Here is a 576,716-nt window from a genome sequence, read left to right on the forward strand (position 1 = left end):
CCCAAGTTCTTTGTTGTCTCTGACAGAACAACAGTGTCATCGGCAAACTTCAAACCTTTTATTTATTCTCCCTGAACTTTAATTCCTACTTCAATTTTTCTTTGGTTTTCTTTACTGCTTCCTCGATGTACAAACTGAATAAAATCGGGGATAGCTTACAACTGTGTGTCATTCCCTTCACAAACACTGCTTCCTTTTCATACCGCTCAAATCTTATAAATGCCGACTGGTATTAGTAAAAGTTGTAAATAGCCCTTCGCGCCTTGTTTTTTACTGCTGTTACCTCGAGAAAAATAAAGTGTGTATTCTAATCAACATTGTGAAAAACTTTCTCTAAATTTACAAACGCCAGAAATGTCGGTTTGCCTTTACTTAACCTGTCTTCCAAGATACATTGTAGGTTCAATATTGCCTCACTTGTTGTAACATTTCTCTGGAACCCCATGTGACCTTTCCCGAGATCGGCTTCGACCAGGTTATCCGTTCTTCTGTAAATAATACGTGTCAGTATTTTGCAACCATGGTTTATTAAATTGATGGTTCGGTAATATTCATCATTTCCAGCACCTGCTTTCTTTGGAAGATGATTTATTACAGTCTTTCCCTGTATTATTTCCCCTGTCTTATATTTCTTGCACACCAGGTATAATTTGTTTAGTTATGGATGCCTTTCCCAAACATACCAGCAGTTCTGAGGGAATGTCGCCTGCTGACGCCAACTAGACGTGGGTGAAACCATTCTTTTCAGCGACTTTGTCAGAACATCTGACTCACTGGAGTGAAATAGCTCTTTTTAAGGATTCTCCACTCACCATGTTGTTGTTGTGGTCTTCAGTCCTGAGACTGGTTTGATGCAGCTCTCCATGCTACTCTATCCTGTGCAAGCTTCTTCATCTCCCAGTACCTACTGCAACCTACATCCTTCTGAATCTGCTTAGTGTATTCATCTCTTGGTCTCCCTCTACGATTTTTACCCTCCACGCTGCCCTCCAATGCTAAATTTGTGATCGCTTGATGCCTCAAAACATGTCCTACCGACCGATCCCATCTTCTTGTCAAGTTGTGCCACAAACTTCTCTTCTCCCCAATCCTATTCAATACCTCCTCATTAGTTACGTGATCTACCCACCTTATCTTCAGCATTCTTCTGTAGCACCACAATTCGAAAGCTTCTATTCTCTTCTTATCCAAACTAGTTATCGTCCATGTCTCACTTCCATACATGGCTACACTCCATACAAATACTTTCAGAAACGACTTCCTGACACCTAAATCTATACTCGATGTTAACAAATTTCTCTTCTAGAGAAACGCTTTCCTTGCCATTGCCAGTCTACATTTTATATCCTCTCTACTTCGACCATCATCGGTTATTTTACTCCCTAAATAGCAAAACTCCTTTACTACTTTAAGTGTCTCATTTCCTAATATAATTCCCTCAGCATCACCCGACTTAATTTGACTACATTCCATTATCCTCGTTTTGCTTTTGTTGATGTTCATCTTATATCCTCCTTTCAAGACACTGTCCATTCCGTTCAACTGCTCTTCCAAGTCCTTTGCTGTCTCTGACAGAATTACAATGTCATCGGCGAACCTCAAAGTTTTTACTTCTTCTCCATGAATTTTAATACCTACTCCGAATTTTTCTTTTGTTTCCTTTACTGCTTGCTCAATATACAGATTGAATAACATCGGGGAGAGGCTACAACCCTGTCTCACTCCCTTCCCAACCACTGCTTCCCTTTCATGCCCCGCGACTCTTATAACTGCCATCTGGTTTCTGTACAAATTGTAAATAGCCTTTCGCTCCCTGTATTTTACCCCTGCCACCTTTAGAATTTGAAAGAGAGTATTCCAGTCAACATTGTCAAAAACTTTCTCTAAGTCTATAAATGCTAGAAACGTAGGTTTGCCTTTTCTTAATCTTTGTTCCAAGATAAGTCGTAAGGTCAGTATTGCCTCACGTGTTCCAACATTTCTACGGAATCCAAACTGATCTTCCCCGAGGTCGGCTTCTACCAGTTTTTCCATTCGTCTGTAAAGAATTCGCGTTAGTATTTTGCAGCTGTGACTTATTAAACTGATAGTTCGGTAATTTTCACATCTGTCAACACCTGCTTTCTTTGGGATTGGAATTATTATATTCTTCTTGAAGTCTGAGGGTATTTCGCCTGTCTCATACATCGTGCTCACCAGATGGTAGAGTTTTGTCATGACTGGCTCTCCCGAGGCCGTCAGTAGTTCTAATGGAATGTTGTCTACTCCCGGGGCCTTGTTTCGACTCAAGTCTTTCAGTGCTCTGTCAAACTCTTCACGCAGTATCTTATCTCCCATGTCGTCTTCATCTACATCCTCTTCCATTTCCATAATATTGTCCTCAAGTACATCGCCCTTGTATAAACCCTCTATATACTCCTTCCACCTTTCTGCCTTCCCTTCTTTGCTTAGAACTGCGTTGCCATCTGAGCTCTTGATATTCATACAAGTGGTTCTCTTCTCTCCAAAGGTCTCTTTAATTTTCCTGTAGGCAGTATCTATCTTACCCCTAGTGAGACAAGCCTCTACATCCTTACATTTGTCCTCTAGCCATCCCTGCTTAGCCATTTTGCACTTCCTGTCGATTTCATTTTTGAGACGTTTGTATTCCTTTTTGCCTGCTTCATTTACTGCATTTTTATATTTTCTCCTTTCATCAATTAAATTCAATATTTCTTCTGTTACCCAAGGATTTCTATTAGCCCTCGTCTTTTTACCTACTTGATCGTCTGCTGCCTTCACCACTTCATCCCTCAGAGCTACCCATTCTTCTTCTACTGTATTTCTTTCCGCTATTCCTGTCAATTGTTCCCTTATGCTCTCCCTGAAACTCTCTACAACCTCTGGTTCTTTCAGTTTATCCAGGTTCCATCTCCTTAAATTCCCACCTTTTTGCAGTTTCTTCAGTTTCAATCTGCAGTTAATAACCAATAGATTGTGGTCAGAATCCACATCTGCCCCAGGAAATGTCTTACAATTTAAAACCTGGTTCCTAAATCTCTGTCTTGCTTTTTTCACAACTCTATTGAAAACAAGATACAATATAAGAGCTACAACATAAATGAAATTAATTTCCTGTTTCCTGAAAATATCTACTGTGGTCATTTACAAACAAAGCCACAATAAATGTGTCCAGGAGTAAGGAACTGAGATGTTCTGGGCACGCAGCCGGTTGTCGTCATCAACACTTCACGATATTTCGACTGGGAACCTGCCAGTCATCCTGAGGTGAGCCATCAGTCTCCTATGGCACACCGGAAGATGTCTGCCAGGCATCAGTCGAAATATCGTAGAGCGTTGTTGACGGCGACCGGTTGCAAGCCCAAAACTTCTTCGAACACTCAGTTCGCCGAGAAAATATTACAGTCAGAAGGGAGCTAATCTTTGTTATTTTTTATAAACAAAATTTGATCAGTTTTACTCCAAGTGAGTCGGTTCGTTTTCTCGGTGCATCTCGGTGCATAGCTACACTCACAGTGCATACGCGTAGCTGCAGTATACAGTCTTTTCGGAACGAACTGGTCAAGCGATGTCAACATGAGTTATCCTCTCATCTCTGCTTGTAAGCAAATATTCCTCAGATAAAAATTTGTCTAGTTTGAAAATCGCCATAAGTCTCAGACCGTGGTTCCTTGGAGCTGGCTGATGATATAATCGCCGGTTGCGGTGGCCGAGCGGTTCTAGGCGCTTCAGTCTGGGACCGCACGACTGCTACGGTCGAAGGTTCGAATCCTACCTCGGGCATGGATGTGTGTGATTTCCTTTGGTTAGTTAGGTTTAAGTAGTTCTAAGTTCCAGGGGACTGATGACCTCAGACGTTAAGTCCCCTAGTGCTCAGAGCCATTTGAACCATTTTTTTGATGATATAATCGAATTCCGCCTACACTGCAGAATTCGCACGGATCACGGGGGTAACTGGTTAGTGATTGTTCTTTTTTTCATTTTCCTCTGTTTCACAACTTTTCTTATTACTTCTACTCTTTTCGAAGAATTACCAATAGTTCTCTGTACTGCATTCCGTGTGTCACAACGATGTTTAAAGAATAGGAAAAGCATATGATGTGAGGAAGGTTCGAAAGCATGACAGCTGATTTCATGTTTGAAGCACTGTACGTTATTACGACAGAGATTTTAGTTTGGTGTTATAGTAGGTAATATCAACATCTACTCAATTTGGAATACAGGATCATTATAATTAAACGTTTGCTACTACTTACCGCATGCTACCCAACTTTATAGGAAATATGTTCGGAGCTTGCGCTCCAGGATTTGGGTTTTTAGTAGTGCCAGTGTCATGACGTTAGGTGCCGATACTGGTACGGATTAACTCGGGACCCAAGATCCGAGACACGCAGCATGAACGTCACATGTCACTGTCATCTGCTTCGCCAACATGTGACCCCTGCTGCACGGGAGAGGTGCTTTGGACTCGTCTGTTTTGGTGCACACAGTAGCTCCATCTCACATTGCTCGCCAGGTCACTCGGCTGCTACGTAACGCATTTGGAGAAAACCGAATCACTTCCAAGTTATGAGGCCACCAAGATCATTAGATTTGAACCGGTGTCGTTTCTGGCCGTGGCTTACCTAAAGGACAGATTTGATCAACGGGACACTAACACACGTTGGAATTTGAAGATAAGCAAAGCGAGGGAGGCAACCAACATCATACCTAAGCTGTTTCGACCAACAGTAGAGCAGTTTCTAGTTCGGTTCCAGGCTGTTGTGGGTACAGGCGGTCGTCACAGTGAGCAACGTTTCTGTCCTGCAACCTACAACGTAAACATGGTATGCAATTAACGATGTCACCTTCTCATCTGGAAATTAAAATGTGTTTATTTCAACGATTTACTTGTTATTTCTATTTCGCACGTCCTTACAAATGTTTCCACAATGTCTCATTGTCCTACGATTACTAGTTTTTCTCGGGTGCCCCAACAAGTAGCGAAAGTCTAACCATAATTAACCTATGCTTTCTGCAGTATGTCTTTCTTCATATTGGAAGAATTCACTAAAGTACGTCTCTGAGTCTTCTCATCCAGAAAATGTTTCATGAGATAAAAACCAATATTATTTGTAGTTGTTCACCCATCTTTACCTTTGCGGCTATCAGATCATTTTCAATTTTACCAAATAACTGGGAATTAGAGATTCTGATAACCTTTCCCGAATTTGTAAATTATAATTTGGGCAAAACATATTTATGATTTTTCATGATGTCATTTATATAATGCCATACCTTCATTTAATGTGATCTGCTTTATAACAGTGACAGATTTTCTTTTGGGTTGTTGTAAACGAAAATCGGTTGGAGTTGAGGGCATCAAAAAAGAAAATAAATTAGAATGTGTTCAGGATTGAAATTACAATGGCGGCCTTGGTACAGATTTCGATTAGCTTTGACGTCCTGGAAGGAGAACTTCATCTGAAAGGGAAGGAGGCATCAGCGAGGATAAATCGCGGGAAACGATTTCTCAAATATCTACAGAAAACTCATCGTTCGGCTGCGATCTTGTTCTGTTTCCTCACCCACACCGTTCAAGAGGTACTGCTGGATTCCTGGACATTAGACATCTCCTCAGGTTTCACGAGAAAAAAAAAAGAGAGAGAGAGAGAGAGAAGTTATCCGCTGGCAGTAGCGGCATTTTTCTTTTTTTAATCGTTTTTGATGAAATGATTCAAAATATCTTTCGTAAGTCTTCTAGGTGAAGGCTGTTTTCACGTAACTCGTGAATTGTAAATTGTTGCTCCTTTGTTTATTTATTTTTATTATTATTATTATTAGCGTACCAACGCATATATGAAAAGAGTTACGTGAAATACTTTTTGCGTTGCTGTGCTTTGAATTTCTTTATCATCATTACCCTTTAGCAAAATAAAATATATATATATATATATATATATATATATATATATATATATATATATATATTGAAGTCTTATTGTTCTGTATCTGGCCTATAATTAAAGGAACGCTTTTTGTAACTGTAACTCATGCTAAGAATCAATATATCTTCCCTACTTCATAGTTATTGAAAATTTAAATTACTTTGTTATGAACACTGATGTTACAGTTCGTACGATCGTTCAAAAACACAAGTTTGCAGTGGATTTTATTTCTCGGTAAAATACTATTTCATACCACGACTAGCCCAAGAACATGAGACTCTCATTAAAAAAAATACGTTGTCACTATAAAGTTTGCCAGACCAGAACGGAGCACAGCAAGATTCCTATCAGATTCTGAAGGTACATTAACTTATTTGTACTTGGTACTATATCCTATCAGCAGCCCGCGTCAACCTGCAACACATCATAAAATCTGCTGATCTGCACTGCCAGTCTGGGAGCTAAAAGAAATATTATTTTACTATTATTTTACCGCTTCCTTGCGGTATGCTCGACTATATTGTAAGTCGTTTAAATACGCCGCGGCAGCGGCTCTTCGTTCTCCACGCAGCTCAGCACCACAGATAATATTTATATAACTGAAAAATGTCTCAACAGGATGGGATAATAGGCAAGCAAGCTTTAACAATTAATAATACAAGTTTTCATTTAAACAACTCTATTAAAACATTTAAATATCTCAGTGATTACAGACCTTTGTGAATTCACACGTAATGGCGTACATTGCTTAGTCTCGACAAAAGAATGCTACATTAGCGTTCTCTACGACAACACAGGAGATCTTACTCGCACAACTTCCAAATTAAGAAGACAAAGACATTCATATTCATCACGTATTATATACTAGTTCCTTTTTTAATCTCTGTTTAACATTTATCTTCTGTGTCGGTTTTATTACTCGCCGACGCAGACGTTCTCAAAAATAAATAATAAAAAAAATACATAATTTTATACAATGACACAATATGATACACCTAATTTTCTAATTACTACATAATATGTTGTTTTTGTTTCTTACTAGACGTTACAATGCCCCCTGGCAGCAGTTGACTAACGTTGAAAATGTTCGGCAATATGCTGCCACTAACGTCTGTTTGGTAATTGTCTGTTACCTTGGTTGGAACATTCACTTTACACTTCTTAGTTCTTTTACACTGTAGGTTTAATTACACTTTTTATACTGTTCTTACACTTTGCGAGGTGACCGTAAACCTAGTCCCAGGGTCATTACATTTATTTGGCTCCCCCATTCGGGCTACGTGCGATCAGAAAACCTGGGAAAACTGCGCCGGAGCCATGGTCATCTCGCCTGGTTTGTTTTAATACCCAGTTTGATCACAAAAAGTTCAGACTCTATCCAATGTTCACATATAACAAAGGCTATTTGTGAGAGCATGTTAAACTTTTAGTCTCTTAGTTACCAATATACTTTCTACCCCTTTTTCATATTTGTGTTCTGGATTGTAATGAAAGTCACTTATTACACATTTTTACAGTAGTATAATGAATCGTCTCTGCACTTACTCACGACAATTGTTTTAAAATGTTCTAGCATTCGTGCGGGTATACTTCATTAACATGACGAAAACATATTATATCTATACATCACTGAACCAATGAATACTTTGAGTCTGTATTGAATAACTCAAGAAAAAAACAAATGTTTGTCACGTCATTTCGTGTCCACTAAACCCTATTCATTTTAGTGCATTAAACACATAGTTGATAGTTCATTTGAATGACAACAATGTTGTACGGAGCTGGCGGCGCGAAGCAATTGTTGAGTAGCGTCGTCTGGAACGCCGCGTGCCGACGGCCGCTGGGTTCGACGACCGGCTCTCAGTAACAGCGACGTCGTGCTGACGTGGCGCCCAAGCAGTCGCGAACCGCGGCGAACCATTCGCCGATGTCGGCGAGTTGCAGTGGTTTACCGCGACCGGCTGGCTGGCGGCACGGCACTCGTCTCTGCTTCTCCGCATGGCTCCCCGTCGTAGCGCATGAAACAAACATTCCACAACGGTGTACTGTCTTTAAGGACACAGATTACTAGCTGTGGAAGAAAATGCAACTTGTTAAAAGCGTTTATTGTTCAGTAAGCCGTCGCTTCACTGGTATGCACAGGATGTTTTGGCGTGATAACAGGTTTCTTGTGGCATTGTGACACTGGTATTCAGGGTTCGTCACACGCACATTGTACTACACATTTTCACTCACTCCCACGGTTGATACACTGCCAGAGCGTCTTTCAACACGCGAAAATGTTTCGTTACACACATACTAAATGTCTCCGTCGAGCGATGTTTGTTTGAATCGACTCCGAACGGATCAATAACTACTGTTTTTATACACTGTCTATTGTTCGTTGAGCACTGCACTAGGACAGTCTATCACTCAACACTAGACTTATCGACGTATATATTGGTGCAGATACAACAGTCATTTTCTGTCCCTACTACACACAATATTCCGTCCTTTCCTCAATTGTTTATGCACACAGTTTATTTTTTAATACCTTTTAACTGTTCTTTGCATAATCACTCTCATCTACATGGCGTCTATTTGTTTTTACCTTATCACAACACAGTTTTCATATTGTTACTAGGCGTATATGGCCCTTTTGTAAATTTTTTTAAAGGTGTGTGATTTTTTTTTTTTACATAGTTTTCCTTTCCTCCTTTCAGTGTAGCTTGCCTGGTTATCACCCATCTAGCAAACAGATTTTACCATGTGCATGACAGCTTGACTTGGGCATATTGCTCAATAAATACTTCATTTAGCACTATCATTATTTTTAATGATTTTTCCTACATGACTACAGTGTAGGTTCCGCATTGGTTGACTTAATTCGCGTATCGCGTAATGAATATTCAAGGGCGTGTACCAAGTACACAGGCTTCAATTGAAGCATTGCTACATACAAAGCGGAGTTTCCACGGAACGGGCTTGTTTTTAATTAGCTTCTGCTCCAGTGTCGTTCTCAAATCACTACTGGCAGCAAACATCACATCACATAATTGTTGCATATTACAAAGTCAATGTTTGGCTAGTAGAGACTCTCTCTCTCAGGGTTCCTTATTCTAATACAATTACAACAGTTACCTTACTATATAAGATTGCATCATTAATTGCACTTACATACTACACATAGAAAATGGTTCAAGAAATTAATCCTTTGTAAAATGGTTCAAGAAATTAATCCTCACTTTATCAACAAGAAGATTGTTCGTTGCTTAATGAGCATATAGTATTTTAATGGCTTTAATTGTTTTTAAACAAAATCTTTCCTGTGTAAGCTATTGTTCACTTTCTGATTCCACTTCCTCCAAGTTTAATTACACACAAATTTCTTCCTTAATACTAACATACTTATACTCTAAAACATAATTAAAATCTTCTTACAACTATTACTCTTTATATGTGATATGTCACTGAATAAATAACTTCACATCTTTACGTGGATACAATCCTTTGATCTTCCCCGTATGGGGATGTGCTAACAAATAGCTACATTCGTGTGGCACGCTTATTACTTCAAAGGGCCCTGAATATAGCAATTGCCACTTACTATTCTGTTTTAAGGTGGCTGAGGATTTAGGGTGGTTACGAATAAGTACTAGGTCTCCTACATTATATTTTTGTCCGTTAGTTACACCTCGGTCGTACCTCTTTTTTTTCTTTAGCCACTACTTCTCTCCTCGACCAAGGGATGGAGTAAGTTGCGCGACAGTATGTTTTGTGAGGCATCACCTCTATGTGATAGTGGTACCCTTTTACTATTCCTGGTCGGTCGGTAAATACCATAGTATATTCCGATAGCAGCTGCGTCAACTGTTGCTTTTGTGTATCGCTTAAACCTTCAGATTCCTGCACTTTGGTTTGAAATGCCTCAACATTTGTTTCATAATTTCGATCCTCTAAATTCGGGTAATAGAGGTCTGCTGCATGTGAAAAATCATCGAGGTGTAGTACCCAAGGGTTCCTACCTTTGATATTGATTCGATTACAACACGGCACAAGTACCTCCTTCGATTTCATCATAGATAACTCAATCCTCCTACCCCTATTAACTATGCTTAATTTCCCCAAGGAGAGGTCGATCAATGCGTCCCTCTCACGGAGAAAATCTACTCCCAGAATGCAGGCCACCTTTAATCCTTTAACAACGAGGAACGAGCTCACTATGGCTTCGCCCTCCCTACAAATCTCCACCTGCACCTGGTACTTAACTAACTGGCTCTGTGCACTAATGGCTCCAGACACCTTACAATTATTAACCGGGAAAGTCGGAATGCTATGTCCTTTTCCCAGCGCTTTAAATAACTCCATACTCATTACACTCACTGAGGCACCTGTGTCGATGATTATATTCACTGCAACATCATTGATTTTCACTTCGATAATAGCTTGCACATTTTCGTTATTATCGTTCTTACATTCGTGCGGTTCGTTCAGCAGATCTTTATCCATACTGACACCGTCGTTGTATCGCAGCATACTTATCCCAGGTATATTATTATGACTCGTGTTGCTCTCACTCCATCCCTCGGCCATCGATGGAGAGCATATCGAGGCCGATTCTAGTTTGTTGGATTGCTTACATGTGAGGTACTTGGACGGCTGTTGTCCGCGACCTCCACTATATGTACACTCTGATTTGTAGGCCGCCACGGCTGCGCAATAGGCGCGTTTTGCGGTGGTGGTCTATTGTTTTCATACCGGTCATTATCCTGTCGCTCTGGGCTTCTTCGCTGATTCTGCTGCCAATTTCGATTACTATCATTATAATTGCTCTGCCACTGACCTCGCGCATTTTTCCAGCGGTTGGTCCCTGACATTCCGGATTCGTACCGGTCGTCAAATCGACGCTTTTTGTTATAAGTTGGTTGTCCATACCCGTTCTGGCCTCTACCATTACTACCATTTTGCGAATGTTCTTGCCGCTTGTTACCACCCCCACCATTTCCATGGTTGTGGTTTTGTGCACTACTATTTCTGTCGTGTTTACATCCTGACCCATTATTCCGCGAGTGATCGCACGCTGATTTTGCGTCTTCCTGGATCAAGTCTATTGAATCTAGAACAGACAGGAAGTTTTCCATGTCGCTTTCTGGTACATGTATTAATTGCTCTTTGATATGAATGGGTAAATGTGATTTTAGTAGTCTTATTATGTCTCTTGGTGATATAGGCTCGTCCCAGTAGCGCGTTTTGTTTATATACTTTTCAAAATACCGCCTCAAATTCCCAAGACGGGGTGAGTACGGTTCGGGACTATATACTTCTTTTCTTAGCCGCTCTTGTATACAAGGCGACCAATATTTCGACAGAAATGCCCTTTCGAACTGTTCGTATGTCCTGCAGCTGTCTGCTACTTCTGTAGCCCACAACGCTGCGTCACCTTGAATGTATGACATTACGTATTGAATTTTCTGTGTTTCGTTCCACACACTGGGCAAGATATTTTTAAAGCTTTTTATGAATACTACTGGGTGTACTGATTTCCGTTCAGTAGTAAATGTTTGAAATTGCCTATTTTTGATTAAACTTTCTTCAACTAATATTTTTGAACTACATGTGTTTGCTCCTGGGACATATGCTGTGTGCTCCGAACCGAAGCTACAGCTCTTCGCATTATCGACTACAGATTCCCCATTGTTGTATCGCGTATAAGTTTGTGCGTTGCCAAAACCATGGGCTGTTGGCGACATAGGTTCCTGGTCCAAATGCTTTCTGCTTTGTGCTAAACCCTTCTCCAGGTCGGATATCCGTTTGTTCATATTCACTTGCCACTGCGGAATATCCTCACTGAGTATTTGTTTGATGGTTTGCACGTCGTTCTGTACCTGACTATTTACTGCGATACTGAACGATTCGGAATCTCTATTTGCTATGGCTACTTGTACTTTAGAATTAATATTTTTGTCAATCTCACTCTCCTTCACTTCTAGCCATGAGTTGAATTCGGTTTCGATTTTAGTTGCTTGTTCGTTCCACTTCTGCTCTACAAGCTGTGTGGAATCTATTTCTAGCTTTTCTACTCGGTTGGCTAATACACCTATTTCATCTACCATGTTAGTGTTTGCTACTTGCAGGTTGTTGACCTGTTCCGTCAACTCCTGCACGGCCTTAGGTATCGACTCATAACTCTGTTTCATACAAGCAATGTCCTTTTTCATAATTTCTAAAGATTGCACCAGTTGCTGGTCCCGCTCAGCTTGCTGGGCAAGTAAATTTTCTGTTAATTGGCGATCTCGCTCAGCTTGCTGTGCGAGAAAAATCTCAATTTTCTCGTCCTTTTCAGCTTGTTGTTGCGCAAATTTTGCCTGGTAATCTAACACACGCTCTAAGATAGCCTGAAGTGAATACCCACCAGGCAGATTACCACTCTCTGGTTCCTGCTTTTCTGGTGGTGGTACAATTTCTTTATCTACATCTCCTTGAGCACTAGTGGGCGGTGGCACCACTTCCTGTGCCCCTGCCCTCACATTCTCACATGTTATATCCTCAAAGAGAGTACTTGTACTGCTTAAGTTACCCGGTTCTACATTTCCTGCACTAACTAATTGTTGTTCCTCAGTATCCATATTGCTCGGACGCTGACTACGCAACTTAACCATATTCCTAAATTGCTTACTAAAACACAAAATCTGACAGTTTTGCCCCTTGCACACAAAACACGTTAATTTAGCTACACTACACTGCACACTAAAAATTACTATCTACCATCAACTTTGTCCTGTCACAAACACTAACATCAAACTACGCACAATATGCACACCACTAGCGAAATGAGATCACTTCACTGGAGCTCAACTTCTACAAACAGGACAACTACACTGTAGTCTTACCTTTAGTTTATCTGATCTCGGGGTTCGGCTGCCCCCGGATTACGTAGTCGTTACAGTTTCTCAGTACTATCAGGATCGTCTTCTCAGACTCGCTTGCAGTAGTACGTTTTGTCATGAAAGAGTGTTTGCACATTCATTAATACATGGCATTGATCATGATAAACATACATACATTTATCACTATATATATATATATATATATATATATATATATATATATATATATATATATATATATACATAACAATAGACACTGAAAGAAAAATACATAAAATTTTATATTTGTGGCCACTGCAAATTCGGGCCCCGCGTTTTTGGGAGACAGTTTCGAGTAACTCGTGAATTGTAAATTGTTGCTCCTTTGTTTATTTATTTTTATTATTATTATTATTAGCGTACCAACGCATATATGAAAAGAGTTACGTGAAATACTTTTTGCGTTGCTGTGCTTTGAATTTCTTTATCATCATTACCCTTTAGCAAAATAAAATATATATATATATATACATATATATATATATATATATATATATATATATATATATATATATATATATATATATATATTGAAGTCTTATTGTTCTGTATCTGGCCTATAATTAAAGGAACGCTTTTTGTAACTGTAACTCATGCTAAGAATCAATATATCTTCCCTACTTCATAGTTATTGAAAATTGAAATTACTTTGTTATGAACACTGATGTTACAGTTCGTACGATCGTTCAAAAACACAAGTTTGCAGTGGATTTTATTTCTCGGTAAAATACTATTTCATACCACGACTAGCCCAAGAACATGAGACTCTCATTAAAAAAAATACGTTGTCACTATAAAGTTTGCCAGACCAGAACGGAGCACAGCAAGATTCCTATCAGATTCTGAAGGTACATTAACTTATTTGTACTTGGTACTATATCCTATCAGCAGCCCGCGTCAACCTGCAACACATCATAAAATCTGCTGATCTGCACTGCCAGTCTGGGAGCTAAAAGAAATAATATTATTTTACTATTATTTTACCGCTTCCTTGCGGTATGCTCGACTATATTGTAAGTCGTTTAAATACGCCGCGGCAGCGGCTCTTCGTTCTCCACGCAGCTCAGCACCACAGATAATATTTATATAACTGAAAAATGTCTCAACAGGATGGGATAATAGGCAAGCAAGCTTTAACAATTAATAATACAAGTTTTCATTTAAACAACTCTATTAAAACATTTAAATATCTCAGTGATTACAGACCTTTGTGAATTCACACGTAATGGCGTACATTGCTTAGTCTCGACAAAAGAATGCTACATTAGCGTTCTCTACGACAACACAGGAGATCTTACTCGCACAACTTCCAAATTAAGAAGACAAAGACATTCATATTCATCACGTATTATATACTAGTTCCTTTTTTAATCTCTGTTTAACATTTATCTTCTGTGTCGGTTTTATTACTCGCCGACGCAGACGTTCTCAAAAATAAATAATAAAAAAAATACATAATTTTATACAATGACACAATATGATACACCTAATTTTCTAATTACTACATAATATGTTGTTTTTGTTTCTTACTAGACGTTACAATGCCCCCTGGCAGCAGTTGACTAACGTTGAAAATGTTCGGCAATATGCTGCCACTAACGTCTGTTTGGTAATTGTCTGTTACCTTGGTTGGAACATTCACTTTACACTTCTTAGTTCTTTTACACTGTAGGTTTAATTACACTTTTTATACTGTTCTTACACTTTGTGAGGTGACCGTAAACCTAGTCCCAGGGTCATTACATTTATTTGGCTCCCCCATTCGGGCTACGTGCGATCAGAAAACCTGGGAAAACTGCGCCGGAGCCATGGTCATCTCGCCTGGTTTGTTTTAATACCCAGTTTGATCACAAAAAGTTCAGACTCTATCCAATGTTCACATATAACAAAGGCTATTTGTGAGAGCATGTTAAACTTTTAGTCTCTTAGTTACCAATATACTTTCTACCCCTTTTTCACATTTGTGTTCTGGATTGTAATGAAAGTCACTTATTACACATTTTTACAGTAGTATAATGAATCGTCTCTGCACTTACTCACGACAATTGTTTTAAAATGTTCTAGCATTCGTGCGGGTATACTTCATTAACATGACGAAAACATATTATATCTATACATCACTGAACCAATGAATACTTTGAGTCTGTATTGAATAACTCAAGAAAAAAACAAATGTTTGTCACGTCATTTCGTGTCCACTAAACCCTATTCATTTTAGTGCATTAAACACATAGTTGATAGTTCATTTGAATGACAACAATGTTGTACGGAGCTGGCGGCGCGAAGCAATTGTTGAGTAGCGTCGTCTGGAACGCCGCGTGCCGACGGCCGCTGGGTTCGACGACCGGCTCTCAGTAACAGCGACGTCGTGCTGACGTGGCGCCCAAGCAGTCGCGAACCGCGGCGAACCATTCGCCGATGTCGGCGAGTTGCAGTGGTTTACCGCGACCGGCTGGCTGGCGGCACGGCACTCGTCTCTGCTTCTCCGCATGGCTCCCCGTCGTAGCGCATGAAACAAACATTCCACAACGGTGTACTGTCTTTAAGGACACAGATTACTAGCTGTGGAAGAAAATGCAACTTGTTAAAAGCGTTTATTGTTCAGTAAGCCGTCGCTTCACTGGTATGCACAGGATGTTTTGGCGTGATAACAGGTTTCTTGTGGCATTGTGACACTGGTATTCAGGGTTCGTCACACGCACATTGTACTACACATTTTCACTCACTCCCACGGTTGATACACTGCCAGAGCGTCTTTCAACACGCGAAAATGTTTCGTTACACACATACTAAATGTCTCCGTCGAGCGATGTTTGTTTGAATCGACTCCGAACGGATCAATAACTACTGTTTTTATACACTGTCTATTGTTCGTTGAGCACTGCACTAGGACAGTCTATCACTCAACACTAGACTTATCGACGTATATATTGGTGCAGATACAACAGTCATTTTCTGTCCCTACTACACACAATATTCCGTCCTTTCCTCAATTGTTTATGCACACAGTTTATTTTTTAATACCTTTTAACTGTTCTTTGCATAATCACTCTCATCTACATGGCGTCTATTTGTTTTTACCTTATCACAACACAGTTTTCATATTGTTACTAGGCGTATATGGCCCTTTTGTAAATTTTTTTAAAGGTGTGTGATTTTTTTTTTTTTACATAGTTTTCCTTTCCTCCTTTCAGTGTAGCTTGCCTGGTTATCACCCATCTAGCAAACAGATTTTACCATGTGCATGACAGCTTGACTTGGGCATATTGCTCAATAAATACTTCATTTAGCACTATCATTATTTTTAATGATTTTTCCTACATGACTACAGTGTAGGTTCCGCATTGGTTGACTTAATTCGCGTATCGCGTAATGAATATTCAAGGGCGTGTACCAAGTACACAGGCTTCAATTGAAGCATTGCTACATACAAAGCGGAGTTTCCACGGAACGGGCTTGTTTTTAATTAGCTTCTGCTCCAGTGTCGTTCTCAAATCACTACTGGCAGCAAACATCACATCACATAATTGTTGCATATTACAAAGTCAATGTTTGGCTAGTAGAGACTCTCTCTCTCAGGGTTCCTTATTCTAATACAATTACAACAGTTACCTTACTATATAAGATTGCATCATTAATTGCACTTACATACTACACATAGAAAATGGTTCAAGAAATTAATCCTTTGTAAAATGGTTCAAGAAATTAATCCTCACTTTATCAACAAGAAGATTGTTCGTTGCTTAATGAGCATATAGTATTTTAATGGCTTTAATTGTTTTTAAACAAAATCTTTCCTGTGTAAGCTATTGTTCACTTTCTGATTCCACTTCCTCCAAGTTTAATTACACACAAATTTCTTCCTTAATACTAACATACTTATACTCTAAAACATAATTAAAATCTTCTTACAACTATTACTCTTTATATGTGATATGTCACTGAATAAATAACTTCACATCTTTACGTGGATACAATCCTTTGATCTTCCCCGTATGGGGATGTGCTAACAAATAGCTACATTCGTGTGGCACGCTTATTACTTCAAAGGGCCCTGAATATAGCAATTGCCACTTACTATTCTGTTTTAAGGTGGCTGAGGATTTAGGGTGGTTACGAATAAGTACTAGGTCTCCTACATTATATTTTTGTCCGTTAGTTACACCTCGGTCGTACCTCTTTTTTTTCTTTAGCCACTACTTCTCTCCTCGACCAAGGGATGGAGTAAGTTGCGCGACAGTATGTTTTGTGAGGCATCACCTCTATGTGATAGTGGTACCCTTTTACTATTCCTGGTCGGTCGGTAAATACCATAGTATATTCCGATAGCAGCTGCGTCAACTGTTGCTTTTGTGTATCGCTTAAACCTTCAGATTCCTGCACTTTGGTTTGAAATGCCTCAACATTTGTTTCATAATTTCGATCCTCTAAATTCGGGTAATAGAGGTCTGCTGCATGTGAAAAATCATCGAGGTGTAGTACCCAAGGGTTCCTACCTTTGATATTGATTCGATTACAACACGGCACAAGTACCTCCTTCGATTTCATCATAGATAACTCAATCCTCCTACCCCTATTAACTATGCTTAATTTCCCCAAGGAGAGGTCGATCAATGCGTCCCTCTCACGGAGAAAATCTACTCCCAGAATGCAGGCCACCTTTAATCCTTTAACAACGAGGAACGAGCTCACTATGGCTTCGCCCTCCCTACAAATCTCCACCTGCACCTGGTACTTAACTAACTGGCTCTGTGCACTAATGGCTCCAGACACCTTACAATTATTAACCGGGAAAGTCGGAATGCTATGTCCTTTTCCCAGCGCTTTAAATAACTCCATACTCATTACACTCACTGAGGCACCTGTGTCGATGATTATATTCACTGCAACATCATTGATTTTCACTTCGATAATAGCTTGCACATTTTCGTTATTATCGTTCTTACATTCGTGCGGTTCGTTCAGCAGATCTTTATCCATACTGACACCGTCGTTGTATCGCAGCATACTTATCCCAGGTATATTATTATGACTCGTGTTGCTCTCACTCCATCCCTCGGCCATCGATGGAGAGCATATCGAGGCCGATTCTAGTTTGTTGGATTGCTTACATGTGAGGTACTTGGACGGCTGTTGTCCGCGACCTCCACTATATGTACACTCTGATTTGTAGGCCGCCACGGCTGCGCAATAGGCGCGTTTTGCGGTGGTGGTCTATTGTTTTCATACCGGTCATTATCCTGTCGCTCTGGGCTTCTTCGCTGATTCTGCTGCCAATTTCGATTACTATCATTATAATTGCTCTGCCACTGACCTCGCGCATTTTTCCAGCGGTTGGTCCCTGACATTCCGGATTCGTACCGGTCGTCAAATCGACGCTTTTTGTTATAAGTTGGTTGTCCATACCCGTTCTGGCCTCTACCATTACTACCATTTTGCGAATGTTCTTGCCGCTTGTTACCACCCCCACCATTTCCATGGTTGTGGTTTTGTGCACTACTATTTCTGTCGTGTTTACATCCTGACCCATTATTCCGCGAGTGATCGCACGCTGATTTTGCGTCTTCCTGGATCAAGTCTATTGAATCTAGAACAGACAGGAAGTTTTCCATGTCGCTTTCTGGTACATGTATTAATTGCTCTTTGATATGAATGGGTAAATGTGATTTTAGTAGTCTTATTATGTCTCTTGGTGATATAGGCTCGTCCCAGTAGCGCGTTTTGTTTATATACTTTTCAAAATACCGCCTCAAATTCCCAAGACGGGGTGAGTACGGTTCGGGACTATATACTTCTTTTCTTAGCCGCTCTTGTATACAAGGCGACCAATATTTCGACAGAAATGCCCTTTCGAACTGTTCGTATGTCCTGCAGCTGTCTGCTACTTCTGTAGCCCACAACGCTGCGTCACCTTGATTGTATGACATTACGTATTGAATTTTCTGTGTTTCGTTCCACACACTGGGCAAGATATTTTTAAAGCTTTTTATGAATACTACTGGGTGTACTGATTTCCGTTCAGTAGTAAATGTTTGAAATTGCCTATTTTTGATTAAACTTTCTTCAACTAATATTTTTGAACTACATGTGTTTGCTCCTGGGACATATGCTGTGTGCTCCGAACCGAAGCTACAGCTCTTCGCATTATCGACTACAGATTCCCCATTGTTGTATCGCGTATAAGTTTGTGCATTGCCAAAACCATGGGCTGTTGGCGACATAGGTTCCTGGTCCAAATGCTTTCTGCTTTGTGCTAAACCCTTCTCCAGGTCGGATATCCGTTTGTTCATATTCACTTGCCACTGCGGAATATCCTCACTGAGTATTTGTTTGATGGTTTGCACGTCGTTCTGTACCTGACTATTTACTGCGATACTGAACGATTCGGAATCTCTATTTGCTATGGCTACTTGTACTTTAGAATTAATATTTTTGTCAATCTCACTCTCCTTCACTTCTAGCCATGAGTTGAATTCGGTTTCGATTTTAGTTGCTTGTTCGTTCCACTTCTGCTCTACATGCTGTGTGGAATCTATTTCTAGCTTTTCTACTCGGTTGGCTAATACACCTATTTCATCTACCATGTTAGTGTTTGCTACTTGCAGGTTGTTGACCTGTTCCGTCAACTCCTGCACGGCCTTAGGTATCGACTCATAACTCTGTTTCATACAAGCAATGTCCTTTTTCATAATTTCTAAAGATTGCACCAGTTGCTGGTCCCGCTCAGCTTGCTGGGCAAGTAAATTTTCTGTTAATTGGCGATCTCGCTCAGCTTGCTGTGCGAGAAAAATCTCAATTTTCTCGTCCTTTTCAGCTTGTTGTTGCGCAAATTTTGCCTGGTAATCTAACACACGCTCTAAGATAGCCTGAAGTGAATACCCACCAGGCAGATTACCACTCTCTGGTTCCTGCTTTTCTGGTGGTGGTACAATTTCTTTATCTACATCTCCTTGAGCACTAGTGGGCGGTGGCACCACTTCCTGTGCCCCTGCCCTCACATTCTCACATGTTATATCCTCAAAGAGAGTACTTGTACTGCTTAAGTTACCCGGTTCTACATTTCCTGCACTAACTAATTGTTGTTCCTCAGTATCCATATTGCTCGGACGCTGACTACGCAACTTAACCATATTCCTAAATTGCTTACTAAAACACAAAATCTGACAGTTTTGCCCCTTGCACACAAAACACGTTAATTTAGCTACACTACACTGCACACTAAAAATTACTATCTACCATCAACTTTGTCCTGTCACAAACACTAACATCAAACTACGCACAATATGCACACCACTAGCGAAATGAGATCACTTCACTGGAGCTCAACTTCTACAAACAGGACAACTACACTGTAGTCTTACCTTTAGTTTATCTGATCTCGGGGTTCGGCTGCCCCCGGATTACGTAGTCGTTACAGTTTCTCAGTACTATCAGGATCGTCTTCTCAGACTCGCTTGCAGTAGTACGTTTTGTCATGAAAGAGTGTTTGCACATTCATTAATACATGGCATTGATCATGATAAACATACATACATTTATCACTATATATATATATATATATATATATATATATATATATATATATATATATATATACATAACAATAGACACTGAAAGAAAAATACATAAAATTTTATATTTGTGGCCACTGCAAATTCGGGCCCCGCGTTTTTGGGAGACAGTTTCACGTAACTCGTGAATTGTAAATTGTTGCTCCTTTGTTTATTTATTTTTATTATTATTATTATTAGCGTACCAACGCATATATGAAAAGAGTTACGTGAAATACTTTTTGCGTTGCTGTGCTTTGAATTTCTTTATCATCATTACCCTTTAGCAAAATAAAATATATATATATATATATATATATATATATATATATATATATATATATATATTGAAGTCTTATTGTTCTGTATCTGGCCTATAATTAAAGGAACGCTTTTTGTAACTGTAACTCATGCTAAGAATCAATATATCTTCCCTACTTCATAGTTATTGAAAATTGAAATTACTTTGTTATGAACACTGATGTTACAGTTCGTACGATCGTTCAAAAACACAAGTTTGCAGTGGATTTTATTTCTCGGTAAAATACTATTTCATACCACGACTAGCCCAAGAACATGAGACTCTCATTAAAAAAAATACGTTGTCACTATAAAGTTTGCCAGACCAGAACGGAGCACAGCAAGATTCCTATCAGATTCTGAAGGTACATTAACTTATTTGTACTTGGTACTATATCCTATCAGCAGCCCGCGTCAACCTGCAACACATCATAAAATCTGCTGATCTGCACTGCCAGTCTGGGAGCTAAAAGAAATAATATTATTTTACTATTATTTTACCGCTTCCTTGCGGTATGCTCGACTATATTGTAAGTCGTTTAAATACGCCGCGGCAGCGGCTCTTCGTTCTCCACGCAGCTCAGCACCACAGATAATATTTATATAACTGAAAAATGTCTCAACAGGATGGGATAATAGGCAAGCAAGCTTTAACAATTAATAATACAAGTTTTCATTTAAACAACTCTATTAAAACATTTAAATATCTCAGTGATTACAGACCTTTGTGAATTCACACGTAATGGCGTACATTGCTTAGTCTCGGCAAAAGAATGCTACATTAGCGTTCTCTACGACAACACAGGAGATCTTACTCGCACAACTTCCAAATTAAGAAGACAAAGACATTCATATTCATCACGTATTATATACTAGTTCCTTTTTTAATCTCTGTTTAACATTTATCTTCTGTGTCGGTTTTATTACTCGCCGACGCAGACGTTCTCAAAAATAAATAATAAAAAAAATACATAATTTTATACAATGACACAATATGATACACCTAATTTTCTAATTACTACATAATATGTTGTTTTTGTTTCTTACTAGACGTTACACTGTGTAGTTATATCCTGTAGCACTGAACAGTAATGTCTCCGAATTATACTGCTCTCAGTATCGGGTGAGGTATTACACGTAAAATGCAAACTTCCACGGCCGGAAATGTTACAGTTAACAAAATATTTTGGGCTATTAAGACTTGGTCGAATGGATTGCACCTTAAAACCTACCGTTTCGTTCCATCTGCGGTGGACTTTTCGAGGGAGATCGAAGTATACTTAAATGTCCGAGTAACGAGCCAGGGTGTGAATTCTTTGTTGATCCATTATGGACTGTGGGACAACGGCTGACATGTATTTCTTGATGTAATAATTTACCAACAGCCGTATGTATTGTAGAAATTTATTTTATGAACTTCTTATGTGCTACCAGTTTCGGGCTATTTAGCCTTGGTCGAATGGGGAATGAAGATGGCATCAATGTAATGCCGAAACTGGTAGACATAAGAAGTTCATAAAATAAATTTCTACAATACATGCTGCTGTTGGTAAATTATTGCATCATGAAGGGTGTGAATTGATCATTCAAAGAGGCTACGATTCCTCTTGAAAATGTCCTCCGCAGATGGTATTGACACGTTGGGTTTTAAGCTGAAATCCATTCGACCCTGGCATTATAGTCAGGAACATTCTGTTAATTGTGACGTGTTACATGTCACGCATATTACTAGATCGACTTTCCCATTCCGCTGACGCAGCCCTCTGCCGTTAGAGGATTCCGAACTGTAGCGTGTAACATGGCCTGCGTAACGCAAATATGCCGGTGCGTGAGAAACAGCATACTGCAATCGATTTTATAAATACTCAACAGTTCGTCCACACATGGAACACCTTCTCCCTCAACGTTATAATGCCAGACCGCACACGACGCTGCGACATCTGCAACAATTCAACGCCTTGGGTTCACAGTCGTCGATCATCGTCCATACAGTCCCGACTTGGCCCCATTCGATTTTCATCTGTTTCCAAAACTTGAACAACACCATCGAGGACATCACTTGGATAGTTATGAAGCGGTGCAAACAGAGGTGGGGCTGTAACTTTGACAACAAAGTCGAAGTTGTATAGTGACGATATCAACAAACTGATCTCTTGCTGGGAAAAATATCTTCGTCGCCAGGGTTCATATGTAGGGAATTATATATGCAATGATGAAGAATGAAGATGTAAAATGTTAATACAGTTCGTTTTATTTAAAAACTTAAAGAATTTTCATATAAAACATTTGGAGGCCTTATATATATATATATATATAATACAATTAAAATATTAAGTATTAAGACACAATTTCTTAAGTAGTAAAAACTTAAAATGAGAACAAGTGTACGCACACTGTATTATGTAATACACACATGCACTAACATGTGTGTAAAATTTATTAATACATAGCTTCATTTTAAAATAAATAATACTCATCCTGAACTCAAATGGAGAACACTGTGTCAAGAAGGGATGAGGTCAAACTGCGAACTGTGTCAGGGAGAGGGGTAAGATGGCTGCAGCCCGTATCTATGAAAGGGCCAGGAGCACAAAGAGTGACGCAAGGGGGGGGGGGGGGGGGGGCTCGTGTGAGTTTGTGAACTCTCACTCACTGTCAAGTGAGTTGCAGTGCGCTCCTTGCAGGCTGTCTTCGCAAATCAAGAGAAAAAAAAGAGAAAGCATTTTCTACACTCATGAAGCCCTCAAATAACTGACTTTTCTCCGCTTTCCACACCTTCCATGGCTGACGAAAGCTACTCACAACAGTAAAGTATATGAACACCTACATTCACATCGTCTACACCATACTTTTCTGCAACTTGGGAGACATTTCATAATACAATGCTCTATGGCACAGTGACTAATCCAGCGTGTTGGGTGAAATGCTGCTGTAGCAGCCTGTGATAGAATCTCGGTTTCACTCACTTTCATCACTGGGCAGACATTTGGATCTGAAGAGCTAGTGCTCCATTCTTCTGACTCACCAACTGATCACTCTGTAGAAGGAGCCAGTACTCTGAATCAGTTCAGGAGCCGATCGTCCATCAATAGCGCAAGCTGATAAGCAGGGAAGGACTTTAACTGTGTCTTGTGCTGCTAAACCAAAGAAATAAGTTGTCACAAGCAATGCGTCGCCTTTCTTCCAAGAATTCCCAATGAAGTTACCAGAGCATTTCGATTACACCTTCGTATCGACTGTTCGATGAAATAATTCCAATTTAATGAAAGCAGGTACTGACAAGTCTGAATTTAACCAAACTGTCAGTATTTGGCAATTGTTACTTATTCAACAGACCTGATGTATTTACAATAAGAGGAAAAACTGGTAGTAGCCAACCTTGACGAAGATCAGTTTGTATCCAGAGAAATGTAGGAACATGCGAGGCAGTACTGAGCCTAAGACTAGCCATAGAAGATAGGTGAAGGAAAGGCATACTTACGTTTACACCTTTTGTAGATTTGGAGAAAGGTTTCGATAATGTCGTCTGCAATACACTCATTGAAATTCTGAATGTAGCAGGGGTAAAACACAGGGAGGGAAAGGTAGTATACAACTTGTATAGAAACCAGGCTGCAGCTGTAAGAGTTGAGGGGCAAGTAAAGAAAGCAGTGGTTGAGAAGAGAGAGAGAGAGAGGGAGACGGTTATTTAGTCTGTACGCTGAGCAATAAATAAAGGAAAGCAAAGAAAAATTTGGGAAAGTAATTAAAATTCAGGAAGAAGAAATAAAAAGGTTGAAGTTTGCCGATTACACTGTAATTCTCGCAGCGGCAGCAAAGGACTTGGAAGAGCGGTTCATCGGAATGGGCAATGTCTTGAGAGGAGAATATGAGATGAACACCAACAAAGCAAAATAAGTGTAATGGAATGTAGTCGAATTTAATCAGGAGATTAGATCAGGAAACGAGACACTAAACGTAGCGTATGTCTTGCTATTTGGGCAACAACAAAACTGATGATGGCCAAAGCAGAGAGGATACAAAATGTAGAAGCAATGGCAAGTAAATCGTTTCTGGAGAAGAGAAATATGATAACATAGAATATACAGTGTTAAGAAGTCATTTCTGTACGCATTTGTCTGGTGTGTAGCCGTGTATGGAAGTCAGATGTGGACTACAAACAGTTCATACAAGAAGAAAATAGAAACTTTTGAAATCTGATTCTCAAAATTAGATGGATATGTCATGTAACCAATGAGACGGTACTGAATAGAACTGGAGAGAGAAGGCATTTGTATCACAACTTGAGTAAGAGAAGGAATCGGTTGGTAGGACACATTTTGAGACATCAATGGATCATCAGTTTAGAACTGGAAGTGGGGGCGGGGAGGGAGGGGATGGGGGGGGGGGTTAAAATTGTAGAGGTAGACCAAGGGATGAATACAGTAAGGTAGCGCAAAAGGACGTAGGCTGCAGTAGTTATTCGGAGTTTAAGAGGCTTGTACAGGATAGAGTAGCATGGAGAGCTGCAACGAACAAATCTTCGGACTGAATACCACAACAACAACAATGTGCTCTTCCCACTTGTTACGATCCCAGAATTCTTTCGAAGTCTGTTGTCACTCCTACGTGATAAGGGCTCCAGACACTGCAACAATAGAAATGGTCACAATAGCGTCTCGTATGCGATTTCCTTTACGTATGCATTACATTTTCATAGAAACATTCCAATAAATCTAAAGCCTCGACTCGCCTTCCTTATACTGGTTTTTACGTGTCCATCTCATTTCATATAACTTATTATCTTTACGTAAATAGGCTTGGGACGTGACTTGCTCAGTATGTTAATCAATAACACAGCTCTACAAAATAAAATTTTTTTTTCGTTGCCAGGGAAGTTTGAACGAAAATGGGATATTGTTATGATACCCATTCCGAGTATATTTGTACTTTTTCCAAATTGGCTCTGGTTTTTGAGATATAGGTTATTTGTGGAAATGAGAGTTTCATGTGGATAATATCGACTGCAGGGTCCATATACGGTGTAATGTATTTGCTACCTGTTTTTTAATTAGTGATATTGTACTATCTTTATTAAACAATTGTGCTCAGGGAGTGCATCTGTGTGGTTGAGGATTACATCATGCAAACATCACACTGTCAGCATGTGTTCAGTCCTGTTGTGCGGTGCGTGTGTTGAAGATATTGAGGGTTGTGCAGATTTGAATTCGGCGGTACTCGACATTCATTTGTTGGCCGAGGTAATCCCCGCAACAGCCGATAGGTAGCGTTCAGTGTAAACAAGAAAAATGGCGATGGTCGAAAGTCACACACATGTGCAGTGCAGCTTCAAGGAGATAGAACCTTTTCATCGTGATGTAGCAAATAAGAGGTGAGTATTCATTTCACACAAAACAATTAATGATGTTTGTTGGATGTGACTGACATGCAAATACAAGAAAGTTCTGCATAATATGTAGTATTTGTGCAATTTTGTTTTAGGAAAACATGAGTTCTTCACGCCGTCTTTGCGTGAACCATCCAGATGAGTTCTGCTACATTTGTGGTGAATACGTTCTTCAAAAGAACAAGAAGAATATCACTCCTTTTGTGAAGGAAGCGTATCTGGCATATTTCGGAATTAAACTTGGAGATCAAGACAAGGCGTGGGCACCCCATAAAGTTTGTAAATGCTGTGTGGAGTGCTTACGGCAGTGGACAAAACGAAAAAGGAAAAGCTTAAACTTCGGAGTGCCTATGGTATGGCGAGATCAGAAGAACCATACAGATGATTGCTATTTTTGCATTGTTAATGTGAAAGGTTTTAATAGGTTCAAAAACGAAAGTGGGAATATCCCGATTTGGAGTCAGCAAGAAGACCGGTGGTGCACAGCAACGATGTTCCTGTACCAACCTTCACAACATTACCCACGCTAACATCATCAGATGACGATGTGCACGGCGAGGAATACGAAGGACGTGAGACACAATCCCAGCAGTTCGACCAGAAGGAGCTCAGTGACTTGATACGAGAACTCAATCTTTCAAAGCAAGCATCAGAACTCTTAGCATCCAGGCTTAAGGAAAAGAACTGTCTTCATCCAAGTGTTAAAATAACAGCTTACCGGACGAGAGAAGAAAACCTTCTTCCATACTTCAACCAAGAAGAGGTTATAGTGTATTGCAGCAATATACCTGGACTTTTACTTGAATTGGGGCTGCCGGAATATAGACCAGAGGACTGGCGTCTCTTCATAGACAGTTCCACTAGAAGTTTAAAATGTGTCCACACAATATCTTGACAAGAAAATGTATCGTGAAACATTCGCCACCTCTGGTCCTCTCTAGTGAAGTGCAGCAATATTTTATCCTATACAGTTCATGTTCGCTACGTTTTCATACAAACTGTGCAAATAAGAAATCTGCTTACAGGATCAAAATGGTTCAAATGGCTCTGAGCACTATGGGACTTAACTACTGAGGTCATCAGTCCCCTAGAACTTGTTGCTGTTGTTGTGGTCTTCAGTCCTGAGACTGGTTTGATGCAGCTCTCCATGCTACTCTATCCTGTGCAAGCTTCTTCATCTCCCAGTACCTACTGCAACCTACATCATTCTGAATCTGCTTAGTGTATTCATCTCTTGATCTCCCTCTACGATTTTTACCCTCCACGCTGCCCTCCAATGCTAAATTTGTGATCCCTTGATGCCTCAGAACATGTCCTACCAACCGGTCCCTTCTTCTTGTCAAGTTGTGCCACAAACTCCTCTTCTCCCCAACTCTATTCAATACCTTCTCATTAGTTATGTGATCTACCCATCTAATCTTCAGCATTCTTCGGTAGCACATAAATTCGGTAATACATCTGATTTTATTACGATGGTCACCTCTCTCGGTGTAGGTGAGAGGTTGAAATTTCGTTAAAAGATATCGCCACAACGAGAAAACCCTGATTAACACTCCAAGTCATATCCGTGGCACCCTAGCGATTGCTTCCACCTGCTAGATGGCACGTCATTGATATCTAATTGATAAGCTACTTAATTAAATTGGTCATGAGATTACTGAACGCGATTTATGACGACGATCCTGATCGCCGAATGCAATTTTGCGAATGGTATCAGCAAATGGTAACGGATGACGAACAATTTGTGAAAGGTAGTGTGGAGTGACGAGACGCTATTTAAACTTAATGGAACTGTGAATCTGCTTGACAGTGTGTACTGGACACCGGAAAATCAGCATGTTTATGTGGATAATGCGCTCAAACTACCAGGGGTCTATTTGTGGTTTGGACTATCAACCAGGGGCTTTGTAGAACTCTCTTTCTTTGATGTTACTGTCACTGGAGAAATGCACCTGGAAATTTTACACACAAATTTTGCCAGGTATATGTGCTCTTTGTGGAGCTGATGAAGAGGTCTTCTACCAACAGGACGGGGTGCCACAACACTACCACCTAGCCACACGAGCTTACCTGGACGATAATTTTCCGGGGCATTGGATTAGACGAAGAGGGCCCATAGAGTTCCCTACACGGTCCCCAGATCTAACACCTATGGACTTTTGCTTGTGGGGAACTGTGAAAGATAACGCCTATCGACGTGTGCTGCGATCTCCACTGTAACATTGACTGATGTAGTTGCGGCGACCGGTCGTCGTTCTGTTATGTGTATAGCCGCCAACGGTAACATTTTGAACAATTAAAGTAACAATGTGCGAAACTGTAGGTTGTAAAAAATGTGTGATAACTATTAAATGTAAAATAACACATAAGTAATACTTTTCGTTCCTTAAAGTGTGTATAAATCTTTCTTGCGGACTCTGTATTTAACGTGTATTTGTAGATATATTTTACCTGTATCTCTAACGAAGTTCGTCCTGCAGAGTCATTTCCACACAGCTCACTATTTATGACATCAAATCTCCTGAATTATATATGACGTACAAATAAATAATTTGCCAAGTACGCGCTACGGGATTTGTGGATACGTCTGTGACAAGTGTTGCGAATGCAGTTGATAGGAAAGAACCAACAGATTAATAAGTCATGCATTATGTGTCCGTATTTCACGCTTCTTAGTCTTTGATATCATGCCTCCTCAGTTATATGTGGTACAACGATGGTAGACTCTGTGGTATTGTGAATACAGCCTGCAAAGAGGTGTCTCGTACACAGTAGTACAGAAGTAATAAATTAAAACTTGATGCTGTGCGAACAGCGAAAATGTAGAAACGGCAAACTAATTTCCTTTCTTCATTTCCTGGAGTTGTCAACGAGAGAAATTTGAAAGACACTGAGTGCTCTCATTCTCAGGTCGAATACTGAAAGCATGGGGGGTGGTTACTCGCGTGTTGTGGGTTACACTGCTGTTTTTCTGTGTGTGTCAGAATGTGTCCCAGGCGGTATACGAGAGAGAAGCGACGAGGAGAGAGACAGTCGGAGAGGGAAAGGAAGAGATGGCCATCGAGACATGGCAGAGGAGACTGGGAGAGTGAGGGGAACAAGAGATGGAAGTGAGAGAAGAGAGGCAGGCGCATTGGACAGGAGATATTGTGAGAAGAAGATGAACGGAGAGAAAGGGGGAGGAGTAATGAACATAGTGTGGGAGGAGGAAGTGAACGGAGCAAGACCGGGCTAGTGGATGGCCAGAGAGAGGTGGAAATAGGAGATGGGCATAGAGAAGTGATAGAAGTAGACAGACAGAGGGAAGGGGCGTTTGGGAAGTGTGCATGTGGGAGGTGGTGACGTAGTGGTCAACTGGAGTGGGAGAGTGTGTGAGTTAGCAGATGGAAGAGAGGAGACAGAAAACGTATGTATTTCTTCCTTTCTAATAGTAGATTGGGAGAAATAAATACCCGGGCACCCCCGTGTACTCAGCCAATAAATATATAAGAAACTGCAACTGGCTCTCAAAACTAAACTAATATCGCACTAAAATAAGGAAATTATAATTCGTACAGGTCAAATATGTTGTTCTTTAAAAGTTAATTTTAAGAGAGCAATGAAAGTAGATAAACTGGTGGACATAGAACGAAAAGGTTATAATAGATTTACGTGGCGCAGAGTGACCATAAATTGTGATGAATTTGTATGACTCCATTCTTGCCAAAAGAAAATTGTGTAGTTCAATCTTTAAAAGGCATATGGAGTGGACAAGTGTGGGTGTATGTAAAGAATACAATAAAATAAGCGTACAATAACCTGTGGTGGGTATAATAGGTTCACAGTCACGAGAATATTACTGAAGGAAGCAATATGAAAAAGCAGAGTGTCTGATGACCTAAAAATATCATGCAGTTATGCTATTGCGTAGGTGACGTTTTTATATTTAGTTCTTAGCACAGCAGAAGTCACATACACTGATCAGACAGAACATTACGACCACAGACCTACTGTACATATAAACACGTCCAGGCAATAGCGGCGTCACACGGCAAGGAATGACTGCTAGTCTGACACACGCTGGTGCATGTACTATCAGTGACAATGTTGTTCGTTTGTAGAATAGGGAAGGCGCGCGATCTGTCTACGTTGGGCTGAGGTCAGAGTGTGATGGCCCAGAGGCTCGGCATGACCGTGCCGGGAGCTGCACGACTTACCGAGTTTTCGAGAAGTGCTGTGGTGAATGACTTCAAGATGCAGCGAAACCAAAGGTAAAACCGTGTCCTCTCGTCGTGAGGTTGGGCGGCAACACCTCATTACATAAGTCAGACTGCAAAACCGGGACAGGTGGCGAACTGTGACGAAACTAAGATCAGACTTTAAGGCTGCGCAGAATACAAGTGTATCTGAGTACACAGAGCACCGAACACTCCTAACGAATGGCCTCCACAACCGTCGACGCATACGTGTGCCAATGTCAGCACCTGACGTCGGCAACTACGACTCAAATGGGCTCGTGACCATCGACACAGGAGTCGGCACAGTGGCAGAGCGTTTCATGGTCCGATGGATCCCAGTACCTTCTGCATAATGAACTGTTTGCAGACCAAGTACATCCCATTATGACGATTACGTTTCCTGACAGCTGTGGGATTTTCAGCAAGATAATGCACCATGTCACAAGACCAGGAGTGTGATGGAGTGGTTTGACAAACAACTCAACCCACCAGATCTGTACCCTACCCAACACACGTGGGATGTGACCGAACGTGGCTTCACAGCTCATCGCTCCCCTTCCCGGAATTTACGGGAATCGGGTGACCTGTGTGTGCAGATGTGGTGCCAGCTCCCTCCAGCGACCCATCAAGGTGTCACTGCTTCCATGCCACGACGTGGTGGTGGTGGTGGTTAGTGTTTAACGTCCCGTCGAGAACGAGGTCATTAGAGACGGAGCGCAAGCTCGGGTTAGGGAAGGATTGGGAAGGAAATCGGCCATGCCCTTTCAAAGGAACCATCCCGGCATTTGCCTGAAACGATTTAGGGAAATCACGGAAAACCTAAATCAGGATGGCCGGAGACGGGATTGAACGGTCGTCCTCCCGAATGCGAGTCCAGTGTGCTAACCACTGCGCCACCTCGCTCGGTACGACGTGACAGCGCTGTTATCCGTGCCAAATGTAGACATACCGGCTATTAGGTAGGTCGTCATATGTTCTGTCTGATCAGTGTATGTGTAAAGCCTGTATGGAGCAAAGTTCATGGGCAATTGAAGCCAAATATATTCAAAACAAAATCCGTTTAAAACGTATGTTTATGATGATACTGCTGTAGAAATTAATAATGAAAGCGAACAGACATTATATCATTTGCAATTATTAATAATACACCCACTATTTGATTTATACGGATTTATAATTGTTATTATTTGCCCTGTTATAAGACAAATATTTCGACTATATAATACTACGCTTCCCATTTAAATATATGTTCATTAGCTATGAAAATATAGTTGCTTCATAAAGACGTAAAATTATCTTAAGGTGAGATCTGAAACTCTTCATGGGAAGTGATCGTGGATGGCTGAGGGAAAAGAAGTGAACCACCAACGATAAAGGAGAGCGTCTCCTTGAGTGTTCAGATGAACATAACATGATACAACAATCATAATCTTTGAAGTGCATAAAATAAAAAACTGCACCTGGAAAATCAATGTGATAATGACAGCATTCTCGTCGATTTTATATTAACGTTGAGAGCGTAAAGATATCAAATAAAGTCCAACAGTTCTCCAGAATTAAACGTAGACACCGAAAATGAGTGTATGTTTGTAAGGTCTAATTTAAGATTTAATATAAACCAGAAAACTAAAACAAATAGTTGGAATATTGAAAAAAACTGGGAAGTTAAAAGAACAGATTTTGCTACTAGAGTCAGCATTGTTACTAATTTCAGCAATGCTTTAACATCACTGTGCCGTTTTTGATACGTCTTGGAGTTGCTCACCATGTTCAGATCCATTATTCCAGCATCAAGGTCTTTCTTCCACTCTTTTCTACTTGTGTAGCGCTCCACATAAGGTGTCGCTTCCTTCGTTTTCTTCGTTTTCTTCCTGTAGGGAAGACACGAACAGCACAGTATGCTGCGTAGCACCTGAGAAGCCAAAACAGAGTCACTATATGCGTAAACCAGTGCCTATACATTAAGACAACCATGACGCCGCCTCAAACGTGGACTAAATAGCGATCAAAAAGTTGAGGTTTTTTTTTGTGGACTGGCTCTGACTAGGATTTGACCCTTGCCTCAGTTTGTTGGAATAATCTCCTGAAACTGTAAAATCTGCGTTAATAGACGTATTTATTCCAAACGTTGAGAAAAAAATGAATTGTATACTTCGATCAATGCTTCACGTTCAGTGGGACTGTGGTGAAGTGCAGTATCGAACAGTGCGGGTATGCATATGTTTTCGAATTAGTTTTACGTTACATCAAGTGCAGAGTTATGAGATACAATGGAGGCTCACTCAGTATCCTCCTGCTTCACTTATCCCCGGCGAACTGGAATTCCATATTACCAAGCCGTAACACAGTGTGTCAGTGTTCAGGACGTCCACGACGAATGGCAGCTGCAGTTAACTCCGAGATAATATCTGGAGTATCATATTTACAAGTGAGGTATATTTCCTAATCCGAGCGGAGTTAGACACGAGAGACGTAAGAATTTTAACTCTAAGCATTATCTCCAATCAAAATTTTCATGGTCCTTCAGTGGCATATTCGGTCAGTCGTAGACAACAGAGACAGCCTGCTACAAGAAATCCATCTAAAAAATGTGTGTGCTGCTTCGATTTCCGAAACGTGATCCAAACTAGATAGGCATATCACCTTCAGAAGGTACTTTGTTATTAGGTCAGGCAGACTCGACTCTAAAGGGGATGACGCTGTCCTGCTGCGGCAGGAATTACTTTCTCGGATATACACATTAGTTCCCCTACCGCAGGACTGCAGATATCGGTAGCACGAATTAAATTACGTTCTGTATTATCCACGCCGTTAGCCGGTTTTTAGTACCCGAGAACTGAGATAGGTGGAGTAAGAGTGGAAAGTACTGTTGCTCCAACTTGAGCAACCGCTGGTGCTCTGCGGGAATTTCAGCAATCACACCTCTGATTAGGGAAATTCGTGTACAACAGACCCAGGACAGAGCTCACCTAATGTAATGGAAGACAGTCACCACATAGTCCTCGACGACGGCTCTCCTGTTCTGGAGTCTCTTGCGACAATAGTGGCTCACGTAATTCTTGCCACCAAAAGTGAATATTTGTGTTCGGTCGATATTTCATCAAAAATCAGGATAAGGTAACTTTTCCTGTTATTTGGACGATGGAAGCGACAACAAGAGACGTGGAATTCTTTCCTAAAAGTCATTGGAACATAAATAACAAAAACTGGCACTCTTTCAAAAAGTAATAATAGAGTTGCTGAAGTAAGTTTACCCGAGAACGGCTCAGTGTAAGTATCTTACTACACATTCTTTAGAATATTAAATGCGAAAGACTTCTAGTGTCAAAAGCGACATTTAACTTAGTTATATGTTAAGAACTCCGTGGTACGGTGGAATACAGAATACTCACCAGTGACTGCCGAACGTCGTCTAGAACGAAAGAAGGGTAAAATCTTCTCATCTGTGGAAGATCACCCGTGAAACTGGGATGTAAATGCTCGAACTAACATGTTTTAAAAATTGTGAAAACCTCTTAACTGGATAAATTCCCCTCCCCCCCCCCCAGCAGTCATCACATATGATCATTTCCTAAGGCCCCCGTCTTAGATGAAATGGATAAATTATATACGGAAGTCCTCTACGAATTCAGTCCTTGGAATGTATTATGCTCACTGTCCTGTTCTCTCTCTCGTGACAAATCGTCCCTTCACGACTTTTCTACGAACCTTATCGACATCTGAATTAGAGTCTGCTACCCCTCTGAATAGTTCAAATTATGGTTCCAGTTCCCTAATCTAAATCGGTGCCTGGAAGTCCAACTTCCTACATACCTATCCCGTTGTCGGCTTGTCGGCGTTTACTAAAAGAGCTCTTGAAAGACTTATTTTGTTTTGTGTTCAGATCTTTCCAAAGTGCAGTACCAAGTGTGTAAGAATAAAAAAAATTACTCGTACAAACTCAAGACGACTCCCTAAACGCTTAGATCAGCGCACTACTCTGTTTTTAATATACACACGAGATATGAAGAACATCATTACACCAGTGGTTAAATCTCTCCAGTATGCAAATGATTTATCGCTTTTCTTCTACACTTAAAGACCAAATCTCTATGCCTAATGTCAGGCAGAGCCATTTACACCTTCAATGACTGTATGACGGCCAACGACCTAACTGTTTGACTAAGAAATTTTCTACAGTTGTCATCAGCCCACTATGTAACCACGAAAAGAAGCAGCATTAACGCAATGTGACCTGCAGCTGGAACTTGACGGTGTGACCACTGTAAGTCTGTCTTCGTCCGCTGCATCATCGATTAGAATGATCGTTGTACCGTAGCGTTGCGAAAGGTGCACTTCATCAGTTTGACTTAGTAGAATTCGGGTGCAGGCTTGTGGGCCTTGGAGAAATGCGACCATCTTACAATAATATCTTACTAGGAGAAGTTGTTGACGCCCTGCTGCATGTCGATGTTAGTACTTTCAAAGATATTTTAATAGCCAAGTAGGGCAGCAGCCCAATACAGATTAATCATGCTCCTGCGACAAATGAGGGTGTCTTCCACACACAAGGTCTGCATTGGAAATGAGGAGTGTTTGCCCTCTGATAGTGAAAGCATTCGGCTCAGTGCACAGTATCTACAGTTAGGTTCAAACAGATACATCCATAGACCAACTTAGAAATCCATTCCGGTATCAGATGTAAAATCTCACTATTTACAGTACGATGAAAAATTGCTTTGGCACAATGAGTTCCAGTTTCATTGTCTACTTTAAACTTTACTGACGCACTTTGTTCACTTTTATATATTGATTGCTTTTAATTTCAAGAGACTTCAGCAGAAAGATGCGTATTACTTCTCCCGCAGCTGAAGTATTCCTAAGAACTTCGTCTGCCGCCACCTTGATCATATTTTACTGCAGAAGCGGCAGCGATTCGAGATGCTCTGACATTACGTATTTATGTGAGGCTCCAGAACCTGCTGTAGTCTAGCAATCAAAAAGCGTGTTCCATTCTGTTCAGATTAGAGTGTAACAGTAAGATGAATATTCAGGTATTTGAAATTTTACGATAAGCATTGAGAAATAAACGAAAAGGCATGAGAATTTCATTCCAATGGGCCACAGATCATGTATGGCTGGCTTAGGGCACTTAGTCGGAAAGCTGGCGAAGAATCCCAATGGTTCTGGATGTGCGACGAACGTCGTTCTACCATCCTCAGATTTCCAGCTGTGAACGACACTGCGATCCAGCCAGTAATTAGGAGGTTCTTCTGTCTTCGAGACTTTCAGTCGAGCGGGAAGGTGAAAACTATCTTTTTTTTTCTTATTCGTATGAACCATAAGTTCATCCTAAGTACTTACATTTGGTAGATGTCAGGGATATCCGTTTCTGCGAGTGTCAGAACACAAGAAAGAAGGAGACGCAAGTAACCATATGTTTACCTACAAGTACTTGGAAGTACATCAAAACTCTTTAGTGCAAAACCTTGTGAAATTGATGATTCCCATTCCAACAAGTGCTCATGTTTGTTATATCATAGGGATCCTTAAACATCTTCCCCACTCCTTCTGATGCGTTTACGCTACATACTAATTTTATTTTCTTCTAGCTCAGAAAAGTAAGTAAATTCGCTGTCCTCAATTGTGGCTTTACTTCACACCACGTGCTTTCTGTCCATCACGTACTTTCGTTTCTGAAAGCTCCCAGTAGGTTGACTGAAGAAACATGTTTATCGCAGCGTTAGCATGGTTTTAAGAAATAGAGGTAATTTCTGTACTTTTGGACTGGACTGACTGTAGAAAATGCTTCAGAATGTTCATATACCCTGCGCTATAGAGAAAGAGATCATTTATTTCCTCAAAACAACACAGCGATGCTTTTTATAGGTGTAGCGCTATGTCTCCATTCGGCACATTCACAGCAGAGAATACTAGACGTATAAGAGAGCGAAGAAGAGAAGGTGGAATATGATGACAAAGATTAGGCATTTCCAATGAGGCAACGCACCAGAACACCAAAGTCTATGCCAACGGAACATTAAGGATGTTTCATAGTGTACATCTACCTGAGATGTTGAATAAAACTTGTAAAAGTTGATTATGATTGCGTTGCCTGGTTTTAAGGACTGTTCTTCATATCACATTTGTGTAGTGCACTAAATGCAAAATAGGTATTCGTTTCAGAGAAAGAGCAAGAAGGAACTGTTTTTTCAGTTCCATAAAAAATAGAGTCAACGATCTTGCCGCAGTGAAGGCACCGGTTCCCGTCAGATCACCGAAGTCAAGCGCTGTCGGGTTGGGCTAGCACTTGGATGGGCGACCATGCGGTCTGCCGTGCGCTGTTGGCAAGCGGGGTGCACTCAGCCCTTGTGAGGCAAACTGAAGAGCTACTTGTCTGAGAAGTAGCGGCTCCGGTCTTGTAAACTGAAACACGGCCGGGAGAGCAGTGTGCTGACCCCATGCCCCTCCATATCTACATCCGGGGTGACGCCTGTGGTCTGAGGATGACACGGCGGCCAGTCGGTACCATTGGGCCTTCATAGCCTGTTCGGATGGAGAGAGAGAGAGAGAGAGAGAGAGAGAGATAGCAAATAGAAGAAACTGTATAAAGGACCATATACATAGGGACTTGCAAAAGTAAGTGACACATGTCGGCCCATGCTTGTGCAACAAGTGTGACGCATTTTCAGAAGACAGTACATGCTCTGGGTATCTTGCAGACACAGTTCTCCAGTGATACAGATAACAAATGAGAGTGAAATCACGCGACAGCTGGACACGTACTCCAAGTTTGAATTACGCGGGACAGTACGATCATTGTGGGCATAACGTCTGACACACAGGTTAGCCGTGAATTCTGACGCTGTATGGACTACATTCAATGTCGCGTTCAGCAACAGTGAAATTCTGCCAACAGTTTGACCAAAGCCGGACAGATGAGGGTCATGCTGATCGCCAATGGAGGCCATCGACTTGTACGTCTGCCATAGACGACGATGTGAAGGTACCGAGGAACTGATTCACGCTAGTCACAAATTTTCGGACGATGAAGACATTTACACACTTGTTCTACAATGGCTGCGTGGCCAGGAGCGGGTTTCTATAGTCGATAAAGTGAGCGACTCTTAAAACATTTCGAGTCTTGCTTACAGAGCTCTGATGATTGTGTTGCAAAACTTTGTCATGTATCTGCAGTTTGTTTGAAGTTTAATGCAGTAATCAATATAATATACTTGGCGTGACATAACAACGTGCAACGTACTTTCTGAAGGCGCTGGAGTGAACAGTTTTCTGATAGTATTTTATGACATAATAATTAACTAACATTTTGCGCTACGTACGTAAAATGTTTATATATTTCAGTTGTCAGATTACAAATAAAATATCTAAAGATAATCCGTGAAAATATGTCATTATTAGGATGTAAAACGAGTTTGATTAATGATGTAGCATATATGAGTCTACTTGCCCTAATACTTTTATGATTCATAAGAATTTTTTAAAATTTGTTATTTCAGTCTTATTCGGTCCCAGAACATTTAATTGACAATCAATACAAAATTTTCGTTCGCAAAACCCAAGCTCAGAACCGAGGAGAATAAATAAAGCTCCTGTTTGAAATTTTATGTTTTCCCGGAGTAATCAGAATCGATAGTCTCCTCAGGGGCCTGTATATTACGAAGACCTGCAACCTTGGCATCAGTTTTCAACAGGACTCAGCAACAGGGGTTCTGATAAGGATGTGGAACAGCTGGATCGCCGAAATACTGAATGAAATTGATTTTATAATGGGGCAGCCAACCTGAGGTGTCATTCAAGAAAGCCCTTATTTGCTTTACACGAAATAATAGTGTGGTTGTACGAAATACGGTTTGTTATTTATAAGTGAATACTCTTGTTAATCTCTGTGTGTATGCATTTCATTCTCTCTTGAATACTACTTCGTGTTTTCTGAATACATTTGATATGTGAAGAGTCATTAGCTCTAAGTATTGAACATAGGTGAAACAGCAAATTAATTTAAAACCATTGTATACATTATTTATACAATGTTTTCTCTGCATATATGAGTTGACATTTGTACCACGCAGTTTGCAGTATGGCTCAGTAAACCCAAGCGAAATAATGTAGTAATAATAAAATTAATAAAAATGCAACAAAGTAAAGGCTGTGTGTGTGTGTGTGTGTGTGTGTGTGTGTGTGTGTGTGTGTGTGTGTGTGTGTTGGCTGTCCTACTTATGCCTTCTCTATATAACTCCATATTTTACTTCCTCTGCTCCCCATTTGATTAAAGTCGACTTGAGGGCTAATATGAGAGGACTAATAAGAATGTCGTTAGATTAACGACCCCAAGAGGGAAACGAAACCGGTGCATCAAATGTATCTAATGCCAAGCAGCCTACATCTGATGTCTTAATGAGATACAAAGTATTTTTTGAGTTTTGGCCGAGAAAGAAGAGAAGGCCGTGTTGGCGAAGCGGTTAACGCGCTGGAGTTTCATACATCTCGAGCTGCTGAGATCCTCATTCAACGTTTTGACCTGAATTTTATTCATTTTCTCAGTCCACTTCAAGCAGGTGCCGGAATGATTCACCTGAAAAGGTTATGATCCGTTTATTGCTACACCTTTGTGCGATCCGAACGTCGACGAGACGTCAAACGCAAATTTTCGTTCTACTTATCTAGAACATCACAAAGTAGGATAAAGTTTGAGCGCAGTTCTAGAAATCCCTTTAATCAGTTGGCAACTTTTTGGATCCTTAATCGATAGTTTGGATATAGAGTTATCAAGTTTACATCATCTTAATTCCTTCCTTCAGCCTACTAAAAAATTTCACTATTTTATTTAGCGTTGAAAAGTAAAGAATAAAGTTAATGCCTCATAGGGTAAAACTGCCAAGGTTATCATTGATATCCATCCAATATCCCTGAGTTCATGATGTCTCCCTTAGGTACTAGACGTACCCTAGCAGCAGTAACCCTAATGAGTTTCCTTCACTTAATAATTCAATTATGAATCCATCGTGATCAAACATTTGAGACTCGAAAAATAAGTTATAGTTGCGTTTACTGTATGTCCTTATCCGTGTTACACCAGTTCTCAATTTGCTCCCGTCGCAGAATGAGGAAATTCTGTGGTCTTTCAGCTCCTTTTGTGTAGTCATAGATCTTGCAATTTATATACACATCACACTTAAGCAAGTTTACATAATTATATTTCAGTTACGCCTTTGTTGTTATTGCTGTATCACTACATCCAAATTAGAACACTGAAGATTGTAAACTCGGCAACACGCAAATAAGAGTTAGAAAATCTAATCTGTATCGTTATTGCTCGTACTTACACCCAAACCTCCAGATATCAGACACTCAGATCGGTACCAAACGTTGTGTTTCAATAGAGTACCAACCAAAACACCGATTTAGTTCGCGCTGGGTGCTATCGTCCAATAGAACATTCATAAACGATAATTAAAAGTAACACCAGCACAATGGAGTCTAGGAGAAGCATATCTGTGATAAAACGCCACAGAGAGCTGTGGTAGGTGAGTGGGTAAGGCGTTAGCTCCTCGTCTTAAACTTCCCGAGTTCGAAGCCCACTGATGACGATTTTTGTAAGAACAGTTTACGCGTGATATTGTTATAAGGGATACCATATTCCTGACATGAAAAGAACGTTTCGGAGTTTGTAACAATGTTATTTTTGCTGGCCACCATATCCCATTACTACACTCCAGGAACTAAGGAAAGGGTAGGGGGTGCAACGAACATAGTTTATTTATTTTCCTTTTCTCTCGTTAATACCACCGAGAATAGCAGGTTGATACTCTATCGGCACACAACGTTTGGTATTGATCTAACTGTTCCACACCTGGAGGTTTGGGTGTTAATGATAAAATGCTATGAAAGGGGGGAGGATCATCACATAGAGCCGACGACGATGTAGTTCGGCCACACATGTTGCAAGGTCTTGACTTCCAACGCCTAAAAAAACATATGTGACATATTTTCCTGAACCTGTAAAGCACTATAACACGTTCCGAAATACTTCACGTTAATGATAATGCTAAGCCGAGAATCACAGCCAGTATGAACGTTCTTACTACGGACTATTTCACTTCTATCTCCCACTACGTATGGTCGTAAGTAGTGGAAAACAAACTACTGATACTGTCAGGGAATAGTGATGATGATATAACAAATGTGTTTTTTTTATTTACTTATTCTTAGCATTCTTCTCACATGCATCTGACAACGTATTTGCCTTCCCTTCCACCTTATTGTGGAATGAACCCAATCACTTACGGTAATAAGGCAAGTTGGTTCGTACATCCAGAGAAAACTGTTTATTTAATTTGGATGCTCGTTTTGCTATTGCAGTTTTACATTTACATTGAAAACGATTCCATAATTACTGGACCTAATTCGGTCAGTTCTGATCCTCAAAAAGAAAAAAAAAGACATTGGAAATAAGGCGATCTATGTGGATAGAACGTAAAGCGAAAAACTTATCTACGATGGCGTTAGGTGCGAGAGTTCCGGATGAGACATGTAACTGACTTATTTGCTTGGGATGTATGTTCAATGCTGTTTGCAGAAACGTGCACACATATGAGATGGAGTTCTAATTTAGCAACGTGCATTCTCGATTACCTATCTGCACTGTGGTTTTGTGGAAACAGTTTCGCATGAACTAGCACAAACAGTATACGTTGCTCACATTGGCAGTTTGGTAGAACTCAACGAGCTCATACTGTGACTACTGCAAGTTTTACTCCACTGAATATGCGTAAGTTGATTGCAAATCTGCTTAAATAATCGGAATTATCTATCAGTCACTTCGTTGGCCATACTGGCACAGAAATGCAAGACGATAAGAGAAGACCATATTGCTGAATTCAATTTTCCGAAAATCACAACAGATCGTAATTAGGATGCTACTTTCAGCCATTGCACAAACGTGGAAGTGTTAGTTTTGAGACAAGTATTCAGGATATAGGAAATCAACTGAAATCCCTTGCCAGAGAAAACGTATCAAGGTCGGATGAGAAGCTGGGACATTCTACAGAGGTCACTCAAAGAAGTTGCATCCCTTCGATTACCAGTTTATTATAGGTTGCTGGAGCAACTAGGTAGCTGGAGCAACTGACGGTACCAAGCGATGGGAAAAGAAGCGTAGGTCAATCCAGTTTTCAGGAGAAGTCGCCGGGCAGATTCACATGATAATACAGCGCTACTGACAACGTCCGTCTGTTGCAGATCTGTGGAACAAGTTCTACGCTCACTCATTTGGACGTTTCACCAGAAAGAATATCTGTAAAAGAGTTTTCTACAGACAGAGATCTTGACAGACTTACCAGTTAGTTCGGAATCTGACTCAACCCGTAAGCGTATACCACCGGGAATTTTCTCACTATGTAGGCGATAACTGATGCTTGCTACTTTAAAAAGTTTCAGATATTCTTGCAGGATGTAGTATTATTCAGAACTGAATGAAGTGAATAATGACATGTTCGGAAAGAAGAACCTGTTGAGATATGGATCGTTGAATATTCTCAGTTCACAGAGAACAAGGAGTGAATTTGGCAGTTTCGTTTTAAAGGAGAGTTTAATACCGTAGTCTGACTGGCTGTCTTAGTTTTCATGACTTGTAAACTATTTGCGTGAGACTGGAGCGCTGAGACATTACGAAATGACAGAAATAGGCACGGCTTAGGCAGGGACATGACCTTCACCTGCCACAGTTTTAGTCTCTACCTACCATCTTCAGAGGAAGGAATGGTGTGCACACTTGATCCATAAACCCCTTACATTCCTACTGATGAAGAGTGCAGGTTAGACGTACGCAGGCAACCTCACTCTAATTTTAAACGATTAGCAACGTGAGATCAGCACATTTAGTATACTCAACGATTAATTAACATCTAGCAGAACCGTATTATCTCGATACATCAGTCTGTATCGAACTCCGACTCAATTCTGTGTCTCGGTAACAGTGAGCTTGTATACAGGGAATAAAAATCATCATTTGGTTATGATCATGGAAGAAGGACGTTCATTTAATCAAAACATTGTACGGCTTTTGGTATTACTTGCATTGTACAAATGTTAATACATTTTTAGTTGTATCAGTACTACTATGTTTTTAATAACTTTAGCTACCCAGTGTACCAGTAGCCTCTTGAGGAAGATTGTGGATAATAGGTTTAGTTATTAATTAGTGCACATACCCCCTTTTTCCATTATGTGTCCGCATTTTATTACCATGTAGATAGCGTGGGGTGAGTCAGGAGCATGGATGTTTGCTGATGCATCCATAATGCATTTGTAATGTCAAGTTGTAAACTAACTGTGTTTCTGGAAAAGAATGCAAACAAAATAGGTATGACGGAGATAGACAGTAGTCTGGAATGTGTTGTGCCGTGGTTGGTCACGGGAATGATTCAATTTATTCTACCGTGGAACAGAAAGTCGATGCTGCCTCATCTGTAGGCCACGATGGGCATCGTATCTTCGTCTTTTAAGTGAACGGTCGCTCCGTCAGAGCGTCACCTTCAGGTTGCTGTCTAACGTACAAGAATGAGTTATTTACAAATGTAACTGATTAATCACTTTTTTGTATGTCTGTTAATAGTAGCGAAGTGTTATAATGTACATTAATTTTTATATATCTGGTAAATTCATTAGGGAGAGCAAAGTCTGATGGAATTTCGATCGTGCAATCGTTGAATCACCAGCCTTTAGCCTTTAGCCTTTAGCTTTATAACTGCTGATGTTATCATTATTAAATTACAGGTGCTCCTTTCTTATTTTTCCAGCAAATTGTATAGAATCAACTGACGATTTCTTTGTGTGAAACGCATCAGTCATTGCCTTCCATGGACTGTCGTTGATGGCCACACCTACAATTGGCTTTCACTTTAACTCGGACATTTCATACCGAATAAGAAGAGTGTTTTCGTGTGTACTGTATAAAAATATTATCGTGTGAACGTTATTCCAATGAAGAATGATATCACGCTCAGTAAACTGTATGCCACGGTTCTCCATGTACCATGTGGCCATGGCTACACAGAAAATGAGCTCTCATCGTTCATCAGTGGCTCTCTTTTAAGGCAGAATGCGTGTGCAAACATACACTGAGAAAAGATATTAGTGTGAATTCTATCGGAATCAAGATCTATTAAATGGTGCGTAATGTGTATAACATCGTTTTAAAAAAGCCATGTGTGCATGACTGTACAGACAATGTGCATCCGCTCCTTGTGCATAGCAATCAGATCAGGCAGTGTGCGTGTGTTAATGTGAAGTTGATATAAATCTTTCGTGTGCTTTGTAGTCGATGTGTGGACGATGTCTACTACGCTCGCACGTGGTCACAACTATATAGACGATGATGTTTCTTCTTTCTTGGAATGTCGATGTTGTGCATTCTATTACGCTGATACACCGACGAGCCCACATTCTTTTTGTTATTACGGCTACTTGCTTAACTTATACAATCAGTGGGTAGGTGTGCACTCTTTGTGTACCGTTTGTAAATATTCTGCCTCCATTATGAGTACCCACAATTTCTGGTAGGTGTATGGTGCCATATTTGATTTCTTCAGACTTTTAAGTGACTGTGTTACGGACCAGCTATAAACCCGACCAATTAGTTACTGAGGACACTTCCCTTCCATATCCATTGCACTAAATTAAATAATAATAAGACCATTTAGCATACTGAGATGGTACACCACGCCCTGCACCTACTGTATGTACTTACAAAGTTGTATGCTTTGTTTCCCCACCACACAATTGCTTTCAAATAATACACCTTGTTGTAGCATACGGAAAGAATCTCTGTTGCTCACGAACGTACTTTCGTAGCCCATTAACCGTAAATAACTGGGTCCTTTTACATACTACTGATGAACACATAGTGCAAGAATACTCACAGAGGATAGGAATGAGTGTCATAATTAAGCTGAGTGGCATACGATACATTTTTTTCACGTTAGAGTGTATCATAGTACCGTGCTACGTAGATGAGAAGCTGGTCAGAGAAGGATACGTGCTCGAATTTGACTTCTCCCCACAGCACCACTGCTACTCTATTTCTCCTCTCTACGGAGTTTCCCGAGTTAAAACGAGAGGAAAATTGAAACAACCCAGTTTATTGCGCATGTATGATTAGCGCACAAACATACCAGAAAAAAATGAGACTATGGTAGCTTGACTACAGTTTGTACATTCCGGAATTACATGACAGTATTTTTAAACAAGCTACACAGAAACTCAGTGGAGAAGCAGAGAGGATCACAAATAAAATATCCCAAATCTGTCAACTCTCATATTTAAGTATGTACGCTTCTACTGCAAAGAAGTTAGCTGCATAGGGGAGAACAGATTACAGTAATGTCTGCAATATTCTTTCGTCATTTTTCATCCAAAGCACTTCCACACGTCTTGCAGCCATGAAATACACTCACATAGATAGGTCATAATTCCGGAGAGTGGTGTAGGCCATGACCTTACCCAGAGTCATTAGAGACATCGGACCAAACATATTACGGCTGGTTACATAACCCTCTCTAACAACTATAAAATCATACTGCGTAAATCGGCATTATGTGATGTTTGCAATACAGAAGTGAGTCTAGCACTTACTGATGACTATTATCGTGTATATATCACAGACCTTTCACTGATACTGAAATGAGCTTCATAAATGCCTTAGGCTGAGCCTCGGGTATAGTATATTGTTCATTTAATTGTAACGACAGGGAGAGAGTCACCTACAGAATAAACTGAAAATGAAACGTACATTCAATTCGGCAACTATTATTGCTGCAGATGCAAACTAAAAAAATAAGAGAGCAGTTGGTGAAATACGTAAAATTTATTTATTACTTTAAACAAACCAAGGATTGTAATTGAAAATTGAAAATGAATAAACACAAACAACATTAAATGAACTCAGAAAAAAACGAAACATGGAACAAAAACTAAACAAAAAACACACAGAACAAAATCAAAACTCAAACAAGAACTTTAGGAACAAACGAACATTTTTTTCAGTGGGTGCAAGCGGCACCCGAGGGTTGGCTACATAGACTCATAGCTGCTCCCTCCTCAACATCTACACGAACTTCCTCCATCTTGGAAGAACCCATCAGACTCTCGGCTGTGTCATCCTCTAAATATTGATGAGCTTTTTCCATCTCGGCAGCATTCACGAGACCTTTAGCCGCACCTAGCTCCTCATTTCCACATGCTTTGTCAATCTCAGCATCATCCTCGAGACTCTCATCTGCCCCTTCCTCAATCTCTCCACATGTTTCGCCCATCTTGGTAGCACCCATGCGTCTCTCAACTATCTTCTCCTGTAAATCTTGGTGGGCTTGTTCGATCCCAGCAGAATCCATGAGACACTCAGCTGCCCCTTCATCCTCATCTCCACATACTTTGTCACTCTCAGCAGCATCCATAAGACCATCACCTGCCCCTTCATCAATCTCTCCACATGTTTCGCCCATCTTGGCAGAGTCCATGAGACTCTCAGTTGCCTCCTCTTCTAAATCTTGACTCGCTTCTTCCATGTCGGCAGCATTCATGAGACCCTTAGCTGCACCTTCCTCCTCAATTCCACATGCTTTCTCAATCTCAGATTCATCCTCGAGACTCTCACCTGCCCCTCCCACAATCTCTCCACACGCTTCACCCACCTCGGCAGCACCCATGCGACCCTCAACTGTCTTCTCCTGTAAAACTTGATGGGCTTGTTCGATCCCAGCAGAATCCATGAGACACTCAGCTGCCCCTTCATCCTCATCTCCACGTACTTTGTCACTCTCAGCAGCATTCATAAGACCATCACCTGCCCCGTCATCAATCTCTCCACATGTTTCGCCCATCTTGGCAGCGTCCATGAGACTCGCTTCTTCCATGTCGGCAGCATTCATGAGACCCTTAGCCGCACCTTCCTCCTCATTTTCACATGCTTTGTCATTCTCAGCATCATCCTCGAGACTCTCATCTGCCCCTTCCTCAATCTCTCCATATGTTTCAACCATCTTGGTAGCACCCATGCGACTCTCAACTATCTTCTCCTGTAAATCTAGATGGGCTTGTTCCATCCCGGCAGCAATCATGAGACACTCAGCTGCCCCTTCATCCTCATCTCCACATACTTTGTCACTCTCAGCAGCATCCATAAGACTATCACCTGCCCCTTCATCAATCTCTCCACATGTTTCGCCCATCTTGGCAGAGTCCATGAGACTCTCAGTTGCCTCCTCTTCTAAATCTTGACTCGCTTCTTCCATGTCGGCAGCATTCATGAGACCCTTAGCGCCACCTTCCTCCTCAATTCCACATGTTTTCTCAATCTCAGATTCATCCCTGAGACTCTCACCTGCCCCTTCCACAATCCCTCCACACGCTTCACCCAACTCGGTAGCACCCATGCGACCCTCAACTGTCTTCTCCTTTAAATCATGATGGGTTTGTTCGATCACAGCAGCATCCATGAGACACTCAGCTGCCCCTTCATCCTCATCTCCACGTACTTTGTCAATCTCAGCAGCATCCATAAGACCATCAGCTGCCCCTTCATCAATCTTTCCACATGTTTCGCCCATCTTGGCAGTGTCCATGAGACTCTCAGCTGCCTCCTCTTCTAAATCTTGACTCGCTTCTTCCATGTCGGCAGCATTCATGAGACCCTTAGCTGCAGCTTCCTCCTCAATTCCACATGCTTTCTCAATCTGTGATTCATCCTTGAGACTCTCACCTGCCCCTTCCACAATCTCTCCACACGCTTCACCCACCTCGGCAGCACCCATGCGACCCTCAACTGTCTTCTCTTGTAAATATTGATGGGCTTGTTGCATCTTGGCAGCATCCACGTTACAATTAGCTATTCTCTCCTCTTCTTGATCCATCTTGGAAGCATCCACCTAGGATACCAACATAGTGTTAGGTGCTTGGTTAAACTAGGAACAACATTATGCACTAGAGCATACAGTATGAAATAATAATTGTTAAGAGTTTTCAATCATACGGCGAATTAGAGGTTTACATAGATCATCCCTGTTTTATATCAGATTCCAATGAAATTCAAAATTTCAATTGTAGTGGTAATGTTTAACATTTAGCGAGTAAGATATTGGAATATTATTCCGGCATAGGCATTAGAAGCTGATGACTTAGTGTATGGTATGAAAAAGAGGGTCTTCCATTATCACCAACTGCACAATAATGTATCGCTGTGATCCCCATACTAGCAGCATATCTGTAACTTAAATGTTTCGGGCCTACTGAAGAACGGGATACAACCCGTCGGCTCTGACCAATGACGTCAGAATTTGCCAGAGATGATTTACTACACAGATTCAACAGCTGAGACAAGTGTTCGTAAACTAAGGAATGTGGGAAAGAAAAACAGGTGGTAGACATATATAACGTCCAGTAATATTTCGTTATAATGTTAAGGTTATCGCTTGTTTGAGTCCTAGTGCTGCAGTAAAAAATAATAAAAAAAGGATAAACGTAGTGCTAGCGTAGAATACCTCAGTTGACATATATGAGTTGTATCTCGAAATTCAGTCTATCTGTGTAGGTTAATTGCAGTATGGGATGCGAATTAAACGTGCGTCGATTTCTTCGTTTTCGTTAGCATTGGTATCCTATTCTTCAGTTGACCTGTATACGTCAACTGAAGTACGGGATATAAATTTTACGTATGTCGCTCTTTTCGCCTTGTGTAGTGCTGGTATGGACTCGGAAAGTGACACTACCACCCGACGAAGAACTGTGTCAGTTACAAGCGTTATGCGGTTTGGGGATTCGCAAATGACGCATAATTCCCCATTGGCTCTTATTTCCTATTATTTCAAAGCCGCTGAAATTGTGTATTAACAAGACAGAGATTTTGAAACCAGATTTTAAACACGTTGTCCTTTCCAGTAGCAGTTTGGACTATAGCCATACTTTATTGGATATAACGGCCTAATCGAAACTGAAGAAGCTGCAGAAAGATTGAAATCTGGAAAAATGGTCCGAGGTAAGTCTAAAACCAAGTGACAAAAGGGAATCATTGCATTAGAAGACGAATGGAAAACTTGAACACATGAAGTAGATAGGGCAGTTAAGAATAAAATGAGCAGAAATATTGTTTCCAATAGAATTCTCGTCTAATTCACCACATGCTGATTTCAACTATTTAAAGAAGAAAAGTAAAAAAGAAAAACAGGAAGTGAAGCCTCAAACGAGAATATACACACGTAAAAATAACTTTTGCATTAAGCTGAAAACGGGAAAACAAGGCTGGATGCAGAAGACACGCGAAACAATAGAAGCTTGTGTAACAATCGGAATGTTAGATGCCATATACGGGAAAATTATGGAAACCGTTAGAGGAGAGAGATTCAGATGTATAAATATCAAACGCTTACCTGGGAAGCCATTACGAACGAAAGGACGGAGATCTGAAAGCTGGGTTTAACGTCAGAATGGGTCCTACAAAGTAAGCCGACTTAAAAAAGGGAATGGATGACGATTCTAAGTGAAATATGGTACACTAAAAAGAGTTTGACACAGCAGTAAAAGACCCAATTCGAAATAAGACTCTTTGCGTACACTACAGTGTTTCAAAATTGTTAAGATCACTGGTAGGGAACCTGAAACAGGTGCCTAAGCAGGCAAAATACACTCATACTTTCTAAAACATGTAATATTCCCATTCCCAGACAGACCAAATGCTAACAAGTTTCAAAGTTAACGCAATGGTCACGAAAATTCTAATACGAATTAATGAAGACATCGGTAGCAGAGAATTTCTGTGGAGATGAATTTAGGTTGCGCGGAGGAATGGGGACGAGTAAGTCATTTCCGACCTCAGGACTCTGAAGACAGACTGCTGCAAGGCAAAAGGAAATCGGTAGGAATTCAATTTCTGAGGGTCACAGGGGTAAAATACAGGGAGTGATGCTATCCTATACTTGTGCATAAAACAAAGTGCAATTATAAAGGTCTCAGGACCTCGCAGGAATACAGTAGCTGAGACGGGAGTGAGATGCGTTTGTAACCTAGCAATTCAGCAAGCAGCACGGAAAGTAGAGAAAAATTACGTATGGTGATAAACCAGCAGAACTCGTCAAAGTTGCTAGACAACATCTGCATTAAGAACAGTTCCATTTCATACAAATTACACACGAAACCAGGGAACACCGAACAGTCTTCGAAGAATAGTTACAGCACCAACACAAATGGAAGAATCTGCAAACAAATGTCAACAATGCAGCACCCTCAATTTGATAACACACGCCACCCAGATCTTGACCTCTATCATTATAACGCGGACTGAAGAAAGCATAGGTGTACAAAATACGGAAGATCAAGTTGCCTTTAGAGGAGCTGTAGGCACACGAGAAGCAATACTCGGATTACGGCTAATACCTGAGACAAGACTAAGCAAGAGCCAAGAATGCAGCAGTGTTCCATAGGAGGAATGGTCAGTATTCAAGTGTATGGCAGGAACGATCATGCGAAGCTTAACCATCTACTAAATATGGACTCTAAAATGCAGCTACGAGCACTTTATCTTCGATACTGTAACGAAATCTCGTCTTGGTCTTCTATATTTTGAGGGGTGTAAGTATGGCCCAAATCACGAAAAAAATTTCCTGTAAATATGGGCTGTAAAGTGTTCACCTTCAGACCTTTGGGCACTTGTTCAGCTTCACTGGTGTGAAAGGCATCCCTTACACAAAACAAGTGTTTGCAGATCTTAAGCTAATAGTAGAGCCCATGTTTACTAGCCTCTTTTTCTTCGAATGACCGTCTCTGTCCCATCTCTGAAGACTGATCATACCTCCCAGAACGCCGTATATTACCTACGTCGACAAACAGAAAGAATTAGAGGGTGTAGTATAGCGACAGATTTTTGAGATGCTGAGAGTGTGAATGGCACAATGTATCAGAACAGAGGAGTACTGCAGTAACTTTACAGAGAAAAGACGGTAGTGATAAGAAGCGGGAAACATCAAGAGCAAGCAACTGTTAAATAAGGTGTACGACCGGGCTGTTCACTTTCTGCTATCTTATTCAGCGGATACATTCGGAGGACTCTAGATGAATTTAGGGACACACTATGACTTGTACGGGGAATTAAAATTGAAGGTAAGGTAACAGACATGCTGAGATTTTCTGATGATGCTACAGTGTTAAGTGAATGTGCGGAAGTACAGAAGCGAGATGCAGATGAAAGTCAGCCCCATTTCTTCCTAACATGCAAATTAATAAAGTTAAGGCAAAAATCTTGATGAGTAGATAAAATACCGTTGCCCAGTGCTCACTTAACAAAGAGGGACTGGAGACCGTAGAATCCTTTTGCTCCCTATGGAGTGAAAGGACCCTCTGACTGAGAAAGGAAGGATACTGCAAGCCAGATAAACCAGGCAACAGCTGCTTTCAACAAGAGCAGGAACCTTACTCATCTCTTTTCATAGCCCAATACCTGAGGAAAGACCCCATAAAGATTTTGTGTGGAGTGTGCCGCTGTAGAGATGTGAAACACGGACATACCAGAAGGCGGAAAGAAAAATGATACATGCAGCTACGTCTCCTAAAGCTTATTGAATGCCACATGTGTCAGCCATATGATGAGAAATTATGGTGTCATTAAAAGTGTTGCTGAAAGGACAGCAGAAAGGAAGTACACAAGAGACAAACATAGTCTAGTATACATCAACCGTATCATGGACGACACAAATTGCACCACCTATACTGCACTCAACAAAAGGGCCGGAGACAGAAATGCTTGCCAAGCTGCTGATAGCCAACCTGATAGTTAAAGACCAAAGAAGAAGAAGGAGATCATGATAAGTTTTGAAAGTGGAACAACTAATGGTAAGAGGCTTTAAATGTTCGGAAATGGTACATGTTTGAGTAAGTAGCCTGTGCTACATGTGAGGACAGAAATGTAGTTACACTGTGTGATCAAAAGTATCCTGACACATCCAAAAACATACGTTTTCCATATTAGGTGCATTGTGCTGCCACCTACTGCCAGTCACACCATGTCATCGACCTCAGTAGTCATTAGACATCGTGAGAGAGTAGAATGGGGCGCTTCGCAGAACTCATGGATTTCGAACATGGTCAGGTGATTGGGTGTCACTTGTGTCATACGTCTGTACGAGACATTTCCACACTCCTAAACATTCCAAGCTCCACTGTTTCTGGTGTGCCAGGGAAGTGGAAACGTGAAGGGACACGTACAGCACGGAAGGGAACAGTCCGGCCTCGTCTGTTTTACAGAGACCGACGACAGTTGAAGAGGGTCGTAATGTGTAATAATCACAGACTATGCACACCATCGCACAGGAATTACAAACTGCATCAGGACCCACTGCCAGTACTACGAGTGGCGGGAGGTCAGAAAACTTGGATTTCATGGTAGAGCAGCTGCTCATAAGCCACACATTACGCCGATAAATTCCAATCGACGCCTCTCTTGATGTAAGGAAAGTAAACATTGGACGATTTAACAGTGGAAAAACGTTGTGCGGAGTGACGAATCACTGTACACCATGTGGTCATCCGATGGCAGTGTGTGGGTATGGCGAATGCCCAGTGAGCGTCATCTGCCAGCGTAAAATTCGGAGGCGGTGGTGTTAGGGTGTGGTCGTTTTTCTCATGGAGAGGGCTTGCACTCCTTGTTGTTTTGCGCTGCACTACCACAGCATAGGCCTACATTGATGTTTTAAGCACCTTCTTGCTTCCAACTTTTGAAGAGCAATTCGGGGATGGCGATTGCATCTTTCAACACGATCAACCACCTGTTCATAATTCACGGCCTGTCGCGGAGTGGTTACACGACAATAACGTCCCTGTAATGGACTGGCCTGCACAGAGTCCTGACCTGAATCCTATAGAACACCTTTTGGGATGTTTTGGAACGCCGACTTCGTGTCAGCCCTCACCCAACGACACCGATACTCCTCCTCAGTGAAACACTCCGTTAAGATTGGCTGCCATTCCCAATAAACCTTCCAGCACCTGATTGAACATATGCCTCCGAGAGTGGAAGCTATCATCAAGTATAAAGGTTGGCCAACACCACACTGAATTCCAGCATTACCGATGGAGGGCATCATTTTCAGCCAGATGTTGCGATACTTTTGATCACATAGTGTATCTCGCACACGCTGCTCTGTTAACCTCCGTCTATGAGTAAATTTTTTGTCAATCCGCAACAGCTGTGTCAAAGTAAATGTTTTTTAATACGTCAAATCATAATTTGTACGCTTTACCTCAAACTTGTTGCTCAGTTTGGAACAGAGTATAATCCTCACTATTGTTGTAGCTGTAACTTAATCAGCTTAATTCTAAAGCAGACTATATCTCTAGAAAACAAAGTAATTCCACATTATAGACTATCATCAATTAAGGATGTGGTAATACACTGTTAATGATCTTTTTCGTTCCAAAACTTAAGTATTATGGTGTTGAAATCTAATATGGGCATAGTATCTCTAGCAGAACCTGCAAGGAGACACGATGGAAACCTATCATTCGCCTCAATGAGAGACAGTAATCGTTTCTCATAACCTGGGCCACTGCACTTCTTCTCAAGTTAAACTGATAGTATGGACGGACAATCCTTTTATCAGACAACGTTTGTTTCAATGTTCGAAGAAGTGTTGTAACAGAGCAATGAAGACCCCACGAAATTGGATCGAACTGTGCTCTCATTGTCTGACCAGTGTTGGAAGAGGGATGACAATGTTCTTTAGGTCAGACGGTCATTTATTTACACAGATGGAATGTTTATGAGGCCGAATATATCCTGCTCAGTTGTTTCAAGAGACGATACCAAAGTACCGTTATCAAGCGGACGTACTAGATGTAGTAATTATACCATTTCAACCATCCGTGTTAGATGGGATATAATAACCTGCTTGTAGGCAACAATCATTGAGGTGTTGTAACTGTTGTGCCTATCTTATCCGCCCTCTACCGTTTCACATGTTCATTAGTGGTATTCATGGCGGCAGTTAATCCCAGCTGCTGGTTTCATATCCACAGACTCCTGTGTAGCACGCAGAAGTGCTCTGCTCGACTAAGAGGTTTGCCTAGTTGTACTTATTTGTATATAAGTGCATAGCAAGTTTTGCCATTTACTGTGATATTTCTTTGCGCTAATGTGACTGTTGAAGATGTGACTGACTAGACGAAATATGCTACTGTGGTCCTAATTTGCATTACACAGCAGCATCTAAAGAACTTCCGTTATCCTTGATAGCAAATGACGACGGCAGCAATCGGACTGTAGCCAGACGTTCTTACCCTCACTAGCAACCGTATAATTTTCCAGCTGTGATTCAGTAGGATATTTTCCGAAGTCTTACATCTCTGTAAGAGACAAGCCAATCATAAATGGTATTACACAGAAAATGCCATAGGTTGCACTAGGTCAATTACGACTTTGTCGCAAACTGAAATTCAGCTGCTGATCTTACAGCATTGCTGGTACGTGCAGTACTGCTAAACGGATGTGTCTCCGACTGGTAGCAGCCTTTGGACCGTTGAGACCCGTCATGACAGAGTTCTACAGTTGGCGGACTCACAATCGTTGTAGGCTAGCGTCTGTAACACGAGTAATATTTGCCGAACCCGTGACAGTTTTACAACATAATCTTACATTCCCTGAGTTGTACTTTATATTTACATTTGGGTCTTCGAACCCAAGGTTGCTATTTTATTGGATTCTAATATCGTGAATCAGTCTGTTAATTCTTCATATAAAGATGAGAGACAACTGCATTTTACAGTCATGGAGATATGTGCAAATCATGAGATTTTCTCGATTGATATCACCCGTCTAAGTGGATAATTATGCAGTGTGAACAATCGGAGACCCAGCTGTTTCCTCATCGCACTCACACGCATACTCTTAATGTTAGCAATGATGTCGACTCACCTCACTGGGGCCCTCCTGCGGCGCATCGACCAGCATTATATCTCGTTCCTCGGGACACACCTCTCTTTTTGTGGGCAGGTCCCTGTCTTCATCCTTAAACGGTGGATTATCTTCTGCGACCTGATTGACTTTGAAGCGCCCAATAACGTGGACCTGTGGGTGGTTTGATGTTATAGTTACTTATGAAGCTAGGATGGCATATATCAATAATAGATAAAGCTTTAGATACTTAACTTAGCATTCTTAAACAGATTATATATTAAATTAGCAGCCCCTAAATTTAGGCTATAAGTTGTCAGTTGAAAACTATGATATTAAATAAGGTAGAGAACTGTGGGATACAAGAATGAAAGGTCGATGATTAGTGGGAGGTTGACATAAATATTTCTATCTCATCCATGAATAGTTGCGCAAGCGCTTGATAGGAAAAGCTGAGACGATGTCCCTAGATTGGAATATAAGAAACAGTTTCTTACAGAACAATGCATAATGTGCGAGAAGACATAAAGAGCCGGCCGCCGGGGATGAGCGGTTGTAGGCGCTTCAGTCTGGAGCCGTGCGCCCACTACGGTCACAGGTTCGAATCCTTCCTCGGGCGTGGACGATGTGATGTCCTTAGGTTAGTTAGGTTTAGGTAGTTTTAAGTTGTACGGGACTGATGACTTCAGATGATAAGTCCCATACTGCTCAGAGCCATTTGAACCATTCGACATAATGAGTTTAGCTCACACAGAAGAATGAAACCAGCCTGTTAAGTGATAGATCTAACCACATGAAAAATTTTTCGTGGCCTGTTTTGTAGGTAACTTTCGTGAATGTATTTTCTTTACTACTTAACACAGTACAGCACAAACTTATGTATGCCAAATACACAGTAAAGTAAGCATGTATCTCAAACCAGTGTGTTGTGCAAACGTTTTTGTAAACCCTGTCTGGTGCCATAGTCAGACTCCGTTAACTTCACTAACCCACCGAATCGAAATCAATTCCAAGCAGAAAATAAGAGTTTTTGTTGAAACTGACGTCAGTGATTTTCGTATCTACGAAGCCAATCCGAAAAGTAAGATCTATTTTTTTTATAAGTACATAGACCTGTTCGTTTCTACAATGGTTAGGCAGTAACACATTTTTCCGACTTGTGCCATTGACGTCGTGTGTGCTCTGCTGGCTGTTATTACTACTATTTCACACAAATAGTCTGGCTAAGTTATGTAATTCCAAACTCATTCTTATCTCATCATGTCAAGAACTGTTGATGGGATTATAATAAACCAGAAAAGACTGCACTGATGCTCTTCATTCGTCACTTCTGTTTTAAAAAACTTAAGTTGTTCCCAGTATGCCATTTGTGTCAGTCACAGATTTCATTAACATAGTTGGAATGTATCCGAAGTCTGATTAACTTCGACTAATTCTTACCAAGTTTCTGCTATGTTAAGGTAGTCACTTCACTTCTACAATGTACGTTAGGTGAGTCATCACTTTCTTGCAAGCATAAATGGCCGAATTGTTGTAATTGATCCCGAGTACTTTACTAGTTCCCTACTGTCTCATGAGTGCAGCTTGTGGTTTCGTACGAGTGTTCAGTGTTCAGTGTTCAGTTCCGTTAACAGTCTGGGCTAATACCACTTATACCTATATCTTTACGTACATGGTAGTTTTCTCTTTGATGTGATAGCACCTGGCGCCAGTATTTGTGCTCATTTTGGGACTGGCTGTGCGACCGTATGACACTACGATTTATAGCCACCGTGCAGCTAACTTTCTCTTTCCTTGTTAGCAAATAGCTAAAGACGCAATCAAATTGGAGCTAGAGGTACTTAAGCTCACCCTTTGCTGAGCCAACCAATCGAGCAGTTCAGCTCTCCAGTCTGATACATAGGCGATATTTCATGTCGCTGTAAGAGACAAGCTGAACAAAGAAGGTATTTCCACAAGAAACTTTAACCAGGTGATGGGTCGAGTTGCATAAGGCTCACTACGCGATATCAGTATGTGCTCAGTTAAATTCACCTCGGTCAATCGGACTGCGGTTCTCCGTGTTTACATAAATCACATAAAACGGTTATCGGCATACTTGCGTTTAAAATGAGTCAAACAGTTTCATTCCCCGTCATTCCACACTTCGATGTGTCCCCGACTGGCAGTAGTCATTGGTCAGTTGTGACTTGCACAACTGCAGATCTATAATTTTCGTATATGAAGCTGTCTGAAGTTGCTGTGTTTCGCACGAGTGTTAAGTTCCGAACCCGTTGATATTTTACATCGGTCCTTACTATCCCACAGTAATAACTATCCGTACGATCAAAGAATTACCTCAGCGAGTTGTAACCAATCTGTTATTTGATTTTAATAGAGCGAATCCCTTAAATCGTCCTTCCTGAATTTGTAGTCGAGGAGGCGTGTCTGGAGCATCAGAAATTCTCGATAGACATGATCTGACAGAGTGGCTGATTCTGCAATGCGTGCAGTTTAAGAAGTAGCTGTTGTTTCGTAGCTCTGAACCTGTTTGGCCGCCCCCTCCTGCTTGCTCTTCGTGGCAGTAATGACGCTGACTTACCCCAGCAGGGCCCTCCTGCGGCGTGGCGACCAGTTTATTATGACGTCTCTTGCGGCGACGGCGACGCTGCTCGGTGTCTTTGCGCTCGCGGTCATCAGAAGGTGGTATTTCTTCGGCTGCCTTTCTCTTCTTGACGCGCCCAACAGCGTGGCCCTGCAGATGGTTTGACTTTACTATCGCTTATTTAGCAAGGATTCCATATGTCTAATTGAAGGAAACTTTAGACAACTGACTTAGCTTTGTTAAAGAGATGGTACATTCAGTACGCAGACCATAATTGTGTATAATAACGAATGTGAAATGTGATGCTATAGGCGTTTGTCAAATAATAATATATCAAAGACACATAGGGAACTGAGAGGCACACGAATGAAATGGGTACAGAATGTTTTAATGGGGACCACTTAACAGAATAAAGGTTAGTTGACACGAATAATGATAAGGAATCTAGGAATTATGAACCCCGCACCTGAAAGAGGAAGAATGTGAAGGTGTGCAAAGTGTATAAACACCAGATTGTTGTCCGCGGACTGTGTAGTACACACCATATGAAAAAAGCTGAACAAAGTCAACCGATATATGACTCGAAAAACATAGACATTGTCTGTGATCCGTTTTGTATATAACGGTTGTGATGCATCTTTGTTCATAAATGCGACAGTAGAGCAGAAGTATACGTACAGCAAGAACATAGTGAAATACGCAGGCATTTGTAAACAAGAAAATTTGCTGGTGTGAACCTGCATTTATATTTATAATACTCTCTGTTACCACCATAATTTCTCTCACTTGATCCTCTGATCGTCACGTGAATATTCGTGTAAAGCTCAATGGCGCTGCCTAGTCTATCACAAATTCACGTTCTGGAAGACTACACGAAGAGATTACGACCCCATCATTACCTTTTGTTTAATAGCCACACACACTATGCAAGTCTTTTTTATATCTTCGTGACGTTTGGTCTGGTTACTTATATTCTTATTAACTATTCTTCATGTTTCAAAACCTTATTCTGCATGTCGCATTGAAGGAGGCCACAAGCACTGGAACTGTAAACCATATTATGTCGCATTGGTGTCGTGTGTATTTCTCGTGCAGCTACTGAATAGAAGCTAAAGTCGAATTTGTGCCTCTTATTACCGACAGCATATGCCCACTGCAGTTCATAGCAGCACTTAGTTTCACGAACAGGTATTGAAACTAACACTCCGTATGACCGTACATCGTGTACTGAACACTTGAGATAGCATGTCGAATGCACATGCGAAACCATGTAAGACTGAATCGACTGTTAACATGCGTTTTTAGCTCTTGTTTCAAACTGGTGGTATACTACGTATCCTTGTAATTTTACAACGGAAGTTTACTTTCCACAGCAATAGCATTCCGTTTTATGTCACATTTACTTTAGGATATTGTAACCACTGCTATTTTGTATTAATGGATTACAACAAAGTGCGTTCCTTACTTAGGCCCACGTGTAAAAATGAGAGAGCTGTCTGGGAGAGTGACTGATTCTGCGATGCAAACCCGGTAGTACTGATGTTCGCTCACCACTGCACGGCCGTCCTTCCCAGTGTCGTCCTTATTATTCTCTTCTTTCTTCATGCGAGGGGCTGGTCCTGGAGTCGGCTGACAGGGAAAGATCTCGAAGATGGACGGATATTCTGGCTCCCTTCTCTCTCTGAAGCGCCCGTACTCCATAAACTGTGGATGTTTTGTTTTTGCCATTACTGACTCAAGTAGTATTGTATATAACTAACACATAAGAATACTCTAGAGATTAGACTTGCCACACTTGAATGGATTTTTGGTCACATACTCAGTCGATAAATGTAAATTCTGAACAATGTGTTTCATTGTGTTATAGGGAGCGGTTATAAAATAATAAATCAAATAAAGTAGGAAATGAGAGGCACAAGAGTGAAAAGGTGAGGTAAGCCTTTAATGGAACGTGCTCAACAGGATTGGACGCAGGTTAATGGGACTGCTGCTAACTGCCGACGCAGTGTGGTAAACATATTGATATAAAAAGATTAGCCCATGAAGAAAAATGAAACCCGTCAACAGACTCATTTTCCATAACCATAATTGACTATCTGTGGTCCAGGGTGTGTATAACGTCTAAGATGATATTTTGCTTAGTAATTACATCAGTACACGTGTATGCATAGATGTGAACTCTAAGTTACATAGTAAATTTTGTATACAAATATAAACATTAAACTTGGAAACGAAAATATAAAATTATGCTAATAATACCACCCTAAATCATCTGCTGCAGTAAATTAATTAGTGTAATACCTTGTTAATACATGAATTAGGTGTCCTGATGAATTATTACATGGAATAAATTTAGCCGCATATAATAATTCAGATTCATCGCACGGTGTAACTGTTTCTGAAATTCTATACTTGCTCTAAAGGTACTATATCTTTTTTCTATAATGGTTCACACCCATAATATTACTCCCTATTATTGTAGGGCAATTGTTTCGTTTAGGTACCTCCCTAAGTAAACATACTTGATCCACCGTTACTGAATATTTCTCAATGGCCTAAATGGTTTCCAGTATTTTGATAACATCTAAGTTTCATTGGCAATTGTTCTTGTATTTATATAGTTCCAGAACCTCGGCTTTGATGCCACAAAGCCAGTACTTCTCCATCGAATAATGTAGCAGTGTTATCAAATGGCAAAACAAGCAAGTATTCGTAAGTGTCAATGCTTTCAGTCAAATTTTCCCTATTAATAAACGCAAGGATAGTTCTAATGCAAACAAAGTGAACAAATTCCGTTTAAAACGTATTTTTATGATGATACTGCTGCAGAAATTAATAATGAAAGCGAAGAAACACTATATGGTTTGCAATTATTAATAACACATCCATTACTTTATTTGTACGGATTTATTTAATTGTTAGTATTTGTCCTGTTATAAAACAAATATTTCGACTATATAATACTACGCTTCTTATTTAAATATATGTTTATTAGTTATGAAAATATAGTTGCTTCATAAACACGTAATATTATCTTAAGGTGAGATTTGAACTTCTTAATGGGAAGTGATCGTGGGTGGCTGAGGGCAAAGAGATATGGATAGTGAACCACAAACAATAAAGGAGAGTGTCTCTTTTGACTGTTCAGATGAACATAACATGATACAACAATTATAATCTTTGAAGTGCATAAAATAAAGAACTGTACTTGGAAATTGAGTGTGATAATTGAAGCCATCTCGTCGAATTTATATTACCGTTGAGAACGTAAAGATATCAAAGAAAGACTAACAACAGTTCTCCAAAATTAGAAGTAGACAACAAAAATTTGTATATGTTTGTAGGGTCTAATTTAAGATTTAATATAAACCAGAAAACTAAAACAAATAGTAGGAATATTGAAAAAAACTGGGAAATTAAAAGAACAGATTTTGCTACAAGAATAAACATTGTTACTAATTTCAGTAATGCTTTAACTTCGCTGTGCCGTTTTTGATACGTCTTGGAGCTGCTCACCATGTTCAGATCCATTATTCCAGCATCAAGGTCTTTCTTCCACTCTTTCCTACTTGTGTAGCGCTCCACATAAGCTGTTTCTGTCTTCGTTTTCTTCGGTTTCTTCGTTTTCTTCCTGCAGGGAAGGCACGAACAGCAGAAAATGCTGCGTAGCACCTGAGAAGCCAAAACAAAATCACCATACGCGTAAACCAGTGCCTACACATTAAGACAACGATGAAGCCGTCTCAAACGTGGACTACACAGCAATCAGAAAGTTGAGATTTTTTTTGTGGGCTGTCTCCGACAAGAGTTTGACCCTTGCCTCAGTTTGTCGGAATAACCTCTTGAAACTGTAAAATCTGCGTTAATAGACGTATTTTTTCAAAACGTTGAGAAAAAATGAATTATATGCTTCGATCAATGCTTCAGCTTCAATGGGACTGCGGTGAAGTGCAATATCGAACAGTGCGGGTATGCAGATGTTTTCGTTAGTTTTATGTTACATCAAGTGAGGAGTTATGAGGCACAATGGAGGCTCACACAATATCTCCTGCTTCTTTTATCCCAGGCGAACTGGAATTAAATGTTACCAAGCCGTAACACAGTGTCAGTGTTCAGGACGTCCACAACGAATGGTAGCTGCAGTTAACTCCGAGATAATGTCTGGATTATCATATTAACAAGTGAGGTATATTCCCTTATCAGAGCAGAGTTAAACACGAGAGGCGTAATAATTTTAACTCTAGCCATTATTTCCAATCATTGCTTTCATGGTCCTTCAGTGGCATGTTCGGTCAGTCGAAGACAACAGACAGAGCCTGCTACAAGAACTCCATATAAAAAATGTGTGTGCTGCTTGGATTACCGAAACGTGATCCAAACTAGATAGGTATATCACCTGTTCTTTGTTATCAGGTCAGCCAGACTTGACTCTAAAGTGGGTGCCGCTGTCCTGCTGCGGAAGGAACTTACTTTCTCGGATATACACATTAGTTCCCCTACCCCAGGACTGGAGATATCGGTAGCACGAATTAAATTACGATCTGTATTATATACCCAGTCAGCCGGTTTTTAATCCCATAGAACTGAAATAGGTGAAGTAAGAGTGGAAAGTACTGTTGCTCAAACTTGAGCAGCCGCTGGACCTCTGCGGGAATTTCATCGCTCACACCTCTATTTAGGGAAGTTCGTGTAACAGAGACCCAGGACAGAGCTCACCTAATGTAACGGAAGACAGTCACCATATAGTCCTCAACGACGGCTGTCCTATCCTGGAGTCTCTTCGCCACTATTTTGGCTCACGTAATGCTTCCCACCAAAAGTGAATATTTGTACTCGGTCGGTATTGCATCAAAAACCAGGATCAGGTAACATTTCCTGGTACCTGGACGATGGAAGCGACAGCAAGAGACTTGCAGTTCTTTCCTAAAAGTCACTGGAACATCATTATCGCAAACTGGCACTCCTTCAAAAAGTGAGAATACAGTTGCAGAAGTAATTTTACCAGAGACCGGCTCGGTGTAAGTATCTTACTACACATTCTTCAGAGTATTAAATGCAACCGATTTCTAGTATCAAAAGCGACATTTCACTTAGTTACATGTTACGAACTCCGTGGTCGGTGGAATACGGAACTCACCAGAGACTGCCGAACGTCGACTAGAACATCTTCTCATCTGTGGAAGATTATCCGTGCAACTGGGAGATAAATGCTGAAACTAACATGTTCTAAAAATTGTGAAAACCTCTTAACTGGGTGTATAAATTCCACCCAGCAGTCATCGCATATGATCATTTCCTAAGATTCTCGTCTGAGATGAAAGAGATAAATAAAATACGGAAGTCCTCTACGAATTCAGTCCTTGGAATGGATTATGTTCACTGTCCTGGCTCTCTCTCGTGACAAATAGTCCCTTCACGACCTTTCAACGAACTTTATCGACATCTGAACTAGAGAGTGCTACCTTCCTGAACAGTTCAAATAATGGTTCCAGTTCCCTAATCTAAATCGGTGCAATGAAGTCCAACTTCCTACACACCCATCCCGTTGTCAGCTTGTCGGCGTTTATTAAAAGAGCTCTTGAAAGACTTATTTTGTTTTGTGTTCAAATCTTTCCAAAGCACAGTACCATATGTGTAAGAATTAAAAACAAATTACTCATACAAACTCAAGAGGACTCCCTAAACGCTCAGATCAGCGCACTATCTGGTTTTAATGTACACACGAGATGTGAAGAACATACTCACTCAACAGAGGAAAGTCCACTGGACCTGACGGGATACCAATTCGATTCTACACAGAGTACGCGAAAGAAATTGCCCCCCTTCTAACAGTCATGTACCGCGAGTCTCTAGAGGAACGGAAGGTTCCAAATGATTGGAAAAGGGCACAGGTAGTCCCAGTCTTCAACAAGTGTCGTCAGGCAGATGCGCAAAACTATAGACCTATATCTCTGACGTCGACCTGTTGTAGAAATTTAGATCATGTTTTTTGCACGCGTATCATCCCGTTTCTGGAAATCCAGAATCTACTCTGTAGGAATCAACATGGATTCCGGAAACAGCGATCGTGTGAGACCCAGCTCACTTTATTTGTCCATGAGACCCAGAAAATATTAGAGACAGGCTCCCAGGTAGATGCCATTTTCCTTGACTTCCGGAAGGCGTTCGATATAGTTCCGCACAGTCGCCTGATAAACAAAGTAAGAGCCTACGGAATATCAGACCAGCTGTGTGGCTGGATTGAAGGGTTTTTAGCAAACAGAACACAGCATGTTTTTCTCAATGGAGAGACGTCTACAGACGTTAAAGTAACATCTGGCGTGCCACAGGGGAGTGTTATGGGACCATTGCTTTTCACAATATGTATACATGACCTAGTAGATAGTGTCGAAAGTTCCATGCGGCTTTTCGCGGATGATGCTGTAGTATACAGAGATGTTGCAGCATTAGAAAATTGCAGCGAAATGCAGGAAGAACTGCAGCGAATAGGCACTTGGTGCAGGGAGTGGCAACTGACCCTTAACATAGACAAATGTAATGTATTGCGAATACATAGAAAAAAAGATCCTTTATTGTATGATTATATGATAGCGGAACAAACACTGGTGGCAGCTACTTCTGTAAAATGTCTGGGAGTGGGCGTGCGGAACGAGTTGAAGTAGAATGATCATATAAAATTAATTGTTGGTAAGGCGGGTACCAGGTTGAGACTCATTGGGAGAGTGTGCTTCGAAAATGTAGTCCTTCAACAAAGGAGGAGGCTTACAAAACACTCGTTCGACCTATACTTGAGTATTGGTATTCAGTGAGGGATCCGTACCAGGTCGGGTTGCCAGAGGAGATAGAGAAGATCCAAAGAAGAGCGGCGCGTTTCGTCACAGGGTTGTTTGGTAAGCGTGATAGCGTTACGGAGATATTTAGCAAACTCAAGTGGAAGAATCTGCAAGAGAGGCGCCTTGCATCGCGGTGTAGATTGCTGTCCAGGTTTCGAAAGGGCGCGTTTGTGGATGAGGTATCGAATATATTGCTTCCCCCTACTTATATCTCCCGAGGAGATCACGAATGTAAAATTAGAGCGATTCGAGCGTGCACGGAGGCTTTCCGGCAGTCGTTCTTCTCGCGAACCATACGCGACTGCAACAGGATAGGGAGGTAATGACAGTGTCACGTAATGTGCCATCCGCCACACATCGTTGGGTGGCTTGCCGAGTATAAATGTAGATGTAGATGTAGATAATGACACCATAGGTTAAATCTCTCCAGTATGCAGACGATTTGTGCCTTTTCTCAACACTTACGGACCAAATAATATGCCTACTGTCAGGAAGAGCCATTTATACGTTAAATGACTATGACTGCCAGTGACCTAACAGTTTGACTATGAAATTTTCTATAGTTCTCTTAGCCCACTATGTAACCACGAAAAGACACAGCATTAATGCAGTAAGACCTGATGCTGGAACTTCTCGGTGTGCACACTGTAACTTTGTCTTCGTCCGGTGCATCATCGATTATAATGATCGTTGTACCATACCGCTGCGAAAGGTGCACCTCATCAGTTGGACTTAGTACAGTTCGGGTGCAGGCTTGTGGGCCTTGGAGAAATGCGATCAACTTACAAGAATGTCTTACCAGGAGAAGTCGTTGAGACTCTGCTGCGTGTTCGACGTCAGTACCTGGAGAGATATTTTAATAGCCAAATAGCGCAGCAGCCCAATACTGCTCCTGCGACAAATGAGAGTGTCTTCCGCACACAAGGTCTACATCGGAAATGAGGAGTGTTTGCCCTCTGCTAGTAAAAGCATCGGCTCAGTGCACAGTATCTACAGTTGGGTTCAAACAGATACATCCATAGACAAACTCAGAAATCCTGTCCCGTATCAGATGTAAAATCTCGGTATTCACTATTTACAGTACGATGAAACATTGCTGTGGCACAATGAGTTCCATTTTCGCTCCCTACTTTAAACTTTACTGACGCACTTTGTTCACTTTTATACTGATTGCTTTTAATTTCGAGAGACTTGAGCAGAAAGATGCGTATTACTTCTCCCGCAGCTGAAGCATTCCTAAGAACATCGTCTGCCACCACGTTGTTCATATTTTACTGCAGAAGCGGCAGCAATTCGAGAGGCTCTGACGATAGGTATTTATGTGAGGCTCCAGAACCTGCAGTAGTCTCGAACTCAAAAAGTGTGTTCCACTCTATTCAAAATAAAATGTAACAGTAAGATGAATATTCAGGTACTTGAAATTTTGCGACAACCATTGAGAAATAAACGAAAAGGCATGAGAATCTCATTGCTATGGCCCCCACATCATGTGTGACTGTTTGAGAAGACATAGTCGAAAATCTGGCGAAGAATTTCAATGGTTATGGATGTGTGATGAACGTCATTCTACCATTCTCCGATTTCCAGCTGTGGGTGCGGAAACTGGCTGTAAAGTCAATGCGGCACTTCGATCCAGCCAGTTACTAGAAGGTTCTCCTGTCTTCGAGAATTTCAGACAGGCAGGAAGCTGAAAACTATCTTGGTACTCATTCGTATGAACCATTAGTTCATCCTAACCACTTACATTTGGTAGATGTCAGGGATATCCGTTTCTGCGAGTGTCAGAACACACAAGAAAGAAGGAGACCCAGATAACTATCTGTTTACCTACAAGTACTTGGAAACACATCAAAACTTATTAGAGCAAAACCTTGTGAAACTGATGGTTCCCATTCCAACAAGTGCTCATGGTTTGTTATATCATAGGGATCTTCAAATATCCTCCCCACTCCTTCTGATGCGTTTACGCTACATACTAATTTTATTTTCTTCTAACTCAGAAAGTAAGTAAATTCGCTGTCCTCGATTGTGGCTTGTACTTCGCTCCACGTGCTTTCTGTTCATCACGTACTTTCGTTTCGGCAAGCTCAAAGTAGGTTGACTCAAGAAACATCCTTATCCCAGCGTTAGCATGGTTTTAAGAAATATAGGTAATTTCTGTACTTCTGGACTAGTCTCACTATAGATAACGCTTCAAAATGTTACTATACCCTGCGCTATAGAGTAAGAGATCTTTTACTTCCTCAAAACAACACAGTGATGCTTTTTATAGGTGTAGCGCTAAGTCTCCATTCGGCACATACACAGCAGAGAATACTAGACGTAGAATGGAGAGCGAAGAAGAGAAGGCGGAATATGATGACAAACATTACGCTTTTCCAATGAGGAAGCGCACCAGAACACCAAAGCCTATGCCAATGGAACAGTAAGGATGTTTCATACAGTGCATCTACCTGAGATGTTGAATAAAACTTGTAAAAGTTGATTCTGAGTGCTGTGCCTGTCTTACGTCAGGCACAGAGATTTGGCCTTTAAGTGTAGAAAAAAGGCATAAATCATCTGCGTACTGGAGAGCTTTGACCTCTGCTGTAATGATCTTCTCCAAATCACATTTGTATAGGACACTAAATGCAGAATACGTTTAGTTCCAGAGAAAGAGAAAGAAGTTTATTTTTTGCAATTCCATAACAGTTCCCCTGCCGCAGTAATAACACCGATCCCCGTCAGATCACCGAAGTCAAGCGCTGTCGGGCTGGACTAGCACTTGGATGGGCCACCATGCTGTCTGCCGAGCCCGTTTGAGAAGCGGTATTTTCACTCAGCTCTTGTGAGGCAAACTGAAGAGCTACTTGTTTGAGAAGTAGCGGTTCCGGTCTTGTAAACTGACCTATGACCGGGAGAGCGGTTTGCTGACCACTTACCCCTCCATATCCGCATCCAATGATGCCTACGGGCTTAGGATGACACGGTGGCCGGTCGGAACCGTTGGGCCTTCTTGGCCTGTTCGGACGGAGAGACAGAGCGAAAGAGACAGATAGCAAATATAAGAAACAGTTTAAAGTGTCATATACATACGGACTTGGAAAAGTAAGTGACACATGTTGGCCCATGCTTGTGCAACAAGTGTGACGCGTTGTCGGGAGACAGTACATGCTCTGGTTGCCCTCCAGACACCGTTCTGCAGTTTAAATTAAATGGGACAGTACGATCACTGTGGGCATAACGCCTGACACACAGATTAACCGTGAATTTTGACGCTGTATGGACCACATTCAATATCGCGTTCAGCAACAGTGAAATTTTGCCAACAGATTGACCAAACAGGTCAGATGAGGGTCATGCTGATCGCCAATGGAGACCATCGAATTGTACGTCTAGCATAGACGACAATGTGAAGGTATCGAGGAACTGATTCATAACAATCACAGATTTTCCGACGATGAAGATATTTACACAGCTGATCTACAATAGATCCGTGGCCAAGGAGCAGACTTATATAGTCGAGAAAGTGGGAGACTGTTAAAACGTTTCGAGTCTTGCTTACAGAGCTTTGATAAATATGTTACAAAACATTGTCATGTATCTGTGTCAATTTGATGTTTCATGCAGCAATCAATAAAATTTACAACAATGTGCAACGTACTTTCTGAAGGCACTGGAGTGAACAATTTTATGATAGTATTTTATGGCATAATAATTAACTAACATTTTGCGGGACTTACGTAAAAATGCTTATATACTTGAGTTGTTAGATTACAAATGAAATCTCTAAAGATAATCTGTGAAAATTGGTCATTATTAGGATGGAAAACGAGTTTGATGAGTGATGTAGTATATGTGAGTGTGCCTGTCCTAATACTTTTATGATTCACAAGATTTTTTTAAAAAATTTGGTATTTCAATCTTATTCGGTCCCAGAACATTTCATTGAAACCAATACAAAACTTTCATTCGCAAAGCCCAAGCTCAAAACCCAGGAGGATAAATAAAGTTCCTGTATGAAATTTTAGCCTTTCCCGGAGTAATGAGTATAGAAAGTGTCCTCAGAGGCCTGTGTATTACGAGGACCTGCAACCTTGGCATCAATTTTCAACAGGACACAGCAGCAGGTTTCTGATAAAGATGGGGAACAGCTGGATCGCCGAAATATTGAATGAAGTTGATTTTATAATGCGGCAGCCAACCTGAGGTGTCATTCAAGAAAGGCCTTATTTGGTTTACACGAAATAATACTATGTTTATGTGAAATATGATTTGTTATTTGTAAGTGCATACTCTTGTTAATCTCTGTGTGTTTGCCTTTCATTCTTTCTTGAACACTACTTCTTGTTTTCTGGCTACATTTGATACGTGAAGATTCCTTAGCTCTAAGTATTGAACATATATGAAACAGCAAATTAATTTAAAACCATTGTTCACATTATTTATGCTATGTCTTCTCCACATATATGAGTTGACATTTGTACCAAGCAGTTTGCAGTATGGCTCAGTAAACCAAAGCCTAATACTATAGCAATAATAACAAAAATAAAACTGCAACAAAATAAAGGCATGTGTGTGTGTGTGTGTCTGTTGGCTGTCCTACTTATGCCTCCTTCATATTACTCCATACTTTACTTACTCTGCCCATCCCTCCCCCCACCCCCACCCAGCTGATTAAAGCCGATTTGAGAGATGAATATGGGAGGACTAACAGGAATGTCGATAGAGTAACGACACCAAGAGGGAAAGGAAACCGGTGCGTCCAATGTATCAAATGCCTAACAGTTCCTAGCAGCCCACATCTGATGTCTTAATGAGATACAATGTATTCTTTCAGTTATGGCCGAGAAAGAAGAGAGGGCCGTGTTGGCGAAATGGTTAACGCGCTGGAGATTCATACATCTCGAGGTGCTGAGATCCTCACTCAACGTTTTCACACGAATTTTGTTCATTTTCTCTGTCCACTTCAAGCAGGTGCCGGAATTGTTCACCTGAAAAGTTTATGATCCATTTAATGGTACAACTTTGACCGATTCGAACGTCGAGTAGACGTCAAAAGCAAATTTTCGTTTCTACTTATCTAGTGCATCACAAAGTAGGAAGAAGTTTGAGCGCGCCTCTAGAAATTCCTTTAATCAGGTGGCAATTTTTTGGATCCTTAATCCATAGCTTGGATATAGAGTAATCAAGTTTGAAATCATAATTCCTTCCTTCAACCTACTAAAATCATTTACTTTTTATTTGGAGATGAAAAGTGAAGAACAGAGGTAATGCCTCATAGGGTAAACCGGCCAAGGTCAGCAATCATACCCATTCACCATTCCTGAGTTCATGTTGTTTCCCTCAGGTACTAGACGTACCATAGTAGCAATAACCCTAATCAGTTTCTTTCAATGAATAACTCAATGATGAATACATCGTGATCAACTATTTGAGATTCCAAAAATAACTTCTAGATGCGCTTTCCGTGTTACACCGGTGCTCAATTTGCTCCAGTCGCAGAATGAGGAAATTCTTCAGTCTTTCAGCTCTTTTTGTGTAGTCGTAGATCTTGTAATTTATACGCATATCACACTTAAGCACGTTTACACAATTATATTTCAGTTACGCCTTTGTTGTTATTGATATATCACTCCATCCAAATTAGAACACCGATGAACGTGCACTCGGTAGCATGCAAATAAAAGTTAGAAAATCTAAATTGTGTCGTTATTTCTTATACTTACACCCAAGCCTCCACATATCACACACTCAAATCGGTACCAAACGTTGTGTGTCAATAGAATATAAACCAAACCAACACCGATTTAGTTTGTACTGGGTACTGTCACACAGTAGAACATGCATAAACGATAATTAAAAGTAACACCAGCACAATGGAGTATAGGACAAGCGTATAGGTGATGAAAGATCACAGAGAGCTCTGGTAGGTAAGTAGGTAAGGCGTTAGCTCGTCGTCCTAAACGTCCCGAGTTCGAAAACAGTTTACACGTCAACATTGTTATAAGGGAGGAGATATTCCTGACATATAAAATGACGCTTCGGAGTTTGTAGCAATGTTATTGATGACGTTTGCTTTCGCTTCGTTGGTTGAAAGTAGCAAACCTGTAACATTCACTTTCATAGAGAAGAACACACCTGTTTATACAAAGGTACTCTGTAGGTTTGCTACTATTATCAACTAACGAAGCGAAAGCAGACTGCCAAAAAAACACTGCTACAAACTCCGAAAAGACCCTTTACATGTCAGGAAAATGTTCTCCCAATTAACCATGTAACTGTTTCACGTATAAAAAAATGTTATCAGTGATGTTCCAACCGGGACTTGGATCTCAAGCACTGCCAACTTCCTTTCTTTTCTTTTTTTAAGGTGTGGCTGCAAAGTGAGCAGTGATCGCAGCTCGAGGACTGGCCACCATATCTCGTTCCTACACTCCAGGAACCAAGGAACCAAGGAAAGAATAGGGAACGTGGAGTAGAGGTACAATGAATATTATTTATTTCCTTTTTCTCGAGAATAGCAGGTTGATACTCTATCGACGCACAACGTCTGCTATTGATCTAAGTGTTTGACATCTCAAGGTTTGGGTGTTGGTGACAAAATGCTATGAAAGGGAGGGCGATCATCACATACAGTCGACGACGATGTAGGTCGGCCACACATGTTGCAAGGTCCTGACTTCCAACGCCTAAAAACATATGTGACATATTTTAATGAACCTATAAAGCATTATAACACGATCCGAATAATGATAATGCAAAGCCGAGAATCACAGCCAGTACGAACTTACTTACTACGGAATATTTCACTTCTATCTCCCACTACGTATGGTCGTAAGTAGTGGAAAATAAACTACTGACACTGTCAGGGAATAGTGATGATGATACAGTATCTGTGTTTTTTATTTACTTATTCTTAGCAATCTTCTCACATGCATCTGACCTTCTTGTGGATGGAACCAAATCACTTTCGGTAGTAAGGCAAGTTGGTTCGTACATTCAGAGAAAACTTTATTTAATTTGAATGTTCGTTTTGCTATTGCAGTTTTACATTTACGTTGAAAACGATTCCATAATTGCTGGACATAATTCGGTCAGTTCTGATTCTCAAAAACATAAACAAAAAACAAAAACTTGACAATGGACATAAGGCGATCTGTTTGAATACACACAAGGTGAAGACCTTTTCTACGATGGCGGTAGGTGGAAGAATTCCGGATGAGACATTTAACTGACCTATTTGCTTTGTACTTATGTTTAATGCTGTTTGCAGAAACGTGCACACACATGACATGGAGTTAAAATTTAGCAACGTACATTCTCGATTACCGTGTATGCACTGTGGACTTGTGGAAAGTTTCATACGAACCAGCAGAAACGGTATACGTAGCTCGTTTTGGCAGGTTGGTGGAAATCAACGAGCTCATTCTGAGACTACTGCCAGTTGTACTCCACTGAAGATGAATAATTTCATTGGAAATCCACTTAAATAACCGGAATTATCTATCAGTCACTTCCTTGGCCATACTGGCACAGAAATGCTAGACGATAAGGGAAGACCACATTGCCATTTTCCGAAAATCACAACAGATCGTAATTCGGATACTACTTTCATTCATTGCACAAACATTGATCTGTTAGTTTTGAGACAAATATTCATGATATAGGAAATCAACTGAAATCCCTAGCCAGAGGAAACGCATCAAGGCCGGATGAGAAGCTGAGCCATTCTACAGAGGTCACTCAAAGAAGTTGCACCCCTTCAATTACCAGTTTATTATAGGTCACTGGAGACACTTGGTAGCTGGAGCAACTGACGGTACCAAGCGATTGGAAAAGAAGCGTAGATCAATCCAGTTTTCAGGAGAAATCGCCGGGCAGCTTCACATGGTAATACGGCGTTACTGACGACGTCCGTCTGTTATAGATCTGTGGAACAAGTTTTATGCTCACTCATTTGGACGTTTCAGCACAAAGAAAATCTGTAAAAGAGTCTTCTGCAGACAGATATCTTGACCGACTTAGCAGATAGTTCGGAAGCTGACTCAGCCTGTAATCATATACCATCGGGATTTTTCTCACTATTTAGCCGTTAACTGATGCATGCTGTTTTAAAAAGTTTCAGATATTCTTGCAGGATGTAGTATTATTCAAAACTGAAAGGAGAAAATAATGAAATGTTCGGAAAGAAGAAGATGTTGAGATATGGATCATTGAACATCCCCAGTTCACAGCCTCCGTTCTATTTACAAGTAAGACGGCATTCTCATGTCATGGCACAGTAAGTTACTGCTGTACCGTCGCGATGTCTGATGCCATTTTTCGTGTAAACGTGAAATTGTGGCGACATGATTGCTTCAGAATCAGTTAATGCGCAGCAGTTGCAGGTGACAGATCACTGAGCCAGACACTTAACCAAACAGGTTAACAAGTGTTTTGTATTACCGATTACCAGTCCTATTGTAGAACTTTGTACAACGGGGCACCATACCGCATCGTTTTTTAGGCCATATCCTCGCCGAGTAGTTCCAGTATCATGTCCCCATCATTCACCGGAGACGAACGTGCTGTGGCTGTGGAGGCACTTAAAGTCATTGGTGTATGCCCATCCAGTCCATCGACAAAGTGCGGACGTAACAGGAGCGTGTGACCAGAGCATGTAACGCAATCCGAACAGCGGCAGGTGTATTTGAAAGAGAGTGTGCTTAACAGAGAAGGATGTCGTGATCCGTACAAATCACATGCCGCCCTACTTATAGAGTCTAGCTCTGTGTATGACTACGGGAAAGTTCCTTGCTGATTTGGACAATACTGTGTCGGTTTAGAATATATGAAACTTGCTTTCGAAGACCTGTTTTTATCCACAGGTAGTGTAGGTGATGATCGTATTTCGCAAAGACTGATCACAAAAAATAAACATAATGATTGCGGTTAAATGGGCGAAAAGTTACAAGGTGCTTTAATCACGTGATTGGTTATCCGTCACTGGAATCAGTCACAATCTTCGAAGCTCTGGAGCTTAAGTTCGGACCGGTTTAAAGTTGAACGACGACACAAAACTGGCTCTGGTTATGGCGCAACAGAAGCAAGCAGCCAAGCGGTCCACTATGTTCCACCTGTTACGCACGACTGAAGTACTTACGTGTATGAAACAAATGCTACTCTAGTATGATGCAGGTCTGTCGCACAATCAGCTTAACAGCTCATGCATCCACATTGGTGATAAGAATAATACACAGAAGAATGAGGAAGAATGTTCTCGATGTGCTTCTCGATTTGGCTTTGATGAAGATGGACACGAGAAAGCAGTTCTGACATAGTTAGCGATGATGGAAGCAAGATTTATGGAAAATTAATACAAAAGACAACAGACCAAGTGTCGCCATTTTACCGGTATCATTATCTCGGTGATTGTGAAAGGTCACCGGATATCGATCAGACAGTCTTTACCCTAGGGAAGACCCTTATCCATGTCCGTTTTTTTCTTGTTCTTAGAGCCCTTACTTCGCCGCCTCGCCATGCAGTTACGTGGCTGTATTATATTAGAGGAACTTTTTTCGGTCCGTGCATACGCCAATGACTTCATGGTTTTAGTACGACATGTCGAGGACGTACCGAGGCTTACGGACACCTCGGATTCATTTTGTCGTTTTGCTGGTGCTCGCATTAATGATCGTAAATGCACATTCCTACCGTTGAGAGGCTTCGATCAGGTAGTCATTTCTTAGGCGACGGTCTTCAATCGCCAAGACCTTAGGGATCTTAGTGGATCGCAATCCAGTCAAAATGGCGACACAAAATTGGAGTGAGGTAGCGAGTCGTGTTCATGGGGCGGTCGTTGATCATGAACGCCGTTCGCTTAGCCTCCTTCACAATGTACGGGCTTTAGAAACCTATGTCTTCAGTAAAGTATATTAAGTTGCGCAGGTCTTCAGGCTTCCCGCGATAATGGCCCGCAGACTGAAACAGGTGTCTGGTCCATTCCTGGGGCGCCGCCGTATCTTTCGAGTCCGGTACGAAGTACTGGCCAGGCCTCGAAAGCTTGGAGGATTCGCTCTTTCCGATATCAAAATAAAAACATCCATCTTATTTGTCTGCCGCAATGTTTTAACCTGTACGCATGCTCTGCATTCAGTTACATCTACATCTACATCTACATCTACATTCATACTCCGCAAGCCACCTGACGGTGTGTGGCGGAGGGTACCTTGAGTACCTCTATCGGTTCTCCCTTCTATTCCAGTCTCGTATTGTTCGTGGAAAGAAGGATTGTCGGTATGCCTCTGTGTGGGCTCTAATCTCTCTGATTTTATCCTCATGGTCTCTTCGCGAGATATACGTAGGAGGGAGCAATATACTGCTTGACTCCTCGGTGAAGGTATGTTCTCCAAACTTCAACAAAAGCCCGTACCGAGCTACTGAGCGTCTCTCCTGCAGAGTCTTCCACTGGAGTTTATCTATCATTTCCGTAACGCTTTCGCGATTAGTAAATGATCCTGTAACGAAGCGCGCTCCTCTCCGTTGGATCTTTTCTATCTCTTCTATCAACCCTATCTGGTACGGATCCCACACTGCTGAGCAGTATTCAAGCAGTGAGCGAACAAGCGTACTGTAACCTACTTCCTTTGTTTTCCGATTGCATTTCCTTAGGATTCTTCCAATGAATCTCAGTCTGGGATCTGCTTTACCGACGATCAACTTCATATGATCATTCCATTTTAAATCACTCCTAATGCGTGCTCCCAGATAATTTATGGAATTAACTGCTTCCAGTTGCTGACCTGCTATATTGTAGCTAAATGATAAGGGATCTTTCTTTCTATGTATTAGCAGCACATTACACTTGCCTACATTGAGATTCAATTGTCATTCCCTGCACCATGCGTCAATTCGCTGCAGATCCTCCTGCATTTCAGTACAATTTTCCATTGTTACAACCTCTCGAGATACACCACAGCATCATCCGCAAAAAGCCTCAGTGAACTTCCGATGTCATCCACAAGGTCATTTATGTATATTGTGAATAGAAACGGTCCTACGACACTCCCCTGCGACACACCTGAAATCACTCTTACTTCGGAAGACTTCTCTCCATTGAGAATGACATGTTGCGTTCTGTTATCTAGGAACTCTTCAATCCAATCACACAATTAGTCTGATAGTCCATATGTTCTTACTTTGTTCATCAAACGACTATGGGGAACTGTACCGAACGCCTTGCGGAGTCAAGAAACACGGCATCTACCTGTGAACCCGTGTCTATGGCCCTCTGAGTCTCGTGTACGAATAGCGCGAGCTGGGTTTCACACGATCGTCTTTTTCGAAACCCATGCTGATTCATACGGATAATTGTACCGTTTCCAATATTCCACATCTGCTATTAAACCACTGGATCGGTTTGATTCAAACTTCGCACTGTCTGGAAAGAAGCGCTGTGGTGTGTAGGGAGCAGCCACCAATCAAAGAGGTTGGGGTGCAGGTGAAAAAGTAGCAAAGCTCATGACTGACAAATATCTGGAATTTATTCATTCAACATTTAAGAGTGAGGGCCCTTAATCATTTGTAACAAACTTTATACGTAATATCAGTGCTTATCCCTTAATACATTTTCATGTAGTGAAGTAAAACAGCTGCATCAGGAATCACATTTTAATTTATGGCTTTTTTTGATAGAAACTCTATTCGTGACACATATCGCATACAATATTCACATATACCACCGACTGCACTTGCAAAATATACCAATGTACGGCACATAGTTCTGGAAATATTACGTCATATACACTTACATGCGTAAAAAGCTGCTTCAGTATGCGTGCCTTTTTATTTTTTTGCTACTCCAGAACCAACTTTTACTCCCAATATACTTTGCAGACAGTACGCACAAATACCGTTTAATGTATCTGGAACATTACATGTTAGTACGGCACATTGTTCAGAAGATAAGACGTCAAAACATAGAACTTCGTGAAAAGGAGACTGCGGGGTGAAATTCACTAGGGGTACAAGTCACATACGGGTCTCAATTTGTATGAAATACGTTAAATATATTTGAAATGTATGTGACACATGTCTACACAGGTGAAGCTGCAAGTAAAAACTGCTCCTAAATTCAATGTCAACCAAACTTGGTACACATGTTACTAATGTATTTTGAGACGGGGAAACAGTGAGGCGTAATTAGTAGCTGGACACGGTTAAAGGACGAGAATGACAGACAAACGGGGAGAATGAGACTAATGGCGTAGGAGATGGGTGAAAAGAAAAGCAGGAGGAAACGGATGGAGTGAGGGGGTGAATAATGTGGACAGTAGCGGAAATAGGTGCAGGAGAAAGTGGACACAGAAGGAGCGGACGAGTGGACTAATAGAACACTGGAATATATACATAGCCAAGCCATTGGAGGTACTCAGTTTGTATGATTAATATTCGCTATCACTTGCGTATCTTGCTTTGTTTGATTTTCAATATATTAATATTAGACTGCACGCTAAACAGACTACAGACACATATGCACTGCACATGTGATTCCTAAAAGGAATAATATTCACTGATGTAACACTGTTATTTTCCAGGTCAGTAACCTTTCAGTTGGCCTATCCTGCTAACATTAATCATATCACGTAACATAATATCTAATGCTGTCTTACAGTTGGCTTACCATTCTCGGATATTTTAACTAGCAGTTCAATACAAGTGAATAATAATCTCAATGTGTATACTAGAGGAAAAATGATATTTATCAAAAAGGAAGCTCCATTGACTACATGTCTGCCTCATATTGCATAGGAGCGATCAAAGCTGGATAGACTGCTTGAATGAATATGGGAGGTAGAATGTCGCGGGTAAAATGGGAAGACCTGACAGTTTATAAAATTAGCTGTAACAACAAAGGAGATTTGGTACCTAGAAGTGCTTAACATGTAAAGGATACTGGAACATCGGAGAGACAGGGAGTACAAGTTACTTTCAGGTAGCTTACAGGTTGAGTGCGTTGTGAGACGTGGACAGCACGGTCTAAGAAGTTCCGCAGAGGAAATCGCTACTGCAGACGCGTGAAACTGCACAGTGGCTTCTGGCAGCCACTTGTTGCCAGCTAATGCCACACGCTAGGAACACATCGCTTCTGCTATTCGTTTGACTCACCCCACAGCTCACTAATTTACAAAACTCGTGCGTCTTTTGTGTAGCCAGCTAGAAAACTGAGTCGACACGTGTAATGTCTCAATACCGTACATTCATAGGCATTCTTTGGAACAGGTAATTTAATACTTTGCTCCAGACGATCCATTAATGGTTTCTAAACTGAAGAAAAACAGGCTGTAACGCTTTCTACGTAACTGGAGACACGGATTCATTGTACGTAGCTCATCTGATGAAATCATGGCTAGTAACGTGACCTCGTTGGCCATCAGAATTCAACAGATAGATGATTAACGAAGAGGACTGTTTTGTCTTCTTTGTCGCCTTTCTGGACTCACATTTGGGATAACAAGTGTTCACACACTCGTCCGACCACCCACGTTACGCTCTTCTATTTGATACCTTACATCGACTGAGGTCAATGCGTGGCGGGGTCCACTGAAGAGGTTCACAGTTCACTTCGTTAAGCAACATTGTGCAATTCGTGCTCGTTATATTTCTCCGAAGATATGGTCATCTCCTCGACGTTTTAACCTGGTCTTTAATTTTTCAATGAGTAAATGTTGCAGAAATAGTGGTACATGTATAAGTATACTATGAGACAAGTGTATTACGAGAAAAGCGAAATTAAATTCCCACTGGTAAGCGTTCCTCTGACATAAGAAGTTATAATGTTAAGAACACATAACACGAATGATAAAAGCAACACTTTTAGTCTAGCGGTTACAGGGTTTAGAGATCCCTTTCTAATTACTGCTTTATTGTATCCCTTTAATAGTAAATCAACCATCCAAAAAAGGTGCACTTCTGGCCCTTAAAATCGTAGCACTAGGAAGATTAACCAGTAACGAAGCTGAACTCATTGCGCGTATGTGCAAGACCAGCAAGAATACGCGTTTAAATTCTCATGTAATCTGGGGGTATACAGAGTGTGAAGTACACAGAACTGCCTCCTCACTCAGCGATATTAATTTTAATTCGGTCGTCCATCGGAGTGAACTGAGCCCAGGAGCCCAGAGGGGAGATAGGGACACATCATCCAGAGTTGCTTCAACTCACTGCCACAATCCACCCATTGTAGTGACTGGCAAGTGCTAGCGTGCTAGCCTTTTGACAACGCACTACCAGACGTTTTCAACCTAGAGAACGCGTTGGCCAAGGCAACAAACTAACACTCTCAATCGCATGTGTTAACTTAGAGGACACCGCATGTCATATCTACTGCTGTATTTTCGTCTCCTTTCAAAGATATAAGTATTACAGAGATGAATCGCAAATAGAGAATTTATTTAATCCTCAACAGCCTCACCACCTGGTGGGTATCAAGTGGGTTGACCCGTTGCACCGGCCGACTAATATTTCTTCCTTCTGGGGTATGAAGCATTAAGGTCCTTACTGTTCCATCTCCCCCTGGCCTACTATCCATAATGCCGGTTCTCTCCATCAAGTGCCTCACCTTCTGTCTTCCTGCAAGGGTACAATCCATTCGACATTTCCCAGTTTTCGGATTACATCGCTGGACTTCATGGAAGTTTCAGAGGTCGAGCAGGTATGCTCCCTTCCATGTCTTCATCAAGTCATTTTGCACTCTTCCTCGTTGCTTGGCATCTCTTTCAAGATCTTTCTGTATACTTTGTTCATGGCCTATGGGTATTATAGCCAACCATTCTCCAGTCATGAAACAGCTTAGTGTAAGTACTGCCGAGCCTCCCTCAGCGACTGGTCGCGACTTGATGGCGGACTCTATCTGCAACAATAAAGTCCTAAGTGTTGCTTCATCTACCAGTGATTTTTCTAAACTTTTCTCGGCGAGCGCTCCATTGTTCCAACCATACGCTCCCACCAACCACCCACCAAGCCGCAAGTGGTGCAATAAGCTTCTAAGTAAAACCTTGCTGAGGGATGTGCTGGTTGGTCTTTGTGTTCTCTATGTCATGAGTGAGGTCTTCTAGATCTTTATTTGCTGCTCAAAAGTTTTCACATCATCGGAATAAATAGTATACAATTTGATGGTGGATGGCGGAGAAACTAATAATCCGGGACAACATCCAAACTTTTAAAACATAACAGTGGAACCAGAAAGTCGAAGGGCTGGACACCACGCAACCTGGCGTGTGGCAGTTGGCCCGTCACTTCACCAGGGAGAAACTGTACACACCCACGCTACAAGGGCCCGACGGACCGGCACATCCTGCGGAAGAAAAAGTAGAACTTATGGTCCTCACACTTGCAGCGTCATTCACACCGAACCTGGACCCCTCAAACCCAGCGTTCGCACTTGCAACAGACCAGGAGGTTACAAGCATCTTGGCCCAACCATCGTGCAACGATATACGGCAGGCTATCACAGCTGAATTCAAATGGGCCATCATGCATACCTGAGCTACGGAGGCCCCTGGTCGAGATGGCATTCAAAACCGTGTCCTCCAGGAGTTCACGGATAAAGCAGCAGAATACCTCACACACATCACGAATGCAATACTTAAACACCAACACTTCCCCGCCTTTTGGAAGACGGCCATGGCCCTCATGTTCAGGAAGCTGGAGAAAGACCACTCCCTCCCACAAAATTACCTACCCATCAGTCTGCTAAGCGCGCTCAGCAAGATAGTTGAGAAGGTAATACTAAAACGACTCACTAGGCACTGCATTACAAACGATACCCTGACGCTGGAGAAATTCGGCTTCGGGAATCACCACTCCACAACACAGCAACTCTTGCGCGTCGTTGAATACATAACACATGGATACAACACAAACAAAGCAATTGGGGCAGTGTTCCTGGACATTGAAAAGGCCTTAGACCGTCTGTGGCACAACGGCCTCATACGCAAACTCAGCGACGGATGGCTCCTCGACGGGCTCATACATCTCATACACTCATATGTCACGGACAGGAGTTTCAACACCGACGTCCAGGGCAAACAATCAACACGACATGGTATCCAGGCTGGAGTAACCCAAGGAAGCATCCTAGGGCCCATACTGTCTAACCTCTACATTAATGGCCTTCCAGCTACACGCAACACGATGGTGGCAATCTACGCGGATGACACTGCCATGCTCGAGCAATATTGGAAACCGTCTAACATTAACTCAAGACTACAGACGACACTCAGAGAGGCAGAGCCTTCGTTGGTGAAATGGCGCGTTAGAGAAAACGTGCGAAGCCGTTCTGTTCACTACAAGACCGAAACTGGGAGGGGGGACCACATTCAACACATGGCCTACAAAGCAAACGCGAGGCTCAAACAACTCTATCCTATGCTTAACAGGCGTAGTACACTGAATAGGAGGGTGTCCAGGTCCATGTACATCACACTTATTAGACCTCTGATGACGTATGCTGCTCCGGTCTGGGGATACGCTGCGCCCACACGCCTGCGCCGTCTGCAGCTCCGCGGATTTTTATTTATTTATGCATTTATTTTACCTGGCAAGATTAGGGCCTTCAGGCCCTTACACCTAACCATGCATGCTCAGATTGAACGAGTTACAGTTTCTACAGAACATTAAGGACATATAACGTATTATACAGTATTGATGTTAAAGAAAAAAATAGAGATTAAAACAGTAGTACAATGATAATTATAACAATCAAAAAAAAATAATTATAACAATCAAGAATAATAATGATAATAATAATAATAATAGTAATGACTTTGTATATGAAAGTAAACATACTTTTCTTTTCTGAATGTCAGTCCTATTGTTAGTTGGGAATTTTCTCGTTATGTTCTTGCAGCTTGTGAGTTATTCTCATCGAGCAGAGACATAAGACGATAGAATGGGGTGAAAGAGATATAGAAGAGGTAGATAGGTTAGAGGAAGAGAAATAGAATGGTAAAATTGGAAGCTGTGATGGAGAGGAGAAAGAAAGACATGAGAGGGGCACAACAATGGTGGCTATACCGTCCCTAATATGTAAGTTTTGAGTTCCCTCTTGAATGTTGAGTGGTTCTGGATAAGACGCAGATCACAGGGGAGCACGTTGCATAGTCGTATGGCTGAGATGGAGAATGACACGGAGAAAGATTTTGTGTTATGTAAAGGTACAGCCAAGATGCTAGACGTATCCGATCTGGTGTTGCAGTTGTGGAATGATGATAAGTGTTTAATGTGAGAAGATAAGTATTGGGGGCACCAGTGGCTAAGAAATCGATGAAGTAAGCACACCGGGAATATCGGCTACATGCCCTCTTGCAGGTATTCCAAAAACTCTCCACTCGACTTTACGGAAACACAAGACACTCGAGTAAACCGTTTATTCTTTCTCTGGGGAACTACGACCACAACCCTAGTTGGAAACATAATAGACCAAAGACACTACTATAAGGGAACTAAACATCTATGATCCATAGCACGCTAACACAACAGTACTGGCGAGCCCTTCCAACGTAGCTACTACTGGCAACCCCAGATGGTCGCCGAAAAACAGGCAATCGCAGGGAAGCCGTACTGTACACAACACGCAAACCAGCCACACACAAACCTCCTAGACTGTGAGTTGATCTATGGCCGATTGCCCACTATGTGTGACGACACTGAACTGCTACAGGGACGCAGCCGCTGCAGCACGCCCTACAACGAGTACCCGCGACGACAAAGGTAGCAATGCACGATACGTCGCACCAACATAAACACACCTTGCATGCACTGTCGTAGCTAGCAATCCACTACTGCCCTTACTACCAGTCCTACTGTGGCAGAGGCTTTTTTTCTCTTGGCACTTGCCTTGTCACTTTTTTCCCTCTGCTCTTACAAACCGATACCCTTCGATCGCTTTAGTCCACTTTCTGTCTCCTGATGGACTATTTCAATGAGTAATTCTACCCAGACGCATGGACAACATCACAGCCCGGATCGTGTGACTCCTAATTGGAAAGCTAACATGTTATACGGAAGTGACTGTAGAACTTTTGGTTTGGTCACCACGTCAGTGTGGGCGTGGAGGGGCCCCATCCTATGGAAAAAAAGGCGGAGAAACTAACTGAAAGGGAAGGAAATATTGATGTCAGCTGCATCCGGGAATTTATGCGGAATCAGCGACAACGAGTGAAAATGCGTGCCGGTCAGGTATTCGAAACCGGTATCTCCTGCTTGCTAGGCAGTTACGTTAACAACTGTGCTACGCGCTGACTATCTTGGCTCTTCTCCCAGCAGTACCATATTCCTGTCTGGCGCCACCTAACTGCAGTCCCCTGCAGGTGGTGCCTGATACTGATTCGAGTGTAGAATGAGTCTGGTATTTATGCTCATGTAGTGCTAGGCGCTCCGTCTGCGATCTGCGCCGCGTCATGCTCTCTGTATGTGGTATGCACCGACCAATAGCAGCGACTGTAGTGCTTTCCCGCGGCAGTTTCGAACGCTGTGGTTAGTACCCGTTGTCAGTCTCGCTGTTGCAGTTCTGAACGACGTCCAAGTCGTGCTAGACATTTTATCTTCCGGTTGTCCTCATTGAAGCCCACCTGTGACCTCGGACGTTCTGTTACCGTGGCGTGCCGTGTCAGGCGTTTTGTCCTAGGTCCGTGCCCACCAGGGGCGGCTGCAGTGTTACTTTCAGGCCGCTGTTGCTCAAACTGCCGCTCGAGACCCGGTAGAGCGTCCTCAGTTATTGATCTGTTGACTAAGGTACCATTCCATGTGCGTCCTTTGCCACATGCACCGGACAGTTTTCTCTAATTCCGTCTTCATATTTGTGTCCATGGGGTCTTCATGTTGTCCCCGTTGCGACTTCACAAGACCGGATCCCGAATTCGAGGCAGAACTCAACTGGAAACTAATATCACGGTTAATAATACTATCCGTGGCCTTAACCTCAATAGATTCTTTGTTAATGCTGCTCCAATGTCTCGATGTATGTGTTAGAATCTTGGCATCGGTGTAGATCATAGAATGACTGAATTTTAAAGAATGTTCAACAATCACTGACTTCATTGCCTGTCTCAGTCTGGTGTGCCTATGATGTTCTTTGCACCTATGGCAACGGTATTAGTCGCCTGGCCGATATATTCCATCCCACATTCAAATGTTATGTGGTAAAAGCCTGGTTTCCGCAGATCCAGGTAAACCTTCACACTCCGTAGCAGAGCCTTAAGATTGGTAGGTTGATGGAACACACTCTTGGTGTTATGTTTCACTAGAATTCTACTGATTTTTGGAGATATCGGATCGACATATGGCAAACAGCCAACATTCTTCATTTCGTCTTGTTCCTCTTCAGGAACCTCTGATGGGGAAACAGACCGCAGTGCCTTTTGAACATATATAGAAGAGTATTCGGTTTTGTAGAATACAGATTGCAAGTGCTCTATCTCCGTCGCTAAATTATTCGTGTCTGTTCAACCAGTTCTGAGTACACTTATTTTCTATGTCGGATAGTGGCAACTGCTGGCGTGAAGCTACATGTCGGAGTGTGTTTGGGGTACGCACTGTGACAAGATAGCATCTGCCTTACTCTTGACTAGTACATCTAGGAATTGGATACCCCATCCATCTCCAGTTCGATGATAAATTTAATGTTAGGATGGCGTGAGTTTAGGAGGTCCAAGAAAACATTGAGGTTTTCCCTCGATGCCATATAACAAAGGCGTCTTTCACGTACCTAAAAAAGCATTTGAGTTGATCTGGGGCCGATGTAAGTGCCAAATCTCTGCATAAGGAGATTGACCATCATGGGTGAGAGAAGGCTGCCCATTACCACCCCTTTCATTTACACGTAAAAATGATCCCCATATAGGAGGTACGTGGAGGTAAATATGTCCCTCAATAAGTCTAGCAGAGAACCGTCGAACTTTTCCCTAGCAGATCCAGTGAATCATTCACTGGTACGAGGATGAACAGGGACACCAAGTCGAAACTAACCGTGATGTCAGGTACCTGTAACTGCCTCAGGCGTTAGAGGAAATCCTCTGAGCTACGAATGTGACGGTCAAACTTTTCCACATATAGCGAGAGCATCTTCTGAGGGTGTTGAGCAGTGAAGTAGGTGGCTGCGCCCGTGTTGCTGACTACTGCATGTAGAATAACGTCTTCGTTTTGCACCTTAGGCAAACCATAAGGTCTTAGCGTCGCTGGTGCTTTTGCTCTTAGCTGCTTAACGATCTTTCCTGGAAGGTCGATTTCCTTTAGAAGAGCCCAGATCTTCTTATCCACTTTGTCTTGTGAAGTCGATGTCTACTGGTCTTTACCGGATCCTCCTGCCTTCTGTAGGACGACGGTAGCATCCCCCTTCATCTGCTGGTAACACCACAACGCTATCATCTTCCCGGAATTATTTAAGGAAAAACATCCCATCACCAGAGATGTTTCGTGAGCGCTCTGCACATCTCACCTCGCGCTTCTTCAGCATCATTGACAGTTAATTTCAGGGTCCCCTGCTCCATTGCACTAACGAAGGCCGCCGCAGGAACATTTATGGGGGCAACAGAGAAATTAAGACCCTTCGTTGAGCACTTTCAATGTGGTTACGTCGACTCCCTTCTCACTCAGGTTGACGACCGTGCGAGCGCCCTCGTTCTGCTGCGCCTTGTTATTAAGACGTTCAGACTTGGCTAGTTGACAGGACGCTGATTTCTCCCTTGTGCAGTCCGCTAGTGACCAAAAGATGCCATCAAATCGGTCCAAGACTTGTCTGGTTAGAAGGTTTGGTATAAAATAGTGTAGAGACAGCAACACTCTCGATGTCACATCAAGTCGATTACACATGTCACGTACTCTCTCCCTGACCAATGCTAAGCTCGCTCTATGGTTGATTCTGTTGATCGGTCTGGAATTGACGTTACGTTTGATTTTAGAAAACACTGGAACCACGTGCTCTTCTCGGTGTCTAGGCCGGAAACAGATAGAACAGAGCTTTTTCCCCTTCCCTTGTCAAAACTTATCCAGCGTTCTAATTATGACATAGGGGGAGAAGTACTCACATCCTAAAGGCCTGGTACTGTCGAGCAAGAAGAGATATTCAGAATGCAAGGGCACTCATTCAGTATGCTCATACTGCAGGATGTGACAGACACAGTCTCTAAAAGCCGAGGCTGGGACTCCTTAGCACAGGGTCCGAGCATCTGAAAGCGCTTACCAGATAAGAAAACCAGGACAAATGAAATCGTTAAAGATAGGTGCTCCAGCGTCTTATGATTTCTGAGCTGACCTGTTGCTGCAGGGATAACGTTAGTCAGCCTGACACACATATATAACGAACGTTTTAGGGTGAGGGTCTAAATTAGGACCCTCACTTTCAAACTTTCGTTGCATACATCAACATCTACATCTTCATGGATACTCTGCAAATCACACTTAAATCCCTTGCAGAGGGTTCATCGAACCACCTTTACAATAATCCACTTTTATTTCACTTTCGAGCAATGCGCAGAGAAAACGAACAAATATACCTTTCCGTGCGAACTCTGATTTCCCTTATTTTATCAACATGATCTTTTCTCCCGAAGTATGTCGGTGTCAACAAAATATTTTTGCATTCGGAGGAGCAAACTGGTGACTGAAATTTCGTGATAAGGTCCCGCCGGAATGAGAGGCGTTTGTGATTTAATGATGGCCACCCCAAATACCGTATCATGTCCGTGAAACTCTGCCCCCTATATAGGGAAGGATGGCGAAGGAAATCGTCCGTGGCCTTTCAAAGGAAACATCGCGGCATTTGCCTGAAGCGATTGAGGGAAATTACAGAAAGTCTAACTATGGATGGCCAGACGCGAGTTCGAACTGCCGTCCTCCCGAATGTGAGTCCAGTGTGCTAACCACTGGGCAATCTCGCTCGGTCTACTACGAACTGTGACTTCTCTGACAGTAAATCACGTATCCACTTGCATAAGTGAGGCCATACCAAGTAAGCACGCTATTTGATTACAAGCCACTTGTGAAGTACGGTGTCAAAAGCCTTCTGGAAATCTAGAAAAACGGGATCAATATGAAATCCTTTGTAGATACCCCTCAACACATCTTTGAGTATACAGCTACTTGTGTTTCATAAGAACGATGTTTTTAAATCTTCGAAGTAAAAGTTTGATCACAATATATGTTCCAAAATCCGATTGCATATCGACGTTAATGCTAGGATTCCGTAATTTAGTGGATTACTCCTGTTGCGTTTCTTGAGTATTGGTGCGACCTGTGAAATTTCCCTGTCCTTCTGTACGTATCTATCGACAGCGAGTGGTAGTTTATATTGTTAATTGTGAAGCTATTGCATCAGCGTACTCTCATAGGAACTTAATTCGCATACATTCAGGACCGGAAAACTTGATTTATTAAATTATTTGAGTTGCTTCACTACTCCGAAGACATTTAATGCAAAGTTATTCTTGTTGGCAGCTGTTCTTGATTGAAATTATGAAATATTTAATCCGTCTTCTTTGTTGAAGGAATTTCGGAGGGCTTTGTTTAGGAAATCTGCTTTGGTAGAACTGTAATCGATAGAATTTCCTTTGCTATCGCGCAAGAAAGCGATGATTGTGTCTTCCCGCTAGATACTTAACATATGAGCAAAATCACGTTGGATTTTCTACTAGGTTTCGAGTCAAAGGTCCTTTATGGTAGCTAATAAAAGTATTTCATATTGATATCCGCACTAAATTTCGAGCTTTTGTAAAAGATGGGCAATTTTTGGTGTTTTGCGTCCGTTTAAGTTTGGCATGCTTTTTCGTTATTTCTGCAGCGGTTTTATGACCTGTTTTGTGTAGTCTTTTTTTTTTAATTTTTTTGGTATAAATCTTTCAATTTCTGTCGATAATATTTGTTTGAATTCAAGTTATATCTGGTCTACACATACATTGTTAATTAAGAAGGAATGGAAAATGTCTCTCAGGAAAGCGTGAGGCGAATTTTTATCTGGTTTTTTGAATAGAAGTATTTTTAGTGGGTTTTGGAGTTACGGTACTTAGGCTCACTACGACAACCCTGTGTTCACTAACTGCTGTATCCGTTTTGATGCTCGTTAATGGCTCAGCATTGCTTGCTGCTAAGAGATCAACAGTGTTTTTACAATCATTTAGGATTCTAATAGGTTGGTCAACTAATTACTCGAAATAATTTTCAGAGAATGCGTTTAGCACAATTTCGGATGATGTTTTATGGGTACCTTCGGATTTAAACATGTATTTTCACCAACATATCGAGGGCAAGTTAAAATCACCAACAACTATAACGGTATGAGTCAGGTACACGTTTCAAATTAGACTGAAGTTTTGTTTCAACCTTTCAGCAAGTGTATTATTTCAGCTAGGAGGTCGGTACAACGATCCAATTATTATTTGATTCCGGTTGCCAGGAATGACATGTACCCATACTAACTTACATTTCGGTACAAGATGAACCGCTTCGAACACCAACAAACACGCGACTGCCAGCTGTATTCGGCCTATCCTTTCTGAACAGTGTTAGGTTCTACGCAAAAAATGTCGACTGAGCACAGCTTTAAGTGCCTATAACTATTAGAGTATCAGTACATTCTATTACCCACTTGCAGTTGCCTGCACCCTGTGATCTTCATGGCAGCCGGAAGGACCCGCTCCACGTCTGGATTAGCTCCACCTGGTATGCACACGGGCTTTCTTCCCTTCCTTGGCAGCCATAACCTTAAGGGTTTCTATAACGCGCCTGACATTGCTCCTCCAGCTACCAGTAATCCAACCCTTTGTGAGTGCCCAGATCTTGCAGGACGACAGGTTTCCTTTGAAATAGGGCAAGCGACTGTATCTGACTGAGGGACATTGTCAGCCACAGATAGCACCTGGAATCCGTTTGTTAGCCTACACTGGTTGGCCTCCCGGGAAATTCTTTAGTAGTCTGCCCCCTCTCCCCCCCCCCTTTCCCCCTTGAGGTGACCACCCACTTGACCCCAGCTGAGGGTTCAATCTCAGAGCGAGCAGGAACTGGACTGGCCACCAGTACAGACTGATCGGAGGACTCTTTAGTACTTCTGAACGTCCGTTCGAAGCCCACGGCCCGTCCATAACAGTGATGCCCATCCACTGCAGCCTTAAGCTGTGGAATCGAAGCAACTAGATCTGAGAGCCAAGTGTCACCAAGTCAGCTCGCATCCGCGCACAGCAATCACAGCCTCTATCCTTTCTAAAGATGGTGGAGAACTACACTAGACAGACAAACAAACCATTAACGATACGAACTACGAAACTCCGTTATAGACACCGACGTAAAAGCAAGAACTGTGTCTAGTAAAATAAATTAACAAGCTGAGATTCAAAAACTGAACTTACAATGCACACAGGTGAAAGTAAATAATTCACTCCTTGTTAGCAACTCGTAAAATCTTACAAAATCAGTTAATATGTTACACAAACGAAATTTCGAGGACTGTGTCTGCTACATATTAAATGTTGAATAAACCAGTAAAAGCCTATTCTGATGCACATTGCTCAGTTGAAAGGGTTTCACATTTGTGTAATACGCTAAATGCAAAATATGTTTTTGTTGCAGGGAAAAAAATGAACTTTTTTTGCAACTCCATAAGTAACAGCAGAAGGAACTACAAAAGACACACATCGTCTTACGCTAAGATCATCGCGTAAGAAGAGTGGGGCATTACTGGAGGACAGTACACGCTGTGGGTCTCCTGCAGTCACAGTTCACCGTGGTGCAGATAACAGGTACCTCACAGTATGAGACTGAATGGGCGCAGCAACTGGCGGCCAACTCCAAAGTTGAATTGCGGGGGACAGTACGATTCAGTGGGCAAAACGTCTAATTTGTCCACAGATTAACCGTGAATACTGGTGCGATGTGAGCTAAAGGCAATGTAGCGTCCATTACAGTGAGGTGGTTCCGACAGTTTGAGCAAGCCCTTACAGTTGTGGCCGATGCTGAACGGGAAGGAGGGCCATCGACTTCCAAGCCGCCCACGGACGATAGTGTGAAGGCCGTCGTGGAAGTGATTCACAGTGATCAAAGATTTAGCGACGACGAAGCAATTTACACAGCGATTCTGGAATGGCTCCGTGACCAAAGAGATGATTTTGACATTCGGGCAGCTGAGCGACTGGTAAAACGTCACGAGGGTCGTTTAGAGAGTTTTGATGATTATAATGTAGAACTGTCTCATGTATTTATGTCAGTTGGAAGTGTAGTGCAGCATTTAATAAAAGTCACTTGGCCTGGCATAATAATGTGTAACTTACTTTCTGAAGGCCCTGGAATGGACAATTTAGTGACAGTTTTTTCAGATATAATAAGCAACAAACATTTGGTGGTATATATATATATATATATATATATATATATATATATATATATATATATATATATATATATATATATATATTTGAGTTGTCAGTTTAATAAATAAAATCTATGAAAGTAATCAGTGGGAATATGTAATTATTAGGATGAAAAATGAGGTTGATTTATGATGTAGCCTACATGCTAGATGCCCTCAATAAAGGGAACCAAGTTGACTCACAAGATTTTCTTTCAGCTTTCAGTTTGGTATTTCGGTCTTGGTTGGTCACAGAACAACTAACTGACCACGATTATTTTTATTCACAACATCTAAGCTCTACACAGAGGAGCATCAACAAAGCCGTTTATATTCTGTCTATATTAGATATGTGAAAATTTCTTATATGTATTGAACCTGTGTGACATAGTTAAATAATTTGAAGCCATTGTGAGCACTATTTAGACCCTTTTTTCTCTGCATATATGAGCTTAGATGTGTACCAAGGTGTTTGCATTATCTATAAGTAAACCCAAGCCAAATAATAATACTAAAAGTGCAACAAAATAAACGTCCCATGTGCGTGTTGCCTGTCCTGCTAACGCCTTCTTCACATTACACTTTGCCTACTCTGCATTGATTAACACGATTTGATAGACAAACATACAGGTCGATTCATAAAGAAACAACAGATTTCAGTTGTTTGTTACAGACAAACTATGAAGGACAGAACACTTTACGCACGTCACTGGGTAGAGGGAGGTTGAAAGTTTTATCTTCGCACAGACACTACACCATACACTCAACACATGCACCATGCGTTGCTGTTGAAACATCGAAACGGTAGTCAATTTCACTCCACATACGAATCAACAAGTCCCTGTTTATTAAGGCGGTAGCTTCAACAATTTATCAGTTGCTGGCGAATAGCTGCCATAGCTGGGACGAAGACTGTTTCTTTTATGCACTTCTAGAGAAATAAATATTGAGGTGTGAGGTCTGGTGACCCGGGAAGCCAAAAGGAAAGAACGAGATCTTGTCGTTCACCTCTTCCAGTCCAGCGTTATGGGATGGTGTTCTTAAAAATATTCTATCCCTGTTGTGTACATAGTTCCGCGTAGTCAGTGCGTACACAACTTTCCCACTAGAGCGCGCCCCGCTAAGCACAACAGCGCAGGCGCAGCGCTCGTCCATCTCCGTACTACGAGATGGCGCAGCCATAGAGACAGACCAAATTCTGCTTCCGCTGATCCGCGTATTAATATGTAACGCAGCCAATGAGATTGCTGCTAACGTAGAACCTTTTCTCCTTGCGGATCACACTCATGCAGTGATACATGAATGCGTGAGGTATTATAACGATATCCGATTAGTCAGTCTGCATTTGTCTGCATCAGTCTGTACCAGTCTGCAATAGTCTGTACCAGTCTGTACGAGTTCTACATTTGTCTGTACCAGTATATAGTCAAGTTTCAGTCTGCGCCTAATAAGATTGCCATATTCCTGTACATAGCCATGAAGATAAATGTATAGACACTTTTGTCAAGTATCAGAGATATATGTGAGAATAAGATTAACGTACCAATACCACAGGAACTTCAAATTGCAATTGTAAATAGTACCCAGAACCAAGTTAAGTAATTTTTATGCTGTGATATTTGAGTTTCTCCCGGCGTATTTGATAATCAAAATATCCACGGGTGTACTGCCGGTCTACAGTGTCCCACGGGCACAATATTTCGGCGATCATACATGTCGCCATCATCAGGTGAACTGACGGACTGAGCTCCTGTGAACGTGCCGGCACGGAGATCCGTACACTATGGCTGCTCAGGGGAAACTGGGTTCGGTCGCGGCGGCGGCCGATTTAAATACCCTCCGCCCGCGGCGCGCTCACTCCGCCGTCCGCGCCACGGTCGCGCGGTGGAACAGATTGCGACGGCGTCTGAGATGACGTCGGTGTGATGGCTCTGTCCGCCGTGATCGTCACAACTATACATTTGCTCAATTTACTCTTGATTAACCCAATCGCTGGTTCCCAAGCCTTGCTAAGATTATAGCCACAGTCACGGTTTATGAGGTCGTCATTGGTGCGAATTTCGATGGCCTCTCTAACAACGCTGTCCGAGTATCTCGACGTCTGTACCAGAATCCTCGTGCGTTCATACTCCATAGCGTGATTTTCCGACAAACAATGTTCAGCGACCTCCGACTTGCTCGGATACATCAGTCGAGTGTGCCTCTGGTGTTCACGGCATCGATCCTCGACGGTACGCATCGTCTGACCAATATACGACTTGCCACATTGACACGGAATCTGGTACACGTCGGCGCTCCCCACCAGTGCACGAGTTTTATTCGGAGGACAAAACACAGTTCCGACCCGGTGTTTCTTCAAAATGCGGGCGATTTTCCCCGAGAGTGCGCCTGTATATGGGATAAACGCAGTGCCTACCTCCTCCCTCGTGATGTCATCTCTCCACAGGTTGTGCTGTAGTGGGTGGGCGGAGAGCACGTTGAATCTGCCACTCTGAGTACCCATTTTTTCGAAATACAGTTCTCAGATGTTCCAATTCCTGGGGTAGACTCTCTGCGTCAGAGATAGTGCGCGCCCTATGTACTAGAGTTTTAAGCACCCCATTCCTCTGTGAATGGTGGTGGCAGCTGTCTGCGTGCAAATACAGGATCAGTGTGCGTTGTCTTCCGATACACCCCATGGCCTAGGGTGCCGTCAGGCCTTCTCTTGACCAAGACGTCAAGGAAAGGTAGTTTACCCTCCGTTTCAGTCTCCATAGTGAATTTGATGTTGGGGTGTATGGAGTTTAGATGTGTAAGGAAGTCAAGGAGTTTATCCATACCATGTGGCCAGATGACGAACGTGTCGTCCACGTAACGGAAAAAGCAAGTAGGTTTCCATTCGGATGACGACAAGGTTTCCTCCTCGAAGTTCTCCATGTACAAATTCGCTACCACCGGTGAGAGTGGGCTACCCATGGCGACTCCCTCCGTTTGTTCGTAGTATTCTCCATTAAAAAAAAAAAAATACGTGGAAGTCAAGACATGCCTAAAAAGTTCAGTGGTCTTCTCGTCAAACTTCTGACTAATCAATTCGTGAACAAGGAAACGACGTCAAAACTCACCATGATATCTGACTCACCCAACGTGAAGCTATCAAGGCGTTTAACAAAATCCACGGAAATACGGATGTGATGAGGGCATTTACCCACATAAGGACTTAATATTCCCGTCAGGTATTTGTGTGTGTACTGAAGGTCTTACAGTATGTACACCACAATACCTTAAAGTGAAAGTGAGGCAGGCACCGTCATTCATAAAAATATGGTCATTCGAATCTTCGTGAAGTTGAGGAAACAACCAATTTTGTGACACTTTCAGGTATGACATTCCTGTCACAGTTTCCTCCGCATTAAGGAAAGGTCTATAAACACTCCATACAGAAACGGCACAAAACACGTTCATTTTCGGTGGCCGAAGACGATGATAGAATTTTGTGATCCCCAAATTGTTACATTACGACAGTTTACTTTACCAGATAGATGAAACTTCGATTCCTCTGAGAAGCTGAGTCGTTCGGGAAGAGTGTCCTCTGTCATACTCTGGAGAAATGAAATGTTAAATTCGTATCTTCTCTAACCGTCGACGGGACGCAATTTCGGCAGCAACTGCAACTTGTAAGGCTTCATATGCAGACGTCGTTTCAGAACACCCACACCGTTGTTTGAGGAACTTTAAATTCCTGTCCTGGCCTTCTTGTGGACTTGCGAGGGCTCTGTGTGAACGCGTCTCGGATATGCTCGACGTTATCATCACATGTGCGTAGCCGACCAATGCCCTTCCCTGTGGGTATGCAACCAACTTTCAAGGATTTTGTATACCACTAATAAATCTGCATGTGCAGAGGTGGCTTCTTGCTGTATCGGCGGCGAGATGCACGTTGGACGTGAACAATGGACTGATCTCTAGCAAATTCCAATACACAAAATGATTTCTCTTGTAAAGTTGTAGCCACCTTGCAGTGTTGGCGGAACGGTTAACGCGCTGGAGTTTCATACGTCTAAAGTTACTCACACCGTCATTCAGCGATCTCACTTGAAATTTTATTCAATTCCTTTAGCCACTTAGGAAACGGGATTGGTTCACCTGAAAAGTTTATGATCCATTTAATGGTACACCTTTGCCCAATCCGAAAGTCGACGAGACGGCAAAACCAAGTTTCTACGTCTGTTAATTTAGAGCTTCACAGCATATGCCGAAGTTCCAACCGAGCTCTAGAAAAAAGGTGGTAAATTTTTGGATCCTAGTAATCAACTTTGCATCAACTTCCTTCCTTCCTGAAGCTTACTAAACTCTTTCATTATTTTGTGCACAGATGAAGGGTAAAGAATGTAGCAGTGCTTCATGGAGTAAATCGGCCACGGTTAGCATCAATCCCTCTTTCTGGGTTGTCTCTTAAGTAGTGAACGATTCCTACGACCAACAAAGCTAAACAGTTTCTTTCATTGCATTAGCCATAAATTTCAGTAAATAGTCCGATAGTAAATATATCGTGATGAGACACTTGAGATTCGCAAAATAACTGCCAGTTGCTTTTACTGTAAATAGTTATCAGTGTTACAACATAGCTCAACGTGCAGCCGCAGCAGAATCAGAAAATTCGGTGACTTTGCAGCGTACAGCTTGTGATGAACATGCGCATCAGACTTGACAACATTTAAATAATTATATTCATGGTACACCTTTCTTGTGACTGATATATCTTTGTGCCCGAATAAGATTACTGAAGATTGTCGTTTCAGGAATATACAAACAAGTTGTTAAAATCAAAATTGTCATCTTGTATCTCGTACTTAGATGCAAAATGCTGCGGAATGGAGGAAGATTAATGCGTACACCCTGTGGCGACATGCATGTTGCAGTGTCTTTACCTTCTAATGCCTAAGAAAACTTATGTAATACATACCTTACTGAACATGTAAACTTCCATAAAAAATTTCGAGAAACTTCAATGGTAATGTTAATGCTAAGCTGATAATGACATTCAGTATGAACGCTGTCCTACGAAACACTTCAATTCAGTACTACATAATGTATGCTTCTAAGTAGTGGAACAGCAAATTCTGATACTGAGAGGCATTAGAGAAAATGGCACGGTATCTGGGATTATTATTTTAATTATTTGTTCCTAGAATTCTTCTCAGTTGCATCTAACCACATATTTTAGTTCACTTCCATGTTCTTGTGTACTGAACAAAAAGGACTTAATGGTAATTAGACAAATAGGTACGAACGTACTGACAAAACACGTTATTTAATTGTTTTGCTACTGCAGTTTTACATTCACGCTAAAAACCAAATCGAAATCGGTCTCTCCTGGTTCTCAAAAAAATTTAATCTGATTGACAATGGATATAAGGCGATCAGTTTACTTAGCATATATGGCGAAGAATTTATCTAAGATGGCGATGGGTCGGAGGGTTACAGATGAACCATTTAACAAACCTTTTTCCTTCCGACGTATGTTTACTGCCGTTTGGAGGAACATGCACACACCTGAGATAGAGTTAAAATTTAGCAGCTGCATTCTCGATTACTGCATGACACTGTGAACTGTTCTAACTAGTTTCACTTGAGTTAGCGAAAAAGAATCCGCTACTCGTCTTGTTTGGTGACACTCAAGTGGCTCATGCTGAGTTCACCATAAGTGTCACTCCACTGAAGATGTGTGAGTTCATCGCAATTTCCCTTAAATAATCTAAATCTTCTAATCAGTCACTGAGTTAGCCGTACTGGCCCAGAAATAGAAGGCGATAAAGAGAAAGCCGTACTGCTGTATTTGACCTCCCGAAAATGGTTCGCCACGAAGCTTTACAACTATTGCTCCTTTGAATCATAACACAAATGGCGAAGAGCTAGTTTTGAAACAAGTGACCACAAAGTAGGAAATCAACTGGAATTGTTCATCGGAGGAAACACATTGTTGATGAGTGAGACAGTGCGACATTCTACACAGATTACTCGCATCAAGCGACTGGAAAAGAAGTGCAAGGCATTCCCGTATTCAAGGGGGGTCGTCGGGCACATGCACATAATTGTAGGCCAGTATTACTGACGTCAGTCTGTTGTTGAATTGTGGAATATATTTTACGCACACGCATTACGACGTTTCTAGGGAAAAGAAAATCTGCAAACGGGTCTTCTACAAACAGAGGTAGATAACGTCAGAGGCCCACTGAGACAACACGCAGACGAGCCTGCAGGCTGTAGGAAGGCTGCAACGTCAGAAGACTGTGAGCAGAATGCAGAAATATCTGGGGAGAGTCGATTAGTAGTACAGAGACTGGCAGGACCTTAAAAACTTAATGAATTGTAGCACACTGCTTAGAAATAGGGGAAGAAATTCATTACTGTTCGATAAAATAGTATTAGGGGAAAATCTCTGTAAACAGCAATTTCTGTAAAATACCTAGGATTAATGTGGGCTAAAGTGGGCTAAAGTGAAATACTCACATAAAATTAATTGTAGTGAAAGCAGATATCAGGTTGGGATTCACTGGAAGAGACTTAGTGAAACGTAATTCATTCACAACAGAAGCGCCTTGCAAAAATTTTGGGGTTCGACCGATTTTTAAGAATTCGTAATCACTCTGGGGGGGTAAGGTGTGGGATGCGTCACCAATAGCCTCTCCCACACAAATGTCAACCTCGCCGGCACGTGGTATCCCCTGCTACGCTAACGAGGCTCTGGCGACCGAGTTTCTCCCGGGATAAGGAGAACCCTCTACTAAGTCAACGACCTTCTAGAGGGCGGATGAGCTGGTAGAGCAAGGGCACCCTCTTGTCCCTGGAGCGAGAAATCACCCCTAAAGACGGAAGAATCACCAAGGGTGGTCAACGGCATAGGATGCTGAAGGCAACGGGAAACCACAGCATTAAAGATCCAATGGATATCCCCAGGAAAACTCATCATGGCAGAGTTCAATGTCAAATTATCCGGAGTTTCAACTCCCCCACTCGGATCTCCGGGGGGGAGAGCCTTGAACAATGCCACAAGTAAATACAAAAATAATGCAACAATAGCAATTTGGAATGTAAGATCATTATACCAACCAGGCAAAGTAAATAATGTTATACAAGAAATGAAACGTCTAAAAATTAATATTTTGGGTGTAAGTGAAACAAGATGGCCTGACTCAGGAGAAATGACCATTGACAACATGAAAGTATATTACTCGGGAAATTCTGATAGCCAGCACAGGAATGGGGTAGGAATAATTTTAGATGAGTATGCTAGTAAATCTGTCAAAAGCATTTTACCAATCTCAGATAGAGTAATCAGTCTACATTTACAAACGAAACAAACAAATATTAATTTAATACAAATCTATGCTCCAACAGCCGACAAAGACCAAGAAGAAATAGGAAAATTTTATGAAGAATTAACACAAGCAATAGGAACCTCAAAAAGCAGAGACATTATTATCATCATGGGAGATTTTAATGCCAAAATAGGTGAAGGAAGTGAAGGTGATCTTATTGGACCTTTTGGTTTAAGAACAAGAAATGAAAGAGGAGATTTGCTGTCACAATTTTGCCAGGAAAACAATCTGTCTATTACAAACACATTTTTTAAACTCCCAAAACGAAGACTTTATACTTGGAAATCACCAAGAGACTGTAATGAAGAAGTTTGCAGAAATCAAATTGATTTCATACTTATAAACAAGAGGTACAAACATTCTGTTCATGGTGTGAAAACATATCCGGGAGCTGATATATTTTCTGATCATAACCTTTTAGTAGCAAAGCTCCATGTGAAACTGAAAGCCATACAAAAGAAACAAAAGAAGGACTATATAAATACAACTATTCTAAGAGACCCCTTGACTAAACAAAATACTTCTGAAGAGATTAATAAGGAATTAGTTTGGATAAAGAATAATCAAACAGAAGATATTGATGGCAAATGGGAACTTATAAAAGACACATTAAATAATGCATGTAAAAACACAATGGTGACCAAACACGACAACATGAAAAAGAAGTGGATGACAGAGAAGATATTACAATTGATGGAACAAAGAAGAATACTTAAAAATAGAGATGAAAGTGAGTATAAAAGATTACATGCAGAAATACGAAAAGAAACACGGCGAGCAAAAGAAGAATGGTACAAGGAACAATGCTCTGAAATTGAGAGTTATGAAACAAGACATGATAGTTTCAACTTACACAAAAAAGTTAAAGATTTAGCTGGACTTAATAAAAAGAAAAGTACAAGTTTATTGTTAGATAAAAATGACAAAATAATTCCTGATGTTAAAGGTAAACTGGACAGGTGGACAGAATATGTCAAAGAACTATTTGAAGACACAAGGAAAGATCAAAAATTTTATGATAACATGATTGGAGATCGAGGACCAAGCATATCGAAAGAAGAAATATTACATGTTATCAACACATCGAAGACAGGAAAAGCCCCTGGACCGGATAAGATACCAAATGACATCCTGAAACTCATAGGAATAGACCATATAGATATATTTGTACAATTGTTTAATGATATTTATAATTCGGGAATTATTCCTAGGGATTGGTTGACATCTACCTATGTTACATTACCCAAAAAGGCTAATGCCAAAACTTGTAATGATCACCGTACAATAAGCTTAATGAGTCACACCTTAAAGATATTTCTAAAAGTTATACACCAACGAATATATAAAAAAGTAGAAGAAGGTATAAGTGAAACACAATTCGGTTTTAGAAGTTCCCTCGGTACAAGAGAAGCATTGTTTGCTTTTAACATTTTAGCGCAACGATGTATGGAGGTTAACCAGCCACTATATGTGTGCTTTCTGGATTATAATAAAGCATTTGACAAAGTTCGTCATGATCATCTCATAGAATTGTTAGAAAAGAAAACACTTGATAAGAAAGACATCCGCATTATATACAACCTCTACTACAATCAAACCGCAACCGTGAAGGTAGAAAATGAATTATCGAATGATATAGAAATAAAGAGGGGTGTGAGACAAGGTTGCGTTCTCTCATCCTTATTGTTTAATATGTATTCAGAAGACATAATCCAGGCAGCTCTATCAAATGAAATAGCTGGCATTAAAGTGAATGGGCTAAACATTAACAATGTTAGGTTTGCTGATGACACTGTACTACTAGCTGGAAACCTCAAAGATCTACAATTACTTCTTGACAAAGTCGCAGAAAAAAGTGAAGAATTTGGCTTGACTCTTAACGTAAGCAAGACTAAGTTCATGGTGATATCTAAAACACACCAACAAGAAAGTCTTACAAGCATTGGGAAAGAGTCGATCAAGTACGTAAATTTAAATATCTCGGAACAATTGTAAATGAGGAGATTGAAAGCTCAGAAGAAATTAAATCCAGAATAGGACAGGCCAGAAGTATCTTTAATAAGATGAAAAATGCATTCTGTTCGAGAGACATTTGTTTAAACACAAAAATGAGGTTGCTAAGATGCTATGTATTCTCAAAATTATTATACGGAATGGAAGCGTGGACATTGAAAAAGAAGGACATGAACAGTTTAGAAGCTTTTGAACTGTGGGCATATAGAAGAATACGTAGAATTAGTTGGGTGTCGAGGATTACTAATCAAGATGTCCTAAGAAGAATGGGAAAGGAAAAAGAATTAACTAAAACTATTAAAGTAAGGAAGCTACAATATTTAGGCCATGTTATTAGGGGAGTAAATTACAAAATATTGCGAATAATACTAGAAGGGAAAATTTGTGGGAAGAGAACGAGGGGTAGAAGACGGACATCCTGGATTGACAATTTAAAAAATTGGTACAACTGTTCAACGTCAGAACTCCTTAGATCGGCCAAATCAAGATCAGAAATTGCCATGATGACAGCCAACCTTCTCAGAGGAGACGGCACATGAAGAACAAGAATCACTCTGGAGCCTTTGTCTAATTCGACTAACATAAGTGACTAAGAAGATTCAACTAAGGTCGGAAGTTTCATCGAAGGATTCTTGAGTAGGCGCGAGAACGTAACGGTATGCTCAAAATACATACTCCAGTAATAGACGTCACAAGATGTCGTTGCACATCACGAAGATGGTACTGTAGAAATTTCAAGAGCATACGTGCCGAAGAGAGATGGGCAACATATCCTCACGAAATGCTAACGACTGGGAAATCTGAACAATTGCAGTAGTTACGATGGTTTGTTTACAGGAGACCTTCCCAGTATCACGTGCGAATACAAGAGGGAGGGCAGGAGTGCTGAAGCACTCTTTGTCACACACCGTAAAGCGGTTTGCGGAGCATATCTGTTGAAGCAGAGTGATGCATGATTCACAGAAGACTCCCACGCCAAAATACTAAGGAAATACCCGTAAAAACTTTGGAAGTGGTTTTGGTGTTGCTCGGATTCACGCTGTATCTTACTGTGATTAGGACACGCAGCATTCAGCAGTAGCAGCTTTTGAAGTTGTTGCCTACAGTATCAGAATTCAGCGTGGACGTCTTATGATGGTTGAATATGGATTGGTCACTTACCTCCATTGTTTACGTCACAAGTCTGCTTCTATTCAACAGTTAACCTTCTTTCAAACTCTTATTTAACTTCTACTTGCAAAGATCGGCTGCAAACTTTTTAATCACTGTATTCCTCTCAGAGAACTCCGACACACACCCGGATAGCTTGAGCTCTCGAAGCAGACAATTGCTAAGCAACGATAGAGTCACGTCGCGCGATTTTTTCATTGTTATGAGCCTGCCCTGGGACCGATGCTAAGCAGCAAAAATATTGGTGATGACTAGCGCCCGCATTATTGGGTTTTTGTAAAACTGATTTTAGCGTTTTTGGAGTCCTTCAATGGAAAGTGTAATGGACTCCAATATTAAAATAGAAACCGTCACTATACTTTTGACAGATCTATTCTAGTTCTTTATGGCAAATGAGCGACTAATTATTCCCTATGTCGAAACTCGGAAAAATTCACAAGTAGTTGAGATACTTACCGGTGCTACAACTATCTTCCCTTTTGATAATATAGTAATGGGACGCGTTTTACGGAAAAAATCCTGTCATATATCACTCACACAAAAACACAGACTTCCAATGCGTACCTGAGTATGACCACAGTCCGTGGCCTAACGCTACAGTCATTATACATTATGGAACTGCAGCACACAATGAACCTCACTTCTAAGCCGTGTAATATGAAACTTTTTCTACTGTCTCTCAGAAAGTTTTTGCAGGCTGCGAAAGTTTTGCGATTGACGTCACTAGTCTCGTCGACCGAAAGCCAAATGCAGTATTTACAAATTTCTGTTTTAATATCAGCAAGAGCCTTTTCATACATATGTCACAAATAATTTTTGCACTGTCGACTTTTCTGGTATATTGCAGGAAGGTCTTAAAATATTGTGTTCGTTAGATCGTCCCACGGCAGATTAGATGACACAAAATCCTCACACAAGTCTAGATGAAAGCTGTCCACTTTAATATTTGCCATAGAAGACTTTGATGGTTCTTTCTGTGTTTGCTCTACTTACCAGTGGAGCTGTTGAAACTTCGTGCTGAAGAAAATGTGTCTTTTTAGGACGGATTACCTAAACAAACGATTACCAAGAAGATGACAGTATCTAAAAAAATAAGATCGTAATCATATAAAATGTCAACTTAAGCTCAATCACATATGCCTATCAGTTATCTAATTTTATAAAGGACGATCAGAAAGTTTCTGCTCAAAGGCCGTACAGTCCAGAATCGGTACGCCGATCAGGCAAAATTGCTGTGGACATTCAGGATATCATTCCAGCGACGCATCAGGTTGAAGACAACTGTTAGCTAAAACAACAAGTCCTGCTGATTGACGAAGTCCGTAGCTACCTAATACACATCTTCCGACAGGTATCGCTGATCTGCCAAGGTCTTATTTTAAGAGAGCGATGGCGTGATAATGCAATGGGATGAGATCAGGACTATAGGCCAGGTGTTCGAGTGTATCCCACTTGAGTTGGCGTGACTTGTGCATTACGACAATTTCGATGTGGGGACGTGCGATATCATGAAGCAGCTGCTCCCTTTGTAGCAGTTTTCAGGTATGTTTCGCGTAACATATACGGCATAATTCCTGACGCGTTGCGCAGCACCGTTTTCCAGTGAAAGAGACACCATGCTCCTTAAAATCAATAAGCAATAGCCACTGGTAAGCAAATAACAGGTTAAAGAGTTTGCTGACCCTTGAACTCCTTGGGACGAAGGGACGATGAATGACAACAATGTATTGTCAATGCTTTCGATTCCAATTCTCAGTGGTGGCACCAGATTTTGCCGCCTGAAACAATTCAGTCTCGTCAGGTGCTTCAGGCAAACAGCCATCCGGTTTGCTTTTTATTGGGGTTTCTACGCTTGTTATGCACTGGCTGTAGACCTTATGGTGGCCTAATTTCTGCCGAAATATGTGTTGCACGCTACAGAAGGTGATGTCGACTTCCCTCGCTAGCGCACGAGCTATGTTCCGGTCCGTCCCAATCGCATCATGAACCGCCCGCTTGTGGTTTTCCGTCGTGGATGCGGGTGGTCTCCCAGATCGACCGACACCTTGTGTCGAATCGCGACCACCACGAAACTTGGGGCACCATTACACAACGGTGGTTTCAGACGGATATGCTAGCCCGCATACATTCTTCATTCTCTGATGGATGTCTGTTGGCGTTTGTCATTCGGCAACCGAGAGAATAGTAGCAGTACTTTGGTCCTGTTCGGAGGCATTTGGTAATAATATCACCGTAGTTCACGTTTCCATTTTTACCGTACGCACGTAATATACATACGAATGCCACACTAACAGCACACGTAGATGCTGGTGCCTATAGATACCCGCATTGTAATCGCGGTTACACCTTCCGGTTTCATAAACACCTTCCGGTCACCCATCACAAATTCGATCTACAAACCTCAGGCAAGAAGGCCAGCAAGAAAACCGTAAGATAAAGTGAATGATAAAAATAACCTGTGTTTAGTTATTTGTTTTTGGCACGGTTCGAAAAATTGTTATTCGGCCACCAGTTATGACATTAGAGATTTCCCCAATACAAATCTAGGTAAGCCAAATTTTTTATGATGACAAAATTACACTTAAACGATCTACTCAATGTAAGTCAACACAGCACGCGACTTAAATTCGTACATATAAAGATAAATAGACCCATGTGTTGCCCACTTGTTTCTTAGATATAACTCCCTACTGCCGAATTGCATTTTAGTTAAAGCTAAACGGGGCTGTCCTAATGAGGCGAGCGTGTAGTTGTATTCATGCGGCGACAATGCGTCATACACAATGTCGATCTCAGGGCTGTACTCCTCAAACTTTCCGAATTGCGAAAACAAGTAGACACAGCAATCGCCGATTCATCAGCGTTCTGACACTTTATCGAATTATAAAGACAAGCGATTTTGTGCCACACAATTTTCATGATTTCAGGACAGAGTATAAACTGTAATCACGTCTTTTCTTAAAACGTGCGAATTCATGTAAGTTTTTCTGCAGTATTGGATCAGAAATTCTATTTAAAACACATGTTTTGTAGCAACTAGTTTTTTTAGTCCCCACTTTTTGTGTGTAAGTCCAATTTAGCTCCATTTTAGACTATTAAGAAGGATTTAACCGTTTTGAGGTATGTTACAGAGTGGAATAGTAAGTAGTGCAGGGATAATATTTTGTTAAGAACCGAAAGAGACGGCTAAGGTACGTTGTCCAAGACGCGACGCACACTAGCGACTGCGACGGGTCGCTACGTCACGTCAGAAGTTGCCTGCTGGCGCATGCGCAGTTCGAGTTTGGGATGCGACGCGCGACTGTTGCGGCAGCTGCCGCAGCACTGCACCAGTGAGCAGTGTTGCGACGGAAGTCGGACCACACAAAGACGTACGGCTACCAGAAAGATGTCGAGCCAGTCAAGGAAAACTGAAATGAGCCACTCACAGGATGTGATGCTCTGTGAGCTGATCTCGCAACATTCTTGCCTTTACGTTTTCCATCACTGGGACTGATTTCAAAGACAATACGAAAGTTGAATCCATATCAATAAATCTGATAAAAGCCTGAGACTAAAGAAATACAAGCTGCATCAAAGGTTTCAGATGAACAAACAAGTGTTCTGATCCCAGCGCCACATATGTACATAAGATAATAAAACTACACGTACCTTAGCGTCACTGCGAGTTTTTCAGCTGCACTGATAGGTTTCTTGACCCGGTTGCACGATTTTCTCTGTATGTCACTTTCTGTAAGTTCCAAAACATGAGCAAACTGGCTGACAATCTGAAATTATGTCTGAATTTCGTATCGTCATTTAAAAGGTGCCTGTTAATCAAAATGATGTAACAGCCTTCATCGCCACGTGTCGCAAAAAGACAATGAACCCTCTTCTTTTTCCTTTTGTTGTGGAGCCACAACAACGTAACTGTGTTATCGTCTTCTTCTTGCTGTAAAATATCTAAGTACTTTAAAGTGAAATCGAATGTGGCTCTACTTCTCTCCATCATGTCAATGACAGACCGCAGCTTGGGAAACACGCGCCGCTTCTGACAAGTGAAGGTCAAATACAGCTGAGCGACAGATGACATTCCCATCCGTACTTCTCGCATGATGTACTGTGAAGCGACAATGCGATACTCACGGGAAGTACACTCAAATCCAGTGTCGCTATGATTTACCTACCACATCATATAAAAAATATAATTGATGGCAAGGCGATATTAAACTAATTTGAACGTTTTTTCGCTCTGTTGAAAAACGTAAATTTTTGACATTTGTTGGTTTTGTTACGCCTACTTCTACCTGGGTATCCTCGTCCAGGTTCAGAAGAAAATAATAGAGGTGAGTAATTTATCCCCTTCCCAAAAATGAGAAGAAAATATATTGAAGGCAGCATGTCTTTACTTTTAAGAAACCTACATTTCGTGGCATTTTAAATGAAATTGTCAAGAGCATATGGAGAAACATTAGTAACTCATACTGGAGAAATATATGACATAAAATGTTTTCATTAGGTCCAAATGTGTCAGCAAAACAAAACAAATGCATTCTCTACCGTGTGATGACCACATGATTCACGTTGTGCGTCGACAGAACTGGCGGCTAGTCGCAACGCTCCCGGAGATATATGAGCCTAAATCTCGGAAACGGAGATAGATATCATTCTGATCTTAACTTTAAAAATAATTTCGATATGTTAGCTTCTTTTCATCGGCAACGATGTATGACCTAACATGAACCATACGCAAAATAGCCAGCGACCACATTTTTCACTGCACACAATTCAAATTTTATGCAGTTGTTTACTTGTAAATTAAGTATCGGAATAACTGTGACGAATATCGGAAAAATAGACACGTCATTATCAAGCTGTGATGTGAAACTGAAAGATACGCAAACATCAATTTTTTGTGCATTTTACTTTCCTCACAATCTATAGAGAAGTAATATACAGCGAAAAAAACACGCAAAACCGGAAGAGATACTTTTCAATTTTTTAAAGTAAAAGGAGAATAGGTATCGAAAAACTAACTCTCGGAGCCGGTGTAACTTTGTTCCATTAACATACAGTATTTTTTTACAGCAAGAAAATCGGAATTTTTATTTTTTCTTATGTATTTGAATCCGCCGCCGCCGACCAGAGCTTGGGAAACAGCGACGACTCCTGTCGTGTTGCGGCCTTGTCGCCGTCTGCCGGGGTGGGAAAAGTGGAGAGGCAGCGTCGTAGTCGCAGCCAACTGTCGCGTCTTCCACAACGTAGCTTAAAGTGGGCCGCATCTGCTACTGGCTTCGTAACGGTGTTGTAATTGCATGTCAGCGTTGGAGGCCAAAAGTACAAACAAGCTACGAGCACATTTCATCAGACTACGCGACTGGGAATCCGAGAACAACCGATTCAGCATTTCTACAACAGTGCGGAACAGACAGAATGTGCTACAGTAATGAGGCTAAATGTAGTAACTTCACTTAGAGGTGTCATAAGGATACCTTCAGGGACGCAAAGTTCACAGAAAGGAACATTCTGAAATCCTGAAGTTAAACAGTAGAGCAGTCGAGAGCACTTACAGGCATAGAAAAGAGAGGACATTCAATCATCTCAGTCACCAGTGTGCACGACCGGTGAGGGGGGGGGGGATCCCCAATTTATAGGATCCTCTGGTGATTTCTACTACCGTTTACAAGCTTCCAGCAACTTGGAGTCTACTGCTGCAAATCTACAGCAGTACGGCCTCACAGGGAACTTCTGATATACGATCCGCATTCCTGCCGACCACAACAGTGGTTGACTGGAGATGGTGGGGGCGGGCCTGTCTTTCGTCGATGAATGACCGATCTACTTCTCTTCAGGCTGTTCAGCTTAGGATGGGCGCCTGTGCTGCCGCTACTGGGGTAGTACAAATACAGCGTTACCGGCTGTGTGTTGTTGTTGACTCTCCTGACTAAACACCACCTCGACAACTGACAACAGGCACAAACAGATTTCTGGGATCGAGCTTAGAGGCAGCTTCATTCTCGACAACTCCCAGGCTCTGACGGACGTCCACAGCCACGCCGGTCTGCGGGGACGCACGGCCGCCGCAGCCTCCTGCGACGGGGCCGCAGCGCTGACCTGAGCTTCAAGTTCCTTGCCTGCCACTGACGCGCCACCTCTCGCACTTTCAAGCAGCGCGGACTCGGCACGTTCGCTGCTAGACAGCACAGGGAAGAAGACTGAGTGACTGCAAAATTCTTGCCAAGGAATAATTTGAATTTAATGACGTTTCGTTAGCGCCTTGGCGTTCTGCAGTATCACTCAATTTCGCTCTCTGCTCGACCTCCTGATAACAACACGGCAATGGCTCAGATCATAATAGGGGGAATAAGGATAAGGCCTTTAAATACGGGCCCTACTAATGATAATTCAAAATTGATTTTCGTAATTTGATTAACTCGATCGCAGGTGTTCATTATAATAATGGTTATAGAAAGGAAAATAACGTTAACGATTCACAGGGCTATAAAAATTGTAGTTCCAGTTTCCAAACGCTGTAAACAGCTAACCCCTTTTCATAATTACCTCTAACTTCAACGTATCATTTCCGAATAAGGTGGAAACGCTATAGGGAAAAAATTCGAAAGTTGTACCAACAGATGGCGATGTAAGCAGGAGAAAATGCAAAATATAAGACGCAGGCTAAACGGCTGGGCCTCAGCTTCTGTCTGAGATACTCAGAGTCGCTACGTCAACGCAGGGTTGCGCGCTGCTTGTAAAGCTCTTTTACAAGAACTGTGACAGCGCACCAGTAGCTCTTCAGAAGTTCTGGACACTAAGGGATATGAAAAAGGGTGCTAGTCCGACGCCTGCCAAGGGTATGGAGTAAATGATAACGATATTCCTGAAGGTGCAATATTTTCTGCATTGTAAGGGGGCGCGAGCAGTGGTGTGTAAACATGGAGTGCACGGGGAATTACCCGAACTTTGGACATGTCTGTGAGATCGGTGTATAAAATTCTAAGAAACATCGTGTATTCATTGTTGTTGTTGTTGTGGTCTTCAGTCCTGAGACTGGTTTGATGCAGCTCTCCATGCTACTCTATCCTGCGCAAGCTTCTTCATCTCTCAGTACGTACTGCAACCTACATCCTTCTGACTCTGTTTGGTGTATTCATCTCTTGGTCTCCCTCTACAATTTTTACCCTCCACGCTGCCCTCCAATACTACATTGGTGATCCCTTGATGCCTCAGAACATGTCCTACCAACCGATCCCATGTATTAATACCTGTACAAAATTACTCAATTTCAGGACTTGCTTCAGGCTGGCGTAGAGTTAGACAAATGTTTGCTCTACATTTCCTTACTCACATGGCAGTGTACAATGAGAGACCATGGAATCTGTAGACAAAGCCCATTTCCATTTCCAAGGATCTCTCAACCGGTGGAACAATTCTCCTATAGGAATACAAAAAATTCGAATAAGTTCCCGTTTATTTAAAGGACTCTGACTGAAAAGCAGAGTATCAACGCCCTCATTTTACCTTTTTGAGTACCTTTATAGGTTTTCCCAAAAATTGTGGCATGCGAAAATAATAGGGCTTTCCTTAACATGAAACTCACCTCAGACACACACAAGCTCCCCTAACTGTTACTCATTCACTCCCTTTAGTCCATCGCTGTAAGTCGCTCATACCCATCCATTTCCGCCGAGTGATATTTTTCCCGAAGACACACTGTATATCACTTGTTTCATGTATTCTACATTCTAACGTGACTAGTCGCTTTGTTGCCACTCCCCCGAATAGTTTTAGAAATTCTGCAGAATGATATTCATCCCTTCTCCCTCATGTGACCGCAAGTCATCGAAAACTCTCTTAAATTCTGATTCTAATGCTAGATCTCCTATCCCTTCCCGGTCGACTTCTGTTACTTTTTCCATAATGTCATCAGACTCTTCCACCACCCCCCCCCCTCCCACCCCCTCACAGAGTCCTTCAATGTACTGTTTCCACGCATCCGTTCTCCCCTATTCATTTGGTAGAGGAATTTCTACTGCACTATTAGTCTTAACGCCCTGTTTTTACTTTTCTATATGCTGAGTCAGTCCTTTCGTCAATAATTTATTTTCCGACTGCTTCATATTTTTCATGTAGTCACTTAGTTTTTGCTTCCCTGAATATCCTATTTATTTCGTTCTTAAGTGTTTTGCCCTTCTCTATTCCTTAACTTGGCTGAACATTTTTGTACTTTCTTTCGTCGGCCAGCTGAAGCATTTCCTCTGTTACACGTGGTTTTTCACAGTTGCCTTTCATGTACTTACGTTTTTCTTTCAAACATTTACGACTGACATTTTTAGAAACGCTCATTCAAAACCGTCAAATGTGTGGGAAATCTTATTGAACTCAACTGCCAAGGTCATCAGTCCCTAAGCTTACACACTACTTAACCTAAATTATCCTAAGGACACACACACCTATGCCCGAGGGAGGACTCGAACCTCCGCCAGGACCAGCCGCACAGTCCATGACTGCAGTGCTCTCAGACCGCTCGGCTAATCCCGCGCGGCGGAAACGCTGATTCCTCTTTATCTGAAGTGCCTACTGACTAATATACTTTTCGCAGTATGTATAGCTTCAGAGAACTTAAACCCCATCTTTGCATTCCTTAGTACTTCCGTAATCCACTATGTTACGCACTGATTCTTCCTAAATAGTATCTTGAACTTTAGCCAACTCTCCATCATTACTAAACTGCGCTTTGAATCTATATCTGCTCCTAGGTAAGCCCTACAATTCAGTATCTGATTTCGGAACTTCTACCTTACAAAAATGTAATTCAGCTGGATACGCCCTGTATTTCCTGGCCTGTTATAAGTTTGCCTCTTCCTCTTCCGAGGTTTGAAGGCAATATTCGCTATCAGCACCTAAAAATTTATTGCAAACTTCGTTAGTCTTTCTCCTCTGTTATTCCTACTGCCAAGCTCATATTCTCTCCTAACCCCTTCTTCTACTCCTTCTCCCACAATTCCAATGCAGTCTCCGGCTGTGAAAGATGTGTTCAGGGCTCCCATTACGAACGTAGCTCAGCTGAAAGCACAAATTTCCCAACGCATTCACAACGTGACCCCTGAGATACTCCGATCTGTTGTGGAACATGATGTTTCTCAATCTCAACTTGTGCAGATAACGTTGGGCAGCATGTTCAACATATCTTGGAACAGACTCGCGACAGGTAAAAGTCAATTGTTTGTTGCTTTTTATGCAATTTGTGGTCTCTCAACAATAAAAACTGATTTTTCCTCTTCTGGCGATGTCCGCAGCTCCTGGTCTAGTGGCTAGCGTTGCTGCCTCTGGATCACGGGATCACGGGATCACGGGTTCGATTACCAGTCACCTAGGTTTACTTCCTCCAGTACCTCTCTCCCACATTCCAAACGTCGCACCAGTTGCCCAGCACTGCCACACCTGGCAGAAAATTCAATGAGATTCCGGACGTATGTAAAGTATGCTAGCGGCTAGAGACTATCAGTGCCTTCTCTGCACGATATCAACAGAAATACTATCAATTACAGTGTTGCTAAAGCAGAATTACTAAACACAGCCTTCCTAAATTCCTTCACCAAAGAAAACTAAGCAAGTATTCCAGAATTCGAATAAAGAACAGCTGCCACCATGAGTAACTGAATAGCAGATATACTCGGAGCAGCCTTCCGCTGTGACCCAGTGGTTCTAGGCGCTTCAGTCTGGAACCGCGCTGCAGCTACCGTCGTAGGTTTGAATCCTGCTTCGGGCATGGATGTGAGTGACGTCCTTAAGTTAGTTAGGTTTAAGTCGTTCTAAGTCTAGGGGACTGATGACCTCAGATGTTAAGTCCCATTGTGCTTAGAGCCATTTGAACCATTTTTCCTCGGAGTATGAAGCCACTTAAATCGTTTAATAAAAGCAAGTCTCCGGTTCCAGACTTTATACCAATTATGTTCCTTTCGGAGTATGCTGATGCAACAGCTCCATACTTAACAATCATATAAAGCCTCTCGTCCGACGAAAGATCCGCACCCAAAGACAGGAAAGTTGCACAGATCACACCAATATTCAAGAAAGGTAATAGGAGTAATCCATTAAATTACAGGCACGTATAATTGACGTCGAAATGCAGCACAATTTGGGGCATATGTTGTGTTCGAACATTACGAATTATCTCGAAGAGAACAGTTTGTTGGATGTTCAAATGCGTGTGAATTTCTAAGGGACCAAACTGCTGAGGTCACCGGTCCCTAGACTTACACACTACATAAACTAACACAAACTAACCTACGCTAAGAACAACACACACACCCAAGCCCAAGGGAGGACTCGAAGCTTCGACGGGAGTGACCGAGCAGTCATTGTCATGGCGCCTCTAACCGCGCTGCCGCTACGCGCGGCTAACGGTTTGTTGACGCACAGTTAATACGGATTTGGAAAACGTTCTTGTGAGACACGGTAGCTCTTCACACACGCGAAGTGGTGAGTGCTGTTCAAAAGGGATTTCAAATTTACTTCGTATTTCTACATTTCCAGAGACCTTTCGACACTGTACCTCACAAGCGGCCTGTAGTGAAATTGCGTGCTTATGGAATATCGTATAAATTATGTGACTGGATGCCTTATCTTTGTAAACGGTCTAGGAGGCAATCTGAACAGCCGACTGAGGTTGTTTGCAGATGACGCTGTCATTTATCCACTGGTAAAGTCATCGGAAGATTAAAGGTAATTGCAAAACGATTCGGAAAAAATATCTGTATGTTCCAAAATTGAAAATTGACCCTAAATAATGAAAAGTGTGAGGTCACCTACACGAGTGCTAAAAGGAATCCATGAAGCTTCGATTACATGATAAATCAGCGTCTTTTCTAAAGGCATTAAATTCAAGTAAATACCTTTTCATTACAATTACGAACAACTTGAATTCGAAATGACACATAGAATATGTTGTGCGGAATGCAAAACCAAGGACTGCCTTTATTGGCAGAACACATAGAAAATCTAACGGATCTACTAAGGAGACGGCCTACACTACACTTGTCCGTCCTCTTTCGGAGTAGTGCTGCGCGGTCTGGCACCCTTACCAGGTAGGATTAACGGAGAACATCGAGAAAGTTCAAAGAAGTGCAATACGTTTTGTGTAGGGGAGAGAGTGTCACTGCCATGATAAAGAATTTAGGGTGGACATCATTAAAACAAAGGCGTTCTTCGATGCGGCAGAATCTTCTCAAGGAATTTCAATCATCAACTTTCTGCTCCGAATGCAAAATTATTTTGTTGATATTGACCTATATACGGAGGAACGGTCATAAAATAAGGGAAACTAGAGCTCGCACGGAAAAGAATATGTGTTCGTTTCCTCCACGCCCTGTTCGAGATTGGAATAACTGAGAATTATTATGGAGGTGGTTGCATGCACCCTCTGCTAGGCACTTAAGTGTGATATGCAGAGTATCAGTGTAGATGTAGATGTTGTTGCTTTGTTCTAACAAACAATGACAAGAACTTTAAGATAAGACAACTGCAACATGTATGCTTTTCAGTAATTTATTATTTGTTGCTCGAAACATTCAGCGTTCGTATGATTCATTACAAAGTCACTTTTTTCTTGTTGTGATTGAGATGAAACATTTCATTTACAAGATCATTCGGAAATTTTCTAAATTTTGAAACAACACATACGCTTAGCTGACAAGCAGGTTCCATTTGACCACAGATCTGTACGATTCCCATTAAGTTGGGTATATGTTGGTCAGCGTATCCTAGGGCGTGGTTACCTACATGTCATGATACATTATGAAGATACTTTGATATTTTATAGTGGTCGATTGTAAATTTGCCTGTGAACTGTTTCATAACGTGTTTGGTCCCTTGGCTCTTGTTGGCTACTTTGCAGCTACTTTTATGAAGCAAAATGACGTAACGTCTCTTGTTGCTGTTGAAATAGGCGAAAGCCATTTGCCGTTCAGAAAGCCTTTGACAAGTAACCCTTTTTAACAGTAGTATGTGTGAGTGGAGAGATTTACACATTTTGCTAAGCTTCGAAGATGCTACTTCACGTGGACCATGTGCACACGTCATTTTTTGTACAGCCATTGTACGTTTTTGTTCGCATCCTAAGTTTATCTATATATTATGGTTGAATCTAGGCAGCATAAACTATTTATATCAATATTATCAAAAACTTCGAACAGTATTTAATGTTTTGTGTATATCTTATTTTTGTTTGCTGTTATTTTGTATACAGTGTTGAGCATTTATATTTACAATGCGTAGACAGCCTCATGCGTATATGAATAAGATGTGTAACTACAAAACAAAAAATTAAGAATAAAAAATAAAAAATATGCAGAATGAGAAAACACAAATTATATAACAAAATAGAAAAATAGTAAGAAATAAAACGTATGAAAAAATATGAGCAAAAACCGTCGTACAAGCATGTGACCTTGGAGTGGCAGTCATGCTGGCATGCTCTCAGGACACAGCATGCGAAACTGGACGAGTTCAACCATCCCAGCTTGATAATCGTAGAGGGTAAAGACTAACGGTGCCCATCTCAAAGAACATGGTAGAAAAGACAATAAAAAATCCTAAACCGGGTCGGTCGTCGTCCGAGTCAACAAAAATATACATCCGTTGCCAAGCTGTGGCGATCTAATGTCAGAATTGTGATACAGTAAAAGTTGGGACACACGAATGAAAAATGCTCTTACTGTAGCATAAAAAGGTGAGTACCTCCTGGGCAGAGTTAGGGATGCAGAAGAAGTAAAATTATGTGCCAGCTTCAAAAACATTTAAGTGAAAACGTCTTGACATATTCCCTCTTTTTTGAGTTAACCCTACATTCTCAGGGCAGTGAGCTATCTGAGCTGCAAGGTGTTGGTACACCTGATCTTGCAAAAGTTCCTCATCCTCTGCCAAAATCCAGAATATTCGTCAACCATACTAAACAGTATATAGTACCATACGCCTGAAGAGCATCAATGTAATTTCTGAGAAAATTTGTCTCCAGGGACAAAATTTCTGGGATTTGATTTGCTACTGTTCTGATGAAAAAACATTTTATTCTTTATTTTTTTGGGTGGGGGGGTTGATTTTTTTCCTCGAAGGGACAATTTCTCCACAAGCCCACCACTTGTTACATGTACGGTAAGAGACGTAGGAACAAACTTATGAGCTTCTAGGGAGTGAGATGTATCTACAAGAGGAAGTTTCCAAGATGCGTGTTTGCTTGTACGAGTATATAGGATGTATCCCCGAGTGGGGATGCATGCATCCTAAACTTCAATGACCAATTATATCATACCGCACGACAAGACAAATGCCATTCTGGTAGACATGATGACATGTTTCATGTTATATGACATCTTGTACGATGTTACTTAACTTGACATGACACATTATATTACATGGCATGTGTACTAATACCAACAAGTAAAAAATTGCGAGTATGTCAAGATATTTTGATTTAAATGTCTCTGAATGTGCCAGACAAGTAGAAAAGCTAGTTCCCTTCTTTTACATCCTTAAGTCTGCACAGGCCTTCCTTGCCTTTTTTGTACTATGAAAGCATTTTTCATTCTGGCATTGTTATGTAAGATATCGTTGAGTCTTCCAGTCTTCCATCATTCGTCCTTGTATAATGTTTACGTAGCCCCTCTCGGATGTAAGCAACTAAAGTCAACATGTAAGAATAACAGGTACACGTATTTTCTTAACCCGTAAACTACTGTTTCATGAGTAATGTATGCTGTTACATCTTAATAGTCTGTTTTGTAATTCACTTCATGGGTTTTGTAGATTTTTAGTTTACAAGTCTACAATCTGGATGACTGAGGGATCTCACTTTATAATATCAACCAAAACGATATTGCAATGCTGGTACTGCTAAAGGCTGAAAGCAAGGGGAAACTAGATACGAAATTTTTCCCGAGTTTATTGAGCTTTACTGTATTGTTTAATGCTGATGACATCCCCTTGGGTAAATAAAATAGTCCCCCATTCGGATACCCAGGAGAGGACTACTCAAGAAGATAACGTCATCAGGAAATACAAAACTGACGTTCTACGAATCGGAGAGTGGTATGTTAGAGCTCTTAGTAGGGGGAGGTAGGCTAGAAAACCTAAAAAGGCAAATGGAGCGGCTACAGTTAGATATTGTGAGAATAACTGAAGATTATTGGCAAGTGGATCCGGTCTTTCGGACAATTGAATACATGATTATAGATACAAAATCAAGTATGGGTAATGCAGGAGTAGGCTTAATAATGAATAAGAAAATAGGAATGCTGGTAGGCAACTGTGAATAGTGCAGTAAACGCATTATTGTAACCAAGATACCAAGATAGACGCGAAGCCCCCATCCACCACCGTAGTACAAGTTTATATGCCAACTAGCTCCGCAGATGGTGAAGAAATCGCATAAATATACGATGAGATAAAATAAATTACTCAGACAGATTAGGGAGACGAAAATTTGGCCATTGGAATTCGATAACAGGAAAAGGAAGAGAAGGAAAACTTGTAGGTGAATATGGACTGGGGAAAAGGAACGAAAGAGGAAACCGCCTGGTAGAATTTTGCGCATAGCACAATTCATTTACCACCGAGACCTGGTTTGGGAATCGTTAAGAGACCTGGAGACACCAGGAGGTTTCAGATTTATTATACAATAGCAATACAGAGGTTCAGGAATTAGATATTAAGTTTCAACATATTACCAGGGGCAGGTATTGACTCGGACCACAATTTATTTGTTATTAAATTTTAATTAAAACTGAATAAATTGCAAAAATCTAGGAAATTAAGAAGATGGGATCTGGATAAGGTGAAAGAGCCAAAGAAACTGGTACATCTGCCAAATATCGTGTAGGGCCCCCGCGAGAACGCAGAGGTGCAGAAACACGACGTGGCATGGACTCGAATGATGTCTGAAGTAGTGCTGGAGGGAAATGACACCATCAATCCTGCAGGGCTGTCCATAAATCCGTAAGAATACAAGGGCGTGGAAATCTCTTCTGTACAGCACGTTGCAAGGCATCCGAGCTATGCTCAATAGCGTTCATGTCTGGCGAGTTTGGTGGCCAGCGGAAGTGATTCAACTCAGAACAGTGAAGCAATTCTGGGCGTGTGGCGCGTCACATTGCACTGCTGGAATTTCCCAAGTCCGTCGAAATGCACAATGAACATGAATTAACACAGGATGATTACGTACGTGTCACATGACAGAGTCGTATCTAGACTTATCAGGGGTTCCGTATCATTCCAACTGCACACGTCCACACCATTGCAGAGCCTCCACCAGCTTGAAAAGTAGCCCATGCAGGGTCCATCGATTGATGAGGTTGTTTCCATACCCGTACACGTCCATCCGCTCGATACAATTTGAAACATGTTCCCAGTCATTTACAGTCCAATGTTGGTGTTGATGGGCCCAGGCGAGGCGTAAAGCGTTCTGTTGCGCAGTCATACGGATACACGATTGGCCTTTGGCTCCTGAAAGCCCATATATTTGATGTTTCGTTGAATGGTTCGCACACTGACACTTGTTGATGGCCCAGCATTGAAATCTCCAGCATTTTCGGAAGGATTGCACTTCTGTCACGTTGAACGATTATCTTCAGTCGTCGTGGGTTCCGTTCTTGCAGGATCTTTCCGCGGCTGCGGCGATGTCGGAGATTTGATTTTGTACCGTATTCCTGATATTCACTGTACACTCGTGAAATGGCCGTATGGGATAATCTCCACTTCTTCTCTACCTCGCAGATGCTGTGTCCCATCGCACATGCGTCGACTATAACACTACGTTCAAACTCACTTAAAATCTTGGTAACCTGTCATTGTAACAGCAATAACCGATGCAACAACTGCGCCTGACTCTCTTTGTTTTTATACAGGTTTGTCTGCTGTTTACATATCTCTCAGTAAGCATGCCTATACCAGTTTGTTTGGCGCTTCAGTGTAGAACTTAATTGATGAAAGGAGAAAATATAAAAATGCAGTAAATGTAGTAGGTCGAACCCAATAAAAATGTCTAAAAATGAGACTGATAAGAAGTGCAATATTGTTCTGCAGAAATGGCTAAACGGTAAATGTAAGGTTTCAGAAGCGTATTTCACTATAGGAAAGATAATACCTTCTACTGGAATATTAAAGGGGCCTTTGGAGAGAAGAGAAGCAGTTGTATAAACATCAAGAGCTCAGACTCAAAACTGGTCCTAAGCAAAGAAGAGAAAGCTGAAATGAAGGAGTATACAGAGGGTCCGTACAAGGGAGAAGAACTTGAAGGCAGTATTACTGAAACAGAAGAGTACTTAGATGAAGATGAGATGGGAGAAAGGAATATGAGAGACCACTGAAAGTCCTGAGTCGAAACAAGGCCCCGTGGGTACACGACATTCGGTCAGAACAACTAATAACCTTGGGAGAACAGCCATGACAGAACACCCCCATCTGCTGTGCAAAATATATGAGACAGGTGAAGTACCCTCAGACTTCAAAAAGAATATAATAATTCCAATATCAAAGAAAGCAGTAGCTAACAGATTTGAATATTACCGAACTATCAATTTATTAAGTTATAGTTGCAAAATACAAACATGAATTCGTTATAGAAGGATGGAAAAACTGGTAGAAGCCGACCTCGGGGAGGACAAATTTGGATTTCGGAAAAATGGAAGAACACAGGAAGCAACACTGGATCTACGGATCCTCTGAGAAGACAGAGTAAGGGAAGGCAAACCTATGTTAACAGCGTTTGCAGACTTAGAGAAACCTTTTGGCAACATTGATTGGAATAATGTGTTTGAGATTCTGAAGGTGGCACGGTAAAATACATGAAGCCAAGGGCTACATACAACTTGTACAGAAACCAGACGACTGTTATAAGAGTTGATGGGCAGGAAAAGGAAACAGTGGCTGATAAGGGAGTGCAGTGGTTTGGGCCTACTCTCGATGATATTCAATCTGTACAATGAACAAACGTTGAAGCAAAACAAAGAAAAGTTTTCACTAGGAATTAAAGATCAGAAATAAGAAATAAAAACTTTTAGGTTATCCTATGACGTTGTAACTCTGTCAGAGACAGCAAAACACTTGTAAGAGCACTTGAATGGAATGGACAGTGTCTTGATATAAGAAGAACATCAAGAGAAGCAAAACGAGGGTAATGGAATGAACTCGAACTAAATCAGATGATGCTGAGGGAATTAGGTTAGGAAACGAGACACTTAATGTAATAGATGTATTTTGCTATTTGGGCACCAAAATAACTAATGATGGCCGCAATAGAGAGGATATAAAATGCAGACTGGCAATGGCAAGAAAATAGTTTCAAAGGAAGGGAAATTTGTGAATATGGAATACAGATATAAGTGTCATGAGTATTTTCTGAAAGGATTTGTATGGAGTGCAACTATGTATGGAAGTGAAACATGGAAGATAAACAGTTTAGACAAGAAGACAATAGAAGTTTTTGAAGTTTGGTGCTACAGAAGAATGCTGAATATTACATGGGTAGATGACGTAACTAATGAGGAAGCACTGAACAGAATTGGGCAGAAAAGAAATTTGCGGCACAACCTGACTAATAGAAGGAATCGGTCGATAGGACACATTCTGAGACGTCAAGAGATCGCCAGTTTAGTAGTGGAGGAAAGTGTGGAGGATAAAAATTTTAGAGGGTGGCCAAGAAATGAATACCGTAAGCAGATTCAGATGGATGTAGTTTTCAATGGTTATTCGGAGATAAAGAGCATTGCACACGGTAAAGCACCCTAGAGAGCTGCGTAAGACCGGTCTTCAGACTGAGGACCACAACAATAACAGCAAACCTACCTTGCATGTTGTACTTGTGTCTAAAGTTAGAATAATTTAATTATCTGACACAATCACATAATTTTTTAACAAATAAGCAGAGAAATCGTTGTTTCGGGCGACATTCGCCACTCTCAGATCATAAAATACAATAGGTGCTTCAGCCCTAGCACTGACAACGTGGTTCACGCAGCGGTGGGATGGAACCACTGGCTGTATTTTATGATCTGAGGATGGTCAATGTCGGCCGAAACAGGTCATTTGGTAGGAATAAATTTAATTGTGCTAGATGGTTAAATTATTCTAAAAGTAAGTAATCACTTTATCCTCGCTCGATAGATATGTCAACCTTCCCTTTGTTCGTTTAAGGACTAAATGAAAAAAAATGTAAGACTCATATCGGCTTTCCCAGCTGTTAAATCCAGTTTCCTTTGCTTGCCAACTATCCCATATTTTCATAAGCCTCTAGTTAGATCGAATTGAATGCACCAATTATCTGTTGTAACTTACACTGAAAACAGAAAATCTAAGCAAGGAAGCAGATAACGTAAACTTGCTCTCCCATGTACGATGTCCTACAAGATCTACCAACAAACAGTCTGAAGTCACTCATGTCACCCCGGTTAATTCAGAAAGTATCAGTTCTTTCGAATTCCACGTGATAACAACACTGCAACGAACATCCGGCCAACAATGCTCACCTGGTTCAAGAACTAGGTTGAAGGATCCCAAATACCATATTAAATATGTCCCAATGTTAGGACAGGTCAAGGGATATTTAGTTTTATCTTCAAGAAGTGATGTCTCCGTTTATCTCTGACTGCGACTTCGTAGCAGAGGAGCAAACTATAGAAAACCTTTTTAAGCAGTGCATTTTAGTGATCTGAGGACCCTACACCAAGTGACTACGAGTGCTCTGGACAAGATGCCAAATGTCATCATTTCCATTTCATTCTATATACAGGGCTTTCGAAAAATCACGTTACAGAGTTCCAGTACTTCTAGTACAGGACAGTGGATAGGTAATATTTTCATCCAGAACGCATGTCTGGGAACGTACTGTTTCGTGCTACAACAATTTGAAAACTTGTTGGTAACGCGAACACTTTTACAAGTGACTGATTAGCCGTGACCCAGCATATTACTTCTTTTACAGCACCACAGTCACGCCTGCTGGCGGTGATAGAACCATTTCTCTAAGCCGTTGCGTAATTGTGGGTAAAAGGGTAAGCGACAGAGTCGGACGTTGTGGAAAAAATCGTGATAAAGGCGAAGGGCATCTCTTCCATTACTATTCAGAGGGATCATGTCAATGAATTCCGCTAACATGTGCTCAAGCATTTGTCTGTACTAAATGATGTCACAGTTAAACACCTCTCGTGGTTGTGAAGGACCCAGTTTATATTTTCAAATCAGAACATCCTTCCCCCTTTTAATTTCCTATTTGGATTCTAAGTCAAAAAGTACTTCCTGTTTTTTGAAGTCATTCTTCCCCATTCGTGGTAGACGGCGCTGTAATGGACAACTATCAAGTGTGCCTTTACTGCTATTAAGAACCGATGCATTTGGTCATACATTTAATTTACGGTGTAAATGTAGACCTTTGTGTTCTAACGGTTCCTATTTATGTTCGAAATTTACTATTGTGTTCCAAGTTTGTGTGTACAGTACAATACGGCTAGCCGTTTCACTATCTGCTTAGAAGCTAAGTTTAGCATGATCGCCGAACAACGACGTGGTTCTAATAGTTCTCTGTTCCCATCGGGATGATTGATTTCGGTGAATCTCCTTGCCTCCTACCATTGGAATGTATTTTACGTTATTACAGTGGTTGTGGTTCGTATTCCATCGATAGCCGCACAGGTGTCAGCGCGAGAGTTACGAGGATTTGACGGAAACACACACCGGTATCAGTCAACCTGGCGGTGGGGTTCGAATGCTGTATCCTAAATCAAGCATTCCGAATGTATGGAGGCTCACCAAAAGCAACCCTACAGGAACAGAATACTACGTTACCATACATGTAGCTTATCTGCCAGAGCCGACCGCTGTAACCGAGCGGCTGCTGCTACGGTCGCAGTTTCGAATCCTGCCCCGGGCATGTATGTGTATGATGACCGTAGGTTAGTTAGGTTTAAGTAGTTCTAAGTTCTAGGGGACTTATGATCTCAGATGTTAAGTTCCATAGTGCTCAGGGGCATTTGAACCATTTTTATCTGCCAGAAATGTAAGGGCCTAACCATATTATTTGTGTTGTACAATCACATATGCAACTCTCAAGTAACATTGAACATACGCGTCAACCAATAGAACATACAGGTTTACATTTACATCGTAAACGAAATCTAGAATCAAATACTTCGACTCCTAATTGAAAAAAAAAACAGGCACACATGATATTTGTGGATTACGGCGCCATCTACTACGAATGGTAAACAATCCCTTCTGTAAACCGTACGGATTTTTTGGCGTAGAATCCGAATGTGCTAAAAAATCACGGAAAACCTAAATCAGGATGGCCGGAGACGGGATTGAACGGTCGTCCTCCCGAATGCGAGTCCAGTGTGCTAACCACTGCGCCACCTCGCTCGGTACGACGTGACAGCGCTGTTATCCGTGCCAAATGTAGACATACCGGCTATTAGGTAGGTCGTCATATGTTCTGTCTGATCAGTGTATGTGTAAAGCCTGTATGGAGCAAAGTTCATGGGCAATTGAAGCCAAATATATTCAAAACAAAATCCGTTTAAAACGTATGTTTATGATGATACTGCTGTAGAAATTAATAATGAAAGCGAACAGACATTATATCATTTGCAATTATTAATAATACACCCACTATTTGATTTATACGGATTTATAATTGTTATTATTTGCCCTGTTATAAGACAAATATTTCGACTATATAATACTACGCTTCCCATTTAAATATATGTTCATTAGCTATGAAAATATAGTTGCTTCATAAAGACGTAAAATTATCTTAAGGTGAGATCTGAAACTCTTCATGGGAAGTGATCGTGGATGGCTGAGGGCAAAGAGATTTGGACAGTGAACCACCAACGATAAAGGAGAGCGTCTCCTGGAGTGTTCAGATGAACATAACATGGTACAACAATCATAATCTTTGAAGTGCATAAAATAAAAAACTGCACCTGGAAAATCAATGCGATAATGACAGCATTCTCGTCGATTTTATATTAACGTTGAGAGCGTAAAGATATCAAATAAAGTCCAACAGTTCTCCAGAATTAGACGTAGACACCGAAAATGAGTGTATGTTTGTAAGGTCTAATTTAAGATTTAATATAAACCAGAAAACTAAAACAAATAGTTGGAATATTGAAAAAAACTGGGAAGTTAAAAGAACAGATTTTGCTACTAGAGTCAGCATTGTTACTAATTTCAGCAATGCTTTAACATCACTGTGCCGTTTTTGATACGTCTTGGAGTTGCTCACCATGTTCAGATCCATTATTCCAGCATGAAGGTCTTTCTTCCACTCTTTTCTAGTTGTGTAGCGCTCCACATGAGGTGTCGCTTCCTTCGTTTTCTTCGTTTTCTTCCTGCAGGGAAGACACGAACAGCACAGTATGCTGCGTAGCACCTGAGAAGCCAAAACAAAGTCACTATATGCGTAAACCAGTGCCTATACATTAAGACAACCATGACGCCGCCTCAAACGTGGACTAAATAGCGATCAAAAAGTTGAGGGTTTTTTTTTGTGGACTGGCTCTGACAAGGATTTGACCCTTGCCTCAGTTTGTTGGAATAATCTCCTGAAACTGTAAAATCTGCGTTAATAGACGTATTTATTCCAAACGTTGAGAAAAAATGAATTGTATACTTCGATCAATGCTTCACGTTCAGTGGGACTGTGGTGAAGTGCAATATCGAACAGTGCGGGTATGCATATGTTTTCGAATTAGTTTTACGTTCCATCAATTGCAGAGTTATGAGATACAATGGAGGCTCACTCAGCATCCTCCTGCTTCACTTATCCCCGGCGAACTGGAATTCCATATTACCAAGCCGTAACACAGTGTGTCAGTCTTCAGGACGTCCACGACGAATGGCAGCTGCAGTTAACCCCGAGATAATATCTGGAGTTTCGTATTAACAAGTGAGGTATATTTCCTAATCCGAGCAGAGTTAGACATGAGAGGCGTAAGAATTTTAACTCTAAGCATTATTTCCAATCGTAATTTTCATGGTCCTTCAGTGGCATATTCGGTCAGCCGTAGACAACAGAGACAGACTGCTACAAGAAATCCATCTAAAAAATGTGTGTGCTGCTTCGATTTCCGAAACGTGATCCAAACTAGATAGGCATATCACCTTCAGAAGGTACTTTGTTATTAGGTCAGGCAGACTCGACTCTAAAGGGGGTGACGCTGTCCTGCTGCGGCAGGAATTACTTTCTCGGATATACACATTAGTTCCCCTACCGCAGGACTGCAGATATCGGTAGCACGAATTAAATTACGTTCTGTATTATCCACGCCGTTAGCCGGTTTTTAGTACCCGAGAACTGAGATAGGTGAAGTAAGAGTGGAAAGTACTGTTGCTCCAACTTGAGCAACCGCTGGTGCTCTGCGGGAATTTCAGCGCTCACACCTCTATTTAGGGAAATTCTTGTACAACAGACCCAGGACAGAGCTCACCTGATGTAATGGAAGACAGTCACCACATAGTCCTCGACGACGGCTCTCCTGTTCTGGAGTCTCTTGCAACAATAGTGGCTCACGTAATTCTTGCCACCAAAAGTGAATATTTGTGTTCGGTCGATATTTCATCAAAAATCAGGATAAGGTAACTTTTCCTGTTATTTGGACGATGGAAGCGACAACAAGAGACGTGGAATTCTTTCCTAAAAGTCATTGGAACATAAATAACAAAAACTGGCACTCTTTCAAAAAGTAATAATAGAGTTGCTGAAGTAAGTTTACCCGAGAACGGCTCAGTGTAAGTATCTTACTACACATTCTTTAGAATATTAAATGCGAAAGACTTCTAGTGTCAAAAGCGACATTTAACTTAGTTATATGTTAAGAACTCCGTGGTACGGTGGAATACAGAATACTCACCAGTGACTGCCGAACGTCGTCTAGAACGAAAGAAGGGTAAAATCTTCTCATCTGTGGAAGATCACCCGTGAAACTGGGATGTAAATGCTCGAACTAACATGTTTTAAAAATTGTGAAAACCTCTTAACTGGATAAATTCCCCCCCCCAAATTCCCCCCCCCCCCCCCAGCAGTCATCACATATGATCATTTCCTAAGGCCCCCGTCTTAGATGAAATGGATAAATTATATACGGAAGTCCTCTACGAATTCAGTCCTTGGAATGTATTATGCTCACTGTCCTGTTCTCTCTCTCGTGACAAATCGTCCCTTCACGACTTTTCTACGAACCTTATCGACATCTGAATTAGAGTCTGCTACCCCTCTGAATAGTTCAAATTATGGTTCCAGTTCCCTAATCTAAATCGGTGCCTGGAAGTCCAACTTCCTACATACCTATCCCGTTGTCGGCTTCTCGGCGTTTACCAAAAGAGCTCTTGAAAGACTTATTTTGTTTTGTGTTCAGATCTTTCCAAAGTGCAGTACCAAGTGTGTAAGAATAAAAAAAATTACTCGTACAAACTCAAGAGGACTACCTAAACGCTTAGATCAGCGCACTACTCTGTTTTTAATATACACACGAGATATGAAGAACATCATTACACCAGTGGTTAAATCTCTCCAGTATGCAAATGATTTATCGCTTTTCTTCTACACTTAAAGACCAAATCTCTATGCCTAATGTCAGGCAGAGCCATTTACACCTTCAATGACTGTATGACGGCCAACGACCTAACTGTTTGACTAAGAAATTTTCTACAGTTGTCATCAGCCCACTATGTAACCACGAAAAGAAGCAGCATTAACGCAATGTGACCTGCAGCTGGAACTTGACGGTGTGACCACTGTAAGTCTGTCTTCGTCCGCTGCATCATCGATTAGAATGATCGTTGTACCGTAGCGTTGCGAAAGGTGCACTTCATCAGTTTGACTTAGTAGAATTCGGGTGCAGGCTTGTGGGCCTTGGAGAAATGCGACCATCTTACAATAATATCTTACTAGGAGAAGTTGTTGACGCCCTGCTGCATGTCGATGTTAGTACTTTCAAAGATATTTTAATAGCCAAGTAGGGCAGCAGCCCAATACAGATTAATCATGCTCCTGCGACAAATGAGGGTGTCTTCCACACACAAGGTCTGCATTGGAAATGAGGAGTGTTTGCCCTCTGATAGTGAAAGCATTCGGCTCAGTGCACAGTATCTACAGTTAGGTTCAAACAGATACATCCATAGACCAACTTAGAAATCCATTCCGGTATCAGATGTAAAATCTCACTATTTACAGTACGATGAAAAATTGCTTTGGCACAATGAGTTCCAGTTTCATTGTCTACTTTAAACTTTACTGACGCACTTTGTTCACTTTTATATATTGATTGCTTTTAATTTCAAGAGACTTCAGCAGAAAGATGCGTATTACTTCTCCCGCAGCTGAAGTATTCCTAAGAACTTCGTCTGCCGCCACCTTGATCATATTTTACTGCAGAAGCGGCAGCGATTCGAGATGCTCTGACATTACGTATTTATGTGAGGCTCCAGAACCTGCTGTAGTCTAGCAATCAAAAAGCGTGTTCCATTCTGTTCAGATTAGAGTGTAACAGTAAGATGAATATTCAGGTATTTGAAATTTTACGATAAGCATTGAGAAATAAACGAAAAGGCATGAGAATTTCATTCCAATGGGCCACAGATCATGTATGGCTGGCTTAGGGCACTTAGTCGGAAAGCTGGCGAAGAATCCCAATGGTTCTGGATGTGCGACGAACGTCGTTCTACCATCCTCAGATTTCCAGCTGTGAACGACACTGCGATCCAGCCAGTAATTAGGAGGTTCTTCTGTCTTCGAGACTTTCAGTCTAGCAGGAAGGTGAATTTTTTTTCTTATTCGTATGAACCATAAGTTCATCCTAAGTACTTACATTTGGTAGATGTCAGGGATATCCGTTTCTGCGAGTGTCAGAACACAAGAAAGAAGGAGACGCAAGTAACCATATGTTTACCTACAAGTACTTGGAAATACATCAAAACTCTTTAGTGCAAAACCTTGTGAAATTGATGATTCCCATTCCAACAAGTGCTCATGTTTTGTTATATCATAGGGATCCTTAAACATCTTCCCCACTCCTTCTGATGCGTTTACGCTACGTACTAATTTTATTTTCTTCTAGCTTTGAAAAGTAAGTAAATTCGCTGTCCTCGATTGTGGCTTTACTTCACACCACGAGCTTTCTGTCCATCACGTACTTTCGTTTCTGAAAGCTCCCAGTAGGTTGACTGAAGAAACATGTTTATCGCAGCGTTAGCATGGTTTTAAGAAATATAGGTAATTTCTGTACTTTTGGACTGGATTGACTGTAGAAAATGCTTCAGAATGTTAATTTACCCTGCGCTATAGAGAGAGAGAGATCATTTATTTCCTCAAAACAACACAGCGATGCTTTTTATAGGTGTAGCGCTATGTCTCCATTCGGCACATTCACAGCAGAGAATACTAGACGTATAAGAGAGCGAAGAAGAGAAGGTGGAATATGATGACAAAGATTAGGCATTTCCAATGAGGTAACGCACCAGAACACCAAAGCCTATGCCAACGGAACATTAAGGATGTTTCATATAGTACATCTACCTGAGATGTTGAATAAAACTTGTAAAAGTTGATTATGATTGCGTTGCCTGGTTTTAAGGACTGTTCTTCATATCACATTTGTGGAGTGCACTAAATGCAAAATAGGTATTCGTTTCAGAGAATGAGCAAGAAAGAACTGTTTTTTCAGTTCCATAAAAAAATAGAGTCAACGATCTTGCCGCAGTGAAGGCACCGGTTCCCGTCAGATCACCGAAGTCAAGCGCTGTCGGGTTGGGCTAGCACTTGGATGGGCGACCATGCGGTCTGCCGTGCGCTGTTGGCAAGCGGGGTGCACTCAGCCCTTGTGAGGCAAACTGAAGAGCTACTTGTCTGAGAAGTAGCGGCTCCGGTCTTGTAAACTGACACACGGCCGGGAGAGCAGTGTGCTGACCCCATGCCCCTCCATATCTACATCCGGGGTGACGCCTGTGGTCTGAGGATGACACGGCGGCCAGTCGGTACCATTGGGCCTTCATAGCCTGTTCGGATGGAGAGAGAGAGATAGCAAATAGAAGAAACTGTATAAAGGACCATATACATAGGGACTTGCAAAAGTAAGTGACACATGTCGGCCCATGCTTGTGCAACAAGTGTGACGCATTTTCAGAAGACAGTACATGCTCTGGGTATCTTGCAGACACAGTTCTCCAGTGATACAGATAACAAATGAGAGTGAAATCACGCGACAGCTGGACACGTACTCCAAGTTTGAATTACGCGGGACAGTACGATCATTGTGGGCATAACGTCTGACACATAGGTTAGCCGTGAATTCTGACGCTGTATGGACTACATTCAATGTCGCGTTCAGCAACAGTGAAATTCTGCCAACAGTTTGACCAAAGCCGGACAGATGAGGATCATGCTGATCGCCAATGGAGGCCATCGACTTGTACGTCTGCCATAGACGACGATGTGAAGGTACCGAGGAACTGATTCACGCCAGTCACAAATTTTCGGACGATGAAGACATTTACACACTTGTTCTACAATGGCTGCGTGGCCAGGAGCGGGTTTCTATAGTCGATAAAGTGAGCGACTCTTAAAACATTTCGAGTCTTGCTTACAGAGCTCTGATGATTGTGTTGCAAAACATTGTCATGTATCTGCGTTTGTTTGAAGTTTAATGCAGTAATCAATATAATATACTTGGCGTGACATAACAACGTGCAACGTACTTTCTGAAGGCGCTGGAGTGAACAGTTTTCTGATAGTATTTTATGACATAATAATTAACTAACATTTTGCGCTACGTACGTAAAATGTTTATATATTTCAGTTGTCAGATTACAAATAAAATATCTAAAGATAATCCGTGAAAATATGTCATTATTAGGATGTAAAACGAGTTTGATGAATGATGTAGCATATATGAGTCTACTTGCCCTAATACTTTTATGATTCATAAGAATTTTTTAAAATTTGTTATTTCAGTCTTATTCGGTCCCAGAACATTTAATTGACAATCAATACAAAATTTTCGTTCGCAAAACCCAAGCTCAGAACCGAGGAGAATAAATAAAGCTCCTGTTTGAAATTTTATGCTTTCCCGGAGTAATCAGAATCGATAGTCTCCTCAGGGGCCTGTATATTACGAAGACCTGCAACCTTGGCATCAGTTTTCAACAGGACTCAGCAACAGGGGTTCTGATAAGGATGGGGAACAGCTGGATCGCCGAAATACTGAATGAAATTGATTTTATAATGGGGCAGCCAACCTGAGGTGTCATTCAAGAAAGCCCTTATTTGCTTTACACGAAATAATAGTGTGGTTGTACGAAATACGGTTTGTTATTTATAAGTGAATACTCTTGTTAATCTCTGAGTGTATGCATTTCATTCTCTCTTGAATACTACTTCGTGTTTTCTGAATACATTTGATATGTGAAGAGTCATTAGCTCTAAGTATTGAACATAGGTGAAACAGCAAATTAATTTAAAACCATTGTATACATTATTTATACAATGTTTTCTCTGCATATATGAGTTGACATTTGTACCACGCAGTTTGCAGTATGGCTCAGTAAACCCAAGCGAAATAATGTAGTAATAATAAAATTAATAAAAATGCAACAAAGTAAAGGCTGTGTGTGTGTGTGTGTGTGTGTGTGTGTGTGTGTGTGTGTGTGTGTGTGTGTGTGTGTGTTGGCTGTCCTACCTATGCCTTCTCTATATAACTCCATATTTTACTTCCTCTGCTCCCCATTTGATTAAAGTCGACTTGAGGGCTAATATGAGAGGACTAATAAGAATGTCGTTAGATTAACGACCCCAAGAGGGAAACGAAACCGGTTCATCAAATGCATCTAATGCCAAGCAGCCTACATCTGATGTCTTAATGAGATACAAAGTATTCTTTGAGTTTTGGCCGAGAAAGAAGAGAAGGCCGTGTTGGCGAAGCGGTTAACGCGCTAGAGTTTCATACATCTCGAGCTGCTGAGATCCTCATTCAACGTTTTCACCTGAATTTTATTCATTTTCTCAGTCCACTTCAAGCAGGTGCCGGAATGGTTCACCTGAAAAGGTTATGATCCGTTTATTGCTACACCTTTGTGCGATCCGAACGTCGACGAGACGTCAAACGCAAATTCTCGTTCTACTTATCTAGAACATCACAAAGTAGGATAAAGTTTGAGCGCAGTTCTAGAAATCCCTTTAATCAGTTGGCAACTTTTTGGATCCTTAATCGATAGTTTGGATATAGAGTTATCAAGTTTACATCATCTTAATTCCTTCCTTCAGCCTACTAAAAAATTTCACTATTTTATTTAGCGTTGAAAAGTAAAGAATAAAGTTAATGCCTCATAGGGTAAAACTGCCAAGGTTATCATTGATATCCATCCAATATCCCTGAGTTCATGATGTCTCCCTGAGGTACTAGACGTACCCTAACAGCAGTAACCCTAATGAGTTTCCTTCACTTAATAATTCAATTATGAATCCATCGTGATCAAACATTTGAGACTCGAAAAATAAGTTATAGTTGCGTTTACTGTATGTCCTTATCCGTGTTACACCAGTTCTCAATTTGCTCCCGTCGCAGAATGAGGAAATTCTGTGGTCTTTCAGCTCCTTTTGTGTAGTCATAGATCTTGCAATTTATATACACATCACACTTAAGCAAGTTTACATAATTATATTTCAGTTACGCCTTTGTTGTTATTGCTGTATCACTACATCCAAATTAGAACACTGAAGATTGTAAACTCGGCAACACGCAAATAAGAGTTAGAAAATCTAATCTGTATCGTTATTGCTCGTACTTACACCCAAACCTCCAGATATCAGACACTCAGATCGGTACCAAACGTTGTGTTTCAATAGAGTACCAACCAAAACACCGATTTAGTTCGCGCTGGGTGCTATCGTCTAATAGAACATTCATAAACGATAATTAAAAGTAACACCAGCACAATGGAGTCTAGGAGAAGCATATCTGTGATAAAACGCCACAGAGAGCTGTGGTAGGTGAGTGGGTAAGGCGTTAGCTCCTCGTCTTAAACTTCCCGACTTCGAAGCCCACTGATGACGATTTTTGTAAAAACAGTTTACGCGTGATATTGTTATAAGGGATACCATATTCCTGACATGTAAAAGAACGTTTCGGAGTTTGTAACAATGTTATTTTTGCTGGCCACCATATCCCATTACTACACTCCAGGAACTAAGGAAAGGGTAGGGGGTGCAACGAACATAGTTTATTTATTTTCCTTTTCTCTCATTAATACCACCGAGAATAGCAGGTTGATACTCTATCGGCACACAACGTTTGGTATTGATCTAACTGTTTCACATGTGGAGGCTTGGGTGTTAGTGATAAAATGCTATGAAAGGGGGGAGGATCATCACATAGAGCCGACGACGATGTAGTTCGGCCACACATGTTGCAAGGTCTTGACTTCCAACGCCTAAAAAAACATATGTGACATATTTTCCTGAACCTGTAAAGCACTATAACACGTTCCGAAATACTTCACGTTAATGATAATGCTAAGCCGAGAATCACAGCCAGTATGAACGTTCTTACTACGGACTATTTCACTTCTATCTCCCACTACGTATGGTCGTAAGTAGTGGAAAACAAACTACTGATACTGTCAGGGAATAGTGATGATGATATAACAAATGTGTTTTTTTTTTATTTACTTATTCTTAGCATTCTTCTCACATGCATCTGACAACGTATTTGCCTTCCCTTCCACCTTATTGTGGAATGAACCCAATCACTTACGGTAATAAGGCAAGTTGGTTCGTACATCCAGAGAAAACTGTTTATTTAATTTGGATGCTCGTTTTGCTATTGCAGTTTTACATTTACATTGAAAACGATTCCATAATTACTGGACCTAATTCGGTCAGTTCTGATCCTCAAAAAGAAAAAAAAAAAGACATTGGACATAAGGCGATCTATGTGGATAGAACGTAAAGCGAAAAACTTATCTACGATGGCGTTAGGTGGGAGAGTTCCGGATGAGACATTTAACTGACTTATTTGCTTGGGATGTATGTTCAATTCTGTTTGCAGAAACGTGCACACATATGAGATGGAGTTCTAATTTAGCAACGTGCATTCTCGATTACCTATCTGCACTGTGGTTTTGTGGAAACAGTTTCGCATGAACTAGCACAAACAGCATACGTTGCTCACATTGGCAGTTTGGTAGAACTCAACGAGCTCATACTGTGACTACTGCAAGTTTTACTCCACTGAATATGCGTAAGTTGATTGCAAATCTGCTTAAATAATCGGAATTATCTATCAGTCACTTCGTTGGCCATACTGGCACAGAAATGCAAGACGATAAGAGAAGACCATATTGCTGAATTCAATTTTCCGAAAATCACAACAGATCGTAATTAGGATGCTACTTTCAGCCATTGCACAAACGTGGAAGTGTTAGTTTTGAGACAAGTATTCAGGATATAGGAAATCAACTGAAATCCCTTGCCAGAGAAAACGTATCAAGGTCGGATGAGAAGCTGGGACATTCTACAGAGGTCACTCAAAGAAGTTGCATCCCTTCGATTACCAGTTTATTATAGGTTGCTGGAGCAACTAGGTAGCTGGAGCAACTGACGGTACCAAGCGATGGGAAAAGAAGCGTAGGTCAATCCAGTTTTCAGGAGAAGTCGCCGGGCAGATTCACATGATAATACAGCGCTACTGACAACGTCCGTCTGTTGCAGATCTGTGGAACAAGTTCTACGCTCACTCATTTGGACGTTTCACCAGAAAGAATATCTGTAAAAGAGTTTTCTACAGACAGAGATCTTGACAGACTTACCAGTTAGTTCGGAATCTGACTCAACCCGTAAGCATATACCACCGGGAATTTTCTCACTATGTAGGCGATAACTGATGCTTGCTACTTTAAAAAGTTTCAGATATTCTTGCAGGATGTAGTATTATTCAGAACTGAATGAAGTGAATAATGACATGTTCGGAAAGAAGAACCTGTTGAGATATGGATCGTTGAATATTCTCAGTTCACAGAGAACAAGGAGTGCATTTGGCAGTTTCGTTTTAAAGGAGAGTTTAATACCGTAGTCTGACTGGCTGTCTTAGTTTTAATGACTTGTAAACTATTTGCGTGAGACTGGAGCGCTGAGACATTACGAAATGACAGAAATAGGCACGGCTTAGGCAGGGACATGACCTTCACCTGCCACAGTTTTAGTCTCTACCTACCATCTTCAGAGGAAGGAATGGTGTGCACACTTGATCCATAAACCCCTTACATTCCTACTGATGAAGAGTGCAGGTTAGACGTACGCAGGCAACCTCGCTCTAATTTTAAACGATTAGCAACGTGAGATCAGCACATTTAGTATACTCAACGAATAATTAACATCTAGCAGAACCGTATTATCTCGATACATCAGTCTGTATCGAACTCCGACTCAATTCTGTGTCTCGGTAACAGTGAGTTTGTATACAGGGAATAAAAATCATCATTTGGTTATGATCATGGAAGAAGGACGTTCATTTAATCAAAACATTGTACGGCTTTTGGTATTACTTGCATTATACAAATGTTAATACATTTTTAGTTGTATCAGTACTACTATGTTTTTAATAACTTTACCTACCCAGTGTACCAGTAGCCTCTTGAGTAAGATTGTGCATAATAGGTTTAGTTATTAATTAGTGCACATACCCCCTTTTTCCATTATGTGTCCGCATTTTATTACCATGTAGATAGCGTGGGGTGAGTCAGGAGCATGGATGTTTGCTGATGCATCCATAATGCATTTGTAATGTCAAGTTGTAAACTAACTGTGTTTCTGGAAAAGAATGCAAACAAAATAGGTATGACGGAGATAGACAGTAGTCTGGAATGTGTTGTGCCGTGGTTGGTCACGGGAATGATTCAATTTATTCTACCGTGGAACAGAAAGTCGATGCTGCCTCATCTGTAGGCCACGATGGGCATCGTATCTTCGTCTTTTAAGTGAACGGTCGCTCCGTCAGAGCGTCACCTTCAGGTTGCTGTCTAACGTACAAGAATGAGTTATTTACAAATGTAACTGATTAATCACTTTTTTGTATGTCTGTTAATAGTAGCGAAGTGTTATAATGTACATTAAATTTTATATATCTGGTAAATTCATTAGGGAGAGCAAAGTCTGATGGAATTTCGATCGTGCAATCGTTGAATCACCAGCCTTTAGCCTTTAGCCTTTAGCTTTATAACTGCTGATGTTATCATTATTAAATTACAGGTGCTCCTTTCTTATTTTTCCAGCAAATTGTATAGAATCAACTGACGATTTCTTTGTGTGAAACGCATCAGTCATTGCCTTCCATGGACTGTCGTTGATGGCCACACCTACAATTGGCTTTCACTTTAACTCGGACATTTCATATCGAATAAGAAGAGTGTTTTCATGTGTACTGTATAAAAATATTATCGTGTGAACGTTCTTCCAATGAAGAATGATATCACGCTCAGTAAACTGTATGCCACGGTTCTCCATGTACCATGTGGCCATGGCTACACAGAAAATGAGCTCTCATCGTTCATCAATGGCTCTCTTTTAAGGCAGAATGCGTGTGCAAACATACACTGAGAAAAGATATTAGTGTGAATTCTATCGGAATCAAGATCTATTAAATGGTGCGTAATGTGTATAACATCGTTTTAAAAAAGCCATGTGTGCATGACTGTACAGACAATGTGCATCCGCTCCTTGTGCATAGCAATCAGATCAGGCAGTGTGCGTGTGTTAATGTGAATTTGATATAAATCTTTCGTGTGCTTTGTAGTCGATGTGTGGACGATGTCTACTACGCTCGCACGTGGTCACAACTATATAGACGATGATGTTTCTTCTTTCTTGGAATGTCGATGTTGTGCATTCTGTTACGCTGACACACCGACGAGCCCACATTCTTTTTGTTATTACGGCTACTTGCTTAACTTCTACAATCAGTGGGTAGGTGTGCACTCTTTGTGTACCGTTTGTAAATATTCTGCCTCCATTATGATTGCCCACAATTACTGGTAGGTGTATGGTGCCATATTTGATTTCTTCAGACTTTTAAGTGACTGTGTTACGGACCAGCTATAAACCCGACCAATTAGTTACTGAGGACACTTCCCATCCATATCCATTGCACTAAATTAAATAATAATAAGACCATTTAGCATACTGAGATGGTACACCACGCCCTGCACCTACTGTATGTACTTACAAAGTTGTATGCTTTGTTTCCCCACCACACAATTGCTTTCAAATAATACACCTTGTTGTAGCATACGGAAAGAATCTCTGTTGCTCACGAACGTACTTTCGTAGCCCATTAACCGTAAATAACTGGGTCCTTTTACATACTACTGATGAACACATAGTGCAAGAATACTCACAGAGGATAGGAATGAGTGTCATAATTAAGCTGAGTGGCATACGAAACATTTTTTTCACGTTAGAGTGTATCATAGTACCGTGCTACGTAGATGAGAAGCTGGTCAGAGAAGGATACGTGCTCGAATTTGACTTCTCCCCACAGCACCACTGCTACTCTATTTCTCCTCTCTACGGAGTTTCCCGAGTTAAAACGAGAGGAAAATTGAAACAACCCAGTTTATTGCGCATGTATGATTAGCGCACAAACTTACCAGAAAAAAATGAGACTATGGTAGCTTGACTACAGTTTGTACATTCCGGAATTCCATGACAGTATTTTTAAACAAGCTACAAAGAAACTCAGTGGAGAAGCAGAGAGGATCACAAATAAAATATCCCAAATCTGTCAACTCTCATATTTAAGTATGTACGCTTCTACTGCAAAGAAGTTAGCTGCATAGGGGAGAACAGATTACAGTAATGTCTGCAATATTCTTTCGTCATTTTTCATCCAAAGCACTTCCACACGTCTTGTAGCCATGAAATACACTCACATAGATAGGTCATAATTCCGGAGAGTGGTGTAGGCCATGACCTTACCCAGAGTCATTAGAGACATCGGACCAAACATATTACGGCTGGTTACATAACCCTCTCTAACAACTATAAAATCATACTGCGTAAATCGGCATTATGTGATGTTTGCAATACAGAAGTGAGTCTAGCACTTACTGATGACTATTATCGTGTATATATCACAGACCTTTCACTGATACTGAAATGAGCTTCATAAATGCCTTACGCTGAGCCTCGGGTATAGTATATTGTTCATTTAATTGTAACGACAGGGAGAGAGTCACCTACAGAATAAACTGAAAATGAAACGTACATTCAATTCGGCAACTATTATTGCTGCAGATGCAAACTAAAAAAATAAGAGAGCAGTTGGTGAAATACGTAAAATTTATTTATTACTTTAAACAAACCAAGGATTGTAATTGAAAATTGAAAATGAATAAACACAAACAACATTAAATGAACTCAGAAAAAAACGAAACATGGAACAAAAACTAAACAAAAAACACACAGAACAAAATCAAAACTCAAACAAGAACTTTAGGAACAAACGAACATTTTTTTCAGTGGGTGCAAGCGGCACCCGAGGGTTGGCTACATAGACTCATAGCTGCTCCCTCCTCAACATCTACACGAACTTCCTCCATCTTGGAAGAACCCATCAGACTCTCGGCTGTGTCATCCTCTAAATATTGATGAGCTTTTTCCATCTCGGCAGCATTCACGAGACCTTTAGCCGCACCTAGCTCCTCATTTCCACATGCTTTGTCAATCTCAGCATCATCCTCGAGACTCTCATCTGCCCCTTCCTCAATCTCTCCACATGTTTCGCCCATCTTGGTAGCACCCATGCGTCTCTCAACTATCTTCTCCTGTAAATCTTGGTGGGCTTGTTCGATCCCAGCAGAATCCATGAGACACTCAGCTGCCCCTTCATCCTCATCTCCACGTACTTTGTCACTCTCAGCAGCATCCATAAGACCATCACCTGCCCCTTCATCCATCTCTCTACATGTTTCGCCCATCTTGGCAGAGTCCATGAGACTCTCAGTTGCCTCCTCTTCTAAATCTTGACTCGCTTCTTCCATGTCGGCAGCATTCATGAGACCCTTAGCGGCACCTTCCTCCTCAATTCCACATGTTTTCTCAATCTCAGATTCATCCTCGAGACTGTCACCTGCCCCTCCCACAATCTCTCCACACGCTTCACCCACCTCGGCAGCACCCATGCGACCCTCAACTGTCTTCTCTTGTAAATATTGATGGGCTTGTTGCATCTTGGCAGCATCCACGTTACAATTAGCTATTCTCTCCTCCTCTTGATCCATCTTGGAAGCATCCACCTAGGATACCAACATAGTGTTAGGTGCTTGGTTAAACTAGGAACAACATTATACACTAGAGCTTACAGTATGAAATAATAATTGTTAAGAGTTTTCAATCATACGGCGAATTAGAGGTTTACATAGATCATCACTGTTTTATATCAGATTCCAATGAAATTCAAAATTTCAATTGTAGTGGTAATGTTTAACATTTAGCGAGTAAGATATTGGAATATTATTCCGGCATAGGCATTAGAAGCTGATGACTTAGTGTATGGTATGAAAAAGAGGGTCTTCCATTATCACCAACTGCACAATAATGTATCGCTGTGATCCTCATACTAGCAGCATATCTGTAACTTAAATGTTTCGGGCCTACTGAAGAACGGGATACAACCCGTCGGCTCTGACCAATGACGTCAGAATTTGCCAGAGATGATTTACTACACAGATTCAACAGCTGAGACAAGTGTTCGTAAACTAAGGAATGTGGGAAAGAAAAACAGGTGGTAGACATATATAACGTCCAGTAATATTTCGTTATAATGTTAAGGTTATCGCTTGTTTGAGTCCTAGTGCTGCAGTAAAAAATAATAAAAAAAGGATAAACGTAGTGCTAGCGTAGAATACCTCAGTTGACATATATGAGTTGTATCTCGAAATTCAGTCTATCTGTGTAGGTTAATTGCAGTATGGGATGCGAATTTAACGTGCGTCGATTTCTTCGTTTTCGTTAGCATTGGTATCCTATTCTTCAGTTGACCTGTATACGTCAACTGAAGTACAGGATATAAATTTTACGTATGTCGCTCGTTTCGCCTTGTGTAGTGCTGGTATAGACTCGGAAAGTGACACTACCACCCGACGAAGAACTGTGTCAGTTACAAGCGTTATGCGGTTTGGGGATTCGCAAATGACGCATAATTCCCCATTGGCTCTTATTTCCTATGATTTCAAAGCCGCTGAAATTGTGTATTAACAAGACAGAGATTTTGAAACCAGATTTTAAACACGTTGTCCTTTCCAGTAGCAGTTTGGACTATAGCCATACTTTATTGGATATAACGGCCTAATCGAAACTGAAGAAGCTGCAGAAAGATTGAAATCTGGAAAAATGGTCCGAGGTAAGTCTAAAACCAAGTGACAAAAGGGAATCATTGCATTAGAAGACGAATGGAAAACTTGAACACATGAAGTAAATAGGGCAGTTAAGAATAAAATGGGCAGAAATATTGTTTCCAATAGAATTCTCGTCTAATTCACCACATGCTGATTTCAACTGTTTAAAGAAGAAAAGTAAAAAAGAAAAACAGGAAGTGAAGCCTCAAACGAGAATATACACACGTAAAAATAAGTTTTGCATTAAGCTGAAAACGGGAAAACAAGGCTGGATGCAGAAGACACGCGAAACAATAGAAGCTTGTGTAACAATAGAAATGTTAGATGCCATATACGGGAAAATTATGGAAACCGTTAGAGGAGAGAGATTCAGATGTATAAATATCAAACGCTTACCTGGGAAGCCATTACGAACGAAAGGACGGAGATCTGAAAGCTGGGTTTAACGTCAGAATGGGTCCTACAAAGTAAGCCGACTTAAAAAAGGGAATGGATGACGATTCTAAGTGAAATATGGTACACTAAAAAGAGTTTGACACAGCAGTAAAAGACCCAATTCGAAATAAGACTCTTGGCGTACACTACAGTGTTTCAAAATTGTTAAGATCACTGGTAGGGAACCTGAAACAGGTGCCTAAGCAGGCAAAATACACTCATACTTTCTAAAACATGTAATATTCCCATTCCCAGACAGACCAAATGCTAACAAGTTTCAAAGTTAACGCAATGGTCACGAAAATTCTAATACGAATTAATGAAGACATCGGTAGCAGAGAATTTCTGTGGAGATGAATTTAGGTTGCGCGGAGGAATGGGGACGAGTAAGTCATTTCCGACCTCAGGACTCTGAAGACAGACTGCTGCAAGGCAAAAGGAAATCGGTAGGAATTCAATTTCTGAGGGTCACAGGGGTAAAATACAGGGAGTGATGCTATCCTATACTTGTGCATAAAACAAAGTGCAATTATAAAGGTCTCAGGACCCGGCAGGAATACAGTAGCTGAGACGGGAGTGAGATGCGTTTGTAACCTAGCAATTCAGCAAGCAGCACGGAAAGTAGAGAAAAATTACGTATGGTGATAAACCAGCAGAACTCGTCAAAGTTGCTAGACAACATCTGCATTAAGAACAGTTCCATTTCATACAAATTACACACGAAACCAGGGAACACCGAACAGTCTTCGAAGAATAGTTACAGCACCAACACAAATGGAAGAATCTGCAAACAAATGTCAACAATGCAGCACCCTCAATTTGATAACACACGCCACCCAGATCTTGACCTCTATCATTATAACGCGGACTGAAGAAAGCATAGGTGTACAAAATACGGAAGATCAAGTTGCCTTTAGAGGAGCTGTAGGCACACGAGAAGCAATACTCGGATTACGGCTAATACCTGAGACAAGACTAAGCAAGAGCCAAGAATGCAGCAGTGTTCCATAGGAGGAATGGTCAGTATTCAAGTGTATGGCAGGAACGATCATGCGAAGCTTAACCATCTACTAAATATGGACTCTAAAATGCAGCTACGAGCACTTTATCTTCGATACTGTAACGAAATCTCGTCTTGGTCTTCTATATTTTGAGGGGTGTAAGTATGGCCCAAATCACGAAAAAAATTTCCTGTAAATATGGGCTGTAAAGTGTTCACCTTCAGACCTTTGGGCACTTGTTCTGCTTCACTGGTGTGAAAGGCATCCCTTACACAAAACAAGTGCTTGCAGATCTTAAGCTAATAGTAGAGCCCATGTTTACTAGCCTCTTTTTCTTCGAATGACCGTCTCTGTCCCATCTCTGAAGACTGATCATACCTCCCAGAACGCCGTATATTACCTACGTCGACAAACAGAAAGAATTAGAGGGTGTAGTATAGCGACAGATTTTTGAGATGCTGAGAGTGTGAATGGCACAATGTATCAGAACAGAGGAGTACTGCAGTAACTTTACAGAGAAAAGACGGTAGTGATAAGAAGCGGGAAACATCAAGAGCAAGCAACTGTTAAATAAGGTGTACGACCGGGCTGTTCACTTTCTGCTATCTTATTCAGCGGATACATTCGGAGGACTCTAGATGAATTTAGGGACACACTATGACTTGTACGGGGAATTAAAATTGAAGGTAAGGTAACAGACATGCTGAGATTTTCTGATGATGCTACAGTGTTAAGTGAATGTGCGGAAGTACAGAAGCGAGATGCAGATGAAAGTCAGCCCCATTTCTTCCTAACATGCAAATTAATAAAGTTAAGGCAAAAATCTTGATGAGTAGATAAAATACCGTTGCCCAGTGCTCACTTAACAAAGAGGGACTGGAGACCGTAGAATCCTTTTGCTCCCTATGGAGTGAAAGGACCCTCTGACTGAGAAAGGAAGGATACTGCAAGCCAGATAAACCAGGCAACAGCTGCTTTCAACAAGAGCAGGAACCTTACTCATCTCTTTTCATAGCCCAATACCTGAGGAAAGACCCCATAAAGATTTTGTGTGGAGTGTGCCGCTGTAGAGATGTGAAACACGGACATACCAGAAGGCGGAAAGAAAAATGATACATGCAGCTACGTCTCCTAAAGCTTATTGAATGCCACATGTGTCAGCCATATGATGAGAAATTATGGTGTCATTAAAAGTGTTGCTGAAAGGACAGCAGAAAGGAAGTACACAAGAGACAAACATAGTCTAGTATACATCAACCGTATCATGGACGACACAAATTGCACCACCTATACTGCACTCAACAAAAGGGCCGGAGACAGAAATGCTTGCCAAGCTGCTGATAGCCAACCTGATAGTTAAAGACCAAAGAAGAAGAAGGAGATCATGATAAGTTTTGAAAGTGGAACAACTAATGGTAAGAGGCTTTAAATGTTCGGAAATGGTACATGTTTGAGTAAGTAGCCTGTGCTACATGTGAGGACAGAAATGTAGTTACACTGTGTGATCAAAAGTATCCTGACACATCCAAAAACATACGTTTTCCATATTAGGTGCATTGTGCTGCCACCTACTGCCAGTCACACCATGTCATCGACCTCAGTAGTCATTAGACATCGTGAGAGAGTAGAATGGGGCGCTTCGCAGAACTCATGGATTTCGAACATGGTCAGGTGATTGGGTGTCACTTGTGTCATACGTCTGTACGAGACATTTCCACACTCCTAAACATTCCAAGCTCCACTGTTTCTGGTGTGCCAGGGAAGTGGAAACGTGAAGGGACACGTACAGCACGGAAGGGAACAGTCCGGCCTCGTCTGTTTTACAGAGACCGACGACAGTTGAAGAGGGTCGTAATGTGTAATAATCACAGACTACGCACACCATCGCACAGGAATTACAAACTGCATCAGGACCCACTGCCAGTACTACGAGTGGCGGGAGGTCAGAAAACTTGGATTTCATGGTAGAGTAGCTGCTCATAAGCCACACATTACGCCGATAAATTCCAAACGACGCCTCTCTTGATGTAAGGAAAGTAAACATTGGACGATTTAACAGTGGAAAAACGTTGTGCGGAGTGACGAATCACTGTACACAATGTGGTCATCCGATGGCAGTGTGTGGGTATGGCGAATGCCCAGTGAGCGTCATCTGCCAGCGTAAAATTCGGAGGCGGTGGTGTTAGGGTGTGGTCGTTTTTCTCATGGAGAGGGCTTGCACTCCTTGTTGTTTTGCGCTGCACTACCACAGCATAGGCCTACATTGATGTTTTAAGCACCTTCTTGCTTCCAACTTTTGAAGAGCAATTCGGGGATGGCGATTGCATCTTTCAACACGATCAACCACCTGTTCATAATTCACGGCCTGTCGCGGAGTGGTTACACGACAATAACGTCCCTGTAATGGACTGGCCTGCACAGAGTCCTGACCTGAATCCTATAGAACACCTTTTGGGATGTTTTGGAACGCCGACTTCGTGTCAGCCCTCACCCAACGACACCGATACTCCTCCTCAGTGAAACACTCCGTTAAGATTGGCTGCCATTCCCACGAAACCTTCCAGCACCTGATTGAACATATGCCTCCGAGAGTGGAAGCTATCATCAAGTATAAAGGTTGGCCAACACCACATTGAATTCCAGCATTACCGATGGAGGGCATCATTTTCAGCCAGATGTTGGGATACTTTTGATCACATAGTGTATCTCGCACACGCTGCACTGTTAACCTCCGTCTATGAGTAAATTTTTTGTCAATCCGCAACAGCTGTGTCAAAGTAAATGTTTTTTAATACGTCAAATCATAATTTGTACGCTTTACCTCAAACTTGTTGCTCAGTTTGGAACAGAGTATAATCCTCACTATTGTTGTAGCTGTAACTTAATCAGCTTAATTCTAAAGCAGACTATATCTCTAGAAAACAAAGTAATTCCACATTATAGACTATCATCAATTAAGGATGTGGTAATACACTGTTAATGATCTTTTTCGTTCCAAAACTTAAGTATTATGGTGTTGAAATCTAATATGGGCATAGTATCTCTAGCAGAACCTGCAAGGAGACACGATGGAAACCTATCATTCGCCTCAATGAGAGACAGTAATCGTTTCTCATAACCTGGGCCACTGCACTTCTTCTCAAGTTAAACTGATAGTATGGACGGACACTCCTTTTATCAGACAACGTTTGTTTCAATGTTCGAAGAAGTGTTGTAACAGAGCAATGAAGACCCCACGAAATTGGATCGAACTGTGCTCTCATTGTCTGACCAGTGTTGGAAGAGGGATGACAATGTTCTTTAGGTCAGACGGTCATTTATTTACACAGATGGAATGTTTATGAGGCCGAATATATCCTGCTCAGTTGTTTCAAGAGACGATACCAAAGTACCGTTATCAAGCGGACGTACTAGATGTAGTAATTATACCATTTCAACCATCCGTGTTAGATGGGATATAATAACCTGCTTGTAGGCAACAATCATTGAGGTGTTATAACTGTTGTGCCTATCTTATCCGCCCTCTACCGTTTCACATGTTCATTAGTGGTATTCATGGCGGCAGTTAATCCCAGCTGCTGGTTTCATATCCACAGACTCCTGTGTAGCACGCAGAAGTGCTCTGCTCGACTAAAAGGTTTGCCTAGTTGTACTTATTTGTATATAAGTGCATAGCAAGTTTTGCCATTTACTGTGATATTTCTTTGCGCTAATGTGACTGTTGAAGATGTGACTGACTAGACGAAATATGCTACTGTGGTCCTAATTTGCATTACACAGCAGCATCTAAAGAACTTCCGTTATCCTTGATAGCAAATGACGACGGCAGCAATCGGACTGTAGCCAGACGTTCTTACCCTCACTAGCAACCGTATAATTTTCCAGCTGTGATTCAGTAGGATATTTTCCGAAGTCTTACATCTCTGTAAGAGACAAGCCAATCATAAATGGTATTACACAGAAAATGCCATAGGTTGCACTAGGTCAATTACGACTTTGTCGCAAACTGAAATTCAGCTGCTGATCTTACAGCATTGCTGGTACGTGCAGTACTGCTAAACGGATGTGTCTCCGACTGGTAGCAGCCTTTGGACCGTTGAGACCCGTCATGACAGAGTTCTACAGTTGGCGGACTCACAATCGTTGTAGGCTAGCGTCTGTAACACGAGTAATATTTGCCGAACCCGTGACAGTTTTACAACATAATCTTACATTCCCTGAGTTGTACTTTATATTTACATTTGGGTCTTCGAACCCAAGGTTGCTATTTTATTGGATTCTAATATCGTGAATCAGTCTGTTAATTCTTCATGTAAAGATGAGAGACAACTGCATTTTACAGTCATGGAGATATGTGCAAATCATGAGATTTTCTCGATTGATATCACCCGTCTAAGTGGCTAATTATGCAGTGTGAACAATCGGAGACCCAGCTGTTTCCTCATCGCACTCACACGCATACTCTTAATGTTAGCAATGATGTCGACTCACCTCACTGGGGCCCTCCTGCGGCGCATCGACCAGCATTATATCTCGTTCCTCGGGACACACCTCTCTTTTTGTAGGCAGGTCCCTGTCTTCATCCTTAAACGGTGGATTATCTTCTGCGACCTGATTGACTTTGAAGCGCCCAATAACGTGGACCTGTGGGTGGTTTGATGTTATAGTTACTTATGAAGCTAGGATGGCATATATCAATAATAGATAAAGCTTTAGATACTTAACTTAGCATTCTTAAACAGATTATATATTAAATTAGCAGCCCCTAAATTTAGGCTATAAGATGTCAGTTGAAAACTATGATATTAAATAAGGTAGAGAACTGTGGGATACAAGAATGAAAGGTCGATGATTAGTGGGAGGTTGACATAAATATTTCTATCTCATCCATGAATAGTTGCGCAAGCGCTTGATAGGAAAAGCTGAGACGATGTCCCTAGATTGGAATATAAGAAACAGTTTCTTACAGAACAATGCATAATGTGCGAGAAGACATAAAGAGCCGGCCGCCGGGGATGAGCGGTTGTAGGCGCTTCAGTCTGGAGCCGTGCGCCCACTACGGTCACAGGTTCGAATCCTTCCTCGGGCGTGGACGATGTGATGTCCTTAGGTTAGTTAGGTTTAGGTAGTTTTAAGTTGTACGGGACTGATGACTTCAGATGATAAGTCCCATACTGCTCAGAGCCATTTGAACCATTCGACATAATGAGTTTAGCTCACACAGAAGAATGAAACCAGCCTGTTAAGTGATAGATCTAACCACATGAACAATTTTTCGTGGCCTGTTTTGTAGGTAACTTTCGTGAATGTATTTTCTTTACTACTTAACACAGTACAGCACAAACTTATGTATGCCAAATACACAGTAAAGTAAGCATGTATCTCAAACCAGTGTGTTGTGCAAACGTTTTTGTAAACCCTGTCTGGTGCCATAGTCAGACTCCGTTAACTTCACTAACCCACCGAATCGAAATCAATTCCAAGCAGAAAATAAGAGTTTTTGTTGAAACTGACGTCAGTGATTTTCGTATCTACGAAGCCAATCCCAAAAGTAAGATCTATTTTTTTTATAAGTACATAGACCTGTTCGTTTCTACAATGGTTAACATTAGTTTACAGCTTGAACATTTAGCTATTTTTCGACATAATCACCATTTCTGTAGAAGCATTTTTGTAGGTTTTTGAATGCCCATGTCATACCAGCTCGCCGCCATGCTGTTCAGAGGGTTATGAACCTCTTCTCTCACCTTGTCGACGGAGCTGAATCACTTTCCGGCCAAACGTTCTTTTAACCTAATAACAACTGAGTCCAGAAAGTTGTGCTGGTCTTCTGCAAGGCGGAGAAGAAACAGGCGGGAAGCATCAACTCGTTGCCGCATGTGGTCCCAGTCAGCATGCGTGGCACCCATCTTGCGCACACCTTCTGGTAGTTCAATGTTTCCGTTAAAATTCTGTGAGCGGTGCTTCGGGAAACCCCAGGGACCAACGTGCAGAGATCATCCAAGGTGATTCTCCGATCTTCACGCTTTGCTCAACCTTCATCATTGTCTCCTCAGAAATTGACGGTCTCCCGCTCCTTTGTTCGTCGTGAATTACGGTCCGACCATCTGCAAACTCTCTACACCACTTACCAACATTTTTGACATCCATGCAGGACTCACCATACACTTCCGTCAATTGGCGATGTATTTCAATCGACGCAGTGCCCTTTTCGTTCAAAAACTGGATAAATGTGCGCAATTCGCACTTGGCGGTATCATCCAATGAGAGCTCCATTGCCACACAAACATATAAAAAAATAGGATACCTTACTTTTGGGATTACCTTCGTAACACTAGATTTCCTTATTATTTCCTGAATCTGGGCGACTGCTTAAATGAGTAGAGCGGAATCCTACTGACTACACGTTGAACACAGGCCACCAGAAGAAGGGAGCGTGTGTCGGTGTCAGGCCACAGTATACTGCAGTATACTGCATGTGGGCTGAGCCCGACGGCAGAGGCACTGTTCGTGTCTGCATCCTAAATGATGGAAAGCTGATCTGCACGTTTTAACTTGGCGTGTCCACTGGCGCAGAGGTGGCACGTCGCGAGTTAGCAGCTACAGGTTGTGTTCCCATGTTCTCCGAACTCCTAGTCCCACAACGGTGAACAGGTAAGATTGGCGTGAGACGAAACACCATCTGGATCTTGTGTGCTTAACAGCACAGCTCGCTGAGATGACAGGCTGCAGCGAAACTAACTGAAATTTTGTTGAATCTGCTAAGAAACGTGCGAGCACTGACATAGGATAATGCAAATAAATTCTGGAATGGAAGAACAGAACTCACATGAGTCTACATGGAGAACGCCTGATTGCCTAAACGTGATATAGGAGAGATGGTGGGAGTCATAAGCTGCCGGTTTCTCAGCTCCAGCACAATGAACCTATGACTGGTTTATTATGTTAAACTAAATAGGGAATGGAGAATTTTGCACTGTTATAAGGGATCTGATTGGCTGGTACTCAGGAGAGTGGGAAGCGATTTGTTTATCGGTAAGGTCACCCGGTACAGATACTTCTGAGTTCCACACAGGTATGTCGATGGCTTTGTCGTAACCTCACTAAGGGAGCTTCCTAACGAAAACGGAATTATTTTTACATTATTGTGCAGAATCTTGTGCCAAAGAAAAGTATTACTTTCAACTAAAAGTGAAGCATGTGGACTTATTAACTACCTATATGTCAGTTGCGCCCATAAAACATTACTCGTTATACTGAAAGAATTTAGTGACACGTAGTAGATTTTCGCACTGTTCCTGTATAGTATCAGAGCTCCTATATCTGCTGTAAGGTTATTAACACAGCACAATTTTGTTAGTTCACACCTGTCATATTAGAGCCCTTTAAATCGTGTACATTGTCCGTGCTCTTATTTAGTATCGTTACGTGCTAAAACTTCAGTTATTATGCTGATCACGGATGAAGTGGACGTACAGATGGGATAACATCTGGTTTCAGCCTGGGAGTAATCCTATCAGAACCTGCACCAAGGCTCCTGGGCCATCTCTGATTCGCTCCAGTGGGAGGCAGTAACACATTTTTCCGACTTGTGTCATTGACGTCGTGTGTGCTCTGCTGGCTGTTATTACTACTATTTCACACAAATAGTCTGGCTAAGTTATGTAATTCCAAACTCATTCTTATCTCATCATGTCAAGAACTGTTGATGGGATTATAATAAACCAGAAAAGACTGCACTGATGCTCTTCATTCGTCACTTCTGTTTTAAAAAACTTAAGTTGTTCCCAGTATGCCATTTGTGTCAGTCACAGATTTCATTAACATAGTTGGAATGTATCCGAAGTCTGATTAACTTCGACTAATTCTTACCAAGTTTCTGCTATGTTAAGGTAGTCACTTCACTTCTACAATGTACGTTAGGTGAGTCATCACTTTCTTGCAAGCATAAATGGCCGAATTGTTGTAATTGATCCCGAGTACTTTACTAGTTCCCTACTGTCTCATGAGTGCAGCTTGTGGTTTCGTACGAGTGTATACTACCGTAGTGTTCAGTTCCGTTAACAGTCTGGGCTAATACCACTTATACCTATATCTTTACGTACATGGTAGTTTTCTCTTTGATGTGATAGCTCCTGGCGCCAGTATTTGTGCTCATTTTGGGACTGGCTGTGCGACCGTATGACACTACGATTTATAGCCACCGTGCAGCTAACTTTCTCTTTCCTTGTTAGCAAATAGCTAAAGACGCAATCAAATTGGAGCCAGAGGTACTTAAGCTCACCCTTTGCTGAGCCAACCAATCGAGCAGTTCAGCTCTCCAGTCTGATACATAGGCGATATTTCATGTCGCTGTAAGAGACAAGCTGAACGAAGAAGGTATTTCCACAAGAAACTTTAACCAGGTGATGGGTCGAGTTGCATAAGGCTCACTACGCGATATCAGTATGTGCTCAGTTAAATTCACCTCGGTCAATCGGACTGCGGTTCTCCGTGTTTACATAAATCACATAAAACGGTTATCGGCATACTTGCGTTTAAAATGAGTCAAACAGTTTCATTCCCCGTCATTCCACACTTCGATGTGTCCCCGACTGGCAGTAGTCATTGGTCAGTTGTGACTTGCACAACTGCAGATCTATAATTTTCGTATATGAAGCTGTCTGAAGTTGCTGTGTTTCGCACGAGTGTTAAGTTCCGAACCCGTTGATATTTTACATCGGTCCTTACTATCCCACAGTAATAACTATCCGTACGATCAAAGAATTACCTCAGCGAGTTGTAACCAATCTGTTATTTGATTTTAATAGAGCGAATCCCTTAAATCGTCCTTCCTGAATTTGTAGTCGAGGAGGCGTGTCTGGAGCATCAGAAATTCTCGATAGACATGATCTGACAGAGTGGCTGATTCTGCAATGCGTGCAGTTTAAGAAGTAGCTGTTGTTTCGTAGCTCTGAACCTGTTTGGCCGCCCCCTCCTGCTTGCTCTTCGTGGCAGTAATGACGCTGACTTACCCCAGCAGGGCCCTCCTGCGGCGTGGCGACCAGTTTATTATGACGTCTCTTGCGGCGACGGCGACGCTGCTCGGTATCTTTGCGCTCGCGGTCATCAGAAGGTGGTATTTCTTCGGCTGCCTTTCTCTTCTTGACGCGCCCAACAGCGTGGCCCTGCAGATGGTTTGACTTTACTATCGCTTATTTAGCAAGGATTCCATATGTCTAATTGAAGGAAACTTTAGACAACTGACTTAGCTTTGTTAAAGAGATGGTACATTCAGTACGCAGACCATAATTGTGTATAATAACGAATGTGAAATGTGATGCTATAGGCGTTTGTCAAATAATAATATATCAAAGACACATAGGGAACTGAGAGGCACACGAATGAAATGGGTACAGAATGTTTTAATGGGGTCTACTTAACAGAATAAAGGTTAGTTGACACGAATAATGATAAGGAATCTAGGAATTATGAACCCCGCACCTGAAAGAGGAAGAATGTGAAGGTGTGCAAAGTGTATAAACACCAGATTGTTGTCCGCGGACTGTGTAGTACACACCATATGAAAAAAGCTGAACAAAGTCAATCGATATATGACTCGAAAAACATAGACATTGTCTGTGACCCGTTTTGTATATAACGGTTGTGATGCATCTTTGTTCATACATGCGACAGTAGAGCAGAAGTATACGTACAGCAAGAACATAGTAAAATACGCAGGCATTTGTAAACAAGAAAATTTGCTGGTGTGAACCTGCATTTATATTTATAATACTCTCTGTTACCACCATAATTTCTCTCACTTGATCCTCTGATCGTCACGTGAATATTCGTGTAAAGCTCAATGGCGCTGCCTAGTCTATCACAAATTCACGTTCTGGAAGACTACACGAAGAGATTACGACCCCATCGTTACCTTTTGTTTAATAGCCACACACACTATGCAAGTCTTTTTTATATTTTCGTGACGTTTGGTCTGGTTACTTATATTCTTATTAACTATTCTTCATGTTTCCAAACCTTATTCTGCATGTCGCATTGATGGAGGCCACAAGCACTGGAACTGTAAACCATATTATGTCGCATTGGTGTCGTGTGTATTTCTCGTGCAGCTACTGAATAGAAGCTAAAGTCGAATTTGTGCCTCTTATTACTGACAGCATATGCCCACTGCAGTTCATAGCAGCACTTAGTTTCACGAACAGGTATTGAAGCTAACACTCCGTATGATCGTACATCGTGTACTGAACACTTGAGATAGCATGTCGAATGCACATGCGAAACCATGTAAGACTGAATCGACTGTTAACATGCGTTTTTAGCTCTTGTTTCAAACTGGTGGTATACTACGTATCCTTGTAATTTTACAACGGAAGTTTACTTTCCACAGCAATAGCATTCCGTTTTATGTCACATTTACTTTAGGATATTGTAACCACTGCTATTTTGTATTAATGGATTACAACAAAGTGCGTTCCTTACTTAGGCCCACGTGTAAAAATGAGAGAGCTGTCTGGGAGAGTGACTGATTCTGCGATGCAAACCCGGTAGTACTGATGTTCGCTCACCACTGCACGGCCGTCCTTCCCAGTGTCGTCCTTATTATTCTCTTCTTTCTTCATGCGAGGGGCTGGTCCTGGAGTCGGCTGACAGGGAAAGATCTCGAAGATGGACGGATATTCTGGCTCCCTTCTCTCTCTGAAGCGCCCGTACTCCATAAACTGTGGATGTTTTGTTTTTGCCATTACTGACTCAAGTAGTATTGTATATAACTAACACATAAGAATACTCTAGAGATTAGACTTGCCACACTTGAATGGATTTTTGGTCACATACTCAGTCGATAAATGTAAATTCTGAACAATGTGTTTCATTGTGTTATAGGGAGCGGTTATAAAATGATAAATCAAACAAAGTAGGAAATGAGAGGCACAAGAGTGAAAAGGTGAGGTAAGCCTTTAATGGAACGTGCTCAACAGGATTGGACGCAGGTTAATGGGACTGCTGCTAACTGCCGACGCAGTGTGGTAAACATATTGATATAAAAAGATTAGCCCATGAAGAAAAATGAAACCCGTCAACAGACTCATTTTCCATAACCATAATTGACTATCTGTGGCCCAGGGTGTGTATAACGCCTAAGATGATATTTTGCTTAGTAATTACATCAGTACACGTTTATGCATAGATGTGAACTCTAAGTTACATAGTAAATTTTGTATACAAATATAAACATTAAACTTGGAAACGAAAATGTAAAATTATGCTAATAATACCACCATAAATCATCTGCTGCAGTAAATTAATTAGTGTAATACCTTGTTAATACATGAATTAGGTGTCCTGATAAATTATTACATGGAATAAATTTAGCCGCATATAATAATTCAGATTCATCGCACGGTGTAACTGTTTCTGAAATTCTATACTTGCTCTAAAGGTACTATATCTTTTTTCTATAATGGTTCACGCCCATAATATTACTCCCTATTATTGTAGGGCAATTGTTTCGTTTAGGTACCTCCCTAAGTAAACATACTTGATCCACCGTTACAGAATATTTCTCAATGGCCTAAATGGTTTCCAGTATTTTGATAACATCTAAGTTTCATTGCCAATTGTTCTTGTATTTATATAGTTCCAGAACCTCGGATTTGATGCCACAAAGCCAGTACTTCTCCATCGAATAATGTAGCAGTGTTATCAAATGGCAAAACAAGCAAGTATTCGTAAGTGCCAATGCTTTCAGTCAAATTTTCCCTATTAATAAACGCAAGGATAGTTCTAATGCAAACAAAGTGAACAAATTCCGTTTAAAACGTATGTTTATGATAATACTGCTGCAGAAATTAATAATGAAAGCGAACAAACACTATATGGTTTGCAATTATTAATAACACATCCATTACTTTATTTGTACGGATTTATTTAATTGTTAGTATTTGTCCTGTTATAAAACAAATATTTCGACTATATAATACTACGCTTCTTATTTAAATATATGTTTATTAGTTATGAAAATATAGTTGCTTCATAAACACGTAATATTATCTTAAGGTGAGATTTGAACTTCTTAATGGGAAGTGATCGTTGGTGGCTGAGGGCAAAGAGATTTGGATAGTGAACCACAAACAATAAAGGAGAGTGTCTCTTTTGACTGTTCAGATGAACATAACATGATACAACAATTATAATCTCTGAAGTGCATAAAATAAAGAACTGTACTTGGAAATTGAGTGTGATAATTGAAGCCATCTCGTCGAATTTATATTACCGTTGAGAACGTAAAGATATCAAAGAAAGACTAACAACAGTTCTCCAAAATTAGAAGTAGACAACAAAAATTTGTATATGTTTGTAGGGTCTAATTTAAGATTTAATATAAACCAGAAAACTAAAACAAATAGTAGGAATATTGAAAAAAACTGGGAAATTAAAAGAACAGATTTTGCTACAAGAATAAACATTGTTACTAATTTCAGTAATGCTTTAACTTCGCTGTGCCGTTTTTGATACGTCTTGGAGCTGCTCACCATGTTCAGATCCATTATTCCAGCATCAAGGTCTTTCTTCCACTCTTTCCTACTTGTGTAGCGCTCCACATAAGCTGTTTCTGTCTTCGCTTTCTTCGTTTTCTTCCTGCAGGGAAGGCACGAACAGCAGAAAATGCTGCGTAGCACCTGAGAAGCCAAAACAAAATCACTATACGCGTAAACCAGTGCCTACACATTAAGACAACGATGAAGCCGTCTCAAACGTGGACTACACAGCAATCAGAAAGTTGAGATTTTTTTTGTGGGCTGTCTCCGACAAGAGTTTGACCCTTGCCTCAGTTTGTCGGAATAACCTCTTGAAACTGTAAAATCTGCGTTAATAGACGTATTTTTTCAAAACGTTGAGAAAAAATGAATTATATGCTTCGATCAATGCTTCAGCTTCAATGGGACTGCGGTGAAGTGCAATATCGAACAGTGCGGGTATGCAGATGTTTTCGAATTAGTTTTATGTTACATCAAGTGAGGAGTTATGAGGCACAATGGAGGCTCACACAATATCTGCTGCTTCTTTTATCCCAGGCGAACTGGAATTAAATGTTACCAAGCCGTAACACAGTGTCAGTGTTCAGGACGTCCACAACGAATGGCAGCTGCAGTTAACTCCGAGATAATATCTGGATTATCATATTAACAAGTGAGGTATATTCCCTTATCAGAGCAGAGTTAAACACGAGAGGCGTAATAATTTTAACTCTAGCCATTATTTCCAATCATTGCTTTCATGGTCCTTCAGTGGCATGTTCGGTCAGTCGAAGACAACAGACAGAGCCTGCTACAAGAACTCCATATAAAAAATGTGTGTGCTGCTTGGATTTCCGAAACGTGATCCAAACTAGATAGGTATATCACCTGTAGAAGGTTCTTTGTTATCAGGTCAGCCAGACTTGACTCTAAAGTGGGTGCCGCTGTCCTGCTGCGGAAGGAACTTACTTTCTCGGATATACACATTAGTTCCCCTACCCCAGGACTGGAGATATCGGTAGCACGAATTAAATTACGATCTGTATTATATACCCAGTCAGCCGGTTTTTAATCCCATAGAACTGAAATAGGTGAAGTAAGAGTGGAAAGTACTGTTGCTCAAACTTGAGCAGCCGCTGGACCTCTGCGGGAATTTCATCGCTCACACTTCTATTTAGGGAAGTTCGTGTAACAGAGACCCAGGACAGAGCTCACCTAATGTAACGGAAGACAGTCACCATATAGTCCTCAACGACGGCTGTCGTATCCTGGAGTCTCTTCGCCACTATTTTGGCTCACGTAATGCTTCCCACCAAAAGTGAATATTTGTACTCGGTCGGTATTGCATCAAAAACCAGGATCAGGTAACATTTCCTGGTACCTGGACGATGGAAGCGACAGCAAGAGACTTGCAGTTCTTTCCTAAAAGTCACTGGAACATCATTATCGCAAACTGGCACTCCTTCAAAAAGTGAGAATACAGTTGCAGAAGTAAGTTTACCAGAGACCGGCTCGGTGTAAGTATCTTACTACACATTCTTCAGAGTATTAAATGCAACCGATTTCTAGTATCAAAAGCGACATTTCACTTAGTTACATGTTACGAACTCCGTGGTCGGTGGAATACGGAACTCACCAGAGACTGCCGAACGTCGACTAGAACATCTTCTCATCTGTGGAAGATTGTCCGTGCAACTGGGAGATAAATGCTGAAACTAACATGTTCTAAAAATTGTGAAAACCTCTTAACTGGGTGTATAAATTCCACCCAGCAGTCATCGCATATGATCATTTCCTAAGATTCTCGTCTGAGATGAAAGAGATAAATAAAATACGGAAGTCCTCTACGAATTCAGTCCTTGGAATGGATTATGTTCACTGTCCTGGCTCTCTCTCGTGACAAATAGTCCCTTCACGACCTTTCAACGAACTTTATCGACATCTGAATTAGAGAGTGCTACCTTCCTGAACAGTTCAAATAATGGTTCCAGTTCCCTAATCTAAATCGGTGCATGGAAGTCCAACTTCCTACACACCCATCCCGTTGTCAGCTTGTCGGCGTTTACTAAAAGAGCTCTTGAAAGACTTATTTTGTTTTGTGTTCAAATCTTTGCAAAGCACAGTACCATGTGTGTAAGAATTAAAAACAAATTACTCATACAAACTCAAGAGGACTCCCTAAACGCTCAGATCAGCGCACTATCTGGTTTTAATGTACACACGAGATGTGAAGAACATACTCACTCAACAGAGGAAAGTCCACTGGACCTGACGGGATACCAATTCGATTCTACACAGAGTACGCGAAAGAACTTGGCCCCCTTCTAGCAGTCATATACCGCGAGTCTCTAGAGGAACGGAAGGTTCCAAATGATTGGAAAAGGGCACAGGTAGTCCCAGTCTTCAACAATTGTCGTCGAGCAGATGCGCAAAACTATAGACCTATATCTCTGACGTCGACCTGTTGTAGAAATTTAGATCATGTTTTTTGCACGCGTATCATGCCGTTTCTGGAAACCCAGAATCTACTCTGTAGGAATCAACATGGATTCCGGAAACAGCGATCGTGTGAGACCCAGCTCACTTTATTTGTCCATGAGACCCAGAAAATATTAGAGACAGGGTCCCAGGTAGATGCCATTTTCCTTGACTTCCGGAAGGCGTTCGATATAGTTCCGCACAGTCGCCTGATGAACAAAGTAAGAGCCTACGGAATATCAGACCAGCTGTGTGGCTGGATTGAAGGGTTTTTAGCAAACAGAACACAGCATGTTTTTCTCAATGGAGAGACGTCTACAGACGTTAAAGTAACCTCTGGCGTGCCACAGGGGAGTGTTATGGGACCATTGCTTTTCACAATATGTATACATGACCTAGTAGATAGTGTCGAAAGTTCCATGCGGCTTTTCGCGGATGATGCTGTAGTATACAGAGATGTTGCAGCATTAGAAAATTGCAGCGAAATGCAGGAAGAACTGCAGCGAATAGGCACTTGGTGCAGGGAGTGGCAACTGACCCTTAACATAGACAAATGTAATGTATTGCGAATACATAGAAAAAAAGATCCTTTATTGTATGATTATATGATAGCGGAACAAACACTGGTGGCAGCTACTTCTGTAAAATATCTGGGAGTGTGCGTGCGGAACGAGTTGAAGTAGAATGATCATATAAAATTAATTGTTGGTAAGGCGGGTACCAGGTTGAGACTCATTGGGAGAGTGTGCTTCGAAAATGTAGTCCTTCAACAAAGGAGGAGGCTTACAAAACACTCGTTCGACCTATACTTGAGTATTGGTCATCAGTGAGGGATCCGTACCAGGTCGGGTTGCCAGAGGAGATAGAGAAGATCCAAAGAAGAGCGGCGCGTTTCGTCACAGGGTTGTTTGGTAAGCGTGATAGCGTTACGGAGATATTTAGCAAACTCAAGTGGAAGAATCTGCAAGAGAGGCGCTCTGCATCGCGGTGTAGATTGCTGTCCAGGTTTCGAGAGGGCGCGTTTGTGGATGAGGTAGCGAATATATTGCTTCCCCCTACTTATATCTCCCGAGGAGATCACGAATGTAAAATTAGAGCGATTCGAGCGTGCACGGAGGCTTTCCGGAAGTCGTTCTTCTCGCGAACCATACGCGACTGGAACAGGATAGGGAGGTAATGACAGTGTCACGTAATGTGCCATCCGCCACACATCGTTGGGTGGCTTGCCGAGTATAAATGTAGATGTAGATGTAGATAATGACACCATAGGTTAAATCTCTCCAGTATGCAGACGATTTGTGGCTTTTTTCAACACTTACGGACCAAATAATATGCCTACTGTCAGGAAGAGCCATTTATACGTTAAATGACTATGACTGCCAGTGACCTAACAGTTTGACTATGAAATTTTCTATAGTTCTCTTAGCCCACTATGTAACCACGAAAAGACACAGCATTAATGCAGTAAGACCTGCTGCTGGAACTTCTCGGTGTGCACACTGTAACTTTGTCTTCGTCCGGTGCATCATCGATTATAATGATCGTTGTACCATACCGCTGCGAAAGGTGCACCTCATCAGTTGGACTTAGTACAGTTCGGGTGCAGGCTTGTGGGCCTTGGAGAAATGCGATCAACTTACAAGAATGTCTTACCAGGAGAAGTCGTTGAGACTCTGCTGCGTGTTCGACGTCAGTACCTGGAGAGATATTTTAAAACCCAAATAGCGCAGCAGCCCAATACAGGTTAATGCTCCTGCGACAAATGAGAGTGTCTTCCGCACACAAGGTCTACATCGGAAATGAGGAGTGTTTGCCCTCTGCTAGTAAAAGCATCGGCTCAGTGCACAGTATCTACAGTTGGGTTCAAACAGATACATCCATAGACAAACTCAGAAATCCTGTCCCGTATCAGATGTAATATCTCGGTATTCACTATATACAGTACGATGAAACATTGCTGTGGCACAATGAGTTCCATTTTCGCTCCCTACTTTAAACTTTACTGACGCACTTTGTTCACTTTTATACTGATTGCTTTTAATTTCGAGAGACTTGAGCAGAAAGATGCGTATTACTTCTCCCGCAGCTGAAGCATTCCTAAGAACATCGTCTGCCACCACGTTCATATTTTACTGCAGAAGCGGCAGCAATTCGAGAGGCTCTGACAATAGGTATTTATGTGAGGCTCCAGAACCTGCAGTAGTCTCGAACTCAAAAAGTGTGTTCCACTCTATTCAAAATAAAATGTAACAGTAAGATGAATATTCAGGTACTTGAAATTTTGCGACAACCATTGAGAAATAAACGAGAAGGCATGAGAATCTCATTGCTATGGCCCCCACATCATGTGTGATTGTTTGAGAAGACATAGTCGAAAATCTGGCGAAGAATTTCAATGGTTATGGATGTGTGATGAACGTCATTCTACCATTCTCCGATTTCCAGCTGTGGGTGCGGAAACTGGCCGTAAAGTCAATGCGGCACTTCGATCCAGCCAGTTACTAGAAGGTTCTCCTGTCTTCGAGAATTTCAGACAGGCAGGAAGCTGAAAACTATCTTGGTACTCATTCGTATGAACCATTAGTTCATCCTAACCACTTACATTTGGTAGATGTCAGGGATATCCGTTTCTGCGAGTGTCAGAACACACAAGAAAGAAGGAGACCCAGATAACTATCTGTTTACCTACAAGTACTTGGAAACACATCAAAACTTATTAGAGCAAAACCTTGTGAAACTGATGGTTCCCATTCCAACAAGTGCTCATGGTTTGTTATATCATAGGGATCTTCAAATATCCTCCCCACTCCTTCTGATGCGTTTACGCTACATACTAATTTTATTTTCTTCTAACTCAGAAAGTAAGTAAATTCGCTGTCCTCGATTGTGGCTTGTACTTCGCTCCACGTGCTTTCTGTTCATCACGTACTTTCGTTTCGGCAAGCTCAAAGTAGGTTGACTCAAGAAACATCCTTATCCCAGCGTTAGCATGGTTTTAAGAAATATAGGTAATTTCTGTACTTCTGGACTAGTCTCACTATAGATAACGCTTCAAAATGTTACTATACCCTGCGCTATAGAGTAAGAGATCTTTTACTTCCTCAAAACAACACAGTGATGCTTTTTATAGGTGTAGCGCTAAGTCTCCATTCGGCACATTCACAGCAGAGAATACTAGACGTAGAAGAGAGCGAAGAAGAGAAGGCGGAATATGATGACAAACATTACGCTTTTCCAATGAGGAAGCGAACCAGAACACCAAAGCCTATGCCAATGGAACAGTAAGGATGTTTCATACAGTGTATCTACCTGAGATGTTGAATAAACCTTGTAAAAGTTGATTCTGAGTGCTGTGCCTGTCTTACGTCAGGCACAGAGATTTGGCCTTTAAGTGTAGAAAAAAGGCATAAATCATCTGCGTACTGGAGAGCTTTGACCTCTGCTGTAATGATCTTCTCCAAATCACATTTGTATAGGACACTAAATGCAGAATACGTTTAGTTCCAGAGAAAGAGAAAGAAGTTTATTTTTTGCAATTCCATAACAGTTCCCCTGCCGCAGTAATAACACCGATCCCCGTCAGATCACCGAAGTCAAGCGCTGTCGGGCTGGACTAGCACTTGGATGGGCCACCATGCTGTCTGCCGAGCCCGTCTGAGAAGCGGTATTTTCTCTCAGCCCTTGTGAGGCAAACTGAAGAGCTACTTGTTTGAGAAGTAGCGGTTCCGGTCTTGTAAACTGACCTATGACCGGGAGAGCGGTTTGCTGACCACTTACCCCTCCATATCCGCATCCAATGATGCCTACGGGCTTAGGATGACACGGTGGCCGGTCGGAACCGTTGGGCCTTCTTGGCCTGTTCGGACGGAGAGACAGAGCGAAAGAGACAGATAGCAAATATAAGAAACAGTTTAAAGTGTCATATACATACGGACTTGGAAAAGTAAGTGACACATGTTGGCCCATGCTTGTGCAACAAGTGTGACGCGTTGTCGGGAGACAGTACATGCTCTGGTTGTCCTCCAGACACCGTTCTGCAGTTTAAATTAAATGGGACAGTACGATCACTGTGGGCATAACCGTGAATTTTGACGCTGTATGGACCACATTCAATATCGGGTTCAGCAACAGTGAAATTTTGCCAACAGATTGACCAAACAGGTCAGATGAGGGTCATGCTGATCGCCAATGGAGACCATCGAATTGTACGTCTAGCATAGACGACAATGTGAAGGTATCGAGGAACTGATTCATAACAATCACAGATTTTCCGACGATGAAGATATTTGCACAGCTGATCTACAATAGATCCGTGGCCAAGGAGCAGACTTATATAGTCGAGAAAGTGAGAGACTGTTAAAACGTTTCGAGTCTTGCTTACAGAGCTTTGATAAATATGTTACAAAACATTGTCATGTATCTGTGTCAATTTGATGTTTCATGCAGCAATCAATAAAATTTACAACAATGTGCAACGTACTTTCTGAAGGCACTGGAGTGAACAATTTTATGATAGTATTTTATGGCATAATAATTAACTAACATTTTGCGGGACTTACGTAAAAATGCTTATATACTTCAGTTGTTAGATTACAAATGAAATCTCTGAAGATAATCTGTGAAAATTGGTCATTATTAGGATGGAAAACGAGTTTGATGAGTGATGTAGTATATGTGAGTGTGCCTGTCCTAATACTTTTATGATTCACAAGATTTTTTTAAAAAATTTGGTATTTCAATCTTATTCGGTCCCAGAACATTTCATTGAAACCAATAGAAAACTTTCATTCGCAAAACCCAAGCTCAAAACCCAGGAGGATAAATAAAGTTCCTGTATGAAATTTTAGCCTTTCCCGGAGTAATGAGTATAGAAAGTGTCCTCAGAGGCCTGTGTATTACGAGGACCTGCAACCTTGGCATCAATTTTCAACAGGACACAGCAGCAGGTTTCTGATAAAGATGGGGAACAGCTGGATCGCCGAAATATTGAATGAAGTTGATTTTATAATGCGGCAGCCAACCTGAGGTGTCATTCAAGAAAGGCCTTATTTGGTTTACACGAAATAATACTATGTTTATGTGAAATATGATTTGTTATTTGTAAGTGCATACTCTTGTTAATCTCTGTGTGTTTGCCTTTCATTCTTTCTTGAACACTACTTCTTGTTTTCTGGCTAAATTTGATACGTGAAGATTCCTTAGCTCTAAGTATTGAACATATATGAAACAGCAAATTAATTTAAAACCACTGTCCACATTATTTATGCTATGTCTTCTCCACATATATGAGTTGACATTTGTACCAAGCAGTTTGCAGTATGGCTCAGTAAACCAAAGCCTAATAATATAGCAATAATAACAAAAATAAAACAGCAACAAAATAAAGGCGTGTGTGTGTGTGTCTGTTGGCTGTCCTACTTATGCCTCCTTCATATTACTCCATACTTTACTTACTCTGCCCATCCCTCCCCCCACACCCACCCAGCTGATTAAAGCCGATTTGAGAGATGAATATGGGAGGACTAACAGGAATGTCGATAGAGTAACGACACCAAGAGGGAAAGGAAACCGGTGCGTCCAATGTATCAAATGCCTAACAGTTCCTAGCAGCCCACATCTGATGTCTTAATGAGATACAATGTATTCTTTCAGTTATGGCCGAGAAAGAAGAGAGGGCCGTGTTGGCGAAATGGTTAACGCGCTGGAGATTCATACATCTCGAGGTGCTGAGATCCTCACTCAACGTTTTCCCACGAATTTTGTTCATTTTCTCTGTCCACTTCAAGCAGGTGCCGGAATTGTTCACCTGAAAAGTTTATGATCCATTTAATGGTACAACTTTGACCGATTCGAACGTCGAGTAGACGTCAAAAGCAAATTTTCGTTTCTACTTATCTAGTGCATCACAAAGTAGGAAGAAGTTTGAGCGCGCCTCTAGAAATTCCTTTAATCAGGTGGCAATTTTTTGGATCCTTAATCCATAGCTTGGATATAGAGTAATCAAGTTTGAAATCATAATTCCTTCCTTCAACCTACTAAAATCATTTACTTTTTATTTGGAGATGAAAAGTGAAGAACAGAGGTAATGCCTCATAGGGTAAACCGGCCAAGGTCAGCAATCATACCCATTCACCATTCCTGAGTTCATGTTGTTTCCCTCAGGTACTAGACGTACCATAGTAGCAATAACCCTAATCAGTTTCTTTCAATGAATAACTCAATGATGAATACATCGTGATCAACTATTTGAGATTCCAAAAGTAACTTCTAGATGCGCTTTCCGTGTTACACCGGTACTCAATTTGCTCCCGTCGCAGAATGAGGAAATTCTTCAGTCTTTCAGCTCTTTTTGTGTAGTCGTAGATCTTGTAATTTATACGCATATCACACTTAAGCACGTTTACACAATTATATTTCAGTTACGCCTTTGTTGTTATTGATATATCACTCCATCCAAATTAGAACACCGATGAACGTGCACTCGGTAGCATGCAAATAAAAGTTAGAAAATCTAAACTGTGTCGTTATTTCTTATACTTACACCCAAGCCTCCACATATCACACACTCAAATCGGTACCAAACGTTGTGTGTCAATAGAATATAAACCAAACCAACACCGATTTAGTTTGTACTGGGTACTGTCACACAGTAGAACATGCATAAACGATAATTAAAAGTAACACCAGCACAATGGAGTATAGGACAAGCGTATAGGTGATGAAAGATCACAGAGAGCTCTGGTAGGTAAGTAGGTAAGGCGTTAGCTCGTCGTCCTAAACGTCCCGAGTTCGAAAACAGTTTACACGTCAACATTGTTGTAAGGGAGGAGATATTCCTGACATATAAAATGACGCTTCGGAGTTTGTAGCAATGTTATTGATGACGTTTGCTTTCGCTTCGTTGGTTGAAAGTAGCAAACCTGTAACATTCACTTTCATAGAGAAGAACACACCTGTTTATACAAAGGTACTCTGTAGGTTTGCTACTATTATCAACTAACGAAGCGAAAGCAGACTGCCAAAAAAACACTGCTACAAACTCCGAAAAGACCCTTTACATGTCAGGAAAATGTTCTCCCAATTAACCATGTAACTGTTTCACGTATAAAAAAATGTTATCAGTGATGTTCCAACCGGGACTTGGATCTCAAGCACTGCCAACTTCCTTTCTTTTCTTTTTTCAAGGTGTGGCTGCAAAGTGAGCAGTGATCGCAGCTCGAGGACTGGCCACCATATCTCGTTCCTACACTCCAGGAACCAAGGAACCAAGGAAAGAATAGGGAACGTGGAGTAGAGGTACAATGAACATTATTTATTTCCTTTTTCTCGAGAATAGCAGGTTGATACTCTATCGACACACAACGTCTGCTATTGATCTAAGTGTTTGACATCTCAAGGTTTGGGTGTTGGTGACAAAATGCTATGAAAGGGAGGGCGATCATCACATACAGTCGACGACGATGTAGGTCGGCCACACATGTTGCAAGGTCCTGACTTCCAACGCCTAAAAACATATGTGACATATTTTAATGAACCTATAAAGCATTATAACACGTTCCGAATAATGATAATGCAAAGCCGAGAATCACAGCCAGTACGAACTTACTTACTACGGAATATTTCACTTCTATCTCCCACTACGTATGGTTGTAAGTAGTGGAAAATAAACTACTGATACTGTCAGGGAATAGTGATGATGATACAGTATCTGTGTTTTTTATTTACTTATTCTTAGCAATCTTCTCACATGCATCTGACCTTCTTGTGGATGGAACCCAATCACTTTCGGTAATAAGGCAAGTTGGTTCGTACTTTCAGAGAAAACTTTATTTAATTTGAATGTTCGTTTTGCTATTGCAGTTTTACATTTACGTTGAAAACGATTCCATAATTGCTGGACATAATTCGGTCAGTTCTGATTCTCAAAAACATAAACAAAAAACAAAAAAAAACTTGACAATGGACATAAGGCGATCTGTTTGAATACACACAAGGTGAAGACCTTTTCTACGATGGCGGTAGGTGGAAGAATTCCGGATGAGACATTTAACTGACCTATTTGCTTTGTACTTATGTTTAATGCTGTTTGCAGAAACGTGCACACACATGACATGGAGTTAAAATTTAGCAACGTACATTCTCGATTACCGTGTATGCACTGTGGACTTGTGGAAAGTTTCATATGAACCAGCAGAAACGGTATACGTAGCTCGTTTTGGCAGGTTGGTGGAAATCAACGAGCTCATTCTGAGACTACTGCCAGTTGTACTCCACTGAAGATGAATAATTTCATTGCAAATGCACTTAAATAACCGGAATTATCTATCAGTCACTTCCTTGGCCATACTGGCACAGAAATGCTAGACGATAAGGGAAGACCATATTGCCATTTTCCGAAAATCACAACAGATCGTAATTCGGATACTACTTTCATTCATTGCACAAACATTGAACTGTTAGTTTTGAGACAAATATTCATGATATAGGAAATCAACTGAAATCCCTAGCCATAGGAAACGCATCAAGGCCGGATGAGAAGCTGAGCCATTCTACAGAGGTCACTCAAAGAAGTTGCACCCCTTCAATTACCAGTTTATTATAGGTCACTGGAGACACTAGGTGGCTGGAGCAACTGACGGTACCAAACGATTGGAAAAGAAGCGTAGATCAATCCAGTTTTCAGGAGAAATCGCCGGGCAGCTTCACATGGTAATACGGCGTTACTGACGACAGATCTGTGGAACAAGTTTTATGCTCACTCATTTGGACGTTTCAGCACAAAGGAAATCTGTAAAAGAGTCTTCTGCAGACAGATATCGTGACCGACTTAGCAGATAGTTCGGAAGCTGACTCAGCCTGTAATCATATACCATCGGGATTTTTCTCACTATTTAGCCGTTAACTGATGCATGCTGTTTTAAAAAGTTTCAGATATTCTTGCAGGATGTAGTATTATTCAGAACTGAATGAAGTGAATAATGAAATGTTCGGAAAGAAGAAGATGTTGAGATATGGATCATTGAACATCCCCAGTTCACAGCCTCCGTTCTATTTACAAGTAAGACGGCATTCTCATGTCATGGCACAGTAAGTTACTGCTGTACCGTCGCGACGTCTGATGCCATTTTTCGTGTAAACGTGAAATTGTGGCGACATGATTGCTTCAGAATCAGTTAATGCGCAGCAGTTGCAGGTGACAGATCATTGAGCCAGACACTTAACCAAACAGGTTAACAAGTGTTTTGTATTACCGACTACCAGTCCTATTGTAGAACTTTGTACAACGGGGCACCATACCGCATCGTTTTTTAGGCCATATCCTCGCCGAGTAGTTCCAGTATCATGTCCCCATCATTCACCGGAGACGAATGTGCAGTGGCTGTGGAGGCACTTAAAGTCATTGGTGTATGCCCATCCAGTCCATCGACAAAGTGCGGACGTAACAGGAGCGTGTGACCAGAGCATGTAACGCAATCCGAACAGCGGCAGGTGTATTTGAAAGAGAGTGTGCTTAACAGAGAAGGATGTCATCATCCGTACAAATCACATGCCGCCCTACTTATAGAGTCTAGCTCTGTGTATGACTACGGGAAAGTTCCTTGCTGATTTGGACAATACTGTGTCGGTTTAGAATATATGAAACTTGCTTTCGAAGACCTGTTTTTATCCACAGGTAGTGTAGGTGATGATCGTATTTCGCAAAGACTGATCACAAAAAATAAACATAATGATTGCGGTTAAATGGGCGAAAAGTTACAAGGTGCTTTAATCACGTGATTGGTTATCCGTCACTGGAATCAGTCACAATCTTCGAAGCTCTGGAGCTCAAGTTCGGACCGGTTTAAAGTTGAACGACGACACAAAACTGGCTCTGGTTATGGCGCAACAGAAGCAAGCAGCCAAGCGGTCCACTATGTTCCACCTGTTACGCACGACTGAAGTACTTACGTGTATGAAACAAATGCTACTCTAGTATGATACAGGTCTGTCGCACAATCAGCTTAACAGCTCATGCATCCACATTGGTGATACGAATAATACACAGAAGAATGAGAGAGAATGTTCTCGATGTGCTTCTCGATTTGGCTTTGATGAAGATGGACACGAGAAAGCAGTTCTGACATAGTTAGCGATGATGGAAGCAAGATTTATGGAAAATTAATACAAAAGACAACAGACTAAGTGTCGCCATTTTACCGGTATCATTATCTCGGTGATTGTGAAAGGTCACCGGATATCGATCAGACAGGCTTTACCCTAGGGAAGCCCCTTATCCATGTCCGTTTTTTTCTTGTTCTTAGAGCCCTTACTTCGCCGCCTCGCCATGCAGTTACGTGGCTGTATTATATTGGAGGAACTTTTTTCGGTCCGTGCATACGCCAATGACTTCACGGTTTTAGTACGACATGTCGAGGACGTACCGAGGCTTACGGACACCTCGGATTCATTTTGTCGTTTTGCTGGTGCTCGCATTAATGATCGTAAATGCACATTCCTACCGTTGAGAGGCTTCGATCAGGTAGTCATTTCTTAGGCGACGGTCTTCAATCGCCAAGACCTTAGGGATCTTAGTGGATCGCAATCCAGTCAAAATGGCGACACAAAATTGGAGTGAGGTAGCGAGTCGTGTTCATGGGGCGGTCGTTGATCATGAACGCCGTTCGCTTAGCCTCCTTCACAATGTACGGGCTTTAGAAACCTATGTCTTCAGTAAAGTATATTACGTTGCGCAGGTCTTCCCGCTTCCCGTGATGATGGCCCGCAGACTGAAACAGGTGTCTGGTCGATTCCTGCGGCGCCGCCGTATCTTTCGTGTCCGGTACGAAGTACTGGCCAGGCCTCGAAAGCTTGGAGGGTTGGGTCTTTCCGATATCAAAATAAAAACATCCATCTTATTTGTCTGCCGCAATGTTTTAACCTGTACGCATGCTCTGCATTCAGTTACATCTACATCTACATCTACATTCATACTCCGCAAGCCACCTGACGGTGTGTGGCGGAGGGTACCTTGAGTACCTCTATCGGTTCTCCCTTCTATTCCAGTCTCGTATTGTTCGTGGAAAGAAGGATTGTCGGTATGCCTCTGTGTGAGCTCTAATCTCTCTGATTTTATCCTCATGGTCTCTTCGCGAGATATACGTAGAAGGAAGCAATATACTGCTTGACTCCTCGGTGAAGGTATGTTCTCGAAACTTCGACAAAAGCCCGTACCGAGCTACTGGGCGTCTCTCCTTAAGAGTCTTCCACTGGAGTTTATCTATCATTTCCGTAACGCTTTCGCGATTAGTAAATGATCCTGTAACGAAGCGCGCTCCTCTCCGTTGGATCTTTTCTATCTCTTCTATCAACCCTATCTGGTACGGATCCCACACTGCTGAGCAGTATTCAAGCAGTGAGCGAACAAGCGTACTGTAACCTACTTCCTTTGTTTTCCGATTGCATTTCCTTAGGATTCTTCCAATGAATCTCAGTCTGGCATCTGCTTTACCGACGATCAACTTCATATGATCATTCCATTTTAAATCACTCCTAATGCGTGCTCCCAGATAATTTATGGAATTAGCTGCTTCCAGTTGCTGACCTGCTATATTGTAGCTAAATGATAAGGGATCTTTCTTTCTATGTATTCGCAGCACATTACACTTGCCTACATTGAGATTCAATTGTCATTCCCTGCACCATGCGTCAATTCGTTGCAGATCCTCCTGCATTTCAGTACAATTTTCCATTGTTACAACCTCTCGAGATACACCACAGCATCATCCGCAAAAAGCCTCAGTGAACTTCCGATGTCATCCACAAGGTCATTTATGTATATTGTGAATAGAAACGGTCCTACGACATTCCCCTGCGACACATCTGAAATCACTCTTACTTCGGATGACTTCTCTCCATTGAGAATGACATGTTGCGTTCTGTTATCTAGGAACTCTTCAATCCAATCACACGATTAGTCTGATAGTCCATATGTTCTTACTTTGTTCATCAAACGACTATGGGGAACTGTACCGAACGCCTTGCGGAGTCAAGAAACACGGCATCTACCTGTGAACCCGTGTCTATGGCCCTCTGAGTCTCGTGTACGAATAGCGCGAGCTGGGTTTCACACGATCGTCTTTTTCGAAACCCATGCTGATTCATACAGATAATTGTACCGTTGCCAATATTCCACATCTGCTATTAAACCACTGGATCGGTTTGATTCAAACTTCGCACTGTCTGGAAAGAAGCGCTGTGGTGTGTAGGAACCAGCCACCAATCAAAGAGGTTGGGGTGCAGGTGAAAAAGTAGCATAGCTCATGACTGACAAATATCTGGAATTTATTCATTCAACATTTAAGAGTGAGGGCCCTTAATCATTTGGAACAAACTTTATACGTAATATCAGTGCTTATCCCTTAATACATTTTCATGTAGTGAAGTAAAACAGCTGCATCAGGAATCACATTTTAATTTATGGCTTTTTTTGATAGAAACTCTATTCGTGACACATATCGCATACAATATTCACATATACCACCGACTGCACTTGCAAAATATACCACTGTACGGCACATAGTTCTGGAAATATTACGTCATATACACTTACATGCGTAAAAAGCTGCTTCAGTATGCGTGACGTTTTAATTTATTGCTACTCCAGAACCAACTCTACTCCCAACATACTTTGCAGACAGTACGCACAAATACCGTTTAACGTATCTGGAACATTACATGTTAGTACGGCACATTGTTCAGAAGATAAGACGTCAAAACATAGAACTTCGTGAAAAGGAGACTGCGGGGTGAAATTCACTAGGGGTACAAGTCACATACGGGTCTCAATTTGTATGAAATACGTTAAATATATTTGAAATGTATGTGACACATGTCTACACAGGTGAAGCTGCAAGTAAAAACTGCTCCTAAATTCAATGTCAACCAAACTTGGTACACATGTTACTAATGTATTTTGAGACGGGGAAACAGTGAGGCGTAATTAGTAGCTGGACACGGTTAAAGGACGAGAATGACAGACAAACGGGGAGAATGAGACTAATGGCGTAGGAGATGGGTGAAAAGAAAAGCAGGAGGAAACGGATGGAGTGAGGGGGTGAATAATGTGGACAGTAGCGGAGATAGGTGCAGGAGAAAGTGGACACAGAAGGAGCGGACGAGTGGACTAATAGAACACTAGAATATATACATACCCAAGCCATTGGAGGTACTCAGTTTGTATGATTAATATTCGTTATCACTTGCGTATCTTGCTTTGTTTGATTTTCAATATATTAATATTAGACTGCACGCTAAACAGACTACAGACACATATGCACTGCACATGTGATTCCTAAAAGGAATAATATTCACTGATGTAACACCGTTATTTTCCAGGTCAGTAACCTTTCAGTTGGCCTATCCTGCTAACATTAATCATATCACCTAACATAATATCTAATGCTGTCTTACAGTTGGCTTACCATTCCCGGATATTTTAACTAGCAGTTCAATACAAGTGAATAATAATCTCAATGTGTATACTAGAGGAAAAATGATATTTATCAAAAAGGAAGCTCCATTGACTACATGTCTGCCTCATATTGCATAGGAGCGATCAAAGCTGGATAGACTGCTTGAATGAATATGGGAGGTAGAATGTCGCGGGTAAAATGGGAAGACCTGACAGTTTATAAAATTAGCTGTAACAACAAAGGAGATTTGGTACCTAGAAGTGCTTAACATGTAAAGGATACTGGAACATCGGAGAGACAGGGAGTACAAGTTACTTTCAGGTAGCTTACAGGTTGAGTGCGTTGTGAGACGTGGATAGCACGGTCTAAGAAGTTCCGGAGGAAATCGCTACTGCAGACGCGTGAAACTGCACAGTGGCTTCTGGCAGCCACCTGTTGCCAGCTAATGCCACACGCTAGGAACACATCGCTTCTGCTATTCGTTTGACTCACCCCACAGCTCACTAATTTACAAAACTCGTGCGTCTTTTGTGTAGCCAGCTAGAAAACTGAGTCGACACGTGTAATGTCTCAATATCGTACATTCATAGGCATTCTGTGGAACAGGTAATTTAATACTTTGCTCCAGACGATCCATTAATGGTTTCTAAACTGAAGAAAAACAGGCTGTAACGCTTTCTACGTAACTGGAGACACGGATTCAGTGTACGTAGCTCATCTGATGAAATCATGGCTAGTAACGTGACCTCGTTGGCCATCAGAATTCAACAGATAGATGATTAACGAAGAGGACTGTTTTGTCTTCTTTGTCGCCTTTCTGGACTCACATTTGGGATAACAAGTGTTCACACACTCGTCCGACCATCCACGTTATGCTCTTCTATTTGATACCTTACATCGACTGAGGTCAATGCGTGGCGGGCTTCACTGAAGAGGTTCACAGTTCACTTCGTTAAGCAACATTGTGCAATTCGTGCTTGTTATATTTCTCCGAAGATATGGTCATCTCCTCGACGTTTTAACCTGGTCTTTAATTTTTCAATGAGTAAATGTTGCAGAAATAGTGGTACATGTATAAGTATACTATGAGACAAGTGTATTACGAGAAAAGCGAAATTAAATTCCCACTGGTAAGCGTTCCTCTGACATAAGAAGTTATAGTGTTAAGAACACATAACACGAATGATAAAAGCAACACTTTTAGTCTAGCGGTTACAGAGTTTAGAGATCCCTTTCTAATTACTGCTTTATTGTATCCCTTTAATAGTAAATCAACCATCCAAAAAAGGTGCACTTCTGGCCCTTAAAATCGTAGCACTAGGAAGATTAACCAGTAACGAAGCTGAACTCATTGCGCATATGTGCAAGACCAGCAAGAATACGCGTTTAAATTCTCATGTAATCTGGGGGTATACAGAGTGTGAAGTACACAGAACTGCCTCCTCACTCAGCGATATTAATTTTAATTCGGTCGTCCATCGGAGTGAACTGAGCCCAGGAGCCCAGAGGGGAGATAGGGACACATCATCCAGAGTTGCTTCAACTCACTGCCACAATCCACCCATTGTAGTGACTGGCAAGTGCTAGCGTGCTAGCCTTTCGACAACGCACTACCAGACGTTTTCAACCTAGAGAACGCGTTGGCCAAGGCAACAAACTAACACTCTCAATCGCATGTGTTAACTTAGAGGACACCGCATGTCATATCTACTGCTGTATTTTCGTCTCCTTTCAAAGATATAAGTATTACAGAGATGAATCGCAAATAGAGAATTTATTTAATCCTCAACAGCCTCACCACCTGGTGGGTATCAAGTGGGTTGACCCGTTGCACCGGCCGACTAATATTTCTTCCTTCTGGGTATGAAGCATTAAGGTCCTCACTGTTCCATCTCCCCCTGGCCTACTATCCATAATGCCGGTTCTCTCCATCAAGTGCCTCACCTTCTGTCTTTCTGCAAGGGTACAATCCATTCGACATTTCCCAGTTTTCGGATTACATCGCTGGACTTCATGGAAGTTTCAGAGGTCGAGCAGGTATGCTCCCTTCCATGTCTTCATCAAGTCATTTTGCACTCTTCCTCGTTGCTTGGCCTCTCTTTCAAGATCTTTCTGTATACTTTGTTCATGGCCTATGGGTATTATAGCCAACCATTCTCCAGTCATGAAACAGCTTAGTGTAAGTACTGCCGAGCCTCCCTCAGCGACTGGTCGCGACTTGATGGCGGACTCTATCTGCAACAATAAAGTTCTAAGTGTTGCTTCATCTACCAGTGATTTTTCTAAACTTTTCTCGGCGAGCGCTCCACTGTTCCAACCATACGCTCCCACCAACCACCCACCAAGCCGCAAGTGGTGCAATAAGCTTCTAAGTAAAACCTTGCTGAGGGATGTGCTGGTTGGTCTTTGTGTTCTCTATGTCATGAGTGAGGTCTTCTAGATCTTTATTTGCTGCTCAAAAGTTTTCACATCATCGGAATAAATAGTATACAATTTGATGGTGGATGGCGGAGAAACTAATAATCCGGGACAACATCCAAACTTTTAAAACATAACAGTGGAACCAGAAACTCGAAGGGCTGGACACCACGCAACCTGGCGTGTGGCAGTTGGCCCGTCACTTCACCAGGGAGAAACTGTACACACCCACGCTACAAGGGCCCGACGGACCGGCACATCCTGCGGAAGAAAAAGTAGAACTTATGGTCCTCACACTTGCAGCGTCATTCACACCGAACCTGGACCCCTCAAACCCAGCGTTCGCACTTGCGACCGACCAGGAGGTTACAAGCATCTTGGCCCAACCATCGTGCAACGATATACGACAGGCTATCACAGCTGAATTCAAATGGGCCATCATGCATACCTTAGCTACGAAGGCCCCTGGTCGAGATGGCATTCAAAACCGTGTCCTCCAGGAGTTCACGGATAAAGCAGCAGAATACCTCACACACATCACGAATGCAATACTTAAACACCAACACTTCCCCGCCTTTTGGAAGACGGCCATGGCCCTCATGTTCAGGAAGCTGGAGAAAGACCACTCCCTCCCACAAAATTACCTACCCATCAGTCTGATAAGCGCGCTCAGCAAGATAGTTGAGAAGGTAATACTAAAACGACTCACTAGGCACTGCATTACAAACGATACCCTGACGCTGGAGCAATTCGGCTTCGGGAACCACCACTCCACAACACAGCAACTCTTGCGCGTCGTTGAATACATAACACATGGATACAACACAAACAAAGCAATTGGGGCAGTGTTCCTGGACACTGAAAAGGCCTTAGGCCGTCTGTGGCACAACGGCCTCATACGCAAACTCAGCGACGGATGGCTCCTCGACGGGCTCATACATCTCATACACTCATATGTCACGGACAGGAGTTTCAACACCGACGTCCAGGGCAAACAATCAACACGACATGGTATCCAGGCTGGAGTAACCCAAGGAAGCATCCTAGGGCCCATACTGTCTAACCTCTACATTAATGGCCTTCCAGCTACACGCAACACGATGGTGGCAATCTACGCGGATGACACTGCCATGCTCGAGCAATATTGGAAACCGTCTAACATTAACTCAAGACTACAGACGACACTCAGAGAGGCAGAGCCTTGGTTGGTGAAATGGCGCGTTAGAGTAAACGTGCGAAGCCGTTCTGTTCACTAGAAGACCGAAACTGGGGGGCGTAGTACACTGAATAGGAGGGTGTCCAGGTCCATGTACATCACACTTATTAGACCTCTGATGACGTATGCTGCTCCGGTCTGGGGATACGCTGCGCCCACACGCCTGCGCCGTCTGCAGCTCCGCGGATTTTTACTTATTTATGCATTTATTTTACCTGGCAAGATTAGGGCCTTCAGGCCCTTACACCTAACCATGCATGCTCAGATTGAACGAGTTACAGTTTCTACAGAACATTAAGGACATATAACGTATTATACAGTATTGATGTTAAAGACAAAAATAGAGATTATAACAGTAGTACAATGATAATTATAACAATCAAAAAAATAATTATAACAATCAAGAATAATATTGATAATGATAAAAATAATAGTAATGACTATGTATATGAAAGTAAACATACTTTTCTTTTCTGAATGTCAGTCCTATTGTTAGTTGGGAATTTTCTCGTTATGTTCTTGCAGCTTGTGAGTTATTCTCATCGAGCAGAGACATAAGACGATAGAATGGTGTGAAAGAGATATAGAAGAGGTAGATAGGTTACAGGAAGAGAAATAGAATGGTAAAATTGGAAGCTGTGATGGAGAGGAGAAAGAAAGACATGAGAGGGGCACAACAATATATATACCGTCCCTAATATGTAAGTTTTGAGTTCCCTCTTGAATGTTGAGTGGTTCTGGATAAGACGCAGATCACAGGGGAGCACGTTGCATAGTCGTATGGCTGAGATGGAGAATGACACGGAGAAAGATTTTGTGTTATGTAAAGGTACAGCCAAGATGCTAGACGTATCCGATCTGGTATTGCGGTTGTGGAATGATGATAGGTGTTTAATGTGAGAAGATAAGTATTGGGGGCACCAGTGGCTAAGAAATCGATGAAGTAAGCACACCGGGAATATCGGCTACATGCCCTCTTGCAGGTATTCCAAAAACTCTCCACTCGACTTTACGGAAACACAAGACACTCGAGTAAACCGTTTATTGTTTCTCTGGGGAACTACGACCACAACCCTAGATGGAAACATAATAGACCAAAGACACTACTATAAGGGAACTAAACATCTATGATCCATAGCACGCTAACACAACAGTACTGGCGAGCCCTTGCAACATAGCTACTACTGGCAACCCCAGATGGTCGCCGAAAAACAGGCAATCGCAGGGAAGCCATACTGTACACAACACGCAAACCAGCCACACACAAACCTCCTAGACTGTGAGTTGATCTATGGCCGATTGCCCACTATGTGTGACGACACTGAACTGCTACAGGGACGCAGCCGCTGCAGCACGCCCTACAACGAGTACCCGCGACGACAAAGGTAGCAATGCACGATACGTCGCACCAACATAAACACACCTTGCATGCACTGTCGTAGCTAGCAATCCACTACTGCCCTTACTACTAGTCCTACTGTGGCAGAGGCTTTTTTTCTCTTGGCACTTGCCTTGTCACTTTTTTCCCTCTGCCCTTACAAACCGATACCCTTCGATCGCTTTAGTCCACTTTCTGTCTCCTGATGGACTATTTCAATGAGTAATTCTACCCAGACGCATGGACAACATCACAGCCCGGATCGTGTGACTCCTAATTGGAAAGCTAACATGTTATACGGAAGTGACTGTAGAACTTTTGGTTTGGTCACCACGTCAGTGTGGGCGTGGAGGGGCCCCATCCTATGGAAAAAAGGCGGAGAAACTAACTGAAATGGAAGGAAATATTGATGTCAGCTGCATCCGGGAATTTATGCGGAATCAGCGACAACGAGTGAAAATGCGTGCCGGTCAGGTATTCGAAACCGGTATCTCCTGCTTCCTAGGCAGTTACGTTAACAACTGTGCTGCGCGCTGACTATCTTGGCTCTTCTCCCAGCAGTACCATATTCCTGTCTGGCGCCACCTAACTGCAGTCCCCTGCAGGTGGTGCCTGATACTGATTCGAGTGTAGAATGAGTCCGGTATTTATGCTCATGTAGTGCTAGGCGCTCCGTCTGCGATCTGCGCCGCGTCATGCTCTCTGTATGTGGTATGCACCGACCAATAGCAGCGACTGTAGTGCTTTCCCGCGGCAGTTTCGAACGCTGTGGTTAGTACCCGTTGTCAGTCTCGCTGTTGCAGTTCTGAACGACGTCCAAGTCGTGCTAGACATTTTATCTTCCGGTTGTCCTCATTGAAGCCCACCTGTGACCTCGGACGTTCTGTTACCGTGGCGTGCCGTGTCAGGCGTTTTGTCCTAGGTCCGTGCCCACCAGGGGCGGCTGCAGTGTTACTTTCAGGCCGCTGTTGCTCAAACTGCCGCTCGAGACCCGGTAGAGCGTCCTCAGTTATTGATCTGTTGTCTAAGGTACCATTCCATGTGCGTCCTTTGCCACATGCACCGGACAGTTTTCTCTAATTCCGTCTTCATATTTGTGTCCATGGGGTCTTCGTGTTGTCCCCGTTGCGACTTCACAAGACCGGATCCCGAATTCGAGGCAGAACTCAACTGGAAACTTATATCACGGTTAATAATACTATCCGTGACCTTAACCTCAATAGATTCTTTGTTAATGCTGCTCCAATATCTCGATGTATGTGTTAGAATCTTGGCATCGGTGTAGATCATAGAATGACTGAATTTTAAAGAATGTTCAACAATCACTGACTTCATTGCCTGTCTCAGTCTGGTGTGCCTATGATGTTCTTTGCACCTATGGCAACGGTATTAGTCGCCTGGCCGATATATTCCATCCCACATTCAAATGGTATGTGGTAAAAGCCTGGTTTCCGCAGATCCAGGTAAACCTTCACACTCCGTAGCAGAGCCTTAAGATTGGTAGGTTGATGGAACACACTCTTGGTGTTATGTTTCACTAGAATTCTACTGATTTTTGGAGATATCGGATCGACATATGGCAAACATCCAACATTCTTCATTTCGTCTTGTTCCTCTTCAGGAACCTCTGATGGAGAAACAGACCGCAGTGCCTTTTGAACATATATAGAAGAGTATTCGGTTTTGTAGAATACAGATTGCAAGTGCTCTATCTCCGTCGCTAAATTATTCGCGTATGTTCAACCAGTTCTGAGTACACTTATTTTTTATGTCGGTTAGTGGCAACTGCTGGCGTGAAGCTACATGTCGGAGTGTGTTTGGGGTACGCACTGTGACAAGATAGCATCTGCCTTACTCTTGACTAGTACATCTAGGAATTGGATACCCCCTCCATCTCCAGTTCGATGATAAATTTAATGTTAGGATGGCGTGAGTTTAGGAGGTCCAAGAAAACATTGAGGTTTTCCCTCGATGCCATATAACAAAGGCGTCTTTCACGTACCTAAAAAAGCATTTGAGTTGATCTGGGGCCGTTGTAAGTGCCAAATCTCTCCATAAGGAGATTGACCATCATGGGTGAGAGAAGGCTGCCCATTACCACCCCTTTCATTTACACGTAAAAATGATCCCCATATAGGAGGTACGTGGAGGTAAATATGTCCCTCAATAAGTCTAGAAGAGAACCGTCGGACTTTTCCCTAGCAGATCCAGTGAATCATTCACTGGTACGAGGATGAACAGGGACACCAAGTCGAAACTAACCGTGATGTCAGGTACCTGTAACTGCCTCAGGCGTTAGAGGAAATCCTCTGAGCTACGAATGTGACGGTCAAACTTTCCCACATATAGCGAGAGCATCTTCTGAGGGTGTTGAGCAGTGAAGTAGGTGGCTGCGCCCGTGTTGCTGACTACTGCATGTAGAATAACGTCTTCGTTTTGCACCTTAGGCAAACCATAAGGTCTTAGCGTCGCTGGTGCTTTTGCTCTTAGCTGCTTAACGATCTTTCCTGGAAGGTCGATTTCCTTTAGAAGAGCCCAGATCTTCTTATGCACTTTGTCTTGTGAAGTCGATGTCTACTGGTCTTTACCGGATCCTCCTGCCTTCTGTAGGACGACGGTAGCATCCCCCTTCATCTGCTGGTAACACCACAACGCTATCATCTTCCCGGAATTATTTAAGGAAAAACATCCCATCACCAGAGATGTTTCGTGAGCGCTCTGCACATCTCACCTCGCGCTTCTTCAGCATCATTGACAGTTAATTTCAGGGTCCCCTGCTCCATTGCACTAACGAAGGCCGCCGCAGGAACATTTATGGGGGCAACAGAGAAATTAAGACCCTTCGTTGAGCACTTTCAATGTGGTTACGTCGACTCCCTTCTCACTCAGGTTGACGACCGTGCGAGCGCCCTCGTTCTGCTGCGCCTTGTTATTAAGACGTTCAGACTTGGCTAGTTGACAAGACGCTGATTTCTCCCTTGTGCACTCCGCTAGTGACCAAAAGATGCCATCAAATCGGTCCAAGACTTGTCTGGTTAGAAGGTTTGGTATAAAATAGTGTAGAGACAGCAACACTCTCGATGTCACATCAAGTCGATTACACATGTCACGTACTCTCTCCCTGACCAATGCTAAGCTCGCTCTATGGTTGATTCTGTTGATCGGTCTGGAATTGACGTTATGTTTGATTTTAGAAAACACTGGAACCACGTGCTCTTCTCGGTGTCTAGGCCCCTTCCCTTGTCAAAACTTATCCAGCGTTCTAATTATGACATAGGGGGAGAAGTACTCACATCCTAAAGGCCTTGTACTGTCGAGCAAGAAGAGATATTCAGAATGCAAGGGCGCTCATTCAGTATGCTCATACTGCAGGATGTGACAGACACAGTCTCTAAAAGCCGAGGCTGGGACTCCTTAGCACAGGGTCCGAGCATCTGAAAGCGCTTACCAGATAAGAAAACCAGGACAAATGAAATCATTAAAGATAGGTGCTCCAGCGTCTTATGATTTCTGAGCTGACCTGTTGCTGCAGGGATAACGTTAGTCAGCCTGACACACATATATAACGAACGTTTGAGCGTGAGGGTCTAAATTAGGACTCTCACTTTCAAACTTTCGTTGCATACATCAACATCTACATCTTCATGGATACTCTGCAAATCACACTTAAATCCCTTGCAGAGGGTTCATCGAACCACCTTTACAATAATCCACTTTTATTTCACTTTCGAGCAATGCGCAGAGAAAACGAACAAATATACCTTTCCGTGCGAACTCTGATTTCCCTTATTTTATCAACATGATCTTTTCTCCCGAAGTATGTCGGTGTCAACAAAATATTTTTGCATTCGGAGGAGCAAACTGGTGACTGAAATTTCGTGATAAGGTCCCGCCGGAATGAGAGGCGTTTGTGATTTAATGATGGCCACCCCAAATACCGTATCATGTCCGTGAAACTCTGCCCCCTATATAGGGAAGGATGGCGAAGGAAATCGTCCGTGGCCTTTCAAAGGAAACATCGCGGCATTTGCCTGAAGCGATTGAGGGAAATTACAGAAAGTCTAACTATGGATGGCCAGACGCGAGTTCGAACTGCCGTCCTCCCGAATGTGAGTCCAGTGTGCTAACCACTGGGCAATCTCGCTCGGTGTACTACGAACTGTGACTTCTCTGACAGTAAATCCCGTATCCACTTGCATAAGTGAGGCCATACCAAGTAAGCACGCTATTTGATTACAAGCCACTTGTGAAGTACGGTGTCAAAAGCCTTCTGGAAATCTAGAAAAACGGGATCAATATGAAATCCTTTGTAGATTCCACTCATCACATCTTTGAGTATACAGCTACTTGTGTTTCATAAGAACGATGTTTTTAAATCTTCGAAGTAAAAGTTTGATCACAATATATGTTCCAAAATCCGATTGCATATCGACGTTAATGCTAGGATTCCGTAATTTAGTGGATTACTCCTGTTGCGTTTCTTGAGTATTGGTGCGACCTGTGAAATTTCCCTGTCCTTCTGTACGTATCTATCGACAGCGAGTGGTAGTTTATATTGTTAATTGTGAAGCTATTGCATCAGCGTACTCTCATAGGAACTTAATTCGCATACATTCAGGACCGGAAAACTTGATTTATTAAATTATTTGAGTTGCTTCACTACTCCGAAGACATTTAATGCAAAGTTATTCTTGTTGGCAGCTGTTCTTGATTGAAATTATGAAATATTTAATCCGTCTTCTTTGTTGAAGGAATTTCGGAGGGCTTTGTTTAGAAAATCTGCTTTGGTAGAACTGTAATCGATAGAATTTCCTTTGCTATCGCGGAAGAAAGCGATCATTGTGTCTTCCCGCTAGATACTTAACACATGAGCAAAATCACGTTGGATTTTCTACTAGGTTTCGAGTCAAAGGTCCTTTATGGTAGCTAATAAAAGTATTTCATATTGATATCCGCACTAAATTTCGAGCTTTTGTAAAAGATGGGCAATTTTGGGTGTTTTGCGTCCGTTTAAGTTTGGCATGCTTTTTCGTTATTTCTGCAGCGGTTTTATGACCTGTTTTTTGTAGTCGTTTTTTTTTAATTTTTTTGGTATAAATCTTTCAATTGCTGTCGATAATATTTGTTTGAATTCAAGTTATATCTGGTCTACACATACATTGTTAATTAAGAAGGAATGGAAAATGTCTCTCAGGAAAGCGTGAGGCGAATTTTTATCTGGTTTTTTGAATAGAAGTATTTTTAGTGGGTTTTGGAGTTACGGTACTTAGGCTCACTACGACAACCCTGTGTTCACTAACTGCTGTATCCGTTTTGATGCTCGTTAATGGCTCAGCATTACTTGCTGCTAAGATATCGACAGTGTTTTTACAATCATTTAGGATTCTAATAGGTTGGTCAACTAATTACTCGAAATAATTTTCAGAGAATGCGTTTAGCACAATTTCGGATGATGTTTTATGGGTACCTTCGGATTTAAACATGTATTTTCACCAACATATCGAGGGCAAGTTGAAATCACCACCAACTATAACGGTATGAGTCAGGTACACGTTTCAAATTAGACTGAAGTTTTGTTGCAACCTTTCAGCAAGTGTATTATTTCAGCTAGGAGGTCGGTACAACGATCCAATTATTATTTGATTCCGGTTGTCAGGAATGACATGTACCCATACTAACTTACATTTCGGTACAAGATGAACTGCTTCGAACACCAACAAACACGCGACTGCCAGCTGTATTCGGCCTATCCTTTCTGAACAGTGTTAGGTTCTACGCAAAAAATGTCGACTGAGCACAGCTTTAAGTGCCTATAACTATTAGAGTATCAGTACATTCTATTACCCACTTGCAGTTGCCTGCACCCTGTGATCTTCATGGCAGCCGGAAGGACCCGCTCCACGTCTGGATTAGCTCCACCTGGTATGCACACGGGCTTTCTTCCCTTCCTTGGCAGCCATAACCTTAAGGGTTTCTATAACGCGCCTGACATTGCTCCTCCAGCTACCAGTAATCCAACCCTTTGTGAGTGCCCAGATCTTGCAGGACGACAGGTTTCCTTTGAAATAGGGCAAGCGACTGTATCTGACTGAGGGACATTGTCAGCCACAGATAGCACCTGGAATCCGTTTGTTAGCCTACGCTGGTTGGCCTCCCCGGGAATTCTTTAGTAGTCTGCCCCCTCTCCCCCCCTCTCCCCCTCCCCCCCTTGAGGTGACCGCCCACTTGACCCCAGCTGAGGGTTCAATCTCAGAGCGAGCAGGAACTGGACTGGCCACCAGTACGGACTGATCGGAGGACTCTTTAGTACTTCTGAACGTCCGTTCGAAGCCCACGGCCCGTCCATAACAGTGATGCCCATCCACTGCAGCCTTAAGCTGTGGAATCGAAGCAACTAGATCTGAGAGCCAAGTGTCACCAAGTCAGCTCGCATCCGCGCACAGCAATCACAGCCTCTATCCTTTCTAAAGATGGTGGAGAACTACACTAGACAGACAAACAAACCATTAACGATACGAACTACGAAACTCCGTTATAGACACCGACGTAAAAGCAAGAACTGTGTCTAGTAAAATAAAGTAACAAGCTGAGATTCAAAAACTGAACTTACAATGCACACAGGTGAAACTAAATAATTCACTCCTTGTTAGCAACTCGTAAAATCTTACAAAATCAGTTAATATGTTACACAAACGAAATTTCGAGGACTGTGTCTGCTACATATTAAATGTTGAATAAACCAGTAAAAGCCTATTCTGATGCGCATTGCTCAGTTGAAAGGGTTTCACATTTGTGTAATACGCTAAATGCAAAATATGTTTTTGTTGCAGGGAAAAAAATGAACTTTTTTTGCAACTCCATAAGTAACAGCAGAAGGAACTACAAAAGACACACATCGTCTTACGCTAAGATCATCGCGTAAGAAGAGTGGGGCATTACTGGAGGACAGTACACGCTGTGGGTCTCCTGCAGTCACAGTTCACCGTGGTGCAGATAACAGGTACCTCACAGTATGAGACTGAATGGGCGCAGCAACTGGCGGCCAACTCCAAAGTTGAATTGCGGGGGACAGTACGATTCAGTGGGCAAAACGTCTAATTTGTCCACAGATTAACCGTGAATACTGGTGCGATGTGAGCTAAAGGCAATGTAGCGTCCATTACAGTGAGGTGGTTCCGACAGTTTGAGCAAGCCCTTACAGTTGTGGCCGATGCTGAACGGGAAGGAGGGCCATCGACTTCCAAGCCGCCCACGGACGATAGTGTGAAGGCCGTCGTGGAAGTGATTCACAGTGATCAAAGATTTAGCGACGACGAAGCAATTTACACAGCGGTTCTGGAATGGCTCCGTGACCAAAGAGATGATTTTGACATTCGGGCAGCTGAGCGACTGGTAAAACGTCACGAGGGTCGTTTACAGAGTTTTGATGATTATAATGTAGAACTGTCTCATGTATTTATGTCAGTTGGAAGTGTAGTGCAGCATTTAATAAAAGTCACTTGGCCTGGCATAATAATGTGTAACTTACTTTCTGAAGGCCCTGGAATGGACAATTTAGTGACAGTTTTTCCAGATATAATAAGCAACAAACATTTGGTGGTATATATATATATATATATATATATATATATATATATATATATATATATATATATTTGAGTTGTCAGTTTAATAAATAAAATCTATGAAAGTAATCAGTGGGAATATGTAATTATTAGGATGAAAAATGAGGTTGATTTATGATGTAGCCTACATGCTAGATGCCCCCAATAAAGGGAACCAAGTTGACTCACAAGATTTTCTTTCGGCTTTCAGTTTGGTATTTCGGTCTTGGTTGGTCACAGAACAACTAACTGACCACGATTATTTTTATTCACAACATCTAAGCTCTACACAGAGGAGTATCAACAAAGCCGTTTATATTCTGTCTATATTAGATATGTGAAAATTTCTTATATGTATTGAACCTGTGTGACATAGTTAAATAATTTGAAGCCATTGTGAGCACTATTTAGACCCTTTTTTCTCTGCATATATGAGCTTAGATGTGTACCAAGGTGTTTGCATTATCTATAAGTAAACCCAAGCCAAATAATAATACTAAAAGTGCAACAAAATAAACGTCCCATGTGCGTGTTGCCTGTCCTGCTAACGCCTTCTTCACATTACACTTTGCCTACTCTGCATTGATTAACACGATTTGATAGACAAACATACAGGTCGATTCATAAAGAAACAACAGATTTCAGTTGTTTATTACAAACTATGAAGGACAGAACACTTTATGCACGTCACTGGGTAGAGGGAGGTTGAAAGTTTTATCTTCGCACAGACACTACACCATACACTCAACACATGCACCATGTGTTGCTGTTGAAACATCGAAACGGTAGTCAATTTCACTCCACATACGAATCAACAAGTCCCTGTTTATTAAGGCGGTAGCTTCAACAATTTATCAGTTGCTGGCGAATAGCTGCCATAGCTGTGGCGAAGACTGTTTCTTTTATGCACTTCTAGAGAAATAAATATTGAGGTGTGAGGTCTGGTGACCCGGGAAGCCAACAGGAAAGAACGAGATCTTGTCGTTCACCTCTTCCAGTCCAGCGTTATGGGATGGTGTTCTTAAAAATATTCTATACCTGTTGTGTACATAGTTCCGCGTAGTCAGTGCGTACACAACTTTCCTACTAGAGCGCGCCCCGCTAAGCACAACAGCGCAGGCGCAGCGCTCGTCCATCTCCGCACAATGAGATGGCGCAGCCATAGAGACAGACCAAATTCTGCTTCCGCTGATCCGCGTATTAATATGTAACACAGCCAATGAGATTGCTGCTAACGTAGAACCTTTTCTCCTTGCAGATCACACTCACGCAGTGATACATGAATGCGCTAGGTATTATAACGATATCCGATTAGTAAGTCTGCATTTGTCTGCATCAGTCTGCACCAGTCTGCATTAGTCTGTACCAGTCTGTACGAGTTCTACATTTGTCTGTACCAGTATATAGTCAAGTTTCAGTCTGCGCCTAATAAGATTGCCATATTCCTGTACATAGCCATGAAGATAAATGTATAGACACTTTTGTCAAGTATCAGAGATATATGTGAGAATAAGATTAACGTACCAATACCACACGAACTTCAAATTGCAATTGTAAATAGTACCCAGAACCAAGTTAAGTAATTTTTATGCTGTGATATTTGAGTTTCTCCCGGCGTATTTGATAATCAAAATATCCACGGGTGTACTGCCGGTCTACAGTGTCCCACGGGCACAATATTTCGGCGATCATACATGTCGCCATCATCAGGTGAACTGACGGACTGAGCTCCTGTGAACGTGCCGGCACGGAGATCCGTACACTATGGCTGCTCAGGGGAAACTGGGTTCGGTCGCGGCGTCGGCCGATTTAAATACCCTCCGCCCGCGGCGCGCTCACTCCGCCGTCCGCGCCACGGTCGCGCGGTGGAACAGATTGCGACGGCGTCTGAGATGACGTCGGTGTGATGGCTCTGTCCGCCGGGATCGTCACAACTATACATTTGCTCGATTTACTCTTGATTAACCCAATCGCTGGTTCCCAAGCCTTGCTAAGATTATAGCCACAGTCACGGTTTATGAGGTCGTCATTGGTGCGAATTTCGATGTCCTCTCTAACAACGCTGTCCGAGTATCTCGACGTCTGTACCAGAATCCTCGTGCGTTCATACTCCATAGCGTGATTTTCCGACAAACAATGTTCAGCGACCTCCGACTTGCTCGGATACATCAGTCGAGTGTGCCTCTGGTGTTCACGGCATCGATCCTCGACGGTACGCATCGTCTGACCAATATACGACTTGCCACATTGACACGGAATCTGGTACACGCCGGCGCTCCCCACCAGTGCACGAGTTTTATTCGGAGGACAAAACACAGTTCCGACCCGGTGTTTCTTCAAAATGCGGGCGATTTTCCCCGAGAGTGCGCCTGTATATGGGATAAACGCAGTGCCTACCTCCTCCCTCGTGATTTCATCTCTCCACAGGTTGTGCTGTAGTGGGTGGGCGGAGAGCACGTTGAATCTGCCACTCTGAGTACCCATTTTTTCGAAATACAGTTCTCAGATGTTCCAATTCCTGGGGTAGACTGTCTGCGTCAGAGATAGTGCGCGCCCTATGTACTAGAGTTTTAAGCACCCCATTCCTCTGTGAATGGTGGTGGCAGCTGTCTGCGTGCAAATACAGATCAGTGTGCGTTGTCTTCCGATACACCCCATGGCCTAGGGTGCCGTCAGGCCTTCTCTTGACCAAGACGTCAAGGAAAGGTAGTTTACCCTCCGTTTCAGTCTCCATAGTGAATTTGATGTTGGGGTGTATGGAGTTTAGATGTATAAGGAAGTCAAGGAGTTTATCCATACCATGTGGCCAGATGACGAACGTGTCGTCCACGTAACGGAAAAAGCAAGTAGGTTTCCATTCGGATGACGACAAGGTTTCCTCCTCGAAGTTCTCCATGTACAAATTCGCTACCACCGGTGAGAGTGGGCTACCCATGGAGTCTCCCTCCGTTTGTTCGTAGTATTCTCCATTAAAAAAAAAATACGTGGAAGTCAAGACATGCCTAAAAAGTTCAGTGGTCTTCTCGTCAAACTTCTGACTAATCAATTCGTGAACAAGGAAACGACGTCAAAACTCACCATGATATCTGACTCACCCAACGTGAAGCTATCAAGGCGTTTAACAAAATCCACGGAATTACGGATGTGATGAGGGCATTTACCCACATAAGGACTTAATATTCCCGTCAGGTATTTGTGTGTGTACTGAAGGTCTTACAGTATGTACACCACAATACCTTAAAGTGAAAGTGAGGCAGGCACCGTCATTCATAAAAATATGGTCATTCGAATCTTCGTGAAGTTGAGGAAACAACCAATTTTGTGACACTTTCAGGTATGACATTCCTGTCACAGTTTCCTCCGCATTAAGGAAAGGTCTATAAACACTCCATACAGAAACGGCACAAAACACGTTCATTTTCGGTGGCCGAAGACGATGATAGAATTTTGTGATCCCCAAATTGTTACATTACGACAGTTTACTTTACCAGATAGATGAAACTTCGATTCCTCTGAGAAGCTGAGTCGTTCGGGAAGAGTGTCCTCTGTCATACTCTGGAGAAATGAAATGTTAAATTCGTATCTTCTCTAACCGTCGACGGGACGCAATTTCGGCAGCAACTGCAACTTGTAAGGCTTCATATGCAGACGTCGTTTCAGAACACCCACACCGTTGTTTGAGGAACTTTAAATTCCTGTCCTGGCCTTCTTGTGGACTTGCGAGGGCTCTGTGTGAACGCGTCTCGGATATGCTCGACGTTATCATCACATGTGCGTAGCCGACCAATGCCCTTCCCTGTGGGTATGCAACCAACTTTCAAGGATTTTGTATACCACTAATAAATCTGCATGTGCAGAGGTGGCTTCTTGCTGTATCGGCGGCGAGATGCACGTTGGACGTGAACAATGGACTGATCTCTAGCAAATTCCAATACACAAAATGATTTCTCTTGTAAAGTTGTAGCCACCTTGCAGTGTTGGCGGAACGGTTAACGCGCTGGAGTTTCATACGTCTAAAGTTACTCACACCGTCATTCAGCGATCTCACTTGAAATTTTATTCAATTCCTTTAGCCACTTAGGAAACGGGATTGGTTCACCTGAAAAGTTTATGATCCATTTAATGGTACACCTTTGCCCAATCCGAAAGTCGACGAGACGGCAAAACCAAGTTTCTACGTCTGTTAATTTAGAGCTTCACAGCATATGCCGAAGTTCCAACATAGCTCTAGAAAAAAGGTGGTAAATTTTTGGATCCTAGTAATCAACTTTGCATCAACTTCCTTCCTTCCTGAAGCTTACTAAACTCTTTCATTATTTTGTGCACAGATGAAGGGTAAAGAATGTAGCAGTGCTTCATGGAGTAAATCGGCCACGGTTAGCATCAATCCCTCTTTCTGGGTTGTCTCTTAAGTAGTGAACGATTCCTACGACCAACAAAGCTAAACAGTTTCTTTCATTGCATTAGCCATAAATTTCAGTAAATAGTCCGATAGTAAATATATCGTGATGAGACACTTGAGATTCGCAAAATAACTGCCAGTTGCTTTTACTGTAAATAGTTATCAGTGTTACAACATAGCTCAACGTGCAGCCGCAGCAGAATCAGAAAATTCGGTGACTTTGCAGCGTACAGCTTGTGATGAACATGCGCATCAGACTTGACAACATTTAAATAATTATATTCATGGTACACCTTTCTTGTGACTGATATATCTTTGTGCCCGAATAAGATTACTGAAGATTGTCGTTTCAGGAATATGCAAACAAGTTGTTAAAATCAAAATTGTCATCTTGTACTTAGATGCAAAATGCTGCGGAATGGAGGAAGATTAATGCGTACACCCTGTGGCGACATGCATGTTGCAGTGTCTTTACCTTCTAATGCCTAAGAAAACTTATGTAATACATACTTTACTGAACATGTAAACTTCCATAAAAAATTTCGAGAAACTTCAATGGTAATGTTAATGCTAAGCTGATAATGACATTCAGTATGAACGCTGTCCTACGAAACACTTCAATTCAGTACTACATAATGTATGCTTCTAAGTAGTGGAACAGCAAATTCTGATACTGAGAGGCATTAGTGAAAATGACACGGTATCTGGGATTATTATTTTAATTATTTGTTCCTAGAATTCTTCTCAGTTGCATCTAACCACATATTTTAGTTCACTTCCATGTTCTTGTGTACTGAACAAAAAGGACTTAATGGTAATTAGACAAATAGGTACGAACGTACTGACAAAACACGTTATTTAATTGTTTTACTACTGCAGTTTTAGATTCACGCTAAAAACCAAATCGAAATCGGTCTCTCCTGGTTCTCAAAAAAATTTAATCTGATTGACAATGGATATAAGGCGATCAGTTTACTTAGCATATATGGCGAAGAATTTATCTAAGATGGCGATGGGTCGGAGGGTTACAGATGAACCATTTAACAGACCTTTTTCCTTCCGACGTATGTTTACTGCCGTTTGGAGGAACATGCACACACCTGAGATAGAGTTAAAATTTAGCAGCTGCATTCTCGATTACTGCATGACACTGTGAACTGTTCTAACTAGTTTCACTTGAGTTAGCGAAAAAGAATCCGCTACTCGTCTTGTTTGGTGACACTCAAGTGGCTCATGCTGAGTTCACCACAAGTGTCACTCCACTGAAGATGTGTGAGTTCATCGCAATTTCCCTTAAATAATCTAAATCTTCTAATCAGTCACTGAGTTAGCCGTACTGGCCCAGAAATAGAAGGCGATAAAGAGAAAGCCGTACTGCTGTATTTGACCTCCCGAAAATGGTTCGCCACGAAGCTTTACAACTATTGCTCCTTTGAATCATAACACAAATGGCGAAGAGCTAGTTTTGAAACAAGTGACCACAAAGTAGGAAATCAACTGGAATTGTTCATCGGAGGAAACACATTGTTGATGAGTGAGACAGTGCGACATTCTACACAGATTACTCGCATCAAGCGACTGGAAAAGAAGTGCAAGGCATTCCCGTATTCAAGGGTGGTCGTCGGGCACATGCACATAATTGTAGGCCAGTATTACTGACGTCAGTCTGTTGTTGAATTGTGGACTATATTTTACGCACACGCATTACGACGTTTCTAGGGAAAAGAAAATCTGCAAACGGGTCTTCTACAAACAGAGGTAGATAACGTCAGAGGCCCACTGAGACTACACGCAGGCGAGCCTGCTGGCTGTAGGAAGGCTGCAACGTCAGAAGACTGTGAGCAGAATGCAGAAATATCTGGGGAGAGTCGATTAGTAGTACAGAGACTGGCAGGACCTTAAAAACTTAATGAATTGTAACACACTGCTTAGAAATAGGGGAAGACATTCATTACTGTTCGATAAAATAGTATTAGGGGAAAATCTCTGTAAACAGCAATTTCTGTAAAATACCTAGGATTAATGTGGGCTAAAGTGGGCTAAAGTGAAATACTCACATAAAATTAATTGTAGTGAAAGCAGATATCAGGTTGGGATTCACTGGAAGAGACTTAGTGAAACGTAATTCATTCACAACAGAAGCGGCTTGCAAAAATTTTGGGGTTCGACCGATTTTTAAGAATTCCTAATCACTCTGGAGCCTTTGTCTAATTCGACTAACATAAGTGACTAAGAAGATTCAACTAAGGTCGGAAGTTTCATCGAAGGATTCTTGAGTAGGCGCGAGAACGTAACGGTATGCTCAAAATACATACTCCAGTAATAGACGTCACAAGATGTCGTTGTACATCACGAAGACGGTACTGTAGAAATTTCAAGAGCATACGTGCCGAAGAGAGATGGGCAACATATCCTCACGAAATGCTAACGACTGGGAAATCAGAACAATTGCAGTAGTTACGATGGTTTGTTTACAGGAGACCTTCCCAGTATCACGTGCGAATACAAGAGGGAGGGCAGGAGTGCTGAAGCACTCTTTGTCACACACCGTAAAGCGGTTTGCGGAGCATATCTGTTGAAGCAGAGTGATGCATGATTCACAGAAGACTCCCACGCCAAAATACTAAGGAAATACCCGTAAAAACTTTGGAAGTGGTTTTGGTGTTGCTCGGATTCACGCTGTATCTTACTGTGATTAGGACACGCAGCATTCAGCAGTAGCAGCTTTTGAGTTGTTGCCTACAGTATCAGAATTCAGCGTGGACGTCTTATGATGGTTGAATATGGATTGGTCACTTACCTCCATTGTTTACGTCACAAGTCTGCTTCTATTCAACAGTTAACCTTCTTTCAAACTCTTATTTAACTTCTACTTGCAAAGATCGGCTGCAAACTTTTTAATCACTGTATTCCTCTCAGAGAACTCCGACACACACCCGGATAGCTTGAGCTCTCGAAGCAGACAATTTCTAAGCAACGATAGAGTCACGTCGCGCGATTTTTTCATTGTTGTGAGCCTGCCCTGGGACCGATGCTAAGGAGCAAAAATATTGGTGATGACTAGCGCCCGCATTATTGGGTTTTTGTAAAACTGATTTTAGCGTTTTTGGAGTCCTTCAATGGAAAGTGTAATGGACTCCAATATTAAAATAGAAACCGTCATTATACTTTTGGCAGATCTATTCTAGTTCTTTATGGCAAATGAGCGACTAATTATTCCCTATGTCGAAACTCGGAAAAATTCACAAGTAGTTGAGATACTTACCGGTGCTACAACTATCTTCTCTTTTGATAATATAGTAATGGGACGCGTTTTACGGAAAAAAATCCTGTCATATGTCACTCACACAAAAACACAGACTTCCAATGCGTACCTGAGTATGACCACAGTCCGTGGCCTAACGCTACAGTCATTATACATTATGGAACTGCAGTACACAATGAACCTCACTTCTAAGCCGTGTAATATGAAACTTTTTCTACTGCCTCTCAGAAAGTTTTTGCAGGCTGCGAAAGTTTTGCGATTGACGTCACTAGTCTCGTCGACCGAAAGCCAAATGCAGTATTTACAAATTTCTGTTTTAATACCAGCAAGAGCCTTTTCATACATATGTCACAAATAATTTTTGCACTGTCGACTTTTCTGGTATATTGCAGGAAGGTCTTAAAATATTGTGTTCGTTAGAACGTCCCACGGCAGATTAGATGACACAAAATACTCACACAAGTCTAGATGAAAGCTGTCCACTTTAATATTTGCCATAGAAGACTTTGATGGTTCTTTCTGTGTTTGCTCTACTTACCAGTGGAGCTGTTGAAACTTCGTGCTGAAGAAAATGTGTCTTTTTAGGACGGATTACCTAAACAAACGATTACCAAGAAGATGACAGTATCTAAGAAAAATAAGATCGTAATCATATAAAATGTCAACTTAAGCTCAATCACATATGCCTATCAGTTATCTAATTTTATAAAGGACGATCAGAAAGTTTCTGCTCAAAGGCCGTACAGTCCAGAATCGGTACGCCGATCAGGCAAAATTGCTGTGGACATTCAGGATATCATTCCAGCGACGCATCAGGTTGAAGACAACTGTTAGCTAAAACAACAAGTCCTGCTGATTGACGAAGTCCGTAGCTACCTGATACACATCTTCCGACAGGTATCGCTGATCTGTCAAGGTCTTATTTTAAGAGAGCGATGGAGTGATAATGCAATGGGATGAGATCAGGACTATAGGCCGGGTGTTCGAGTGTATCCCACTTAAGTTGGCGTGACTTGTGCATTACGACAATTTCGATGTGGGGACGTGCGATATCATGAAGCAGCTGCTCCCTTTGTAGCAGTTTTCAGGTACGTTTCGCGTAACATATACGGCATAATTCCTGACGCGTTGCGCAGCACCGTTTTCCAGTGAAAGAGACACCATGCTCCTTAAAATCAATAAGCAATAGCCACTGGTAAGCAAATAACAGGTTAAAGAGTTTGCTGACCCTTGAACTCCTTGGGACGAAGGGACGATGAATGACAACAATGTATTGTCAATGCTTTCGATTCCAATTCTCAGTGGTGGCACCAGATTTTGCCGCCTGAAACAATTCAGTCTCGTCAGGTGCTTCAGGCCTATTCCTTAACTTGGCTGAACATTTTTGTACCTTCTTTCGTCGGCCAGCTGAAGCATTTCCTCTGTTACACATGGTTTTTCACAGTTGCCTTTCATGTACTTACGTTTTTCTTTCAAACATTTACGACTGACATTTTTAGAAACGCTCATTCAAAAACGTCAAATGTGTGGGAAATCTTATTGAACTCAACTGCCAAGGTCATCAGTCCCTAAGCTTACACACTACTTAACCTAAATTATCCTAAGGACACACACACCTATGCCCGAGGGAGGACTCGAACCTCCGCCAGGACCAGCCGCACAGTCCATGACTGCAGTGCTCTTAGACCGCTCGGCTAATCCCGCGCGGCGGAAACGCTGATTCCTCTTTATCTGAAGTGCCTACTGACTAATATACTTTTCGCAGTATGTATAGCTTCAGAGAACTTAAACCCCATCTTTGCATTCCTTAGTACTTCCGTAACCCACTATGTTACGCACTGATTCTTCCTAAATAGCATCTTGAACTTTAGCCAACTCTCCATCATTACTAAACTGCGCTTTGAATCTATATCTGCTCCTAGGTAAGCCCTACAATTCAGTATCTGATTTCGGAACTTCTACCTTACAAAAATGTAATTCAGCTGGATACGCCCTGTATTTCCTGGCCTGTTATAAGTTTGCCTCTTCCTCTTCCGAGGTTTGAAGGCAATATTCGCTATCAGCACCTAAAAATTTATTGCAAACTTCGTTAGTCTTTCTCCTCTGTTATTCCTACTGCCAAGCTCATATTCTCTCCTAACCCCTTCTTCTACTCCTTCTCCCACAATTCCAATGCAGTCTCTGGCTGTGAAAGATGTGTTCAGGGCTCCCATTACGAACGTAGCTCAGCTGAAAGCACAAATTTCCCAACGCATTCACAACGTGACCCCTGAGATACTCCGATCTGTTGTGGAACATGATGTTTCTCAATCTCAACTTGTGCAGATAACGTTGGGCAGCATGTTCAACATATCTTGGAACAGACTCGCGACAGGTAAAAGTCAATTGTTTGTTGCTTTTTATGCAATTTGTGGTCTCTCAACAACGAAAAACTGATTTTTCCTCTTCTGGCGATGTCCGCAGCTCCTGGTCTAGTGGCTAGCGTTGCTGCCTCTGGATCACGGGATCACGGGTTCGATTACCAGTCACCTAGGTTTACTTCCTTCAGTACCTCTCTCCCACATTCCAAACGTCGCACCAGTTGCCCAGCACTGCCACACCTGGCAGAAAATTCAATGAGATTCCGGACGTATGTAAAGTATGCTAGCGGCTAGAGACTATCAGTGCCTTCTCTGCACGATATCAACAGAAATACTATCAATTACAGTGTTGCTAAAGCAGAATTACTAAACACAGCCTTCCTAAATTCCTTCACCAAAGAAAACTAAGCAAGTATTCCAGAATTCGAATCAAGAACAGCTGCCACCATGAGTAACTGAATAGCAGATATACTCGGAGCAGCCTTCCGCTGTGACCCAGTGGTTCTAGGCGCTTCAGTCTGGAACCGCGCTGCAGCTACCGTCGTAGGTTTGAATCCTGCTTCGGGCATGGATGTGAGTGACGTCCTTAAGTTAGTTAGGTTTAAGTCGTTCTAAGTCTAGGGGACTGATGACCTCAGATGTTAAGTCCCATTGTGCTTAGAGCCATTTGAACCATTTTTCCTCGGAGTATGAAGCCACTTAAATCGTTTAATAAAAGCAAGTCTCCGGTTCCAGACTTTATACCAATTATGTTCCTTTCGGAGTATGCTGATGCAACAGCTCCATACTTAACAATCATATAAAGCCTCTCGTTCGACGAAAGATCCGCACCCAAAGACAGGAAAGTTGCACAGATCACACCAATATTCAAGAAAGGTAATAGGAGTAATCCATTAAATTACAGGCACGTATAATTGACGTCGAAATGCAGCACAATTTGGGGCATATGTTGTGTTCGAACATTACGAATTATCTCGAAGAGAACAGTTTGTTGGATGTTCAAATGCGTATGAATTTCTAAGGGACCAAACTGCTGAGGTCACCGGTCCCTAGACTTACACACTACATAAACTAACACAAACTAACCTACGCTAAGAACAACACACACACCCAAGCCCAAGGGAGGACTCGAAGCTTCGACGGGAGTGACCGAGCAGTCATTGTCATGGCGCCTCTAACCGCGCTGCCGCTACGCGCGGCTAACGGTTTGTTGACGCACAGTTAATACGGATTTGGAAAACGTTCTTGTGAGACACGGTAGCTCTTCACACACGCGAAGTGGTGAGTGCTGTTCACAAGGGATTTCAAATTTACTTCGTATTTCTACATTTCCAGAGACCTTTTGACACTGTACCTCACAAGCGGCCTGTAGTGAAATTGCGTGCTTATGGAATATCGTGTAAATTATGTGACTGGATGCCTTATCTTTGTAAACGGTCTAGGAGGCAATCTGAACAGCCGACTGAGGTTGTTTGCAGATGACGCTGTCATTTATCCACTGGTAAAGTCATCGGAAGATTAAAGGTAATTGCAAAACGATTCGGAAAAGATATCTGTATGTTCCAAAATTGAAAATTAACCCTAAATAATGAAAAGTGTGAGGTCACCTACACGAGTGCTAAAAGGAATCCATGAAGCTTCGATTACATGATAAATCAGCGTCTTTTCTAAAGGCATTAAATTCAAGTAAATACCTTTTCATTACAATTACGAACAACTTGAATTCGAAATGACACATAGAATATGTTGTGCGGAATGCAAAACCAAAGACTGCCTTTATTGGCAGAACACTTATAAAATGTAACGGATCTACTAAGGAGACGGCCTACACCACACTTGTCCGTCATCTTTCGGAGTAGTGCTGCGCGGTCTGGGATCCTTACCAGATAGGATTAACGGAGAACATCGAGAAAGTTCAAAGAAGTGCAATACGTTTTGTGTAGGGGAGAGAGTGTCACTGCCATGATAAAGAATTTAGGGTGGACATCATTAAAACAAAGGCGTTCTTCGATGCGGCAGAATCTTCTCAAGGAATTTCAATCATCAACTTTCTGCTCCGAATGCAAAATTATTTTGTTGATATTGACCTATATACGGAGGAACGGTCATAAAATAAGGGAAACTAGAGCTCGCACGGAAAAGAATATGTGTTCGTTTCCTCCACGCCCTGTTCGAGATTGGAATAACTGAGAATTATTATGGAGGTGGTTGCATGCACCCTCTGCTAGGCACTTAAGTGTGATATGCAGAGTATCAGTGTAGATGTAGATGTTGTTGCTTTGTTCTAACAAACAATGACAAGAACTTTAAGATAAGACAACTGCAACATGTATGCTTTTCAGTAATTTATTATTTGTTGCTCGAAACATTCAGCGTTCGTATGATTCATTACAAAGTCACTTTTTTCTTGTTGTGATTGAGATGAAACATTTCATTTACAAGATCATTCGGAAATTTTCTAAATTTTGAAACAACACATACGCTTAGCTGACAAGCAGGTTCCATTTGACCACAGATCTGTACGATTCCCATTAAGTTGGGTATATGTTGGTCAGCGTATCCTAGGGCGTGGTTACCTACATGTCATGATACATTATGAAGATACTTTGACATTTTATAGTGGTCGATTGTTACTTTGCCTGTGAACTGTTTCATAACGTGTTTGGTCCCTTGGCTCTTGTTGGCTACTTTGCAGCTACTTTTATGAAGCAAAATGACGTAACGTCTGTTGTTGCTGTTGAAATAGGCGAAAGCCATTTGCCGTTCAGAAAGCCTTTGACAAGTAACCCTTTTTAACAGTAGTATCTGTGAGTGGAGAGATTTACACATTTTGCTAAGCTTCGAAGATGCTACTTCACGTGGACCATGTGCACACGTCATTTTTTGTACAGCCATTGTACGTTTTTGTTCGCATCCTAAGTTTATCTATATATTATGGTTGAATCTAGGCAGCATAAACTATTTATATCAATATTATCAAAAACTTCGAACAGTATTTAATGTTTTGTGTATATCTTATTTTTGTTTGCTGTTATTTTGTATACTGTGTTGAGCATTTATATTTACAATGCGTAGACAGCCTCATGCGTATATGAATAAGATGTGTAACTACAAAACAAAAAATTAAGAATAAAAATAAAAAATATGCAGAATGAGAAAACACAAATTATATAACAAAATAGAAAAATAGTAAGAAATAAAACGTATGAAAAAATATAAGCAAAAACCGTCGTACAAGCATGTGACCTTGGAGTGGCAGTCATGCTGGCATGCTCTCAGGACACAGCATGCGAAACTGGACGAGTTCAACCATCCCAGCTTGGTAATCGTAGAGGGTAAAGACTAACGGTGCCCATCTCAAAGAACATGGTAGAAAAGACAATAAAAAATCCTAAACCGGGTCGGTCGTCGTCCGAGTCAACAAAAATATACATCCGTTGCCAAGCTGTGGCGATCTAATGTCAGAATTGTGATACAGTAAAAGTTGGGACACACGAATGAAAAATGCTCTTACTGTAGCATAAAAAGGTGAGTACCTCCTGGGCAGAGTTAGGGATGCAGAAGAAGTAAAATTATGTGCCAGCTTCAAAACCATTTAAGTGAAAACGTCTTGACATATTCCCTCTTTTTTGAGTTAACCCTACATTCTCAGGGCAGTGAGCTATCTGAGCTGCAAGGTGTTGGTACACCTGATCTTGCAAAAGTTCCTCATCCTCTGCCAAAATCCAGAATATTCGTCAACCATACTAAACAGTATATAGTACCATACGCCTGAAGAGCATCAATGTAATTTCTGAGAAAATTTGTCTCCAGGGACAAAATTTCTGGGATTTGATTTGCTACTGTTCTGATGAAAAAAACATTTTATTCTTTATTTTTTTGGGTGGGGGAGTTGATTTTTTTCCTCGAAGGGACAATTTCTCCACAAGCCCACCACTTGTTACATGTACGGTAAGAGACGTAGGAACAAACTTATGAGCTTCTAGGGAGTGAGATGTATCTACAAGAGGAAGTTTCCAAGATGCGTGTTTGCTTGTACGAGTATATAGGATGTATCCCCGAGTGGGGATGCATGCATCCTAAACTTCAATGACCAATTATATCATACCGCACGACAAGACAAATGCCATTCTGGTAGACATGATGACATGTTTCATGTTATATGACATCTTGTACGATGTTACTTAACTTGACATGACACATTATATTACATGGCATGTGTACTAATACCAACAAGTAAAAAATTGCGAGTATGTCAAGATATTTTGATTTAAATGTCTCTGAATGTGCCAGACAAGTAGAAAAGCTAGTTCCCTTCTTTTACATCCTTAAGTCTGCACAGGCCTTCCTTGCCTTTTTTGTACTATGAAAGCATTTTTCATTCTGGCATTGTTATGTAAGATATCGTTGAGTCTTCCAGTCTTCCATCATTCGTCCTTGTATAATGTTTACGTAGCCCCTCTCGGATGTAAGCAACTAAAGTCAACATGTAAGAATAACAGGTACACGTATTTTCTTAACCCGTAAACTACTGTTTCATGAGTAATGTATGCTGTTACATCTTAATAGTCTGTTTTGTAATTCACTTCATGGGTTTTGTAGATTTTTAGTTTATAAGTCTACAATCTGGATGACTGAGGGATCTCACTTTATAATATCAACCAAAACGATATTGCAATGCTGGTACTGCTAAAGGCTGAAAGCAAGGGGAAACTAGATACGAAATTTTTCCCGAGTTTATTGAGCTTTACTGTATTGTTTAATGCTGATGACATCCCCTTGGGTATAAAATTCAGTAAATAAAATAGTCCCCCATTCGGATACCCAGGAGAGGACTACTCAAGAAGATAACGTCGTCAGGAAATACAAAACTGACGTTCTACGAATCGGAGCGTGGTATGTTAGAGCTCTTAGTAGGGGGAGGTAGGCTAGAAAACCTAAAAAGGCAAATGGAGCGGCTACAGTTAGATATTGTGAGAATAACTGAAGATTATTGGCAAGTGGATCCGGTCTTTCGGACAATTGAATACATGATTATAGATACAAAATCAAGTATGGGTAATGCAGGAGTAGGCTTAATAATGAATAAGAAAATAGGAATGCTGGTAGGCATTATTGAAGTAAGTAGGCTGTTTAGGTTTTTTTATTGGTAACGCCACCTCTGTATGAAAATCACTGGCTGTGCTGTGTGCAGTCTGTGGCTGCTTTTCATTGTTGTAATACTCGCCATTGTAGTGTTAGGCAGCTGGCTGTGAACAGCGCGTAGCGTTGCAGTTGGAGGTGAGCCGCCAGCAGTGGTGGATGTGGGGAGAGAGATGTCGGAGTTTTGTAATTTGTCATGAACTGCTATATATATGATGATATCAAGGTAAATACATTGTTTGTTCTCTATTAATATCTTTCATTTGCTAACTATCCCTATCAGTAGTTAGTGCCTTCCATAGTTTGTATCTTTTATTTAGCTGGCAGTAGTGGCGCTCGCTGTATTGCAGTAGCTTGAGCAGCGAAGATTTTTGTGAGGTAAGTGATTTGTGAAAAGTACAGGTTAATGTTAGTCAGGGCCATTCTTTTGTAGCGAATTTTGAAAGTCAGATTGCGTTGCGCTATAAATATTGTGTGTCAGGTTAAGCACAGTCGTGTAAAATTGTTAAAAGGGGACGTTTCATATGTCGACCCTTAGTCGAGGATACCTCACTGGAATCTTCTGATTTTTTTTTCTTGTAGTTTGTGTAATTAGTGTAGATTTTGTTTATTGCTAGCGCGTAATTGTAGAGAGAATCTCCATTGTAGTTGTAGTTTTTCATTGTTGTATAGTAAAATAGTTGTGGCATGCATGTAGATTTGCACCAAGTATTTCGCAGCTGCAATTAACTAGATATTATTTTCAGTGTTATGTTAATGTGTTCTCTTATTTTTGCTCTTCAAATTGTGTTTTACTGTGTTGTCGTGTGAAATACTGTGACAATAATGGCGTGTGAAAAACGTAACACTAGGCTCCAAAGTAAATTGAGAAATGACAGCGAAGACGAAAGCAGTGTTTTAGCGCCACCGTGTAATGAATTAACTAATATTCAAAGTAGTAATTTGGTAACTGTGCATAGGGAAATGGAGCGGGTGGCAAACAGTGGTGTAGACAGCGAAACAATTAGAGAACAGGGAAGCATTATCGATCGATCGGTCGGCGACAGCTCGCCTCAGGAATCCGAAATGACAGGAAACAATCTCGGAAATGCTGTGGATTCAGGATTTGGGTCCTCACCGTTTTCTCAAATAAGTCAAGACACATTTTCTGCTTGTCAAAATGTGAATGTTGCCGGTGCAAATACACTGCCGAAAAGCACTGAGGAACATGTTCCAGACACCAGTGCATTGTTATTACAATTAATACAGCAAATGGGACAAACACAGCAAAAGCTTCAAAAATTAGACACAATTGAACAAAATCAGAAACAAATGGAACAAAATCAGAGACAAACACAGCAACAGCTACAAAAGTTAGACTCATTGGAACAAACTCTTGAACAAACACGTGAAGATTTAACTACTGAGTTACATAACATTGAATCGAAATGTCAAAAAGCCTGTAATGACGTACAAACACAAATTTGTGAGCATTTTCAACCTATTTTTTCGCGGCATGCAAATGCATTACAGAATCACGAAGCAGCCATAAAAGAACTGCAAACTGCTGTTCATGAAAATCATGAGACCTTGCAAGCTAAATTTGACTCAGTTGCATCTACCGATTCGGTTACGCAACTTGCAAAAACTCAGGAAAACTTAAAGGACACAGTAGATACTCTGAAACTTGGTTCAGAAAAACACACTGAGGAAATAAGTACACTATCGGATAAAGTAGCCGAACTTTCAGATCAGTTCATTAACTTATCTACAAAGGTAGATGATGATCTGAATGACACAACACCTGTAGCCTTCACTGACACTGAAGAGTATGAACAAATTAGAAAATTCAAACAAAATCAAAATCAAATCAATACACAGTACAAAAGAGAAATCCGGGAAGTGCAAGATCAGTTGGCACAAGTAGTACAAGAATTACGTACTTCAGAGGACACTCGCGCCCCAATACGGGAAGAGGGACTTGGAAATATGGAACAGCCACAAAATAAGAACACAGGGCATTTCGGAAGTTATGAAAGAAATTGGCAATGTGCACCGAATTTTGAGATGGAACGGCCGACACGACCTAACAATGACCGATATGCTACTCACCGACACGATGACTTTGACTATAAGCTGTTCATTACTACACGTAAATTCAAAACGTTTAAAAATTCTGCCAACGACATTCATCCACAAGCGTGGCTCCATCAATTCTCTCATTGTTTTCCCCCCAACTGGTCGTTAGAACACAGATTAGAATTTATGTGTGGCTATTTAGAGAATGAACCAGCTGTAAGAATGCGTTCGGTCATTCACGATTGTCATAGTGAAGGAGAATTTTACCATGCCTTCCTCTCAGCATATTGGTCTCAAGCTACACAAGACCGAGTAAAACATAGCATCATAATGATGAAACATTTCGAACAATCTGAATTTTCCAGTCTTGTGAAATATTTTGAAGACATGTTGCACAAGAATCAGTACCTGTCAAACCCATACAGCCCCTCAGAACTCATCCGCATTTGCTTAATCAAATTACCTGAACATTTACGACATATTATTTTAGCAGGACGTTGCAATGAAGACATTGAGGCTTTTCAGGGACTGTTACAAGAACTAGAAATCGACACAGACAGTCGCGGGATGCGAAAACAGGAAAACAATCACTACAGGTCACATCCGTCGGAATCCCGCGATGAAAGAAATAATAACTGGACACGACAAGGCTATTCTTACAACGCAAATCGTGACCAAAACAGACACCACCCGTATGACAACCGTTGGCAGAGTAAAAATAATTACAGAGAAAGATCGCATTTCCATAGTAATGACTATCACAGAGACAATGAGAGAAACAGACATTATGGGAACCAGAACTATTATTATCAAGGCAGACAGAATACTTTCAGACGCAACAGTTCAGCGCGCAGTTGCGATTCAGGGAGAAATTCTCCACCACATGACCGACAAACAAGAAACTATGAAATCTACCGACATGACGACAGACGAGATAATCATAACGACAGACCTGAATTTCATCAGAACTGGCGGGATTCAAACAGAGCAGGGCATTTTCGACAACGTGAATTTGTAGAAGTTAGGTCTCCAAATCCCAGTAACGACGCGCGCCAACAAAGAGACAGACAATGACTCGCACAGCAGGCAGCCGCGTGCGCCCGCTGGCTCCGAGAAAAATAACATAGACGCTAACCTTGAGAAAAATTCCAGTATTCTTTACCGATGTATACCACATGATAATTGCGTTGAAGTTGAAACTCTGCGTACTAGGAAGAGTAAAGGTTTACACCACATTTCACATGTAAAACCGTTTATTGAAAGATAATCTGCTTTTTTTTGTAATGCAACATTTTGGTTTACTTGCAAATACATTATGGATTCAAGGTGCTTTCTGAGAGATACCAGACGACACAGTGGTTAGTTTATGTGACAGCTACACGATTTTATCACGACGCTACTAATGTGTGACACAATTCACCTTGTTGCTTTTGCGGTGTATCTGTTTTATATCTGCACAGTTTTTCTGAATTCTTCTGGAAAGTAAAACATGTTTTAGTAGTAACTTTTGTGGTATAGCAACAATGAGGCAGCCTTTTCCGTAGCACAACAATACGTTACAGCACAGTACTTTCTTCATCACAACAATAAGCGTAATAACTAAGATATCTACACGCAAAGCATTTCACTTTTGTGTATCATCAGGTAAGTACATTGACTTCTGCAGAACTTAGCTTTCGGAGGACGATAACTACGAGACTTCCACAGAGATTATATTACAACATGACGCACAGTTTAGCGCTACAGGACACATATCCACAGGGGGGTACACGCTTACTTTGTGTACCATGTGTTTGGCGAGCACAAGGAGCCCTAGCTAATATGGTATTTGCTTATACAACTTTACACATCGGTACCATATTTCTCTAACACACAAATTACACAGCTATCCGATTATTTAACAAAGAAACAAACATTTATTTTACCACATCAATGACAGATGTTTACGCAATTACGCAGTTGGATACCTTCACACTTATGAAATTGTATTTTGTCTGTACTTTATGAAATGCTCATATTTTTCGGAACCATTGTGATACTATGAGAGCGTTGAATGATGTATTTGGTATGGGATCATAATTTTTAAAGTACGTTTTAGGTAGATGACACTATTGGAATGAGCAGAGAATTTTTTTAGGTTTTGAAATTATTGGAGGAAGCTACGACGATTTTGAGAATTGACTGAGATGTTATGATATTTTTACGACGACGATGTGTATTATGCTGCTGAGGTATGTTTATGGTCAAGAAGCTGATGCTATATGAGGAATTTGATTATGCTACGTATTTCATATGATGAATTATTAAAGAAGCGTCGACGAATATATATATGTATAATAAGGTAAGGAGTAATGAGTAGCGGTTAGGAACTCTGCCTTGTGAAGACGTATGTTGGAAACCGAGAATCGTACTTTTAGAATTATGAAATGTGTGTAAATGCGTTAATGTATCACAATGCTGACGAATATTTTTTTTGACACTTATATTTATAGGATTTTGTTTCTACAGATTTGCAACGCTAATTCTTGACCTGTGAAATATTTTTATATGAGACTGTCGCTGTAGCGAAAACTGCTGTCGTAAATATTTCATTAAGAAAGGTAAGTGACCTTGATGTAATGCGTTGTGGCGCGCAGCTGGGCCAGCCGCCCGGAGAAAAAGCCATTAGGTGGAGAAAAAAAGAGGCCATTAACCTCGCTTCTGACATTCCTTTGTAGAAGGCATCGTAAAAACAACACGGTCGAACTTGAAAACATATGATCACACTGGATGCCTAATGAAATGACGAGAAATATTTTCATGTCTATACACCTGATTATGACTACTGTCTCTCTAGTTGATAGATTTTTCTACTAACTTATGAAATGTCACATGACTATTGACTGATATTTTTATGCTTTGCCTTTCATAGTTGCTTATTTCATTTGATATCTAGTTTCCAGCTGTGTTGCAGCATGCGTTTTATATAAAAAAAAATAAAAAAATAAAAATAAAAAAATTCATTTGCTAATGTGGACACTTTCTGTCAACAGATCTATTAAATAACTATTTTATGCCCCACATTCTTCGAAAAAGGAGCTCTTGGAATGGAAAGAACAATAAGAAGGGACTAATAACAGGAACTGCATACATAATTTTCTTTTCAACTACTTGGTAAATTTTTTTTGTAGAGTAAGTTTTTGTGATGCATCACTCTAGTGTTAAGATGTGACATAGGTATAAGACATGGCCATTTTTACTGTAATATTTTTTCTGCTTGAGCTATGTCATGTTTAGGTATAAGTTGCTGCTGTTTGCCAGGCATAGTGTTATTGAATTTGACTTTGTGTTATTCTGTTAAGCCAGTTTTACTAATGATTTATTTTTATTGTTTGCTGCACATTGCCTTAGATTAGTTGTAATATTACAATTGCTTTGCTAATTTCTTAATGCTGCTTGCTTCGCAAATCTGCGTTGCTCAATAGCGTTCATGTCTGGCGAGTTTGGTGGCCAGCGGAAGTGATTCAACTCAGAACAGTGAAGCAATTCTGGGCGTGTGGCGCGTCACATTGCACTGCTGGAATTTCCCAAGTCCGTCGAAATGCACAATGAACATGAATTAACACAGGATGATTACGTACGTGTCACATGACAGAGTCGTATCTAGACTTATCAGGGGTTCCGTATCATTCCAACTGCACACGTCCACACCATTGCAGAGCCTCCACCAGCTTGAAAAGTAGCCCATGCAGGGTCCATCGATTGATGAGGTTGTTTCCATACCCGTACACGTCCATCCGCTCGATACAATTTGAAACATGTTCCCAGTCATCTACAGTCCAATGTTGGTGTTGATGGGCCCAGGCGAGGCGTAAAGCGTTCTGTTGCGCAGTCATACGGATACACGATTGGCCTTTGGCTCCTGAAAGCCCATATATTTGATGTTTCGTTGAATGGTTCGCACACTGACACTTGTTGATGGCCCAGCATTGAAATCTCCAGCATTTTCGGAAGGATTGCACTTCTGTCACGTTGAACGATTATCTTCAGTCGTCGTGGGTTCCGTTCTTGCAGGATCTTTCCGCGGCTGCGGCGATGTCGGAGATTTGATTTTGTACCGTATTCCTGATATTCACTGTACACTCGTGAAATGGCCGTATGGGATAATCTCCACTTCTTCTCTACCTCGGAGATGCTGTGTCCCATCGCACATGCGTCGACTATAACACTACGTTCAAACTCACTTAAAATCTTGGTAACCTGTCATTGTAACAGCAATAACCGATGTAACAACTGCGCCTGACTCTCTTTGTTTTTATACAGGTTTGTCTGCTGTTTACATATCTCTCAGTAAGCATGCCTATACCAGTTTGTTTGGCGCTTCAGTGTAGAACTTAATTGATGAAAGGAGAAAATATAAAAATGCAGTAAATGTAGTAGGTCGAACCCAATAAAAATGTCTAAAAATGAGACTGATAAGAAGTGCAATATTGTTCTGCAGAAATGGCTAAACGGTAAATGTAAGGTTTCAGAAGCGTATTTCACTATAGGAAAGATAATACCTTCTACTGGAATATTAAAGGGGCCTTTGGAGAGAAGAGAAGCAGTTGTATAAACATCAAGAGCTCAGACTCAAAACTGGTCCTAAGCAAAGAAGAGAAAGCTGAAATGAAGGAGTATACAGAGGGTCCGTACAAGGTAGAAGAACTTGAAGGCAGTATTACTGAAACACAAGAGTACTTAGATGAAGATGAGATGGGAGAAAGGAATATGAGAGACCACTGAAAGTCCTGAGTCGAAACAAGGCCCCGTGGGTACACGACATTCGGTCAGAACAACTAATAACCTTGGGAGAACAGCCATGACAGAACACCCCCATCTGCTGTGCAAAATATATGAGACAGGTGAAGTACCCTCAGACTTCAAAAAGAATATAATAATTCCAATATCAAAGAAAGCAGTAGCTAACAGATTTGAATATTACCGAACTATCAATTTATTAAGTTATAGTTGCAAAATACAAACATGAATTCGTTATAGAAGGATGGAAAAACTGGTAGAAGCCGACCTCGGGGAGGACAAATTTGGATTTCGGAAAAATGGAAGAACACAGGAAGCAACACTGGATCTATGGATCCTCTGAGAAGACAGAGTAAGGGAAGGCAAACCTATGTTAACAGCGTTTGCAAACTTAGAGAAACCTTTTGGCAACATTGATTGGAATAATGTGTTTGAGATTCTGAAGGTGGCACGGTAAAATACATGAAGCCAAGGGCTATATACAACTTGTACAGAAACCAGACGACTGTTATAAGAGTTGATGGGCAGGAAAAGGAAACAGTGGCTGATAAGGGAGTGGAGTGGTTTGGGCCTACTCTCGATGATATTCAATCTGTACAATGAACAAACGTTGAAGGAAAACAAAGAAAAGTTTTCACTAGGAATTAAAGATCAGAAATAAGAAATAAAAACTTTTAGGTTATCCTATGACGTTGTAACTCTGTCAGAGACAGCAAAACACTTGTAAGAGCACTTGAATGGAATGGACAGTGTCTTGATATAAGAAGAACATCAAGAGAAGCAAAACGAGGGTAATGGAATGAACTCGAACTAAATCAGATGATGCTGAGGGAATTAGGTTAGGAAACGAGACACTTAATGTAATAGGTGTATTTTGCTATTTGGGCACCAAAATAACTAATGATGGCCGCAGTAGAGAGGATATAAAATGCAGACTGGCAATGACAAAATAGTTTCAAAGGAAGGGAAATTTGTGAATATGGAATACAGATATAAGTGTCATGAGTATTTTCTGAAAGGATTTGTATGGAGTGCAACTATGTATGGAAGTGAAACATGGAAGATAAACAGTTTAGACAAGAAGACAATAGAAGTTTTTGAAGTTTGGTGCTACAGAAGAATGCTGAATATTACATGGGTAGATGACGTAACTAATGAGGAAGCACTGAACAGAATTGGGCAGAAAAGAAATTTGCGGCACAACCTGACTAATAGAAGGAATCGGTCGATAGGACACATTCTGAGACGTCAAGAGATCGCCAGTTTAGTAGTGGAGGAAAGTGTGGAGGATAAAAATTTTAGAGGGTGGCCAAGAAATGAATACCGTAAGCAGATTCAGATGGATGTAGTTTTCAATGGTTATTCGGAGATAAAGAGCATTGCACACGGTAAAGCACCCTAGAGAGCTGCGTAAGACCGGTCTTCAGACTGAGGACCACAACAATAACAGCAAACCTACCTTGCATGTTGTACTTGTGTCTAAAGTTAGAATAATTTAATTATCTGACACAATCACATAATTTTTTAACAAATAAGCAGAGAAATCGTTGTTTCGGGCGACATTCGCCACTCTCAGATCATAAAATACAATAGGTGCTTCAGCCCTAGCACTGACAACGTGGTTCACGCAGCGGTGGGATGGAACCACTGGCTGTATTTTATGATCTGAGGATGGTCAATGTCGGCCGAAACAGGTCATTTGGTAGGAATAAATTTAATTGTGCTAGATGGTTAAATTATTCTAAAAGTAAGTAATCACTTTATCCTCGCTCGATAGATATGTCAACCTTCCCTTTGTTCGTTTAAGGACTAAATGAAAAAAATGTAAGACTCATATCGGCTTTCCCAGCTGTTAAATCCATTTTCCTTTGCTTGGCAACTATCCCATATTTTCATAAGCCTCTAGTTAGATCGAATTGAATGCACCAATTATCTGTTGTAACTTACACTGAAAACAGAAAATCTAAGCAAGGAAGCAGATAACGTAAACTTGCTCTCCCATGTACGATGTCCTACAAGATCTACCAACAAACAGTCTGAAGTCACTCATGTCACCCCGGTTAATTCAGAAAGTATCAGTTCTTTCGAATTCCACGTGATAACAACACTGCAACGAACATCCGGCCAACAATGCTCACCTGGTTCAAGAACTAGGTTGAAGGATTCCAAATACCATATTAAATATGTCCCAATGTTAGGACAGGTCAAGGGATATTTAGTTTTATCTTCAAGAAGTGATGTCTCCGTTTATCTCTGACTGCGACTTCGTAGCAGAGGAGCAAACTATAGAAAACCTCTTTAAGCAGTGCATTTTAGTGATCTGAGGACCCTACACCAAATGACTACGAGTGCTCTGGACAAGATGCCAAATGTCATCATTTCCATTTCATTCTATATACAGGGCTTTCGAAAAATCACGTTACAGAGTTCCAGTACTTCTAGTACAGGACAGTGGATAGGTAATATTTTCATCCAGAACGCATGTCTGGGAACGTACTGTTTCGTGCAACAACAATTTGAAAACTTGTTGGTAACGCGAACACTTTTACAAGTGACTGATTAGCCGTGACCCAGCATATTACTTCTTTTACAGCACCACAGTCACGCCTGCTGGCGGTGATAGAACCATTTCTCTAAGCCGTTGCGTAATTGTGGGTAAAAGGGTAAGCGACAGAGTCGGACGTTGTGGAAAAAATCGTGATAAAGGCGAAGGGCATCTCTTCCATTACTATTCAGAGGGATCATGTCAATGAATTCCGCTAACATGTGCTCAAGCATTTGTCTGTACTAAATGATGTCACAGTTAAACACCTCTCGTGGTTGTGAAGGACCCAGTTTATATTTTCAAATGAGAACATCCTTCCCCCTTTTAATTTCCTATTTGGATTCTAAGTCAAAAAGTACTTCCTGTTTTTTGAAGTCATTCTTCCCCATTCGTGGTAGACAGCGCTGTAATCGACAACTATCAAGTGTGCCTTTACTGCTATTAAGAACCGATGCATTTGGTCGTACATTTAATTTACGGTGTAAATGTAGACCTTTGTGTTCTAACGGTTCCTATTTATGTTCGAAATTTACTATTGTGTTCCAAGTTTGTGTGTACAGTACAATACGGCTAGCCGTTTCACTATCTGCTTAGAAGCTAAGTTTAGCATGATCGCCGAACAACGACGTGGTTCTAATAGTTCTCTGTTCCCATCGGGATGATTGATTTCGGTGAATCTCCTTGCCTCCTACCATTGGAATGTATTTTACGTTATTACAGCGGTTGTGGTTCGTATTCCATCGATAGCCGCACAGGTGTCAGCGCGAGAGTTACGAGGATTTGACGGAAACACACACCGGTATCAGTCAACCTGGCGGTGGGGTTCGAATGCTGTATCCTAAATCAAGCATTCCGAATGTATTGAGGCTCACCAAAAGCAACCCTACAGGAACAGAATACTACGTTACCATACATGTAGCTTATCTGCCAGAGCCGACCGCTGTAACCGAGCGGCTGCTGCTACGGTCGCAGTTTCGAATCCTGCCCCGGGCATGTATGTGTATGATGTCCGTAGGTTAGTTAGGTTTAAGTAGTTCTAAGTTCTAGGGGACTTATGATCTCAGATGTTAAGTTCCATAGTGCTCAGGGGCATTTGAACCATTTTTATCTGCCAGAAATGTAAGGGCCTAACCATATTATTTGTGTTGTACAATCACATATGCAACTCTCAAGTAACATTGAACATACGCGTCAACCAATAGAACATACAGGTTTACATTTACATCGTAAACGAAATCTAGAATCAAATACTTCGACTCCTAATTGAAAAAAAAAACAGGCACACATGATATTTGTCGATTACGGCGCCATCTACTACGAATGGTAAACAATCCCTTCCGTAAACCGTACGTATTTTTTGGCGTAGAATCCGAATGTGCTAAAAAATGTGGTTTCCCATTTGAAAATAAGAAGCTGATTCCGGCCAAGCAGGAAAAGTAGTTAGGCGGTGGCCAGTTGCAGCAGAGATAGATGTCATCTTTACTAACACAAACTTTTAACCTAGAACACTTTTTTCGTGTGATGAGTCACTTACAAGATACTTACTTTTCTCAAGTTAAAACAAAAAGGAAAAAATCACAACACCTAGAAGGAATTTCCGACATAAACGAAAGTTAGTAGGTGTGTTTCTGCACCTGAGAGATGATTATTATTCTAAATTCCGCGCCAGTCGCGTAGGAGTGGCGCTAGTAACGCCAATATAAGTATTCAAATCAGTTTTAGCTGCTGGTAAACCTTTCGGCATGTGAGGTCGTGGTCCAAGAAACTCTCAGGTTTGCTTTAAATACGCGTTGTAACGGTCTTGACGTTAGTTACCTTTAAGGTTGGACGTGGTGTCTCCATTTTTTTTTTTTTTTGTGGTTTTAGGGCACACAAGTACAGTGGTCATTAGCGCCCAGACTAAATTATGAATGCATTGCGAGGAACAATGGAAAAACAGCAACTAAAAAGGACAACACTATAAAAGGCACATTAACAGGCAAGGGATTAAAAGAAAACAGCATAATCAAATGTCCTTAGACAGGTTTGTCAAGTGGATAAAACGAAGAACGCCAGCAGCTGCTCCTGGGTCATCCGCTAAAATGGCATCCAGAGTACATGGCAGGCCAAGATCAATGCGCAGTGTATTAAAATTCGAACAGGACGTTAAGATGTGGTGACTCGATGTTTGTCAAGAATGCCTATAATTCGACGTAGATGCCATTGTTATTACCTCATCGTGTTTGAAAGAGGGTGTGAAATAGGGCTACGAGAAGCTGGATGCTCATCGGTGATACAAAGACTTGGCAAGAATGGAGCCACTGCACACGATAGCTGGCTGCGGGGGCGTTATCGAGAGGAAAGACAATCGTGTTCGGCTTGTGGCTCTGGCGCACCTTACTACATCTGCAGCAGAAATTTCAGCAGCAGTTCGCAGCAAAGTGACACAATGAACTGTTACTTATCGGTTCCTTCAAAGACGACTCTGAGCCACTCAGCCTGTATCGTGCATTTCACTGACCCCTAACGACCGCCACCTGCGACTTCAGTTGCGTTAAACGGTAGCTCATTGGAGGACAGGGTGGAGGTCAGGTGTGTTTCCTGATGAAAACTGGTTCTGTCTCGGTGCAAGCAACCTGTCTGCGTTCTAGAGAGACTGGATCTACACCTGGAGTTATGATGTGGAGTGCGATTTCGAACGGCAGCGGGAGCACTCTCTCGGTTATCCCACGCACCGTTGTTGTTGTTGTGGTCTTCAGTCCGGAGAATGGTTTGATACAGCTCTCCATGCTACTCTATCCTGTGCAAGCTTCTTCATCTCCCAGTAACAACTCCAACCTACATCCTTATGAATCTGTAAGGCGTCTGATGATTCGACCTGTTGTGCTGCCATTCGTGAGCCCATTCCAACCGCGCTTTTCAACAGGATAACGCTCGCTCACATACCGCTGTTGTTACCGAACACGCTCTAAGGAGTGTGGACGCGTTACCTTGGCCTGATCGATCGACATATCTGTCTCCAGTCGAGCACATATGGGCCCTCATTGGATGACAACTTCAGCGTCATCCAGAACCAGCGGTATCCGTACCTATATTTACGAATCAAGTGCAGCAAACATGGATCGCAACATCGCAAACCAACAACCAGCACCTGTAAAACACACTGCAGGTACGTTTTCATGCTTAAATTCTACATTCTGGAAGATACACCGGTCATTAATGTACCAGCGTTTCACTTTTGCTGTGGCTTATCTCATGCCTACATTAATTTGTTGTTTTGCATTGCACTTACATGTTATCTGGCAAATGTATTCCCGAGAACTTTCAGTTCTCTGCTTTAATTATTTTTCGGTGTTACGGTTTTTTCCCTTCACCATGTATAGTGTGTGAATGTCCCATACATATGATACTAATTTATTGAACATTCCATTCCAGATGTCATGCACTGGTACCTACGTACTTAAGTATTTTAATCACATGTAATTTTGAGCCTCGAGATGTAAGTCGACGTGTAGTGAATCGAGTGACCACACATTGAAATAGCTTCCCTTTACATGCTGAATTAACACGCTTATAACTTCCAGTCATTTGAGTATTCCTTTTTAATTGATTTTCAGTATATTAATGTACACTACAGACCCATGTGGATTACACGTGTGATTCCTATAAGGAACAAATCAAACAAGTTAACAAACTCAAATTTTGCACTGTTGCAACATTTTAAGATTAATAACCATTCAGTTAGCTTATCCTGCGAGCATTAGTTATTCCACACGACATAAAACCTAATCTTACAATTGGCTTTCCACGCCGGGATACTTAAAATAGCAGTTCAATACAATTAAAACAGTATTCTTTCAGTGTACGTCAGAACGAAAATAATCTATTCTTAAAGTGAAGGCTGTAGAAACACTGCTCCATTTACTACATGTTTGCTTGTTGAAGCAGAGAAAAACAGATCGACACAGGAAAAAAAGTGAGGTAGTCGGCAATGTATGATCTGTAAAAATTAAAAAGGGAAAATTGAGATCGCGGGTAACATGAGAAGGACTGACAGTCTATAGATTGACCTGTTATTATGACAAGGGTAATCTGGTGTATAAACATGGCTAACATTTCATGAGTGTCGGTATAACGGAGCGACAGCGAATGTCATTTACGTCCAGATGACTAGCAGACTGAGGTTCTTGTGAGGATTGGGTCGTACGTAGAAAAAATGGCCACTGCTCTTCCCTGAATTTGTACAGTGGCTTCTGGGAGCCACCTGTTGCCAGCTGATGCCACACATAGATTTTCTTCTTATCGTTTGACTCGCCCCGAGCTCACTAATTTACGAGAACTTGTGCGTCTTCTGTTCAGCCAGCTAGAAAACTGAGGTGACACGTGCGGTGTCTCAGTGTCATATTTTTAGATGCAGTCTTAGGAAGAAGGAATGAAAAATTATATATATATATATATATATATATATATATATATATATATATATATATATATATATATATAATGTTGAACTGATGAATATCAAGTGATCAACTTTTCTCCAACGCCAATAAAACCAGTATATAAAAAAAATTTAGATTTATTGTGTCGCTTGCCTCTTACTTGACTTTATGTCACACCTCACATCCAAATTTTGTTGTCCCCTTGACACGTTAAGCCCCTTAAGTCAGTGCGTGGCGGGATGTATTGAAGAGGATCACAACTCATTTCCTTTACTACCCTTCTCCAATCAGAGTTTCTGATGTCATTCCGAAGATATTGTCCTTTACTCTAAATTAAAACCAAATTTTTCACTTTATCTATGAGCAGAGTTGTACAAATGCTGATATATGTATCTAATGAGAACAGAAGAATGAAATGCCCATTTATTAGAACTCCTCTGAAACGACAAAGTATACCCTCAGGAAAATTTAATAACAAAGATAAAATAGTTACATTTCCTCTACTGTTTGGAAATGTAGTCCTTCAGAAATCTTTCTGATCGACTTAGTGTATCCCTCTGGTGTACTCTGTACTATTTTCACTACCGTCTATCCTCATACACATTCCGCAAACCATCGTACGGTGCGTAGCAGGTGGTGCCCTGTACCACGACATTTCATTTCCTTTCCTGTCCCACTCGCAAACAGAGCGAGGTAAAATTAATATCTACATGCCTCCATATGAGCCCTGATTTCTCATATCTTATGTTCGTGGTCCATAGACGAAATGTATATCGGCGGCAGTAGAACCGTTGTGGAGTCAGATCATATGCCAATTTTCTATTTTTTTCAATAATGTTCCTAGAAACGAATGTCGACTTCACTCCAGGGATTCTATTTTGCATTTCCGAAGTAACTCTTGAGTGTTGTTCGAATCTACTGGTAACAAATATAGGACACCGCCTCTCAATTGCGTGGATGTCTTACTTTAATCCCATATGGTACAGATCCCAAACACTCGAGCACTACTGAAGAATAGGTTGCACTAGCGTCCTACGTTCGGTCTCCAAGATTCTCCCAATAAACAGCAGGCATCCGATAGCCTTTCCTACCACAATAAACACATGTTCGTTCCGTTTCATATCGCTTTGTGGCATTACCCGCAGACATTTTAACGACGTGACTGTGTCACCTAGGACACTACCAATGCTCTATCCCAACATTAAGGGTTTGTTTTTCACACTCAACTGCATTGCCTTAGATTTTTCTACGTTTAGAGAACTTAGAAAATTTTTCTAAGCCATCTTGTATTCTCCTACAGTCGCTCAATTCTGACACCTTACGTACACCTCAACATTATCAGCAAACAACCTCAGACTGCTGCTCACTGTCTCGTCAGAACATTTAAATGTATAGAAAATATAGCGAACCTATCACACTTCCCTGGGGCACTTCCGACGATACCCTTGTCTCTGATGAGCACTCGCCGTCGAGGACAACAAAGAAATGATTCAAATGGGTCTAAGCATTATGGGACGTAACATCTGAACTCATCAGTCTCCTAGACTAAGGTCATCACACACATCCATGCCCGAGGTAGGATTCGAATCTGCGACCGTAGCAGCAGTCTCTTTCCAGACTGAAGCGCCTAGAATCGCTCGGCCACAGCGGCCGGCAAGGACAACATACTGGGTTGTGTTATTTAAGAAAACTTCGAGCCACTCACAATATTTCGCAGTACATCATGTGAGAGCTGAGTTTTGCACGATTGGTGATTTCTAAAACCGTGCTGAATCGTGAACATAAGCTTCTTGGTCTCAAGAAAATTTATTATATTCGAAATGAGAATATGTTCGAGGATTCTGCAGCAAGACAATATTAAGGATATTGGTCTGCAATTTTGCTGGCCCGTTCTCTTCGTTCTCTTACCCTCCTTATACACAGGAGTCAGTTTCGCTTTTTCCAGTCGCTTGGGACTTTGCACAGGGTGAGACATTCACGATAAATACAAGCTAAGTAAGGGACCAGTGTCTTAGTGTACTCTTTGTAATACCGAATTGGGATTCCATCCGAGCCCGGTGAGTTTTTCGTTTTCATCTCTTTCAGTTGTTTCTCTACGCCAGGGATTCTTATTACTATGTCGCCCGCATCGGAGTCTGTTCAATAACCGGGCGACGCTATGTTTGTCCGACTCCAATCCGTGAACGATTTCTTAAACGGCTTTAGTTTTGCTGTCTTCAAGTGCGATGCGAGACAGGTCAAAAAGACACTGAATGGTAGCCTTAGCCCCGCTAAGCGATGTTTCTCGGGTTCCCGCCCATATTTTTTGCCAGGGTACGGCGGTGGTAGTTGTTGTGTCCTTCGCGCTTAGAACTTTTCACGGAGGCACGAATGTATGTCTACCTTTCTCTGTTGCCATTTGCGCGTTTTCTTTCGAACCGAAAGTGCAACAGCCTGTGTACTCTTAGCATTTTCTGAATTTCGTTGTTAAACCACGGTTGCTCTTTTCCGTACTTAATCCACTTACTAGGACCATAATTCTCCAGACTACGATTTACAAACTGTTTAAGCTTCGGCCATAATTTTTCTGCGTCTATCTCACGAGAACTAAGTGATTCCAGTTCACTGTCTGAGTGAGATGCTGACAACTTGTTACCTGCTCTTTCTAGAAGAAACACTCTCGTAGCTTTCTTCACTGATTTATCAACTTTTGTAACCATACTTGCTATAATGACATCATGATTATTAATTACTACCTCTATATTGACGCTTTTGATAGGGTCCAGCCTCTTGCTAACTGCGATGTCTAACATATTTCAACTGCGTGTGGGCTATCAACCTAATTGTTCAAGATTGATTTCAGCATACGTGATCAAAAGTATTTCGCAAGACTGTCTGTCTGTACCCCATGCAATGAACCTATAGACGTTTCAGTCTGCACTCGATGGGTCAAAGTCGGCTCTTACTGTTATTGCGTGATCTGGGTATTTACGTGCAACTGGCCGTAGACATTCTTTGAATGACTCTAGAACTGTCACAGTGGAATTGGATGGCCGGTAAAACATATAAAAATTAACATGGTTTCCCTTCGACCTGTAATACGCGACCAGATGACGTTACTGTCACTCCCAACTTTGACCTCAGTAGAGACAATATTATCGTGAAGTGCATTAAATACTCCCCCTCCTATGGCGTCTGATCCACGTTTCCGATATATGTAACATTATTCGCTAAATATCTCAGAGTTTTCTACATCAGGTTTCAGCCACTCTTAGCCCCAGGAATGATTTGAGTGCGAGAATGTTACAGAAAATAAAACAGACAATCCTTAAATTTGATAATGGCCAATTCACTACCCGAAAGAAATTCACAGCTGTCCATTGAAATTGCAACTCCAGGAAGATCAGAAAATAACTAAGTTTTACTTACCCTGCGTAAACGCAAGAGCATCAAGAAAACGTGATTAAATTTGCTGATGATCAAGGGGTATGCAGAATACGATCTATACAGAGCTCCCATCTCAGTCAGCGATAATAATTCTAACACGATTCGGATTAGAGCTTAACTGAGCTTGGATGGGAGATACTGGTACCTCATCCCGTGCTACCTCAACTCAGTACCAGAGGCCATCGATCATCCCAGCTGTCGACTGGTGGCGTACTTAATCGCTCGTCAGCTAGTGACCAGATATTTTCAATCTAGAGAACTTATTGGCAGGGGAAAATACTAACACTTTTTATTATACATCATGTATTAACTGACAGGAGACTACGTGTAGTGTTTACTGATTTATTTTCGTTTCCATTCAAATATATACATAATACAGAGATAAATAACAAACAGAGAACTTATTCAGTCGTCAACAGCCTCCCCAACCTAGTCACTCTCAAGATGGGTGACCGTCTGCACCGGGCGACCAAAGTTTGAAGAATTAAGGTCCGCCCTATTCTATATTTCCCAGGACTTCTTTCAATAGTGCGGGTTCTTTTCGACATATGCTTCAACTGTCAGCTAAAGAGTACAATATCGCCAACTCGGTATTTATCAGTTTTCCTGTGAGGACGGTGGTATTCATAAACTTTCAATTCCAGGAGATAATGTTTCTTCCATCTCTTCATGAAATTATTTTGCAGTTTTTCTGATAGTTTCGCATCTCTTCCAAGAGTTTTGTGTATATGAGATTCAAGACTAGTGGGTAATGAAATCAACCGTTCTCCAGTTTAGAAATGGCTTCGTGTCAGTATCTCCCAGTCGCACTGTGTGGTCGATCGCGAGCTGATGGCGGCATCCACACTGAAGCGCCATAGAAACTGGTATAGGCATGCGTATTCAAATACAGAGGTATGTTAATAGGCAGAATACGGCCATATGATCGGCAACGCCTGTATAGGACAAAACGTGTCTGCCGCAGTTGTTAGATCGGTTATTGCTGCTGCAATGGCACGTTATAAGACTTAAGTCAGTTTGAACGTGGTGTTGCAGTCGGTGCACAATCGGTGGGACACAGCATCTCCTAGGTAGCGATGAAATGAGAATTTTCGCCTGCGACCATTTTATGAGTGTACCGTGAATATCAGGAATCGAGTAAAATATCGGGGTGTGCGCAGTTGGAGTGGTATCGGACCCTTGATACGTCTAGATACAGCTCTGACAGGTAACACGTACGTAAGCATCCTGTCTGATCACCTGCATCCTTTCATATCCACTGTGCCTTCCGACGGACTGAGGCAATTCCAACAGGACAACACGGCCACCACTCGTCCAGAATTGCTACAGAGTGGCACCAGGAACACTCTTCTGAGTTTAAACACTTTCTCTAGCTACCAAAGTCCCCAGACATGAACATTATTGAGAATATCTGGTATGCCTTGTGACGTGCTGTGTGGAAGAGATCTCCACCCCCTCATCCTCTTACGTATTTATTGTCTGCCCTACAGGATTGATGGTGTCAGTTCCCTCCAGCACTACCTCAGACATTAATCGAGTCCATGACACGCCGTGTTGTGGCACTTCTGCGTGCTCGCGGTGGGTCTACACGAAATTAGGTAGGTGTACCAATTTGTTTGGATCTTCAGTGCATATCTACCAATAAAGTCCTAAATATTTCTTCCTCTACTATCATACGCTCATGTACCAAGCCGCACGTAGTACAATAAACTTCAAAGAAACACCTTGGTGAGTCAAGTACTGATTGGACTTCGTGTTCTCTAAGAGGTGAGTGAGGTATTTTAGTTCTGTGCGCGACATGAAATATAATCCCTGGCAGTCCCCATCTCGCCGGAAATATCGGAACGGCACCATATATTTGCTTGTTTTCATATTTAATATTAGTTCAAATTGGAGAGCTGTTGTTACAGCAAATCTAAAAAGAAGGTTGTAGCACCGAATCAAGGTATCGAGTTTGACGAAAAGTGGACCTGCGAAATCTACGCCTATTACAGAAAACGGCTTGGTGATTTCAATACAGTCAGGTGGTAGAGGACATTCTACCTCGGATACGTGGACACTTCTGTTTAGTTTCCAAGGAGACATGTATGTATGATCATTTTTACCGTTTCTCTGCCCTTCAAGATTCAAAAGTCGTTACGTATTTCAGACAGCACTATAGCACTTCCTAGGTGGTGTAAATGTACATGCCTCTGTCGAATGAGTAGTTTTGTGAGTGGGTGGAAATACTCTATGAGGGGTGGATGCTTTTCTTGTATCTTAGACTCCGCAAAGTGAAGTCGTCTTCCAAGTCGTAAAAGTTCGTTACGCATTAACTTGTTATAACTTTCAATTTCATATTCCGTTGGAAGCTGGGTATTTGGCAGGGAAGCTATGATGCTGGACCATCCGCATCCAACTGCGTTTTTCTGATTCAAACTCTTGGAAAGCGAATTTGCTCTTAACATTTTCTGAATGTCGAACATTGTAGATCAAAGGCAATAATCCATGCCGTTATGCGTAATGTTTCCAGTACCTTCTATATTTTGACTCGTCAATGGAACACACCAAAGCATTAATAATGAAAGAATGTTCGATATCTTTCGTATCTCTGGAAGGGAATCGTCAGAGATTTTTTCCAGAGACCACGTGTGAAGTGGCTGACTTTAACACGGAGGTCCATTCCATCATAGTATAGAAGATCGGAACTTTCCCATTGATGTTCCACGTAATACCAGATCTGCAGAATCATATGTGATGGAACAATGTCACCACTGCGATGGCGTCAAACTTCTTAGGTATCAATTACTCTACAGACAAACGTATTCTCGTAATTTCGGTCTCTCCGTATCTAGTCCAGAGTCACCATAGGATCGCTCCACATTCTTGCGTTTGCGATGTCAGTTACGGAGAACTGGTGAAAAAAATCTCAGAAGTCGCGAACACAGGAAGGCGTATACTTAGTCAAGGCGCGGAAGTAATAAAGGTACACTGCTTTTACTTACGACCAAAATAACCAATGTGTTTTTAGTCTTGGGGATTCTGATGTACTTCACTGCTCCATGAACCCTCCCCACGACATCACATACCCTGAAAAACAATTTTTTCTACAATAGATGTTAATGAAAAGATACCAGGAGAATCATAGAATTTCGCAGTCGCGTGCAGTAACTTTCATTTAATTAGCAGGCTCATACTGCAGTTTATTGGTTACGGGACGGTAATCATAGAAGACTTATTCCGTGTCCCAATCCATGCCTAACACTGCAGTGTGTTCTTCAACTCTTCGCTGATCCTTTTTCCATATGGCCTCTCTTATATTATAAAAACCATCCCATTTTTTCATTCTAAGTTTTTTCTGTTTCGGCAGACTTGTCAGTTGCTTGTGTAAGGATATCAGATTATTGTCGTCCTCGCAACAGGTGGCAAAGTCGTCCACTAAAGTACTTTCAAGCAGAAGTTCTGCTGCAGTAGGGTATGTGCCCCTATGTCCTGTAGCCAAATCACGCAAAGTTGCGAAAAGTAGAAACTTGGTGTATGTGAGGCCAAACTGTAAACGTGTATTAAACCTGTGAATGATGACGTCATCATAGTCTGACAAATTGCATCTTTTTTCTCGACATGAAACCGGGGGAATCTCGTTGTATCTCTATCCTTTTCGTTCTACGACAGTTGTAAACATACTTTTAATCTTACTATCACTTAACAATCGTAAAATTCCATTAGCTTCCTAACGTGGCTTTCTGCGTTCTGTAGTCTTGTAGCATACATAAACCAGTGTTGAACAATATCTGCAGGTAACGCACACAGAATTTTGGGTGCCATCATGCGACTACAATTGTTCACGTTTTTCCCTTTGGCTCGTAAGGTTTATCGGGATATTTAGAGGATGAACATTACAGCTTAAAATCCTGCTGAACTTTGTTTCATATTGTGTTTGTCGTGTACATTTTGTGAAGAAATTTCGTTCATTTCATGTGTTAGGTGTAAAGAAACTCTATGCTTTAAGAATTTGTTCACAGATTATCATTGATGTAATGATTTTATATAATAATAATGAGTTACTGATTGTTATCAGTTAACAATATACATGTATGTGAAATGGTAAAATAAAAGGAAAGAAGGACACAAGTGTGAAATGTAAAATAACAATTTAAAATATAATATTTAAATGCTCTGATGCCCATAGATGTTAAGTCCCATAGTGCTCAGAACCATTTGAACCAATTTTTAGAAACCACCTGTAACGTCGCGAGTCAATACGCAATAGCATTTTATTGCAGTAAGCTACTTTGAAGTACGGGCTCGTAGCTTTGGAGTCGTAGGCGGTGGCAATATATAGCCGCTGGTGACTCACTCGCACCTGCCACTACAGTTCAATTCTTTTATCTTGGCGGTTCGCGCATGCCCGCCCAGACGCGGGAGATTGCTGTGTTGCCATTTGCACGTGCCAAGCCAACTTACGTTGAGGGGGGAGCGCGCAGTTTATGAAATAAAGCCACCACGACCGCATTAACCCTTTCGCTGCTACAGAGACGTGCTCCCCACAATCCGCGCTGTGCGCGATTTTGTCATCACTGCACTGCTCTCCTGTGCAGACACAAGTTGTTCCGACTGCTTTGACGCACTTATCATTCGATTTCACAAAAACTATTTGGCCCGAAAATTTGATTTTTACACATCTTCTTGACTGATACTTTCCCCCCATAAATGACTTAATTTTGTTTCAATGTTCAACGTAGTTATTATGCAGCATTAAATGCAGTAAACCACTGCACGAAATTTTGAAGAGTTTACAGAGGTAAAAGTCCATAGCGTATACTTTCCGTATGGTTGATTTCAGTTCCCACTAGAAATTTCAAAAAATTGCATTCAAACGAATAACACTCATGAAGTAAGACACTTCGATATTGTTCTTAAATAAAGAAAATAATAAGCACTGAACAAAGTTTCCAACTCAGAACCTTTCACTTAGCAGCCAAACACTAACCATTACACTAACGCACCTTGTCATTCAATATCCTTCCTGGAGGACTTGAAACTAGAACGCAAAATACCGACAAACACTGTTGGTATGACTATGAATTACTCACTTTTGTCGAAGTACAATAGGAAATAAACAATTATAGCTGTTCTTTATTATGAAAAAGCGGTTAGTGAGAATGATACAAACATCTTTCCTTGCTATCGCCTGAATTAGGAGGCTCATTGCTTGTTTGGTTTAATTAATTAATAGAATATGAAGTAATTGGTATAAAGAATGCTATTTCCAAACTTTCTATAAAAGAAATTCTGCTATCAAGACATTGCTTTCGTTCAGTTACTTTATTTATGACTGAACGTTTCTAAAACTGAAGACACTCGTCTGTGCTCTGTACTGCAGTCGAGCTCTGGCAACGTCGTTCTCTGTTCATTGGCTGACTGTGTTTTGTGACATCAGATGCGCAAAACGAACCTAAACTCGGCCGCCGTCATATATGACGCGCACTTTAGCCTAACCATGGGAAGCGCAACCTGTGTTAGTTCGAGCGACAGATTGTTCAAGTCCATAAGAATCTAAATAAACAGTATTAAATATTATTCAGTTTTGTTAAAAGTCAATATATAGCTCTTTGTTATTAAAAGGAAGGTTGTATTAAAATCTGAGCTATCTAGCTGAGATACTTTCAGATTTAGAGACAATTACCTAAAACACCAAAAACCGACACTTATATAATTAAAGACAATTAGGATTCATAGCAGTTTGTGTCTTAGTATCATTTAGAGTTATTACTGAAGTTCACTAAATGGCAGAACAATTTATTTAGATTTTTTATAATTAAAAACATCACTATTTTTCATTTTAATAACATAGAATTCAGAAAGGGTTAATATTTATTTAATAACGATTTGTTTTGTTGTGTGAATAAATGAGAGTGAGTAAGAGTGTATATGTGGGACATACGTAAAGATTCAATATTATCTGATGTTAAACATTACGTAACTACGTCATGGGAAATTGTGAAGCAAGCATTTGCAATGAAAGCTATAATTTCCCTACCTTGCTGATGACGTACGTCCAAGAGTACTTGCATTTGTAAGAAGGCAGTCGGAATAGCCACTTGCAGAGTAATTAGTTTCTAAAGTCACTTCAAGATTAGTTTTCTTTTCGTTTGGTTTTGTTAAACATTTTATTAAGATTTGCATGATGAAGTGACGTAAATGAATATTGATTGACGTTGCACAGTTTTGGCGCGAGAAAGAACTCGAAGGATTGTTTTGATTGGGTGGTCATTTTGAACATCCAATTAGAGTTAGGCATTTCCCACGCTCTATCAAGCACTTATAGGCCCTGGAAGGAACGGTAGGGAGTCAGTCGTTGGGTAGCTATTGGACATACAAGCCATGTTGGACGTGTAAAATGAAGAAGTTACAGGTATTTCGCGTCCGGATGGTATTACCGAAAAGCAGTTTCATTTACAGACAGATTGTGGAAACTTCAGCTTTGTGAAGTGTTTAGTTGGGAAGATAAACGCGTGTGAACTTTCGGCCTCTGTAGAATTCCGCGTGACATGTTTCATATTCATATATGGAATAGTTGGCGAGCAGTTTCTTTATTAGAAATCCACTGAAAAAAAGACCGAAAGTGAAACTCATATATTGTAGCAGAGCATCGACTGTAGATCACGTAATAATTCGGGTCGGACTTAAGTACGTTTCTGGCTGTCTTGCGTGTATATTGGGTTGTATGAACTGTGAGCTGAGGACATTGATATTAGTCGTTTAAATAAATACGGGCTGATGGCTAATTCTTTAATTTTGAACCTAAAGAAACAAAGAACTTGTTGCTGAATTTTGACACTTTTCCTAAAAGAATGAAGCAATCGCCCTCCACCCGAAAATCGGTATAACATATTACAGGATAGCTTGCTACCAGAGTTTAGGCGGACTTTGCAAACGTGAGTATTGACGATGTTTTTCTTCAAGCTGTTTTTAACAACGTCTGAACAGTATCTACGTATGAAGAGAATCGGGCTGGTGACCAGATACCGTACTGAGGTAGGTGGAACTTTTTGTAGTGCACAGTGAGACGAAAGACAGTGGTCATACAATTACGCAACGCAACGCGACTTTTAACCCGACTCGCCGCACAGCTTCATTACGCGTGGATCTACGTGGTTCGAAAGTTTCTCGAATTTATGTTGTAACAAAAGTTATAATTTTTCAAAATTATTAATTGTGGTCCAGTAGTTTGCAAAATTTCAGATTATTACAATAGCTGTATATAATTTTCAAGAACGTTAATTAAAAGTCAGCTTTTATACGAAAAACATTATATCATCATTTAGAAGATATTCCCTCTAAATCTAGATTACATTACGGGTTGTGTTCCACTTATTAATAGAGGAACTAGGTAGAAACAAAGCTATACTCCCAGATTTCATCAACATCGTTTATTTACACTTGGGAACGCTCACGTCTTAGTCTTACCCCATTTATATTGAACAGTTTTTTACCACATTATTGTTGTTTCTCATTGTTAGAGCCAATAATAGGGTTGTACAATCTACTTTTATTCCATTTATCTTGATTTCAATACTGTTGTTAACAGATTTTCTAGCTCTGTTTGGGGATTTTATTTTCTTGTCGCCTCTCTGCTGTTTAACGACTGCTGCTAATCCCTGTAGCGTCGGCCATAAGACCTCCTTCGTTCCTAAAGATACCCAGCGCTTTCACTTCCTAGAACCTGCACTGCCCCACCTTCGCGTATTCTGTTATAGTCTGGTCATTGCTTACTCAGTGCCGCAAGTGTCCATAGGCAGTATCATCAAACGTGCTGCACCTGAATACACTAAGCTCCATATTGCACGTACGAATATATTCAGTTTCTGACAGCTTCTCTCCAGGAGTTCCGTCATGGATTGGAAGACATAGGTATCCGTACTATACTTCTGTCAGAGATTTGGCTGAAACAAAGCATTGCCACAAGCTCGGTAATTCTGACGACTCCGCGTTTCTTAGACACGATAGATATAACAGATGAGGGGGAGGAGTAGGGATATACATACTCTATGGTTCATAACCTACTATGTTACACACATCTAACAAAAATGAAGATAAATAAGTAGAATATGTGTTTATATTCCTCAGCAGAAAGTCCCTGAAATGTGTTCTTTACAAACTTCCTATAGTACTTGTGGCTGCATACTTCTGAATTTCTCTTTCAGGTCTCGAAACAATACACGAGCACACGATCATAGCTGATGACGTTAACATGAATTTTCTGCACAATAATTCCTTCCAGTACGGAATTTCGGCAGGTGATTTCTTCTTCAAACGTGTCAATGCTTCAGGTTTGTCTTGCCCATCATATGAGCTGTAGTCACACTCTCGTACAAATATTTGCAATTATATCCCAAGCACAGTGTTTTTCACCTCTCAGCTACTTGCACCTGGCATGCCTGCCTGTGACGCAATTTTCATCAAGTATGCAGTAGAATGTCCCAGAAAGAAAACACAGCTCACTACATACCGAGGCTTCAGATGCAGTAATTTATCTGAACTTGCAAGTGAAAAAATGAAATGTCGTGTGGCTAGGGCCTCCCGTCGGGTAGACCGTTCGCCTGGTGCAGGTCTTTCGAGTTGACGCCACTTCGGCGACCTGCGCGTCGATGGGGATGAAATGATGATGATTAGGACAACACAACACCCAGTCCCTGAGCGGAGAAAATCTCCGACTCAAGCGGGAATCGAACCCGGGCCCTTAGGATTGACATTCTGTCACGCTGACCACTTTTTTTTTCCTTTTTCTGAATTTTATTTTTTCTTGTTTTTATTTTATTTTATTTTGTTTAGTTTTGTTGTGTAATTGATCAGAGGCCTTCTGCGCCCCGCTGGTAATATGTTGAGTCACGTCTTCTCGAAATTGATGTGTTCCGTTCAATTGTTCAGAAATGTTCATTGGTTCAAACAGGAAACCTTCTTCTCTCTTGGCTTAACACATTCCAGCTGCGAGGCGGCTCATGGAAAGCACTCCCAAGGAAGTTCGAGAAAAATTGTCTGTATTTTGGGTGACGGACAACGACATAATGACGGTCATTGAGGTATGTCCAAAAATCGAGTACAGAGTTTACAGTTTGTCCAAATAAGTAGTGAATGGCATGTCCGCGAATCCAATTCACAGCATTGGTCTTTGTCCGAGGAAAATAGTCACGTTCCGGAAATAATAATGAAAGGGGAGTAATCCGATCCGGAATGTCCCGCGTTAGAAAAGCCACAATACGTCGAACCAAGTGCCAAACCTCCGCCACCGGTCCGCAAACAAACCGATGTTCATCATTGTCTGGCACTCCACACGTGGAACATAGAGGTGATTGGGCGAGGTGGATACGATGAAGGCGAAATTGGTTGATTTGCTTACCATTGACAGTTAGGTACCAGACAGATTGAACATTCGTGTCAAGGTAACAGGCGAACACCGCGCGCCATACATGACGCCAGTCAACCTGGGGGAACTTTTGTTCAATCGGGTTAGGTGGACGACCTATCTGGATGACATTGTATACTGCCCTTGTCTTGAGTAAAAGATGTCTTGGTAAGGTGAGGCGTAGATAACTGAGTTCCAGAAAGAAGTACCGTATATAATGGAACTGGGCCGGGACATCCGAGATCATCACTGGGGCTGACAGTGAGACCGGGGAATATGCCGACAGGAGGAGACCAGTGAGGCTCGTTGGGCAACGTGTCCATATCGTCATCTGGGAGCTGACAAATAGGGCGCGAGCTCTATCCGGCACGTGAAACAGACCTATCCCACCTCGTTCACGGGGAAGAATAAGGGTTGCATAGTTAACTTTGAACAACAGCCCAGAGCTGACGAAAGATGCCATCGCTGACAACATGCGACGTGCCACAGTAAGCGGGAAAGGTAGAACTAGTGCTACATGGGGAACTCGGGATGCGATATATATATTGACATATCGAGCTCGTTGGAGAATATCTAGGGATCGAAGGCGATGGTCCTTAAGACCTGCTCTGATCATTAAAAGGAGGCGTCGGCAGTTGATGGTGGCTGAACGCCGCAGATCAGATGAAAAATCTATTCCCAAACAACGAATGGTATCAACGGTGGTGAGAGGTGTAACGCACTCCACGGGAAGTCCCGTGCCAATGAACATAACTTGTGACTTACGTACGTTTAAAGAGCTACCCGACGCCTCACCATAAGTCGCTACCCACGTCAAAACAGCTCGAACCTCGTCGGCATTACGTAAACAGATGACTACATCGTCAGCATAGGCCGTGCAACAGAATCGGTAGCGATCTATGGACAACCCTACAAAACGTTGTCTTAGTCCACATGGCAAAGATTCCAAGGAAAAGGCGTACAAAATTGCTGATAGAGGGCAACCTTGACGTACGGATCGACCTATTATTATCGGTGGAGTGAGTCTGCCATTGTACATAATCCTGGATGAGGCACCCCGCAGAAGGCGAATCACTACCGTGATAACAGCGACTGGGAAACCCATATGGTGGAGAACGGCCGTAAGGAACGAATGGTCAACCCCATCAAAAGCTTGACTAAAGTCCAAAGACGCAAGTGCCCCAGAGAGGCGTTGTGCCTGGGTAACGGCGATCATATCCCTGTAGCTGCATAAAGCCGTGCGGATATTATTGTCCCCTCCAAAAGATGCTTGGTCTGGCGACACAACATATCGGGCAACGTTTTGAAGTCGTGCTGCCAAAAGGCGAGTGAAGATTTTCATATCACTGTTAAGGAGGGTGAGGGGCCGATAATCACTGATATTGTTGCCACCATGCGGTTTATGTACAGGAATAATAATTCCTTCCATGAAAGCGTCCGGCACAGGTACTTCCGGAGACATGAGTTCCCGACAGATGGAGGTGAAGGTGGACTCTAACAAATCACGGAAGGTGCGATAAAATTCGAGGGGAAGACCGTCGGGTCCTGGGGAGCGATTGATGGTTCCTGCCCGGATCGCATCGCGGACTTCCTCATCAGTCACCTCTGACATCAAGTCAATCGCCGCATCTCCTGGGATACCACCGAAGTTGAGCTGTGAGACTTCCTCGATCAATTCTGGGGAATGTGGAATTGCGGCGTATAGCTGCTGGTAGTGGGCGTGAAGCACATTCCCTATTGCAGATTGGGTTACGTAGCGACGCCCTTCTTGATCTGTTACGACGTGAAGCAATTTTCGGCGTCGATTTTGGTGTTCTTGGATGATATGGTACATCGACGGATGTTCATGAGGCATGCGATCAGCAGTACGAGATCGTACTATCGCTCCTTCCAAATGCCTTCGCATGAGATTGGAGATTTGGGTCTTAGCATGGTTCATCCTTGTATGGCGCTCAGGGGAGGCTGGCATCGTGGAGCATTCTCGTAGGATCCTGTAGTTAAAGTCCACAGTGCTCTTCCTCCAGGCGACAACATCTTTGCCATAGCGGATTAAAGTTTTTCGAAGAGCAGGTTTTGCCCACTGGATCCACCAGGATATGGTAGACGGATACGTGGGTCGGCGTCTATTACATGTGATCCAAGTGTCTTCTATTAGAAGTCGACAGTCAAGTGAATTAAGAAGTGCCGTGTTCAGTTTCCATAAACAACGTCCGTGCCATACTGCCTGTCTTGTGAGAACAACATCGCAGAAGTAAGCCTCATGATCTGAGAAAGTAACAGGCCAGATTTCAGCCTGTCGAGTGTGTTGAATTAGGGATCGCGAGATGTAAATGCGATCCAGTCGGCTAGAGGAGTGCGCAGTGTAGTACGTAAAGCCCAAAAGATCACCGTGAACAAGTCTCCACGTGTCGACATATTGTAGCCGCGTCACTACTGTTTCCAGAGCTGCGCATGGTGAGTGACGCGGCAATTGATCCTGAGGTCGCTGGGTGCAGTTGAAGTCTCCACCCATGACCCAGTCATCGTGTGGTCCCATAAAAAGGGGTGTAACTTTGCATGGGGGCTTATTATTTAAAAAAAGAATGCAAATACTTTTTAATTTTTTGATTTAGTAGGTGTCTGTCCGGTTACGAAGTCTCGTAAACGGTAGGCCCTGACTAGTATTATTACGCAATCTGACTGCATAGAACAACAACAAAGAATGAAATGGAAAATTTCGTTAACACAATTAATTAATTAAGTCCCCAGCAACTATAAAACCTACGAAACCAAAGCACAAGTATAACTGTTCTGTGTGTGGAAGTGTGATTCAACGTACGCATCTGGCACGGTTCTTCTTCAATAACACAAGAAATTTTAAATATCATTTATACTGAATTAATTAAAGAAAATAGAAATACCATAATTACTCGAGAAAACCAAAATTACACTCTAATCCAAGAACACAAGCCAGATGCTTTGTTGACAGAACCTGTAATGACGCATTATTCAGGACAGTGTTCACTCTGTCTGTTTGCCGGGGGGTCTCATCCGAGATGTGGAGGAGGCCCTACCGGCTGCGATAGAGAGCACTGGGTGCACCCGACTGCAAATTGTTGCTCATGTCGGCACCAATGACTCCTGCCGTCTGGGTTCAGAGGTCATCCTCAGTTCGTACAGGCGGTTGGCGGAATTGGTGAAGGCGGAAAGCCTCGCTCGCGGGGTGGAATCAGAGCTAACTATTTGTAGTATCGTTCCCAGAACCGATCGCGGTCCTCTGGTTTGGAGCCGAGTGGAAGGCTTAAACCAGAGGCTCAGACGATTCTGCGGAGATCTGGGGTGCAAATTTCTCGACCTCCGCTATCGGGTGGAGAAATGTAGGGTCCCCCTGAATAGGTCAGGCGTGCACTACACGCCGGAAGCGGCTACAAGGGTAGCGGAGTACGTGTGGAGTGCACATGGGGGTTTTTTAGGTTAGAGAATCCCCTCCCTAGGCCCGACAAGACGCCTCCTGAGACGCGGCGAGGTAGGAGTAGGAAAAATGCAACAGGGAATAACAATATTAATTTGCTAATAGTAAACTGCAGGAGCGTCTATCTAAAGGTCCCAGAACTACTCTCATTAATAAACGGTCACAACGCCCATATAGTACTAGGGACAGAAAGTTGGCTGAAACCAGACATAAACAGTAATGAAATCCTAAACTCAGATTGGAATGTATACCGCAGAGACAGGCTGAACAGTGAAGGGGGAGGCGTGTTTATAGCGATAAGAAGTGCAATAGAATCGAAGGAAATTGACGGAGATCCGAAATGTGAAATGATTTGGGTGAAGGTCACGGTTAAAGCAGGCTCAGACATGGTAATTGGATGTCTCTATAGGCCCCCTGGCTCAGCAGCTGTTGTGGCTGAGCACCTGAAGGATAATTTGGAAAATATTTCGAGTAGATTTCCCCACCATGTTATAGTTCTGGGTGGAGATTTTAATTTGCCGGATATAGACTGGGAGACTCAAACGTTCATAACGGGTGGCAGGGACAAAGAATCCAGTGAAATTTTTTTAAGTGCTTTATCTGAAAACTACCTTGAGCAGTTAAACAGAGAACCGACTCGTGGCGATAACATATTAGACCTTCTGGTGACAAACAGACCCGAACTACTTGGAAAAGTTAACGCAGAACAGGGAATCAGCGATCATAAAGCGGTTACAGCATCGATGATTTCAGCCGTAAATAGGAATATTAAAAAGGGTAGGAAGATTTTTCTGTTTAGAAAAAGTGACAAAAAGCAGATTTCAGAGTACCTGTTGGCTCAACACAAAAGTTTTGTCTCAAGTACAGATAGTGTTGAGGATCAGTGGACAAAGTTCAAAACCGTCGTACATTATGCGTTAGATGAGTATGTGCCAAGCAAGATCGTAAGAGATCGAAAAGAGCCACCGTGGTACAACAACCGAGTTAGAAAACTGCTGCGGAAGCAAAGGGAACTTCACAGCAAACATAAACATAGCCTAAGCCTTGCAGACAAACAAAAATTAAGCGAAGCGAAATGTAGTGTGAGGAGGGCTATGCGAGAGGCGTTCAATGAATTCGAAAGTAAAGTTCTATGTACTGACTTGGCAGAAAATCCTAAGAAATTCTGGTCTTATGTCAAAGCGGTAGGTGGATCAAAACAAAATGTCCAGACACTCTGTGACCAAAATGGTACTGAAACAGAGGATGACAGACTAAAGGCCGAAATACTAAATGTCTTTTTCCAAAGTTGTTTCACAGAGGAAGATTGCACTGTAGTTCCTTCTCTAGATTGTCGCACAGATGACAAAATGGTAGATATCGAAATAGACGACAGAGGGATAGAGAAACAATTAAAATCGCTCAAAAGAGGAAAGGCCTCTGGACCTGATGGGATACCAGTTCAATTGTACACAGAGTACGCGAAGGAACTTGCCCCCCTTCTTGCAGCGGCGTACCGTAGGTCTCTAGAAGAGCGTAGCGTTCCAAAGGATTGGAAAAGGGCACAGATCATCCCCGTTTTCAAGAAGGGACGTCGAACAGATGTGCAGAACTATAGACCTATATCTCTAACGTCGATCAGTTGTAGAATTTTGGAACACGTATTATGTTCGAGTATAATGACTTTTCTGGAGACTAGAAATCTACTCTGTAGGAATCAGCATGGGTTTCGAAAAAGACGGTCATGTGAACCCAGCTCGCGCTATTCGTCCACGAGACTCAGAGGGCCATAGACACGGGTTCACAGGTAGATGCCGTGTTTCTTGACTTCCGCAAGGCGTTCGATACAGTTCCCCACAGTCGTTTAATGAACAAAGTAAGAGCATATGGACTATCATACCAATTGTGTGATTGGATTGAGGAGTTCCTAGATAACAGGACGCAGCATGTTATTCTCAATGGAGAGAAGTCTTCCGAAGTAAGAGTGATTTCAGGTGTGCCGCAGGGGAGTGTCATAGGCCCGTTGCTATTCACAATATACATAAATGACCTGGTGGAGGACATCGGAAGTTCACTGAGGCTTTTTGCGGATGATGCTGTGGTGTATCGAGAGGTTGTAGCGATGGAGGATTGTACTGAAATGCAGGAGGATCTGCAGCGAATTGACGCATGGTGCAGGGAATGGAAATTGAATCTCAATGTAGACAAGTGTAATGTGCTGCGAATACACAGAAAGATAGATCCTTTATCATTTAGCTACAAAATAGCAGGTCAGCAACTGGAAGCAGTTAATGCCATAAATTATCTGGGAGTACGCATTAGGAGTGATTTAAAATGGAATGATCATATAATGTTGATCGTCGGTAAAGCAGATGCCAGACTGAGATTCATTGGAAGAATCCTAAGGAAATGCAATCCGAAAACAAAGGAAGTAGGGTACAGTACGCTTGTTCGCCCACTGCTTGAATACTGCTTAGCAGTGTGGGATCCGTACCAGATAGGGTTGATACAAGACATAGAGAAGATCCAACGGAGAGCAGCACGCATCGTTACAGGATCATTTACTAATCGCGAAAGCGTTACGGAGATGATAGATAAACTCTAGTGGAAGACTCTGCAGGAGAGACGCTCAGTAGCTCGGTACGGGCTTTTGTCAAAGTTTCGAGAACATACCTTCACCGAAGAGTCAAGCAGTATATTGCTCCCTCCTACGTATATCTCGCGAAGAGACCATGAGGATAAAATCAGAGAGATTAGAGCCCACACAGAGGCATACCGACAATCCTTCTTTCCACGAACAATACGAGACTGGAATAGAAGGGAGAACCGATAGAGGTACTGAAGGTACCCTCCGCCACACACCGTCAGGTGGCTTGCGGAGTATGGATGTAGATGTAGATGTAGTCATTGAAATAATGAGAAAAAAATAAGAGTTTTGTACCCTTCATATATATTGACGAAAAGCACTCTAATCATTACAATATCTCCATTGGAACAATATCTGATCTCGACAAGCACTGCCCACTACGGCTTCTCGACAAGAACTGCCTACTGCCACATCTCGACAAGAACTGCCCACTACGACATCTCAATAATCACTGTCCACTACGACTTCTCAACAAGAACTGACTACTGCCACATCTCGACAAGAACTGACTACTGCCACTTCTCGACAAGAACTGCCTACCGCCACATCTCGACAAGAACTGCCCACTACGACATCTCAATAATCACTGTCCACTACGAGTTCTCAACAAGAACTGACTACTGCCACATCTCGACAAGAACTGACTACTGCCACTTCTCGACAAGAACTGCCAGTGGAGGCGGCGGAACAATACTCTCTAGCGCGATCTTTGGCGCTGTGGCTCAGTGTAGCCACCTTTCAACTTCATTCGCGAAGAAGGCATTGCGTTCACGACGGTAGCTGGAGCCCGACGGTGCATAAATGTTGACGATGCGTACACCAAAAAGAGTAAGGGCCATACCTCTGCCGTTGGGGAGGTATTGGACGTCTTCGGCAAGAAGACCTTCGCGTAAGATGATGGCAACACCACTACCGGTGTCCGAAGCGGGAGAAAGATGCACTGTGAAGCCATGTGGTGGTGAAAAATCGGCGACATGCTCTTCCTATGTCAGCATCATAAATCACATCGCTGAGCAGCGCTAGTTAGTGGGGCGCACGAGTGGTCGCGAGGTTAATCGTTGCGACACGATAATGCTGGTGTTGGAGTCCCACAGGCACAGGTGGGGCTTCTTCTTCAGAAGCGAGAGGTCGTCGATCTTGCCGGTCCGCTGAAGAGGCTGCTATTATGGAGAGTTTACGGGCGCGGGCACGGGCGCAACCGATGGGGGTTCCCCATCATCAGCACCGTCCACCCCAGTCCCTTAGATCTCCACGTCGTCTGCCCAGGAGACTGATACTGCGGTAGGGCATCGGCTGTGCACATCATCCACGTGGAGAGGAGACGTAGTTTTCGTCCCATCGGATAGGCTCTCTTCAACGTCGACCTGTGGGGGCGACGGCGCCAGTAAGGAGGGGTGTTCGTTGCCAGTGGTCGTCTGTGGCGGGTCTTTCGCATCAGACGTTTGGTCATCAATGAGCGGTTTGTCATCCATCTTCGGGTCTACATCCCTGGTATTCATCCGTAGAATGGATTCATCAGGGGGTGTACGGCTACGTTTCTTTCTCTTTCGTGTCGACCCTTGTTTTCGAACAGGTCGTTCAGAGTCCGATTGCGGGTGGCTTTCGTCTGACTCCGGACCAGTCTGAAGGAAAGCAGAAGTAGGTACCACTCCCGGATCAACGTCCATTTCAGTAGCATTTTCAGTCACAGTGCTGCGATGATTCGGCAGGTCAGGATCTGGCGTCTGTGGCACCTCAGAAGGAATCTCAGGAGCGGTTGCATCTACCTGATCAGACGACATCAACGGAGCAGGAAGACCCTGTGTAGAGGTGCTACCTCCCTGGGCAACCTTGGCAAATGTGACAGGGATCTGAGTGATTACCGCTGGGGACGCTTCCTCGCCGACCGGCGTCTGGATCAGGCGGCGTCGCATGCAGGCGGATCTGACGTGGCCTTCTTGTCCACAACCCGCACATGTTCGGGGATGGCCGTCGTACATAACAATGGCTCGCACCCCGCCAATTGTCAGGTATGATGGTATATGTTTTTTCAGTTCGATTTTGACCTGACGCACACCATTAAGTACATGGTAGGTCGTGAAGGTTTGCCATTTTTCCTCTACGTAACCGATGACGTTACCGTATGGTTGTAAGGCAGAGACAACTTCGTCCTTTGGCACTTCAAAAGGTAGTTCAAACACCCTAATCGTGCGTTGACCGTACTCTGCGAGTTCAAGTGTTACAGCTCCGACGTGACCATCAGAGTATTTGAACTTAAGTCCATTGGCATGGCGGCGAATAACATCTTCACACACCTCGGTGTTTGTCATTTTAATATGAACGACACTACTCTTGTTCGAAAAATGGATTCCGATAACGTGGTTAGGATCCAAACGACTTCTTCACGTGTGAACGTTTCAACTTCATGTGCACGAGGTCGCGCATGTTCAGCTGGGAAGGAAACGTTAAGGGTCGCAGGACGGTAAGCGCTCGACATGTTGTTCACGGTGGACGGACACAAACCTTAAAGCTACGACGCGGAAGTAAACAACGCCTGCAGCGGAGCACTGGCCGGCGCGCGGGGCCGTCCGCACGCTGTCACGGCTGAGAGCCGACTTACCACTCAGCTACCGGGGGCGGACAATTTGCAAGTAAGACGCAAGAAATAGTTTGAGTGACATCATCCATTCCTTCCTTGGAAACGAAAAACCTCTCGATTTACTAAGAAACTTACGTTTATGACAAAAATGTGCTCCCCTACGGACCAAAAGAATAAGGAGGAAATCTGCACGTTGCCTAACTGAAGAAATAAAACAGCTCATGAGTCTGAGAGATTCGAGACATCCATGATAAAAAACTATGCCCTAAGCCGGAAAATCATGTTGTCTACAAGCAGAACAGTAATAATCAGTCAAGCCGTGAGAAAGGAAAAACTCAGGAATGTCCAGACGTTGACCGACAACAGAAATAAACTAGCTGACCTGAGAAAAACTTGCGTTCTCTTAGTATATGGAAAGTTAAAGTTGCAGCTGATTTCATTGTCGCAGCCGAAGAACTCAACTGATACTTCACATTGACAACAACCACAATCGAACTGCAACGAAACAGAAACCCATTGATTCCTTAATGGTGGTAAACGACTGTAGCTCGAAAAATTCTGTCACGAAAGCTGTCATGCGTATCAGATCAGCGTCTACTGGACACGATGGCACCAAAGTCCAAGTGATGAAGCTTGCTATTGACTCACTGCTGCCACTAAAACAGTTATAGCATCCCCTTGTCTCACGTGATATTCTACAAACCATGATTTTTTCCGACAGATTCCATATTTCTAGGTTTCCGGAAAGCATTTGTCTTGGTGCCCAATTGCAGACTGTTAAAGGTTAGAGCATATGTGTTAGGTTTCGAGATATGTAAGTGGCTTGAAAGCTTTTTAAGTAGTAGAACCCAGCACAGAGTTTTCGACGGCGTGTGTTCAGGGTACCTCCGGGAGTGTGTCTGGGAACTGTGATAGGGACGTTTTTATTCTCCATGTACATAAATGGTCCGGCGAACCGGGTGAGCAGCAATTTACGGTTGTTTGCCGATGACACTGTGGTGTTCGGGTAGGTATCCTAGTTGAATGACTATGGGAACATCCAAGATGATTTAGATAAAATCTCTAATGACAGCTTGCTCTAAACGAAGAAAAGCGTAAGTAAATGCGGATGAATAAGACAGACAGTCTTGTAACCTTCAAATGCAGCATTAGTAGGGTGCAGCTTCACCCAGACACTTTGACTGAATATTCAGGCATAATGTTGTAAAGTGACATGAAATGTAATGAAAACATTATTTTGGTAATGGGTAAGGTGGATGCTCGACTTCGATTTATTGGGAGAAGTATGGGAAAGAGTAACTCATCCATGTAGGAGGCGGCGTTTAGAAAGCCAGTGCGACGCATTCTCTAGTGCTGTTCGACTTTTTGGTATCCCTGCACTGGACAAATTAAAGTAAGGCATCGAAGCAATTGAGAGGCGGACTGCTAGCATTGTTATCGATAGCTTCGATCAGCAGACGAGTATTACGCGGATGCTTCGTGAACTCAAATGTTAATCCCTGGAGGGGATACGATGCTCTTTCAGCAAGATACTACTGGACAAGTTTAGAGAACCGACATTTGAGGTTGACTGCAGAACGATTCTACTACCGCCAACGTAAATTTCGAATAAGGACCATGAAGATAAGATGCGAGAAATTAGAGTTCGTACGGGGGCTTTTAGGCAGTCGTTTTCCTCTCGCTCTATTTGCGACAGGGATAGGAGGAGACATGACAAGTAGTGGACAAGGTACCTTCCGCCATGCAGAATACGGTGCCGAAGGTCTTAGAATAAACATTATGACGCCAGGTAACAAGTTACCTAACTGCAGACAACCTACTAGAGGAATAACAATCATGCTTCCGTAAACATCGAAGCACATTATCTGCTTTAATAAAGTTAACATACAATAAGACCAGAAGCTTGACATGGATGCACAAGAGGCAACTATCATGTGGTGCTCGGACTTCAGCAAAGCATTTGACATTGCCGACATTTTACTTTCCCAACTTAGCAGACTAAATCTCTCGCCGAATGCAGTGTAATGGTACCGCTGATACATGTCGCATCGCCAGCAATGTATCATGTTGGGTACGATGAAGAGTCAAAGGAGGCAGGCAGTTGAAACGTCCCATTTCCATAATAGTACACTACTGTGCTTAAAATGACGCACAATATTTTTAGCGCAACGCAATCTGACTTTCAATAATCTCTACAAGAGAATGGCCCTGACCAACATTAACCTGTACTTTTCACAAATCGCTTACCTCACTAAAATCTTGGTTACTCCCACTACTGCAATACAGCAAGCGCCACTACTGCCAGCTAAATAAAAGATTCAAACTATGGAAGGCACTAACTACTGATAGGGATAGTTAGCAAATGAAAGATATTAATAGAGAACAAACAATGTATTTACCTTGATAACATCATATATATATATATATATATATATATATATATATATATATATATATATAGAGAGAGAGAGAGAGAGAGAGAGAGAGAGAGAGAGAGAGAGCAGTTCATGACAAATTTCAGAACTCCGCCATCTCTCTCCCCACATCCACCTCCAACTGCGCAACGCTACGCGCTGTTCACAGCCAGCTGCCTAACACTACAATGGCGAGTATTACAACAATGCAAAGCAGCCACAGACTGCACACAGCACAGCCAGTGATTTTCATACAGAGACAGCACAGCCAGTGATTTTCATACAGAGGTGGCGTTACCAATAAAAAAACCTAAACAGCCTACTTACACAGTTTTAGACAGGTCCTACAGTTCTGTATTAGTTTCTATAATCTGTTCATTGAATGCCAATGATGTGTGATCAGTCTTGACCTGCTGAAAATACCCAATAGGCGTGAAAACAGCTATCGAAAATGTCAATACCGACCTTTGTGCGATACCAAAATGGGGACAGTCTGTCGGGTTAAAAGGCAACCTACCCAAAATCTCAGCGGTACTGACTGGTTGTTCTAGCCTCATTAGCCAGAATTATAGGGAATCCATAACGCCTTCAATGCTAAACGGGACAAATATCAACTTCTGTACCTCAACATATGTTCTAGAAGAAATAACAGATGAAAATGGAAATTGATCTGAGCACGTAAATGCTCTGTTCAAGACGGCATCAGCATCTGTCCATATCCTACAAAAATATACCATAAAAGGTTCTCTCCTGTTGACCTGGAAAAGAAATTTCTACGAACACATACTGCATACTTCCAATCACTGATAACACTGAAGTTACCCTGCAAGATCTTTCTCAGGAAAACTCACGGTACCGTTACCTGATTATGAATGTTTGTGTTCCTCGTATCTGTGGTGTCTGACTCTTAGATCATATTTCATCATCATATACATACCTATAACAATTGCGTGCAGACTGGTGCAGATACTTTCCATACCCTTTGGAGTCTCTACTGTCTTACCAAGGTATACTGTCCTTCATGTTTCTCCTGAACTTTAACGTTCTTGTCTCAACAATTTGGCAGATATACCCACACCTATCAGAGAAAAATCCTTTCTACACCACTCCATGGTTGAGCCACTTTCACGAAGTCCTTCTCAGAAGCAGGAACACGACTCTGGCATAACCTCCTGCACTATACTTGATAACTGAATAACATTTACAACTTCAAAATAGAGCTAGTGATATATCTACTGAAGCATAAATAATGGCTACGACTGTCCCTGAACGCACTCTTTGGGGCCAAACATACTTAAATTTCTTTTCCCCATAACTCGCTGTATCGAAAAACCTCTATTCTGTACACCTACACATTCTTTTTATATCTGCCACTATCACCAATGTCAGCGCTGTTATGATTACCGTTTCTTATTGTTATTAACTTTATTAGTGGTGGCAGCAGCAGTGTTAGAAGTACTGCTAGTATTAACTTCTCAGCTCATAGTGTTACTTACGCACATTATTTGTATTGATACTATGACCATTTTGATACTATTTATCATATTAAAACTTCTATTTTTTAGGTAAATATGACGTAAAAAGGTATTTCATATGTGAAACTTTGGTCCGATGCAAGACAGGGCCTGATGACCCTAAACTGTTCAAGTTGAGAAATAAATAAATATTTCTCCTGCAAGTAGCTTTAAGCTGATGGCTGGTAGTTTAACGGTGTGTGTCACTGCTACAAATGCTGATATCGCGGCTGAAGCTGGAGTAAGCGTCACGTTAACAAACGATTAGCATGCAGTATCTGCTATCGTTCATGTCCCATTCAAAACTGCCCTGTTAGCGATGTCGACTTATTCTTCGCAGTTCTTTATATCAGCGTGTTAGAAAGCAGATCCTGAATTGTGTCATCTCGGGCTCTCGAACGATCTAACATCTCTTTCAGTCGCGGTAGAAAGGTCTCATAATCTGTATCTTTGCCTTTACCTTCCTCATCAATAGCTGTACTGAACAGTGTTACTAGCTTTCTTTCAATCATTCGTTTCTTATTGAAATCGCTCAAACGTATTTCTATATCCGTTTTCACATCATACCTTGATTTGATTTCGCATGCGAACAATCAGAGAGTATAGTACAAGAAACTGTCCATAGATTGTGCTATCGCGGATTGGTGCTACGATGGAAAATTCAAAGATTATAGCAATATAAACAAACAATAGAAAGCGCTGCCTGCGGTTAAATATTTTATCATTACACGACTTTGTTTAAACCGTTACTATCCAGCCTGTGAATGAACCCCACAATACTTTCAGGATTTACTTAATATACGTTTGCTAGAATAGTAAAGAGTGCAACTCAATTTCTGTGCCGAGGCTCTGCGACTACTGATTATTCTACTATATGCTGTCTCCGATCTTACCTCGATTCGAGGCCGTGAAGCAGGTGGACGACGATTTTCGTCTGGCAGCTGGACTCCCACTCCACTGCCATGCTATCCTAGTCACAGGTTCCCAGGTGTCGGCACCATATTATGCACCGTTCATTAACTGACGTGCAATGTTTACACCTTCATTTTCGTCTCCAATCAGAGATATATATATTTCAGAGATGAATAAAGATCAGAGCACATTCACAATGAAGATCGTGTCAATCTTGTATTCGATGTAGATGGCTAAGGAATCACTCATGACTAAATGTAATGCCAATTATGGAACGTATAAATTTTTGTTGCCTTGACTTTGTGGAACCAGGAACTAGGGCTTAAAGGGCATTTTTGGGTACGTTTGTCCTTAATATTTCCATTTACTGCCCCTTGATGACATATTCGAGTGCCCACTGGAGTCTTCCTCTTATGTATAATGCAATCTTTAGGTGAGATGGCAAATTTTAAAGAGCCATTTACATCAGCGATCCCCACTAACTTATCGACTACTTCATTAAATATAATGTTAGCGCCCACCTTGATCCACACAAATGTTAACTTCTACGCCAGAGTACAGGCCTTTTTTGTGGCATTCTTAGTGTCCGCTACCATTAGATTAGTTTTCCTGAGAAGAGCTCACGTCTGAATGTCTTGGAACAACCTTCCACAGTCCACTAAAAGCGAAATGTTTATATTGTGAGTTTCTACAACTAATTTGAAGCTTCACGCATAGTTCGTTGGCGCTTCTATGCAAAGCATCCTTGGGAAGTGCAATCAGATTCTTTGCAACATGTACTTGGCCACAGGAACATGCAACAACCTCTACCATCAGCTGTGGTTTTCGATCCGTCATATACAGTACCGGTCAAAAGCTTTCAATTACCTGTCACAGCTATGTATTTTTAATTAAAACAGGGAATTCATTCTAAATATTTTATCACATCCCCAAATCCGATAATAAAACAAGTATAACCATGTGAAGTTGGAAGCGCCTGTAACGTGTATTCGACTGGTTTTTCACCTAGAGGGACACTGATGAGCATCCGGTCCAACATTGTCGTACCTTAACCTAAGCTGGTTTCGTTCTAATAGGCCTCATTCCATCAGTTCGCGTTAGTGTACAGTACAATGGGTGAATCTGGCAGTGTGCTTTTATACCTAGTGAGGTTCATAACGTATTATCTCCTAATGAGACAGAAGCAGAAGACTGGAATTCAAAAACGTGCTGTAATTTTAGCCCTGCATCTAGAAAGACAGTAGCAACAAAAGTTGGCATTACCCTATCTACAGTGATGTATACGTTGTAGCGGTTCAAGTAAACTAGAGACAATGTAAGTGTGTCTGGAAGACACCGAGTAACGTCATACAGGGAAAATCAATTCATATGTGTTCAGACTAATCACCAGAGTACGCGTACTGCACCTTAAATACTTGAGAAAGTAAATACTACGCGAGCAACTCCAGTTGCCCTCCCAACAGTGCAAGGCCTTCTCCGTGAACAAGTTTTAAAGTGGTGTATAGCGGCCAGAAAACGGTTATTATGTGAACAAAATAAAGTGGAATTATTACAACGGGTACAGCGAAAGCCAGGTTTTCACGGACGATTCTAAATATGAAGTATTTTATAAGCCATCGTCGACTTCGTGGAGAACGTATGAGGAAAAATGTTTGGCGGCAACGGCCAATGGTCGGCCATGGTGTGGGGATGTTTTGCGTTTGGTAAAGTCAATGGTCTAATGTGAATTAATAAAAAATTAGAGAAGGAGTAATAGTACAAGGATACTCATCAACAACGCAATTTCGTCTGGCAAGAGACTTACATTTCGTGGATTTGTTCTGGAGCAGGACAACGATCCGAGACACGCATCTAAATTGTGCAGAGGGTTTGTCAGTAGAAACGAAAAATGTGGGGAACAGGAGAATATGATTTGGCCAGGTTAGACTCCTGCTTTAAATTCCATTGAAGTCTTACGGGATGGACTTGACAGGGAGAATAGATAAATGAGGTAATCTAATGTTGAAGGTCTGTGGAATAATTTACAGAAGTGTTGGACTACAGTATCTGCATAAACACTACAAAATCTTGGCGAAGAGTTCTCGGGCTTAGAGCCGGGTGGCGGTGTCTTCAAACTGCGACGTTTCGACGAGTGACATACTCATCATCTTCTGGCGAAGTGCCGAGACTTTGCGGATGCCGGTCCCTTTATACCTGCGGTGTGCCCCCCACCACCTGGCCGCGGGAGGCTGGGTCCAGAGGAGCCGGAGGGCGAGGTGGAGGGGGAAGCGGGTGCGCCGTTCGTGTCTCCGTCAGAGCATTGTGATCGCGTCTCGTGAGCTGGACGGTTCTTGTTGCGTTCCTGGCGTATTGCGGCTAATGCTGGATTCCAGGCCGCGCTCAGTTGATAGCCTTCGTCCCTGTTCACAAGATTCTCGTGGACCCGTATTTCTATTGATTCTTTAATGACGCTATCCCAATAGCTCCCGGTTCGGCACAGCACCCTGGTGTTTTCGAAGTCAAAGGTGTGGTTTTCTTTGATGCTATGTTCAGCTATAGCAGATTTCTCTATCTGTCCAAGTCGAACATGCCTAATGTGTTCCTCGCACCTTTTAGAGATGCAGCGCTGCGTTTGACCAATGTACTGCACACCACATTCGCAGGCAATGTTGTATATACCAGGTGTGTTTAGTTTGAGTGGGTCTTTAGCTGAGCCCAGCAGCTCTTTCGTCTTCGGCGGTGGTAGGAAGACGGTATTTATGTTAGATTTTCTTAATAGCCTCCAGGTTTTGGCTGATGTGGGCCCCAAATATGGAAGAAAGGCGAGTCTCTTGTTAACTTCCTCTTCCTGAAATTTGTCAGCCTGTCTTCTCTTGAAGGCCCTGTCAATCTGTGTTTCACTGTACCCGTTTTTCCGAAATACCTCTCTTAGGTGGTGTAATTCGTCTCAGAGGCTTTCTTTGTCACAAATGACGTGCGCCCTATGTACCAAGGTGGTCAGTACTGACTGGCGTTGCGCCGGATGGTGGCAGCTGGTTGCATGGAGGTACAGGTCTGTGTGCGTCTTTTTTCTATATACTGAATGGCCCAGCGTGCCATCCGCTTTCTTCCTGATCAGTATGCCCAGGAATTGAATACAGCCATTCTCTTCTACTTCCATCGTGAAGGTGATATTTTCATGTATGCCGTTTAGGTGGTCCATAAACTCCTCCAGTGCCTGCCTGCCATACTGCCAAATCACGAAAGTTTCGTCCACATAGCGGAGGAAGTGGCTGGGTTTACGGTGAGCAGTTTGTAGTGCCACCTCCTCAAAGTGTTCCATATAAAGATTCGCGATCCCTGGAGCAAGGGGAGATCCCATGGCCACTCCATCCACTTGTTCATAATGCTCTCCATTGTACTTGAAGTAGGTGGTCGTAAGTGCATATTCAAAGAGCTTCACTGTTTCAGGCTCGAAGTGCTGATTAAGGAGCGCCAAGGCGTCTTGTAGCGGTACTCTCGTGAACAAGGAGGTGACGTCGAAGCTCACGAGTAGGTCATCACTCTGTGTTCGGATGTCCTTCAGTATTCTAACGAAATCCGCGGAGTTTTTCACGTGATGACTGCAGTGTCCCACCAGTGGTTTCAATAGTGTCGCCAGGTATTTGGCCAGTCCATAACTGTGCGAGCTGATGGTGTCCAGAATCGGCCGTAGAGGCACCCCATCTTTGTGAATCTTGGGTAATCCATACAGGCGCGGTGTCGTTGGCGCTCTGGGATACAGCCGTTTCTGCACTGCCTCTGGTAGATCTGAGTCCTTCAGTAGCGCCAAGGTTTTCCTGGTCATCGTCGATGTAGGGTCCTTGAGTTTCCTGTAGGCTGGGTCTTGCAGCAGAGAGCAGATTTTCTGTTGGTAGTCGACTGTGCGAATCAGCACCGTCGCATTTCCCTTGTCTGCTGGGAGGACCATGATGTCAGCATCATCCCTCAGTGCGCGGATAGCCTCTCGCTCCGGCGCAGTAATGTTAGCTTTAGGGAGTCGTGACTAGTCGATGATCCTGCAGGTCTCCCTTCGGATCTGCTCAGCTTCCTCCTTGGGTAGGCCCCGGATTGCTTCCTCTACGCTGCTGATGATGTCCCGTTTTGGTATGGTCCTTGGTACAGGTGCAAAGTTCAGCCCTTTCGTGAGGACAGAAGTTGTGGCTGCATCTAGCACCTTATCTGTCAAATTTACAATAGCTCTGGTGCTATTTGTCACCTTCTGGGTCGACTGAGCTCCAGAGAGTCTGCCGAATTTGTTGATCTGTTTTGCGGCAACATGTCGTTTCTGCACCTCACTGTCGGCGTGAGAGCTGCAGTCAACCCACTCCCAAGTGTGTGCCGGTAATGCTTCTGCCATTTTCAGGTGACATGCGATCAGGATGCGTGCATTCTTGTCCAGTGCAGAAACGACATGTTGCCGCAAAACAGATCAACAAATTCGGCAGACTCTCTGGAGCTCAGTCGACCCAGAAGGCACGTTCGACTTGGACAGATAGAGAAATCTGCTATAGCTGAACATAGCATCAAAGAAAACCACACCTTTGACTTCGAAAACACCAGGGTGCTGTGCCGAGCCGGGAGCTATTGGGGTAGCGTCATTAAAGAATCAATAGAAATACGGGTCCACGAGAATCTTGTGAACAGGGACGAAGGCTATCAACTGAGCGCGGCCTGGAATCCAGCATTAGCTGCAATACGCCAGGAACGCAACAAGAACCGTCCAGCTCACGAGACGCGATCACAATGCTCTGACGGAGACACGAACGGCGCACCCGCTTCCCCCTCCACCTCGCCCGCCGGCTCCTCTGGACCCAGCCTCCCGCGGCCAGGTGGTGGGGGGCACACCGCAGGTATAAAGGGACCGGCATCCGCAAAGTCTCGGCACTTCGCCAGAAGATGATGAGTATGTCACTCGTCGAAACGTCGCAGTTTGAAGACACCGCCACCCGGCTGGAAGCCCGAGAACTCTTCGCCAGCTGTATACACCGGGAAAGCATACATTCACATTTACTACAAAATCTTATCTCCAGAATGACTAGAGTTTGTGTAATTGTACTGAGGGCACAGTGTTGATACTTTGAAGAGGCTAAAATCTAAACCATGTTGAACTGTACTTAATCACAAAGAGAGAAAATATTTATTTTGTTGGTGAATTAAGTTTGTATATTGTGTTTGAACACTGAAACAAAATATATAGCCTTTTTCGTAAGGGGTCGAAAACTTCTGACCGGTAGTGTATCTCGAAATACTACAGGAAATTATCAGCAATGCTGTTTTTTGCGAAGTGCGCTGCTCCGACGAAAGTTTTTGTTGACAAGTAGAAAAGGTCTGCTGCTAAACTCTATTTGTTGTAATGGTAACCGGCATTATAAAATGCACATATTCTCACGGGGTTTCCAATGTAGTTGTTGCACACTCAGTTACGACTTGGTATATCATACAGACCATCCTACCCACGGTAATTTGTAACCACTGCCTCTCCAGCTGCAATTTTCGACTGTTTATGCCGTGCAACCAACAAATATTGTTTAACAATAATGGACGCCTTTGAAATAGTTACGTCAGTTCTGTTAGTGAACGTCGAAGATAAGCGGATAAAATAGCGAAGAATATTGTGGACAATTCGGTGGAATTAACAACGAATTGTAACGCATATTTAGAGAATTGCTTTGGCATTCCTTTGGAGTCATTAACTCCGGCCTAACGCATTTTACTTCTTCACATGCGCAAGGAAACGTCTCGGATTCGCATTGTTTATTGTTCTAATTGGTAATTTCCACATTAAAATAACACTGCCCCTCTTTCAAAGTGTATATTAATGCGAATGCATGCTCCTTTATCAAGATGAAGGTCGTGTCGTTGCGTCTGTAGGACACACTGTGCTGAATTGTGAGGTAGTCACCCAGTGACGCAGACAGAGATCTTTCAATGAAATGGTCGATGTTCCGTACGACGTTCCAAACTGGAACGAATAAAGCCCCGAACTTAAATATATATATATCGAATATTCCAGAATATTCTTCTACTAAATGTAGAAGGAAGTCACAGATACCGAAAGAAATTACACAAACGCCTAAAAAATGACTCGCTGAAAAGAGATCCTAGCCAGAAACCGCTTCGTTCTCAGCCCGTGACTATATGCGTAAAACTGTTTTTTAAAGACGTAATGTATGTCCATTTGCCGGCCGCGGTGGTCTAGCGGTTCTAGGCGCTCAGTCCGGAACCGCGCGACTGCTACGGTCGCAGGTTCGAATCCTGCCTCGGGCATGGATGTGTGTGATGTCCTTAGGTTAGTTAGGTTTAAGTAGTTCTAAGTTCTAGGGGACTGATGACCACAGAAGTTTAGTCCCATAGTGCTCAGAGCCATTTGAACCAATTTTTGTATGTCCATTTATTTGATTCTACGATGTTGTCAAAGAATTATCTATCGAGAAGTCGTTAACTGACACTTAATTACGATAAATTATACAAAGAAGGCGCGATTTTGACAAACTTCTAATGCGCTGGTGTCTTGGAACGGGATCCAGCAAATAACAATACGAAAAACACCAAGCACGAAAAACACCAAAAACGAATATTTTTAACCAACAATACTTCGCTACCTACATTTTATTACAAAGAATCTTACCATAAGCGGCTCTTTTTTCCAGAGATACTCAATATGATAGCATTACATCAGATCATATTCAAAGTATTTAAGCAATAATACAGAAACACCATCAATAAGGGCCAAAACTACAAATATGGTGGCTCCTAATGTGCGTTTGTTAGGCAGACTCCTTACGCATCTCATCAGTCACATTTCTCTCCATGAAGCAAAAATCTGCGGCATCTGATTCTACCTGCCACGGTCGATATGCTGCTCGTTGTGAAATTCTCCGTTGTGACGCCATATAATGGACCAGCTTCTCGTCCAAGTTCGCTTTCCCCCCTTGAGTGAGGACTGCTTGACCCTTTGTTTAGTACCAATGAAATCTATGTACAGTGAAATACAAAGGCTAACTAATAAAAGCCGCGCGGGATTAGCCGAGCGGTCTAGGGCACTGCAGTCATGGACTGTGCGGCTGATCCCGGAGGAAGTTCGAGTCCTCCCGCGGGCATGGGTGTGTGTGTTTGCCCTCAGGATTATTTAGGTTAAGTAGTGTGTAAGCTTAGGGACTGATGACCTTAGCAGTTAAGTCCCATAAGATTGCACACACATTTGATTTTTTTTTTACTAATAAAAGGGCCAGAATATTCAAAAAACTGTTTTACACTGCTTTTATTGTATGTCGTTTCGGAGCAAAATGATTAGAAAAACCTATGTTAAGTGTTTGGGAAACTCTGCGAACAGTTATTATTAGTCATGCAGAGCGCCGTGTTTCACTGTGCTGCACAATACACCATCTTGATGTTCCCTCTGTAGGCGTATGTTGCCGCTACATTTAGCCGTTCGGCGTGTGGAACGCGAGCGTTAAAATAGCTAATCCTTCGTGATTATTGCTGTTATTGTTGACGAGAGCGTTGAATGTCCCACGACCCGTAGAAGTATAGAAGCTCTAACGTTTATCAAACTCAATCTTTTTTGTGAATTAATTACGCACAATATTGTGGTACACTGACTATAGCCACGTGAAGAACAATCCACGCTATACGTTGTCAGTGTTTCACTTTGACTGTCGTTGAGATTACTGACTTATGATAGCTTAACAGAGGCCAGATTGGTGGCGCACAGATTCCATTGTTCCGTGAGTCTATGGCTGAGCAGACGAGACGTCTCAACCCTTATCTGACAATGATTACACACTGAAGCCATGCATGACTATCTTGCTTAGGACGAAAGGTGACTTATAGTAATGACTTACGGCACACAAAATGAAAATTAAAGACGCCTCAGCAAAACCTGAAGTACTTCGAACTGTGTAACCACAAACGAGATACAGACAGTTTACTGTGGCCGCTGTTAAAGGTCAAATGTAATTCACCCTTAAGACAGGTGGTTCATAGGGTTCATAGAACCAGTTTAACACCATTTCTCTACAGTTCCACTCCCGAACGGCGCACAGAAAGAACAAAGGCTTAAAAATACTTAAATCCTTCTGTGCGGATACTGGTTTATTTTTATGTTCGTTTCTCCCTAACGAGTGGGTGTGCAGATCCAGTTCACGCTAAGTGAGGAACATTGTTCTCTTATGGAACCAAACATGCCAGATGCCCTAGTTCCACTTACATAAATAAAGCTTTCACTTAGGTCCTTCTTTTGTTCGTTTATGAGGTGATCTATAACTATCATGACAGTTACTATAATTTATGGCCATGATTGCTGTCGAGTAGCCTACTTGCGTTCATGTTTACACAGGAATTCGATTACTTTCGGTGTTAAGTGAGAACCGTCACGTCCACCTCGGTAGCTACACGGTTAGCGAGATGAATTACTAAGCGAAGGGTCCCAGCTTCAGTTCCTGCTAGGTCGGAGATTTTCTTGGTTTGGGGACTGCATGTTGTGTTGTCCTTACTTTGGTATCGTCATAACTGACATTACTATTGAGAAGGCTGAATGGGTATGGCCCAGAAGCCAGTAAAAAATACAAAATAAAACACTATCATCATGAAGACTTTAATTTATGACTCTCAAATGATGGCTCTCCTCCCCCACTGGAGTAGTGTGCCCCTTCTCCTACCAACACTGTTGTCGTGTGCTCGAATTTGTTCCTCCCACCACCGCCACCCGCCTCCTCACTAGTGCCTCCATCACTCTGAGAGTGTCATTCTTAGCCTGTGCCTCCACTGGGTAACTGCATGAAACATCTGCAATTTACAGCATGGTAATGCGTACTCAATGCTGTTTGCCGATTATTTGAGGAACATGGTTACAAATATGAAACTTACCATCAAAAAACACAAAAAATACACTTCTCTTATATTATAGCATAAAACGTTCCGACATAAGAAGAAAATAGGACTTAGTAACTATCATTACAGCACATAAATGGCAATAATCATGCGTAAAAATGTGTAGTTCACGTCACTCTGAATCGACAAAATACTCACTTTCTACTTTGATAGTACAATACTATAGTAAATAACAGTCATATACGGTATCATTTTATTTTATTATATATCTTCTGCACACTGGCACTGCACTCTGTCGGGGCTACTTGAGAGAGCAGATCAATGCAGTCCACCTCCTCCTTCTCGTCCGCTCCAGTAATAACATGGATACACTGCCTGATGTCTCACTTGCAACATGATTTGCATCAAATTCAAAATGCTTAAGGATGTGCTGCTAGTTTAGCACAACCAAGAGGGTACTTGCTAATAGAGAAAGGGAGTAGCCCTCATTACCAACGAGTCCGCAGCTCGTGGACTAGCGGCTAGCGTTGCTGCCTCTGGATCTCGGGGTCTCGAGTTCGATGAGTTCGATTCCCGGCCGGGTTGTGGATTTCCCTGCCCGGGAACTGGGTGTTTGTGTTGTCCTCATCATTCCATCGTCATTCATGAAAGTTGCTAGACTGCACTGTGTACAGATTGGGAATGTGTACGGGCGCTGATGAACGAGCAGTTGAGCGCCGTACAAACCAAACGTCATCCTCATTACCAACTGCCTCCACTAAACCATCCATAAAATTTATACAGAAGCAGAGAATAAGACTTTAAAAAAGCCATTTTTATTCGAACCTTAATTTACTACATACACAGCGCAGTTTAATGGAAGATGTGCCACCAATATAGCAATTTACATCCAACGGTAAATGCTTATCACAGAGTCATACATGGAAATAACCTCATCACTATGAAAAATCTCTATGTTCTATTACGCAAAGCAGATATTAGATTTTAGGAAACAGATAATAAGTACTATATTGCATTCAAATTATAGCGCACATCCATAATTTTTGTTATAAACTTTAGGAATAACTTCATACACTTTTCAGATACAAGTAGGTAGAGACTATATGTTGCTATCTTTGCACTCCAAAGAGAAAATACAGTCGTAAATGTCATTATTGGTCTAGACGCATCAACACTTGTAGTACGAGAGATGGTCTAGATCCTCGTAGGAACCGGTACATGTGGAAATGGCAATTGCAAACAAGAAATACCAGCACGAGGAGCCTTGCCCCTTCACAGCATACACTGACATTAAATGTCTACTCATTCTTGTCGCGCTCTGTAAGGGAGACTGGACTGATACATAAGCAACCTTCACAGAGCAGCATGTACCATACGTTGTGACATATACAGTTGTGTGGTGGTGTGACGCAGGTAAAAATCGTTTGATATCATTTGTCAGGGATAATTCTGGGAGGTGGCTGCTCAGTGAGGTAGAACAACTTGCGTGGTATTTTGATGACAATAATGGCACCAAAATCTCCATGATCATCCCACAGGGGAAGTTCTGCAGCACAGCATACACTGCATGCAACTTAAAAAACTACATGCCGTGACTCATACTCACATCCTTCCACAATTTCAGCAATTATAATGACGATTTCGTAACTGTGCACTTGGGTGTTTTTGGTTTGCGCAAAGACCAGATCCTGTCCTGCCTGAGACCGTTTAGACACACATCTCGTTCTCCAGGCGAATGGCGCCAAACATTACATCACACTCCCTGGACTTAATACGATTTATGCAAGCGCTGCTTTAGAAATACGTTAGGAGGACACGTAACTCTCTAAACCTGCATTTGCCGATGGTGCGAACTTCCACTCATGACGAATAATGTTGTCTGTCCCTATAAATACCTGGATTTCAAAGAGAGACTCAACGAACTCACATTGCCTGACATACCCACATTCACCAGTTATCTTACAGACAATACCATAACGAATACCGAGTATAGCTGGCGAATGTTTAGCAGGAATTCAGCGTCTATGATTTAGGGGAGTATGAAACGCTATATATGGGCATGGACGTACGACTACTTGCAGATATTTTCGCGAAGTTGTAAATAGTATGCATGACCACATACATTTTGAATTCCACATTATACTACATGTCGACTCTGAATTTTTTATCATTGTCAACGTGGTGCTCTTTTTCGAATGCAGAATGCACGGTGGACTTTGGCAATGTGTGCAGAGACACGCCAAGGCAAACAAGACGGGAATGGGCGGACAGTTCAAAGTATATGAGTATGAGAGTTACATCACGTGTCTTCGTGTTAACAACTTACACGTATATGCCACGCAACATAATGTGGCTGTTGGGAAGTTTCGACGGCTGTCTGGGGAGGACAGCCATATATTAGGTGATTTCAAAGGTTTGACAGCTGGTCTAATAAAGGATATGGTGTTGAAGGTAGACTTGGCGTATCCTGCAAGTTTGCATGATACGCACAGCAATGGAGCACCTGGTCCCTTGAAAAGACTCCACCCTTCCACCCTCAAACTAATTACGGCACTGGGGGGGGGGGGGGGGGGGGGACAGAGATGCATTATGCACTGCAGATATTTCCAGCAACGTATCCATTTGGAATGGTTAATGGTTCTGACTAGCGTCACCCAATTCATCTCTTTCAAGTCAAGTCGCTGGTTGAGGAAGTATATTGACGTTGAAACGGGACTGAGAGCCTTTGGACACGTGACTTAGATAAATATTTTTTTTTAAATTGATGAATAATGCTTTTTTCAAGAAAAACATCGACAAATTAAGAAAACACCACGAAATTGATGGTTCGGTAATATTCATCATTTCCAGCACCTGCTTTCTTTGGAAGATGATTTATTACAGTCTTTCCCTGTATTATTTCCCCTGTCTTATATTTCTTGCACACCAGGTATAATTTGTTTAGTTATGGATGCCTTTCCCAAACATACCAGCAGTTCTGAGGGAATGTCGCCTGCTGACGCCAACTAGACGTGGGTGAAACCATTCTTTTCAGCGACTTTGTCAGAACATCTGACTCACTGGAGTGAAATAGCTCTTTTTAAGGATTCTCCACTCACCATGTTGTTGTTGTGATCTTCAGTCCTGAGACTGGTTTGATGCAGCTCTCCATGCTACTCTATCCTGTGCAAGCTTCTTCATCTCCCAGTACCTACTGCAACCTACATCCTTCTGAATCTGCTTAGTGTATTCATCTCTTGGTCTCCCTCTACGATTTTTACCCTCCATGCTGCCCTCCAATGCTAAATTTGTGATCCCTTGATGCCTCAAAACATGTCCTACCGACCGATCCCTTCTTCTTGTCAAGTTGTGCCACAAACTTCTCTTCTCCCCAATCCTATTCAATACCTCCTCATTAGTTACGTGATCTACCCACCTTATCTTCAGCATTCTTCTGTAGCACCACAATTCGAAAGCTTCTATTCTCTTCTTATCCAAACTAGTTATCGTCCATGTCTCACTTCCATACATGGCTACACTCCATACAAATACTTTCAGAAACGACTTCCTGACACCTAAATCTATACTCGATGTTGACAAATTTCTCTTCTTGAGAAACGCTTTCCTTGCCATTGCCAGTCTACATTTTATATCCTCTCTACTTCGACCATCATCGGTTATTTTACTCCCTAAATAGCAAAACTCCTTTACTACTTTAAGTGTCTCATTTCCTAATATAATTCCCTCAGCATCACCCGACTTAATTTGACTACATTCCATTATCCTCGTTTTGCTTTTGTTGATGTTCATCTTATATCCTCGTTTCAAGACACTGTCCATTCCCTTCAACTGCTCTTCCAAGTCCTTTGCTGCCTCTGACAGAATTACAATGTCATCGGCGAACCTCAAAGTTTTTACTTGTTCTCCGTGAATTTTAATACCTACTCCGAATTTTTCTTTTGTTTCCTTTACTGCTTGCTCAACATACAGATTGAATAACATCGGGGAGAGGCTACAACCCTGTCTCACTCCCTTCCCAACCACTGCTTCCCTTTCATGCCCCGCGACTCTTATAACTGCCATCTGGTTTCTGTACAAATTGTAAATAGCTTTCGCTCCCTGTATTTTACCCCTGCCACCTTTAGAATATGAAAGAGAGTATTCCAGTCAACATTGTCAAAAGCTTTCTCTAAGTCTATAAATGCTAGAAACGTAGGTTTGCCTTTTCTTAATCTTTGTTCCAAGATAAGTCGTAAGGTCAGTATTGCCTCACGTGTTCCAACATTTCTACGGAATCCAAACTGATCTTCCCCGAGGTCGGCTTCTACCAGTTTTTCCATTCGTCTGTAAAGAGTTCGCGTTAGTATTTTGCAGCTGTGACTTATTAAACTGATAGTTCGGTAATTTTCACATCTGTCAACACCTGCTTTCTTTGGGATTGGAATTATTATATTCTTCTTGAAGTCTGAGGGTATTTCGCCTGTCTCATACATCGTGCTCACCAGATGGTAGAGTTTTGTCATGACTGGCTCTCCCGAGGCCGTCAGTAGTTCTAATGGAATGTTGTCTACTCCCGGGGCCTTGTTTCGACTCAAGTCTTTCAGTGCTCTGTCAAACTCTTCACGCAGTATCTTATCTCCCATGTCGTCTTCATCTACATCCTCTTCCATTTCCATAATATTGTCCTCAAGTACATCGCCCTTGTATAAACCCTCTATATACTCCTTCCACCTTTCTGCCTTCCCTTCTTTGCTTAGAACTGGGTTGCCATCTGAGCTCTTGATATTCATACAAGTGGTTCTCTTCTCTCCAAAGGTCTCTTTAATTTTCCTGTAGGCATTATCTATCTTACCCCTAGTGAGACAAGCCTCTACATCCTTACATTTGTCCTCTAGCCATCCCTGCTTAGCCATTTTGCACTTCCTGTCGATTTCATTTTTGAGACGTTTGTATTCCTTTTTGCCTGCTTCATTTACTGCATTTTTATATTTTCTCCTTTCATCAATTAAATTCAATATTTCTTCTGTTACCCAAGGATTTCTATTAGCCCTCGTCTTTTTACCTACTTGATCGTCTGCTGCCTTCACCACTTCATCCCTCAGAGCTACCCATTCTTCTTCTACTGTATTTCTTTCCGCTATTCCTGTCAATTGTTCCCTTATGCTCTCCCTGAAACTCTCTACAACCTCTGGTTCTTTCAGTTTATCCAGGTTCCATCTCCTTAAATTCCCACCTTTTTGCAGTTTCTTCAGTTTCAATCTGCAGTTAATAACCAATAGATTGTGGTCAGAATCCACATCTGCCCCAGGAAATGTCTTACAATTTAAAACCTGGTTCCTAAATCTCTGTCTTACCATTATATAATCTATCTGAAACCTGTCAGTATCTCCAGGCTTCTTCCATGTATACAGCCTCCTTTCATGATTCGTGAACCAAGTGTTAGCTATGATTAAGTTATGCTCTGTACAAAATTCTACAAGGCGGCTTCCTCTTTCATTCCTTCCCCCCAATCCATATTCACCTACTATGTTTCCTTCTCTCCCTTTTCCTACTGACGAATTCCAGTCACCCATGACTATTAAATTTTCGTCTCCCTTCACTACCTGAATAATTTCTTTTATCTCGTCATACATTTCATCTATTTCTTCATCATCTGCAGAGCTAGTTGGCATATAAACTTGTACTACTGTAGTAGATATGGGCTTTGTGTCTATCTTGGCCACAATAATGCGTTCACTATGCTGTTTGTAGTAGCTAACCCGCACTCCTATTTTTTTATTCATTATTAAACCTACTCCTGCATTACCCCTATTTGATTTTGTATTTATAACCCTGTAATCACCTGACCAAAAGTCTTGTTCCTCCTGCCACCGAACTTCACTAATTCCCACTATATCTAACTTTAACCTATCCATTTCCCTTTTCAAATTTTCTAACCTACCTGCCCGATGAAGTGATCTGACATTCCACGCTCCGATCCGTAGAACGCCGGTTTTCTTTCTCCTGATAACGACGTCCTCTTGAGTAGTCCCCGCCCGGAGATCCGAATGGGGGACTATTTTACCTCCGGAATATTTTACCCAAGAGGACGCCATCATCATTTAATCATACAGTAGAGCTGCATGTCCTCGGGAAAAATTACGGCTGTAGTTTCCCCTTTCTTTCAGCCGTTCGCAGTACCAGCACAGCAAGGCCGTTTTGGTTGATGTTACAAGGCCAGATCAGTCAATCATCCAGACTGTTGCCCCTGCAACTACTGAAAAGGCTGCTGCCCCTCTTCAGGAACCACATGTTTGTCTGGCCTCTCAACAGATACCCCTCCATTGTGGTTGCACCTACGGTACGGCCATCTGTATCGCTGAGGCACGCAAGCCTCCCCACCAACGGCAAGGTCCATGGTTCATGGGGGGCCACTCACCATACAGTTACTAAAATAAAGTAAGGCACCTTGACTTTTTAATTCAAGATCACTGTACCTGTACTTTTACCTTATTTGTTACATCCAATCTAGTTCTAAAATTTCCTAAAAGTCTTACATATAATCTTCATTAAAAATTAGAAATATCGGTAAAAAATTATAAATATTTTAATAAAGTTGGGTAGTTATAGAAATAAAACTCGTTCTTGCTTTTTTCACAACTCTATTGAAAACAAGATACAATATAAGAGCTACAACATAAATGAAATTAATTTCCTATTTCCTGAAAATATCTACTGTGGTCATTTACAAACAAAGCCACAATAAATGTATCCAGGAGTAAGGAACTGAGATGTTCTGGGCACGCAGCCGGTTGTCGTCATCAACACTTCAGGATATTTCGACTGGGAACCTGCCAGTCATCCTGAGGTGAGCCATCAGTCTCCTATGGCACACCGGAAGATGTCTGGCAGGCATCAGTCGAAATATTGTAGAGCGTTGTTGACGGCGACCGGTTGCAAGCCCAAAACTTCTTCCAACACTCAGTTCGCCGAGAAAATATTAGTCAGAAGGGAGCTAATCTTTGTTATTTTTTATAAACAAAATTTGATCAGTTTTACTCCAAGTGAGTCGGTTCGTTTTCTCGGTGCACTCACAGTGCATACGCGTAGCTGCAGTATACAGTCTTTTCGGAACGAACTGGTCAAGCGATGTCAACACGAGTTATCCTCTCATCTCTGCTTGTAAGCAAATATTCCTCAGATAAAAATTTGTCTAGTTCGAAAATCGCCATAAGTCTCAGACCGTGGTTCCTTGGAGCTGGCTGATGATATAATCGCCGGTTGCGGTGGCCGAGCGGTTCTAGGCGCTTCAGTCTGGGACCGCACGACTGCTACGGTCGAAGGTTCGAATCCTGCCTCGGGCATGGATGTGTGTGATTTCCTTTGGTTAGTTAGGTTTAAGTAGTTCTAAGTTCCAGGGGACTGATGACCTCAGACGTTAAGTCCCCTAGTGCTCAGAGCCATTTGAACCATTTTTTTGATGATATAATCGAATTCCGCCTACACTGCAGAATTCGCACGGATCACGGGGGTAACTGGTTAGTGATTGTTCTTTTTTTCATTTTCCTCTGTTTCACAAGTTTTCTTATAACTTCTACTCTTTTCGAAGAATTACCAATAGTTCTCTGTACTGCATTCCGTGTGTCACAACGATGTTTAAAGAATAGGAAAAGCATACGATGTGAGGAAGGTTCGAAAGCATGACAGCTGATTTCATGTTTGAAGCACTGTACGTTATTACGACAGAGATTTTAGTTTGGTGTTATAGTAGGTAATATCAACATTTACTCAATTTGGAATACAGGATCATTATAATTAAACGTTTGCTACTACTTACCGCATGCTACCCAACTTTATAGGAAATATGTTCGGAGCTTGCGCTCCAGGATTTGGGTTTTTAGTAGTGCCAGTGTCATGACGTTAGGCGCCGATACTGGTACGGATTAACTCGGGACCCAAGATCCAAGACACGCAGCATGAACGTCACATGTCACTGTCATCTGCTTCGCCAACATGTGACCCCTGCTGCACGGGAGAGGTGCTTTGGACTCGTCTGTTTTGGTGCACACAGTAGCTCCATCTCACATTGCTCGCCAGGTCACTCGGCTGCTACGTAACGCATTTGGAGAAAACCGAATCACTTCCAAGTTATGAGGCAACCAAGATCATTAGATTTGAACCGGTGTCGTTTCTGGCCGTGGCTTACCTAAAGGACATATTTGATCAACGGGACACTAACACACGTTGGAATTTGAAGATAAGCAAAGCGAGGGAGGCAACCAACATCATACATAAGCTGTTTCGACCAACAGTAGAGCAGTTTCTAGTTCGGTTCCAGGCTGTTGTGGGTACAGGCGGTCGTCACAATGAGCAACGTTTCTCTCCTGCAACCTACAACGTAAACATGGTATGCAATTAACGATGTCACCTTCTCATCTGGAAATTAAAATGTGTTTCTTTCAACGATTTACTTGTTATTTCTATTTCGCACGTCCTTACAAATGTTTCCACAATGTCTCATTGTCCTACGATTACTAGTTTTTCTGGGGTGCCCCAACAAGTAGCGAAAGTCTAATCATAACTACCCTATGCTTTCTGCAGTATGTCTTTCTTCATATTGGAAGAATTCACTAAAGTACGTCTCTGAGTCTTCTCATCCAGAAAATGTTTCATGAGATAAAAACCAATAGTATTTGTAGTTGTTCACCCATCTTTACCTTTGCGGCTATCAGATCATTTTCAATTTTACCAAATAACTGGGAATTAGAGATTCTGATAACCTTTCCCGAATTTGTAAATTATAATTTGGGCAAAACATATTTATGATTTTTCATGATGTCATTTATATAATGCCATACCTTCATTTAATGTGATCTGCTTTATAACAGTGACAGATTTTCTTTTGGGTTGTTGTAAACGAAAATCGGTTGGAGTTGAGGGCATCAAAAAAGAAAATAAATTAGAATGTGTTCAGGATTGAAATTACAATGGCGGCCTTGGTACAGATTTCGATTAGCTTTGACGTCCTGGAAGGAGAACTTCATCTGAAAGGGAAGGAGGCATCAGCGAGGATAAATCGCGGGAAACGATTTCTCAAATATCTGCAGAAAACTCATCGTTCGGCTGCGATCTTGATCTGTTTCCTCACCCACACCGTTCAAGAGGTACTGCTGGATTCCTGGACATTAGACATCTCCTCAGGTTTCACGAGAAAAAAAAAAGAGAGAGAGAGAGAGAGAGAAGTTATCCGCTGGCAGTAGCGGCATTTTTCTTTTTTTAATCGTTTTTGGTGAAATGATTCAAAATATCTTTCGTAAGTCTTCTAGGTGAAGGCTGTGTAGTTATATCCTGTAGCACTGAACAGTAATGTCTCCGAATTATACTGCTCTCAGTATCGGGTGAGGTATTACACGTAAAATGTAAACTTCCACGGCCGGAAATGTTACAGTTAACAAAATATTTTGGGCTATTAAGACTTGGTCGAATGGATTGCACCTTAAAACCTAACGTTTCGTTCCATCTGCGGTGGACTTTTCGAGGGAGATCGAAGTATATTTAAATGTCCGAGTAACGAGCCAGGGTGTGAATTCTTTGTTGATCCATTATGGACTGTGGGACAACGGCTGACATCTATTTCTTGATGTAATAATTTACCAACAGCCGTATGTATTGTAGAAATTTATTTTATGAACTTCTTATGTGCTACCAGTTTCGGGCTATTTAGCCTTGGTCGAATGGGGAATGAAGATGGCATCAATGTAATGCCGAAACTGGTAGACATAAGAAGTTCATAAAATAAATTTCTACAATACATACTGCTGTTGGTAAATTATTGCATCATGAAGGGTGTGAATTGATCATTCAAAGAAGCTACGATTCCTCTTGAAAATGTCCTCCGCAGATGGTATTGACACGTTGGGTTTTAAGCTGAAATCCATTCGACCCTGGCATTATAGTCAGGAACATTCTGTTAATTGTGACGTGTTACATGTCACGCATATTACTAGATCGACTTTCCCATTCCGCTGACGCAGCCCTCTGCCGTTAGAGGATTCCGAACTGTAGCGTGTAAGATGGCCTGCGTAACGCAAATATGCCGGTGCGTGAGAAACAGCATACTGCAATCGATTTTATAAATACTCAACAGTTCGTCCACACATGGAACACCTTCTCCCTCAACGTTATAATGCCAGACCGCACACGACGCTGCGACATCTGCAACAATCCAACGCCTTGGGTTCACAGTCGTCGATCATCGTCCATACAGTCCCGACTTGGCCCCATTCGATTTTCATCTGTTTCCAAAACTTGAACAACACCATCGAGGACATCACTTGGATAGTTATGAAGCGGTGCAAACAGAGGTGGGGCTGTAACTTTGACAACAAAGTCGAAGTTCTATAGTGACGATATCAACAAACTGATCTCTTGCTGGGAAAAATATCTTCGTCGCCAGGGTTCATATGTTGGGAATTATATATGCAATGATGAAGAATGAAGATGTAAAATGTTAATACAGTTCGTTTTATTTAAAAACTTAAAGAATTTTCATATAAAACATTTGGAGGCCTTACATTTTAATAAATATATAATAAAATATAATATATAATAAATATATAATAAAATACTATAACATAATATACTATAATATAACAATATGTATATATATATATAATACAATTAAGATATTAAGTATTAAGACACAATTTCTTAAGTAGTAAAAACTTAAAATGAGAACAAGTGTACGCACACTGTATTATGTAATACACACATGCACTAACATGTGTGTAAAATTTATTAATACATAGCTTCATTTTAAAATAAATAATACTCATCCTGAACACAAATGGAGAACACTGTGTCAAGAAGGGATGAGGTCAAACTGCGAACTGTGTCAGGGAGAGGGGTAAGATGGCTGCAGCCCGTATCAATGAAAGGGCCAGGAGCACAGAGAGTGACGCAAGGGGGGGCTCGTGTGAGTTTGTGAACTCTCACTCACTGTCAAGTGAGCTGCAGTGCGCTCCTTGCAGGCTGTCTTCGCAAATCAAGAGAAAAAAAAGAGAAAGCATTTTCTACACTCATGAAGCCCTCAAATAACTGACTTTTCTCCGCTTTCCACACCTTCCATGGCTGACGAAAGCTACTCACAACAGTAAAGTATATGAACACCTACATTCACATCGTCTACACCATACTTTTCTGCAACTTGGGAGACATTTCATAATACAATGCTCTATGGCACAGTGACTAATCCAGCGTGTTGGGTGAAATGCTGCTGTAGCAGCCTGTGATAGAATCTCGGTTTCACTCACTTTCATCACTGGGCAGACATTTGGATCTGAAGAGCTAGTGCTCCATTCTTCTGACTCACCAACTGATCACTCTGTAGAGGGAGCCAGTACTCTGAATCAGTTCAGGAGCCGATCGTCCATCTATAGCGCAAGCTGATAAGCAGGGAAGGACTTTAACTGTGTCTTGTGCTGCTAAACCAAAGAAATAAGTTGTCACAAGCAATGCGTCGCCTTTCTTCCAAGAATTCCCAATGAAGTTACCAGAGCATTTCGATTACACCTTCGTATCGACTGTTCGATGAAATAATTCCAGTTTAATGAAAGCAGGTACTGACAAGTCTGAATTTAACCAAACTGTCAGTATTTGGCAATTGTTACTTATTCAACAGACCTGATGTATTTACAATAAGAGGAAAAACTGGTAGTAGCCAACCTTGACGAAGATCAGTTTGTATCCAGAGAAATGTAGGAACATGCGAGGCAGTACTGAGCCTAAGACTAGTCATAGAAGATAGGTGAAGGAAAGGCATACTTACGTTTACACCTTTTGTAGATTTGGAGAAAGGTTTCGACAATGTCGTCTGCAATACACTCATTGAAATTCTGAATGTAGCAGGGGTAAAACACAGGGAGGGAAAGGTAGTATACAACTTGTATAGAAACCAGGCTGCAGCTGTAAGAGTTGAGGGGCAAGTAAAGAAAGCAGTGGTTGAGAAGAGAGAGAGAGAGAGGGAGACGGTTATTCAGTCTGTACGCTGAGCAATAAATAAAGGAAAGCAAAGAAAAATTTGGGAAAGTAATTAAAATTCAGGAAGAAGAAATAAAAAAGTTGAAGTTTGCCGATTACACTGTAATTCTCGCAGCGGCAGGAAAGGACTTGGAAGAGCGGTTCATCGGAATGGGCAATGTCTTGAGAGGAGAATATGAGATGAACACCAACAAAGCAAAATAAGTGTAATGGAATGTAGTCGAATTTAATCAGGAGATTAGATCAGGAAACGAGACACTAAACGTAGCGTATGTCTTGCTATTTGGGCAACAACAAAACTGATGATGGCCAAAGCAGAGAGGATACAAAATGTAGAAGCAATGGCAAGTAAATCGTTTCTGGAGAAGAGAAATATGATAACATAGAATATACAGTGTTAAGAAGTCATTTCTGTACGCCTTTTTCTGGTGTGTAGCCGTGTATGGAAGTCAGATGTGGACTACAAACAGTTCATACAAGAAGAAAATAGAAACTTTTGAAATCTGATTCTCAAAATTAGGTGGATATGTCATGTAACCAATGAGACGGTACTGAATAGAACTGGAGAGAGAAGGCATTTGTATCACAACTTGAGTAAGAGAAGGAATCGGTTGGTAGGACACATTTTGAGACATCAATGGATCATCAGTTTAGAACTGGAAGTGGGGGCGGGGAGGGAGGGGATGGGGGGGGGCGTTAAAATTGTAGAGGTAGACCAAGGGATGAATACAGTAAGGTAGCGCAAAAGGACGTAGGCTGCAGTAGTTATTCGGAGTTTAAGAGGCTTGTACAGGATAGAGTAGCATGGGGAGCTGCAACGAACAAATCTTCGGACTGAATACCACAACAACAACAATGTGCTCTTCCCACTTGTTACGATCCCAGAATTCTTTCGAAGTCTGTTGTCACTCCTAAGTGATAAGGGCTCCAGACACTGCAACAATAGAAATGGTCACAATAGCGTCTCGTATGCGATTTCCTTTACGTATGCATTACATTTTCATAGAAACATTCCAATAAATCTAAAGCCTCGACTCGCCTTCCTTATACTGGTTTTTACGTGACCATCTCATTTCGTATAACTTATTATCTTTACGTAAATAGGCTTGGGACGTGACTTGCTCAGTATGTTAATCAATAACACAGCTCTACAAAATGAAATTTTTTTTTCGTTGCCAGGGAAGTTTGAACGAAAATGGGATATTGTTATGATACTCATTCCGAGTATATTTGTACTTTTTCCAAATTGGCTCTGGTTTTTGAGATATAGGTTATTTGTGGAAATGAGAGTTTCATGTGGATAATATCGACTGCAGGGTCCATATATGGTGTAATGTATTTGCTACCTGTTTTTTAATTAGTGATATTGTACTATCTTTATTAAACAATTGTGGTCAGGGAGTGCATCTGTGTGGTTGAGGATTACATCATGCAAACATCACACTGTCAGCATGTGTTCAGTCCTGTTGTGCGGTGCGTGTGTTGAAGATATTGAGGGTTGTGCAGATTTGAATTCGGCGGTACTCGACATTCATTTGTTGGCCGAGGTAATCCCCGCAACAGCCGATAGGTAGCGTTCAGTGTAAACAAGAAAAATGGCAATGGTCGAAAGTCACACACATGTGCAGTGCAGCTTCAAGGAGATAGAAACTTTTCATCGTGACGTAGCAAATAAGAGGTGAGTATTCATTTCACACAAAACAATTAATGATGTTTGTTGGATGTGATTGACATGCAAATACAAGAAAGTTCTGCATAATATGTAGTATTTGTGCAATTTTGTTTTAGGAAAACATGAGTTCTTCACGCCGTCTTTGCGTGAACCATCCAGATGAGTTCTGCTACATTTGTGGTGAATACGTTCTTCAAAAGAAGAGGAAGAATATCACTCCTTTTGTGAAGGAAGCGTATCTGGCATATTTCGGAATTAAACTTGGAGATCAAGACAAGGCGTGGGCACCCCATAAAGTTTGTAAATGCTGTGTGGAGTGCTTACGGCAGTGGACAAAACGAAAAAGGAAAAGCTTAAACGTCGGAGTGCCTATGGTATGGCGAGAGCAGAAGAACCATACAGATGATTGCTATTTTTGCATTGTTAATGTGAAAGGTTTTAATAGGTTCAAAAACGAAAGTGGGAATATCCCGATTTGGAGTCAGCAAGAAGACCGGTGGTGCACAGCAACGATGTTCCTGTACCAACCTTCACAACATTACCCACGCTAACATCATCAGATGACGATGTGCACGGCGAGGAATGTACAAGTAGTGGTTCGGAATACGAAGGACGTGAGACACAACCCCAGCAGTTCGACCAGAAGGAGCTCAGTGACTTGATACGAGAACTCAATCTTTCAAAGCAAGCATCAGAACTCTTAGCATCCAGGCTTAAGGAAAAGAACTGTCTTCATCCAAGTGTTAAAATAACAGCTTACCGGACGAGAGAAGAAAACCTTCTTCCATACTTCAACCAAGAAGAGGTTATAGTGTATTGCAGCAATATACCTGGACTTTCACTTGAATTGGGGCTGCCGGAATATAGATCAGAGGACTGGCGTCTCTTCATAGACAGTTCCACTAGAAGTTTAAAATGTGTCCACACAATATCTTGACAAGAAAATGTATCGTGAAACATTCGACACCTCTGGTCCTCTCTAGTGAAGTGCAGCAATATTTTATCCTATACAGTTCATGTTCGCTACGTTTTCATACAAACTGTGCAAATAAGAAATCTGCTTACAGGATCAAAATGGTTCAAATGGCTCTGAGCACTATGGGACTTAACTACTGAGGTCATCAGTCCCCTAGAACTTGTTGTTGTTGTTGTGGTCTTCAGTCCTGAGACTGGTTTGATGCAGCTCTCCATGCTACTCTATCCTGTGCAAGCTTCTTCATCTCCCAGTACCTACTGCAACCTACATCCTTCTGAATCTGCTTAGTGTATTCATCTCTTGGTCTCCCTCTACGATTTTTACCCTCCACGCTGCCCTCCAATGCTAAATTTGTGATCCGTTGATGCCTTACAGGATCACACTTGTCTGGGTCACTTGGGCTATTATTATGAAGGTAATCGGAATTATCCTCCATAACGGTTTCGAGAGAAATAATATAGGGGACTTGTAACCAAGCATATGGAATCGCAGAAGCACTCTTCTTCTTTTTACAATCAACGTTCGTCTAGCTGTCACTTCAGTCTGGAACCGCGCGACTGCTGCGGTCGCATGGTTCGAATCCTGCCTCGGGCATGGATGTGTGTGATGTCCTTAGGTTAGTTAGGTTTAAGTAGTTCTAAGTTCTAGGGGACTGATGACCTCAGACGTGAAGTTCCATAGTGCTCAGAGCCAGTTGAACCATTCTCTCCTTCCATCTGCTCATCCTTTCTCTGTGCTCCCCCTCTATCTATGCACTCCTTTCCCTTATGTCGATCTCCTGCCTCCACCCTCTACTTCCACTTCCTCGTACCCCCTCCCTCTTACACCTTCTTCCCATCCTTCCCTCCCTCCTTCTGTTTGACCGTCTCCGCCTCTTCCCCTATTCAGTCAATTTCTGGCTCCCCTTCTCTCTATCCATCTTCTTCTCCCCTTTCTCCGCCCTTCTCTTCTCTCCCTGTCAAAGTCATTCTCTTCCTCTCTCCTTTCGCTGTCCATCTCCTCCTCTCCCTTCTCTCTGTCCATTTACTCCTCCACCACTCTTTGCCTCTCACCTCCTCTCACTATCTGTTTCGATCTCATAAAGGAAGATCAGGAAGACAGCGTACAACTAGAAGTCCTGCATCGTCGACACAATTGTTGGAAATTATTTTGTAAATTCTGCTCGGAAGTCTGCTACGCAATGTGCAGGTGAATTGAGGGATAGCAGTACAAGTGTACGAAGAATCCTGAAAGCTGCAAAGTTGCAAGTTTACATCCCACGATTGTTGTTGTTGTTGTTGTGGTCTTCAGTCCTGAGACTGGTTTGACGCAGCTCTCCATGCTACTCTATCCTGTGCAAGCTTCTTCATCTCCCAGTACTTACTGCAACCTACGTCCTTCTGAATCTGCTTAGTGTATTCATCTCTTGGTCTCCCTCTACGATTTTTACCCTCCACACTGCCCTCCAATGCTAAATTTGTGATCACTTGATGCCTCAGAACATGTCCTACCAACCGGTCCCTTCTTCTTGTCAAGTTGTGCCACAAACTCCTCTTCTCCCCAACTCTATTCAATACCTTCTCATTAGTTATGTGATCTACCCATCTAATCTTCAGCATTCTTCTGTAGCACATAAATTCGGTAATACATCTGATTTTATTACGATGGTCACCTCTCCCGGTGTAGGTGAGAGGTTGAAATTTCGTTAAAAGATATCGCCACAACGAGAAAACCCTGATTAACACTCCAAGTCATATCCGTGGCACCCTAGCGATTGCTTCCACCTGCTAGATGGCACGTCATTGATATCTAATTGATAAGCTACTTAATTAAATTGGTCATTAGATTACTGAACGCGATTTATGACGACGATCCTGATCGCCGAATGCAATTTTGCGAATGGTATCAGCAAATGGTAACGGATGACGAACAATTTGTGAAAGGTAGTGTGGAGTGACGAGACGCAATATAAACTTAATGGAGCTGTGAATCTGCATGACAGTGTGTACTGGACACCGGAAAATCCGCATGTTTATGTGGATAATGCGCTCAAACTACCAGGGGTCTATTTGTGGTTTGGACTATCAACCAGGGGCTTTGTAGAACTCTCTTTCTTTGATGTTACTGTCACTGGAGAAATGCACCTGGAAATTTTACACACAAATTTTGCCAGGTAAATGTGCTCTTTGTGGAGCTGATGAAGAGGTCTTCTACCAACAGGACAGGGTGCCACAACACTACCACCTAGCCACACGAGCTTACCTGGACGATAATTTTCCGGGGCATTGGATTAGACGAAGAGGGCCCATAGAGTTCCCTACACGGTCCCCAGATCTAACACCTATGGACTTTTGCTTGTGGGGAACTGTGAAAGATAACGCCTATCGACGTGTGCTGCGATCTCCACTGTAACATTGACTGATGTAGTTGCGGCGACCGGTCGTCGTTCTGTTATGTGTATAGCCGCCAACGGTAACATTTTGAACAATTAAAGTAACAATCTGCGAAACTGTAGGTTGTAAAAAATGTGTGATAACTATTAAATGTAAAATAACACATAAGTAATACTTTCCGTTCCTTAAAGTGTGTATAAATCTTTCTTGCGGACTCTGTATTTAACGTGTATTTGTAGATATATTTTACCTGTATCTCTAACGAAGTTCGTCCTGCAGAGTCATTTCCACACAGCTCACTATTTATGACATCAAATCTCCTGAATTATATATGACGTACAAATAAATAATTTTCTAAGTACGCGCTATGGGATTTGTGGATACGTCTGTGACAAGTGTTGCGAATGCAGTTGATAGGAAAGAACCAACAGATCAATAAGTCATGCATTATGTGTCCGTATTTCACGCTTCTTAGTCTTTGATATCATGCCTCCTCAGTTATATGTGGTACAACGATGGTAGACTCTGTGGTATTGTGAATACAGCCTGCAAAGAGGTGTCTCGAACACAGTAGTACAGAAGTAATAAATTAAAACTTGATGCTGTGCGAACAGCGAAAATGTAGAAACGGCAAACTAATTTCCTTCCTTCATTTCCTGGAGTTGTCAACGAGAGAAATTTGAAAGACACTGAGTGCTCTCATTCTCAGGTCGAATACTGAAAGCATGGGGTGTGGTTACTCGCGTGTTGTGGGTTACACTGCTGTTTTTCTGTGTGTGTCAGAATGTGTCCCAGGCGGTATACGAGAGAGAAGCGAAGAGGAGAGAGACAGTCGGAGAGGGAAAGGAAGAGATGGCCATCGAGACATGGCAGAGGAGACTGGGAGAGTGAGGGGAACAAGAGATGGAAGTGAGAGAAGAGAGGCAGGCGCATTGGACAGGAGATATTGTGAGAAAAAGATGAACGGAGAGAAAGGGGGAGGAGTACATGAACATAGTGTGGGAGGAGGAAGTGAACGGAGCAAGACCGGGCTAGTGGATGGCCAGAGAGAGGTGGAAATAGGAGATGGGCAGAGAGAAGTGATAGAAGTAGACAGACAGAGGGAAGGGGCGTTTGGGAAGTGTGCATGTGGGAGGTGGTGACGTAGTGGTCAACTGGAGAGGGAGAGTGTGTGAGTTAGCAGATGGAAGAGAGGAGACAGAAAACGTGTGTATTTCTTCCTTTCTAATAGTAAATTGGGAGAAATAAATACCCGGGCACCCCCGTGTACTCAGCCAATAAATATATAAGAAACTGCAACTGGCTCTCAAAACTAAACTAATATCGCACTAAAATAAGGAAATTATAATTCGTACAGGTCAAATATGTTGTTCTTTAAAAGTTAATTTTAAGAGAGCAATGAAAGTAGATAAACTGGTGGACATAGAACGAAAAGGTTATAATAGATTTACGTGGCGCAGAGTGACCATAAATTGTGATGAATTTGTATGACTCCATTCTTGCCAAAAGAAAATTGTGTAGTTCAATCTTTAAAAGGCATATGGAGTGGACAAGTGTGGGTGTATGTAAAGAATACAATAAAATAAGCGTACAATAACCTGTGGTGGGTATAATAGGTTCACAGTCACGAGAATATTACTGAAGGAAGCAATATGAAAAAGCAGAGTGTCTGATGACCTAAAAATATCATGCAGTTATGCTATTGCGTAGGTGACGGTTTTATATTTAGTTCTTAGCACAGCAGAAGTCACATACACTGATCAGACAGAACATTACGACCACAGACCTACTGTACATATAAACACGTCCAGGCAATAGCGGCGTCACACGGCAAGGAATGACTGCTAGTCTGACACACGCAGGTGCATGTACTATCAGTGACAATGTTGTTCGTTTGTAGAATAGGGAAGGCGCGCGATCTGTCTACGTTGGGCTGAGGTCAGAGTGTGATGGCCCAGAGGCTCGGCATGACCGTACCGGGAGCTGCACGACTTACCGAGTTTTCGAGAAGTGCTGAGGTGAATGACTTCAAGATGCAGCGAAACCAAAGGTAAAACCATGTCCTCTCGTCGTGAGGTTGGGCGGCAACGCCTCATTACAGAAGTCAGACTGCAAAACCGGGACAGGTGGCGAACTGTGACGAAACTAAGATCAGACTTTAAGGCTGCGTAGAGTACAAGTGTATCTGAGTACACAGTGCACCGAACACTCCTAACGAATGGCCTCCACAACCGTCGACGCATACGTGTGCCAATGTCAGCACCTGACGTCGGCAACTACGACTCAAATGGGCACGTGACCATCGACACAGGAGTCGGCACAGTGGCAGAGCGTTTCATGGTCCGATGGATCCCAGTACCTTCTGCATAATGAACTGTTTGCAGACCAAGTACATCCCATTATGACGATTACGTTTCCTGACAGCTGTGGGATTTTCAGCAAAATAATTCACCATGTCACAAGACCAGGAGTGTGATGGAGTGGTTTGACAAACAACTCAACCCACCAGATCTGTACCCTACCCAACACACGTGGGGTGTGACCGAACGTGGCTTCACAGCTCATCGCTCCCCTTCCCGGAATTTACGGGAATCGGGTGACCTGTGTGTGCAGATGTGGTGCCAGCTCCCTCCAGCGACCCATCAAGGTGTCACTTCTTCCATGCCACGACGTGGTGGTGGTGGTGGTTAGTGTTTAACGTCCCGTCGAGAACGAGGTCATTAGAGACGGAGCGCAAGCTCGGGTTAGGGAAGGATTGGGAAGGAAATCGGCCGTGCCCTTTCAAAGGAACCATCCCGGCATTTGCCTGAAACGATTTAGGGAAATCACGGAAAACCTAAATCAGGATGGCCGGAGACGGGATTGAACCGTCGTCCTCCCGAATGCGAGTCCAGTGTGCTAACCACTGCGCCACCTCGCTCGGTACGACGTGACAGGGCTGTTATCCGTGCCAAATGTAGACACGCCGGCTATTAGGTAGGTCGTCATATGTTCTGTCTGATCAGTGTATGTGTAAAGCCTGTATGGAGCAAAGTTCATGGGGAATTGAAGCCAAATATATTCAAAACAAAATCCGTTTAAAACGTATGTTTATGATGATACTGCTGTAGAAATTAATAATGAAAGCGAACAGACATTATATCATTTGCAATTATTAATAATACACCCACTATTTGATTTATACGGATTTATAATTGTTATTATTTGCCCTGTTATAAGGCAAATATTTCGACTATATAATACTACGCTTCCCATTTAAATATATGTTCATTAGCTATGAAAATATAGTGGCTTCATAAAGACGTAAAATTATCTTAAGGTGAGATCTGAAACTCTTCATGGGAAGTGATCGTGGATGGCTGAGGGAAAAGAAGTGAACCACCAACGATAAAGGAGAGCGTCTCCTTGAGTGTTCAGATGAACATAACATGATACAACAATCATAATCCTTGAAGTGCATAAAATAAAAAACTGCACCTGGAAAATCAATGTGATAATGACAGCATTCTCGTCGATTTTATATTAACGTTGAGAGCGTAAAGATATCAAATAAAGTCCAACAGTTCTCCAGAATTAGACGTAGACACCGAAAATGAGTGTATGTTTGTAAGGTCTAATTTAAGATTTAATATAAACCAGAAAACTAAAACAAATAGTTGGAATATTGAAAAAAACTGGGAAGTTAAAAGAACAGATTTTGCTACTAGAGTCAGCATTGTTACTAATTTCAGCAATGCTTTAACATCACTGTGCCGTTTTTGATACGTCTTGGAGTTGCTCACCATGTTCAGATCCATTATTCCAGCATCAAGGTCTTTCTTGCACTCTTTTCTACTTGTGTAGCGCTCCACATAAGGTGTCGCTTCCTTCGTTTTCTTCGTTTTCTTCGTTTTCTTCGTTTTCTTCCTGCAGGGAAGACACGAACAGCACAGTATGCTGCGTAGCACCTGAGAAGCCAAAACAAAGTCACTATATGCGTAAACCAGTGCCTATACATTAAGACAACCATGACGCCGCCTCAAACGTGGACTAAATAGCGATCAAAAAGGTGAGGTTTTTTTTTGTGGACTGGCTCTGACAAGGATTTGACCCTTGCCTCAGTTTGTTGGAATAATCTCCTGAAACTGTAAAATCTGCGTTAATAGACGTATTTATTCCAAACGTTGAGAAAAAATGAATTGTATACTTCGATCAATGCTTCACGTTCAGTGGGACTGTGGTGAAGTGCAATATCGAACAGTGCGGGTATGCATATGTTTTCGAATTAGTTTTACGTTACATCAAGTGCAGAGTTAGGAGATACAATGGAGGCTCACTCAGCATCCTCCTGCTTCATTTATCCCCGGCGAACTGGAATTCCATATTACCAAGCCGTAACACAGTGTGTCAGTGTTCAGGACGTCCACGACGAATGGCAGCTGCAGTTAACTCCGAGATAATATCTGGAGTTTCGTATTAACAAGTGAGGTATATTTCCTAATCCGAGCGGAGTTAGACACGAGAGGCGTAAGAATTTTAACTCTAAGCATTATCTCCAATCAAAATTTTCATGGTCCTTTAGTGGCATATTCGGTCAGCCGTAGACAACAGAGACAGACTGCTACAAGAAATCCATCTAAAAAATGTGTGTGCTGCTTCGATTTCCGAAACGTGATCCAAACTAGATAGGCATATCACCTTCAGAAGGTACTTTGTTATTAGGTCAGGCAGACTCGACTCTAAAGGGGGTGACGCTGTCCTGCTGCGGCAGGAATTACTTTCTCGGATAGACACATTAGTTCCCCTACCGCAGGACTGCAGATATCGGTAGCACGAATTAAATTACGTTCTGTATTATCCACGCCGTTAGCCGGTTTTTAGTACCCGAGAACTGAGATAGGTGAAGTAAGAGTGGAAAGTACTGTTGCTCCAACTTGAGCAACCGCTGGTGCTCTGCGGGAATTTCAGCGCTCACACCTCTATTTAGGGAAATTCGTGTACAACAGACCCAGGACAGAGCTCACCTAATGTAATGGAAGACAGTCACCACATAGTCCTCGACGACGGCTCTCCTGTTCTGGAGTCTCTTGCGACAATAGTGGCTCACGTAATTCTTGCCACCAAAAGTGAATATTTGTGTTCGGTCGATATTTCATCAAAAATCAGGATAGGGTAACTTTTCCTGTTATTTGGACGATGGAAGCGACAACAAGAGACGTGGAATTCTTTCCTAAAAGTCATTGGAACATAAATAACAAAAACTGGCACTCTTTCAAAAAGTAATAATAGAGTTGCTGAAGTAAGTTTACCCGAGAACGGCTCAGTGTAAGTATCTTACTACACATTCTTTAGAATATTAAATGCGAAAGACTTCTAGTGTCAAAAGCGACATTTAACTTAGTTATATGTTAAGAACTCCGTGGTACGGTGGAATACAGAATACTCACCAGTGACTGCCGAACGTCGTCTAGAACGAAAGAAGGGTAAAATCTTCTCATCTGTGGAAGATCACCCGTGAAACTGGGATGTAAATGCTCGAACTAACATGTTATAAAAATTGTGAAAACCTCTTAAGTGGATAAATTCCCCCCCCCCCCCCAGCAGTCATCACATATGATCATTTCCTAAGGCCCCCGTCTTAGATGAAATGGATAAATTATATACGGAAGTCCTCTACGAATTCAGTCCTTGGAATGTATTATGCTCACTGTCCTGTTCTCTCTCTCGTGACAAATCGTCCCTCCACGACTTTTCTACAAACCTTATCGACATCTGAATTAGAGTCTGCTACCCCTCTGAATAGTTCAAATTATGGTTCCAGTTCCCTAATCTAAATCGGTGCCTGGAAGTCCAACTTCCTACATACCTATCCCGTTGTCGGCTTCTCGGCGTTTACCAAAAGAGCTCTTGAAAGACTTATTTTGTTTTGTGTTCAGATCTTTCCAAAGTGCAGTACCAAGTGTGTAAGAATAAAAAAAATTACTCGTACAAACTCAAGAGGACTCCCTAAACGCTTAGATCAGCGCACCACTCTGTTTTTAATATACACACGAGATATGAAGAACATCATTACACCAGTGGTTAAATCTCTCCAGTATGCAAATGATTTATCGCTTTTCTTCTACGCTTAAAGACCAAATCTCTATGCCTAATGTCAGGGAGAGCCATTTACACCTTCAATGACTGTATGACGGCCAACGACCTAACTGTTTGACTAAGAAATTTTCTACAGTTGTCATCAGCCCACTATGTAACCACGAAAAGAAGCAGCATTAACGCAATGTGACCTGCAGCTGGAACTTGACGGTGTGACCACTGTAAGTCTGTCTTCGTCCGCTGCATCATCGATTAGAATGATCGTTGTACTGTAGCGTTGCGAAAGGTGCACTTCATCAGTTTGACTTAGTAGAATTCGGGTGCAGGCTTGTGGGCCTTGGAGAAATGCGACCATCTTACAATAATATCTTACTAGGAGAAGTTGTTGACGCCCTGCTGCATGTCGATGTTAGTACTTTCAAAGATATTTTAATAGCCAAGTAGGGCAGCAGCCCAATACAGATTAATCATGCTCCTGCGACAAATGAGGGTGTCTTCCACAACAAGGTCTGCATTGGAAATGAGGAGTGTTTGCTCTCTGATAGTGAAAGCATTCGGCTCAGTGCACAGTATCTACAGTTAGGTTCAAACAGATACATCCATAGACCAACTTAGAAATCCATTCCGGTATCAGATGTAAAATCTCACTATTTACAGTACGATGAAAAATTGCTTTGGCACAATGAGTTCCAGTTTCATTCTCTACTTTAAACTTTACTGATGCACTTTGTTCACTTTTATATATTGATTGCTTTTAATTTCAAGAGACTTCAGCAGAAAGATGCGTATTACTTCTCCCGCAGCTGAAGTATTCCTAAGAACTTCGTCTGCCGCCACCTTGATCATATTTTACTGCAGAAGCGGCAGCGATTCGAGATGGTCTGACATTACGTATTTATGTGAGGCTCCAGAACCTGCTGTAGTCTAGCAATCAAAAAGCGTGTTCCATTCTGTTCAGATTAGAGTGTAACAGTAAGATGAATATTCAGGTATTTGAAATTTTACGATAAGCATTGAGAAATAAACGAAAAGGCATGAGAATTTCATTCCAATGGGCCACAGATCATGTATGGCTGGCTTAGGGCACTTAGTCGGAAAGCTGGCGAAGAATCCCAATGGTTCTGGATGTGCGACGAACGTCGTTCTACCATCCTCAGATTTCCAGCTGTGAACGACACTGCGATCCAGCCAGTAATTAGGAGGTTCTTCTGTCTTCGAGACTTTCAGTCTAGCAGGAAGGTGAATTTTTTTTCTTATTCGTATGAACCATAAGTTCATCCTAAGTACTTACATTTGGTAGATGTCAGGGATATCCGTTTCTGCGAGTGTCAGAACACAAGAAAGAAGGAGACGCAAGTAACCATATGTTTACCTACAAGTACTTGGAAATACATCAAAACTCTTTAGTGCAAAACCTTGTGAAATTGATGATTCCCATTCCAACAAGTGCTCATGTTTTGTTATATCATAGGGATCCTTAAACATCTTCCCCACTCCTTCTGATGCGTTTACGCTACGTACTAATTTTATTTTCTTCTAGCTCAGAAAAGTAAATAAATTCGCTGTCCTCGATTGTGGCTTTACTTCACACCACGTGCTTTCTGTCCATCACGTACTTTCGTTTCTGAAAGCTCCCAGTAGGTTGACTGAAGAAACATGTTTATCGCAGCGTTAGCATGGTTTTAAGAAATATAGGTAATTTCTGTACTTTTGGACTGGATTGACTGTAGAAAATGCTTCAGAATGTTAATATACCCTGCGCTATAGAGAAAGAGATCATTTATTTCCTCAAAACAACACAGCGATACTTTTTATAGGTGTAGCGCTATGTCTCCATTCGGCACATTCACAGCAGAGAATACTAGACGTATAAGAGAGCGAAGAAGAGAAGGTGGAATATGATGACAAAGATTAGGCATTTCCAATGAGGTAACGCACCAGAACACCAAAGTCTATGCCAACGGAACATTAAGGATGTTTCATAGTGTACATCTACCTGAGATGTTGAATAAAACTTGTAAAAGTTGATTATGATTGCGTTGCCTGGTTTTAAGGACTGTTCTTCATATCACATTTGTGTAGTGCACTAAATGCAAAATAGGTATTCGTTTCAGAGAAAGAGCAAGAAGGAACTGTTTTTTCAGTTCCATAAAAAATAGAGTCAACGATCTTGCCGCAGTGAAGGCACCGGTTCCCGTCAGATCACCGAAGTCAAGCGCTGTCGGGTTGGGCTAGCACTTGGATGGGCGACCATGCGGTCTGCCGTGCGCTGTTGGCAAGCGGGGTGCACTCAGCCCTTGTGAGGCAAACTGAAGAGCTACTTGTCTGAGAAGTAGCGGCTCCGGTCTTGTAAACTGACACACGGCCGGGAGAGCAGTGTGCTGACCCCATGCCCCTCCATATCTACATCCAGGGTGACGCCTGTGGTCTGAGGATGACACGGCGGCCAGTCGGTACCATTGGGCCTTCATAGCCTGTTCGGATGGAGAGAGAGAGAGAGAGAGAGAGATAGCAAATAGAAGAAACTGTATAAAGGACCATATACATAGGGACTTGCAAAAGTAAGTGACACATGTCGGCCCATGCTTGTGCAACAAGTGTGACGCATTTTCAGAAGACAGTACATGCTCTGGGTATCTTGCAGACACAGTTCTCCAGTGAAATCACGCGACAGCTGCACACGTACTCCAAGTTTGAATTACGCGGGACAGTACGATCATTGTGGGCATAACGTCTGACACACAGGTTAGCCGTGAATTCTGACGCTGTATGGACTACATTCAATGTCGCGTTCAGCAACAGTGAAATTCTGCCAACAGTTTGACCAAAGCCGGACAGATGAGGATCATGCTGATCGCCAATGGAGGCCATCGACTTGTACGTCTGCCATAGACGACGATGTGAAGGTACCGAGGAACTGATTCACGCCAGTCACAAATTTTCGGACGATGAAGACATTTACACACTTGTTCTACAATGGCTGCGTGGCCAGGAGCGGGTTTCTATAGCCGATAAAGTGAGCGACTCTTAAAACATTTCGAGTCTTGCTTACAGAGCTCTGATGATTGTGTTGCAAAACATTGTCATGTAGCTGCGTTTGTTTGAAGTTTAATGCAGTAATCAATATAATATACTTGGCGTGACATAACAACGTGCAACGTACTTTCTGAAGGCGCTGGAGTGAACAGTTTTCTGATAGTATTTTATGACAAAATAATTAACTAACATTTTGCGCTACGTACGTAAAATTTTTATGTATTTCAGTTGTCAGATTCAAGAAAGCCCTTATTTGCTTTACACGAAATAATAGTGTGGTTGTACGAAATACGGTTTGTTATTTATAAGTGAATACTCTTGTTAATCTCTGTCTGTATGCATTTCATTCTCTCTTGAATACTACTTCGTGTTTTCTGAATACATTTGATATGTGAAGAGTCATTAGCTCTAAGTATTGAACATAGGTGAAACAGCAAATTAATTTAAAACCATTGTATACATTATTTATACAATGTTTTCTCTGCATATATGAGTTGACATTTGTACCACGCAGTTTGCAGTATGGCTCAGTAAACCCAAGCGAAATAATGTAGTAATAATAAAATTAATAAAAATGCAACAAAGTAAAGGCTGTGTGTGTGTGTGTGTGTGTGTGTGTGTGTGTGTGTGTGTTGGCTGTCCTACCTATGCCTTCTCTATATAACTCCATATTTTACTTCCTCTGCTCCCCATTTGATTAAAGTCGACTTGAGGGCTAATATGAGAGGACTAATAAGAATGTCGTTAGATTAACGACCCCAAGAGGGAAACGAAACCGGTGCATCAAATGTATCTAATGCCAAGCAGCCTACATCTGATGTCTTAATGAGATACAAAGTATTCTTTGAGTTTTGGCCGAGAAAGAAGAGAAGGCCGTGGTGGCGAAGCGGTTAACGCGCTGGAGTTTCATACATCTCGAGCTGCTGAGATCCTCATTCAACGTTTTCACCTGAATTTTATTCATTTTCTCAGTCCACTTCAAGCAGGTGCCGGAATGGTTCACCTGAAAAGGTTATGATCCGTTTATTGATACACCTTTGTGCGATCCGAACGTCGACGAGACGTCAAACGCAAATTTTCGTTCTACTTATCTAGAACATCACAAAGTAGGATAAAGTTTCAGCGCAGTTCTAGAAATCCCTTTAATCAGTTGGCAACTTTTTGGATCCTTAATCGATAGTTTGGATATAGAGTTATCAAGTTTACATCATCTTAATTCCTTCCTTCAGCCTACTAAAAAGTTTCACTATTTTATTTAGCGTTGAAAAGTAAAGAATAAAGTTAATGCCTCATAGGGTAAAACTGCCAAGGTTATCATTGATATCCATCCAATATCCCTGAGTTCATGATGTCTCCCTTAGGTACTAGACGTACCCTAGCAGCAGTAACCCTAATGAGTTTCCTTCACTTAATAATTCAATTATGAATCCATCGTGATCAAACATTTGAGACTCGAAAAATAAGTTATAGTTGCGTTTACTGTATGTCCTTATCCGTGTTACACCAGTTCTCAATTTGCTCCCGTCGCAGAATGAGGAAATTCTGTGGTCTTTCAGCTCCTTTTGTGTAGTCATAGATCTTGCAATTTATATACACATCACACTTAAGCAAGTTTACATAATTATATTTCAGTTACGCCTTTGTTGTTATTGCTGTATCACTACATCCAAATTAGAACACTGAAGATTGTAAACTCGGCAACACGCAAATAAGAGTTAGAAAATCTAATCTGTATTGTTATTGCTCGTACTTACACCCAAACCTCCAGATATCAGACACTCAGATCGGTACCAAACGTTGTGTTTCAATAGAGTACCAACCAAAACACCGATTTAGTTCGCGCTGGGTGCTATCGTCCAATAGAACATTCATAAACGATAATTAAAAGTAACACCAGCACAATGGAGTCTAGGAGAAGCATATCTGTGATAAAACGCCACAGAGAGCTGTGGTAGGTGAGTGGGTAAGGCGTTAGCTCCTCGTCTTAAACTTCCCGAGTTCGAAGCCCACTGATGACGATTTTGGTAAAAACAGTTTACGCGTGATATTGTTATAAGGGATACCATATCCCTGACATGTAAAAGAACGTTTCGGAGTTTGTAACAATGTTATTTTTGCTGGCCACCATATCCCATTACTACACTCCAGGAACTAAGGAAAGGGTAGGGGGTGCAACGAACATAGTTTATTTATTTTCCTTTTCTCTCATTAATACCACCGAGAATAGCAGGTTGATACTCTATCGGCACACAACGTTTGGTATTGATCTAACTGTTTCACATCTGGAGGTTTGGGTGTTAGTGATAAAATGCTATGAAAGGGGGGAGGATCATCACATAGAGCCGACGACGATGTAGTTCGGCCACACATGTTGCAAGGTCTTGACTTCCAACGCCTAAAAAAACATATGTGACATATTTTCCTGAACCTGTAAAGCACTATAACACGTTCCGAAATACTTCACGTTAATGATAATGCTAAGCCGAGAATCACAGCCAGTATGAACGTTCTTACTACGGACTATTTCACTTCTATCTCCCACTACGTATGGTCGTAAGTAGTGGAAAACAAACTACTGATACTGTCAGGGAATAGTGATGATGATATAACAAATGTGTTTTTTTTTATTTACTTATTCTTAGCATTCTTCTCACATGCATCTGACAACGTATTTGCCTTCCCTTCCACCTTATTGTGGAATGAACCCAATCACTTACGGTAATAAGGCAAGTTGGTTCGTACATCCAGAGAAAACTTTATTTAATTTGGATGCTCGTTTTGCTATTGCTGTTTTACATTTACATTGAAAACGATTCCATAATTACTGGACCTAATTCGGTCAGTTCTGATCCTCAAAAAGAAAAAAAAAGACATTGGACATAAGGCGATCTATGTGGATAGAACGTAAAGCGAAAAACTTATCTACGATGGCGTTAGGTGGGAGAGTTCCGGATGAGACATTTAACTGACTTATTTGCTTGGGATGTATGTTCAATGCTGTTTGCAGAAACGTGCACACATATGAGATGGAGTTCTAATTTAGCAACGTGCATTCTCGATTACCTATCTGCACTGTGGTTTTGTGGAAACAGTTTCGCATGAACTAGCACAAACAGTATACGTTGCTCACATTGGCAGTTTGGTAGAACTCAACGAGCTCATACTGTGACTACTGCAAGTTTTACTCCACTGAATATGCGTAAGTTGATTGCAAATCTGCTTAAATAATCGGAATTATCTATCAGTCACTTCGTTGGCCATACTGGCACAGAAATGCAAGACGATAAGAGAAGACCATATTGCTGAATTCAATTTTCCGAAAATCACAACAGATCGTAATTAGGATGCTACTTTCAGCCATTGCACAAACGTGGAAGTGTTAGTTTTGAGACAAGTATTCAGGATATAGGAAATCAACTGAAATCCCTTGCCAGAGAAAACGTATCAAGGTCGGATGAGAAGCTGGGACATTCTACAGAGGTCACTCAAAGAAGTTGCATCCCTTCGATTACCAGTTTATTATAGGTTGCTGGAGCAACTAGGTAGCTGGAGCAACTGACGGTACCAAGCGATGGGAAAAGAAGCGTAGGTCAATCCAGTTTTCAGGAGAAGTCGCCGGGCAGATTCACATGATAATACAGCGCTACTGACAACGTCCGTCTGTTGCAGATCTGTGGAACAAGTTCTACGCTCACTCATTTGGACGTTTCACCAGAAAGAATATCTGTAAAAGAGTTTTCTACAGACAGAGATCTTGACAGACTTACCAGTTAGTTCGGAATCTGACTCAACCCGTAAGCATATACCACCGGGAATTTTCTCACTATGTAGGCGATAACTGATGCTTGCTACTTTAAAAAGTTTCAGATATTCTTGCAGGATGTAGTATTATTCAGAACTGAATGAAGTGAATAATGACATGTTCGGAAAGAAGAACCTGTTGAGATATGGATCGTTGAATATTCTCAGTTCACAGAGAACAAGGAGTGCATTTGGCAGTTTCGTTTTAAAGGAGAGTTTAATACCGTAGTCTGACTGGCTGTCTTAGTTTTAATGACTTGTAAACTATTTGCGTGAGACTGGAGCGCTGAGACATTACGAAATGACAGAAATAGGCACGGCTTAGGCAGGGACATGACCTTCACCTGCCACAGTTTTAGTCTCTACCTACCATCTTCAGAGGAAGGAATGGTGTGCACACTTGATCCATAAACCCCTTACATTCCTACTGATGAAGAGTGCAGGTTAGACGTACGCAGGCAACCTCACTCTAATTTTAAACGATTAGCAACGTGAGATCAGCACATTTAGTATACTCAACGAATAATTAACATCTAGCAGAACCATATTATCTCGATACATCAGTCTGTATCGAACTCCGACTCAATTCTGTGTCTCGGTAACAGTGAGTTTGTATACAGGGAATAAAAATCATCATTTGGTTATGATCATGGAAGAAGGACGTTCATTTAATCAAAACATTGTACGGCTTTTGGTATTACTTGCATTATACAAATGTTAATACATTTTTAGTTGTATCAGTACTACTATGTTTTTAATAACTTTACCTACCCAGTGTACCAGTAGCCTCTTGAGGAAGATTGTGGATAATAGGTTTAGTTATTAATTAGTGCACATACCCCCTTTTTCCATTATGTGTCCGCATTTTATTACCATGTAGATAGCGTGGGGTGAGTCAGGAGCATGGATGTTTGCTGATGCATCCATAATGCATTTGTAATGTCAAGTTGTAAACTAACTGTGTTTCTGGAAAAGAATGCAAACAAAATAGGTATGACGGAGATATACAGTAGTCTGAAATGTGTTGTGCCGTGGTTGGTCACGGGAATGATTCAATTTATTCTACCATGGAACAGAAAGTCGATGCTGCCTCATCTGTAGGCCACGATGGGCATCGTATCTTCGTCTTTTAAGTGAACGGTCGCTCCGTCAGAGCGTCACCTTCAGGTTGCTGTCTAACGTACAAGAATGAGTTATTTACAAATGTAACTGATTAATCACTTTTTTGTATGTCTGTTAATAGTAGCGAAGTGTTATAATGTACATTAATTTTTATATATCTGGTAAATTCATTAGGGAGAGCAAAGTCTGATGGAATTTCGATCGTGCAATCGGTGAATCACCAGCCTTTAGCCTTTAGCCTTTAGCTTTATAACTGCTGATGTTATCATTATTAAATTACAGGTGCTCCTTTCTTATTTTTCCAGCAAATTGTATAGAATCAACTGACGATTTCTTTGTGTGAAACGCATCAGTCATTGCCTTCCATGGACTGTCGTTGATGGCCACACCTACAATTGGCTTTCACTTTAACTCGGACATTTCATATCGAATAAGAAGAGTGTTTTCGTGTGTACTGTATAAAAATATTATCGTGTGAACGTTCTTCCAATGAAGAATGATATCACGCTCAGTAAACTGTATGCCACGGTTCTCCATGTACCATGTGGCCATGGCTACACAGAAAATGAGCTCTCATCGTTCATCAATGGCTCTCTTTTAAGGCAGAATGCGTGTGCAAACATACACTGAGAAAAGATATTAGTGTGAATTCTATCGGAATCAAGATCTATTAAATGGTGCGTAATGTGTATAACATCGTTTTAAAAAAGCCATGTGTGCATGACTGTACAGACAATGTGCATCCGCTCCTTGTGCATAGCAATCAGATCAGGCAGTGTGCGTGTGTTAATGTGAATTTGATATAAATCTTTCGTGTGCGTTGTAGTCGATGTGTGGACGATGTCTAATACGCTCGCACGTGGTCACAACTATATAGACGATGATGTTTCTTCTTTCTTGGAATGTCGATGTTGTGCATTCTGTTACGCTGACACACCGACGAGCCCACATTCTTTTTGTTATTACGGCTACTTGCTTAACTTCTACAATCAGTGGGTAGGTGTGCACTCTTTGTGTACCGTTTGTAAATATTCTGCCTCCATTATGATTGCCCACAATTACTGGTAGGTGTATGGTGCCATATTTGATTTCTTCAGACTTTTAAGTGACTGTGTTACGGACCAGCTATAAACCCGACCAATTAGTTACTGAGGACAGTTCCCTTCCATATCCATTGCACTAAATTAAATAATAATAAGACCATTTAGCATACTGAGATGGTACACCACGCCCTGCACCTACTGTATGTACTTACAAAGTTGTATGCTTTGTTTCCCCACCACACAATTGCTTTCAAATAATACACCTTGTTGTAGCATACGGAAAGAATCTCTGTTGCTCACGAACGTACTTTCGTAAATAACTGGGTCCTTTTACATACTACTGATGAACACATAGTGCAAGAATACTCACAGAGGATAGGAATGAGTGTCATAATTAAGCTGAGTGGCATACGATACATTTTTTTCACGTTAGAGTGTATCATAGTACCGTGCTACGTAGATGAGAAGCTGGTCAGAGAAGGATACGTGCTCGAATTTGACTTCTCCCCACAGCACCACTGCTACTCTATTTCTCCTCTCTACGGAGTTTCCCGAGTTAAAACGAGAGGAAAATTGAAACAACACAGTTTATTGCGCATGTATGATTAGCGCACAAACATACCAGAAAAAAATGAGACTATGGTAGCTTGACTACAGTTTGTACATTCCGGAATTCCATGACAGTATTTTTAAACAAGCTACAATGAAACTCAGTGGAGAAGCAGAGAGGATCACAAATAAAATATCCCAAATCTGTCAACTCTCAGATTTAAGTATGTACGCTTCTACTGCAAAGAAGTTAGCTGCATAGGGGAGAACAGATTACAGTAATGTCTGCAATATTCTTTCGTCATTTTTCATCCAAAGCACTTCCACACGTCTTGCAGCCATGAAATACACTCACATAGATAGGTCATAATTCCGGAGAGTGGTGTAGGCCATGACCTTACCCAGAGTCATTAGAGACATCGGACCAAACATATTACGGCTGGTTACATAACCCTCTCTAACAACTATAAAATCATACTACGTAAATCGGCATTATGTGGTGTTTGCAATACAGAAGTGAGTCTAGCACTTACTGATGACTATTATCGTGTATATATCACAGACCTTTCAGTGATACTGAAATGAGCTTCATAAATGCCTTAGGCTGAGCCTCGGGTATAGTATATTGTTCATTTAATTGTAACGACAGGGAGAGAGTCACCTACAGAATAAACTGAAAATGAAACGTACATTCAATTCGGCAACTGTTATTGCTGCAGATGCAAACTAAAAAAATAAGAGAGCAGTTGGTGAAATACGTAAAATTTATTTATTACTTTAAACAAACCAAGGATTGTAATTGAAAATTGAAAATGAATAAACACAAACAACATTAAATGAACTCAGAAAAAAACGAAACATGGAACAAAAACTAAACAAAAAACACACAGAACAAAATCAAAACTCAATCAAGAACTTTAGGAACAAACGAACATTTTTTTCAGTGGGTGCAAGCGGCACCCGAGGGTTGGCTACATAGACTCATAGCTGCTCCCTCCTCAACATCTACACGAACTTCCTCCATCTTGGAAGAACCCATCAGACTCTCGGCTGTGTCATCCTCTAAATATTGATGAGCTTTTTCCATCTCGGCAGCATTCACGAGACCTTTAGCCGCACCTTCCTCCTCATTTTCACATGCTTTGTCAATCTCAGCATCATCCTCGAGACTCTCATCTGCCCCTTCCTCAATCTCTCCACGTGTTTCGCCCATCTTGGTAGCACGCATGCGTCTCTCAACTATCTTCTCCTGTAAATCTTGGTGGGCTTGTTCGATCCCAGCAGAATCCATGAGACACTCAGCTGCCCCTTCATCCTCATCTCCACATACTTTGTCACTCTCAGCAGCATTCATAAGACCATCACCTGCCCCTTCATCAATCTCTCCACATGTTTCGCCCATCTTGGCAGCATCCATAAGACCATCACCTGCCCCTTCATCCATCTCTCCACATGTTTCGCCCATCTTGGCAGAGTCCATGAGACTCTCAGTTGCCTCCTCTTCTAAATCTTGACTCGCTTCTTCCATGTCGGCAGCATTCATGAGACCCTTAGCGGCACCTTCCTCCTCAATTCCACATGTTTTCTCAATCTCAGATTCATCCCTGAGACTCTCACCTGCCCCTTCCACAATCCCTCCACACGCTTCACCCAACTCGGCAGCACCCATGCGACCCTCAACTGTCTTCTCCTGTAAATCATGATGGGTTTGTTCGATCACAGCAGCATCCATGAGACACTCAGCTGCCCCTTCATCCTTATCTCTACGTACTTTGTCAATCTCAGCAGCATCCATAAGACCATCACCTGCCCCTTCATCAATCTCTCCACATGTTTCGCCCATCTTGGCAGTGCCCATGAGACTCTCAGTTGCCTCTTCTTGTAAATCTTGACTCGCTTCTTCCATGTCGGCAGCATTCATGAGACCCTTAGCTGCAGCTTCCTCCTCAATTCCACATGCTTTCTCAATCTGAGATTCATCCTTGAGACTCTCACCTGCCCCTTCCACAATCCCTCCACACGCTTCACCCACCTCGGCAGCACCCATGCGACCCTCAACTGTCTTCTCTTGTAAATATTGATGGGCTTGTTGCATCTTGGCAGCATCCACGTTACAATTAGCTATTCTCTCCTCCTCTTGATCCATCTTGGAAGCATCCACCTAGGATACCAACATAGTGTTAGGTGCTTGGTTAAACTACGAACAACATTATACACTAGAGCTTACAGTATGGAATAATAATTGTTAAGAGTTTTCAATCATACGGCGAATTAGAGGTTTACATAGATCATCACTGATTTATACCAGATTCCAATGAAATTCAAAATTTCAATTGTAGTGGTAATGTTTAACATTTAGCGAGTAAGATATTGGAATATTATTCCGGCATAGGCATTAGAAGCTGATGACTTAGTGTATGGTATGAAAAAGAGGGTCTTCCATTATCACCAACTGCACAATAATGTATCGCTGTGATCCTCATACTAGCAGCATATCTGTAACTTAAATGTTTCGGGCCTACTGAAGAACGGGATACAACCCGTCGGCTCTGACCAATGACGTCAGAATTTGCCAGAGATGATTTACTACACAGATTCAACAGCTGAGACAAGTGTTCGTAAACTAAGGAATGTGGGAAAGAAAAACAGGTGGTAGACATATATAACGTCCAGTAATATTTCGTTATAATGTTAAGGTTATCGCTTGTTTGAGTCCTAGTGCTGCAGTAAAAAATAATAAAAACAGGATAAACGTAGTGCTAGCGTAGAATACCTCAGTTGACATATATGAGTTGTATCTCGAAATTCAGTCTATCTGTGTAGGTTAATTGCAGTATGGGATGCGAATTTAACGTGCGTCGATTTCTTCGTTTTCGTTAGCATTGGTATCCTATTCTTCAGTTGACCTGTATACGTCAACTGAAGTACGGGATATAAATTTTACGTATGTCGCTCTTTTCGCCTTGTGTAGTGCTGGTATAGACTCGGAAAGTGACACTACCACCCGACGAAGAACTGTGTCAGTTACAAGCGTTATGCGGTTTGGGGATTCGCAAATGACGCATAATTCCCCATTGGCTCTTATTTCCTATGATTTCAAAGCCGCTGAAATTGTGTATTAACAAGACAGAGATTTTGAAACCAGATTTTAAACACGTTGTCCTTTCTAGTAGCAGTTTGGACTATAGCCATACTTTATTGGATATAACGGCCTAATCGAAACTGAAGAAGCTGCAGAAAGATTGAAATCTGGAAAAATGGTCCGAGGTAAGTCTAAAACCAAGTGACAAAAGGGAATCATTGCATTAGAAGACGAATGGAAAACTTGAACACATGAAGTAAATAGGGCAGTTAAGAATAAAATGGGCAGAAATATTGTTTCCAATAGAATTCTCGTCTAATTCACCACATGCTGATTTCAACTGTTTAAAGAAGAAAAGTAAAAAAGAAAAACAGGAAGTGAAGCCTCAAACGAGAATATACACACGTAAAAATAAGTTTTGCATTAAGCTGAAAACGGGAAAACAAGGCTGGATGCAGAAGACACGCGAAACAATAGAAGCTTGTGTAACAATCGGAATGTTAGATGCCATATACGGGAAAATTATGGAAACCGTTAGAGGAGAGGGATTCAGATGTATAAATATCAAACGCTTACCTGGGAAGCCATTACGAACGAAAGGACGGAGATCTGAAAGCTGGGTTTAACGTCAGAATGGGTCCTACAAAGTAAGCCGACTTAAAAAAGGGAATGGATGACGATTCTAAGTGAAATATGGTACACTAAAAAGAGTTTGACACAGCAGTAAAAGACCCAATTCGAAATAAGACTCTTTGCGTACACTACAGTGTTTCAAAATTGTTAAGATCACTGGTAGGGAACCTGAAACAGGTGCCTAAGCAGGCAAAATACACTCATACTTTGTAAAACATGTAATATTCCCATTCCCAGACAGACCAAATGCTAACAAGTTTCAAAGTTAACGCAATGGTCACGAAAATTCTAATACGAATTAATGAAGACATCGGTAGCAGAGAATTTCTGTGGAGATGAATTTAGGTTGCGCGGAGGAATGGGGACGAGTAAGTCATTTCCGACCTCAGGACTCTGAAGACAGACTGCTGCAAGGCAAAAGGAAATCGGTAGGAATTCAATTTCTGAGGGTCACAGGGGTAAAATACAGGGAGTGATGCTATCCTATACTTGTGCATAAAACAAAGTGCAATTATAAAGGTCTCAGGACCTCGCAGGAATACAGTAGCTGAGACGGGAGTGAGATGCGTTTGTAACCTAGCAATTCAGCAAGCAGCACGGAAAGTAGAGAAAAATTACGTATGGTGATAAACCAGCAGAACTCGTCAAAGTTGCTAGACAACATCTGCATTAAGAACAGTTCCATTTCATACAAATTACACACGAAACCAGGGAACACCGAACAGTCTTCGAAGAATAGTTACAGCACCAACACAAAAGGAAGAATCTGCAAACAAATGTCAACAATGCAGCACCCTCAATTTGATAACACACGCCACCCAGATCTTGACCTCTATCATTATAACGCGGACTGAAGAAAGCATAGGTGTACAAAATACGGAAGATCAAGTTGCCTTTAGAGGAGCTGTAGGCACACGAGAAGCAATACTCGGATTACGGCTAATACCTGAGACAAGACTAAGCAAGAGCCAAGAATGCAGCAGTGTTCCATAGGAGGAATGGTCAGTATTCAAGTGTATGGCAGGAACGATCATGCGAAGCTTAACCATCTACTAAATATGGACTCTAAAATGCAGCTACGAGCACTTTATCTTCGATACTGTAACGAAATCTCGTCTTGGTCTTCTATATTTTGAGGGGTGTAAGTATGGCCCAAATCACGAAAAAAATTTCCTGTAAATATGGGCTGTAAAGTGTTCACCTTCAGACCTTTGGGCACTTGTTCAGCTTCACTGGTGTGAAAGGCATCCCTTACACAAAACAAGTGCTTGCAGATCTTAAGCTAATAGTAGAGCCCATGTTTACTAGCCTCTTTTTCTTCGAATGACCGTCTCTGTCCCATCTCTGAAGACTGATCATACCTCCCAGAACGCTGTATATTACCTACGTCGACAAATAGAAAGAATTAGACGGTGTAGTATAGCGACAGATTTTTGAGATGCTGAGAGTGTGAATGGCACAATGTATCAGAACAGAGGAGTACTGCAGTAACTTTACAGAGAAAAGACGGTAGTGATAAGAAGCGGGAAACATCAAGAGCAAGCCACTGTTAAATAAGGTGTACGACCGGGCTGTTCACTTTCTGCTATCTTATTCAGCGGATACATTCGGAGGACTCTAGATGAATTTTGGGACACACCATGACTTGTACGGGGAATTAAAATTGAAGGTAAGATAACAGACATGCTGAGATTTTCTGATGATGCTACAGTGTTAAGTGAATTTGCGGAACTACAGAAGCGAGATGCAGATGAAAGTCAGCCCCATTTCTTCCTAACATGCAAATTAATAAAGTTAAGACAAAAATCTTGATGAGTAGATAAAATACCGTTGCCCAGTGCTCACTTAACAAAGAGGGACTGGAGACCGTAGAATCCTTTTGCTCCCTATGGAGTGAAAGGACCCTCTGACTGAGAAAGGAAGGATACTGCAAGCCAGATAAACCAGGCAACAGCTGCTTTCAACAAGAGCAGGAACCTTACTCATCTCTTTTCATAGCCCAATACCTGAGGAAAGACCCCATAAAGATTTTGTGTGGAGTGTGCCGCTGTAGAGATGTGAAACACGGACATACCAGAAGGCGGAAAGAAAAATGATACATGCAGCTACGTCTCCTAAAGCTTATTGAATGCCACATGTGTCAGCCATATGATGAGAAATTATGGTGTCATTAAAAGTGTTGCTGAAAGGACAGCAGAAAGGAAGTACACAAGAGACAAACATAGTCTAGTATACATCAACCGTATCATGGACGACACAAATTGCACCACCTATACTGCACTCAACAAAAGGGCCGGAGACAGAAATGCTTGCCAAGCTGCTGATAGCCAACCTGATAGTTAAAGACCAAAGAAGAAGAAGGAGATCATGATAAGTTTTGAAAGTGGAACAACTAATGGTAAGAGGCTTTAAATGTTCGGAAATGGTACATGTTTGAGTAAGTAGCCTGTGCTACATGTGAGGACAGAAATGTAGTTACACTGTGTGATCAAAAGTATCCTGACACATCCAAAAACATACGTTTTCCATATTAGGTGCATTGTGCTGCCACCTACTGCCAGTCACTCCATGTCATCGACCTCAGTAGTCATTAGACATCGTGAGAGAGTAGAATGGGGCGCTTCGCAGAACTCATGGATTTCGAACATGGTCAGGTGATTGGGTGTCACTTGTGTCATACGTCTGTACGAGACATTTCCACACTCCTAAACATTCCAAGCTCCACTGTTTCTGGTGTGGCAGGGAAGTGGAAACGTGAAGGGACACGTACAGCACGGAAGGGAACAGTCCGGCCTCGTCTGTTTTACAGAGACCGACGACAGTTGAAGAGGGTCGTAATGTGTAATAATCACAGACTACGCACACCATCGCACAGGAATTACAAACTGCATCAGGACCCACTGCCAGTACTACGAGTGGCGGGAGGTCAGAAAACTTGGATTTCATGGTAGAGCGGCTGCTCATAAGCCACACATTACGCCGATAAATTCCAAACGACGCCTCTCTTGATGTAAGGAAAGTAAACATTGGACGATTTAACAGTGGAAAAACGTTGTGCGGAGTGACGAATCACTGTACACAATGTGGTCATCCGATGGCAGTGTGTGGGTATGGCGAATGCCCAGTGAGCGTCATCTGCCAGCGTAAAATTCGGAGGCGGTGGTGTTAGGGTGTGGTCGTTTTTCTCATGGAGAGGGCTTGCACTCCTTGTTGTTTTGCGCTGCACTACCACAGCATAGGCCTACATTGATGTTTTAAGCACCTTCTTGCTTCCAACTTTTGAAGAGCAATTCGGGGATGGCGATTGCATCTTTCAACACGATCAACCACCTGTTCATAATTCGCGGCCTGTCGCGGAGTGGTTACACGACAATAACGTCCCTGTAATGGACTGGCCTGCACAGAGTCCTGACCTGAATCCTATAGAACACCTTTTGGGATGTTTTGGAACGCCGACTTCGTGTCAGCCCTCACCCAACGACACCGATACTCCTCCTCAGTGAAACACTCCGTTAAGATTGGCTGCCATTCCCACGAAACCTTCCAGCACCTGATTGAACATATGCCTCCGAGAGTGGAAGCTATCATCAAGTATAAAGGTTGGCCAACACCACATTGAATTCCAGCATTACCGATGGAGGGCATCATTTTCAGCCAGATGTTGGGATACTTTTGATCACATAGTGTATCTCGCACACGCTGCACTGTTAACCTCCGTCTATGAGTAAATTTTTTGTCAATCCGCAACAGCTGTGTCAAAGTAAATACGTCAAATCATAATTTGTACGCTTTACCTCAAACTTGTTGCTCAGTTTGGAACAAAGTATAATCCTCACTATTGTTGTAGCTGTAACTTAATCAGCTTAATTCTAAAGCAGACTATATCTCTAGAAAACAAAGTAATTCCACATTATAGACTATCATCAATTAAGGATGTGGTAATACACTGTTAATGATCTTTTTCGTTCCAAAACTTAAGTATTATGGTGTTGAAATCTAATATGGGCATAGTATCTCTAGCAGAACCTGCAAAGAGACACGATGGAAACCTATCATTCGCCTCAATGAGAGACAGTAATCGTTTCTCATAACCTGGGCCACTGCACTTCTTCTCAAGTTAAATTGATAGTATGGACGGACAATCCTTTTATCAGACAACGTTTGTTTCAATGTTCGAAGAAGTGTTGTAACAGAGCAATGAAGACCCCACGAAATTGGATCGAACTGTGCTCTCATTGTCTGACCAGTGTTGGAAGAGGGATGACAATGTTCTTTAGGTCAGACGGTCATTTATTTACACAGATGGAATGTTTATGAGGCCGAATATATCCTGCTCAGTTGTTTCAAGAGACGATACCAAAGTACCGTTATCAAGCGGACGTACTAGATGTAGTAATTATACCATTTCAACCATCCGTGTTAGATGGGATATAATAACCTGCTTGTAGGCAACAATCATTGAGGTGTTGTAACTGTTGTGCCTATCTTATCCGCCCTCTACCGTTTCACATGTTCATTAGTGGTATTCATGGCGGCAGTTAATCCCAGCTGCTGGTTTCATATCCACAGACTCCTGTGTAGCACGCAGAAGTGGTCTGCTCGACTAAGAGGTTTGCCTAGTTGTACTTATTTGTATATAAGTGCATAGCAAGTTTTGCCATTTACTGTGATATTTCTTTGCGCTAATGTGACTGTTGAAGATGTGACTGACTAGACGAAATATGCTACTGTGGTCCTAATTTGCATTACACAGCAGCATCTAAAGAACTTCCGTTATCCTTGATAGCAAATGACGACGGCAGCAATCGGACTGTAGCTAGACGTTCTTACCCTCACTAGCAACCGTATAATTTTCCAGCTGTGATTCAGTAGGATATTTTCCGAAGTCTTACATCTCTGTAAGAGACAAGCCAATCATAAATGGTATTACACAGAAAATGCCATAGGTTGCACTAGGTCAATTACGACTTTGTCGCAAACTGAAATTCAGCTGCTGATCTTACAGCATTGCTGGTACGTGCAGTACTGCTAAACGGATGTGTCTCCGACTGGTAGCAGCCTTTGGACCGTTGAGACCCGTCATGACAGAGTTCTACAGTTGGCGGACTCACAATCGTTGTAGGCTAGCGTCTGTAACACGAGTAATATTTGCCGAAACCGTGACAGTTTTACAACATAATCTTACATTCCCTGAGTTGTACTTTATATTTACATTTGGGTCTTCGAACCCAAGGTTGCTATTTTATTGGATTCTAATATCGTGAATCAGTCTGTTAATTCTTCATGTAAAGATGAGAGACAACTGCATTTTACAGTCATGGAGATATGTGCAAATCATGAGATTTTCTCGATTGATATCACCCGTCTAAGTGGCTAATTATGCAGTGTGAACAATCGGAGACCCAGCTGTTTCCTCATCGCACTCACACGCATACTCTTAATGTTAGCAATGATGTCGACTCACCTCACTGGGGCCCTCCTGCGGCGCATCGACCAGCATTATATCTCGTTCCTCGGGACACACCTCTCTTTTTGTAGGCAGGTCCCTGTCTTCATCCTTAAACGGTGGATTATCTTCTGCGACCTGATTGACTTTGAAGCGCCCAATAACGTGGACCTGTGGGTGGTTTGATGTTATAGTTACTTATGAAGCTAGGATGGCATATATCAATAATAGATAAAGCTTTAGATACTTAACTTAGCATTCTAAAACAGATTATATATTAAATTAGCAGCCCCTAAATTTAGGCTATAAGATGTCAGTTGAAAACTATGATATTAAATAAGGTAGAGAACTGTGGGATACAAGAATGAAAGGTCGATGATTAGTGGGAGGTTGACATAAATATTTCTATCTCATCCATGAATAGTTGCGCAAGCGCTTGATAGGAAAAGCTGAGACGATGTCCCTAGATTGGAATATAAGAAACAGTTTCTTACAGAACCATGCATAATGTGCGAGAAGACATAAAGAGCCGGCCGCCGGGGATGAGATGTTGTAGGCGCTTCAGTCTGGAGCCGTGCGCCCACTACGGTCACAGGTTCGAATCCTTCCTCGGGCGTGGACGATGTGATGTCCTTAGGTTAGTTAGGTTTAGGTAGTTTTAAGTTGTACGGGACTGATGACTTCAGATGATAAGTCCCATACTGCTCAGAGCCATTTGAACCATTCGACATAATGAGTTTAGCTCACACAGAAGAATGAAACCAGCCTGTTAAGTGATAGATCTAACCACATGAAAAATTTTTCGTGGCCTGTTTTGTAGGTAACTTTCGTGAATGTATTTTCTTTACTACTTAACACAGTACAGCACAAACTTATGTGTGCCAAATACACAGTAAAGTAAGCATGTATCTCAAACCAGTGTGTTGTGCAAACGTTTTTGTAAACCCTGTCTGGTGCCATAGTCAGACTCCGTTAACTTCACTAACCCACCGAATCGAAATCAATTCCAAGCAGAAAATAAGAGTTTTTGTTGAAACTGACGTCAGTGATTTTCGTATCTACGAAGCCAATCCCAAAAGTAAGATCTATTTTTTTTATAAGTACATAGACCTGTTCGTTTCTGCAATGGTTAACATAAGTTTACAGCTTGAACATTTAGCTATTTTTCGACATAATCACCATTTCTGTAGAAGCATTTTTGTAGGTTTTTGAATGCCCATGTCATACCAGCTCGCCGCCATGCTGTTCAGAGGGTTATGAACCTCTTCTCTCACCTTGTCGACGGAGCTGAATCACTTTCCGGCCAAACGTTCTTTTAACCTAATAACAACTGAGTCCAGAAAGTTGTGCTGGTCTTCTGCAAGGCGGAGAAGAAACAGGCGGGAAGCATCAACTCGTTGCCGCATGTGGTCCCAGTCAGCATGCGTGGCACCCATCTTGCGCACACCTTCTGGTAGTTCAATGTTTCCGTTAAAATTCTGTGAGCGGTGCTTCGGGAAACCCCAGGGACCAACGTGCAGAGATCATCCAAGGTGATTCTCCGATCTTCACGCTTTGCTCAACCTTCATCATTGTCTCCTCAGAAATTGACGGTCTCCCGCTCCTTTGTTCGTCGTGAATTACGGTCCGACCATCTGCAAACTCTCTACACCACTTACCAACATTTTTGACATCCATGCAGGACTCACCATACACTTCCGTCAATTGGCGATGTATTTCAATCGACGCAGTGCCCTTTTCGTTCAAAAACTGGATAAATGTGCGCAATTCGCACTTGGCGGTATCATCCAATGAGAGCTCCATTCTCAACGAGTGCCAAGCCAAGACTGAGCGCCTCGGCACAGCACGTGACTCATTCTTCATAACATCGTGACCGATTGCCACACAAACATATAAAAAAATAGGATACCTTCCTTTTGGGATTACCTTCGTAACACTAGATTTCCTTATTATTCCCTGAATCTGGGCGACTGTTTAAATGAGTAGAGCGGAATCCTACTGACTACACGTTGAACACAGGCCACCAGAAGAAGGGAGCGTGTGTCGGTGTCAGGCCACAGTATACTGCATGTGGGCTGAGCCCGACGGCAGAGGCACTGTTCGTGTCTGCATCCTAAATGATGGAAAGCTGATCTGCACGTTTTAACTTGGCGTGTCCACTGGCGCAGAGGTGGCACGTCGCGAGTTAGCAGCTACAGGTTGTGTTCCCATGTTCTCCGAACTCCTAGTCCCACAACGGTGAACAGGTAAGATTGGCGTGAGACGAAACACCATCTGGATCTTGTGTGCTTAACAGCACAGCTCGCTGAGATGACAGGCTGCAGCGAAACTAACTGAAATTTTGTTGACTCTGCTAAGAAACGTGCGAGCACTGACATAGGATAATGCAAATAAATTCTGGAGTGGAAGAACAGAACTCACATGAGTCTACATGGAGAACGCCTGATTGCCTAAACGTGATATAGGAGAGATGGTGGGAGTCATAAGCTGCCGGTTTCTCAGCTCCAGCACAATGAACCTATGACTGGTTTATTATGTTAAACTAAATAGGGAATGGAGAATTTTGCACTGTTATAAGGGATCTGATTGGCTGGTACTCAGGAGAGTAGGAAGCGATTTGTTTATCGGTAAGGTCACCCGGTACAGATACTTCTGAGTTCCACACAGGTATGTCGATGGCTTTGTCGTAACCTCACAAAGGGAGCTTCCTAACGAAAACGTAATTATTTTTACATTATTATGCAGAATCTTGTGCCAAAGAAAAGTATTACTTTCAATTAAAAGTGAAGCATGTGGAGTTATTAACTACCTATATGTCAGTTGCCCCCATAAAACATTACTCATTATACTGAAAGAATTTAGTGACACGTAGTAGATTTTCGCACTGTTCCTGTATAGTATCAGAGCTCCTATATCTGCTGTAAGGTTATTAACACAGCACAATTTTGTTAGTTCACACCTGTCATATTAGAGCCCTTTAAATCGTGTACATTGTCCGTGCTCTTATTTAGTATCGTTACGTGCTAAAACTTCAGTTATTATGCTGATCGCGGATGAAGTGGACGTACAGATGGGATAACATCTGGTTTCAGCCTGGGAGTAATCCTATCAGAACCTGCACCAAGGCTCCTGGGCCATCTCTGATTCGCTCCAGTGGGAGGCAGTAACACATTTTTCCGACTTGTGCCATTGACGTCGTGTGTGCTCTGCTGGCTGTTATTACTACTATTTCACACAAATAGTCTGGCTAAGTTATGTAATTCCAAACTCATTCTTATCTCATCATGTCAAGAACTGTTGATGGGATTATAATAAACCAGAAAAGACTGCACTGATGCTCTTCATTCGTCACTTCTGTTTTAAAAAACTTAAGTTGTTCTCAGTATGCCATTTGTGTCAGTCACAGATTTCATTAACATAGTTGGAATGTATCCGAAGTCTGATTAACTACGACTAATTCTTACCAAGTTTCTGCTATGTTAAGGTAGTCACTTCACTTCTACAATGTACGTTAGGTGAGTCATCACTTTCTTGCAAGCATAAATGGCCGAATTGTTGTAATTGATCCCGAGTACTTTACTAGTTCCCTACTGCCTCATGAGTGCAGCTTGTGGTTTCGTACGAGTGTATACTACCGTAGTGTTCAGTTCCGTTAACAGTCTGGGCTAATACCACTTATACCTATATCTTTACGTACATGGTAGTTTTCTCTTTGATGTGATAGCTCCTGGCGCCAGTATTTGTGCTCATTTTGGGACTGGCTGTGCGACCGTATGACACTACGATTTATAGCCACCGTGCAGCTAACTTTCTCTTTCCTTGTTAGCAAATAGCTAAAGACGCAAGCAAATTGGAGCTAGAGGTACTTAAGCTCACCCTTTGCTGAGCCAACCAATCGAGCAGTTCAGCTCTCCAGTCTGATACATAGGCGATATTTCATGTCGCTGTAAGAGACAAGCTGAACAAAGAAGGTATTTCCACAAGAAACTTTAACCAGGTGATGGGTCGAGTTGCATAAGGCTCACTACGCGATATCAGTATGTGCTCAGTTAAATTCACGTCGGTCAATCGGACTGCGGTTCTCCGTGTTTACATAAATCACATAAAACGGTTATCGGCATACTTGCGTTTAAAATGAGTCAAACAGTTTCATTCCCCGTCATTCCACACTTCGATGTGTCCCCGACTGGCAGTAGTCATTGGTCAGTTGTGACTTGCACAACTGCAGATCTGTAATTTTCGTATATGAAGCTGTCTGAAGTTGCTGTGTTTCGCACGAGTGTTAAGTTCCGAACCCGTTGATATTTTACATCGGTCCTTACTATCCCACAGTAATAACTATCCGTACGATCAAAGAATTACCTCAGCGAGTTGTAACCAATCTGTTATTTGATTTTAATAGAGCGAATCCCTTAAATCGTCCTTCCTGAATTTGTAGTCGAGGAGGCGTGTCTGGAGCATCAAAAATTCTCGATAGACATGATCTGACAGAGTGGCTGATTCTGCAATGCGTGCATTTTAAGAAGTAGCTGTTGTTTCGTAGCTCTGAACCTGTTTGTCCGCCCCCTCCTGCTTGCTCTTCGTGGCAGTAATGACGCTGACTTACCCCAGCAGGGCCCTCCTGCGGCGTGGCGACCAGTTTATTATGACGTCTCTTGCGGCGACGGCGACGCTGCTCGGTGTCTTTGCGCTCGCGGTCATCAGAAGGTGGTATTTCTTCGGCTGCCTTTCTCTTCTTGACGCGCCCAACAGCGTGGCCCTGCAGATGGTTTGACCTTACTATCGCTTATTTAGCAAGGATTCCATATGCCTAATTGAAGGAAACTTTAGACAACTGACTTAGCTTTGTTAAAGAGATGGTACATTAAGAACGCAGACCATAATTGTGTATAATAACGAATGTGAAATGTGATGCTATAGGCGTTTGTCAAATAATAATATATCAAAGACACATAGGGAACTGAGAGGCACACGAATGAAATGGGTACAGAATGTTTTAATGGGGACCACTTAACAGAATAAAGTTTAGTTGACACGAATAATGATAAGGAATCTAGGAATTATGAACCCCGCACCTGAAAGAGGAAGAATGTGAAGGTGTGCAAAGTGTATAAACACCAGATTGTTGTCCGCGGACTGTGTAGTAGACACCATATGAAAAAAGCTGAACAAAGTCAATCGATATATGACTCGAAAAACATAGACATTGTCTGTGATCCGTTTTGTATATAACGGTTGTGATGCATCTTTGTTCATAAATGCGACAGTAGAGCAGAAGTATACGTACAGCAAGAACATAGTAAAATACGCAGGCATTTGTAAACAAGAAAATTTGCTGGTGTGAACCTGCATTTATATTTATAATACTCTCTGTTACCACCATAATTTCTCTCACTTGATCCTCTGATCGTCACGTGACTATTCGTGTAAAGCTCAATGGCGCTGCCTAGTCTATCACAAATTCACGTTCTGGAAGACTACACGAAGAGATTACGACCCCATCGTTACCTTTTGTTTAATAGCCACACACACTATGCAAGTCTTTTTTATATCTTTGTGACGTTTGGTCTGGTTACTTATATTCTTATTAACTATTCTTCATGTTTCAAAACCTTATTCTGCATGTCGCATTGATGGAGGCCACAAGCACTGGAACCGTAAACCATATTACGTCGCATTGGTATCGTGTCTATTTCTCGTGCAGCTACTGAATAGAAGCTAAAGTCGAATTTGTGCCTCTTATTACCGACAGCATATGCCCACTGCAGTTCATAGCAGCACTTAGTTTCACGAACAGGTATTGAAGCTAACACTCCGTATGACCGTACATCGTGTACTGAACACTTGAGATAGCATGTCGAATGCACATGCGAAACCATGTGAGACTGAATCGACTGTTAACATGCGTTTTTAGCTCTTGTTTCAAACTGGTGGTATACTACGTATCCTTGTAATTTTACAACGGAAGTTTACTTTCCACAGCAATAGCATTCCGTTTTATGTCACATTTACTTTAGGATATTGTAACCACTGCTATTTTGTATTAATGGATTACAACAAAGTGCCTTCCTTACTTAGGCCCACGTGTAAAAATGAGAGAGCTGTCTAGGAGAGTGACTGATTCTGCGATGCAAACCCGGTAGTACTGATGTTCGCTCACCACTGCACGGCCGTCCTTCCCAGTGTCGTCCTTATTATTCTCTTCTTTCTTCATGCGAGGGGCTGGTCCTGGAGTCGGCTGACAGGGAAAGATCTCGAAGATGGACGGATATTCTGGCTCTCTTCTCTCTCTGAAGCGCCCGTACTCCATAAACTGTGGATGTTTTGTTTTTGCCATTACTGACTCAAGTAGTATTGTATATAACTAACACATAAGAATACTCTAGAGATTAGACTTGCCACACTTGAATGGATTTTTGGTCACATACTCAGTCGATAAATGTAAATTCTGAACAATGTGTTTCATTGTGTTATAGGGAGCGGTTATAAAATAATAAATCAAACAAAGTAGGAAATGAGAGGCACAAGAGTGAAAAGGTGAGGTAAGCCTTTAATGGAACGTGCTCAACAGGATTGGACGCAGGTTAATGGGACTGCTGCTAACTGCCGACGCAGTGTGGTAAACATATTGACATAAAAAGATTAGCCCATGAAGAAAAATGAAACCCGTCAACAGACTCATTTTCCATAACCATAATTGACTATCTGTGGCCCAGGGTGTGTATAACGTCTAAGATGATATTTTGCTTAGTAATTACATCAGTACACGTTTATGCATAGATGTGAACTCTAAGTTACATAGTAAATTTTGTATACAAATATAAACATTAAACTTGGAAACGAAAATATAAAATTATGCTAATAATACCACCCTAAATCATCTGCTGCAGTAAATTAATTAGTGTAATACCTTGTTAATACATGAATTAGGTGTCCTGATAAATTATTACATGGAATAAATTTAGCCACATATAATAATTCAGATTCATCGCACGGTGGAACTGTTTCTGAAATTCTATACTTGCTCTAAAGGTACTATATCTTTTTTCTATAATGGTTCACACCCATAATATTACTCCCTATTATTGTAGGGCAATTGTTTCGTTTAGGTACCTCCCTAAGTAAACATACTTGATCCACCGTTACAGAATATTTCTCAATGGCCTAAATGGTTTCCAGTATTTTGATAACATCTAAGTTTCATTGGAAATTGTTCTTGTATTTATATAGTTCCAGAACCTCGGCTTTGATGCCACAAAGCCAGTACTTCTCCATCGAATAATGTAGCAGTGTTATCAAATGGCAAAACAAGCAAGTATTCGTAAGTGCCAATGCTTTCAGTCAAATTTTCCCTATTAATAAACGCAAGGATAGTTCTAATGCAAACAAAGTGAACAAATTCCGTTTAAAACGTATGTTTATGATAATACTGCTGCAGAAATTAATAATGAAAGCGAACAAACACTATATGGTTTGCAATTATTAATAACACATCCATTACTTTATTTGTACGGATTTATTTAATTGTTAGTATTTGTCCTGTTATAAAACAAATATTTCGACTATATAATACTACGCTTCTTATTTAAATATATGTTTATTAGTTATGAAAATATAGTTGCTTCATAAACACGTAATATTATCTTAAGGTGAGATTTGAACTTCTTAATGGGAAGTGATCGTGGGTGGCTGAGGGCAAAGAGATATGGATAGTGAACCACAAACAATAAAGGAGAGTGTCTCTTTTGACTGTTCAGATGAACATAACATGATACAACAATTATAATCTTTGAAGTGCATAAAATAAAGAATTGTACTTGGAAATTGAGTGTGATAATTGAAGCCATCTCGTCGAATTTATATTACCGTTGAGAACGTAAAGATATCAAAGAAAGACTAACAACAGTTCTCCAAAATTAGAAGTAGACAACAAAAATTTGTATATGTTTGTAGGGTCTAATTTAAGATTTAATATAAACCAGAAAACTAAAACAAATAGTAGGAATATTGAAAAAAACTGGGAAATTAAAAGAACAGATTTTGCTACAAGAATAAACATTGTTACTAATTTCAGTAATGCTTTAACTTCGCTGTGCCGTTTTTGATACGTCTTGGAGCTGCTCACCATGTTCAGATTCATTATTCCAGCATCAAGGTCTTTCTTCCACTCTTTCCTGCTTGTATAGCGCTCCACATAAGCTGTTTCTGTCTTCGTTTTCTTCGCTTTCTTCGTTTTCTTCCTGCAGGGAAGGCACGAACAGCAGAAAATGCTGCGTAGCACCTGAGAAGCCAAAACAAAATCACTATACGCGTAAACCAGTGCCTACACATTAAGACAACGATGAAGCCGTCTCAAACGTGGACTACACAGCAATCAGGAAGTTGAGATTTTTTTTTTGTGGGCTGTCTCCGACAAGAGTTTGACCCTTGCCTCAGTTTGTCGGAATAACCTCTTGAAACTGTAAAATCTGCGTTAATAGACGTATTTTTTCAAAACGTTGAGAAAAAATGAATTATATGCTTCGATCAATGCTTCAGCTTCAATGGGACTGCGGTGAAGTGCAATATCGAACAGTGCGGGTATGCAGATGTTTTCGAATTAGTTTTATGTTACATCAAGTGAGGAGTTATGAGGCACAATGGAGGCTCACACAATATCTCCTGCTTCTTTTATCCCAGGCGAACTGGAATTAAATGTTACCAAGCCGTAACACAGTGTCAGTGTTCAGGACGTCCACAACGAATGGTAGCTGCAGTTAACTCCGAGATAATATCTGGATTATCATATTAACAAGTGAGGTATATTCCCTTATCAGAGCAGAGTTAAACACGAGAGGCGTAATAATTTTAACTCTAGCCATTATTTCCAATCATTGCTTTCATGGTCCTTCAGTGGCATGTTCGGTCAGTCGAAGACAACAGACAGAGCCTGCTACAAGAACTCCATATAAAAAATGTGTGTGCTGCTTGGATTTCCGAAACGTGATCCAAACTAGATAGGTATATCACCTGTAGAAGGTTCTTTGTTATCAGGTCAGCCGGACTTGACTCTAAAGTGGGTGCCGCTGTCCTGCTGCGGAAGGAACTTACTTTCTCGGATATACACATTAGTTCCCCAACCCCAGGACTGGAGATATCGGTAGCACGAATTAAATTACGATCTGTATTATATACCCAGTCAGCCGGTTTTTAATCCCATAGAACTGAAATAGGTGAAGTAAGAGTGGAAAGTACTGTTGCTCAAACTTGAGCAGCCGCTGGAGCTCTGCGGGAATTTCATCGCTCACACTTCTATTTAGGGAAGTTCGTGTAACAGAGACCCAGGACAGAGCTCACCTAATGTAACGGAAGACAGTCACCATATAGTCCTCAACGACGGCTGTCCTATCCTGGAGTCTCTTCGCCACTATTTTGGCTCACGTAATGCTTCCCACCAAAAGTGAATATTTGTACTCGATCGGTATTGCATCAAAAACCAGGATCAGGTAACATTTCCTGGTACCTGGACGATGGAAGCGACAGCAAGAGACTTGCAGTTCTTTCCTAAAAGTCACTGGAACATCATTATCGCAAACTGGCACTCTTTCAAAAAGTGAGAATACAGTTGCAGAAGTAAGTTTACCAGAGACCGGCTCGGTGTAAGTATCTTACTACACATTCTTCAGAGTATTAAATGCAACCGATTTCTAGTATCAAAAGCGACATTTCACTTAGTTACATGTTACGAACTCCGTGGTCGGTGGAATACGGAACTCACCAGAGACTGCCGAACGTCGACTAGAACATCTCATCTGTGGAAGATTATCCGTGCAACTGGGAGATAAATGCTGAAACTAACATGTTCTAAAAATTGTGAAAACCTCTTAACTGGGTGTATAAATTCCACCCAGCAGTCATCGCATATGATCATTTCCTAAGATTCTCGTCTGAGATGAAAGAGATAAATAAAATGCGGAAGTCCTCTACGAATTCAGTCCTTGGAATGGATTATGTTCACTGTCCTGGCTCTCTCTCGTGACAAATAGTCCCTTCACGATCTTTCAATGAACTTTATCGACATCTGAATTAGAGAGTGCTACCTTCCTGAACAGTTCAAACAATGGTTCCAGTTCCCTAATCTAAATCGGTGCAATGAAGTCCAACTTCCTACACACCCATCCCGTTGTCAGCTTGTCGGCGTTTATTAAAAGAGCTCTTGAAAGACTTATTTTGTTTTGTGTTCAAATCTTTGCAAAGCACAGTACCATGTGTGTAAGAATTAAAAACAAATTACTCATACAAACTCAAGAGGACTCCCTAAACGCTCAGATCAGCGCACTATCTGGTTTTAATGTACACACGAGATGTGAAGAACATACTCACTCAACAGAGGAAAGTCCACTGGACCTGACGGGATACCAATTCGATTCTACACAGAGTACGCGAAAGAACTTGCCCCCCTCTAACAGTCATGTACCGCGAGTCTCTAGAGGAACGGAAGGTTCCAAATGATTGGAAAAGGGCACAGGTAGTCCCAGTCTTCAACAAGTGTCGTCGAGCAGATGCGCAAAACTATAGACCTATATCTCTGACGTCGACCTGTTGTAGAAATTTAGATCATGTTTTTTGCACGCGTATCATGCCGTTTCTGGAAACCCAGAATCTACTCTGTAGGAATCAACATGGATTCCGGAAACAGCGATCGTGTGAGACCCAGCTCACTTTATTTGTCCATGAGACCCAGAAAATATTAGAGACAGGCTCCCAGGTAGATGCCATTTTCCTTGACTTCCGGAAGGCGTTCGATATAGTTCCGCACAGTCGCCTGATGAACAAAGTAAGAGCCTACGGAATATCAGACCAGCTGTGTGGCTGGATTGAAGGGTTTTTAGCAAACAGAACACAGCATGTTTTTCTCAATGGAGAGACGTCTACAGACGTTAAAGTAACATCTGGCGTGCCACAGGGGAGTGTTATGGGACCATTGCTTTTCACAATATGTATACATGACCTAGTAGATAGTGTCGAAAGTTCCATGCGGCTTTTCGCGGATGATGCTGTAGTATACAGAGATGTTGCAGCATTAGAAAATTGCAGCGAAATGCAGGAAGAACTGCAGCGAATAGGCACTTGGTGCAGGGAGTGGCAACTGACCCTTAACATAGACAAATGTAATGTATTGCGAATACATAGAAAAAAAGATCCTTTATTGTATGATTATATGATAGCGGAACAAACACTGGTGGCAGCTACTTCTGTAAAATATCTGGGAGTGTGCGTGCGGAACGAGTTGAAGTAGAATGATCATATAAAATTAATTGTTGGTAAGGCGGGTACCAGGTTGAGACTTATTGGGAGAGTCCTTCGAAAATGTAGTCCTTCAACAAAGGAGGAGGCTTACAAAACACTCGTTCGACCTATACTTGAGTATTGGTCATCAGTGAGGGATCCGTACCAGGTCGGGTTGCCAGAGGAGATAGAGAAGATCCAAAGAAGAGCGGCGCGTTTCGTCACAGGGTTGTTTGGTAAGCGTGATAGCGTTACGGAGATATTTAGCAAACTCAAGTGGAAGAATCTGCAAGAGAGGCGCCTTGCATCGCGGTGTAGATTGCTGTCCAGGTTTCGAGAGGGCGCGTTTGTGGATGAGGTAGCGAATATATTGCTTCCCCCTACTTATATCTCCCGAGGAGATCACGAATGTAAAATTAGAGCGATTCGAACGTGCACGGAGGCTTTCCGGCAGTCGTTCTTCTCGCGAACCATACGCGACTGGAACAGGATAGGGAGGTAATGACAGTGTCACGTAATGTGCCATCCGCCACACATCGTTGGGTGGCTTGCCGAGTATAAATGTAGATGTAGATGTAGATGTAGATAATGACACCATAGGTTAAATCTCTCCAGTATGCAGACGATTTGTGGCTTTTTTCAACACTTACGGACCAAATAATATGCCTACTGTCAGGAAGAGCCATTTATACGTTAAATGACTATGACTGCCAGTGACCTAACAGTTTGACTATGAAATTTTCTATAGTTCTCTTAGCCCACTATGTAACCACGAAAAGACACAGCATTAATGCAGTAAGACCTGCTGCTGGAACTTCTCGGTGTGCACACTGTAACTTTGTCTTCGTCCGGTGCATCATCGATTATAATGATCGTTGTACCATACCGCTACGAAAGGTGCACCTCATCAGTTGGACTTGGTACAGTTCGGGTGCAGGCTTGTGGGCCTTGGAGAAATGCGATCAACTTACAAGAATGTCTTACCAGGAGAAGTCGTTGAGACTCTGCTGCGTGTTCGACGTCAGTACCTGGAGAGATATTTTAATAGCCAAATAGCGCAGCAGCCCAATACAGGTTAATGCTCCTGCGACAAATGAGAGCGTCTTCCGCACACAAGGTCTACATCGGAAATGAGGAGTGTTTGCCCTCTGCTAGTAAAAGCATCGGCTCAGTGCACAGTATCTACAGTTGGGTTCAAACAGATACATCCATAGACAAACTCAGAAATCCTGTCCCGTATCAGATGTAAAATCTCGGTGTTCACTATTTACAGTACGATGAAACATTGCTGTGGCACAATGAGTTCCATTTTCGCTCCCTACTTTAAACTTTACTGACGCACTTTGTTCACTTTTATACTGATTGCTTTTAATTTCGAGAGACTTGAGCAGAAAGATGCGTATTACTTCTCCCGCAGCTGAAGCATTCCTAAGAACATCGTCTGCCACCACGTTGTTCATATTTTACTGCAGAAGCGGCAGCAATTCGAGAGGCTCTGACAATAGGTATTTATGTGAGGCTCCAGAACCTGCAGTAGTCTCGAACTCAAAAAGTGTGTTCCACTCTATTCAAAATAAAATGTAACAGTAAGATGAATATTCAGGTACTTGAAATTTTGCGACAACCATTGAGAAATAAACGAAAAGGCATGAGAATCTCATTGCTATGGCCCCCACATCATGTGTGACTGTTTGAGAAGACATAGTCGAAAATCTGGCGAAGAATTTCAATGGTTATGGATGTGTGATGAACGTCATTCTACCATTCTCCGATTTCCAGCTGTGGGTGCGGAAACTGGCCGTAAAGTCAATGCGGCACTTCGATCCAGCCAGTTACTAGAAGGTTCTCCTGTCTTCGAGAATTTCAGACAGGCAGGAAGCTGAAAACTATCTTGGTACTCATTCGTATGAACCATTAGTTCATCCTAACCACTTACATTTGGTAGATGTCAGGGATATCCGTTTCTGCGAGTGTCAGAACACACAAGAAAGAAGGAGACCCAGATAACTATCTGTTTACCTACAAGTACTTGGAAACACATCAAAACTTATTAGAGCAAAACCTTGTGAAACTGATGGTTCCCATTCCAACAAGTGCTCATGGTTTGTTATATCATAGGGATCTTCAAATATCCTCCCCACTCCTTCTGATGCGTTTACGCTACATACTAATTTTATTTTCTTCTAACTCAGAAAGTAAGTAAATTCGCTGTCCTCGATTGTGGCTTGTACTTCGCTCCACGTGCTTTCTGTTCATCACGTACTTTCGTTTCGGCAAGCTCAAAGTAGGTTGACTCAAGAAACATCCCTATCCCAGCGTTAGCATGGTTTTAAGAAATATAGGTAATTTCTGTACTTCTGGACTAGTCTCACTATAGATAACGCTTCAAAATGTTACTATACCCTGCGCTATAGAGTAAGAGATCTTTTACTTCCTCAAAACAACACAGTGATGCTTTTTATAGGTGTAGCGCTAAGTCTCCATTCGGCACATTCACAGCAGAGAATACGAGACGTAGAAGAGAGCGAAGAAGAGAAGGCGGAATATGATGACAAACATTACGCTTTTCCAATGAGGAAGCGCACCAGAACACCAAAGCCTATGCCAATGGAACAGTAAGGATGTTTCATACAGTGCATCTACCTGAGATGTTGAATAAAACTTGTAAAAGTTGATTCTGAGTGCTGTGCCTTTCTTACGTCAGGCACAGAGATTTGGCCTTTAAGTGTAGAAAAAAGGCATAAATCATCTGCGTACTGGAGAGCTTTGACCTCTGGTGTAATGATCTTCTCCAAATCACATTTTTATAGGACACTAAATGCAGAATACGTTTAGTTCCAGAGAAAGAGAAAGAAGTTTATTTTTTGCAATTCCATAACAGTTCCCCTGCCGCAGTAATAACACCGATCCCCGTCATATCACCGAAGTCAAGCGCTGTCGGGCTGGACTAGCACTTGGATGGGCCACCATGCTGTCTGCCGAGCCCGTTTGAGAAGCGGTATTTTCACTCAGCCCTTGTGAGGCAAACTGAAGAGCTACTTGTTTGAGAAGTAGCAGTTCCGGTCTTGTAAACTGACCTATGACCGGGAGAGCGGTTTGCTGACCACTTACCCCTCCATATCCGCATCCAATGATGCCTACGGGCTTAGGATGACACGGTGGCCGGTCGGAACCGTTGGGCCTTCTTGGCCTGTTGGGACGGAGAGACAGAGCGAAAGAGACAGATAGCAAATATAAGAAACAGTTTAAAGTGTCATATACATACGGAATTGGAAAAGTAAGTGACACATGTTGGCCCATGCTTGTGCAACAAGTGTGACGCGTTGTCGGGAGACAGTACATGCTCTGGTTGTCCTCGAGACACCGTTCTGCAGTTTAAATTAAATGGGACAGTACGATCACTGTGGGCATAACCGTGAATTTTGACGCTGTATGGACCACATTCAATATCGCGTTCAGCAACAGTGAAATTTTGCCAACAGATTGACCAAACAGGTCAGATGAGGGTCATGCTGATCGCCAGTGGAGATCATCGAATTGTACGTCTAGCATAGACGACAATGTGAAGGTATCGAGGAACTGATTCATAACAATCACTGATTTTCCGACGATGAAGATATTTACACAGCTGATCTACAATAGATCCGTGGCCAAGGAGCAGACTTATATAGTCGAGAAAGTGAGAGACTGTTAAAACGTTTCGAGTCTTGCTTACAGAGCTTTGATAAATATGTTACAAAACATTGTCATGTATCTGTGTCAATTTGATGTTTCATGCAGCAATCAATAAAATTTACAACAATGTGCAACGTACTTTCTGAAGGCACTGGAGTGAACAATTTTATGATAGTATTTTATGGCATAATAATTAACTAACATTTTGCGGGACTTACGTAAAAATGCTTATATACTTCAGTTGTTAGATTACAAATGAAACCTCTAAAGATAATCTGTGAAAATTGGTCATTATTACGATGGAAAACGAGTTTGATGAGTGATGTAGTATATGTGAGTGTGCCTGTCCTAATACTTTTATGATTCACAAGATTTTTTTAAAAAATTTGGTATTTCAATCTTATTCGGTCCCAGAACATTTCATTGAAACCAATACAAAACTTTCATTCGCAAAACCCAAGCTCAAAACCCAGGAGGATAAATAAAGTTCCAGTATGAAATTTTAGCCTTTCCCGGAGTAATGAGTATAGAAAGTGTCCTCAGAGGCCTGTGTATTACGAGGACCTGCAACCTTGGCATCAATTTTCAACAGGACACAGCAGCAGGTTTCTGATAAAGATGGGGAACAGCTGGATCGCCGAAATATTGAATGAAGTTGATTTTATAATGCGGCAGCCAACCTGAGGTGTCATTCAAGAAAGGCCTTATTTGGTTTACACGAAATAATACTATGTTCATGTGAAATATGATTTGTTATTTGTAAGTGCATACTCTTGTTAATCTCTGTGTGTTTGCCTTTCATTCTTTCTTGAACACTACTTCTTGTTTTCTGGCTACATTTGATACGTGAAGATTCCTTAGCTCTTAGTATTGAACATAGATGAAACAGCAAATTAATTTAAAACCATTGTTCACATTATTTATGCTATGTCTTCTCCACATATATGAGTTGACATTTGTACCAAGCAGTTTGCAGTATGGCTCAGTAAACCAAAGCCTAATACTATAGCAATAATAACAAAAATAAAACTGCAACAAAATAAAGGCGTGTGTGTGTGTGTGTGTGTGTGTGTGTGTGTGTGACTGTTGGCTGTCCTACTTATGCCTCCTTCATATTACTCCATACTTTACTTACTCTGCCCATCCCTTCCCCCACCCCCATCCAGCTGATTAAAGCCGATTTGAGAGATGAATATGGGAGGACTAACAGGAATGTCGATGGAGTAACGACACCAAGAGGGAAAGGAAACCTGTGCGTCCAATGTATCAAATGCCTAACAGTTCCTAGCAGCCCACATCTGATGTCTTAATGAGATACAATGTATTCTTTCAGTTATGGCCGAGAAAGAAGAGAGGGCCGTGTTGGCGAAATGGTTAACGCGCTGGAGATTCATACATCTCGAGGTGCTGAGATCCTCACTCAACGTTTTCACACGAATTTTGTTCATTTTCTCTGTCCACTTCAAGCAGGTGCCGGAATTGTTCACCTGAAAAGTTTATGATCCATTTAATGGTACAACTTTGACCGATTCGAACGTCGAGTAGACGTCAAAAGCAAATTTTCGTTTCTACTTATCTAGTGCATCACAAAGTAGGAAGAAGTTTGAGCGCGCCTCTAGAAATTCCTTTAATCAGGTGGCAATTTTTTCGATCCTTAATCCATAGCTTGGATATAGAGTAATCAAGTTTGAAATCATAATTCCTTCCTTCAACCTACTAAAATCATTTACTTTTTATTTGGAGATGAAAAGTGAAGAACAGAGGTAATGCCTCATAGGGTAAACCGGCCAAGGTCAGCAATCATACCCATTCGCCATTCCTGAGTTCATGTTGTTTCCCTCAGGTACTAGACGTACCATAGTAGCAATAACCCTAATCAGTTTCTTTCAATGAATAACTCAATGATGAATACATCGTGATCAACTATTTGAGATTCCAAAAATAACTTCTAGATGCGCTTTCCGTGTTACACCGGTGCTCAATTTGCTCCCGTCGCAGAATGAGGAAATTCTTCAGTCTTTCAGCTCTTTTTGTGTAGTCGTAGATCTTGTAATTTATACGCATATCACACTTAAGCACGTTTACACAATTATATTTCAGTTACGCCTTTGTTGTTATTGATGTATCACTGCATCCAAATTAGAACACCGATGAACGTGCACTCGGTAGCATGCAAATAAAAGTTAGAAAATCTAAATTGTGTCGTTATTTCTTATACTTACACCCAAGCCTCCACATATCACACACTCAAATCGGTACCAAACGTTGTGTGTCAATAGAATATAAACCAAAACACCGATTTAGTTTGTACCGGGTACTGTCACACAGTAGAACATGCATAAACGATAATTAAAAGTAACACCAGCACAATGGAGTATAGGACAAGCGTATAGGTGATGAAAGATCACAGAGAGCTCTGGTAGGTAAGTAGGTAAGGCGTTAGCTCGTCGTCCTAAACGTCCCGAGTTCGAAAACAGTTTACACGTCAACATTGTTATAAGGGAGGAGATATTCCTGACATATAAAATGACGCTTCGGAGTTTGTAGCAATGTTATTGATGACGTTTGCTTTCGCTTCGTTGGTTGAAAGTAGCAAACCTGTAACATTCACTTTCATAGAGAAGAACACACCTGTTTATACAAAGGTACTCTGTAGGTTTGCTACTATTATCAACTAACGAAGCGAAAGCAGACTGCCAAAAAAACACTGCTACAAACTCCGAAAAGACCCTTTACATGTCAGGAAAATGTTCTCCCAATTAACCATGTAACTGTTTCACGTATAAAAAAATGTTATCAGTGATGTTCCAACCGGGACTTGGATCTCAAGCACTGCCAACTTCCTTTCTTTTCTTTTTTTAAGGTGTGGCTGCAAAGTGAGCAGTGATCGCAGCTCGAGGACTGGCCACCATATCTCGTTCCTACACTCCAGGAACCAAGGAACCAAGGAAAGAATAGGGAACGTGGAGTAGAGGTACAATGAATATTATTTATTTCCTTTTTCTCGAGAATAGCAGGTTGATACTCTATCGACGCACGTCTGCTATTGATCTAAGTGTTTGACATCTCAAGGTTTGGGTGTTGGTGACAAAATGCTATGAAAGGGAGGGCGATCATCACATACAGTCGACGACGATGTAGGTCGGCCACACATGTTGCAAGGTCCTGACTTCCAACGCCTAAAAACATATGTGACATATTTTAATGAACCTATAAAGCATTATAACACGTTCCGAATAATGATAATGCAAAGCCGAGAATCACAGCCAGTACGAACTTACTTACTACGGAATATTTCACTTCTATCTCCCACTACGTATGGTCGTAAGTAGTGGAAAATAAACTACTGACACTGTCAGGGAATAGTGATGATGATACAGTATCTGTGTTTTTTATTTACTTATTCTTAGCAATCTTCTCACATGCATCTGACCTTCTTGTGGATGGAACCCAATCACTTTCGGGAATAAGGCAAGTTGGTTCGTACATTCAGAGAAAACTTTATTTAATTTGAATGTTCGTTTTGCTATTGCAGTTTTACATTTACGTTGAAAACGATTCCATAATTGCTGGACATAATTCGGTCAGTTCTGATTCTCAAAAACATAAACAAAAACAAAAAAAACTTGACAATGGACATAAGGCGATCTGTTTGAATACACACAAAGTGAAGACCTTTTCTACGATGGCGGTAGGTGGAAGAATTCCGGATGAGACATTTAACTGACCTATTTGCTTTGTACTTATGTTTAATGCTGTTTGCAGAAACGTGCACACACATGACATGGAGTTAAAATTTAGCAACGTACATTCTCGATTACCGTGTATGCACTGTGGACTTGTGGAAAGTTTCATATGAACCAGCAGAAACGGTATACGTAGCTCGTTTTGGCAGGTTGGTGGAAATCAACGAGCTCATTCTGAGACTACTGCCAGTTGTACTCCACTGAAGATGAATAATTTCATTGCAAATCCACTTAAATAACCGGAATTATCTATCAGTCACTTCCTTGGCCATACTGGCACAGAAATGCTAGACGATAAGGGAAGACCATATTGCCATTTTCCGAAAATCACAACAGATCGTAATTCGGATACTACTTTCATTCATTGCACAAACATTGAACTGTTAGTTTTGAGACAAATATTCATGATATAGGAAATCAACTGCAATCCCTAGCCAGAGGAAACGCATCAAGGCCGGATGAGAAGCTGAGCCATTCTACAGAGGTCACTCAAAGAAGTTGCACCCCTTCAATTACCAGTTTATTATAGGTCACTGGAGACACTAGGTGGCTGGAGCAACTGACGGTACCAAACGATTGGAAAAGAAGCGTAGATCAATCCAGTTTTCAGGAGAAATCGCCGGGCAGCTTCACATGGTAATACGGCGTTACTGACGACAGATCTGTGGAACAAGTTTTATGCTCACTCATTTGGACGTTTCAGCACAAAGAAAATCTGTAAAAGAGTCTTCTGCAGACAGATATCTTGACCGACTTAGCAGATAGTTCGGAAGCTGACTCAGCCTGTAATCATATACCATCGGGATTTTTCTCACTATTTAGCCGTTAACTGATGCATGCTGTTTTAAAAAGTTTCAGATATTCTTGCAGGATGTAGTATTATTCAAAACTGAAAGAAGAAAATAATGAAATGTTCGGAAAGAAGAAGATGTTGAGATATGGATCATTGAACATCCCCAGTTCACAGCCTCCGTTCTATTTACAAGTAAGACGGCATTCTCATGTCATGGCACAGTAAGTTACTGCCGTACCGTAGCGATGTCTGATGCCATTTTTCGTGTAAACGTGAAATTGTGGCGACATGATTGCTTCAGAATCAGTTAATGCGCAGCAGTTGCAGGTGACAGACTCAATAAGGGAGACACTTATCCAAACAGGTTAACAAGTGCTTTGTATTACCGATTACCAGTCCTATTGTAGAACTTTGTACAACGGGGCACCATACCGCATCGTTTTTTAGGCCATATCCTCGCCGAGTAGTTCCAGTATCATGTCCCCATCATTCACCGGAGACGAATGTGCTGTGGCTGTGGAGGCACTTAAAGTCATTGGTGTATGCCCATCCAGTCCATCGACAAAGTGCGGACGTAACAGGAGCGTGTGACCAGAGCATGTAACGCAATCCGAACAGCGGCAGGTGTATTTGAAAGAGAGTGTGCTTAACAGAGAAGGATGTCATGATCCGTACAAATCACATGCCGCCCTACTTATAGAGTCTAGCTCTGTGTATGACTACGGGAAAGTTCCTTGCTGATTTGGACAATACTGTGTCGGTTTAGAATATATGAAACTTGCTTTCGAAGACCTGTTTTTATCCACAGGTAGTGTAGGTGATGATCGTATTTCGCAAAGACTGATCACAAAAAATAAACATAATGATTGCGGTTAAATGGGCGAAAAGTTACAAGGTGCTTTAATCACGTGATTGGTTATCCGTCACTGGAATCAGTCACAATCTTCGAAGCTCTGGAGCTCAAGTTCGGACCGGTTTAAAGTTGAACGACGACACAAAACTGGCTCTGGTTATGGCGCAACAGAAGCAAGCAGCCAAGCGGTCCACTATGTTCCACCTATTACGCACGACTCAAGTACTTACGTGTATGAAACAAATGCTACTCTAGTATGATGCAGGTCTGTCGCACAATCAGCTTAACAGCTCATGCATCCACATTGGTGATAAGAATAATACACAGAAGAATGAGGAAGAATGTTCTCGATGTGCTCCTCGATTTGGCTTTGATGAAGATGGACACGAGAAAGCAGTTCTGACATAGTTAGCGATGATGGAAGCAAGATTTATGGAAAATTAATACAAAAGACAACAGACTAAGTGTCGCCATTTTACCGGTATCATTATCTCGGTGATAGTCATTTCTTAGGCGACGGTCTTCAATCGCCAAGACCTTAGGGATCTTAGTGGATCGCAATCCAGTCAAAATGGCGACACAAAATTGGAGTGAGGTAGCGAGTCGTGTTCATGGGGCGGTCGTTGATCATGGACGCCGTTCGCTTAGCCTCCTTCACAATGTACGGGCTTTAGAAACCTATGTCTTCAGTAAAGTATATTAAGTTGCGCAGGTCTTCCCGCTTCCCGTGATGATGGCCCGCAGACTGAAACAGCTGTCTGGTCGATTCCTGTGGCGCCGCCATTTCTTTCGTGTCCGGTACGAAGTACTGGCCAGGCCTCGAAAGCTTGGAGGATTGGGTCTTTCCGATACCAAAATAAAAACATCCATCTTATTTGTCTGCCGCAATGTTTTAACCTGTACGCATGCTCTGCATTCAGTTACATCTACATCTACATCTACATCTACATCTACATTCATACTCCGCAAGCCACCTGACGGTGTGTGGCGGAGGGTACCTTCAGTACCTCTATCGGTTCTCCCTTCTATTCCAGTCTCGTATTGTTCGTGGAAAGAAGGATTGTCGGTATGCCTCTGTGTGGGCTCTAATCTCTCTGATTTTATCCTCATGGTCTCTTCGCGAGATATACGTAGAAGGGAGCAATATACTGCTTGACTCCTCGCTGAAGGTATGTTCTCGAAACTTCGACAAAAGCCCGTACCGAGCTACTGAGCGTCTCTCCTGCAGAGTCTTCCACTGGAGTTTATCTATCATTTCCGTAACGCTTTCGCGATTAGTAAATGATCCTATAACGAAGCGCGCTCCTCTCCGTTGGATCTTTTCTATCTCTTCTATCAACCCTATCTGGTACGGATCCCACACTGCTAAGCAGTATTCAAGCAGTGGGCGAACAAGCGTACTGTACCCTACTTCCTTTGTTTTCGGATTGCATTTCCTTAGGATTCTTCCAATGAATCTCAGTCTGGCATCTGCTTTACCGACGATCAACTTCATATGATCATTCCATTTTAAATCACTCCTAATGCGTGCTCCCAGATAATTTATGGAATTAACTGCTTCCAGTTGCTGATCTGCTATATTGTAGCTAAATGATAAGGGACCTTTCTTTCTATGTATTCGCAGCACATTACACTTGCCTACATTGAGATTCAATTGTCATTCCCTGCACCATGCGTCAATTCGCTGCAGATCCTCCTGCATTTCAGTACAATTTTCCATTGTTACAACCTCTCGAGATATACCACAGCATCATCCGCAAAAAGCCTCAGTGAACTTCCGATGTCATCCACAAGGTCATTTATGTATATTGTGAATAGAAACGGTCCTACGACACTCCCCTGCGACACACCTGAAATCACTCTTACTTCGGAAGACTTCTCTCCATTGAGAATGACATGTTGCGTTCTGTTATCTAGGAACTCTTCAATCCAATCACACAATTAGTCTGATAGCCCATATGTTCTTACTTTGTTCATCAAACGACTATGGGGAACTGTACCGAACGCCTTGCGGAGTGAAGAAACACGGCATCTACCTGTGAACCCGTGTCTATGGCCCTCTGAGTCTCGTGTACGAATAGCGCGAGCTGGGTTTCACACGATCGTCTTTTTCGAAACCCATGCTGATTCATACAGATAATTGTACCGTTGCCAATATTCCACATCTGCTATTAAACCACTGGATCGGTTTGATTCAAACTTCGCACTGTCTGGAAAGAAGCGCTGTGGTGTGTAGGAACCAGCCACCAATCAAAGAGGTTGGGGTGAAGGTGAAAAAGTAGCATAGCTCATGACTGACAAATATCTGGAATTTATTCATTCAACATTTAAGAGTGAGGGCCCTTAATCATTTGGAACAAACTTTATACGTAATATCAGTGCTTACCCCTTAATACATTTTCAAGTAGTGCAGTAAAACAGCTGCATCAGGAATCACATTTTAATTTATGGATTTTTTTGATAGAAACTCTATTCGTGACACATATCGCATACAATATTCACATATACCACCGACTGCACTTGCAAAATATACCAATGTACGGCACATAGTTCTGGAAATATTACGTCATATACACTTACATGCGTAAAAAGCTACTTCAGTATGCGTGACGTTTTAATTTATTGCTACTCCAGAACCAACTATACTCCCAACATACTTTGCAGACAGTACGCACAAATACCGTTTAACGTATCTGGAACATTACATGTTAGTACGGCACATTGTTCAGAAGATAAGACGTCAAAACATAGAACTTCGTGAAAAGGAGACTGCGGGGTGAAATTCACTAGGGGTACAAGTCACATACGGGTCTCAATTTGTATGAAATACGTTAAATATATTTGAAATGTATGTGACACATGTCTACACAGGTGAAGCTGCAAGTAAAAACTGCTCCTAAATTCAATGTCAACCAAACTTGGTACACATGTTACTAATGTATTTTGAGACGGGGAAACAGTGAGGCGTAATTAGTAGCTGGACACGGTTAAAGGACGAGAATGACAGACAAACGGGGAGAATGAGACTAATGGCGTAGGAGATGGGTGAAAAGAAAAGCAGGAGGAAACGGATGGAGTGAGGGGGTGAATAATGTGGACAGTAGCGGAGATAGGTGCAGGAGAAAGTGGACACAGAAGGAGCGGACGAGTGCACTAATAGAACACTAGAATATATACATACCCAAGCCATTGGAGGTACTCAGTTTGTATGATTAATATTCGCTATCACTTGCGTATCTTGCTTTGTTTGATTTTCAATATATTAATATTAGACTGCATGCTAAACAGACTACAGACACATATGCACTGCACATGTGATTCCTAAAAGGAATAATATTCACTGATGTAACACTGTTATTTTCCAGGTCAGTAACCTTTCAGTTGGCCTATCCTGCTAACATTAATCATATCACGTAACATAATATCTAATGCTGTCTTACAGTTGGCTTACCATTCCCGGATATTTTAACTAGCAGTTCAATACAAGTGAATAATAATCTCAATGTGTATACTAGAGGAAAAATGATATTTATCAAAAAGGAAGCTCCATTCACTACATGTCTGCCTCATACTGCATAGGAGCGATCAAAGCTGGATAGATTGCTTGAATGAATATGGGAGGTAGAATGTCGCGGGTAAAATGGGAAGACCTGACAGTTTATAAAATTAGCTGTAACAACAAAGGAGATTTGGTACCTAGAAGTGCTTAACATGTAAAGGATACTGGAACATCGGAGAGACAGGGAGTACAAGTTACTCTCAGGTAGCTTACAGGGTGAGTGCGTTGTGAGACGTGGATAGCACGGTCTAAGAAGTTCCGGAGGAAGTCGCCACTGCAGACGCGTGGAACTGCACAGTGGCTCCTGGCAGCCACCTGTTGCCAGCTAATGCCACACGCTAGGAACACATCGCTTCTGCTATTCGTTTGACTCACCCCACAGCTCACTAATTTACAAAACTCGTGCGTCTTTTGTGTAGCCAGCTAGAAAACTGAGTCGACACGTGTAATGTCTCAATATCGTACATTCATAGGCATTCTGTGGAACAGGTAATTTAATCCTTTGCTCCAGACGATCCATTAATGGTTTCTAAACTGAAGAAAAACAGGCTGTAACGCTTTCTACGTAACTGGAGACACGGATTCATTGTACGTAGCTCATCTGATGAAATCATGGCTAGTAACGTGACCTCGTTGGCCATCAGAATTCAACAGATAGATGATTAACGAAGAGGACTGTTTTGTCTTCTTTGTCGCCTTTCTGGACTCACATTTGGGATAACAAGTGTTCACACACTCGTCCGACCACCCACGTTATGCTCTTCTATTTGATACCTTACATCGACTGAGGTCAATGCGTGGCGGGGTCCACTGAAGAGGTTCACAGTTCACTTCGTTAAGCAACATTGTGCAATTCGTGCTCGTTATATTTCTCCGAAGATATGGTCATCTCCTCGACGTTTTAACCTGGTCTTTAATTTTTCAATGAGTAAATGTTGCAGAAATAGTGGTACATGTATAAGTATACTATGAGACAAGTGTATTACGAGAAAAGCGAAATTAAATTCCCACTGGTAAGCGTTCCTCTGACATAAGAAGTTATAGTGTTAAGAACACATAACACGAATGATAAAAGCAACACTTTTAGTCTAGCGGTTACAGAGTTTAGAGATCCCTTTCTAATTACTGCTTTATTGTATCCCTTTAATAGTAAATCAACCATCCAAAAAAGGTGCACTTCTGGCCCTTAAAATCGTAGCACTAGGAAGATTAACCAGTAACGAAGCTGAACTCATTGCGCATATGTGCAAGACCAGCAAGAATACGCGTTTAAATTCTCATGTAATCTGGGGGTATACAGAGTGTGAAGTACACAGAACTGCCTCCTCACTCAGCGATATTAATTTTAATTCGGTCGTCCATCGGAGTGAACTGAGCCCAGGAGCCCAGAGGGGAGATAGGGACACATCATCCAGAGTTGCTTCAACTCACTGCCACAATCCACCCATTGTAGTGACTGGCAAGTGCTAGCGTGCTAGCCTTTCGACAACGCACTACCAGACGTTTTCAACCTAGAGAACGCGTTGGCCAAGGCAACAAACTAACACTCTCAATCGCATGTGTTAACTTAGAGGACACCGCATGTCATATCTACTGCTGTATTTTCGTCTCCTTTCAAAGATATAAGTATTACAGAGATGAATCGCAAATAGAGAATTTATTTAATCCTCAACAGCCTCACCACCTGGTGGGTATCAAGTGGGTTGACCCGTTGCACCGGCCGACTAATATTTCTTCCTTCTGGGTATGAAGCATTAAGGTCCTCACTGTTCCATCTCCCCCTGGCCTACTATCCATAATGCCGGTTCTCTCCATCAAGTGCCTCACCTTCTGTCTTTCTGCAAGGGTACAATCCATTCGACATTTCCCAGTTTTCGGATTACATCGCTGGACTTCATGGAAGTTTCAGAGGTCGAGCAGGTATGCTCCCTTCCATGTCTTCATCAAGTCATTTTGCACTCTTCCTCGTTGCTTGGCCTCTCTTTCAAGATCTTTCTGTATACTTTGTTCATGGCCTATGGGTATTATAGCCAACCATTCTCCAGTCATGAAACAGCTTAGTGTAAGTACTGCCGAGCCTCCCTCAGCGACTGGTCGCGACTTGATGGCGGACTCTATCTGCAACAATAAAGTTCTAAGTGTTGCTTCATCTACCAGTGATTTTTCTAAACTTTTCTCGGCGAGCGCTCCACTGTTCCAACCATACGCTCCCACCAACCACCCACCAAGCCGCAAGTGGTGCAATAAGCTTCTAAGTAAAACCTTGCTGAGGGATGTGCTGGTTGGTCTTTGTGTTCTCTATGTCATGAGTGAGGTCTTCTAGATCTTTATTTGCTCAAAAGTTTTCACATCATCGGAATAAATAGTATACAATTTGATGGTGGATGGCGGAGAAACTAATAATCCGGGACAACATCCAAACTTTTAAAACATAACAGTGGAACCAGAAACTCGAAGGGCTGGACACCACGCAACCTGGCGTGTGGCAGTTGGCCCGTCACTTCACCAGGGAGAAACTGTACACACCCACGCTACAAGGGCCCGACGGACCGGCACATCCTGCGGAAGAAAAAGTAGAACTTATGGTCCTCACACTTGCAGCGTCATTCACACCGAACCTGGACCCCTCAAACCCAGCGTTCGCACTTGCGACCGACCAGGAGGTTACAAGCATCTTGGCCCAACCATCGTGCAACGATATACGACAGGCTATCACAGCTGAATTCAAATGGGCCATCATGCATACCTTAGCTACGAAGGCCCCTGGTCGAGATGGCATTCAAAACCGTGTCCTCCAGGAGTTCACGGATAAAGCAGCAGAATACCTCACACACATCACGAATGCAATACTTAAACACCAACACTTCCCCGCCTTTTGGAAGACGGCCATGGCCCTCATGTTCAGGAAGCTGGAGAAAGACCACTCCCTCCCACAAAATTACCTACCCATCAGTCTGCTAAGCGCGCTCAGCAAGATAGTTGAGAAGGTAATACTAAAACGACTCACTAGGCACTGCATTACAAACGATACCCTGACGCTGGAGCAATTCGGCTTCGGGAACCACCACTCCACAACACAGCAACTCTTGCGCGTCGTTGAATACATAACACATGGATACAACACAAACAAAGCAATTGGGGCAGTGTTCCTGGACACTGAAAAGGCCTTAGGCCGTCTGTGGCACAACGGCCTCATACGCAAACTCAGCGACGGATGGCTCCTCGACGGGCTCATACATCTCATACACTCATATGTCACGGACAGGAGTTTCAACACCGACGTCCAGGGCAAACAATCAACACAACATGGTATCCAGGCTGGAGTAACCCAAGGAAGCATCCTAGGGCCCATACTGTCTAACCTCTACATTAATGGCCTTCCAGCTACACGCAACACGATGGTGGCAATCTACGCGGATGACACTGCCATGCTCGAGCAATATTGGAAACCGTCTAACATTAACTCAAGACTACAGACGACACTCAGAGAGGCAGAGCCTTGGTTGGTGAAATGGCGCGTTAGAGTAAACGTGCGAAGCCGTTCTGTTCACTAGAAGACCGAAACTGGGGGGCGTAGTACACTGAATAGGAGGGTGTCCAGGTCCATGTACATCACACTTATTAGACCTCTGATGACGTATGCTGCTCCGGTCTGGGGATACGCTGCGCCCACACGCCTGCGCCGTCTGCAGCTCCGCGGATTTTTATTTATTTATGCATTTATTTTACCTGGCAAGATTAGGGCCTTCAGGCCCTTACACCTAACCATGCATGCTCAGATTGAACGAGTTACAGTTTCTACAGAACATTAAGGACATATAACGTATTATACAGTATTGATGTTAAAGACAAAAATAGAGATTATAACAGTAGTACAATGATAATTATAACAATCAAAAAAATAATTATAACAATCAAGAATAATATTGATAATGATAAAAATAATAGTAATGACTATGTATATGAAAGTAAACATACTTTTCTTTTCTGAATGTCAGTCCTATTGTTAGTTGGGAATTTTCTCGTTATGTTCTTGCAGCTTGTGAGTTATTCTCATCGAGCAGAGACATAAGACGATAGAATGGTGTGAAAGAGATATAGAAGAGGTAGATAGGTTACAGGAAGAGAAATAGAATGGTAAAATTGGAAGCTGTGATGGAGAGGAGAAAGAAAGACATGAGAGGGGCACAACAATATATATACCGTCCCTAATATGTAAGTTTTGAGTTCCCTCTTGAATGTTGAGTGGTTCTGGATAAGACGCAGATCACAGGGGAGCACGTTGCATAGTCGTATGGCTGAGATGGAGAATGACACGGAGAAAGATTTTGTGTTATGTAAAGGTACAGCCAAGATGCTAGACGTATCCGATCTGGTATTGCGGTTGTGGAATGATGATAGGTGTTTAATGTGAGAAGATAAGTATTGGGGGCACCAGTGGCTAAGAAATCGATGAAGTAAGCACACCGGGAATATCGGCTACATGCCCTCTTGCAGGTATTCCAAAAACTCTCCACTCGACTTTACGGAAACACAAGACACTCGAGTAAACCGTTTATTGTTTCTCTGGGGAACTACGACCACAACCCTAGATGGAAACATAATAGACCAAAGACACTACTATAAGGGAACTAAACATCTATGATCCATAGCACGCTAACACAACAGTACTGGCGAGCCCTTGCAACATAGCTACTACTGGCAACCCCAGATGGTCGCCGAAAAACAGGCAATCGCAGGGAAGCCATACTGTACACAACACGCAAACCAGCCACACACAAACCTCCTAGACTGTGAGTTGATCTATGGCCGATTGCCCACTATGTGTGACGACACTGAACTGCTACAGGGACGCAGCCGCTGCAGCACGCCCTACAAGGAGTACCCGCGACGACAAAGGTAGCAATGCACAATACGTCGCACCAACATAAACACACCTTGCATGCACTGTCGTAGCTAGCAATCCACTACTGCCCTTACTACCAGTCCTACTGTGGCAGAGGCTTTTTTTCTCTTGGCACTTGCCTTGTCACTTTTTTCCCTCTGCCCTTACAAACCGATACCCTTCGATCGCTTTAGTCCACTTTCTGTCTCCTGATGGACTATTTCAATGAGTAATTCTACCCAGACGCATGGACAACATCACAGCCCGGATCGTGTGACTCCTAATTGGAAAGCTAACATGTTATACGGAAGTGACTGTAGAACTTTTGGTTTGGTCACCACGTCAGTGTGGGCGTGGAGGGGCCCCATCCTATGGAAAAAAGGCGGAGAAACTAACTGAAATGGAAGGAAATATTGATGTCAGCTGCATCCGGGAATTTATGCGGAATCAGCGACAACGAGTGAAAATGCGTGCCGGTCAGGTATTCGAAACCGGTATCTCCTGCTTCCTAGGCAGTTACGTTAACAACTGTGCTACGCGCTGACTATCTTGGCTCTTCTCCCAGCAGTACCATATTCCTGTCTGGCGCCACCTAACTGCAGTCCCCTGCAGGTGGTGCCTGATACTGATTCGAGTGTAGAACGAGTCCGGTATTTATGCTCATGTAGTGCTAGGCGCTCCGTCTGCGATCTGCGCCGCGTCATGCTCTCTGTATGTGGTATGCACCGACCAATAGCAGCGACTGTAGTGCTTTCCCGCGGCAGTTTCGAACGCTGTGGTTAGTACCCGTTGTCAGTCTCGCTGTTGCAGTTCTGAACGACGTCCAAGTCGTGCTAGACATTTTATCTTCCGGTTGTCCTCATTGAAGCCCACCTGTGACCTCGGACGTTCTGTTACCGTGGCGTGCCGTGTCAGGCGTTTTGTCCTAGGTCCGTGCCCACCAGGGGCGGCTGCAGTGTTACTTTCAGGCCGCTGTTGCTCAAACTGCCGCTCGAGACCCGGTAGAGCGTCCTCAGTTATTGATCTGTTGTCTAAGGTACCATTCCATGTGCGTCCTTTGCCACATGCACCGGACAGTTTTCTCTAATTCCGTCTTCATATTTGTGTCCATGGGGTCTTCGTGTTGTCCCCGTTGCGACTTCACAAGACCGGATCCCGAATTCGAGGCAGAACTCAACTGGAAACTTATATCACGGTTAATAATACTATCCGTGACCTTAACCTCAATAGATTCTTTGTTAATGCTGCTCCAATATCTCGATGTATGTGTTAGAATCTTGGCATCGGTGTAGATCATAGAATGACTGAATTTTAAAGAATGTTCAACAATCACTGACTTCATTGCCTGTCTCAGTCTGGTGTGCCTATGATGTTCTTTGCACCTATGGCAACGGTATTAGTCGCCTGGCCGATATATTCCATCCCACATTCAAATGGTATGTGGTAAAAGCCTGGTTTCTGCAGATCCAGGTAAACCTTCACACTCCGTAGCAGAGCCTTAAGATTGGTAGGTTGATGGAACACACTCTTGGTGTTATGTTTCACTAGAATTCTACTGATTTTTGGAGATATCGGATCGACATATGGCAAACATCCAACATTCTTCATTTCGTCTTGTTCCTCTTCAGGAACCTCTGATGGAGAAACAGACCGCAGTGCCTTTTGAACATATATAGAAGAGTATTCGGTTTTGTAGAATACAGATTGCAAGTGCTCTATCTCCGTCGCTAAATTATTCGTGTATGTTCAACCAGTTCTGAGTACACTTATTTTTTATGTCGGTTAGTGGCAACTGCTGGCGTGAAGCTACATGTCGGAGTGTGTTTGGGGTACGCACTGTGACAAGATAGCATCTGCCTTACTCTTGACTAGTACATCTAGGAATTGGATACCCCCTCCATCTCCAGTTCGATGATAAATTTAATGTTAGGATGGCGTGAGTTTAGGAGGTCCAAGAAAACATTGAGGTTTTCCCTCGATGCCATATAACAAAGGCGTCTTTCACGTACCTAAAAAAGCATTTGAGTTGATCTGGGGCCGATGTAAGTGCCAAATCTCTGCATAAGGAGATTGACCATCATGGGTGAGAGAAGGCTGCCCATTACCACCCCTTTCATTTACACGTAAAAATGATCCCCATATAGGAGGTACGTGGAGGTAAATATGTCCCTCAATAAGTCTAGCAGAGAACCGTCGGACTTTTCCCTAGCAGATCCAGTGAATCATTCACTGGTACGAGGATGAACAGGGACACCAAGTCGAAACTAACCGTGATGTCAGGTACCTGTAACTGCCTCAGGCGTTAGAGGAAATCCTCTGAGCTACGAATGTGACGGTCAAACTTTCCCACATATAGCGAGAGCATCTTCTGAGGGTGTTGAGCAGTGAAGTAGGTGGCTGCGCCCGTGTTGCTGACTACTGCATGTAGAATAACGTCTTCGTTTTGCACCTTAGGCAAACCATAAGGTCTTAGCGTCGCTGGTGCTTTTGCTCTTAGCTGCTTAACGATCTTTCCTGGAAGGTCGATTTCCTTTAGAAGAGCCCAGATCTTCTTATGCACTTTGTCTTGTGAAGTCGATGTCTACTGGTCTTTACCGGATCCTCCTGCCTTCTGTAGGACGACGGTAGCATCCCCCTTCATCTGCTGGTAACACCACAACGCTATCATCTTCCCGGAATTATTTAAGGAAAAACATCCCATCACCAGAGATGTTTCGTGAGCGCTCTGCACATCTCACCTCGCGCTTCTTCAGCATCATTGACAGTTAATTTCAGGGTCCCCTGCTCCATTGCACTAACGAAGGCCGCCGCAGGAACATTTATGGGGGCAACAGAGAAATTAAGACCCTTCGTTGAGCACTTTCAATGTGGTTACGTCGACTCCCTTCTCACTCAGGTTGACGACCGTGCGAGCGCCCTCGTTCTGCTGCGCCTTGTTATTAAGACGTTCAGACTTGGCTAGTTGACAGGACGCTGATTTCTCCCTTGTGCACTCCGCTAGTGACCAAAAGATGCCATCAAATCGGTCCAAGACTTGTCTGGTTAGAAGGTTTGGTATAAAATAGTGTAGAGACAGCAACACTCTCGATGTCACATCAAGTCGATTACACATGTCACGTACTCTCTCCCTGACCAATGCTAAGCTCGCTCTATGGTTGATTCTGTTGATCGGTCTGGAATTGACGTTATGTTTGATTTTAGAAAACACTGGAACCACGTGCTCTTCTCGGTGTCTAGGCCGGAAACAGATAGAACAGAGCTTTTTCCCCTTCCCTTGTCAAAACTTATCCAGCGTTCTAATTATGACATAGGGGGAGAAGTACTCACATCCTAAAGGCCTTGTACTGTCGAGCAAGAAGAGATATTCAGAATGCAAGGGCGCTCATTCAGTATGCTCATACTGCAGGATGTGACAGACACAGTCTCTAAAAGCCGAGGCTGGGACTCCTTAGCACAGGGTCCGAGCATCTGAAAGCGCTTACCAGATAAGAAAACCAGGACAAATGAAATCGTTAAAGATAGGTGCTCCAGCGTCTTATGATTTCTGAGCTGACCTGTTGCTGCAGGGATAACGTTAGTCAGCCTGACACACATATATAACGAACGTTTGAGCGTGAGGGTCTAAATTAGGACTCTCACTTTCAAACTTTCGTTGCATACATCAACATCTACATCTTCATGGATACTCTGCAAATCACACTTAAATCCCTTGCAGAGGGTTCATCGAACCACCTTTACAATAATCCACTTTTATTTCACTTTCGAGCAATGCGCAGAGAAAACGAACAAATATACCTTTCCGTGCGAACTCTGATTTCCCTTATTTTATCAACATGATCTTTTCTCCCGAAGTATGTCGGTGTCAACAAAATATTTTTGCATTCGGAGGAGCAAACTGGTGACTGAAATTTCGTGATAAGGTCCCGCCGGAATGAGAGGCGTTTGTGATTTAATGATGGCCACCCCAAATACCGTATCATGTCCGTGAAACTCTGCCCCCTATATAGGGAAGGATGGCGAAGGAAATCGTCCGTGGCCTTTCAAAGGAAACATCGCGGCATTTGCCTGAAGCGATTGAGGGAAATTACAGAAAGTCTAACTATGGATGGCCAGACGCGAGTTCGAACTGCCGTCCTCCCGAATGTGAGTCCAGTGTGCTAACCACTGGGCAATGTCGCTCGGTCTACTACGAACTGTGACTTCTCTGACAGTAGATAACGCATCCACTTGCATAAGTGAGGCCATACCAAGTAAGCTCGCTATTTGATTACAAGCCACTTGTGAAGTACGGTGTCAAAAGCCTTCTGGAAATCTCGAAAAACGGGATCAATATGAAATCCTTTGTAGATTCCACTCATCACATCTTTGAGTATACAGCTACTTCTGTTTCATAAGAACGATGTTTTTAAATCTTCGAAGTAAAAGTTTGATCACAATATATGTTCCAAAATCCGATTACATATCGACGTTAATGCTAGGATTCCGTAATTTAGTGGATTACTCCTGTTGCGTTTCTTGAGTATTGGTGCGACCTGTGAAATTTCCCTGTCCTTCTGTACGTATCTATCGACAGCGAGTGGTAGTTTATATTGTTAATTGTGAAGCTATTGCATCAGCGTACTCTCATAGGAACTTAATTCGCATACATTCAGGACCGGAAAACTTGATTTATTAAATTATTTGAGTTGCTTCACTACTCCGAAGACATTTAATGCAAAGTTATTCTTGTTGGCAGCTGTTCTTGATTGAAATTATGAAATATTTAATCCGTCTTCTTTGTTGAAGGAATTTCGGAGGGCTTTGTTTAGAAAATCTGCTTTGGTAGAACTGTAATCGATAGAATTTCCTTTGCTATCGCGGAAGAAAGCGATCATTGTGTCTTCCCGCTAGATACTTAACATATGAGCAAAATCACGTTGGATTTTCTACTAGGTTTCGAGTCAAAGGTCCTTTATGGTAGCTAATAAAAGTATTTCATATTGATATCCGCACTAAATTTCGAGCTTTTGTAAAAGATGGGCAATTTTGGGTGTTTTGCGTCCGTTTAAGTTTGGCATGCTTTTTCGTTATTTCTGCAGCGGTTTTATGACCTGTTTTGTGTAGTCGTTTTTTTTTTAATTTTTTTGGTATAAATCTTTCAATTGCTGTCGATAATATTTGTTTGAATTCAAGTTATATCTGGTCTACACATACATTGTTAATTAAGAAGGAATGGAAAATGTCTCTCAGGAAAGCGTGAGGCGAATTTTTATCTGGTTTTTTGAATAGAAGTATTTTTAGTGGGTTTTGGAGTTACGGTACTTAGGCTCACTACGACAACCCTGTGTTCACTAACTGCTGTATCCGTTTTGATGCTCGTTAATGGCTCAGCATTACTTGCTGCTAAGATATCGACAGTGTTTTTACAATCATTTAGGATTCTAATAGGTTGGTCAACTAATTACTCGAAATAATTTTCAGAGAATGCGTTTAGCACAATTTCGGATGATGTTTTATGGGTACCTTCGGATTTAAACATGTATTTTCACCAACATATCGAGGGCAAGTTGAAATCACCACCAACTATAACTGTATGAGTCAGGTACACGTTTCAAATTAGACTGAAGTTTTGTTGCAACCTTTCAGCAAGTGTATTATTTCAGCTAGGAGGTCGGTACAACGATCCAATTATTATTTGATTCCGGTTGTCAGGAATGACATGTACCCATACTAACTTACATTTCGGTACAAGATGAACTGCTTCGAACACCAACAAACACGCGACTGCCAGCTGTATTCGGCCTATCCTTTCTGAACAGTGTTAGGTTCTACGCAAAAAATGTCGACTGAGCACAGCTTTAAGTGCCTATAACTATTAGAGTATCAGTACATTCTATTACCCACTTGCAGTTGCCTGCACCCTGTGATCTTCATGGCAGCCGGAAGGACCCGCTCCACGTCTGGATTAGCTCCACCTGGTATGCACACGGGCTTTCTTCCCTTCCTTGGCAGCCATAACCTTAAGGGTTTCTATAACGCGCCTGACATTGCTCCTCCAGCTACCAGTAATCCAACCCTTTGTGAGTGCCCAGATCTTGCAGGACGACAGGTTTCCTTTGAAATAGGGCAAGCGACTGTATCTGACTGAGGGACATTGTCAGCCACAGATAGCACCTGGAATCCGTTTGTTAGCCTACGCTGGTTGGCCTCCCCGGGAATTCTTTAGTAGTCTGCCCCCTCTCCCCCCCTCTCCCCCTCCCCCCCTTGAGGTGACCGCCCACTTGACCCCAGCTGAGGGTTCAATCTCAGAGCGAGCAGGAACTGGACTGGCCACCAGTACGGACTGATCGGAGGACTCTTTAGTACTTCTGAACGTCCGTTCGAAGCCCACGGCCCGTCCATAACAGTGATGCCCATCCACTGCAGCCTTAAGCTGTGGAATCGAAGCAACTAGATCTGAGAGCCAAGTGTCACCAAGTCAGCTCGCATCCGCGCACAGCAATCACAGCCTCTATCCTTTCTAAAGATGGTGGAGAACTACACTAGACAGACAAACAAACCATTAACGATACGAACTACGAAACTCCGTTATAGACACCGACGTAAAAGCAAGAACTGTGTCTAGTAAAATAAAGTAACAAGCTGAGATTCAAAAACTGAACTTACAATGCACACAGGTGAAACTAAATAATTCACTCCTTGTTAGCAACTCGTAAAATCTTACAAAATCAGTTAATATGTTACACAAACGAAATTTCGAGGACTGTGTCTGCTACATATTAAATGTTGAATAAACCAGTAAAAGCCTATTCTGATGCGCATTGCTCAGTTGAAAGGGTTTCACATTTGTGTAATACGCTAAATGCAAAATATGTTTTTGTTGCAGGGAAAAAAATGAACTTTTTTTGCAACTCCATAAGTAACAGCAGAAGGAACTACAAAAGACACACATCGTCTTACGCTAAGATCATCGCGTAAGAAGAGTGGGGCATTACTGGAGGACAGTACACGCTGTGGGTCTCCTGCAGTCACAGTTCACCGTGGTGCAGATAACAGGTACCTCACAGTATGAGACTGAATGGGCGCAGCAACTGGCGGCCAACTCCAAAGTTGAATTGCGGGGGACAGTACGATTCAGTGGGCAAAACGTCTAATTTGTCCACAGATTAACCGTGAATACTAGTGCGATGTGAGCTAAAGGCAATGTAGCGTCCATTACAGTGAGGTGGTTCCGACAGTTTGAGCAAGCCCTTACAGTTGTGGCCGATGCTGAACGGGAAGGAGGGCCATCGACTTCCAAGCCGCCCACGGACGATAGTGTGAAGGCCGTCGTGGAAGTGATTCACAGTGATCAAAGATTTAGCGACGACGAAGCAATTTACACAGCGGTTCTGGAATGGCTCCGTGACCAAAGAGATGATTTTGACATTCGGGCAGCTGAGCGACTGGTAAAACGTCACGAGGGTCGTTTACAGAGTTTTGATGATTATAATGTAGAACTGTCTCATGTATTTATGTCAGTTGGAAGTGTAGTGCAGCATTTAATAAAAGTCACTTGGCCTGGCATAATAATGTGTAACTTACTTTCTGAAGGCCCTGGAATGGACAATTTAGTGACAGTTTTTTCAGATATAATAAGCAACAAACATTTGGTGGTATATATATATATATATATATATATATATATATATATATATATATTTGAGTTGTCAGTTTAATAAATAAAATCTATGAAAGTAACCAGTGGGAATATGTAATTATTAGGATGAAAAATGAGGTTGATTTATGATGTAGCCTACATGCTAGATGCCACCAATAAAGGGAACCAAGTTGACTCACAAGATTTTCTTTCGGCTTTCAGTTTGGTATTTCGGTCTTGGTTGGTCACAGAACAACTAACTGACCACGATTATTTTTATTCACAACATCTAAGCTCTACACAGAGGAGTATCAACAAAGCCGTTTATATTCTGTCTATATTAGATACGTGAAAATTTCTTATATGTATTGAACCTGTGTGACATAGTTAAATAATTTGAAGCCATTGTGAGCACTATTTAGACCCTTTTTTCTCTGCATATATGAGCTTAGATGTGTACCAAGGTGTTTGCATTATCTATAAGTAAACCCAAGCCAAATAATAATACTAAAAGTGCAACAAAATAAACGTCCCATGTGTGTGTTGCCTGTCCTGCTAACGCCTTCTTCACATTACACTTTGCCTACTCTGCATTGATTAACACGATTTGATAGACAAACATACAGGTCGATTCATAAAGAAACAACAGATTTCAGTTGTTTATTACAAACTATGAAGGACAGAACACTTTATGCACGTCACTGGGTAGAGGGAGGTTGAAAGTTTTATCTTCGCACAGACACTACACCATACACTCAACACATGCACCATGTGTTGCTGTTGAAACATCGAAACGGTAGTCAATTTCACTCCACATACGAATCAACAAGTCCCTGTTTATTAAGGCGGTAGCTTCAACAATTTATCAGTTGCTGGCGAATAGCTGCCATAGCTGGGGCGAAGACTGTTTCTTTTATGCACTTCTAGAGAAATAAATATTGAGGTGTGAGGTCTGGTGACCCGGGAAGCCAACAGGAAAGAACGAGATCTTGTCGTTCACCTCTTCCAGTCCAGCGTTATGGGATGGTGTTCTTAAAAATATTCTATACCTGTTGTGTACATAGTTCCGCGTAGTCAGTGCGTACACAACTTTCCTACTAGAGCGCGCCCCGCTAAGCACAACAGCGCAGGCGCAGCGCTCGTCCATCTCCGCACAATGAGATGGCGCAGCCATAGAGACAGACCAAATTCTGCTTCCGCTGATCCGCGTATTAATATGTAACACAGCCAATGAGATTGCTGCTAACGTAGAACCTTTTCTCCTTGCAGATCACACTCACGCAGTGATACATGAATGCGCTAGGTATTATAACGATATTCGATTAGTAAGTCTGCATTTGTCTGCATCAGTCTGCACCAGTCTGCATTAGTCTGTACCAGTCTGTACGAGTTCTACATTTGTCTGTACCAGTCTATAGTCAAGTTTCAGTCTGCGCCTAATAAGATTGCCATATTCCTGTACATAGCCATGAAGATAAATGTATAGACACTTTTGTCAAGTATCAGAGATATATGTGAGAATAAGATTAACGTACCAATACCACACGAACTTCAAATTGCAATTGTAAATAGTACCCAGAACCAAGTTAAGTAATTTTTATGCTGTGATATTTGAGTTTCTCCCGGCGTATTTGATAATCAAAATATCCACGGGTGTACTGCCGGTCTACAGTGTCCCACGGGCACAATATTTCGGCGATCATACATGTCGCCATCATCAGGTGAACTGACGGACTGAGCTCCTGTGAACGTGCCGGCACGGAGATCCGTACACTATGGCTGCTCAGGGGAAACTGGGTTCGGTCGCGGCGTCGGCCGATTTAAATACCCTCCGCCCGCGGCGCGCTCACTCCGCCGTCCGCGCCACGGTCGCGCGGTGGAACAGATTGCGACGGCGTCTGAGATGACGTCGGTGTGATGGCTCTGTCCGCCGTGATCGTCACAACTATACATTTGCTCGATTTACTCTTGATTAACCCAATCGCTGGTTCCCAAGCCTTGCTAAGATTATAGCCACAGTCACGGTTTATGAGGTCGTCATTGGTGCGAATTTCGATGGCCTCTCTAACAACGCTGTCCGAGTATCTCGACGTCTGTACCAGAATCCTCGTGCGTTCATACTCCATAGCGTGATTTTCCGACAAACAATGTTCAGCGACCTCCGACTTGCTCGGATACATCAGTCGAGTGTGCCTCTGGTGTTCACGGCATCGATCCTCGACGGTACGCATCGTCTGACCAATATAAGACTTGCCACATTGACACGGAATCTGGTACACGCCGGCGCTCCCCACCAGTGCACGAGTTTTATTCGGAGGACAAACACAGTTCCGACCCGGTGTTTCTTCAAAATGCGGGCGATTTTCCCCGAGAGTGCGCCTGTATATGGGATAAACGCAGTGCCTACCTCCTCCCTCGTGATTTCATCTCTCCACAGGTTGTGCTGTAGTGGGTGGGCGGAGAGCACGTTGAATCTGCCACTCTGAGTACCCATTTTTTCGAAATACAGTTCTCAGATGTTCCAATTCCTGGGGTAGACTCTCTGCGTCAGAGATAGTGCGCGCCCTATGTACTAGAGTTTTAAGCACCCCATTCCTCTGTGAATGGTGGTGGCAGCTGTCTGCGTGCAAATACAGATCAGTGTGCGTTGTCTTCCGATACACCCCATGACCTAGGGTGCCGTCAGGCCTTCTCTTGACCAAGACGTCAAGGAAAGGTAGTTTACCCTCCGTTTCAGTCTCCATAGTGAATTTGATGTTGGGGTGTATGGAGTTTAGATGTATAAGGAAGTCAAGGAGTTTATCCATACCATGTGGCCAGATGACGAACGTGTCGTCCACGTAACGGAAAAAGCAAGTAGGTTTCCATTCGGATGACGACAAGGTTTCCTCCTCGAAGTTCTCCATGTACAAATTCGCTACCACCGGTGAGAGTGGGCTACCCATGGAGTCTCCCTCCGTTTGTTCGTAGTATTCTCCATTAAAAAAAAAATACGTGGAAGTCACGACATGCCTAAAAAGTTCAGTGGTCTTCTCGTCAAACTTCTGACTAATCAATTCGTGAACAAGGAAACGACGTCAAAACTCACCATGATATCTGACTCACCCAACGTGAAGCTATCAAGGCGTTTAACAAAATCCACGGAATTACGGATGTGATGAGGGCATTTACCCACATAAGGACTTAATATTCCCGTCAGGTATTTGTGTGTGTACTGAAGGTCTTACAGTATGTACACCACAATACCTTAAAGTGAAAGTGAGGCAGGCACCGTCATTCATAAAAATATGGTCATTCGAATCTTCGTGAAGTTGAGGAAACAACCAATTTTGTGACACTTTCAGGTATGACATTCCTGTCACAGTTTCCTCCGCATTAAGGAAAGGTCTATAAACACTCCATACAGAAACGGCACAAAACACGTTCATTTTCGGTGGCCGAAGACGATGATAGAATTTTGTGATCCCCAAATTGTTACATTACGACAGTTTACTTTACCAGATAGATGAAACTTCGATTCCTCTGAGAAGCTGAGTCGTTCGGGAAGAGTGTCCTCTGTCATACTCTGGAGAAATGAAATGTTAAATTCGTATCTTCTCTAACCGTCGACGGGACGCAATTTCGGCAGCAACTGCAACTTGTAAGGCTTCATATGCAGACGTCGTTTCAGAACACCCACACCGTTGTTTGAGGAACTTTAAATTCCTGTCCTGGCCTTCTTGTGGACTTGCGAGGGCTCTGTGTGAACGCGTCTCGGATATGCTCGACGTTATCATCACATGTGCGTAGCCGACCAATGCCCTTCCCTGTGGGTATGCAACCAACTTTCAAGGATTTTGTATACCACTAATAAATCTGCATGTGCAGAGGTGGCTTCTTGCTGTATCGGCGGCGAGATGCACGTTGGACGTGAACAATGGACTGATCTCTAGCAAATTCCAATACACAAAATGATTTCTCTTGTAAAGTTGTAGCCACCTTGCAGTGTTGGCGGAACGGTTAACGCGCTGGAGTTTCATACGTCTAAAGTTACTCACACCGTCATTCAGCGATCTCACTTGAAATTTTATTCAATTCCTTTAGCCACTTAGGAAACGGGATTGGTTCACCTGAAAAGTTTATGATCCATTTAATGGTACACCTTTGCCCAATCCGAAAGTCGACGAGACGGCAAAACCAAGTTTCTACGTCTGTTAATTTAGAGCTTCACAGCATATGCCGAAGTTCCAACATAGCTCTAGAAAAAAGGTGGTAAATTTTTGGATCCTAGTAATCAACTTTGCATCAACTTCCTTCCTTCCTGAAGCTTACTAAACTCTTTCATTATTTTGTGCACAGATGAAGGGTAAAGAATGTAGCAGTGCTTCATGGAGTAAATCGGCCACGGTTAGCATCAATCCCTCTTTCTGGGTTGTCTCTTAAGTAGTGAACGATTCCTACGACCAACAAAGCTAAACAGTTTCTTTCATTGCATTAGCCATAAATTTCAGTAAATAGTCCGATAGTAAATATATCGTGATGAGACACTTGAGATTCGCAAAATAACTGCCAGTTGCTTTTACTGTAAATAGTTATCAGTGTTACAACATAGCTCAACGTGCAGCCGCAGCAGAATCAGAAAATTCGGTGACTTTGCAGCGTACAGCTTGTGATGAACATGCGCATCAGACTTGACAACATTTAAATAATTATATTCATGGTACACCTTTCTTGTGACTGATATATCTTTGTGCCCGAATAAGATTACTGAAGATTGTCGTTTCAGGAATATGCAAACAAGTTGTTAAAATCAAAATTGTCATCTTGTATCTCGTACTTAGATGCAAAATGCTGCGGAATGGAGGAAGATTAATGCGTACACCCTGTGGCGACATGCATGTTGCAGTGTCTTTACCTTCTAATGCCTAAGAAAACTTATGTAATACATACTTTACTGAACATGTAAACTTCCATAAAAAATTTCGAGAAACTTCAATGGTAATGTTAATGCTAAGCTGATAATGACATTCAGTATGAACGCTGTCCTACGAAACACTTCAATCCAGTACTACATAATGTATGCTTCTAAGTAGTGGAACAGCAAATTCTGATACTGAGAGGCATTAGTGAAAATGACACGGTATCTGGGATTATTATTTTAATTATTTGTTCCTAGAATTCTTCTCAGTTGCATCTAACCACATATTTTAGTTCACTTCCATGTTCTTGTGTACTGAACAAAAAGGACTTAATGGTAATTAGACAAATAGGTACGAACGTACTGACAAAACACGTTATTTAATTGTTTTACTACTGCAGTTTTACATTCACGCTAAAAACCAAATCGAAATCGGTCTCTCCTGGTTCTCAAAAAAATTTAATCTGATTGACAATGGATATAAGGCGATCAGTTTACTTAGCATATATGGCGAAGAATTTATCTAAGATGGCGATGGGTCGGAGGGTTACAGATGAACCATTTAACAGACCTTTTTCCTTCCGACGTATGTTTACTGCCGTTTGGAGGAACATGCACACACCTGAGATAGAGTTAAAATTTAGCAGCTGCATTCTCGATTACTGCATGACACTGTGAACTGTTCTAACTAGTTTCACTTGAGTTAGCGAAAAAGAATCCGCTACTCGTCTTGTTTGGTGACACTCAAGTGGCTCATGCTGAGTTCACCACAAGTGTCACTCCACTGAAGATGTGTGAGTTCATCGCAATTTCCCTTAAATAATCTAAATCTTCTAATCAGTCACTGAGTTAGCCGTACTGGCCCAGAAATAGAAGGCGATAAAGAGAAAGCCGTACTGCTGTATTTGACCTCCCGAAAATGGTTCGCCACGAAGCTTTACAACTATTGCTCCTTTGAATCATAACACAAATGGCGAAGAGCTAGTTTTGAAACAAGTGACCACAAAGTAGGAAATCAACTGGAATTGTTCATCGGAGGAAACACATTGTTGATGAGTGAGACAGTGCGACATTCTACACAGATTACTCGCATCAAGCGACTGGAAAAGAAGTGCAAGGCATTCCCGTATTCAAGGGTGGTCGTCGGGCACATGCACATAATTGTAGGCCAGTATTACTGTCGTCAGTCTGTTGTTGAATTGTGGACTATATTTTACGCACACGCATTACGACGTTTCTAGGGAAAAGAAAATCTGCAAACGGGTCTTCTACAAACAGAGGTAGATAACGTCAGAGGCCCACTGAGACTACACGCAGGCGAGCCTGCTGGCTGTAGGAAGGCTGCAACGTCAGAAGACTGTGAGCAGAATGCAGAAATATCTGGGGAGAGTCGATTAGTAGTACAGAGACTGGCAGGACCTTAAAAACTTAATGAATTGTAACACACTGCTTAGAAATAGGGGAAGACATTCATTACTGTTCGATAAAATAGTATTAGGGGAAAATCTCTGTAAACAGCAATTTCTGTAAAATACCTAGGATTAATGTGGGCTAAAGTGGGCTAAAGTGAAATACTCACATAAAATTAATTGTAGTGAAAGCAGATATCAGGTTGGGATTCACTGGAAGAGACTTAGTGAAACGTAATTCATTCACAACAGAAGCGGCTTGCAAAAATTTTGGGGTTCGACCGATTTTTAAGAATTCCTAATCACTCTGGAGCCTTTGTCTAATTCGACTAACATAAGTGACTAAGAAGATTCAACTAAGGTCGGAAGTTTCATCGAAGGATTCTTGAGTAGGCGCGAGAACGTAACGGTATGCTCAAAATACATACTCCAGTAATAGACGTCACAAGATGTCGTTGTACATCACGAAGACGGTACTGTAGAAATTTCAAGAGCATACGTGCCGAAGAGAGATGGGCAACATATCCTCACGAAATGCTAACGACTGGGAAATCAGAACAATTGCAGTAGTTACGATGGTTTGTTTACAGGAGACCTTCCCAGTATCACGTGCGAATACAAGAGGGAGGGCAGGAGTGCTGAAGCACTCTTTGTCACACACCGTAAAGCGGTTTGCGGAGCATATCTGTTGAAGCAGAGTGATGCATGATTCACAGAAGACTCCCACGCCAAAATACTAAGGAAATACCCGTAAAAACTTTGGAAGTGGTTTTGGTGTTGCTCGGATTCACGCTGTATCTTACTGTGATTAGGACACGCAGCATTCAGCAGTAGCAGCTTTTGAGTTGTTGCCTACAGTATCAGAATTCAGCGTGGACGTCTTATGATGGTTGAATATGGATTGGTCACTTACCTCCATTGTTTACGTCACAAGTCTGCTTCTATTCAACAGTTAACCTTCTTTCAAACTCTTATTTAACTTCTACTTGCAAAGATCGGCTGCAAACTTTTTAATCACTGTATTCCTCTCAGAGAACTCCGACACACACCCGGATAGCTTGAGCTCTCGAAGCAGACAATTTCTAAGCAACGATAGAGTCACGTCGCGCGATTTTTTCATTGTTGTGAGCCTGCCCTGGGACCGATGCTAAGGAGCAAAAATATTGGTGATGACTAGCGCCCGCATTATTGGGTTTTTGTAAAACTGATTTTAGCGTTTTTGGAGTCCTTCAATGGAAAGTGTAATGGACTCCAATATTAAAATAGAAACCGTCATTATACTTTTGGCAGATCTATTCTAGTTCTTTATGGCAAATGAGCGACTAATTATTCCCTATGTCGAAACTCGGAAAAATTCACAAGTAGTTGAGATACTTACCGGTGCTACAACTATCTTCTCTTTTGATAATATAGTAATGGGACGCGTTTTACGGAAAAAAATCCTGTCATATGTCACTCACACAAAAACACAGACTTCCAATGCGTACCTGAGTATGACCACAGTCCGTGGCCTAACGCTACAGTCATTATACATTATGGAATTGCAGTACACAATGAACCTCACTTCTAAGCCGTGTAATATGAAACTTTTTCTACTGCCTCTCAGAAAGTTTTTGCAGGCTGCGAAAGTTTTGCGATTGACGTCACTAGTCTCGTCGACCGAAAGCCAAATGCAGTATTTACAAATTTCTGTTTTAATACCAGCAAGAGCCTTTTCATACATATGTCACAAATAATTTTTGCACTGTCGACTTTTCTGGTATATTGCAGGAAGGTCTTAAAATATTGTGTTCGTTAGAACGTCCCACGGCAGATTAGATGACACAAAATACTCACACAAGTCTAGATGAAAGCTGTCCACTTTAATATTTGCCATAGAAGACTTTGATGGTTCTTTCTGTGTTTGCTCTACTTACCAGTGGAGCTGTTGAAACTTCGTGCTGAAGAAAATGTGTCTTTTTAGGACGGATTACCTAAACAAACGATTACCAAGAAGATGACAGTATCTAAGAAAAATAAGATCGTAATCATATAAAATGTCAACTTAAGCTCAATCACATATGCCTATCAGTTATCTAATTTTATAAAGGACGATCAGAAAGTTTCTGCTCAAAGGCCGTACAGTCCAGAATCGGTACGCCGATCAGGCAAAATTGCTGTGGACATTCAGGATATCATTCCAGCGACGCATCAGGTTGAAGACAACTGTTAGCTAAAACAACAAGTCCTGCTGATTGACGAAGTCCGTAGCTACCTGATACACATCTTCCGACAGGTATCGCTGATCTGTCAAGGTCTTATTTTAAGAGAGCGATGGCGTGATAATGCAATGGGATGAGATCAGGACTATAGGCCGGGTGTTCGAGTGTATCCCACTTAAGTTGGCGTGACTTGTGCATTACGACAATTTCGATGTGGGGACGTGCGATATCATGAAGCAGCTGCTCCCTTTGTAGCAGTTTTCAGGTACGTTTCGCGTAACATATACGGCATAATTCCTGACGCGTTGCGCAGCACCGTTTTCCAGTGAAAGAGACACCATGCTCCTTAAAATCAATAAGCAATAGCCACTGGTAAGCAAATAACAGGTTAAAGAGTTTGCTGACCCTTGAACTCCTTGGGACGAAGGGACGATGAATGACAACAATGTATTGTCAATGCTTTCGATTCCAATTCTCAGTGGTGGCACCAGATTTTGCCGCCTGAAACAATTCAGTCTCGTCAGGTGCTTCAGGCCTATTCCTTAACTTGGCTGAACATTTTTGTACTTTCTTTCGTCGGCCAGCTGAAGCATTTCCTCTGTTACACATGGTTTTTCACAGTTGCCTTTCATGTACTTACGTTTTTCTTTCAAACATTTACGACTGACATTTTTAGAAACGCTCATTCAAAAACGTCAAATGTGTGGGAAATCTTATTGAACTCAACTGCCAAGGTCATCAGTCCCTAAGCTTACACACTACTTAACCTAAATTATCCTAAGGACACACACACCTATGCCCGAGGGAGGACTCGAACCTCCGCCAGGACCAGCCGCACAGTCCATGACTGCAGTGCTCTCAGACCGCTCGGCTAATCCCGCGCGGCGGAAACGCTGATTCCTCTTTATCTGAAGTGCCTACTGACTAATATACTTTTCGCAGTATGTATAGCTTCAGAGAACTTAAACCCCATCTTTGCATTCCTTAGTACTTCCGTAACCCACTATGTTACGCACTGATTCTTCCTAAATAGCATCTTGAACTTTAGCCAACTCTCCATCATTACTAAACTGCGCTTTGAATCTATATCTGCTCCTAGGTAAGCCCTACAATTCAGTATCTGATTTCGGAACTTCTACCTTACAAAAATGTAATTCAGCTGGATACGCCCTGTATTTCCTGGCCTGTTATAAGTTTGCCTCTTCCTCTTCCGAGGTTTGAAGGCAATATTCGCTATCAGCACCTAAAAATTTATTGCAAACTTCGTTAGTCTTTCTCCTCTGTTATTCCTACTGCCAAGCTCATATTCTCTCCTAACCCCTTCTTCTACTCCTTCTCCTACAATTCCAATGCAGTCTCTGGCTGTGAAAGATGTGTTCAGGGCTCCCATTACGAACGTAGCTCAGCTGAAAGCACAAATTTCCCAACGCATTCACAACGTGACCCCTGAGATACTCCGATCTGTTGTGGAACATGATGTTTCTCAATCTCAACTTGTGCAGATAACGTTGGGCAGCATGTTCAACATATCTTGGAACAGACTCGCGACAGGTAAAAGTCAATTGTTTGTTGCTTTTTATGCAATTTGTGGTCTCTCAACAACGAAAAACTGATTTTTCCTCTTCTGGCGATGTCCGCAGCTCCTGGTCTAGTGGCTAGCGTTGCTGCCTCTGGATCACGGGATCACGGGTTCGATTACCAGTCACCTAGGTTTACTTCCTTCAGTACCTCTCTCCCACATTCCAAACGTCGCACCAGTTGCCCAGCACTGCCACACCTGGCAGAAAATTCAATGAGATTCCGGACGTATGTAAAGTATGCTAGCGGCTAGAGACTATCAGTGCCTTCTCTGCACGATATCAACAGAAATACTATCAATTACAGTGTTGCTAAAGCAGAATTACTAAACACAGCCTTCCTAAATTCCTTCACCAAAGAAAACTAAGCAAGTATTCCAGAATTCGAATCAAGAACAGCTGCCACCATGAGTAACTGAATAGCAGATATACTCGGAGCAGCCTTCCGCTGTGACCCAGTGGTTCTAGGCGCTTCAGTCTGGAACCGCGCTGCAGCTACCGTCGTAGGTTTGAATCCTGCTTCGGGCATGGATGTGAGTGACGTCCTTAAGTTAGTTAGGTTTAAGTCGTTCTAAGTCTAGGGGACTGATGACCTCAGATGTTAAGTCCCATTGTGCTTAGAGCCATTTGAACCATTTTTCCTCGGAGTATGAAGCCACTTAAATCGTTTAATAAAAGCAAGTCTCCGGTTCCAGACTTTATACCAATTATGTTCCTTTCGGAGTATGCTGATGCAACAGCTCCATACTTAACAATCATATAAAGCCTCTCGTTCGACGAAAGATCCGCACCCAAAGACAGGAAAGTTGCACAGATCACACCAATATTCAAGAAAGGTAATAGGAGTAATCCATTAAATTACAGGCACGTATAATTGACGTCGAAATGCAGCACAATTTGGGGCATATGTTGTGTTCGAACATTACGAATTATCTCGAAGAGAACAGTTTGTTGGATGTTCAAATGCGTGTGAATTTCTAAGGGACCAAACTGCTGAGGTCACCGGTCCCTAGACTTACACACTACATAAACTAACACAAACTAACCTACGCTAAGAACAACACACACACCCAAGCCCAAGGGAGGACTCGAAGCTTCGACGGGAGTGACCGAGCAGTCATTGTCATGGCGCCTCTAACCGCGCTGCCGCTACGCGCGGCTAACGGTTTGTTGACGCACAGTTAATACGGATTTGGAAAACGTTCTTGTGAGACACGGTAGCTCTTCACACACGCGAAGTGGTGAGTGCTGTTCACAAGGGATTTCAAATTTACTTCGTATTTCTACATTTCCAGAGACCTTTTGACACTGTACCTCACAAGCGGCCTGTAGTGAAATTGCGTGCTTATGGAATATCGTGTAAATTATGTGACTGGATGCCTTATCTTTGTAAACGGTCTAGGAGGCAATCTGAACAGCCGACTGAGGTTGTTTGCAGATGACGCTGTCATTTATCCACTGGTAAAGTCATCGGAAGATTAAAGGTAATTGCAAAACGATTCGGAAAAGATATCTGTATGTTCCAAAATTGAAAATTGACCCTAAATAATGAAAAGTGTGAGGTCACCTACACGAGTCCTAAAAGGAATCCATGAAGCTTCGATTACATGATAAATCAGCGTCTTTTCTAAAGGCATTAAATTCAAGTAAATACCTTTTCATTACAATTACGAACAACTTGAATTCGAAATGACACATTGAATATGTTGTGCGGAATGCAAAACCAAAGACTGCCTTTATTGGCAGAACACATAGAAAATCTAACGGATCTACTAAGGAGACTGCCTACACTACGCTTGTCCGTCCTCTTTCGGAGTAGTGCTGTGCGGTCTGGGATCCTTACCAGATAGGATTAACGGAATACACTGAGAAAGGTCAAAGAAGCGCAATAAGTTTTGTATCATCGCGAAGTAGGGGAGAGAGTGTCACTGCCATGATAAAGAATTTAGGGTGGACATCATTAAAACAAAGGCGTTCTTCGATGCGGCAGAATCTTCTCAAGGAATTTCAATCATCAACTTTCTGCTCCGAATGCAAAATTATTTTGTTGATATTGACCTATATACGCAGGAACGGTCATAAAATAAGGGAAACTAGAGCTCGCACGGAAAAGAATATGTGTTCGTTTCCTCCACGCCCTGTTCGAGATTGGAATAACTGAGAATTATTATGGAGGTGGTTGCATGCACCCTCTGCTAGGCACTTAAGTGTGATATGCAGAGTATCAGTGTAGATGTAGATGTTGTTGCTTTGTTCTAACAAACAATGACAAGAACTTTAAGATAAGACAACTGCAACATGTATGCTTTTCAGTAATTTATTATTTGTTGCTCGAAACATTCAGCGTTCGTATGATTCATTACAAAGTCACTTTTTTCTTGTTGTGATTGAGATGAAACATTTCATTTACAAGATCATTCGGAAATTTTCTAAATTTTGAAACAACACATACGCTTAGCTGACAAGCAGGTTCCATTTGACCACAGATCTGTACGATTCCCATTAAGTTGGGTATATGTTGGTCAGCGTATCCTAGGGCGTGGTTACCTACATGTCATGATACATTATGAAGATACTTTGACATTTTATAGTGGTCGATTGTTACTTTGCCTGTGAACTGTTTCATAACGTGTTTGGTCCCTTGGCTCTTGTTGGCTACTTTGCAGCTACTTTTATGAAGCAAAATGACGTAACGTCTGTTGTTGCTGTTGAAATAGGCGAAAGCCATTTGCCGTTCAGAAAGCCTTTGACAAGTAACCCTTTTTAACAGTAGTATCTGTGAGTGGAGAGATTTACACATTTTGCTAAGCTTCGAAGATGCTACTTCACGTGGACCATGTGCACACGTCATTTTTTGTACAGCCATTGTACGTTTTTGTTCGCATCCTAAGTTTATCTATATATTATGGTTGAATCTAGGCCGCATAAACTATTTATATCAATATTATCAAAAACTTTGAACAGTATTTAATGTTTTGTGTATATCTTATTTTTGTTTGCTGTTATTTTGTATACTGTGTTGAGCATTTATATTTACAATGCGTAGACAGCCTCATGCGTATATGAATAAGATGTGTAACTACAAAACAAAAAATTAAGAATAAAAAATAAAAAATATGCAGAATGAGAAAACACAAATTATATAACAAAATAGAAAAATAGTAAGAAATAAAACGTATGAAAAAATATAAGCAAAAACCGTCGTACAAGCATGTGACCTTGGAGTGGCAGTCATGCTGGCATGCTCTCAGGACACAGCATGCGAAACTGGACGAGTTCAACCATCCCAGCTTGGTAATCGTAGAGGGTAAAGACTAACGGTGCCCATCTCAAAGAACATGGTAGAAAAGACAATAAAAAATCCTAAACCGGGTCGGTCGTCGTCCGAGTCAACAAAAATATACATCCGTTGCCAAGCTGTGGCGATCTAATGTCAGAATTGTGATACAGTAAAAGTTGGGACACACGAATGAAAAATGCTCTTACTGTAGCATAAAAAGGTGAGTACCTCCTGGGCAGAGTTAGGGATGCAGAAGAAGTAAAATTATGTGCCAGCTTCAAAACCATTTAAGTGAAAACGTCTTGACATATTCCCTCTTTTTTGAGTTAACCCTACATTCTCAGGGCAGTGAGCTATCTGAGCTGCAAGGTGTTGGTACACCTGATCTTGCAAAAGTTCCTCATCCTCTGCCAAAATCCAGAATATTCGACAACCATACTAAACAGTATATAGTACCATACGCCTGAAGAGCATCAATGTAATTTCTGAGAAAATTTGTCTCCAGGGACAAAATTTCTGGGATTTGATTTGCTACTGTTCTGATGAAAAAAACATTTTATTCTTTATTTTTTTGGGTGGGGGAGTTGATTTTTTTCCTCGAAGGGACAATTTCTCCACAAGCCCACCACTTGTTACATGTACGGTAAGAGACGTAGGAACAAACTTATGAGCTTCTAGGGAGTGAGATGTATCTACAAGAGGAAGTTTCCAAGATGCGTGTTTGCTTGTACGAGTATATAGGATGTATCCCCGAGTGGGGATGCATGCATCCTAAACTTCAATGACCAATTATATCATACCGCACGACAAGACAAATGCCATTCTGGTAGACATGATGACATGTTTCATGTTATATGACATCTTGTACGATGTTACTTAACTTGACATGACACATTATATTACATGGCATGTGTACTAATACCAACAAGTAAAAAATTGCGAGTATGTCAAGATATTTTGATTTAAATGTCTCTGAATGTGCCAGACAAGTAGAAAAGCTAGTTCCCTTCTTTTACATCCTTAAGTCTGCACAGGCCTTCCTTGCCTTTTTTGTACTATGAAAGCATTTTTCATTCTGGCATTGTTATGTAAGATATCGTTGAGTCTTCCAGTCTTCCATCATTCGTCCTTGTATAATGCTTACGTAGCCCCTCTCGGATGTAAGCAACTAATGTCAACATGTAAGAATAACAGGTACACGTATTTTCTTAACCCGTAAACTACTGTTTCATGAGTAATGTATGCTGTTACATCTTAATAGTCTGTTTTGTAATTCACTTCATGGGTTTTGTAGATTTTTAGTTTACAAGTCTACAATCTGGATGACTGAGGGATCTCACTTTATAATATCAACCAAAACGATATTGCAATGCTGGTACTGCTAAAGGCTGAAAGCAAGGGGAAACTAGATACGAAATTTTTCCCGAGTTTATTGAGCTTTACTGTATTGTTTAATGCTGATGACATCCCCTTGGGTATAAAATTCAGTAAATAAAATAGTCCCCCATTCGGATACCCAGGAGAGGACTACTCAAGAAGATAACGTCATCAGGAAATACAAAACTGACGTTCTACGAATCGGAGCGTGGTATGTTAGAGCTCTTAGTAGGGGGAGGTAGGCTAGAAAACCTAAAAAGGCAAATGGAGCGGCTACAGTTAGATATTGTGAGAATAACTGAAGATTATTGGCAAGTGGATCCGGTCTTTCGGACAATTGAATACATGATTATAGATACAAAATCAAGTATGGGTAATGCAGGAGTAGGCTTAATAATGAATAAGAAAATAGGAATGCTGGTAGGCATTATTGATGTAAGTAGGCTGTTTAGGTTTTTTTATTGGTAACGCCACCTCTGTATGAAAATCACTGGCTGTGCTGTGTGCAGTCTGTGGCTGCTTTTCATTGTTGTAATACTCGCCATTGTAGTGTTAGGCAGCTGGCTGTGAACAGCGCGTAGCGTTGCAGTTGGAGGTGAGCCGCCAGCAGTGGTGGATGTGGGGAGAGAGATGTCGGAGTTTTGTAATTTGTCATGAACTGCTATATATATGATGATATCAAGGTAAATACATTGTTTGTTCTCTATTAATATCTTTCATTTGCTAACTATCCCTATCAGTAGTTAGTGCCTTCCATAGTTTGTATCTTTTATTTAGCTGGCAGTAGTGGCGCTCGCTGTATTGCAGTAGCTTGAGCAGCGAAGATTTTTGTGAGGTAAGTGATTTGTGAAAAGTACAGGTTAATGTTAGTCAGGGCCATTCTTTTGTAGGGAATTTTGAAAGTCAGATTGCGTTGCGCTATAAATATTGTGTGTCAGGTTAAGCACAGTCGTGTAAAATTGTTAAAAGGGGACGTTTCATATGTCGACCCTTAGTCGAGGATACCTCACTGGAATCTTCTGATTTTTTTTTCTTGTAGTTTGTGTAATTAGTGTAGATTTTGTTTATTGCTAGCGCGTAATTGTAGAGAGAATCTCCATTGTAGTTGTAGTTTTTCATTGTTGTATAGTAAAATAGTTGTGGCATGCATGTAGATTTGCACCAAGTATTTCGCAGCTGCAATTAACTAGATATTATTTTCAGTGTTATGTTAATGTGTTCTCTTATTTTTGCTCTTCAAATTGTGTTTTACTGTGTTGTCGTGTGAAATACTGTGACAATAATGGCGTGTGAAAAACGTAACACTAGGCTCCAAAGTAAATTGAGAAATGACAGCGAAGACGAAAGCAGTGTTTTAGCGCCACCGTGTAATGAATTAACTAATATTCAAAGTAGTAATTTGGTAACTGTGCATAGGGAAATGGAGCGGGTGGCAAACAGTGGTGTAGACAGCGAAACAATTAGAGAACAGGGAAGCATTATCGATCGATCGGTCGGCGACAGCTCGCCTCAGGAATCCGAAATGACAGGAAACAATCTCGGAAATGCTGTGGATTCAGGATTTGGGTCCTCACCGTTTTCTCAAATAAGTCAAGACACATTTTCTGCTTGTCAAAATGTGAATGTTGCCGGTGCAAATGCACTGCCGAAAAGCACTGAGGAACATGTTCCAGACACCAGTGCATTGTTATTACAATTAATACAGCAAATGGGACAAACACAGCAAAAGCTTCAAAAATTAGACACAATTGAACAAAATCAGAAACAAATGGAACAAAATCAGAGACAAACACAGCAACAGCTACAAAAGTTAGACTCATTGGAACAAACTCTTGAACAAACACGTGAAGATTTAACTACTGAGTTACATAACATTGAATCGAAATGTCAAAAAGCCTGTAATGACGTACAAACACAAATTTGTGAGCATTTTCAACCTATTTTTTCGCGGCATGCAAATGCATTACAGAATCACGAAGCAGCCATAAAAGAACTGCAAACTGCTGTTCATGAAAATCATGAGACCTTGCAAGCTAAATTTGACTCAGTTGCATCTACCGATTCGGTTACGCAACTTGCAAAAACTCAGGAAAACTTAAAGGACACAGTAGATACTCTGAAACTTGGTTCAGAAAAACACACTGAGGAAATAAGTACACTATCGGATAAAGTAGCCGAACTTTCAGATCAGTTCATTAACTTATCTACAAAGGTAGATGATGATCTGAATGACACAACACCTGTAGCCTTCACTGACACTGAAGAGTATGAACAAATTAGAAAATTCAAACAAAATCAAAATCAAATCAATACACAGTACAAAAGAGAAATCCGGGAAGTGCAAGATCAGTTGGCACAAGTAGTACAAGAATTACGTACTTCAGAGGACACTCGCGCCCCAATACGGGAAGAGGGACTTGGAAATATGGAACAGCCACAAAATAAGAACACAGGGCATTTCGGAAGTTATGAAAGAAATTGGCAATGTGCACCGAATTTTGAGATGGAACGGCCGACACGACCTAACAATGACCGATATGCTACTCACCAACACGATGACTTTGACTATAAGCTGTTCATTACTACACGTAAATTCAAAACGTTTAAAAATTCTGCCAACGACATTCATCCACAAGCGTGGCTCCATCAATTCTCTCATTGTTTTCCCCCCAACTGGTCGTTAGAACACAGATTAGAATTTATGTGTGGCTATTTAGAGAATGAACCAGCTGTAAGAATGCGTTCGGTCATTCACGATTGTCATAGTGAAGGAGAATTTTACCATGCCTTCCTCTCAGCATATTGGTCTCAAGCTACACAAGACCGAGTAAAACATAGCATCATAATGATGAAACATTTCGAACAATCTGAATTTTCCAGTCTTGTGAAATATTTTGAAGACATGTTGCACAAGAATCAGTACCTGTCAAACCCATACAGCCCCTCAGAACTCATCCGCATTTGCTTAATCAAATTACCTGAACATTTACGACATATTATTTTAGCAGGACGTTGCAATGAAGACATTGAGGCTTTTCAGGGACTGTTACAAGAACTAGAAATCGACACAGACAGTCGCGGGATGCGAAAACAGGAAAACAATCACTACAGGTCACATCCGTCGGAATCCCGCGATGAAAGAAATAATAACTGGACACGACAAGGCTATTCTTACAACGCAAATCGTGACCAAAACAGACACCACCCGTATGACAACCGTTGGCAGAGTAAAAATAATTACAGAGAAAGATCGCATTTCCATAGTAATGACTATCACAGAGACAATGAGAGAAACAGACATTATGGGAACCAGAACTATTATTATCAAGGCAGACAGAATACTTTCAGACGCAACAGTTCAGCGCGCAGTTGCGATTCAGGGAGAAATTCTCCACCACATGACCGACAAACAAGAAACTATGAAATCTACCGACATGACGACAGACGAGATAATCATAACGACAGACCTGAATTTCATCAGAACTGGCGGGATTCAAACAGAGCAGGGCATTTTCGACAACGTGAATTTGTAGAAGTTAGGTCTCCAAATCCCAGTAACGACGCGCGCCAACAAAGAGACAGACAATGACTCGCACAGCAGGCAGCCGCGTGCGCCCGCTGGCTCCGAGAAAAATAACATAGACGCTAACCTTGAGAAAAATTCCAGTATTCTTTACCGATGTATACCACATGATAATTGCGTTGAAGTTGAAACTCTGCGTACTAGGAAGAGTAAAGGTTTACACCACATTTCACATGTAAAACCGTTTATTGAAAGATAATCTGCTTTTTTTTGTAATGCAACATTTTGGTTTACTTGCAAATACATTATGGATTCAAGGTGCTTTCTGAGAGATACCAGACGACACAGTGGTTAGTTTATGTGACAGCTACACGATTTTATCACGACGCTACTAATGTGTGACACAATTCACCTTGTTGCTTTTGCGGTGTATCTGTTTTATATCTGCACAGTTTTTCTGAATTCTTCTGGAAAGTAAAACATGTTTTAGTAGTAACTTTTGTGGTATAGCAACAATGAGGCAGCCTTTTCTGTAGCACAACAATACGTTACAGCACAGTACTTTCTTCATCACAACAATAAGCGTAATAACTAAGATATCTACACGCAAAGCATTTCACTTTTGTGTATCATCAGGTAAGTACATTGACTTCTGCAGAACTTAGCTTTCGGAGGACGATAACTACGAGACTTCCACAGAGATTATATTACAACATGACGCACAGTTTAGCGCTACAGGACACATATCCACAGGGGGGTACACGCTTACTTTGTGTACCATGTGTTTGGCGAGCACAAGGAGCCCTAGCTAATATGGTATTTGCTTATACAACTTTACACATCGGTACCATATTTCTCTAACACACAAATTACACAGCTATCCGATTATTTAACAAAGAAACAAACATTTATTTTACCACATCAATGACAGATGTTTACGCAATTACGCAGTTGGATACCTTCACACTTATGAAATTGTATTTTGTCTGTACTTTATGAAATGCTCATATTTTTTCGGAACCATTGTGATACTATGAGAGCGTTGAATGATGTATTTGGTATGGGATTATAATTTTTAAAGTACGTTTTAGGTAGATGACACTATTGGAATGAGCAGAGAATTTTTTTAGGTTTTGAAATTATTGGAGGAAGCTACGACGATTTTGAGAATTGACTGAGATGTTATGATATTTTTACGACGACGATGTGTATTATGCTGCTGAGGTATGTTTATGGTCAAGAAGCTGATGCTATATGAGGAATTTGATTATGCTACGTATTTCATATGATGAATTATTAAAGAAGCGTCGACGAATATATATATGTATAATAAGGTAAGGAGTAATGAGTAGCGGTTAGGAACTCTGCCTTGTGAAGACGTATGTTGGAAACCGAGAATCGTACTTTTAGAATTATGAAATGTGTGTAAATGCGTTAATGTATCACAATGCTGACGAATATTTTTTTTGACACTTATATTTATAGGATTTTGTTTCTACAGATTTGCAACGCTAATTCTTGACCTGTGAAATATTTTTATATGAGACTGTCGCTGTAGCGAAAACTGCTGTCGTAAATATTTCATTAAGAAAGGTAAGTGACCTTGATGTAATGCGTTGTGGCGCGCAGCTGGGCCAGCCGCCCGGAGAAAAAGCCATTAGGTGGAGAAAAAAAGAGGCCATTAACCTCGCTTCTGACATTCCTTTGTAGAAAGCATCGTAAAAACAACACGGTCGAACTTGAAAACATATGATCACACTGGATGCCTAATGAAATGACGAGAAATATTTTCATGTCTATACACCTGATTATGACTACTGTCTCTCTAGTTGATAGATTTTTCTACTAACTTATGAAATGTCACATGACTATTGACTGATATTTTTATGCTTTGCCTTTCATAGTTGCTTATTTCATTTGATATCTAGTTTCCAGCTGTGTTGCAGCATGCGTTTTATATAAAAAAAATAAAAAAATAAAAATAAAAAAATTCATTTGCTAATGTGGACACTTTCTGTCAACAGATCTATTAAATAACTATTTTATGCCCCACATTCTTCGAAAAAGGAGCTCTTGGAATGGAAAGAACAATAAGAAGGGACTAATAACAGGAACTGCATACATAATTTTCTTTTCAACTACTTGGTAAATTTTTTTTGTAGAGTAAGTTTTTGTGATGCATCACTCTAGTGTTAAGATGTGACATAGGTATAAGACATGGCCATTTTTACTGTAATATTTTTTCTGCTTGAGCTATGTCATGTTTAGGTATAAGTTGCTGCTGTTTGCCAGGCATAGTGTTATTGAATTTGACTTTGTGTTATTCTGTTAAGCCAGTTTTACTAATGATTTATTTTTATTGTTTGCTGCACATTGCCTTAGATTAGTTGTAATATTACAATTGCTTTGCTAATTTCTTAATGCTGCTTGCTTCGCAAATCTGCGTTTTTTTTATTGCTGTTTATATTAATTGTTTTATGTGATGCTGCATTGCCTTGTCCCTTAGTTTAGCATCTGAGCTCAGTAGATTTAAGTTAGCTTAAGAGGGGGTAGACTATATAAGAAACTAACTATGATGGATTGGAAGAAATGCATTGAGAAGCTTAAAGAAAATGCTTTGGCCAAAAAAAAAGGGTATTTTGAAAGAGGATATGAACCAAAAAAGTAGGGTTTAGGGACAACAGATATAGGTAGGATTTTCTTGGAAATAAATAATGAGTTAAGAAATATGTGAAATAAATACAGAAAGCATGCTTGGATAGGATTTTTTTGGTGGAAGCAAAGGTTGAAATAAGACGAAAGATCTACAGAATGAAGTTTTGCGTTGGACTGCAGTACCAAATGATACACTGAAAACAAACCCTGTCCTTTCCTTTTGTGTTATCCCACTATGTGTTTGTGTACCCTTGTGTATTTGTTTTCTTCCTGTCTTTGTGTAGTTTCATAGAATTTTTTCTGTTCTAGTACTAAGCTACATTCACTATGATGAGGAATACTGTTATCCTCAAATATAATTTGCATTTATAATATGTTATTTTCTCTGTAAAGATGTTAGACATTATTTATCTGTTCTGTTTTGTTGCTCATGTGTGAAGTTGATGTTTCGAGGGTTATTCTGATCTTTTATGTATGTGCTTATGTCATTATTTATGTAACACTGATGTATACATTTTTATTCTTTTGTAAAGCCTGTACTACAAATGTTATCTGTATTGTTATGTTCTTTAATGATGTATTTTGTATCTTTGTAATTGTATTCTTCTGTTATAAAATTGTAATTGACACCAGGTCATCAAATTAAGTAACTTGTAAGTTACATTTCACTGCACACGTTTCTGTTGATCATAGTATATGGACAATATGTGAGAAGTAGGGACTGTTAGTGTTTGTATGTGTGTTAATAATTCAGCAAGGGACTGGATAACAGCATTGCTGGTTCTAAGGACAATTCCAAAAACTTTGTGAGTGCACAAGTGGTGGTTATGGACTTGCTATATTATCCGCAAGACTCTTCAATTGTGATTGTGCACCTGCACAGTCACAACGGATGGCTGCTGGCCGTCTCTACGAGGACTACAGTGGGTCTACGTCGTTGCTGACTCACCAGTACCATAATCTCTACAAGGACTACAGTGGGTCTACATCTTTGATGATCCATCAGTACCATTATTTCTACAAGGACTGCAGTGGGTCTGCACCTCTGGTGGCCCACCAGTTCCGTAATCTCTACCAGGACTACAGTGGGTCTGCTCTGTGATGACCTAACTACCAATATTCTTCAAAACGTCGACTGACTCTGCTGTGGGTTTACTCTGTTGTGGCCCATTACCCGTCAGCATGTCAAGAGTCAGCACTGTCTTTCCGTTGGAAGGACAACGCTACTTCTTCAAGACTGCATAAAAATCCACTACTTCCATGTGCATTTTCTTTTACTGCTCAGACTTTGAGAAAAACACTGCTATTTTACCGTCATGAACGATCAGGACTGTCTTTATGGACTGTGAGAAAATTTTAGCTTTTGACCAACATTGTATCAATAAGTGTGTGCATTTGATTTCTTTGTTATTGTAATTGTGAAAAAAATTTTAACAAATATGTATTGGCCAGTGCCCAAAAAAATTTTGTAAAATTTTTTTGTGGGTAGCATGGGGGCTATGTAAGTAGGCTGTTTAGGTTTTTTTATTGGTAACGCCACCTCTGTATGAAAATCACTGGCTGTGCTGTGTGCAGTCTGTGGCTGCTTTTCATTGTTGTAATACTCGCCATTGTAGTGTTAGGCAGCTGGCTGTGAACAGCGCGTAGCGTTGCAGTTGGAGGTGAGCCGCCAGCAGTGGTGGATGTGGGGAGAGAGATGTCGGAGTTTTGTAATTTGTCATGAACTGCTCTATATATGATGATATCAAGGTAAATACATTGTTTGTCCTCTATTAATATCTTTCATTTGCTAACTATCCCTATCAGTAGTTAGTGCCTTCCATAGTTTGTATCTTTTATTTAGCTGGCAGTAGTGGCGCTCGCTGTATTGCAGTAGCTTGAGCAGCGAAGATTTTTGTGAGGTAAGTGATTTGTGAAAAGTACAGGTTAATGTTAGTCAGGGCCATTCTTTTGTAGGGAATTTTGAAAGTCAGATTGCGTTGCGCTATAAATATTGTGTGTCAGGTTAAGCACAGTCGTGTAAAATTGTTAAAAGGGGACGTTTCATTGTAACCAAGATACCAAGATAGACGCGAAGCCCCCATCCACCACCGTAGTACAAGTTTATATGCCAACTAGCTCCGCAGATGGTGAAGAAATCGCATAAATATACGATGAGATAAAATAAATTACTCAGACAGATTAGGGAGACGAAAATTTGGCCATTGGAATTCGATAACAGGAAAAGGAAGAGAAGGAAAACTTGTAGGTGAATATGGACTGGGGAAAAGGAACGAAAGAGGAAACCGCCTGGTAGAATTTTGCGCATAGCACAATTCATTTACCACCAAGACCTGGTTTGGGAATCGTTAAGAGACCTGGAGACACCAGGAGGTTTCAGATTTATTATACAATAGCAATACAGAGGTTCAGGAACTAGATATTAAGTTTCAACATATTACCAGGGGCAGGTATTGACTCGGACCACAATTTATTTGTTATTAAATTTTAATTAAAACTGAATAAATTGCAAAAATCTAGGAAATTAAGAAGATGGGATCTGGATAAGGTGAAAGAGCCAAAGAAACTGGTACATCTGCCAAATATCGTGTAGGGCCCCCGCGAGAACGCAGAGGTGCAGAAACACGACGTGGCATGGACTCGAATGATGTCTGAAGTAGTGCTGGAGGGAAATGACACCATCAATCCTGCAGGGCTGTCCATAAATCCGTAAGAATACAAGGGCGTGGAAATCTCTTCTGTACAGCACGTTGCAAGGCATCCGAGCTATGCTCAATAGCGTTCATGTCTGGCGAGTTTGGTGGCCAGCGGAAGTGATTCAACTCAGAACAGTGAAGCAATTCTGGGCGTGTGGCGCGTCACATTGCACTGCTGGAATTTCCCAAGTCCGTCGAAATGCACAATGAACATGAATTAACACAGGATGATTACGTACGTGTCACATGACAGAGTCGTATCTAGACCTATCAGGGGTTCCGTATCATTCCAACTGCACACGTCCACACCATTGCAGAGCCTCCACCAGCTTGAAAAGTAGCCCATGCAGGGTCCATCGATTGATGAGGTTGTTTCCATACCCGTACACGTCCATCCGCTCGATACAATTTGAAACATGTTCCCAGTCATTTACAGTCCAATGTTGGTGTTGATGGGCCCAGGCGAGGCGTAAAGCGTTCTGTTGCGCAGTCATACGGATACACGATTGGCCTTTGGCTCCTGAAAGCCCATATATTTGATGTTTCGTTGAATGGTTCGCACACTGACACTTGTTGATGGCCCAGCATTGAAATCTCCAGCATTTTCGGAAGGATTGCACTTCTGTCACGTTGAACGATTATCTTCAGTCGTCGTGGGTTCCGTTCTTGCAGGATCTTTCCGCGGCTGCGGCGATGTCGGAGATTTGATTTTGTACCGTATTCCTGATATTCACTGTACACTCGTGAAATGGCCGTATGGGATAATCTCCACTTCTTCTCTACCTCGGAGATGCTGTGTCCCATCGCACATGCGTCGACTATAACACTACGTTCAAACTCACTTAAAATCTTGGTAACCTGTCATTGTAACAGCAATAACCGATGTAACAACTGCGCCTGACTCTCTTTGTTTTTATACAGGTTTGTCTGCTGTTTACATATCTCTCAGTAAGCATGCCTATACCAGTTTCTTTGGCGCTTCAGTGTAGAACTTAATTGATGAAAGGAGAAAATATAAAAATGCAGTAAATGTAGTAGGTCGAACCCAATAAAAATGTCTAAAAATGAGACTGATAAGAAGTGCAATATTGTTCTGCAGAAATGGCTAAACGGTAAATGTAAGGTTTCAGAAGCGTATTTCACTATAGGAAAGATAATACCTTCTACTGGAATATTAAAGGGGCCTTTGGAGAGAAGAGAAGCAGTTGTATAAACATCAAGAGCTCAGACTCAAAACTGGTCCTAAGCAAAGAAGAGAAAGCTGAAATGAAGGAGTATACAGAGGGTCCGTACAAGGTAGAAGAACTTGAAGGCAGTATTACTGAAACAGAAGAGTACTTAGATGAAGATGAGATGGGAGAAAGGAATATGAGAGACCACTGAAAGTCCTGAGTCGAAACAAGGCCCCGTGGGTACACGACATTCGGTCAGAACAACTAATAACCTTGGGAGAACAGCCATGACAGAACACCCCCATCTGCTGTGCAAAATATATGAGACAGGTGAAGTACCCTCAGACTTCAAAAAGAATATAATAATTCCAATATCAAAGAAAGCAGTAGCTAACAGATTTGAATATTACCGAACTATCAATTTATTAAGTTATAGTTGCAAAATACAAACATGAATTCGTTATAGAAGGATGGAAAAACTGGTAGAAGCCGACCTCGGGGAGGACAAATTTGGATTTCGGAAAAATGGAAGAACACAGGAAGCAACACTGGATCTATGGATCCTCTGAGAAGACAGAGTAAGGGAAGGCAAACCTATGTTAACAGCGTTTGCAAACTTAGAGAAACCTTTTGGCAACATTGATTGGAATAATGTGTTTGAGATTCTGAAGGTGGCACGGTAAAATACATGAAGCCAAGGGCTATATACAACTTGTACAGAAACCAGACGACTGTTATAAGAGTTGATGGGCAGGAAAAGGAAACAGTGGCTGATAAGGGAGTGGAGTGGTTTGGGCCTACTCTCGATGATATTCAATCTGTACAATGAACAAACGTTGAAGGAAAACAAAGAAAAGTTTTCACTAGGAATTAAAGATCAGAAATAAGAAATAAAAACTTTTAGGTTATCCTATGTCGTTGTAACTCTGTCAGAGACAGCAAAACACTTGTAAGAGCACTTGAATGGAATGGACAGTGTCTTGATATAAGAAGAACATCAAGAGAAGCAAAACGAGGGTAATGGAATGAACTCGAACTAAATCAGATGATGCTGAGGGAATTAGGTTAGGAAACGAGACACTTAATGTAATAGGTGTATTTTGCTATTTGGGCACCAAAATAACTAATGATGGCCGCAGTAGAGAGGATATAAAATGCAGACTGGCAATGACAAAATAGTTTCAAAGGAAGGGAAATTTGTGAATATGGAATACAGATATAAGTGTCATGAGTATTTTCTGAAAGTATTTGTATGGAGTGTAACTATGTATGGAAGTGAAAAATGGAAGATAAACAGTTTAGACAAGAAGACAATAGAAGTTTTTGAAGTTTGGTGCTACAGAAGAATGCTGAATATTACATGGGTAGATGACGTAACTAATGAGGAAGCACTGAACAGAATTGGGGAGAAAAGAAATTTGCGGCACAACCTGACTAATAGAAGGAAACGGTCGATAGGACACATTCTGAGACGTCAAGAGATCGCCAGTTTAGTAGTGGAGGAAAGTGTGGAGGATAAAAATTTTAGAGGGTGGCCAAGAAATGAATACCGTAAGCAGATTCAGATGGATGTAGTTTTCAATGGTTATTCGGAGATAAAGAGCATTGCAGACGGTAAAGCACCCTAGAGAGCTGCGTAAGACCGGTCTTCAGACTGAGGACCACAACAATAACAGCAAACCTACCTTGCATGTTGTACTTGTGTCTAAAGTTAGAATAATTTAATTATCTGACACAATCACATAATTTTTTAACAAATAAGCAGAGAAATCGTTGTTTCGGGCGACATTCGCCACTCTCAGATCATAAAATACAATAGGTGCTTCAGCCCTAGCACTGACAACGTGGTTCACGCAGCGGTGGGATGGAACCACTGGCTGTATTTTATGATCTGAGGATGGTCAATGTCGGCCGAAACAGGTCATTTGGTAGGAATAAATTTAATTGTGCTAGATGGTTAAATTATTCTAAAAGTAAGTAATCACTTTATCCTCGCTCGATAGATATGTCAACCTTCCCTTTGTTCGTTTAAGGACTAAATGAAAAAAATGTAAGACTCATATCGGCTTTCCCAGCTGTTAAATCCATTTTCCTTTGCTTGGCAACTATCCCATATTTTCATAAGCCTCTAGTTAGATCGAATTGAATGCACCAATTATCTGTTGTAACTTACACTGAAAACAGAAAATCTAAGCAAGGAAGCAGATAACGTAAACTTGCTCTCCCATGTACGATGTCCTACAAGATCTACCAACAAACAGTCTGAAGTCACTCATGTCACCCCGGTTAATTCAGAAAGTATCAGTTCTTTCGAATTCCACGTGATAACAACACTGCAACGAACATCCGGCCAACAATGCTCACCTGGTTCAAGAACTAGGTTGAAGGATTCCAAATACCATATTAAATATGTCCCAATGTTAGGACAGGTCAAGGGATATTTAGTTTTATCTTCAAGAAGTGATGTCTCCGTTTATCTCTGACTGCGACTTCGTAGCAGAGGAGCAAACTATAGAAAACCTCTTTAAGCAGTGCATTTTAGTGATCTGAGGACCCTACACCAAATGACTACGAGTGCTCTGGACAAGATGCCAAATGTCATCATTTCCATTTCATTCTATATACAGGGCTTTCGAAAAATCACGTTACAGAGTTCCAGTACTTCTAGTACAGGACAGTGGATAGGTAATATTTTCATCCAGAACGCATGTCTGGGAACGTACTGTTTCGTGCTACAACAATTTGAAAACTTGTTGGTAACGCGAACACTTTTACAAGTGACTGATTAGCCGTGACCCAGCATATTACTTCTTTTACAGCACCACAGTCACGCCTGCTGGCGGTGATAGAACCATTTCTCTAAGCCGTTGCGTAATTGTGGGTAAAAGGGTAAGCGACAGAGTCGGACGTTGTGGAAAAAATCGTGATAAAGGCGAAGGGCATCTCTTCCATTACTATTCAGAGGGATCATGTCAATGAATTCCGCTAACATGTGCTCAAGCATTTGTCTGTACTAAATGATGTCACAGTTAAACACCTCTCGTGGTTGTGAAGGACCCAGTTTATATTTTCAAATGAGAACATCCTTCCCCCTTTTAATTTCCTATTTGGATTCTAAGTCAAAAAGTACTTCCTGTTTTTTGAAGTCATTCTTCCCCATTTGTGGTAGACAGCGCTGTAATCGACAACTATCAAGTGTGCCTTTACTGCTATTAAGAACCGATGCATTTGGTCGTACATTTAATTTACGGTGTAAATGTAGACCTTTGTGTTCTAACGGTTCCTATTTATGTTCGAAATTTACTATTGTGTTCCAAGTTTGTGTGTACAGTACAATACGGCTAGCCGTTTCACTATCTGCTTAGAAGCTAAGTTTAGCATGATCGCCGAACAACGACGTGGTTCTAATAGTTCTCTGTTCCCATCGGGATGATTGATTTCGGTGAATCTCCTTGCCTCCTACCATTGGAATGTATTTTACGTTATTACAGCGGTTGTGGTTCGTATTCCATCGATAGCCGCACAGGTGTCAGCGCGAGAGTTACGAGGATTTGACGGAAACACACACCGGTATCAGTCAACCTGGCGGTGGGGTTCGAATGCTGTATCCTAAATCAAGCATTCCGAATGTATTGAGGCTCACCAAAAGCAACCCTACGGGAACAGAATACTACGTTACCATACATGTAGCTTATCTGCCAGAGCCGACCGCTGTAACCGAGCGGCTGCTGCTACGGTCGCAGTTTCGAATCCTGCCCCGGGCATGTATGTGTATGATGTCCGTAGGTTAGTTAGGTTTAAGTAGTTCTAAGTTCTAGGGGACTTATGATCTCAGATGTTAAGTTCCATAGTGCTCAGGGGCATTTGAACCATTTTTATCTGCCAGAAATGTAAGGGCCTAACCATATTATTTGTGTTGTACAATCACATATGCAACTCTCAAGTAACATTGAACATACGCGTCAACCAATAGAACATACAGGTTTACATTTACATCGTAAACGAAATCTAGAATCAAATACTTCGACTCCTAATTGAAAAAAAAAACAGGCACACATGATATTTGTCGATTACGGCGCCATCTACTACGAATGGTAAACAATCCCTTCTGTAAACCGTACGTATTTTTTGGCGTAGAATCCGAATGTGCTAAAAAATGTGGTTTCCCATTTGAAAATAAGAAGCTGATTCCGGCCAAGCAGGAAAAGTAGTTAGGCGGTGGCCAGTTGCAGCAGAGATAGATGTCATCTTTACTAACACAAACTTTTAACCTAGAACACTTTTTTCGTGTGATGAGTCACTTACAAGATACTTACTTTTCTCAAGTTAAAACAAAAAGGAAAAAATGACAACACCTAGAAGGAATTTCAGACATAAACGAAAGTTAGTAGGTGTGTTTCTGCACCTGAGAGATGATTATTATTCTAAATTCCGCGCCAGTCGCGTAGGAGTGGCGCTAGTAACGCCAATATAAGTATTCAAATCAGTTTTAGCTGCTGGTAAACCTTTCGGCATGTGAGGTCGTGGTCCAAGAAACTCTCAGGTTTGCTTTAAATACGCGTTGTAACGGTCATGACGTTAGTTACCTTTAAGGTTGGACGTGGTGTCTCCATTTTTTTTTTTTTTTTGTGGTTTTAGGGCACACAACTACAGTGGTCATTAGCGCCCAGACTAAATTATGAATGCATTGCGAGGAACAATGGAAAAACAGCAACTAAAAAGGACAACACTATAAAAGGCACATTAACAGGCAAGGGATTAAAAGAAAACAGCATAATCAAATGTCCTTAGACAGGTTTGTCAAGTGGATAAAACGAAGAACGCCAGCAGCTGCTCCTGGGTCATCCGCTAAAATGGCATCCAGAGTACATGGCAGGCCAAGATCAATGCGCAGTGTATTAAAATTCGAACAGGACGTTAAGATGTGGTGACTCGATGTTTGTCAAGAATGCCTATAATTCGACGTAGATGCCATTGTTATTACCTCATCGTGTTTGAAAGAGGGTGTGAAATAGGGCTACGAGAAGCTGGATGCTCATCGGTGATACAAAGACTTGGCAAGAATGGAGCCACTGCACACGATAGCTGGCTGCGGGGGCGTTATCGAGAGGAAAGACAATCGTGTTCGGCTTGTGGCTCTGGCGCACCTTACTACATCGCAGCAGAAATTTCAGCAGCAGTTCGCAGCAAAGTGACACAATGAACTGTTACTTATCGGTTCCTTCAAAGACGACTCTGAGCCACTCAGCCTGTATCGTGCATTTCACTGACCCCTAACGACCGCCACCTGCGACTTCAGTTGCGTTAAACGGTAGCTCATTGGAGGACAGGGTGGAGGTCAGGTGTGTTTCCTGATGAAAACTGGTTCTGTCTCGGTGCAAGCAACCTGTCTGCGTTCTAGAGAGACTGGATCTACACCTGGAGTTATGATGTGGAGTGCGATTTCGAACGGCAGCGGGAGCACTCTCTCGGTTATCCCACGCACCGTTGTTGTTGTTGTGGTCTTCAGTCCGGAGAATGGTTTGATACAGCTCTCCATGCTACTCTATCCTGTGCAAGCTTCTTCATCTCCCAGTAACTACTCCAACCTACATCCTTATGAATCTGTAAGGCGTCTGATGATTCGACCTGTTGTGCTGCCATTCGTGAGCCCATTCCAACCGCGCTTTTCAACAGGATAACGCTCGCTCACATACCGCTGTTGTTACCGAACACGCTCTAAGGAGTGTGGACGCGTTACCTTGGCCTGATCGATCGACATATCTGTCTCCAGTCGAGCACATATGGGCCCTCATTGGATGACAACTTCAGCGTCATCCAGAACCAGCGGTATCCGTACCTATATTTACGAATCAAGTGCAGCAAACATGGATCGCAACATCGCAAACCAACAACCAGCACCTGTAAAACACACTGCAGGTACGTTTTCATGCTTAAATTCAACATTCTGGGAGATACACCGGTCATTAATGTACCAGCGTTTCACTTTTGCTGTGGCTTATCTCATGCCTACATTAATTTGTTGTTTTGCATTGCACTTACATGTTATCTGGCAAATGTATTCCCGAGAACTTTCAGTTCTCTGCTTTAATTATTTTTCGGTGTTACGGTTTTTTCCCTTCACCATGTATAGTGTGTGAATGTCCCATACATATGATACTAATTTATTGAACATTCCATTCCAGATGTCATGCACTGGTAGCTACGTACTTAAGTATTTTAATCACATGTAATTTTGAGCCTCGAGATGTAAGTCGACGTGTAGTGAATCGAGTGACCACACAATGAAATAGCTTCCCTTTACATGCTGAATTAACACGCTTATAACTTCCAGTCATTTGAGTATTCCTTTTTAATTGATTTTCAGTATATTAATGTAGCGTTTCATGCTGTGTACACTACAGACCCATGTGGATTACACGTGTGATTCCTATAAGGAACAAATCAAACAAGTTAACAAACTCAAATTTTGCACTGTTGCAACATTTTAAGATTAATAACCATTCAGTTAGCTTATCCTGCGAGCATTAGTTATTCCACACGACATAAAACCTAATCTTACAATTGGCTTTCCACGCCGGGATACTTAAAATAGCAGTTCAATACAATTAAAACAGTATTCTTTCAGTGTACGTCAGAACGAAAATAATCTATTCTTAAAGTGAAGGCTGTAGAAACACTGCTCCATTTACTACATGTTTGCTTGTTGAAGCAGAGAAAAACAGATCGACACAGGAAAAAAAGTGATGTAGTCGGCAATGTATGATCTGTAAAAATTAAAAAGGGAAAATTGAGATCGCGGGTAACATGAGAAGGACTGACAGTCTATACATTGACCTGTTATTATGACAGGGGTAATCTGGTGTATAAACATGGCTAACATTTCATGAGTGTCGGTATAACGGAACGACAGCGAATGTCATTTACGTCCAGATGACTAGCAGACTGAGGTTCTTGTGAGGATTGGGTCGTACGTAGAAAAAATGGCCACTGCTGTTCCCTGAATTTGTACAGTGGCTTCTGGGAGCCACCTGTTGCCAGCTGATGCCACACATAGATTTTCTTCTTATTGTTTGACTCGCCCCGAGCTCGCTAATTTACGAGAACTTGTGCATCTTCTGTTCAGCCAGCTAGAAAACTGAGGTGACACGTGCGGTGTCTCAGTGTCATATTTTTAGATGCAGTCTTAGGAAGAAGGAATGAAAAATTATATATATATATATATATATATATATATATATATATATATATATATATATAATGTTGAACTGATGAATATCAAGTGATCAACTTTTCTCCGACGCCAATAAAACCAGTATATAAAAAAATTTAGATTTATTGTGTCGCTTGCCTCTTACTTGACTTTATGTCACACCTCACATCCAAATTTTGTTGTCCATTTGACACGTTAAGCCCCTTAAGTCAGTGCGTGGCGGGATGTATTGAAGAGGATCACAACTCATTTCCTTTACTACCCTTCTCCAATCAGAGTTTCTGATGTCATTCCGAAGATATTGTCCTTTACTCTAAATTAAAACCAAATTTTTCACTTTATCTATGAGCAGAGTTGTACAAATGCTGATATATGTATCTAATGAGAACAGAAGAATGAAATGCCCATTTATTAGAACTCCTCTGAAACGACAAAGTATACCCTCAGGAAAATTTAATAACAAAGATAAAATAGTTACATTTCCTCTACTGTTTGGAAATGTAGTCCTTCAGAAATCTTTCTGATCGACTTAGTGTATCCCTCTGGTGTACTCTGTACTATTTTCACTACCGTCTATCCTCATACACATTCCGCAAACCATCGTACGGTGCGTAGCAGGTGGTGCCCTGTACCACGACTTTTCATTTCCTTTCCTGTTCCACTCGCAAACAGAGCGAGGTAAAATTAATATCTACATGCCTCCATATGAGCCCTGATTTCTCATATCTTATGTTCGTGGTCCATAGACGAAATGTATATCGGCGGCAGTAGAACCGTTGTGGAGTCAGATCATATGCCAATTTTCTATTTTTTTCAATAATGTTCCTAGAAACGAATGTCGACTTCACTCCAGGGATTCTATTTTACATTTCCGAAGTAACTCTTGAGTGTTGTTCGAATCTACTGGTAACAAATATAGGACACCGCCTCTCAATTGCGTGGATGTCTTACTTTAATCCCACATGGTACATATCCCAAACACTCGAGCACTACTGAAGAATAGGTTGCACTAGCGTCCTACGTTCGGTCTCCAAGATTCTCCCAATAAACAGCAGGCATCCGATAGCCTTTCCTACCACAATAAACACATGTTCGTTCCGTTTCATATCGCTTTGTGGCATTACCCGCAGACATTTTAACGACGTGACTGTGTCACCTAGGACACTACCAATGCTCTATCCCAACATTAAGGGTTTGTTTTTCACACTCAACTGCATTGCCTTAGATTTTTCTACGTTTAGAGAACTTAGAAAATTTTTCTAAGCCATCTTGTATTCTCCTACAGTCGCTCAATTCTGACACCTTACGTACACCTCAACATTATCAGAAAACAACCTCAGACTGCTGCTCACTGTCTCGTCAGAACATTTAAATGTATAGAAAATATAGCGAACCTATCACACTTCCCTGGGGCACTTCCGACGATACCCTTGTCTCTGATGAGCACTCGCCGTCGAGGACAACAAAGAAATGATTCAAATGGCTCTAAGCATTATGGGACGTAACATCTGAGCTCATCAGTCTCCTAGACTAAGGTCATCACACACATCCATGCCCGAGGTAGGATTCGAATCTGCGACCGTAGCAGCAGTCTCTTTCCAGACTGAAGCGCCTAGAATCGCTCGGCCACAGCGGCCGGCAAGGACAACATACTGGGTTGTGTTATTTAAGAAAACTTCGAGCCACTCACAATATTTCGCAGTACATCATGTGAGAGCTGAGTTTTGCACGATTGATGATTTCTAAAACCGTGCTGAATCGTGAACATAAGCTTCTTGGTCTCAAGAAAATTTATTATATTCGAAATGAGAATATGTTCGAGGATTCTGCAGCAAGCCAATATTAAGGATATTGGTCTGCAATTTTGCTGGCCCGTTCTCTTCGTTCTCTTACCCTCCTTATACACAGGAGTCAGTTTCGCTTTTTCCAGTCGCTTGGGACTTTGCACAGGGTGAGACATTCACGATAAATACAAGCTAAGTAAGGGACCAGTGTCTTAGTGTACTCTTTGTAATACCGAATTGGGATTCCATCCGAGCCCGGTGAGTTTTTCGTTTTCATCTCTTTCAGTTGTTTCTCTACGCGAGGGATTCTTATTACTATGTCGCCCGCATCGGAGTCTGTTCAATAACCGGGCGACGCTATGTTTGTCCGACTCCAATCCGTGAACGATTTCTTAAACGGCTTTAGTTTTGCTGTCTTCAAGTGCGATGCGAGACAGGTCAAAAAGACACTGAATGGTAGCCTTAGCCCCGCTTAGCGATGTTTCTCGGGTTCCCGCCCATATTTTTTGCCAGGGTACGGCGGTGGTAGTTGTTGTGTCCTTCGCGCTTAGAACTTTTCACGGAGGCACGAATGTATGTCAACCTTTCTCTGTCGCCATTTGCGCGTTTTCTTTCGAACCGAAAGTGCAACAGCCTGTGTACTCTTAGCATTTTCTGAATTTCGTTGTTAAACCACGGTTGCTCTTTTCCGTACTTAATCCACTTACTAGGACCGTAATTCTCCAGACTACGATTTACAAACTGTTTAAGCTTCGGCCATAATTTTTCTGCGTCTATCTCACGAGAACTAAGTGATTCCAGTTCACTGTCTGAGTGAGATGCTGACAACTTGTTACCTGCTCTTTCTAGAAGAAACACTCTCGTAGCTTTCTTCACTGATTTATCAACTTTTGTAACCATACTTGCTATAATTACATCATGATTATTAATTACTACCTCTATATTGACGCTTTTGATAGGGTCCAGCCTCTTGCTAACTGCGATGTCTAACATATTTCAACTGCGTGTGGGCTATCAACCTAATTGTTCAAGATTGATTTCAGCATACGTGATCAAAAGTATTTCGCAAGACTGTCTGTCTGTACCCCATGCAATGAACCTATAGACGTTTCAGTCTGCACTCGATGGGTCAAAGTCGGCTCTTACTGTTATTGCGTGATCTGGGTATTTACGTGCAACTGGCCGTAGACATTCTTTGAATGACTCTAGAACTGTCACAGTGGAATTGGATGGCCAGTAAAACATATAAAAATTAACATGGTTTCCCTTCGACCTGTAATACGCGACCAGATAACGTTACTCTCACTCCCAACTTTGACCTCAGTAGAGACAATATTATCGTGAAGTGCATTAAATACTCCCCCTCCTATGGCGTCTGATCCACGTTTCCGATATATGTAACATTATTCGCTAAATATCTCAGAGTTTTCTACTTCAGGTTTCAGCCACTCTTAGCCCCAGGAAGGATTTGAGTGCGAGAATGTTACAGAAAATAAAACAGACAATCCTTAAATTTGATAATGGCCAATTCACTACCCGAAAGAAATTCACAGCTGTCCATTGAAATTGCAACTCCAGGAAGATCAGAAAATAACTAAGTTTTACTTACCCTGCGTAAACGCAAGAGCATCAAGAAAACGTGATTAAATTTGCTGATGATCAAGGGGTATGCAGAATACGATCTATACAGAGCTCCCATCTCAGTCAGCGATAATAATTCTAACACGATTCGGATTAGAGCTTAACTGAGCTTGGATGGGAGATACTGGTACCTCATCCCGTGCTACCTCAACTCAGTACCAGAGGCCATCGATCATCCCAGCTGTCGACTGGTGGCGTACTTAATCGCTCGTCAGCTAGTGACCAGATATTTTCAATCTAGAGAACTTATTGGCAGGGGAAAATACTAACACTTTTTATTATACATCATGTATTAACTGACAGGAGACTACGTGTAGTGTTTACTGATTTATTTTCGTTTCCATTCAAATATATACATAATACAGAGATAAATAACAAACAGAGAACTTATTCAGTCGTCAACAGCCTCCCCAACCTAGTCACTCTCAAGATGGGTGACCGTCTGCACCGGGCGACCAAAGTTCGAAGAATTAAGGTCCGCCCTATTCTATATTTCCCAGGACTTCTTTCAATAGTGCGGGTTCTTTTCGACATATGCTTCAACTGTCAGCTAAAGAGTACAATATCGCCAACGTGAAACAGACCTATCCCACCTCGTTCACGGGGAAGAATAAGGGTTGCATAGTTAACTTTGAACAACAGCCCAGAGCTGACGAAAGATGCCATCGCTGACAACATGCGACGTGCCACAGTAAGCGGGAAAGGTAGAACTAGTGCTACATGGGGAACTCGGGATGCGATATATATATTGACATATCGAGCTCGTTGGAGAATATCTAGGGATCGAAGGCGATGGTCCTTAAGACCTGCTCTGATCATTAAAAGGAGGCGTCGGCAGTTGATGGTGGCTGAACGCCGCGGATCAGATGAAAAATCTATTCCCAAACAACGAATGGTATCAACGGTGGTGAGAGGTATAACGCACTCCATGGGAAGTCCCGTGCCAATGAACATAACTTGTGACTTACGTACGTTTAAAGAGCTACCCGACGCCTCACCATAAGTCGCTACCCACGTCAAAACAGCTCGAACCTCGTCGGCATTACGTAAACAGATGACTACATCGTCAGCATAGGCCGTGCAACAGAATCGGTAGCGATCTATGGACAACCCTACCAAACGTTGTCTTAGTCCACATAGCAAAGATTCCAAGGAAAAGGCGTACAAAATTGCTGATAGAGGGCAACCTTGACGTACGGATCGACCTATTATTATCGGTGGAGTGAGTCTGCCATTGTACATAATCCTGGATGAGGCACCCCGCAGAAGGCGCATCACTACCGTGATAACAGCGACTGGGAAACCCATATGGTGGAGAACGGCCGTAAGGAACGAATGGTCAACCCCATCAAAAGCTTGACTAAAGTCCAAAGACGCAAGTGCCCCAGAGAGGCGTTGTGCCTGGGTAACGGCGATCATATCCCTGTAGCGGCATAAAGCCGTGCAGATATTATTGTCCCCTCCCAAAGATGCTTGGTCTGGCGACACAACATATCGGGCAACGTTTTGAAGTCGTGCTGCCAAAAGGCGAGTGAAGATTTTCATATCACTGTTAAGGAGGGTGAGGGGCCGATAATCACTGATATTGTTGCCACCATGCGGTTTATGTACAGGAATAATAATTCCTTCCATGAAAGCGTCCGGCACAGGTACTTCCGGAGACATGAGTTCCCGACAGATGGAGGTGAAGGTGGACTCTAACAAATCACGGAAGGTGCGATAAAATTCGAGGGGAAGACCGTCGGGTCCTGGGGAGCGATTGATGGTTCCTGCCCGGATCGCATCGCGGACTTCCTCATCAGTCACCTCTGACATCAAGTCAATCGCCGCATCTCCTGGGATACCACCGAAGTTGAGCTGTGAGACTTCCTCGATCAACTCTGGGGAATGTGGAATTGCGGCGTATAGCTGCTGGTAGTGGGCGTGAAGCACATTCCCTATTGCAGATTGGGTTACGTAGCGACGCCCTTCTTGATCTGTTACGACGTGAAGCAATTTTCGGCGTCGATTTTGGTGTTCTTGGATGATATGGTACATCGACGGATGTTCATGAGGCATGCGATCAGCAGTACGAGATCGTACTATCGCTCCTTCCAAATGCCTTCGCATGAGATTGGAGATTTGGGTCTTAGCATGGTTCATCCTTGTATGGCGCTCAGGGGAGGCTGGCATCGTGGAGCATTCTCGTAGGATCCTGTAGTTAAAGTCCACAGTGCTCTTCCTCCAGGCGACAACATCTTTGCCATACCGGATTAAAGTTTTTCGAAGAGCAGGTTTTGCCCACTGGATCCACCAGGATATGGTAGACGGATACGTGGGTCGGCGTCTATTACATGTGATCCAAGTGTCTTCTATTAGAAGTCGACAGTCAAGTGAATTAAGAAGTGCCGTGTTCAGTTTCCATAAACCACGTTCGTGCCATACTGCCTGTCTTGTGAGAACAACATCGCAGAAGTAAGCCTCATGATCTGAGAAAGCAACAGGCCAGATTTCAGCCTGTCGAGTGTGTTGAATTAGGGATCGCGAGATGTAAATGCGATCCAGTCGGCTAGAGGAGTGCGCAGTGTAGTACGTAAAGCCCAAAAGATCACCGTGAACATGTCTCCACGTGTCGACATATTGTAGCCGCGTCACTACTGTTTCCAGAGCTGCGCATGGTGAGTGACGCGGCAATTGATCCTGAGGTCGCTGGGTGCAGTTGAAGTCTCCACCCATGACCCAGTCATCGTGTGGTCCCATAAAAAGGGGTGTAACTTTGCATGGGGGCTTATTATTTAAAAAAAGAATGCAAATACTTTTTAATTTTTTGATTTAGTAGGTGTCTGTCCGGTTACGAAGTCTCGTAAACGGTAGGCCCTGACTAGTATTATTACGCAATCTGACTGCATAGAACAACAACAAAGAATGAAATGGAAAATTTCGTTAACACAATTAATTAATTAAGTCCCCAGCAACTATAAAACCTACGAAACCAAAGCACAAGTATAACTGTTCTGTGTGTGGAAGTGTGATTCAACGTACGCATCTGGCACGGTTCTTCTTCAATAACACAAGAAATTTTAAATATCATTTATACTGAATTAATTAAAGAAAATAGAAATACCATAATTACTCGAGAAAACCAAAATTACACTCTAATCCAAGAACACAAGCCAGATGCTTTGTTGACGGAACCTGTAATGACGCATTATTCAGGACATTGAAATAATGAGAAAAAAAAGAATAAGAGTTTTGTACCCTTCATATATATTGACGAAAAGCACTCTAATCATTACAATATCTCCATTGGAACAACATCTGATCTCGACAAGCACTGCCCACTACGGCTTCTCGACAAGAACTGCCTACTGCCACATCTCGACAAGAACTGCCCACTCAACAAGAACTGACTACTGCCACATCTCGACGAGAACTGACTACTGCCACTTCTCGACAAGAACTGCCTACTGCCACATCTCGACAAGAACTGCCCACTACGACATCTCAATAATCACTGTCCACTACGACTTCTCAACAAGAACTGACCACTGCCACATCTCGACAAGAACTGACTACTGCCACTTCTCGACAAGAACTGCCAGTGGAGGCGGCGGAACAATACTCTCTAGCGCGATCTCTGGCGCTGTGGCTCAGTGTAGCCACCTTTCAACTTCATTCGCGAAGAAGGCATTGCGTTCACGAAGGTAGCTGGAGCCCGACGGCGCATAAATGTTGACGATGCGTACACCAAAAAGAGTAAGGGCCATACCTCTGCCGTTGGGGAGGTATTGGACATCTTCGGCAAGAAGACCTTCGCGTAAGATGATGGCAACACCACTACCGGTGTCCGAAGCGGGAGAAAGATGCACCGTGAAGCCATGTGGTGGTGAAAAATCGGCGACATGCACTTCCTATGTCAGCATCATAAATCACATCGCTGAGCAGCGCTAGTTTGTGGGGCGCACGAGTGGTCGCGAGGTTAATCGTTGCGACACGATAATGCTGGTGTTGGAGTCCCACAGGCACAGGTGGGGCTTCTTCTTCAGAAGCGAGAGGTCGTCGATCTTGCCGGTCCGCTGAAGAGGCAGCTATTATGGAGAGTTTGCGGGCGCGGGCACGGGCGCAACCGATGGGGGTGCCCCATCATCAGCACCGTCCACCCCAGTCCCTTAGATCTCCACGTCGTCTGCCCAGGAGACTGATACTGCGGTAGGGCATCGGCTGCGCACATCATCCACGTGGAGAGGAGACGTAGTTTTCGTCCCATCGGATAGGCTCTCTTCAACGTCGACCTGTGGGGGCGACGGCGCCAGTAAGGAGGGGTGTTCGTTGCCAGTGGTCGCCTGTGGCGGGTCTTTCGCATCAGACGTTTGGTCATCAATGAGCGGTTTGTCATCCATCTTCGGGTCTACATCCCTGGTATTCATCCGTAGAATGGATTCATCAGGGGGTGTACGGCTACGTTTCTTTCTCTTTCGTGTCGACCCTTGTTTTCGAACAGGTCGTTCAGAGTCCGATTGCGGGTGGCTTTCGTCTGACTCCGGACCAGTCTGAAGGAAAGCAGAAGTAGGTACCACTCCCGGATCAACGTCCATTTCAGTAGCATTTTCAGTCACAGTGCTGGGATGATTCGGCAGGTCAGGATCTGGCGTCTGTGGCACCTCAGAAGGAATCTCAGGAGCGGTTGCATCTACCTGATCAGACGACATCAACAGAGCAGGAAGACCCTGTGTAGAGGTGCTGCCTCCCTGGGCAACCTTGGCAAATGTGACAGGGATCTGAGTGATTACCGCTGGGGACGCTTCCTCGCCGACCGGCGTCTGGATCAGGCGGCGTCGCATGCAGGCGGATCTGACGTGGCCTTCTTGTCCACAACCCGCACATGTTCGGGGATGGCCGTCGTACATAACAATGGCTCGCACCCCGCCAATTGTCAGGTATGATGGTATATGTTCTTTCAGTTCGATTTTGACCTGACGCACACCATTAAGTACATGGTAGGTCGTGAAGGTTTGCCATTTTTCCTCTACGTAACCGATGACGTTACCGTATGGTTGTAAGGCAGAGACAACTTCGTCCTTTGGCACTTCAAAAGGTAGTTCAAACACCCTAATCGTGCGTTGACCGTACTCTGCGAGTTCAAGTGTTACAGCTCCGACGTGGCCATCAGAGTATTTGAACTTAAGTCCATTGGCATGGCGGCGAATAACATCTTCTCACACCTCGGTGTTTGTCATTTTAATATGAACGACACTACTCGTGATCGAAAAATGGATTCCGATAACGTGGTTAGGATCCAAACGACTTCTTCACGTGTGAACGTTTCAACTTCATGTGCACGAGGTCGCGCATGTTCAGCTGGGAAGGAAACGTTAAGGGTCGCAGGACGGTAAGCGCTCGACATGTTGTTCACGGTGGACGGACACAAACCTTAAAGCTACGACGCGGAAGTAAACAACGCCTGCAGCGGAGCACTGGCCGGCGCGCGGGGCCGTCCGCACGCTGTCACGGCTGAGAGCCGACTTACCACTCAGCTACCGGGGGCGGACAATTTGCAAGTAAGACGCAAGAAATAGTTTGAGTGACATCATCCATTCCTTCCTTGGAAACGAAAAACCTCTCGATTTACTAAGAAACTTACGTTTATGACAAAAATGTGCTCCCCTACGGACCAAAAGAATAAGGAGGAAATCTGCACGTTGCCTAACTGAAGAAATAAAACAGCTCATGAGTCTGAGAGATTCGAGACATCCATGATAAAAAACTATGCCCTAAGCCGGAAAATCATGTTGTCTACAAGCAGAACAGTAATAATCAGTCAAGCCGTGAGAAAGGAAAAACTCAGGAATGCCCAGACGTTGACCGACAACAGAAATAAACTAGATGACCTGAGAAAAACTTGCGTTCTCTTAGTATATGGAAAGTTAAAGTTGCAGCTGATTTCATTGTCGCAGCCGAAGAACTCAACTGATACTTCACATTGACAACAACCACAATCGAACTGCAACGAAACAGAAACCCATTGATTCCTTAATGGTGGTAAACGACTGTAGCTCGAAAAATTCTGTCACGAAAGCTGTCATGCGTATCAGATCAGCGTCTACTGGACACGATGGCACCAAAGTCCAAGTGATGAAGCTTGCTATTGACTCACTGCTGCCACTAAAACAGTTATAGCATCCCCTTGTCTCACGTGATATTCTACAAACCATGATTTTTTCCGACAGATTCCATATTTCTAGGTTTCCGGAAAGCATTTGTCTTGGTGCCCAATTGCAGACTGTTAAAGGTTAGAGCATATGTGTTAGGTTTCGAGATATGTAAGTGGCTTGAAAGCTTTTTAAGTAGTAGAACCCAGCACAGAGTTTTCGACGGCGTGTGTTCAGGGTACCTCCGGGAGTGTGTCTGGGAACTGTGATAGGGACGTTTTTATTCTCCATGTACATAAATGGTCCGGCGAACAGGGTAAGCAGCAATTTACGGTTGTTTGCCGATGACACTGTGGTGTTCGGGTAGGTATCCTAGTTGAATGACTACGGGGAACATCCAAGATGATTTAGATAAAATTTCTAATGACAGCTTGCTCTAAACGAAGAAAAGCGTAAGTAAATGCGGATGAATAAGACAGACAGTCTTGTAACCTTCAAATGCAGCATTAGTAGGGTGCAGCTTCACCCAGACACTTTGACTGAATATTCAGGCATAATGTTGTAAAGTGACATGAAATGTAATGAAAACTTTATTTTGGTAATAGGTAAGGTGGATGCTCGACTTCGATTTATTGGGAGAAGTATGGGAAAGAGTAACTCATCCATGTAGGAGGCGGCGTTTAGAAAGCCAGTGCGACGCATTCTCTAGTGCTGTTCGACTTTTTGGTATCCCTGCACTGGACAAATTAAAGTAAGGCATCGAAGCAATTGAGAGGCGGACTGCTAGCATTGTTATCGATAGCTTCGATCAGCAGACGAGTATTACGCGGATGCTTCGTGAACTCAAATGTTAATCCCTGGAGGGGATACGATGCTCTTTCAGCAAGATACTACTGGACAAGTTTAGAGAACCGACATTTGAGGTTGACTGCAGAACGATTCTACTACCGCCAACGTAAATTTCGAATAAGGACCATGAAGATAAGATGCGAGAAATTAGAGTTCGTACGGGGGCTTTTAGGCAGTCGTTTTCCTCTCGCTCTATTTGCGACAGGGATAGGAGGAGACATGACAAGTAGTGGACAAGGTACCTTCCGCCATGCAGAATACGGTGGTTTGCGAAGTATGGGTGTAGGTGAAGTTGGAGGTATCCAAGACCACTCTTTAACCATAAGTCTCGGCCTGAAAACATGGACTAGTTAAGGAACTATCTAAAATGGACGCTGCAACAGTACCCTCTGATTACTGACCTATTTGAATTCTTCTTGCGGTGCCGAAGGTCTTAGAATAAACATTATGACGCCAGGTAACAAGTTACCTAACTGCAGACAACCTACTAGAGGAATAACAATCATGCTTCCGTAAACATCGAAGCACATTATCTGCTTTAATAAAGTTAACATACAATAAGACCAGAAGCTTGACATGGATGCACAAGAGGCAACTATCATGTGGTGCTCGGACTTAAGCAAAGCATTTGACATTGCCGACATTTTACTTTCCCAACTTAGCAGACTAAATCTCTCGCCGAATGCAGTGTAATGGTACCGCTGATACATGTCGCATCGCCAGCAATGTATCATGTTGGGTACGATGAAGAGTCAAAGGAGGCAGCCAGTTGAAACGTCCCCTTTCCATAATAGTACACTACTGTGCTTAAACTGACGCACAATATTTTTAGCGCAACGCAATCTGACTTTCAATAATCTCTACAAGAGAATGGCCCTGACTAACATTAACCTGTACTTTTCACAAATCACTTACCTCACAAAAATCTTGGTTACTCCCACTACTGCAATACAGCACGCGCCACTACTGCCAGCTAAACAAAAGATTCAAACTATGGAAGGCACTAACTACTGATAGGGATAGTTAGCAAATGAAAGATATTAATAGAGAACAAACAATGTATTTACCTTGATATCATCATATATATATATATATATATATATATATATATAGAGCAGTTCATGACAAATTTCAAAACTCCGCCGTCTCTCTCCCCACATCCACCACTGCTGGCGGCTCACCTCCAACTGCGCAACGCTACGCGCTGTTCACAGCCAGCTGCCTAACACTACAATGGCGAGTATTACAACAATGCAAAGCAGCCACAGACTGCACACAGCACAGCCAGTGATTTTCATACAGAGACAGCACAGCCAGTGATTTTCATACAGAGGTGGCGTTACCAATAAAAAAACCTAAACAGCCTACTTACACAGTTTTAGACAGGTCCTACAGTTCTGTATTAGTTTCTATAATCTGTTCATTGAATGCCAATGATGTGTGATCAGTCTTGACCTGCTGAAAATACCCAATAGGCGTGAAAACAGCTATCTAAAATGTCAATACCGACCTTTGTGCGATACCAAAATGGGGACAGTCTGTCGGGTTAAAAGGCAACCTACCCAAAATCTCAGCGGTACTGACTGGTTGTTCTAGCCTCATTAGCCAGAATTATAGGGAATCCATAACGCCTTCAATCCTAAACGGGACAAATATCAACTTCTGTACCTCATCATATGTTCTAGAAGAAATAACAGATGAAAATGGAAATTGATCTGAGCACGTAAATGCTCTGTTCAAGACGGCATCAGCATCTGTCCATATCCTACAAAAATATACCATAAAAGGTTCTCTCCTGTTGACCTGGAAAAGAAATTTCTACGAACACATACTGCATACTTCCAATCACTGATAACACTGAAGTTACCCTGCAAGATCTTTCTCAGGAAAACTCACGGTACCGTTACCTGATTATGAATGTTTGTGTTCCTCGTATCTGTGGTGTCTGACTCTTAGATCATATTTCATCATCATATACATACCTATAACAATTGCGTGCAGACTGGTGCAGATACTTTCCATACCCTTTGGAGTCTCTACTGTCTTACCAAGGTATACTGTCCTTCATGTTTCTCCTGAACTTTAACTTTCTTGTCTCAACAATTTGGCAGATATACCCACACCTATCAGAGAAAAATCCTTTCTACACCACTCCATGGTTGAGCCACTTTCACGAAGTCCTTCTCAGAAGCAGGAACACGACTCTGGCATAACCTCCTGCACTATACTTGATAACTGAATAACATTTACAACTTCAAAATAGAGCTAGTGATATATCTACTGAAGCATAAATAATGGCTACGACTGTCCCTGAACGCACTCGTTGGGGCCAAACATACTTAAATTTCTTTTCCCCATAACTCGCTGTATCGAAAAACCTCTATTGTGTACACCTACACATTCTTTTTATATCTGCCACTATCACCAATGTCAGCGCTGTTATGATTACCGTTTCTTATTGTTATTAACTTTATTAGTGGTGGCAGCAGCAGTGTTAGAAGTACTGCTAGTATTAACTTCTCAGCTCATAGTGTTACTTACGCACATTACTTGTATTGATACTATGACCATTTTGATACTATTAATCATATTAAAACTTCTATTTTTTAGGTAAATATGACGTAAAAATGTATTTCATATGTGAAACTTTGGTCCGATGCAAGACAGGGCCTGATGACCCTAAGCTGTTCAAGTTGAGAAATAAATAAATATTTCTCCTGCAAGTAGCTTTAAGCTGATGGCTGGTAGTTTAACGGTGTGTGTCACTGCTACAATTGCTGATATCGCGGCTGAAGCTGGAGTAAGCGACACGTTAACACCGATTAGCATGCAGTATCTGCTATCGTTCATGTCCCATTCAAAACTGCCCTGTTAGCGATGTCGACTTATACTTCGCAGTTCTTTATATCAGCGTGTTAGAAAGCAGATCCTGAATTGTGTCATCTCGGGCTCTCGAACGATCTAACATCTCTTTCAGTCGCGGTAGAAAGGTCTCATAATCTGTATCTTTGCCTTTACCTTCCTCATCAATAGCCGTACTGAACAGTGTTACTAGCTTTCTTTCAATCATTCGTTTCTTATTGAAATCGCTCAAACGTATTTCTATATCCGTTTTCACATCATACCTTGATTTGATTTCGCATGCGAACAATCAGAGAATATAGTACAAGAAACTGTTCATAGATTGTGCTATCGCGGATTGGTGCTACGATGGAAAATTCAAAGATTATAGCAATATAAACAAACAATAGAAAGCGCTGCCTGCGGTTAAATATTTTATCATTACACGACTTTGTTTAAACCGTTACTATCCAGCCTGTGAATGAACCCCACAATACTTTCAGGATTTACTTAATATACGTTTGCTAGAATAGTAAAGAGTACAACTCAATTGCTGTGCCGAGGCTCTGCGACTACTGATTATTCTGCTATATGCTGTCTCCGATCTTACCTCGATTCGAGGCCGTGAAGCAGGTGGACGACGATTTTCGTCTGGCAGCTGGACTCCCACTCCACTGCCATGCTATCCTAGTCACAGGTTCCCAGGTGTCGGCACCATATTATGCACCGTTCATTAACTGACGTGCAATGTTTACACCTTCATTTTCGTCTCCAATCAGAGATATATATATTTCAGAGATGAATAAAGATCAGAGCACATTCACAATGAAGATCGTGTCAATCTTGTATTCGATGTAGATGGCTAAGGAATCACTCATGACTAAATGTAATGCCAATTATGGAACGTATAATTTTTGTTGCCTTGACTTTGTGGAACCAGGAACTAGGGCTTAAAGGGCATTTTTGGGTACGTTTGTCCTTAATATTTCCATTTACTGCCCCTTGATGACATATTCGAGTGCCCACTGGAGTCTTCCTCTTATGTATAATGCAATCTTTAGGTGAGATGGCAAATTTTAAAGAGCCATTTATATCAGCGATGCCCACTAACTTATCCACTACTTCATTAAATATAATGTTAGCGCCCACCTTGATCCACACAAATGTTAACTCCTACGCCAGAGTACAGGCCTTTTTTTGTGGCATTCTTAGTGTCCGCTATCATTAGATTAGTTTTCCTGAGAAGAGCTCACGTCTGAATGTCTTGGAACAACCTTCCACAGTCCACTAAAAGCGAAATGTTTATATTGTGAGTTTCTACAACTAATTTGAAGCTTCACGCGTAGTTCGTTGGCGCTTCTATGCAAAGCATCCTTGGGAAGTGCAGTCAGATTCTTTGCAACATGTACTTGCCCACAGGAACATGCAACAACCTCTACCATCAGCTGTGGTTTTCGATCCGTCATATACAGTACCGGTCAAAAGCTTTCGATTACCTGTCACAGCTATGTATTTTTAATTAAAACAGGGAATTCATTCTAAATATTTTATCACATCCCCAAATCCGATTATAAAACAAGTATAACCATGTGAAGTTGGAAGCGCCTGTAACGTGTATTCGACTGGTTTTTCACCTAGAGGGACACTGATGAGCATCCGGTCCAACATTGTCGTACCTTAACCTAAGCTGGTTTCGTTCTAATAGGCCTCATTCCATCAGTTCGCGTTAGTGTACAGTACAATGGGTGAATCTGGCAGTGTGCTTTTATACCTAGTGAGGTTCATAACGTATTATCTCCTAATGAGACAGAAGCAGAAGACTGGAATTCAAAAACGTGCTGTAATTTTAGCCCTGCATCTAGAAAGACAGTAGCAACAAAAGTTGGCATTACCCTATCTACAGTGATGTATACGTTGTAGCGGTTCAAGTAAACTAGAGACAATGTAAGTGTGTCTGGAAGACACCGAGTAACGTCATACAGGGAAAATCAATTTATATGTGCTCAGACTAATCACCAGAGTACGCGTACTGCACCTTAAATACTTGAGAAAGTAAATACTACGCGAGCAACTCCGGTTGCTCTCCCAACAGTGCAATGCCTTCTCCGTGAACAAGTTTTAAAGTGGTGTATAGCGGCCAGAAAACGGTTATTATGTGAACAAAATAAAGTGGAATTATTACAACGGGTACAGCGAAAGCCAGGTTTTCACGGACGGCTCTAAATATGAAGTATTTTAGAAGCCATCGTCGACTTCGTGGAGAATGTATGAGGAAAAATGTTTGGCGGCAACGGCCAATGGTCGGCCATGGTGTGGGGATGTTTTGCGTTTGGTAAAGTCAATGGTCTAATGTGAATTAATAAAAAATTAGAGAAGGAGTAATAGTACAGGGATACTCATCAACAACGCAATTTCGTCTGGCAAGAAGCTTACATTTCGTGGATTTGTTCTGGAGCAGGACAACGATCCGAGACACGCATCTAAATTGTGCAGAGGGTTTGTCAATAGAAACGAAAAATGTGGGGAACAGGAGAATATGATTTGGCCAGGTTGGACTCCTGCTTTAAATTCCATTGAAGTCTTACGGGATGGACTTGACAGGGAGAATAGATAAATGAGGTAATCTAACGTTGAAGGTCTGTGGAATAATTTACAGAAGTGTTGGACTACAGTATCTGCATAAACACTACAAAATCTTGGCGAAGAGTTCTCGGGCTTCCAGCCGGGTGGCGGTGTCTTCAAACTGCGACGTTTCGACGAGTGACATACTCATCATCTTCTGGCGAAGTGCCGAGACTTTGCGGATGCCGGTCCCTTTATACCTGCGGTGTGCCCCCCACCACCTGGCCGCGGGAGGCTGGGTCCAGAGGAGCCGGAGGGCGAGGTGGAGGGGGAAGCGGGTGCGCCGTTCGTGTCTCCGTCAGAGCATTGTGATCGCGTCTCGTGAGCTGGACGGTTCTTGTTGCGTTCCTGGCGTATTGCGGCTAATGCTGGATTCCAGGCCGCGCTCAGTTGATAGCCTTCGTCCCTGTTCACAAGATTCTCTTGGACCCGTATTTCTATTGATTCTTTAATGACGCTATCCCAATAGCTCCCGGCTCGGCACAGCAACCTGGTGTTTTCGAAGTCAAAGGTGTGGTTTTCTTTGATGCTATGTTCAGCTATAGCAGATTTCTCTATCTGTCCAAGTCGGACATGCCTTCTGGGTCGACTGAGCTCCAGAGAGTCTGCCGAATTTGTTGATCTGTTTTGCGGCAACATGTCGTTTCTGCACTGGACAAGAATGCACGCATCCTGATCGCATGTCACCTGAAAATGGCAGAAGCATTACCGGCACACACTTGGGAGTGGGTTGACTGCAGCTCTCACGCCGACAGTGAGGTGCAGAAACGACATGTTGCCGCAAAACAGATCAACAAATTCGGCAGACTCTCTGGAGCTCAGTCGACCCAGAAGGCATGTTCGACTTGGACAGATAGAGAAATCTGCTATAGCTGAACATAGCATCAAAGAAAACCACACCTTTGACTTCGAAAACACCAGGGTGCTGTGCCGAGCCGGGAGCTATTGGGATAGCGTCATTAAAGAATCAATAGAAATACGGGTCCACGAGAATCTTGTAAACAGGGACGAAGGCTATCAACTGAGCGCGGCCTGGAATCCAGCATTAGCCGCAATACGCCAGGAACGCAACAAGAACCGTCCAGCTCACGAGACGCGATCACAATGCTCTGACGGAGACACGAACGGCGCACCCGCTTCCCCCTCCACCTCGCCCTCCGGCTCCTCTGGACCCAGCCTCCCGCGGCCAGGTGGTGGGGGGCACACCGCAGGTATAAAGGGACCGGCATCCGCAAAGTCTCGGCACTTCGCCAGAAGATGATGAGTATGTCACTCGTCGAAACGTCGCAGTTTGAAGACACCGCCACCCGGCTGGAAGCCCGAGAACTCTTCGCCAAGATTTTGTAGTGTTTATGCAGATACTGTAGTCCAACACTTCTGTAAATTATTCCACAGACCTTCAACGTTAGATTACCTCATTTATCTATTCTCCCTGTCAAGTCCATCCCGTAAGACTTCAATGGAATTTAAAGCAGGAGTCCAACCTGGCCAAATCATATTCTCCTGTTCCCCACATTTTTCGTTTCTATTGACAAACCCTCTGCACAATTTAGATGCGTGTCTCGGATCGTTGTCCTGCTCCAGAACAAATCCACGAAATGTAAGTTTCTTGCCAGACGAAATTGCGTTGTTGATGAGTATCCTTGTACTATTACTCCTTCTCTAATTTTTTATTAATTCACATTAGACCATTGACTTTACCAAACGCAAAACATCCCCACACCATGGCCGACCATTGGCCGTTGCCGCCAAACATTTTTCCTCATACATTCTCCACGAAGTCGACGATGGCTTCTAAAATACTTCATATTTAGAGCCGTCCGTGAAAACCTGGCTTTCGCTGTACCCGTTGTAATAATTCCACTTTATTTTGTTCACATAATAACCGTTTTCTGGCCGCTATACACCACTTTAAAACTTGTTCACGGAGAAGGCATTGCACTGTTGGGAGAGCAACCGGAGTTGCTCGCGTAGTATTTACTTTCTCAAGTATTTAAGGTGCAGTACGCGTACTCTGGTGATTAGTCTGAGCACATATAAATTGATTTTCCCTGTATGACGTTACTCGGTGTCTTCCAGACACACTTACATTGTCTCTAGTTTACTTGAACCGCTACAACGTATACATCACTGTAGATAGGGTAATGCCAACTTTTGTTGCTACTGTCTTTCTAGATGCAGGGCTAAAATTACAGCACGTTTTTGAATTCCAGTCTTCTGCTTCTGTCTCATTAGGAGATAATACGTTATGAACCTCACTAGGTATAAAAGCACACTGCCAGATTCACCCATTGTACTGTACACTAACGCGAACTGATGGAATGAGGCCTATTAGAACGAAACCAGCTTAGGTTAAGGTACGACAATGTTGGACCGGATGCTCATCAGTGTCCCTCTAGGTGAAAAACCAGTCGAATACACGTTACAGGCGCTTCCAACTTCACATGGTTATACTTGTTTTATAATCGGATTTGGGGATGTGATAAAATATTTAGAATGAATTCCCTGTTTTAATTAAAAATACATAGCTGTGACAGGTAATCGAAAGCTTTTGACCGGTACTGTATATGACGGATCGAAAACCACAGCTGATGGTAGAGGTTGTTGCATGTTCCTGTGGGCAAGTACATGTTGCAAAGAATCTGACTGCACTTCCCAAGGATGCTTTGCATAGAAGCGCCAACGAACTACGCGTGAAGCTTCAAATTAGTTGTAGAAACTCACAATATAAACATTTCGCTTTTAGTGGACTGTGGAAGGTTGTTCCAAGACATTCAGACGTGAGCTCTTCTCAGGAAAACTAATCTAATGATAGCGGACACTAAGAATGCCACAAAAAAAGGCCTGTACTCTGGCGTAGGAGTTAACATTTGTGTGGATCAAGGTGGGCGCTAACATTATATTTAATGAAGTAGTGGATAAGTTAGTGGGCATCGCTGATATAAATGGCTCTTTAAAATTTGCCATCTCACCTAAAGATTGCATTATACATAAGAGGAAGACTCCAGTGGGCACTCGAATATGTCATCAAGGGGCAGTAAATGGAAATATTAAGGACAAACGTACCCAAAAATGCCCTTTAAGCCCTAGTTCCTGGTTCCACAAAGTCAAGGCAACAAAAATTATACGTTCCATAATTGGCATTACATTTAGTCATGAGTGATTCCTTAGCCATCTACATCGAATACAAGATTGACACGATCTTCATTGTGAATGTGCTCTGATCTTTATTCATCTCTGAAATATATATATCTCTGATTGGAGACGAAAATGAAGGTGTAAACATTGCACGTCAGTTAATGAACGGTGCATAATATGGTGCCGACACCTGGGAACCTGTGACTAGGATAGCATGGCAGTGGAGTGGGAGTCCAGCTGCCAGACGAAAATCGTCGTCCACCTGCTTCACGGCCTCGAATCGAGGTAAGATCGGAGACAGCATATAGCAGAATAATCAGTAGTCGCAGAGCCTCGGCACAGCAATTGAGTTGTACTCTTTACTATTCTAGCAAACGTATATTAAGTAAATCCTGAAAGTATTGTGGGGTTCATTCACAGGCTGGATAGTAACGGTTTAAACAAAGTCGTGTAATGATAAAATATTTAACCGCAGGCAGCGCTTTCTATTGTTTGTTTATATTGCTATAATCTTTGAATTTTCCATCGTAGCACCAATCCGCGATAGCACAATCTATGAACAGTTTCTTGTACTATATTCTCTGATTGTTCGCATGCGAAATCAAATCAAGGTATGATGTGAAAACGGATATAGAAATACGTTTGAGCGATTTCAATAAGAAACGAATGATTGAAAGAAAGCTAGTAACACTGTTCAGTACAGCTATTGATGAGGAAGGTAAAGGCAAAGATACAGATTATGAGACCTTTCTACCGCGACTGAAAGAGATGTTAGATCGTTCGAGAGCCCGAGATGACACAATTCAGGATCTGCTTTCTAACACGCTGATATAAAGAACTGCGAAGTATAAGTCGACATCGCTAACAGGGCAGTTTTGAATGGGACATGAACGATAGCAGATACTGCATGCTAATCGTTTGTTAACGTGTCGCTTACTCCAGCTTCAGCCGCGATATCAGCAATTGTAGCAGTGACACACACCGTTAAACTACCAGCCATCAGCTTAAAGCTACTTGCAGGAGAAATATTTATTTATTTCTCAACTTGAACAGCTTAGGGTCATCAGGCCCTGTCTTGCATCGGACCAAAGTTTCACATATGAAATACATTTTTACGTCATATTTACCTAAAAAATAGAAGTTTTAATATGATTAATAGTATCAAAATGGTCATAGTATCAATACAAATAATGTGCGTAAGTAACACTATGAGCTGAGAAGTTAATACTAGCAGTACTTCTAACACTGCTGCTGCCACCACTAATAAAGTTAATAACAATAAGAAACGGTAATCATAACAGCGCTGACATTGGTGATAGTGGCAGATATAAAAAGAATGTGTAGGTGTACACAATAGAGGTTTTTCGATACAGCGAGTTATGGGGAAAAGAAATTTAAGTATGTTTGGCCCCAAAGAGTGCGTTCAGGGACAGTCGTAGCCATTATTTATGCTTCAGTAGATATATCACTAGCTCTATTTTGAAGTTGTAAATGTTATTCAGTTATCAAGTATAGTGCAGGAGGTTATGCCAGAGTCGTGTTCCTGCTTCTGAGAAGGACTTCGTGAAAGTGGCTCAACCATGGAGTGGTGTAGAAAGGATTTTTCTCTGATAGGTGTGGGTATATCTGCCAAATTGTTGAGACAAGAACGTTAAAGTTCAGGAGAAACATGAAGGACAGTATACCTTGGTAAGACAGTAGAGACTCCAAAGGGTATGGAAAGTATCTGCACCAGTCTGCACGCAATTGTTATAGGTATGTATATGATGATGAAATATGATCTAAGAGTCAGACACCACAGATACGAGGAACACAAACATTCATAATCAGGTAACGGTACCGTGAGTTTTCCTGAGAAAGATCTTGCAGGGTAACTTCAGTGTTATCAGTGATTGGAAGTATGCAGTATGTGTTCGTAGAAATTTCTTTTCCAGGTCAACAGGAGAGAACCTTTTATGGTATATTTTTGTAGGATATGGACAGATGCTGATGCCGTCTTGAACAGAGCATTTACGTGCTCAGATCAATTTCCATTTTCATCTGTTATTTCTTCTAGAACATATGATGAGGTACAGAAGTTGATATTTGTCCCGTTTAGGATTGAAGGCGTTATGGATTCCCTATAATTCTGGCTAATGAGGCTAGAACAACCAGTCAGTACCGCTGAGATTTTGGGTAGGTTGCCTTTTAACCCGACAGACTGTCCCCATTTTGGTATCGCACAAAGGTCGGTATTGACATTTTAGATAGCTGTTTTCACGCCTATTGGGTATTTTCAGCAGGTCAAGACTGATCACACATCATTGGCATTCAATGAACAGATTATAGAAACTAATACAGAACTGTAGGACCTGTCTAAAACTGTGTAAGTAGGCTGTTTAGGTTTTTTTATTGGTAACGCCACCTCTGTATGAAAATCACTGGCTGTGCTGTCTCTGTATGAAAATCACTGGCTGTGCTGTGTGCAGTCTGTGGCTGCTTTGCATTGTTGTAATACTCGCCATTGTAGTGTTAGGCAGCTGGCTGTGAACAGCGCGTAGCGTTGCGCAGTTGGAGGTGAGCCGCCAGCAGTGGTGGATGTGGGGAGAGAGATGGCGGAGTTTTGAAATTTGTCATGAACTGCTCTATATATATATATATATATATATATATATATATATATATATATATATATATATATATATATGATGATATCAAGTTAAATACATTGTTTGTTCTCTATTAATATCTTTCATTTGCTAACTATCCCTATCAGTAGTTAGTGCCTTCCATAGTTTGAATCTTTTGTTTAGCTGGCAGTAGTGGCGCGTGCTGTATTGCAGTAGTGGGAGTAACCAAGATTTTTGTGAGGTAAGTGATTTGTGAAAAGTACAGGTTAATGTTAGTCAGGGCCATTCTCTTGTAGAGATTATTGAAAGTCAGATTGCGTTGCGCTAAAAATATTGTGCGTCAGTTTAAGCACAGTAGTGTACTATTATGGAAAGGGGACGTTTCAACTGGCTGCCTCCTTTGACTCTTCATCGTACCCAACATGATACATTGCTGGCGATGCGACATGTATCAGCGGTACCATTACACTGCATTCGGCGAGAGATTTAGTCTGCTAAGTTGGGAAAGTAAAATGTCGGCAATGTCAAATGCTTTGCTTAAGTCCGAGCACCACATGATAGTTGCCTCTTGTGCATCCATGTCAAGCTTCTGGTCTTATTGTATGTTAACTTTATTAAAGCAGATAATGTGCTTCGATGTTTACGGAAGCATGATTGTTATTCCTCTAGTAGGTTGTCTGCAGTTAGGTAACTTGTTACCTGGCGTCATAATGTTTATTCTAAGACCTTCGGCACCGCAAGAAGAATTCAAATAGGTCAGTAATCAGAGGGTACTGTTGCAGCGTCCATTTTAGATAGTTCCTTAACTAGTCCATGTTTTCAGGCCGAGACTTATGGTTAAAGAGTGGTCTTGGATACCTCCAACTTCACCTACACCCATACTTCGCAAACCACCGTATTCTGCATGGCGGAAGGTACCTTGTCCACTACTTGTCATGTCTCCTCCTATCCCTGTCGCAAATAGAGCGAGAGGAAAACGACTGCCTAAAAGCCCCCGTACGAACTCTAATTTCTCGCATCTTATCTTCATGGTCCTTATTCGAAATTTACGTTGGCGGTAGTAGAATCGTTCTGCAGTCAACCTCAAATGTCGGTTCTCTAAACTTGTCCAGTAGTATCTTGCTGAAAGAGCATCGTATCCCCTCCAGGGATTAACATTTGAGTTCACGAAGCATCCGCGTAATACTCGTCTGCTGATCGAAGCTATCGATAACAATGCTAGCAGTCCGCCTCTCAATTGCTTCGATGCCTTACTTTAATTTGTCCAGTGCAGGGATACCAAAAAGTCGAACAGCACTAGAGAATGCGTCGCACTGGCTTTCTAAACGCCGCCTCCTACATGGATGAGTTACTCTTTCCCATACTTCTCCCAATAAATCGAAGTCGAGCATCCACCTTACCTATTACCAAAATAAAGTTTTCATTACATTTCATGTCACTTTACAACATTATGCCTGAATATTCAGTCAAAGTGTCTGGGTGAAGCTGCACCCTACTAATGCTGCATTTGAAGGTTACAAGACTGTCTGTCTTATTCATCCGCATTTACTTACGCTTTTCTTCGTTTAGAGCAAGCTGTCATTAGAAATTTTATCTAAATCATCTTGGATGTTCCCCGTAGTCATTCAACTAGGATACCTACCCGAACACCACAGTGTCATCGGCAAACAACCGTAAATTGCTGCTTACCCTGTTCGCCGGACCATTTATGTACATGGAGAATAAAAACGTCCCTATCACAGTTCCCAGACACACTCCCGGAGGTACCCTGAACACACGCCGTCGAAAACTCTGTGCTGGGTTCTACTACTTAAAAAGCTTTCAAGCCACTTACATATCTCGAAACCTAACACATATGCTCTAACCTTTAACAGTCTGCAATTGGGCACCAAGACAAATGCTTTCCGGAAACCTAGAAATATGGAATCTGTCGGAAAAAATCATGGTTTGTAGAATATCACGTGAGACAAGGGGATGCTATAACTGTTTTAGTGGCAGCAGTGAGTCAATAGCAAGCTTCATCACTTGGACTTTGGTGCCATCGTGTCCAGTAGACGCTGATCTGATACGCATGACAGCTTTCGTGACAGAATTTTTCGAGCTACAGTCGTTTACCACCATTAAGGAATCAATGGGTTTCTGTTTCGTTGCAGTTCGATTGTGGTTGTTGTCAATGTGAAGTATCAGTTGAGTTCTTCGGCTGCGACAATGAAATCAGCTGCAACTTTAACTTTCCATATACTAAGAGAACGCAAGTTTTTCTCAGGTCATCTAGTTTATTTCTGTTGTCGGTCAACGTCTGGGCATTCCTGAGTTTTTCCTTTCTCACGGCTTGACTGATTATTACTGTTCTGCTTGTAGACAACATGATTTTCCGGCTTAGGGCATAGTTTTTTATCATGGATGTCTCGAATCTCTCAGACTCATGAGCTGTTTTATTTCTTCAGTTAGGCAACGTGCAGATTTCCTCCTTATTCTTTTGGTCCGTAGGGGAGCACATTTTTGTCATAAACGTAAGTTTCTTAGTAAATCGAGAGGTTTTTCGTTTCCAAGGAAGGAATGGATGATGTCACTCAAACTATTTCTTGCGTCTTACTTGCAAATTGTCCGCCCCCGGTAGCTGAGTGGTAAGTCGGCTCTCAGCCGTGACAGCGTGCGGACGGCCCCGCGCGCCGGCCAGTGCTCCGCTGCAGGCGTTGTTTACTTCCGCGTCGTAGCTTTAAGGTTTGTGTCCGTCCACCGTGAACAACATGTCGAGCGCTTACCGTCCTGCGACCCTTAACGTTTCCTTCCCAGCTGAACATGCGCGACCTCGTGCACATGAAGTTGAAACGTTCACACGTGAAGAAGTCGTTTGGATCCTAACCACGTTATCGGAATCCATTTTTCGATCACGAGTAGTGTCGTTCATATTAAAATGACAAACACCGAGGTGTGAGAAGATGTTATTCGCCGCCATGCCAATGGACTTAAGTTCAAATACTCTGATGGCCACGTCGGAGCTGTAACACTTGAACTCGCAGAGTACGGTCAACGCACGATTAGGGTGTTTGAACTACCTTTTGAAGTGCCAAAGGACGAAGTTGTCTCTGCCTTACAACCATACGGTAACGTCATCGGTTACGTAGAGGAAAAATGGCAAACCTTCACGACCTACCATGTACTTAATGGTGTGCGTCAGGTCAAAATCGAACTGAAAGAACATATACCATCATACCTGACAATTGGCGGGGTGCGAGCCATTGTTATGTACGACGGCCATCCCCGAACATGTGCGGGTTGTGGACAAGAAGGCCACGTCAGATCCGCCTGCATGCGACGCCGCCTGATCCAGACGCCGGTCGGCGAGGAAGCGTCCCCAGCGGTAATCACTCAGATCCCTGTCACATTTGCCAAGGTTGCCCAGGGAGGCAGCACCTCTACACAGGGTCTTCCTGCTCTGTTGATGTCGTCTGATCAGGTAGATGCAACCGCTCCTGAGATTCCTTCTGAGGTGCCACAGACGCCAGATCCTGACCTGCCGAATCATCCCAGCACTGTGACTGAAAATGCTACTGAAATGGACGTTGATCCGGGAGTGGTACCTACTTCTGCTTTCCTTCAGACTGGTCCGGAGTCAGACGAAAGCCACCCGCAATCGGACTCTGAACGACCTGTTCGAAAACAAGGGTCGACACGAAAGAGAAAGAAACGTAGCCGTACACCCCCTGATGAATCCATTCTACGGATGAATACCAGGGATGTAGACCCGAAGATGGATGACAAACCGCTCATTGATGACCAAACGTCTGATGCGAAAGACCCGCCACAGGCGACCACTGGCAACGAACACCCCTCCTTACTGGCGCCGTCGCCCCCACAGGTCGACGTTGAAGAGAGCCTATCCGATGGGACGAAAACTACGTCTCCTCTCCACGTGGATGATGTGCGCAGCCGATGCCCTACCGCAGTATCAGTCTCCTGGGCAGACGACGTGGAGATCTAAGGGACTGGGGTGGACGGTGCTGATGATGGGGCACCCCCATCGGTTGCGCCCGTGCCCGCGCCCGCAAACTCTCCATAATAGCTGCCTCTTCAGCGGACCGGCAAGATCGACGACCTCTCGCTTCTGAAGAAGAAGCCCCACCTGTGCCTGTGGGACTCCAACACCAGCATTATCGTGTCGCAACGATTAACCTCGCGACCACTCGTGCGCCCCACAAACTAGCGCTGCTCAGCGATGTGATTTATGATGCTGACATAGGAAGTGCATGTCGCCGATTTTTCACCACCACATGGCTTCACGGTGCATCTTTCTCCCGCTTCGGACACCGGTAGTGGTGTTGCCATCATCTTACGCGAAGGTCTTCTTGCCGAAGATGTCCAATACCTCCCCAACGGCAGAGGTATGGCCCTTACTCTTTTTGGTGTACGCATCGTCAACATTTATGCGCCGTCGGGCTCCAGCTACCTTCGTGAACGCAATGCCTTCTTCGCGAATGAAGTTGAAAGGTGGCTACACTGAGCCACAGCGCCAGAGATCGCGCTAGAGAGTATTGTTCCGCCGCCTCCACTGGCAGTTCTTGTCGAGAAGTGGCAGTAGTCAGTTCTTGTCGAGATGTGGCAGTGGTCAGTTCTTGTTGAGAAGTCGTAGTGGACAGTGATTATTGAGATGTCGTAGTGGGCAGTTCTTGTCGAGATGTGGCAGTAGGCAGTTCTTGTCGAGAAGTGGCAGTAGTCAGTTCTCGTCGAGATGTGGCAGTAGTCAGTTCTTGTTGAGTGGGCAGTTCTTGTCGAGATGTGGCAGTAGGCAGTTCTTGTCGAGAAGCCGTAGTGGGCAGTGCTTGTCGAGATCAGATGTTGTTCCAATGGAGATATTGTAATGATTAGAGTGCTTTTCGTCAATATATATGAAGGGTACAAAACTCTTATTCTTTTTTTTCTCATTATTTCAATGTCCTGAATAATGCGTCATTACAGGTTCCGTCAACAAAGCATCTGGCTTGTGTTCTTGGATTAGAGTGTAATTTTGGTTTTCTCGAGTAATTATGGTATTTCTATTTTCTTTAATTAATTCAGTATAAATGATATTTAAAATTTCTTGTGTTATTGAAGAAGAACCGTGCCAGATGCGTACGTTGAATCACACTTCCACACACAGAACAGTTATACTTGTGCTTTGGTTTCGTAGGTTTTATAGTTGCTGGGGACTTAATTAATTAATTGTGTTAACGAAATTTTCCATTTCATTCTTTGTTGTTGTTCTATGCAGTCAGATTGCGTAATAATACTAGTCAGGGCCTACCGTTTACGAGACTTCGTAACCGGACAGACACCTACTAAATCAAAAAATTAAAAAGTATTTGCATTCTTTTTTTAAATAATAAGCCCCCATGCAAAGTTACACCCCTTTTTATGGGACCACACGATGACTGGGTCATGGGTGGAGACTTCAACTGCACCCAGCGACCTCAGGATCAATTGCCGCGTCACTCACCATGCGCAGCTCTGGAAACAGTAGTGACGCGGCTACAATATGTCGACACGTGGAGACTTGTTCACGGTGATCTTTTGGGCTTTACGTACTACACTGCGCACTCCTCTAGCCGACTGGATCGCATTTACATCTCGCGATCCCTAATTCAACACACTCGACAGGCTGAAATCTGGCCTGTTGCTTTCTCAGATCATGAGGCTTACTTCTGCGATGTTGTTCTCACAAGACAGGCAGTATGGCACGAACGTGGTTTATGGAAACTGAACACGGCACTTCTTAATTCACTTGACTGTCGACTTCTAATAGAAGACACTTGGATCACATGTAATAGACGCCGACCCACGTATCCGTCTACCATATCCTGGTGGATCCAGTGGGCAAAACCTGCTCTTCGAAAAACTTTAATCCGGTATGGCAAAGATGTTGTCGCCTGGAGGAAGAGCACTGTGGACTTTAACTACAGGATCCTACGAGAATGCTCCACGATGCCAGCCTTCCCTGAGCGCCATACAAGGATGAACCATGCTAAGACCCAAATCTCCAATCTCATGCGAAGGCATTTGGAAGGAGCGATAGTACGATCTCGTACTGCTGATCGCATGCCTCATGAACATCCGTCGATGTACCATATCATCCAAGAACACCAAAATCGACGCCGAAAATTGCTTCACGTCGTAACAGATCAAGAAGGGCGTCGCTACGTAACCCAATCTGCAATAGGGAATGTGCTTCACGCCCACTACCAGCAGCTATACGCCGCAATTCCACATTCCCCAGAGTTGATCGAGGAAGTCTCACAGCTCAACTTCGGTGGTATCCCAGGAGATGCGGCGATTGACTTGATGTCAGAGGTGACTGATGAGGAAGTCCGCGATGCGATCCGGGCAGGAACCATCAATCGCTCCCCAGGACCCGACGGTCTTCCCCTCGAATTTTATCGCACCTTCCGTGATTTGTTAGAGTCCACCTTCACCTCCATCTGTCGGGAACTCATGTCTCCGGAAGTACCTGTGCCGGACGCTTTCATGGAAGGAATTATTATTCCTGTACATAAACCGCATGGTGGCAACAATATCAGTGATTATCGGCCCCTCACCCTCCTTAACAGTGATATGAAAATCTTCACTCGCCTTTTGGCAGCACGACTTCAAAACGTTGCCCGATATGTTGTGTCGCCAGACCAAGCATCTTTGGGAGGGGACAATAATATCCGCACGGCTTTATGCCGCTACAGGGATATGATCGCCGTTACCCAGGCACAACGCCTCTCTGGGGCACTTGCGTCTTTGGACTTTAGTCAAGCTTTTGATGGGGTTGACCATTCGTTCCTTACGGCCGTTCTCCACCATATGGGTTTCCCAGTCGCTGTTATCACGGTAGTGATGCGCCTTCTGCGGGGTGCCTCATCCAGGATTATGTACAATGGCAGACTCACTCCACCGATAATAATAGGTCGATCCGTACGTCAAGGTTGCCCTCTATCAGCAATTTTGTACGCCTTTTCCTTGGAATCTTTGCTATGTGGACTAAGACAACGTTTGGTAGGGTTGTCCATAGATCGCTACCGATTCTGTTGCACGGCCTATGCTGACGATGTAGTCATCTGTTTACGTAATGCCGACGAGGTTCGAGCTGTTTTGACGTGGGTAGCGACTTATGGTGAGGCGTCGGGTAGCTCTTTAAACGTACGTAAGTCACAAGTTATGTTCATTGGCACGGGACTTCCCATGGAGTGCGTTATACCTCTCACCACCGTTGATACCATTCGTTGTTTGGGAATAGATTTTTCATCTGATCCGCGGCGTTCAGCCACCATCAACTGCCGACGCCTCCTTTTAATGATCAGAGCAGGTCTTAAGGACCATCGCCTTCGATCCCTAGATATTCTCCAACGAGCTCGATATGTCAATATATATATCGCATCCCGAGTTCCCCATGTAGCACTAGTTCTACCTTTCCCGCTTACTGTGGCACGTCGCATGTTGTCAGCGATGGCATCTTTCGTCAGCTCTGGGCTGTTGTTCAAAGTTAACTATGCAACCCTTATTCTTCCCCGTGAACGAGGTGGGATAGGTCTGTTTCACGTTGGCGATATTGTACTCTTTAGCTGACAGTTGAAGCATATGTCGAAAAGAACCCGCACTATTGAAAGAAGTCCTGGGAAATATAGAATAGGGCGGACCTTAATTCTTCGAACTTTGGTCGCCCGGTGCAGACGGTCACCCATCTTGAGAGTGACTAGGTTGGGGAGGCTGTTGACGACTGAATAAGTTCTCTGTTTGTTATTTATCTCTGTATTATGTATATATTTGAATGGAAACGAAAATAAATCAGTAAACACTACACGTAGTCTCCTGTCAGTTAATACATGATGTATAATAAAAAGTGTTAGTATTTTCCCCTGCCAATAAGTTCTCTAGATTGAAAATATCTGGTCACTAGCTGACGAGCGATTAAGTACGCCACCAGTCGACAGCTGGGATGATCGATGGCCTCTGGTACTGAGTTGAGGTAGCACGGGATGAGGTACCAGTATCTCCCATCCAAGCTCAGTTAAGCTCTAATCCGAATCGTGTTAGAATTATTATCGCTGACTGAGATGGGAGCTCTGTATAGATCGTATTCTGCATACCCCTTGATCATCAGCAAATTTAATCACGTTTTCTTGATGCTCTTGCGTTTACGCAGGGTAAGTAAAACTTAGTTATTTTCTGATCTTCCTGGAGTTGCAATTTCAATGGACAGCTGTGAATTTCTTTCGGGTAGTGAATTGGCCATTATCAAATTTAAGGATTGTCTGTTTTATTTTCTGTAACATTCTCGCACTCAAATCCTTCCTGGGGCTAAGAGTGGCTGAAACCTGAAGTAGAAAACTCTGAGATATTTAGCGAATAATGTTACATATATCGGAAACGTGGATCAGACGCCATAGGAGGGGGAGTATTTAATGCACTTCACGATAATATTGTCTCTACTGAGGTCAAAGTTGGGAGTGAGAGTAACGTTATCTGGTCGCGTATTACAGGTCGAAGGGAAACCATGTTAATTTTTATATGTTTTACTGGCCATCCAATTCCACTGTGACAGTTCTAGAGTCATTCAAAGAATGTCTACGGCCAGTTGCACGTAAATACCCAGATCACGCAATAACAGTAAGAGCCGACTTTGACCCATCGAGTGCAGACTGAAACGTCTATAGGTTCATTGCATGGGGTACAGACAGACAGTCTTGCGAAATACTTTTGATCACGTATGCTGAAATCAATCTTGAACAATTAGGTTGATAGCCCACACGCAGTTGAAATATGTTAGACATCGCAGTTAGCAAGAGGCTGGACCCTATCAAAAGCGTCAATATAGAGGTAGTAATTAATAATCATGATGTAATTATAGCAAGTATGGTTACAAAAGTTGATAAATCAGTGAAGAAAGCTACGAGAGTGTTTCTTCTAGAAAGAGCAGGTAACAAGTTGTCAGCATCTCACTCAGACAGTGAACTGGAATCACTTAGTTCTCGTGAGATAGACGCAGAAAAATTATGGCCGAAGCTTAAACAGTTTGTAAATCGTAGTCTGGAGAATTACGGTCCTAGTAAGTGGATTAAGTACGGAAAAGAGCAACCGTGGTTTAACAACGAAATTCAGAAAATGCTAAGAGTACACAGGCTGTTGCACTTTCGGTTCGAAAGAAAACGCGCAAATGGCGACAGAGAAAGGTTGACATACATTCGTGCCTCCGTGAAAAGTTCTAAGCGCGAAGGACACAACAACTACCACCGCCGTACCCTGGCAAAAAATATGGGCGGGAACCCGAGAAACATCGCTAAGCGGGGCTAAGGCTACCATTCAGTGTCTTTTTGACCTGTCTCGCATCGCACTTGAAGACAGCAAAACTAAAGCCGTTTAAGAAATCGTTCACGGATTGGAGTCGGACAAACATAGCGTCGCCCGGTTATTGAACAGACTCCGATGCGGGCGACATAGTAATAAGAATCCCTCGCGTAGAGAAACAACTGAAAGAGATGAAAACGAAAAACTCACCGGGCTCGGATGGAATCCCAATTCGGTATTACAAAGAGTACACTAAGACACTGGTCCCTTACTTAGCTTGTATTTATCGTGAATGTCTCACCCTGTGCAAAGTCCCAAGCGACTGGAAAAAGCGAAACTGACTCCTGTGTATAAGGAGGGTAAGAGAACGAAGAGAACGGGCCAGCAAAATTGCAGACCAATATCCTTAATATTGGCTTGCTGCAGAATCCTCGAACATATTCTCATTTCGAATATAATAAATTTTCTTGAGACCAAGAAGCTTATGTTCACGATTCAGCACGGTTTTAGAAATCATCAATCGTGCAAAACTCAGCTCTCACATGATGTACTGCGAAATATTGTGAGTGGCTCCTGCTGCTACGGTCGCAGATTCGAATCCTACCTCGGGCATGGATGTGTGTGATGACCTTAGTCTAGGAGACTGATGAGCTCAGATGTTACGTCCCATAATGCTTAGAGCCATTTGAATCATTTCTTTGTTGTCCTCGACGGCGAGTGCTCATCAGAGACAAGGGTATCGTCGGAAGTGCCCCAGGGAAGTGTGATAGGTTCGCTATATTTTCTATACATTTAAATGTTCTGACGAGACAGTGAGCAGCAGTCTGAGGTTGTTTTCTGATAATGTTGAGGTGTACGTAAGGTGTCAGAATTGAGCGACTGTAGGAGAATACAAGATGGCTTAGAAAAATTTTCTAAGTTCTCTAAACGTAGAAAAATCTAAGGCAATGCAGTTGAGTGTGAAAAACAAACCCTTAATGTTGGGATAGAGCATTGGTAGTGTCCTAGGTGACACAGTCACGTCGTTAAAATGTCTGCGGGTAATGCCACAAAGCGATATGAAACGGAACGAACATGTGTTTATTGTGGTAGGAAAGGCTATCGGATGCCTGCTGTTTATTGGGAGAATCTTGGAGACCGAACGTAGGACGCTAGTGCAACCTATTCTTCAGTAGTGCTCGAGTGTTTGGGATCTGTACCATATGGGATTAAAGTAAGACATCCACGCAATTGAGAGGCGGTGTCCTATATCTGTTACCAGTAGATTCGAACAACACTCAAGAGTTACTTCGGAAATGTAAAATAGAATCCCTGGAGTGAAGTCGACATTCGTTTCTAGGAACATTATTGAAAAAAATAGAAAATTGGCATATGATCTGACTCCACAACGGTTCTACTGCCGCCGATATACATTTCGTCTATGGACCACGAACATAAGATATGAGAAATCAGGGCTCATATGGAGGCATGTAGATATTAATTTTACCTCGCTCTGTTTGCGAGTGGAACAGGAAAGGAAATGAAAAGTCGTGGTACAGGGCACCACCTGCTACGCACCGTACGATGGTTTGCGGAATGTGTATGAGGATAGACGGTAGTGAAAATAGTACAGAGTACACCAGAGGGATACACTAAGTCGATCAGAAAGATTTCTGAAGGACTACATTTCCAAACAGTAGAGGAAATGTAACTATTTTATCTTTGTTATTAAATTTTCCTGAGGGTATACTTTGTCGTTTCAGAGGAGTTCTAATAAATGGGCATTTCATTCTTCTGTTCTCATTAGATACATATATCAGCATTTGTACAACTCTGCTCATAGATAAAGTGAAAAATTTGGTTTTAATTTAGAGTAAAGGACAATATCTTCGGAATGACATCAGAAACTCTGATTGGAGAAGGGTAGTAAAGGAAATGAGTTGTGATCCTCTTCAATACATCCATCCACGCACTGACTTAAGGGGCTTAACGTGTCAAAGGGACAACAAAATTTGGATGTGAGGTGTGACATAAAGTCAAGTAAGAGGCAAGCGACACAATAAATCTAAATTTTTTTATATACTGGTTTTATTGGCGTCGGAGAAAAGTTGATCACTTGATATTCATCAGTTCAACATTATATATATATATATATATATATATATATATATATATATATATATATATATATATAATTTTTCATTCCTTCTTCCTAAGACTGCATCTAAAAATATGACACTGAGACACCGCACGTGTCACCTCAGTTTTCTAGCTGGCTGAACAGAAGATGCACAAGTTCTCGTAAATTAGTGAGCTCGGGGCGAGTCAAACGATAAGAAGAAAATCTATGTGTGGCATCAGCTGGCAACAGGTGGCTCCCAGAAGCCACTGTACAAATTCAGGGAACAGCAGTGGCCATTTTTTCTACGTACGACCCAATCCTCACAAGAACCTCAGTCTGCTAGTCATCTGGACGTAAATGACATTCGCTGTCGTTCCGTTATACCGACACTCATGAAATGTTAGCCATGTTTATACACCAGATTACCCTTGTCATAATAACAGGTCAATGTATAGACTGTCAGTCCTTCTCATGTTACCCGCGATCTCAATTTTCCCTTTTTAATTTTTACAGATCATACATTGCCGACTACATCACTTTTTTTCCTGTGTCGATCTGTTTTTCTCTGCTTCAACAAGCAAACATGTAGTAAATGGAGCAGTGTTTCTACAGCCTTCACTTTAAGAATAGATTATTTTCGTTCTGACGTACACTGAAAGAATACTGTTTTAATTGTATTGAACTGCTATTTTAAGTATCCCGGCGTGGAAAGCCAATTGTAAGATTAGGTTTTATATCGTGTGGAATAACTAATGCTCGCAGGATAAGCTAACTGAATGGTTATTAATCTTAAAATGTTGCAACAGTGCAAAATTTGAGTTTGTTAACTTGTTTGATTTGTTCCTTATAGGAATCACACGTGTAATCCACATGGGTCTGTAGTGTACACAGCATGAAACGCTACATTAATATACTGAAAATCAATTAAAAAGGAATACTCAAATGACTGGAAGTTATAAGCGTGTTAATTCAGCATGTAAAGGGAAGCTATTTCATTGTGTGGTCACTCGATTCACTACACGTCGACTTACATCTCGAGGCTCAAAATTACATGTGATTAAAATACTTAAGTACGTAGCTACCAGTGCATGACATCTGGAATGGAATGTTCAATAAATTAGTATCATATGTATGGGACATTCACACACTATACATGGTGAAGGGAAAAAACCGTAACACCGAAAAATAATTAAAGCAGAGAACTGAAAGTTCTCGGGAATACATTTGCCAGATAACATGTAAGTGCAATGCAAAACAACAAATTAATGTAGGCATGAGATAAGCCACAGCAAAAGTGAAACGCTGGTACATTAATGACCGGTGTATCTTCCAGAATGTTGAATTTAAGCATGAAAACGTACCTGCAGTGTGTTTTACAGGTGCTGGTTGTTGGTTTGCGATGTTGCGATCCATGTTTGCTGCACTTGATTCGTAAATATAGGTACGGATACCGCTGGTTCTGGATGACGCTGAAGTTGTCATCCAATGAGGGCCCATATGTGCTCGACTGGAGACAGATATGTCGATCGATCAGGCCAAGGTAACGCGTCCACACTCCTTAGAGCGTGTTCGGTAACAACAGCGGTATGTGAGCGAGCGTTATCCTGTTGAAAAGCGCGGTTGGAATGGGCTCACGAATGGCAGCACAACAGGTCGAATCATCAGACGCCTTACAGATTCATAAGGATGTAGGTTGGAGTAGTTACTGGGAGATGAAGAAGCTTGCACAGGATAGAGTAGCATGGAGAGCTGTATCAAACCATTCTCCGGACTGAAGACCACAACAACAACAACGGTGCGTGGGATAACCGAGAGAGTGCTCCCGCTGCCGTTCGAAATCGCACTCCACATCATAACTCCAGGTGTAGATCCAGTCTCTCTAGAACGCAGACAGGTTGCTTGCACCGAGACAGAACCAGTTTTCATCAGGAAACACACCTGACCTCCACCCTGTCCTCCAATGAGCTACCGTTTAACGCAACTGAAGTCGCAGGTGGCGGTCGTTAGGGGTCAGTGAAATGCACGATACAGGCTGAGTGGCTCAGAGTCGTCTTTGAAGGAACCGATAAGTAACAGTTCATTGTGTCACTTTGCTGCGAACTGCTGCTGAAATTTCTGCTGCAGATGTAGTAAGGTGCGCCAGAGCCACAAGCCGAACACGATTGTCTTTCCTCTCGATAACGCCCCCGCAGCCAGCTATCGTGTGCAGTGGCTCCATTCTTGCCAAGTCTTTGTATCACCGATGAGCATCCAGCTTCTCGTAGCCCTATTTCACACCCTCTTTCAAACACGATGAGGTAATAACAATGGCATCTACGTCGAATTATAGGCATTCTTGACAAACATCGAGTCACCACATCTTAACGTCCTGTTCGAATTTTAATACACTGCGCATTGATCTTGGCCTGCCATGTACTCTGGATGCCATTTTAGCGGATGACCCAGGAGCAGCTGCTGGCGTTCTTCGTTTTATCCACTTGACAAACCTGTCTAAGGACATTTGATTATGCTGTTTTCTTTTAATCCCTTGCCTGTTAATGTGCCTTTTATAGTGTTGTCCTTTTTAGTTGCTGTTTTTCCATTGTTCCTCGCAATGCATTCATAATTTAGTCTGGGCGCTAATGACCACTGTAGTTGTGTGCCCTAAAACCACAAAAAAAAAAAAAAATGGAGACACCACGTCCAACCTTAAAGGTAACTAACGTCATGACCGTTACAACGCGTATTTAAAGCAAACCTGAGAGTTTCTTGGACCACGACCTCACATGCCGAAAGGTTTACCAGCAGCTAAAACTGATTTGAATACTTATATTGGCGTTACTAGCGCCACTCCTACGCGACTGGCGCGGAATTTAGAATAATAATCATCTCTCAGGTGCAGAAACACACCTACTAACTTTCGTTTATGTCTGAAATTCCTTCTAGGTGTTGTCATTTTTTCCTTTTTGTTTTAACTTGAGAAAAGTAAGTATCTTGTAAGTGACTCATCACACGAAAAAAGTGTTCTAGGTTAAAAGTTTGTGTTAGTAAAGATGACATCTATCTCTGCTGCAACTGGCCACCGCCTAACTACTTTTCCTGCTTGGCCGGAATCAGCTTCTTATTTTCAAATGGGAAACCACATTTTTTAGCACATTCGGATTCTACGCCAAAAAATACGTACGGTTTACAGAAGGGATTGATTACCATTCGTAGTAGATGGCGCCGTAATCGACAAATATCATGTGTGCCTGTTTTTTTTCAATTAGGAGTCGAAGTATTTGATTCTAGATTTCGTTTACGATGTAAATGTAAACCTGTATGTTCTATTGGTTGACGCGTATGTTCAATGTTACTTGAGAGTTGCATATGTGATTGTACAACACAAATAATATGGTTAGGCCCTTACATTTCTGGCAGATAAAAATGGTTCAAATGCCCCTGAGCACTATGGAACTTAACATCTGAGATCATAAGTCCCCTAGAACTTAGAACTACTTAAACCTAACTAACCTACGGACATCATACACATACATGCCCGGGGCAGGATTCGAAACTGCGACCGTAGCAGCAGCCGCTCGGTTACAGCGGTCGGCTCTGGCAGATAAGCTACATGTATGGTAACGTAGTATTCTGTTCCCGTAGGGTTGCTTTTGGTGAGCCTCCATACATTCGGAATGCTTGATTTAGGATACAGCATTCGAACCCCACCGCCAGGTTGACTGATACCGGTGTGTGTTTCCGTCAAATCCTCGTAACTCTCGCGCTGACACCTGTGCGGCTATCGATGGAATACGAACCACAACCGCTGTAATAACGTAAAATACATTCCAATGGTAGGAGGCAAGGAGATTCACCGAAATCAATCATCCCGATGGGAACAGAGAACTATTAGAACCACGTCGTTGTTCGGCGATCATGCTAAACTTAGCTTCTAAGCAGATAGTGAAACGGCTAGCCGTATTGTACTGTACACACAAACTTGGAACACAATAGTAAATTTCGAACATAAATAGGAACCGTTAGAACACAAAAGTCTACATTTACACCGTAAATTAAATGTACGACCAAATGCATCGGTTCTTAATAGCAGTAAAGGCACACTTGATAGTTGTCGATTACAGCGCTGTCTACCACGAATGGGGAAGAATGACTTCAAAAAACAGGAAGTACTTTTTGACTTAGAATCCAAATAGGAAATTAAAAGGGGGAAGGATGTTCTCATTTGAAAATATAAACTGGGTCCTTCACAACCACGAGAGGTGTTTAACTGTGACATCATTTAGTACAGACAAATGCTTGAGCACATGTTAGCGGAATTCATTGACATGATCCCTCTGAATAGTAATGGAAGAGATGCCCTTCGCCTTTATCACGATTTTTTCCACAACGTCCGACTCTGTCGCTTACCCTTTTACCCACAATTACGCAACGGCTTAGAGAAATGGTTCTATCACCGCCAGCAGGCGTGACTGTGGTGCTGTAAAAGAAGTAATATGCTGGGTCACGGCTAATCAGTCACTTGTAAAAGTGTTCGCGTTACCAACAAGTTTTCAAATTGTTGTAGCACGAAACAGTACGTTCCCAGACATGCGTTCTGGATGAAAATATTACCTATCCACTGTCCTGTACTAGAAGTACTGGAACTCTGTAACGTGATTTTTCGAAAGCCCTGTATATAGAATGAAATGGAAATGATGACATTTGGCATCTTGTCCAGAGCACTCGTAGTCATTTGGTGTAGGGTCCTCAGATCACTAAAATGCACTGCTTAAAGAGGTTTTCTATAGTTTGCTCCTCTGCTACGAAGTCGCAGTCAGAGATAAACGGAGACATCACTTCTTGAAGATAAAACTAAATATCCCTTGACCTGTCCTAACATTGGGACATATTTAATATGGTATTTGGAATCCTTCAACCTAGTTCTTGAACCAGGTGAGCATTGTTGGCCGGATGTTCGTTGCAGTGTTGTTATCACGTGGAATTCGAAAGAACTGATACTTTCTGAATTAACCGGGGTGACATGAGTGACTTCAGACTGTTTGTTGGTAGATCTTGTAGGACATCGTACATGGGAGAGCAAGTATACGTTATCTGCTTCCTTGCTTAGATTTTCTGTTTTCAGTGTAAGTTACAACAGATAATTGGTGCATTCAATTCGATCTAACTAGAGGCTTATGAAAATATGGGATAGTTGGCAAGCAAAGGAAACTGGATTTAACAGCTGGGAAAGCCGATATGAGTCTTACATTTTTTTCATTTAGTCCTTAAACGAACAAAGGGAAGGTTGACATATCTATCGAGCGAGGATAAAGTGATTACTTACTTTTAGAATAATTTAACCATCTAGCACAATTAAATTTATTCCTACCAAATGACCTGTTTCGGCCGACATTGACCATCCTCAGATCATAAAATACAGCCAGTGGTTCCATCCCACCGCTGCGTGAACCACGTTGTCAGTGCTAGGGCTGAAGCACCTATTGTATTTTATGATCTGAGAGTGGCGAATGTCGCCCGAAACAACGATTTCTCTGCTTATTTGTTAAAAAATTATGTGATTGTGTCAGATAATTAAATTATTCTAACTTTAGACACAAGTACAACATGCAAGGTAGGTTTGCTGTTATTGTTGTGGTCCTCAGTCTGAAGACCGGTCTTACGCAGCTCTCTAGGGTGCTTTACCGTGTGCAATGCTCTTTATCTCCGAATAACCATTGAAAACTACATCCATCTGAATCTGCTTACGGTATTCATTTCTTGGCCACCCTCTAAAATTTTTATCCTCCACACTTTCCTCCACTACTAAACTGGCGATCTCTTGACGTCTCAGAATGTGTCCTATCGACCGATTCCTTCTATTAGTCAGGTTGTGCCGCAAATTTCTTTTCTCCCCAATTCTGTTCAGTGCTTCCTCATTAGTTACGTCATCTACCCATGTAATATTCAGCATTCTTCTGTAGCACCAAACTTCAAAAACTTCTATTGTCTTCTTGTCTAAACTGTTTATCTCCCATGTTTCACTTCCATACATAGTTACACTCCATACAAATACTTTCAGAAAATACTCATGACACTTATATCTGTATTCCATATTCACAAATTTCCCTTCCTTTGAAACTATTTTCTTGTCATTGCCAGTCTGCATTTTATATCCTCTCTATTGCGGCCATCATTAGTTATCTTGGTGCCCAAATAGCAAAATACATCTATTACATTAAGTGTCTCGTTTCCTAACCTAATTCCCTCAGCATCATCTGATTTAGTTCGAGTTCATTCCATTACCCTCGTTTCGCTTCTCTTAATGTTCTTCTTATATCAAGACACTGTCCATTCCATTCAAGTGCTCTTACAAGTGTTTTGCTGCCTCTGACAGAGTTACAACGTCATAGGATAACCTAAAAGTTTTTATTTCTTATTTCTGATCTTTAATTCCTAGTGAAAACTTTTCTTTGTTTTCCTTCAACGTTTGTTCATTGTACAGATTGAATATCATCGAGAGTAGGCCCAAACCACTCCACTCCCTTATCAGCCACTGTTTCCTTTTCCTGCCCATCAACTCTTATAACAGTCGTCTGGTTTCTGTACAAGTTGTATATAGCCCTTGGCTTCATGTATTTTACCGTGCCACCTTCAGAATCTCAAACACATTATTCCAATCAATGTTGCCAAAAGGTTTCTCTAAGTCTGCAAACGCTGTTAACATAGGTTTGCCTTCCCTTACTCTGTCTTCTCAGAGGATCCATAGATCCAGTATTGCTTCCTGTGTTCTTCCATTTTTCCGAAATCCAAATTTGTCCTCCCCGAGGTCGGCTTCTACCACTTTTTCCATCCTTCTATAACGAATTCATGTTTGTATTTTGCAACTATAACTTAATAAATTGATAGTTCGGTAATATTCAAATCTGTTAGCTACTGATTTCTTTGATATTGGAATTATTATATTCTTTTTGAAGTCTGAGGGTACTTCACCTGTCTCATATATTTTGCACAGCAGATGGGGGTGTTCTGTCATGGCTGTTCCCCAAGGTTATTAGTTGTTCTGACCGAATGTCGTGTACCCACGGGGCCTTGTTTCGACTCAGGACTTTCAGTGGTCTCTCATATTCCTTTCTCCCATCTCATCTTCATCTAAGTACTCTTCTGTTTCAGTAATACTGCCTTCAAGTTCTTCTCCCTTGTACGGACCCTCTGTATACTCCTTCATTTCAGCTTTCTCTTCTTTGCTTAGGACCAGTTTTGAGTCTGAGCTCTTGATGTTTATACAACTGCTTCTCTTCTCTCCAAAGGCCCCTTTAATATTCCAGTAGAAGGTATTATCTTTCCTATAGTGAAATACGCTTCTGAAACCTTACATTTACCGTTTAGCCATTTCTGCAGAACAATATTGCACTTCTTATCAGTCTCATTTTTAGACATTTTTATTGGGTTCGACCTACTACATTTACTGCATTTTTATATTTTCTCCTTTCATCAATTAAGTTCTACACTGAAGCGCCAAAGAAACTGGTATAGGCATGCTTACTGAGAGATATGTAAACAGCAGACAAACCTGTATAAAAACAAAGAGAGTCAGGCGCAGTTGTTACATCGGTTATTGCTGTTACAATGACAGGTTACCAAGATTTTAAGTGAGTTTGAACGTAGTGTTATAGTCGACGCATGTGCGATGGGACACAGCATCTCCGAGGTAGAGAAGAAGTGGAGATTATCCCATACGGCCATTTCACGAGTGTACAGTGAATATCAGGAATACGGTACAAAATCAAATCTCCGACATCGCCGCAGCCGCGGAAAGATCCTGCAAGAACGGAACCCACGACGACTGAAGATAATCGTTCAACGTGACAGAAGTGCAATCCTTCCGAAAATGCTGGAGATTTCAATGCTGGGCCATCAACAAGTGTCAGTGTGCGAACCATTCAACGAAACATCAAATATATGGGCTTTCAGGAGCCAAAGGCCAATCGTGTATCCGTATGACTGCGCAACAGAACGCTTTACGCCTCGCCTGGGCCCATCAACACCAACATTGGACTGTAAATGACTGGGAACATGTTTCAAATTGTATCGAGCGGATGGACGTGTACGGGTACGGAAACAACCTCATCAATCGATGGACCCTGCATGGGCTACTTTTCAAGCTGGTGGAGGCTCTGCAATGGTGTGGACGTGTGCAGTTGGAATGATACGGAACCCCTGATAAGTCTAGATACGACTCTGTCATGTGACACGTACGTAATCATCCTGTGTTAATTCATGTTCATTGTGCATTTCGACGGACTTGGGAAATTCCAGCAGTGCAATGTGACGCGCCACACGCCCAGAATTGCTTCACTGTTCTGAGTTGAATCACTTCCGCTGGCCACCAAACTCGCCAGACATGAACGCTATTGAGCAACGCTATTGCAACGTGCTGTACAGAAGAGATTTCCACGCCCTTGTATTCTTACGGATTTATGGACAGCCCTGCAGGATTGATGGTGTCATTTCCCTCCAGCACTACTTCAGACATCATTCGAGTCCATGCCACGTCGTGTTTCTGCACCTCTGCGTTCTCGCGGGGGCCCTACACGATATTTGGCAGATGTACCAGTTTCTTTGGCTCTTTCACCTTATCCAGATCCCATCTTCTTAATTTCCTAGATTTTTGCAATTTATTCAGTTTTAATTAAAATTTAATAACAAATAAATTGTGGTCCGAGTCAATACCTGCCCCTGGTAATATGTTGAAACTTAATATCTAATTCCTGAACCTCTGTATTGCTATTGTATAATAAATCTGAAACCTCCTGGTGTCTCCAGGTCTCTTAACGATTCCCAAACCAGGTCTTGGTGGTAAATGAATTGTGCTATGCGCAAAATTCTACCAGGTGGTTTCCTCTTTCGTTCCTTTTCCCCAGTCCATATTCACCTACAAGTTTTCCTTCTCTTCCTTTTCCTGTTATCGAATTCCAATGGCCAAATTTTCGTCTCCCTAATCTGTCTGAGTAATTTATTTTATCTCATCGTATATTTATGCGATTTCTTCACCATCTGCGGAGCTAGTTGGCATATAAACTTGTACTACAGTGGTGGATGGGGGCTTCGCGTCTACCTTGGTATCTTGGTTACAATAATGCGTTTGCTGCACTATTCACAGTTGCCTACCAGCATTCCTATTTTCTTATTCATTATTAAGCCTACTCCTGCATTACCCATACTTGATTTTGTATCTATAATCATGTATTCAATTGTCCGAAAGACCGGATCCACTTGCCAATAATCTTCAGTTATTCTCACAATATCTAACTGTAGCCGCTCCATTTGCCTTTTTAGGTTTTCTAGCCTACCTCCCCCTACTAAGAGCTCTAACATACCACGCTCCGATTCGTAGAACGTCAGTTTTGTATTTCCTGATGACGTTATCTTCTTGAGTAGTCCTCTCCTGGGTATCCGAATGGGGGACTATTTTATTTACTGAATTTTATACCCAAGGGGATGTCATCAGCATTAAACAATACAGTAAAGCTCAATAAACTCGGGAAAAATTTCGTATCTAGTTTCCCCTTGCTTTCAGCCTTTAGCAGTACCAGCATTGCAATATCGTTTTGGTTGATATTATAAAGTGAGATCCCTCAGTCATCCAGATTGTAGACTTGTAAACTAAAAATCTACAAAACCCATGAAGTGAATTACAAAACAGACTATTAAGATGTAACAGCATACATTACTCATGAAACAGTAGTTTACGGGTTAAGAAAATACGTGTACCTGTTATTCTTACATGTTGACATTAGTTGCTTACATCCGAGAGGGGCTACGTAAGCATTATACAAGGACGAATGATGGAAGACTGGAAGACTCAACGATATCTTACATAACAATGCCAGAATGAAAAATGCTTTCATAGTACAAAAAAGGCAAGGAAGGCCTGTGCAGACTTAAGGATGTAAAAGAAGGGAACTAGCTTTTCTACTTGTCTGGCACATTCAGAGACATTTAAATCAAAATATCTTGACATACTCGCAATTTTTTACTTGTTGGTATTAGTACACATGCCATGTAATATAATGTGTCATGTCAAGTTAAGTAACATCGTACAAGATGTCATATAACATGAAACATGTCATCATGTCTACCAGAATGGCATTTGTCTTGTCGTGCGGTATGATATAATTGGTCATTGAAGTTTAGGATGCATGCATCCCCACTCGGGGATACATCCTATATACTCGTACAAGCAAACACGCATCTTGGAAACTTCCTCTTGTAGATACATCTCACTCCCTAGAAGCCCATAAGTTTGTTCCTACGTCTCTTACCGTACATGTAACAAGTGGTGGGCTTGTGGAGAAATTGTCCCTTCGAGGAAAAAAATCAACTCCCCCACCCAAAAAAATAAAGAATAAAACGTTTTTTCATCAGAACAGTAGCAAATCAAATCCCAGAAATTTTGTCCCTGGAGACAAATTTTCTCAGAAATTACATTGATGCTCTTCAGGCGTATGGTACTATATACTGTTTAGTATGGTTGACGAATATTCTGGATTTTGGCAGAGGATGAGGAACTTTTGCAAGATCAGGTGTACCAACACCTTGCAGCTCAGATAGCTCACTGCCCTGAGGATGTAGGGTTAACTCAAAAAAGAGGGAATATGTCAAGAGGTTTTCACTTAAATGTTTTTGAAGCTGGCACATAATTTTACTTCTTCTGCATCCCTAACTCTGCCCAGGAGGTACTCACCTTTTTATGCTACAGTAAGAGCATTTTTCATTCGTGTGTCCCAACTTTTACTGTATCACAATTCTGACATTAGATCGCCACAGCTTGGCAACGGATGTATATTTTTGTTGACTCGGACGACGACCGACCCGGTTTAGGATTTTTTATTGTCTTTTCTACCATGTTCTTTGAGATGGGCACCGTTAGTCTTTACCCTCTACGATTACCAAGCTGGGATGGTTGAACTCGTCCAGTTTCGCATGCTGTGTCCTGAGAGCATGCCAGCATGACTGCCACTCCAAGGTCACATGCTTGTACGACGGTTTTTGCTTATATTTTTTCATGCGTTATATTTCTTACTATTTTTCTATTTTGTTATATAATTTGTGTTTTCTCATTCTGCATATTTTTTATTTTTTATTCTTAATTTTTTGTTTTGTAGTTACACATCTTATTCATATACGCATGAGGCTGTCTACGCATTGTAAATATAAATGCTCAACACAGTATACAAAATAACAGCAAACAAAAATAAGATATACACAAAACATTAAATACTGTTCGAAGTTTTTGATAATATTGATATAAATAGTTTATGCTGCCTAGATTCAACCATAATATATAGATAAACTTAGGATGCAAACAAAAACGTACAATGGCTGTACAAAAAATGACGTGTGCACATGGTCCACGTGAAGTAGCATCTTCGAAGCTTAGCAAAATGTGAAAATCTCTCCACTCACACATACTACTGTTAAAAAGGGTTACTTGTCAAAGGCTTTCTGAACGGCAAATGGCTTTCGCCTATTTCAACAGCAACAACAGACGTTACGTCATTTTGCTTCATAAAAGTAGCTGCAAAGTAGCCAACAAGAGCCAAGGGACCAAACACGTTATGAAACAGTTCACAGGCAAAGTTACAATCGACCACTATAAAATGTCAAAGTATCTTCATAATGTATCATGACATGTAGGTAACCACGCCCTAGGATACGCTGACCAACATATACCCAACTTAATGGGAATCGTACAGATCTGTGGTCAAATGGAACCTGCTTGTCAGCTAAGCGTATGTGTTGTTTCAAAATTTAGAAAATTTCCGAATGATCTTGTAAATGAAATGTTTCATCTCAATCACAACAAGAAAAAAGTGACTTTGTAATGAATCATACGAACGCTGAATGTTTCGAGCAACAAATAATAAATTACTGAAAAGCATACATGTTGCAGTTGTCTTATCTTAAAGTTCTTGTCATTGTTTGTTAGAACAAAGCAACAACATCTACATCTACACTGATACTCTGCATATCACACTTAAGTGCCTAGCAGAGGGTGCATGCAACCACCTCCATAATAATTCTCAGTTATTCCAATCTCGAACAGGGCGTGGAGGAAACGAACACATATTCTTTTCCGTGCGAGCTCTAGTTTCCCTTATTTTATGACCGTTCCTCCGTATATAGGTCAATATCAACAAAATAATTTTGCATTCGGAGCAGAAAGTTGATGATTGAAATTCCTTGAGAAGATTCTGCCGCATCGAAGAACGCCTTTGTTTTAATGATGTCCACCCTAAATTCTTTATCATGGCTGTGACACTCTCTCCCCTACTTCACGATGATACAAAACGTATTGCACTTCTTTGAACTTTCTCGATGTTCTCCGTTAATCCTATCTGGTAAGGATCCCAGACCGCGCAGCACTACTCCGAAAGATGACGGACAAGTGTAGTGTAGGCCGTCTCCTTAGTAGATCCGTTAGATTTTCTATGTGTTCTGCCAATAAAGGCAGTCTTTGGTTTTGCATTCCGCACAACATATGCTATGTGTCATTTCTAATTCAAGTTGTTCGTAATTGTAATGAAAAGGTATTTACTTGAATTTAATGCCTTTAGAAAAGACGCTGATTTATCATGTAATCGAAGCTTCATGGATTCCTTTTAGCACTCGTGTAGGTGACCTCACACTTTTCATTATTTAGGGTCAATTTTCAATTTTGGAACATACAGATATCTTTTCCGAATCGTTTTGCAATTACCTTTAATCTTCCGATGACTTTACCAGTGGATAAATGACAGCGTCATCTGCAAATAACCTCAGTCGGCTGTTCAGATTGCCTCCTAGACCGTTTACAAAGATAAGGCATCCAGTCACATAATTTACACGATATTCCATAAGCACGCAATTTCACTACAGGCCGCTTGTGAGGTACAGTGTCAAAAGGTCTCTGGAAATGTAGAAATACGAAGTAAATTTGAAATCCCTTTTGAACAGCACTCACCACTTCGCGTGTGTGAAGAGCTACCGTGTCTCACAAGAACGTTTTCCAAATCCGTATTAACTGTGCGTCAACAAACCGTTAGCCGCGCGTAGCGGCAGCGCGGTTAGAGGCGCCATGACAGTGACTGCTCGGTCACTCCCGTCGAAGCTTCGAGTCCTCCCTTGGGCTTGGGTGTGTGTGTTGTTCTTAGCGTAGGTTAGTTTGTGTTAGTTTATGTAGTGTGTAAGTCTAGGGACCGGTGACCTCAGCAGTTTGGTCCCTTAGAAATTCACACGCATTTGAACATCCAACAAACTGTTCTCTTCGAGATAATTCGTAATGTTCGAACACAACATATGTCCCAAATTGTGCTGCATTTCGACGTCAATTATACGTGCCTGTAATTTAATGGATTACTCCTATTACCTTTCTTGAATATTGGTGTGATCTGTGCAACTTTCCTGTCTTTGGGTGCGGATCTTTCGTCGAACGAGAGGCTTTATATGATTGTTAAGTATGGAGCTGTTGCATCAGCATACTCCGAAAGGAACATAATTGGTATAAAGTCTGGAACCGGAGACTTGCTTTTATTAAACGATTTAAGTGGCTTCATACTCCGAGGAAAAATGGTTCAAATGGCTCTAAGCACAATGGGACTTAACATCTGAGGTCATCAGTCCCCTAGACTTAGAACGACTTAAACCTAACTAACTTAAGGACGTCACTCACATCCATGCCCGAAGCAGGATTCAAACCTACGACGGTAGCTGCAGCGCGGTTCCAGACTGAAGCGCCTAGAACCACTGGGTCACAGCGGAAGGCTGCTCCGAGTATATCTGCTATTCAGTTACTCATGGTGGCAGCTGTTCTTGATTCGAATTCTGGAATACTTGCTTAGTTTTCTTTGGTGAAGGAATTTAGGAAGGCTGTGTTTAGTAATTCTGCTTTAGCAACACTGTAATTGATAGTATTTCTGTTGATATCGTGCAGAGAAGGCACTGATAGTCTCTAGCCGCTAGCATACTTTACATACGTCCGGAATCTCATTGAATTTTCTGCCAGGTGTGGCAGTGCTGGGCAACTGGTGCGACGTTTGGAATGTGGGAGAGAGGTACTGGAGGAAGTAAACCTAGGTGACTGGTAATCGAACCCGTGATCCCGTGATCCAGAGGCAGCAGCGCTAGCCACTAGACCAGGAGCTGCGGACATCGCCAGAAGAGGAAAAATCAGTTTTTCATTGTTGAGAGACCACAAATTGCATAAAAAGCAACAAACAATTGACTTTTACCTGTCGCGAGTCTGTTCCAAGATATGTTGAACATGCTGCCCAACGTTATCTGCACAAGTTGAGATTGAGAAACATCATGTTCCACAACAGATCGGAGTATCTCAGGGGTCACGTTGTGAATGCGTTGGGAAATTTGTGCTTTCAGCTGAGCTACGTTCGTAATGGGAGCCCTGAACACATCTTTCACAGCCGGAGACTGCATTGGAATTGTGGGAGAAGGAGTAGAAGAAGGGGTTAGGAGAGAATATGAGCTTGGCAGTAGGAATAACAGAGGAGAAAGACTAACGAAGTTTGCAATAAATTTTTAGGTGCTGATAGCGAATATTGCCTTCAAACCTCGGAAGAGGAAGAGGCAAACTTATAACAGGCCAGGAAATACAGGGCGTATCCAGCTGAATTACATTTTTGTAAGGTAGAAGTTCCGAAATCAGATACTGAATTGTAGGGCTTACCTAGGAGCAGATATAGATTCAAAGCGCAGTTTAGTAATGATGGAGAGTTGGCTAAAGTTCAAGATACTATTTAGGAAGAATCAGTGCGTAACATAGTGGGTTACGGAAGTACTAAGGAATGCAAAGATGGGGTTTAAGTTCTCTGAAGCTATACATACTGCGAAAAGTATATTAGTCAGTAGGAACTTCAGATAAAGAGGAATCAGCGTTTCCGCCGCGCGGGATTAGCCGAGCGGTCTGAGAGCACTGCAGTCATGGACTGTGCGGCTGGTCCTGGCGGAGGTTCGAGTCCTCCCTCGGGCATAGGTGTGTGTGTCCTTAGGATAATTTAGGTTAAGTAGTGTGTAAGCTTAGGGACTGATGACCTTGGCAGTTGAGTTCAATAAGATTTCCCACACATTTGACGTTTTTGAATGAGCGTTTCTAAAAATGTCAGTCGTAAATGTTTGAAAGAAAAACGTAAGTACATGAAAGGCAACTGTGAAAAACCATGTGTAACAGAGGAAATGCTTCAGCTGGCCGACGAAAGAAAGTACAAAAATGTTCAGCCAAGTTAAGGAATAGAGAAGGGCAAAACACTTAAGAACGAAATAAATAGGATATTCAGGGAAGCAAAAACTAAATGACTACATGAAAAATATGAAGCAGTCGGAAAATAAATTATTGACGAAAGGACTGACTCAGCATATAGAAAAGTAAAAACAGGGCGTTAAGACTAATAGTGCAGTAGAAATTCCTCTACCAAATGAATAGGGGAGAACGGATGCGTGGAAACAGTACATTGAAGGACTCTGTGAGGGGGTGGGAGGGGGGGGGGTGGTGGAAGAGTCTGATGACATTATGGAAAAAGTAACAGAAGTCGACCGGGAAGGGATAGGAGATCTAGCATTAGAATCAGAATTTAGGAGAGTTTTCGATGACTTGCGGTCACATGAGGGAGAAGGGATGAATATCATTCTGCAGAATTTCTAAAACTATTCGGGGGAGTGGCAACAAAGCGACTAGTCACGTTAGAATGTAGAATACATGAAACAAGTGATATACAGTGTGTCTTCGGGAAAAATATCACTCGGCGGAAATGGATGGGTATGAGCGACTTACAGCGATGGACTAAAGGGAGTGAATGAGTAACAGTTAGGGGAGCTTGTGTGTGTCTGAGGTGAGTTTCATGTTAAGAAAAGCCCTATTATGTTCGCATGCCACAATTTTTGGGAAAACCTATAAAGGTACTCAAAAAGGTAAAATGAGGGCGTTGATACTCTGCTTTTCAGTCAGAGTCCTTTAAATAAACGGGAACTTATTCGAATTTTTTGTATTCCTATAGGAGAATTGTTCCACCGGTTGAGAGATCCTTGGAAATGGAAATGGGCTTCGTCTACAGATTCCATGGTCGCTCATTGTACACTGCCATCTGAGTAAGGAAATGTAGAGCAAACATTTGTCTAACTCTACGCCAGCCTGAAGCAAGTCCTGAAATTGAGTAATTTTGTACAGGTATTAATACATGGGATCGGTTGGTAGGACATGTTCTGAGGCATCAAGGGATCACCAATGTAGTATTGGAGGGCAGCGTGGAGGGTAAAAATTGTAGAGGGAGACCAAGAGATGAATACACCAAACAGATTCAGAAGGATGTAGGTTGGAGTAGGTACTGAGAGATGAAGAAGCTTGCGCAGGATAGAGTAGCATGGAGAGCTGCATCAAACCAGTCTCAGGACTGAAGACCACAACAACAACAACAATGAATACACGATGTTTCTTAGAATTTTATACACCGATCTCACAGACATGTCCAAAGTTCGGGTAATTCCCCGTGCACTCCATGTTTACACACCACTGCTCGCGCCCCCTTACAATGCAGAAAATATTGCACCTTCAGGAATATCGTTATCATTTACTCCATACCCTTGGCAGGCGTCGGACTAGCACCCTTTTTCATATCCCTTAGTGTCCAGAACTTCTGAAGAGCTACTGGTGCGCTGTCACAGTTCTTGTAAAAGAGCTTTACAAGCAGCGCGCAACCCTGCGTTGACGTAGCGACTCTGAGTATCTCAGACAGAAGCTGAGGCCCAGCCGTTTAGCCTGCGTCTTATATTTTGCATTTTCTCCTGCTTACATCGCCATCTGTTGGTACAACTTTCGAATTTTTTCCCTATAGCGTTTCCACCTTATTCGGAAATGATACGTTGAAGTTAGAGGTAATTATGAAAAGGGGTTAGCTGTTTACAGCGTTTGGAAACTGGAACTACAATTTTTATAGCCCTGTGAATCGTTAACGTTATTTTCCTTTCTATAACCATTATTATAATGAACACCTGCGATCGAGTTAATCAAATTACGAAAATCAATTTTGAATTATCATTAGTAGGGCCCGTATTTAAAGGCCTTATCCTTATTCCCCCTATTATGATCTGAGCCATTGCCGTGTTGTTATCAGGAGGTCGAGCAGAGAGCGAAATTGAGTGATACTGCAGAACGCCAAGGCGCTAACGAAACGTCATTAAATTCAAATTATTCCTTGGCAAGAATTTTGCAGTCACTCAGTCTTCTTCCCTGTGCTGTCTAGCAGCGAACGTGCCGAGTCCGCGCTGCTTGAAGTGCGAGAGGTGGCGCGTCAGTGGCAGGCAAGGAACTTGAAGCTCAGGTCAGCGCTGCGGCCCCGTCGCAGGAGGCTGCGGCGGCCGTGCGTCCCCGCAGACCGGCGTGGCTGTGGACGTCCGTCAGAGCCTGGGAGTTGTCGAGAATGAAGCTGCCCCTAAGCTCGATCCCAGAAATCTGTTTGTGCCTGTTGTCAGTTGTCGAGGTGGTGTTTAGTCAGGAGAGTCAACAACAACACACAGCCGGTAACGCTGTATTTGTACTACCCCAGTAGCGGCAGCACAGGCGCCCATCCTAAGCTGAACAGCCTGAAGAGAAGTAGATCGGTCATTCATCGACGAAAGACAGGCCCGCCCCCACCATCTCCAGTCAACCACTGTTGTGGTCGGCAGGAATGCGGATCGTATATCAGAAGTTCCCTGTGAGGCCGTACTGCTGTAGATTTGCAGCAGTAGACTCCAAGTTGCTGGAAGCTTGTAAACGGTAGTAGAAATCACCAGAGGATCCTATAAAAATTGGGGATCCCGCCCCCCCCCCCCTCACCGGTCTGCACACTGGTGACTGAGATGATTGAATGTCCTCTCTTTTCTATGCCTGTAAGTGCTCTCGACTGCTCTACTGTTTAACTTCAGGATTTCAGAATGTTCCTTTCTGTGAACTTTGCGTCCCTGAAGGTATCCTTATGACACCTCTAAGTGAAGTTACTACATTTAGCCTCATTACTGTAGCACATTCTGTCTGTTCCGCACTGTTGTAGAAATGCTGAATCGGTTGTTCTCGGATTCCCAGTCGCGTAGTCTGATGAAATGTGCTCGTAGCTTGTTTGTACTTTTGGCCTCCAACGCTGACATGCAATTACAACACCGTTACGAAGCCAGTAGCAGATGCGGCCCACTTTAAGCTACGTTGTGGAAGACGCGACAGTTGGCTGCGACTACGACGCTGCCCCTCCACTTTTCCCACCCTGGCAGACGGCGACAAGGCCGCAACACGACAGGAGTCGTCGCTGTTTCCCAAGCTCTGGTTGGCGGATTCAAATACATAAGAAAAAATAAAAATTCCGATTTTCTTGCTGTAAAAAAATACTGTATGTTAATGGAACAAAGTTACACCGGCTCCGAGAGTTAGTTTTTCGATACCTATTCTCCTTTTACTTTAAAAAAATTGAAAAGTATCTCTTCCGGTTTTGCGTGTTTTTTTCGCTGTATATTACTTCTCTATAGATTGTGAGGAAAGTAAAATGCACAAAAAATTGATGTTTGCGTATCTTTCAGTTTCACATCACAGCTTGATAATGACGTGTCTATTTTTCCGATATTCGTCACAGTTATTCCGATACTTAATTTACAAGTAAACAACTGCATAAAATTTGAATTGTGTGCAGTGAAAAATGTGGTCGCTGGCTACTTTGCGTATGGTTCATGTTAGGTCATACATCGTTGCCGATGAAAAGAAGCTAACATATCGAAATTATTTTTAAAGTTAAGATCAGAATGATATCTATCTCCGTTTCCGAGATTTAGGCTCATATATCTCCGGGAGCGTTGCGACTAGCCGCCAGTTCTGTCGACGCACAACGTGAATCATGTGGTCATCACACGGTAGAGAATGCATTTGTTTTGTTTTGCTGACACATTTGGACCTAATGAAAACATTTTATGTCATATATTTCTCCAGTATGAGTTACTAATGTTTCTCCATATGCTCTTGACAATTTCATTTAAAATGCCACGAAATGTAGGTTTCTTAAAAGTAAAGACATGCTGCCTTCAATATATTTTCTTCTCATTTTTGGGAAGGGGATAAATTACTCACCTCTATTATTTTCTTCTGAACCTGGACGAGGATACCCAGGTAGAAGTAGGCGTAACAAAACCAACAAATGTCAAAAATTTACGTTTTTCAACAGAGCGAAAAAACGTTCAAATTAGTTTAATATCGCCTTGCCATCAATTATATTTTTTATATGATGTGGTAGGTAAATCATAGCGACACTGGATTTCAGTGTACTTCCCGTGAGTATCGCATTGTCGCTTCACAGTACATCATGCGAGAAGTACGGATGGGAATGTCATCTGTCGCTCAGCTGTATTTGACCTTCACTTGTCAGAAGCGGCGCGTGTTTCCCAAGCTGCGGTCTGTCATTGACATGATGGAGAGAAGTAGAGCCACATTCGATTTCACTTTAAAGTACTTAGATATTTTACAGCAAGAAGAAAACGATAACACAGTTACGTTGTTGTGGCTCCACAACAAAAGGAAAAAGAAGAAGGTTCATTGTCTTTTTGCGACACGTGGCGATGAAGGCTGTTACATCGTTTTGATTAACAGGCACCTTTTAAATGACGATACGAAATTCAGACATAATTTCAGATTGTCAGCCAGTTTGCTCATGTTTTGGAACTTACAGAAAGTGACATACACAGAAAATCGTGCAACCGGGTCAAGAAACCTATCAGTGCAGCTGAAAAACTCGCAGTGACGCTAAGGTACGTGTAGTTTTATTATCTTATGTACATATGTGGCGCTGGGATCAGAACAATTTTTGTTCATCTGAAACCTTTGATGCAGCTTGTATTTCTTTAGTCTCAGGCTTTTATCAGATTTATTGATATGGATTCAACTTTCGTATTTTCTTTGAAATCAGTCCCAGTGATGGAAAACGTAAAGGCAAGAATGTTGCGAGATCAGCTCACAGAGCATCACATCCTGTGAGTGGCTCATTTCAGTTTTCCTTGACTGGCTCGACATCTTTCTGGTAGCAGTACGTCTTTGTGTGGTCCGACTTCCGTCGCAACACTGCTCACTGGTGCAGTGCTGCGGCAGCTGCCGCAACAGTCGCGCGTCGCATCCCAAACTCGAACTGCGCATGCGCCAGCAGGCAACTTCTGACGTCACGTAGCGACCCGTCGCAGTCGCTAGTGTGCGTCGCGTCTTGGACAACGTACCTTAGCCGTCTCTTTCGGTTCTTAACAAAATATTATCCCTGCACTACTTACTATTCCACTCTGTAACATACCTCAAAACGGTTAAATCCTTCTTAATAGTCTAAAATGGAGCTAAATTGGACTTACACACAAAAAGTGGGAACTAAAAAAACTAGTTGCTACAAAACATGTGTTTTAAATAGAATTTCTGATCCAATACTGCAGAAAAACTTACATGAGTTCGCACGTTTTAAGAAAAGACATGATTACAGTTTATGCTCTGTCCTGAAATCATGAAAATTGTGTAGCACAAAATCGCTTGTCTTTATAATTCGATAAAGTGTCAGAACGCTGATGAATCGGCGATTGCTGTGTCTACTTGTTTTCGCAATTCGGAAAGTTTGAGGAGTACAGCCCTGAGATCGACATTGTGTATGACGCATTGTCGCCGCGTGAATACAACTACACGCTCGCCTCATTAGGACAGCCCCGTTTAGCTTTAACTAAAATGCAATTCGGCAGTAGGGAGTTATATCTAAGAAACAAGTGGGCAACACATGGGTCTATTTATCTTTATATGTACGAATTTAAGTCGTGTGCTGTGTTGACTTACATTGAGTAGATCGTTTAAGTGTAATTTTGTCATCATAAAAAATTTGGCTTACCCAGATTTGTATTGGGGAAATCTCTAATGTCATAACTGGTGGCCGAATAACAATTTTTCGAACCGTGCCAAAAACAAATAACTAAACACAGGTTATTTTTATCATTCACTTTATCTTACGGTTTTCTTGCTGGCCTTCTTGCCTGAGGTTTGTAGATCGAATTTGTGATGGGTGACCGGAAGGTGTATATGAAACCGGAAGGTGTAACCGTGATTACAATGCGGGTATCTATAGGCACCAGCATCTACGTGTGCTGTTAGTGTGGCATTCGTATGTATATTACGTACGTACGGTAAAAATGGAAACGTGAACTACGGTGATATTATTACCAAATGCCTCCGAACAGGACCAAAGTACTGTTACTATTCTCTCGGTTGCCGAATGACAAACGCCAACAGACATCCATCGGAGAATGAAGAATGTATGCGCGCTAGCATATCCGTCTGAAACCACCGTTGTGTAATGGTGCCCCAAGTTTCGTGGTGGTCGCGATTCGACACAAGGTGTCGGTCGATCTGGGAGACCACCCGCATCCACGACGGAAAACCACAAGCGGGCGGTTCATGATGCGATTGGGACGGACCGGAACATAGCTCGTGCGCTAGCGAGGGAAGTCGACATCACCTTCTGTAGCGTGCAACACATATTTCGGCAGAAATTAGGCCACCATAAGGTCTACAGCCAGTGTATAACAAGCGTAGAAACCCCAACAAAAAGCAAACCGGATGGCTGTTTGCCTGAAGCACCTGACGAGACTGAATTGTTTCAGGCGGCAAAATCTGGTGCCACCACTGAGAATTGGAATCGAAAGCATTGACAATACATTGTTGTCATTCATCGTCCCTTCGTCCCAAGGAGTTCAAGGGTCAGCAAACTCTTTAACCTGTTATTTGCTTACCAGTGGCTATTGCTTATTGATTTTAAGGAGCATGGTGTCTCTTTCACTGGAAAACGGTGCTGCGCAACGCGTCAGGAATTATGCCGTATATGTTACACGAAACGTACCTGAAAACTGCTACAAAGGGAGCAGCTGCTTCATGATATCGCACGTCCCCACATCGAAATTGTCGTAATGCACAAGTCACGCCAACTTAAGTGGGATACACTCGAACACCCGGCCTATAGTCCTGATCTCATCCCATTGCATTATCACGCCATCGCTCTCTTAAAATAAGACCTTGACAGATCAGCGATACCTGTCGGAAGATGTGTATCAGGTAGCAACGGACTTCGTCAATCAGCAGGACTTGTTGTTTTAGCTAACAGTTGTCTTCAACCTGATGCGTAGCTGGAATGATATCCTGAATGTCCACAGCAATTTTGCCTGATCGGCGTACCGATTCTGGACTGTACGGCCTTTGAGCAGAAACTTTCTGATCGTCCTTTATAAAATTAGATAACTGATAGGCATATGTGATTGAGCTTAAGTTGACATTTTATATGATTACAATCTTATTTTTTTTAGATACTGTCATCTTCTTGGTAATCGTTTGTTTAGGTAATCCGTCCTAAAAAGACACATTTTCTTCAGCACGAAGTTTCAACAGCTCCACTGGTAAGTAGAGCAAACACAGAAAGAACCATCAAAGTCTTCTATGGCAAATATTAAAGTGGACAGCTTTCATCTAGACTTGTGTGAGGATTTTGTGTCATCTAATCTGCCGTGGGACGTTCTAACGAACACAATATTTTAAGACCTTCATGCAATATACCAGAAAAGTCGACAGTGCAAAAATTATTTGTGACATATGTATGAAAAGGCTCTTGCTGGTATTAAAACAGAAATTTGTAAATACTGCATTTGGCTTTCGGTCGACGAGACTAGTGACGTCAATCGCAAAACTTTCGCAGCCTGCAAAAACTTTCTGAGAGACAGTAGAAAAAGTTTCATATTACACGGCTTAGAAGTGAGGTTCATTGTGTACTGCAGTTCCATAATGTATAATGACTGTAGCGTTAGGCCACGGACTGTGGTCATACTCAGGTACGCATTGGAAGTCTGTGTTTTTGTGTGAGTGACATATGACAGGATTTTTTCCGTAAAACGCGTCCTATTACTATATTATCAAAAGAGAAGATAGTTGTAGCACCGGTAAGTATCTCAACTACTTGTGAATTTTTCCGAGTTTCGACATAGGGAATAATTAGTCGCTCATTTGCCATAAAGAACTAGAATAGATCTGTCAAAAGTATAATGACGGTTTCTATTTTAATATTGGAGTCCATTACACTTTCCATTGAAGGACTCCAAAAACGCTAAAATCAGTTTTACAAAAACCCAATAATGCGGGCGCTAGTCATCACCAATATTTTTGCTCCTTAGCATCGGTCCCAGGGCAGGCTCACAACAATGAAAAAATCGCGCGACGTGACTCTATCGTTGCTTAGCAATTGTCTGCTTCGAGAGCTCAAGCTATCCGGGTGTGTGTCGGAGTTCTCTGAGAGGAATACAGTGATTAAAAAGTTTGCAGCCGATCTTTGCAAGTAGAAGTTAAATAAGAGTTTGAAAGAAGGTTAACTGTTGAATAGAAGCAGACTTGTGACGTAAACAATGGAGGTAAGTGACCAATCCATATTCAACCATCATAAGACGTCCACGCTGAATTCTGATACTGTAGGCAACAACTTCAAAAGCTGCTACTGCTGAATGCTGCGTGTCCTAATCACAGTAAGATACAGCGTGAATCCGAGCAACACCAAAACCACTTCCAAAGTTTTTACGGGTATTTCCTTAGTATTTTGGCGTGGGAGTCTTCTGTGAATCATGCATCACTCTGCTTCAACAGATATGCTCCGCAAACCGCTTTACGGTGTGTGACAAAGAGTGCTTCAGCACTCCTGCCCTCCCTCTTGTATTCGCACGTGATACTGGGAAGGTCTCCTTTAAACAAACCATCGTAACTACTGCAATTGTTCTGATTTCCCAGTCGTTAGCATTTCGTGAGGATATGTTGCCCATCTCTCTTCGGCACGTATGCTCTTGAAATTTCTACAGTACCGTCTTCGTGATGTACAACGACATCTTGTGACGTCTATTACTGGAGTATGTATTTTGGGCATACCGTTACGTTCTCGCGCCTACTCAAGAATCCTTCGATGAAACTTCCGACCTTAGTTGAATCTTCTTAGTCACTTATGTTAGTCGAATTAGACAAAGGCTCCAGAGTGATTAGGAATTCTTAAAAATCGGTCGAACCCCAAAATTTTTGCAAGCCGCTTCTGTTGTGAATGAATTACGTTTCACTAAGTCTCTTCCAGTGAATCCCAACCTGATATCTGCTTTCACTACAATTAATTTTATGTGAGTATTTCACTTTAGCCCACTTTAGCCCACATTAATCCTAGGTATTTTACAGAAATTGCTGTTTACAGAGATTTTCCCCTAATACTATTTTATCGAACAGTAATGAATTTCTTCCCCTATTTCTAAGCAGTGTGTTACAGTTCATTAAGTTTTTAAGGTCCTGCCAGTCTCTGTACTACTAATCGACTCTCCCCAGATATTTCTGCATTCTGCTCACAGTCTTCTGACGTTGCAGCCTTCCTACAGCCAGCAGGCTCGTCTGCGTGTAGTCTCAGTGGGCCTCTGACGTTATCTACCTCTGTTTGTAGAAGACCCGTTTGCAGATTTTCTTTTCCCTAGAAACGTCGTAATGCGTGTGCGTAAAATATAGTCCACAATTCAACAACAGACTGACGTCAGTAATACTGGCCTACAATTATGTGCATGTGCCCGACGACCCCCCTTGAATACGGGAATGCCTTGCGCTTCTTTTCCAGTCGCTTGATGCGAGTAATCTGTGTAGAATGTCGCACTGTCTCACTCATCAACAATGTGTTTCCTCCGATGAACAATTCCAGTTGATTTCCTACTTTGTGGTCACTTGTTTCAAAACTAGCTCTTCGCCATTTGTGTTATGATTCAAAGGAGCAATAGTTGTAAAGCTTCGTGGCGAACCATTTTCGGGAGGTCAAATACAGCAGTACGGCTTTCTCTTTATCGCCTTCTATTTCTGGGCCAGTACGGCTAACTCAGTGACTGATTAGAAGATTTAGATTATTTAAGGGAAATTGCGATGAACTCACACATCTTCAGTGGAGTGACACTTATGGTGAACTCAGCATGAGCCACTTGAGTGTCACCAAACAAGACGAGTAGCGGATTCTTTTTCGCTAACTCAAGTGAAACTAGTTAGAACAGTTCACAGTGTCATGCAGTAATCGAGAATGCAGCTGCTAAATTTTAACTCTATCTCAGGTTGTGCATGTTCCTCCAAACGGCAGTAAACATACGTCGGAAGGAAAAAGGTCTGTTAAATGGTTCATCTGTAACCCTCCGACCCATCGCCATCTTAGATAAATTCTTCGCCATATATGCTAAGTAAACTGATCGCCTTATATCCATTGTCAATCAGATTAAATTTTTTTGAGAACCAGGAGAGACCGATTTCGATTTGGTTTTTAGCGTGAATGTAAAACTGCAGTAGTAAAACAATTAAATAACGTGTTTTGTCAGTACGTTCGTACCTATTTGTCTAATTACCATTAAGTCCTTTTTGTTCAGTACACAAGAACATGGAAGTGAACTAAAATATGTGGTTAGATGCAACTGAGAAGAATTCTAGGAACAAATAATTAAAATAATAATCCCAGATACCGTGTCATTTTCACTAATGCCTCTCAGTATCAGAATTTGCTGTTCCACTACTTAGAAGCATACATTATGTAGTACTGGATTGAAGTGTTTCGTAGGACAGCGTTCATACTGAATGTCATTATCAGCTTAGCATTAACATTACCATTGAAGTTTCTCGAAATTTTTTATGGAAGTTTACATGTTCAGTAAAGTATGTATTACATAAGTTTTCTTAGGCATTAGAAGGTAAAGACACTGCAACATGCATGTCGCCACAGGGTGTACGCATTAATCTTCCTCCATTCCGCAGCATTTTGCATCTAAGTACGAGATATAAGATGACAATTTTGATTTTAACAACTTGTTTGCATATTCCTGAAACGACAATCTTCAGTAATCTTATTCGGGCACAAAGATATATCAGTCACAAGAAAGGTGTACCATGAATATAATTATTTAAATGTTGTCAAGTCTGATGCGCATGTTCATCACAAGCTGTACGCTGCAAAGTCACCGAATTTTCTGATTCTGCTGCGGCTGCACGTTGAGCTATGTTGTAACACTGATAACTATTTACAGTAAAAGCAACTGGCAGTTATTTTGCGAATCTCAAGTGTCTCATCACGATATATTTACTATCGGACTATTTACTGAAATTTATGGCTAATGCAATGAAAGAAACTGTTTAGCTTTGTTGGTCGTAGGAATCGTTCACTACTTAAGAGACAACCCAGAAAGAGGGATTGATGCTAACCGTGGCCGATTTACTCCATGAAGCACTGCTACATTCTTTACCCTTCATCTGTGCACAAAATAATGAAAGAGTTTAGTAAGCTTCAGGAAGGAAGGAAGTTGATGCAAAGTTGATTACTAGGATCCAAAAATTTACCACCTTTTTCTAGAGCTATGTTGGAACTTCGGCATATGCTGTGAAGCTCTAAATTAACAGACGTAGAAACTTGGTTTTGCCGTCTCGTCGACTTTCGGATTGGGCAAAGGTGTACCATTAAATGGATCATAAACTTTTCAGGTGAACCAATCCCGTTTCCTAAGTGGCTAAAGGAATTGAATAAAATTTCAAGTGAGATCGCTGAATGACGGTGTGAGTAACTTTAGACGTATGAAACTCCAGCGCGTTAACCGTTCCGCCAACACTGCAAGGTGGCTACAACTTTACAAGAGAAATCATTTTGTGTATTGGAATTTGCTAGAGATCAGTCCATTGTTCACGTCCAACGTGCATCTCGCCGCCGATACAGCAAGAAGCCACCTCTGCACATGCAGATTTATTAGTGGTATACAAAATCCTTGAAAGTTGGTTGCATACCCACAGGGAAGGGCATTGGTCGGCTACGCACATGTGATGATAACGTCGAGCATATCCGAGACGCGTTCACTCAGAGCCCTCGCAAGTCCACAAGAAGGCCAGGACAGGAATTTAAAGTTCCTCAAACAACGGTGTGGGTGTTCTGAAACGACGTCTGCATATGAAGCCTTACAAGTTGCAGTTGCTGCCGAAATTGCGTCCCGTCGACGGTTAGAGAAGATACGATTTTAACATTTCATTTCTCCAGAGTATGACAGAGGACACTCTTCCCGAACGACTCAGCTTCTCAGAGGAATCGAAGTTTCATCTATCTGGTAAAGTAAACTGTCGTAATGTAACAATTTGGGGATCACAAAATTCTATCATCGTCTTTGGCCACCGAAAATGAACGTGTTTTGTGCCGTTTCTGTATGGAGTGTTTATAGACCTTTCCTTAATGCGGAGGAAACTGTGACAGGAATGTCATACCTGAACGTGTCACAAAATTGGTTGTTTCCTCAACTTCACGAAGATTCGAATGACCATATTTTTATGAATGACGGTGCCTGCCTCACTTTCACTTTAAGGTATTGTGGTGTGCATACTGTAAGACCTTCAGTACACACACCATCAGACTATTTGACTTATCGCTCTAACGAAGTAGGCGAGTGTCAGCAATATGTCTCGTGGTCTTATCGTGGCGTGTTTATCTTCTGCCGTTAGGTCAGACGATAGAAATGCCACTTGCACGCTTAGAGTAGCAGATTGACGGTGACCACCTTTAAACAAAACTTGATTAATTTTCACACACATTTATTAAAATAATAACAAGCATAAAAACAAAGAGGGGGTACCATTACGCCCCATTGTCAGCAACATCAGGGCACCTACATATTTGTTGGCCAAATACCTGACGGGAATATTAAGTCCTTATGTGGGTAAATGCCCTCATCACATCCGATCCGTAATTCCGTGGATTTTGTTAAACGCCTTGATAGCTTCACGTTGGGTTAGTCAGATATCATGGTGAGTTTTGACGTCGTTTCCTTGTTCACGAATTGATTAGTCAGAAGTTTGACGAGAAGACCACTGAACTTTTTAGGCATGTCTTGACTTCCACGTATTTTTTTTTTTAATGGAGAATACTACGAACAAACGGAGGGAGTCGCCATGGGTAGCCCACTCTCACCGGTGGTAGCGAATTTGTACATGGAGAACTTCGAGGAGGAAACCTTGTCGTCATCCGAATGGAAACCTACTTGCTTTTTCCGTTACGTGGACGACACGTTCGTCATCTGGCCACATGGTATGGATAAACTCCTTGACTTCCTTACACATCTAAACTCCATACACCCCAACATCAAATTCACTATGGAGACTGAAACGGAGGGTAAACTACCTTTCCTTGACGTCTTGGTCAAGAGAAGGCCTGACGGCACCCTAGGCCATGGGGTGTATCGGAAGACAACGCACACTGATCTGTATTTGCACGCAGACAGCTGCCACCACCATTCACAGAGGAATGGGGTGCTTACAACTCTAGTACATAGGGCGCGCACTATCTCTGACGCAGAGAGTCTACCCCAGGAATTGGAACATCTGAGAACTGTATTTCGAAAAAATGGGTACTCAGAGTGGCAGATTCAACGTGCTCTCCGCCCACCCACTACAGCACAACCTGTGGAGAGATGAAATCACGAGGGAGGAGGTAGGCACTGCGTTTATCCCATATACAGGCGCACTCTCGGGGAAAATCGCCCGCATTTTGAAGAAACACCGGGTCGGAACTGTGTTTTGTCCTCCGAATAAAACTCGTGCACTGGTGGGGAGCGCCGGCGTGTACCAGATTCCGTGTCAATGTGGCAAGTCGTATATTGGTCAGACGATGCGTACCGTCGAGGATCGATGCCGTGAACACCAGAGGCACACTCGACTGATGTATCCGAGCAAGTCGGAGGTCGCTGAACATTGTTTGTCGGAAAATCACGCTATGGAGTATGAACGCACGAGGATTCTGGTACAGACGTCGAGATACTCGGACAGCGTTGTTAGAGAGGCCATCGAAATTCGCACCAATGACGACCTCATAAACCGTGACTGTGGCTATAATCTTAGCAAGGCTTGGGAACCAGCGATTGGGTTAATCAAGAGTAAATCGAGCAAATGTATAGTTGTGACGATCACGGCGGACAGAGCCATCACACCGACGTCATCTCAGACGCCGTCGCAATCTGTTCCACCGCGCGACCGTGGCGCGGACGGCGGAGTGAGCGCGCCGCGGGCGGAGGGTATTTAAATCGGCCGCCGCCGCGACCGAACCCAGTTTCCCCTGAGCAGCCATAGTGTACGGATCTCCGTGCCGGCACGTTCACAGGAGCTCAGTCCGTCAGTTCACCTGATGATGGCGACATGTATGATCGCCGAAATATTGTGCCCGTGGGACACTGTAGACCGGCAGTACACCCGTGGATATTTTGATTATCAAATACGCCGGGAGAAACTCAAATATCACAGCATAAAAATTACTTAACTTGGTTCTGGGTACTATTTACAATTGCAATTTGAAGTTCCTGTGGTATTGGTTCGTTAATCTTATTCTCACATATATCTCTGATACTTGACAAAAGTGTCTATACATTTATCTTCATGGCTATGTACAGGAATATGGCAATTGGTTCCTTGGTTCCTGGAGTGTAGGAACGAGATATGGTGGCCAGTCCTCGAGCTGCGATCACTGCTCACTTTGCAGCCACACCTTAAAAAAAGAAAAGAAAGGAAGTTGGCAGTGCTTGAGATCCAAGTCCCGGTTGGAACATCACTGATAACAGTTACATGGTTAATTGGGAGAACATTTTCCTGACATGTAAAGGGTCTTTTCGGAGTTTGTAGCAGTGTTTTTTTGGCAGTCTGCTTTCGCTTCGTTAGTTGATAATAGTAGCAAACCTACAGAGTACCTTTGTATAAACAGGTGTGTTCTTCTCTATGAAAGTGAATGTTACAGGTTTGCTACTTTCAACCAACGAAGCGAAAGCAAACGTCATCAATAACATTGCTACAAACTCCGAAGCGTCATTTTATATGTCAGGAATATCTCCTCCCTTATAACAATGTTGACGTGTAAACTGTTTTCGAACTCGGGACGTTTAGGACGACGAGCTAACGCCTTACCTACTTACCTACCAGAGCTCTCTGTGATCTTTCATCACCTATACGCTTGTCCTATACTCCATTGTGCTGGTGTTACTTTTAATTATCGTTTATGCATGTTCTACTGTGTGACAGTACCCAGTGCAAACTAAATCGGTGTTGGTTTGGTTTATATTCTATTGACACACAACGTTTGGTACCGATTTGAGTGTGTGATATGTGGAGGCTTGGGTGTAAGTATAAGAAATAACGACACAATTTAGATTTTCTAACTTTTATTTGCATGCTACCGAGTGCACGTTCATCGGTGTTCTAATTTGGATGCAGTGATATATCAATAACAACAAAGGCGTAACTGAAATATAATTGTGTAAACGTGCTTAAGTGTGATATGCGTATAAATTACAAGATCTACGACTACACAAAAAGAGCTGAAAGACTGAAGAATTTCCTCATTCTGCGACGGGAGCAAATTGAGCACCGGTGTAACACGGAAAGCGCATCTAGAAGTTATTTTTGGAATCTCAAATAGTTGATCACGATGTATTCATCATTGAGTTATTCATTGAAAGAAACTGATTAGGGTTATTGCTACTATGGTACGTCTAGTACCTGAGGGAAACAACATGAACTCAGGAATGGTGAATGGGTATGATTGCTGACCTTGGCCGGTTTACCCTATGAGGCATTACCTCTGGTCTTCACTTTTCATCTCCAAATAAAAAGTAAATGATTTTAGTAGGTTGAAGGAAGGAATTATGATTTCAAACTTGATTACTCTATATCCAAGCTATGGATTAAGGATCCAAAAAATTGCCACCTGATTAAAGGAATTTCTAGAGGCGCGCTCAAACTTCTTCCTACTTTGTGATGCACTAGATAAGTAGAAACGAAAATTTGCTTTTGACGTCTACTCGACGTTCGAATCGGTCAAAGTTGTACCATTAAATGGATCATAAACTTTTCAGGTGAACAATTCCGGCACCTGCTTGAAGTGGACAGAGAAAATGAACAAAATTCGTGTGAAAACGTTGAGTGAGGATCTCAGCACCTCGAGATGTATGAATCTCCAGCGCGTTAACCATTTCGCCAACACGGCCCTCTCTTCTTTCTCGGCCATAACTGAAAGAATACATTGTATCTCATTAAGACATCAGATGTGGGCTGCTAGGAACTGTTAGGCATTTGATACATTGGACGCATCGGTTTCCTTTCCCTCTTGGTGTCGTTACTCTATCGACATTCCTGTTAGTCCTCCCATATTCATCTCTCAAATCGGCTTTAATCAGCTGGGTGGGTGTGGGGGGAGGGATGGGCAGAGTAAGTAAAGTATGGAGTAATATGAAGGAGGCATAAGTAGGACAGCCAACAGACACACACACACACACACACACACGCCTTTATTTTGTTGCAGTTTTATTTTTGTTATTATTGCTGTATTATTAGGCTTTGGTTTACTGAGCCATACTGCAAACTGCTTGGTACAAATGTCAACTCATATATGTGGAGAAGACATAGCATAAATAATGTGAACAATGGTTTTAAATTAATTTGCTGTTTCATATATGTTCTATACTTAGAGCTAAGGAATCTTCACGTATCAAATGTAGCCAGAAAACAAGAAGTAGTGTTCAAGAAAGAATGAAAGGCAAACACACAGAGATTAACAAGAGTATGCACTTACAAATAACAAATCATATTTCACATAAACATAGTATTATTTCGTGTAAACCAAATAAGGCCTTTCTTGAATGACACCTCAGGTTGGCTGCCGCATTATACAATCAACTTCATTCAATATTTCGGCGATCCAGCTGTTCCCCATCTTTATCAGAAACCTGCTGCTGTGTCCTGTTGAAAATTGATGCCAAGGTTGCAGGTCCTCGTAATACACAGGCCTCTGAGGACACTTTCTATACTCATTACTCCGGGAAGGCTAAAATTTCATACAGGAACTTTATTTATCCTCCTGGGTTTTGAGCTTGGGTTTTGCGAATGAAAGTTTTGTATTGGTTTCAATGAAATGTTCTGGGACCGAATAAGATTGAAATACCAAATCTTTTAAAAAAATCTTGTGAATCATAAAAGTATTAGGACAGGCACACTCACATATACTACATCACTCATCAAACTCGTTTTCCATCCTAATAATGACCAATTTTCACAGATTATCTTTAGAGATTTCATTTGTAATCTAACAACTGAAGTATATAAGCATTTTTACGTAAGTCCCGCAAAATGTTAGTTAATTATTATGCCATAAAATACTATCATAAAATTGTTCACTCCAGTGCCTTCAGAAAGTACGTTGCACATTGTTGTAAATTTTATTGATTGCTGCATGAAACATCAAATTGACACAGATACATGAAAATGTTTTGTAACATATTTATCAAAGCTCTGTAAGCAAGACTCGAAACGTTTTAACAGGCTCTCACTTTCTCGACTATATAAGTCTGCTCCTTGGCCACGGATCTATTGTAGATCAGCTGTGTAAATATCTTCATCGTCGGAAAATCTGTGATTGTTATGAATCAGTTCCTCGATACCTTCACATTGTCGTCTATGCTAGACGTACAATTCGATGGTCTCCATTGGCGATCAGCATGACCCTCATCTGACCTGTTTGGTCAATCTGTTGGCAAAATTTCACTGTTGCTGAACGCGATATTGAATGTGGTCCATACAGCGTCAAAATTCACGGTTATGCCCACAGTGATCGTACTGTCCCATTTAATTTAAACTGCAGAACGGTGTCTCGAGGACAACCAGAGCATGTACTGTCTCCCGACAACGCGTCACACTTGTTGCACAAGCATGGGCCAACATGTGTCACTTACTTTTCCAATTCCGTATGTATATGACACTTTAAACTGTTTCTTATATTTGCTATCTGTCTCTTTCGCTCTGTCTCTCCGTCCGAACAGGCCAAGAAGGCCCAACGGTTCCGACCGGCCACCGTGTCATCCTAAGCCCGTAGGCATCATTGGATGCGGATATGGAGGGGTAAGTGGTCAGCAAACCGCTCTCCCGGTCATAGGTCAGTTTACAAGACCGGAACTGCTACTTCTCAAACAAGTAGCTCTTCAGTTTGCCTCACAAGGGCTGAGTGAAAATACCGCTTCTCAAACGGGCTCGGCAGACAGCATGGTGGCCCATCCAAGTGCTAGTCCAGCCCGACAGCGCTTGACTTCGGTGATCTGACGGGGATCGGTGTTATTACTGCGGCAGGGGAACTGTTATGGAATTGCAAAAAATAAACTTCTTTCTCTTTCTCTGGAACTAAACGTATTCTGCATTTAGTGTCCTATACAAATGTGATTTGGAGAAGATCATTACACCAGAGGTCAAAGCTCTCCAGTACGCAGATGATTTATGCCTCTTTTCTACACTTAAAGGCCAAATCTCTGTGCCTGACGTAAGACAGGCACAGCACTCAGAATCAACTTTTACAAGTTTTATTCAACATCTCAGGTAGATACAGTGTATGAAACATCCTTACTGTTCCATTGGCATAGGCTTTGGTGTTCTGGTGCGCTTCCTCATTGGAAAAGCGTAATGTTTGTCATCATATTCCGCCTTCTCTTCTTCGCTCTCTTCTACGTCTCGTATTCTCTGCTGTGAATGTGCCGAATGGAGACTTAGCGCTACACCTATAAAAAGCATCACTGTGTTGTTTTGAGGAAGTAAAAGATCTCTTACTCTATAGCGCAGGGTATAGTAACATTTTGAAGCGTTATCTATAGTGAGACTAGTCCAGAAGTACAGAAATTACCTATATTTCTTAAAACCATGCTAACGCTGGGATAGGGATGTTTCTTGAGTCAACCTACTTTGAGCTCGCCGAAACGAAAGTACGTGATGAACAGAAAGCACGTGGAGCGAAGTACAAGCCACAATCGAGGACAGCGAATTTACTTACTTTCTGAGTTAGAAGAAAATAAAATTAGTATGTAGCGTAAACGCATCAGAAGGAGTGGGGAGGATATTTGAAGATCCCTATGATATAACAAACCATGAGCACTTGTTGGAATCGGAACCATCAGTTTCACAAGGTTTTGCTCTAATAAGTTTTGATGTGTTTCCAAGTACTTGTAGGTAAACAGATAGTTATCTGGGTCTCCTTCTTTCTTGTGTGTTCTGACACTCGCAGAAACGGATATCCCTGACATCTACCAAATGTAAGTGGTTAGGATGAACTAATGGTTCATACGAATGAGTACCAAGATAGTTTTCAGCTTCCTGCCTGTCTGAAATTCTCGAAGACAGGAGAACCTTCTAGTAACTGGCTGGATCGAAGTGCCGCATTGACTTTACGGCCAGTTTCCGCACCCACAGCTGGAAATCGGAGAATGGTAGAATGACGTTCATCACACATCCATAACCATTGAAATTCTTCGCCAGATTTTCGACTATGTCTTCTCAAACAGTCACACATGATGTGGGGGCCATAGCAATGAGATTCTCATGCCTTCTCGTTTATTTCTCAATGGTTGTCGCAAAATTTCAAGTACCTGAATATTCATCTTACTGTTACATTTTATTTTGAATAGAGTGGAACACACTTTTTGAGTTCGAGACTACTGCAGGTTCTGGAGCCTCACATAAATACCTATTGTCAGTGCCTCTCGAATTGCTGCCGCTTCTGCAGTAAAATATGAACAACGAGGTGGCAGACGATGTTCTTAGGAATACTTCAGCTGCGGGAGAAGTAATACGCATCTTTCTGCTCAAGTCTCTCGAAATTAAAAGCAATCAGTATAAAAGTGAACAAAGTGCGTCAGTAAAGTTTAAAGTAGGGAGCGAAAATGGAACTCATTGTGCCACAGCAATGTTTCATCGTACTGTAAATAGTGAATACCGAGATTTTACATCTGATACGGGACAGGATTTCTGAGTTTGTCTATGGATGTATCTGTTTGAACCCAACTGTAGATACTGTGCACTGAGCCGATGCTTTTACTGGCAGAGGGTAAACACTCCTCATTTCCGATGTAGACCTTGTGTGCGGAAGACACTCTCATTTGTCGCAGGAGCATTAACCTGTATTGGGCTGCTGCGCTATTTGGCTATTAAAATATCTCTCCAGGTACTGACGTCGAACACGCAGCAGAGTCTCAACGACTTCTCCTGGTAAGACATTCTTGTAAGTTGATCGCATTTCTCCAAGGCCCACAAGCCTGCACCCGAACTGTACTAAGTCCATCTGATGAGGTGCACCTTTCGCAGCGGTATGGTACAACGATCATTATAATCGATGATGCACCGGACGAAGACAAAGTTACAGTGTGCACACCGAGAAGTTCCAGCAGCAGGTCTTATTGCATTAATGCTGTGTCTTTTCGTGGTTACATAGTGGGCTAAGAGAACTATAGAAAATTTCATAGTCAAACTGTTAGGTCACTGGCAGTCATAGTCATTTAACGTATAAATGGCTCTTCCTGACAGTAGGCATATTATTTGGTCCGTAAGTGTTGAGAAAAGGCACAAATCGTCTGCATACTGGAGAGATTTAACCTATGGTGTCATTATCTACATCTACATCTACATTTATACTCGGCAAGCCACCCAACGATGTGTGGCGGATGGCACATTACGTGACACTGTCTTTACCTCCCTATCCTGTTCCAGTCGCGTATGGTTCGCGAGAAGAACGACTGCCGGAAAGCCTCGGTGCACGCTCGCATCGCTCTAATTTTACATTCGTGATCTCCTCGGGAGATATAAGTAGGGGGAAGCAATATATTCGATACCTCATCCACAAACGCGCCCTCTCGAAACCTGGACAGCAATCTACACCGCGATGCAGAGCGCCTCTCTTGCAGATTCTTCCACTTGAGTTTGCTAAATATCTCCGTAACGCTATCACGTTTACCAAACAACCCTGTGACGAAACGCGCCGCTCTTCTTTGGATCTTCTCTATCTCCTCTGGCAACCCGACCTGGTACGGATCCCTCACTGATGACCAATACTCAAGTATAGGTCGAACGAGTGTTTTGTAAGCCTCCTCCTTTGTTGAAGGACTACATTTTCGAAGCACACTCTCCCAATGAGTTTCAACCTGGTACCCGCCTTACCAACAATTAATTTTATATGATCATTCTACTTCAACTCGTTCCGCACGCACACTCCCAGATATTTTACAGAAGTAGCTGCCACCAGTGTTTGTTCCGCTATCATATAATCATACAATAAAGGATCTTTTTTTCTATGTATTCGCAATACATTACATTTGTCTATGTTAAGGGTCAGTTGCCACTCCCTGCACCAAGTGCCTATTCGCTGCAGTTCTTCCTGCATTTCGCTGCAATTTTCTAATGCTGCAACATCTCTGTATACTACAGCATCATCCGCGAAAAGCCGCATGGAACTTTCGACACTATCTACTAGGTCATGTATACATATTGTGAAAAGCAATGGTCCCATAACACTCCCCTGTGGCACGCCAGATGTTACTTTAACGTCTGTAGACGTCTCTCCATTGAGAAAAACATGCTGTGTTCTGTTTGCTAAAAACCCTTCAATCCAGCCACACAGCTGGTCTGATATTCCGTAGGCTCTTACTTTGTTCATCAGGCGACTGTGCGGAACTATATCGAACGCCTTCCGGAAGTCAAGGAAAATGGCATCTACCTGGGAGCCTGTCTCTAATATTTTCTGGGTCTCATGGACAAATAAAGTGAGCTGGGTCTCACACGATCGCTGTTTCCGGAATCCATGTTGATTCCTACAGAGTAGATTCTGGGTTTCCAGAAACGGCATGATACGCGTGCAAAAAACATGATCTAAATTTCTGCAACAGGTCGACGTCAGAGATATAGGTCTATAGTTTTGCGCATCTGCTCGACGACACTTGTTGAAGACTGGGACTACCTGTGCCCTTTTCCAATCATTTGGAACCTTCCGTTCCTCTAGAGACTCGCGGTATATGACTGCTAGAAGGGGGCCAAGTTCTTTCGCGTACTCTGTGTAGAATCGAATTGGTATCCCGTCAGGTCCAGTGGACTTTCCTCTGTTGAGTGAGTATGTTCTTCACATCTCGTGTGTACATTAAAACCAGATAGTGCGCTGATCTGAGCGTTTAGGGAGTCCTCTTGAGTTTGTATGAGTAATTTGTTTTTAATTCTTGCACACATGGTACTGTGCTTTGCAAAGATTTGAACACAAAACAAAATAAGTCTTTCAAGAGCTCTTTTAATAAACGCCGACAAGCTGACAACGGGATGGGTGTGTAGGAAGTTGGACTTCATTGCACCGATTTAGATTAGGGAACTGGAACCATTATTTGAACTGTTCAGGAAGGTAGCACTCTCTAGTTCAGATGTCGATAAAGTTCGTTGAAAGGTCGTGAAGGGACTATTTGTCACGAGAGAGAGCCAGGACAGTGAACATAATCCATTCCAAGGACTGAATTCGTAGAGGACTTCCGCATTTTATTTATCTCTTTCATCTCAGACGAGAATCTTAGGAAATGTTCATATGCGATGACTGCTGGGTGGAATTTATACACCCAGTTAAGAGGTTTTCACAATTTTTAGAACATGTTAGTTTCAGCATTTATCTCCCAGTTGCACGGATAATCTTCCACAGATGAGATGTTCTAGTCGACGTTCGGCAGTCTCTGGTGAGTTCCGTATTCCACCGACCACGGAGTTCGTAACATGTAACTAAGTGAAATGTCGCTTTTGATACTAGAAATCGGTTGCATTTAATACTCTGAAGAATGTGTAGTAAGATACTTACACCGAGCCGGTCTCTGGTAAACTTACTTCTGCAACTGTATTCTCACTTTTTGAAAGAGTGCCAGTTTGCGATAATGATGTTCCAGTGACTTTTAGGAAAGAACTGCAAGTCTCTTGCTGTCGCTTCCATCGTCCAGGTACCAGGAAATGTTACCTGATCCTGGTTTTTGATGCAATTCCGACCGAGTACAAATATTCACTTTTGGTGGGAAGCATTACGTGAGCCAAAATAGTGGCGAAGAGACTCCAGGATAGGACAGCCGTCGTTGAGGACTATATGGTGACTGTCTTCCGTTACATTAGGTGAGCTCTGTCCTGGGTCTCTGTTACACGAACTTCCCTAAATAGAAGTGTGAGCGATGAAATTCCCGCAGAGGTCCAGCGGCTGCTCAAGTTTGAGCAACAGTACTTTCCACTCTTACTTCACCTATTTCAGTTCTATGGGATTAAAAACCGGCTGACTGGGTATATAATACAGATCGTAATTTAATTCGTGCTACCGATATCTCCAGTCCTGGGGTAGGGGAACTAATGTGTATATCCGAGAAAGTAAGTTCCTTCCGCAGGAGGACAGCGGCACCCACTTTAGAGTCAAGTCCGGCTGACCTGATAACAAAGAACCTTCTACAGGTGATATACCTATCTAGTTTGGATCACGTTTCGGAAATCCAAGCAGCACACACATTTTTTATATGGAGTTCTTGTAGCAGGCTCTGTCTGTTGTCTTCGACTGACCGAACATGCCACTGAAGGACCATGAAAGCAATGATTGGAAATAATGGCTAGAGTTAAAATTATTACGCCTCTCGTGTTTAACTCTGCTCTGATAAGGGAATATACCTCACTTGTTAATATGATAATCCAGATATTATCTCGGAGTTAACTGCAGCTACCATTCGTTGTGGACGTCCTGAACACTGACACTGTGTTACGGCTTGGTAACATTTAATTCCAGTTCGCCTGGGATAAAAGAAGCAGGAGATATTGTGTGAGCCTCCATTGTGCCCCATAACTCCTCACTTGATGTAACATAAAACTAATTCGAAAACATCTGCATACCCGCACTGTTCGATATTGCACTTCACCGCAGTCCCATTGAAGCTGAAGCATTGATCGAAGCATATAATTCATTTTTTCTCAACGTTTTGAAAAAATACGTCTATTAACGCAGATTTTACAGTTTCAAGAGGTTATTCCGACAAACTGAGGCAAGGGTCAAACTCTTGTCGGAGACAGCCCACAAAAAAAATCTCAACTTTCTGATTGCTGTGTAGTCCACGTTTGAGACGGCTTCATCGTTGTCTTAATGTGTAGGCACTGGTTTAAGCGTATAGTGATTTTGTTTTGGCTTCTCAGGTGCTACGCAGCATTTTCTGCTGTTCGTGCCTTCCCTGCAGGAAGAAAACGAAGAAAGCGAAGAAAACGAAGACAGAAACAGCTTATGTGGAGCGCTACACAAGTAGGAAAGAGTGGAAGAAAGACCTTGATGCTGGAATAATGGATCTGAACATGGTGAGCAGCTCCAAGACGTATCAAAAACGGCACAGCGAAGTTAAAGCATTACTGAAATTAGTAACAATGTTTATTCTTGTAGCAAAATCTGTTCTTTTAATTTCCCAGTTTTTTTCAATATTCCTACTATTTGTTTTAGTTTTCTGGTTTATATTAAATCTTAAATTAGACCCTACAAACATATACAAATTTTTGTTGTCTACTTCTAATTTTGGAGAACTGTTGTTAGTCTTTCTTTGATATCTTTACGTTCTCAACGGTAATATAAATTCGACGAGATGGCTTCAATTAATACACTCAATTTCCAAGTACAGTTCTTTATTTTATGCACTTCAAAGATTATAATTGTTGTATCATGTTATGTTCATCTGAACAGTCAAAAGAGACACTCTCCTATATTGTTTGTGGTTCACTATCCAAATCTCTTTGTCCTCAGCCACCAACGATCACTTCCCATTAAGAAGTTCAAATCTCACCTTAAGATAATATTACGTGTTTATGAAGCAACTATATTTTCATAACTAATAAACATATATTTAAATAAGAAGCGTAGTATTATATAGTCGAAATATTTGTTTTATAACAGGACAAATACTAACAATTAAATAAATCCGTACAAATAAAGTAATGGATGTGTTATTAATAATTGCAAACCATATAGTGTTTGTTCGCTTTCATTATTAATTTCTGCAGCAGTATTATCATAAACATACGTTTTAAACGGAATTTGTTCACTTTGTTTGCATTAGAACTATCCTTGCGTTTATTAATAGGGAAAATTTGACTGAAAGCATTGGCACTTACGAATACTTGCTTGTTTTGCCATTTGATAACACTGCTACATTATTCGATGGAGAAGTACTGGCTTTGTGGCATCAAAGCCGAGGTTCTGGAACTATATAAATACAAGAACAATTTCCAATGAAACTTAGATGTTATCAAAATACTGGAAACCATTTAGGCCATTGAGAAATATTCTGTAACGGTGGATCAAGTATGTTTACTTAGGGAGGTACCTAAACGAAACAATTGCCCTACAATAATAGGGAGTAATATTATGGGTGTGAACCATTATAGAAAAAAGATATAGTACCTTTAGAGCAAGTATAGAATTTCAGAAACAGTTACACCGTGCGATGAACCTGAATTATTATATGCGGCTAAATTTATTCCATGTAATAATTTATCAGGACACCTAATTCATGTATTAACAAGGTATTACACTAATTAATTTACTGCAGCAGATGATTTAGGGTGGTATTATTAGCATAATTTTATATTTTCGTTTCCAAGTTTATTGTTTATATTTGTATACAAAATTTACTATGTAACTTAGAGTTCACATCTATGCATAAACGTGTACTGATGTAATTACTAAGCAAAATATTATCTTAGACGTTATACACACCCTGGGCCACAGATAGTCAATTATGGTTATGGAAAATGAGTCTGTTGACGGGTTTCATTTTTCTTCATGGGCTAATCTTTTTATGTCAATATGTTTACCACACTGCGTCGGCAGTTAGCAGCAGTCCCATTAACCTGCGTCCAATCCTGTTGAGCACGTTCCATTAAAGGCTTACCTCACCTTTTCACTCTTGTGCCTCTCATTTCCTACTTTGTTTGATTTATTATTTTATAACCGCTCCCTATAACACAATGAAACACATTGTTCAGAATTTACATTTATCGACTGAGTATGTGACCAAAAATCCATTCAAGTGTGGCAAGTCTAATCTCTAGAGTATTCTTATGTGTTAGTTATATACAATACTACTTGAGTCAGTAATGGCAAAAACAAAACATCCACAGTTTATGGAGTACGGGCGCTTCAGAGAGAGAAGGGAGCCAGAATATCCGTCCATCTTCGAGATCTTTCCCTGTCAGCCGACTCCAGGACCAGCCCCTCGCATGAAGAAAGAAGAGAATAATAAGGACGACACTGGGAAGGACGGCCGTGCAGTGGTGAGCGAACATCAGTACTACCGGGTTTGCATCGCAGAATCAGTCACTCTCCCAGACAGCTCTCTCATTTTTACACGTGGGCCTAAGTAAGGAACGCACTTTGTTATAATCCATTAATACAAAATAGCAGTGGTTACAATATCCTAAAGTAAATGTGACATAAAACGGAATGCTATTGCTGTGGAAAGTAAACTTCCGTTGTAAAATTACAAGGATACGTAGTATACCACCAGTTTGAAACAAGAGCTAAAAACGCATGTTAACAGTCGATTCAGTCTCACATGGTTTCGCATGTGCATTCGACATGCTATCTCAAGTGTTCAGTACACGATGTACGGTCATACGGAGTGTTAGCTTCAATACCTGTTCGTGAAACTAAGTGCTGCTATGAACTGCAGTGGGCATATGCTGTCGGTAATAAGAGGCACAAATTCGACTTTAGCTTCTATTCAGTAGCTGCACGAGAAATAGACACGATACCAATGCGACGTAATATGGTTTACGGTTCCAGTGCTTGTGGCCTCCATCAATGCGACATGCAGAATAAGGTTTTGAAACATGAAGAAGAATATAAGTAACCAGACCAAACGTCACGAAGATATAAAAAAGACTTGCATAGTGTGTGTGGCTATTAAACAAAAGGTAACGATGGGGTCGTAATCTCTTCGTGTAGTCTTCCAGAACGTGAATTTGTGATAGACTAGGCAGCGCCATTGAGCTTTACACGAATATTCACGTGACGATCAGAGGATCAAGTGAGAGAAATTATGGTGGTAACAGAGAGTATTATAAATATAAATGCAGGTTCACACCAGCAAATTTTCTTGTTTACAAATGCCTGCGTATTTTACTATGTTCTTGCTGTACGTATACTTCTGCTCTACTGTCGCATTTATGAACAAAGATGCATCACAACCGTTATATACAAAACGGATCACAGACAATGTCTATGTTTTTCGAGTCATATATCGATTGACTTTGTTCAGCTTTTTTCATATGGTGTGTACTACACAGTCCGCGGACAACAATCTGGTGTTTATACACTTTGCACACCTTCACATTCTTCCTCTTTCAGGTGCGGGGTTCATAATTCCTAGATTCCTTATCATTATTCGTGTCAACTAACCTTTATTCTGTTAAGTGGTCCCCATTAAAACATTCTGTACCCATTTCATTCGTGTGCCTCTCAGTTCCCTATGTGTCTTTGATATATTATTATTTGACAAACGCCTATAGCATCACATTTCACATTCGTTATTATACACAATTATGGTCTGCGTACTTAATGTACCATCTCTTTAACAAAGCTAAGTCAGTTGTCTAAAGTTTCCTTCAATTAGGCATATGGAATCCTTGCTAAATAAGCGATAGTAAAGTCAAACCATCTGCAGGGCCACGCTGTTGGGCGCGTCAAGAAGAGAAAGGCAGCCGAAGAAATACCACCTTCTGATGACCGCGAGCGCAAAGACACCGAGCAGCGTCGCCGTCGCCGCAAGAGACGTCATAATAAACTGGTCGCCACGCCGCAGGAGGGCCCTGCTGGGGTAAGTCAGCGTCATTACTGCCACGAAGAGCAAGCAGGAGGGGGCGGACAAACAGGTTCAGAGCTACGAAACAACAGCTACTTCTTAAAATGCACGCATTGCAGAATCAGCCACTCTGTCAGATCATGTCTATCGAGAATTTTTGATGCTCCAGACACGCCTCCTCGACTACAAATTCAGGAAGGACGATTTAAGGGATTCGCTCTATTAAAATCAAATAACAGATTGGTTACAACTCGCTGAGGTAATTCTTTGATCGTACGGATAGTTATTACTGTGGGATAGTAAGGACCGATGTAAAATATCAACGGGTTCGGAACTTAACACTCGTGCGAAACACAGCAACTTCAGACAGCTTCATATACGAAAATTACAGATCTGCAGTTGTGCAAGTCACAACTGACCAATGACTACTGCCAGTCGGGGACACATCGAAGTGTGGAATGACGGGGAATGAAACTGTTTGACTCATTTTAAACGCAAGTATGCCGATAACCGTTTTATGTGATTTATGTAAACACGGAGAACCGCAGTCCGATTGACCGACGTGAATTTAACTGAGCACATACTGATATCGCGTAGTGAGCCTTATGCAACTCGACCCATCACCTGGTTAAAGTTTCTTGTGGAAATACCTTCTTTGTTCAGCTTGTCTCTTACAGCGACATGAAATATCGCCTATGTATCAGACTGGAGAGCTGAACTGCTCGATTGGTTGGCTCAGCAAAGGGTGAGCTTAAGTACCTCTAGCTCCAATTTGCTTGCGTCTTTAGCTATTTGCTAACAAGGAAAGAGAAAGTTAGCTGCACGGTGGCTATAAATCGTAGTGTCATACGGTCGCACAGCCAGTCCCAAAATGAGCACAAATACTGGCGCCAGGAGCTATCACATCAAAGAGAAAACTACCATGTACGTAAAGATATAGGTATAAGTGGTATTAGCCCAGACTGTTAACGGAACTGAACACTACGGTAGTATACACTCGTACGAAACCACAAGCTGCACTCATGAGACAGTAGGGAACTAGTAAAGTACTCGGGATCAATTACAACAATTCGGCCATTTATGCTTGCAAGAAAGTGATGACTCACCTAACGTACATTGTAGAAGTGAAGTGACTACCTTAACATAGCAGAAACTTGGTAAGAATTAGTCGAAGTTAATCAGACTTCGGATACATTCCAACTATGTTAATGAAATCTGTGACTGACACAAATGGCATACTGAGAACAACTTAAGTTTTTTAAAACAGAAGTGACGAATGAAGAGCATCAGTGCAGTCTTTTCTGGTTTATTATAATCCCATCAACAGTTCTTGACATGATGAGATAAGAATGAGTTTGGAATTACATAACTTAGCCAGACTATTTGTGTGAAATAGTAGTAATAACAGCCAGCAGAGCACACACGACGTCAATGGCACAAGTCGGAAAAATGTGTTACTGCCTCCCACTGGAGCGAATCAGAGATGGCCCAGGAGCCTTGGTGCAGGTTCTGATAGGATTACTCCCAGGCTGAAACCAGATGTTATCCCATCTGTACGTCCACTTCATCCGCGATCAGTATAATAACTGAAGTTTTAGCACGTAACGATACTAAATAAGAGCACGGACAATGTACACGATTTAAAGGGCTCTAATATGACAGGTGTGAACTAACAAAATTGTGCTGTGTTAATAACCTTACAGCAGATATAGGAGCTCTGATACTATACAGGAACAGTGCGAAAATCTACTACGTGTCACTAAATTCTTTCAGTATAACGAGTAATGTTTTATGGGGGCAACTGACATATAGGTAGTTAATAACTCCACATGCTTCACTTTTAATTGAAAGTAATACTTTTCTTTGGCACAAGATTCTGCATAATAATGTAAAAATAATTACGTTTTCGTTAGGAAGCTCCCTTTGTGAGGTTACGACAAAGCCATCGACATACCTGTGTGGAACTCAGAAGTATCTGTACCGGGTGACCTTACCGATAAACAAATCGCTTCCCACTCTCCTGAGTACCAGCCAATCAGATCCCTTATAACAGTGCAAAATTCTCCATTCCCTATTTAGTTTAACATAATAAACCAGTCATAGGTTCATTGTGCTGGAGCTGAGAAACCGGCAGCTTATGACTCCCACCATCTCTCCTATATCACGTTTAGGCAATCAGGCGTTCTCCATGTAGACTCATGTGAGTTCTGTTCTTCCACTCCAGAATTTATTTGCATTATCCTATGTCAGTGCTCGCACGTTTCTTAGCAGAGTCAACAAAATTTCAGTTAGTTTCGCTGCAGCCTGTCATCTCAGCGAGCTGTGCTGTTAAGCACACAAGATCCAGATGGTGTTTCGTCTCACGCCAATCTTACCTGTTCACCGTTGTGGGACTAGGAGTTCGGAGAACATGGGAACACAACCTGTAGCTGCTAACTCGCGACGTGCCACCTCTGCGCCAGTGGACACGCCAAGTTAAAACGTGCAGATCAGCTTTCCATCATTTAGGATGCAGACACGAACAGTGCCTCTGCCGTCGGGCTCAGCCCACATGCAGTATACTGTGGCCTGACACCGACACACGCTCCCTTCTTCTGGTGGCCTGTGTTCAACGTGTAGTCAGTAGGATTCCGCTCTACTCATTTAAACAGTCGCCCAGATTCAGGGAATAATAAGGAAATCTAGTGTTACGAAGGTAATCCCAAAAGTAAGGTATCCTATTTTTTTATATGTTTGTGTGGCAATCGGTCACGATGTTATGAAGAATGAGTCACGTGCTGTGCCGAGGCGCTCAGTCTTGGCTTGGCACTCGTTGAGAATGGAGCTCTCATTGGATGATACCGCCAAGTGCGAATTGCGCACATTTATCCAGTTTTTGAACGAAAAGGGCACTGCGTCGATTGAAATACATCGCCAATTGACGGAAGTGTATGGTGAGTCCTGCATGGATGTCAAAAATGTTGGTAAGTGGTGTAGAGAGTTTGCAGATGGTCGGACCGTAATTCACGACGAACAAAGGAGCGGGAGACCGTCAATTTCTGAGGAGACAATGATGAAGGTTGAGCAAAGCGTGAAGATCGGAGAATCACCTTGGATGATCTCTGCACGTTGGTCCCTGGGGTTTCCCGAAGCACCGCTCACAGAATTTTAACGGAAACATTGAACTACCAGAAGGTGTGCGCAAGATGGGTGCCACGCATGCTGACTGGGACCACATGCGGCAACGAGTTGATGCTTCCCGCCTGTTTCTTCTCCGCCTTGCAGAAGACCAGCACAACTTTCTGGACTCAGTTGTTATTAGGTTAAAAGAACGTTTGGCCGGAAAGTGATTCAGCTCCGTCGACAAGGTGAGAGAAGAGGTTCATAACCCTCTGAACAGCATGGCGGCGAGCTGGTATGACATGGGCATTCAAAAACCTACAAAAATGCTTCTACAGAAATGGTGATTATGTCGAAAAATAGCTAAATGTTCAAGCTGTAAACTTATGTTAACCATTGCAGAAACGAACAGGTCTATGTACTTATAAAAAAAATAGATCTTACTTTTGGGATTGGCTTCGTAGATACGAAAATCACTGACGTCAGTTTCAACAAAAACTCTTATTTTCTGCTTGGAATTGATTTCGATTCGGTGGGTTAGTGAAGATAACGGAGTCTGACTATGGCACCAGACAGGGTTTACAAAAACGTTTGCACAACACACTGGTTTGAGATACATGCTTACTTTACTGTGTATTTGGCATACATAAGTTTGTGCTGTACTGTGTTAAGTAGTAAAGAAAATACATTCACGAAAGTTACCTACAAAACAGGCCACGAAAAATTTTTCATGTGGTTAGATCTATCACTTAACAGGCTGGTTTCATTCTTCTGTGTGAGCTAAACTCATTATGTCGAATGGTTCAAATGGCTCTGAGCAGTATGGGACTTATCATCTGAAGTCATCAGTCCCGTACAACTTAAAACTACCTAAACAAAAAAAATGGCTCTGAGCACTATGGGACTCAACTGCTGTGGTCATAAGTCCCCTAGAACTTAGAACTACTTAAACCTAACTAACCTAAGGACAGCACACAACACCCAGCCATCACGAGGCAGAGAAAATCCCTGACCCCGCCGGGAATCGAACCCGGGAACCCGGGCGTGGGAAGCGAGAACGCTACCGCACGACCACGAGATGCGGGCAACTATCTAAACCTAACTAACCTAAGGACATCACATCGTCCACGCCCGAGGAAGGATTCGAACCTGTGACCGTAGTGGGCGCACGGCTCCAGACTGAAGCGCCTACAACCGCTCATCCCCGGCGGCCGGCTCTTTATGTCTTCTCGCACATTATGCATTGTTCTGTAAGAAACTGTTTCTTATATTCCAATCTAGGGACATCGTCTCAGCTTTTCCTATCAAGCGCTTGCGCAACTATTCATGGATGAGATAGAAATATTTATGTCAACCTCCCACTAATCATCGACCTTTCATTCTTGTATCCCACAGTTCTCTACCTTATTTAATATCATAGTTTTCAACTGACATCTTATAGCCTAAATTTAGGGGCTGCTAATTTAATATATAATCTGTTTAAGAATGCTAAGTTAAGTATCTAAAGCTTTATCTATTATTGATATATGCCATCCTAGCTTCATAAGTAACTATAACATCAAACCACCCACAGGTACACGTTATTGGGCGCTTCAAAGTCAATCAGGTCGCAGAAGATAATCCACCGTTTAAGGATGAAGACAGGGACCTGCCTACAAAAAGAGAGGTGTGTCCCGAGGAACGAGATATAATGCTGGTCGATGCGCCGCAGGAGGGCCCCAGTGAGGTGAGTCGACATCATTGCTAACATTAAGAGTATGCGTGTGAGTGCGATGAGGAAACAGCTGGGTCTCCGATTGTTCACACTGCATAATTAGCCACTTAGACGGGTGATATCAATCGAGAAAATCTCATGATTTGCACATATCTCCATGACTGTAAAATGCAGTTGTCTCTCATCTTTACATGAAGAATTAACAGACTGATTCACGATATTAGAATCCAATAAAATAGCAACCTTGGGTTCGAAGACCCAAATGTAAATATAAAGTACAACTCAGGGAATGTAAGATTATGTTGTAAAACTGTCACGGGTTCGGCAAATATTACTCGTGTTACAGACGCTAGCCTACAACGATTGTGAGTCCGCCAACGGTATAACTCTGTCATGACGGGTCTCAACGGTCAAAAGGCTGCTACCAGTCGGAGACACATCCGTTTAGCAGTACTGCACGTACCAGCAATGCTGTAAGATCAGCAGCTGAATTTCAGTTTGCGACAAAGTCGTAATTGACCTAGTGCAACCTATGGCATTTTCTGTGTAATACCATTTATGATTGGCTTGTCTCTTACAGAGATGTAAGACTTCGGAAAATATCCTACTGAATCACAGCTGGAAAATTATACGGTTGCTAGTGAGGGTAAGAACGTCTGGCTACAGTCCGATTGCTGCCGTCGTCATTTGCTATCAAGGATAACGGAAGTTCTTTAGATGCTGCTGTGTAATGCAAATTAGGACCACAGTAGCATATTTCGTCTAGTCAGTCACATCTTCAACAGTCACATTAGCGCAAAGAAATATCACAGTAAATGGCAAAACTTGCTATGCACTTATATACAAATAAGTACAACTAGGCAAACCTCTTAGTCGAGCAGACCACTTCTGCGTGCTACACAGGAGTCTGTGGATATGAAACCAGCAGCTGGGATTAACTGCCGCCATGAATACCACTAATGAACATGTGAAACGGTAGAGGGCGGATAAGATAGGCACAACAGTTACAACACCTCAATGATTGTTGCCTACAAGCAGGTTATTATATCCCATCTAACACGGATGGTTGAAATGGTATAATTACTACATCTAGTACGTCCGCTTGATAACGGTACTTTGGTATCGTCTCTTGAAACAACTGAGCAGGATATATTCGGCCTCATAAACATTCCATCTGTGTAAATAAATGACCGTCTGACCTAAAGAACATTGTCATCCCTCTTCCAACACTGGTCAGACAATGAGAGCACAGTTCGATCCAATTTCGTGGGGTCTTCATTGCTCTGTTACAACACTTCTTCGAACATTGAAACAAACGTTGTCTGATAAAAGGATTGTCCGTCCATACTATCAGTTTAACTTGAGAAGAAGTGCAGTGGCCCAGGTTATGAGGAACGATTACTGTCTCTCATTGAGGCGAATGATAGGTTTCCATCGTGTCTCCTTGCAGGTTCTGCTAGAGATACTATGCCCATATTAGATTTCAACACCATAATACTTAAGTTTTGGAACGAAAAAGATCATTAACAGTGTATTACCACATCCTTAATTGATGATAGTCTATAATGTGGAATTACTTTGTTTTCTAGAGATATAGTCTGCTTTAGAATTAAGCTGATTAAGTTACAGCTACAACAATAGTGAGGATTATACTCTGTTCCAAACTGAGCAACAAGTTTGAGGTAAAGCGTACAAATTATGATTTGACGTATTTACTTTGACACAGCTGTTGCGGATTGACAAAAAATTTACTCATAGACGGAGGTTAACAGAGCAGCGTGTGCGAGATACACTATGTGATCAAAAGTATCCCAACATCTGGCTGAAAATGATGCCCTCCATCGGTAATGCTGGAATTCAGTGTGGTGTTGGCCAACCTTTATACTTGATGATAGCTTCCACTCTCGGAGGCATATGTTCAATCAGGTGCTGGAAGGTTTCTTGGGAATGGCAGCCAATCTTAACGGAGTGTTTCACTGAGGAGGAGTATCGGTGTCGTTGGGTGAGGGCTGACACGAAGTCGGCGTTCCAAAACATCCCAAAAGGTGTTCTATAGGATTCAGGTCAGGACTCTGTGCAGGCCAGTCCATTACAGGGACGTTATTGTCGTGTAACCACTCCGCGACAGGCCGTGAATTATGAACAGGTGGTTGATCGTGTTGAAAGATGCAATCGCCATCCCCGAATTGCTCTTCAAAAGTTGGAAGCAAGAAGGTGCTTAAAACATCAATGTAGGCCTATGCTGTGGTAGTGCAGCGCAAAACAACAAGGAGTGCAAGCCCTCTCCATGAGAAAAACGACCACACCCTAACACCACCGCCTCCGAATTTTACGCTGGCAGATGACGTTCACTGGGCATTCGCCATACCCACACACTGCCATCGGATGACCACATTGTGTACAGTGATTCGTCACTCCGCACAACGTTTTTCCACTGTTAAATCGTCCAATGTTTACTTTCCTTACATCAAGAGAGGCGTCGTTTGGAATTTATCGGCGTAATGTGTGGCTTATGAGCAGCCGCTCTACCATGAAATCCAAGTTTTCTGACCTCCCGCCACTCGTAGTACTGGCAGTGGGTCCTGATGCAGTTTGTAATTCCTGTGCGATGGTGTGCGTAGTCTGTGATTATTACACATTACGACCCTCTTCAACTGTCGTCGGTCTCTGTAAAACAGACGAGGCCGGACTGTTCCCTTCCGTGCTGTACGTGTCCCTTCACGTTTCCACTTCCCTGCCACACCAGAAACAGTGGAGCTTGGAATGTTTAGGAGTGTGGAAATGTCTCGTACAGACGTATGACACAAGTGACACCCAATCACCTGACCATGTTCGAAATCCATGAGTTCTGCGAAGCGCCCCATTCTACTCTCTCACGATGTCTAATGACTACTGAGGTCGATGACATGGAGTGACTGGCAGTATGTGGCAGCACAATGCACCTAATATGGAAAACGTATGTTTTTGGATGTATCAGGATACTTTTGATCACACAGTGTAACTACATTTCTGTCCTCACATGTAGCACAGGCTACTTACTCAAACATGTACCATTTCCGAACATTTAAAGCCTCTTACCATTAGTTGTTCCACTTTCAAAACTTATCATGATCTCCTTCTTCTTCTTTGGTCTTTAACTATCAGGTTGGCTATCAGCAGCTTGGCAAGCATTTCTGTCTCCGGCCCTTTTGTTGAGTGCAGTATAGGTGGTGCAATTTGTGTCGTCCATGATACGGTTGATGTATACTAGACTATGTTTGTCTCTTGTGTACTTCCTTTCTGCTGTCCTTTCAGCAACACTTTTAATGACACCATAATTTCTCATCATATGGCTGACACATGTGGCATTCAATAAGCTTTAGGAGACGTAGCTGCATGTATCATTTTTCTTTCCGCCTTCTGGTATGTCCGTGTTTCACATCTCTACAGAGGCACACTCCACACAAAATCTTTATGGGGTCTTTCCTCAGGTATTGGGCTATGAAAAGAGATGAGTAAGGTTCCTGCTCTTGTTGAAAGCAGCTGTTGCCTGGTTTATCTGGCTTGCAGTATCCTTCCTTTCTCAGTCAGAGGGTCCTTTCACTCCATAGGGAGCAAAAGGATTCTACAGTCTCCAGTCCCTCTTTGTTAAGTGAGCACTGGGCAACGGTATTTTATCTACTCATCAAGATTTTTGTCTTAACTTTATTAATTTGCATGTTAGGAAGAAATGGGGCTGACTTTCATCTGCATCTCGCTTCTGTAGTTCCGCACATTCACTTAACACTGTAGCATCATCAGAAAATCTCAGCATGTCTGTTATCTTACCTTCAATTTTAATTCCCCGTACAAGTCATAGTGTGTCCCTAAATTCATCTAGAGTCCTTCGAATGTATCCGCTGAATAAGATAGCAGAAAGTGAACAGCCCGGTCGTACACCTTATTTAACAGTGGCTTGCTCTTGATGTTTCCCGCTTCTTATCACTACCGTCTTTTCTCTGTAAAGTTACTGCAGTACTCCTCTGTTCTGATACATTGTGCCATTCACACTCTCAGCATCTCAAAAATCTGTCGCTATACTACACCGTCTAATTCTTTCTATTTGTCGACGTAGGTAATATACAGCGTTCTGGGAGGTATGATCAGTCTTCAGAGATGGGACAGAGACGGTCATTCGAAGAAAAAGAGGCTAGTAAACATGGGCTCTACTATTAGCTTAAGATCTGCAAGCACTTGTTTTGTGTAAGGGATGCCTTTCACACCAGTGAAGCTGAACAAGTGCCCAAAGGTCTGAAGGTGAACACTTTACAGCCCATATTTACAGGAAATTTTTTTCGTGATTTGGGCCATACTTACACCCCTCAAAATATAGAAGACCAAGACGAGATTTCGTTACAGTATCGAAGATAAAGTGCTCGTAGCTGCATTTTAGAGTCCATATTTAGTAGATGGTTAAGCTTCGCATGATCGTTCCTGCCATACACTTGAATACTGACCATTCCTCCTATGGAACACTGCTGCATTCTTGGCTCTTGCTTAGTCTTGTCTCAGGTATTAGCCGTAATCCGAGTATTGCTTCTCGTGTGCCTACAGCTCCTCTAAAGGCAACTTGATCTTCCGTATTTTGTACACCTATGCTTTCTTCAGTCCGCGTTATAATGATAGAGGTCAAGATCTGGGTGGCGTGTGTTATCAAATTGAGGGTGCTGCATTGTTGACATTTGTTTGCAGATTCTTCCATTTGTGTTGGTGCTGTAACTATTCTTCGAAGACTGTTCGGTGTTCCCTGGTTTCGTGTGTAATTTGTATGAAATGGAACTGTTCTTAATGCAGATGTTGTCTAGCAACTTTGACGAGTTCTGCTGGTTTATCACCATACGTAATTTTTCTCTACTTTCCGTGCTGCTTGCTGAATTGCTAGGTTACAAACGCATCTCACTCCCGTCTCAGCTACTGTATTCCTGCGAGATCCTGAGACCTTTATAATTGCACTTTGTTCTATGCACAAGTATAGGATAGCATCACTCCCTGTATTTTACCCCTGTGACCCTCAGAAATTGAATTCCTACCGATTTCCTTTTGCCTTGCAGCAGTCTGTCTTCAGAGTCCTGAGGTCGGAAATGACTTACTCGTCCCCATTCCTCCGCGCAACCTAAATTCATCTCCACAGAAATTCTCTGCTACCGATGTCTTCATTAATTCGTATTAGAATTTTCGTGACCATTGCGTTAACTTTGAAACTTGTTAGCATTTGGTCTGTCTGGGAATGGGAATATTACATGTTTTAGAAAGTATGAGTGTATTTTGCCTGCTTAGGCACCTGTTTCAGGTTCCCTACCAGTGATCTTAACAATTTTGAAACACTGTAGTGTACGCAAAGAGTCTTATTTCGAATTGGGTCTTTTACTGCTGTGTCAAACTCTTTTTAGTGTACCATATTTCACTTAGAATCGTCATCCATTCCCTTTTTTAAGTCGGCTTACTTTGTAGGACCCATTCTGACGTTAAACCCAGCTTTCAGATCTCCGTCCTTTCGTTCGTAATGGCTTCCCAGGTAAGCGTTTGATATTTATACATCTGAATCTCTCTCCTGTAACGGTTTCCATAATTTTCCCGTATATGGCATCTAACATTCCGATTGTTACACAAGCTTCTATTGTTTCGCGTGTCTTCTGCATCCAGCCTTGTTTTCCCGTTTTCAGCTTAATGCAAAACTTATTTTTACGTGTGTATATTCTCGTTTGAGGCTTCACTTCCTGTTTTTCTTTTTTACTTTTCTTCTTTAAACAGTTGAAATCAGCATGTGGTGAATTAGACGAGAATTCTATTGGAAACAATATTTCTGCCCATTTTATTCTTAACTGCCCTATTTACTTCATGTGTTCAAGTTTTCCATTCGTCTTCTAATGCAATGATTCCCTTTTGTCACTTGGTTTTAGACTTACCTCGGACCATTTTTCCAGATTTCAATCTTTCTGCAGCTTCTTCAGTTTCGATTAGGCCGTTATATCCAATAAAGTATGGCTATAGTCCAAACTGCTACTGGAAAGGACAACGTGTTTAAAATCTGGTTTCAAAATCTCTGTCTTGTTAATACACAATTTCAGCGGCTTTGAAATCATAGGAAATAAGAGCCAATGGGGAATTATGCGTCATTTGCGAATCCCCAAACCGCATAACGCTTGTAACTGACACAGTTCTTCGTCGGGTGGTAGTGTCACTTTCCGAGTCTATACCAGCACTACACAAGGCGAAAAGAGTGACATACGTAAAATTTATATCCCGTACTTCAGTTGACGTATACAGGTCAACTGAAGAATAGGATACCAATGCTAACGAAAACGAAGAAATCGACGCACGTTAAATTCGCATCCCATACTGCAATTAACCTACACAGATAGACTGAATTTCGAGATACAACTCATATATGTCAACTGAGGTATTCTACGCTAGCACTACGTTTATCCTTTTTTTTATTATATTTTACTGCAGCACTAGGACTCAAACAAGCGATAACCTTAACATTATAACGAAATATTACTGGACGTTATATATGTCTACCACCTGTTTTTCTTTCCCACATTCCTTAGTTTACGAACACTTGTCTCAGCTGTTGAATCTGTGTAGTAAATCATCTCTGGCAAATTCTGACGTCATTGGTCAGAGCCGACGGGTTGTATCCCGTTCTTCAGTAGGCCCGAAACATTTAAGTTACAGATATGCTGCTAGTATGAGGATCACAGCGATACATTATTGTGCAGTTGGTGATAATGGAAGACCCTCTTTTTCATACCATACACTAAGTCATCAGCTTCTAATGCCTATGCCGGAATAATATTCCAATATCTTACTCGCTAAATGTTAAACATTACCACCACAATTGAAATTTTGAATTTCATTGGAATCTGATATAAAACAGTGATGATCTATGTAAACCTCTAATTCGCCGTATGATTGAAAACTCTTAACAATTATTATTCCATACTGTAAGCTCCTAGTTTAACCAAGCACCTAACACTATGTTGGTATCCTAGGTGGATGCTTCCAAGATGGATCAAGAGGAGGAGAGAATAGCTAATTGTAACGTGGATGCTGCCAAGATGCAACAAGCCCATCAATATTTACAAGAGAAGACAGTTGAGGGTCGCATGGGTGCTGCCGAGGTGGGTGAAGCGTGTGGAGAGATTGTGGAAGGGGCAGGTGAGAGTCTCAAGGATGAATCTCAGATTGAGAAAGCATGTGGAATTGAGGAGGAAGCTGCAGCTAAGGGTCTCATGAATGCTGCCGACATGGAAGAAGCGAGTCAAGATTTAGAAGAGGATGCAGCTGAGAGTCTCATGGACACTGCCAAGATGGGCGAAACATGTGGAGAGATTGATGAAGGGGCAGGTGATGGTCTTATGGATGCTGCTGAGATTGACAAAGTACGTGGAGATGAGGATGAAGGGGCAGCTGAGTGTCTCATGGATGCTGCTGTGATCGAACAAACCCATCATGATTCACAGGAGAAGACAGTTGAAGGTCGCATGGGTGCTGCCGAGTTGGGTGAAGCGTGTGGAGGGATTGTGGAAGGGGCAGGTGAGAGTCTCAGGGATGAATCTGAGATTGAGAAAACATGTGGAATTGAGGAGGAAGGTGCCGCTAAGGGTCTCATGAATGCTGCCGACATGGAAGAAGCGAGTCAAGATTTAGAAGAGGAGGCAACTGAGAGTCTCATGGACTCTGCCAAGATGGGCGAAACATGTGGAGAGATTGATGAAGGGGCAGGTGATGGTCTTATGGATGCTGCTGAGAGTGACAAAGTATGTGGAGATGAGGATGAAGGGGCAGCTGAGTGTCTCATGATTGCTGCCGGGATGGAACAAGCCCATCTAGATTTACAGGAGAAGATAGTTGAGAGTCGCATGGGTGCTACCAAGATGGGTGAAACATGTGGAGAGATTGAGGAAGGGGCAGATGAGAGTCTCGAGGATGATGCTGAGAATGACAAAGCATGTGAAAGTGAGGAGGAAGGTGCCGCTAAGGGTCTCATGAATGCTGCCGACATGGAAGAAGCGAGTCAAGATTTAGAAGAGGAGGCAACTGAGAGTCTCATGGACAGCGCCAAGATGGGCGAAACATGTGGAGAGATTGATGAAGGGGTAGGTGATGGTCTTATGAATGCTGCTGAGAGTGACAAAGTACGTGGAGATGAGGATGAAGGGGCAGCTGAGTGTCTCATGGATTCTGCTGGGATCGAACAAGCCCATCAAGTATTACAGGAGAAGACAGTTGAGGGTCGCATGGGTGCTGCCGAGGTGGGTGAAGCGTGGGGAGAGATTGTGGGAGGGGCAGGTGAGAGTCTCGTGGATGAATCTGAGATTGAGAAAGCATGTGGAATTGAGGAGGAAGGTGCAGCTAAGGGTCTCATCAATGCTGCCGACATGGAAGAAGCGAGTCAAGATTTAAAAGAGGAAGCAACTGAGAGTCTCATGGACGCTGCCAAGATGGGCGAAACATGTGGAGAGATTGATGAAGGGGCAGGTGATGGTCTTATGAATGCTGCTGAGAGTGACAAAGTATGTGGAGATGAGGATGAAGGGGCAGCTGAGTGTCTCATGGATTCTGCTGGGATCGAACAAGCCCACCAAGATTTACAGGAGAAGATAGTTGAGAGACGCATGGGTGCTACCAAGATGGGCGAAACATGTGGAGAGATTGAGGAAGGGGCAGATGAGAGTCTCGAGGATGATGCTGAGATTGACAAAGCATGTGAAAGTGAGGAGGAAGGTGCCGCTAAGGGTCTCATGAATGCTGCCGACATGGAAGAAGCGAGTCAAGATTTAGAAAAGGAGGCAACTGAGAGTCTCATGGACTCTGCCAAGATGGGCGAAACATGTGGAGAGATTGATGAAGGGGTAGGTGATGGTCTTATGAATGCTGCTGAGAGTGACAAAGTACGTGGAGATGAGGATGAAGGGGCAGCTGAGTGTCTCATGGATTCTGCTGGGATCGAACAAGCCCATCAAGTATTACAGGAGAAGACAGTTCAGGGTCGCATGGGTGCTGCCGAGGTGGGTGAAGCGTGGGGAGAGATTGTGGGAGGGGCAGGTGAGAGTCTCGTGGATGAATCTGAGATTGAGAAAGCATGTGGAATTGAGGAGGAAGGTGCTGCTAAGGGTCTCATGAATGCTGCCGACATGGAAGAAGCGAGTCAAGATTTAGAAGAGGAAGCAACTGAGAGTCTCATGGACGCTGCCAAGATGGGCGAAACATGTGGAGAGATTGATGAAGGGGCAGGTGATGGTCTTATGAATGCTGCTGAGAGTGACAAAGTATGTGGAGATGAGGATGAAGGGGCAGCTGAGTGTCTCATGGATTCTGCTGGGATCGAACAAGCCCACCAAGATTTACAGGAGAAGATAGTTGAGAGACGCATGCGTGCTACCAAGATGGGCGAAACACGTGGAGAGATTGAGGAAGGGGCAGATGAGAGTCTCGAGGATGATGCTGAGATTGACAAAGCATGTGGAAATGAGGAGCTAGGTGCGGCTAAAGGTCTAGTGAATGCTGCCGAGATGGAAAAAGCTCATCAATATTTAGAGGATGACACAGCCGAGAGTCTGATGGGTTCTTCCAAGATGGAGGAAGTTCGTGTAGATGTTGAGGAGGGAGCAGCTATGAGTCTATGTAGCCAACCCTCGGGTGCCGCTTGCACCCACTGAAAAAAATGTTCGTTTGTTCCTAAAGTTCTTGTTTGAGTTTTGATTTTGTTCTGTGTGTTTTTTGTTTAGTTTTTGTTCCATGTTTCGTTTTTTTCTGAGTTCATTTAATGTTGTTTGTGTTTATTCATTTTCAATTTTTAATTACAATCCTTGGTTTGTTTAAAGTAATAAATAAATTTTACGTATTTCACCAACTGCTCTCTTATTTTTTTAGTTTGCATCTGTAGCAATAATAGTTGCCGAATTGAATGTACGTTTCATTTTCAGTTTATTCTGTAGGTGACTCTCTCCCTGTCGTTACAATTAAATGGACAATATACTATACCCGAGGCTCAGCCTAAGGCATTTATGAAGCTCATTTCAGTATCACTGAAAGGTCTGTGATATATACACGATAATAGTCATCAGTAAGAACTTCTGTATTGCAAACATCACATAATGCCGATTTACGTAGTATGATTTTATAGTTGTTAGAGAGGGTTATGTAACCAGCCGTAATATGTTTGGTCCGATGTCTCTAATGACTCTGGGTAAGGTCATGGCCTACACCACTCTCCGGAATTATGACCTATCTATGTGAGTGTATTTCATGGCTGCAAGACGTGTGGAAGTGCTTTGGATGAAAAATGACGAAAGAATATTGCAGACATTACTGTAATCTGTTCTCCCCTATGCAGCTAACTTCTTTGCAGTAGAAGCGTACATACTTAAATCTGAGAGTTGACAGATTTGGGATATTTTATTTGTGATCCTCTCTGCTTCTCCACTGAGTTTCTTTGTAGCTTGTTTAAAAATACTGACATGGAATTCCGGAATGTACAAACTGTAGTCAGGCTACCATAGTCTCATTTTTTTCTGTTATGTTTGTGCGCTAATCATACATGCGCAATAAACTGTGTTGTTTCAATTTTCCTCTCGTTTTAACTCGGGAAACTCCGTAGAGAGGAGAAATAGAGTAGCAGTGGTGCTGTGGGGAGAAGTCAAATTCGAGCACGTATCCTTCTCTGACCAGCTTCTCATCTACGTAGCACGGTACTATGATACACTCTAACGTGAAAAAAATGTATCGTATGCCACTCAGCTTAATTATGACACTCATTACTATCCTCTGTGAGTATTCTTGCACTATGTGTTCATCAGTAGTATGTAAAAGGACCCAGTTATTTACGGTTAATGGGCTACGAAAGTACGTTCGTGAGCAACAGAGATTCTTTCCGTATGCTACAACAAGGTGTATTATTTGGAAGCAATTGTGTGGTGGGGAAACAAAGCATACAACTTTGTAAGTACATACAGTAGGTGCAGGGCGTGGTGTACCATCTCAGAATGCTAAATGGTCTTATTATTATTTAATTTAGTGCAATGGATATGGAAGGGAAGTGTCCTCAGTAACTAATTGGTCGGGTTTATAGCTGGTCCGTAACACAATCACTTAAAAGTCTGAAGAAATCAAATATGGCACCATACACCTACCAGAAATTGTGGGCAATCATAATGGAGGCAGAATATTTACAAACGGTACACAAAGAGTGCACACCTACCCACTGATTGTAGAAGTTAAGCAAGTAGCCGTAATAACAAAAAGAATGTGGGCTCGTCGGTGTATCAGCGTAACAGAATGCACAACATCGACATTCCAAGAAAGAAGAAACATCATCGTCTATATAGTTGTGACCACGTGCGAGCGTAGTAGACATCGTCCACACATCGACTACAACGCACACGAAAGATTTATATCAAATTCACATTAACACACGCACACTGCCTGATCTGATTGCTATGCACAAGGAGCGGATGCACATTGTCTGTACAGTCATGCACACATGGCTTTTTTAAAACGATGTTATACACATTACGCACCATTTAATAGATCTTGATTCCGATAGAATTCACACTAATATCTTTTCTCAGTGTATGTTTGCACACGCATTCTGCCTTAAAAGAGAGCCATTGATGAACGATGAGAGCTCATTTTCTGTGTAGCCATGGCCACATGGTACATGGAGAACCGTGGCATACAGTTTACTGAGCGTGATATCATTCTTCATTGGAAGAACGTTCACACGATAATATTTTTATACAGTACACACGAAAACACTCTTCTTATTCGATATGAAATGTCCGAGTTAAAGTGAAAGCCAATTGTAGGTGTGGCCATCAACGACAGTCCATGGAAGGCAATGACTGATGCGTTTCACACAAAGAAATCGTCAGTTGATTCTATACAATTTGCTGGAAAAATAAGAAAGGAGCACCTGTAATTTAATAATGATAACATCAGCAGTTATAAAGCTAAAGGCTAAAGGCTAAAGGCTGGTGATTCAACGATTGCACGATCGAAATTCCATCAGACTTTGCTCTCCCTAATGAATTTACCAGATATATAAAAATTAATGTACATTATAACACTTCGCTACTATTAACAGACATACAAAAAAGTGATTAATCAGTTACATTTGTAAATAACTCATTCTTGTGCGTTAGACAGCAACCTGAAGGTGACGCTCTGACGGAGCGACCGTTCACTTAAAAGACGAAGATACGATGCCCATCGTGGCCTACAGATGAGGCAGCATCGACTTTCTGTTCCACGGTAGAATAAATTGAATCATTCCCGTGACCAACCACGGCACAACACATTTCAGACTACTGTCTATCTCCGTCATACCTATTTTGTTTGCATTCTTTTCCAGAAACACAGTTAGTTTACAACTTGACATTACAAATGCATTATGGATGCATCAGCAAACATCCATGCTTCTGACTCACCCCACGCTATCTACATGGTAATAAAATGCGGACACATAATGGAAAAAGGGGGTATGTGCACTAATTAATAACTAAACCTATTATCCACAATCTTCCTCAAGAGGCTACTGGTACACTGGGTAGGTAAAGTTATTAAAAACATAGTAGTACTGATACAACTAAAAATGTATTAACATTTGTATAATGCAAGTAATACCAAAAGCCGTACAATGTTTTGATTAAATGAACGTTCTTCTTCCATGATCATAACCAAATGATGATTTTTATTCCCTGTGTACAAACTCACTGTTACCGAGACACAGAATTGAGTCGGAGTTCGATACAGACTGATGTATCGAGATAATACGGTTCTGCTAGATGTTAATTATTCGTTGAGTATACTAAATGTGCTGAACTCACGTTGCTAATCGTTTAAAATTAGAGTGAGATTGCCTGCGTACGTCTAACCTGCACTCTTCATCAGTAGGAATGTAAGGGGTTTATGGATCAAGTGTGCACACCATTCCTTCCTCTGAAGATGGTAGGTAGACACTAAAACTGTGGCAGGTGAAGGTCATGTCCCTGCCTAAGCCGTGCCTATTTCTGTCATTTCGTAATGTTTCAGCGCTCCAGTCTCACGCAAATAGTTTACAAGTCATGAAAACTAAGACAGCCAGTCAGGGGATCCAGTATTAGAATCGGAATTTAAAAGAGCTTTGGAGGACTTACGGTCAAATAAGGCAGAAGGGATAGATAACATTCCATCAGAATTTCTAAAATCATTGGGGGGAAGTGGCAACAAAACGACTATTCACGTTGGTGTGTAGAATATATGAGTCTGGCGACATACCATCTGACTTTCGGAAAAGCATCATACACACAATTCCGAAGACGGCAAGAGCTGACAAGTGCGAGAATTATCGCACAATCAGCTTAACAGCTCATGCATCGAAGCTGCTTACAAGAATAATATACAGAAGAATGGAAAAGAAAATTGAGAACGCGCTAGGTGACGATCAGGGGTTGGCTTTAGGAAAAGTAAAGGGATGAGAGAGGCAATTCTGACGTTACGGCTAATAATGGAAGCAAGGCTAAAGAAAAATCAAGACACTTTCATAGGATTTGTCGACCTGGAAAAAGCGTTCGACAATATAAAATGGTGCAAGCTGTTCGAGATTCTGAAAAAAGTAGGGGTAAGCTATAGGGAGAGACGGGTCATATACAATATGTACAACAACCAAGAGAGAATAATAAGAGTGGACGATCAAGAACGAAGTGCTCGTATTAAGAAGGGTGTAAGACAAGGCTGTAGCCTTTCGCCCCTACTCTTCAACTGTACATCGAGGAAGCAATAATGGAAATATAAGAAAGGTTCAGGAGTGGAATTAAAATACAATGTGAAAGGATATCAATGATACGATTCGCTGATGACATTGCTATCCTGAGTGAAAGTGAAGAAGAATTAAATGATCTGCTGAACGGAATGAACAGTCTAATGAGTACACAGTATGGTTTGAGAGTAAATCGGAGAAAGACGAAGGTAATGAGAAGTAGTAGAAATGAGAACAGCGAGAAACTTAACATCAGGATTGATGGTCACGAAGTCAATGAAGTTATGGAATTCTGCTACCTAGGCAGTAAAATAACCAATGACGGACGGAGCAAGGAGGACATCAAAAGCAGATTCGCTATGGCAAAAAAGGCATTTCTGGCCAAGAGAAGTCTACTAATATCAAATACCGACCTTAATTTGAGGAAGAAATTTCTGAGGATGTACGTCTGGAGTACAGCATTGTATGGTAGTGATACATGAACTGTGGGAAAACCGGAACAGAAGAGAATCGAAGCATTTGAGATGTGGTGCTATAGACGAATGTTGAAAATTATGTGGACTGATAAAGTAAGGAATGAGGAGGTTCTATGCAGAATCGGAGAGGAAAGGAATATGTGGAAAACACTGATACGGAGAAGGAACAGGATGATAGGACATCTGCTAAGACATGAGGGAATGACTTCCATGGTACTAGAGGGAGCTGTAGAGGGCAAAAACTGTAGAGGAAGACAGAGATTGGAAAACGTCAAGCAAATAATTGAGGACGTAGGTTGCAAGTGCTACTCTGAGATGAAGAGGTTAGCACAGGAAAGGAATTCGTGGCGGGCCGCATCAAACCAGTCAGTAGACTGATGACAAAATATATATATATATATATATATATATATATATATATATATATATATATATATATATATATATATATGAGACTGCAACAGGTATATTTTCACACTCACGTATTCTTTTTCATCTAACTCTTTTAACTGAGTAATAACTGTCCTCTATGAAAACTTCAACGACTAACGAGTCATTGCTCTTGTCACTTTCCCAAATGCTACACTACACCTTAACTTAGAATACGGCATAAATGCAACTTATTGACACTCCTTACCCTACAAGACTAGCTTTCTGGTACTATTCTCACCGAAAATCTACTACTCCTTTATTATAACAACAGTACAACGAAATCAATAACTAGGGAAAAATGATCCACAATAAAACAACCTGCATATTGAATATCATGCTGCTTGGCTGATAAATGCCTCAGATCCAGAGGCGGCACACAGTGCGTTTTAAAGTTGAAATTATAACTCTTTCTTTTTTACAGAATTTATTTATTTACGGTATTCTTCTGGGATATGTTGCATATGTAAAAAAAAAACATAGTATTTTCATTTTTCAATATAATTTACTCTCAAGTCAGAAACAAACAAATTTACAGTAGCCATACACACACACATATATATATATATATATATATATATATATATATATATATATATATACTCCTGGAAATTGAAATAAGAACACCGTGAATTCATTGTCCCAGGAAGGGGAAACTTTATTGACACATTCCTGGGGTCCGATACATCACATGATCACACTGACAGAACCACAGGCACATAGACACAGGCAACAGAGCATGCACAATGTCGGCACTAGTACAGTGTATATCCACCTTTCGCAGCAATGCAGGCTGCTATTCTCCCATGGAGACGATCGTAGAAATGCTGGATGTAGTCCTGTGGAACGGCTTGCCATGCCATTTCCACCTGGCGCCTCAGTTGGACCAGCGTTCGTGCTGGACGTGCAGACCGCGTGAGACGACGCTTCATCCAGTCCCAAACGTGCTCAATGGGGGACAGATCCGGAGATCTTGCTGGCCAGGGTAGTTGACTTACACCTTCTAGAGCACGTTGGGTGGCACGGGATACATGCGGACGTGCATTGTCCTGTTGGAACAGCAAGTTCCCTTGCCGGTCTAGGAATGGTAGAACGATGGGTTCGATGACGGTTTGGATGTACCGTGCACTATTCAGTGTCCCCTCGACGATCACCAGTGGTGTACGGCCAGTGTAGGAGATCGCTCCCCACACCATGATGCCGGGTGTTGGCCCTGTGTGCCTCGGTCGTATGCAGTCCTGATTGTGGCGAACACCTGCACGGCGCCAAACACGCATACGACCATCATTGGCACCAAGGCAGAAGCGACTCTCATCGCTGAAGATGACACGTCTCCATTCGTCCCTCCATTCACGCCTGTCGCGACACCACTGGAGGCGGGCTGCACGATGTTGGGGCGTGAGCGGAAGACGGCCTAACGGTGTGCGGGACCGTAGCCCAGCTTCATGGAGACGGTTGCGAATGGTCCTCGCCGATACCCCAGGAGCAACAGTGTCCCTAATTTGCTGGGAAGTGGCGGTGCGGTCCCCTACGGCACTGTGTAGGATCCTACGGTCTTGGCGTGCATCCGTGCGTCGCTGCGGTCCGGTCCCAGGTCGACGGGCACGTGCACCTTCCGCCGACCACTGGCGACAACATCGATGTACTGTGGAGACCTCACGCCCCACGTGTTGAGCAATTCGGCGGTACGTCCACCCGGCCTCCCGCATGCCCACTATACGCCCTCGCTCAAAGTCCGTCAACTGCACATACGGTTCACGTCCACGCTGTCGCGGCATGCTACCAGTGTTAAAGACTGCGATGGAGCTCCGTATGCCACGGCAAACTGGCTGACACTGACGGCGGCGGTGCACAAATGCTGCGCAGCTAGCGCCATTCGACGGCCAACACCGCGGTTCCTGGTGTGTCCGCTGTGCCGTGCGTGTGATCATTGCTTGTACAGCCCTCTCGCAGTGTCCGGAGCAAGTATGGTGGGTCTGACACACCGGTGTCAATGTGTTCTTTTTTCCATTTCCAGGAGTGTATATATGTGTGTGTGTGTCTGTGTATGTATACAAATTGTATTTATATTTCATGTGCCCAGTGCTTTGCAACCTCCAAGGCGCTTGGAGTGGCATGCATAAGATCAATTCTCGTGCAGGATGTACGGCACAAAAGGCACGAGCATGTGGCTTGTGGTTTGTTCTTGTCCTTAATCAAGGGACGTATCTTCTGTTATGAAGCCCCAGCTCTTCAGGTTGTCTCTGGATCGTCCAACTCCTGATCGTAATCGGTTTAAAGATTTCCACCACAGCCAGCTCTCGTTGTGTCCAGGTGGTAGTTCTTCAGCTTCTGGCGTCTGCAGGTGAGGCGTCGACTTCTTCCCTAACTCCAGCCTTGCCTTCTCTGATGAAATGGTGAGCCTCTCGGATGTTCTCAGGAAACTCTTTCGCGATATCAGCCGTTGATGTGGTGGATTATGTCAGTGCAGTGTATGGGCACTGTCCTGTTCCACTTTCAGTCTCTGCTTGTTGGCAGCCACTGTTCTGCGTACCCATGGTGGCGCTATTCCAGCCAGGCAGTAGAGCTCATCAGTTGGGGCAAGTCTTAAGCAACCTGTGATTAAAGTGCGGGTTTCGTTGAGAGCAATGTCTACTTGTCTGGCATGAGATGACCTGTACCAGACTGGGGAAGCATATTCAGCAGTAGAAAAGCACAGTGCCATTGCAGAACGAATAGTTTGTGGATGTCATTCCCACTGTGTCCCCACTAGTTTGCGAATTAGGTTGTTTCGAGCGGAGATTTTCATTTTGGTGTTCTTGCAGTGAGTTTTCTGTCAGAGTTCTATAGAGAGTGACTCGCAAGTATTTAGGTGCGTGATGATGCTGGAGTTGGATCCCTGACCATGCAATATGTAGCTCACGATTAGGTTCCCTGTTCCTTAAATGAAAGGCACACACTTGTGTCTTCGAAGAGTTTGGTCTGAGTTGGTTCCGACTGTAGTAGCTTGACAGTGTTCTATGTGCTGTTGTCGGGTTTCTTTCCACTCTTTCAAAGCATGAGCTCTGCGTAGCAAGGGCTAGGTCTTCTGCATATAAGAATCTCCTTGTGCCTGGGGTCAATGTTCAGGCAGTTTGATTAAGCAAATGCGGATGAGTTCTGAGGGGCTGTATGGGTTTGAAAGATACTGATTCTTGTGTAACATGTCTTCAAAATATTTCACAAGACTGGAAAATTCAGATTGTTCGAAATGTTTCATCATTATGATGCTATGTTTTACTCGGTCTTGTGTAGCTTGAGACCAATATGCTGAGAGGAAGGCATGATAAAAATCTCCTTCATTGTGACAATCGTGAATGACTGATCGCATTCTTACAGCTGGTTCATTCTCCAAGTAGCCACACATAAATTCTAATCTGTGCTCTAATGACCAGTTGGGGGGAAAACAATGAGAGAATTGATGGAGCCACGCTTGTGGATGAATGTCGTTGGCAGAATTCTTAAATGTTTTGAATTTACGTGTAGTAATGAACAGCTTATAGTCAAAATCATCATGTCGGCGAGTCGCATATCGGTCATTGTTACGTCGTTTCGGCGGTTCCATTTCAAAATTCGGTGCACCTTGCCAATTTCTTTCATAATTTCCGAAATGCGCTGCGTTATTATTTTGTGGCTGTTCCGTATTTCTATGTCCCTCTTCCTGTATTGGGGCCCGAGTGTCCTCTGAAATACGTAATTCTTGTATTACCTGTGTCAGCTGATCTTGTACTTCCCGGATTTCTCTTTGGTGTTGCGTATTAATTTGATTCAGAATTTCGGCCCAGAAACAAGAATGTAGATCTTGGAGCTTTTCAACAACTGCATGAACCAGTACCAAATACCAAAGATCTGGCGAAAGAGCAGGATGATAGCTCTTCTGAAACCTGGAAAGGAAGCAAATCATCCCAAGAATTTCAGACCAGTTAGCCTTTTGAGTCACCTTTATAAACTGTTCGAACGTATGATTCTGAATAGAATCCTACCAGTAATAGACCCTCTTCTGATACAAGAACAAGCAGGATTTCGACCAAACAGAAGCTGCACAGATTTTCTCTGCCTCGTGATGACTGGGTGTTGTGTGATGTCCTTAGGTTAGTTAGGTTTAAGTAGCTCTAAGTTCTAGGGGACTGACGACCTCAGATGTTAAGTCCCATAGTGCTCAGAGCCATTTGAGCCATTTGAGAAGCTGCACAGGGCAACTTTTGAATCTCACTCAGTTTATAAAGGATGGCTTTGAAACCCGTCAAGTAACGGGCGTGGTCTTCGTGGATCTCACAGCAGCGTATGATACTGTCCATCATCGGTTACTCCATGCAAAATTATACAATATGCTCAAGAACGCCCACCTCGTTAGACTACTCGGCACCCTCCTCCAAAACCGCAGGTTTTTTGTTGAATTTCATGGACAACGCAGTCGCTGGAGAGCGGAGAAAAATTGTCCACCTCAGGGAAGCGTATTGGCTCCACTTCTCTTCAACATTTATACCAACGACCAGCCATTCACCCCAGGCACAATGAGATTCTTATATGCAGAAGACCTAGCCCTTGCTACGCAGAGCTCATGCTTTGAAAGAGTGGAAAGAAACCCGACAACAGCACATAGAACACTGTCAAGCTACTACAGTCGGAACCAACTCAGACCAAACTCTTCGAAGACACAAGTGTGTGCCTTTCATTTAAGGAACAGGGAACCTAATCGTGAGCTACCTATTGCATGGTCAGGCATCCAACTCCAGCATCATCACGCACCTAAATACTTGCGAGTCACTCTCTATAGAACTCTGACAGAAAACTCACTGCAAGAACACCAAAATGAACATCTCCGCTCGAAACAACCTAATTCGAAAAATAGTGGGGACACAGTGGGAATGACATCCACAAACTATTCGTTCTGCAATGGCACTGTGCTTTTCTACTGCTGAATATGCTTCCCCAGTCTGGTACAGGTCATCTCATGCCAGACAAGTAGACATTGCTCTCCACGAAACCCGCACGTTAATCACAGGTTGCTTAAGACTTGCCCCAACTGATGAGCTCTACTGCCTGGCTGGAATAGCGCCACCATGGGTACGCAGAACAGTGGCTGCCAACAAGCAGAGACTGAAAGTGGAACAGGACAGTGCCCATACACTGCACTGACATAATCCACCACATCAACGGCTGATATCGCGAAAGAGTTTCCTGAGAACATCCGAGAGGCTCACCATTTCATCAGAGAAGGCAAGGCTGGAGTTAGGGAAGAAGTCGACGCCTCACCTGCAGACGCCAGAAGCTGAAGAACTACCACCTGGACACAACGAGAGCTGGCTGTGGTGGAAATCTTTAAACCGATTACGATCAGGAGTTGGACGATCCAGAGACAACCTGAAGAGCTGGGGCTTCATAACAGAAGATACGTCCCTTGATTAAGGACAAGAACAAACCACAAGCCACATGCTCGTGCCTTTTGTGCCGTACATCCTGCACGAGAATTGATCTTATGCATGCCATTCCAAGCGCCTTGGAGGTTGCAAAGCACTGGGCACATGAAATATAAATACAATTTGTATACATACACAGACACACACACACATATATACACTCCTGGAAATGGAAAAAAGAACACATTGACACCGGTGTGTCAGACCCACCATACTTGCTCCGGACACTGCGAGAGGGCTGTACAAGCAATGATCACACGCACGGCACAGCGGACACACCAGGAACCGCGGTGTTGGCCGTCGAATGGCGCTAGCTGCGCAGCATTTGTGCACCGCCGCCGTCAGTGTCAGCCAGTTTGCCGTGGCATACGGAGCTCCATCGCAGTCTTTAACACTGGTAGCATGCCGCGACAGCGTGGACGTGAACCGTATGTGCAGTTGACGGACTTTGAGCGAGGGCGTATAGTGGGCATGCGGGAGGCCGGGTGGACGTACCGCCGAATTGCTCAACACGTGGGGCGTGAGGTCTCCACAGTACATCGATGTTGTCGCCAGTGGTCGGCGGAAGGTGCACGTGCCCGTCGACCTGGGACCGGACCGCAGCGACGCACGGATGCACGCCAAGACCGTAGGATCCTACACAGTGCCGTAGGGGACCGCACCGCCACTTCCCAGCAAATTAGGGACACTGTTGCTCCTGGGGTATCGGCGAGGACCATTCGCAACCGTCTCCATGAAGCTGGGCTACGGTCCCGCACACCGTTAGGCCGTCTTCCGCTCACGCCCCAACATCGTGCAGCCCGCCTCCAGTGGTGTCGCGACAGGCGTGAATGGAGGGACGAATGGAGACGTGTCATCTTCAGCGATGAGAGTCGCTTCTGCCTTGGTGCCAATGATGGTCGTATGCGTGTTTGGCGCCGTGCAGGTGTTCGCCACAATCAGGACTGCATACGACCGAGGCACACAGGGCCAACACCCGGCATCATGGTGTGGGGAGCGATCTCCTACACTGGCCGTACACCACTGGTGATCGTCGAGGGGACACTGAATAGTGCACGGTACATCCAAACCGTCATCGAACCCATCGTTCTACCATTCCTAGACCGGCAAGGGAACTTGCTGTTCCAACAGGACAATGCACGTCCGCATGTATCCCGTGCCACCCAACGTGCTCTAGAAAGTGTAAGTCAACTACCCTGGCCAGCAAGATCTCCGGATCTGTCCCCCATTGAGCACGTTTGGGACTGGATGAAGCGTCGTCTCACGCGGTCTGCACGTCCAGCACGAACGCTGGTGCAACTGAGGCGCCAGGTGGAAATGGCATGGCAAGCCGTTCCACAGGACTACATCCAGCATTTCTACGATCGTCTCCATGGGAGAATAGCAGCCTGCATTGCTGCGAAAGGTGAATATACACTGTACTAGTGCCGACATTGTGCATGCTCTGTTGCCTGTGTCTATGTGCCTGTGGTTCTGTCAGTGTGATCATGTGATGTATCGGACCCCAGGAATGTGTCAATAAAGTTTCCCCTTCCTGGGACAATGAATTCACGGTGTTCTTATTTCAATTTCCAGGAGTATATATATATATATATATATATATATATATATATATATATATATATATATATATATATATATTGATGTGTATGGCTACTGTAAATTTGTTTGTTTCTGACTTGAGAGTAAATTATATTGAAAAATGAAAATACTATGTTTTTTTTTACATATGCAACATATCCCAGAAGAATACCGTAAATAAATAAATTCTGTAAAAAAGAAAGAGTTATAATTTCAACTTTAAAACGCACTGTGTGCCGCCTCTGGATCTGAGGCATTTATCAGCCAAGCAGCATGATATTCAATATGCAGGTTGTTTTATTGTGGATCATTTTTCCCTAGTTATTGATTTCGTTGTACTGTTGTTATAATAAAGGAGTAGTAGATTTTCGGTGAGAATAGTACCAGAAAGCTAGTCTTGTAGGGTAAGGAGTGTCAATAAGTTGCATTTATGCCGTATTCTAAGTTAAGGTGTAGTGTAGCATTTGGGAAAGTGACAAGAGCAATGACTCGTTAGTCGTTGAAGTTTTCATAGAGGACAGTTATTACTCAGTTAAAAGAGTTAGATGAAAAAGAATACGTGAGTGTGAAAATATACCTGTTGCAGTCTCATATATATATATATATATATATATATATATATATATATATATATATATATATATATATATATATATATATATTTTGTCATCAGTCTACTGACTGGTTTGATGCGGCCCGCCACGAATTCCTTTCCTGTGCTAACCTCTTCATCTCAGAGTAGCACTTGCAACCTACGTCCTCAATTATTTGCTTGACGTTTTCCAATCTCTGTCTTCCTCTACAGTTTTTGCCCTCTACAGCTCCCTCTAGTACCATGGAAGTCATTCCCTCATGTCTTAGCAGATGTCCTATCATCCTGTTCCTTCTCCGTATCAGTGTTTTCCACATATTCCTTTCCTCTCCGATTCTGCATAGAACCTCCTCATTCCTTACTTTATCAGTCCACATAATTTTCAACATTCGTCTATAGCACCACATCTCAAATGCTTCGATTCTCTTCTGTTCCGGTTTTCCCACAGTTCATGTATCACTACCATACAATGCTGTACTCCAGACGTACATCCTCAGAAATTTCTTCCTCAAATTAAGGTCGGTATTTGATATTAGTAGACTTCTCTTGGCCAGAAATGCCTTTTTTGCCATAGCGAATCTGCTTTTGATGTCCTCCTTGCTCCGTCCGTCATTGGTTATTTTACTGCCTAGGTAGCAGAATTCCATAACTTCATTGACTTCGTGACCATCAATCCTGATGTTAAGTTTCTCGCTGTTCTCATTTCTACTACTTCTCATTACCTTCGTCTTTCTCCGATTTACTCTCAAACCATACTGTGTACTCATTAGACTGTTCATTCCGTTCAGCAGATCATTTAATTCTTCTTCACTTTCACTCAGGATAGCAATGTCATCAGCGAATCGTATCATTGATATCCTTTCACATTGTATTTTAATTCCACTCCTGAACCTTTCTTATATTTCCATTATTGCTTCCTCGATGTACAGTTGAAGAGTAGGGGCGAAAGGCTACAGCCTTGTCTTACACCCTTCTTAATACGAGCACTTCGTTCTTGATCGTCCACTCTTATTATTCTCTCTTGGTTGTTGTACATATTGTATATGACCCGTCTCTCCCTATAGCTTACCCCTACTTTTTTCAGAATCTCGAACAGCTTGCACCATTTTATATTGTCGAACGCTTTTTCCAGGTCGACAAATCCTATGAAAGTGTCTTGATTTTTCTTTAGCCTTGCTTCCATTATTAGCCGTAACGTCAGAATTGCCTCTCTCATCCCTTTACTTTTCCTAAAGCCAACCCCTGATCGTCACCTAGCGCGTTCTCAATTTTCTTTTCCATTCTTCTGTATATTATTCTTGTAAGCAGCTTCGATGCATGAGCTGTTAAGCTGATTGTGCGATAATTCTCGCACTTGTCAGCTCTTGCCGTCTTCGGAATTGTGTGTATGATGCTTTTCCGAAAGTCAGATGGTATGTCGCCAGACTCATATATTCTACACACCAACGTGAATAGTCGTTTTGTTGCCACTTCCCCCCAATGATTTTAGAAATTCTGATGGAATGTTATCTATCCCTTCTGCCTTATTTGACCGTAAGTCCTCCAAAGCTCTTTTAAATTCCGATTCTAATACTGGATCCCCTATCTCTTCTAAATCGACTCCTGTTTCTTCTTCTATCACATCAGACAAATCTTCACCCTCATAGAGACTTTCAATGTATTCTTTCCACCTATCTGCTCTCTCCTCTGCATTTAACAGTGGAATTCCCGTTGCACTCTTAATGTTACCACTGTTGCTTTTTTTAATGTCACCAAAGGTTGTTTTGACTTTCCTGTATGCTGAGTCTGTCCTTCCGACAATCATATCTTTTTCGATGTCTTCACATTTTTCCTGCAGCCATTTCGTCTTAGCTTTCCTGCACTTCCTGTTTATTTCATTCCTCAGCGACTTGGTATTTCTGTAATCCTGATTTTCCTGGAACATGTTTGTACTTCCTCCTTTCATCAATCAACTGAAGTATTTCTTCTGTTACCCATGGTTTCTTCGCAGCTACCTTCTTTGTACCTATGTTTTCCTTCCCAACTTCTGTGATGGCCCTTTTTAGAGATGTCCATTCCTCTTCAACTGTACTGCCTACTGCGCTATTCCTTATTGCTGTATCTATAGCTTTAGAGAACTTCAAACGTATCTCGTCATTCCTTAGTACTTCCGTATCCCACTTCTTTGCGTATTGATTCTTCCTGACTAATGTCTTGAACTTCAGCCTACTCTTCATCACTACTATATTGTGATCTGAGTCTATATCTGCTCCTGGGTACGCCTTACAACCCAGTATCTGATTTCGGAATCTCTCTTTGACCATGATGTAATCTAATTGAAATCTTCCCGTATCTCCCGGCCTTTTCCAAGTATACCTCCTCCTCTTGTGATTCTTGAACAGGGTATTTGCTATTACTAGCTGAAACCTGTTACAGAACTCAATTAGTCTTTCTCCTCTTTCATTCCTCGTCCCAAGCCCATATTCTCCCTTAACCTTTTCTTCTACTCCTTCACCTACAACTGCATTCCAGTCGCCCATGACTATTAGATTTTCGTCCCCCTTTACATACTGCATTACGCTTTCAATATCCTCATACACTTTCTCTATCTGTTCATCTTCAGCTTGCGACGTCGGCATGTATACCTGAACTATCGTTGTCGGTGTTGGTCTGCTGTCGATTCTGATTAGAACAACCCGGTCACTGAACTGTTCACAGTAACACACCCTCTGCCCTACCTTCCTATTCATAACGAATCCTACACCTGCTATACCATTTTCTACTGCTGTTGATATTACCAGATACTCATCTGACCAGAAATCCTTGTCTTCCTTCCACTTAACTTCACTGACCCCTACTATATCTAGATTGAGCCTTTGCATTTCCCTTTTCAGATTTTATAGTTTCCCCACCACGTTCAAGCTTCTGACATTCCACGCCCCGACTCGTAGAACGTTATCCTTTCGTTGATTATTCAATCTTTTTCTCATGGTAACCTCCCCCAAGGCAGTCCCATCCCGGAGATCCGAATGGGGGACTATTCCGGAATCTTTTGCCAATGGACAGATCATCATGACACTTCTTCAATTACAGGCCACATGTCCTGTGGATACACGTTACGTGTCTTTAATGCAGTGGTTTCCATTGCCTTCTGCATCCTCATGTCGTTGATGATTGCTGATTCTTCCGCCTTTAGGTGCAATTTCCCACCCCTAGGACAAGAGAGTGCCCTGAACCTCTATCCGCTCCTCCGCCCTCTTTGACAAGGCCGTTGGCAGAATGAGGCTGACTTCTTATTCCGGAAGTTTTCGGCCGCCATTGCTGATTATTTATCAAAATTTAGGCAGTGGCGGGGATCGAACCCGGGACCGAAGACATTTTGATTATGAATCAAAGACGCTACCCATATACTAACCCCTACAAATAAAACAATGTTTCCAATTCACTTTCTATTGTTTGCAGAAATACCACAAGCAAGTGAAGTTGGTTATGTGCACAGACGTTAATGCCAGAAACGAATTTAGGCAGTATGATCATCAGTTCAGGAGGCAGAAGTCAGGGCCATTGTCTACTTGCTGTAGTTTTATGATATTTCTAAAAGCAACAGTTGAAACTTAACGTTGTTGTAAACACTAATTCATGTAAGGGACAACTGCAAACAATGGACACTTTACACTGGCAGTAGCAAAGTCTACCTTCATTAAACACACAACATCTATTACCATTTGGGAGTAACTACATTCGTTGAACAATGTTTGTTTTTCTATGTAAAAAGGGGAAAAAATAAGTCTTTGAATCCGTGAGTTATGGTGTGAGATCCCGTGCTATACCAGCAGGACAGGACAGATAGTTTAATTTGTGGAAAGGGGCCAAAATGAGTGTCTATCAGTTGCACTCAAACATACTACTTCATTCATTTGACAAACATTACAAGAGTAAAGAAAACATTAAAAACAGGGCAAGCCAAACATTAATTATAAAACTTAATTCCCAGCTAAATGCGCCATTCACTCTCACACCTCAAGGGTAACACCACTTTAATTTAAAACCGGCTGAAGGCCAATCACTTAAGACTCAAAAACAAGAATTTGAATTTTAAAAGGCACAAGGCCTCATCTTAAAACATTTCTCTAAATTAGGCTGAAGGTCCTAACAATCGCACGCTTTAAGGGCAAAACGACTTTAATTTAAAATCAGCTAGAGGCCATACATAAACAAACAACAAGGACAAATAAGAAAAGGTAGTGCATCAAACTGTGCTCAGAAGTTTCCAAGGGTCGACCTGGAATTAAAATATTAACGCTCGCTTATGTGAGACAGGCAGTCGGCCCAACAATTCTCAATCTGACGGCAACCCAATCGACAGACAGTCAATGGACCAAGCGACAGGATAACTTCCGCTCCACCCGACCAGCACACAGCAATGAGTTCAATGGAACAACGCACAAGGTATCGACGTCCACAACGAATTACACATTCGGCTGTCAAACTACACGCTGTGCTGGACGGTCACAACACGACGAGGAAAAAACGCTGCCCGAATTTTCATCAACGTCCAGGGCAGGTAACTGGAACGTTAATGGCCACAAGGCAGATGATTCCGCTGGTGCACTTCAATTCCGAAATAATCAAGTTAAGTTAAACTCCACAGGAGGGCGGCTAGAATTTCGTCAACTTGAAAACACACGTAGTTGCTCGCAGGAATATCCCAACAGCCCACAACGAAATTCAGACCACACAATGTGAACAATTGGGGCCTGCTGGTAGATTAAGCAAAGACTCAACTTTCTTTTCTTGGATTGTTCAGCCACGGATCTCGTAGCGATGGGAACAGCACCTCACACTCCGACTGCGCGTGGACGCCGCCAGCGGCCCCAGCCAGACACACGCCACGGAGATTTCCGCGCTGCTCTATGCCAAGCGACCAACTGCCTGCACACGGCACAGACGAAAACTATCAGACGCTGCTGCTTCCACTCGCGAAGAGAGAGGATAACAGCATAATCGCGATAACCGTGGGAGACTAATCACAGAATAGCAACCGAGGTTTAATGCAAAGCATAACACGGGCCAGCCACGGCCCATAGTGATTAGTGCAGTGTTTTTGCATAACTGATTTGATGAAGCAAGTTACAAACTTTGCGTAACACTTGATTAACCAACAGCATAAAATTAACTGGAGAATTTCCGGGAAATTTGCAGGAATCCACAAGAATATTTTTGTCGGACGAACATATCAACAGCGCTGACGTTCGGCAGCCAGGCTACGTACCATCCCTACCACAGCTTGTGGTTCACTGGAGTCGATGTGAAATTTTCGTGTAATGTTGTTATCCAGTTTACTGTCCGTCGTATTGAATATTCATTTGCTAACCAATCTGTGATTACATAAAACGAGATTTCCGAACTTTTCCTGCGACTGATTTGGAGTCGAAACGCTGTTGGAATAATTGGTTACAAACTTCCGCACTGTGAACTATTCATTAGTCGAATATTCTATACTGTGTTCGTTATAAGAATAAACCTGATGTAAACATTACACTGTGTACTCTTCAGCTTTTGCTGGAATCCCATTGGATTTCGCTTCACGTTGAACGGAAGCCAAGGTGTCTCGAGTACTGTCAATTACGATAAAATGGATATGTTTTACGCTGTACGTTACGCGCACATCGACTGAGCAATGCTGCGAGACAACAGCTTTACCGGCACATTTAAATTGGAGAGCACAGGCCAGCGAGCTGGTCAAACTAATCTGCAGTGATGTGGTGGTGGTTAGTGTTTAACGTCCCATCGACAACGAGGTCATTAGAGACGGAGCGCAAGCTCGGGCTAGGGAAGGAATGGGAAGGAAATCGGCCGTGCCCTTTCAAAGGAACCATCCCGGCATTTGCCTGAAACGATTTAGGGAAATCACGGAAAACCTAAATCAGGATGGCCGGAGACGGGATTGAACCGTCGTCCTCCCGAATGCGAGTCCAGTGTGCTAACCACTGCGCCACCTCGCTCGGTCTGCAGTGATGTGAGCAGTTGGAGTTAAGACGTAAAGTGGGTCGCGTAGAGAAACAGTAGGTCCTATAGTTTCGAATGTCATATAATTTTTAAACAGAATGCAATAATATTCAACAAAATTCTAGTAACGCCGCACCACTTCTTAGGGGAACAGATGGAAGTCATAATATGCTCTGGTTCTTGGTTAACATAGTATTGTAATCAACGACAAGAGTAATGAAAAATCCTAAGTTAAACACAGGGTATTTTTCCTGCGCAGGCTGTGTGTGACTCAAAGGCGTATTGCGGGGATTTAGTCGTACAGTTAAATACTGAAGCCACTGAAGGTGTCACTTACCGTCAACGTCAGGTAATTCAGAACTCCTTCCATATCCGAATCCGACAAAAACATTTCAGTACTGGAACTGTTATCTGCTACGTTAATAACGAGCCGATCAACAACAGAATCCCCGAAGCCATCCAAGCGCCACATTTTTTGCTCTTCTTTCATGACGTGCCGTTCTGTGTCCGTCCAGCATTCGTCAGTGGTGTGTGACAAAGCATCTTGCGTTAGTTCCACTACGTCTGGCAGCTAAAATGTCTTGTTATTTCTCTCGACAAATCTCTCTCGGTTTCAAGTCAGCTCTGTTGGCTTCAAACTGCCGTTTCCCTGTGCCTATTAATATCTGCGAATCCTTGGAACGACTCTATCATTCGGTATACGGGCAAAGCATCATTTATTGGATAGGACTGTATCTGACAAACATAGTGAGGGAGGGTTGGTTCAAAGCTCAACCCTGGTTCTTATTGAAACTTACACTGAAGAGCCAAAGCAACTGGTACACCCGTCTAATATCGTGCATGGTCAGCGTGCTGGAGGGAACTGACACCGTGAATAATGCACGGCCGTCTATAAATCCGTAAGAGTACGAGGCGGTGGAGATTTCTTCTGAACAGCACGCTGCAAGGCATCCCAGATATGCTCAATAACGTTCATGTCTGGGGAGTTTGTTGGCCAGGGAAAGTGTTTAAACTCAGAAGAGTTTTACTGGAGCCACTCTGTAGCAATTCTTGACGTGTCGCATTGTCCTGCTGGAATTGCGCAAGTCCGTCAGAATGCACAATGAACATGAATGGATGCAGATGATCAGACCTGTCAGCGTCATATGTAGACGTATCAGGGGTCTCATACCACTCCAACTGCACACGCCGAAAACCATTACAGAGCCTCCACCAGCTTGAACAGTCCCCTCCTGATATGCAGGGTCCATCGATTCATTAGGTTATCTCCATAACCGAACACGTCTATTTGCTCCATGCAGTTTGAAACGAGAGTCGTCCGACCAGGCAACATGTTTCCAGTCATCAATAGCCCAATATCGGTGTTGACGGGCCCAGGCGAGGCGTAAAGCTTTGTGTCTCCGAAAGCCCATATCGATCATGTTTAGTTGAATGGTTCGCACGCTGACACTTGTTGATGGCCCGGCATTGAAATATGCACCAATTTGTGGAAGGGTTGCACTCCAGTCACGTTGAACGATTCTCTTCAGCCTCGTTGGTCCCATTCTTGCAGGATCTCTTCTGGCACAGCGATGTCTAGGATTTGATGTTTTGCCGGATTCCTGATATTCACGCTACACTCGTAAAATGGTCGCACGGGAAAACCCACTTTTCATTGCTACCTCGGAGATGTCGTGTCCCATCGCTCGTGCGCCGACTGTAACACCACGTTCACACTGAGTTGAATCTTGATAACCGTCATTGTAGCAGTAGTAACCGATCTAACAACTGCACCAGACGCTTGTTGCCTTATATAGGCGTTGTCGACCGCAGCACCGTATTCTACCTGTTTACAAATTTCTGTATTTCAATACGCATGACTATACCAGTTTTTTGGCACTTTAGGGTAGAATAATTATAGATATGAGTGCAACAAATTTTTCCCTGCAGACTACGTTTTTAAGAATAAATTTTCTACCATTTTAACTGAGTACCAGAACTCTAATGTAGTATATACAGACGGGTTAAAACAGGTGGATACTGTCGGTTATTCTGTCATTTATCCTGCCCCTGTCTTCAGGTTCCGTCAGCCAAGTGAGTTCACTCTCTTTGATGCCGAACTTAAGACTGTGGACCTGGTGAAACGTGAACTTGGATCAAAATTCCTCATCTACTCTAACTCGGTTAGTGCAGTGCAGACAACCCAGTCTATGTACCCAGCAGACAAAACTGTTCAGAACAGCCACAACACCATACTGTTCTTGCACAGACAAAAAAGGAGGTCTTATTCTGCTGGGTACCGGGACCCGTGAGAATCAGTGGGAATGAGTCAGCCCCTACTGCTGCCAAGGTGGCATGTACCCTGTCCAACAAAACCGACCGACCTATGCCCTTGCGAAGGTCTGTCGTGTATCTTTGGGGAAAGACTGGCTGGGCGTGACGGAAAATAAGTTGCGATCAGTAAAAGAGACGTTGAGGCCACGGCGCACCTCTTTCTGGCCAGTTACAATTGATGAAGTCTGTTTAACGCGATTTCGGATGGGGCACAGGCCCAGACCTAGACGTGAAGAACCGCCGATTTGTGAAGCATGTGGCGTGTTCATTACGGTTCGCCTCATTTTCTATAATGAAGAGAAGGAACGAGCTGGCTTTAGGCGTGTTACTGCTCAAATTACGTGCTAGAGAAACCAAAATTTCAGTTTAACCACAGCTACTCAAAGGAGAAAGGAATCTAGGGATCCTTGCTGACGGACAAACTTGTAGTTGGTACATAATTTTAATTTCAACTACAGGACAAATTTCATTAATACAGAATTACAAGATCACAATAACAATATGAAAATTTAATTCGGGCCTTTGTTGTCTTAAGAATATATACAGCTGACTCTAACCAGAAAACCATGTGATTGGATCATGAATTAATATAACAGACAGTATTTTAAAAATAATAATTAGATCTGAATGCAAAAGGATCACATACGGTCACCACCATAAGCACACTAATAAGTTCATTGCTTACGTAATCAAAATTTTCACAACACTAATGATTCACCTCGAGTTACTTAAGAAAAGATCTCGTCCGTCCCAGCGGACAGGCCGGATACTTAGCTAAAAGATGGAAGCGTGGCTTATACACGGTTGTACTCGGAACAAACGAGCAGAAAGCAACCGTCAAGTAATTTCGAAGATGATAAGGTTGCAAGCCAGGGCAGAAAACACGCCGAACACACACACGATCTCAACCTGCCCGCCGAGGCGACATCTGCCCCACATACCAGACCATTTCTGTAACAGAAAATAATTCACGCGGCAGACAAATTCAACCCGTGATTCGCCTTTTTCTAGACCATGCGACTCTTACTACCTACGTGACTATCTTTAACATAACTGGAAACTAAACTCAGACATTTACCGAATAAAAGAACAATTAAAATTACACTGATTTAACAAAAGTTCTGGCCATCTTAAAAATGGTTCAAATGGCTCTGAGCACTATGGGACTTAACTTATAAAGTCATCAGTCCCGTAGAACTTAGGACTACTTAAACCTAACTAACCTAAGGACATCACACACATCCATGCCCGAGGCAGTCATATTAAAAGAAGTCTAAAACCAAAACTGGGCTAAGAGCGCACTAATTAACATACTACATCAAATTAACACTGCAAGGAACCTTTAAAACAAGCAGTAAAACTCTATTCCCTTTTCACTTGCCGAAATAATTAAACTCCACTCCTCGGAAACAACACTTCGAAGCCTTGGACTTCGGAAGTTCAATACAACATTCTCTTACTCAGAACCATGCTTAACTGATCTCCGGCAGATACAACATGCCACCACAAGTTTCAAAATGGTTCAAATGGCTCTGAGCACTATGGGACTCAACTGCTGAGGTCATTAGTCCCCTAGAACTTAGAACTAGTTAAACCTAACTAACCTAAGGACATCACAAACATCCATGCCCGAGGCAGGATTCGAACCTGCGACCGTAGTGGTCTTGCGGTTCCAGACTGCAGCGCCTTTAACCGCACGGCCACTTCGGCCGGCACCACAAGTTTCACAAATCTTCACAGGTTAACAGCAGAATACGAATTATATGTAACTTAATGCTTCCAGTTACGCGATGAGAAGATGTCGAGTATGAGATGACGGACTCGCCACCGTTTCGCACGCAAACGCGTCGACTCACCAGCACCGCACACCCGGCGCCCGGCAAAACGGCGAGGACGGCGAGACGCAGGCATAGCTGACAGAGACGAGGGCCTGCCTGCAAAACATGTTGCCTCGTTGGACGCCGACCGGGCGGGAAAACCAAAGGCGGAACAGTCAGAGATACAAGAGCAGGCGAGTGTCGATATCAGCGACGCTCAAGTGGAGCCTAACTAGCGCCAGTGGCCACGGCTCGGGCTTACTGAAAGACCTACCCCAATTTTAGGTGATAATGAGCTGAGTGTAGCACCTGTTTAGGATGTTGTGTTTTGTCTTCCCTTCTATCTGAGGTTTCAGTTTGTTAGAGGTCAACTGGCTCATCCAGTTAGTATTTTCGTGATCGCCCAATCTTCTTTTTTGCACTTGCCTCTTAGTGGCCATCCAGATCTGATATCATTGTTGTAATCGTCTGCCTTGACTCACATGCTCCGCTGCGCCATTCAGAGGAGTCGTGTGAGTTCATATCAAAAAGAGCAGAGGCCGGCCGAAGTGGCCGTGCGGTTAAAGGCGCTGCAGTCTGGAACCGCAAGACCGCTACGGTCGCAGGTTCGAATCCTGCCTCGGGCATGGATGTGTGTGATGTCCTTAGGTTAGTTAGGTTTAACTAGTTCTAAGTTCTAGGGGACTAATGACCTCAGCAGTTGAGTCCCATAATGCTCAGAGCCATTTGAACCCAACCAAAAAGAGCAGAAGGTAGCGTATGTGGCGTTCTGATGTATTTTAGGCTATCCTCATTCTCTGTACTCTAGCCCGTTCGTGTCGTGCAGTCACCGTAGGGGCGCTGATGACCGCCATGTTGAGCAGCCTAAAGATGCAACAGCGACAACAACTCATATTGCAGTGGTACGGTGGCAATTGCAAAATTCAGCATTTGTGCTGTATGCTCGATGCAGTAAAAAATATTTTTTTCCAGGTTTCTACGACGCTTACGACTCTGGCTCGTGTGAGACGACGCCTGTGGTATAAGCCAATGAAAATAGTCCAAATAAAGAGTATACAATATTCCATTATTGTGCTAAAACTTAATTTGTTATTTGTTAATTTAAACAGTGTTGGATGTTGAAGAATTTATATTAGCAATGAAAACTGGAATTCTGCGTGCTGTACTTGATTAGAAACAAGAATACGTGCATTTTTTCATAAAAATCATAATTAGCTTTGTATCAATTAGCATTTGATGAATTTTATCTTTAAAAGATGGAGGTATTCCAAATTGAACAAAATAAATAGATAAATAAATAAACTAAGAAAACCGAAGTGGGATTTGACCCAGTGGTCTATGGACTAGTCTAACAGTATGATTGTAATACGCTATCGATTCAACTATGCATTCCACGAACAATACCACGTTGAATTTAGTAAATAAAGTCATGGTGAAACTCCAAAGTTGGTCCCCCTCTGTAAACTTGTGAAAATTATTGAGAACAATCTGTTTCTCGTCACTTTTCAACGACGGTCCACGCGTGTTTCACTACGGAGCAGGAAGCAGCAGCCATTTTCACGCTACATATCAACAGCGTGACAAGCAGAGCACAACAGCACAGACACTCTGACTGCACTTTATTTTTTAAATAAAAACTTTATAGCTAAAGTATGAGCAAGAAAAATGTTGACGGCCGTCAACACATTATAGTATCTTACAGTTTCATTTGCCATAACATACCAACAAAATATCTAATACATAAATAGGACCTGCCTCCCAGACCTCAACAACGGCAGTGTATGTGTGCCGTAGCGGCTGAACAATCACTGAGTTTGTGTTTATTTACGTATATCGGGTTCATTCTGTAACGTCACAATAAGTTTCGTTACATAGTTAAAATCAGTGTTATGTTGCTATCAGCTGATAGACATTATCAGCGTAAATTAAATTGCTTTACATAATTAATGAACAGTGAAACAATCTCTGCCCCAAATTACATGCATGTAGAAACAATTATCGATCAAAGTCTTTTATTCTCATTACAATATGCACGTCCTGTGTCCCTATTTACATTTCCCCACCTCTCCCTGAAGTACGTGGTCAGGTGTGACTGTTTTGAGTGTGGTAGCAGACAAACCAGAGATGTAGTGGGTCTCAGAATCTTCTACCAACTTTAACACAGTCAGTGGAAGGCAAAGAGCGGGAACAGGATGGTTCGACCAGAGGCGCGAAAGTCTAAAAAAAAACGTTTTCTTACCAGAGGTTGGTCATGGGCCTCGCCCACCACCTCGCGCTGCTCGGGAGAAAGAGCCGCGCAACGGTTACGGGGAGTTTTTTGGAAGACAGGTGAGCGACCAGACGTTCCTTCAGAACGCTGCGTCTAAATCAGGACAAAGGTATTTCAGTGTTTAAATATGTTTAATGTTAGCAATTTATTTATCAGAGGCTTTTTTCGCGATTGATTAATTAAGAACCATTTATTGATTTCTGTTCAATTTATCCGATATAAGAATAATCTTCCCCGTTCGAGATTTCCGTTACGACAGGCCACGTGGTGCATAGTTTCAAACTGCAACCGCCGAGAAAGCTAATAGAGGGAGTTGTAGCCAGTTTTTGCGATTGCTGAACATTTATGCTAGCGTGTGTCGATGTTTAACAACTTATTGAAAATTTGGTGACGACTCTAGCTTTTCTAAGATGAATCGTTTCGTATTCAAGCACTTCGCGCTGGAGATACTAGCCACGAGTCCTGCTCGATGCCAGCCACTGTTCATAGAAAATCTGCATAGAGAAATAGTTACGACATTTGCTTTTCAGTGATAAGTTAGTGGATGTGCATGTATCAGCATAGTAGTAGTGATCACGTGCTCTCCAAGATTTTCCTTCCCCCCACAGGACGATGAAAATCAAAGGCAACACAGCTTGTAATTCAAAGGAGAAATAATCTATGTGCATAGTTAAATAATCTTTGTCCATAGTTAAACGAAAATTCAAAGCAAAATTAGTGAAACGTGTATTGAAAAGATTGTTAAGAAGTAACTTCGTAAATTTGTCTAATGTTGGTTAAAATAAAATTAACTTTGTTTTTCGAAGTAATTTCCGTTCTCGGCTTGCTCATTTAAACCATACCTAAGAAAAGAGAATCATATCAATCACGCTGCCCCTTTACCAAAATTTTCTCTGACCATCCCCATAATTACAATTGCGTTATACGTTGCGACTTCAAATTCAATCGATAAGATTGTATTCTGAACTTTGATGGGCCTAAACATCAATTCTAAAGCGGGCAGAATGGTCAGGGAAGGTTACGCTGCCGAGAGAGAAAAAGTGTGCATAAGATCCTTCCCCACAGCAGGCTTATATAAAAATGAATAAAAGTAATCCCTGCTGATAAAATTAAGCAAACTCCCTTCTCAGCCTGCCACGGACAGGGAGAATTGACGACATTTACGATCTAAATACCAGTCGTTGGGAGCTTGCAATTCTTATGAGGAATGAAGTATACCATTATTACATAAACCCGAGGGATTAGTTTTCCGGTGGCCTTCGCGACCACCCGTCCTCCCAAGAGTGAGAAAATTTGTTTAGGATGTCAGAGTACCTGGCCTAATAGTGAATACCACATCCCAGTTAAGAGGGGACCTCCGTAGAGCCGCTCCCCTTACATCTTACTTCTGTATATTGCTTTTGAAATGCTCCAGAAACACAATGAGGCTCCAAATTAAATATACGCGACAGCTAGCGCATGACTCGAGACGAGTGACGTAAGTCTCGTGACGCAACACGGATGACGCAAGATGCTCCCGCGAGCCGCCCTCACGACAGAGATGGCGGAACGTTATGACCAGCGTAATGCCAACCGAGGTCGACAACTCGCCAACCGCCCGACTCGGCGCCACTCCTGTCGGCACGTGCGAGCACCTGCTCGGCCGCGTCTGCCTAGTGCCTGCGTGCACGACGCCACTCGCATTTTTCGCTCGCGCTAAGCACACCGCATGAGGCCGCCATTATAAAGCTTCGCGAGAGAGCTGACCGGTTTACGTCGCACTGCTAATATGAACTTCCAAATCAGGTCTGCACGCCACAGTCCGAACGTCAACGTGATTCAGACACTAATAGTACTACTTAACGGATGTACACCATGTCGTTGAGTTTTCTGGTGACCCTTCTTACAAAAAAGACACCCACTGTACTTTACGACAGATACGTATTAATTTGTGAGTCTGACTCTAGATGTTCACGCTATGTTCGTAATAGCTGCCTCAAGTTTAATATTTGACAAAACGCTTGCATTCATCTTTTTTTTTTCGTTCGACACGCAGTATCTACAAATTTAGTGCCCTTTACACAAATCGGAACCACAGAGTGTGTGCTACCCCCGAAACATCCACTTTCGACGCTGAAGTACAGACCAAAAGTGAAAGAAATAGAGAGACGAAAGGAAATCACACGTTTAATCAAAGACTATAACCACACGGAAATCGCCGTGATTTGTGTTAGTGCCTGAACATCACAAAGACGAGACGTGGGTCTTAATAGGGCGTGTGATTACTGTGAGTGGCAACGTGCTCCCATGCAGCTGCTGGACTGTGACTGCTATGTTGTTCTTGGATACTTCCCAAGTGTGACTCCATCTCAAATAATACGGGTCTCGTCAACTCGTGGTCATGAATTTCTGTGGAAACAATTTTTATTAGACCTCTATATCGTAAATGCATTATTGTTTTATCTCAGTTTCTGTAAATGATATGGCCCTTTGAAAAATGTGTATTTTGTAAGTGACCCTTAAAATATTATAGAATAAAAAAATACAACTAATAAATCAAAAGTATTAGAGACCTGGCAAATGTTTACCGTTAAAGCTCCCTCTTAGTGTGCTTTAATTTAGTTGACACCCGCACACTTATGGGCTTCCTTTAAAAGTTAATTTTTCCTCTTAAAATTTTGTTTTTCTTATTTGGAAAGTCAGAGAACGCTATGTTTTGTGTCATATTACCAGACACTACTGATGTAATTGTGAACAGTGTCTTCTCTCCTACAGCTGTCTGTATTATGCAACTATTCATTACTAAAAATGTAAAAAATAGCATTTTCAACAGTTTTTACGAATTATTTACTCGAAAACCCTCATCCTAAAACTTCTGAGAATTACACAAAATATTGTTTGGTTAATATGTTAATAGTCAGTGCAAACACTGTGGGCAATATTTTTCTGTGTAAAGAGTTAAAAAATTTTCAACACTCTGCATATTTTGCATCACTGAATTTCTAGCGTAATACATGCATGTTGGCAACATATTTTTCCAGCGCTATTCTGTTTATAACAAACGAGTGAGAACTTGCATATAAACCATCTGTATCGAGTTTTGTGTTTGGTTTGAACTTTTTGGTAGATACAATGTCAGTGAGGAAATACAGTAGTGAAAGAGTAAGGTGTGTGGATTTTGAAAAAAGACACAAGAAGATGGTGTTTACGAAAAGTGAAAAACACCCTACAATTACTGGAAATCTGTCCGACTTATTGCAGAAAGGTATTGGTCCTCAAGTAACAGTATTTGCATCACATCCACTGCGCAGGAATTGTTACACTCACTACAAGAAGTGGCAACCCACCTGAACGATCACCATCGCCAGTATGCGAAACTGAAGAAGACACTGCAGACGTTTGTATTCCTGGGTGTGAAGTTGTTGATGCGTTGAATGTTAGCATTTCTGCTCTAGAACCTACCATATCACTCCTTAAACGTCAAGGAAAGATAAGCAGCACAACAGTATGTAAAAAGAAAAGTGGAAGAAATTGAAACAAATTTTACACAAGCAACATCTTCAAAACTTTGTGAAGTGTGTAGAACCTGAAGATAGTGGTACGTGCACGAAATGTGATGTGTCGTTTCAAAACCTAGATACTGCTGTCTCACCAGCCACCTGTACTGAGAAGCTACAGTTACTGATATTGATACCAGGTAGCTACTGTAAGCAGCAGATACAGAAATACATAGCCACTTCCTCAGAGTATTTGATTTCAGAAGCTCGTAAGATAATGAATAAGAAAGGTATTTGGGCATGCCCAGATTCGTACTGTTCGCATCCGTTGCAAGATGATATGCTTACTACTGCTCTGGGATATTAGCTAAGTGATGACAAAGATTGCAGAAGGCAAGGTGCTAACGAGGTTGATGTTATCTCTGTTAGCGAAAATAGTGAAAAAGTTAAAAATGTAGGAAGATACATGACAAGATTAATAAGAGGAGCATATATCCTAATGAAAAAGGAGAACTCGAATTTAAAAACTGGTCTCACCAAATTCTACTCCTTACGACCAAAATGGGTAAAGTGCCAGCCAGTGAAGGGAGTATGCACATGTATTTACTGCACTAATTTGAAACTTGTTAGTTTCTCCGTAAGCAGTGTCACAGGAAAGAAGTACACAGAGATGGGCCTGATGCTTTTGTGTATATGTCAAGAGCCGCAAGGTAAATGTTGGTTGCAGGAGTGTGCAACGTGTCCTGGTGCTGAAGTGATGATTGTTGAAGCATTGTATCTTCACGTCACTGACAATGACGTAACCTATGCATAGTGGGAGGGAGGAGAGTTGGTAAAGAAGACAGTAGAGCCAGAGGAGTTTGTCACAGCGGTTAGGCATTGGATAATGAAAGGCATAGGTCACCTTCATAACTGGAGGAATCAGAGAGAGTTTATAGCAGAAGTAAAATCAGCCACATCCCAGAATACTGACACTTCATTTCGACTTTGCTGAGAAGTGGTCTGTTGCTTCGCAGAATGAAATTCAATGTTACCAGTGGCATACATGCCAGGTATCATTATTCACATGTGTTGTTCATTTCCTTGGAACATCGCGCTGTTTTACTATTGTCAGTGACGAACTCATTCATAACAGCACACATCAATGTTACGCTGTCAGCATGATAATTGATGACATAGTATTTAGAGACCACTCTGTTCCTAAATACGTGTATGTGACTGATGGTGAACAATCTCATTTTAAAAACCGCTTTCAGCTTTATGAGCTTGGTCAACTATGTAGAACAGGAATCAAGACAAAAAATTGTTATTTTCAGCAACATGTCATGGATGAAATGCATGTGATGTGGTAGGTGGTCTCTGTAAACATCTCGCAACAAGATTTAATCTCCAGCATGAAGTTGTTGATGCCACAAGAGATGCTACTGAGTCTGTATACACTGTATCAACATTAGTAACAATCATGAAACTCATAATTCTAAATGAAAGTACATTAAGCGATTTCCGTTTAAAAAAAGGAAGAAAAGTGCTCTTCTATGAAGCCTGTGGTAGAAATTCAATCAAGGCAATACTGGGTTGCTTTTCAGAGTGGCACATACATTGCAAGAACGGTTATCCACGAAATGCAGCCTGTTACTGTGTGTCAAATGCAGAGACAACAGTATACATTAGAAGACTTCGTAGTGAGCCACTTCATTTCTTGTGCGTATGACAGGGGACAGATAATAAGTGTCTCTCATGAGCTGCAAGATATAACCATCTGATTTATGACACCTCGTGGTCCTGCTAATGCTTTCAAATGGCTATCATCACAAAAAAATTCCTGTTCCTAGAACGAAAAGGCAGTTAAAAGGATTTTTAGGTCTTGCATCGTTTTTTCGTCGGTTCATAGAGGATCAGTCGATGAATTCTGTGCCGTTACTAAATTTATTGAGGAAGAATGTGTATTGCCATTGGACAGAGGCATGTCAACGAGCATTCGAAGCAATCAAGCAAGCTTTGTCTAATGCAAAGATTCTCTATCATCCTGATATCCTCGGAATTTGGATTAATGGTGGATGCTTCATCTGTTGGTTTGGGCATTTGTTTGTTCCAAATTCGAAAAATAGATGGCAAGCCCACCTTTTGCCCAATAGCTTTCGCTAGTAGGACACTGTCAAGTTGTGAGAGATAGTATACTACCACAGAACAAGAGGCTCTTGCAGTAGTGTGGGCGTTCAAAAAGTTTAATTATTATTTATGTGGAGCAAGAAACACTGTGTATTGTGACTATCAAGCTCTTAGCTTTTTACAAACTTGTAAGCTATTACATGCAAGATTAGGAAGATGGACGATGGCTCTTCAAGAGTCACAATTTCGTATTGTGTACATACAAAGGAAGGAGAATATAATTGCAGATGCTTTATCCCGTCTTACAGGATGATTAGAAGAAGAAGGCATCATCTCAGATGAAAATGAAGATGAATTTCCAATATTATTGATTAGAGATCAAGTAAACTGAAGATACTATTTAGAGTCATGTGGTGATATGACGAGACTCCAACAAACTGATCCAAGATGGATGAAGGTTCGACAGAAATTAGAAGACCCACAAGAAGATAAAATAAACCAGTATTATAAGGTAGTGAATGATGTACTGTTTCATCGTCAAAGCAATATGAGACAGAATTGTTGTGTATGTATACCCGAGGAATATGAGATGTTAATAACGTATACTCACAACACTTGGCACACACTGATGCTGCAAAAATGTGCGGACGAACTAAGAATGTACTGTTACTTACCAGATTTACGTATAAAAGTATGGAGAGTACTGAGAAAATGTATTATATGTCAGAAAACAGAACCAAATAACAGAGGCAGTAAAGGCCTGTTACATTCCATTATTCCGGAAAAGCTGCTAGCTATTATATCAGTGGATGTGTGTGGACCATTAACGAGGTCTAGAGGAGGCTGTAAATACATTGTAGCTTTCTTGGACATATCTACAAAACATGTAAAATTCTATCCAATGAAAACTGCTACAGCAACGCCAATTCTGAACCCTTTATTCAGTGACTACATACCGCGCGTTGGAAAGCCGAACGCAGTATTATCTGACAGTGCTACAAATTTCACTGGATATAGGTGGAGGCATGTATTAACTCGAGCCAACATCACACGAATATTAACATCCAGATATAACCCAGGCGCGAACACGATCGGAGAGCTTTTCGCGAATTCAATACATTTATGGGAACATATTGCCATGGAAGCAGACAAGATGGATTGATATCTCTATACATTTGAGGAAATTATGAACTGTTTGCCTCATATGACCACAAATTTTACACATGCTGATTCCGAAGATATTAGAAAGAGAAACCCAATGGCAGGATAAGATAACAACAGCTTTAATAAATCTGACCGAAAGACATAGACAGAGGAAGTTAGATTTTGACAAAAGAATATTACGCAGACAACCCTTTGGAATTGGCGAAAGAGTATTGTTACGTACACATCCTCCTGCGTCCCTGCTAAACAAGACAAATAAAAAATGTCAATTGATGCACGAAGAACCATTTCAAGTGATTAGGATACCAAATCCAGGAGCATATGTCTTAGGACATCCAGAGACCAGAAAAATAAAGCGATTATAACATCACGATTTAAAAGTTTCATTCCTGAGGGAATGAAGAAATATAAGAAAAGGAAGACAATTTTTCTAATAGTAACATAAGTAATTTTTTCATGATGTCAGATAATATTATGATGGGTCGATAGGGATCCATAAGAGATGAATTATAATGGTTATGTAAATATACATGTTTTCTTTCAGCAACGTGATTTTGTATGTTCTTAAGGAAAACTAATTATAGGTATATTGCACATCTGTCTCAGTTATCATGTAATTGTTAGTAATAGGTACATGGGAATATTCATTTAAAGGAATATATATATATATATATATATATATATATATATATATATATATATATATATATATATATATATATATATATGGTGTTACAAAAAGGTACGGCCAAACTTTCAGGAAACATTCCTCACACACAAATAAAGAAAAGATGTTATGTGGACATGTGTCCGGAAACGCTTAATTTCCATGTTAGAGCTCATTTTAGTTTCGTCAGTATGTACTGTACTTCCTCGATTCACCGCCAGTTGGCCCAATTGGTGACTTCGGTGCTTGTGTTGACAGGCGACTCATTGCTCTACAGTACTAGCATCAAGCACATCTGTACGTAGCATCAACAGGTTAGTGTTCATCATGATCGTGGTTTTGCAGTCAGTGCAATGTTTACAAATGCAGAGTTGGCAGATGCCCATTTGATGTATGGATTAGCACGGGGCAATAGCCGTGGCGCGGTACTTTTGTATCGAGACAGATTTCCAGGACGAAGGTGTACCGACAGGAAGACGTTCGAAGCAATTGATCGGCGTCTTAGGGAGCACGGAACATTCCAGCCTATGACTCGCGACTGGGGAAAACCTAGAACGACGAGGACACCTGCAATGGACGAGGCAATTCTTCGTGCAGTTGACGATAACCCTAATGTCAGCGTCAGACAAGTTGCTGCTGTACAAGGTAACGTTGACCACGTCACTGTATGGAGAGTGCTACGGGAGAACCAGTTGTTTCCGTACCATGTACAGCGTGTGCAGGCACTATCAGCAGCTGATTGACCTCCACGGGTACACTTCTGCGAATGGTTCATCCAACAATGTGTCAATCCTCATTTCAGTGCAAATGTTCTCTTTACGGATGAGGCTTCATTCCAACGTGATCAAAATGTAAATTTTTACAATCAACATGTGTGGGCTGACGAGAATCCACACGCAATTGTACAATCACGTCATCAACACAGATTTTCTGTGAACGTTTGGGCAGGCATTGTTGGTGATGTCTTGATTGGGCCCCATGTTCTTCCACCTACGCTCAATGGAGCACGTTATCATGATTTCTTACGGGATACTGTACCTGTGCTGCTAGAACATGTGCCTTTACAAGTACGACACAACATGTGGTTCATGCACGATGGAGCTCCTGCACATTTCAGTCGAAGTGTTCGTACGTTTCTCAAAAACAGATTCGGTGACCGATGGATTGGTAGAGGCGGACCAATTCCATGGCCTCTACGCTCTCCTGACCACAACCCTCTTGACTTTCATTTATGGGGGCATTTGAAAGCTCTTGTCTACGCAACCCTGGTACCAAATGTAGAGACTCTTCGTGCTCGTATTGTGGACGGCTGTGATACAATACACCATCCTCCAGGGCTGCATCAGCTCATCAGGGATTCCATGCGACGGAGGGTGGATGCACGTATCCTCGCTAACGGAGGACATTTTGAACATTTCCTGTAACAAAGTGTTTGAAGTCACGCTGGTACGTTCTGTTGCTGTGTGTTTCCATTCCATGATTAATGTGATTTAAAGAGAAATAATAAAATGAGCTCTAACATGGAAAGTAAACGTTTCCGAACACATGTCCACATAACATATTTTCTTTCTTTGTGTGTGAGGAATGTTTCCTGAAAGTTTGGCCGTACCTTTTTGTTATATATATATATATATATATATATATATATATATATATATATATATATATATAACGACACAGAAATATAGCTGATTAATTATTTTAAACAATAAAGTCAATTCACTGGGTGGAATTTCGGGAAATTTTATTGAGACAGATTACCAAAGAAAATATTTGGTAGGACAATGCTGGTCCAGATTGAGAGGGATAGGTGTGACCGTTGTGGAGTGTTTGGTATTAAATTGTAATTATTTGAAGTATGATAAATAGCGAGGAGAAACGACTGGACTGGATTTGTGTAGATTTGGTCGAAGTAGATAAATTTGTAATTATATTCTGTAAAGGTTAAAACTAATTTCGAAGACTGATAGAAGTGCGGAGTACTGATGGAGTCTGTGAACAGTAACGAACTTCACGTTGAAGTGCTGTGTGTTTCCGGGTACGAAATAAATTATGAACCCGCGTCGGTGCAGTGTCATAAAAAGAAACTAGTGATGAGACACGAGAGTAGTTATCTGTATGCTAATAAGCAAGGATATATTCATGTGTGTCAGATTCGAAAACAATTTTTGCTTAATTGAAGAAAAAGGTGAAGTCACGATAGCGAATTATCACCAAAGGTCACGAAGGAGTATACATGGTACTCTGATATTAATAAAGAAATGTATAAAGGAGAACCCGAATATTGAGTAATAAGAGGTATATTATTTCTTCCGAATCACTAAATTCAGACCAGTAGCGTGAGTATTTGTACCAATCCGTTCTCTCACACCGCTTTCCCATCAGTAGTGATTAGCATTGATACTTGTTCCGGGGTATGTTACATGTTCACACATCACAGCCCTGTGAATGGCCCTATGAGGGTATAATCCAACCGTTCTGCTACCTGAGGATCAACCCTGTTCCTGACCATCCCTACCATCCCACACACCCTAGCAAGAGGGTCTTTCTCCATCTCTACACACACCTGTCCTGCAACCTACATCAGACGTCGTACTGACGTCGCTACCAAGACATCTTCATGTTTACCCGACTCCACCAATGGAAGAACACTCTATATAAAGACACTGTCAGATCTGTTATTTAAACTTTTAATTAAATTATGTACATTACTGGGTGGGACATAAGGGTCAATTAGCCTTGTTCCAGGTTTTCCATGGTTTCCCTTAGGAACCCTTGCCCGAATGGGAAGGCTCTTCTGATCGAAAGTCCATGACCACATGAGCCGTTTACAGAGTTACTTAAATGGCTAATGTCAAAATATTTAACCTTATGAGAAGTAGCGAGTGATTATGAAAGCTACACAAAGTTCATAAGCGGAAAAAGCTGTCATCAGCCGCCAGCATATTCCACTCAGTGATAATATAGGAAACAGTAGAGTCAATTTTGTTACAGTTTTGGCCCTGTATTGTCTTACAAAGAAAATCCGCGCCCAAAAAAGGGAATTGTGATGGATCGAAAATGGTGAAAACTTTATAGACAGGTGCGGCGAATTATTAATGCCGAGAGTAGTAAAAGAAAATGGTTTAAATGGCTCTGAGCACTATGGGACTTAACTTCTGAGGTCATCAGTCCCCTGGAACTTAGAACTACTTAAACGTAACTAACCTAAGGACATCACACACATCCATGCGCGAGGCAGGATTCGACCCTGCAACCGTAGCGGTCGCGCGGTTCCAGACTGTAGCGCCTAGAACCGCTCGGCCACTCCGGCTGGCCGAGAGTAGTACAAACTGCCTGCGAGAATTGGACGTTCAGTGCTACGGACGCATCTCTCTGGAATAAGTAACCAAGGCGGTATATTAGGGGACTCTGTGTGAAGCGATTACAGAGATCGGACGTGTTTTATGTTGGAGAGATTTTGTTATTGTTGTGCTACGCTATTAAGCCCCATTGTGATTGTTTAGTTAGTCGATGGCACAATAAACAAATTCAACGAAATAATACGCATTCGAGGTGTGTATACTGTCACCGTAATGTATTGTACGCAGTGTTTGATGTCGTTTTTGTGTTATAAACTGAAAGTCTCCGCAAATCGTAAGAGAAACATCAACGAATTTTTACGTCACTGCCTTGACACTCTGTATGTGAATGAACATGTCAGATGCTTACTTTTATTTGTGAGAGGATAACTTCTATGGGTAAGATGAAGAACTATTTTCTAGTAACGTTCTTCAGAGACAAGAACCGTGCGTTAATTGGGATAGAATTTGCCTTTCATTCATGTCGGGGCCTGTCTGGCGGACAGGTATGTTGCTGGTCAAGGCTGTGGTGTGACTGATTCATTCTCCCGATCGTATCTGTTCCGGAGTAAAGTCAAGCGCCGCCAAGCAAGACGGGAATGTCAGAGCAGAGAGGGCTGTGAGACGACGTCGGCCAATTCCACTCTGACCTACCCCTCTCCAGTACGACAACGCGGCAGCTGCGCCCTCTACACGAAGAGGACATCAGCGCCGCGCCACTAGCGATCTGACTAGAAGCAATGACTTGCCTTGTATTATGAGTAGAATATACTGAAGAGATCTGTCTGTCGCCCTTTGCTCGCGACACATCTGGATTTCTCAAAGTTAAGTATTGTCATTTATTTTTCGTAAATAAAATCCATTAATTCGATTTGCATGAATTATTTTCCAGTGATCCAAGAAATCAGGTTTCTTAGGCACCCTATATCTGACGAGTGGGAAAAATACAGCATTATCCATATTGGCACTGGTACTATTACATTCATATTCTCTCGTTTAACGTGCAGTAATGGCTTTGTTGTAATAGCCACACCAATTTCGCGAGTAGTATCTCGACTACATAGAGAGACGTTTTCTCACCGCGATAAAACATCGTAAATTTGTATTATGTTAGAAATAAGCCAGAAGATCATAAAAGTCAATGACAGGTTAATTATAACCTAACTATCCCTTTCTCGGAACGAAACCATACGTGCGATCTCTTACTGTTGGACCCACGTTGTGCTTCGAATTTAACTGAAATTAGATCATATTAGAAAAGTCAGACAGAATTCCGGTTTGGAGTAGATGAAAATTTGATATGTTTCTGAGAGTACATTCCCGTAACGTTTTCACATAACTCCAATAACAAAAATGTTTCCTCAATATCGAAACTTCGGACAGTCGTCAGAAAAAAAGCTTTTTCGGAAGCTGCCCGTATATAATTTGTTGCCTCAGATAAAACTAAAAAGCATATTGCAGTTCTTCCAGAACACATTGATGCATATTCCGTATTTGTAAAGTGAATGGCTGGCGAGTTTGAGCGAGTTGAACCGACTTCCTGCCGAACTCAGTCCTCAAGCTTGGAATAGGCCACAAGCGCAGTCAAACAGCACATCGTGTTCGGCACGCTACGCATACAGCTTTAATAGACAACACAGCCTACAACAGGTATGACGCAGAAGCGCTATATTAAAGCTCTTTGGACTGTGATACAACTGAACCCATTTCCAAAATTGCATTACGGCTCCCTAAGTTTTAGCAAGTGCATTCTAAGGTTACATCTGGCGTAAACAATTTGCGTTCATAGATGAACTGTAACGTTCTTTTGGAGGTGACAAAAGTGGATGACTAATTGTAGAGCACAAAATATGTAGTATATTTATAATATCAAACATAGAAATGAACGAAGTAATCGATAAGTACGTGTTTCAGTTTATGGTTGCACGATAAGTGTTTTAATTACTAATAAACAATGTTTTGCTGCTTGCTTCTATGTGGCGTCGGCTAACAAATATCTTACAGAACCGCTGCTACCTTGTTTCACAGCGCTCTGCAATTTGTCTACTCGTGCACAGCTAAGCCATCCCGTGAAACAATACAGAACGTCACAACTTTAAAAATTCTTACAAATTTATTGAAAGAAGATATAGAACTGGGTTTAGTGTTATTCTGTAGGGAAACACATCAGGTTTTTTTACCTTAAAAATGTATGAGGCTTCCGTTGGTTTTCCTGCACATATCCAATCAGATATAAACTCGCTGTAGCATTGCTCAGTGGCGGCGTAAATTCCTGCTCTAAGTTCGGGTGCAAAAGCCGGCACAGAACATACAAACACGATGTCCTTGATAAATCCCCATAAAAGAGAATTAGGGTATGGTCTGGGGAATATGGGGACCATGCAATTGCTGCATCACGGCGAATCCATTGACCTGAAAAATTCCGGACGTCACTCAGGAAGTGGGGTGTTGCACCATCATGCATGAAGTCACCATCATGCATGAAGTAATTACGTTCTTCGTCATCCTCATCGATCTGTGGTACGAAAAATTGCTGTAGCATAACCAGCTGCACTATGTGTGGTTCTCACTGACGACCTGATGATTTCCCACGTGTTATCGAGCATATTGTTACTACAAAACATTTATGCCACTCATAAATTGTAGGCCTACTTGGAGGATGTTTAGCGTACTTGGTACGGAAATTACGGAACTGTTGTTATCCTGTACGTATTTTCACACATCACCATCACGACAAGTGCAAAAAGTTACGCAGGTGTGCGTTTCTCAGAACAGGCTGAGACTAGCAAAATTTGCCCGTATTTATCGCAAATTCAGCTCGTATGCGTTTAAAACTTACGTAATACAAGCTGCCTCTGGTGCTTTGTAGAGAATGGGGGCAATTCGATTACTACAGCTACGATTTCTAACTATGTCTGCCGGCAAGAGTATCGAACAATTCACGGTTTCTTGATACGTAAAGGAGTCAGTGTGTGCCGAGCAGACTTAGGGCATAACCTATTAAATTTTTTCGTATATGTACTCCTAAATTCGTTCTGCAGCTTTCTCTGCTGGGGAGTAATAATAGCTTCTATGTTGATATCGTGATAATGATGATGCGAGGGATACTTTCTGCATCGCGGTATCGCTTGTTAAACTTGTGAGGGCGTACATTCCTAGAAAAGTCATCCAATCTGTTGCTTTTCCCAACGCTATTTTCACGAAAAGACCATGAAGGTAAAATTAGAGAGATAAGAGTCCACACAGAGACTCAACGAGAATAGTTCTTCCGGCGAACCATTCGCGACTGTAACAGGAGACGTGGGGAGTGATCGTGGATTACAAAGTACCCTCTGCCACACATCGGAGGTTGGCAAGCGGAGTACACATGTAGAACAGAATGAACGAGCTGTGATAAGAGTGCACGTTTTACGTCCAGGGCTGCTGCATCACCCCATGTAAATAATAATTACGTTATTACTATGACACAGCACAGGCCCCTGATCAACCCACGAAACTTTATCACCGAACTTTGGCTTCACGGCGGCTGGTATGTGCTAGTATGTCATAACTTCTGAACGGTTTGTGTTAGGACGTTCAAACTTCTCGGATGGCCGCGTGGCATGATGGGAATTAGTACGCGCTGCATGGTTTGGTTTAGCCAGGAAGCCCACTTTCATGTGGATGACTTCGTCAATAAGCGAAATTAGCCCATTTGGGAGTCTGAGAATCCGCATTTCGCGATCGAGAAGTCTCTTCACCCTCAACGGGTGACTGGGTGGTGTGCTATGTCGTCCGGTAACGGAATAATCGGTGAGATATTCTTTGATGGCACCGTGGCTACCGAACGTTACGTGAAGTTTTTGGAAGATGATTTCATCCCCATTATCGAAAGTGACCCTTATTTCGACAAGATGTGGTTCATGCAAGACGGAGCTCCACCAACCGGAGAGTGTTTGATGTCCTGGGGGAGGATTTTGGAGAACGCATTCTAGTTCTGGGTACCCAGGGGCTATTGGCATGAGCCTCGACTGGTAGCCATATTCTCCGGAACTGAACATACGGCTCAGTTTTGTGGGGCTATATTAAAGACAAGGCGTACAGCAACAACCCCAAAAGAATTGCTGACCTGAAAACAGCCATTCAGGAGGTCATGGAGCTGTCCGGTACTTCTGCGGGTCATATAGAATTTCGCTATTTGTCTGTGCCATATCATTGCCAATGATGGCAGGCATATCACACATGTCATAACGTAAATCCTAATATCTCTAGTGACGTTTACATGTCGAATGAAGTGTGTGCGCACCGTAATTTGTAACTAGTTTATTTTATTTCTCGCGTGGATGGAAAACTGTCATTCTGTATATTGACACTCACCACACTGTCAACTACTAAAGAAAATACGAGGGTAAGAACTATTTTTCGTAATGTAGCTAAATTATTAGTGCTCCAGTTATGTGTGTCCTAAGGGTCACATCCGATGTTACTTTGGTTTCTTCTACAAGTTGCATAAAAAATCGTGGTACGTGTCCGCGATCATTATCACTAGTCAATATAATTGTCAGTCTTCGTCGGATTCTGTCAGATAAGCAGAACAATAATTCTACAGAAATACAATACTGCATTGTGCAGAGCAAAACGAAGATGTGCCACATTTACAGTGTCGACATCGCCTGCATAACGATGTCCGTATTAATGGTGAATTTCCGTGTAGAAGTTTATTAAATCAAATTTTTCATTCGTTTCAAAACATTCCAAATACGTGGTTGTTAATTATTCTTATTGGTTATGCGAAAGGGAGCGGTGTACGTCAACGAAATTACAATTTCAAAAATAACAGCTCGTTCTGCACGTCTACTATTCCAGTAACACTTCAGAGCCGCAGAACGCTGCCTGCTTGGCGGGAGCGTGAGTCGATGCCTTCTCTCTGTGTGTGTACGTGTGGTGGGTGGCGCTTGGGGGGAGGGGGGCATGGGGGGAGGCGACCTGATGCAGTCCCCACACTTCGCCATGCTGCTACGCAGACTGGGCAATAAAGCTTTTTACTGGATCTTGTTTCAACGATTCTGTCTCTCATTGGGGGTTGAGCCGCGGTAAAAATTGCTGTTTTGAAGAGCGTAGTGTGAAGCAGTCGCCCTCCGTTTCTGTCGGTGGCGCCGCTGTGGCAATCGCAGCTTTGGTGTCTCCCTCTGGTGGGAAAGGGGAAAGGTTGCCTGTTCACGTGTATTTAAGGGGCGCTATGAGCTCGCCATTCGGTCAGTCTGGGTCAGTCTCTCGTTCCCAGCTTGCTAGTCTGTCTCTCGTCCGCATTTGTTACGCAGTTAGTGTCTGTCTGTCGTCCGGAGTGCTAGTATGTCTTTCGTTCGGATCAATCTTTAAAGCCGGATAAATGAGAGTCATTCCACTCCGTCAGTGAGAGAACTCAGCGAGTGGTCGCCCGGTCGGGGCTCAGTTCCTGCATCTGAGTCTGCGCTTTAGGCCGCCAGTCTGCTCGAGTTGCTCAGGCAACGGTCGGTCACTGGCGGTTGGGTCGATCGGTTGGTCTGTCGCGCACTGAAACTCAAGATGACTTGTCCGCCTTGAGCGTCGGCGCATGTGAGGTCGCTACGTGAGTCCAGTGGGCCGCGGCGTATAGCGAGGGGTAGTGGCTTCGCGGCCGACACGAGAGTAACAGGAGTCAACCCACGACGTCGGTCTGGCCGGTGCGAGCTGCGAAGCCGTGAGACGGGAGATCGGTGCGCCTTCCTGCGTCCGTTGAAGCGGCTGGCAGCGGACGGTTCGGGAGAGCGATTTGGGGGTGCTGCGCCAGGGTCTTCTCGAGAAATCGCAGTTTATTAGAAGTGATTGGTGATACGTTGTTCGAGCTGCTCTTGTTAAATTCTACTTGTTAATTGGTGAGCTCACCAGTCGTTTTGCTTTGGGGTCGTCTTACCATTCTTCTCCGTTTGAGCAGCCGCGGGAAGGTGGTTGTTTATAAATTGGTTGGTCCGTTTTTCCCTTGTTGAATAGGAGCGGGTCAGAACAACGTGCGGTTCGGGTTGTTCGGTAATCTCCCTATCAATCTACCTTACGTCAGTAGCTGCCTCTATCATGTTCGTCAGATTTGGTGTGTTAACGAACTTATTGCTTGGTGTATAACGGCCCAATACCTGAAATATGTTTTTAACTTTGGAAACTTTGATATTATTGCCTATGATCTTGAGAGGCAGTATCTGTGTACTGTAGAGCATCTTAACTATTGTTTGGCCAACCTTGTAGAATTTTATATAATATTGAATTTCATGGCCCTTTATTTAAATGATCATTTTAGTATATGAATTTGCCACCCTTTCACCATAAGACTTTTCTTAGAAGTTAAAATCAAGTTGCACCTTCTGTGCCAAGGTTAATATTTTAATTGTTAGTATTTTGTACCATTTCCATCCCTCCTATGGGGAGGGGGGGGTGCATAGTTTGTGTGTTTGTGTAAATTGTTAAAACTCTTAGTTTAAAGTTATCTGGTGTGTTGCAGATTTGCACCAGTGTAGGCTTTTGCAGGCTGTTGTGAGCGGTCATAACTACGGCCGTGTCAAAAGGGAGTGGCAAGATTCTCTGCCCGAAAGCTCATACAGTTGAAACTTGTTTCTTTCTGCATCTGAATAAATTGTAACTTTGATATTTAGAGGGTACTTTCTGATTATAATTTTAAATCTGTTTCTTTTAAAAAATGCTTTTAGGCACTATTAAAGTGAATAAAATTCGGCCGGCCGCGGTAGTCTCGCGGTTCTAGGCGAGCAGTCCGTAACCGTGCGACTGCTACGGTCGCAGGTTCGAATCCTGCCTCGGGCATGGATGTGTGTGATGTCCTTAGGTTAGTTAGGTTTAAGTAGTTCTAAGTTCTAGGAGACTGATGACCACAGCAGTTGAGTCCCATAGTGCTCAGAGCCATTTGAACCATTTTTTTGAATAAAATTCCCATTTGTTAAAGGCAATTTGGTTATGATTTCACCAGTTACTCCCTGCCAACTACTTCCGTGCTTACATAGTGTGATTAAATGTGTTAATGTTGACTGCCGATTCTATTGTACATTGGTGGCTCGACGTGCAGATATGATCGTGCTGATATAGGAGCATGCTGGCTGCAACATACGACTCGTTCCAGATGCGCCGTAGGCTTGTGGTTCTTGCCTGACCGAAACGTCTAAATATTGGTTGTGAGAGAGGGTTGTTTCCTATATGATTTTGGTGGCAGTACGGCAGAGTTTGTTTCTTACCTATATGACGTCACTTATACTGTCAGAAGCACTTACTTTGCTTCTCACTACAGCACACGGGCTTCGAATGATTTATAAATACTAGAGGTACTTGACGTAGTACCCATCTGTGTGAGACGTCGTCGGAATGCCCAGGTACATTTTTAATGGACAAAAAATTTCTTCGTTATTGTAATAACAAATACCGACCCCTAAGCTAGATTGGATAGCATATTGCTCAAAGTAAATCCAGCTGACATAATTGCTGTGTAATCAGTTACAGCCTGTTGTCGGTTCCACTCGACTAGCATTTTCTTGGCAGACTATGCTCTGACGTCATTTTTCCATACTGTCAAAGTATCTTACTTACTACGAAGCAGATGCCTTTTCTACATGTACACGAATACTCTGCAGTTCACTGTTAAGTGCCTTGCTGAGGGTTCTTCGAACCACCTTCAGACTGTCTACTGTTCCACTCTCTAAAGCGCGTGAGAAAAATTAACACTTCAGCCTTTCTGTACGACTTCTGATTTCCCTTATTTTATTATCATGATCGTTTGACCCCTTGTGTGTTGGCGACAGTAAAATATTTTCACATTGACAGGAAAAAGTTGGTGACAAAAAAATCTCCCAAGGACGAAAAAACATTTCAGTGATTGTCATCCCAACCCCTTTGTCACATCCGTTACACTCTCTCTCCTATTTCGCGATAATACAAGACGAACTGCTCTTCTTTGAACATTTTCCGATTTCCTACGTCAATCCTATCTGATAAGAACCCATACGCCATATCAGTCCTCTAGTGGAGGGCAAATAACCGTATTGTAGGCAGTCTCTTTAGTAGACCTGTTGCATCTCCTAAGTGTTCTGCCATTAAAACTTAGTCTTTGGTTTACCTTCCCCGTAGCATTATATACCCAATCGTTCCAACTTAAGTTGCTCGTGATTGTAACGCTTAGGTATTTAGCCGAATTGACAACCTATAAATTTGTGTGATTTAACCTGTAATAGAAATTTAACGGATTTTCTCACTTTTCGGACCATTCAGATGTCGCATTTGAGTATTTTTGCAGTCGGTTTTGATCTTCTGCTGACATTACTAAACGGTAAATGACAGCAGCATTTGTAAACATCCTAAGAGAAGTGTTAAGAGTTTCCCTTAAATCTTTTATGTAGGTTAGGAGCAGCAGAGGGCACAACTGAAGCGATACGGCATAGGTACGCAGTTTGGTTAGAAGTCTTTTGTGAGAAACGGTGTCAAAAGCCTTCTCGAAAACTAGCGACCTAGAATCAATTTGAGATCCCCTGTTGATAGCACTCATAAATAAAGAGCCAGTTGTGTTACACAAGAACGACATTTTCTGAATCTGTACTGACTGCGTGTCAATGGACAGTTAGCTTCGAGGTAATTTATAACATTCGAACACAGGAAATGTTCCAAACTCCTATTGCAAATCAACGTTAGCAGTATGGGTATGTAATTCAGAAGATTACCTGTATTTTCTTTCAAGAGCATTGGAGTAACCTGTGTAGTTTTCCAGTCTCTTGGTATGGATCTTTCGCCAAGCGAGCGGTTCTGTGGTGATTGCTAATTATAGGGCTATTGTATAAGTACACGCTGAAAGGAACCCTATTGGTATGCTATTTGGACCGAAAGATTTGCGTATATCTGTTTCTAAGTTTCGTATGTTGGCAGCTGTTCTCAATTCGAATTCTAGAATATTAGTTTTCTTTCATGAAGGAATTTCGAAAAGTTTTGTTTAATAAATTCGCTTCAGTGGCGCTGTCATCAGTAATATTGCCAGTAGTCGATAAATACATTTACTTTTCAGCACTGTGTTGGTGGTGTGTAACGTCGTCCGATCGTTCTGGACAACAATAATTTGTTGTACGGAATACCTGATCACTGAGCAGTTATGTTCGTTATGCTGGTGAGTCGTGAGACGCGTACGTTACACAGACGTGATCCATGTGTGACGTCTTCATATCGTTCAGTGCCTTAATTTCTTCTCGTAACCAATACCCCAGCACTGGATGAAGTCGACGGGCGGCGAGGAGCGAGGGCACTTGCTGTGTGTGTGTGTGTGTGTGTGTGGTGGAGGGCGGGGGGGGGGGGGCAAGGTAGGCATGCTGCCTCTGTGTTCCTGGAATGATTAGAAAGCGCTGATGCGAAATACATCTCGTGCCCGGTGTCTGTGTCCTCGGTGTGTGATATGAAGGCACTCGCGAAATATAGCACGTTCGTTTGGGGGCAAAAGAGGTGGGGGAAGTTCATAATCACACACACACACACACACACACACACACACACACACGCACGCACGCACGCACGCACGCACGCACATGTTTTAAGTTGTACATCACTGGCCGTGCATTAGTGGGGATGTGGGCGTGAGGGTGCTTCTCATGTTATTATCAAATTCAAATGGTTCTGAGCACTATGGGACTTAACATCTGTGGTCATCAGTCCCCTAGAACTTAGAACTACTTAAACCTAACTAACCTAAGGACATCACACACATCCATGCCCGAGGCAGGATTCGAACCTGCGACCGTAGCAGTCGCGTCTCATGTTATTATCCCTGGAACATCATAGCACATGTGTGAACTGCAGTTGACTCTGTCACGATAGTGCGAATGCAGCATCCGTGCTGTCAATTCATTAGAGCTGGGGAGCTGCAGCAGCACGAGGAGTGTGTGTGTGTGGGGGGGGGGCTTCTCCTCCGCTCCTATACGTTTGGCAGGATGTCATGATTCCTGGAATCGCCTTGGAGGTGGGGAAGGTCTGATGGTGATGTCGTCAGAATATGATATGCAGACTTGCGTGGGATTTCCTATAACGGCCTCTTGGTTGGAATAGATAGTAAGTAACTGTGGTGACATGGTTAATCGCATTTTGAAAATAGAGTTGTCTTAACTTCCTAGAAGTAAGATCACTCATGCTATCACTGACTAGAACCAGCTTCTCTCCACCTGCCCGAAATGTGATGCAAGTCCTCAGAATGCTCCTGAGATGTCTATACAACAACATCATCCAAATAGTTATAAACAAAGTGTAACTTAAACTCACCTAGCACAGAATACAAAAATCTGGAGAGAACAGCCGCCACACCAGTGGACAAACCGTGTGGTACTTGGTTCAGTTCGAGCAAGTTACAGTCAGTAGAAAATGCCGTCAGCGGATTGGGATCTTCAGTAAGGGTGATCTCGTGGCACACTTGGTTTAGGTGTAACACAGTGAAAAAACGTGGCGTAGGAAACCACGTATAGTAGTCACACAGACTGGGAAGAGGCGATGGCTGCGGAACTACCTTGATCTTTCTTTAGTACACAACAGTCGAGGTCTGCAACCTTCGCCCCTATGTTTGGGAACAACAAACATGGGTGCCGTTTTCAGAGACTTCGGCGGTCTGATGACTCATTCCTGCAAAAACAGCATCTGATATTCAAGACTATTAGTAACACCTAAACGCTCGTTAAGAACATTGGAAAATTCCTCAAATAACTACAACGAGCATTTAGCTTCTGCCATTTTTAACTGAGAAACATTAAATTTTTTTAATAGCCGGCACATAATCAGCCCCAAAATTAGAATGATAATGAACTTAAACCAAAATATCCTTCCATGAAAAATCAGGAATTTTAATATGAGCACTAAACTGATCAAGAACAGGAACAGATTGGACATTGACTGAACAGCACTTTTGCTGAACTAGGTGTAATGGCGAAAACTTACAAATGCCTTTATATCACAAAAACCGCTGCAAGTATGTTACACATAAATTACTGCCCGAATTCCGTGTCGCACAAACTGGCTCTCGGTTAATTAAGTCTACACGCGTGGCACTGACGCTCGGTCCATGGCACTAAATTTTTTACATCTTGCTCACACATCGCATGCGGCACCTAGAAGAGCCAGCCACCGATGGTGTTGAATAGTATTGGTAGCCTTCCAAAGCATCGGATAGCTTCGGGCAAAACGGCCTGACCCGTTACAACGAAAACGATTACCTTGATTGATGGGAATTCGTTTCTCAAAGAACATTGGGTAAAAAAAGATGACGTTTAAACTTTAGAAACACCATTTTATCCATCCCTCTTCTAGTCACTAAAACAAATTCTCTCAATAGTACTACCAATGTGGCTGAGATGAGTGAAAGTAACAAATTTCTTACAGAGAGATACTCTCAAACGACACTCAATCCACATGCTCGTCGAGATATTACCAACGTCCTTCACTGAATTTGAAGCGTAAAGCAACTTTTGCTATTCTAATACTCTCAATATATTTGGCAAAGGTCTCTGTCGCTGCCTGGACACGAAAATAATATTTCTTACTTAGCTCATTTCTCGTTTGCTCAGAAAGTATCTTTTAAATAATTTTATCGTGTAAATATTGCAATGATTCGGCCTCCTGAAAAAATGCTACTAATGATCTGAAGTAGCTGTGATTCGACAATGGATAAATCATTTCTAAAATAACAAGAGCAACATGGAAAACATTGGCACGAATCATTAATCTACAAACAACAACTAGTTTTTTTAGTTTTAACCCGCGCCTCACCCAAAAAAATTAGTAACATCAGATTCAGCGTTTTGCTAAACGATTACCAGACCTCAGTCCGTCTACGCTTCAGTGACATGACACCCTGGCTGCCGTCTTCTGACGACCTTCCTTTCTCATCCACACTCTCTTCCGACTAAAACGCTTGTGTGGCCGAGCGGTTGTAGGTGCTTCAGTCCAGAACCGCGCTACTGCTACGGTCGCAGGTTCGAATCCTGCCTCGGGCACGGATGTATGTGCTGTCCTTAGGTCACTTAGGTTTAAGTAGTTCTAAGTTCTAGGGGACTGATGACCTAAGATGGTAAGTCCCATTGTTTTGCAAATGTGCATTCCCTTCACGTGTTTAAGCCAAGTATTATGCATATTTATGCATTCGGGAATGCTCAGTAGCAGCCAGGCTACATGTACAATTAAGCGTCAGCAAGGAGCATTAGACATGAAATCATAGGAGGCAATGTTGTGCAACCTTAGTAGGGACAATATCCGACTATTCGGAAGCAGGATCCTACAATCTGAGACAGTGTTCCGAGACAAACTTCCGTCACAATGTCCGCACACGTGACGTCAGATCCGCCTAGCAACAGCGATCTGAACGCCCATTGGCTGAAGGTATGGATATGTAGGAAACGAGCGAAGTGTCCTTATTGGCTGAGGGAGAAAGGTGGGGTGGTGTCTGATGTCCTTCTGGAAGACAGGGCGAGTCAGTCGCGAGGAGCCACTCAAAACGCACATCCGAGTAACCAGGGCAGCTCTAAAAGAACGGTCGCGAGTGCATAAGTCAGATGTTAAACAAGATCTAAAGTGAAGTTATTAGTTAGAAGAACGCCACGTGTCGTGGGCAGTGGCTATCATCAGAAAACTGTGTTAATGTGTGTAAAGGGTCGAATATAAAGGCGTAGTCCAGAGCCGCCATATTGCAAATGCTGATTCTGTGACGAGTGTGACAAAGCAATTTCAGTATTAAAACAAGTGTAGTACAAACGTTGTTGATAATTAACAACTGGCATCCGTAAACATTCCGTTTCAGCAGGATCACCACCTGTGCTACGAGGGACTTACTGAAGCACCAAGACACCAGGTTTGTGATACCGCCGAGAGAAGAAGCACTTCCTTCTCGCTACAATGCCAATGAGGGTCTTGTACTTGGCATCCCTTGCGCGGATGTAGCTGAAGAGTATCCTGCTAAGTGGAGTAACAGTGTCTGCATACAGCAGTCATTGTAACAGAATGCGCACTAAGATTGAGTGCATGCGAGAATAGGAAGGTGATGAACAGTGACTTAAACACTGAATAAAGAACTTGAACATGAACAGTGATTTAGGAAAAAAGAATTAACGGAACAGTGAAGTAAACAGTGACTTTGGACAGTGTAAACAGTGATTCGACAGGAAACGTTTACTTGGTGTTATGAGAGAACAGTGTGGTGGAGAACGTGAGATGTAAAGATAAGTGCGTGACGTTTATGTGTTAAACGCTTTGTGATAGTGTATGAAGACTAGCATATCAGTTCTAGCGATATCAACTTTAAAGTACTGAAATTTAGGTAGGCGTCCAATGTTGTGTATGGGTACGATGTTTAACATGTGCGATGGCCTGACTCCAGTCTCCGTTCTATAAGGTTCACAAGCCTTATCCTCGTAAGTAAACTGCACTAATATATTACAGGCCTCTGAAGATGCTTCGCGAAGAATAAAGTCTAACTGTGTAACCCACTCGGCGCAGCGGAGAGAGGCTCGGAAAAAAAAAAAAAAAAAAAAAAGTTTTTCGGGCACTGGTGGCTTGTGATGCAGCAGAAAGCGAGTGATGGCAGCAGCTTATTGAAACCGGTTTCGGAAGTCAGTCAAGGCCACACGCACGAGGACAGCCGACATGAGGAACTAGGGACGGCTACCCACCGAATCCGAGCGACGAAGGGTGCAGCGTCTGGAATTCAGCGAGAAGCCCGAACTCTGACGAGGACATCCGGCGCGACCCGAGGCTGAGAGGTAGGATGCGTGCTTCTGCCTAATACAGTATTAAGCCAGCGGCGCAGGCGTCGGCGGACAGCGGCTGGGGCGGCGACATCGGCGGGCAGCGGCGCACTGCTACAGCAACGTTCTGGAAGAGAGCGTAAGGCGAGGGTAGAGGAGGTCAAGCGCAGAGCATACGGCAGGGGTGGAGAAGGTCAAACGCAGCGGAACTGGATCATATGTTAACCTAGAATTAAAAGAGAGTTAAGAGTTATTGACACCATGACAGATAAGAAAATAATTCACTTGCGTCACAGAGACGTGTTTTATTCTCCAGAGAGAAGTGAAATTAATGACAGTGACACTTCTGAGGAGAATGAGACAAATCACGAGACTGTAGAATTAGAAGATCAGAATAGAGACATTAATGCGATTGAGCCGAATATGGCTGATGATAGTCAGGAAGTGGGTCAGTATTTACAGCATCAACACACTAGTAATGTAGTGGGGGAGGAGTATTTGTCACATGACCAAATGCAAGGAACACATCTTGAAAATGACATGGTAGAAGCAAGGGCTTTGCATAGTGTAGCCTCAGCAGACACTGTTCCTGTGGGTAGCCAACAGGAACTGAAGGAAAACACTGAGATAAAAGAACCTAGTATGAGTAAGTGAAGTCGTAGTATAAGTGACTTGTTATCTTTAATGGTTGATAAGTTTCAAGCTCTTGATCAGAAATTGGACGATAACAATAGGTCAATTAACGAATCTGCAAAGCAATTTAATAAGAAATTTGAAGATATTAATGTATATGTTGACAAATCCCTGGGTAGTTTTAGTAAAGTTGTCAATAGCAAGCTAGCAAATATGAAAACCGAATTCCAAGCTGAAATGACATACTAAGATGGATAGTGGGTCACGTTAGTGAGAATTCTGCTGAGATTAAAAAATTAAAAAACATGAGTCAAATATAGGTCGATTAGAGACAGATGTCATGGAGGTAACAAAGCAAGTAGATGGTTTAAACGGTAAATGCACAAAGCCGCATGTCTTACAGACGGACAACATTAAGAAAATTGTAGAAGAAGAGTGCAAAAGCAATGCAGGGGCGCTTCATTCAGAGCTTCGAAAGATAAAAGAGCAGGTACAAGAAACAGACTTGAAAAAGATATCTGAATATGCTAGTCAGGTAGAGGCAGAAAAAAAAGGAAGACTGGAGATGTCGGTCGAAGAGGAAGAGTCTAAAGATAGAAGTAAACAACAGATGGCTCCAAATGACCAGTATCTACGTATGTGCAAATTCCACATTTTTTCGTCACAAGGACAGATACGTCCTGTAGCTCTTAACCGGCAATTAGAGGGTGTATTTCCCGAAAATTGGGATGACAAAAAGAAAATAGGCTGTGTTATAAGTAGGTTGGAAAGCGAAGCGTTATCCTGCGGTATGAAAACTGGATCGCAAAGTGAAACGTATGAGTAGTTTATGCAAGCATTCATGAACCAGTATTGGTCCAGCAGCGCTCAGAATTTCGTTCGTAGAGACCTATTTGAAGGTCGAAACTTTAGTAATAGTGGTAGCAGAATTTGCAAAGAGTTCTTCCAGACTTATGTCGAAAAGAACTTGTATTTAGATGATTCCCTGAAAGAAACCGATTTGATATCAATCATTGTAGTCAAGTTACCTCCGATGGTACAAGAAAAATTAATAGGAATATCTGAGTCAGATGTAAACGCAATCGTGCAAGCGCTCGATCAATTGGATACATTGGTAGGGAACAATCAGAATCTAGAAGGTTGGAGAAGAAACCCCTGGGAAAATAATGGACCTAATGAAAATAGGATACAAGGAGAACTGACAAACAGACCGATACAACGCCCTCAACAAACGGATAATCGAGTAAATCATCAACAGACAAGACACTATGATACACAGAACAACACAACTGGTCAAAGGATTAATTGAAAACCTCAGAGGGCGTTGTGTTCCGTACAGCGCTAAGTGTTTAACGAGCACCACGCACTCAGTTATCGACAATATTATTTCAGTTTCTCTTCATATTGTCAATCTTGCTCTTCTTTCAGAACCTTTAATTCTTCGCTATCCAACTTAAGAGTATACAGCTTCTTTGCAATGTAAGGTGCGTGGTGGCACACACCAGATGCTCAGGCATTAGCGATATTATTTACATGTTTCGTCATATTGGCAGTATTCCCTTCTTTCTCTCAAAACGTTATTCTGCCACCAGTCATTTCTTCATCTTCGAATACAGGAACATGGGAATAACGAGTAACAGAGGTAAGTGAGAAAAAAGAGATGGTACAAAAAGGGAAAAGCTATTTATAAAAATGTGTTATTCTGTTCGAAAATGGTTAGCAAACGCTGAAATTATGTGTTTATAACCTGTAACGGACCTAAGAGAGAGTCAGTACAACAAGGAATATGCTATTGTAAGAGTAAACAAGGTATACAGAGACAAAGGTGTTATCCTGTTGGAAACACATTTAACAAATGCTAAAAAGACACTGTGGAGACAGCGAAGAAACATCATAGCTAAGACATGGAAAATAGATATAAGTGTGTATATTCTGCAATTGTGCTTCGATAAAAAAACAGCAACAAGATCGAATGATAACAAAATGCGAAACGTATGTTCAGCCAACTGACAAGGTAAGTCGTGACCAAAGGAAAAGCAGATAAGTGCAGCAGAATGAGGTAAAGAATTGAAGTTATATAAATATGGGAAGTGGGTCCAAACCCCATAGAATAAAAGTAAGAAAAGGTATAACTTAATGAGTGGCCGAGGACGGCATCGCTATAAGTTATGTGAGGGTCACACAAAGGTGTCCCCACATCCAATAATAGGTAACGCTAACCCTAAGAGGTACCTTAAGATAAGAAATATTGAAGTAAGTTAGAGGGAATTAGTAGGCTGCAGAAGAGGTAAAGAAGAAATAATAGGCACACGTAAGTTAGAGGGAAGTAGTAAGTTGCAGAAGAGGTAAAGAGGAGATAATAGGCACACTTACACGATCAGTATGGCCATTAAACATAACAGTACCGTACAGGCTAGAAACAGTTGAACAGAGATAGGCAATGCTTCACTTAACTATGCATGCACGCTAAATAATGATTTATATATGACAAGTAAAAGACCTGGAATATGCACACATGAAGGATATAAAATGATGGTCTCCGATGTAAGAGTAGAAGAAAATAATCCATATTACGTAAAAAGCTTTATGCAAGTCGAGGTAATGAGATATTAAATGATTCACCGAAAGAAAACAAAAAGGGTAGGTGATAAAGGGAACTAATCTCCTATGGAAATGTAAGAATAAAACTGTCTTAGATAATTGTAAGACGTACACGAAATGAAGGAATAAAAGAGCAGAAGGCAGGCTATGAAAACCGCAGATGCATTGTTTGATCGCACAGAATTGAGTAACAAGCATGGAATAGAAATTGAAAAATTTGTGTATCGAAAGTTACTTGGATTGGAAGCTATTTGAAAATATTATTAATTATTGACTAAATGTATGTGTAAATTGTTACACGTAATCCATGAATGGGGCCTGGAGAGACACTGAACACAGTGGAGCGAGACAGCCGGTCAGCAAAGCCACAGCAACGGCTACACACCACATCGCTCACTGTTGCCACACTCATCAGGGGCGTCAGCACCACACATTCTTCTCGTCTCGCAGCTCACCCCATCACGAACTGTAGGTTTCATAAATTATTTCTAATGTAGTGAACTGCAAATCGATTTGTAACCAATAGAACAGCCATACAAGGCCAATGACTGAAGGTTATAAAAGTGAGAAGGACGGCATTCACTGACAAAAAAGAAAAAAAGTAGTGAAACAGTGACTCATAGGACGGCAATTACAGAGCCGATGGTACAGTACATGGTATTTTGCATAGTAGGAAATGGGCATTAAAAATTAAGATAATCCTAATGGGAACTTTGTAAGTTTGATTATCTTGTTTTGTATTGGACTCAGAAATAATTAATATGTGAATGTTTAGATGAGCTAACTTGAAGTAGTATATGAGCAGAAGTTCCATCTTAGATAAAACAAAAGCACATCTGAATAATTATTCAGTTTTAAATAAGGTAAAGTACAGTACATATGAATAAAGGTTCAATTTTAAATAAGGTACATGTTAGATAATGATAATGTTCATGACATATTCAGAAGAGAATTAAAGCTAGAAAGGTGCCACTATGAAGGCATCAAATAAAGATCGCACCAGATAAAGATCAGAAGTAATTTTGTAGATAGGATATGCACTCAAATTTAATAGGATATATATCCGTGTTGTTATATCATGTTAAAGATAATAACACCAATGATTAAAGATGTAAACTGAGGACAAGAGATACCAACCGAGAATATTTCAAAAATAAACAAGGTCTTTGAGCAATTTAGAAAATAAAAGAAGGGGGGGATGTGTAATGCATATGTGCATTCCCTTAACGTGTTTGAGCCAAGTACTATGCATATTTATGCGTTTGGGAATGCTCAGTAGCAGCCAGGCTACATATATATTTAACAATTAAGCATCAGCAAGGAGCATTAGACATGAAATCGTAGGAGTCAATATTGTGCAACCTTAGTAAGAACAAGATCTGACTATTCGGGAGTAGGATCTTACAATCTGAGACAATATTGCAAGACAAACTTCCGTCAAAATGTCCGCACACGTTACGTCAGATCCGCCTAGCAATATATATATATATATATATATCAAGCGAAGTGTCCTTATTGGCTGAGGGAGAAAGGTTGGGTGGTCTCTCATGTCCTTCTGGAAGACAGGGCGAGTCAGTTGCGAGGATCCACTCAAAACGCACGTTCGAGTAATCAGGGCGGCTCTAAAATAACGGTCGCAAGTGCATGTCAGATGTTAAACAAGATATAAAGTGAAGTTATTAGTTAGAAGAACGCCACGTGTCGTGGGCAGTGGCTATCATCAAAAAATTGTGTTAATGTGTGTACAGGATCGAATATAAAGACGTAGTCCAGAGCCGCCATATTGCAAATGCTGACTCTGTGACGAGTGTGACAAAGCAATTTCTGTATTAAAACAAGTGTAGTACAAACGTTATTGATAATTAACAACTGGCATCCCTAAACACTCCAGTTCAGCAGGATCACCACCTACATGGAACCTGGCGACGGAGCGCTACTACTGTGCTACGAGGGACTTACTGAAGCAGGTTAGTGATACTGCCCAGAGAAGCACTTCCTTCTCGCTACAATTCCAATGAGGGTGTTGTACGATAAAGTGCTTAGAGCCATTTGAATCCACTGAAACACATTTACCTTTTGTTGAAAGGAAATATTTTTTCCGATAACTGGTCAATACTAACTTCCTATCAGGTCTAGTATTCACATTTCATATACGTGAAAACTATTATAGAGTTGATTAAGATGCGACTGAATTCAATACATTGAGAGTGTGATGGGTGCGCCACTAAAGCAACATTGTTACTCAGTTTTCTGGCAAACAGCGCGGTACACACGCGAAGTGCATCAGTTACCTCACAAGCCCTCTCCACAGTGATCCAAGGTGGACAGTCAATTGCGCCACACAGCTGAGGTATCATTTCCATGACACTTCCTTCCACCGAATACTCAGGCATAAAATTCATATTGATGCGTTTTCAGATGTACTATAACCAAAATCGCTCATGCAGCCAGCATACAGAGCAGAGCCCGAAACCCAAAACTGAAGCAGTAGACAAGTGCAATGGAAGGTTGTCAGCTTTAGTATGCTTACGTTCAGAAATAATAGAACACCTTGAACGACTACAAATAGGACATTCATTTCCACAGGATATATACATTAGTATGTTCTGCAGAAACGATTAGCTTTTTGGTCACCTCAGTTCAGCATGGGTCCTGCTGCCTAGCAGGCACAGGGCCCGCCATGGGCCCTGATGACTTATTCCATGCGTTGTGGCGTCGATGCGTATAAGGTGCGAATTGCGTCCTGTCCTGCATTCACCTGGTTCCAAAACAAAGCTCATCTGTGGTAGTTGGCATTGGGTCCTGCTGCACCAGTCGTTTCACGATACCCCCACAATTTCGATTGGCCACAAGTCTGGTGATCTGGCGGGCCAGAGCAAAACGTTGACATCCTGGGACACCGAGAAGCAATATGTGGTCGTGCATAGTCCTGCTGAAAAATGGCGTTTGAGGTGTTGTGCAGAAAGGGTATGGCTACGAGTCGCAGGATGTCATCTACGTGGTTCATATTGGTCACAGTGACGTGGACACACAATAACTGTGATTTCTGGTTGTACGCAATAGCATCCCATACCATAAAGCCTTCTAATGGCGCTGTAGGTCTTACGCCAAAGCAGTCAATGTGATGCCGCTCCCCCTGTCCGCGGCGAATCAAAATGCGGCCATCATTTTCAAACAAACAGAACCTGGATTCGTCCGAAAACAATACCTGATGCCATTCCTGTCCCCAGTGATGTCATTCCATAAACCATTGCCGCCTAGAATGTTTCTGTCCATTCTCAAAGGTAAAAGGAAAAATGGACGACGCGCACGTAAACCGTGTCGTAATAAACGGTGACGAGGTGTCAGCCCTGATAGTGTACGGTGTGTCACACCATTCCACTGTTGCGTGAGAGACCAGGAGAGCGCAAAATTGTCTTGCTGATCTGGGTGCTGCTACATGACCTATCTCGTCGTGTTCTGCTGTCTTCTGTGAACCATTCAAAAATGTTCAAATGTGTGTGAAATCTTGTGGGACATAACTGCTAAGGTCATCACTCCCTAAGCTTACACACTGCATAACCTAAATTATCCTAAGGACAAACACACCCATGCCCGAGGGAGGACTCGAACCTCCGCCGGGACCAGCCGCACAGTCCCGTGAACCATTCTGCGAACGCCCTTGTACTGCCGAAATTGTCCCACATGAGCAGCAATTTCCTGGGCGGATGCTCCACATTCTCTCATGGCAATAATGGGCCTTCTTTCAGACCCCTGATGTGACAGTAAGATTCGCGCATACGTCTGCAAAGTATCCTGAACGTCTACTCCATTCACACTGACTCATTTCTTTCGTTTTGCAGCAACAACGAGAGCTGCAGGCACATTTTACTGATGGGTGATGTTACGACGTGACACGGATGTTGGTCCTCAACGCGCGCGCCGACATGTTTCAAATGCTAATCATTTCTGCAAGATATATAAATCTACTTGTCCCGCGATATGAACATCCTCTCTCTAGTCGTTCAAGATGTAAGGTTTTGAGGTCAGAAAAACATCTGTGTAAGCTGTAAACATTTTTTGTGTTAATGTTGCAGTCTTATCACAGCAATCCACGCATTTACCCACTTCACGATGTGACAAAGTTACTACAGTTGTCAGACGAATGCATCTCGTCCTTTGCAAAATTGTTCTTATGACTTCTAGCGTTAAAATGTTTTTTTTTCTTTTCGTATTTAACCAAATATAACACTGATGATGATAATTTATGGCAATGTTTGCCGACAAGATAAAGAATGCTACCTTTAACACTAGATTGCGTACTCACGGCAGTTCTCCTTGGCCGTTTTTTGGTACGACTTGGAAAGAGAGAAAAATTAATGAATGATCGCTGATGCGTCGGTTCTCGATTGTGTTCAGGAGACGTACAGATTGATTGCGCGAAAGTAGTTTCTCAAATGACCTCTTAACCCGGATTGCTTTCACGCAATCAGACTCTTCATTGAAATTACCTAAGGGACCCATTTGAATAACAAAAAAAAATTGGAAATGAATGTAAAACATTGAAATTTTGTAAAAAAAGTTGTCAGATCGGAAATTGATCACATTAATGGTCTCCCAAATACAATCGAGACACCGCGATAAATAGCGAACCTGTAACAAAATTCATTTAAACATAAACATTATTTGTGGTTAATTTAAAGAAAAGAACAAGCATAGATTTTCTGTACAGTGGAGCATCAATATACTATCAAAGAACAAAGGTGTTAAACTATAAACATTAACAAATTTACAATGAATACAAAACTTACATTTTTTTATGTTTTTCTCATACATGGAGCAGTCCAACAATCGCTGCATTTGTATGTGTGATATTTTGTAAAATTTAAATGTCCTGGCGTGCGCGTAAGTATTTTTTATCGTCACAAAGTTTACAAAAAGCGTTTTTTTTCTTGGTGATAACGTGGTTTTTCACACTAAATGAAATATAACTTGTAGCGGTGCTACACAACACGTCTTAACAAGTCGGCGACCAAACATCAAAGGATATGAAGTACATGTTAACATATCGGCGACCAGAAGTACAACTAACTATAAAGACTCTAGAATTTTCCTAACAAATGATAAATTGTTCCTTCTTCTGTTTCGCAGCTTCTTGCTATCAAGCGCTGCGGCAATGATTTTAAATATCTGCGCCCAGCGAGTCATAGTGTACCTTTTAAACGCTGGCCGCGCGTCTTGGTATAGGCGCACGTTATTTCATTTCTTTACTCTCGCGTTGTCATGCTTAATATCATTACAAACTACAGCTCGATGGCTGTCCTTTTCTCATATGCAAAATGTCTGAAATCCAATAATATCACATTGCTTCCCGCGTGAGGAGCGATGACTCCGTCAGGATCATCGCGACTCACGCGTAGTCGTGATATTATTGCTTTCGTGAAACATGTTAGTATTACTTGCAAAAATTCTTTACAATAGATTTTACACACTACATCAGGCAAAGTGGTTAACATACAGAGTATCAGGTAAGTATATTCGTACGACTGAAATTGATAGTAACTTGTCCATAGGATAACTACATGACAATTGAACTGTGCTCTTTCTAATGTATTGTACAAGGATAACAAATGTTCATTTCTCGGTAAAAGATAATGAAATTAAAATAAAGATACACATACATACATACATTATACAAGGCATAATAACAAAGAAATAAATTAATTGACTTCCCAGGAAGTCTGGGTGCTGTGTGCACTCGTGAAAAAAAATTTTTACAAAAAATTGACATTCTTGTTTTATAATGACATATTACAGGAATATTTTTGTCGTTGTTTCGTCGAAGATTTCTTGCAGTAAATACGTAGCACTTTATTTATTTGTGGTTTTCATGACCTGCAAAAAAAAATGTTTCACTACACTTGGGTAGGTATGAGTTGCACTGGGAGTGGTAGAACTTCGGGTATAAATGATAGCAGTGCACTTGAGTGGGGAAATTGATTACACTTTCACAGTGGAGGAGAAGTAGGGCATCACTTTCACTGTGGAAGTTTGAGTAGTTGTCGGGGTGCGATGTTGCGTTGGAAATACGTCGTGGGTCAGGAACTGGAAGACTGGTTCTGTAATATGTTTAGCCGTATGGTGGCGGTCTCTATTTCACTTGACACATGTCCGTGCTTCCATTTATGTTTTCGTACATGAAAAACACAGAAAAAAAATCTGTATTTGAATGTGCTTACTTACTAATAACTTAGTCTAAAAGAAAATTGGATTAGGTGCGGATAACAATTGTTTATGTACGTAAGGTCTCATTCTCTTAGGAATGCTTAGTTCTCATATTTATCTATTTTTCTGGTTTTATTTGGTTCGACACGTTTTCGTCATTACTCGGCCTGGTCAGTAAATTCGGTAGCAATTGTCAAAATCGAGCTTAAGTATCTTCCGATTAGTGTCATTATAATTTCACAAGGTACATGAGCATTGCTTTGCCAAGAAAGAAGTCAAGTTTTTAGGACATATAATTTCTTCGGAAGGGATCTCACCTGATCCCAGCAAGTTAACAGCAATAGAAAATTTCCCTGTGCCTTGCACTAAAAGGCAACTAAAAGGTTTCATTGGATTAGCTTCATTCTTCCGTAGCTTCGTACCGAATCAATCAATGAACAATCCCGCTTTGTTAAATTTGCTCAAGAAAAACGTCCACTGGATGTGGACTTCTGAATGCCAAAAAGCCTTTGACAAGATCAAAGAAGCTCTTCTAAAGAGCAACATTTTAAGTCATCCAAACATGAGTTTAGATTTCTGCATTTCTTGCGATGCATCGTTTCAAGGATTAGGTGCATGTTTATTTCAAATAGACAAAACTGATGGGCAGGAGGAAGTTAAAATAATCAGTTTTGCCAGTCGGGTCTTAACCGAATGTGAGAGATCATATTCGGTAACCGAATTAGAGGGATTAGCCGTTGTGTGGGGTTTTCGCCGCTTTAATTACTATCCTTATGGTCACAAAATCAGAGTATACTCAGAACATCAAGCACTGAGCTTCTTACTCGATGGTGTTTATTTCTACAACAGTATGATTTTGAAATTATTTACGTAAAGGGCAAGAATAACATCATTGCTGATGCATTGTCACGTATGCCGGAAGGATAGCCGGAGCCTACTGAATTAATAGAACAGATTTCTAATCAAAAAATTCTTCTTATGAAAGGTCCTCTACATCGGAGTTACTTTCTGCGTCTTTGCCGTCAAATGAATACTCTTCAAGATACAGATCGCAATTGGCTAGAAATTAAACAGCTTCTTCAAAACAACCCTGATCACTCGTTGTCAATATTTTATAAAGTACACAATGGAGTTTTGTTTCACCGAACTTCTCTGTTGACAGGAAGGTGGTGTGTCTGTATTCCTAAAGATTATGTTGAACATCTCGTTTGGTCGCAAGTGACAGCACTTGTATGAAGGACCATATATTATATTAAGAAAGCCGCACATTGGTTGCTATCTATTAACTGACCCTGTATCTGGACGAATAAAATGACTGTTTCATCACGCAGACTTCAAGAAATACAGAGTCAAACATTGAAAATATCTGTTAAGCTGCTAAAATGAAATATACACACACTAGAAGTTGTCATACTGTGTGTGAAGTACCAACGTATGTAAGAGTAATGCACAGGACTAACACCCTGTTGACCTGCCACAGCAAGATAAGTAATTTATATGAGCACCTTAAGTAAAACACATTTATTGTAGGAGAGCAAGATTTGCCTTAGATGTAAGTCAGTTTTAAGTTAATTGAGCCATGAACGGCCACAGCCGAAAGAGCTGACAAATAAATATTATAGTAGGGACGTGCTAAGTGCCACCTGCTACCACTAGTTTTAAGTGTAGCAAAGCTCTCTCCTCTTGAATGAAATAAATGAAAATGATCATTCAGACCAGAATGATTGCTCGTAGGTATAAAAAACAATATTTATTAAGGTCGCTTACTCTAATGAGGTAAATGTTATGTTATGCATAAGGAGTGTGTGACAACAAATTTTATGAGACCACCTATGAAACGCAGCAGGCAAAAAGCAGCAGCTTAGCAAATAAGAATCAAGTAAGTCAATAACGATCCAGGTAGCAGGAAGGAAGTGCGCTACTCAATTATTTTATTATAATACGGGGAAACCGTATACTCTCATAAAAATTTTACGGCACAGTGCAGCTGAAATACCTACAAAGATCATTTATAAATAAACTAATTTAGTACTACAAATATCTATTTCAGGTCCTCGAGATACGACGATTTTTTTTTTAGGAAACCAATTTTACGATACATGGAACAGAAGATAGTTAACAGACACAGTTCACTGCTAATGCATGGTTTAAGTAATTTTAGATATGCATCGAAAATTGTTTAGAGAGCTGGATCAGACGACACTGAAACTACTGTATCGATTTAATTATACTATTTGTCATGAAAAACTAAGGTGATAATAATTTATGTTAAACTCATCATACGTCATTAACACTGTGTCTTCAAATCTCTTCACTCCATAAAAGTCTTTTGTGTTTTCCTCTAACCAGTATCCTTACCATCCTACCTTATCCAGTAGAGAAGTGAATTTTACGAGCTGGTTGCACGATTGATACATACATACGAATGGATAGTCGTGACACATTGGTTGTCGACGGGCTATGCTTATTCTCCGCAAATTGCGAGTTCAATTAAGATTTGTGATGTGCAATTGCACGACAGGGAACACCAAGCTTCCCAATTTCCCTAATGGTAGTTTGAACACGAACTGTTCATCACGTAAACGAAGCCACATTGACTATGTCTTCAAAATAACGACGTAATAGAGAGAAATTAAAAGAGTTGAACTTCAGAAAATAGTAACTATTGTAAAAAGAAAAGAATAACAAGATTTCGAACAAAGTGTAAACCTAAAGTGCCTTGGAAGCACAAACTACGAACAAGAGACGCCGGCCGGAGTGGCCAGGCGGTCAAAGGCTCTACAGTCTGGAGCCGCACGACCGCTACGGTCGCAGGTTCGAATCCTGCCTCGGGCATGGATGTGTAAGATGTCCTTAGGTTAGTTAGGTTTAAGTAGTTCTAAGTTCTAGGGGACCTATGACCACAGCAGTTGAGTCCCATAGTGCTCAGAGCCATTTGAACCATTTTGAACAAGAGACACGCTTTTCGTCAGGCCTTGTAGTCACAGAGACTAAATATTTCTTTGTAAATAATGTTTAGACACGATATGTATACTAAATGTTAACTGTACTTTGTAGTAATAATGCAGTCAGTATATGCTGCTGCGTGTGAACCGACAATAGACAAGTAATTAATGGACACCTATAAAAGTGGTGCATGTGAATCTTAACATGACGATCAAATAAATGTGAACACGAAATTAATAATAACGTGTGAACTGAAAAGGTGATAACTCCAAGGACACGTGTGAAATACCGCATGTGAAGTAAAGTTATAAGTACTTGTACCACGAAACCGCGATGTAGAAAGCCGAAGAGTGAAAGTGAATAAGTGTTGTACTTACCACAAACGGTACTGTACGCCTTTCCACGGACACATTCTTCGAAACAGCTGCGGGAGTCGCCGCATTTGGCTGCTTCCGTAATCCAGAGTCGATGAAAAACTGTGTAAAACTCACACCACGGCTAGCAGACACCAAACGCTCTGCTTCTCGCAGAATACTGCTACTAGCGTTGTGGAACTGTCAAGTTATTATCACGTGATTGTGACCAACGGACGTAACACTGTGTACGCTGAGCGCTCAACAATCAATTTTTCTTTGCACATCGAGCGCGGATGACAAATGTGTTTGAAATGCATTCAAAATAAAATATGATATAGCAATGAATTACGCACTCATGTACCTTGTGAAATTATAAAGACACTAATCGGAAGATTCTTAAGCTCGAGTTTGACATTTGCTACCGAATTTACTGACCAGGCCGAGTAATGACGAAAACGTGTCGAACCAAATAAAACCAGAAAAATAGATAAATATGAGAACTAAGCGTTCCTAAGAGACTGAGACCCTATGTACATAAACAATTGTTATCCTTACCTAATCCAATTTTCTTTTAGACTAAGTTATTAGTAAGTAAGCACATTCTAATACAGATTTTTTTCTGTATTTTTCATGTACGAAAGCATAAATGGAAGCACGGACATGTGTCAAGTGAAATAAGACACCGCCACCATACGGCTCAACATGTTGCAGAACCAGTCTTCCAGTTCCTGAACCACGACGTATTTCCAACGTAACATCACACCCCGACAACTACTCCAACTTCCACAGTGAAAGTGATGCCCTACTTTTCCTGCACTGTGAAAGTGTAATCAATTTCCCCACTCAAGTGCAGTGCTATCATTTATACCCGAAGTTCTACCACTCCCAGTGCAACTCATACCTACCCAAGTGTAGTGAAACATTTATGTTTTTTTTTTTTTTTTTTTTTTTTTTGCATGTCATGAAAGCCACAAATAAGTTAAGTGCTACGTATTTACTGCAAGAAATCTTCGACGAAACAACGACAAAAATATTCATGTAATATGTCATTGTAAAACAAGAATGTCAATTTTTTGTAACATATTTTTTTCACGAGTGCACACAGCACCCAGACTTCCTGGGAAGTCAAGTAATTTATTTCTTTGTCATTTTTTAATATTTATTATGCTATGTATAATGTATCTATGTATGTGTATCTTCATCTTAATTTCACTATCTTTTACCGAGAAATGAACATTTGTTATCCTTGTACAATACATTAGAAAGAGCACAGTTCAATTGTCATGTAGTTACCCTATGGACAAATTACTATCAATTTCAGTCGTACGAATATACTTACCTGATACTCTGTATGTTAACCACTTTGCTGATGTAGTGTGTAAAATCAACTGTTAACAATTTTTGTAAGTAATACTAACTTGTTTCATGAAAGCAATAATATCACGACTACGCGTGAGTCGCGATAATCCTGACGGAGTCATCGCTCCTCACGTGGGAAGCAACGTGATATTATTGGATTTCAGACATTTTGCATATGAGAAAAGAATAGCCACCGAGCTGTAGTTTGTAATGATACTAAGCATGACAACGCGAGAGTGATTATATTGTGACGTCACAAGCGCGTGACTGCGTGTGAGATCGCTCTCTAAGTTTTCATCTATTTTTAGGTTTCAGATATATATTTTAACTGTTTTTGTGATAATATTTACTATATAAGTGACTTATTAGTGGTTTCTTCATTCACCTTTGCATTTCTTGTGTTGTGGCCTGATATTTGTGAGTGTTTCGTATCGAGCAACTTAACCTCTTACCCGTGTTTACATTCCGCGCTGACCAGTTGCAGCTGTAGCGGCGCATCGAAAGCTAAGTACTAATTAATTGTTTGTGTATTGTAGTTTATTTAGGAACTTTAGTAGTCTTCAACCGCTGTTCTTGTTGTTTTCCGGTGAAATAACTTCAGAAGAAATTTTTGCGAACTGCTTTCAGTTTCGTTACTGTCATTAGACGTTTGATTTTCTTTCTGTGTTAGTATTTTGTTATATTCTCATTTGTTGTTGATTAATACTGTCAATAATAGTAGTTACTTCCCTTGTAGAGCAAGTTTGTGATTATTGTAGTCAGTTTTTAACATCTTCTTATTGTAGTAGCGGAACTTAGATAAAGTTGTTTTCTTGTTTCAATAATTGTAAAATTTTACCATGAGTGAGAAGTGTGGGCTTTGCCGTAGGTTCGTGAGTAGTGGATTGCGGTGTGAGACTTGTTCCAAGTTTTTTCACTGGGGGGAATGCAGTGGGGAAGCCAGTGGGCATTCTGGTGAGATCCTCTCCTGGAACTGCAGGTTATGTAGCAAGAGTAAGTTGATAGAGGAGCAGGAGCGTAAGATCTGTGCCCTTCAGGTGCAGTTGAAAAACGCACAGGAGGAGCTAGATAGGATGAGGAGGGAGAAGGGGGTTGGGGAATGGGAGCTGGCTGTTGGCAAGAGATCTGCTAGGAGAAGGAGATTTTCAGATAGTTATACTATTGGTGTTTGTAATAGATATGACCAACTGTCAGAGTCTAGTGGAGAGGAATCTCTAGTAGCTGTAGATGTAGGAAGTATGCAGCAGACCTCAGCAGTTACGGTGGCTAGGACAGTTGCAAAGTCTAAGAGAAAGAAGAAGGTTCTGCTGTTAGGTAGTTCTCATGGTAGAGGTGTAGGCCAGCAGTTGCAGGAAGTTTTGGGGAGTGAGTACCAGGTCACCAGCATTGTGAAGCCTAATGCAGGATTGGCTCAGGTGACTTTTAACATAGGGGGGCTATGTAGGGATTTTACTAAAGAGGATCAGGTAGTGATTGTGGGTGGGGCTGGTAATAGTATTGATAGGGACAGGGAGTATGACATAGATGGTGACCTGGAAAAGATAGCCACTCAGACTGGCAACACGAATGTCCATTTCGTGGAACTGTTTCAGCGTCACGATCGGCCTCATCTTAATACAGCCGTCAGGCGTAATAACATGAGACTTGGGGGTGCGCTGATGACAGAAGGCATGAGTCACATTTCAGTGGTGTCGGTGGAGTCTATCAGCAGGACGGGTTTCACTAGACATGGCCTGCACCTCAACAGGTATGGGAAGGGGAGGTTGGCAAAACTTATAGGTGACAGGATAGGTGGGGGTGGTGGGATCACTCATGGGGAAATTCCGGTAGTTGTGGGTGTTAGAGCTGTACCTTTTTTAGATTGAAGTCAGCTGATAGGTATTCCTGCTTAAGGGAAGTCTCTCTAACAAAGAAACCACTTTCTACAAAGCTTGGGTATCCGATTAATGAGGGAATTAGTATATTTCATCAAAATATACAAGGTATTAGAGATAAAGTTAGTGAACTGCTTATAGATGTTGACTCTGAAATTATTGGTATATCTGAACACTTCTTAAATAAGGAGATAATTCAGAGGCTTCCTTTACCAGGATACAGGTTGGCTGGCAGCTTTTCTAGGAGCTCTTTGCGGTGTGGGGGAGTAGCCATGTATGTGAAAAACGGTATCCCATTTGAGTCAATTGATGTTTCAAAGTACTGCACTGAAAAGGTGTTTGAATGTTGTGCAGGTGTGGTTAAATTTAGTGGAGCTAAACTTCTTACTGTTGTTATTTATAGATCCCCAGACTCCGATTTCACAACATTTTTGCTAAAGCTAGAGGAGGTTCTTGGTTCACTTTATAGGAAATACAAAAAGTTAGTTATATGTGGTGACTTCAATATTAATTGTATAAGTGATTGTGCAAGGAAAAGGATGCTGGTAGACCTCCTTAATTCATATAATCTGATGCAAACCGTATTCTTTCCAACGAGAGTGCAAGGGAACAGTAGAACAACCATAGACAATATTTTTGTTCATTCGTCATTATTAGAAGGGCATTCTGTTAGCAAAAAGGTGAACGGCCTTTCAGATCATGATGCACAAATTTTAAGTCTAAAAGATTTTTGTGCTGCAACACATGTTAAATATAGTTACCAACTTTTTAGGAAAGCTGATCCAGTTGCTGTACAGACTTTTGTAAACCTTATCAAGGAACAAGAGTGGCAAGATGTGTATAGTGCTGATACAGTAGACGATAAATATAATGCTTTCCTCAAGACTTTTCTCGTGCTCTTTGAAAGTTGCTTTCCGTTAGAACGTTCAAAACAGGGTACTAGCACAAACAGGCAGCCTGGGTGGCTGACTAATGGGATAAGAATATCTTGTAGAACAAAGTGGCAATTATATCAAAACGTTAGAAACAGTCAAAATCTAAATGCAGCAGCCCATTACAAACAGTATTGTAAGGTGCTTAAAAAAGTTATTAGGAAGGCAAAAAGTATGTGGTATGCAGATAGAATAGCTAAGTCTCAGGATAAAATTAAAACCATATGGTCAGTCGTAAAGGAAGTGGCTGGTCTGCAGAGACAGGTCGAGAATATAGAATCAGTACGTAGTGGGGATGTCCGTGTTACTGATAAGTCGCATATATGTACAGTACTTAATAATCACTTTCTGAATATAGCAGGTGAACTAAATAGAAACCTAGTCCCAACAGGGAATCATATAGCGCTCTTAGAAAAAAGTGTTCCGAGACTGTTATCTGAAATGCTCCTCCATGATACTGACAAGAGGGAGATTGAGTTAATAATTAAATCACTAAAGACCAAGAACTCTCATGGATATGACGGGGTATCTAGCAGAATACTGAAGTATTGTTCCACGTATGTTAGCTCAGTACTTAGCCATATCTGTAACTTTTCCTTTAGGAGTGGTCGGTTTCCTGACCGATTAAAGTACTCGGTAGTGAAGCCACTTTATAAAAAGGGAGACAGGGATAATGTTGACAATTATAGACCTATTTCTATGCCATCGGTGTTTGCTAAAGTTATCGAGAGGGTTGTATATACAAGGTTACTGCAGCATTTAAATTCACATAATTTGCTGTCAAATGTACAGTTTGGTTTTAGAAATGGCTTAACAACTGAAAATGCTATAGTCTCTTTTCTCTGTGAGGTTTTGGACGGATTAAATAAAAGGTTGCGAACGTTAGGTGTTTTCTTTGATTTAACGAAGGCTTTTGACTGTGTTGACCACAAAATATTACTGCAGAAGTTGGAACATTATGGAGTAAGGGGAGTAGCTTACAATTGGTTCGCCTCCTACTTTAAGAACAGAAAGCAGAAGGTAATCCTCCGCAATATTGAGAGTGGTAATGATGTTCAGTCCCAATGGGGCACTGTTAAATGGGGCGTTCCCCAGGGGTCGGTGCTGGGGCCACTGCTGTTTCTTGTTTATATAAATGATATGCCTTCTAGTATTACAGGTGATTCAAAAATATTTCTGTTTGCTGATGACACCACCTTGGTAGTGAAGGATCTTGTGTGTAATATTGAAACATTATCAAATAATGTAGTTCATGATATAAGTTCGTGGCTTGTGGGAAATAATTTGATGCTAAATCACAGCAAGACTCAGTTTTTACAGTTTCTAACTCACAATTCAACAAGAACTGACATTTTAATCAGACAGAATGGGCATGTTATAAGCGAGACGGAACAGTTCAAGTTCCTAGGCGTACGGATAGATAGTAAGCTGTTGTGGAAAGCCCATGTTCAGGATCTTGTTCAGAAACTAAATGCCGCTTTATTTACCATTAGAACAGTATCTGAAATCAGTGACATTTCAACACGAAAAGTAGTATACTTCGCATATTTTCATACGCTTATGTCATATGGTATTATTTTTTGGGGTAATTCTTCTGATTCAAAAAGGGTATTTTTGGCTCAAAAACGGGCTGTTCGAACTATGTATGGTGTAAGTTCGAAAACCTATTGTCGACCCCTATTCAATAGTCTGGGAATTTTGACATTGCCCTCACAGTATGTATTTTCTTTAATGTCGTTTGTTGTTAGCAATATTAGCTTATTCCCAAGAGTTAGCAGCTTTCACTCAGTTAATACTAGGCAGAAATCAAATCTGCATGTGGAATGCACTTCCTTGACTCTTGTGCAGAAAGGAGTGCAGTATTCTGCTGCATCCATTTTCAATAAGCTATCACAAGAACTCAAAAATCTTAGCAGTAGCCCAAACACTTTTAAGTCTAAACTGAAGAGTTTCCTCATGGCTCACTCCTTCTATTCTGTCGAGGAGCTCCTGGAAGAGCTAAAAAATTAAGCAAATTCCAGTGTTACATTCTTGATTTTCTTTATTTAAACTAACGACTTGTCGCCTAAATATGTTTCTTATATTTCATTTTATCTGTTTCTACAATCGTGTTATAATTTCATGTATTGACTCGTTCCATGACCTTGGAGACTTCTCCTAAATGTGGTCCCACGGAACAATAAATAAATAAATAAATAAGTAAAAAAAGTAAAGAAATGAAATCTGTTTATAACGTGCACCTATACCAAATATAACATTGATGATGATAATTTATGGCAATATTTGCCGACAAGATAAAGAATGCTACCTTTAACACTAGATTGCGTACTCACGGCAGTTCTCCTTGGCCGTTTTTTGGTACGACTTGGAAAGAGAGAAAAATTAATGAATGATCGCTGATGCGTCGGTTCTCGATTGTGTTCAGGAGACGTACAGATTGATTGTGCGAAAATAGTTTCTCAAATGACCTCTTAACCCGGATTCCTTTCACGAAATCAGACTCTTCATCGAAATTACCTAAGGGACCTATTTGAATAATAAAAAAAATTTGAAATGAATGCAAAACAGTGAAATTTTGTAAAAAAAGTTGTCAGATCGGAAATTGATCACATTAATGGTCTCCCAAATACAATCGAGACACCGCGATAAAGAGCGAACCTGTAACAAAGTTCATTTAAACATAAACATTATTTGTGGTTAATTTAAAGAAAAGAACAAGCATAGATTTTCTGTACAGTGGAGCATCAATATATTATCAAAGAACAAAGGCGTTAAACTATAAACATTAACAAATTTACAATGAATACAAAACTTAAATTTTTTATGTTTTTCTCATACATGGAGCAGTCCAACAATCGCTGCTTTTGTATGTGTGATATTTTGTAAAATTTAATGTCCTGGCGTGCGCGTAAGTATTTTTTATCGTCACAAGGTTTACAAAACCGTTTTGTTTCTTGGTGATAACGTGGTTTTTCACACCAAAAGAAATATAACTTGTAGCGGTGCTACACAACACGTCTTAACAAGTCGGCAACCAAACATCAAAGGTAATGAAGTACATGTTAACATATCGGCGACCAGAAGTACAACTAACTATAAAGACTCTAGAATTTTCCTAACAAATGATAAATTGTTCTTTCTTCTGTTCCGCAGCTTCTTGCTATCAAGCGCTGCGGCAATGATTTTAAATATCTGCGCCCAGCGAGTCATAGTGTACCTTTTAAACGCTGGCCGCGCGTGGTGGTATAGGCGCACGTTATAAACAGATTTCATTTCTTTACTCTCGCGTTGTCATGCTTAGTATCATTACAAACTACAGCTTGGTGGCTATCCTTTTCTCATATGCAAAATGTCGGAAATCCAATAATATCACATTGCTTCCCGCGTGTGGAGCGATGACTCCGTCAGGGATCATCGCGACTCACGCGTGGTCGTGATATTATTGCTTTCGTGAAACATGTTAGTATTACTTGTAAAAATTCTTTACAATAGATTTTACACACTACATCAGGCAAAGTGGTTAACATACAGAGTTTCAGGTAAGTATATTCGTACGACTGAAATTGATAGTCATTTGTCCATAGGGTAACTACATGACAATTGAACTGTGCTCTTTCTAATGTATTGTACAAGTATAACAAATGTTTATTTCTCGGTAAAAGATAATGAAATTAAGATAAAGATACACATACATAGATACACTATACATGGCATAATAAATATTAAAAAATAGCAAAGAAATAAATTACTTGACTTCCCAGGAAGTCTGGGTGCTGTGTGCACTCGTGGAAAAAAATTTGCTACAATAAATTGACATTCTTGTTTTACAATGACATATTACATGAATATTTTTGTCGTTGTTTCGTCGAAGATTTCTTGCAGTAAATACGTAGCAGTAAATACGTGGCTTTCATTACATGCAAAAATAATGTTTCACTACACTTGGGTAGGTATGAGTTGCACTGGGAGTGGTAGAACTTCGGGTATAAATGATAGCACTGCACTTGAGTGGGGAAATTGATTACATTTTCATAGTGGAGGAAAAGTAGGGCACCACTTTCACTGTGGAAGTTGGAGTAGTTGTCGGGGTGTGATGTTGCGTTGGAAATACGTCGTGGGTCAGGAACTGGAAGATTGGTTCTGTAACATGTTGAGCCGTATGGTGGCGGTCTCTAATTCACTTGACACATGTCCGTGCTTCCATTTATGTTTTCGTACATGAAAATTACAAAATAAATCTGTATTAGAATGTGCTTACTTACTAATAACTTAGTCTGAAAGAAAATTGGATTAGGTAACGATAACAATTGTTATGTACATAGGGTCTCATTCTCTTAGGAACGCTTAGTTCTCATATTTATCTATTTTTCTGGTTTTATTTGGTTCGACACGTTTTCGTCATTACTCGGCCTGGTCAGTAAATTCGGTAGCAATTGTCAAATTTGAGCTTAAGACTCTTCCGATTAGTGTCTTTATAATTTCACAAGGTACATGAGTGCTTAGTTCATTGCTATATCATATTTTATTTTGAATACATTTCAAACACATTTGGCATCTGCGCTCGTCGTGCAAAGAAAAATTGATTGTTGAGCGCTCAGCGTACACAGTGTTACGTCCGTTGGTCACAATCACGTGATAATAACTTGACTGGTCCACAACGCTAGTGCAGTGTTGCCAATTTAGCGACTTTGTCGCTAGAAATGGTGACTTTTGCCTTCGTCTTAGCGACAAAAAAAACTTTTTAGCGACAAAAATTATTTAGCGACATATCTGGCGACTTTTGGAGTACTGACGACTCAAAACTATTTTGGGCCAGTATTTTCATTAACAAAACTAATATTTTAACTATAGAAATTGTCTGAGTCAAGTTTGTCTGAAGAAAATAAAGTTTCATTTAAGGAGAGATGCATTCAGTTTAGCCTGAAACTCATCAAAGAAATTCAACAAAGCCTGCCAAGTAAAGTTACGACCCTGAAAAAAATGTCAATGCTGAGTGTTGAAGAAACACTAAAAGTGAATAAAAATAATGCTGTAGCGGATGTAGCCAAAGAACTGGGTTTTAGTAGCGATTTCATAGACTGTATGTTGCAAGAATGGCATAATATCAACTTCATTAGGTGGAATAACACTACTAACACTGTTTTATTTTGGAGTGAGGTTTTGCAGCATGAAAACACCGCAGGGGAGAATCCTTTTTCTTTGATTTCACAGCTAGCAATGACTGTTCTATGCCTACTGCATTAAAATGCAGAAATGGAAAGAATATTCAGCCAAATATATGAACATAAAAGCTAAACAACGTAACAGATTATCGTTAAAGACAATTAATGCTTTGATCATATTGAGAGACCAGCTGAAGAAACAAAATAAAGATTGTGCATCTTTTGACATACCGTCAGACGTATTGGAGCTTGTTGGAACGAACAAAAGTTACCCTTTTGCGACAAAACCAGTCGAACTGCATCATCTGTAGAGCGAAGTTCAACCCTCTACATCTACTACAGTTCTGTCAGAGCATGAAACAGAAGAGTTATTCGATCTTCTGAGTGACGACGATGGATAGCTGACATACCGGTATGTATATATTTTGTAACTTAATTTGTTTTCTTGCTTTCTTTTGTTACAAATATAGTTGTATATTTCTAGTATATTTGACTACTGTGATTGAAACAACAATTTATGTGTTGCGTCAATTATGATAACTAGTTTAATTAAACGTTAGCGTATTTTATATATATATATGTTGTTGCAAGCGGTGCGTCATTTAATTAAGACAATATAGCAATTACGTATGAGAGTTTTTATTAATATTTTATTCCCCCCCCCCCCCCCCAACTGGCTTATTGCACCATTCACAGCACGAAATTTTCAGTACACCCCTAGTAAAATCAGTTTTTGCGACTTTCTAGCGACTTTTGATATTGAATCTAGCGACTCCGGTTTTTTAGAGTTGGCAACACTGCGCTAGTAGCAGTATTCTGCGAGAAGCAGAGCGTTTGGTGTCTACTAGCCATGGTGTGAGTTTTTACACAGTTTCTCATCGACTCTGGATTACGGAAGCAGCTAGATGCGGCGACTCCCGCAGCTGTTTCGAAGAATGTGTCAGTGGAAAGGCGTACAGTACTGTTTGTGGTAAGTACAACACTTATTCACTTTCACTCTTCGGCTTTCTACATCGCGGTTTCGTGGTACAAGTACTTATAACTTTACTTCACATGCGGTCTTTCCCACGTGTCCTTGGAGTTATCACCTTTTCAGTTCACACGTTATTATTAATTCGCGTTCACATTTATTTGGTCGTCATGTTAAGGTTCACACGCACCACTTTTATATGTGTCCATTAATTACTTGTCTATAGCCGGTTCACATGCAGCAGCATATACGTGTCCATTTATTACTGACTGCATTATTACTACAAAGTACAGTTAACATTTAGTATACATATCATGTCTAAAAATTATTTACAAAGAAATATTTAGTCTCTGTGACTACAAGGCCTGACGAAAAGCGTGTCTCTTGTTCTTAGTTTGTGCTTCCAAGGCACTTTAGGTTTACACTTTGTTCGAAATCTTGTTATTCTTTTCGTTTTACAATAGTTACTCTTTTCTGAAGTTCAGCTCTTTTATTTTCTCTCTATTACGTCGTTAGTTTGAAGACATAGTCAATGTGGCTTCGTTTACGTGATGAACAGTTCGTGTTCAAACTACCATTAGGGAAATTGGGAAGCTTGGTGTTCCCTGTCGTGCAATTGCACATCACAAATCTTAATTGAACTCGCAATTTGCGGAGAATAAGCATAGCCCGTCGACAACCAATGTGTCACGACTATCCATTCGTATGTATGTATCAATCGTGCAACCAGCTCGTAAAATTCACTTCTCTACTGGATAAGGTAGGATGGTAAGGATACTGGTTAGAGGAAAACACAAAAGACTTTTATGGAGTGAAGAGATTTGAAGACACAGTGTTAATGACGTATGATGAGTTTAACATAAATTATCACCTTAGTTTTTCATGACAAATAGTATAATTAAATCGATACAGTAGTTTCAGTGTCGTCTGATCCAGCTCTCTAAACAATTTTCTATGCATATCTAAAATTACTTAAACCATGCATTAGCAGTGAACTGTGTCTGTTAACTATCTTCTGTTCCATGTATCGTAAAATTGGTTTTCTAAAAAAACATTTGTCATACTTCGAGGACCTGAAATAGATATTTCTAGTACTAAATTAGTTTATTTATAAATGATCTTTGTAAGTATTTCAGCTGCACTGTGCCGAAAAATTGTTATGAGAATATACGGTTTTCTCCGTATTATAATAAAATAATTGAGTAGCGCACTTCTTTCCTGCTACCTGGATCGTTATTGACTTACTTGATTCTTATTTGCTAAGCTGCTGCTTTTTGCCTGCTGCGTTTCATAGGTGGTCTCATAAAATTTGTTGTCACACACTCCTTATGCATAACATAACATTTACCTCATTAGAGTAAGCGACCTTAATAAATATTGTTTTTTATACCTACGAGCAATTATTCTGGTCTGAATGATCATTTTCATTTGTTTCATTCAAGAGGAGAGAGCTTTGCTACACTTAAAACTAGTGGTAGCAGGTGGCACTTAGCACGTCCCTACTATAATATTTATTTGTCAGCTCTTTCGGCTGTGGCCGTTCATGGCTCAATTAACTTAAAACTGACTTACATCTAAGGCAAATCTTGCTCTCCTACAATAAATGTGTTTTACTTAAGGTGCTCATATAAATTACTTATCTTGCTGTGGCAGGTCAACAGGGTGTTAGTCCTGTGCATTACTCTTACATACGTTGGTACTTCACACACAGTGTGACAACTTCTAGTGTGTGTATATTTTATTTTAGCAGCTTAACAGATATTTTCAATGTTTGACTCTGTATTTCTTGAAGTCTGCGTGATGAAACAGTCATTTTATTCGTCCAGATACAGGGTCAGCTAATAGATAGCCACCAATGTGCGGCTTTCTTAATATAATATATGGTCCTTCATACAAGTGCTGCCACTTGCGACTCTTATGATGAATCGAAGATGGTTTGAAGTGGGTCTTTAATAGCACTCGTTCATTTATACGATACGATAAGACTTTGCTAATGTGTTTGTCATGCACCTTTTTTCTAAGGTTGGCATGAGTGGTTAAAGATATGAGAGCTTGTCTTAACTTGTCGTCTAATGTTACTTCAGGGTGTTGCAATTTTGGGATGGGGTCTACCCATTCATATCTTTCTAGTCGTTTAGAGACTAGTTCTGATGGTGTGAAACCAGTTGATGTGTGAGGTAAATTATTAACAATCTCTTCAAAGGGTGTGAAGAAATCAATCCACCGTGTCTGCTCGTTTGGAATATACGTTCGTATGAAACGATTGAACTCTTTGAATACTCTTTCTGTGGGATTACTTTGGTTCCGCAGCTTCCCCGTGGAGGCCTAAAGAAGCTGCTAATGGTTTTCTGACTGGGGTGGAGCTGAAATGTCATTTATTTTTACTTGACTAGTATTTTGCGACCTACCAAGTCGAAAATTTGCGTTCGTATCCCATACGACTTGTGCATCTCTTGATTGCGTGTTATTTGACAACGCGTTTGGTGATTGGTTCGCCCGTGTGTAGAAAATGATCGGATTTCTTTGGCTATTATGACCGGCGGTGTCAGGAAAAGCATGCGACGAATTGTCTTGACTATTGTTCCTGAACTGTTGGTTGGGTTGGTGAGAAAAAGTAGCATTTTTCGGCTGTGCAAAATTCATTTGGTGAGAGGGAGTGAAGTGACTCGGCTGACTGTACTGTTGTGGTCCTTTATAATTGTTCCATTTCTTTCCCTTGTGACGATTTCCATTGTTCGTCTTGTTGTTCTGGTACTGGTAATTACCGTTGTGATTTATCGGTGAATTACCGTATTGTTGCTGTGTGTTTTGATAAATCGGATTGTATCTATTCTGGTGTGGATATTTGTTATATTGTTTTCCATTACGGCCGTTGAAACTGTTATGATTGCCGTAAGGCTGAGCGTTTGGTTGTCCCGTGTTATGTTGGTACGACATTCCATTGACGCAATTTGTTATGTGCTGCTGCGGAGCGGGCGGTTCATTATTATAATTATTCCGCGCGCTCGCACGCACATCCTCATGGATGATATCCAAATTGTCAAGAACAGAAAGAAAGGCTTCTAGGTCTTCTTCACTCACATTAACTAGTTTTTCTCTTATTGACACAGGAAGTTTTGACTTTAAGATCATGATTACATCTTTGGTTGAAATGGGCGTGTCCCAATACTGAATTTTACGTAGATATTTTTCAAAATAACGTCTCAAACCTCCTCCTTTGGTGTTGAAAGGTTCGGTGTTGTAAACCTCCTTTCGGAGTCTTTGTTGTATACCTGAACTCCAGAATTTATTCAAAAAATGCTTTTCAAAATCTGCATAGGTGTGACATTTGTCTATTATTTCTGTACCCCAAATTGATCCTTCACCGTGTACATAGCCTAAGATGAACTGTATCCGCTGCCTGTCGTTCCATGATTCTGGAAAAGCGCCTGTGAATGATTTTAGAAATACCATTGCATGTATATTTCGTTTTTCAGGTATAAAAGGCTGAAAAACTGTGTTTTAGCACACTCTCGTCTCGCATTAGTTCAACGAGAGTTAGTTGATCGGCATGACTACGTGACGTAGAAGTTTCGTCACGCGTATTATTTACTGTTGGTGAGAATTGTACCTGACAGTCGGGATATTGACGATTATCGTGTTCTGGCGGTAGCGAATACTCACTTTGATTGTCACCTTGCAATTCTGTAACTTGTCGTTTCAGTTGATCTATATCATTGCTTAGCTGACGTTTCCATTCCGGAAGATCGTGGCTAAATGCTCGTCTGATTTCACCTAATTCACTGGTTAAAGTGTCACCAGAAGTACCGGGGGCGGTTAAGATTTCTGCTGTAGCAGATTTAACCGTACCCTTTAGTTCAGCGTGTACCTTGCTGATAATGTACTGTTCTTTGGATTGCATCCACTCTTCAAATTCCCTATTAAGTGTATTGCTTATACCGGTGTTGACATCTGCGATCTTTTTGTCAATATTGACATCGGATATTTGCTGAGCAAGGTCTTAGACTCGCTCGCCGGCGTGGTTGACACTTTCTGTCAATTGGCTTACTCTTTTTGAAACATCACTGTAATGTTTCAAAGAGTCACTCGCAGTTGATTTACACACATCTATTGGGGCCTGCATATCTGTCAACTTGCTACCAATATTGGTCTCGGCGGATTCCACCATCGAAAGAACACTATCAATTTTTGCGTGTACGCTTGCGTCTAGCTCGCTTGCATAAGCAGTGGTAATGGCTTTAATTTTTTCCTCCATGGTGTCATTCGAATTTTTGATTTGTGCTTGGATGTCGGTAATAACAGAATTTATATTGTTCATTCGCACTTGAGTGTCCTCTATCCTTGATTCTAAACTGTTGAACCTGCTGTCACTTTGATTTGCTAACTGACTGATTTGCGTTTCAATTTTGTCACTTTGGTTTGTTAACTGACTGATTTGCGTTTCAATATTGTCACTTTGGTTTGTCAACTGTGCCATTCGAGTGTCAAGATTACCCATGTGAGCTTCAATGTTATCACTATTGTTTGTAAGCTGTGCCATGTTTGCTTCAAAACTGGTTTTCATATCAGCAAACAATTTTAGTATATCTGACAGCGAGCATTCACGTGACCGCGACGCGGTCTGTGGCGCCGACAGCTCACGTGTCGCTTCGTCGTCTGTTGTTCCCTCACTACGACATTCAGGTTTGTTTACACCCGCGCGCGGTTTAAGTTGCCTTGGTTGCTCATCAGCAATCGTAAATTTAAAATAGTTACACTGCACGAGCTAGAAAAGATAATTTTTTTAAATTATGATTTTCGCTTGTCAGGTGCGCCAAGGATTTCGCGTCCTGATTTCTCAGATATTGCTTGCGCGTTATAAACAATTGAAACTCTGACACACGAAAATGCCAATATGGCAACGGGAGTGATAAACTAAATGAAAAACACTTATAGAGCACTGAAACTGGCACAGATAGCGGCCATTGTGATTCACTAAAATGCACAACAATGGAAATTCTTGCTAACTATTTCTAACTATTGTAAGCGAAATGATGTGATAGAGGCGGATCTAATAGCAAAAGGAAACAGAAATTTGGAAATTAAATTGCTTGAGGAAAAGGAAAAAAGCGTAGAGAGTGAATGTCACGAGCCGACTGAATGCTCGGTACGCAAAGCTTCAAACGTAATGAAAAATCGTACTCACATTAGTTGTCTTGCGCGCTGCGATTTTCTGCATATGCGTCCTTTTTTATTTTATCACTGGTTTTGGCTTCCAATTTTCTCCAGATGGTAGCATGAAAATAAAAAGAACAAATTAGTTTTTTAGTCGGGTCCCTGTTCGGGCGCCACATCTAGCGTTAAAAGGTTTTTTTTTTTTGCTTTTCGTATTTAACCAAATATAACATTGATGATGATAATTTATGGCAATGTTTGCCGACAAGATAAAGAATGCAACCTTTAACACTAGATTGCGTACTCACGGCAGTTCTCCTTGGCCGTCTTTTGGTACGACTTGGAAAGAGAGAAAAATTAATGAATGATCGCTGATGCGTCGGTTCTCGATTGTGTTCAGGAGACGTACAGATTGATTGCGCGAAAATAGTTTCTCAAATGACCTCTTAACCCGGACTGCTTTCACGCAATCAGACTCTTCATCGAAATTACCTAAGGGACCTATTTGAATAATAAAAAAAATTTGAAATGAATGCAAAACAGTGAAATTTTGTAAAAAAAGTTGTCAGATCGGAAATTGATCACATTAATGGTCTCCCAAATACAATCGAGACACCGCGATAAAGAGCGAACCTGTAACAAAGTTCATTTAAACATAAACATTATTTGTGGTTAATTTAAAGAAAAGAACAAGCATAGATTTTCTGTACAGTGGAGCATCAATATACTATCAAAGAACAAAGGCGTTAAACTATAAACATTAACAAATTTACAATGAATACAAAACTTAATTTTTTTTATGTTTTTCTCATACATGGAACAGTCCAACAATCGCTGCTTTTGTATGTGTGATATTTTGTAAAAATTAAATGTCCTGGCGTGCGCGTAAGTATTTTTTATCGTCACAAAGTTTACAAAAGCGTTTTTTTTTCTTGGTGATAAGGTGGTTTTTCACACCAAAAGAAATATAACTTGTAGCGGTGCTACACAACACGTCTTAACAAGTCGGCGACCAAACATCAAAGGTAATGAAGTACATGTTAACATATCGGCGACCAGAAGTACAACTAACTATAAAGACTCTAGAATTTTCCAAACAAATGATAAATTGTTCTTTCTTCTGTTTCGCAGCTTCTTGCTATCAAGCGCTGCGGCAATGATTTTAAATATCTGCGCCCAGCGAGTCATAGTGTACCTTTTAAACGCTGGCCGCGCGTGGTGGTATAGGCGCACGTTATAAACAGATTTCATTTCTTTACTCTCGCGTTGTCATGCTTAGTATCATTACAAACTACAGCTCGGTGGCTATCCTTTTCTCATATGCAAAATGTCTGAAATCCAATAATATCACAGACTACGTCATGATGTTGGCCAGTACTACGATAAATCATCAGTTTTCGATTCAAAGTTTGGTACTATTCAGGATGACAATCAAGTCAACAGAGGATGGTTAGTTTTGAGACAAGTTGAGCAAATGATTACCCAAGGTCGCTCGAGTGTACAGTGCATGAAAGCTGGTGAACCAACAAGTTTACGCCTCTGTTCGCGTTATTTACCTTAGCAGCGGTGGGCTGTCGGTCGTCTGCATGGCTGCTCTCGTCCTCTGAAATTCCTATAAAACATAAGAGTTTGCTGATTTCTCCAGCAGAAACTCTCCCTACGTTTCTCGTTATTTAAGAAAACATGTACTCATCCCTAGTCTTGGAACATGGTGATATGCACGCACGTGATCGGAGCAGTGTGCATATTAAAATGCCCTCTCAGTCCTCAGAAGAACAATGAACTAACTGGCAGTGAGTCCACGAAAATTTCGCTCTCGTCTTTCTCGTAGCCAAACTGCCTGCCCCCCCCCCCCCCCCCCCCCCCCGCCTGGGTTCTTTAGTTCTCGACGTAACGACTTCTTTTGACTTACTTTTGTGGAAACTCCCTCTGTCAACCGTAATGGTCCTACCATTAAACTGCAATGAAATCTCGGCACTTTACTCATTCCTAGTTCGTTTCCGCCAATCGGACGTTTTGTGCCTGCTCCAGATGCCTAATATGTGTACATCACATGTACACTACTCACTGTTCACGTGATCAACTGAAACACTGGTTTCGTTCGTATCTATTTGGAATTCCGAAACGCAGTTTTAAAAAGCTTCTCTGTGTCCTACTTCAGGTGGCCTGTGACTTCCTCTCCAGTATGCATCACCTGTTGGGTTGCTGACTCCCACCACGGGATGCCCCCTAAGAGGTGTGGCGTTTGCTTCTGCATGCGCCTGCTTCCACACAAAACGTTTCCTCTCGCTGCTTGTTTCACCTTCCGCTCATTCACATGCATTATATAGGACAGTTTGTTAATAGTGTCAATAGTGTCATCCCTTTTTGCATTACATACTTATTGGCAAATCTGCTCATTACTGCCAAAGTAAGTTAAGTGTCATATTCACCTTCCGATTAAGATGGATTAAACTCGTGTGTAAGGTGTGAAATTGACCTTCGCTTATTCTGCCACCTTACATATCCTCCTCCTTCTGTGTTCAGTTTTGCGCTGAGTCAATCAATGGTTGAGAAATTGAAGTCAATGCAAAATTGTTTGCAACTGCTGACTGTAGCAAATGACATATTTACTGACCAACTTCCTATTTTAATATTTTGTGTACTTTAAAAAGGGATTTGATCTAGTCTCCTTATCATTCTATTTTACATTGTACATGATTTGATGTTTACAGGTTTGAGCTCTTAAGTGATGTTATTTTTCTTTCAAAATTTAACTTTCTTTCAAATTTTCTGATCTTTATACAATAATATTTGACAAATCCAAGGTCCTTTTCTTCCAATATATTTGTCTACACTTTAATTTTAAATTCAAACAATTTGAACCTATCTATAAATTTGTATCATCCCTAAAAATTTTAACTTTGAGACTGATCTGTTTTTCGATTACCTAATTCATGTTAAATGATAATGGGTGTGTGTTGAAGTTGAGGAAACCTTCATTTAACATTATCCTCTCCTTTTTCAATATTTTTCACTTTCTCTAGCTTTCATATTGTCACATAGAGGAAGATGTAATTAGACGAATGACGAGCACTAACTTCACTTAATGAAGGTTTGTTCAGCACTTGCACATACAAGAGCGTGGAGTAAACTGCCTTCTGCCAGAACACACACATTATACATACATTTACAGAACATTCCAGTACAATGATACCTGACATTTGTGGAGACTTCTAGAATGTACTCGAACCACATATAGAAATTAAAATTTTACAGTTCAGGGGAGTTTTGAACTCACAACTCTCCATGCAACGCTCAAGTGTCATAACCAAAACACCACAGTGACTGTGCTACTCAGATTCTTCTGCGACATTGCTCCCTCCTTAAGAGAACAGCATCTCGGTGTTACGACCTCCTAGTCCAGCAACGAGTCATCGGTCCTGCATACTCCTACTCCTGATGACTGATGTTCGCTCTGGCGGTGGTATTCTTAGAACTTCCTTTGCCACTACACTCTTCCCCACCTTTCCGCTTGTTGCCTGTTGATGGACCTTCGAATTTACTGTGGGTTGCAGGATCCTTATAGGGCTTCATTCGAAGGACGTAAACCGTATCTATGATCTTTCGCCATCTTGTGTCGGGGTCGAAATCTTCAACTTCATAAGTAACATCAGAGAACTGTCTTACAACCTTATAAGGTCCAAAGTAGCGCCTGAGGGCCTTCTCAGAGACACCGACCTTCCGAACAGGAGTGAAGATCTCGACGAGGTCACCAGGCTGGTAGACAACAGGGCGGTGGCTCATGTTGTACCTTCAGCGATCGTTTTCTTGAGCCTGCAGCGTGTGGAGCTAACTGCCGAGCTTCCTCAGCTCTGGTTAACACCTTGCCAGAAAAATCTCTTGCAGATCCTATCGTATGTCTTAATAAATCCTAAATGTCCAGCTTCAGGTGTCTCATAGAATTTTTGTAGAACATCTGAGCACATGTGCTTAGGCATCGCTGGTAGCCACCTCTCCCCCCCTGTGGGTCTGAGGGTAAGAATAGGCCTGAGGTATTCCTGCCTGTTGTAAGAGGCGACTAAAAGGAGTTTCACACAAATCATTCTTCATGTGATGGTCCCCTGTAAGGTTTGACCTCCATTCTTCAAAATTTTCGCGAAGAGCGAGCCAATTGGGGAAGGGCGCCTTACATGGTGCATCATGTCCGTCGTGCATGGAGACCTTTAGCAGACTTCCTTGTCACAGAATTTCAGTCCCATTCATTCTCCATCTCTTGGGCGAGGGCACCGTCCTGGGTGCGTTTTCCGCCATTCACATTCTGCGTCGACAATGGCCATGGACTTGCACCTAATATCCAGCACGGTAGCCAGTCCCCTGTGGTGGGGTCCCCATGTACCCTGTTGGTTGTAGCCCCCTGACCACACAGGACTCGCTCTGCTGATGCCTGAGCCGTTAACTCTCCACATATGCCAAGGGGTAGATGCCCACCCCCTGGGGCATCGGGACTCATGACAGTGGCCATCCTGCCAGGTCCCCCCTGCGGGTCCGGGGATTAGAATAGGCCCGAGGTATTCCTGCCTGTCGTAAGAGGCGACTAAAAGGAGTCCCTCCCCCTCAAGGGGGTAGTTAGCGCCTGCGTCCGGAGACGGACGGTTCCATGACCTCTATTTGCGGTCATTTTGCCTTTTCACTTCTCGTTTCTTCCTTCCTTTGGTTGGTTCCTTTCTCTGCTCTTCTCCACCTCACTGTCTTCCTTATTCTTTCCCCTGCAAAATCTCCTTGCCTTCTCATTGCCTTCTTCTCCTTGCCTTCTCCTTGCCTTCTCCTTGCCTTCTCATTGCCTTCTCATTGCCTTCTTCTCCCTGCCTTCTCTGGTCTCCGCCTCGGCGTTTGAGACAGTCTGTCCTCTCCCTCCCTCTCTCTCTCTCCTTTTTCCTCTTCTTCCTTCCTCCCTGTGCGCGCCTGAAGGCCGACCCACGCGTTCGCACGCGTAGCCGGTGACGGGGTAACGCGTAATTCCCCGCCCTGGGTAGACATGTAAGGCACGCGCGTACCCCCTGGTAAAGGCCAGGCCCGGGGAGGGGTGATTGCCTGAGCTGATACCTTCTGACCATGCCGATTGCTCCCTCCGTCTGTTTCTTGGGAGGTGTGACCTGAGGTGTAAACATTCACCTAAGGCGGGAGTGCCCTCTGAGAGGGTCCCCACAAGGAAGGAGCGCGCCATCGGAGACGCTGGCAATCATGGGGATTCCTCCGCAATGGATTTCACTCCATCTCTCTCGACTTGTGCCCAAAAACGGAAACTTGACCAGCTACCAGTGACAAAAGTACTACCGCCTGCCCCACAGTTCCTCGTCGTTTCTCGATCTGAGGACGGAAAGGATTTTTCCTCTGTCAACCCTTTCGTTATCCAGAAGGGCGTCGATTCCATAGCCGGATCTGTCAAATCTTGTACCAGGTTGCGTAACGGTACCTTATTACTCCAAACTGAGAGCGCCTTTCAGGCACAAAAACTGCTTCAGGCCACACTCCTGTACACATTCCCTGTCAGGGTGGAGGCTCACCGAACTTTGAATTCATCTCGTGGTGTGGTCTATACTAGATCCCTCGACGGCTTGACTGACGAGGAGATTCAATCTTTCCTCGCTGAGCAGGGCGTGACGGCTGTCCATAGGGTCATGAAAAAGGTCAACAATGACCTTGTACCAACCCAGACACTTTTCTTGACCTTCGATAGTGTTAAGCTGCCATCGCGCATCAAGGCGGGCTACGAGGTCATTTCAGTTCGCCCCTATGTCCCGACACCTACGCGCTGCTACCAGTGTCAGCGTTTCAATCACACTCGACAGTCTTGTTCCAATGCGGCTAAATGTGTCACTTGTGGCAGGGATGCCCATGAGGGTGACTGTCCACCTCCGTCTCCTCGTTGTGTGAACTGTCAGGGTGACCATGCCGCATCCTCCCGCGACTGTCCTGTCTATAAGGAAGAACGCTGTATCCAAGAAATTCGGGTCAAAGAGAAAGTGTCCACCTCGGCTGCTCGCAAGCTATTGGCTAGTAGGAAGCCCACGCTGCTCCCAGCGGGGAAATACAGTACTGTCCTCTCCTCGGACTACCAGGGAGGTGGCAACCCAGACATGCGATCTGACCTTCAGCACCACGGTCGTCCGTTCGGCCAGTGCTAAGATCGCGCGGTCGACGTCTCCTCTTCCTCCCATCACCCCACAGACACCAGCCCCTTCATCAGCTTCTGCTAAGACGAAGACCCAGAAGTCAGATGCACGGGCCTTCAAGAAGGAACCGTCCCGTGCAGACTTCCTCCGTACCTCGACCTCCCAGCCTTCGACCGGTACTTCCACCAAACGACCTTCCAAGAAGGCACATAGGAAGCACAGTTCTCCTTCTCCGCCACGGCGCATTTCTTCTCCTGCGCCACCCAGCGGTTGCCGCCCCAGGCCGTCCTCCGTTTCGCCTGGCCGCACCGCTGGTAGCCGAACATCTGGCCGTTCACCGGCGGAGGAAGCTCCCCCTCCCGGCCATCCTCCCAAGATGGCCGATGAACCTATAGACCCAATGGACGATGAATGTCCGCCTACTGATAGCGGCGGCAGTGCTCGCTCCAAGCCAGGCCCTCAGCGGCCTTCGAGGTGACCCCTTCTTTCATCTTCTTTTTTTTTCTTACGATGGCACTTATTCACTGGAATATTCGCAGCATTCGCTCCAACCGAGAGGACTTGAAGTTGCTGCTCCGCTTGCACCGTCCGCTCGTCGTAGCCCTCCAGGAAACGAAGCTACGCCCATGCGATCAAATTGCCTTGGCACACTACACCTCTGTGCGTTTTGACCTACCCCCTGTGGTAGGTATCCCGGCTCATGGAGGGGTTATATTGCTGGTCCGGGATGATATTTACTATGATCCCATCACGTTGCACACCTGCCTGCAGGCAGTTGCCATCCGCATTACTCTCCCCACTTTTACATTTTCCATTTGTACCGTTTACACTCCATCGTCATCTGCCGTTACCAGGGCAGACATGATGAAGCTTATTGCTCAGCTACCTGCACCATTTTTGATAACTGGAGACTTCAATGCCCACCATCCCCTTTGGGGCTCTCCAGCATCCTGCCCGAGGGGCTCCCTGTTCGCAGACCTTTTCAACCAGCTCAATCTTGTCTGCCTCAATACTGGCGCCCCTACTTTTCTTTCGGACACATCTCACACCTATTCCCATTTAGACCTCTCTATATGTACTCCCCAACTTGCACGCCGGTTCGAGTGGTATGCACTTTCTGATACATATTCGAGCGACCACTTCCCGTGTGTTATCCATCTCCTGCAGCATACCCCCTCTCCGTGCTCATCTAGATGGAACATCTCCAAAGCAGACTGGGGGCTCTTCTCTTCCAGGGCGACCTTTCAGGATCAAACCTTCACAAGCTGCGATAGTCAGGTCGCACACCTCACGGAAGTCATTCTCACTGCTGCTGAATATTCCATCCCTCACCCTACTTCTTCTCCACGTCGCGTACCGGTCCCCTGGTGGACCGCAGCATGTAGAGACGCTTTACGTGCTCGTCGACGTGCTTTACGCACCTTTCACCGCCACCCTACAGTGGCGAATTGTATCAATTATAAACGATTACGTGCACAGTGTCGTCGTATTATTAAAGAAAGCAAGAAAGCCAGCTGGGCTGCTTTCACAAGCACCTTCAACAGTTTTACTCCTTCTTCTGTTGTCTGGGGTAGCCTGCGCCGGCTATCTGTCACTACGGTCCACTCACCAGTTCCTGGCTTGACGGTCGCGAATGACGTCCTTGTGGCCCCTGAGGCTGTCTCCAATGCCTTCGGTCGCTTTTTCGCAGAGGTTTCGAGCTCCGCTCATTGCCACCCTGCCTTCCTCCCCCGCAAACAGGCAGATGAGGCTAGGCCACCTAACTTCCGCTCCTCGAATCGTGAAAGTTATAATGCCCCATTCACCATGCGGGAACTCGAAAACGCACTTGGCCGATCACGGTCCTCCGCTCCAGGGCCTGATTCTATTCATATTCAGATGCTGAAGAACCTTTCTCCTGCGGGTAAAGGTTTTCTTCTTCGTACTTACAATCGCATCTGGATTGAGGGACATGTTCCCGCATGCTGGCGCGAGTCTATTGTTGTCCCAATTCCTAAGCCGGGGAAGGACAAGCACTTTCCCTCCAGTTATCGACCCATCTCGCTTACCAGCTGTGTCTGTAACGTGATGGAGCGAATGGTTAACTCTCGATTGGTTTGGCTGCTCGAGTCTCGACGCCTACTTACCAATGTACAATGTGGATTTCGTAGGCGCCGCTCTGCTGTTGACCATCTGGTTACCTTGTCGACCTTCGTTATGAATAACTTCTTGCGGAAGCGCCCGACCGCGGCTGTGTTCTTTGATTTGGAGAAGGCTTACGACACCTGTTGGAGGGCGGGCATTCTCCGCACCATGCATACATGGGGCCTTCGCGGTCGCCTCCCTCTTTTTATTCGTTCCTTTTTAATCAATCGACAGTTCAGGGTACGTGTGGGTTCTGTCCTGTCAGACACCTTTCGCCAGGAGAATGGGGTGCCACAGGGCTCAGTTTTGAGCGTCGCTCTCTTCGCCATAGCGATCAATCCAATAATGGATTGCCTCCCAGCTGATGTATCAGGCTCCCTTTTCGTGGACGATTTTACCATCTATTGCAGCGCGCAGCGTACGTGTTTCCTGGAGCGCTGTCTTCAGCGTTCTCTTGACCGTCTGTACTCGTGGAGTGTCGCCAATGGCTTCCGTTTTTCTGCCGAGAAGACGGTCTGTATTAACTTCTGGCGCTACAAAGAGTTTCTCCCACTGTCCTTACGACTCGGTCCCGTTGCTCTCCCATTCGTGGAGACAACAAAATTTTTAGGTCTTTCATTTGACAGGAAACTTAGTTGGTCTCCACATGTGTCATATTTGGCTGCCCGTTGTACCCGTTCTCTAAATGTCCTCCGTGTTCTCAGTAGTATGTCGTTGGGAGCGGATCGAACCGTCCTACTTCGCCTATATCGGTCGATCGTCCGCTCCAAGCTGGATTATGGGAGCTTCGTATACTCCTCTGCACGGCCATCCATCTTACGCCGCCACAACTCCATACAACATCGGGGTTTACGACTTGCGATCGGAGCGTTTTATACTAGTCCCGTCGAGAGTCTTCATGCTGACGCTGGTGAGTTGCCACTCACCTACCGGCGCGATATACTGCTTTGTCGGTATGCCTGTCGGCTACTGGCAATGCCCAACCACCCGTCTTATCGTTCCTTTTTTGATGACTCTCTCGACAGTCAATACGGGTTGTATGTCTCTGCCTTGCTACCCCCTGGAGTTCGCTTTCGTCGCCTCCTTCAACACCTTAATTTTTCACTCCCTGCAACCTTTCGAGTGGGCGAGAGCCACACGCCACCTTGGCTCCAGGCTCAGGTTCGCGTCCACCTTGACCTCTGCTTGCTCCCGAAGGAGGTTACCCCCGGTTCAGTCTACCACTCCCGTTTTATCGAACTTCGTTCGAAGTTCATTAATATGACCTTCATTTATACAGATGGCTCTAAGATCACTGACGGGGTCGGGTGTTCTTTTATTGTCGGGGCACAAAGTTTCAAATACCGGCTCCATGGCCTTTGTTCGGTCTTCACAGCTGAGCTCTTTGCCCTCTACCAGGCTGTCCTTTACATCTGCCGCCACCGACATTCTGCATATGTCATCTGCTCCGATTCCCTGAGCGCTGTCCAGAGCCTCAGTGATCCGTACCCGGTTCACCCTTTCGTGCACCGGATCCAACGCTCTCTTCAGCAGCTGGTGGACGTCGGTTCTCCGGTTAGCTTTGTGGGTTCCTGGCCATGTCGGTATCCCTGGGAACGAAGCTGCAGATGCCGCGGCCAAGGCTGCGGTCCTCCAGCCTCGGACAGCTTCTTGTTGTGTCCCTTCGTCAGATTGTAGCAGGGTAATTTGTCGGCGCATTTTATCGCAGTGGCATGCCGATTGGGCTGCACTTACAGACAACAAACTTACGGCCCTGAAACCTCTTCCCGTGGCTTGGACGTCCTCCTCACGCCCTTCTCGGCGGGAGGAGGTCGTTTTGGCCCGGTTACGAATTGGCCACTGCCGGTTCAGCCATCGCGATCTGCTGACGGCTGCGCCGGCGCCGTTCTGCCCATGTGGGCAGTTGCTGACGGTCCGCCACATTTTAACGGTCTGTCCGGATTTTAACACCCTGCGTCTTGATCTTGGCCTGCCATCTACTGTAGAAGCCATTTTAGCGGATGACCCACGAGCAGCTGCTCGCGTTCTTCATTTTATCACTTTGACAGCCCTCTCAAAGGACATTTGATTCTGCTGTTTTCCTTTTTTAATCCTATGCCTGTCAGTCTGTCTTTCATCGTGTTTTCCGTTTCGTTGCTGTTTTAAACTTGTGACTCGCGGTGCATTCCTTACGTAGTCTGGGCCCTAATGACCGTTGAAGTTGTGCGCCCTAAAACCACAAAAAAAAAAAAATCCTGCCAGGTGGCCTTTGCTGTGGCTTGGTGGCGCCTATGGGGAGGGCCCCTGGCCAGAGTGGGTGGCATCATGGCGGATGACAGGCGATGTAGTCCATCATATTTTGCTGGTCATGAAACACCAGCAGTCTCTAAGCACTCACGAGCTCAGTTCAATGCACAGAAGTGCAACCCCAAATGGTTGCCCTCCCTTACCACACCATGGTAGGAATGTCAGGCTAAGGATGGCAGCAGATTTTATTCACCCCGGTACCTTGTATGTTCGAGAGCTGATAGGGAAGCCTCAGAGTTTTGTTGAGCATTTAGAGGATAAGTTTGGGGAGGTGGACGGCTTGTCCAAAATGAGATCTGCGTCAGTCTTGATAAAAACAGCATCCTCTGCCCATTCATGGGCATTAATCGCTTGTGACAAGTTAGGTGATGTTTCTGTTACCATCACGCCTCATAAGAGATTAAATATACTCCAGGGTATCATATTTCACAGGGACATTTTTTTGTAGTCTGACGATGAGCTTCGAGCCAATTTAGAGTGGCGAGATGATAATTCGTTCGGCGTGTCCACCGGGTTCTGAGGGATAATCAGGTTGCCACCGGTGCCTTCATCTTGACCTTCGAGCGTGATAATTGCCCAAGAAGATCAAGGTGATGGTCTACCACTGTGATGTAAAGACCTATATCCATACCCGATGCGGTGCCTTAAGAGCTGGAAGTTTGACCATATGTCTTCCCATTGTACTGCCAGTATCACATGTCCGGAATGCGGATGCCCATCACATCCCAATACTCCATGTGCCCCGCCTCCTATCTGTGTCGACTTGCTCGCCAGGCAGCAGCATTCTCCAGAAAGAAACGAAAATCATGGAGTAAAACACCCTGAGCCGACTGACCTACACTGAGGCTAAGAAAAAATTTGAATGCCTGCATCCGGCATGTATAACATCGTCTTATCTCGCCGCTACAACAGATCTGGCACCATCAGCTCTGCCCACGCAAGTCATCTCTCAGAGCTAGAAGACTACACCTGCCCCCTTGATGACAGAGAGAACTTCTGTCCCTGTTGCCCCCACATCACCTACTTCGGGAGAAACACCCCCCCCCCCCTCTCCCCCAACCATCCGGGACTTCCGTCCCCACTTCTAAGCCAGAGAATCATAAGTCTTCTTCGTCTTCTCTCGCTAGGAAGGGGTCCCTTGGGTCACACCCTTCCCAGGTTTCTGCTAGTGGGAAAAGATGACACCCGCCAGTTACTGAAGAGCTCAAAATCAGCTGATCATAGGGCTTCACGCTCATCTTCAGTCCTGGAGACTGAGCCAATGAAGTCCTCCCAGCCAGGGAAACCCAAGGAGCAGTGAGACACCTAAGACCAAGGAAATTGTGGTGGCACCCACACCAATGCTAACTACAAACTCTTTGTCATGTGTCAGAGGATGGGGTGGAGATTCTGGGGTCTGCTGAAGACCTAGGTCTCACCAGACCCTGAGACACAATGGATATAGACTGCTCACGCAAAACGTTGCTGGCAGCAGGTGACCCTGAGGCGGAAACTGCCTCATTAAATGTTCCATGCCTTCCCAATCTCACGATGACATCATCCACTAGTGGAATTGCGTCGGTTTTATCCACTGTGGCTGAGCTACAGTAGCTGTTAAGCATTACACCTGCTATCTGCATAGCCCTCCAGGAAACCTGGTTCCCATCAATGCGGACCCCTGCCCTCTGTGGCTATAAGGGATATTACAGGAAATCTAGCGACTATAACCAAGTGGCAGGTGGAGTTTGCGTTTATGTCCTAAACTCAGTCTGTAGTGATATTGTGCCCCTCCAAACCCGTCTTGAAGCTGTGGCTGTCAGAATAAGGACGATACAGCAATTAACTGCAATGTATATCTTCCTCCAAATGGTGCAGTACCCCTAAATGTATAAGCTGCGCTGATTGATCATCTCCCTAAAACTTTCCTGATTCCCTTATGGGGTGGCACCATGCTTACTGGCAGATTTCGAAACTTTACTGTCTCAGTTCGACCTCTGCCTCTTAAATAGTGGGGCCATAGCACATTTCAGTGTGGCTCATGGTAGTTACTTGGTCATTGATTTATCAATTTGCAGCCCAGGACTTCTCCTATCTATCCACTGGAGAGAACAGGGCGACCTATGTGGTAGTGACAACTTCCCTATCTTCCTGTTACTGCCCCGACCTCAGGCCAATGGACACCTGCCCAGATAGGCTTTATACAAGGGTAACTGGGAAACTTTCACCTCTGCTGTCACCTTTGAATCTCCTTCACACGGTAACGTCGATGTGATGGTTGAGCAGGTGACTACAACAATTGTTTCTGCAGCATAAAACGCGATCTCTCGCTCTTTAGGGTGCCCCCGGCATAAGGCAGTGCCTTGGTGGTCGCCGGAAGTCGCTGAAGCAACTAAGGAGCGTCGGGGAGCTCTATAGTGGCATAAGCGGCACCCTTCCGTGAAGCATCTCATATTCTTTTAAATGGCTTCGTGGCCGCGTTCGCCAACTTATCAAATGACGGAAGCAGGAGTGTTGGGAGAGATACATCTCGACCATTGGGTGCCATACGCCAGCCTCACAAGTCTGGGCAAAGACCAAACGTCTTTTCGGGTACCAGACCCTAAGAGGTGTTCCCATAAATGGCGTATTATCTACTGACGGAAACGCGATTGCTGAGCACTTGGCTGAGCACTTTGATCGAGCCTCTGTGTCTGACAGTTACCCCCCCCCCCCCAGCCTTTCACACTCTCAAACGGCTGCTGTCATTCACTACACGCCCAGTGAATCCCATAACGCCCTATTTTCAGAGTGGGACCTCCTCAGTGCCCTTGCACATTGCCCCAACACAGCTCCTGGGCCTGATCGGATGTACAGCCAGATGATTAAACATCTCTCACCTAATTACAAGCGACATATCCTCGTCATCTTCAACTGGATCTAGTGCAATGGCGTCTTTCCATCGCAATGGCGGGAGAGCACCATCATTCCTGTGCTCCAACCCGGTAAAAACCCGCTTTATGTGGATAGCTATCGGCCCATCAGCCTCGCCGACGCATTTTGTTAGCTGCTGGAACGTATGGTGTGTTGGCGGTTGGTCTGAGTCCTGGAGTAAAGCGACCTACTGGCTCCGTCAGGGCAGCTTCCGCCAGGGTCGCTCCACCACTGATAATCCTGTGTCCCTCGTGTCTGCCATCCAAACAGCCTTTTCCAGATGCCAACATATGATTGACTTCTTTCTTTACTTACTTAAAGCAAACGACACGCCATGGGGAAATTATATCCTTGCCACATTGTATGAGTGGGGTCTCCAGGGCCTGCTCCCGATTTTCCAAAACTTCTTGTCACTCTGTACTTTCTGTGCAAGTTGGTGCCTCCCATAGTTCCATCCATATCCAGGAGAATGGAGACTCGCAGGGCTCTGTATTGAGTGTCTCTCTGTTTTCAGTGGCCATTAACAGTCTAGCAGCAGTTGTCAGGCCTTCCGTCATACTTTATCTGTATGCAGACGACTTCTGCCTATCGTACAGCTGCTCCAGTACTGGTGTTGTTTAGCGGCCCCTACAGGGAGCCATCCGCAAGGCGCAGTCACGGTCTCCAGCCCCTGGCTTCCAGTTTTCAGCCGCAAAGTCGTGTGTCATGCACATCTGTCAGTGTCGTACTTTTCATCTGGACCCAGAACTTTACCTTAATGACGATCCACTCACTGTAGTGGAGACTTACCAATTCCTAGGACTGGTTTTAGACGCTCGATTGACTTGGCTCTATCTTCGTCAGCTTAAGCAGAAGTGCTGGCAGCACCTCAATTCCCTCCGTTGTCTGAGCAACACAAATTGAGGTGCAGGTCGCTGTACGCCGATGCAGCTCTACAGAGCCCTTGTCCAGTCCAGAATTGACTATGGAAGAGTGGTTTATGGTTCGGCAGCGCCTTCAGCATTGCATTTACTCGACCCTATGCACCAGTGTGGGGATCGATTAGCGACAGGTGCTTTTATGACGAGTCTGGTAACAAGCGTACTGGTGGAGGCTGGTGTCCCTCCACTGCAGATCAGACGTGCGCAGCTGCTCGCCAGTTACGCAGCACACATTCATAGTTACCATGAGCATCCGAATTACCGTCTCCTTTTCCCGCCCGCGGCATTCCATCTCCCGCACAGGCGGCCCAGATCGAGGCTGACGATTGCGGTTGGCGTGCGGTCCCTTCTCTCCGAACTGGAGTCCTTCCCTTTACCACCTCTACTTGCGGTCTGCTCACGTACGCCTCCATGGTGTACGTCTCGACTACAGCTTCGTCTGGACCTTTTGCATGGCCCCAAGGACTCCGTTACCTTGCCGCTCTCCGCTGTCACTTCCTCTCGATCCCTGACGTGTTCCAGGGCTCTGAAGTGGTTTACACGGACGGCTCAATGGCTGATGGTCACGTAGGTTTCGCATATGTTTATGGAGGATATATTGAGCAGCACTCCTTGCCAGTTGGCTGCAGTGGTTTCAGTGCAGAGCTGGAGGCCATATCTCGTGCTCTTGAGTACATCTGTTCATGCCCTGGCAGGTCATTTCTCCTGCGTACTGACTCATTGAGCAGCCTACAAGCTATCGACCAGTGCTACCTTCACCACCCTCTGGTAGCGTCCATTCAGGAGTCCACCTATGCCATGGAACTGTCCCGTAGTGTTTGTGTGGATCCGAGGACACGTCGGAATCCTTGGCAACGAAATTGCTGACAGGCTGGCCAAACAGGCGACGCAGAAACCGCTTCTGGAGATAGGCATCTCCGAAGCTGACCTACGTTCTGTCTTACACCACAGGGTTTTCCAGCTACAGGCCTCTTGCAGGGAATCAGTTGTCCTCTGCCAGCTCCGCATTGGCCATACGTGGCAAACGCGTGGTTACATACTCCGTCGCGAGAACCCAGTGTCGCTGTGGCTCCCAAAACACAGTCGTGCACCTCTTGCTGGACTGCCCACTTCTAGCAGCTCTGCAGCAGACTTTTAACTTTCCCAGCACCCTGCCGTCGGTGTTGGGCGACAATGCCTCCACAGCAGCTTTAGTTTTACGTTTTATCCCTGAGAGTGGGTTTTATACTTCTATGTAGGTTTCAGCGCGTGTCCTTTGTCCCTATGTGTCCTCCAACCTAGTGCTTTTACGGTGAAGGTTTTAATGTGTTGCAGAGTGACTGGCTTCCCAATTCATTCTCATGGTTGGCCAGCCACTGTAATCTACTCTCATGTTTTACTCTCTTCTGTTTCTAGCGTCTCTCTGTTGTTTTCTTGTCCTCTTTTGTTCCCTTTAGTGTTCGTTACCTTTCCTTCGTTCTTGTGGTTCGTCCTTTCTTTCACTTTTGTGCTATACGTCTCGCCTGCTTTATTCTCACACTTGTGGCATTGTTTTATAAGGAACAAGGGACTTACGACCTCATAGTTTGGTCCCGTCTCTTTTAAACCAACCAACCTAGCCACCTCTTTCTAAAGAATCAGTTTATCTTGCAAAGTGATCCATTAACTACCTTAAGTTGTCCTTTCACATCCCCTCGCTGATTTAAAGCAAGCATAGTTTGGGATATTTTGGCGTCCTTCTTCTGCTCAGCAGAGTGATCTTGGAGTGCAGCGAGACAGTCACTATCTTCGTCTAAGTTTAGATGGTCTTGCAAAGCGTTTCTTGATAGGCAGTAGCCGCTTGGTGTTTTCTTCCACTTTTGTACACTATGATAATGTCATATTCTTGAAGATGTAGTTCCCACCTGGCGTGTCGCCTACATCTACATCTACATGATTACTCTGCAATTCACATGTAAGTGCTTGGCAGAGGGTTCATCGAACCACAATCATACTTTCTCTCTACCATTCCACTCCCGAACAGCGCGAGGGAAAAACGAACAGCTAAACCTTTCTGTTCGAGCTCTGATTTCTCTTATTTTATTTTGATGATCATTCCTACCTATGTAGGTTGGGCTCAACAAAAAATTTCGCTTTCGGAAGAGAAAGTTGGTGACTGAAATTTCGTAAATAGATCTCGCCGCGACGAAAAACGTCTTTGCTTTAATGACTTCCGTACCAACTCGCGTATCATATCTGCCACTCTCTTTCTCCTATTACGTGATAATACAAAACGAGCTGCCCTTTTTTTGCACCATTTCGATGTCCTCCGTCAATCCCACCTGGTAAGGATCCCACACCGCGCAGCAGTATTCTAACAGAGGACGAACGAGTGTAGTGTAAGCTGTCTCTTTAGTGGACTTGTTGCACCTTCTAAATGTCCTGCCAATGAAACGCAACCTTTGGCTCGCCTTCCCCACAATATTATCTAGGTGGTCTTTCCAACTGAAGTTGTTCGTAATTTTAGCACCCAGGTACTTAGTTTAGCGTCAACTGCCACCTGCCACACCATACAGCAATCTTTTCTAAATCGCTTTGCAACTGATACTGGTCTTCGGATGACCTTACTAGACGGTAAATTACAGCATCATCTGCGAACAACCTAAGAGAACTGCTCAGATTGTCACCGAGGTCATTTAAATAGATCAGGAACAGTAGAGGTCCCAGGACGCTTCCCTAGGGAACACCTGATATCACTTCAGTTTTACTCGATGATTTGCCGTCTATTAATACGAACTGCGACCTTCCTGACAGGAAATCACGAATCCAGTCGCACAACTGAGACGATATCCCATAGGCCCGCAGCTTGATTAGAAGTCGCTTGTGAGGAACGGTGTCAAAAGGTTTCCGGAAATCTAGGAATACGGAATCAACTTGAGATCCCTTGTCGATAGCGGCCATTACTTCGTGCGAATAAAGAGCTAGCTGCGTTGCACAAGAACGATGTTTTCTGAAACCATGATGATTACGTGTCAATAGATCGTTCTCTTCGAGGTGATTCATAATGTTTGAATACAGTATATGCTCCAAAACCCTACTGCAAACCGACGTCAATGATATAGGTCTGTAGTTCGATGGATTACTCCTACTACCCTTCTTGAACACTGGTGCGACCTGCGCAATTTTCAAATGTGTAGGTACAGATCTATCGGTGAGCGAGCGGTTGTATATGATTGCTAAGTAGGGAGATATTGTATCAGCGTAATCTGAAAGGAACCTAATCGGTATACAATCTGGACCTGAAGACTTGCCCGTATCAAGCGATTTGAGTTGCTTCGCAACCCCTAAGGTATCTACTTCTAAGAAATTCGTGCTAGCAGCTGTTCGTGTTTTAAATTCTGGAATATTCCATTCGTCTTCCCTGGTAAAGTAATTTTGGAAAACTGCGTTGAATAACTCCGCTTTAGCGGCACAGTCGTGGGTAACAGTACCATCGGCACTGCGCAGCGAAGGTATTGACTGCATCTTGCCGCTTGTGTACTTTACATACGACCAGAATTTATCGGATTTTCTACCAGATTTCGAGACAATGTTTCGATGTGTAACCTATTAAAGGCATCTCGCATTGAAGTCCGTGCCAAATTTCGCGCGTCTGTAAATTTTAGTAAATCTTCGGGATTTCGCGTTCTTCTGAACTTTGCAAGCTTTTTCCGTTGCCTCTGCAACAGCGTTCGGACCTGTTTTGTGTACCTTTTTGGTTCCTTAAGACCTGTCAACAAACGAAGTGAGTGATGATCTGTAACAACTATGAATGGCCTTCCATAGAGATAATGTCGAAATCTGCACATGGCCCAGATCACAGCAAGACATTCTCTTTCTGTACTTGAGTAGTTTCTCTCGGCTTTTGTAAGTGTACTAGAAGCATAGTCTATAACCTTTTCTTATCCATCCGAAACTTGTACCAGAACAGCACCGATCCCATATCCACTGGCATCTGTGTGTAGTTTTGTAGGTGCTCTCTAATCATACAAAGTACAGAGTCAGTCGTCAGAGCTTTTCGCAGCACATCGAGAGAATGTTGTTGAGCACCACCCCCAGATAAATATAGCATCGGTTTTTAACCACTCAGGGGGTGGCCTGGCTTTGATACAAAAGTCTTTGATAAAACAACGGTAATAAGGATATAATCCGAGGAAGCTTCTCAGATCTCTAATACTTAAAGGAGTAGGTAATTCCGTTACAGATCTCACCTTTTTTGGGTCTGCCCGCACACCTTCGTTTCACATACATTGTCTAAGTATTATGTTTTTTTTTTGCTCCAAAGAGACACTTTCTTGGATTAAGTTTCAGTCCGCCTTGTTGGAGACACTTAAGTACGACCCTCAGTCTTTTTACGTGCTCATCAAATGTCTCTCAGAACACTGTCATCTAAATGACAAAGACACATGGCCCATTTCAAGTGACTTAGAAGATTATCCATCATCCGTTCAAAAGTTGTTGGTGCATTACACAAACCAAACGGCATTACCTTAAACTCATACAGGCCCTCATGGGTGATGTATGCAGTTTTCTCACGATAAGCCTCATCTACTTCGATTAGCCAGTATCCTGAGTACATGTCCATGGATGAGAAAAACTTAGTCCCCTACAGACAATCTAGTGTATCATCAATTCGTGGAAGAGGGTAAACGTCCCTTTTAGTCACCTTATTAAGCTTCCTGTAATCAACACAAAAGCGCGAACTGCCATCCTTCTTCCTGATGAGAACCACTGGTGACGACCATGGGCTCTGCGGAGGCTGAATGATGTCATTCTTCATTGTATCTCTCCAAAAGTAAACATATATCTTGTCTTTGTTCGTCTGACCAAGACGTTGCTTCCTCGGACTTCCTTGGACTTATTCTGAATGGCGATAGAGTTTACGTCATACTGCTGGATACCCTGTTCATCTGGTACGACTTGACTCAAGTGATAAAACAAAGCAGTACGCTTTTATCAGAAATATTGACCCTTAGACAATATGTCTAATAGTGTATTTTAAATACGACAGTAAGCCATCTTAGGCACTGTATAACAATAAAACACTCCATAATGGCATTGTGAAGCCGAAATCACGATCGTGTAAATGTAACACTGTAAATAAAAAAACAGTCTAATGGTGGTACTGACTTTAAAGAAATCTCATTCCTCTTACTGAATGTTTCACTTTCCTTTATTTCTACCTCTTCTTTTCTGCCTTTTGCCTTCTCTCTTCTGCCTGCTTTGAAAATTTTAAGACTGCAGCCATGATTTGTTGCCCGTCACTGCATTTGACCTAGACATACGTTACCTGACTGCTCTGCGGCACTTCGGTGGAAAAGCAGGCCTACCAGTATCCCATGCTGAAGCATTCGTATTTGTGACTGCAGTATCAACATGTTGTGGATCTACTCCCCCTTCATCTTCACTGTCATGAAACGAACTGTTTAACTAATCACAGTTTGACACGGCTTTATCCGTACTGTCACCACTTCTGTATGACTGTTCTGTATGAAAATTGATGAGTTCATCACCGGTCTCTCCTTCCTATTTTATCCTTTTCTATACTATCGAAATTTCTGGTTTTATTCTCTTCGTATGCTAGCCATCCATTATGAATAATTTCCATTCCTCCAATCCCATCGCTTTCCACGGCACAGAACTGTGCAGTTCACAATTAAGTGCCTGGTGGAGGATTCTTCATAACACCTTCAAGCTACAAGGGGCATTCTGTAAGTAATCCAACACATTCTTTTTCTGAAGTGGGATTGATTTTGTTCCTGATTTCAATACACTATATTATTCTCCACTCGTTTGGGTAAAGTATGATATTTTTCAACATAACCTCCGTTCTACGAGTCGGGCTTACGCCGCCTTGCTTGGAAGGCTTGTATGTGGGCACGGTATCGCTCCACTTGTCGACGTAGGAGCCAACGTTCTGCTGCATCAATAACCTCCTAAACCTCCACATACATCTTCCCACACGATCAGCCACATAACGCGAAAGCAACTCCGCGCAGATCGTTCTTCATTACTCTTTATGGTGTTCTGTTAGGCGGTGAGGAAACCAACACAGGCACAGACCTTTGAGTACCTCAACTGGTGGACGAGTGTGCCGGCACTACCAACAAAGACGTCTAGTAGCAGACTGATCTATGGAACACGTCAAATGAGAGTGTCCAAACATTCACATGCATGCATGTCCAAAGGACCATTGCGTCGTACTTCTGAAAAGCATAGGCATTGCCGTATTATATTTATCTTACTACACTGAGCAAGTGACTTTCAGTTAAAATGTCTCCTCTGTACAGGAATACAAACAATGGATGTACGAGTGTAGGTTGTAGATACATGGTTGACAGCGTACTGGCTATCAAAGGTGCTCAGGTAGTCTAATGGTAAGGCGTCTGTTCTCGATAGGCTGGAAATTCAGGTCCGAGACCTGGTCCAGCACAAAGTTTCGCAGTCAATATTCCATTGAACAGCTGATGGCTGTCCATATTGGCAACTGTCAATACTCCATTTTGCTGACTATCAATACATTTAATATAATTATTAACGTATTCCCATTGTCAAGTATAAACTCTACCTTGAAGTGAAACTTTGGTAGATGGTTCCTTTGAGTTAGAATGGATAAACAATTTCTGACAACAGTAAACATTCCACTATGAACGGTATTTGATCTATCCTTTCTAAACACAGTTAGATCCTTTGTAAAAATTTCGACCGAACGTATTTTCAGCTTTATCCAGCTTTCTGTACCTTTAGCACTTGTGGTTCTGTTTCTTTCTCAAAACAGTATAGTGGCACCACCGTTTAGGATAGGGAAAGTTAGTTTTGTGCGATATTCGGAGCACGAGTTACAGCCAGGTGCAGGCCGGATTCCAGTAATTTATGCATACCGGCAGTTGCGAAGGTAAATAGAGGCCACAGTGGCGTAGAAGTGCCGGAGAAGACACACACAGCAGTTTGCACGGAGCAAGTGGCAAGCAGATGGAGGCCACTGGCCAGCCTAGCGTGTTATGCATACGTTACTCAGAGCAACACGTTCACGAAATAGAGATCTGTCACTACCAGAAATCTTCTCCCATAACATTTAAAATATGTGTTTATATAGATTACACTAAGCATCTCCCTCTCTGTTGTTAAGTCGCACTCTGCGGCAGATTATTGATTCGACCCTCTGAGGCCAACATCGGGTCTGCAGCCAACCAGTGATGGGCCACTCTTCGGCTCGCTGCCGCGGGCAGTCGTCTCGCCTCCTGACACGCACTGGAGACTTACAGGGTGAGGACCAGGTTTGGACACCGGATAGTGTGCGCTCGTTGTCACCACGTTCTTAGCCATGCTGGCAAGAAGGATGCGGCTGGGTTCCCGCGGCTCACACCGAGAGGCGCTGATGCAGACCGCCGAGTCAACTGCGTCATCATGACGACGACGCAACTCTGCTGGCATACGAGGCCAGCACGACATAGCTTTCTATTGCACAGGCCGCTGGGGTGCTTCCTCAGCATTGCGGGGCCTCGTGACGCAGACCGAGGTGAACAGAGCGCTTTAGTGGAAGCAAATAAATCTTTTGGGAAGTTCTCGCCAGAGTTTTAATACTGCACTTCCTGGCACCCATCCACAACATTTGGTGTGAATACTCCATATTTGGCGTCTGATTTGACAACATTTGGTGTCAGAATAGCGTATGACGTTCGAGGCCACTGGCTGCAGTACAGTCACAAGATGTGGTGAGTGCTGACAAAATTGTTCTTTATGAGTTTTGGACGTTTTCTTTATTTTTTGTTTTTCCGAGTATGGCTCCTGGCAAGCGACATTTGTAGATATTTTGCGTGGGAATAGTATTTTTTGTTGTCAGAGTAAGTTTTAGTGTATTTGGGACATTAAGATTTATTTTTTTCGTAGCATTTGGTTACTTTTGTATTGGTTTGTGTATGATGTTACTGGTATGGTGATACGGACCTGTAGGAAGTCAGATTATTGTTGTACTTAGTCCCAAAACAAAACGACTAACTAGGAATGAAAGCAACACAGTGGCAGAGTCAGGGACGCAAGGTGTGTCAGAACCAGAAGCAGTGCGGATTTTGGTGGAAAAGATAGCACAATTGACAGCGGATAATACGCAGTTGAAAAATGAATTAGCTTCTAGAAGTGAGCGGGAAAACGCATCTGATCAATCGTTGCCTAGGATGCAGGAGAATGATCCAGCCACTGCAAGTTCGATTATTCCATTTTCTGGCAAGGCATGTGAGGATGTTCGTTCGTTTGTGGAGGACTTTGAGACTTCAGCGGCGATGAATGGTTGGTCTGATGAGCAGCTGTTACATATAGCCAAGATTAGATTAATGAGTGCATTGAAAACATATTTAAGGTGTTCTGAGGCGTTAAGGAAGCCAGGAGAGTTTAAGCAGTTAAAGGAAGAGCTTTTAGAAAGGTACAAGAAACAGAATAGCGGTCGGTACTTTAGAGAGAGGTTAAGTACAAGGGCAAAGAGACAGGGGGAGACGGTGGAGAAATTTGCGGACAGGATAAGGGAAATTAATGAGTGATGAAGTGAATAGTGTTTTGTTGGAGGAGGCCGGGCAAAGGGCACTTGATGTATTTTTGAGAGGGTTACCGGCGCATATGTCACGGAAAGTGCGTGAAGGAACTCCAAAATATTTGTATTCGGGCATTCAGCTGGCAACTCAATGTTAGGAAATAGGGGCACACGAGAGGCAAACAGTGTTTACGGCGGGTTTGAAATGTTTTAAGTGTGGTTGTGCGGGACATGAGTGGAGGCAATGCCCAGAGGGGGCCCGAGACCCGCCTAAGGGAGCTCCCGTTTAATTTCAGTGCTACGAATACGTAGGCAGAGCTGGAATGTTCAGTGGTAGGATACGAATTAACTAAAAAGTTTAAGATTTTGTTGTACACAGAGGTGCAAGTGACAGTGGCTACTAAGAATATAATGAGACGAAGGAAGTTAGACCCACCACGTCATAGGTTGCATGGGGTGGGGAATAAGAAGGTCACGCCTTTGGGGTCGGTGACAGTTGACTTTCAAATAGAGAAAGTCCGATTTAATGAATGCATGGAGGTGGTACCAAGGGTGAGCGAGGGCTATGACATGATCCTAGGAGTAGATTTCCTGCTTCAATATCATGCCAAAATTGACCTTGGACAACGAACTGTGGAACTTGCTAGGGGAAACCGTTGTCAATGCAGAGCTGTCGTGAGGGGAGTTCAAGGTAATGAACAAACCAATTGAGCCGCGTACATTGGCATTAAGGCTTAATTAGCACGAGTGTGTGTCTAGTGGCGCCGGGAAGTCGCTTCGGGTAAGTGTGGAGTCGAATCTACCTGTGGGTACAGTAAGTGTTATTGAACCATTGGAGGATAATGAAGTTTTGGGTTCATTGAGTTGTTTTGTGAAACGTAGTGTTGTACGCGTATAGGAGGGGAACGACGGGCGAGTAGTTTCCGTGAACGTGGATACGCTGTAGACGCGAATCTGAGGAAAGGAGTTTTAGTAGAAAATTTGGATGTGCCAGCTGACGAACACTGGTGTTCGAGAGGAAGGCGAAGCGATCAACCGCTAACTGCCGATAGAACTGCATTGCGTGACAAAATTAAGCATTTGAAAGAAGGAGAAAGAGAGCATATGGAAGAATCGTTGTGAGTATTGAAGGACTTTTTTTCCCACAAGGACCGTTGCCAGCAACTCCACTACTTCAACATAGGATACCAACAGGGAATGAAGCACCTATTTACCGAAAATCATACAGAATACTGAAGTATTTGCAGCCGATTGTGGAGGGTTTCACTGATCAGCAGCTTGCTGTCGGAATTATAGAGCATAGAAATAGTTGCTGTGGAGCAGGCATTGTTGTTGTGCCAAAAAAATCTGTGGATGGAACTAAGAAATACAGGTTATGTTGTGACTACGGATTCCTCAATAATAAGCCAGTAACGGACGCATACCCCATTCCAAATATATTGGAGACTTTGGATAACTTAGGACAGTGCCAGTAATTTTCTACGATTGATTTGACAAATGGTTATCATCAGTTAGAGGTGACTCCAGAGTATCGCCCAAAAACTGCTTTCTCTACACCTGGAGGCCATTACCAGTACATTAGAATGCCATTCGGCTTGAAAAACGCTCCGGCAACGTTTCAGAGGTTGTTAGACAGTGTCTTGAGGGGCTTGAAACCACGGCAGTGTCTTGTCTATTTGGATGACATTATAGTGTTTTCAAGTAGTATGGGTCAACATAGACAGCGATTAAGGGAGCTCGTTTGACGCTGAGCCCGGAGAAGTGTCATTTCTATCGAACGTCCGCGAAGGGTTTTGCAGATGTAGCACAGCCGTTGACACGATTGTTACGGAAGGGTGTGAAATTTGAGTAGACAGAAGAGTGTCAGAAAGCGTTTGACAAACTGAAAGAAGTGTTAACATCAAGTCCGGTTCTTGTGTTTCCAGATTTTGAAAAGGAGTTTATACTAGCATGCGATGCACCGAAGCGAGCATTAGGGTGTGTTCTTAGTCAGGAAATTGATGGGAAAGAACATCCTGTAGTCTTTGCGTCTAGGCAGATTAATGTAGCAGAGAAGAATCACTCAACAGAGAGGGAGATGCTTAGCGTAATCTATGTAGTCACATATTTGAAATGTTATTTATATGGGAGAAGATTTCTGGTATTGACAGGTCATGATGCATTGAAGTGGTTGTTGGGGTTGAAGGATCCGTCCACTAAACTCGCTAGATGGGTTGTGAGGCTTAGTGAATTCGACTACGAGGGGGTGCACAAGCCTGGGAAGAAGCACGGTAATGCGGATGCACTAATTAGGAAGGTGGCAAAAGTAGAAGTCATAGGTTATAGCCTAGCAGTATGGCAAAAATTGCAGGACGTGGACAAAGATTGTAAATTATATCGGACACAGCCACAGTTTAATGTGTACGACGGTCTTCTGTGCAGGGAAACGAAGTTAGGGCCAAGCGTAGTACTACCAGCGAAGTTGAGGGATGAGGTTTTAAAGGAAGCACATGATCACGTGTTATCTGGTCATGGAGGGTGTAGAGCGAGGAATAGGAGAGTGGCGTAGAGGTATTGGTGGAGTTTATACTAGCATGCGATGCACCGAAGCGAGCATTAGGGTGTGTTCTTAGTCAGGAAATTGATGGGAAAGAACATCCTGTAGTCTTTGCGTCTAGGCAGATTAATGTAGCAGAGAAGAATCACTCAACAGAGAGGGAGATGCTTAGCGTAATCTATGTAGTCACATATTTGAAATGTTATTTATATGGGAGAAGATTTCTGGTATTGACAGATCATGATGCATTGAAGTGGTTGTTGGGGTTGAAGGATCCGTCCACTAAACTCGCTAGATGGGTTGTGAGGCTTAGTGAATTCGACTACGAGGGGGTGCACAAGCCTGGGAAGAAGCACGGTAATGCGGATGCACTAATTAGGAAGGTGGCAAAAGTAGAAGTCATAGGTTATAGCCTAGCAGTATGGCAAAAATTACAGGACGTGGACAAAGATTGTAAATTATATCGGACACAGCCACAGTTTAATGTGTACGACGGTCTTCTGTGGAGGGAAACGAAGTTAGGGCCAAGCGTAGTACTACCAGCGAAGTTGAGGGATGAGGTTTTAAAGGAAGCACATGATCACGTGTTATCTGGTCATGGAGGGTGTAGAGCGAGGAATAGGAGAGTGGCGTAGAGGTATTGGTGGAGAGGTAGGAAAGGAGATGTAGGTCAGCATGTGCGCAGAGAGCAGATTTGAGTCGGAAAAAGATACAACTACAACGATTACCGGAAGCAACATACCCATTTTCTTTTCCGGGGATTGATGTCTTAGGACCTTTTAGGCGAACACCATCGGGAAACAGATTCGTTCTGACAATAATATACCATTTTTTGAGGTATGTGCAGATGGTGGCTATGCCAAATCAGCAGGCAGCAATGGTCGTGCAAGCATTAGTAAATAACTGGATTTGGAACTTTGGTGTACCAGAGACAATAATTACTGACCAAGGGGCCAACTTCATGTCGGATTTAATGAAGGAACTGTGTACATTGTTGTACGTAAAAAAGTTGTGGAAGAGCGCGTTGCATCCACGGGCGAACGGAAGGACAGAACAGGTACACAGAACAATCGGGAAGATGCATCAACATCAGTGGGACGAATATTTGAAGCGCATTGTATGCGCATACAATGCAAAAGTCCACACAAATACCGGTTTGTCTCTATATGAGGTAGTGTACGGGCGGAAAATGCCGTCACCGTTTGATTTAGTGAAGCTACAGAAAGGAAGGACTGAAGAATCTGTACATCAATTCGCAAGGGCAATACGGGATGTTTGGAAACTGGTACAAAAGGCGAATACAAAGGCTTTGGAAAGGCAGGAAGACGCAGTAAAGCGGAAAGGAAGTTTACCGCAGTATAAAGTCCAGCCACTATACGCAAAAAGGGAAAACAAAGACGTTCGTCACAAGGTACCAAGGGCCACACCAAGTTGTTGAAACCACATCTCCCGTTAATGTTACGCTTCAGCTGGCAACTTGAACGACGATATTACACGTTGGGCGGTTATAGACATTTAAGGGTTGCTCGGATGTGATTCCAGGCGTGTCACAGGAAGGAAAGAGGAAGAAAGAGAGAGTGAAGAGAGGTGCTAGGTGCAGAGAAAACCAGGGAGATACAGTACAGCATGAAGAACCATATGCTTTGAGATCTAGAAAGTAGTAGAGTATTTGCAGTTTTTGTTGTTTTCGTGTCATGTATCATTGGGTTTGCTTAGATTAATTAGGCACTGTATTTTATGTTTTCGAGTATTGTGATCCTGCTGGGGACAGCAGTCCTTTATAAGAGGGAGGAAAGGTGATGGTGATCCCTGTCCTCAGATCACTGAAAAGAGATGTGTAGCGTCTGCGTATGTGGAGTGTTGTTGGAGGAGAAATCAAACGCAGTTCTGGAGAAATAAATGCGTCGGAGTAAATTTTGCGGTAAAGCCGTAATAAATATGTATAGAATGATGTCAGAGTAGTACGATTTCTTGTTGACATGTATAGTTATAGTGCTGGGCCAGGAAAGTCGTGTTTATTGCACCAGTTCATGTAATGTAGATTTACGGATGAAAGTAGCCAAACAATCGGTGTTGAGTTTGGATCAAAAATAGTGAATGTTGGAGGAAAATCTGTGAAGCTACAAATATGGGACACATGCACGGTGCAGTTACTTTTAGCCAGGGGGAAAGGAATAGACCGTGCAAGGGACATCATAGAGCCAAAATTGAGCTTGCAACTGGTCGGGATGCATTGGATCTTTCCCACCTACGAGATTTTGGTAGTAATAGCAAGTTATTTTGAGCCAGGAGTGTTTACGGAAGCGAAACGTGTAGAGCTCGAAGGAAGCGGAATATTAATAAATGGAACTAAGTGCAACATAATAGGACCAACCTTCCACCTGCCAGCATCAATTTCAGGAGTCACACAAGTGAATGTTAACGCAGCCACAGCTATACTGGCCAGAAACCATTTAGAGTTTTTGCCAAGGCAAAATCTGACCTTGTTAAATCAAACTCTGGAGCCAGGTCTGACGAGATCCGTAAACCAGTTCACTTTAGAGCAAGAGGAGCGCATATAAGCCGAACAGCTTTTTCAGCGTGTCGCTCAGTATAGGGAAAGGCAACGGCAAATAACGATCATTTTGAGCACCTCTGTACCAAATGTCATCACAGTCTTTATGTTTTTTTGTTTCTGATCAGGTGGAGAGCCATATCCCAGAGGGATCCAAGGATAGTCCAAGTCCCAGTAGATTGGATACCGAGGGTGTAGGTAAGGGGTTGAGTGAGCGTTCAGTCGAGTGGTCATCCAAAAGGATTTTTTTGTTTTTCCTCTCATGTCATGTGCTTAGGAACACTGGACCATGTCTAAGTTTTCTAATTGTAAGTAAGTATGTCATGAGTGCCAATCCAAACAAGTTTAAGAGTTAGTAAAAGGACGACCCGGGGACCGAGTCTTTCAGAAGAGGGGTAATGTAGTGACACCACCGTTAAGATAGGGAAAGTTATTTTCGTGCGATATTCGGAGCATGAGTTACAGCCTGGTGTGGGCTGGATTGCAATAAGTTATGCACACCAGTAATTGCGAATGCAAATAGAGTCCACAAGGGCATAGAAGTGTCGGAGAAGGCACACACAGCAGTTTGCATGGAGCAAGTCGCAGGCAGAAGGGGGCCACTGGCCAGCATAGCGTGTTATGCATATGTGACTAGGAGCAGCGCATTCGCGAAACAGAGGCGCGCAGCTGAGTATAAACAGATGTTGTTTTCTAACGAGAGTCATTCAAGTGTGGAAGTTCTCCTGGATGGTGGGATATATCACACCACTGGGCTACACGCAGCAACAGATGGGGCGACAGCTTCCCAGCCCGCAGTGGGTCGCTGATTCGACCCTCTGAGGCTGACACTGGGTCCGCACCCAGCCAGCGGCGGGCACTCTTTGGCTCGCTACCACGGGCAGTCGTCTCAGCTCCCAAAACACGCCAAGGACTTCCGGGGCGATGGCCGCAGGTCTGGACGCCGGATAGCAGGCGCTCGTTGTCACTTTGTTCTTAGCCACACCGGCGAGAAGGACGCAGCTGGGCGCCCACTGCTCACTCCGAGTGGCACTGAGTTGTTAGGAACGCAGATTGCATAGTCAACTGCAGTATCCTGATGACGCCACAACTCCACTGGCGTACAAGGTCAGCACGACACAGCATTGCATGGCACAGGCCGCTGGGGTGCTTCCTCAGCATTGCTGGGCCTTGTGACACAGACAGAGGTGAACGAAGCACTGTAGTGGAAACAAATAAGTCATTTGGAATGTTTTCACCAAAGTTTTAATACGGCACCTCCTGTCACCCTTCCATAACAACAGCTATGACAATATACAACTACGGTATACTTTTCCTAGGTGTATCTTCGTCCTGATGCACTTCATGTAGACTCCTGAGAGCGTCTAACTTTAACACCACCCAGTACCATCCGCATATCCCTGCTACCCGTATAGCTTCTTCCTTGTGTAGTGGATCCCGAATCTATTTAGCAGAACCCAGAAACACACCACCCTATGGCGTAAGTCGAGGAATCTGCAACCTACTCGGCTCTATATCAAAGGACCACACTCATGTCTGTAAGTGGCCCCACTATTTGCCTGATGTTGGATCTCCCAACTACCATTAATCCAATCCTCTGTGAGTGCCGTGACCTTGTGGACTGAGAGACACCAGCCGGTGTGGCCGTGCGGTTCTAGGCGCTTCAGTCTGGAACCGCGTGACCGCTACGGTCGCAGGTTCGAATCCTGCCTTGGGCATGGATGTGTGTGTTGTCCTTAGGTTAGTTAGCTTCAAGTAGTTCTACGTTCTAGGGGACTGATGACCACAGATGTTGAGTCGCATAGTGCTCAGAGCCATTTAAACCATTTTTGAATAAGAGACTTCTTATGGAACAGGGCGAATGACTTCATCTCGATCAGTTACTTTGTCAGCCAGAAATAGTGCCTGAAAACTCTTCCTCAGACAATCTGGGGAGCTTAGGTGTTTTTTTAAATATATATTGATCAAATTATTATTCTCTTGTGAAGATTCAGAAATCTGTTGACTTTTGCACCACTTCTTGGCGGGAAGAGCAAAGACTTTTCAAAAAACTTATGTACTGTAAGTTATAGTTTATCTATATTTCACCTGAAATCGTTTGCAGAAGGCGTAGCGTTCTCAAGATCAAGAACAGAGTTTGCATTGCCACTTAATTTATTTGTGTCGTGATCATGTTCGATCACGACCGGATATGAGACATAGCAACTATGAACAGAGAAACCTAAGGGACCAGACAGAGCTGGAAATTTTCTTTTTTATACTACACCACACATTAAAAGAAGTTGGATTTAAATTACAACCAAGGTAAATAGCAATGCGCCTACTGCCTTAACTATGACGTTTACCGACATGCAGTCGGTCCCTGGTAGCTGTATGAAAACTATAAAAACACCGTGATTTTTGTTGCCTTTATAGGAGATGGATAGTATAGAAATACTTTAAGTAATAAACAGGCACTACAGCATTTGAGAGCACAATAACCAATTTAATTACCTTAGTAGTATTTATAACAATAGGCTCTGTACATTTCAATTTTATACCTAGCTGGCTGTTCCTTTAAATAAAGTCCTTTAACATTTTCTACATTTCATTTTAGCTGCACACATAAATTCTTACATAACACTGCACAATAGTAATATTTTATAATAACTAATTAGTGATTGCGGACCACGCCATATACGCGTCCGCCATCTTTAAAAAATAACACGACTGTGTTAACAGAAGAGGATTACAATTCTTCAGCTGTTAAAAAATAAGAAACACAGAATATCTCCATCGGTACAAATTATGAACAATTCGTATTCCGCGCCGTGGCGCGTAAGGCATTCTTTGAAATATCAGGTGGTCGCTGCTCAGCGACGATCTTAGAAATTTGTACACAGATCAGTTTTATGAACCTGCATGGTTAGATTATCGTATATAAGTTTATTTAAGCTATCGAAACAGATACTAATATTACACTGCCTCCCATGAGGAGGGGAGGAATACCGGAGATATTACTTCCGTTCTCATGTCACTCGTGATATTAGTGGCTTTTAATACATGTCTATTGCTGAAATTGTGTAGTTATATAGTACTATACACTTGACATTTCATTAAGTTACCATACTAGAGAAAACATTCATTGTTAAGATCATCAGTAAAAATTGTCTTTGTGCAGTTCATCTACATCTGTGTTTTGGTCACAGGGTTTGGATGGATTGGATGGTTTGGGGGAAGAGACCAAACAGCGAGGTCATCGGTCTCATCGGACTAGGGAGGGATGGGGAAGGAAGTCGGCCGTGCCCTTTCAAAGGAACCATCGAAGCATTTGCCTGGAGCTATTTAGGGAAATCACGGAAAACCTAAATCAGGATGGCCCGTCACAGGGTTTCTTAACATCAACAGCAACATGGAAAATATTACTATTCACAATAAAGAGCTATATGTATTAAGTGGAGATGACAGACATTGTCGCAGAAAAAAATACGTCCACATAGAAGTACCTACATAATCCTAAAGTGCTACAAACTATGAAACTCACATGACATTTTCATTATTCTTTCACACGGTTTCCAAATTTTCAATGTCTCTACAAGCTCGATAGGCTCGTGTTTATTTCATCGTAATATTCTTTCTTATTTTACACACATTGTACATTGGCTCGTGGATCACACTGTGCCGTCGAATTGTTTGTCAAGAATCTCTCACGATGGGAGTCCCTTTTCTACCCTTCACTGAATGGAATTTGCCATTCTCCGTCAACTCATCGAATATGGAACATAAATAGAGAATACTCTGCATTAGTATTACTTAAAATTATCGGTTTAATTACAATGGGTTCAGGATGGGTAAGGATCATTTCTTTCATTGCGCACTGATTTCTGCAATTGTGTATGACAGCGGTTAAGTCAAATATCAACATCTTTCTGACCGTGACCGAAATTTATTCTAGTCGTGACCATATTATTATTTGCTTAATACAAATCGTCCTCTTTCAGTCTCTAAAATATGATGTTTGCTATGTACACACAGAACAATGTCGTTCAAACTAGTATGAAGTCTCAATTATTGCCGGAGCGAGCGACGCGGACCCGGTCATTAAAGTTTCAAATATCCATTAGTTCCACTGGACTCGCATTCGGGAGGACGACGGTTCAATCCCGTCTCCAGCCATCCTGATTTAGGTTTTCCGTGATTTCCCTAAATCGTTTCAGGCAAATGCCGGGATGGTTACTTTGAAAGGGCACGGCCGATTTCCTTCCCAATCCTTCCCTAACCCGAGCTTGCGCTCCGTCTCTAATGACCTCGTAGTCGACGGGACGTTAAACACTAACCACCACCACCATCCATTAGTTCGCCATACGCCGCTGCGCGGCAATGTTGACAGACCAACACCGGCCAGTATCGTGCGCGCAGACGTAGATTGGGTGTGTGCTGTGTTGTCCGCCTACAACGTGCTGCGTTTAAAGCACGTTGTTTGAGGATCGCTGCTGTTGCTTTACCGAGGAAGCCTGCACGAAGTCATCTCGTCGTACCACTCGTCAACTGTCCGTAAAGGACTCACAGGTAAGTGAAAAGAAGTTATTTTGCTGGCTTGCGAGGGCTGCCTGGAGAAAGATACTTACTCACTGACCGTTGCACACGTTAGAAATAAAACTGATACACAGAAGGTGTGGTTTAAAGAGTCGTGACACAGACTCTCTTTTGGACGCATAAATTTTCACTTTCACTTTGACAGGCGTCCGCGAACTAAACGTCGTCCTTCATTTCACTTTCTCTTTGCAAACATTTTCACAGAAGGATAACAAGATACCTTGACTAATAATATTTACATAATTTGTTTATATATAAATACGAGGGCTATTCCGAAAGTAAGGTCCGATCGGTCACGAAATGGAAACGACTATGAAAATCCGATAAAGCTTTGCACAGATGTGTTGGGTAGTGTCTCTAGTATAACCCCAGTTAGCATCACGTCGCTCTTCTCATTTCTGAGCTCGCAGTGAGTGCGTAAAGATGTCTAGAAAATAGTGTCTGCCGCCAAGTACGGGGGCCTGGTGAGAAATTTGCCCTGAAGCTATGCAGCTAACATTACATAACTGTCGTGCTGTTTCGTCTTCAAGACAATTCTCAGCCGCATTCTGCAGGGGCAATGAAGATGCTCCTGCATCGTTTTCAAATGGAAATGTGAGATTACCCACAATACAGCCCGTAATTGTCTCCCTCTGAGTTTCAGCTCAGGTCACATGAACCGCTGGTTATGAAGACAACATTTCGGCACAAGACAACGAGCCATAGGCCAGCGTAGAGAATTGGCGGAGAGCACTGGCGGCTGCCTTCTATAGCGAGGGTATGGGAAAGTTGGTACAACGCTACGATACACGTCTAAGTCGGGTCGGCGACTATGGAGATAAGTAGCTGCAAGGTGTATCTAACTGTTGCAAATAAAACATTTTTGATATTTACCGTGGTTTCCATTTCGCGACCTATCGGACCTTACTTTCGGAATAGCCCTCGTATATATTCTTAATCTAATGGTCAAGTCCGGTACAGAATTGCTGTCGATCATTTTCTTTATGGCTCTCTCTCGTCTAGCAGTTAAAATTTACGTCTTTCACTTAAGACTATTTTTCAATCTCCTCTTATAAACTCAGCTACAAGTTTCATTTATTCTTTACCGTCAAATTCTTATAAAATTTTTTAAGTGTCTCAAAGACAAAGTAATTCACTTCCTCTTTGGGAACACGCCTCTTTTTATTACTCTTTTCATTTATGTGTCACTAACTTGTGTTTACTGTGTTATTTAAATTGAGGACAGTCTCCAGACAGAGAGACTGCCTCCTTTTTCATGCTGAATACTATTCGCATAAAAATATACCGGCGATGAGGGACTAATCGCGCGTTACAAAAGACAACAAACTCAACTGCATGTCAAACCAGTGGCTTGACTCTAATTGGCTTCAGTAAGCAAAAGTTAGCTGATCTCGTCGCGAACCTACACGCTTTTCATATGAGTTGCTTCGCCCACACAGTACAAGTAAACCGCTACGAGCTGATCCTTGGAATAGGTTGTTTCAAGGATTATCAGGGGTAGGTATTTTGGAGAAGATTTTATAAAGGAACACACAATTCAGCATTTAAATAATCTGGACACCATAGACATTATCATACTAAACAAGAAACATTTGTATGCGAGCGCTTATGCTGCTGCAGTTGCTTTTTGCGTGTCATTCACTTAGAAAATATAATTGATTCATTTACATGCCTCTATGTATGTGCTTGTTTGACCAATTATTTGCTTGATTACTTGAATCTGTAGTCTTCTACAAGAAGCTGTCATCCTTTTCTTTTTCGGCACCACTCTTTAAAGCATTGCGGACTCCTGTTATTAATCGCTACATTTAGTCTTGCGGCTGGCGTTTCTTAAGTATAGAATTTCCATGGAACTTATAATATAGTGATATCTCTACTCCTTCTATTACTTGCTACACCTTCGAATTTGCGTCAGCATAACTTATCTGTCATAGGCTCTAAAAACTTTGTTCCTAATGAAATTTTCCACATATATTACTTCTTCTAAGCATCGGATCTTTCTTACACATGTTCTTTAGCATATTATAATTTACTCTTTTTTTTTTAGGTAATGTGTCGCTCTCATTATAATATCCTCTGTTATTCTTTGATTCTAGTCACGAAAAGTTATGACCCTTTATTTTATACAGACTACAACTTGTCCTCCGAGAGACTTTAGTTTCTCAAGAAAAAAATCCTTCATTATAAGACCTGATAGAAGGGCACTGATCACTCCTTCCTCTTTGATTTATACATATTAGGGGCTGATTACCACACGAGCATGAATCACATACTTATATACTAACTTACGAACTAGTACTAAGTTCTCTCTTTGACATTTTCCGCTCCCTGTATTCAATTAACATATCGGTACAAACTTTCCTCATACAGTCAGCACTGTTTGATGACCACCAGACTTATTAACGGCTCGCCTGTCATTTTTTTTTAGTTATCATTCGAGGTCGACGACTTACCTTGTTCTCTGATGATGCTTTGTAATTGCCTCGTACTACTAATACTTGTAAATTTATTGTTACCATTGTGGAATTTTCTTAAGTCACAATGGTGGAACAGACCTTTAATCCTTCCAGTCACGGGGTCGGCTAGCAAGTAACTTCCTGTGTGCGGCTTCCTGACAATAACATATGGGCCTTCATAAACGCGCTGCCACTTACGATTTTTCTTTCGTAGCTTCGATGGTTTAAAATGAGTGATTAGTAAGATTCTCTCACCTTCTCTATATTCAATAACCTTATTTACCTTTTTGTCAAATGCTTTCTCACGGAGTTTGCATACGTTGTCAGTGAAATCAACGCCTGCCTGATTTTGGTGTCAGCTTCTTGTAGAGGCTACAAAATTCTGTTTCTAGTTTCCCTGATTGTGGTGGTTCTCCCTATCGGATATCGCCCTTACGAAGGGTGGTGGACAAGGTTCTTATCCCGTGTACGATCCACTTTGCGCATAATAGATTTGTGCAGTCTTTTGAAGTTTCGGCTTCGGATTTCCTGCATAATCATTTGAGTGACCGGAAAAATTTATGTTTGTCGGAGGTCGAAATGTATTCTGGGCCATGTAGTGTATTGTGTTGTCATTATTAGCAAAATGTTGTTGTCCTCCACTTGTCCCATGCCATTTATGTGATTTCCACTCACGCGTCCTGTTATAGGCTGGTCCGCTCTGATAATTTCCTTGCTGTAGTGGTTTGTTTCCGTACTGATTTTGTGGATAATTGTTTGTTGAGTTTCCGTACTGTGACCGTTGTGTACTATCCATTGGATTGTACCGTTGTTTATTATTATCCTTCGGTCGAAACTGTCCATTTCCGTACGACACCTGTTGATTTTTGTAGCCGCCGGACGGTTGGTAGTAAGCGTCGCTACCGCGCGCTCTTCCCTCATTGCCATTGTTGACCGCGCAACCTCCACTGTTTCGCCTGCTCACTCCATTCGGAGCGCTACCATCATTTGCCGCCGCGTCTTCGCGAATCAAATCTAGTGAGTCCAATACGGAAAGAAATGCTTCGGTATCGTCCTCGGCAACATTAACTAATTTTTTCCTTATAGAGATGGGCAATTTAGTTTTCAAAATCATGATTGCGCCTTTATTTGTAATTTGCGAGTCCCAGAATTTAATTTTTGCTAAATATTTTTCGAAATATCTTCTGAGACTGCCGTGTTTCGAATTGAACATTTCGGCATTGAACACTTCTTTTCTTAAGCGCTGCTGAACACCATCAGTCCAAAATTTGTTCAGAATCATCCGCTCGAATTCATTATAGGTCCTGCACCTGTCTGTCATTTCTATTCCCCATAATGCGGCGTCTCCTGTTATATACCCCGTTACAAACTGTATTCTTTGTTTGTCTGTCCAACTGTTCGGAAATACTCCAGAGAAGTTTCGCAAAAATACGATCGGGTGTATGTCACGTTTTTGCGGGTGAAAGGTTGGAAATGTTTGGTGTTTCAATACACTTTCTTCCTGCATTTGGGTTATGAGTGTTGGTTGGCTGTTCACTTCAGTGTGGTTATGCACTGTGTCTGTCGGACTGTGGTATGACGTTTGATCAAGTGGAGGGATGTAATGAATTTGCTTATTGTCATTTCGGTATGGGGAGTGATTCCATTCGCTACCGATCGGATGTGGGGGACTTTCCACTTTGTTCTTTAGTGTCTGCACCTCTTCAATGACGTGCTGCCTCCATTGAGGAAGGTCTTGTGCTAAAGTTCGCCTCATCTGTCCTAGCTCAGATAACACGGTGTCTCCCGATTTTCCTGGTTCCGCCAAAAGATCATAAGTAACTTCCCTTACTACTTCCTTCAGTTCTGTCTTTAACTTTTTTTTCTATCAGATGGTCTTTGGTTTTTATCCACTCTGTGTAGTTATCGCATAACGCTTCTGCGTGAGCCTTTACTGTAATTTTTACCTGCTCCTCTATGTCAAGTGATTCTACTTGTTTCGTCAAATCATCTATCTCCTTTCCCATATTAGCGACAGCCAGTTTCACGGCGCTGACCTCCTTTGACATGGTATCACAATTACCCTTTAATGCAACAGTTTCGTTATGGTATGCTTCTAACATGGCATTAATTTCACCCTTGGCAGCTCCTAGTGCTGCATCAAATTTACTAGGTACCTGCTTGATCTCAGCCGCAACCTGTTTACGGATCTCAGTTTTTACTGCTTCGATTCGCCCACTTGTTCCCGACTTGACCTCGCCCAATTGGGTATTCAGATCAGTTTTCAAGTCGGTAGTTATTTCAGTTTTAACTGTGTCAAATTTTTCATTTACCGCATCAAATTGTTTATTTAAGTCGGTAAAAGCTCGCATTAGTTCTTTTTTGTTTTCCTCGTTCAGCTCTCTCTCTTGCTTTTCGTTCCTTTTCTAACCGCAATTGTTCCTTTTCCCTATCATTATTTGCCATCCAATTTTGGATTTGAAGGAGCATAGCATTCGTGTCTACAGTTGGGTTGCTGCCCACGGGAATCGTTTGAATTGTTTTGTCTGTGTCAATCATATCATCGGCGTTAGCCTCCGCCTCCACTCGCATGCCAATTGCACGTGAGCGCAACGAATATTGAGTGCTGTTCATATTGTCGCTGTCACCCGTTGGCGGGATTAACTTCTGTTTACCCTCCGCCATCTCGCGTTGTATGTTTGTCAACAGTATCACGTCAGCTACACGCAGTGTGCTACGCGGGTCGTCTGTCCTTTGCTTGTGACGTCAGGTCACATGCTGTCTGTCAAGTATGGGAGTTGCACTCACCTAACAAACGACTGTGAACTGAAGCGGAGAAGACAAGATGGAAGACGGGCACACTAAACAACTGAATCAGCACACAGCACTAGCATTTTACACGCAACACGACGCCATATTTACACATTGAAATCAAGACTCAAGAATGTGATTTAGACACTACGTTGCAAGTACTACCAACTTTTGGCTAAAAAAATAATTTTAAGCTGATTTTTTAAATGTACAGATGGGAATAAAAGGAAGAATGGTAATGTAGCTCGAAAGACAACTGTACTACTGAAGTGTCACAATTGCATACTAAATTTTTTCCTTAAATTACATTTGATGTCTTGAAAGTCGGCAACTGGGTATAAAATTTCGCCGTTTTCTCTTTGTGGGACAGTATGACATCTATGCTAGTAGTGGCGCTGAGCCACTTCTAGTCCAGTTTGATATCAAATTGATATACAATTAATTATGCAAGGTAATTAATTGCCAATTAATTATCCTCCATCTCATGATGACATCATGAGTTTTTCCCAGCCAGCATGAGGGTCCCCCTCAGGGAACTCCCAGCCCCCTCCCCCACCCCAACCATGATGTTATCCAATATGGCAGTCCAGGAAAAAAGGGCAGGAACCAAATGGAACATGAATCCAGTCACAGATGGTCTTCAGCCAATTGCATTGTAATATCTGGCGACATCATCAGAGGAGATATAAGGTGGTCTCAGCAGCTCTGCAGGCTTGGTATAACTCAGCCAGCCAGCAGCAGCAGAAGAACCGTGAAATGTCAGCAGGAGCTGCCGAGACCGAGCACAGCCATGTAAACAGGAAGAAGTGGAAAATTAAGTATCACATGTAACATCTTTGTCTGTAGACAGCATCATTATTAGTTGTTTGGCTTGGTCTGAATGTGGCACTTTCATCTCGTTGATCAGCAGTTGCCTTCGACCTGACAAAACCTGCAGGGGTGACCACCAACACCTTGACCTCCGCTGGATCTGGGCTCTCACCAACCTCAGCCACCATGTTGTTGAGACCTGTACCAACATCTGGACCTGCTGCAGCAGAAACCTCCAGCATGTCCAACCCTGTAGTGATCACAAGGGATCCTGTAGTACACATTGCTCACATTCTGGAGCAAGACAAGAAGCTGTTATTGTGTGCTCCACTCATTGATTCAAGTGATTAGGATGTTCCTGACTGCTCAAATGCTACTGGTGATTCTAAACAGCAAGATGGATGTCAGTACTTGTCACCAACATACAGCTTATCCCACCAGAACACCCATGTGGTAGCACAGGGGCAGAGTGCAGATGCTGTGGATAAGGAGATGCTGGAGCAGTACGAGGAGCTGCTATTATTGTCTGTGCTGCTCATCAATTTTTTTGGTGAGGATGTGTGGTTTGTTTCTAATGCCTCGAGTGCTGTTGCTGGTCCTGTGGTAGTGCAGGGACAGAGTGCAGATACTGTGGATAAGAAGATACCAAGTGTGCTACATACAACTCCTAGTGGAACGAAATGTTGATATACACTCCTGGAAATGGAAAAAAGAACACATTGACACCGGTGTGTCAGACCCACCATACTTGCTCCGGACACTGCGAGAGGGCTGTACAAGCAATGATCACACGCACGGCACAGCAGACACACCAGGAACCGCGGTGTTGGCCGTCGAATGGCGCTAGCTGCGCAGCATTTGTGCACCGCCGCCGTCAGTGTCAGCCAGTTTGCCGTGGCATACGGAGCTCCATCGCAGTCTTTAACACTGGTAGCATGCCGCGACAGCGTGGACGTGAACCGTATGTGCAGTTGACGGACTTTGAGCGAGGGCGTATAGTGGGCATGCGGGAGGCCGGGTGGACGTACCGCCGAATTGCTCAACACGTGGGGCGTGAGGTCTCCACAGTACATCGATGTTGTCGCCAGTGGTCGGTGGAAGGTTCACGTGCCCGTCGACCTGGTACCGGACTGCAGCGACGCACGGATGCACGCCAAGACCGTAGGATCCTACGCAGTGCCGTAGGGGACTGCACCACCACTTCCCAGCAAATTAGGGACACTGTTGCTCCTGGGGTATCGGCGAGGACCATTCGCAACCGTCTCCATGAAGCTGGGCTACGGTCCCGCACACCGTTAGGCCGTCTTCCGCTCACGCCCCAACATCGTGCAGCCCGCCTCCAGTGGTGTCGCGACAGGCGTGAATGGAGGGACGATGAGAGTCGCTTCTGCCTTGGTGCCAATGATGGTCGTATGCGTGTTTGGCGCCGTGCAGGTGAGCGCCACAATCAGGACTGCATACGACCGAGGCACACAGGGCCAACACCCGGCATCATGGTGTGGGGAGCGATCTCCTACACTGGCCGTACACCACTGGTGATCGTCGAGGGGACACTGAATAGTGCACGGTACATCCAAACCGTCATCGAACCCATCGTTCTACCATTCCTAGACCGGCAAGGGAACTTGCTCTTCCAACAGGACAATGCACGTCCGCATGTATCCCGTGCCACCCAACGTGCTCTAGAAGGTGTAAGTCAACTACCCTGGCCAGCAAGATCTCCGGATCTGTCCCCCATTGAGCATGTTTGGGACTGGATGAAGCGTCGTCTCACGCGGTCTGCACGTCCAGCACGAACGCTGGTCCAACTGAGGCGCCAGGTGGAAATGGCATGGCAAGCCGTTCCACAGGACTACATCCAGCATCTCTACGATCGTCTCCATGGGAGAATAGCAGCCTGCATTGCTGCGAAAGGTGGATATACACTGTACTAGTGCCGACATTGTGCATGCTCTGTTGCCTGTGTCTATGTGCCTGTGGTTCTGTCAGTGTGATCATGTGATGTATCTGACCCCAGGAATGTGTCAATAAAGTTTCCCCTTCCTGGGACAATGAATTCACGGTGTTCTTATTTCAATTTCCAGGAGTTTAGATGCACATAATGACTGGAACTTGCATGTGAGGATAGAAATTGAAAATACATCTGAGGGTGTTGAACTGCTATTTCTAAGTTCAACCAGGATGAAATATGTCTTTTACATCAGTCAGCAGATGACCACAGAGTATTATCCAACTCATACCATACCAGACATTCACCTTACCACTGTGACACTGTCTATTACAACAGTGTATGATGACTCTGCACCATGTGCGAAATCAGTTGACATTTGTGTTTATCTGTTGCCAAGCATAGAATCCACATGCAATGATGTTGTAAACTTTCTATGTGTGCATAGTGAACATGATGATTTGGAACATTACCTTTGATTCTACATCAACTCAGAGTCAAAAGAGAAACAGGTTAAATGTATATGTGAAAAACCTGAGTATTGTAAGGTGCCCATCCGTTTGAAGGAGATCTGCACAGGATTTATTGCAAATCAAAAAGATTTATTAAAGACTTTGGTGATTTTTTTTTAAATGCTGCATCCAGTGTACAATATTTAAATAAATCTTGTGTAGACATAATATCAAACTGTTAGTGTTTTATTTCATGCCTCTCTCGTTATAGTTAAAGTATTACACTTGGTGATATCATTATATTCAATGCTGTGCCTATTTCATACAGCTGCAGACAGTTGCCTCAAACACCTCCTCAGCAGTTATTGTCAAACTGAATGATGAAGTTACTTTTCATGGGCACATGTATGTAGTTGAATTCTCTGTGTAGCCACAAGTGAGCTACAGTGGCCACACATATTACTGTATTACCATCCTTACGAGTGACTGTGTGCCTTTCTATATGCACCCACTACTTGTTGGTATCTCACATTGTTGGTATCATGGCAGGTTGGCGAAACATCTTCGTCACAAGGACTTTCTTGTAAGTAACTAGTCTTGTGAAGGTGTAAAACAAGACCTGAAGAAGAAGAAGAAGAAGAAGAAGAAGAAGAAGAAGAGTAGAATACTCCTTCCTGTAATATATGAACAAATATTGTAGGTCCATCCAGTTGTATCAAGACTAATGCTCTCATGATGCTGTTCACATATGTAGATGAAGTCCAATTTGAACATGTTTGCATATTTGCAAAAACACTGTTTTCATCCAAGTATCAGTTATTACAGAAGATATTGCATGGTGTATAAGACATTACTACACAACATTCAGTGAAAGCAGTGGATGTTGCCGTTTTTGTCAAAGCCAATCATATTCCAGGATCCCAAAACAATTGGTTGGTTGGTTGGTTTTGGGGAAGGAGACCAGACAGCGAGGTCATCGGTCTCATCGGATTGGGGAAGGATGGGGAAGGAAGTCGGCCGTGCCCTTTGAAAGGAACCATCCCGGCATTTGCCTGGAGCGATTTAGGGAAATCACGGAAAACCTAAATCAGGATGGCCGGACGCGGGATTGAACCGTGGTCATCCCGAATGCGAGTCCAGTGTCTAACCACTGCGCCACCTCGCTCTGTCCCCAAAACAATTGATCAGGGATAATGAAAACCTCGTTATAGCCTTGAAACAAGACAATCTGAATTTAAAATAATTTTACCAAGCACATGTGGGAACTGACAGGTTGTTGAATAATTTATAAAGGTAAGTGCCGATTGTTGCAATCATTCACAGTATGAGTTTCTCGTTATTGATACAACAAGAAAACGGAGTGATGGTAGGTTAGGCGAAACTTCCAAGAGTTTCTCTATATGTATCCTGGTAAGAGGAGAGAGTACATCAGTATACACTGTACCAAGGACAAATTTGCATGAATGTCTGACCCTCAACCCAATAGAATGGTTGTACATAGACAGAATATTCGCTTGTACATGGATACAAAAATTCAGACTAACATGCATAAACTTGGAGCAAGAGACATATTACCAGACCCTTCTGAGAATGATCAATACATTAAATGAAGTAGATAATGAAACTGGTAAGAAAGTAAGTGACTTGAGTAGAAAGGTTGGCACTAATGAGGGGAAAATAGATGTAGAGGCCCTAGTTATTGAAAAGGGGGAGCAGCCACACAATAATGAGATGATTTATTGATATATATAAAACCCCACGCTGCAGAGAAGTCTGATGTCATTGAAGCAGAAAGTCATTCAGGCACGGAAAGACGTTCGAGAGAGATTACAGTTGCTAAAGTTAAAGCGGACTAGTATGGATCGACAGCAAACACTAAGAGACACCTTTAAGCCAGCTATCAATCTCTCAGGAAGCTCTCAGCAAAAACAAAACCACTCAATAACGACGGTGTTCCCAGTCATTAACCATCATGGCCCTGGCCAAATAGACAGAACACTCGGTGTCAGCATGGGAAGGCCACACATGGTGGTCATGCAGCCTATAAATGTGACTGATGTGAAATTACAGATTGGCGATAGGCAGTTTAAGAGAACACCTGGCTTAATGAATCTTATTTTCATAAGACCCACGAAAACAAAACCTAAATTATTCATTTAATGATAGGGTAATGTACCATGGAATAATCCATTTGACTGATGTACATGAGATCTTCAGAAAGGCAGAGCAACAAGAAATATAAAACCACTATAAAACCAACAGCAGGAGCAGCGGTGATGGTCCTGACTTTGAGCATACAGTGATGAACAATCAAATTCCACAGTATACACTCCTGGAAATGGAAAAAAGGAACACATTGACACCGGTGTGTCAGACCCACCATACTTGCTCCGGACACTGCGAGAGGGCTGTACAAGCAATGATCACACGCACGGCACAGCGGACACACCAGGAACCGCGGTGTTGGCCGTCGAATGGCGCTAGCTGCGCAGCATTTGTGCACCGCCGCCGTCAGTGTCAGCCAGTTTGCCGTGGCATACGGAGCTCCATCGCAGTCTTTAACACTGGTAGCATGCCGCGACAGCGTGGACGTGAACCGTATGTGCAGTTGACGGACTTTGAGTGAGGGCGTATAGTGGGCATGCGGGAGGCCGGGTGGACGTACCGCCGAATTGCTCAACACGTGGGGCGTGAGGTCTCCACAGTACATCGATGTTGTCGCCAGTGGTCGGCGGAAGGTGCACGTGCCTGTCGACCTGGGACCGGACCGCAGCGACGCACGGATGCACGCCAAGACCGTAGGATCCTACGCAGTGCCGTAGGGGACCGCACCGCCACTTCCCAGCAAATTAGGGACACTGTTGCTCCTGGGGTATCGGCGAGGACCATTCGCAACCGTCTCCATGAAGCTGGGCTACGGTCCCGCACACCGTTAGGCCGTCTTCCGCTCACGCCCCAACATCGTGCAGCCCGCCTCCAGTGGTGTCGCGACAGGCGTGAATGGAGGGACGAATGGAGACGTTTCGTCTTCAGCGATGAGAGTCGCTTCTGCCTTGGTGCCAATGATGGTCGTATGCGTGTTTGGCGCCGTGCAGGTGAGCGCCACAATCAGAACTGCATACGACCGAGGCACACAGGGCCAACACCCGGCATCATGGTGTGGGGAGCGATCTCCTACACTGGCTGTACACCACTGGTGATCGTCGAGGGGACACTGAATAGTGCACGGTACATCCAAACCGTCATCGAACCCATCGTTCTACCATTCCTAGACCGGCAAGGGAACTTGCTCTTCCAACAGGACAATGCACGTCCGCATGTATCCCGTGCCACCCAACGTGCTCTAGAAGGTGTAAGTCAACTACCCTGGCCAGCAAGATCTCCGGATCTGTCCGCCATTGAGCATGTTTGGGACTGGATGAAGCGTCGTCTCACGCGGTCTGCACGTCCAGCACGAACGCTGGTCCAACTGAGGCGCCAGGTGGAAATGGCATGGCAAGCCGTTCCACAGGACTACATCCAGCATCTCTACGATTGTCTCCATGGGAGAATAGCAGCCTGCATTGCTGCGAAAGGTGGATATACACTGTACTAGTGCCGACATTGTGCATGCTCTGTTGCCTGTGTCTATGTGCCTGTGGTTCTGTCAGTGTGATCATGTGATGTATCTGACCCCAGGAATGTGTCAATAAAGTTTCCCCTTCCTGGGACAATGAATTCACGGTGTTCTTATTTCAATTTCCACGAGTGTATATATATTATGACGATCCCAACGAACTAAACGACGACATCTGCTCAGGGCATCAGCTGATGCAGGTAATGCTCCTCCTTTGTATGAGGTTGTTTCAGTAATCTCTGAGCTTAGAGAGAGAGGTATCTTTGGGATACAGTAAATCAAGAACAGCACAAACCACCGTGCAAAACATAATTAAAGGTTTGGATGACTTATGGAGGCGGGTCTTGTAGATATGAGGGAATATTGCATGAGAATAACGGATTCAAATACATTTTAATGGTTATTAATACACACTCCAAATTTCCCTGGGCATTACCTGTTAAAACAAAAATGGGAAGAAATGTTGCTGATGTGTCTGAGCGATTGTAGCAGACAGTGATGAATCGATGCCCAGACAACCTCCAAACCGATGACAGCGGAGAGTTTTACAATAGGTGTTTCAGGACCCGAAAATGGAAATATTAATTTATAAAAGTCTTTTTGAAATCACAAGTCGCGCCCGCCCTCTTTTCAGTGTTCCATTTAGTAAACTCCTTCAGCCACGGTGGCTGCTTGAAGGAGGTAGACTGAGAGATTCTATCTAGCTACATCCACAAGCCGACACACTGCTTTAGTTTATGGAACGAATTATTTACTATTTATTTATTTAACCTGATCAGATTAGGGCCATCAGGTTCTCTCTTACATCGGACCAATGTTCTACACATGCAGCATTTTACACACAATAGTTACAGCATGCCGGCCGGAGTGGCAAGGCGGTTCTAGGCGCTTCAGTCTGGAACCGCGTGACCGCTACGGTCGCGGGTTCGAATCCTGCCTGGGGCATGGATGTGTGTGATGATGTCCTTAGGTTAGTTAGGTTTAAGTAGTTCTAAGTTCTAGGGGACTGATGACCATAGATGTTAAGTCCCATAGTGCTCAGAGCCATTTTTTTTAGTTACAGCATGAAAGTAATTTGAGTAAGAAAAATAGATTAATCTAGTGACAATATGAACAAAGAGTAATGACTAAGACCTAATAAGGTAAATACTGGCAGTATTTTTACAACAGCTACTATACATAAAAATTATGATAAAAGCAATAGTAATAACAGTAAAAGAAAACATGAGAAAAATTGGCAACAGTAATGAAATTTTGTGCAGATTTACATTAATATATTGGTGTTTAAAGTAGGTGTTCACTGGTATAGCGAGTTTGGCGAAGGGAGATTTAAGGAGGCCTCATCAGTTAAGAAAAAACTGGGAACTGACAAGGGAACCTCCCCATCGCACCCCCCTCAGATTTAATTATAAGTTGGCATGGTGGATAGACCTTGAAAAACTGAACACAGATCAATCGAGAATACAGGAAGAAGTTGTGTGGAACTATGAAAAAAATAAGCAAAATATACAAACTGAGTAGTCGATGCGCAAGATAGGCAACATCAAGGATAATCTGAGCTCAGGAGCGCCGTGGCCCCGTGGTTAGCGTGAACATCTACGGAACGAGAGGTACTAAAATTTTTATTCCAGAGTCGGGGTCCTGCTACTGTAAAGGACTTCGAGAAGGTGACTGAGTGATATAGTGGAAGAGAGAGGATTTTATTATGATGGGAACGTGTGCTTCTGTCATGTTGTTCAGACATGAACATTAAGGACGAGGAGAGATATGAGGGACTGTGTACATTTATAAGGCAGCAGTGTATGGAAATCTCTCCGTTTGTCTGCACGTAGCCAGGACAGCTGTGCATTCGCTGGTAAAATGTGATCAAAAAGTCAAAAGTCACAGATACATCGGTCGCAGGCTTTCATGACCAGTTCCAGACGTCGCGAATTTTCATAAGAAAGACCTTGTAGAATAATATCGTTGTAGTCAACGATTGGGAGTATAAGCGTTTGTACTAATTTCTTTTTATATTTTTGTAGGGCATGAAAGGATTCTGATGCATTTTTGCATACTGCGGTTATGTACTCTGTCCAATTTAGATTGTCATCTATTATTACTCCCAAACTCTCTGCTGAGGGAGAGAAGTTGATATTCCCAGAATGAGATTTTCACTCTGCAGTGGAGTGTACTCTGATATGAAACTTCCTGGCAGATTAAAACAGTGTGCCGGACCGAGACTCGAACTCGGGACCTTTGCCTTCGGCGGGCAAGTGCTCTGCCAAGTGAGCTATCCAAGCACGACTCACTACCCCTTCTCACAGCTGCAATTCTGCCAGTACCTCGTCTCCTACCTTCCAAACTTCACAAAAGCTCTTCTCACACTCCGCTGCAGAGTGAAAATCTCATTCTGGAAACTTCCCCAAGGCTGTGCTAGTTCTGCAAGGTTCACAGAAGAACTTTTGTAAAGTTTTGAAGGTAAGAGACGAGGTACTGGCAGAACTGAAGCAGTGAGGATGGGTCGTGAGTAGTGCTTTGGTAGCCCAGTTGGCAGAGCACTTGACTGCGAAAGGCAAAGGTCCCAAATTCGAGTCTCGGTCTGGCACACTGTTTTTATCTGCCATGATGTTTCAAGATATTTGTTCCATTTAGGATTAAAGATGGTACAGATTCCTGATGTTTTGGGCTAATGAGCTGAGAGTGACCAATAAGTACCGCTTGGGTTTGAAATGGTTCGAGTTTTAGTCCTATGTTCTGTGCGCATTTTGATAGTACATCGAGGTCAGTATTGAAGTATTCAATAGCTTTCTTAAGATTCATTGGTTTTGCACTTGAAACAATTGTAAAACTGAAGGTTATCAGCATACATGTGATATTTACAATAGGTCAGAACCGATGACATATCATTGACATACAGAGAGAAGAGTATAGGTCCTAATACTGAGCCTTGGGGAACGCCTGACACTACCTGCCACCATTGTGATTTTATATTCCCGGACAGGACGCACTGCTGTCGAGACGTCATGTATGAGTGAATCCATTGCACTGCACATGGTGAGAAATTTAGGCCGCTAAGTTTAGCAAGTAAGACGCCGATGCTGAAATCTAAGAAGCAAATGATAGTCGCTTCTTGTCTATCCATGGCAAGTTTCAGGTCATCTGTCACCTTTATCAATGCAGATGTTGTGCTTCGATGTTAATGAAAACCTGATTGGTATTCGTCTAGTAGGTTGTTAGTAGTTAGGTAGTTGGTGAGCTGGTCATGGACTATATATTCTAAGGTTTTTGATAGTGCAGGAAGAATGCAGATGCGGTAGTAGTGAGAGGGTACCATGACAATGTCCTTCTTAGGCCATGGTGTAGTTTGTCCCAGTTTCCAGGCTTCAGGGAAAACACTTGAGATTAAGGAATCGTTGAAAATACACTCCTGGAAATGGAAAAAAGAACACGTTGACACCGGTGTGTCAGACCCACCATACTTGCTCCGGACACTGCGAGAGGGCTGTACAAGCAATGATCACACGCACGGCACAGCGGACACACCAGGAACCGCGGTGTTGGCCGTCGAATGGCGCTAGCTGTGCAGCATTTGTGCACCGCCGCCGTCAGTGTCAGCCAGTTTGCCATGGCATACGGAGCTCCATCGCAGTCTTAACACTGGTAGCATGCCGCGACAGCGTGGACGTGAACCGTATGTGCAGTTGACGGACTTTGAGCGAGGGCGTATAGTGGGCATGCGGGAGGCCGGGTGGACGTACCGCCGAATTGCTCAACACGTGGGGCGTGAGGTCTCCACAGTACATCGATGTTGTCGCCAGTGGTCGGCGGAAGGTTCACGTGCCCGTCGACCTGGGACCGGACCGCAGCGACGCACGGATGCACGCCAAGACCGTAGGATCCTACGCAGTGCCGTAGGGGACTGCACCGCCACTTCCCAGCAAATTAGGGACACTGTTGCTCCTGGGGTATCGGCGAGGACCATTCGCAACCGTCTCCATGAAGCTGGGCTACGGTCCCGCACACCGTTAGGCCGTCTTCCGCTCACGCCCCAACATCGTGCAGCCCGCCTCCAGTGGTGTCGCGACAGGCGTGAATGGAGGGACGAATGGAGACATGTCGTCTTCAGCGATGAGAGTCGCTTCTGCCTTGGTGCCAATGATGGTCGTATGCGTGTTTGGCGCCGTGCAGGTGAGCGCTACAATCAGGACTGCATACGACCGAGGCACACAGGGCCAACACCCGGCATCATGGTGTGGGGAGCGATCTCCTACACTGGCCGTACACCACTGGTGATCGTCGAGGGGACACTGAATAGTGCACGGTACATCCAAACCGTCATCGAACCCATCGTTCTACCATTCCTAGACCGGCAAGGGAACTTGCTCTTCCAACAGGACAATGCACGTCCGCATGTATCCCGTGCCACCCAACGTGCTCTAGAAGGTGTAAGTCAACTACCCTGGCCAGCAAGATCTCCGGATCTGTCCCCCATTGAGCATGTTTGGGACTGGATGAAGCGTCGTCTCACGCGGTCTGCACGTCCAGCACGAACGCTGGTCCAACTGAGGCGCCAGGTGGAAATGGCATGGCAAGCCGTTCCACAGGACTACATCCAGCATCTCTACGATCGTCTCCATGGGAGAATAGCAGCCTGCATTGCTGCGAAAGGTGGATATACACTGTACTAGTGCCGACATTGTGCATGCTCTGTTGCCTGTGTCTATGTGCCTGTGGTTCTGTCAGTGTGATCATGTGATGTATCTGGCCCCAGGAATGTGTCAATAAAGTTTCCCCTTCCTGGGACAATGAATTCACGGTGTTCTTATTTCAATTTCCAGGAGTGTATATCTTATAGAGGGCAGTAGTGGATCAATAATTTTTACCATATGGATAGTGATGCCATCATGTCCAGTAGATGCTGACTAACCCGCATGATGGCTTTCTTGACAGTATTGCAAGTGACGTGCTGTAGATACAATTTTTCTTTGCTACAGTCGTTCATCCCCATGAAGTAATCAGTGATTCTCTGTTTTTTGCAGTTCAATTATGGTTGTAGGTAATGTGAAGATACGGTTAGGCTTTCACCTGGGACCATGGGATTTTCTACAACTTTTATTTTGCTAAACAGAGACTATGGAGATTTTTCCACAGGATAGCTGGTCTACATCTATTGTCAGTTAATGTACGGGCATGCCTGAGTTTATCGTTTCTCACCGCTTGACTGACTATGTTTCGTTTCTGTTTGTATACAGTATTATTTTCAGATGTATGGTGTATCTTGTATGCTCGATGTGGAGCATCTCTGAGGTTCCTGAGCTGTTTTAGTTCATCAGTCATCCAAGGTGCAGGTTTCCTTTTTACTTTTCTGGTCTTTATTGGAGCATATTTGTCATATAGTTGAGTAATTTTGTTAGTGAAATCCTGAGGTTTTTCGTTTATGTCCATGAGGGGAGTAGAGGTCATCCCCCAAACTATTTCTTGTGCCTCAGTTTCGAGTTCAGGCAAATTTATGCGTTTGAAGTCTTGGTATGTAGACAATTTTTGTTTCTTTCTACGACATTCTAGTGTATATGTCATGAAAATAATGTCATGGGCAGACATGCCAGGCGCAGATATTTGAGAGGTGCTGTTTATTCTGTTTGGAGATTTCGTTGCGAGTATATCTATGAAAGTGTGACTGGTTGTCGTGTGATGAGTCGGTGCCAGTTGAAGTAGCGTCATGTATGAGGAAGAAAGCATCCTCTTAAATTTCCCACTGGAAGGACTTTTGCACAGAAAATTAATGTTAGTGTCTTCTGCTATAACTACGTGTTCATATGACGATTCGAGACTTGAGAGGGCAGCTTCGAAGCAGGCGAACCCACCTACTTTAGGAGGTTTGTAAAGGACACATATTAAGCACTCTCTGTTAAGGGATTTGATCTCTATGAACATATATTCCTCTTGTTAATCTATATTATTGTCGGATGTATGTAGCACAGTAGGTGATAAATCAGAGCATATGTATGCCCTACTCCACCCCCTCGTCCGTTGCATCTGTTTTGCCTGAGAAAGATATAGCCGTCTAGTTTTACAGAACTTGAGGGAATATTTGGTTTGAGCCAAGTCTCTGACAAAAGTATTACGTGTGTATCAGTAGTTTGAAATATACATTTGAACTCTCCAATGTGAGCTGGCAGAGATTGGACATTTGCTTGTGCAATATGCAGCTTGGTGTGTTCGGGTGTCGATTGCCCATGGAGGCTGCCGACAGGTGGTTGCGGGTTGAGGTTAGCACTGGCAAGAGGGTCTGGCATGAGGAACATGGAAGGCATGAGGAGGAGGGGGAGGGGGTGTTCTCCCGATTCTCTGCAGGGAATGCAGCCAGGAAGGGGGGAGGGTAGGTCCCTGGGCCAAGGTCAGCGAGGTTTGCCACAGTTCTGAAATTAGCTGTGTGCTGGCAAGGGAAAGAATCTCGCTAACACGACGGGAGTAATCTGCACGTTACGGCTTTCAAGACAAGGACAAAGTATGATATTAATGGCACTTATGAGGATAACAACTAAAATATGGTTGTGGGTTGCTAATTACAAGTGTAAGTAAGACTAACTTATGTAATAATTAACAAAATTACATGAGAAAACAGTTAGAGATAAAAATAGCTATGTGGAGGAACGAAAAGTTGGTAATACAAATAATAACGAAATTATATGAGAAAACAATTAGAGATAAAAATAGTTAGGTGGAGAAACGAAAAATTTGATAATCCGTTAGTTAAGTTATGGATGACAATGTAAACAATGTAAACATACAGGTTAGTGGCAGCAAGATTTGACATCATTTAGCTTCTAACACTGAAAATTGTTCTCTTTCTGTTCTCGGTCTTGACCATTATCAATTCATCTGTGTTCTCCCTGTTGCTATCTGAAATGCCGAACAGTCTGAGATTATTGCGTCTCGGATATTGTTCGAGCTCGTCCGACTTCTCGATCAATTTTTGTTCGAACAGTCATGCTGCCTACCTACTTGCTTTTTAACGATGTGTTCAGTGCACGTATCTCGCTCGCATTCGCCTGTAGAGTTTTCTGTATTTTATCCGTCACTGCTGCAGTGACAGCATCAGCGATGGTTTGAACAATGAGCCTGAGCGCCTCCTTAGCGTCTCCTCAGCCTTCAAGAGTGTGGTGATGTTAGCGATGCTGGGTGGAGCGGCCGCAACTCCACCCGTGCGCTGTCGCTGACCTGGCCGTTGGCTGCAGTGCGCGTTGTTCGGCGATTTTCCATTTTAAGTGTGATTTCGTGTAGCTAGTATTCAGTATGTGATGGAAAATACGACACTTGGCACTAGATATACGACTTTATTATGTGTAGACTAGCGTAACTGCTTAAAAACACCTCCAGATTTCACGTAAACGTGCAATCCAAGCTAATGCAAGTCACTCACTCGCCACTAGGTTGGATAACAGACTCCCTTACGTCTAACAGTGATCATCAGTTTAGGGCTAGTGCTTCCTCACAGATGCTGTAGCTCCGGACATAATGGCAAGTCGCTTGTCATTTCATGCATACTAACATGGTATATGGTCCACCAAATTCCCAACGTCAGAATCACCCGCCAGACCCATTACTCTTGCACCTGATCTCTCTAATTCGTTTTTGGGCACTCATTGAAACCCACCAAACAGTGCTGTGTCATGGCGTGCCCGTATAAGTTTTTACATCCAAATGCAGACTATAACTTGAATTGAGGGATGCGTTGAACCCTCCAATTATCTGTGGGTTATTTGCCTTGTCGTGTCTGTCAACACACTGGCGAAGTCCCAACGAATCCCACACTCAAAGATAAGAAGCATATCAACATTAGCCAAAAGTTTGATGCTGCCCCTCATTTTCTTGTGCATTGGATTCCAGGACCAACTATGTGCCATGTAATAAAAGGTGGGGTCCAGAGAGTATATTTCCATGCATGCAATATGAAACTTCTCAAAAACATCTGGAAACAAGCACATGTCTGTCTTCATGTATAGTCTTGCGTATTCCCCCAAAATTTGGAATGTAGAATTCCTGCCAGTCATCCGTGGCATGCTCGTAATCCGCACTAGCTATGGTATCGCCTGTGAGAGAACTGGTAAATGTAGATATGTCAGTTAGTCTGGTTTCGTCGAGTTTCGCCTGGTCACAAGTTGAAACTTTTCCTCATTGGGGTATGCAGGTGCGATGATGTGCATATCCTCCTGAAGTAGATTGTTAACAAGTTTCTGGAGTGAAATCTGCATGAAACGCAAGGTGTCGAGGATGTGCCATTTCTCTGGCGCGTTGCGTATCCGGCACTATCGATAGCAACTTGTATTTCTGTTTCCGTCTGGTTCGGCCTGCGCAGGCGCTGAGGCGGCTGCTGCCCTCTGGAGCGTTTTTCGCGGGGAGCCGCGCGCGCTCGGCTCGGCAGTTGGATTCGCACCGAGCTGGCGGTGTTTGGCCTTCCGCCCCGGCACGGAGGTGTGGTCTCGTTGTTGGCGGGCCTCGATTTGGGCATTGGGCTGTGTTGATGATGTGGTGTTGTGGACAACTGATGGATTCCCGCACGAGATCGCTCGAGGTTCTCAGTCTCTGAAAAGGGTGCCACGATATCGCTTGGGTTTCCGCACTCAGGAGTTGTAAGGACTGCAGCGCAGGTTTTCTGTGTGTTTGCTCTGTCCGGTCTGCGTGGCGGGGTTCGTTTCACCTTACTTCAGCTGTTGTTTATATTTTCTGCGTGATTCCGTTTTAGCCGGAGTCTGGGTGTCGAGTTTTCTGCTGGTGTGTACCCGGTCGTCGCCCCTGTTTTCCCGCCCGGGGGGCAGCCGTATCTGTTGGTGGGAATTATTTAGCAGTGTGTGTTTTGCGTGGGCCCGTTGTGCTCACGCGCCCTGATCCTGAGTTGAAATTACTGTGGTCAGGCTGGCTCAGTAGCTGGAGTGTGTGTTATTGCTTTTCTGGCTTACTGGGGACTGCGCGCACTCCCGTTCCGTTTGTGACGTGGCAGCAGTCTGATATTTTTGGAGGATCCAGTTATATCGAGCTTCCTAACGATTTAATGGGTAAGAAGGCGCCAAAACTGAAAAGGATCTGGCTTGTTTTGCAAGATCAGTGCTGACTTTCAAGAGAAATTACAAGAAACAAGAACAGTGCACATTTCGATATGGAATAGGTCTTGACATTCGTTGATGTTATAACTTTGCTGGCACTGGGTTCCTCATAAAGATTCAGGATATACTTAAACTTGAGGCAGAATATTTAGGAATACTGATTCACATTTCTGGCCTGAAGAAGCAGAAAAGCAAGCCAGATGAAGTTGATGACAATGCTGACAATCAGCATCAGATGCATGACAAGCATACTGTAGTTGGACCATCCCACTTTTATAAATATACAGGTGGGCGTGGTCTTCATGTAAACATGCTGCTTTTCTGTGGAGATGAAAATCATCACTACATATGGATAAAACACCTTTCCCAAGGAAAAGTATTTAAAAAGGTATCTGAAGGACTGTAAATCCAAGGAAGCACTACATGTTGTTACACCTACAGAAGAAAACAAGTCCATCAGGAGCAATGTTTATTTAATGCATATGCTCACTTAAAATGCCTCTTTACCCCAGTCACCCACTGTAAAGGGAACCCCTTAGCTGCACATACCACCTTCTCGCAAAAACATGTACTGTATACCACAGTGTACCAACTTGTATGCTCTTACAATTCAAGTCTTAACTACTACGAATCTTGTGTCACTAATAATCCTGTGGCTTGATTGCTCACTGAGCTTGAAAAACTCTCATGGGATTTTGAAAGTCTTTACAACACCTACACCCACATGACCGTACCAGAGGAGAATAAAAAATTATACAGTGATGCAGTTAACTCTCATATTAGAGGGCTCCATTTAAATAAAAAAGCTGAAATTCCCTATAGAGATCAATATCATCTTATGGGGAACTTTCGTGGTGTAGCTCAAAATGCTCACAATTTTAAGTATAAGTCACCATGACGCATATCCACTTTATTCCATAATTTAAGTGGGTTTCTAGTTGAGGAGTTGGTTAATTTAGGTATGAAGAAAGATCAGGTCAGTGTCCTGAAAAGTATTTTTTTTTCCTCAGAAGGAATGACGCCAAAAATTACACTCTCTGAGCGGACGATTTGGATGGGATTCGATTAATGAAAAGGGGACATACAATTCAAGGTTTATTTCCCCAAAACAAGTAATTAATTGTAATAAATTACACTGTGGCTTACATTTGCGGTGGCACAAACAAATCAAACTGCTTACAATATGAGGTAATACCACAGGTAAACAGAGAAACTTAAAAACTAATTACAATTTGATACATTAACAAATAATTGTTGTGCATTAAACTACATACTTCCACCTAATACAGTTAAATTTTTAAATGTGAAGCACAAATGTATAATTTACAAATAAATTTTCAGTTGAGGTTACTCTTTCCTATACCTTGTTTAAAGGAGTGATAAAATTTTCAACAGTTAAAATTGCCCTAAAATCCTGAACACAACAACACGTACATGACTAAATATATGCACGCAAGGCCCAACATCAACAGCGCAAAACACATTCAAACCTTCGCCAACATGGGCCGCTTGCCGGTCAAAACATGTTATGACTACAGCAGTGGGAAAACTTACATAGGTAATAACAGAGGCCACCTAGCAATCTTGCCAAAATCAGTTTACACGGAGGAGTAGGAAGGGGGGAGGGATAAACACAATAAATACCATACGCAAGTGCACTTGTCAAACCTACTACTAAAATACAGTATAAAAAAGCTCTCAATTAATGACAAATCTGGGATAGACCCGGCAATATTGCACCTGAGCGCTAGTAACCAAAATAAGGTTGACAGATACCAAGGTCCGACATCATCTTAGGGCTAAATGGCACAATAAATAAATAAGAGTAAAAGAACAAGCAAATGCCAATGCCCAAGAATTTAAATAGCATTAAGTACAGACGAGGCTAAAATCAATTGCTAGCACCTTGGAAATCGTCTTAGGCTTAATTGACACTTCAAATAAATAAAGGTAAAAGAACAGACAAATGACAATGCCCAGCAATTTAAATAAAGTAAGTAAGCACAAGGCTAAAAGCAATTGGATCATAGACATGATATATGGATGTTGAGGTGTGGTATTTGGCTGGGTGCTTTACCTGACCCTCTAACTTCCATCTCGGGAAACTGGGGCTGTAAAGCGCCCAAGGTGGATTCATGATACTACTCGCCGATTGATGTGCTCTGAGATATAATGCCAATATCACCTCAGACGCCCCAGATATAGTGTGGTCTTTTCTCTTCAGCGACACTCTTCTGCATGGGAGGATGAGTCAACTTGCAGCATAGCACTGTTGAGGTGTGGTATTTGGCTGAGTGCCTTACCTGACCTTGTAACTTCCATTTTGGGAAACTGGGGCAGT

Source organism: Schistocerca nitens, chromosome 7 (genome assembly GCF_023898315.1).
Source record: "Schistocerca nitens isolate TAMUIC-IGC-003100 chromosome 7, iqSchNite1.1, whole genome shotgun sequence".
NCBI classification, from domain to species: domain Eukaryota; kingdom Metazoa; phylum Arthropoda; class Insecta; order Orthoptera; family Acrididae; genus Schistocerca; species Schistocerca nitens.